The following is a 488,710-nucleotide window of genomic DNA, read 5'->3' on the forward strand; positions in this document are numbered from 1 at the left end:
TACCCTATACACAATGTTTGCTGCCGAGTGAACAGACGATCGCGTGGACCGGTGCACTGCAGTGTTAGGAAAAACATTCTCAAATCTCATTCAGTGAGCCTCTCTGAGAGAATAAACTTGCATGCGAGTTTGGCAAGCAAAATCCATGCTTGAGATTCTCATGCATATTCACGCACTCACACTCACAATGCCGCAAAATCATTCCAGCTTAAAACTCAGAGAAACCGCCTAAAAGTTAATTGATAGCATGCTTATGCGTGTTGTGTTAGTTTTCGATCCCCTGATGTGAAAACAATAGTTACAACAATGAATAGCGTCAAAATATAAAGCAATGAATTTTTGAACTTGAAAACTCATCTGTGATTTTTGCTCTTTTGAATTTTGGAAGGTAAAACTCATAGACGCATAAACTCACAATTGAGTTTTTAAGTTTTTCGAACACTGCGCATGACACACATCGAGAGTGGCCTGCTTCTGTCGAAAGCCGAGTGAACACTAAGTTTTTTTAATTTGTTGTCTTCGTTTGAAGCTATGAAATATCGTTCAATAAGTGTCCACGGAGACGAACCAGCCCAGGGCTGAAAGTCTCCTTAATAAAGATATTAAAAAAAGTGCCAATTTCCTTTGCAAAAGTTTTTGACCGATCTGATTAAAAGTGATGATGACGATTGAGATCAATTATTGTCATTGAATATCGTTCGATGTGGTGATTTCAGTATTAGTTTGTGTCCAAATTCTTTAACGTGTACAAATTTTCGTAAGGAAATAAGACCATTTTCGATAAATATTTCGATCAGTTATGTCCTTTTTAAGGTCATAGTGGAGTTTTCAAGATTATTAGCGGTATTGATGCCAATCAAACAGACAATTTTATGGTACCTGTAACTTGCTTGAGCTTGATTGACCGCCCACGGTTGCTACTCTGTTACTGCCAGATCAGCTGTAATTACACAGAGAACCAATAGACGATGCTTGGGACTAGCAATCATCCTCAATGTGTAAAAACTGGTGATCTTAAATTAGGCAATACCAGCGCCGGCCGCGCCCGAACACAGGTCAAGAAAGGAATGGGAAGGATTGTGTTGACATGACACTCGCTTTGATGGAAGCCGAGAACACCTCTGCACTTCCACGAGGAATCACTGGGATGTTGGATAAGAGGGTTGGGTTTGCAGCAGGGTTCGTTTTGGTAAACGATAAGCTGAATTGATGTCCTAACGATCATATAACGCGAAGGAGCTTGGGACTAAACCCACGGTCTTCTGCTCAGTAAGCAAAAATGTTTGCCACTAGGCAGACGAGCACCTTTTTAATCACCGAGTTGCTGTTATTACCATGTAGTCATATTAACAAATAAAACGATTGACGAATCTTGAATGTGGATGGGCCTGAGATTAGACTCATGATGTTCTGCTCAGTAAGCAAAAACGGTTGCTCTAAGGTCACCGAGCCCCTCATATCACATAATACCGTTGCTCAAATTTGTGTATCCATTCAAACCCGGAACCAACGACAACAACGAGTTTCGCAAAATACACGATACACAAGCGATTTTACCATAAATCTCTTTGATATGTAAGGACCTGGGACCGCGTTTTTCTGCTCAGTAAGCAGGCCACTGTAACCGACGATCTTTCAAATCTGAAAACTAAAAACTACGAAAAAGTACTTAGGCCTTCATTAAGTTCCACTTTCACGCGACGTTCAATGACAGGGTCCTATCCAGGATTACATCTAAAAAATCAAAATCTGGCCAACGCCCACCTAAACCTGTTCTAATCCACCTGAAATGACTAACGAATGGAAGACTTTGACTACCCAGCCATGCAATAGTCTCATTCCGTGCCTTATGGCAACTTGATGATTCTATTGCGCTCATCTTTTGGCACCACCCAGGGGAGACTTGGTCCTGTACCCAATGCTTAACTTATCTCCATTCCACTCAGCTACTCGCAATTTCTTGTGATATAGTGGGCGGAATATTATTATATGAGACAATTCAATGCAGACGTCTTTCCAAATTTGGCAGATCGACAGGTAATCGGTGAGTTACCACGATAGTTGCTATGCAACAACTCGACAACGTCCCATCGTCAACGCCTGCTATGAGAATTTTCCATTGCAGACGTCAACGAAATGACGTCATCGAGCTATCGATCAACTACCCTGGTTATCGCCTGGTACCTTATAGCACGATGCTAGGAGGCGAACCGGAAGAATCGATGAGCTACCTCTCCCCCCAGACAATTTTATGGTACCTGTAAGCCTGTAAGTTAAATATTTAATATTCTTGCTTAGATGTATTCTCATAAATACTCTAAATAAATCCCTGGAATGTTATCACTTGGTTTTTCAATTCAGTAAATTTATATCTTTGAATCTGTTTACATTTGAAAAAAAAAACTAGTCAGTTTTATAAGCATAAGCCTTAGGATATTTGAGGACAAAATGTCTTCTCATAGTATTTAAGAATATACATAATATACTACTATCATTCCATTCAATTTAGCATTTTTGAACCAATGAACAAGGATCGCTTTAAAGGATAGCTGAAAAACCATTCTACAAAAAATCAATCAATCTATGGGTCCGCTTTTGGCAACACGTTTCCAATGTTTTTAATTTGCTTATACTCAGCACTTAAAAGCCTCCACCCGTATGTAAAGGGTGTCCCACATCAAATTGCATCACGGAAAAAACGCTGTATAAAATTACCTAGTTGACCGATCCTTTTCAAACTTTCAGACAATAACATATAATCCATTATTAAGCTTTTGGCATATTTATTTCGTTCAACCCGACGGCAACTTGACAATTCCAGTATATTGCCAGTGTACCCCGACAATTTGGTGCTGGTGGTTCTGTCAAACTCACAAGTTTCAGAAGGGTTATCTGAATAGGGCCAATGCGGAAATGATGTACAATAAATAAAATCCAAGCTTAAAATTCATCTCATTGTCGCGCGCCCACCAAACCGGAACGCGCGTCCGACGTCAACATTAATAATCAGTGGCATAGGAAGTTATCAGTAATGCCAGCGAGAAATGTCGTTTTGTTTTTCAGTCGTATGCACAATTCATAATCAGTTTATGAAACTTTTTTTTGTAGTCTCGTGTGTCTTTGAGCAGTTTGCAGCAGTTTGAGCAGCAAAAGTTTAAACATATGATTTGTAAAACGAAAATATGTGATTGTCATCGAATTAATCGAAACAAATGAGAATTGAGCGAGGATACTATTCGTGATTACGATGCTATTGCTATTATCGTCGATGATGAACAAAACAAGAATGATTTTGCAGCGAGTTAAGAGCGTACTTATTACAGTATCCCCCGCTAATCCGAAAAATTTGATAATCTGACTGTCAGGTCCATACAAATCAATGTTACCAATGTAAAAAAAAAAAACTACATAAGAGACCGTGATGTCAGATTAAGGAGAGCCGGAGTGGGGAGATACTGTATACGCAGCTAGTACTGCAAAATGTAAAATTTTGAGGAACTAGCTTAAAAGAGTGCAGCAGTGAACTTTGTACGTCTTTCGAAGGCATTACATGCATTTAAGCTAAATATGTAATATATCATGCAATTTGATTAATTTTCAATTTCAGCAGTGTACTTTACTTACCCCATAAGAGAAACACAGGAAAATAAACATTTTTTACGGGCCCAGAACAAGCCTCCATTGCACAACTATGCTGAAAGCAATAATCTGAAGGATAATCAAATTCAAGAGAAAAAAAATAACTGAAGAGACCAAAGTATTTTATTGCCATTCCATGATATAAGAAGATGCTTGGTTCAATTTGTACGGATTTATTTCACTTCACCACGAAAATCATAAATTAGCTCTTTTCATATGGCATTCTTGTCTGTTGTTTGGCATCCACACCTATCGACACATGGTGAAACAAAAAGTTGGTTTTCCATAGACAAATACCGTTGTGGCGGTAAAGGACAATCCCTTTGTTTACGTCGTGTGGCGACATCTACTATTTGCAAGTGGGTACGTGAAACTAAGGTTATCTGGCACCTTGCCGGGGACTTGATTTCATTCAACTTCTATCAGAGGCCTGGCTGGCGGCCATGTTTTTGATGCTATCATCTGCTCTTGCCTTCCTGCTTATAACACGATTTTCCGTTCCTTTCCACCATGTATACGTCAGGCGGGCCGTATTTAAATAAGGCCCGTGATGTTGCCTACTGTCAAACGTATAGGATTGATACAGGGTTGCCAGCCCCCTGACTTCTATACCATAACCGTACGCTCGCACCTTACGCTTAACTCCACTCATTATGTTCTGTACAACATCTGGCTGTTGCTTCTTCTGTACGGAAACCCACTTTTTATTCATGTCTTCCTCAGATTTGACCTCCTTGGGATGCTTCCGTCACGGGAAAAAAAAGAGTTCCCATATTCGTGAACCACAGCCGTGAACCATAGTTCACGGTGTATATTTGAGACAATTTTGTTCTGGATAGCTGGCCGTGATTTTTAGTTCACGGTCCGTTCCCGTTTTCGGGAACGGATTTTTTTCCAAGTAGTGCCTGCTTCATAATACCCCAGTATGCGCAGATCGCTTGCTCTAATCATTTATTTATTGACAAACTTTGAAAGTTTCTGATTCCTTACTTCCTCCGGAACATCAAACATGTGCTGGGCGGTGTCCGCCTTGATGTAAGTCTGCGTGAGGTCCGCCTTGAGACGTAAGTCTCATCAATGAGGCTTTGTCAGCATCTGGGTGTTCAGTGTCCGGGCCCGGTGACTTTCCCACCGTATTTTGCCGTTGGTCTCGATTTGGACTCTTCTGCACTTTGTAAATATGCAGTCCCTCCCGGTCCTTGGTTCTCTGAACGAAAGACTTGGACAGATTCAACTTTTTGGCCACATCCCTGACCGAAGAAACGGGATTCCACTTAAACGCTTTCACGACACGCTTGTGATCCTGATCACTAATAGAACATCCATTCTGGCCGCATTTCTCCTTCCGTTGGATGCTCAGAGTTTCGTAGTAACGTTTAATCACACGACTCACCGTTGACTGCACGATTCCGAATTGTTTTCCGATGTCCCGTTGAGTGAAGTGAGGACCTTAAAAAAAAAATAATTCGCGGCGTTGCTTTTCGGGAGACGCAATTTTTATTTCAAGTTTCTAAAAACTGACAGCGATAAAAATACAGTGTCAACAATACACTCTAAACTACTTCTAAACAAATTTTCAAGAAATGGATAATTTTCTACAGCGTTTTTTTCCGTGATCCAATTTGATGTGGGACATCCTTTAATACTTTTTTTAGACTTTCCGGATAGTTGTGAACCGTTGGACGTGATCAGATAATTTGGATTGCAATTATCAAAAATTGTGAAAAGCTTTTAAGTCAAAAATTGTATGTTGCCAAAAATATTGGAATAATGTTTCACTCAATAATACCAGAGAGGTAACACTAAGACTAGAAGGTCCCGAAATAACGCGCTCAACTTTTTGGCTCAGCCCTGGTACTATCTTCGGTCCCAAGCTAATCGATGCACCCCTTGAAACATAGGAAAATCCACGAACCCCTCATTTTATCTGTCCAACTTTCATAGCGAATCAAAACAAACATTGTGTAGTACTGGAATTTATACAAGAATGGGATACGTTAATCGATTTGCTTGGGACCAATAGGCTAGTCAAGTAGTGAGCCAATTCAAATACTAATAATACTTAAGTCATATACATACTGTCAGATCAACCTGGTCTATACAAGGTGTGGAGATCTAACCCTCACGTATGTGTTAGTAGAGGGAAAAGGGTAAACATTGCCGGAGAGGCTGGTCACGACGTCATAACACTCGAAAGCAAATTTGCTAAATATGTACTACAGCAAATCGTAGCTATGTTTGCATTATGATTGCGCTTGACTGTATTCTTTTGTAAATTCTCCAGGAAATATCAGCTGGCATTTTGTATTTTATGAAAATTCCTCTCTTGAAAACGGGTACAAACTCACCGGCAGACTGCTTTTTCATGGTATACAGTTTGATAATACAATAAACAATAAATTATCTCAACATTCCGTGGTAGAACATTCATAAATTTTGGTTTCATACAGAAATGCTCATTGAAACAAACGTTATGACGTCACTACGAGCGTGCTTGAGCGTACGAAAGAAACGAATCGTGCGAAGCCGAATGGAAGCCGAGTGAAAAACGAACTAGAGACCAGGTTGCTGCCAAATACTGTTGTTTGCGCTTAATTCTCGATTCACTTTTCAAATAGACCAATGTAACAAATGTAAACAAATCGAGTTAAGCGATACAAACTATTGCTCTTCTATCATTGTATGTGATACAAAAACATCCATCCAAATTTACTTTCATTTATTTAAGATAACCATAGGTCAAAAATTGTCCAATGTACAGTTTGAAATGATGGGTACATGATTGTTACTTCGGTCATTCGGACTGCCTAACCTGATTGGTGCTCATTTTCTGAAGGTGGGGCCAACCTAAAGTTAGGTACTCTACTCTGAAATATGTGAAAGGGAATCTAGTATCATGTAGACAAAACGTCCAATGTAACACTCATTGATTATGTCAATGAGAAAAATCGTCCAATGTAACATGTTCGAAGTACAACTCGACTTGTCAAAACGTCCTATGTGGTTTTTTTTTCTATATTGTAGCATGAAATTCAAAGTAAAATTGTGATTTTACCGTTTCTAATGAATTTTCAACGTTATTATTCACTGACTACATTAAAAATGGTATTGCAAACTGTATTGTTTCTAAACAGTTAAAATAATAATCTGTTGAACTTCAACTTCGATTTTCTCAAAATGGTGGATATGTTACATTGGTCTATTTGAAAAGTGACGCGAGAATTCTTCGTTGCACACAGCGTAAATATTTACGATTGTTTGACAAAACTCAGGTAATCATGACAGATCCTGACCCAGTAGGTATCTTTTTCTCATGTGCGTTGTTTTCAAAGATCAAAATGTCATGATTACCTGAGATTTGTCAATCATGTAAATATTTGCAAGTCTTGTATTGAAGAATGGGGGTGGCAAACAACGAATCCGCAAAGAACGATACCCACAGCGAGGGGCACGCAATATTCTTTAACTCAAACGCAGGCAAGAGCTGTAATTAAATTAATTCCATTAATTACCGCTTTAACTAGAATAGTTGATTAGATCATTATTCCGGAAGGAAAGTGAAATTCCATTCGGAATGCGCCACCTTCATGTCGTTCACGATCCCAATGTAATCGATCTTTCCTTTACCGATTTCTTTTGAACTGCGAACTGGATCAAGAAATGCTAAGGAAAAGTAATTTCTTTAGCATTCCGTGTCCTATCCCGTAGCACGTAAAAACGTCATTACTTTTCAGCTGCGTGCCAGGCTTTAGACCAAAATGTCTGTGTCATTGGATTCAGGTTTAGTACGCCGCTAGAGGCACTTTATTTTCATATTACTTAACCCATTAACGCCTGAATTATTTCAAATTCATAATAAAAACGTGATTTTTTATGGAGAATTTTGCAATAGTCTAAGAATTATTTTAACGCCATTTAAATTAAAATCTACGGTCATAATTTGGTATAAAACACGCTATGCTCCTAAAAATATTAAATATGCTCCTAAAATGAATTAATCATAATTTTTTAGTGTGCTTCGATACATTTGAAGGTAATAAATTGTAACTGGGGCTGTTCATAAACTACGCAGACACTTTAGGCGAGAGGGGGTGTCTGCGGTCCATTCAAATTTTCAAAACAATGTACGGACGATTGTCTACGCAGGATGAAGGATGGGATCCTCTGAAAACGGTCTACGTAGTTTTTGAACAGTATCTTCCGTATTTGTAGAGCTTCGTGGGAACTCTTCACATCTGGTAGAACATAAGTTGCTTAAGAAAAATATCTTGGGTTCTCCAAAGTGCCTAGAGTTGAGATCTGATGTTCTACAGATTCAACGAGGTTTTGTGCGATGTCCAGACATTTATTACGAACCTGGAGAGCTTCGTGGAGACGCATTATCTCATGAGGAATGCATAGTTGTAATGCTTCAACAAGCTCAGCAAAGTATTGTACACAGAAAAAAATTCTGAATTTTAACTATCGCGTAAAATCTCCCTTCGTTTAATTTTGAGCTATACTTGGCATAAACAGCGAAATCGTTTGCCAGCTTGCATACAATACTGCAAATTTATGAGATATTGCGTTTAAATTTACACGAAATATCGCGTAAATTTATGCCAAATCTAGCGTTACAGAAATTTACATGAATTTTTCGAACGGTGAACGATGTTCAGATTTATTATACATATAGGTAAAATATCTTTGATTCTCCAAACGACCCTGGAGTTCAGATCTTGATGTTCTATAGGCTCAATGAGGTATTCGGATTGTACATCATGCGGTATAGTTTTAACGGCAAAGTATTTCGGGGTATTCTACTTATCCTGGTTTATCGATCTTGATGATGTACAGTAGGGTGGGGCTTATTTTTAAAAACCGTTCGGGGACATGTTTTCCCTTTATTTCGCTCTCTCGTTTTCTACCTCTATAGGCCGGCGCCGCTGGTGTAGTAGTAAGCGTGACTGCTTTCTCACCCCAATGGATCTGGGTTCAATCCCAGCCGAGGTTCTGAGGCATAAAAATCTCTGGTTCACGTCTTCCTTCGGAAGGGAAGTAAAGCCGTTGGTCCCGGCCCATGTTGAATGGGTGCGATATCGTACGCAGGTGTGTAAAGGTGCCTTCCTGCACATTCAATTACCGTCAATGGATGGCAATCGATGTCCATCGGTGATTGGCACTAGATTGCGGAAGAGAGACCGACGTTAAATAAAGGAAAAAAAGTTTTCTACCTCTCTCACTTTCTCTCTCTCTCTCTCTCATAGACTTCCCTGACGTTTGTGAATAGCACAAGTATTAGTGCAAAACTTTGGGTAAGGTTTTCTAGCACTAATACTTATAATTTACCCGAGTTCTGCACTAATACTCATACATTTCACAAACGTCAGAGAAGTCTATTCTCATATTTACTCACGCTGCATCTATCAATGGACAAAATTTTCGCCCATGAGGGTCAAAAAATCACGTGTTTACTTATAGAAGCATATATTTATTTTAAAAAACTCATCGTTCGTCATTTCGAACTTAGACCCCTTGCGCCACCTACAAATATCGACGAAAATCGCTCAATTTTTGATATGTTACTTAATTAGTCCCAATAATCATTTTCCACATGGGAAAACCTGTCCCCGAACGATTTTTAAAAATAAGCCCCTCCCTAATGTACAGGCTAATGTCCTGATTTATTATTCCGATTGTTAGAGCTTTGTGGGACCTCATCACATCGTGATGGACATAAATCGAGCGAAAGCGGAAAATCTCTATACATTTGCAAATTCATAACTACCAAAACCATACATCTCAAGGTGGTTGACCATTTACTGTCTGTCTACTGCCTTATCTACTGGTGGCAGAACCTGGGCGGGGTATCAAACAGTTTGAGAAACGAATTTCAAAGTTAGAAGCTATTTATTTTCGATAACACAATCTCACTCTCAAGTTTTAATCATAATCTATCGATTTCGTAAACATTTTATATCGATAAACAAAATCGCAAAAATCCCCTTCACACTGGGATTAACTTTCAATCATCCTTATCGCATGGCCGGCGCAGACGTCGATAACGACCTTATCTCTAATTTATAAAATTTCACTCCATCACGATGGCATCCACCTGGGCACCTTCGCCGATATGGACGAACCGCACCGAGGCATACGGTTGCCGGTGGGCAAACTCGCAGAAGTGGCACCCGTTCACCGCTATGCTGTAGGTGTCCGGTTTGACCGTGATCTGGATATCGAAGTAGGATCGCTTCTGGATGGGACATCCTCCGTGCCGTTCCTCGATTCCCCAGCTTTTGAACTGGTAGGTGTTACGCACGATGACCTGATCCCTCGGTCGAATGCTCATGTGCAGTGGGGCGTCGTCGCGGGGGTTCACATTGGGACCGGACTGGAGATTGATGTTGAACCTGGAAAGAGGGTAGAATGATGGACGTTAGGACATGGCGAAAAACTAACTGCAGTCGTCTGTGTTGAGCGTTTATTTAGCCTAACTTAGGTGAATATTTAAACAAAATTTCGGGTATAGAACTGTATTTGTCTGATGAAAGTAGTAAATCATGGATAATGTAGGAAGTAGTGGACTTAACTTCGGGGTAAGGTATATATAGGATCCAAAAAGACCTAAACTTACTTTAGAAGCCATCTTGCGTCTTTCGAAAATACTTTGGATTTGTCATCAAACGTCTTTTTGGACCTTATACTTTGACCTTACCAATCCTCGATGCAGCAAGTGAAAAACTATAGAGAAATCTAGGCCATTTTCTGCATAAGTTCTGGAGACTTTTTAAGTAAGTCGAATGTTACAGCTGTTGAAAGACTGAGGTCGTGAGAGCAAATTTTCTCTCTCAAATTTGAATTTGTTGGCTCTCTGGGGAATGGTAGTAACGCAGGTAAAACTGTATGGGGAAAAATCGTTTTCATTTAATTGTAGCTTGTTAAACAATAATTTCCGGGAAAAAAGTGAACGATAAAGTCCCTGACTAATTTCTTTAGATTGTCATTCACTTTTTTTGACCTGAATATACACAGAAAACGAATTATTCCCACTTCTCTCAATTTCTATATGGTGATTTTTATTACTTCATACGAGCGGAACAGCGCCATCTCTGTGGAAAATGCTCGGACGAAATGATTAATACGGTTAATAAAATTTTCTTCTAGCAGACTATGTAGACGAAATAGCCCGAAATATTAATGCAGCCAACGAAAGAGAGAATCGATGAAGAGAGTCGGTCAATGTAGATAGGACATATTGAAAAGTGACACGAGAATTACATTATGGTACGGTGCTCTCTGAAAAATGTTCACGCCCGATTTACGTGAAAACATAGGTGGTGTTCATCCACCCTACTTTTTCACGTAACTTTTAACGTGATTAGTCAGGTGAATAGGACATGATTTCCATGTACTTCTTATGTAAAATTGCTGTAAAAAGGCAACACCTGGTAAATGTTACGCTAGTAGAAAACTTAAGGACTACTTAATAGACATATAATATAGACAAAATAATTTCTTTTCAGATTTTATGTGTAGACATAGATTTCAGCTTTTCTACAACTGTAGCAACAACCAGATTTGAATAAAATGCTCCATTTTCAAAATAAAAGCATTTTAAGATTGCACTCGTATACCTCTCTGTGGAAAATTTTGAAACCATCATCACTGTCATAGTTCTTCTATTCTCCACGAGTGCCAACTTTGATTTGCCAATAGGGGACATGAGGTAGTTTAGCCACCTTAAGCAAATCATAATACAAAATTCAGTGAAAAATTCATGGATATTTCCAAGCCCCATATACATCATGAATACAAATTGACCACCCATACACCACAGCAGACGGAATCGCAAATCGACCACGTTCTGATTGATGGACGGCACTTCTCCGACATTATCGACGTCAGGACCTATCTTGGCGCTAACATCGACTCTGACCACTACCTGGTGATGGTCAAACTGCGCCCAAAACTTTCCGTCATCAACCATGTACGGTACCGACGCCCGCCACGGTACAACCTAGAGCGACTGAAGCAACCGGATATCGCCTTAGCATACGCGCAGAAACTCGAGGCAGCGTTGCCAGAGGAGCTCGATATGCTCCATCTAGAGGACTGCTGGAGCGAGATGTTTTTAAGACAGGTGGGCAGGAACTCACGGTCTCCCAGTGTTGGTGAGTTCTTTGCCGTTAATGTTTACGAAAATCACTATTTTTCCATACAGAAATTCAAAACAAAATTTTTTATCTGCGGATTTGGACAGTCTATGACCTGTTTCATACGACCGGAAGGTGTATGCTGGTTACAAATGCCGTGCCAAACTGATTTCCTACGCAATTAATCAATCTTTGATGTGAATTTCGCTAATAAACACGAGGAGGATTTCTTATAGCAAAACTTGCGGTTCATTTTAGTAAACAAACTAACACTTCTTCCGATTGTGGCACCTCTCTTACTCGCCTAGCTGCTGGATTACAGTAAAAGTAGCCATCACCGACGCAGTCGAGAGCACCATCGGGTACGTGGAAAGAAGTCGACTGAATGAATGGTTCGACGAGGAGTGCAGAGCGATTTTGGAGGAGAAGAACGCAGCGCGGGCGGTGATGCTGCAGCATGGAACCCGACAGAACGTGGAACGGTATAAACAGAAGCGTAAACAGCAGACCGCCATCTTTCGGGAGAAAAAACGCCGCTTGGAAGAAGCGGAGTGCGTTCCCAAGAAACACGGAAGTTCTACCAAAAGCTCAACGCATCCCGCAATGGCTTCGTGCCGCGAGCCGAAATGTGCAAGGATAAGGACGGGAGCCTCTTGACGGACGGACGTGAGGTGATTGAAAGGTGGAAGTAGCACTTCGATGCGCAGCTGAATGGCGAGGAGAACGCAGGCACGGGAGACCAGCGCAATGGAGGAAACGACTACGTCGGTGCAGCAGAGGACGGAACTGACCCAACTCCCACGCTGAGGGAAGTTAGGGATGCCATTCAGCAGCTCAAAAACAACAAAGCAGCTGATAAGGATGGTATCGCAGCCGAACTCATCAAGATGGGCCCAGAAAAGTTGGCCACCTGCCCGCACTGGATAATAGTCAGGATCTGGGAAACAGAACAGCTACCGGAGGAGTGGAAGGAGGGGGTAATCTGCCCCATTCACAAGAAAGGCGACCATTTGGAATGTGAGAACTTCAGAGCGATCACCATTTTGAATGCCGCCTACAAAGTGCTATCCCATCGTCGTCTTCCGTCGTCCATCACCTAAAATGACCGAGTTCGTGGGAAGTTATCAAGCCGGCTTCATCGAAAGCCGATCGACAACGGACCAGATCTTCACAGTACGGCAAATCCTCCAGAAATGCCGTGAATACCAGGTCCCAACGCACCATTTTTCATCGACTTTAAGGCGGCATACGACAGTATCGACGGCACAGAGCTATGGAAAATCATGAACGAGAACGGCTGTGCTGGGAAGCTGATCAGACTGATCAAAGCAACGATGGACGATGTGCAAAACTGCGTAAGGGTTTCGGGTGAACTATCCAGTTCATTCGAATCTTGCCGGGGACTGCGACAAGGTGACGGACTCTCATACCTACTCTTCAACGTCGCTCTAGAAGGAGTAATGCGACGAGCGGGGCTTAACAGCCGCGGTACGATTTTTACGAAATCCGGTCAATTTGTGTGCTTTGCGGACAACATTTGGAACGGTGGCAGAACTATACACCCGCCTGAAACACGAAGCAGTAAAGGTCGGACTGGTGATGAGTGTGTCAAAAACAAAGTACATGCTAGTAGGCGGAACCGAACATGACAGGACTCGTCAAGGAAGTAATGTCACGATAGACGGGCATACTTTCGAGGTAGTGGAGGAATTCGTTTACCTTGGATCCTTATTGACAGCTGAGAACAATGTGAGTCGTGAAATACGAAGGCGCATCATCAGTGGAAGTTGTGCCTACTACGGGCTCCAGAAGAAACTACGGTCAAAAAAGATTCACCCCCGCACCAAATGTACCATGTACAGAACGCTAATAAGACCGGTGGTCCTCTATGGACACGAGACATGGACTATACTCGAGGAGGACCTGCAAGCACTCAGAGTTTTCGAGCGACATGTGCTAAGGACGATCTTCGGCGGTGTGCAGGAGAACGGTGAGTGGCGGCGAAGAATGAACCACGAGCTCGCTGCACTCTACGGCGAACCCAGCATCCAAAAGGTGGCCAAAGTCGGAAGGATGCGGTGGGCAGGGCATGTTGTAAGAATGCCGGTCAACAACCCTGCAAAGTTGGTGTTCGCTACTGATCCGGTTGCCAAAAGAAGGCGTGGAGTGCAGAGAGCACGATAGGCGGACCAGGTAGAGCGTGATCTAGCGAGCATTGGGCATGACCGAGGATGGAGAGCGGCAGCGTACTATTGTTGATTATGTCTTATCTTAAATCTCGATGAACATTTCAAATGGTCCTATCTGCTTTGAACGATTCGCTTCATCGACTTTCTCTTTTGATAACCACTGCTATGCAAACAGGTTTTGCGCTATTTTCACCTCATAGTTTGTTAAAGGAGGTTCTTATCTAGCGTCCAAAACGTTAAATACAACAGGAAAAGGTTGCCGGCACCGGTGGTTTAGTGGTAAGCGTGACTGCTTTCTAACACCCCAATTGGTCTGGGTTCAATCCCAGCCGAGGACGGTGGGATTTTTCTGAGGCATAAAAATCTCTGGTCACGTCTTCCTTCGGAAGGGAAGTAAAGCCGTTGGTCCCGGCCCATGTGTTGTTGAATGGGTGCGATATCCTACGCAGGTGTGGAAGCTGCCTTCCTGCACATTCGATTGCCGTCAATGGATGGCAATCGATGTCCGTCGGTGATTGGCACTAGATTGCGGAACAGAGACCGACGTTAAATAAAGGACAGAAGAAAAAAAACAGTGAAAGGTTATGCAGCTGAGTTATTAACCAAAGAGAAAGTCGACAAAGAGAATCAATGCAGATAGGACCTTTTGAAATGTTTATCTAGAAATGTGATGTTGTACAAATAAATCTCGATAAACATTTCAAATGGTCCTATCTGCTTTGATGGATTCTCTTCATCGACTTTCTCTTTCGTTAATAACTCAGCTGCAAAACCTTTCCCTGTTGTATTTGATGTTTTGGTATCAAACTATGTGGTAGAATTAGCGCGAAATCTGTTTCCATAGCAGTGGTTATGAAAAGATAAAGTCGATGAAGAGAATCGATCAAAGCAGATAGGACCATTTGAAATGTTCATCGAGAAATGTATGTATGTATGTATGTATGTATGTACAAATTGAATATAAAAACTAAACTTTTGACTCTTTTGAAAAAATGATTAAAAATGTTCATTTTGTAACCGGAATACAACCGTTGGGGCTCGCAAAATAACTGGTAAATAACCGGTAATATTATTCTGTTCTCATGAAGATTTCTTACGAATCAAAGCGGTTAGTTGTTAGGAACTACCGATAAATCTTTTTTTCTAATTCAGAAATCTTACAAAATCTTTGACATTTTGAGCTAGTCTAACACTTTTCGAACATTCGCAGTAGAGAACAGTAAATTTTTAGGCTTAAATTAAATTAAAAGTTCCAGTAGGCTGCAAGAGATTTTTGTAAAATATATTCCATTAGTTGGATTAGGGGGATGGCTACATTACTCCTATGGCGAAACTGCCCCACTTTCCCCTAATATAAGTCGAACATTTGAACTTTTTACGATTAAATTTAAAATCAAGCTAATCTGACAATTTTCACACACACCCACACACACACACACACACGCGCGCGTGCGCTCGAGCCCAATCGCAGACCACTAGGGTGAGTCAAGTCCCAAGTAACATTGCAAGTTTTATGGAGGTTATTTAAAATTCTACAAGTCCTACATCATGATCTACAGAACCCTCATAAAACCAATATTGTTACTTGGGGTTTGTATGGTTCATCACAACGCCCTGTTCCCTATTGCTCTTCCGATGTGAATTAAGGTTCCCAACAACGGTGTCTGGATTTACGGGAGCATATTAAATTTTGTATAGGAAAATGCAGGAGATTTTTGTAAAATAAATTCCATTAGTTGGATTAGGGGGATGGCCACATTACTCATATGGCGAAACTGCCCCACTTTCCCCTAATATAAGTCGAACATTTGAACTATATACACACTTAGAAATTATCGCCGACTTCGGTAATTTTTACCGAAATCTGAACAGCTGAACTGTTTGGTAAAATTTATGCAATTCAGTTCAAATGCTTTTCAGCTACTTTGAAACTAAATCTCCACCAAAATGACTAGATTTGATCATTTAAACAAGGTTGAACACGTTTTAAAAATTATTTTCAAATTCAATAGCCTTTAAAATGAAGGTCGAAGTTTTACCGAACATTCAGCTGTTCTGATTTCGGTAAAATTTACCGAACACGGAACCAAAATCTTAGTGTGTACGATTAAATTTAAAATCAAGCAGATCTGATAATTTTCAAACACACCCACCCACACACACCCACACACCCACACACACAATCACACCCACACACACACATGCGGGGGGGGGGGGGGAACTAAATAAACCTATTCATTTGCTTGCCGAAAATTAAAAAAATGTTCAAATTTCATTAAATCTCTCGTCAAATCTCGGACTTTGATTGAGAATACTATGCAAAACAACATTGTCGAAGACTGCAAATCGATTAGACTGCAAGAAAAAATGTTATTATACTCATTTAGAACAATTGCTCAACGCATACCTACAGGCGTATATATGAGATTGTAGGTAGGTACGTGTGGAACACTTGATGTAAAGTGAAAGATTAGTAACTTGTTGCACAAAGATAAATCGATTTGCAGTCTTTGACAAAATTGTTTTGAATAGTATTCTCAATCAAAGTTCGATTTATGGTAAGCAAATGAATCTCTTTCGTTTCCCATACATTTTCCTATACACAATTTAAAAATTCGTTCAAATTGTACACACTTGTTGGGGACCTCAATACCCAAGGAAAGAGCAGTGGCGAACAGCGGGTTGTAACGTTGACCCACCTTACTGACCACATACCTGACCGTTTGAAATGCCTAGGTAAAATTCCACTTACTGGTCATGAGTCATCTTTCCGCGAATGACCACCTTACGATACAGTCCGAGTCCGGCCGGCATATATCCGAGGAAGGGAGATGGCTGTGCAAAACGAGAATCGAACGATCAATGATAATTCAGTTTGTAGAAGGATATCAATGACACTCACTGGATTGTACACTGGTAGCTGAGACATTTTGATATACGTGCACTACTAACAACTAGGACTGCGTCGGACAATAGTGGGAAACCCGGTAATGCACACTTCAACTTGAAGAATGACACTGAACGCGACTCGCGGACCAACGTACGGTGATATAGGGAATATTTTTGTTCGGCGGCGCTGGCAGGTCCGTACAAAGATTTATGCGATCAATTTTGATAACGATTTGAATGATAAGCTATCGACGGTGACGCTACCAGCATACTACTACAAGCTCAGTTTCAGTTTATTCAAAACCCATAAAGCTGGTCCGACCCAAAGACAGGTGCTCTGTATTCATTCTATAAACATTCCTGATAACATTTAGCAATACTGGTATCGGGCGGGTGCGTTGAATGTAAATAGAGAATGATTTCATTCCAGTTGTGCTGACTCAAATTGCTTCAACTTTTTTGCAAAAGTAAGTTAAATGAATTTACAGGATTTTAAGAAAGTACCGTCAATTTCGCAGATGATTCAATTCTACACTCTCGCAATTCATTGTCGTGTTTGGTAATGTTTTACCGAAATCTCAACTGCTGAACGTTCGGCTAAACTTTGACGTTCTGTTGAAAGCCTATTTGCCTCAAAAATAATGTCACAGCACGTGCAATCTTGTTAAAAATGATTAAATCTTGCAATTTCTATTGGAGATTTTGTTTTAAAATAGTTTTAATACAATTTCCAGCTGTTGAGATTTCGGTAATAATTATCGAAGTCGGCGATAATTTCTAATAATAAAATTAAAAAAAAAAAATTGTGTCTGAAGCACGACCGCATTACACTAATGGAAATTAATATAAGGACACTTTAAAAAGCATGGCTTCTCCCAATTTAAAGAATCAGAGGAATTCTTAATCATATACGTTGTGAAGTTACATTTTGATTCTACAATATGAGCCTAAGAAAGAACCAATTGCATCATGTACGTAGGAGAAATAAATGGAGTTTTGGTTTTCTCCTTCGGAAACAAATATAAGGATTTGTATGAGGAATTGGTCATTATCGAAACATTATTTAGCATGTCAACAACATGACACCAAAATAATCAAAGAGTTAGTTCAAATAATCATTGTACACTTTACTTCTGAAAAGTTTTAAGCAGATCCAATCGCTCGAAGTTCTCAAAAATCACAAAAATCAGTGGATGATCAGCGATGATCACATAGGAGATACATACATTTAGGCGTTTTGCGAACTAGTTTCTGTGTATCCATGTCGATTAAATTCGAATGTTCTAGGGGAAATGGATGTAATGTCGGTCTAAATGCTCCTAATTTGGGCCCATACATACATTCAGCAACTGTCTAAATTTTCAATAGCGATCAAAGATATCCATTAGTATCGTCCCAATGACGCGTACATTTAGATAAAAATGATAAATAGAAGATTTTTAGTGGTGGGCCCAATCTTAGATCCATAGGCCAACATTAGAGCCATTTTCCCTGTGTTCTGTCGGGTATCGTCGAATGAGGATCAAGATATGATCACTTTTTACAATGCAACTGTCGTATTAAACTACCTACATTAGACTAGTTCATGTATTTGATTCACAATTCTGATTGTGATATATTTGCACTCTGTGAAACTTGGCTTTCTTCTGAACATGAACTAAACTTCCACGATTTTAAAATTATCCGCCTGGACCGGAATGATTCACATGGTGGCGTACTTTTGGTGATCAAAAAGTGCTACTTCTTCTATAAAATCTCAATCCCAATAATTTCAGGAATTAAAATTGTCGCTTGTCAAATAAATGTGAAGAACAAAGATCTTTGTATAGCTTCTGTATATGTCCCTCCAAGGACTTCCATAAATCGCCGTCAGCTTTGGGGTACAGTTACTATTCTCCCATATCCAGTTCTAATACTGGGCGATATGAACTCCCACGGTACTGGATGGGGCGAATCATACGATGACAATAGAGCGGGTATTTTCTAGATTCTCTGCTTGATCGTCAAGCAGTTCAGTTCGGTGCTAGCTCGCTCTCTCGAGTTGTTCGGAAAGTTCGTTGTGATAGTGTTCGCGCTCTCTCGTTCGCGGTTTTTTGTGTGCGTGCCCCGAAATGGGGACGCATCGCTCGCAAATCCCGGTGAAGGAAACTCGGGTGTACCTACAGCGAACAGGTTTACTGTTCTTCCCATCGATGGGAATACCCAATCAGCTATGACTGAAAAGTGCAGTAAAAAGAGGAAGAAGAATCGAGGCCAGTCCGATGGCACGATTGGTCGCGACGATGTTACCGCGACAAACGTCAGCTGTATCGGCGATTTCGGTATCGCTGATGAATCCGAAAATGCCAGCCCAAATGCGGCAAACGTCAAACTACCACCGTTGGTAGTGAAAAATGCACCTCTAAACACGCTCATCGCCCATGAGCATTAAAGCTTAGTTCAAACTCAGTATAATCTCAGTAATCTGGGTACTGCGGAGTAAATCGATTTCATTTTGCAAGCCAATGGAAAACTGCTTGAAAATTTGTTCAAGTTTAAAATTGTTTTGTTCTTTCTCAGTTGATTCCCGCCAAAAGCTCTGAGCCAGGCGTGCTCGAGCCCCCTTGACTCTGTCAAAGTTTGTTTACATACATGTTTCGCCAAAGTATGTTTTACTGCAATTGAAAACTCAAACTTGATTTTCGCCGCACTCGGGCCGCCAGAATTCTCGGTTTCGACGGCATCGCCGAAATCACCGATGTCGCTGGCGTTCGTCGCGGTAACATCGTCGCGTCCATCGTACCACCGGACTGTCCTTGGTTCTTCTTCCTCTTTTTCGTCCGCTTCACCGGGACTGGGTTGGTATTCCCAACATCGGTGGGAAGAGTAGCGTACCTATTTGAGGTAGGTACCGAGCTACCCTCACCACTTCAACTCAACATTCTCTGCTTGATCGTCAAGCAGTTCAGTTCGGTGTTAGCTCGCTCTCTCGAGTTGTTTGAAAAGTTCGTGGCGATATTGTTCGCGCTCTCTCTTTCGCGGTTTGTCGTGCGTGTGTGTGTGCCCCGTAATGGGGAAGCATCGGTCGCGAAGCCCGGCGAAGGTCCAGAACTCCGGTGAAGGAAGCTCCGGTGTGCCTACCTCGAACAGGTTTGCTGTTCTCCCCATGGATGGGAATATCCAGCCGGCTGTGTTGGAAAAACGCAGCAAGAAAAGGAAGAAGAACCGAGGCCAGTCTGATGACACGATTGGTCGAGACGATGCCTCTGCGTCCTGCGACGAACGGAGATTTCGGTGACGCTGCCGATAAAGAAAATGCTGCTGATATGAGCGCGGCAAGAGTGAAGCTACCTCCGCTGGTGGTGAAAAATGCCCATCTCAACAAGCTCATCGCGAATCTGGCGTCGCTGGGCGCCAAAGCCGAATTCAAATTGGGCAGAGTCGGCACCAAGTTGGTGCTCCGTACCAAAGCGGAGTATGACTTGGTCATCGCCCACCTGAGGACTTCCAAGGTGGAATTCTTCACCCACGACATCCCCGGTGAAAAACCGTTCAAGGTCGTCATCAGGGGCCTACCAAATTTCGACCCGAAGTTTATCGAACATGAAATCAGGGACAGGTACAAGCTGGCCCCAAGTGCCGTGTACCGAATGACAAGAAGAGACGAGAATGTGAAGGCGTACCCGGATAGCCTTTTCCTGGTACACTTCCAGAAGGGAACGGTGACGCTCAATGCACTCAAAGCCATCCGGTCCATCAATTCCATCATCGTTCGCTGGGAGCCATACCGTGGCGGCCATCGCGATGTGACTCAGTGCCAGCGGTGTCTGAACTTCGGACACGGTACCCGCCACGCTGCGGAAATTGCGCTCAAGACCATGCCACCTCCGAATGTGCTGCGGATGAAGCTGTGGCGTCCAAATGCGCCAACTGTGGTGGTGCTCACCAAGGATCCAACAAGCAGTGCCCTAAACGCGAGGATTTCAAGCGCATCCGAAATCAAGCGTCCACCAACAATCAACCAGCACGAAGGAAGGATAAGGCCCCGGCTTTCAGGACGGAGGACTTTCCGCCTCTTCATGGACAAGCGAATCCCAGGGTGCGATCCGCGCCCCCTCAAGAAACGTCTGGATCTTCTGCTGGACAAAGCTCTCCATCCCCCCCTGGATTCTGGAGGCAACCAACAGCTCAAACAAATAATCCCGATCTGTTCTCAGCAGATGAACTTATGGAGATTTTTATCAACATGACCGGTGCTCTACGTAAGTGCCGCAATAAGCCCGAACAGATCCAAGTGCTCGGTAAGTTCATCATCCAATATGGTGTCTAAACCGCTAACCATCGCTACCTGGAACACTCGCTCTGTAAGAGCTAAACAGATTGAGCTTGCCGACTTCCTCCGCAAGCATAGCATCGACGTGGGTCTTCTAACGGAAACCCACCTAAAGTCCGGTGGCAGCTTCTGGTTGCCTGACCACAACATTATCCGGCTTGATCGCACCAGCTCCAGGGGGTGGTGTAGCGGTCATAGTCAGAAAGGGAATCAAGTTTTGCACTCTGCCCCACATCCGCACTTCTATCATAGAAGCCATTAGTGTGGAGGGGGAAACACCAACTGGAAACGTCCGGTTTATAGCAGTTTACTGCCCACGTCAGTGTACCACAAGCAACGGCCTAGACATCCAATTCAAGAACGACCTGACCGCCATCACTCGTACTAGCTCCCGATTCATCGTTGGGGGCGACCTGAACGCCCGCCATGAAGCTTGGCGGAACTACCAGCGGAACCGGAACGGATGTCTATTGTTCGACCACGCACAACATGGACTGTACACTGTGCAATTTCCGGACGAACAAACTTTCTCTCCGACGGGAAATCCCTCCACGCTGGACTTCTTCCTGTCGAACATCGGACTATCCACGCCGGAGGCGCACAACGATCTCAGCTCCGACCACCAACCGGTGGTGACTGAAGTCGGTGTCAACGTGGTTCCTGCTAGAAGCTGCCTGCGTAAAGACTACCACCATGTCAACTGGGTGCAGTACGGTCGAATGGTGGACAGCAACATCGATGAAAATCCACTGCTCGACACCGTAGATGACATCGACCGGGCGTTGGAAGGACTCCAACAGGCCATATCCGAGGCTGACGAGACATGCGTTCGACAAGTTCCTGTGAGGGGTAAGTTTGTTGCTATTGATTCCCACACCCAATTATTGATTCGATTGAGAAATGTGCGTAGACGCCAGTTTCAGAGGACTGGAGACCTGGGCAAAAAACGTGAAATGGCCGATCTGAACAGGCAGATTGCTTCCAGAATGGACTCACTCCGAAATGAAAGTTTCGGGCGTGTTGTCCAGAATCTGGACGACCGCTCCAGACAATTCTGGAAGGTAGCCAAGGTTCTGAAAACTCATTCCAAAAACCCGTTCCACCTCTCAGAGTCGAAAATGATGACGATCGGCTTTTAATCACCCCACAGGAGAAAGCAAATGCGATCGGCAAGCATGTCGCTTCATCGCATTTGCTTGGCTCGACTATGCGTTCAAAACCTAGATGCCTCCCCTTGTGCCGTGCCTCCGGTGGATATGATTACAGTACAACAGATTTGCTCAGCGCTGAAATGCACCAAGAACATGAAAGCTCCCGGGTTTGACGGTATATTCAACTTGATCTTGAAGAGACTCAGCATGAAGGTGCAGTCTCTTCTAACCACTATCTTCAACAGATGCTTGGAACTACACTACTTTCCAAGGATCCAACATTGCCTTCAAGCTACAGACCAATCAGCCTCCTTTCAGCGCTGAGCAAATTGTTCGAGAAACTCATTCTCAATCGTTTGCTCAAGTTTGTGGAGGAAAATAACATTCTCCTTCCGGAACAGTTTGGTTTCAGAAAGGGGCACTCCACCAATCACCACCTAGTACGGGTGATGAATAACATCCGAAGTAACAAAGCTGTATCCAAGTCCACAGCCATGGCCTTGTTAGACGTTGAGAAAGCGTTTGATAATGTCTGGCACAATGGGCTTGTATTCAAGCTTTGTAACTTCAACTTTCCATTACATCTGGTTAAAATCACCCGTAACTACCTCCAGCAAAGGTCGTTTAAGGTATCGTTGAATGGTTGTCTTTCCGACACGTTTTCCATCCCAGCAGGAGTCCCGCAAGGCAGTCTGCTGGGCCCCTTGCTTTACAGCATTTACACTTCCGACATTCCTCCCCTTGGTGACGGTTGCGTGTTTTTCCTGTTCGCAGATGATACCGCAATAGCCGTCAAAGGAAGGATGCCTCGCGAAATAACGAACAAACTTCAATGATGCCTTAACGCCTTTGCTGATTATGCCACCACGTGGAAAATTAAAATCAATGCCTCCAAAACACAAGCGATCATGTTCCTCCACCGGCAATCGCCGAAACTGAAACCGGCTTCATCTTGTACTGTAATCATGGATAGCACAAGGGTTGAGTGGTCTGCCGAAGTAACCTATCTCGGGATGTTGTTCGATGAAAAGCTTCTCTTCCGTTCGCATGTGGAGAAAACAGTAGTCAAGTGTTCTGTCTTGGTTAGGTGTCTGTATCCGCTGATTTGCCGCAGATCCCGCCTCTCAAGGGTGAACAAACTGCCTGTCTACTATCAAATCATAGCACCTGCGATCCTCTACGCAGCTCCGGTGTGGGAATCATGTGCACAGACTCACAGGAACAAGCACCTCAGCACTGACAAACTTGTCGGAAAAAGGCGGCCTATATCCTTAACGGTGGCAGCAACTTTTCCGTTGAATTCCATAAACGATGAGAGGCCGGGTTCCCTGCGTTGCTCGTTCACGTAGTTCCAAAAAGATTTCGGGTGTAGATTTACGACTGACTCGCTGGTACATGTGATTCAGCCTCACATAATGTAGTTTCAGAGGAAGCGTGCGATACTTCGTAAATCTTCTCAATGCTGCTCTCTTGATTGACTTCAACCTACGTAGCTCTCTCGTCTGCCAGGGAAGTGTCTGTCAATGACATATGTCAAGACATGTGAAAAGGTTTGCGCTGCAGCCTCAACGTCATCTGGATCAAGGATGTTCTCCCATACCATGCTAGACAATACATCTATGTTGCTACGGTGGTCAGCTTTACGGAAGTCATAAGAAACCGTAGCAGGATAATCGTCGAAATCACGCACGAGTTTGTCCTCAACAGTGACAATTAGAGGAGGGTGATGTAGAACTAGCTTAGTTAGTGCACAAGGACCCGAGGAAATTAATGGAGCCCTGTCCTGTGTGCTCACGAAGCAGAGGTCCAAACTTTCGATTGGGTGCAGCTCCGGCGAGTTAGGAGGGTTTTGTCCTTGGGTACGACTTGCACGTTGTTGGCGGTATACCATTCTTGAGCTATTTTCCCGTAGTGACAGGAAGCGAGGTCTGGAACTACTGTGTTTCTTCAAAAAAAGGCAACAACCGTGTTTGCAAACATTTCTTTTGATAAATATCTTGGTTGAAATCGCCATCGCCATATGATAGCTAGTCCCAAACATCTTCTGTTGATTCTCTGTGTAATTACAGGTGATCTGGCAGTAACGGAGTAGCAATCACAGACGGTCAATCATTCTCTCATGCTAATGCTCATTATATCATTGGAATATTTTTATTGTAGTACGAGTTGATTCCATGTTCGGTTTCTTCGGCCTTATCAAGGGTTGAAATTGCTGCGCACGCTCCGCATCATTGCATTTCTATAGTACCAAGCTTGAATCATCAACTGATTAGATAACAATTGCTTCCCAAAGCACTCCTTTCAACAAAGACTATTTATAGTCATTGTTTTTTTTGTAATATACTGCAACTGCACAGCATATTTTAAAGCAGAACCAAGTATACAGTTGGGTAGTTAGGTTTAATTGTGATTCCTAGATTAACAGATGGCTACGATACCTGTGTTCAACCCGGTAGCTTTCAAATAGTATCTCCGTCGGAATTACTAGCTAATATATCTCATATCCACACAGGCAACCCCATTTCTGGGAGAGATACCTGGAGGCTTAACCATTGGGAAATGTATCTGCATTCGCGGTCAGGTTATCGGTGACGGAATGTGAGTGACTTATTGTGTTTCGAAATTGAATTCCACATTGCTATGAACACTCACTCTTCACTCGCCTTCTCCAATCGGGTGCGGCCGTGAATCCTCGCGATGACACACCGCTTCATATCAGTATCCGGCCGGGTGATAAAATAATCGTTCGCAATAGCTTCGTAGGCGGAGCCTGGCAGAAGGAGGAACGCGATGGCAAGTGTTCCGTCGGCACTTCGGGGGAAAGCTTCGAGTTGCAAATCAAAGTGAAGGAATCGTACTACACGCTCAAGGTCGATGGGAAAAAGTTTTGCAAATTCAAACATCGACTCCCGATCGATCAGACTCGATTCATTCACGTCTGTGAGGGCGGTGTGATAGAATCCATTACCGAGGAAGGTGGCTGATGATGTTTGAAATAGTTTATTACAGCTATCATTAATTTACCGGTTCTTTTTTTTTGTCAATTAAGTTAGATCGCTAGTATGAGTATAAAGTAATTACAAATATGAAAATAAAACATGCTCAACACATATAGAAATGACTCCCTGGTCGTATAAAATTTTGGAAAAATTGCCATGCAAACTATCGCCGAAAGAAAATTAAAAAAAAAAATCAACAGCACGACTGTTTTCAACAAACACAAAATTTTTGCTAACGGAAATATTTGAAATACAGAGTCCTATCGATTTTCTGTACCTACGATCGGCTAAGTATTAAACAAAATACCGGAGACAAGTTAGAATGCTTCCTCTGCACAATGGTGATGACTGTCTCTGATGATGGCTCAATTGTTATTGTTGGTAGTTGTTTTCCTCCGTTCAATTCTCACGCTGCTGTAGCATGCCTATGTTGCTATTTTATCACACACTCGTCTTCTTCAACCCCCAAACCCGCGAAGCGCCGATTATCTCCGCGCGTACGCCGAAACGTACTCCCGTACCTTGGCCTGGAATTTGTCCTTGTCCTTGGAGTACTGTTCCGCTGCTTCAATGTTGAGCGGATCGTCAAAGTTCAGGAGGTCCTGCAGAACAATTGAAACTTGTTAGATTGCGTATTATCGAGAGTAGGTAAATGGGGGAAACTTACGGTAAATAGCGAATTCAGTCCCCAGATGACGTCTTTTAACCGTCGTGTTGGGGCCCACCCGAGCCCGTCTATCGAGTTCAGTCTGAGCAGGGATAGGCAAATGTCGCCGTCGACGGAAATGTTCGGATGCCACAGCTTGGTAAGGCATTTCACCTTCGGGGGCTGCAAGTTTCAAGAAGAAGAAAATGAAGGTTGAGATTGTGCATGGGAAAATAAATCAATGACCATTGGGCCATCTTATACGATTGTCAGTGCAGTTTCTGATAGTCAGCATTGATTTAAGGCTCCCTGTGAGGTTATTCTTCTGCTTCTAGTTTATAATTTTGATTACAACAGTAAAACTGTACAAGTATTGAAAGTCCAACTGAAATACTATTGATTTTAAGCAGTAGTGACGAAACCATAGATTTTGAGATTTTGACAGACTTTCGTGCGGTATTGACAAAATTGTTTTTCACATAGTCACTGACAGACTTGATCCTCAAAAAACCTTGATCAAAATCTCATTATTTTTTTCGTCAATGACAAACACTCACTTTTTTTTTTTCTGTTGGGTACATTACCACTGCGACCATTTATTTGATCTATTGTAGTATGACACACTCACTTGGATTCAAATAGTGCAATTTCGAGCATTCTTTGTTACATTATTGATATCCAAGCAGTTCAGGACGTAGGCGCTTGTTCACTTTAATGGGTCCATGTAATTGTTTTGCTCAAGTAATTTAATTTCGTTACAAATTTAGTTATTAAAAATATCTACACGTGACAGCATTGTCACTGACAATTGACATGGTTTGCCTTGACGTTGACTGTTAGCTGAAATGAGTGATCAAAGCAGAATTGTGAATATCACCATTAGAGTGATGCAAAATTTGAAATTATCGCTCCACAATATTTAAACGATTCCAAACCGGATCCTGACTAACCTCTCAAAATTTGAACCCATTTGGTGAGAAACTGAGATGGCACAAACCATTTGAAGTTTGTATGGGAATTACTATGGTACATCCAAGATTTTTGTTCATGTCTATCTAATAATTCACCATATCGGTCTGCTTCAAAAACTTTCAACTGTGCTTGTAGGAAATTTTTCCAGCTACAACTTTGCTCAAGACCACTTTTTAATTAAATGCAAGGATCGAAAGTTATCTATGATCAATATCAATGATCATGCTCAATCAACTGCTCAGCAGGCAACATTAGTGTTTCTGGGGCGTTGAATAGGACACAATAATCAAGGCTACTATGTCACACTGCAAAATACAGTGTTGCCTACTGCTTGATCATGTCATAAGTTTACCAATCTCTTAAATAATTAATAACTTTTTCCTGTCTCGTTTTACATAGAAACGATCTTGAGCAGAGTTGTAGCTGAGAAAATTTTCTATAATAATGACTATTGAACTGTTTCGCAGCTCAATATGGAAAAAGACTAGAAGGCAATGAACAAAAAGTTGAGATTTCTCATAGTTATTTACATGTAAACTTCAACTGGCTTGTGCGAAGTCTGTTTCTAACCAAATGAGTTGTAACTTTGGGAGGCTAATCAGGACCCGATTTGAAATCATTTAAGCACTGTGGAGCGAAAAAGTCAAATTTTGCATCAGTCTAATCACCATGTATTGTCGAGATTTTGCAGCACTGCCTAAAACCAACAATCAATACGAAACTAACGATTTTAAATTGGTTCACTACTTGACTAGCCTATTGGTGTCAAGCAAATAGATTAACGTACCCCATTCTAGTATAAATTCCAATACTACACTATGTTTGTTTTGATTCGCTATGAAGTTTTGACAGATAAAATGAGGGGTTCGTGGATTTTTCTATGTTTCGAGGGGTGCATCTATTAGCTTGGGACCGAAGATAGTACCAGAGCTGAGCCAAAAAGTTGAGCTCGTTTCTTCGGGACCTTCTGGTCTTAGAGTTACCTCTTAGAGCAGTTCCAAGCCAAATAGCAAACATAATAATTTTTGACTCGACCTTCTCCGATTTGCATGAAATTTTGTATAATTGTTTGTTATGGACCATTCACATTTTTGAATAATCTACCATCTAGTATTTTTTTTCAAAATGGCGTCTTTGACATTATTCAATAGATTGTAGCACAAAAACGTCACTTCTGATCGAAATGACGTCTAGACAAAATTGTTGATAAAAGTTAAGTCTTTCTGGAACAAATAGACATGAAAAATTTTTAAAGTATTTTTTTTTAATTCCAAAAAAGTGTTAAAATCTCAAATGTTTCAAAAAATATATCAGCAGTTCCATTTCAAATGACGATATTTTTTTTTAATTTTTTGATCAACCTTCTACGATTATGTTGAAACTTTGCACAGTTGTTTGTTATTGTCCAACATGCCATTTTACATGTTTGGTTCCCTAGTTTTGTACACGACTAACACTTGAAAAGGGCTTATGCAAAAATGATACGCATCAATAGAAAAACATATATCTTGCGAACGATTTGTTTGATTGAGATGGTGTCTTCGAAGAAGTTGCGGACAAGTATTGTGCCTTTCAAGAAAAAATATACACTGTAAAAAATTATATTTTTTTTTTACAAAAAAAATCAAAATTATCAATAAATTAAAATTACTCAAATTGCATATTTTTTTAAAATTATTTTTTATATTTATTTTGTAGTTTAGATAAAGTAATACCTACCTGCTGGGCAAATCATAAACAAAAAAGTTATGAATTATTGAAAAAATTAGTATTTTCCAAAATACTACCAATAGTTATCGAATATATTTAAAATAGTGTTAATATTAAAACACATTAAATTTACAACAAAAAGCCCATAATGCTTATTACATTGCCCAAAGTTGTTATTTTCGAGATAATCGTAGGTTAAAATTCACTTATCGCGTATTTTAAGAAATTTTCGCCCTTTTGAGATGATTACTGTAATTTCCTTAAACTTTGCTGTTCGCAGTTTTTCAATCATACGCATGAGTTAAGATATAATTAATTATGAGTAAGATACGGTATGGGAAAAGTGTATTTTTCTGTTTGGCCCCATATACGGCTAGCTAGTTTAGTGGATTCAGTCATACTTGACCGGTAGGACACAAAGAGTTAGATTTGAAGGAGATTTGTCGTCAGTAGTCAATGTAACATCTGGTGTGCCACAAGGTTCCCATCTTGGACCATTACTGTTTATTCTATTTGTTAATGATGTAGAGCACATCTTGAATATTCTGAATGTCTCAATATATGCAGACGACATGAAACTTTTCCTGGAATTGTAGTATTTCAACAAGAAATTGATAACTTTTACACTTGGTGCTCCAAAAGTTTATTAAAGCTTAATGTGAAGAAATGTAATTCCATTTCATTTACAAGAAAGAAAATTATTAGACAAGAACATGTAACAATACGACAAAACAGAGTTAAAAGGTGCAATCAAGTTAGAGATTTGGGTGTTCTACTAGAATCAAAATTAAGCTTTGTTGAACATTATAATAACATTATCTACAATGCAAGCAACATGCTAGGGTTTATTAAAAGGTTTAGCTTTCATTTCAATGATCCATACCCAATCAAAACATTATATGTTGTATATGTTAGGCCCCTCCTTGAGTACTGTAGTATAGTCTGGGCTCCATATCAAGATACTCATATAAACCGAATTGAATCAGTTCAAAACCAGTTTCTATTATTTGCTCTAAGAAAGTTAGGCTGGACAAGTTTTCCCTTACCATCTTATGAGTCTCGATGTATATTGATCAATTTGGATGCACTTGAAAAGCGAAGGTAGTTTGCAATGATAGCTTTTATAAACGATCTTGTAGCACAACGAGTAAATGCCACAGAGATTTTAGAAAATCTAAATGTTTATGCTCCCACTCGTTCGTTAAGAAACAGAAATATGTTTTATATTAACAACCAAAGAACAAACTATGCCAGGAACGCGCCTTTAAATAGAGTGATGTCTTGTTATAATGAACATTATGAAACAATTGATTTGACAATGAACAGAAATGCTCTTAAAAAACGTGTCTTTTCGAGGTTAGTTAAAGATTGAAAATTAAAATAGATGTTAAGTGTTTTTGTAAATTAAACTGGTCTACATATTGACGACGAATAAATAAATAAATTATGGTAAAGCCAAGCATTATCTAATTTCATTGTATTTTTGTCTTTATACGAGATGGTACATGTCAGCTAATCTCGAACATTACCAATCTATCACTGACAACATTTTTAATCGGACGACTCTTCCCAGAGACTTATTCCTCTCATTGGCCGTTCCAGCACATTGTGAATTCTTCAAACAGGTGTCTTCCTAAGTAGCACAATTCTGCCCCAAAAAGTTGCAGCAACTTGTTTATAACTGAAATAAGTCGTATATAAGTTTCCAAGACCAATTAATAACCACGGTAAGAAAAAAGTACGTTATGTGTCCAATGAAATCTATATGATTTCTCATATAGAATTTCTTATGCTATGTGATATTCAGGTAAAAATCATTGTTTTTGTTTTTGGAAAAATACTATGTGCGTTCCTAATAGAACCTAAGTGAAAACTTTTTTCAGTGTACTTTTGACTAGTTTGTCTCTTTTTCTCCTTCTAATGTTGTTAAAAACGGAGGAGCAAAACCACCCAACAGGGGTAGTAAAGTGTGGGAACCCAACGTTGAGTATAATCATATTCACCTACTGTTGGGAACAACTAACTTACTTTTGGTTAAAAAGCCAGTGGAAAATTCCATACGAACTGCACACAAGTAAATGAAAATTACTTTGACCCGCTTTACCTACTTTTGGGTTCCTGCACTATAGTGCCGAGATGAGTGAAAAGAACTTAATTCTGAGTACTTTTTTCTAACCGTGTAGGGTTACACCATAGCGACAGAATGTTGTGTCAGTGGCTGTCCAAGCACACTGTCAATTCTCGCGTCACTTTTCAAATAGACCAATGTAACATTATGTAAACAAATCGAGTTAAGTGATACAAACTATTGCTCTTCTATCATTGTATGTGATACAAAAACATCCATCCAAATTTACTTTCATTTATTTAAGATAATCATTGATCAAAAATTGTCCAATGTACAGTTTGAAATGATGGGTACATGATTGTTACTTCGGTCATTCGGACTGCCTAACATGATTGGTGTTCATTTTCCAAAGGCGGGGCCAATCTAAAGTTAGGTACTATACTCTGAAATCTGTGAAAGGGAATCTAGTATCATGTAGACAAAACGTCCAATGTTACACTCATTGATTATGTCATTGAGAAAAATCGTCCAATGTTACATGTCCGATGTACAACTCGACTTGTCAAAACGTCCTATGTGGTTTTTTTTCTATGTTGTAGCATGAAATTCAAAGTAAAATTGTGATTTTACCGTTTCTTCTGAATTTTCAACGTTATTATATGCTGACTACATTAAAAATAGTAATGTAAAATATATTGTTTTTAAACAGTTAAAATAATAATCTGTCGAACTTCAACTTCGATTTTCTCAAAATGGTGAATATGTTACATTGGTCTATTTGAAAAGTGACGCGAGAATTCTTTCTGCGTGCGTCTCGCAACGCAATGATAGAACATTCGATCAGTGACCGTCCCAGTTCACTGCGAATTCTTTGTACGGGCGTCTCATACCGTAGTATACCAGAATTTGTTTCTGTTGCCGTCCCAGCACACCGCTAAATCTTTCTGCGGGCGTCTCACACCGCAACGGCGAGATTTTCGATTAATGGCTGTCTCAGCACATTGAGTCACTCTTACATGCGTCTCACACCGTAATAACATTGTTTTCATAATGGCCGTCCCAGCACACTGTCCTATTTTCCTGCGAGCACTTCTGTCTGCAGCCATTCGTGCACTGCAAATCCAATTTTTAGCTATTGCCAAACTGAACAATAAAATCTGGCAGGATCACCATTGTGGGATTTGCGAATTTATCCTCCGGGTGAGAATTACGCAGAAACACAGCACACAAGATGTCAGCAGCAGCAGCAACGTGCGTCTTGTTCGGCCAACGGACAACCGCGAAAAGAGGACAGATCAAGCTCAGCCAGCGTTGCCAGAATGTTTTAAAGCTTATCGGTAACCGAGGGGGGCGACACATCTAAATCTCAAGTTTAGATGCTCAACAAATCTCACACTAGCGAATCAATCTTCGAAAAATCTTCTTTCATTTGTCGCATCTACTTGCATCGCGCATCATCTTCTTGCAGGAAATCTTCAGAATCGTCAACAATCTTCTTTCTATCTACTCAGCGTGCGTGCAGCTAGCCACAGCATAACACAATTTTTTCTGCATCGTAGATAGAGTCGTCCCCCTCGTCGGTAACAAAGGTTTTAAAAAATCGGTATTTATCGGTATTTACTATTTTTGGCGTTTTTGAAAGCGAAAATTGTTACTTTTGGACTATGATCGGAAAATTCCGGAAGAAAACTCTGGGGAATGTTTGTATTAGCTTCTGGAGGAAGCTGAAAACAAGAGCCAGAGAAAGAAGCTCTCCTGGAGGAAATTTGAGGTAGGTTCTGAGAGAAGTCGGACAAACATCCGCGGAACTTCCAAGACATAAATTGAGAAACTTCTGGCGAAAATTTAAAGAAACTCAGAAAAAAAAATCGGATTTCACATTCAAAGGAAGGCAGAAAAGTTTCGGAAACCGGAAATAAATTCCAGAAGTAGCCATTTCCAGAGGAAGCCAGAAGAAGCTCGGAAAAACCTTCCGAAAGAACTAAAAAAAAACAACTGGACAAAATTCCAGAACAAGACGAAAGAAATTTCTGGGAGAAGTTTAATTGAACTTCTTGGAGAAGACGGACCAAACTTCTTGAAGACGCTGTTAGAAACTTCCTAAGGTAGATTGGGAAAAAAAATCTGGAGAAAGTCGGAAGCCAGAGCGCTTACGGAAATGTCGAAAGAAACAAGGACATAATTCCGGAAGAAAGAGCTCTTGGGGGATGTTCTACTGATCCAGAAAATTTTCCAAAGGGTCATAAAACATCCCTGAAGACCCCGCAAATTTTTGGAACATTCCTGAAATGTACTTAGGAATATTCCATATTTCCTCGGGCTGTTTTGGAGTATTCTGATCATCTTTGAAATACTTGGAACTTCCCTGATTAAGATGAGACTACCGGAATATCTCTAATCAACTTTGAAGGTTTCTAGACTTTCTTGAAGATTACGAAATTTTTTAAGCACTCTTACAATTTTCTTGAATTTATTGTAACATCAGCATTAAAGTTCCCTGATCTTCCCGATTTTTCTAATTTTTAAAAAATTTCGACACTGCCATCAATAAGCACGGAACTTCCCATAAAATGTTCTCACAATGTGCTAATGTTCGTATAACTTCCCTTACGTTTCTTAAATTTGTATGAGCTCTTTGGAACATTGCTCATAGTTTCTCGGAACTCCTTTAAAATTTCAGCGATTTCCTTGAAATTTATTGATCTGGTCTGATTGTCCTGATGTTCTCGGAGCTTCCTAATGTTTTCTCAATTCTCTTGAAACTAATGGGACTGTCCTGAAAACCATTAAATTTTCCAGAAGTTCTTTGGCCTTGTGAAATATCCAAAATATTTATGATGTCTCGTTAAGTTCACTGGAGTTCGCTGAACGGTGTTTTAGAATTTTAACAGAAGTTACTTTCTTTAATTCAGTGCCAACATTTCAAAGGGGCGTAATTGCTTTTGTAAACAATGGCTTTAGACGTCGATTTCTCGCAAATGAAAACCCACACCTCCAAATTACAAATGCTAGCTGATACAGGAAACATTCCTCTGCGTGCTGGTGTCATTCATTTTCATGAGTGAGCTTTCATCGCGAGAAATCGACGACTAAAGCCATTGTTTACAAATGCAATTACGCCCCTTTGAAATGTTGGCGCTGAATTTATCGAAATTTACTCAAAAGTCTGAACTTTTCTGAAGTTTCAGAACTTTTTTAACAGTTCCTGCAGCTAGTGTGGATCCGCAATCAACATCTAGAAGCATTCCTGAAGTTCCGGGAAGAATCATTCGAGTGAAGGCTGAAGAAGCTGTCAAGAGAAGTCGAAATAAGTTTCCGAGAGGAATCGTAAATAGAAAATTCCAGGGGAAAGATGGAAGAAAATCCAGGAAGTTAAATAATGTTTAAAAAGCATTTCCCGATTCCCCCGGTATTATCAGAAAGAGTCATCGACTGTTTATCGATTCATGGGTGGCCAAGAACGGTGGGGAATTTGAAATATTAATCGAAAGAGTGTCCATAAGACATTTTTGAAGATGATTTTTTTTTTAGAATTTTAAAGACTCAAAAAATTTTAGATATTCAAAAAGATACAAGTCTCACACAAAAATTTTGATTTTGGTTATTTAAAAAATCGGTATATATCGGTATAACGCCTCAAAAATCGGTATTCTGGTTTCTGTATATCGGTATCTAGTTCGGAAATCGGTATAAATACCGATAAATCGGTATATCCGGCAACGCTGACCTCAGCATTAAACAGCAGCGTGCTACACGCTATTTCAAAACTACCCAAATTTGGGTAGAATCCACTCAGATCCGTCAAAACTGAACATACCCAAAAATGGGTAAACTGTGTTGGGAGTGACAAGTTGACAAATGGACAACGTCGATCGGATTGATGTCAATGTTGTTCATTTGTCAACTTGTCACTCCCAACACAGTTTACCCATTTTTGGGTAGGTTCAGTTTTGACGGATCTGGGTGGATTCTACCCAAATTTGGGTAGTTTTGAAATAGCGTGTATGATCAAACCCACTGTCACTCATGAGTGATGTTAATTCATTAGACACCAGAATGAGGGGTACGACGCAGTGAGTTATCATCTAAGCTAGGGTGTACCCCCACACTAGCCCTCCCAGGCATGATCCGATTTATATCAAATTTGACTTCATTCGAGTTGTTTTCAGATAGACGAAGTTTCAATCCTGTGTGCCAAATGTGTTCAGTTGCCATTTGTATCATGAGTAGTGACGCAAGTTCTGACCCTCGGGGGCATCGGAACATTCCTAGGGGCACTGGAACATGCCTGGGAGACCCAATAAGACCGTGGACTCTCAATAAAGCCATTACTTGTTGAACTGGCCATTACACCAAGGGCACCAGAACATTTACAACCGTGGCATCCCAATGAAGCCATTGCCGGTCAAGTTTGGTAAAAACGTGAAGTTTGATATGTCGCACGACGGGTTTGGTTCATGTTGCATATTGGCCACTTCCCCGGGAGCACCGAAACATGACCAGGAGTGCTATAGTGCTATAGTGTGACCGTAGACTGTCAATAAGGCCATTACTGGCCATGTTTTGTAAAATCATGATGTTTGATATATTACTCGACGGGTTTTGATTAAAATAGAGAATTGGTCACTTCCTCTGGGGCTCCGGAACATGACCGGGTGGTCTAGTGTGAACGTGGACTGTCAGTAAGGTCATTACCGGCCAAGTTTTGTAAAATCATGAAGTTTGATATGTCGCACGACGGATTTTGATTCTTGTCGGGAATGGATCAATGAAAAAGCTGAGGTTTTGACAGAACTATGCTGTGACTACCACAGTATTTTACATTTGATCGTCCATATACAGTAGCGCCAAAAGCATGCTGTGGTGGGTTAAAAACTTGACCATCTAAAATGATCAATTGGTCACTTCCCCGGAACATGCCTGGGAGGGCTAGTGGGATCATGGACTGTCAATAAGACCATTACCGTCCTAGTGTTATAAACTCATGAAGTTTGTTATGTCGCACGTTGGGTTTGGTTCTTGTTGAGAATTGGCCACATCCCCGGGGGCACCGGAACTTTTCCGGGATGCCCGATGTGATCGTGGTTCATCGGTATAGCCGTAAATGGTCCAATTACATAATTTTATGCGAAAATATTATGTTCACCTTGTGTATAATTTATACAGAACAGTAAAGCCGAATGCCGACCCAGAGTGACCCCAACGGAAACTGAAATAACCCCGGAACAATTTATCGATCAATTTTTTTTTTCTTCTGACGGCTTCGAAAACTTGAATAGATTCCCAACAAAATGCAACTTGTTGTGCAGACAAATATTGAGAAATAATGATGTTTTAGAGTTAATTGAACTCTGAAGCTATGCAAATCCAGACGTTAGGCACGCAAAGGTTAAAAAGAAATTCGAGAAACTTCGCAAAACTTCTTTGAAGAGCAAGGAACTATGTAGAAGATCAGGGAACTTCATAGAAGCTCGACTAGGTTTTTTTTCTTGAATTTTATTTTCAATCGATCTTGTTTTCCGTACTGAGAACCAATGCTACCGACGTCAGGGAGGCAGCTCCCATAGCTGGACCCTACCTATCGACCCATCATCAACTCATGGACCGGGGACTAACGGCTTTACTACCCTTCCGAAGGAAGGCGTGACCAAAAATGTTATGCATCAGATTGAATCCAGGCCCTTTGGAAGGAGAGGCAATCACGCTTACCACTACACCACCGGCGCCGCTATAGAAGCTCGGCATGTAAATGTGAATATTGTAGCAATTCAACATGATGTTCTGAGATCTTGGTCAAATTCCCGGGAACAGTGAATGAGACATAGGTCATAGTCAAAAGTTCAGCAATCTTGGTAAAAATTAAGTTGTAGTTTGGGAAATCGTATAAGTGCAGAAAAATTCATGGAGGCAACTTTCCACAAATATAGGGAACTTCATAAAGACTCAGGGATAAATTAAATTAATTCGGAAGATATTCAGGGAGCTGTTAACGGAATTGAATTAATGAAACTTCGTTTAAGTTGTATAGAACTTAGTTGATTTCCATGGATTTTCAAAATGATTTCAGTAAAGTTCTCTGGGTGTTTTTCAAAGACTTAAAAAATTGATGGTTTATTCAGAATAATTCTGAAGACCAGAAACACTTCTTCACAGACTTTCAAATATTTTCAAAATAAGACATATCTTCAAAACGAATGAAGAGATTCTCTGGCTCATCCCCTCCCCTATTTACATACAGTTGCACAACTTTTCATGTCATGTTTTCATAAAATTAGGTCATAAGATCCCAAATTGAGTAGTGAGACATTTCATAGGAACGTAACCTGTCATATTCCGACACGAGCAGGTTAACATTTCGCCAAAGATTGGACCTATAATTTAAATACCAGTAAGTCCATCATCCGGATCCGGTAGAAACCGAACGTAAATATGTACGCCCATCACCTTTAAAAACAAACATGCTGCTATACTGTTCAAGGACCTGTTGTATCAAACAGCAAACATGAACTATTATGATAACACATTTTCCCTTGACGTGACGTAAAATGTAAACCATCAGTTTGTCGTTTGCGATTTCAATTTGCTAACCACTTCCCAGCAGCAGCACATTCAACCCTCCCGTTGACTTACCGCCATATTATACTCCTCGGGCACATGAATACTGAACTTGAATCGGCCACCCTGCCAGAAGCCCTCGTTCGGTGCAATGACCAGCGTGAAATCACTCAGCACGTTCGGATCCTGAAAGCTGATCTTACAGGTACTCGGTAGGTTCTGCTCCAGCTCTTGCACTTCCTTCACCAGCAAAAACTCCCGTATCGAGATCCGCTTGGTGGAATCTGCTAACGAATTACTGCTGGCTTCCTTCTTCTTCCGGGTCAGGGTAATCATGCTACTAGCTGCCTGCTGCTTCTGGCGCACCGGGAGGCAATTCACTTAATGCTTATTTTTAGTTCCTGCTTTCAATATGTGCGCTTTGTTGTGCCCTCTCGGCGAGCTGAAGTTCACTTTCACCCCGAGATCTGGAGCAATCCTTTTACCCTGGAGATTTTGTTCAGTAATGCACCATTTTCGGACACTCGATGGTCGGGTTGCACTAGAAATGTTCACTAAATTAAAAGATATTCCTAGTTTTACTACTAATGTTTAGTTTGATTCGTGTTGTTAATGTTTACGTTTTCACAGCTGGCTCTTTCGGGTTCGGGAGAGTAACGGCCAACTGTCAACGGCGGCGCGACTGCTTTGCTTGTGTTGGTGACACCGCAAGCGTTATCAAGCGCTGGAACAGTACAAGTGTTGAATGCGATGCAGTGCTACGGTGTACACGGAAAGAAAAAATCATATTGAATGTATTAACATTGATTTTTGCAGTGGTTATATTCCCTAAGAGCAACCGTACTAATGAGTAAATAAGGCACATTTACCAACCTCTACCATAACGCTACTTGCGTACCGGAGGTTGCTAGGTGGGGGAAATAGCAATCCGCACCTTGGGAAGTAGTGAGTTCATAAATTTAGCAACCCGGTAGCAACGCATCAGACGGTTGCTGTTTTGAATAAACGTCAAAAGTTTGTTTTGCCGGTGTGGAAAACGGTAACTTAAATTATGACTCTGATAGCAACGACCGGTGTGGAGAGGAGTGATCAAGCCAAAATGGAAACGCTGTACGTAAGTAAAATAGTGCCGCAAATGGCAACGACTGGTACGGTTGCTCTAATAAAAAAATGCCATACACGAACGATAACCAAAATGATTGAACTATTCCACAAATGGTTTGGATGATACCCTAAAACGTCGTTAAGCAAAATAACCATACAATTTTTTTTAGGGTTCCCATAAAGCTTAAAAGTAATAGATATGAAGTGTATAAGTCATGTCAAAATAATTGTATGACATATAAAGGGTGATACGGTCAAAATTTGGTCAATATCAACTTGACGTATTTCTTTCAATTTTGCATTTAAAAAACCTGAACACCCCTCATTTTGAAGGTGTGTGTGTGTGTAGAATGTTGCTCGTATTTTGATTTTGGAATTCACTCTTCAGTTGTCAAAATGCCGTCCAAGCAAGAAGAGCAGCGTATCAAAATTTTGCTCGTGCATCGCGAAAATCCGAGCAACTCGCACGCAAAGTTGGCAAAATCGCTAAAAGTTGCCAAATCAACCGTTACAAATGTAATTAAAGTGTTTGGGGAACGTTTGTCGACAGCCAGGAAGTCTGGATCGGGGGGAAATCGAAAACCGGAAGCCGCTGAGACGACAAAGAGAGTTGCCAGTAGTTTCAAGCGAAACCCTAACCTCTCTCTCCGAGATGCCGCAAATAAGCTGGGTGTATCGTCTACAACCGTGCATCGAGCCAAAAAACGAGCCGGACTATCGACTTACAAGAAGGTAGTGACTCCAAATCGCGATGATAAACAAAATACGACGGCCAAAGCGCGATCCCGGAGGCTGTACACGACGATGCTGACGAAGTTTGACTGCGTGGTAATGGACGACGAAACCTACGTCAAAGCCGACTACAAGCAGCTTCCGGGACAGGAGTTTTATACGGCAAAAGCAAGGGGAAAGGTAGCAGATGTTTTCAAGCACATGAAACTGTCAAAGTTCGCAAAGAAATATCTGGTTTGGCAAGCCATCTGTACCTGTGGCTTGAAAAGCAGCATTTTCATAGCTTCCGGGACTGTCAACCAAGAAATTTACGTGAAAGAGTGTTTGAATAAACGTCTGCTGCCTTTCCTGAAGAAACACGTGTTTGTTTTGGTACTGTTTTGGCCGGATTTGGCATCTTGCCATTACGGTAAAAAGGCCATGGAGTGGTACGCCGCCAACAACGTGCAGGTGGTTCCCAAGGACAAGAACCCTCCCAACACGCCAGAGCTCCGCCCAATTGAGAAATACTGGGCTATTGTCAAGTGGAACCTAAAGAAGACCAAAAAAACTGCTAAGGGCGAGCAGCAGTTCAAGGCAAACTGGCTTTCTGCGGCGAAGAAGGTGGACAAGGTGGCTGTACAAAATCTGATGGCAGGGGTCAAGCGTAAGGCCCGGCAATTCGGATTTGGAAAAGCGGAAGCCTAACTGAATATTTTTCCTGAATTTTATACTAATTGAACTTGAAAAAGAAATTTAATTTAATTTTTTAAATAAACGATTTCACCGATTTACACGCGTTTTCCCTTGACCAAATTTTGACCGTATCACCCTTTACATTAGCGTAGCTAGAAAATGTATTTGAAGGGGGCCTAGGGGGGGCTTGTAACATTTTTTTATTTTGTTTAACTACGGTTAAATAACAACTCGCGAAGATGCTTTTCAATCAAATTGCGTCAAAGTAACTTGTTTTTTGGGTCATTTTTTTCAATTTCAATTTGATATTGAGGCTTACTATTACTTTTATGGTGAAACAATAAATTTGACTTTATTTATTTCATAACAACGATTAGAACTTAGATTGGATGAGCCTTAAAAGCTTACTGATTTTGAACAAGCAATGATCGTTTGTTAATGATTTTTTGTATGAAATCGTTCCTCGAAGTTCCACGAAAGAAATTTCTTGAACTTGAACGTAATTTCCACAACTATTTCTAGTACATGCTGCGTCAAAAAAAAAATCCCTGAAATTATATAGAGGTTCCCGATCAATAATGAGCTTCCCTGAAGTAAAATAATGTTCCCTTAACTTCTACAAAGCTCCTCAAACTTATATAAAAATCCCACTTCTACGCAATTTTCAGAACTTTCCGAATTTCCTTGTTTCTACCACTTTATCTAAAGATCTATGACGTTCCCAGTATTTCTAACATTCTACGATGTTTCCTAGAATTCCTTGAAGGTTTACGAAGCTCCCAGAAGTTAAAGAAAAATCTCTGGGCTGATTGCTAATTTGTATTGCCTCAAGACGCCTTATTATGCCATCGATTAAATATCAATATAATATACTTTCTCAAAATTGTTTCTTATAGTCCAGTACATAAGAAAAGTAACCAATATAAAGAACTTTAAAAAAATATTGTTTGTGGTCCAATTTGATTAATCGCTGTTAAATAGTAACATCGAACTTGACAAGCTTCACAAAATACCGGTGAGTCAAAAAAACACCAAAAATTCTGGGGGCCCTAGATAATTCGTCAATGAACATAGACTTATACATTTCATGTACAATCAAACATACTCTTTATTAGACGCCAAATATTTCTCATTAAATCGATTCATTAATATTATATTATAAGAAATATTAATATTATGAGTCTCACAAATAGTATTGATACTGATTATTCATGGTCGTATTGGAATTGGATTTCTTTTACTATCGTATCCATTTCCGTTTTCAATCGAAACACATCAACATATATGAAAATGAATTTCTGTCTGTCTGTCTGTCTGGCCCTTATAGACTCGGAAACTACTGAACCGATTGGCGTGAAAATTTGTATGCAGGGGTTTTGGGGCCGGGAAAGGTTCTTATGATGGTTCGAGACCCCTCCCCCCTCTCCCATCTCCCATATAGGGGGGCTCCCATACAAATGAAACAGAAATTTCTGTATAACTAGATGGAACCAAATATGAATCAGAAACTAAAAGATCTATTATCTCATACAATTCACGCTTAGCTGTTCAGCTACCGTCACATAAGTGCCTAATTTAAACATTTTACCGTAATATGTCATATAGTTCATCAATATCCCAATCCGACGGATCGATAATTCTTCCCAATTCGTCTTTGCTTATAATTGAGAGCCTTTGTGAGTCGATGCCGTTGTCTGTAAACAAATACCACAGTTTACCATTAGTCTCAGTTGAGCTATAAAAATAAGTGAATTGTTTCAATGAATAAAATATTTAGAATTCTTCGAGTGTAGACTGTGATAACTGAACCTTTTAATTAAAATGCTAATTTTCAACAAATGCTTCAATTTATTGTTTAAAATAAAATTTCTTTGGATTTCATTTTCGGGATGGAAATTAGATGAGAGCCGGATAGGCGGCAGCAGCCCTCAGGTAGGGGTATGCTGGAGCAGCAGCAAGGGTCTTCGCGACTGGCCCGGCGACGAATGGAGTAGCATAGGCAGCAGCGACAGGGGCCGCGGCGTAGGCTGCATACCTGGCAACCAGTGGGGCACTGTAGACAGTGGCGGCAGCCACCGGGTAGCCGGCGTAGGCCAACGGAGCCACGGCATATCCGGCCGAGTAGGCTACTGGTGCGACACCGGCTGCCAGGTATCCAGGTTTGGCATTGGCTTCAGCATTGACGGCGGCAATGGCCAGGCAGGCAACGATGATCTGCGAGGGATGGAATTATTCAAGTAAAGAATTTCATTATAGAATATTTTTGTTCAATTACTTACCACTTTAGCGAACATTTTGATTGGTTTGGAGTTTTTTTGGGGAGTTGTTTGAATTGATGGTAAGCCTGTCTGGTGTTATTGTACAGCTTCTGCAACGCTTTTATACAAATCGAAAAAAGGATCCCCGCCAAAACAATACCTCATAGTCGGATTGAATACTGCAACGATGCGATGGTGAGTGACCTTAGAAAATTTGAGCAAGTTGCGCCGAAACGTGATCAGCAAAATTTTAAACCCAATACTGCAGGAGGCACGTGCTTGTCAGTGAAGCTTACGCGATTTGAGCTAATTTTAAATTCGAATACAGTTTACTAGAGCAGCACATATGCCAACTGGATTAGTTCCACTTGTGCTGATTGATTAGGTATTCCAAACGCTTCTATTTTCTGCAAAGATCGAGAAGACTGATCAGCGATTTTCGATAATGATAAATTTATGTAAATTATTACGCGCGCTGCGTAGATTTAAATTTCCATTTGGCTAGTATGGATAATCTGTGGTCATGATCATAATCGGTTCGCATTTTCAATTAACCACAAAGGGTTAGATCAGAGCACTTACAAGGAATATCCAGAAAACTTCATCGTCAATAACATTGAAAGCAGTGGACAAGTCCAGTGGATCACGAAAGTAGATCCAGAAGATCTCGCAGATTGTTTTCTACTTAAGCTTCTCAAGATGACTCAAACGTCAAGTTTAGAGAACCCAATGTAAAACTAAGCAAAAAAGAAATCAAATTCTCAAAAATAACTTCTACAGTACCGAACCAAAGTACAGTGTATCTCAAAATTGAGCGTACAGAAGTCCTTAAATTTTAGAAAAACAGCTGTAAAAGCACAATTTAAAGAGATACGTTTTCGAATTTTGCGGTTGCTGAATCATCATACATTTATTAATTATTGGGCTTATTTTGTTGCGTTTATTGAAAGTAAGAGCTATTTGAGAAAAACGCTTTTTTCTTGAAATAATTTAATACAATGATACAATGAACTGAACTTCTTGAATTTTTGCTCATTTTCAGTTACAATAAAGATCATTAATATTTCACTATTTTTTCTAAAAACGCTCAATTTTCAACTTTTTTCCTATTGGACGGTAAAAAGCTGAAAATCGAGCGTTTTACTAAAATAAATCTAATATTGTTCAGGTTCTTCCAATAAAGCCCAAAATTTTAGCGAAAAATCAATAAATATCTGTTTAATCACCAGTCAAGATAAAACAAATATATCTGTTTATATTCCACATATAACTTCGTATTTTTTTCTTTCTAACAAAGATCAATAAGCTTTAACTTTTTAAGGTGTGCATCAAAGTTTCTGAAAGTTTCACCTTGTTGTCCTCTGCTGTCCGAAGAAGTCGTCTCCACTCTACTCGATCCATGGCCACAGTTCGCCAGCCTCGTAGTCTGCGAAGGGTCCGCAGGTCACCTTCTACTTGGTCGATCCACCTTTCCCGCTGCGCGCCTCTTCTTCTTGTTCCTGTTGGGTCGCTTTCTATAACCATTTTCACTGGGTCGTCGTGCGGCATTATTACGACGTGCCCAGCCCACCGTAGTTGCCCAATTTTTGCAATGTGGACGATGGATGGTTCTCCCAGCAGCTGGTGCAATTCGTGGTTCATTCGCCTCCTCCACGTTCCGTCATCCATCTGCACTCCACCGTAGATGGTACGCAACACCTTCCGTTCGAAAACACCACGAGCATATTGCATACGACTTCGAAGTTGCGTGGTTGAAGTTCGTCATAGATTAACCTATCGCAACCCGGGAAGCCGAGCGATTTGCAGTTCCATGTTCCGAGTTTCCAATCGTAGTTCTTATTTCGTCGCAGGTCTGTGCCGATTGTTCCGATCCGTATGTCTTTCTTCGGTATTTGCAATTTTGTTTTTTTTTTCCAGGGCGGCTTGTTGGGCCTGCCCCAACTCCCTGTCTCGCCGGGGGACCATCGTGCACAGCTCTGTTAAGAGTCCCACGCTGGCACTAGGACGGTGATCAGCCACTCCTAACATGGAGAACAGACGCCGTTTTGAGCCGCACCTCCATGGTGAGCAGACGCTCAGGTTTGGTGAAGCATTTCCTCTATCATCGTACTATGGTTACCGCGCCAGTGTTCGCGTCGCACCTCTTCACTTTGCTATTGCCGGACTGGCAACATTGCCCAGGCTACGCCACCCAGCTGTGTCCATGTTTCAGCTGGTAGTCTTTTGTTATCATATGACTCGAGGAGGCGAGAAGTAGGAACTTGTGAGGACCAGGGCTAGGTATTCCGCCCCTTCCAGGTTGTCAACTCACCATATGCTAGCCCCCATTAGCCATTAGTTGGAGTTTCGGACGAGATGACTATACACATGATCAAGAATCACTCTAGTTGTTTATTCCACTCATATTTTATATCTTACATTCTAGTACTTCGGCTACACTTCAAGAGAATGCTTACGCCTAGCTTATCGTACGATTCTCTTTTTCTCTCTACACATGCTCTGTCATACATTCTTATGTGGGCTTCTGGTGTGGTGGCATGAGGAAATAAGTAAGTTTACTGGTAAGCACATTGTGTGCTTGGAAGTAGGTTTTGGAAACGATGACCAAACATTGTTGTTTAAAGTTAAGCAGAAAGAAATGTAGGAAATGGAAGTTTAAAGGTACACCACACCTGGTTATTTTAATTCCATTTAAACTTTGATCAACCTATTGTTGTGAACTGTTGTTATTTTCTTAGTTTGTGGGTGAATTATAATGCAATTTGGTGTCTCGACTTTATGAACGATATATGGTCCTAAATAAAATGGATCTAATTTTTTTCTGTTTTGATTAGATAAATATACTTTGTCACCTATGTTCAAATGTATTTGATTTATTTGTTCATTATTTCTCGATTGTCTTTTTTCTTTGTTTCGTATTAGATTTTCTTTTGCAATGTGATTCGTGTATTGTAACTTAAATTTCAATTCATTGTTATACTGCTCTATACTATAAATTTGTTCAGTTTTATGTATGTCATTTTGAAGATTTTGTGGAAATTTAGATTTTTGACCAAACACAAGTTCAAACGGTGTGTATCCATGCTCTGTATGGGGAGTCGTGTTAAAAGTGAATTCATAGTATTTAACCCAGTCATCCCAATCTGTTTGGTGAGCGTTAGTGAAACATCTAAGATATTCATTCAAACATCTGTGATTTCTCTCTAAAGCCCCAATAGATTGCGGATGATATGCTGTTGAAAGAGTATGTTTAATCTCTAAAAGTTTACATATTTGATTAATAACCTCGTTGTTGTACTCCGTGCCTTGATATGTACGAAGTTGAAGAAATGATCGGTAAGTTAGAATAAAATTATTTACAATTTCTTAAGCTAATACATTGGCTTCCTTTGTAGGTACAGTAACCATTGCAATGTATTTTGATAGATTACATTGTAATTATAATATATATCTATTTCCGTTGTTGGTTTTTGTAAATGGTCCAACCGTATCGGCAGATAAGATTTCAAAAGGTTTGGAAGGAGTTGTAGTAATTGTAGTAATTACTTCTGCTTCCTTTGTGTGTCTATAAATCTTATTTATTCTACATTGATTACATGATTTGACAAATTTCGTAATGTCATCTTTCATGTTTCTCCATTTAAAATATTCTCTTATTTTGAGATATAGTCTTTTTTTTTTTTTTTTTTATACAGGGGGAAATCTGCTCCCAGACACCTGAGAAGATAACTCAGGGTGTGGGGATGGGAGAAGTAGCTCTCCCGACCCACTAAACCTTACCCTGTGCTCTAGGCCCTTGCCCTCCCCGGAACCGCCCGAAAGCATTACGTCATGGGAGGGGGCCGGTTGCGCTATGGCGCATCACTAGGTGTTGTGTCCGACGTGACACTCGCTACTGCACAGTGAGCAGCTGTGCAGGGCCTTCCTCTTGTTGCTCGCTGTTCGTTGTTCGCCTGAGTTCTAGAGCAGACGTGATAGCCAGCCAACTGTCCAGGGCCCGTACAGGACAGATGTGACCGCTTACCAGCTGCGTGTGCTAAGCACTCTAAGAACCCGGCGTCACTCCTGCCTTTGCACAACGAGGGTTTGTGCAGGGCTTCTCTGCGGTAGTTCGTTTAGCCGCAATATCTCTCCCTTGGGTTCGATAATTAACGTTTCCAGGGCACACCACGAGGAGGCGAACTACTTCATGCCCACCTGTAGGTAGCATATGATATTGCTTTAGGATATCCTGTATTTCTCCTTCTTTTGTTAAAATTTTGGGAGGTTTGAAAAGTATTATGTGGTATTTGGAAATGGCGATATTAGCGATTTCCTTCAATGTATGTAAAGAGATATGATTGAAAATGTTATCCTCCCTTGACATTGCTAGCACGGACAAACAGACATAACACTCGCTAGTTGTTCATCGAACAAGCATTTAACGGTCAATTTAAAAGTATCGTAGTTGGTAGTACCGCCACCTGTGGCGCGCATAGTCAATTCCCTTGCGTTTGACGTGTACACACTACCGCCATCTGTTCAGCGTACTACCTACAACAGTGTACTCAACAGATGGCGGTAATGTTTTAGCGACGATGTTTTACAGTGAGAAATATTCAACGTGTTATGTCTGTTTGTCTGTGTTGCTAGCTTGTCTCTTTTGTAATTACTCATGAGTGTTGATAGTTGTAGGAGTGCAAACTCGAATGCTTGACCTCCATTTTTGTGCGAAACAGGGATACGTATCTGTCCCAAAAAATTTTTGTAATTATTATTAAAAACTTTAAGCCAAAGTGTGTTGTGGTGCACTTCACAACAGACTTTAAGGAGTTTTCTTACTTCTGAAGGACTATCGGTTGTATGTATGCACTTAACGCATAACATGAGTCTCGAGGTTCTGGCAGGAGTAACACCCCTTCAGAACCGTTTCTGGGAGCTCTCTCTCAGAATACTAATCAAATGCGGAGTGACGAACACACTTATAATTGAACATTTTGAAGAAATTCTTGGGTTGAACACACAATCTCGATTACACTCCAGACCGTGCTCTCACTTCACCAATCGCAGTTCCTCAATTGAATATGATCTGACCATGAAACAAGCAACTCATGGGATTCCCGATCAACTTCGACCTATTATTATCCCGCGTGTTTTTACTGAAAAGTACCAACACGTCAATTGCGTGAAAAGATATTTTACAGACGGGTCTCGTCTCAGTGGATCCACTGGTTTCGGTGTATTCAATGAAAACTCTTGCGCCTTCCGCAAACTCCAGGAACCTTGTTCCGTTTTTGTTGCTGAACTGGCAGCAATCAACTTCGCATTGGGGATGATTTCCAACATGCCCGCAGACCATTACTTCATCTTCTCGGATAGTCTCAGTTCGATTGAGGCTATTCGGTCGATGAAACAAGCTAGGCACTCATCTTATTTCCTTTCAAAGGTAAGGGAGCAGATGAGTGTGCTGGTCGAAAGATCATATATGATTACCTTTGTATGGGTCCCCTCACATTGCTCAATCTCTCGCAAAGGTGGGCGCGCAGGAAGGCGAATTTTATGACGGGCAAATTTCACACGATGATTTTAACCGTTTAGTGCGTTAGAGTACCCTTTCGAGTTGGCAAACCGATTGGGACAATGGAAATCTTGGACGGTGGTTACATTCAATTATTCCTAATGTTTCTTCGAGATCGTGGTTTAAAGGTTTGGGCTTAAGTCGTGACTTCATTCGCGTGATGAGTAGACTTATGTCCAACCACTACTCGCTAGATGCGCATCTCAATAGAATAAACCTCGTGGACAGCAACATATGTCGGTGTGGAAACGGTTACGACGACATCGATCACGCAGTTTGGCAATGTACGGATATTGACGCCGCCAGAGAGCGACTTTTGAATACCCTCGAGGCCCAAGGAAGACAACCCTATATCCCTATCAGAGACGTGTTGCGTACCCGCGATCTCTGCTATATGCAGTCGATGTATGTGTTTCTGCAAATGTCTAGTATAAGAATTTAATTCGTTTTTCTTTTGTATCTCTTTATTAGTTTTTGTTTGTCTTGTCCCCCGTCTCGATGAGTCTCATCGTCGTCCACTGGTCACCATAGCCGGTCGAACTCCAGACGAATCTAGAACCACACTACCGTTCATACTGGCGACAACGCTCTGATGAGGCAACGATACCCTACTCCCAAGCTCCTCCCCTTTTCCTATCCTTCGACAATGTACCCCTCTAACCTCGAGTAAGCCGCGAGTATCCGGCCCAACTCCTACTAGACATAGAATTAAGTGAATTTTGTTACAAACAAAGAACAATGAATTATCGGCTCCGTAAAGCTAACGCGATTGAGCCTTACAAATAAACGAACTAGATAAAAAAAAAAAAACAAAATAATGTTTACTTATTTTACCATCAACAACTTATATATCTAAGCATTTTTTTTGCGGCATTAAAAAGTGAATGAGAACTGTCAGAGGTATTTTTTTTTTGCCAAATCATAATTAATTATGATACATGTATTTTTATTTATTTATTGGCTCAAACACTTTTAAAGGAAATATCAAACTGATATCATCACAAATTTTTCTGTGTGTGTGTGAGTGTGTGTGTGTGTGTGTGTGTGTGTGTGTGTGTGTGTGTGTGTGTGTGTGTGTGTGTGTGTGTGTGTGTGTGTGTGTGTGAGTGTGTGTGTGTGTGTGTGTGTATGTGTGTGTGTGTGTGTGTGTGTGTATGTGTGTGTGTGTGTGTGTGTGTGTGTGAGAGAGTGTGTGTGTGTGTGTGTGTGTGTGTGTGGATGTGTGTCTCTCTGTGTGTGTTGTGTGTGTGTGTGTGTGGTGTGTGTGTGTGTGTGTGTGTGTGAGTGTGTGAGTGTGTGAGTGTGTGTGTGTGTGTGTGTGTGTGTGTGTGTGTGTGTGTGTGTGGATGTGGTGTGTGTGTGTGTGTGTGTGTGTGTGTGTGTGTGTGTGTGTGTGTGTGTGTGTATGTGTGTGTGTGTGTGTGTGTGTGTATGTGTGAGTGTGTGTGTGTGTGTGTGTGTGTGTGTGTGTGTGTGTGTGTGTGTGTGTGTGTGTGTGTGTGTGTGTGTGTGTGTGTGTGTGTGTGTATTCCCTCTAACCCCAACTGGCCTCTACAATGTCGCATTCATGGTCATTGTAGACAGCTTTAGTCCGGGAGTTAGAAGGTGATAGCTCTATTGCAGATCCAGCAACCCATTTCAGAATGTCTGGAGAGTCACGCCCATTCCGAGGTTACTTTCACTTACAATAAGCCTCGCATGTATGCATCACCGTTATCAAATGGATATTGGTGATAGATACACACTTCCAGGTTCGAAAATATTCTTTTCAACCCTAGCATGTATTTAGTTTAAACTTGATATTTAATTTTTTTTTTAAATAAACTGCACATAAAAGCATAACTGTCCCATATGAATAGGAAATCAGGCAAAGATGGGACAATTATGCGCGTATCGGCAGTAAATGGAAAGCTCTCACCATATTCTGCTCTTACGCCGTCGTTAATTGCTTCTTTTGGAATCCCTTGGAGTTTTTCTCTAACGCTTCGTATTTCATTCCGTGCTTCACCGGCAATTTGGTTCTAATATGATTCCGTCTTTTTTGGTCGGTTGATGTCCTCCATATGTTATTGAATTGCCATGGTGATCTGGGACGAGGCTCACGTCCAAAGTCGCTGGTCCACCGAGCGCTCAGTGTGCGAAAGGAGAATGAAAGAAATACGAAAGGGATCAGTTTCATCAGATTCCCCAACTAACCATACTCAAGCAAAGTAAGAATATACAAGCTATAGGTATTGCGACTATATGGTTACTTAGGTACTCATATGGCCGTCAGAATGGTTCATCGGTTTACGAAGTGAAGTATTTCTGAAAGTGATGCGTAATATTTCTCAGTGTTTTGATTTTATCCTAACGTTACCTCAATGTTATTTCACAGACAAGCAGACACAACACATTGAATATTTATCATTGTAAACCCTACCGCCATCTGTCGGATACACTATGATGGGCAATACACTCAACAGATGGTTGTAGTGTGTAAACGTCAAACGCTAGGGAATTGATTATGTGCACCACAAGTGGCAGTACTACCAACTAAGAAACATTTAAATTGACCGTTAAAAACGATTTTGGTGAACGTTTTACGAGTGCTATGTCTGCTTGTCTGTGATCATACCTTCACTATCGCAACTTCGGGTAATCAGCGAAAGTACTTGCATTTTTCTCATGCACTTTTTATCTAACTGCAATTACTCTCTCATACTCGAAATGTGCCACGGCCAAATTGGCACAACGTCGCCCTATATACGCTCTCTGACCGAAGCGCAGGGACAGATATCATCACAAATTTTCTGGACAAAAACTAAGATGAAAGGATTTTTTTTTTGGGCAAAAACACAGATTTACTTTTGGCAAGAATCATAAACAATCAGGTAATTTCTTACTAATTTTACCTATATTTTATTTATACTCGAATTAACCACCTTAAGTTATAGCTATCTATAATTCGAAGTCTAGAAGACTCTGCGCGTGTTCCCAGTTGGTTTTGAGCGCAGCGCCAGTATCAACAGGTGACTAGGCTGGCTGCACAACACCACTGGAGCTCAACATCAAAAAATGATTGGGGGTAAGCGCTTCGTCATCTTCCAAATCGAGTGGCACGTGCGTTAGCGGCCTAGAGTTCACGATGGCTTCCACCTCGACCAGAACGGTTCCAAAGGTCTCCTCATCCGGATTCCTGGTGGTAGAGAGCGTGTCTAAGCCTATTTTGACCGAACGGACCAGTCGTTCCCACGAGCCACCCATGTGTGGGGCGTCTGGTGGATTCAAAATCCACTGAGTGTTGCAGTTGCAGGGCTGTTACAATGTTTTCTAAATTTGATCCGCGAATCCGCGATTTCTCAAAAGAAATCTGCGACTTCAAATACTAATCCGCGACAAAAAAAATGTTTTCATTTACCTAAAAATACATTTATATACTACTACATGGCATTTCAAGCTTATTGCATATAGCATATTAGATTTTGCCTGCTCTGAACTTAGTGTTCTTTGAAGTACCTTCACATTGATTTTAGAGCTTTCTATGCCTGTTCCATTCTATGCCCAAGGAAGTAGAGAAATTTGTCAACCCGAAAAATTAATAGACCGAACGGGAATCGAACTCAGTCGCCTCCAGCATGGCCTTTACCGACTGAGCTAAAGAAGTATCGTTTGTATCCTTTTGGAAAAAAATTCAGTTGTTTATGAATGTTTTTTTTTAATTATTATGGTCACTTTAACACTCTTGAGTCATTCGTGACTTGTCCGGGGTGAGATTTGAACTCGTGACTTTGGCGTGAGAGGTATGGATGTTAACCACTACGCCGGGGTCGCCCCCTAGTTATGAATGTTTCTATTGAATAATACAGGCCTAGATTTGATTAAGCATTGTTTAAAAAAATGCATTTTCATTTGAAATGCAAATTTTCTTGAAAGTTAACCTTTGCGTCTCTGACGTATTTTGCTGTCCTAAATGTTGTAGTTAATTTGGCACTAGTTTTCTCAATTTATGACCGATTCAAACCAAACACCCTGCACATAATCGAGAAATTACCAGAGTTTCATAAGTCACACTTGTTGGTCACGTCGCGGTTCTGTATTTACACAGATATTCCTTGGGGTCTGTCCAATGGTGAGACATTGTATTTTCGTTGGCAAATCATAACCGAATCATATATATGTGACTTTGTGGATCATGCACGACTTATTACTATGTGTACTGGAAATTATAGGTTTTACAAATTTGATTTTTTCTACTAGATCAACCAAAACTGCAATAATGGCTGTAGTATCGAAAAATGTCCAATCAGTTTCAAAGTGTCTATGTGGATCATGCATGATCTATTTTCGAGTAATCCACATGTAAATTCTTCAAATCGTCCTGGAGTTCAGATAATTTGATCTACTAGATCAACCGAGATTGGGACAATGTCTTTAATAACGAAATATTTCCAGACAGATGCACAGTGTCTATGTGAATCATGCATAAACTATTGCCATGTATATTAGATGTTTTAAGTTCTCCAAATCGTTCTGGAGTTCAGATGATTTATTCTACTAGATCAACCATGACTGGGATACAGTCTGTAGTATCGAATTATGTCCAAACAGATTCGTAGTGGCTATATGGATAATGTTTAATTATTTCCACGTATACCAGATGATCTATGATCTGTAGTATCGAAATATCGATATGGAAATCCTTAGGAAATATTTGGCATAGATGAATATAGGTTGGCATGATCCACATAGACACTGCAAATTTATTTGGACATATTTCGATACTACAGATATTGAATTAGGCTTGGGTGATTTAGTAGAAACATAATCTGATCTTCAGAATGATTTCAGAACCTATAACATCTTGTAAAGGGTGATACGGTCAAAATTTGGTCAAGGGAAAACGCGTGTAAATCGGTGAAATCGTTTATTTAAAAAATCAAATTAAATTTCTTTTTCAAGTTCAATTAGTATAAAATTCAGGAAAAATATTCAGTTAGGCTTCCGCTTTTCCAAATCCGAATTGCCGGGCCTTACGCTTGACCCCTGTCATCAGATTTTGTACAGCCACCTTGTCCACCTTCTTCGCCGCAGAAAGCCAGTTTGCCTTGAACTGCTGCTCGCCCTTAGCAGTTTTTTTGGTCTTCTTTAGGTTCCGCTTGACAATAGCCCAGTATTTCTCAATTGGGCGGAGCTCTGGCGTGTTGGGAGGGTTCTTGTCCTTGGGAACCACCTGCACGTTGTTGGCGGCGTACCACTCCATGGCCTTTTTACCGTAATGGCAAGATGCCAAATCCGGCCAAAACAGTACGGAACAACCGTGTTTCTTCAGGAAAGGCAGCAGACGTTTATTCAAACACTCTTTCACGTAAATTTCTTGGTTGACAGTCCCGGAAGCTATGAAAATGCTGCTTTTCAAGCCACAGGTACAGATGGCTTGCCAAACCAGATATTTCTTTGCGAACTTTGACAGTTTCATGTGCTTGAAAACATCTGCTACCTTTCCCCTTCCTTTTGCCGCATAAAACTCCTGTCCCGGAAGCTGCTTGTAGTCGGCTTTGACGTAGGTTTCGTCGTCCATTACCACGCAGTCAAACTTCGTCAGCATCGTCGTGTACAGCCTCCGGGATCGCGCTTTGGCCGTCGTATTTTGTTTATCATCGCGATTTGGAGTCACTACCTTCTTGTAAGTCGATATTCCGGCTCGTTTTTTGGCTCGATGCACGGTTGTAGACGATACACCCAGCTTATTTGCGGCATCTCGGAGAGAGAGGTTAAGGTTTCGCTTGAAACTACCGGCAACTCTCTTTGTCGTCTCAGCGGCTTCCGGTTTTCGATTTCCCCCCGATCCAGACTTCCTGGCTGTCGACAAACGTTCCCCAAACACTTTAATTACATTTGTAATGGTTGATTTGGCAACTTTTAGCGATTTAATTTTGCGTGCGAGTAGCTCGGATTTTCGCGATGCGCGAGCAAAATTTTGATACGCTGCTCTTCTTGCTTGGACGGCATTTTGACAACTGAAGAGTGAATTCCAAAATCAAAATAGGAGCAACATTCTACACACACACACCTTCAAAATGAGGGGTGTTCAGGTTTTTTAAATGCAAAATTGAAAGAAATACGTCAAGTTGATATTGACCAAATTTTGACCGTATCACCCTTTAAACGTAGCAATAGGTCGGGCACAATCCACATAGACACTTTGAATCTGTTTGGACATATTTCGATACTACAGACATTATTGCAGTCTTGGTTGATATAGTTGAACAAATCAACTGAACGACGATTTGGAGAACCTATAATATCCGGTATACATGGTAATTACCCGCATATATACGATTCGTTTATGATTTGACATCGAAAAATGCTGTGTTCATATTGGAAATAAATAAAAACATGAAAATGTCTCTCATTGGACAGACCTCACGGAATTTCCGTGTAAATCCGGTGTGACTTATGGAATTGAGATCATTTCTCGATTATTTGTAGGGTTTTTGGTTTGAACCGGTAAAAAATTGAGAGCCAAATGAACAACAAAATTAATGACAGCAAAATAATTCGGGACGGAAAGGTTACAATGAATTCCACAATTTTTGTGACAGCACATCAGTCCCTTCGCGATTTTCGCGACATCATTTAATGTTTCCGCGATTTTCGCGACTGAAAGTTCAAATCCGCGACAAATCCGCGAAAATCGCGAAATCCGCGAAATTCACGAAATCCGCGCCTTGCAGTTGGTAAAGGTGTCAGTCAGTTTCTGGTTGATGTCTGCAATCTCCTGTTTCAACTCCTTCCTAGCGCCATGAAAATTGGTTCCTTGATCACTGAAGATCTGCTGCGGAGCACCTCTTCTTGTGATGAACTGTCGCACAGCGATTTTGCAGGATTCAGTTGACAGACTGCTTGCGACCTCTAAATGGATGGCTCTCACGATTTGGCACACAAAGAGCGCTACCCATCTCTTCACTCTACTACGATCGATCCGGATGTAGAAAGGTCCGCAATAGTCCACTCCGGTAAAGGAGAAAGGACGTACGTACGAAGACATCCTGGACTCTGGAAGGGGCGCCATTCTCGGAGCCCGTGGGGTAGCCTTGTAGACGATACACCAGTTGCACTTTCGGATCTATTTGCGCACTGCCGTGCGCAAGTTAGAAATGTGGAATTTTTGCCGAACCTCATTAACAATAGTCTCCACGTTGCAGTGTGCGTAGGGGAACTAGGGGCAATAAGGTCACCCTAACGATAGCGCGTTTTTATATGTGATTCCGTGAATATTTATAGGAGTTTGTGAATCGAATTGTAAGTTAATAACCTTGTCTCCATGTATCATCATTGAAATTAAAATTAAACCCCATCAAAAAATGTTAATGATTTTTTCAAAATGTCATGTCGAACCTGCTCTAAAAAATGCTACGGGGCAAGAGGGCCACTCTTATGGGGCAAAAAGACCATATGTCTAAAATGAAGTGAAACTGATAAATGTTCATTTCTAAACAACAAATTACTATTCTTTGGTATGACAGCAACTGCTTTTATTGTTTATTCCACTAAAATATTGACTTAATGATATATTTTATTATATCTAAAACATATAAACCATGTGCGTCAAAGATTCAAATGGAAACTATTTTTGATACTATTTTATACAGTTCGTTTTCCAAAATTTCACGAAAACAATGTATATTGGAAACATAAATGCCCAATTGTGTTAATTTCTGAACATTTTTGTACAATTTAATACCAAGGTTGCAAAGACTCATTTCAGCTAAAACAATCACCCCTATTCTGTATTTCGTTTCGAACGAAATTCTCATACAAAAAAATATTTTTTTGTATGAGAATTTCGTTCGAAACGAAATACAGAATAGGGGTGAATGTTTTTATAAATTATGAAATAATTAGATGCCATGATCAAATTTTGAATTGGTAGGATACAAGAAGAGGTTGCAAAGAATGTGTTTGACATATTAAACCTGTTTATTTCACTTCATGAGTGTCACAATCAGCGATTTTTCACAAACTCACTCACTCACTCACTCACTCACTCAGCGATCAGCAAATCGCTGATTGTGACTCATAGAAAGCAAAATTTACAGGTTTTATGTTTCCAACGCATACTTTGTAACCTCTTCTTGTAAGTTACAAGTAAAACATGCCATCATACCATCTTTTGGTTTTATTATTCCGAAAAACATTATTTTAGCTGAAATGAGTCTTTGCAACCTTGTTTAATACATAAATGTAGGGGTGGCACTCTTGCCCCGTATAAAGTTTATTTTTAGGAACATAATTTTTGATTAATTAAACAAAATATTTAGTAATTTATTGTTATTAATGTATCAAACAACCATCAATAGTGATGTCTCAATGCAGTAATTGTGAAAAAAATAAATTGGAAATTCCGAAAACCTTATTTTATGATGCCTTATTCTTATAAAAAACTAGCTTTTCAATGCATCAACACAAAATGATTTTTTGCATTTTTTTTACGACTTCGATTCGGACAGAACTTTTTATTATGCTTCATAGGAATACTGTGCATAGGTTCATCGTGAGATAAAATTGAAATGATTTCATTTTCAAAATATATTGAGGGTGGCATTCTTGCCCCGGGTGACCTTCTTGCCCCTAGTTCCCCTATTTACGGTGATACCAATCCAAAACGAGTCCAGTTACGTAATGGTTCCGTGGAAGCACTATTGGGAACCTAGCGTCGAAGGAAGCGTAGTTGGCAGCACCAATTCGCCCTTCCTGTCTAGTTACTCCCAAATCATTGACCAAGGGTGATAATTTGTGAAGCGGGCTAGTTTTTTCCAACCTTACTGCACTCGATTGATGCTGCTGTCTTCCGAGCACGATTACTTCATCAGGATATGCCTCCATCTGCACGGCTCGCCAAAGAAACTCCTCGGCATTCCGCGGCTCCCGTTGAGACAAAATAGGGTTGATTTCGATAGGATCTCCTCTTCTGAGACCCAACAATAATAAAAAAAAACTTTTTATTTTTGCAGCCATTAGACTCAATAATTGTTAAAATCATAATTCTAAACTACACAATTATTTAATTTTGGTTTGTAGCGAAGACACCATATCACGAAGACAAGCAACAGATACAATAGCGCTGCGCTTGAGTAAAGGTGGAAGCAACGCATAGAAAAATTAACAAATACACAAACCTTCCATCTGAGGATGTAATCTTTGCTATCAAATTCGTTCGAAGCATTTACCTTTGAGCGACAGATGACGCGATTGTATCTGTCTCATACAAGGGGGGGAGGTGGCTGTCAAATACGAACAATCGTCGCCTACCTCGCATGCCTCGCATAACTGGTTCCAAACGTAAACAAGCCATAAGAAACCTACAGCGATTGTTTACGTTTGGAGCCAGTTTCATACAAGAATGATCAGTAGGCTGATTTGACAGCACATCCCCCCCCCAGGTCTCATAGCGTTCGTATGAGATAATGGAAGAGTTGCCTGGTTTCTTGATTTGTTGTCTTCGTTTGCAGTTAAATTCAACACAACTGGCATCTAGTGTGCATCTTCAAAATGTAAAGATACAGACAAGCCCTGGAACCTGGTTGCAGTTAAGCAATCCTCAAGGTTATACCAATGCCCACGGGGAAAAATCAAAACAAAATGTCGAACACAAAAAGGTTAAATAACTTAACAAGCCATCAAGGATGCACACAATTCGCCGCAAAATGCCCGCCTTATATCAATGCCTTCGGATACTGTTTTGGCCAAAACCATACATCAGTCAAATTTACTATTTTCCGCTTAGAAATCTGTAATGTTTAAAACGTTTGCTTTTTTTTATCGCTCTTGCTTTCCATTAGTGTTCACTTTCAACTTATTTGTTTCATGTAACAATTATGTACTTGTCGCTTTTTTTTCTGTAATCGGCTTCCGCTTTCGCTAGTTTCAATTTCTATCTGTCTTAATATTTGCTGTTACACTGTGTTACTGGTTTTGCATCTCCAATGATTATTATGCTACAAAAAAAATTACCATTATTCAAATTTGATTATACATTTTCATACGGCTTCATGTTTTTCCTTCCTTTTTTATTCTCCCCCATTCGGTTACTTTATTAATCCTTACAACGATAAAATGTATCTGTATTTTTTTTTGTATTGGTTTTTTATCCTTTTCCGATCTTGTATAGTATTATAGCTAGGTTATTACTTAACATGAAATGAACATCGTACTTTTCTACACGCGAATCGATTCGCGTTGCTTTCCCCCACAAAGCTCGCTCTCACTTTTCCCGCCTTTCTTCTTCTTCGTCGATCCATCGAAATTACACGAAACAAAAAAAAAATATTAATTAAACTAACAAAACGAAGACAAAAAACTGAAAATGGTGCTCTTATACACTAACATTACTAATTTGATGTAACTACTTCACATTTTGCTCCCACTGACGTTCGGATAGCGTTAGCCACATATAACGAACTTCGGAGTTTAATAAGCACAAGAGTAACACTAACGATCTCCAATGGCAAAATGGACAAGTAGTCGGGGGCCTCCCCGCGGACCTTGGAATCAAAATCATCAAAATGTAATTCGTAAAATGAAGAACATTCACACACGCGCGCGCCCTTAACTCGTAGGTTGTTGTGCGCCAGCGCGGAGCGGGGAAGGCTTTGTCCAAATGTACACAAATAATGATTATTAGGTGCAGCCCGAGCGGATTGTCCCATGTGCCTTTGCAAGGCATGCGACCTTCGGCCTGGAACCATCACAATGCTCACGCGTAAGCGCTATTATTTTGTTTATCTTGCTTTGTTTTGCAATAATATTTTACAATTATGAACAAAAGTTTCGTTTGCTGTGGAACGCAGTTAGGTAAATTGTTCTACATTAAGAAATAAATGTAAAACTTATGGTACACAAAGAAAAAAAAACACAATACTAGTTGAATCAGTTTTGCTGTGCAGCGTTGTTGTGTCGTCCGATGAAATGGAACCGAACCGAAATCCGAGGACAGAAAAAACTTAGGTGATTGGAATTCTTTACCCTAATGTTGATTTTAGCAGTTTTGATTTTTATTTTGATGATTTCGTTTTTACAAAAATAGTTATTTTTTTTTCGAAAAAATTATACCCTTCTCAATCCAGTTCACAAACCCGAACTGTTTCGATTTTCGTATGCCGACACACGGGGACTACTTTTATGTGGGGGAGGGGGGCGGGTCTGTCTATTAGTAAATGGCGAATAGCATTTTTCTTTGTCCTCTTCTACCGGTAGTGTGCATAGTAATAGTGAATAGTTTCTAAAGCTATTTGGGATATATTTTTTGTTTATCTCTTCAATGAAACGACAGCATCTTTCAGTAAGCTTCTTTCACAAGTATATTACAGAGTTCAAATGATTAATAAGCAATTTAATTTTGCTCAGTTCGATTGTTTATGTGTATGATGTTGCAGTGAGTGAATTGTTGTGTGAATGTGTTGCTAGTGTTTTTTTCACGACGTGAGTGTATTTTGTGAGTGCGAATTGTTTATGCGTTTGTGGGCAATCGTCTAGCAGTTATGTCACAAACATCTGCTGCTGCAAATTTGGTATCATGGCAGACTTTTGGGGTCGTTTAGTCCAAATTGATCAAACTATACACAAATTATTTTTAAAAAAATCAACGATCCGCGATAATTCTACAGCAGTACACGTTGTAAGGTAGTAAATCACCAGTATCTACTAGTTTGTATAAGGTTTATAATTAATGCTATGCGTTCTTTCTCTCCGCTCGACCTCGGCTGCGTGACTCTCTCCTACACGAACAAAATTGATGTAATAGGTAGTGCTAGTAGTAGTAGTAGTAGTTATAGTAATTTGCAGTGGTAGCTAGAGCTGCGCTGTGTTCCTAGTGGTTATAACTGGATATAGCTTGAGCGACTCCGTTTACAGTCTTTGACTTCAGTACATCGTTCTCGTAGGACATTATCGTCTCAGTGCCGTTCTCGTAAACCCTGGAAGGGAAGGATAAAAAATGTTATTAGTGTTGGTGTAAAATATGTCAATCGTTTCAAACTTTCACAAGCAACTTGGCAACCTATGCCGAGGCGGTTTCTAGAAACACTGCTAGTAAAAACAAGATAGGCGTTGCTTGATTGATATGCTAGGATTTTGACGGTTCTTTTGACTCTAAACCAATTTAATCCTATCTTATGATAGAATCTTTCAACTAAAGTTAGGGTCAAGGGTAAGAGAGAAGCGGACTCAAAAGAAACTACCTTAGCTATTTCTAGTACGAGAACTAAGGGTAAGCTTGGCCCCTTAAGCATTAAGACTATTTTAAAATAATAGAGAGCTAATTTGGCTATCGTTCCCATGGCGAAAAATTTGAAGTTGTGGGCGAATTTGTTTATCTTGGTACTTTAGTGACGTGCGATAATGATGTTACCCGCGAGGTGAAAAGGCGTATTGCAGCCGCAAACAGGGCTTTCTACGGGTTGCGTAGCCAGCTGAAGTCCCGCAGCTTGCGTACGAAAACGAAATTCGCGCTGTACAAGACGTTGATTCTGCCGGTAGCCCTTTATGGCCACGAATCGTGGGCATTGAAAGAGGCCGATCGGAGAGCTTTCGGTGTCTTCGAGCGTAAAGTGCTACGAACAATACTCGGCAGTAAACTGGAAAATGGCATCTGGCGGCGTCGCATGAATCACGAGTTGTACCAAGTATATAACGGCATGGATATTGTGAAGCTTATAAAACACGGCAGGCTACAGTGGGATGGGCATGTGGCACGAATGCCGGAAGAGTGTCAAGCGAAGTCAATATTCAGCAGGGAACCCGGAAGAGGACGTCGGCTTCGGGGTAGGCCACGCACGCGTTGGCTTTGTGCAGTTGAGGAGGACATTAGGTCCTTGAACGTCCAAGGCGACTGGAAGCGATTGGCTCAGGACCGAGACCAATGGAGACGGTTACTTCGTTCGGCGCAGATTTGAATTCAACGAGTCGTCGCCCATCAGGTAAAAGGTAGGTATCCCATGCAGAGTCCATGCCTAGACATTTTGGAATAGAAAGTGTGGGGTAGCAAGGTTTGAATAGCACGCGAGAGAATACCGCACGAGATTGAATGTGGAGCGATACAGACAAGCGTGGAACAGACAAAACTCGGTTTTCCGAAGGAAGAAGCGTCAGCAGGAAGATCGAGATCGCGAGGCGATGGAAAATCTGTACCGCGTAAACGACACATGGAAGTTCTACGAGAAGATAAATAGTTCGCGCAAAGGCTACGTGCCGCAAGCCGATATGTGCAAGGACTTGAACGGTAATTACCTTCTCACGAACAAGTGTGAGGTGATTGAGAGGTGGAAGCAGTACTATGACGAGCACCTCAACGGTGATGCAGCAGAAAACGAAGGTGGCACGGCAACAGACCTGGGGCCTCCCTTAGCTCAGTCGGTAAAGGCGCAGCTACAAAGCAAGACCATGCTGGAGGTGGCTGGGTTCGATTCCCGATCTGGTCTAGGAATTTTTCGAGTAGGAAAATTTCTCGACTTCTCTGGGCATAGAAGTATGATTGGACTTGCCACACAATTATACCAGTGCAAAAATGGTACAGGCATCGAAAGCTCTCAATTAATAACTGTGGAAGTGCATCTAGAACACTAAGTTGAGAGTACGCAATAAGCTAATATGCGATATGCAATAAGCTTGAAATGCGAAGAAGAATAATAATAAGAAGAAGAAGAAGACGGCAACAGACCTTGGAGCACACGCAGAAGACGACAGGCTACCGGCCCCTGATCTTCAAGAAGTTGAGGAAGAGATCGGTCGGCCGAAGAACAACAAAGCAACTGGTGTAGATCAACTACCAAGTGAGCTATTAAAATACGGTGGTAAAGCACTGGCTAGAGCGCTGCACTGGGTAATTGCCAAGATTTGGGAGGAGGAGATGGAGAAATCACCGGAAGAGTGGATGGAAGGTGTCGTATGTTAAATCTACAAAAAGGGCGACAAGTTGGTTTGCTGCAACTACCGCGCGATCACACTGCTGAGCGCCGCCTACAAGGTACTCTCCCAAATTCTATGCCACCGCCTGTCTTCATTTGCAAGAGAGTTCGTGGGGCAATACCAGGTGGGATTCATGGGTGCCCGCGCTACCACGGACCAAATTTTCGCGATTCGGCAGGTTCTGCAGAAATGCAGCGAATACAACGTGCCCTCACATCATTTGTTCATCGATTTCAAATCCGCATACGACACAATCGATCGAGATCAGCTATGGCAGATTATGCACGAGTACGGATTTTCGGATAAACTGACGCGATTGGTCAAGGCGACGATGGATCGAGTGATGTTCGTTGTTCGAGTATCGGGGACACTCTCGAGTCCCTTTGAATCTCGAAAGGGGTTACGGCAATGTGATGGACTTTCGTGTCTGCTATTCAACATCGCGTTAGAAGGTGTGATCAGAAGAGCTGGGATAGACACGAGCGGCACGATATTCAGGAAGTCCATCCAGCTCCTTGGTTTCGCCGATGACATTGACATTATGGCACGGAACTTTGAGATGATGGCGGAAACGTACATCAGACTGAAGGCTGAAGCTAGACGGATTGGACTTGTCATCAACGCATCAAAGACAAAATACATGAAAGCAAGAGGTTCTAGGGAAGACAATGTTAGCCTCCCACCCCGAGTTCAGATTGACGGTGACGAAATCGAGGTGGTCGATGAGTTCGTGTATTTGGGCTCACTGGTGACCGCCGAAAATGATACCAGCAGAGAAATTCAAAGACGCATTTTGGCAGGGAATCGTGCCTATTTTGTACTCCGGAGGACTGTCTACAAGACGCTGATTAAACCGGTGGTCCTTTACGGCCACGAGACCTGGACTATGCTCGTGAAGGACCAACGCACTCTTGGTGTTTTCGAACGGAAGGTCTTGCGTACCATCTACGGTGGAGTGCAGATGGATGACGGAACGTGGAGAAGGCGAATGAATCACGAATTGCACCAGCTGCTGGGAGAACCAGCCATCGTCCACATTGCAAAAATTGGGCAACTACGGTGGGCTGGGCACGTCGTAAGAATACCGCACGACGATCCAGTGAAAATGGTTCTCGAAAGCGACCCAACAGGAACAAGAAGAGGCGCGCAGCGGGCAAGGTGGATCGACCAAGTAGAAGGCGACCTGCGGATCCTTCGCAGACTACGAGGCTGGCGAAGTTTGGCCATGGATCGAGTAGAGTGGAGACGACTTCTTCAGACAGGCCTTAGTCTGATTGGTAAGGTAAGTAAGGTTTGAATATTTATTTTGTTAATTTCTGTTTATTACTAAAAAGTGAAATAAATCGACGTACTCATAACAGAGTGCGGTGTAAGACCGTCATCCTTATGAAGTAAGACCGGCACTCTTTAGCAGCGTTTTGTATTCTAAAATTTGATTAAATTAAATGTTTGCAAAACTTAGTGAATAATGATGGTAACGGTTAAGGAAGCATTCATTTCTCTTTAAACTGATAGCTATTTAGAATTCAGAATTCATCCGTGCTACTCCGTCTCTGGCTCGCTAACCTTAAATACGCCTGCTGTACTGGACGAAAGAAGGATGAGGCCCCGGCTTTCACGGCGGAGGACTTTCCGCCTCTTCGTGGACAAGCGAATCCACGGATGCGATCCGCTCCCCCTCAAGAAAGGTCTGGATCTTCTGCTGAACAAAGCTCTCCATCCCCCTGGATTCAGGAGACCACCAACAGCTCAAACAAATAATCCCGATTTGTTCTCAGCGGACAACTGATGGAGATTTTCGTCAAAAACGTGACCAGTGCTCTTCGTAGGTGCCGCAGTAAACCGGGGAAGTTCCAAGTTCTCGGTAAGTTCATCACTCAGAATGGCGTCTAAACTGCTAACTGTCGCTACCTAGAGCGCTTGCTCTGTAAGAGCAAATCAGATTGAGCTTTCCGACTTCCTCCGCAAACACATCATCGACCCACCTAAAGTCCGGTGACTCGTAATAGCTCCAGATTCGTCGTTGGGGGCAACCTGAACAATCGCCACGAAACTGCGAGGAACTACCAGCGGAACCAAAACGGACGTCTGCTATTCGACTACTTTCAACACGGACTGTGCACCGTACGGTTTCCGACGAACCAACTTATACCTCTCCGGCGGAAAATCCATCCACGCTGGGCTTTTCCTCATGAACACCGGAGTATCCAACCCGAGGCCATCAATGATCTCAGCTCCGACCACCAACTGGTAGTAGCTGAAGTCGACATCAACGTGGCTCCTGCTCCAAGCCTACGCAAAGACTACCACCATAGAGGTAACTCTAAGATCACTGGGTCCCGAAGAAAATCATTATTATTTTTGGCTCACTCAGTACCAGAACAACGGTCCCAAGCAGTCCCAAGCTATTTCACTCACCCCTGCATGTTCTGCATGAATCCACACACCCCTGATGTTATCTGTCAAACTTTCATAGCGAATCAAAACAAACATAGTGTAGTAATAGAATTTCAACTAGAATAGGGTACGTTAATCGTTTGCTTGGGACCAATAGGCTACTAAAGTGGTGAGCCAATTTAAAATCGTTAGTTTCGTATTGATTGTTGCTACCACCACGTCAACTGGGTGCATTTTGGGCGTGTGGTTGACAGAAGCATCACCGCTTGACACCGTAGAAGACATCGACCGGGCGTTGAAATAACTTGTGGGTACACCATATCCATGCTCCGGTGGAGTAAGTCGTACGATGAGTCTTTCCAGGTTGAGTCTCAATCGGTTCTATCGGCTGCTAGATCAACGCTTATCGACGGTTTCGCTTTACCTGGCTTCACGCAGATCAATGGTGTATTGAATAGGAACGCTCGCTTTCTAGACCTTGTTCTGTCTAACGAAGCTGCAACTCTGGCATGTACCGTTACGGAACCCATCTTTCTTGATGCAGACCACCCTGCTTTAGACCTCTCAGCGCCAATCGTTTTTGAGGATTGTTCCGAAAATAATCGTACAGTGGATTTCCGTCGAGCCGACTATGTGGCGATTAGTGCTGCTATTTCCGGTATCGATTAGCGACCATTAGAATTAGCTGGATTTGTTGACGATGCCGTTGAATATTTCATTTAAATGATTTGAGATATCGTGTACCTATTGCCCGCCCCGCACCAAAGCCACTTACGTCGACTGAAACGGTATAGGGCTAAATCGCTACGAAGATACTGCCAAAATCGTTCGTAAATTACGAAGCAGGAGTTCAACCGCACAAGTAACGACTATTAGGAAATGCAACAGATTCCTGTATCGACGATATGACTTCCGTACGCAATCATTTCTTCGCAGAAATCCAAAGCGTTTCTGGTCGTTTGGTTTGTAAACTCTAAAAATAACGAAGTCGGTTTGCCATTGTCAGTTCATCTCGGTGAGCAAACTGCTGAATATGAACCGGAGAAATGCCGCCTTTTTGCTCAACATTTCATGAGTTCGTTCAATGGATCTTCGGCCTCATCAAATCAAGTCACAATTGCTATAAGCGATTCTCCAACAGATGCATTTGAGCTCCGTCCGTTTCACATCAGTGAACATACCGTCAATCTAGCTCTTCAAAGGTTGAAACTCTCGTTTGCTGCCGGGCCAGACGGCATTCCTGCGTTCGTTCTGAAGCTGTGTTCGGAGTCGTTGCTCACTCCCTTGGTGAAGTTATTTAATCTATCACTACAGGAGAGTAAATTTCCTGAGGCGTGGAAATTTTCGTATGTGTTACCCGGCCACAAGAAAGGAGATAAAAGGAATGTCCAGAATTACAGAGGAATCACATCACTATGTTGCTGCTCCAAAGTATTCGAGATTATCATCAATGAGGCGCTCTTCAGCTCTTGTAAAAATTACATCTCCACGGCTCAGCATGGATTCTACCCGAAACGGTCAGTTACAACCAATTTGACCGAATTCGTGTCGCTCTACGTTCGGACAATGGATTCTGACGGACAAATGGACGCGGTTTACACTGATCTCAAGGCTGCATTTGACCGAGTAGACCTCAACATTCTTTTGAGCAAGCTTGAGAAACTCGGAGTGTCTGGATCCTTCATCTCGTGGTTCAAATCTTCCCTTACGAACAGTTCGCTTTGCGTAAAGATTGGAACTTCTCGTTCTGAAGTATTCACGAACGTTTCCAGCGTTCCCCAAGGAAGTAAGGAAGTAATCTGCTCCCGTTATTTCTTGACGCTCAGCATCAACAAGTGCAATGCGATATCATTTCACCGCAAACAAAACCCGATAATATTTGATTGTTCAATTTCCGGGCAAACATTAGAGAGGATTAGCCAGGCCAAAGATTTGGAAGTAACACTCGACTGTGAATTGACCTTCGAACAGAGGAACGCCTTGAAAGTTTACTCGGCGCTTCGGATCTTGGGGACACGCGGCCAACCCACTTGTTGGCAAAAAATGCAAGAGCTCGCCGCTGGTATCAATGTCAACGACAACCTTTTCAAAATGCTCTTTATTCAGCATATGCCACCGCATATTCGTCCTATTGTAACCATCAGCGATGGTACGCTGGTGAAGCTCGCAGAAATGGCCGATAAAAATGGTAGAAGCACCACAAATCGCAGCAGTATCAGTACCAGCACCACCCGGTGCGCAAAGTTCCAACGGTGAAATCTAACAAATTAAGGAGCAGCTGGAGGACTCAGAACAGGTTCGAATCAACGACGCAGCAGATCGTCATCACGCGCGCGAGTCGAAATGGAATTGAGCTGGTATCATCGGAAATACGACCAAGGAGCTCAGCGGTGCAAGCAACCATGCCAGTTCAACCTTAAAAAAAAACTGAATAACAGCTCACCTGAGTCGGCGCAGGTGGACAGCGCTTTTTCAAGTCGACGTTTGTTGCTACCGGACAAAACAAGTGGACTTTGATTTCTCATCGCCACCGGATCGGACGTATCGTTAGTATCGGTTCATCTATAACGATATACTGACCTTGGACTCCGAAGACGATTCACCTGGCACTTTTTGCTGACCAACGGCAGCCAACCTATAATTGGAGCTGACCTGTTGGCACACTTCGGCCTACTGGTTGACTTAACAAAACAAAACCCTCGTCGACGCAAAAACGAAACTTTATTCCTCTGGTAGTGTGATGACTACTGATGTGCATACGATCGCAACCACATGGACCAACCGTTCCATATATTGTTGACCAATTATCGTCAAATTACCCTTCCGGCTACCTTCCGTGCCGATGTTCAGTATGATGTCACACATTACATCGAAACAAAAGGGCCATCAGTTGCTTCTAAGGTTAAGAGAATGGCCCCCGATAAACTGAAAGCAGCTAAAGAGGAGTTCGCGTTGATGACAGAACCTGGAATCTGTAGACCTTCGCAGCTGGGCCACGCCACTCCATTGTGTCCCGAGGAATATCGGACAGTGGAGGTTTGTTGGCGACTACCGTATGCTAAACAAAATCACCAGTCCGGATAGATATCCTGTGCCGCATGTGCATGATCTGCTGAATTCATTGCAAGGTAAGCGAATCTTCACTACTCTTGATTTCGAACGAGCGTGTCACCAAGTTCGGGTAGAAGAAAAGACATCCCCAAAAACTGCAGTGATTACTCCTTCTGGCGCGTGAACTACGCCCATGCAATTCCGGCCTTTGCGATGCCAGTCAAACGCTCCAGCTTTTCATGAACAAAATCTTTGGCAATCTGGATTACGTCGTCGAGTTCATCGACGATACGTGTATTGCGTCAGCAACGCCGGAGGAACACGAGCAACATGTTGAAGAAGTGTTTCGTAGACTTCAGCACAATGGTTTGGTGATCAATGTATCAAAAGGAAAATTTGCGCAGTCGAGCGTCAAATTTCTAGGTTACGTAGTAGTCCAAGACGGTTACCGTTCCGGGTGGCTGTGGCAAACTGCTAGCTACCTACGACAGTAAAGGAGCTACGGAGGTTCTTAGCTCTTATTAACGTATACAAGCGTTTCATTCCCAAGGCTGTTGACATACAGGCGGAGTTACGAAAGTTGATACCAGACAACAGAAAAAAACGATGCTAGAACCGTGAAATGGAGTGATACTTCTAGACTCGCTTTTGATCGTTGCAAACATTCGTTAGCAGAAGTTACTTTGCTTTACTATCCGGATTCTGACAAACCACTGCTCGCGGGAGCAGTTCTTCAACAGTTATCTGGAACAACTTGGCACCTGCTCGGATTCTTTTCAACTGACCGCAATGAAGATGGCAGTTGAATACTTTCGTCATTTTCTGGAAGGTCTCATTTTCACCGATCACAAGCCACTCACCCATGCTATGGTTACTAACTCATCCAGTAGGCTACCCCACGAAGAATGACATCTGCGATATATTTCTCAGTTCAAGACCAACAATTGAAATGGCCTTAACTCCATTTTGTAAACAAACCTTGTAAGGCCATTTTCTCGCGAACCGAAGTCCGCAAAGGCAAACCAACATAATGAACAGGTAGGGAAAATTCTCCTCTACCCGATTGTGGTTTAGTTTTGCGAATGAACGTTTTAGATCGCGAGAAAATGGCCTTACAAGGTTTGTTTACAAAATGGAGTTAAGGCCATTTCAATTGTTGGTCTTGAGTTCTCAACGGATATTCGTCATATCAGCGGCTTGGAGAACACCGTAGCTGATACGAATCGTAGCTGTAACCTCTATCAGCTTGATCGCGATTGCCAAAGCCCAGGAAGGTGACACAGAACTGGCAAAACTAATGAAGTCATCCAGTCTCAAAATAGAACAGCTACGACTGCCCAACCTTTCATGCCCGATTTATTGTGATGTATCAATCAATAATAAAATGCGTCCTTTCGTTCCAAAAAAGCATCGTCTCGCTTTGCTACATCATTTCCACGGTATGGCACACCTTGGCGCAAGGCGGTTGATCACCGACAGATTTGTGTGGCCGTCTATGAACAAAGACATCAGCGATTTCGTTCGCAGCTGTACTGATTGTCAGCTAAGGTAAATCGTCACACCGTTACTCCTTTGGACACGTTTGATCTCCAGAAATTAAGATTTCGGCATATCCACATCGACCACGTCGCTCGTCGGTCCACTTCCACAGTCTCAAGAACACCGCTATCTTCTCAGCATCGTGGATCACTTCACACGTTGACCAGAAGCCATCCCACTTCCGGATATAACCGCACCAACAGTTGCTAAGCTGCTGACATCTGAGTGGATCGCTCGTTTTGGTACACATCGGATCAGGGACGCCAGCTTGAATCCGAACTATTTAGGGAGTTGACATACACTCTAAAAACACATCATATTCATACAAGAGTCAACCACCCACAGGCGAATGGGATGGTGGAGCACCTTCTTCGAACACTCAAAGCTGCATTAATGTGCAAAGGGAAGCAAAATTGGAGTGATCAGTTACCTATGGTACCCTTAGGATTACGCAACGAGGTTCTAAAATGCTCCGCTGCTGAGTTGGTGTATGGCCAGGTGTTTTTCGACCCTACAACAACTACACGAAGCGTTTGCGGAAATTCGGCCTCCATATGAAGTTATCAAGCGTGATGAAAACATCTTCGAAGTGTTGGTTGCAGGAAAGAATCAGAGCATTAGTATCGATCGACTCAAGCCAGCTTACATCTGCAGTAAGGATTTTAGCAGCCACCCGACTTACGAAGGCCGCACAAAAGTTACATCATCCGGTCACCGTGTTCGGTTCTTGTAACTATGGGGGCAACTGTGGATACACCCTATCCGATGAAAGCGAATTGAGAACCCTCTACGGAGTTTGACAGATTGAACCCAGGGGTTTTGGGGTGAGATACAATCACCCTTATCACTACACCACCGGCAATGCGATCCAGTTCTTGAAACTGCCGAAAACATCAGCAGCGCTGGTGACCCATAACATATTTAAGCTCCAGCCATGTAACATTAAATGCGGCAAGGTGGCAACATATGTAGTGCCTTCAAACCCATTCTTACTTTCCCGCAATGGACAATTGAAAAATGATTTAGTTGTTTTCGAATTGACGCGCACAATTTGCGTGAATCATGCTTTCCTATAACGATATCTAGAAAACTTTATCTATGAGATGATCTATGAGTTCCGCAAAGCGGCGCAACATGTACCAAGCCTAATCATAGAGGAAAAGGAGGAGCTGTCGAATAAGCACCAGAGAAATTCGGCTTCACTTGAGTTGTTCGCAGATGACAGGCGTTGCAGTCCTGTACCGGCGCCGCTAAAGTTTGACAGTTGATAACGCTATACGTCTTAAAGTGAACACGAGTTTGTAGAACTGTAGAGAATATAAGTCTATCATTACTAAAACGCCGTGCCTTTTTTATTCCGTGAAGTCGCGTTCCCACAAACTTCATCAAGCATATACACGTGGCCGACTAGGCGTGCGTTCGACGAGTTCCTGTGAGGGGTAAGTTTATTGCCATTGATTCCCACACCCAATTATTGATTCGCTTGAGAAATGTTCATTGCCGCCAGTTTCAAAGGTCTAGAGATCTGGACAAAAAACGTGAAACGTAGAACAGGCAGATTGCTTCCAGAATGGACTCACTCCGAAATGAAAGTTTCGCGCGTGTTGTCCAGAATCTGGACGACCGCTCCAGACCATTCTGGAAGGTAGTCAAGGTCTTGAAAACTCATCCCAAACCCATTCCACCTCTCAGAGCTTTTAATCACCCCACAGGAGAAAGCAGATGCGATCGGCGAGCATGTCGCTTCATCGCATTTGATTTGTTCGACTATCCCAAGTCCGCTCGATGATCAGGTTGCGCATTGCGTTCAAAACCTAGATGCCTCCCCTTGTACAGTACAAAAGATTTGCTTAGCGCTGAAGTGCACCAAGAATATGAAGTCTCCCGGGTTTGACGGCATATTCAACTTAATCTTGAAGAGACTCAGCATGCAGTCTCTTTTGACCGCTACCTTCAACAGATGCTTGGAGCAGTACAACTTTCCAAGCGTCTGGAAGGTAGCGCAAAAATTATACCAATCCGCAAACCCGATAAGGATCCAACATTGTCTTCGAGCTACAGCCCAATCAGCCTCTTTTCAGCGCTGAGCAAATTGTTCGAGAAACTCATTCTCATTCGTTTGCTCAAGTTTGCTCAAGGAAAACAACATTATCCTTCCGGAACTGTTATTCTTTGCTCGACTGTCGACCTAATCATCGTAATCATCGTTCGCCTCCTGTACTAACGGAAGTCCAGTACCCAGCTCTCCAGCCCCGTCGACATGTTCCGAACCTAGCCCCGCTTCCGCTCAACAACCAACAAGCCAATCCCGCGAGTATCCAAATGGTTCCCAACAGTCGGACAGTTCAGCATCGTCTCGCTGTTGCTGCGGCCCAGCCAATTCCAGGTTCATCCACCGCCCCTGGTTTATCATACGCTGGTGCTGTCTCAGGTGAATCTGTCGACGATTCTCCGTTCACCTCGGAGGAACTTGTGACGCTCGTGGCCGAGGTCATCATCATCATGCGTACCTGCAAGACTCGATCTGAACAGCTTCATACTGCCTTGTCACTCGTCACCAAGTATGGACCGTGAAGCTATAAAAATTGCAAATTGGAACGCTTGCTCACTGACGAACAAGCATAGAGAGCTACTCGATTTCCTCAACACCAAGGAGGTCGACATTGCTATCATCACCGAGACGCATCTGAAGCCAGAACTGAACGTATTCCTTCCCGACTTCCGGCTCGTCAGACTTGATCGCACTTGCTCTGGAGGTGGAGGAGTGGCCATCGCTGCAAGACGGACATCAGTTGCCGGCTGCTACCAAACTTCCAGCTGAAAACAATTGAAGCCATCGGAGTGGAGATAAGTACATCACTTGGCCCAATCTCCATCATCACGGTCCACTGCCCCAAGCAAACCAACATCAGGGACGGGTCGTCAGTGGCCCTCCGCAAAGAAATCATCAAACTCACCCGGAGGAGCGGGAACTTTATCATCGCTGGCGATCTGAACGCAAAACACCAAGCTTGGGGCAACAGTCGGAGCAATAGAAACGGCATCATCCTCAATGAAGACCTGCAAGAGGGCCACTATAACATCTTGGCCCAGGACTCTCCCACCCGGTTGAGTCGGTCTGGGGTCCATGCGACCATCGACATCTTCGTAAGCTACCTGTGGCATTCCAGGAGCTGAGCTCGGACCACTACCCGGTGGTGGCCGAAGTTGGATCCTCGGTAAACCGATTCGAAGCTTCCCGGCGCAACTACCATCGAGTCAACTGGGTGCAATATCAACACTGCGTCGACACAACCATCGACTACGATGTCCAACCGGGGACGTCGGAAGATGTTGACCGGTGTCTACAAACCATCGAGGAGGCGATTTCCCGGGCCAGGGAACAACACGTGCCAGTATCCAGACAGGTGAGTAACACTCTGAACCTTGACAGCCCTACCAAAGATCTCATTAGACTCCGTAACACCATTCGTAGGCAGTACCAGCGTACTGGCCTGCCTAACTTGAAGACCAATTGTAATCGACTAACAAAGATCATTCAGGCCAGGATGGTGGATCTCAGAAATAACGATTTTGCTAGTAAGATCCGCTCTCTCCCAGATTGTGCTAAGCCCTTCTGGAAACTTACAAAAATTCTTAAAAACAAGCCTAGGCCCATTCCACCACTGACCCCACTGGATCGTCCCGGCGACCCAGTGGTTCATCTGATAACTCCTGAAGAGAAGGCTGCCGCGATAGGTCAACACTTCGTCAGCTCCCATAATCTCGGACAAAACATCATCAGTCCTCATGAATCTGAGGTTGCTGAAAATGCAACGAATCTTCTTCAGATTCCTAACATTTTTCCAGAGGAATCCGAGATTACGGCTGACGAACTGTTGGCCTATATCAAATCATCTAAAAACATGAAGGCCCCAGGTTTCGAAAACATCCTGAATCTGGAACTCAAACACTTAAGTTCCTGATTCTACAACCATCCCCTCGTGTTGGAAGTCATCTAAAGTCATACCCATCCGGAAACCTGGGAAGGATCCGTCCTCTCCTTCAAGTTATCGGCCAATCAGTCTTCTCTCAGGGTTATTAAAACTGTTCGAAAGAGCACTGTACCACCGGCTCCTAACATCTGCCGATGAAAACAACTTGTTACTCGAGGAACAGTTTGGTTTTCGGAAAGGTCGTTCGACCGTCCACCAGCTGACTCGAGTAACAAACATTCTCAGACGGAACAAGTCTGTTTCGAAAACATCTGCCATGGCGTTGTTGGACGTTGAAAAAGCATTCGACAATGTCTGGCATGATGGCCTGGTGTTCAAATTGCAGCAGTACGGTGTTCCAATCTTCCTAGTGAAGATCATAAACAACTATCTATCAGACAGGACGTTCCGAGTCTCTCTGAATGGCATCTCATCGGATGCTTTCAACATCGGTGCCGGGGTTCCACAAGGAAGCATTCTTGGCCCCATCCTATTCAACCTGTTCACCTCCGATATGCCGGCTCTCCCTGATGGTGGATCGTTGTCTCTGTTCGCAGATGACACATCTATCGTCTACAAAGGTAGGGTCATCGGAGCTCTGACTGCCAAACTTCAGAGAGGCCTGGACGTCCTGTCTGAATATTTCAACAGTTGGAAGATCCGTATCAACGCGGCAAGACCCAGGTAATTATCTTTCCACACTCTATATCTCCTAGACTTGTTCCGTCGGAGAATAACAAGATCTGCCTGAACGGCACAGTGGTGGAATGGTCCAAAGAGGTCGTGTACCTCGGGCTAACACTAGACAGCAAGCTTCTTTTCAGGGAGCACGTTGACAAAACAAAAACCAAGTGCAACATCTTGATAAGATCGTTGTACCGTTCCGATTCAAATTTCGGACGATTCAAATTTCGGACACTTTCATTTTTAATTAAATATTACAACCAGTTAGAAACAAAGTAATAATGTTAGATGATCATGGAGGGCACTAGTCAAAAAAATTTAAAATTTACAAGACATGTGGATCATATTCGACCGAGATAATCAACTTTTAAAAGTGTCCGAAATTCGAGTTTAAGTGTCCGAAATTTGAATCGGCACGGTATCCACTTATCAACAGGAAGTCAACCCTGTCCCTGAAAAATAAGCTTGTTGTCTACAAACAAATCATCCTTCCTGTAATCGAGTACGGTATGCCAATCTGGGAGAGTTGCGTCGTCTTTCAGACACGTTCTCCATCCCAGCAGGTGTTCCGCAAGGAAGTCTGTTGGGCCCTTTGCTTTACAGCATCTACACTTCCGACATTCCTCCCCTCGGAGGCGGTTGCTGGTTTTTCCTGTTCGCAGATGATACCACAATATCCGTCAAAGAAAGATGCCTTGCGAAATAATAAACAAACTTACACGCTGATTATGCCAACACGTGAAAAATCAAAAGCATATTGAAATTGAACTTACAACCAATTAATTTGCTTTGAACAATTAGAAATTTAAGATGCTCATTATGCCCCTCCTTCCCCTGGGTCGAAAGTATTTCAGTAATTTTATTTAGTTTCGGCGTTCAGTTTTCTCCGTATCTCAAGAAGGAACTCATTGGCAAAATACTGAGAAGCAAGCATCGAATTAAATGTTCCAATCTACTCAGCTTCTGGATGAACCCGAACTGATTACCCTGAAGTGGTGAAGTTTAGAGCTTACCAGTCGATCAGAGGGTACTTACTTTTTGGTCATTAGCTTCTTGCCATTGACGAAGGTGGTCGAGGTGGACGTTCGTTTCACCGGTCCGCTACCGACGCTGAACTCGGATATAGAGGTGAAACCGCCGCCGCCGCCGCCCCGGTGTCCCATCGGGTCCCCGTTGAATAAGTCGTCCATCAGGTTAAAGCTCATGAACGGGGACATGAAGGGCGAGCTGATCACATTCTGCGGGTGGGAGTGTCGCTGACCATTGCCGGCACCATTCGCCCGGCGTCCGTTGTGGTGGTGCGACGTCACTGCAGGCGAAAGGTTTCGATTAGTATTAATTCGTCCGGTTGGACAAGCCTCAACTTACCCCTGAAAATCTCCTCAAACGGCGAGCCACCGAAGAACTCGCGGAACACCTCTTCCGGATCGCGGAATGTGAACGGGAATCCTCCGAAAATGTCGAATTCGTCGTGGATGCCTCCGCCGTTGTGCCGCCGGTGTCGGCTGCTCTGGTGGTAGCGATCGGCCCCATTGTTTATCAAACCTTCCTTGCCGTACTGGTCATAGATGCGACGTTTTTTCTCTGCGAAAGTTGGGAAAACGGTTACGATTAGACTAGACAGGTTTGCACAAGTAAAATGGGTTATTTTTTTTTTGTTTTGGTTTAGTAGCAACACAACACAGTTACAAACAGCTTTAGTAATAAATGCGATCGCTGAATTTCGGTTTTAGTCAATGTGTTGATTTTACAGTCAGGGAGGAAATCTTCGACTCGTAGGAAATCATACAAATGAGTAGTTCCAGGGCAAATAACAAAAAGAAAATGATTTTTTGACTTGACCTTCTCCGATTTGCATGAAAGTTTGCATAATTCTTTGTTATGGGTTATCATTCACATTTGTGCTAAAATTCGGCCATTTTGGATCTTGCTATTTTTTTCATAATGGTGTATTTTATATTTTTCAATCAATCGTAGTATGAAAATGTCCCTTCTAATCGAAATGACCTCTAAGACAATTTTTTTTCTACTATTATAAATATTGGAAAAGAACTTTTTAAGTTACTTAAGTCTTTAAACTTGTTTTTTTATGACCGTGTATATTTTTCCTAGAAACTTTTTACTTTTCTCTATAACTTTGTCTCAAACGTCATATCGGTTAGAATGCTACGATTTATGGAAAAAAATGTCCAATAAGCCATTTTGAAAAAAAAATTGCAACATCCAAAATAACCGAATTTAGCACAAATGTGAATGATAACCCATAACAAACAATTATGCAAAGTATCATTGAAATCGAAGAAGGTCGAATCTGATCGATTCGTCATTTGGCGTGGAACTGCTCAAATGGGTTAAGGGGACACTTCGTTTGAGTCACGCAAAAATTAGCATTGATAACAAAGAATGAAACATTAGATTGCATTTCAGGAAGAGACGGGTGCGACCAATAGTTCGTCAATGAATGTCGCTTGCAAATGGATTAGAGCAATTTAGGGGCGTTGCTGTTGCGTTGGAAGGGGGTATCCTTTGCATGGTTAATGTCGCTAAATCGTTTGATTTATTAACATAAGTAATCCGCTGAAAAAATCGCCAGCTCTGCAAAAAGTACATTAGAGAAAATGAAATTCTCCTTTATGGGTTAAAAACAAAGCAAAATGAAACGGAACAGAAAAAAAAACCACATTCTCTATCGTTAGCATCCAACTATACTGGCTTGTTGGGCTGAACAATGTGCTACTCTACCAAAGAAGCGGAAAAACGGCGTCGTCTCGAAAAATCCTCGAAACGAAAACGTACGGCTGTTCTCGCGACCCCCGGTCCCACTGTTCCCGTGGGACCGTGTCCCACCGCTGCCGTACCGTCCGTAGGACCAATGGTCGAAGTGGCCACCGTACTTGCCACTGCTGTAGTCACGATTGTTGTAAGCAGTGTAATTGCTGCTGTCACGCATGCCACCGCCGCTCGTGGCGTAACGCTCGCCGCCGGTGGCACTCTTCCGTGAGCTTCGGGCGTCGTAAATGTGTCGTTTGTAGGCTGGGAGGAAAGGCAAATGGGAACACAGTTGGTTTATATCTGTTTTTTCCTTTTTTTTTTTTTTTGTTGGGAGGAATTATGGTCGCGGTCGAGTTGAGACTGTTGGTGAATATTAGCGAGGCTAAATGTGATTTATTCCGGTGGATGGAACGTGAACGGTATCATTTGTAGTCTCTAACATGAAACGAGAACCGATGGTTGTGCTCGTTTTTGTAATTAATTATGATACACACGACAATTGGCCAGAAGTATTGTAGGACCTGGCCGAGTTAGAATGTTGTGAAGGGTGTAGGCTTTGGCTTTCGGTGAAATGGGGACGCATGATTCGCTGCTTGGACAAGTGCGACTTTATTGGAATTTAGGTGTTGGGCTATGAAGCCGAATGTGAAAACGAGACAATGTGGTATGTCAGTATTGCCAGTATTCCAGATTTATCTGGATTTTCCAGACTTTCAGTCGTCTAGCCAGATACACAGACAGACCACGATTTTTTAAATATGTTCCAGATTTTCCCAGATTGAAAATGTGTTGCTTTATAAATATCAGTGCAATTAATGGACCCTCTAATCAAAAAATAAAAAGCCAAACTTACTACTTTAATTACTAAAGGCCATCAACGTTGGACATGGAATTGTTACAACGTGTATGTAATGGGTTGCAGAATCTTGAAAATTGAGACATTTTCTAAACATTATTGGCCGTAAAAATTCCTCAAATTTTTAAAAATACCGAGCCAGGATTTGTTTTGTTTAGATTTGGCTATAATTATTTTTTTGGAATCATGGATATGGAGGAATTTTCCAAATTTTGGAATTTAGAGAAATCGAAAACTGTTCAGGATTGAAAACAATAAATTGAGCTTTGGAAAATTAGCAAGGCTTTTGAATCTAGACAACCACCAGGACTTTGAAGTATGTTCGTGATAATTTTGGAAGACAACTAATTAGATTTTAAATAGAATTTTAAAGTACCTGTGAATATTGAGTTACCTTAGCAGTCTGAAATACTTTAGAATTCTGAATCGCCCTAGATTTCAGAATTTTAAGGTAATTCTGAAAATTGTTTACAGAGAAGTGCAGGGTGGCCAGTGACTTTTCATTTTTAAATTCCCGAAAACGTATTTTATTGTACGCATTTTTAAAACGTGGCTAACTAAAAATTTTCAGTGATTATTTGTGGGAAAAATAAAAGAAAAATTACAGAAAGTGTTTTCTAAAGCTATAGGAAAAATTCAACTTCATGTGTCATTTAATGTATTCAAAACAATTTATTGATCTTTCGAGATACTTTGATAAATCGAATTCTACCACATTTTATGCTCGATACATTTTATGATTTCAAAGCCCTAGAATTAATTGAGGGACAGAGATTAAGGTCAGTAGGCCAAATACTATCTGGATGAATAGGTTTTAAGAAAAAAATGTGAAGAATAAGAGATTTAATTTAAAAAATGTTTCAGAAAAGTGAACTTGATACAAATGAGAATTAGAGCAAATTGATAGTGATATCGGATAAAGAAAATGTGTATTCACTCCATTGTCTATACTAACATAAACATTAACCTTTCAATACCCGCGCTGATGTACAAAGTTAGACACGAAAAAAATATATGTGAAACCTACTGACGTTTGAGCTCGGTCAACGTGAAACTAAACATGGTTCATGAAATTTAATACCCACGACCAATAGACCAATACTTGAAAAAAAAAATTACTGAAAGATTATTTACTAAAGAGAATGATTCCCAAGATTCTGGGGCTTTGAAATTTGTGTAGAGTCTGAAAATAGAAATTTTCTTCACAATTTGGGATTTAACAATTTTCGTGATGCAAGATTTGGAGGAAAAATAGTTAAAATGTGAGAGTTTAGAAATTTCCCAAGATCACAGATTTGATAAAAAAAATCATATTTATTAAATAGTCGTGCAGTCATAATTGTCAAGGCTCTGAGACTTGGAAGCATTTTAAGGGTTATAAAAAATTACAGAACAATCGATAGAATCTTGTGGACGAACCCTGTAATTTTCAGTAAAATTTAAAAGTATTCGAAGTGTTGATTTAAAACAACTATTGAGGAGGATTCCCACATAGTTTTCGAAGGAGAAGTTCTGAGAAAAATTTCCAGAATTATTCTGACATGAAGCCCTTAAAAATTGTTAGAAGAATTTGGAAGGATTTCTGGAGAGAAGATTGCAAGTTCTAAATTAAATTATTAGGTAATTTTTGAAGACACAGTGTTCTAAGAGTGTTCTGGTGATAATTTAAACCCTAGTGTGAAAGATTCATCAAATAGCTCCAACAAAATTTATTGCAAAAAAAAAATTGCTAATAATTAGAAAGAAATTCTTTTAAATACTCCAAGGGGTTTCTAAATACTAAAGTAATTCCAAATTTCGAAAGATTTATGCTCTTTTGAATAGAGTTAAAAGAAAAGTTTGAAAAGGATTTCAATGAAATCTAATTCTCCGAATAGGTTTAAGACAATTCTAAAACGGATTTCAAACAATTTTTTAGAAGAGGTTTCAAGGAAATTCAAAAAGAATTCAACGGTAGTTATTACGCAGAGTGTTTTCTGGTTTATTTAAGAAGAATTCTATAATAATATAAAGCAGGATTCCAATTGGAGGCGAACCAGCCTAAGGCTGAAAGCCTCCTAAATAAAGCTAAATAATAATAATAAAGCAGGATTCTAAGTTCGTTCTGAAATTCATATCATGAGAATTTTGAATAAAATTAAAACCCGGGAAAAGAATAGTTCAATTTCAGTTTTTAAAAATATTAGTTTCTGAAGTCCAGCATCTTCAAATATGAAATATTGCTGAGTGATTAAATTCTAAAAACAATAAGGTGGGAATCTGAAGACAATTATGCAGCAAATAAAGAAAGACATTCATATGGTAAAAAATCACTCTGTTTTCATGGTTTATTCTAAAATTCTGGTTTGAAAATTTATTCCTATGGTGTGTTTAATTTATTTTTCCCGGTTCTCTCATAGAATTCCCGGGTTTTTCCCGGTTTTCCCGGTTACTTTTCAATTTCCTGGATATTTCCCGGTATTGCCGGTTTTCCCGGTTCGCTGGCCACCCTGGAAGCGCAAGTATGCAGTCTGTGCAACCTTTGATTGAAGTGAAGACGGTATAAATTGTCTTTTGCAAACTCTGATGACAATTGCATGGAAATTTTGTGAAGAAAGGAAAAAGTTAGATTTCGGAAGAGAAATCATAGAAAATTCTTAAGATGAAACTTAAGGAGAATGCTGATCGTGAGTACTTCGAGTATACTAAAGAGGATAACTCTGAGAAGAATGTGACGGTCTGGAGAGCGCACCAAGGAAATTATTAAGAATATTCTAAGGGAATTTCATAGAGAAAAATTGAGACAAAATTATGCCAATTCTTGGAAATTATTACCAGTTTGAGGGAATTGTGGAATCAGAGAGCGATTTATAAGAGACTACAAGAGATAATGCTAAGCACTCTTAGAATATTACTGAAAAAGTTTGGATATTATCCTAATTAGTTTAGGGGAATCCAGAATAGAAGTATGAAGAAAATTCTAGGATGATTAACATTGAACTCTGTAAATGAAGTACATTCAGACTAATAAAAAATAACAGACTAACAATATAAATTCCAGAATTTAGAATCATTTCAAGATCCTGATTGACGCTTTCAGACTTTCATTTAAGTTATTTAATAATATTATTCTTTGGCATAAAATTATTTGTAAAGGTCCTGTGGAGTAACCCGTAGTTTAGGTAAACTGTGCGTGAGTACCACGATGTTAGGCTGTGATTCTCACTTCAGCCAGGAGAATTTTAGCTTGAAATAGAATTGCCTACTGGTCTACCGAGTGTTGTGAGTTGAATGATGTCAAGAATGAAATTGGTCTCTGACCAATTTCAGTTTTTTTTTTTTTATAATAATTTATTTGTACAGGCTCAATCGAATAAACTTTACAGAGCCGAGTTATCATTTTCATTATACATGATTATGATTAATGTCTAAAATCTAGAGTTAAAGGAATTGAACCGATTACTCGCGGTCGTCTCGAGGTTAGTGGAGATTTACAATTTTTTGGATGGGGAAAGGGAGAAGGAGGTTTGAAATATGATTTATTATACAAATATTTAATTAATCCTAAAACATGAACTTATTTCTATTCATCTTGAAGACAAACATTAAAAAAAAACCTACACGCACAATACACAAACTAAACACAAGGTTAATCAAACTTACAATCTAAGGTTAGTATTCTTAAAGTAAACATATATGAGTTTCATAAACTCCAGATCACGTCTAGCCAAAATATCCCGAACTGGAACATTAGGTTGTCTACCTCGAGCCTCCAATTTCAGTTGATCAATCTCATTTTCATTTCATTTTCATTTTATGATGTACAAGGGGAAATTGGAAATCTGATCAATCTCAGAGTAATATTAGAATTATATAGAACTAATAAAATCTTTCATACATATTCTGGTACTGCATCAAATAGTAAGGACTAAATCGACTATTAGTTTAAAAAAGATCATCCCATCAAAGTTGCTTGACTCTTTGCTGCTTCAGAATCCTAAAAATATTTTCTGCAGTATTTTACCAAAAATTTAAATCAATTTTGAAATGCTGCGTAATGGATATTTAAACTTTTTAAGAACAGTGTGTCAATACTTTTCTTAACTTTTGGATGATTTTAGCAATGCTAACAAGTTGGCTTTATATATTTTTTTAAAACATGGATTTCATAAACATTCTGGTAGACTTTGAATAAATTCCAGATGATCATACTGACCGATTGTTACGGGAGATTGACACATCACAGTTGCTACTTTGTAATTAACCAGAACTAGCAATCTTGCACAGAGAATCAGGTGCTTGTTATTAGCTTACTCAAGGTATTTATAGTCATGTCCTTACGGTCATAAAAGAAACAAAGGATTGTTAGTTTGACAATGAGTTCTGCTAGAGAGACCAAATATAGAGCATTTGCCGGGTCAAATGCGAAAAAAATGATTTTTTGACACAACCTTCTTCGATTTGCATGAGACTTGCATTATTATTGTTTGTAATGGACAATCATTCACATTTGTGTGAAAGTTGCTATTTTTTCATAATGGCGGATGACATTTTCCAATAAATCGTAATTTGAAAACGTCACTTCTAATCGTAATGACGTCTGAGAATTGATGAGAAAAATAAACTCTTTGGGAACATGCATAAATGACGTCGCATTTGAGGGGGATGGGAGATCTCAAATTAGTCAAAAATATGCTACACCATTTATTTATTTAAATTATACACGGTAAAATTTTATTGGTAATTTAAAGTAACAATTTTTTTAAACTTTAAGAACTCAAAATGTCCTAATTCAATGTGTATAGGAGTAGGCGGGGCATAGTGGGCATGTTAAGCATTTCACCATACATTTAATAAAGTAAGCAATATAATTGTACATTTGCAGCGTTAAATCTTGGAAAGGTATCTTATAATCATAAACTGACCGTTGAAATGTGAAAAAAATGAACGAGATGAAAAACCACATGTTCTTGGAACGTGTCAAATTGTGAATCTAAGATACCAGGTGGGGCATAGTGAGCACCCCCGGTGGGGCATAATGAGCAAGCCACGTGTTGTACAAATTGATTGTTTCATGTATACTCTTGAAAGTCCAACAGTCTACGAGGTATTAGTGGATTGAGGGGTAGAATACATTCCGGAAACCCCTGAGCCAGTCTTTGCCAGCCAGTTGACTCTCGACGTTTAACGGGTGCTGTATTTTATTCCGAACCGTCACCTGAAAAGCCAAGCTGCGGATGTCTCAAACAGTTATTCCGTAACAGGAAACTTCTAGCTTTATGATATGCGACACCAGTTCGTTTTCCTCAGCGTTCGAAAAAACAGTAGCAAATGATCCGATATGCTTTTTTTTCTGGAGTCACCGAAATAACGTAACGTCATAGAATTGCACGTGGAACTCACGAGACGTTTGATTCACGGATTCCCCACGGTTTACTGCTTCCACTGTCCTTTCCATGTTGTCCTTTGACCACTTATACAGAACTGAACTCTTCTTGTAATTGCGGATCATATTACCGACACTTGCGATACGCATAAAAACAAAAACAAACCACTGCTAAATTAGTGAGGTTACTTTCTTTTCTTTGCTCACTCTACCCATCCGACGGTTGCTCACTATGCCCCACCCTATGTAAAAAAAATCAAATGGTAGTTTTGATATCAAATTGAATACATATAATGTGTAATGTGATGCAAACAGTCTGCATAGGCTTTGAAAACATGTTAAAGCTAAATAAATACCTACGACGCGGTATTCTGAGTTCTTAAAACCTTATTTAGGATCATCTGATTTTTATATTGCGTAGACAAGATATGCCCAACTTACACATTTTACGACATTTTTCAAAGTTTAAATGCGTTTTATACAATAATTCTCTAGAAATTAATTGCAGTGATGGTATTGAATTAATTTATTTTATTTGAATAAATAGAAACGTATGGCTAAAATACAGGGTGCTCATTATGCCCCACCTGTTCACTATGCCCCGCCTACCCCTAATATTATTTTAAAAAAATGCTTGAAAAAATGTAAACTTTTTAAATATTCAAAACCTTGGACACTTAAAAATTGAAGAAAATCGTAGAACAAGAATTTCTACTCTTCAAGCCAAAACTTTTAACTTTTTTCTTGTGCAATATTTTGGTAAGGATTTAGCAAAAAGTGTGCAATACGCCTTTTTGTTAAAAAATTGCAAACTCCAAAATGGCTGAATTTTAGTTCAGATTTTCAGAGTTGGTTGGAAAGGCTATCTAACACAAAGCTTTAGTGTGATAATTTATTAGCTAGAGAATGGTCTTAGAAGAGGGTAGGTAGATAGTTTCGTTATTGTACGGCAGTATGAAAATTGAATAGAAGTTGAAAATGAGTGAGGGGTCATTAATGCGACAGTGCAAGTCAAACGCACACTCTTTGTCTTAACCGTACCTAAGCCGCAGACAGTATTTGAGCAAAGTCAAGCGCACACTTTTTGCCTGTAGATTTGAAGACATACTACGGGTTAAGCAAAGAGCGTGCGTTTGACTTGCACTGTCGCATTAATGGCCCTTTGCTCATTTTCCAACTTCTATTCAATTTTCATACTGCCGTACTCTAACGGAACTATCTACTTACCCTATTCCAAGATCATTCTCTAGCTAATAAATTATCACACTAAAGCTTCATGTTAGATAGCATTTTCAACCAACTCTGAATGTGAATGATTTCCTATAACAAACAATTATTCAAAGTCTCATGCAAACCTCAGAAGGTCGAGTCTGATCGATTCTTCGTTTGGCGTGGAACTGCTCTATACATACCTCTGTGATTGACACAGGAACGAAATTATGTTAGGGTGCAATATTATGCTGATGCAGATTTTGACATTTTCGCTCCACAGTGCTCAAACAGTTCCAAATCGGGTCCTGATTAGTCTCCCAACATTTGAACTCCTTTGATAAGAAACTGACTTGGCACAAACCATTTGAAGTTGATATGGAAATTACTATGGGAAATCCAAACTTTTTGTACTTTGTATTTTTACCTTTTTCCATATTGCACTGTTCAAAAATTCAAAAGCTATACTTATGGAAAATTTTCTCAGCTACAACTTAGCAGAATATAGTTGGTGAGCCAAACATTAAATAAAACAGTTATTGATTGTTTAAGAGATTGATAAGAATTAAAAATCGGCATTTATCGGTGTTTACTATTTTAATAAATTTTATATGTTGGCCTATGGATCTAAGATTGGGCCCATCGCTAAAAATCTGCTATTTATCAATTTTATCTAGATGAACGCGTCATTGGGACGTTACTAATGAATATTTTTGGTTGCTATTGAAAATTTAGGCGATTGCTGAATTTATGTATGGGCCCAAATTAGGGACACTTAGGCCGACATTACCTGCATTTCCCCTATTTGCCGATTTTGAGCGAGAAAATTCAAAATTTTGGACTAAGAACGGCCAGGAAAGTTGAAAGATATTTCCGAGGAATGATATAATTAGCTTCCAAAGGATGCCGAACAAAATTCCATAAGAAGAAGAACACATCCAAAGGAAGTCAGAAAGGTTTCGGAAATCGGAAGAAAATTCCAGGAGTAGCCATTTCCACGAAAAGTTAGAAGAATTTCGGAAAATCCTTCCAACAGAAGTCGGAAAAAATCCCCGGAGGAAGCTCATGGAGAAACTTCCAGAAGAAGACGCAAGAGACTTCTGGAAGAATTTGATAAATACTTTCGGTAGAAAAAAGGAACTTCCTGAAGACGCTGGAAGAAGCTTCCTGAGCTAGCTTGGAAGAAATTTCTGAAGAGAGTCAGAAGCTTCTTTCGGCGGAATTCAGAGGGTTTTCAGGACAGTCGGAAGAGATTTCCGGGGCAAGTTGGAAAGAACTGGCGAGAGAAGACGGAAGAACCTTTCGAGCGAAGCCAGTAGAAACTTCCGATGGATGTCGAAATAACTTCCCTGGAGGAATCGGAAAATAACTTACGGGATAAGGCGGGAGAAAATTCCAGGGAAAAATTTGACGACTCAGATTAAAGGTTAAACAAACTTCAAAAAGTTAAAAAGAAAATAGAGGGAGGAGGGGCATAGTGAACAGGTGGGGCATAGTGAGCATCCCGTAGTTTGGCCCTGGATCTCCAGCTGCATGAAACAAACCAACTGGCAGTAGGTTCAATATCATTATGATATTGATCCTACCACCAACTAATTTGTTCCGAACGGCCGGAAGTCCAAGCTGGTGCACGGGATGCTCACTATGCCCCACCTGTTCACTATGCCCCTCTTACCCCTACATTCTGATTAATTTGTTTGGTCACATAAAAGATAAAAGTATTTCCCGATTCCCAGGAATTACCGGAATGAGCCATCAGCTGTATCTCGATTCCTGGGTAGCCTGTATCAAGCATAATACATTTTTAAAGTTAAATAAAATGTTTTGAGCAAAGACAATAGTTTTCTCTGACATTTTTTCGCGGGTTGGCTATAATCATTTTCATTTTTAAAAAAATCCGATAGAATCTCATAAATCGGTATTCTATGGAGTCTTATCTGTATATCGGTATCAAGTTTGAAAATCATCGGTGCAAATACTGGCACGGTATATCTGGCAACGTTCGTTGGAGGTGAGTGATACGATCCCTAAAAGCTTTATGAGCAAGGCGAGATTTATTTCAGTTTCCCAAAAATTACCGACAGAGTACTTTCGAGACTAGTTATCCGGAATTTCTAGGGTAATTTCATACGACCTTCTGGTCTAGTCCTATTGACTTCAAGGAGGACCATTCTGAGGAATTTTAAGGGTAAGACCAAGGGTGTTTTGAAGCTCTTTCAAACGCCTTTGGAGAACATTCAATCTGACATTAAACAAAAACAAGACTGTAGAACTTCGAGACAAGTCATGAGACCGTCAAACTGTAACTAGTATAAATATCCTAAGCACTAACGGATGTGTACCATGCTGATGTTCAACAGGAAAGATTTCCATAATGTGCCAAGGTGCACACTTAGATTATTGTACAGGAGTCAGTATTGAGTTTTTGAATTGCTCAAAAAAAGTCGGTTAAAATTCAAATAACCGTTATCCTTAAGGAATCAATGAAATCGACAAATTTTATCTTCTATCATCAAATGGAGTAACAGAACTCAAGTCTGTACAACCTATAATCTTAAATTTTTAGGTTTGTGGCAAATTTTACTAGTCATTGATATGTTGTATGTTACATACATTTTTCAAATGTTAAAGTCTTTGAAAATTTTTAAGTGATAGTGTAGAGATTTTTCATTCTTAGACAATTAAGAACCACAAGTTATCGTTTCCTGATGAAAATCCTCTTTCTTTATCCTCAGAGGTATCGAATTTTCCACCTCCTCAGAAGTGTTGCACTTTTATCTACCTCCTCAGAAGATTTTTTTTATATACCTCCTCGGAGGAATCACTTTTATCTACCTCCTCAGAGGAATCACTTTCATCGACCTCCACGGATGAATCGAATCCCCCTCCCCTTCTTATTTTTCTTCTTATTCGCATTTCAAGCTTATTGCTTAGTGCATATTAGCTTATTGCGTGCTCTCAACTTAGTGTTCTAAATGCACTTCCACAGTTATTAATTGAGAGCTTTCGATGCCTGTACCATTTTTGCATTAGTATAATTGTGTGGCAAGTACAATCATACTCTATATGCCCAGGGAAGTCGAGAAATTTTCCAACCCGAAAGATTCCCTCGACCGAACCGGGAATCGAACCCGCCGCCTCCGGCTTGGTAATACCGTGCCCTTGCTGACTAGGCTATAAGGCCTTCAAATTCCTCAGAATTGTGCGCCAGTACAATTTCTCAAAATTGAACCTTAGTTTATCATACATAGATTTGTTTTTTTTTCGTGAATGACGTGGGTGACATAACCTCTCTTTTTCACACTGTGCTGGCATTTTCTTTAAAGGTTCTTCCTTTAACACTTATGTAGAGATTTTTTCTTCTTAGACAATTAAGAACCACTCGTTATCGTTTCCAGATGAAAATCCACTTTCTTTATTTAGAACACTCTATCATCTCTCAGCGTTGGCATTAGTCTGGAGCGTTGAAGGACTTCAAATGTATTTCCTGGGGAAGCCATTTGATCTAATGACGGATTGCAAGGCATTGACGTACCTTTTTAACCCTCGTTCGAAACCGTGTGCGCGAGTAGAAAGATGGATTCTCCGACTTTAAGGGTTCCAGTATAACGTTAAGCATATATCAGGGGAACAGGACATAGTACACACTTAGTTTTTTCTACCGAGCTCGGCTGTGCAAATCTCGGCAAAATAAGTTTCACTGAGATCTCAGCAAAACTGACATTTGATTGCTGAGTCTCGGATAATGCTTAGCTGAATCTCAGCAAACAAATGAAATGTTTGCTGATATCTCAGTAAAACTTTTTTTGCCGAGATTTGCACAGCCGATCTCGGTAGAAAAATCTAAGTGTGTATATGCGGTTTCCAGGTTATCTACGCTGAGACCCGTGCCTTTCGATGTTGCAGAAGAACTATTCGTGAACGAAGTTGGACGCGCAGCTGCTCTCAACGGCAGCTATCCGTTGGGAAGAAATGGGCCGTGCGGCTGACCAGGACGAAGAAATATCAAAAAGTTTTTGAAGCTCTTAGCAGTGGCCGTTTATTTGAACTACCAATTGAATACCGCATCATAGGTCGAGAACTTGCGTTGGTAATGTGCTGATGAGAGGTTATGTTAAAGGAAGAACCTTTAAAGAAATATGTAGAGGTTTGTCCTTCTTAGACAACTAAGAACTACTCGTTATTGTTTCCAGATGCAAGGAAGACGAGCTGATGAATGGACAGTGGAGACGATCGAGTGCTCTAAATAAAGAAAGAGGATTTTCATCTGGAAACGATAACGAGTGGTTCTTAATTGTCTAAGAAGGAAAAATCTCTTCAGATTGAAATTTAGTGTGATTCATGTAGGATTTAAAAATTTTAGAGTTGTATTTTTTCATCTCATTGGGAAAGAAAATGATAGGAGTATGCGTTATTAAAACCCTACAACAGCGCAGCAAAAAGAAATGTTGGCTTTTTTCCCTATGTTGGGGACATAATACCACCGCGACCACCTGATCTATTGTGGTGTATCCTCTTTTTATGTATGCCATAACGTACTAGTGAGGCGAACCAGTCTCAGGCTGAAAGCCTCCTAAATAAAGATAAATCAATCAATCAATCAACGTACTGGTAAGCCACTATTGTTTGAGTAACTACCACTACTGTTGTAAGCAATTATATCAACCAGGTAATACATTCCTTATGAAATTTATTACCTGATTGAGAGCAGCAGCCCAGATTTCCCAAGATCTCATCAGACCCTTATCAAGATATCTGCATCGTTTGTGAAATAATGCAACACAGTCACACAGCAAATTTTCAGAGCTTTCACTCTTTAAGTTACAAAAGCGACATTTATTGTGATATTTACAAGGACAGTGTTTTATTATCAAACCAGCGTATGTACTCAATTTTTTTTAGAAAGATTAAGTAATTTTTGTGTATCCAAAGCGTTCGGCTTTGTAAAACGTTTAGATTGCCGAGAATTTAAGGTACTGGTCCAGTTGTACTGTACCTTTATTTTTTTCCCAGTTTTTTAGGCTCCATTTTTAAAGCACAAAAAAAAGTCCAAAAAATGGTTCAGGACCAATGAATTTCGAAGATGACCCTATTTTTGCCAATTGATCAGCTTTTTCGTTCCCTTCGATTCCACAATGACCAGGAACCCAATAAAGGTTAACCGTATTTCGACAGGACAGTTGCTGTAACAGTTTAGTACATTCCCATACCAGTTTTGATGTAGTTTTTGATTTCAAAGCATTCAGAGCCGCTTGATTATCATAGTTCCTTTTTATGTAAATCGTTGCACATTCTAAGATGGCATATATTTCAGCTTGAAATACTGTCAGCCATTTTCCCATGGGCACCGAGAAGTTAACCCCAGGGCCGGTAATACCAGCCCTGACCATATTATCTTGTTTCGATCCATCTGTATAGAAAATTACTGATCCAGGACTAATAATATTCAGTCTTTCTGCATCCCAGTCAACGCGAGTCACATCAGGAACTTGGAAATTGTGGTTGAAATAATTTCGCTTTAGCATACAATCTTCGTTCATCAATATTGATGGACTTATCTGAAACTCTTTTAGAATGCTCAAATTTCCAATAAGATCTCCATCGAAGAAATTCATGGACCGTTTGAGCACTTTTCACTGCATCTTCAGTTGAATAAATTAATGAGGAGGAAGAATATTGAGTAAAGCATCTAAGGCTGCAGAAGAAGTACTACGCATTGCTCCAGTTATGGAAATAGTACCAAGCCTTTGTAGCTTGTTTAATTTGACTTGTGCCGTTTGTTGCTTAGTTTTCGGCCACCATATAAGTGAGGCGTAGGTAATCCTGGGTTTAACTATGGACGAGTATACCCAGTGTATCATATTTGGCTTCAGACCCCATTTTTTCCAAACGTTCTTTTGCAGGTCCAAAAAGCATTTGTTGCTTTTCCTATAAGTTGATCAATATGTTTGTTCCTAAAAACCTACTTCTAAAGATAGTGACAGCTTTACGATTTAAGATCAGTGATAGAGGTTTTATGTCTTTTAGTAAAAGGTACAATAGTTGTTTTTTGTAGAATTGACATTCAATCCCTGATCTTTGTACCACGATATCGTGAATTTTAATGCTTTTTGCATTCTGTCGAAAACAACTTTATCGAATTTTCCACGGACTAAATAACAATGTCATCCGCAAACCCAATTATTTCGAATCCTATAGAAACTTTCACAATCTGGATTTGTTCAGTTTATTGTAAACGTATAGTTCTGTAAAACCCTATGAATTAAAATATTTGCATAATTTACTTCAAAAAATTCGGATATTATAAATATCTGAGCAATTTTTGTCTAAATGATACGAAACTAATCGAAATTTTCAATTTCCAGCAATAACAATCAGAAACAGCAAATATTGTATTCAACCGAGAGATCTGGCCCACAAAATCATTTTCCGTATGTTAAACTTTCAAAATTTTGTTGTTTTCTAGCTAAAACCCAAAAGTTTCGTGAACTTCAGTACAATCCCGTCGTAACCTTAGAAAATTAGATGAAAAAACCAATATAAATTTGTGCCATTAGACAATCCTATGAATTTTATGTTTTTTTTTTTCTGGTAACTCTATTAGAATCATTGGCACATAACTTTCATATGATTTTTCAAAGCGATATGTTCATTGGACATCCAATGAAATTTAACGGATTTTGCCAATGAATATTACATGTTATATAAGTTTTCTATGCCATAGATTTTAAGATTATTTCTGTTCTAGTTCTCGTATTGTGCTCGTATTTGTAGGGTAAGGTGGAGCAAGTTGGGTCATCTACTTGATGTATTTATATTTTTGTTTGCCAACGTCAATAGATTCCATGTTGCCCCAATGCTCGTTTAAAAAAGCAAACCATAATTGAGGTTGCATTAAACCCTTTGATATTGACCAACAAATAAATTAATAAATGTACTAGTACCGTACCGTGCCAGCACCATATTTTTTATCGTATCTCGATTTTGGCAAGATATTTTTACAAACATTGTTACACCATCATAGAGTACTGGAACTAATACTTGCGGAAGTAATTTTCATAAGCAATGATTGAAAATAGTCGAACATTATTGAGTGCGTTGGTTTCGGAACTGTTTCGAATATGGCGCCTCCACCATACCCTACATTGAAAATAATCCGGAATGTCTTTTTCAAACCAATACAAAACATTCTTCAAGTTTCATAACGTGCAATTCGGCGTCCAGGAAACTCCCCCAGAAAGGTAAATCAACTAAACGTCAAACACTCACCATCTGATAGAACTTCGTACGACTCTGAGATCTCCTTGAAACGTCTGTTCGATTCCTCTGGATTATCGGGATTTTTGTCCGGGTGCCATCGTAGCGCTAGTTTTTTATATCTAAAATAAATAAAAAATACCGAATCATTTGCATTGTGTTCTTACTCGGGCGCCGAAGAAAGCGTTGGTTAAAACTTACGCTTTTTTGATTTCTGCCTCTGTGGCGTTCCGGGGAACTTCTAACACTTTGTAGTAGTCTACCATTTTGAATGTGTCTTTGTGTGAGTGTTTGTTTGTTTCGGTGTTTGATGTCAGCGAAGAATTAGTTTCCTAGATTTTTATTTTCTGCTGAATACACGACCGCTACTTGGCCTTGCTCTTCCAACTGATCAATCTATATCCTATAAATATCAGTAGAACTGGATTTGTTTTCCTAAACGAGATCAATCATTGTGAATTTGCTTGGATGTTGCTGTATCAGCAGCTGATGTTTCACTGGGGACAATTTGATAAGCTCCGGTTGATTTTTTGCTTCAAAATCTGAAATGAAAGGTAAATGAAAATTCCTGTTAAATTCGGTTCGTCATATGTTTGCTACGATCGAAATGTTTGAGCAGCACGAGAAACAGCATTGATATTTCAATCCTGCCTGCACTGATTTAAAATCAGAATAATTATTTATGACTTGCAGATCAGGTTCTTGACCCCGAAATGTAACGCATTTGTCGCATGAAATCGTTCCACTCATTACCCAGAGAAATCGCTTGCAAAACTCATTCTATTCCACTTCTGCCAGACCGACTGCTGCCTGTATACGTACGTACAAGGCAATCGTGACTCATCAGCTGTGAAGCTAATCGTGGGTGATTTCCACGTAATTCGAAAACTTTACGTTCGAATAAACCACCTCATCGGATCGAGTTTCTTCCCAGCTGCTTTCAAACAAGCAGTGGAACAATGTCGTCTTTCATATTATTCCTACGCACCGTCGAAAATCCGGCAAAGCAAATCCCATCATCTCACCGATCCGAGCCGACACGACAACGCGATCCGCACTCTTTATGACTCTATATCACAAAACAACTTGTTGCTGCTGTTGTAAGAGATTAAAACAAACACTGGTTCTGTTTCGGAATGAGTCTCGTAAATCTCTCACTAGGTCAACCTTGGAGAACACACATGGCTGCAGTCCGGCGACCAGGCAGCCTTACACCAAGATGCACATACAGAATTATGCACGAATTTTGAAGCTCACCTTGAAAGACACTCGAGTTTCGATCACAGCGATCCTGAAAGGCTTTTAGGTGCGATGACAGAATCCGTTGTACTAAGTGACTTAATTCTTTTTGTTTCTTCTCGGACGGTTCAATCGGATTCGGAAAGTGAGCCGCTGAACCGGCACGACAACGGGGAGAGGACCTAAAATACACACGCACAACAAAAACAAAACAAATCTATGGCGCACACGCGGGCGCGATTGTGATTAGAGTAGTATATAGCGATGCGATGGCGCGAACTCTCGTGTGGTCTACATCGAATCAACTGACTGAAGTCGTTTGACAACGAGCGACGAACGACGTCCTCTCCGACCGATCTTCGTCGTCTGCACCACACACTCAACAGAGTGTAGGAATGGATCAACACGGCTACCAACAAGGGTGACGTATAGCGGAGTGTACCTGTGAGCGGGTACCGGTATAATATAAAGCACTCTAGTAAAAGTATGGACGACTGTCACTACAAAACTGAAAAAAGTTGTTCCAATCGAGTAAAGTCAGTCAATATAATGAGTCACGCCAAGAGAAAAACAGTTGAACTCGCATCACGGTTTTCGAAAGATTCCCTTTCTTTTAACTTGGTAACAGAGGACTTCTATATCAACTTCAAATGACTTCTAGCGAGAAAAATAATAGCGGCTGTAGTGAATCATTATATCAGTGATTTTGTCAAATTATCTTAACAAAAAATAGTAGAAATTCTAATTACTGATCATTACCAAACGTATCCCATCCCTAATAAAAATTGTATGGTTAATTTGCTTAACGACGTGTTCTGGGTATCATCCAAACCATTTGTGGAATAGTTCAATGATTTGGGTTATCGTTCGTTTATGGTTATTTTTTATTAGGGATGACAATTGAATGCTCACTGCGTGTTTATTATCATTTCTTCGATTATATTTTATTGCAATACCTTTCGTGGACCTTTCATAGCATCGTAATGTTTGTTTACTTTGCATGATAGGTAGCTGGTTTGACAGTTCGATAGGTAGACTTGGCTTCACTCTTGGCGTGACTCATTATACACCGACTTTTGAAAGACGTCCATACTTTTCCTTAGAGGACTTTAGTATAATATCGTCTCTCATGGTGTTGATACTGTGGGTCGAAGTTTAAACATTTTGGTAAATGTTTTAATTTAATGGAAAAAAATATCCCAGTCATTTCAAGCTGAACATTGCATTAGGTCCTAAGTAGTATTGACAAATTCTCTTCGTCGACTTTCGCTTTGTATCCCGACCAGCGTTGCCAGACATAGAGATTTATCGATATTTGTAACGATTTTCAAACTTGATACCGATATACAGATAAGGCACTTCAGGATACCCATTCTTATTTTATTTTATACCAATTTTTTGCTTTGTCCAAGAAACCACCTTCTAGGACCACGTAGTAATCAGAAAACACCAAAATTTGGCTCTTGACAAACTGAGCAACTTTGTCTAAGACTGAAAATCTGTAGGATGCATACCCGCTAGAGGTTTTGGCTACGCTACCGGATTCACTGCCCCACTGTGGGACGAGGTGACGTCCGAGAGGATTATGTGGTTAAAATTTTAAATTTCTAGTAATCTAATAATCTAATTTAATAACCTTTAAAACAAAAATGATGAAAATAGCGAAGTTTCTTCTAACTTCACGGATATAGGGGAAATGGCTCTAATGTAGACCTATGGATCTAAGATCGGGCCCATCAATTGTATCTAGATGAACGCGTTATTGGGACGGTACTAATGGATATTTTTGGTTGCTATTGAAAATTTAGTCGATTGCTGAATTTATGTATGGGCCCAAATTAGGGACACTTATGCCGACATTACATACATTTCCCCTATCTTCTAAAGGTTTAGCATGAAAAATTAAGGACACATTGAAAACGCTGCCATTAAGGCATTTTTGAGCAATTTTTTTCTCGAAATTTCACTGAATCAAGCTAAGAGTGTATCAAATAACAGTAGGCATTGGTTGTCAGGAAACAACGTTCATTTATTTAAATCATGGCTTCACCGGAGCAAGCACGTCGCGATTCGATCCTGCACGCTCGAAACGAAAATCCCAGTCTAATCGCTTGAGAGCTAGCAAAGTTTTTGAATTTTTCGAAATCCACGGAAAACTTGGGCAGGAATTTTATACCTCGGTTAACCGGAATGTATTTCTAAAAAGTTATGGGTTGTGTCCAAAGCGGCGCGACAGCATTGTTGACGTAGAACTACGAGATTGTTTTTGATGCTCCATTCACTAATATATTAATAACAAAATAAATGGTTTAGAAATTTAATTCCAAAATTAATTCAATTATTTTTTCAAATTTTTGAAATTGGGAAGTTATTGAAAAAATCCTAAAATTAGGATTTCCTTTGGCCGCTTTCTTGTTGGCTTGACACATTCGAACGCGTTCAGCATCGGTCCGCGTATGTTTCGCAGGTTCCCCTGCTGCCTCCTGGTCTTTCACGCGCTTCCGATAATCGCGGAGATATTTAGCAGCCATGTGTTGAGACATTTTGAAGATTTTTACAGAAATTCTCATTAAACACTTGTTTCACTTCGAATATTGACTCTATTCAACGCGGAGTGTAAACACTGAAGCGCTTACTGTACCAATTGGAATTTACAGAAAATGCTGCAATGCATAATCACGATGGTGTTTCAATATGATGTCTGTGTTTGGGAAACAATCGTCAAATGAAATTTTGATTGCCTTCCTTTTTTGCAAACGCCGGCTACACAGACTCCTCCCATCATGAGTATTTTGCTATCAAGTAGCGACACTCTCCTTTTGCGTAGTTTGCCAATGTCAATACCTTGAAAGCAAAGGACAATTAAAGAGTTATTAACGAAAGATGAAGAGAATCGATCAAAATCACTTGCACCCCTGCTTCCAAGTTTGGTTACAAGATTATAACTCTGGAGAGCATTTTGAGTGGTCGTTGGGGGAATGTGGTTCTGAATATGGACAAATATGCAGATAAATTATATTCCTACTCTTTACTGTAATAAGCTTGGTGACCCTGAAAAGGGCCGTTTTGTTGCCAAAGTTGGTGATGATTTAACCTCCGAAACCGTACAGAGTGCGTCTATCGCTTCAAAGCGTAGACGACATCCATGACCGCTTACAATTGGCGTGTTCAGAGTAGGTTACAGCATCACGGATCACATTTTCTAGGAACATCCATTGACACCGCCAAGGCGAACCAGACAACGGATGGCGGTTATTACGAAGAAATTTGCGATAACGCTTGGCGCCTTCTTTACCAAGACCTTTTCCTTCTTTGCCACGACCGGTCATTGTTTCTTGTTAGGTAGAAGAGTGGACTACCTAACCTGCTCACCTTCCTACTGCTGCTATTGCTGCTTCTGCTCACCACGCCGTCCGAAGCGAAAAAGACAGCAGCGCTCTTTTACATATTTTCAGGTTAAAGCAGAATGATGTGCAACCAAGTGGTACTCGATTATGACGAATGGATTTGGGAAGAACGTTTATTTCATGAAAACAGTGATCAAATTATCACTTTTTTATTAGTACATTGGACAATGCTTGACATTACCACTTTTTCAATAGTTTCTTGTTAAAAATCACCAGTCAAAAGCATTGCTATTGATGCGTAGAAATATTGCTGATCGATTGGTGATAAAATTATTGACATTAGTCCAGGGACAGCTGAGTTATTAATGTTCAAAATCTTTCATAATTTTGTTACATGTTCCATTTTCGGTATTCACAAAGTGTACCCCCATATAGAAATCACAGAGGTAGTCCTACGTCGAAATTCCCTAAAAAGTTCCTTGTTCCTTGGTAAGCAATCTGCAGTTGTGGGCTGAAAAGCGAAACTTTCGTTAATTCTAGGACCATAAACAAGCAAATTTACCAGTAAGAGTGCCTACAGAAGACACTACTGCCTTCTCTGGAGCAGCATGAGGTGGATTGCCTATTCTGGCCGGACTTGGCAAGCTGCCACTACTCAAATTCCACCAAGTGTTGGAAGTGTTGACGCCTTTGATTCCTTGTGTCTTTCCCGAAAGCTTCCGCTTCATCAGAGCCCAATATCTCTCGATTGGACGTAACTCTGGACAATTTGGTGGACTTTCGGTTTTTGGTACAATATTCACTTGATTTGCTTCGTACCACTCGATCACAGTTTTAGCATAAAGGCATGATTACATATCGGGCCAGAACAAAGGGTTTTATTTGTGGCTTTTGATGAAGGGTAGCAATCGCTTCTACAGGTGCTCTTATGGTAAATCTCCTTGTTGATGGGGCCTGTAGTGACGAACGATTTACTCTTTCGGCCACACGTGCAAATTGCTTACCCAAATAAGGTATTTTTGGGAAATTTCGATGCCTTCTTCGTCCTAAAATGCTCAGCTGAAGCATTTTTGGCCATATCAGAATAGAAAGTCAGGCCTGGAAGGCCTGCTTGAAAACCTCCAGGGCATAAGTTTCATCGTCCATAACAACGCATGAAAACTTCGTCAAATATTCGCAGTACAAACGTCGAGCCCGTGATTTTGCTTTCAAATTCTGTTTGTCGTTGTGATTTGGAACTGTTTTTACTTTGTACGGAATCCGCACAACAGCCGCAAATCTATTGGTGGAGGCGTTCTCATAGCGGTTGGCTCTGGATTGAAGGCAAAAGTTATCGAAAACGATTCATGGAATTTCTGTGGAACAAGTTTGGATTGCCATGAAGCTCGCTGACCGCACTTTGGTTTTGTGTAGTTTACTTTCCTCCGTTCTCGCATATTTTGGCTTACGTCATTGAGCGACACATCCTTGGCAAACAAGTGAACTCCGTATGTTAAAGTCTTCCAAAAGAGCCGCGCTAAGAAAATACACCAAGTACCACACCCTACAACTCAAGGACCATTAGCGAGGATCAATCATGCGTATCAACGTACCAGTCGCCAATGTTATCGGCGTTATCAACGAGATGTTCAACGGAAGCTTCGATCTCACCCTAAAACTTTTTGGAATTATGTGAACGAGCAACGGAAGGAGTCTGACCTTGAATTTTCCTCGGAAGTTTCTTTAGAATCTCCTGAAGCACTACTCAGCATTTCTTCGCAAATATGCTCAATTTTCCTGTGAATTATGCTCGTAGGAATCCTTCCGGAAATTGCGTGGAATTCTCTCAAAATATATATTATTTCTCTTGGATTTGTTTAGCTGCGTTTACAATTAGACTTCAATGGAATTATATCCTTCTCCATACATCGTTCTCACATACCCCGCCAAAGATGGTCCTCTAAGCACTCGTCGTTCGACAACACCCAGTGCTTGCAGGTCCTCCTCGAGCATCGTCCACGTCTCGTGCCTGTAGAGAACTACCGATCTTGTACATGGTACATTTAGTACGGAGGTGAAGTTTACCCGACCTCAGGGTCTTGTGCAGTCCGTAGTAAGCACGACTTCCGGCAATTATGCGTCTACGAATTTCGCTGCTGCAGTTGTTATCCGACGTAACCAATGATCCGAGGTACACACATTCATCCACCACCTCGAACTCATCTTTGTCGATTGTCACGCTTCTGCCTATGCGAGCCCTATCGCGCTCGGTTCCTCCAGCTAACAGATACTTTCTCTTCGACGTATTCACCCTTAATCCAACCTTTTCTACTTCACATTTCAGCTTGGTGTATTGCTCCGCCAATGTCCACGTCGTTAGCGAAGCAGATGAACTCGTATTGAAGATCGTGCCCCGCATGTTAAAGCCCGCACGTTTCATAACACCTTCTAGCGCAATGTTGAACGGGAGGCAGGAAAGACCATCGCCTTGTCGAAGACCTTTGCGAGTTTCAAACGGGTCTGATAAGGCACCCGATATCTTCACGCAGCACTGTACACCATCCATCGTAGCCCTGATCAGTCTGGTCAGCTTCCTGGGAAAACCGTTCTCGTCCATACTTCTTCTTCTTCCTCGCATTTCAAGCTTATTGCGTATGGCATATTAGCTTATTGCGTGCTCTCAACTTAGTGTTCTAGATGCACTTCCACAGTTATTAATTGAGAGCTTTCGATGCCTGTACCATTTTTGCATTGGTATAATTGTGTGGCAAGTCCAATCATACTTCTATGCCCAAGGAAGTCGAGAAATTATCCAACCCGAAAAATTCCTAGACCGGACCGGGAATTGAACCCAGCCACCTCCAGCATGGTCTTGCTTTGTAGCTGCGCCTTTACCGACTGAGCTAAGGGAGGCCCCATAATCTTCCATAACTCTTCACGGCCAATAGTATCATAAGCGGCCTTAAAATCAATGAATAGGTGTTGCATAGGGACTTGATGTTCACGACACTTGTAGAGGATCTGCCGCAACGTAAAAATGTGGTCCGTTGTCGTTGTCGCCCGTCCGCAAAACCGGCTTGACAACTTCCCACAAATCTGCTTGCTAGGTGATAGACGGCGAAAGATGATCTGGAAAAGCATAGCAGATAGTTCTCACATTCTAGCTTGTTGCCTTTTTATATATTGGACATATGTAACATTGCTGGTTTTATCGAGGTTTTATAGCATTCTACAAGTTCAAATCATAGCCTACAGAACCCTCATAAAACCAAAATTGTTGCTTGGGATTACTCTCTACTTCGACTTCTCCGGCAGCTGTTCTGTATTCCAGATCCTGACTATGAGTCGGTGCAGACAAGTGGCCAACTTATCCGGGCCCATTGTAATAAGTTCCGCTGCGATACCATCTTTACCAGCTGCTTTGTTGTTCTTAAGCTGTCGGAGGGCATCCTTAACTTCACCTATCGTGGGAGGGGGCATGTCCCCTTCATCCGCTGTACTCTGCCTCTGCGCCATTCAGATGTTCAGATTTCAATCACCTCACGTTCGTCCGTCAAGATACCTCCTTCCTTATCCCGACGCATTTCGGCTCGCGGCACAAAGCCTTTGCGGGATGCGTTGAGTTTCTCGTAGAACTTGCGCGTTTCGTGAGAACGATACAGCTGCTGCATTTCTCCGCACTCCAGCTCTTCCAGGCGGTGCTTCTTATGCACATTTCCCAACAAACAATTTTAGCTGCAGCTTAGCTTATACAGGCAAAAATTAGCTGCATAAGGCAAATTTTGGCTGTATAAGCTAATCTGCAGCTAAAATTGTTTGTTGGGTTGGGCGGGTTCCTTGGTGCAGCATCCTCACCCGCACTGCGTTATTCTCGTCCAAAACCGTCTGACACTCCTCGTCGAACCAATCGTTCCGTCGATTCCGCTCCACAAACCCAATGGCACCTTCAGCAGCGCCGTTAATGGCTGCTTTCACGTTGTTCCAGCAGTCCTCAAGAGGGGCTCCGGTGAGCTCTCCTTCACCCGGCAACGCTGCGTCGAGGCATTGCGCGTAATCAGTTGCAACTTCGCGACAATTATGAGGCTAAATAGAAATCTCATAAAAGTGTAACAGTGAGAACTTGAAAACAAAACTCAATACGCCAGACGTAAATTCAATATCCCAGAAATTTTCTAGATTCTGATACAAAAAAAGTATTCAAGGTTCTAAAGTTAGTAGAAAATATTAAAAATGTATCGGATATCGAAACACTTTTGAAATTGCAAAGTAGGTATATGAAAATGACGCGTCAAGGCTTGAACATTGTTCAGGATTCTCACTTAGATCATTAAGGAAACTTATCACGATCTTGGACTTGGTACAATTTCAAAACTCTGGGAGATCGCTATTTTTTTTTAAATTTCAGATTTATTTATTTTTATATTCCATACTAACGAAAAATTAGGAACTAGGAGTATGAAGAAATATTCAAGTTTCTAAGAGAAATATCAAAGATATCGGACCAGATTTGTTATAAAAAAATATTTTAAAGTTTCCATCAAATTCTCAGTTATTTCCCGGTTGTTTTCGATTCCCGGTTTTCCCGGTTTACCCGGTTGAGTCACCACCCTGTGGATCGGTGAATAATCACTCTTCATGATCATAAAACTTTGACTCTCTGAAAGCGAAATTGACATGTATCATTTGTCAAACACATACTTTACAACCTTTTCTTGTAACCTACATGTGCAAAATATCATCATAACAAGGGGTACTCAACTCTGCACATCTCAATCTGTGCCTAGTATTATATCTGTGCCCAGCGTTGTGCCGAATGTGCCGAAGTCTAGCAATCAAACTGTCAGTCCCAGTAACCCATGAGTTTGACAACCCTGCAGTTATGACTTTTGAGATTATTTGTTTACCTTGTCAAGTTCTCACGGATGATTAAACGAGTTATTTGTGGGGTACGAGGGCGCCTGCCCTGTTTATAAGTAAAACGAGCATCAAATAACACGCATGTGAGTATTTTCTTTTTTTTAGAACGTTCATTCCTCTTGGTTCAACGATGCCAAATGAATGAGAAGATTGACAAGCGCTAGATCATCGGCCACTGTTGGCACTGTTAGCCATTATACGATGACCGTTGCCAACCTCGAAGTTCTGCCCCTCCACGAGAAGGAGAAGAGTGACTGATGGCAGAAGTTGTCCACCCATGAGAAGAAAGTTCTTTACCAGGTGTCATTCTGGTAGACGTTCACCAAATCCTGTGTCATAAGTACTCAACCGAAAAGTGGAAGATGTGCCTCTACATTATCATCATGCTACTCGGGCAATCAGGAAGGATTCGACCCAAAATTCTCACCAGCGATAGTAGAAGCAGCAATAGACCTTCAGTAGCTTCCTAATGCCAGCAGTCGCTGTTGAGTACTGAATTCGTCTAACTGAGCTATACAATGTTTGGTGAGATAGTCAAACGACTGTCATTTTCCTTCGTTACCTCCGGCTTCGTTACCTCAGGTGTGGTTACCTTTACAATTGCAAGCATAATCCTTAATGTTGCTAATACGGGATCCACTAACTCCACCAGCCTCCACAGTCAATCTAAACTCCGAGATGGTTCACTCCATAGAATAAGCTGTACGGCTGACTGATTGGTGGACCATCAATTGTACCGAGGTGTTATCCGGGAGAAAGTGATGCGGTTGCAAACACATTTACAGAATCGTAGGACCGTTCTGTACCGGGTACTTGTTGACACCATACATCAATGCTGCAATTGGAACTGGATTCTGCAATTCTCTTTACCTTTACAATTTGCATTCTGTCTGGCCATCTGGGGTAAGCAGGCTTATTCTTCGTGACTCTGACTAATTTATTTGAGTTTCCCCAAAACATAAATCCTTTCGAAACTATGGGCATCCGTCAAATACCCCGTAGACTTTCGTTAGAGGTCCAGCCCCAGAGCACGGAGAGTCTCATCAATTGTGTAATCTTTTATTATGATTTGGGATAACCTTGCTGGAAAATCGACAAAAGTTGTTAAACTGAAAAAGAAAACTTCCCCCTTACTTTGAAGTAAGCAAAGTAGTAAACCTTAGCAACGCTTGGCAAAATGTCAACACAAAGCAGTGATGCTGTTTTATATTATATTCTGTGTCATACTTGTCATCGTGTTCCCTAACGTGCCGATCAGTGTGCTACGATGTGTTTCGGCACAGTGTGCCGAGTTGATTACCCCTTGCATCATAATGATTTCAGAAATCTGAAAAATATGTTTTTATAGGGAATGAATGGCAGCAACCATTGGTTTCTTCCATTCTTCGGATATAATTCTAATGCCGCGGATAGACTTGTATGACCTACTATGAGCATGAGCATTATTTGTATAATAATTATGAGCACTATGCAACAACTCCACACAAACTATACAAGTGTGACCATGGATGTGCTCACAATTTATTATACAAATAATGCTCATGCTCATAGTTTGTCATCCAAGTGTATCCACGGCATATAGATAAATGTAATGGCAGTTCTTACAACCAGGGCCCCACAAAGTCACTTTCAATCGAAAATCTTCAAGTGACGAAGCTCTAAGCCATCACTTTCAATTGAAAGTCATTCTGTCTTCTCTTCGAGCAGATCCCCGTCAACATCAACAGAACCACTTTCGATCGGTTTTCATGCTGTTTGTTTTGGCTTGACTCGTGTTCATTTCTTCTTTCATTGTCAAATAAACTTACTTTTGCATTGAAGCGAAGTTGTTTGATCCAAATTCGCGCAGTTTTTATGACTTTTGTTGATTGTTCACTCGGTTCATTTAAGCGTGTGCGCATAGATCTGTGCACGTTGTTGTAAAATTTATCATTGTTGGGTGGTTTGTTTACCCATCAATATGGGTACTTTTTTAATCGGGATGACGTGTAGAGATCGAAAATTGATATCCGACGCCATTTTGAAATCCAATATGACGGCTTCCTGTTTCAGGAAAAAAATTGGAAATGCTGATGCCGTCCCATCAATATGGGTATTTTTGGAATCGGGGTGACGTCTGGAGATTGGAAATCAATATCCGACGCCATTTTGTAATCCATAAAATCCGGAGTGATTTGAGATTTGGGCGTAATTACTTTTGTAAAAACAACGGCGCCGGTGGTGTAGTGGTAAGCGTGATTACCTCTCACTCCAGCAGGCCTGGGTTCAATCCCAGTCGGCGCCGCCGGGATGTTCTGAGGCATAACATCTCTGATCACGCCTTCCTTCGGATGGGAAGTAAAGCCGTTGGTCCCCGGTTCATGAGTTGATGGGTCGATAGGTAGGGTCCAGGTGTGGGAGCTGCCTTCCTGGGACGTCGGTAGCATTGGTGCTCAGCACGGAAAACAAGATCGACGAAAAAAACAAACCAAAGGAAAAAAAAAAAAAAACTTTTGTAAACAAAGACGTCAATTGGCGATTTCTCTTGAAATAAAACTCAATTTAATAAACAAACTATAACCGAATGATAGAGGAATCATTCCTATACCTATAGCGTTAGTAGTTTTCGAGATTAAGCTTTTATTTGCGAGAAATCGGTGATTGACGTGTTTGTTTACAAATTCAATTACGCCCAAATCTCAAATCACTCCAGAAATATCCATACAAACGTTTTTTTTTTAAGAATCCGGGTAACGTCTAGAAGCCGGGAATCGATATGGGTATTTTCAGGATGGGGATGAGACATAGATGCCGAAAATTGATGTCACGCCGTCTTTTTTGGAATCGGGCTGACATCTAGACGCCAGAAATCGATGTGCGACGCCATCTTGAAATTCAATTTAAGAAGAAGTGTCAAATAGCCTACAAATGGCATTGAATATCGATTTTCAGCATCTACGCGTGGTCGCCGTTCCGAAAATACCCAGATCTTAGGGTATTTGACACTTTTGTGAAACCCGATGGCCGCCATATTGCATTCCAAAATGGCATCGAATATCGATTTTTGGCATGCACACGTTGTCCTCATTCCGAAAATACCCATATTGTAGGGTATTTAACACTTTCTGAACCCTGATGGCCGCCATATTGGATTCCAAAGTGGTATCTGATATCGATTTTCGGCATCTACGCGTTGTCCCTGTTCTGAAACTAACCATATTGTAGGGTATTTGACACCTTTTATGAAACCCTATGGGCGCCATATTGTAGTCCAACATAGCATCGGATATCGATTTTCGGCAGCCACGCGTTGTCTCCGTTCCGAAAATACCTATATCTTAGGGTATTTGACACGTTTTAGGAAACTTGATGGCCGCCATTTTGGATTCCAGAATAACGTCGAATATCGATTTTCCGCACCTTCATGTCGTCCTCGTTTCAAAAATACCCATATTGTGGGGTATTTCCCTGACCTCCATGGCCGCCATCTTGGAGTCCAAAATGGCCTCGTTAATTTAATTTTCGTTCAATATGAAATAATTTATTATTACTACACCTAATCTGGATGCCTTTCCTATCGGCAACCTATATTGTGCGGATACTATATTTTGATGCCTGCGTCGTCAGGTCGTGACAAGTCGAATGAGCAACGAATTGAAGTGACAGTGGAAAAAACGAAGGAAGCAGTATTCGTGTAATTCATTGCGTCAATTGAAATAAGGTTTTGCTTCAAATGAAATGAACTGAAGCACTCGACGAACGAAACAAGTGATAGTACTGTCATGTTTGAAAAGAGGAATGTTCATCGTGAATCGATAACAAGAAACACGATGACTTACACGGAAATTATATTGCTCGAAATGAAGCGATTTTGCGGAGAGTTCATTTTCTTTTCTTTGTTTCGAAAATGCAGAACCCTGCCTACAATAGACCGAATGAACAAGTAATATTTGATAAAATCAATATATTTGGACACAACCTGTACAATGTTTTGAAACCTCTTCCAACGAATACATGACAGTAGTGAGAAAGAATTTTAAATTTCCCGGTTGGATGTATTCCATAATAATCACATTGTGCATGGCAGCTGCGGCAGTCGTAAAAAAATCTCTCATGATAAATGCTTTATCAGGGATTAAAGACAGCCCTGTGAGTCATTCTTCTCCATAACATTACAGCAATTGCAAGTCACTAAATAGATGTACTTTTAATTAGAAATATTCCTAGTACGCGTTCAAGTTCGCAACGGGATGACTCTCTTGGTATCGTTTGAGTAATGCATGACTATAATTACAGCCCATTTGAACGAGCAGGTGTGAGAGCAATCTACACCTTATTTACGTCGAAGAAAAGCACAAGAAATCGTCGGCTACTGCTACATAAACCTAACTACATGGGGGAGAAACATTATGGAACTCGGCTGCTTCGAGAAGCCTAGCATTAGCAACTTATCCCAAGTCCAACCTCTTACCCAACTATACCGACATATTCAATGGGGAGAAGATGTAGCTCCAAGTAATTACCACTCCGCATCTATTTGTGAATTATTGATTAAGGTCAGACTCGTGTTCCGACAACCGAAGCGCACTGATGCGGGATGGATCAGACGTTGGAGCTGGAAGGTACCTACTTAGATAACTCACTTTAGCCGGAGATGTAGCAATAGGTATTACGGAGTGGGAATTGTGAGTGAGTGCGGTGGACAGGAAATTACCTTTACGATCTGGAATTGTATCCTATCTGCCTACGTGATGATGATGATGATGATGATGGCACGCGAACATCACGATCGGCGGCAGCGAACTAAATTACAGTTATCGGCCAATTATGAATGACAGACCATGACGGACGACGACGGATGGTTTCGGGTTTGGGATGAAGGCCACTCATGTGAAAGGGAGAACTCTTAATTTGATCGTTTGCTGCGCCATTTCTGACTGCGGCAATCCATCTTGTTTTCTGTCACATCCCGAAATGGCCTTAATTTGTCGTTGTTTCTTGAAATTTAATTCCTAATTGTGCAAACTTAATTACGTTCATTGGAGGTTTTATGTAGCTCACTTAGGGCTAGCGATTTCTCGTTTCGGTCCTGTTATACTCGCTCGAACAGAACAGCTGATTTCGGAAAGCTGCACACGTCCGCGCCAGAGGTCTTGTGTTCACAGTGTTTTCCAAAACCAGTTTCTGGTTTCCCTTTGTTCAAGTTCTATACCATTGGGCTTGGGCTTAGGCTGCTGGACGGACAGGCAGGGTCACGAAGGAGTATAATAGTACAAAAGATTAATCAATTCGCACATGGTGTGTGGTTTCATGTTCGGGCAGCACTCTGCACACGTGTGCAAGATGTAGTTGCTGTAAGTAATAAATGCATCTAGCATTGCAGTTCGTCGGACGGCGAGGAACAACAAAAGTAGGTTTTCACTTTTTTGTTGCTGTGGCCGTTGTTCAATCTTTATCCGCGTCGTACCATAGTGCATGTACTAATGTCAGTTTTTGCCGGTGGCTACGGTCACGGAATAAGGCTGCAGCTGCATAACTCTTTGAGCTTCGAATACCTTTTCCCCATTGCCATTCGAAAATTATACGATGCAAACAGTGGTGCGAACACATGGTGGAATTGGCTGCTACAATCTTTAAATCCCGTGCTGACCTGCATTGTCCTCAAAATCCCTCTAATTACTGCATCAACAGTCGCACAGAACGACAACCTTCACACAGCAGTGTAATCAGCTTGACAGCAACATAATAATAACAATACAAGCATAAGTACCGTGACCTACCCAACCATGTCTAGGGTATACTACAGATTGAACCTACGTCACTTTTTTTTCTCATCAACCTGTCGTCGGCGGAAGCTTCTGTAGGTCATAGTTGTCCGTTACCGGTCACCGGCTGGTGCAAACCTATAATAATCAACACCGATCGTCCGTCCGGCCAGTCATCGATTGCACATTGCTGGCTGGCACCTAGTACGTGTTCAAATGAATCATCTCCCCCGTTAGTGTGACTGACGGCGATGAGACGAGGTGCATCACCTATTGGGTATTTTTTGTCCCATTCTCAAGACCCATTCAGATGGGGATTTTCTTGCTTTCCAAGACTCAAAAATCGATTCACAAACCGGTGTGCGATGTGATGTCGTTGGCAGATGCTATGCTGTAGACTGTAGGTCAAACCAGGCATACGCGATTTTCGATGACCGGTTTTTGCACGATGGACAACAGAAGCAAACCCACGTTCGAAAAAAAATAAATAAAACAAATTGCCAGGACTGATGGATTGTGAGATTGTATGAGTGCCGAATGATCGTCGAGACTCGACACGCACGTGGTTTATCGCGCTCGACGATACAGGGGACAAGGCACTGTGGGCTGGAGATAGAGAATTCTCACGTAATTTTTCAAAATGTCCTAAGTAACAAATGTAAACAAACCGAGTTACTCTATACAAACTATTGCTCTTCTATCATTGTATGTGATATAAAAACATCCATCAAAATTTATTTGAGATAACCATAGGTCAAAAATTGTCCAATGTACAGTTTGACAATGGTACTGAATCTGCGTTGTATATATTTTGGAGGTTAGATTCAAGTTGAACCGAGCCACTCAAGGCAAACACAGGCAAAACACGATATATCACTAAATGTTAACTTTATGAACACTTGCAACTAAATTTCAGCACACAAATTAACAAATTTAAAGCCAAAAGGTGTTTAATTCGCTTAGCTTGACATTGATCCGAAGTAGAGCATTTCCAAGCAAAATTGCAAAAAGTAATAGAATTTCATACTCGACCGTCTCCGACTTGCATGAAACTTCACCTAATTGTTTGTTATGGTTCACAGCTACAATACGGCCATTTTTTTTCCAAAAAATCCAAACTTTTTCGATACTTTTAAACAAATCAAAACTCGAAAACGGTAGGGTAGAGAACTACTTCGGCCTAATCGCCCATTTTGGGCCTATCGAGCAGGAAACTTCAAATCAATCCATGATTTCAGAGTTAACAAGTCAATTATGCATTTGGTACGATACTTTAGTTAATAAGCTACCGAACGAAGTCAATGAGAACGCGTGATATGAAGGTTTGCACCAATTATTCCCAAAAACAAAAGAAGCCCTCCGACCGATTCAATTTTTATCTTCATCCGATAGGCCGAAGTGAATTCATTTGCGTTTCAATGGTTTTGCAATGGGTTAGGCTGAGTTTAGAATCCGAAGGCCGAGTTTGGCGTCAAGAAGCAGTGTTCGACTTTTGACAATATCTCAACGATTGGTTTCTCTTTATCAAATCTTACGGTACGTACGGAAAGGTAAATAAATTTGGAAGCCATCAGTGATAATAACATTCCGTTTGGTGCTAAACTGCGCTAGATTAAGAATGACTAAGTGCGGGTTGTTGTTAATAGGCCGGAAATGGGGTAGTTAACCCTACTTCCACGCTCGTCCGAGGTTGCTCAAAAATGCGTTTGATATACTTATTTTCTTGAAACGTAAACGCACGAATAGTTGGGATTTATGAATTTGACTAACATTAACTCAACTTTACATAAAGAAAAGCAGATCTCAATTTTGAGTTTTTAGCCCGTTTATCATCTCAAACATGACAACGCGCTTCCCCCTTTTGTTCATTTTCTTGACTTGGTTGATTTTTTTGGTAAGTGCTACTCCACCTATACGTTTTGTAAAACATTGCTGCTGCAACTTTAAATTCCCTCTGTTCCCAGAGCAATTAAATTACAAAAAAAAGCTTACAAAAACTACAAGTGACAGCCCTATGGGGTTGTACGCAATGGTGACGTAGAACTACGTGATCTTATATAATAAATCTTATTTGTCAACTGCAGCAGGAGCTTGTGTTTTGTGTAGGAATAAGAATTTGAGCGCGGTTCTCTCTGCTTATACTCTTTAGTATGACGCGCTTGACATAGATGGCCCACAGCGACTCACGAAGAGCTACTGATTCCGATCTAGAGGTGCAGCCTTTCGTTGTGTACTGGAGAACAACACCACTCATCACGCGGTGATTGAATAAACACCGTTTGGTTCGGTGATAATTTGAATTATCATAGCAACAGTTGTACATTCGTTCAATTTTCAATAGTGACATTTTGAAAAATGATAAAGATTCGTAGAACAAATTCCTATCGTTTGGAATTATTAAGAATTAAAATACATCATCTCTGGATCAAAATCAGACCACTTTCAAGCCGCGACCGACTTTGGTTTTTGAAATTGCACCCCTAATGTTGTCTTCAAGAACATGGTATGTTAGATTTAAACGTATCTAGATAGAGCTGGAATTAGGCGTAACAGCTTTTGTAAACAATGACTTTTCTCAATGATTTTTGGGAATTCAAGGCACGCCCACGCAAACCAACATTACCGTCGGGTAGGGGAAGTTTTACCCTGTCTGATGGTAAAGTTGATTTGCGTGGGTGAGCCTTGACTTTCAAGACATCATCGAAAGAAGTCATTGTTTAAAAAAGCTATTACGCCATAATTCCAGCTCTATCTTGAATGGGAACTGATATCCAAGTGATGACCTTGACAAATTTCCAAAACAATAATCTTTTACAAATTTATGGTGGCCCTGAAAAGGACCGTTTTGTCGTGATGGCTTAGTAATGCTGAGCTATTATGGTGTTAAACAAGGATGAGGCTGGTGTGCTGCATGTTGTTTGGAATGAGGATGATAGATGGCTCACAGCGACTCACGAAAAGCTGCTGATTCAGATCAATAGCGGTGCGGGTTCTTCCTCCTTCTATGGTTGCTCATGTGGCCGCAGCTCGCTGCTTGCAGGCAGCCTTTCGTTGGTTGTGTACTGGAGAACACCACCACTCACTACGTGGTGATTGAACACCGTTTGGTGAGACCGGATACAATTCATCTTTGAAATCTGTGTTAGGGAAATCACTTTGCAGGCAATCGGTGATAGTTTTAATTATCATAGCAACAGTTGCACATTCGTGCAATTTTCAATAGTGACATTTTGAAGAAAAAAAATGATAAAGTCTTAATTTTAACAGATTCATAGGAATATTTCTGATCGATTGGTGATAAAATTATTGAAATTTGCCCAGGGGCAACTGAGTTATTAACGTTCAAATTCTTTCATAATTATGTTAAATGTTCCATTTTAGGTTTTCACAAAATGTACCCCCATATAGTCCTACGTCAAAACCTTGTAAGCCCTTTTCACGTGTTGTTCTTGATTTGTGGAGGTAAGTAGCTATAGAGATGAATCTCCCAGCAGCAAGAACATAGATTTAATTTTTCCCATTTTTTCAGAACTGATTCTCGCGAAGGATATATCGGTCGTTACAATAGAAACGAAAGCGAGAGAAAAATGGTCCGGAACATGAACGGTTCTATCTAGCGGCTGTTCAAAATCTACGTAGGCCGTTTTTGAGAGGGTTTAGACACCCTTTCCCCTTCGTAGACAATCGTCCAAACATTTTTTTGAAAATTTGAATGGGCCGTTGATACTCATAAGCTTCCCCCGCCCTAATGTCTATACATGGTGTTTGAACAGCCCCCTAGGGTGAGAGCAGAGCAGGTAAGGAAATGATGCAAAAGAATGCTTAAGCACAGACAAACAGACATAACTCGTTGAATATTTCTCACTGTACACACTTAATCTAACTCGGTAAAATCTCAAACAGCCGATTACCTCGGCATTTACTTTTGCTGATATCTCTGCAAAATATCTGTTTGTTAGCTGATATCTCAGCAAAATATTATTTGTTAGCTGAGTCTCGGCAATTGTTTTACTGAATCTCAGCAAAATAAATTGCAGAATTACTCGGCTGTTGGAATCTCGGCGAAAATTTTTAAGTGTGTAAAACATCGTCACTAAAACACTACCACCATCTGTTGAGTGCACTGTGACGGGCAGTACGTTTATCAGTTGGCGGTAGTGTGTAAATGTCAAACGCAACGAAAATTACTACGCGCCACAGGTGGCGGTACTACCAACTACGAAACATTTAAATTGACCGTTGCGCGTTCGATTAACAACTTACGGTTGTTATGTCTGTTTGTCTGTGGTTTGAGTTTTAAGTTCATTTATGTTTCCAATTCCAGGTAGACAAATTTGTAGTCAGGACCAGTGCTGTAAATTCTCAAAATCAATTGCACATTTTTGATGAAAATGAGAAAAGCCTATCCGCTATCAAATGGGACCTCCTTCGAATGGGCGATATCAGTTGCTTAATCATTTGACGAAGGCATGGATCATTCTCGTTTGAGAAACGCTCGATATCATTCAATTGAGTGTAACCTAACCATAAACGGAGCTCTGGTCGACATTCCGGCGAAAAAGCTAAGCCAACCCGACAATAACCTGACTTCTACCAAACCCCAACCCGATGTTGACCAGACATTGACTCGACATCGACTCGTCATTGGATCGACATCGTCATCGACCTTAATTTTTTCTTACATTGATCCGACATCGGGTTAACTTGTCTGTTCGGAACCATTTCGCTGGGTTTCTTCCATACTCCACTGTCGTATATCAAATGATAGTGAGTGACTCAATTAACCACTTCATTCGAGCAGTTAAAATGACGTTTACTACCACTCGAACTTTGAAATAAAACATTATGTTGAGATTTTTTCCAACATTTGTGCGTTTTATAAAAAAAAAAATAGAAATTAGTTGGTCCAGTTTTGTGGAATCGCTGGTAGAAAGTCACGCCAAAACTGTTTGACAAAGTGGTCAATTGACTGTGACGATGAGGTTCGAATGAGAAAGGGGCATGTGAAAATTCGTATTCACAGAATTGATTCAATGGTTGTATTGGTTCATCTTCAATCGAATGATATGAAAATTAACAGCACTGGTCAGGACATGGCAGAAGTTCGTTGACAACAGGACATGGCAGAAGTTCGTAAAACACCGGTAGAAGCCTTGATCAAACCATTAAAATTCTGATTCAACCGGACAAGCAAGAAATTTGTTGTGACCAGACAAACCGAACCCAGCAGAACATCGCAGAAGAGGCAGACTCAAGGGACTCATGGCGACGTAGCCTCAACAAACAAATCAAGAAAGTCGACAAAAATCTAACGTGGGTCTAGGTTAAGGCAGGCAGCCACCGAGGATGGAGATCTTTCACGTTGGCCATATGCGCCAGTGGTGGTTGCAACATATAGCCATATTTGTCGAGTGATATTCTAGGAATATACTAACCCTTAGTATTAACACATGCAACCTGATTCCAACCAAAGGAAATTGAGATGCAAGAATTAATCAATTTGTCGGTCAGTTTTGGGACGACCTTCTACAAGCGGTTTTAAGAAAATGTAGCAATAAATTCTTAATTTTTAATGCTTATCTTATTATTTAAAACCTTATTTTATCGAAGTTCTAAAATCAAAAAAACAAAATGTTGTTCCACGGTAAAGTTTGAGTGGTAGGAAACGTAATTTTAAACTGCTCGAACGATATGCAACTTAATATACATTAGGTGATTGATACTAATCTAACCTTCCAATTTTACTACAACAACAATGTTACTACAGCTAACCGACAACTAGGATTTATCTTACAAATTGCTAATGAGTTTTGAGATTTAATCTGCCTTCGATCGCTCTACCGTGCCCTGATCCAATATTGGAAACAACCCTAAACTGGACAGGCTTGGTATCCACAGCTGCCTTTTGCAATGGTTTCAGTCGTACCTCACCGATCGCTATCTTACTGTTGTCATTGGTGATCACCAGTCCCGTACGTTCGCTGCCACATCCGGCATACCCTAGGGTAGTCACCTGGGACCGCTGATTTTCCTGATTTATTTCAACGACGTGAATCTGGTAATTGAGGGACCACGATTATCTTACGCAGATGACCTTAAACTCTACCTCCGAATTCACTCAATTGAAGACTGTTGCTTCCTTCAACGTCAGCTGAATGCTTTTGCTGATTGGTGTATTCTGAATCGTATGGAGGTTAACCCGTCCAAATGCTCGGTTATCTCTTTTTCGCGCAAGAAAGAGACTATTATGTTCAAATATGTTTTGATAGGCAATGAAATTGAGCGCGTCAGCCAAATTAAGGACCAAGGCGTGATTCTGGATACAAAACATTCTTTCAAGCAGCACATCTCGCACGCCGTCGACAAAGCTTCCAGAATTCTAGGGTTTATCTTCAGGATTGCCAAAGACTTCACGGATATCTACTGCCTTAAATCGTTGTACTGCTCCTTGTCTCGCTCCATATTAGAATACTGCTCGGTTGTCTGGACTCCTCACTACAACAACGGTGTCGAAAGAGTTGAGTCTGTTCAGCGACGGTTCCTGAGATATGCGCTACGTTAACTGCCGTGGACGGATCCCTTCCGATTGCCTAGCTACGAAAGTCGTTTGCAACTGGTCCATCCGGAGCGCCTGTCGGTCCGAAGGGATACAGCAAGGGCATAGCTAATTGCGGATATTTTGCAAGGACGCACCGATTGCCCTGTCCTCCTTGAGCAAATTGACATTAATGTTCAACCCCGAGCCCTACGGAATAATTCAATGCTGCGCCTGCCCATACAGCGAACTAATTATAGCATGTTCGGTGCAATCGGTGGTTTACAGAGACTCTTCAATAGGGTCTCCGCACTGTTTGATTTTGACCTGACTCGCCAGCTGCTTCGCCGGAGGTTTAGTTCGTTTTTTCTAGATCAGTTTAGTTTGTTTAGTAATGTTCCTTTTTTTACGAGATGACTATCTATGTACTTATTGATGTTTTGTTTTAGTACTTTTCATGTTTAGTTTAAGTTACATTATTGGGGCAAATAACGCCTGTTGATGTTCAGTCATATAAATAAATAAATAAATAAACCCCGAGCAAAGTCGGTTAATAAAACGAAAGCAAATCGATATCACATTGTGCTTCCATTATGCAGTCAAGACTTTTTAAATGAAAGCAACTTAACTTGAAGTTCTGCTGTTAACGCCTTGTTTAAAATTTAATTTAAGCTCATCTGTCGTTGAACTAACGATTATTATTTATTTGTTTTGTTTAACACATTTTAGAACATTCGCCCGGGTGAGATTTGAGCTCAAGTGTTTCAACGTGAGAAGCATGGATGCTAACGATTTACGCCAGGCCCGCAACCAGTTAAACATTATGAATGCAAAATCAGAAATCAAATTGACAGTGGCGTCCCGTAACCTCACTTTTTGCCTATGCACCAACTTTCAAAACCAGATTTAGTGCCATATTCATACTCGAATCGGTTGAAAAATACACTTAATCTTCTAGTTTACTCTATAGCAATATTTTGATAATTGTTAATGGTTTGAGAGTTGGTGCACAGGTAGATTGAGATTAAGGAAACGCAACTGCAAATTGAACTAATCATGATTAGTTTTCCGTTTGACTCAACAGTGTAAAAGTTTGCTCTCCTTTTTGCTGTGTTAACCGTTAAGTCAACCAAAATAAGATCAACTGGAGTATTCAAAATAAGTTACATCATAACAGTAAATTTTGATTTCAATTTGATCTCCAAACCAACAAGCGCAAGAATCTATATTTCAAGCAATTCAAGAGACAAGCTCTACGTGGCTTTCTTTGGCGAGACCCATTAAATTTGCCATCCCACTAAATCTCAAGTGAGTACACCACTTAAGGTCGCTATCACCGATTCCCTTAAAATTTTGCCATAACTTTGCGCTATAAGATCGAAACAAAGTCATCTCGCGATCTATGCCTTAAGGTTTTGTGAAACCTTTTTTAGTTTATGAGAAACTTTCAAAAATCGACACAACTTATCGAAAACGATCACTTTCACAACGTTACGGCCGCACATAATCGAAACGAGGTCCGTTTGCGTGGGTGGACAGCATGGAAGCTTTCAACCCAGGCACCAGCTGAAAATCGCGCATCATTTCACTCCAGCACAACTTTGTAACACATCGTCCCACTATCTTCTAATGTCATCTCTAAATCTCTGGCCGTCCCCGGAGGCAGTGCACGTCCAATTCATAATACCAGCGGAGATCATTTCGCTCTCTAGCTAGACAACAGGCAACAAGCGCAGTGGCTACCAATGCACAGTAGGGAGAAAACTGCTAACAGCAGCAACAGCATTCCCATTCAACAAAAGTCATTCACACAGAATAACACCGCACAGTAGACGATGGTTTGCGATGCGATGGGTATTCGTGACTGGGGGCGCGTGCCTCCGCCCAGATAGCATCTATCTTACAGGTCTGTTTTTGTAGTTCCCTCGCCTTAAAGCTAAAGGCTTTCGATGCACATTTTCATCATATTTGAAGATCTTGCATTACACTGATCTTTTTTTTTTTTTCTTGTTCGCAAATTGCTACGCAACGAGATGTAAATGAACTTGGAACAGTCATCGCATTATTCACTACCTGAGTAGATGCCACACACATTGCTTCTGGATTTAATCAGTTGGCGACACTGGCCCAAATTGATATTTTCCCACAAATCTGGCAATGCATTTCAACCTACTGCAGCGTGCAGGTGCCTAGTCTTCGATGTGGGGCAAGTCAGCCTAAGCCCTTGCGGAACGGCATTACGCGCATGAGAAACCACTTCAATGGTAATAGGCTGTTCCTAATATACGTATGCATGCGGAGTAAACAGATACCCAAATTGCACTGATTAAAATCTATGTAACCACAACCACAACACAGCTCGATATGCGATGATGCTGTCGTTTGCACAGTGGGAATTCTCCGTGGAAAAACAGATGTTCTGTATTCTAATTATAGACAGTTCCGTCGCAGCAATCGACCACAGTGTCACGTATGCTAATTTACACACATGCTCGCGAGCCGTACTTAGGCTGGTTGGATCTAATTCCTCGATCTAATTCACTGCTCTGGGCGGTATAGAGGTATAGAGCATGCGAGTTTCCGACATCCAACGCATTCAAATTACACGTGTACCGATGTCGAATCTACCGCGGCTGCTGTTCCAATTCCCATGAATCCACGAAGGCCTTGTACTGCGAAGAGGAACCACTCGCCTGGAGGACCTCACGATAGGAAACCAATTACGTCTAATGATAAATAATATTTCTAATTCACGTAATTATGCGCGCACCGCACACTGCTGGATGATGACGGTCGTAGATGCAGGGGACTTTTATCAACGACGCAGGAGAAATTGCAATTTGTTGCTCGCCTACATGTTGCTTTTAGCTTTTATCGTGTGCCGTTCGGTAGGTCTATGATGATAGCTCATATTGAAGTGCATGTATGAGCGAAAAAAAACGTTCATTTGCAAAACTTTCTTCGGCATCGTCTGATAAGCGCAATAACAACGTAATGTCGATTTGTGTCGATTTTATGAGTAATTGCTGACGATTATCCAAAGGGGACTTGATTTGCCACAAGCCTTGCAACCGTTCGTTGTGTGAGGTCTCACAGATAGATGGATGATATAAACGGTGTAGGTAGTTGTGATGCAAAAGTGGCACTAGGTCAGCAAACGTAACGCCATTTCCGGTTCGGTTGCTGTGCCAGCAGCAAGCGGGCGGGAATCCAATTGGCTACCAGTTAACCGGTTAGGAATGCCTTGGCCCATGACTTGTGTTGAATTATTCAATGCTATTTCTCTGGCCTGTGGATCGTGAACTTGATAATTGGTTCATTATCGCGTTACCGAGTTTTAGATACCAGTAGCTGATAACAATCGATGTTTACATACCTGAAAGGAGAGGAGAAAGATTGATAGCGTAAGTTGGATGCAATTAATTAACTGTAAAATAATTACGACAGAAGAGGTTATGAAAAGTTATAAATTGATTCTTGAAATTTAATTTGTCGTATGAAAGGATCTGATTCATGATGGCCATTTTTGGCCATTTGCCCCAATGTTGTCCAAAAAATGCTGGATGTGTATGCAGTTCAATATAATCGCAAATGATTTAATAGTCGAATGAGATTAGATCAACTGCACAGGTGTTGATCACTTCTCTGGCAATATATAGCACTATCGCCCTCCGCTACGGAATTCTCATTTAAATTCACTTTTAATTCCCATGAAATTCTCACAGCAATTGAATTGGAATACTCCATGGAATTCCTTTCAGGCTCTCCTAAGAATTGCCATGGAAATCTCCTCAGAATTCCTTTGGAATACACCTTTAATTTAATTAGGATTTATCCTCAGAACTTCCATCGAATTCTTGAAATTATAGCCAGAACTTCATTGAAATTATCCTCAGAAGTCTTTTAAAATTAACCTTTGAATACACTTGTAACTCTCCTGTAACTCTCCTCACAATTCCTAGTTAATATTCCTACACATTCATTAAGCCTTCTGATCTTCTCTGGTGGAATAATGCTTTGATCTTCTGTTGAATTTCTCATCAGAATTTAATTGGAATACTGTCAGAATACCCACACATTTGCATAGTAATTATGCTTAAGTAATCTTTAGAATTTTCTTCTCACTTTGGAACTCTACTTAGTAATAAATTAAATTTGTTCTTCTCGTTTGAATTCTTCTCACAATTCCCATGGAAATCCAGGAATCTAAAGGTCCACACCTTGCAAGCATTCCATAAATTTCGCTTGAAGTTCTCCTCCATTTTAGGAATTCCAGTCAGAACTCTCTTACAATACTCTTTAGAATTCCCTTTTTACTTCGCCTCAAAATTCTTCAGAAATTCTCAAGGTAATGCCACGAAATTCCAGAATCAAGAATATTTTCTTCAAACCCATGAGACTTGAAAATTTTGAAAGATCCATCCTATATTGATATTTTTTTTAAATCTAGGATCTTGGAAAACATTTCAAGATACGAAATCTGAATCTTCGCTCTAGAATCTTGAAATTTTTGTCAAGCTACCTTTTTGCAGGTCCTGGAACTGAATATTTTCTTCAGTTATGTAACATTTTTTTAGAATCTGAGGAATCTGACTCATGATCAGTGTTGGAAAAGTTCGCGATTTTTCACGAAGTTCTCCAAGGGAAAAGTTCGCGAGTCAAAGTGATTTTTTGCGAACTTTTCCATCACTGCTCATGATTTTGAAATTTGGATTAAATATTAAAATCTTGTTGTCTCGGATCTCAATTCATTAAATTTCAAAACGTATAAAACAATTTCAAACTATATTTCTTCTGTTTGCCAAATATGTGCCTTTGACACGTATTTATCCCAGTAGCGATAATAGACTTCGAATAATGTCTATGAAATTTTAAATATCATAGACTTTGAAAAGCTTTCTAGTAGGTAACTGAAATTATAAAATGTTTCAAGATTCTTGAACTTCCAAAATTAAAAAAAAAACTGTAAATTTATTTAGTAACTGCCCAAACCATCCGTGAACAAGGATGCCCGACTGTATGATTTCAGGGTTGGTCGTCGCGATGCAAGTGACTGAAATTGAGGATACAGTGACCAAATAGTGATTATTAATGATAAATAAGTTTGCCGATTTTTCAGAAATTCCGAGAAGAAGTGGAAGATTATTCGGGGCAGAATTTTAAGACATTTCTGAAATTAATAGCATATGAATTCTAAGAAGAATTCAAGTGAAATTAAAATCTTCAGTAAATCCTTTGGAGAATATTTAAAATTCGAAGGCAATCTTAGGGTGACTTCCAAGAATATTGTGGAATATTCTGAGAATTTCTGGACCGTAATAAAGAAAATTTTCTATCGATTTTAAGAGCGAATTTCAAGCTTATGAGAAGGGGAATGCTGCTATGGAAATTCTTGAGGACTTTTAAAAGAAATCCTGTAAAAAGTTCCGAACGAATGATCAAGGTAGTTAAGAAATAGACCATTTCTAAAGATTTACGACGCAGAAACATATTCAAGGTGTAGGAAAAATGCTGCTGTCGTAGTGCTGCTGTCGTAGTGCTGCTGGTGACTTCTTCGGTTCAATCGTAATCAATTTAATACTTAATGTTTAAGGTGAATCGCTGTGACATCCTTATTCTCGGAACCACTTCGAAACTTTAAGTGCACAAATAACAGCTTCTACGACACGTGAAACATTCAAATTGTTACTCTTCGTTTGCTGCACTGCAGCATACATGAAGTAGCAATATCAGGTGAAATTGGGTACTGATATCCGAGATTTGTGTAATTGAAAATTTGAAGTGGAAGTGCATGTATAACCTTCGTAGCGGCCGTTTGTGGACTCAACAAGGAATCACCTTAATGTCTTTCACGCAACCAGAAAAAAATTAAACAAATTCGGGAAATTGACAAAATACGTCATGTTATAACGTAATTAAAAGGAAATTACTAAACCAACTCCAAAACACGTTTAAGTGGTTTTATATAATTAGAGGAATTTATCTCTCTTAAAATTCGTCTCAGGGCATATTTTGAAAACTTATTAGCAGGCTTGGGTAGGGAAACGAGGACTTCGCGCGATACATTTTGCCATGGTTCACTGAAATTAATATTTTATTCATGAATTCGATATTTATTAAACTGATAAGCGGTCGACCTCGGCGTAGTGGTAACCCCAAATCTCACCCCGGACAAGTCACGAATGACCCAAAAGTGTTAAAGGGACTATTATAATAATGAAAAATAAATGAATAAATAATACTGATAAATGTTTAAGAACTAACTTAGCGAAGTAGTTAGAACTATTTATTAGATATATAGAAAACAGAATATATGATAGATAAATCAAATGTAACATCATAATCAAAGGAAATAAAATGTCTTTCAACCTACCTAAGGAACATTGAAGATTTTATAGAGGTTTTAATGCATTCTTCATGTCACAGAACCCTCATAAAACCAAAGTTGATGCTTGAAATTAAAAATTAACCTGCTACCTGACCAGAAATCCCCGAGCAGAAACCGATAGCTAATCGATAACAAATGAATATCTTAATGTGGTATGATACCAGCTTTGGTTGCTTGTGGTATAAAACCTTGTTTTGATATTATTCAGCTATCGAAATATTTTGTAAAATATCAAATGAATACCAAAATAACAAAATGTGACCTTTTAGTTTTTAGACAATAACACCTAAAGGAGTTATTGAATTGGTATTAGAAGACCTTCAAAATAACAAAGTAAGATATACTGGCATCTAAAAAAGCGTCTGTTATCCGTTTGTTATTGTAATAACTAAATTATTTGTTAGTTCGTTATTCTTGGATTTTTTTTTGATGTATTATTTTTGGTATTTTACCTCTTATGTCAGCCCCACTAATACCATATTAAGGTTGCCAGTTATGCTATTTTCATACCTGAATTTGGTATTAATAAGTTATTTTTTTCCTGCTCGGCTTTTCTCTCAAATATAGGTGCAACGATATTAATTTTTTTTTTCAAGTGAACTGAAAATCTCTCTTTCAAACTGCCGAAGTCAATCGATATAAAGGATTGCAGGCAAAGACTAGGAAAAATAAATGCTTTGCAGTATTACCAATTTTTTAAATCTCGCTTTTTTATGAAAAACAACATATCAGCAATGGGGTAATACAGCTATCATTTAACCAATTCAATCCTACGGGGTCATATAGCACCCCTGCCTTACATGTAATCAACTGTCAAAAATCAGAGATAATCGTATAATTTTTTCAGCAGAATAGCTCTTCAAAACGTCTACTTTGTAGAAAAAATATGAGATGGGATTTTCATTCATACGATGAAGGCCTAGATCTCCGAAATCTACTGGTATTATACATATAAAATCAAAGAGTTTCTTGTAAAAAATGAGCCTAAATGTTGTTTCTGTTGTGTTAGAAACAGCATAATCAATACAAGAGACCTGAGCAGGAGAAACGCAGAAATTTAAATTCTTCAAATCTTCCTGGAATTCAGATCTTGAAGTTCTGCATACAAAATAACTTTTGGTGGGGCACAAAAATGGGTTACCAAAATATTAATGATCCTCCAAATTGTCCTGGAGATATTTCACAGCTTGATCGTGAGTTGAATATCGCGTCTTGATTTATAAATTGTATGTCAAAATTGACGGTCGTATATTTCAGTCTCAGAGCACTTAAATTTACATGAATTTATCTAAGTGTGCAGCCAAAGTTTCGATCATGGTCCATTTGCTTGTTTTGTGCTTTTATGAAAGAAAAACGCGTGGCAGTTGTTGTCCTCGCCGTTGAGGTCGCCGACGGGATTGAACAGTAATAACAGCAATAAGATCAGGGACTCGATACAAGGTGTACTAGTGGCGACCATTTTTGCTTACTGAGCAGAAAATTATAAGATCATTCTCAAGCTCCTACATTTTATAGAATCGTTAGTGTCAGGATGCAAACAAACGATCACATCACATCATCATAGTGAATTCTGATCCGCTACCCTTTCCACGAACATCTGTCAAACTAACAAGCCTTCCCTTCCCCGATGACCATGAGGGTGTGGTCGGCGCTGTCGATTCACTTCGTCGACTTTCTCTTTCGTTAATAACTTGAGCACATAACCGTTTCTTGTTGTGTTTATCGTATTAGATGCTAGATAAAAGCGAAGACACCATATCAAGAAGACTGGCAACTTTGCCAGAATCCAAGCGAAAGATACAATAGCGCTGCGCTTGAGTGAAGGTATGCTTTCGCAACGCATAGAAAAATGAGAAAATACACAAACCTTTCTTCTGAGGATGTAATCTTTGCTATCAAATTCGTTCGAAGCATTTACCTTTGAGCGGTAGATGAGGCGATTGTACCTGTCTCATAGCGTTCGTATGAAACAAATGGAAGAGTTGCCAGTCTTCTTGATTTGTTGTCTTCGATAAAAGCTTATTTTATCGATCTGTGTGCTGAAGACACCTGGGAATATCTTTACATGGCCGTGGGGATACAAAGAGAAGGTCGACGATGAGAATCGGCCAATGTTACTTAGGATCTAATGCAATGCTCAGCTTGAAATACAGTATACAGCTTGAATCGATTAAGAATTAGGAGGACTTCTGCAAGCTGCTCGGGATACATGCAATTTTTTAAATTTCTTGTCTAGTAAAAAATTTTGTGAAACGACGTTCACATATGAGGGTGGGCTAGATATCAATCCAGATATCAAATTAGATTTATAACCAGCATTTTTGGCTAAAAAGTGTAAAAGCTGAAAGGTTTTCAAATTCTATATTAATTAAGGACCATCCACAAGAGACGTAGCATATTTTTGACCAATTTTGTTATACCTAATACATGGCCGCTACAACTTCTGAAACACCACCCCTCCTCCTCCTTAAATGCTACGTCATTTATGCATATTCCCTTACCAGTATAGTTGCCCTATATTGCCACTCAAATTAATTAGTTGGCTTGATGACAGTGATGATGGCTTTGGCAGTGATCTCATGACAGATTTGGTGGAAAATTGAAACAACGATGAAGACTGATAAGTTACTGTAGTAGCTTGAGCACCTGGATTAAAATGAAATGTAATTTAATTTGAATTTGGAACAAATAAAGAGCCAAAAAAAACAGGAACAAATGACAACTTTTCAACAGTCAATGGATTCAGCGGGAGGTTTTAGGATTAGGATTAGGTTTGACTTTATTATAGAGATTTTTAGCAGATCTGCTGAGTCGTCTTTTACAACAAGAGAGACAAACAAAGTTAGCAAAACTTGCAAGATGTTTGATTCCGATTCGATTATTAGGAAATCAATTTATACTGAGAAAAATGACCAACGGTCAAATTCAGATAGAGCTGGAATTAGGGCGTAACAGCTTTTGTAAACAATGACTTTTCTCGATGATTTCTCGGAATTCATGACTCGCCCTGGCAAATCGACATCACCATCGAATAGAGGAAGACTTCTCCTACCCGATGGATATGTTGGTTTGTGTAGGCGTGCCTTGAATTCCGAGAAATCAACAAGGGAAGTCATTGTTTACAAAGGCTGTTACGCCCTAATTCTAGCTCTATCTAGAATTCTATGCGTGATTACCTCTCACCCCAGCAGGCCTGGGTTCAATCCCAGCCGGCGCCGCCGGAATTTTCTGAGGCATAAAATCTCTGATCACGATCACGCATTCTTTAGGAAGGGGAGTAAAGCCGTTGGTGCCCAGTTCATGAGTTGATGGGTCGATTGGTAGGATCCAGGTGTGGCACCTGGCGTCGGTAGCATTGGTGCTCAGCACGGAAAACAAGATCGACGGAAAACGTTGAATTTTAATTAAGTACATGTTTTAGAAATAGTAAATTTTTTATATCATAATTCATACTTCAAATATCCTTCTCCATCTCCACATCCATAAAATTGTCATCCACTAACCTCGAGAAGACCGCGAGTATTCGGTTGAAATCCTTTAACTTTAGATTTAAGACATTAATAACGGAAATGATAACTTGGCTCTGTAAAGTTTATTCGATTGAGCCTGTACAAATAAAGCAATTAACAAAAAAAAACAATTCTGAACTGATTTTGGGCTTTCCCGACGAGGATTACAGCAGTTCACAATAGAGTTTCCAGGCGTTCCCGAAATGATTCCGGTATTTCGAGGATTCCAGCAGTTCCTGATGACATGGATTTCAGACATTCCTGACGCGTACTCCACATGATCCCGCAGTGATTCCTGACAATCACGCAAGGATCCCAACAGCTAGTGATTAAATTTCAGACACTCTTGAACTGTTGAAACTTCTCATAAGTTCCTTAAAATCTTCTTATAAGTCTTCCTTCTTATAAATTCGAAACATTTATGAACAGTTTTTGAACGATTTTTGTAAATTTTGAAGCGTCCATATTTGAAAAGTTTGCGTGAAAAATGCCTGTTAAAAAATATATGTAATTTACACTTTTAGAAAATCATTGCTCTCATCAACCACTCTAAGCCATTCGTACTCTTTCCGCACTAGAAGTCTTTCCGTCTGCTGATACACACCATAAAATACCTATCATATAGATCAATCATAATACTGGAGTACTTAGGTTATAATCTTCATCCATGATATCACAATACCGCTTCGAAAAAAAATTAATTTTATATCAAAATGCAAAAATACACAATATTTTTCTAGTAAGTTTGTATGTAGTAGAGGCTTCAATCCTCCTCATAATAATTGGTCCATCATTTCGCTTTTCAAACCAGTGCGTACTTTTGCCGCTTGCGTGCTCTTGCTCCGCTTTACTCTATGGACAATTTCCTTGAACTTTTTCAGCACACCCCGCTACAATCACGCACGAAGACTAATTTCCAGCCAATTTTAATTCAGTAATTCACAATTCAAATTGATTGATATTATCTTCTGCTCGCTTCCGCAGCTACCCATCCAATCAAGGTTTCTCATTTGCCTAGCCAAATACAATCACACTTGCAGTGCACCTTCTCTGAATAGAAATCGCCGATCTTCAATCAAACGGCGAAATTGAATCGAACCCGCCGCCACACACTACCGAGTGAGTATCCATGCGCCCTTGGCTTTTCTCCTCCAAGTGCAAGTCTTTGGTTCGTGCTGCCCGTGGCCATGATGATCATCATCATGGTCCCTTCCATAAGCCAACCGGCATTCGATCTCGTTTGTTTACAGCCACCAGACAGATGCCGGTCGGACGATGGTGGTTCGCTATTAAGCTATTAAAATAATGCTTCTTCTCTCCCTTCGTGTAGTAGTACATATACAAATATACCAATTGGATGCATGCCGCAACGCACAGTGGTCCAGGATGGGAAGTTTAGCAGGAAAGCAGCCCTAGAACTTTTGTTTTTAGTATTTAGACGGTTTTGGAGTCTGCGGTGAAGTTTTTGTGCTTAAAAATTGATTTTGGTGGCAAATTAATTGTTAGCTCTCACCCTTTGCCAAAACCGGCAGCAGCCAGCAGTACATCTCGATGTGTATCACGTGCAGGGGTTGAAACTGTTGACGTTTTTTACTACACTCGCTTCGTTGTCGTGCGCGACAGTCTGTTTGTCGTCTCTCTTACACAACACCAACGGTAGAACAACATTCGAGCAAAAAGAAAATTATCAAATAACTATCGTATGACATGTGTGGTTTTGTTCTAATTCCTCAATTTGGTGTAAATTAAACCATTTCTGATAAGAAATGTTATTACTAGGAGATCGTTGCTTGCTATTTTCAGAATTCACACAAGCACAACATCAGAAGCTCTTGTTATGAGAAAAACTAAAATACATACATTCGTGACGGTCTTCGGCGACAGTGTCGTATGGCAGAGCCTGTCATATGACATTTTAGTTTGGTACTATAATTTGATAGTTTGTTTTGCATGTGTCGGAAGCAAAGGCATTCGATTATCACAGAAAATGTGTCGACTACGGGACCGCTTACAAGACTGATCACGTGATCCTCTGTATGCTCGATAGCAGCTATTGTTCGGTGTGCTTTGTTCATCATCTGCAGTTTGTTCGGCCGATCCTATTGTTGTTGATCTTGGAAGCAAACATTCCGTGATGAGTGACCACGATTTGCCACCTTGGCAAGATTGCCATATTAGTGAAACCAGTGGAATCCCATTCAGATGGAAGACACTTATTGTATAGCGGAGAATAAGGTGCTTTTCGTATTGGACTTCTTGACTATAGTTTTAGGTGAAGTAATGAAATTGGGTTGTAAGCGGAATGCTTAAATAAAACAGCAAAAAGGAGTATCTTCCATTTAATTCCACTTAATTAATTTTGATATCGATAACAGATACGTATTTCGACTACAATGTGCAGTCTTCATCAGTGTCATTCCCACTAAAGACTTATCAAAAGCTATACACCTTAAGTACTTAAGTTCGGTTAAGCCTGATCGTCTTAGTTTTGAAAATAAAAACATATGATCTTGAGCAAATTTGTAGCTGAGTTAATTTCAAGTAAATTTGTTAAAGTAACATTTCATCCATCTATTAACGCTCTCATTTCCGAGTACTTTTTTTTTTCATAAATGCATTACCTTAAAAAAAACAGCTTGAAGGAAAAGATTTATTGCTTCAAATTTCTCGTGAAAGTCACATTCATGTTACTTTAAGAATTTGTTTAAATGCACATTCGACTGCATAAAGTAAATCGATATCACTTAAAGATCATGCGACATTACTGTTTTTCTTTATAAAATGTGCCCTTTTCAAATGTTAATTACTCAGCAGCGTAACAGCCATGTTCTTCTTCTACGCATTTGAAGCTTATTGCTTATCGCATATTAGCTTATTGCGTGCTCTCAACTTAGTGTTCAAGATGCACCTCCACATTTCACAAGAAATTCAATAAAATAAAATTAAATCGTATTGATTTTCCACCCGAAAAGCTCAAAACTACCACTCAGTCATCTGGTCATATCTCAAAAACCATTTGTCCAAATCATTTGCCCTTAGAAACACATCAAGTCGAAAAGTTTTCCAAAGTTTGGTGAAAAATTTGAGCCCAAAATATTAAGAAATAAAAAAGTCCGCCCATGGTGAAAATAGGCCATTTTTGGACAATTAGGATACCTGCTGGTAATGAGCCTGTTTACTGTAGTTACTATAACAAAAACAAACTGCGAGTATATCTACAAAAATTAACATTAAAAAAACCTTCAAATTGACGTTCTAAGATCACGAATAGCTTATTTAAAGGGTGATACGGTCAAAATTTGGTCAAGGGAAAACGCGTGTAAATCGGTGAAATCGTTTATTTAAAAAATCAAATTAAATTTCTTTTTCAAGTTCAATTAGTATAAAATTCAGGAAAAATATTCAGTTAGGCTTCCGCTTTTCCAAATCCGAATTGCCGGGCCTTACGCTTGACCCCTGCCATCAGATTTTGTACAGCCACCTTGTCCACCTTCTTCGCCGCAGAAAGCCAGTTTGCCTTGAACTGCTGCTCGCCCTTAGCAGTTTTTTTGGTCTTCTTTAGGTTCCGCTTGACAATAGCCCAGTATTTCTCAATTGGGCGGAGCTCTGGCGTGTTGGGAGGGTTCTTGTCCTTGGGAACCACCTGCACGTTGTTGGCGGCGTACCACTCCATGGCCTTTTTACCGTAATGGCAAGATGCCAAATCCGGCCAAAACAGTACGGAACAACCGTGTTTCTTCAGGAAAGGCAGCAGACGTTTATTCAAACACTCTTTCACGTAAATTTCTTGGTTGACAGTCCCGGAAGCTATGAAAATGCTGCTTTTCAAGCCACAGGTACAGATGGCTTGCCAAACCAGATATTTCTTTGCGAACTTTGACAGTTTCATGTGCTTGAAAACATTCCCCTTCCTTTTGCCGTGTAAAACTCCTGTCCCGGAAGCTGCTTGTAGTCGGCTTTGACGTAGGTTTCGTCGTCCATTACCACGCAGTCAAACTTCGTCAGCATCGTCGTGTACAGCCTCCGGGATCGCGCTTTGGCCGTCGTATTTTGTTTATCATCGCGATTTGGAGTCACTACCTTCTTGTAAGTCGATAGTCCGGCTCGTTTTTTGGCTCGATGCACGGTTGTAGACGATACACCCAGCTTATTTGCGGCATCTCGGAGAGAGAGGTTAGGGTTTCGCTTGAAACTACCGGCAACTCTCTTTGTCGTCTCAGCGGCTTCCGGTTTTCGATTTCCCCCCGATCCAGACTTCCTGGCTGTCGACAAACGTTCCCCAAACACTTTAATTACATTTGTAACGGTTGATTTGGCAACTTTTAGCGATTTTGCCAACTTTGCGTGCGAGTAGCTCGGATTTTCGCGATGCGCGAGCAAAATTTTGATACGCTGCTCTTCTTGCTTGGACGGCATTTTGACAACTGAAGAGTGAATTCCAAAATCAAAATAGGAGCAACATTCTACACACACACACCTTCAAAATGAGGGGTGTTCAGGTTTTTTAAATGCAACATTGAAAGAAATACGTCAAGTTGATATTGACCAAATTTTGACCGTATCACCCTTTAGTTGTAGAGTAATCGCTTCTGAAAGTTTTTTTTTTTTAAATCTCGAAAATCCAGAGTTGTTTTCGAGAGGGATCTAGGCATTTCTGAGCAAAATCAAAAAAGGCGTTCGTTCAGAATGTCAAATCAAGCGTTTTGGCCAAGTTTGGCTCAAATCGGTGATATCGACCACAGGTGATGTACCCACTTGAGCTAAAATGACCCATATATCATTGGGTGTAAATCTATCTTCTTCTATCTTCTTCTATATATATAAAAATGAATTTCTGTCTGTCTGTCTGTCTGTCTGTCTGACCCTTGAGCGGTTCCATATCATTAAAGCAACGAGTAATTTTCATCTTTTTTGATTTGCATGAAACCTTGCATACAAGTTTTTGGGGAAGAAAAACGCCGTTTTGCATACTTGGTTCGCCATTTTGAATCTAGCCTTACTTATGAGAAGGGCCTATGAAAAATGCACATGATATCTTCAAAAAATTGTATCTCGGAAACAGTTTATCCGATTGGTTTGGTGTCTTGGGCGAAGTTTTAGACAATTGTTGGTGTTATATGGAGAAAATATGCACGGTAAAAAAAAAAGTTTGGTATTTGTGTTTTGAACTAAAATATAAATTTTCCCTTTAAAGTGACATGTCAATAATTTTTTTATTATCCTTATGTTATAGCTGACTGAAAATGCTATCTAGTGCACAGTAGGTTGTTCTGGAGAAAAATAGGTTACGATGAAAAAAATTGTTTTTTAAAAAAATACAATTTTCAAAAAAGCTATTAAGAAAAGTCAAAAAAGTTTGTCACCCTAATTTTATGAAATTACATCAAATTTGCAAACAAAAAATACTTCGGTAACATTTTTTAAGATGCACCGTTTAGAAGATATTACTGATTTAATATTGTTTTTTTTGATAACTTAATAAGTTTTGGCCCTTTTCGGATGTACTCCGTGTTTTTCCAGTTTCAAAAGTATTTTTTTCGGAAAGATTGGAAAATTTTGAGTTAAAATGACACTGACAGCTTAAAGATTCGAGTGAAATTCTCTGCCTTAAAAGTATTTTGAAAAACAAGTTACAAAATCCCACTATCAGGAACAATGATTTCTTCAAGTGATTTTTGGTGCGTTGTGCTGAAAATGTGCATTCAACTCTTGCATATCGCCTAACAGTTTAATCCATTTAAACTGGATGTGTTTATACTGTGCATATTTTCTCTCTATTGCCGAACATCGCCACAGACATCAAACCGATGAGACAACTCGATTTCGAGATACACCTTTTTGAGAACTGCAAATGTAAGCTCCTCAATTAGCAAGATTCAAAAGAGCGAATTAAGCTTATTTTTCAGGGATGGTGATTGTGCGCAATAAAAAATAACATTATATGTTGGATATCATCAGTTTATTTTTATTCCTGTATTTTTATAAAATTATTGTTTACACAACTTTCTTAACAATATTGAATATTTTGGCATCATTGTCAGGACAGTTTGAATAAAGCTTTGCCTTTATTGTATTTTCTGATAGAGGAAGAAATGAGTGGAATTTTAGAGTTCCTTGAATTGTTTTTGCATTATTATATTGATTATTTAGCTGCAAAGACATACTTTCGTATTCTTCTGTAGTAGAATAACAAAATGACAACTTTGTAAGTTCTTCTTCTTTTCGTTTGTTTGCCCAATTAAACAACTCTCTTGCAGTCTTTATCGGGTGTTCGCGTTCTTTGGCTAAACTTGCTCTGGTAGCCATGCGTTTTATCGTACCTCCAATAGCATCGCATGGACCTTTTCCGTGCGATGTTGCGAAGAAATGCCATTCAGCGTCAATACCATACTTTGACTTAAATTTACAAAGGCTAGAAAAGTTTTTTCGGTTTTTATACTGTGAAGCAGCACCATCTGACATAAAATAATTTTTTTTTATGTTTTTATTTTGATCAATTTGTAAAAAGTTTATCATTTTATCAATAAACAAATTGACAGCGACTGAATAATGTCTTAGTTCTTCAGAAATTATAATGAAGCTAAAATGTTTAATTTGCATATTTTCAGTATAATATATTACGAAAGGATGGATTGTGGCCTGTTGCACGTTCCAATGGTGTGATTGAACTTCATCCTGCAAAACGAAGCTGTAATTTTCAGAAAAGTCACAAACAGCTTAAAATTCACCATCTTGCAAGTTTTGTTTTGTAGTTTTCAAAAAATTGGATTGTTCGGTTTTTACAAAATCATGCGGAATCAACCTTTCTAATTTTGAGCTGAAAAATGAAACAAACTCATCGGTTTGCTTTACAATAGTTTCTAAATCACATCTGTCAGTGGTAACCCATTGTTCGAATGAAAGCTTTTCAACAAAGTTTTCTTCCAGTTGTTTCAATAAACTGTCTTCTAAAACTGAGGTATCTGGGCAGTTTTTACATCTTCGTAGATGGCAATGAGTTGTCTTATTTTCGCAAAGTAATCTATTCGTTAATGTTTTTAGATCATTCAAGACATTGTATTTTTTTAAGCTATGTAGAATTAAATTGTCATTTTCATGCGTAGTGCAAACGCAAACATTATGTGTTCCTGTGATAGTCAATAGTTTACATTGCCTTGGCCGGAGGCTTGCAAATGATGAAAACCCTATATTTACATTGACGTACATTTCATTAAAGCGATTAAAAGCTTCTCTCAATGTCATCATTAACAATCTTTTCTGAACAGCTAATCTCTTATTTCCTGTCTTTACGCTAACAAAATCTCTTTGGCCTGGCATTGCACGGCTTATATCATCGTCCTCAAAAAAATTCAAAACCAGTTCTTTTGTTTCATTACTCAAAGCTTTTCCAGAGCTTGAACCTTGAGATGAATCAAATACATTATCTCTTTCCTTTCTTGCATCTGATGCCATATTTCTACTGGTTTTAAATTCGTCTACAATTTTTTGTACTGACCATGATTTTGGCAACAATGATAAAATTGATAGTTTTTCTTGCCTTGTGGCTGAATTTAAAAATTTAATTTTCATATTTTCTATGACTTCATCAAACTCGTTTGCTGTTTCTGTTTTAGCGTCTAATTTAAAAAGATTTCTTCGTACACCTTCGACGATTTCAGCGCACTTTTTTTCAGGATAGTGAACATTTTTAACCTTACCTAAATCTATAGGCGAAACACGAATAGCTGATATTCCTCGGTTGAATATTTCGACGTCTACAGGCATCGTGAAGTCTTCATTTGATTAAATTGTGCTTAGCATTGACTCTGATGGTATCGTGACCAAACTTTCAACAGTTGGCATCCTTGAGCCGCCGGCTACGCTTTGTTCCTCGTTTTGGGTGAGGTGAGCTCTTGAATCAATATGTAGACGGCAAGACGAACAAACACGAAAATCCTTGGTGTTCAGTGTGGATACCTTGGAAAATCCAATTGATTTTAGTTTTTGGATGATACCATCCGTGAGATATCGCAGCTCTTTCGAACACTGAATTTCTTTGAATGGGCGAATACATCTTATTTTACTCATTTTGTAATCTGTAACATAGAAAATATTTTCCAATTGTTAGTTTTGTACGAAAATATCACAAAACATATAATTAAAATGTGTATTTAAAACTTACCTTTGCACCAAAACGTGTTACACTTTCCTTTACAATTATTATGTTATCAAACAACACTGGATCTCGTTCAAAAACACAGGATTATGAGCTGAAATTACTATAATCACTATGCTACTAGCAACCTTTCTGCATTTACTGTTTGGTTTTCCCTAGTAGATACTGGATGAATTCAGAACCGAGTCAGACATTATTATACAGCTCACGGGTAGAAATCATAGAATGCTGGGTAAAGACTGTTGGAAGATAGGTAGAGTTGAACGCTCAGGTATCGTCGAACCTTCAGGTACGAGTTTGGAGAGTTGGAGCGAGGTAGATTTGCTTAAATAAGCTTAATTCGCTCTTTTGAATCTTGCTAATTGAGGAGCTTACATTTGCAGTTCTCAAAAAGGTGTATCTCGAAATCGAGTTGTCTCATCGGTTTGATGTCTGTGGCGATGTTCGGCAATAGAGAGAAAATATGCACAGTATAAACACATCCAGTTTAAATGGATTAAACTGTTAGGCGATATGCAAGAGTGGAATGCACATTTTCAGCACAACGCACCAAAAATCACTTGAAGAAATCATTGTTCCTGATAGTGGGATTTTGTAACTTATTTTTCAAAATACTTTTAAGGCAGAGAATTTCACTCGAATCTTTAAGCTGTCAGTGTCATTTTAACTCAAAATTTTCCAATCTTTCCGAAAAAAATACTTTTGAAACTGGAAAAACACGGAGTACATCCGAAAAGGGCCAAAACTTATTAAGTTATCAAAAAAAAACAATATTAAATCAGTAATATCTTCTAAACGGTGCATCTTAAAAAAATGTTACCGAAGTACTTTTTGTTTGCAAATTTGATGTAATTTCATAAAATTAGGGTGACAAACTTTTTTGACTTTTCTTAATAGCTTTTTTGAAAATTGTATTTTTTTAAAAAACAATTTTTTTCATCGTAATCTATTTTTCTCCAGAACAACCTACTGTGCACTAGATAGCATTTTCAGTCAGCTATAACATAAGGATAATAAAAAAATTATTGACATGTCACTTTAAAGGGAAAATTTATATTTTAGTTCAAAACACAAATACCAAACTTTTTTTTTACCGTGCATATTTTTTCCATATAACACCAACAATTGTCTAAAACTTCGCCCAAGACACCAAACCAATCGGACAAACCGTTTCCGAGATACAATTTTTTGAAGATATCATGTGCATTTTTCATAGGCCCTTCTCATAAGTAAGGCTAGATTCAAAATGGCGAACCAAGTATGCAAAACGGCGTTTTTCTTCCCCAAAAACTTGTATGCAAGGTTTCATGCAAATCAAAAAATACAAAAAATAAAAACTGGAAAAATTTCCCACTTGTTCGTGGAACCGCTCCCTTATAGACTCGGAAACTACTGAACCGATTGGCGTGCAAATTTGTATACAGGGGTTTTTGGGGCCGTGGAAGGTTCTTATGATGATTCGAATGGGGGGGGGGCTCCCATACAAATGAAACAGAAATTTCTGCATAACTCGAGAACTAATGACAAATGGAACCAAATCTAACATGTGGAGGTCATAGGGGGTAGCCCTTTAGATAAGAGGGGGGGTGGCTACGTACAATATAGCATGCTTTTTTTAATTGCCGCATAAACTCAAGCTATTATTGACTAACGAGCAAGGCCGGGCACACTCAGCTAGTTCTTTATAAAAAGAGATGCAGATCATTTTTTCACAAAAATTATGAACGTCTTTTGAAGCTTCAAAAATCCTTCCTGGCTTGCATGAGAAATTTGAAATAAAAAAGTTACGAGCTTTTTTCTTATTTAGTTCGTTTCGTTCCAGGCTCAATCGCGGTAGCTTTACGGAGCCGATAATTCATTGTTCACTGTTTGTAGCAAAATTCACTTATTTCTATGTCTAGTAGAAGTGGGGTTGAATACTCGCGGCTTACCCGTGGTTAGAAGGGTATATTGTCGAAAGATAGGATCAGGTAACGAGCTTGGGGTGGGGTTACATTGTCGCATCAGAGCGCATCGCAAGTATGAACGGTAGTACAGTTCTAGAATCGTCTGGAGTTCGACCGGCTATGGTGACCAGTGGGCGACGACGATGAGACTCATCGAGACGGGGGTACAAGACAAACAAAAACTAATAAAGAGATACAAAAGACAAAGGAATTAAATTCTTATACTAGACATTTACAGAAACACATAAATCGACTGCATACAGCAGAGATCGCGGGTTTCCAACACATCTCTGATAGGGATATAGAATTGTCTTCCTTGGGCCTCGAGGGTATCCAAAAGACGCTCTCTGGCGGCGTGATCGATGTCAGAAGTTACAGGTTGTTACAGAATGGGCCACTAGACTGATGCAAAATTTAAAATTTTCATCCCACAGTGCTTAAACGGTTCCAAATTGGGCCCTGATTAGCCTCCCAAAATTTGAACTCATTTAGTGAGAAACTGACATGGCACAAACCATTTGAAGTTTATATGGGAATTACTAAGGAGAAACCATAATTTCGGTTCATACTATCTCAAAATTCACCACTTCACTCTACTTTAGAAAATTATAGCTGAGCTTATTGGAAATCAGCTACAACTTCATTAAAGACCAGTTTTCGATCAAATGTAAGGAACAAACATTATTAATGATTCAAGTCACTGATGTCTTATGATTATGCTCAATCAACTGTTCAGCAGGCAACATTGGTGTTTCTGGCGCGTAGAATAGAGGACAAAAATCATGGCTACTATGTCACACTGCAGAATACAGTGTTGCCTACAATACAGTTGCTTAATCTTGCCATAAGATTACCAATCTCTTAAACAATTAATAACTATTTAATTTGACTTTTGTCTGAAAAACGGTTTTCTGCAAAGTTAAAACTGATAAAAATTTACATAAGAATAGCAATAGAATTTGTTAACAGTACAATATGTAAAAAGGCTATAAGAAAATGAACAAAAAGTTTTGTTTTCCCATAGTAATTTCCATATAAACTTCAAATGGTTTGTGCCAAGTCAGTTTCTTAACAAATGAATTTAAACTTTCGGAGGCTAATCAGAACCCGATTTGAAACCGTTTGAACACTGTGGAGCGAAATTTTCAAATTTTGCATCAGTCGAATGGGCCACCCTAGAGACGAATTTAAATAAAATGTGCTAGCACGTTTAGTGTCTTCAGTGAAATTTTAGTTTAGTGTCTTCAGTGAAATTTGTGTGCTTTAAAAGACCCTTCTTTTGGTAGACAATAGGGTAGTCCTCACATTAATTCCTGCTAAATTCCCATCCTGACCCACTGTGCAACGGAGCCCCACATTTCCTCGTTCCAGCAGCATTAGCTTTGATAGGATGTAGGTTTTGCGAATTGAATTCACATTCACTGTCTGTTGTGGGAGAACAATCGCCCTCATCTCTATAGTTGGGGGAAATGTGAGCACGAAGAGAAATGCCTGCCGGTAGCCACGGCGGATGCCCAGAGGTTCAATTGGTTATTATAATCAATTCTTGTTTAGTTTTCACGCGGAGATGGTAATTGAAATCTTGATTGAAATGTAGGTATTGAACGCCACTGCCGCCAGCACTGCACTCTGGGATTGGAATTGTATGTCTACCTTAAAAGGGAATCGAAACAATAACAAAAAACCAATTACCAATACTCACGATCGATTCCGCTGCATTTCTCCCGCTGCAATAATGGAAAATGGGTGGGCTGTGGTGCAGCGAGATTTCGTTATCGTGCCCAGAAGCGTTACTTTCACAACCTTCGAATTATAGCCATTATAAGGCCAGAAGATCGCATTCGGATCGATGAGCGAGCAGCTGACCGCACATTTGAGTGCAAAATGTAATATGTATAATCAAAACTAAAATCAAGGGAAAACAGCAGATTTCAGGTGGCAATTTGCCATTATTTTGCACTCGTGGTGTTCAAAATTACACAAATTAACTCGATTTACCACGACTACATTACAGAATCTGTATATGCGATGATTTATTTCAAATTCGGTATGTATTCTATACAGAACAGTATTGCAGCAAAGCAGACTCCTGCGCTAAAAATAATCCCTCAGATATGTTTTCGCTCATGCAAGTAAATATAAAAATTAGCATAGAACTAAAAATTTTAATTTTAATTTTCTGAGTGAAAACAATTCTCCGAAAACAGATCTTCGTCCAACCAGAAAATAAGATTCACTTACTATTCTGTATAGAATACAGACATAATCTGTACTAAATCACCGCAAGTACAGTTTCTGTAATGTAATCGTAGAAAGCCTTCAACTGTTGTTAGGTAATTTAACGCATTAAGAAGATTTCCACCAATTAAATCATCTTGTGATGGCTTAGAACGAATAAATAGATTCAAGAAAAAAAATCTTGTTTGCTACCATTACATTTCTTGTATGAAATATATACACACAGTTTAAGAAACCTTAAATGACATTTGATCTGCATATTTGTCGTTTGGTTTGCATGTTCCATTTCTCTCTAGTATCTCACACTTCCTAGAACTTCCAAGCACCTGAAATTTATCCCAGTGATACGTTTCAATTTTCAATAAAAAAAAAAACCCAAATCCTTTATTGTTAAGTGAATGCTTCAAGTGCTGATGATAATCGACCCACCCGTGTCTTTCCCAAACCATTCTAATCGCCATGGACGCGTCATCATCGGCGGCAGCACTATTTCCCTCCGCTTCGATTGTTTGCTCACGAATCTAATTGAACTCAATTTAAAAGCAATTAAAGTCAATAAATCCACTCCCGTTTCAATCATCGCCGTCACCAATCCGCAAAACAAGCGGGGTTCTCTCGTCGGTCACTGCTCCTTCATTCCAATTTCTGACTGGCGGCACGGCATAGTTTCTCTTCAGGTCCTGCATAGATCTGATCAAATCCGCGCGGAAGCATCACCGCGCATCGTCACGCGGCTGAATAATCAATTTTACCGGAAACCGATTCACTCCGGGTTCGGAACCCACAACAAAATTAGTAGCAGGAATCGTGCGGTGCGACTGGAGTTGTTAGCAGTTTGACCTAAGCCGCGCCACTACCACCGGGCAATTATTCATTTTCTTCCCGTCTTCCACCGCCGAAACTGAAACACTGTTGGTTTCATCATGCACCGGCCGGAAGGCGGGTGGCGGCGTTGGCGGCACGTTACAAAAAAAAATGTTCGTTTTAGTCTATGCTCGTACCCTGCGAGATGAAAAAACGGCACGAATCTATGAATAAAACGGTGGCCACAGGCGGGGTAGAGATTTAATTGAATTAATGCAGTCGGTGTGCTTTTCATTGCAAAATAAAGGGAGCAGTTCATCGTCGGAACCTGTGAATAAACCACTCTTCTTCTCTGCTAGATTTTATAGTGCAGTTTGGCCATCAATTTATCCCGAATTATCCATAAACTGGATCCGAAAAGCTTTCAGTAGATTTATCAGAAAGAACAATTTACAATGGATCTTTTGAAATGGGTGTAGATTTTCAAACGAAATATAAAAAAAAAACATGGGAATAATTTCAATTTTGAAAGGCTTTCCAGTCCATCCGCAACCAAATGGTTCCTAAAAAGCGCAAAATTCGCAGAACTCAGTCCGTGCCATTTGTTGTATCAGCAACGCAACTATAGTGGAGGTACGTTAGTGCGATGTTCCTATAGTGGTTTTGCACTAAAGTACCTCCACTGTAGGTGCGTTTACCCTATGATCTTCAGAAAAATATTTTGATCTGGAACTTAGCCTTAAATTCACCCACACAACAGCAGAACTTTCGTCACTATTTCCATCAATATATTCAACAATAATTTCGTGGGGCATCAATACCGATTCGCTCCTCACTAAAATTATTGTATCTGATGGAATATTCCCAGTCAAATTGGAACCACCTTGACAAAAGTAGCCAAGGAACAGGCCTTATTTGTAGTCAAGTAGAAGGGGGAAATTAGGGGAAATATTGGAACATGAAATCAAACTTTTTTTATTTTGCTTCAACATGCTCATCAATATTTTCGTCGCCAATGTTTGCATTAGTAACAGTATGATTGTTAATACTTTTGAGTTGGTATTAGCAATATTTTTGCCTGTGCCCATGTCCTTGCTTTAGCCTACAATGATCTCGATTAAAAATCTCTAGCCAAGGTGTTGTCTGATGTCAACTAACGAATCGATTTTATTTGTCCTTCTCCAAATTCCATGAAACTTCGCATAATTGTTGAACCTAGATGCCAACTGAAATTCGGCCATTTTGACACTAAATCAATAAATCATAGCACGAAAACATTTCATCTAATTTAAACGATGTCTGAAACAAAGTTGTAGGAAACTGGATTGCCTTTAAAAAAATGAAATACACCAAAACAATAACAATATACCTTATTACATTGTTTTTCCTTTCAATTCTTCTACTATTTTATCAATTTCACTTTCCCTTTCACTAATTCACTTTTCACTTTCTCTCTCACTAATTCACTATTTACTTTCATTAATTCTTTATAAAAAAAACTATAACAGATACGTATTTCGTTTACTACTTGCAAAATTCTTCAATGTCTAGACAATGAAGAAGTTTGCAAGTAGCAAACGAAATACCTATCTGTTATAGTTTTTTTTTTAAAAGTGATAGTGGAAGTAAATAGTAAATAAGTGAATGTGAAAGACATATAATATTAGTAGAATTAAAATAATAAACAACGTAATAAGGTGTGTCCACATCGTGCTCTCTTGCCGTGCGGATCTATTTGCTTTTTGCTGAAGGAAGTGTAACTGCTACCTAAAGCTACAACAAATTTAAACAGCACTTTTCAGTGCTCATTCTTTAAAATTTCTACCTAGAACCCTCCCCGGTTTGGCCATCGACTTGGAAAATTCACCTTTGATCCTTCGGATTCTTATTACAATCTGCTTGGAAATCGATTTGGAGAAACTTTCTTCTACAGCCTAAGCGCAAAAGAAAAGGGCAATCGATTGATCCCTCTTCTGATGAAATTCATATTACATACATTCCCGACTTAATGCCAAAAAGAAAAAAAGTCCCCCCTATTGTTGTAACCACTTCCGATTTCCATGCTCTTCGCAACGAACTTTTGAACTTCGTTCAATGTAGGGTTTCACTTCAAATCGGCCGTCGGAATGAATACAGTTAAAATGTTGAGACTTTAGAACAGTTGCAACGATTAATTCCCTTTATACTTAGATAATATTTAGCTTTAGTTTTTAGTTTTAAGATTTCAATTGTTATACTGACATGCAGGTTTAGAAAACTTGTTTAAAATACTGAATTTCCGAGGCAGGAGCAATGTAAAAACACTTAGATAACAATTAAGGCTGGTAAGTTACTGTAGTAACTGGAGGGTTCTGTAGAACTACTTCTATAATCGGGTACTGGTGTACGAGACAGAATGGGGCAGAGAAAGATTAGCATCACTTCTGGTGTTCAATAAGGCTCCATCTTTGGTCCAATGCTCTTTCTTCTTCATTCCTTTATTTAACGTCGGTCTCTGTTCCGCAATCTAGTGCCAATCACCGACGGACATCGATTGCTATCCATTGACGACAATCGACAATCGCATGCGCCGGGACCAACGGCTTTACTTCCTTTCCGAAGGCAGACGTGACCAGAGATTTTTATGCCTCAGAAAAGTCCCACCGACCTCGGCTGGGATTGAACTCAGACCCATTGGGATGAGAAAGCAGTACACCACCGGCGCCGGCGTCCAATGCTCTTTAATGGAAATGTTCATCGGTATGCTGACGCTTAAGCTTAAGCTTGACTTTGAAGATGACATTAACGCGAGACGAAATTGAAATGCTAGCAACGGATGCGGGGGCGACCGATAAGTGGATGTAAGGAGTCAGTAACTGCAAAAAGGTTCAGCAGGCAGAAATCTACGTCAGGGAGTATGATATAGCTTCCAAGCGCGTGTTGAAATACGTGGTAGTGATGATCGACGACTGGCTTAACTTCAACAGCCCCGTTGACTATGCCTGCGAGAAGGCGGCGAACGCCATTAAGCTAGAATCATGCCGAACTTCTCAGGACCTAACAGTAGCAAGAGGCGTTTTCTGGCTAGCGTATCTTCGTCGATACTCAGGTACGGATGTTCTGCATGTCCTGCGCTGGATACCAATCGGAATCAAGTGAAACTGAACAGAGGTTAAGTAGTATGCGTCATAGCTGGAATGATCCTTTCGGTATCATCTTGACGGAAGACAGTGAGTGCTACAAGCGGACAGAAACCAAAGTAATACGTAAAGTAGTGAGAGTTGTCTCGTTGAACAGATGGTTAGCAGGAATGGGACACAGTGGAGAATGGTCCATAGACTATTACCAAATTGCTTGGCCTGGGTAAGCAGAACGCATGGAGAGGTCAACTTCCACCTGACGTAATTCCTAGATGGTCACGATTGCTTCAGGAAACACCTGCATCGTTTTGGTCAACCCTCTGGTCGGAGTGTGGAAACGAGGAGAAAACATTGCAGCACGTGTTCTTCGATAATATTGCACAAGAAATGTTTAGAGACAAGGGCACGTGAGATGCCGTGAATAGGATAGACCAATATTGTCAGATTTGCAGCGAATGTAGAGAGAAGATCAGCAAAATAGCAGTGCCTGCTAACTGGGCTAAAGATTGGTGAACACATGAACACATATTCCACAGCCCACAGTTCTAAAAATGACAAAATCATCTTAAAATATCGAAAACGATAAACAGCTGCAAAATGTCCATAAAGCATTACACTGAAATTTTGATTTTAACTAATTAAAGCTCTTAAAACGCTTTGAAAACGCAAAACAATCTACAAATAGCCAATGAACACCAAAATAGCATAATAGTTTCAAAATGAGATTTTTTTTTTGTTATATTTAAACGATGAAATGCTCCTTAACCCTTGGAAGCATGCTTACTACGTAGCTACTCAAATTTACTCTCCTGCCCGTGAAGATTCTAACGAAAAAGTTTTCATGAAATGTCTCAAAAAATTCTAAAAGAAGCAAACAATTCACAACTTTAATTGTAATGTAAACATTCATTTCTCGTAAACTTGTATTTCATTTCAATCACTGGAGCAGCTTGCATGCACTGTTGTTTACAAAGATGGGATTTTGTATACAATATTTGAAACATTTCATGAAATGTCTCAGAACTTTACACGTTTTAGAATGTATACTTATATGATAGGGGAAATGGCTCTAATGTTGGCCTATGGATCTAAGATTGGGCCCATCGCTAAAAATCGGCTATTAATCAATTTTATCTAGATGAACGCGTCATTGGGACGGTACTAATGGATATTTTTGGTCGCTATTGAAAATTTAGTCGATTGCTGAATTTATGTATGGGCCTAAATTAGGAGCATTTAGGCCAACATTACATCCATTTCCCCTATGTGACGCTACATTTATGTGCATCATATTGAAAAGAATTTTACACTACTTTTTCGAATTGTGTAGTCGCTTTCCCATCGTTTCACTCCTGAAATAAATCTAAATAGCTACGCAGTAAAGGAGAATTTTTTCAGAAGATCGTGCACGTCGTAGTTGCTACTCCAATACTGCACAGAATACCACATAGATGGAGTTTGGGATAAGATGACATTCTATTTATAGGTCAGTACTGACGCCAGCCAAGTCTTCACGGTCTTTGAGGTGAGGAACGATGATTATTTAGACAATTTTTGTTACTAGACGTTATATTAAAACTATGAAATGCTCCTTAACCCTCTTTTACTGTGTAGCTACCCAGATTTACCACAAGTGTTTACACTAATATGAGTGGCATACCAGACGGTTGCCTTTAGTAAAACCGGATATAGAGGCAAGCGCACGCACAACATGACTGTCTCTCTCATAGCAACTCTCTTTCTTTCTCACAGCGTCTGTGGGTGAAGAATTACACCGTTTGAAAAATTAATATAAGTTTCTGCAACATTCAATACATACTTAGTTGAGCAAGATTTGGCGTAAAGTTACATGGTATTTCATGTAAATTTGAGAGCATATTGCATAAATTAGCAATGTTGTATATAATATTATAAACAATTTCAAAGTTTAAAAGGGGGAGATTTTAAGTGACGGTTAAGATTAAAAAAAATCGCTCCTGGTCATTCACTCGGATCAACCAAGTGCCAAACCCAAACACTGAAAATTTTATCGAGATCATCGATTTCAAAAACGCATAAAACCTGCGCGAACAAAAACCTAGATCATCACACATCAGAACAATAGATCACGCGCCTGATCAAATCGACTGTTCGGACAGCTTTCAAAAACGTTAAAATCAGAAGACCTTAAAAAAGGTTGGTTTCTTTAGACTCTCCACCTAGAAAATGCAAAAAAAAAAATTCAGGCACCAAAATAACATTATAACGGCAAAATGCACAAATGTGGATTGCAGCTCATCAGGCAATCACTATAAAAACGCTAAAACTCTTCAGAAAATTTTAAGCTAAGGAAAGCTATCTGTAATATATACTCTATAGTAAGGGGTGAGTTGTGATATGAGGGGCTCGGTGGCCTCAGAGCGACCGTTTTTGCTTACTGAGAGCAGAAGATTGTGGATTTAATCACGGCCCCTTCATATTCGAGAGTCGTTTGTCACTTTCTTTAACAACGAACATAAACTTCAATTCAGCGTACCGTTTTCCAAAACTAACCCTACTTTTTTGGAACCTATATTTGGAAAAAATGTTCAAGATCTCGAAATTCGATTTATTTTAAATCACTAAGAACGTTTATTTTGATGCCTTTACCTAATTGTATTATTGTGAAGGCTAAAAATGTAATCTTTGATCGTTTCATGAATTTCAAATTTTCAAAAAATGCTTCCCATCGAAACTTATATATGGGCCCAATAGACCAGGGACCCTAGACATTAACCCTACATTAATACATTAATTAGTCATTTGTTTCTATTGTATTACCCAATATTCAATTTAATTTCTCCATCATTAATCCACTACTAAGTAATCTGATGTTCAGAGAAATACCATGGAGCGCTACTTAGTAGAGACTAGCCGGAGAAGTAAGTGCTCCGCGGAGCATGATGTGAAACCCTGGATCTAATCATACTTTGCGTTGTGACTCACTTCCGTATCAGTTCCAGTTCATAACTCAAATGCAATACGTGTTTAACGGACAAACTCAACCTTGACCATTCGTCATCGCCGGCAATCTCAATTAGTTAGTTTCAGAAAATCTCGCTCACATTCGTCTCAGAAAATCTCGCTTCACAAAGATCGCCCTACTCTGCGTGATTGAGCTATTATTATAACCAATTTCCGCCTTGTCAAACAAATATGAGATGAAACAATACCATGATCATCTCACCGGCAGCCCACATTTAATGGAAAGATGCGCTCGAAACGAAATCGGTTGTTATAACCCGAAAGAAAACCATCCGAAGCAGCAGGAGGAAGACAAAACTCGTTCAATGCCAAAACGATCATCTTTTACTGCGGTGCTACACATGAGATGTGAGCAAAGTGACGACGTAAAAAAACATATAAATTGTGATGTGCGTGAAATGGTGAATTAACACCGAGCAAAGTCAAGGTTTCACTTCCACAACTCGTCGGTCGTCAAATCAGCTGACACTCGGCGGTGGTCAGACTTCAGACCAATGCAAAGCACCCATTTTAGTAAACAAATGCTCTCATAGTTCTTATCAGTTCAAATTCCACACTTAAAATGAGTCATATGGTCGATTTCATAAATTCTCAGTAATTTTACTCAGATTACTGAATTAATCTATTCAAACATTGACATAACAGAAGAGGGACAACTGTCCTCAAAGAAAGCGTTCGCCACAATTTTGAAGATGATGATGGCAAAAGAATTTATACAAACGTTCCCACTTGTTCCCAGTACGTGAATCGTTTGCATAAATCCTCATCCGTACTGGCAATAATACAATATCGAGAAGCAAGTCTTATCGTCGCCGTTTTTCCTTGCAACCGTTTTCCCACAGCACAGCTGAATGATATTTGTCGTGGTTTAAAAAACCAGATCAACAAGTTTCAATGTTGGCGCGCATTGAAACGGCTTTATTTGCCCGCTTTCGATGAATAGGACGTTTCGTTTCTTATTTTTATCGTTTGCGGTTTATATGTAAATAAAATACACAAATATACGTGGCACATCAAACATGCGCCAAAGGCCCCGCAAGGAGAGATGAACGACTTTGGTGTGGGGCCGTAAAATATAATGTTGATAACCGTGTTGGTGTTTGTTGATGGTTGAATAGTGACATTATTATCGTATTGAAACGGTGTTGTTAGTTGCAATCGATTCGGAGACGGCGATAACGGCCGGGTTGTTGTCTTCGGGCATCCTTGGGGGTGATTGATAATGAATTGAATGTTTAATTAGGTTGTTATCGAGAAGGTTGAATCGGATTTGATTTAAATTAATTTGTTAATCCAATTCGTGTCTGGAATGCTCCAGGTGGGACGTAATTGCTGCAGGCTGGAGAAACTAACGGTTACATTGGTTTTAAGAATATATTGGGTTATTGTTTTGGCTTTTCAGTCTTTCGGTGGATCAAAACAACTATATGGTTTCTTGACCCGACGCACACTGGGGATAATAATGTAACAGTGTCTCAACATTCAACAATTTCAGTTATCGCTGGAGAAACTTGATCAAATTATGCCTTCTTACAGTGGAGGCGAACCAGCCTAAGGCTGAAAGCCTCCTAAATAAAGCTAAATTAATTAATTAATGCCTTCTTACAGGAACAAACCTCAGGAATCGGATAAAACTAGTTTAATATTGCGCAGGATAGTATTTATTAATTTATTTATTTTTTTCCTTGATTTGTTTTCCGTGCTGAGCACTAATGCTACCAACGCCAGGAAGGCAGCTCCCACACCTGGACCCTACCTTTCGACTCATCAACTCATGAACCAGGGACCAACGGCTTTACGTGATCAGAGATGTTATGCCTCAGAACATCCCGGCGGTGCCAACTGGGATTGAACCCAGGCCTGCTGGGGTGAGAGATAATCACGCTTATCACTACACCAGCGACGCCACTGTCGTTAAAAATTGTTGGTATATAAGTCTTGCTCGCTTTTTGCTCATTACATTTTGTTCATAGAGTGATTTGGATGTATACTGACATAGTAAGTTTTACCAATTAGTTTAGTTATTAAGGCTCAAATGTTCAAAAGGATTCTACGGAGCCGAGAAACAGTGAATAATTTGACGATAAAAATAATCTTCATAAGAAACATTATTTATGAGTTCTAGTTAGTTTTTCTGGGAGGCGAGTTAACCTTTGCTCCCAGTTTCTGTCGTGCCCACAACTCTCTTTTTTTCTTCTATTAGTTTTTCCTTCTACATCGCCAGCCACTTGCCCTCTTCTTCGTGCTTTATCTGCACCTTCTCGGTATAGTCAACTATCCCGTATTTGAAGAAATAATAGCGTCATTATTATGCTTGAAAACAGGCGGCTACTGTTTCTGGACATTGCTAACTTCCTCTTCTCGGCCTCCGGGGACGTCATGTCCATTTCTACCACCTCTTCTTCAGGCACCGGAAACTCTTCCACAGCTTCATTGCCACTGTTGTACAGCGATGCACTTCCAGTAGACACCACACCAGGGTACGTATTGCTACCGCTCTGTCCTTCATCCTGCTGATGCTTTTCTACGTCCTGATTTTTCCTTCGTTTAGCTTCCGAGCATACCACATAGGGCAGGAATTCATCCGGTGTCCATCCGTAACAAAGCATTTATCATTATTCCCAATATAGAATATATTAACCTTCCGATTAAGGAAATTAGGCGAGGAGGGAATCTCCTTTTTGAGGGGATGTCCATGTATACACCTCGCGCATATCGTGATCAAACTCTACTGGGAATTTCTCTCGGATGACACGCTTCACTTTCCCGTATTTCCCTAGCACCAACGTCATTATAATCATTATCTGGCACCTCCGTACACTCGTTCGCAGAATGTTGCCCCCGCAAGCGGCATCCGTCCCTCCATTGGGGGTACACTTTGGGAAAACCGAAAATGGAACATGTAACAAAATTATGAAAGATTTTAAACGTTAATAACTCAGCTGCCCCTGGACCAATTTCAATAATTTTTTCACCAATCGACCAGGTATATTCCTACGCATCTGTTTTATTTAAAACTTTATCACTTTTCAAAATGTCACTGTTGAAAATGTGCAATTCTAGCTTTGATGGTTAAAATTATCACCGATTGCCTGTGAAAAGTGATTTCCCTAACACAGATTTCAAAGTTGAATTCCATCAGGTCTCACCAAAAAGTGTTTATTCAAACACCGCGTGGTGAGTGGTGGTGTTCTCCAGTACACAATAAAAGGCTCCCCGCAAGCAGCAAGCTTCAGCCCACATAGAAAGAGGCACCGCTATTGATCGGAATTAGTAGCTCTTCGCGAATTTCTGTGGGCCATCTATGTCAAGCGCGTCATATTAAAGAGTATAAACAGAGAGAACCCCGGTCAAATTCCTATTCCTACACAAAACACAAGCTCCTGCTGCAGTTTACAAATAAGATTTATCATATAAGACCTCGTAGTCCTACGTCACCATTGCTTGCAACCCCTTTAGGGCTGTCCCTTGTAGTGTTTTAATATTTACGTGAAATTACTAAAAACATTTTCTTGTATATTTTCTCAGAACTAAATAATCTTTCTCTGCAACTTGGTCTCAGACGTCATTTCGATCAGAAGTGCCTTTTCTGTGCTACCAATTTTTTTGAAAAATTTCAAAAACGCCATTTTGAAAATTTTACAAGATCCACAATGGCCGAATTTTAGCAAAAATGTGAATCATAACCCATAACAAACAATTAGGCAACGTTCCATACAAATCGGAGAAGGTTAAGTCTAACAAACTCACTCTCAGAGAAATATGGAAAAGGGTAGAAGGAATGAACAAACAAGTTTGGACTCAAATGCACAGTTAGTTTCTTACCAAACAAGTTCATATTTTAAGCTGCTAATTAGGACTAGAGATGGGCGATCCGCTCCCGAGCTGTTCTTTAGACCCGATTCTATAAAGTGAGCAGCTCATCAGTGAGTATAACAAGTCTGAACCATTCAATCCAACACTCATTGCGGATCTTTCCAAAAAATGACTAATTACTCTACTTACGCATTGAACAGTCACCGCGTAAACCAAGACTCGCGCGTAATACAACATGTGCCTACTGATCGACAGCACCAACGGTAAAAGCAAACTTCCAAGCGGCTGTTTGGGAGAGAGAAAAATATGTACATGTGCTACACGATCTTAATTTTCTACTTGTATTATCCAATTTATGTATATACCCGGCTCTTATTGATGATGTTATTTCTCCAGCATATGGGCTATCACCTCTCTTCCCATCTTTCTCTGGGGAAGCGGAAGATCCGCACAAAAGCAAATAACCGAAAAGCGAAATGCAGCTCTCCAACTCTCCAGCTTATCAGCTCAGCTCCGGATCCGAATCATCGACTCGAATGATTCACTGGGAGCTGTTTAGGATGACAACTCCCGGACCCGTCCAGCTCTTCGGATCTTTTTTTTCTCTCTCTCGATTCTTCGGATCTGAAGCTGACGATCTGGAGCTGATGCCGAGAATAGTGACAGAAATTCTGCTGGAGAATTAACTTCAGAAATAAAATTTGAATGTAGACTGGATTGCATAGCTTGAGAAAAGGCGTAACATCGTGTGCCTTTTGTCAATCATATCAATCATATCATCGCGTGTGACATAAGTGTAGCTCTCCCACATACACTTTTTGTTTTACTGCTATGTTGTTGGCACATTTTGCGCGCATTTTGGTTTGTGGATGCGATGGTTGATCAGTTGTTGCGTTAGTAGCGTTTTCCATTGAAAAGTAAAGGTGTAAGGTACGGATTTATTGGGTTATACTACTTTTACGATTGTATGCAGTTTTAAGCACTAAAACCACTAATTAATTTGTTAATTTTGAATTTGTGTCACAATTTCTATAATTTCAATGTGAGCTGAAGAGCTGTTCAAAAGAATCGACTCCCTTCAGTGAGCTGGATGGGTTTTATCCACTCAGCCAGATGAGCTGTTTTGTCCACCTCTAAGACCCGATTTGGAACCGTTTAAGCACTAGGGAGCAACAATTTAAAATTTTGCATCAGTTTAATGAGCATGCTATCAATTTGCTACCAGTTTCATCCAAGTTGGTTAAGTTGATTCCTTGAAGAGTCCAAAAATGGCCGCCATGTTAACAGATATGTGGCAGATCGTTGGCAATCTCAGACCCCCAAAATTACCGTTAAAATTTTGAAATTAAATTTTTCGTAGTGTGTAGAAAAGATCTGGCCCAAAATTTTCAAGTTATTTGAATCCAGTATTTACTCCTAAGTTTGACTGTAAGACCAAGCTATTGCCGAACTCCAAAATATGATGTCTGGGACAGAGCGTAAAATTATTGACTGCTTAGGCTGAGTGTGAAAACCAGCGTTGCCAGATATACCGATTTATCGGTATTTATACCGATTTATCGGTATTTATACCGATTTATCGGTATTTATACCGATTTCCGAACTAGATACCGATTTACCGATAAGGTTCATCAGAATACCGATTTTTGAGGTGTTATACCGATTTATACCGATTTTTTTTATAAATAATCAAAATGATTATTGCCTGCCCGCGCTAAGAATTTCGGAGAAAATTATTGTGTGAGACTTGTATCTTTTTGAATACCTCAAATTTTTTGAGTCTTTAAAATTCTAAAAAAATCATCCTCAAAAAATGTCGTATGGATCTTTCAAAAAATGTTTCAATTTCCTCAACGTTTTTGCATTCCGTGAATCGATAAACAGTCGATGGCTCTTTCTGGTAATTCCGGAGGAATCGGGAAATACGTTTTAAACATTATTTAACTTTCTGGATTTTCTTCCAACTTTCCTCTGGAAACTTATTTCGACTTCCCTTGAAAGCTTCTTCAGCCTTCGCTCGAATGATTCTTCCCGAAACTTCAGGGATGCTTCTAGATTTTGATTGCGGATCCACTGCGGAAACTTCAGAAAAGTCCAGACTTTTGAGTAAGTTTCGATAAATTAAAGAATGTTTTAACAACTTCTGTTAAAATTCTAAAACCCGGTCCAGCGAACACAAGTGAACTTAACGAAACATCATAAATATTTTGGAAACTTCACAAGTCCAAAGAACTTCTGGAAAATTTAATGGTTTTCAAGGAAATCGTAAATTTTAAAGGAGTTCTGAGAAACTCAGGCAATTTCCGAAAACTTCCGAGCAGCTCATGCAAATTTAAGAAACGTAAGGGAAGTTACACGGACATTAGCACATTTTGAGAACATTTAATGGGAAGTTTCGTGCTTATTAATGGCAGTGTCGATCACTTTTAAAAATTAGAAAAATCGGTAAGATCAGAGAACTTCAAAGCTGATGTTACAATAAATTCAAGAAAATTGTGAGAGCGCTTAAGAAATTTCGTAATCTTCAAGAAAGTATAGAGACCTTCAAAGTTGATTAGAGATATTCCGGTAGTCTCATTATAATCAGGGAAGTTCCAAGTATTTCAAAGATGATCAGAGTACTCCAAAACATCCCGAGGAAATATGGAATATTCCTAAGTACATTTCAGGAATGTTCCAAAAACTTCAGGGACATTGCGGGATGTTTTATAACCATTTGGAAAATTTTCTGGATCATTAGAACATTCCCCAAGAGCTTTTTCTTCCGGAATGATGTCCTTGTTTCTTTCGACTGTTCCGTAAGCACTCTGGATTCCGCCTTTCTCCAGAATTTTTTTTTCCAATCTACCTTAGGAAGTTTCTTCCGTCTTCTCCAGGAAGTTCTCCCAGAAATTTCATTCGTCTAGTTCTGGAATTTTGTCCAGTTACTTTGTTTACTTTTTTTGGAAGCTTTTTCCAAGTTTCTTCTGGTTTCTCCTGGAAATGGCTACTTCTGGAATTTATTTCCGATTCCCAAAACTTTTCTGTTTTCGTTTGAATGTGAAATCAGATTTTTTTTTCTGAAAGTTTCTTTAAATTTTCGCCAGAAGTTTCTCAATTTATGTCTTGGAAGTTCCGTGGATGTTTTCCCGACTTCTCTCAGAACTTTCCTCAAATTTCCTCCAGGAGAGCTTCTTTCTTCTTTCTCTGGATGTTGTTTTCAGCTTCCTCCAGAAGCTAATTCAAGCATTCCCCGTAGTTTTCTTCCCGAATTTTCCGATCATAGTCCAAAAGTTAAAATTTTCGCTTTCAAAAACGGCAAAAATATAAAATTAATTCAAATAGGAAATGCCGATAAATACCGACTTTTTAAAACCTTTGATACCGATAAACTTTAAAACATTCTGGCAACGCTTGTGAAAACACGGCTCTATTCTGGCATATCTTGCGTAAATTTTCAAAAGGAGCAATGTAACATATCCGACACTTTGAGAAAATCGAAGTTGATTCGACAGATTATTATTTAACTGTTTAGAAATAATACATTTTACAATACTATTTTTACCGTAGTCAGTGTATAATAACTATAAACATTCAGTAGAAACGGTAAAATCACAATTTAACGTTGAATGTCATGCTACAAAATAGAAAAAAAATCACAAAGGACGAGTTGACTAGTCAATTTGTAAATCGGACATGTTACATAGGACGATTTTTCTCAATGACATAATCAATGTGTGTTACATTGGACGTTTTGTTCTACATGATTCCCTTTCACAGATTTCAGAATAGAGTACCTAACATCGGAAAAATGACTGGTACACTTACTTATAACCTTGGGTTGCTTTTCCATGCCCCGCGTTTAGCAAATGAGGCAGACTAAATGTCCGAAGTAACAATCAGGTACCTATCATTCCAAACTGTACATTGGACAATTTTCGACCTATGACTATCTTAAATATCTAAAAGTAAATTTGGATGGATGTTTTTTTATCACATACAATGATACAAGAGCATTAGTTCGTATCGATCAACCCGATTTGTTTACATTTGTTACTTAGGACCTTTTGAAAAGTTACGCGAGATATGTATCAAAAGATAAATGACGATGCAATTAAAGAGCCAACAAAAACATTCAGTCGCTCACGAACAGACGACTCACACCCTAGGCGAATAAACAAAGATGTCACAGACCGAAAAAAATTTAGTTTGATTACTAAAATGAACTATGACGATTGTATATGGCAAGTTTTGCTATAATTAATCCTCCTCGTGTTTAGGCGCGAAATTCACGTCACTTGCGTAGGAAATCAAGTTTTCAAGGCATTTGTGACCACAATAAACGTTCTGGTCACATAAAAAAGGTCCAAATCTATCCAAATCCACCCGTAAACTTTATTCGTTTTGGCACCTTTTATGGCAAAATAGTGAACTTTTCAAGAACTTTCGTTTTTATGGCTTTCTCAGTCTAGGGTAATTCAAACAGTTAGTTTTGCATTGCAAAACTAACTGTTTGAATTACCCCAGACTGAGAAAGCCATAAAAACGAAATCTCCATAAAACCAGTCGAACAACCAAATCTTTTCAAGAACATTAACGGGAAATAACTCACCAACACTAGCAGATTGTGAGTACTTGACCAACTTTACATCTAAATGGCAATTCAAAACAAAAAATCAATCTTTTTACAGTGCTTTCTAACATACTTGAATGATTAATAATCCGTTAATAAAGTGAACAAGGAACGGAAAAAAATAAGTAAAGATTAGCTAAATGCAGTTTTTTGCCACTGTACAAATTTGTTATGACAACGTTTTGTCTTCTTGATTAAATCCCAAGTCAAAGCTCGTATTTGAATCATGAAATATGTTTTACTTGATCACTACTCTCCAGGGTTGCGTCCAGTCACTTGCTATAAAAAAATGCTTTCCTAAATGTTGAAATCATTAGATGTTATAATGATATTTTTACGTGTTAGATACAAGAAGAGGTTGAAAGGCAAGTGTTTGACTAATAAAATCTATCAATTTCGCTACCAGAGTGTTACAATCAGCGATCTTATGATTCATGAGCGTTCACTCAGAGTGAGCGCTCGCGAGTCGTAAAATCGCTGATTGTGACTATCTGAAAGCAAATTTGACAGGTTTCATGTGTCAAACACTTGCCTTTCAACCTCTTCTTGTATCTAACAAGTACAAAATATGATTATAACATCTAATGATTTCAAAATTCAGAAAATCATGTTTTTATTGCAAGTGAGTGAGAGCAAGCTTGCTACTTTTTTTTTTTTCCTTTGGTTTGTTTTCCGTCGATCTTGTTTTCCGTGCTGAGCACCAATGCTACCGACGCCAGGAAGGCAGCTCCCACACCTGGACCCTACCTATCGACCCATCAACTCATGAACCGGGGACCAACGGCTTTACTTCCCATCCGAAGGAAGGCGTGATCAGAGATGTTGTGCCTCAGAACATCCCGGCGGCGCCGACTGGGATTGAACCCAGGCCTGCTGGGGTGAGAGGTAATCACGCTTACCACTACACCACCGGCACCGTTGAGCCTGCTACTCTCTACAGAAACTTTTTGAAAATTCAAAGATATTTTGAATAATAGTTAAAAAGTTACAGCTGCTTATGTGTGGGTTATTTTTATCAAATACACCCTTTACTCTGCCTCACCCTGTAATTGTATTTATTTTATTTTTTCAACCAAATATTTAAATATGTTTAGTAGTTTTTTTTATAATCATTTAAAAATACGTTGTACTATCAAAGTATCATTAGTTTACCAATTACCGTTCATGTTCTAATTAACACTTAAGGAGTACCATAAGTTTATTTTTTGAGTGATACATAAACTCTAATGGTATAATTATTTATTGAGAAAGTCAATTGATGAGACACTCTAAACTCTCCGCTGCTTTAACATACCTAGATATTGAATTCAATAATTTACAAACCTTACAGACGAAAACATCCAACTAGAACTGCCTACTGAAAAAAGCAACCGTTGAGCCACGTGCTTCCACTACCTTTAAAAGCTCACAAATGAAAGCAGCGCCAAGCAAATTCGCGCGCTATTCTATCCCGTTTCTTTTTCATTCCGTTGTGAGCGCACACAGATGCACATCGCTAGCGTTCCTCGTTCGGGAGTTTACGTTAGTCGTAGCGCTTCTCTGTCTCGTTCCTCCTTGTCATGGGGAGCATAATATCCAATGAACGTATAGTGAGGATATTGATGCTGGCACCCATTTGATGCGTTTCGTCTTTGACGGAATCAAAACACCCCCGCTCGGGGTAGCCGCTTTCGAACAGTGCGCTGCCTGGGCGGAATTTTTGGAACGCCCCTTTACTTCACAAGCGGGCGTATCTTATCAGTAGCATGAAATTAGAGTTGACGGCACCGTCGAAAATCGTCTTTTTCTCTAGCCAAGATTTATTGATTTCACTTTAGGAGAAGTAGGGGTCATTCAATAATTATGTAAGCAGTTAGGGCTGGGAGGGGTTTAAAAAATGTTCTTACACGGGAGGCATGAGCAGGTAATATTCGACCATTAAATTATTATGTTACAAAGAGGGAGAGGGGAGGTTTTGCTAAATTATTACTAGGTCATAAAATGGGGCTTACGTAATTAATGTATACCCTCTAAAGCGTTACAGCGCCGCCTTTAACGCCAACATTTTTTTAACGTGACCAAGATTTACGTCCACCATGATGCTTCTTATTAGATTATCATTGGACTGCTTACGTTTGCATTAGAATTGCATTATACACCAAATAGGGAAGAGCGCTACTTCGTCGTAATCGCCCATTTCCGTTCTATCGAGCAGAAACCATCAATAATTTCAATGATTTCACAATGCACAAAACAATAATACGTTTGTTCCGATGCGTTAGTTCATTAGCTACAACATAAATCCTGTTAGAGCGCATTGTATGCATATTTACGCTCATTGTTCTCAAAACAAAAGAAGCGCTCCTAGCGCATCCTCTTTTTCTCCGTTTATCCGTAGGACGAAGGAAATCTAATGGCGTTTCAATGCGTTTGGACGGAATTGAAACGCGTAGGACGAATTTAGAAGCAAGAAGCAGTGTTAGATTTTTGATAATATCTCAACATTGTTTGACTCTTTATCAAATCCAACGGTACGTATGGAAAGGTGGATAAATTTAGAAGTTATCTTTGATGAAAACATTCCATGTTTTGTTCAAACCCTTTCCAAAAAGCGTGGTAAAGTGCGCGATGTCCTTAGTAGGACGGAAATTAGATCAAAAACCCTATGTGAGGTCAGGTTTCGTTATTTTGTTTGCTCGCTTTTGCTCTGCTTTTCGCAGTGGTGCAAAATGGGAACGCAGATAATCTCAGGTTATTCAATTTGCATGCCTCAATGATTATCGTAATTTTTTTCCATTTTCGATTTCGTTTTCTGATAAATGTATCGACTGCGGCCAGTACAAGTTATAACTATAATTGAAGCAATTTTAATAACTGTTACGTTTATTGTGAGCCATTTAAAAATTATCGCATTCATTACATTTATTGTTTATGTACGCTTTACTGTTGTTCTAGTCTGTAAACCAATATGTTTTGTTTTTCGTTGTCCATTTGACAGTTTATGTATCATTTAAATACAACTACTTATATTTACAACACGAAAAGAAAATCATGCTGAAGGTTTGATTATCAATTCCCTTTCGGAACAACGGAGTGTCTAGAGATAATTTTTTAAAGTTGGTTTAGAAGAGAAATTTTCCTTCGTCACAGGTGTGTTTTCCAGCCACGAATAATCAATACTCCATATCTGATTGCAAATCTATCTTTTACGGCCAAGTCCCAGCCCAGTTAATTAGATTTATGTTCACACCATCCGTGCAGCCCTCCCATCTTGAGACGCCTCAGCAGACTTCAACAAACATAAATTTAATTTAAAGTGACAACCCACTGCCTCCGGTTAAGCCGTTAAGGGAAGGAAAGTCGCGTTAAAATTAATCAATTCCATAATTGCAAAATTTTCTAAACGTTCACTTTCATCGACACGATCTCTTTCTCTCTGCCTCTCTCTCACAAAGTGACTTGCGATGATGATGGTCTCGACTGGCAAACAACGTCCACCGGCCGTGGATAAGTTCAATAGCAGTAGCACTTTGTGAAAAGCGCGCATCGATCGCGCAGAAATTATCGGTGCACGATGTGATTTTCTCACGCGTCCTTTTGGTCACAGCCATTCAACGAAAGCTTGCCATTTCACCGTCGTCGTTTCCAATTCCCATTTTAATGAAGATTTATCTATCGACTTCGTGATTTGCTACCTTTTTCTCTTGGTTTTCCTCAAACTAAGGAGACTCAACTCGGCGGAGATGGTTGCAAATTCGCGCGCTTACGCTGAAATCTATACTGTAACATATATATTCAATTATCGTCACACTTTGAGCCATTTGCGGCGAGCGCTGAAAGGCATAAAAGTGACAACAAACGCGCTACGCGGATGCAATAAATTTAAACTGCTTCGGGCGATTTTCGCTAATAGATGGTGCGGTGTGCACGTGTGTGGTAAGATTTTCGCGCAATAATAATGGTTATAGCCTATTAAAGCCGCGAGCCAAGACTTTCTCCAAATCTACTAGCAGAGCTGGGGTGGCATTCCTTGTGCAGAATCAATTCATCTGTTACGAAGCACATAGGGAATTTGTGGAGAGTGTTGTTTTATGATTATCCGTAAGTGTGCCAGTCATGGCTGTGGTTTAAAATTTTCGTTTGGAGGCCTCACAATTGGATGCTGAGTGAAATCATCGAATTTATCGGAAGCTTATGTTAGCACTGCATGTTTTAAAATCAGTGCGAGTTTAATAAACTTAATTAAAATCAAAAATGTCCATAATCTACTCCAAGAATATCGTAAACTGAACTTTGAAGAATTAAACAAAAAATACATTTCAATAATATTGCAAATTGCTGTAGAAACTGTATAGCTTCTGTTTAAGACAATACACTACAAGAATTAAATTCAAATCGACTAGAAATTCTATGATCTGCTGTGCGATATTGCGTGACAAATTTAATTTGAACTTGAAGGCTTTTTTTAGTTTAAAAATTGTTTCAAAAATTTTTAGGAACTACACAGCATAAGAAAATTGTGGTACGGACAAAAATATGTTAAAGTGACTACAAAATACAATATATAATAAATTTAACACTACATACTTTTAACGTGAACTAAGGGGTTTTTCACAAACCACGTGGACAGTTTTAGACAGTGTTTAGTCGTTTTTAGCTCAAGTGTACACTAATTGAATTTTGTTCTAAAAGGTTTCGGGGCATTTGACCGAATCTTTAATTTGGTCGTATGTCAATTGGCCGAATGCCGTTTGGCCGAATACTGATTAATTGCAAAAGAACTTCTCATAAGTAAAAGATCTGTAATTACACACTCAAATTATGTGTACGTCAGATTAATGTGTTTTAACACTTGCCTGTTTGATTGATCAATCACAATGATTGCATGCATTTTCCACATTGATTCAATGTGCTTCAACTTAATTCTCGTGTTTCTAACTATGGAATGATGAAAGATCCCACATAATAAATTCAAGTGCATTGCACGCTACATTCAATTAAAATATTCATGAATCTGCGCTACATTGTTGAAAAACATACAAATTCGAAGTGTTTTGCATTTCAAGAGGATGCTTGCTTAGCAAAAGTAAACAACAATACAAAAGTATAACAACAAAACAATAATACAATCAGCTTCAAGATAAAGATAAGCAAGATAAAAACCCTGGTTTGGATCTGAATCCAAATGTCTACAACTATTGGTAAATGTTAAATTTTGAACCCGTGGCAAGACGTTTGCAGCCAATATATCCAGGAGTGTTGTAAGGTATGGGTTTTTAGTGGAAAAGGTATGTTCATTGATTTATTTTCAGTTTGTTTCCAGTGTTGGTGGATTAGTCGATTGATGTACGGATAAATCGGTTTCCGAGGATATTCTGAGAGCTATGATTTTCGTGACATATTCCAGGAAATGCTTAAAATGAATTGTTGTTTGATTTTGTAAACGCTCATTTCTTTATCCATCAGGATTTATTTGCCGTTTTTGGTATGAGTTTAGATCAATTCTATCGCAATCGACTATATGTCGGCTGGAAAATAAGTAGGTAGAGTATGTTATTTCTAACATACTTCCCCCAAAATCATTAAAATCCGATCTATCTACTATGATTATCTACTTTCATAATAAGAAAATAAACGTTGGAAATTAAACTTTCTTTCAAAATACATTACATTTCATACCTAAATGTAAGGCACTCAAATTAGTTATGATTCACAGTATAATTTCAAGAATAGATCATTTTACGGTAGTGAGTGAGACTGTTAATATCAATAAGTGAGACACATAACATCTAAATATGTCACAAGTAGCTTTGTAGTGCTCAGAAATGCATGTGTTTGCGCAAAATTAAATGTAAGCCACATAATAGTAACGTGTATATTTTTTTAAGTGCATGAAGGATAAAATCTTTAAATTTGGTTTTTATGAGTATTGATACACTACACAATTTTGGTACACTGCAACCATTTTAAAGAAATACGATTCCATTAGCAAAAATCACCATCTTAGCGCCCCTTGGTGGGACTTTGTATGGGAGCGAGCCGTCAACAAATAGATTTAGTGTCAACGATCAAAAATTTAAATCTTGATTTAAAAATCGAGATAAATGTCTACGGGCTCGATAAAAAATATAGTTGCGCTCAGAAAACGAAGCTCTATCAGATGATGTATAAAAATCGGTATATTTTTCAAAGTTAAACAACTCAATTATAACACTATAGTTTCTCATTAAATTATTCAATCGGGATTAAAATTTCACATCGCAAGTTGCGTTAGTGGTAAAACTTCGTTAAACAGTAAAACTCCAAAGAACGACTAAAGTTTAAAAGAAGGAAAAATCTCCTAAAAGAATTAAATTTAAGTATCTAACTATACTTTTCAATCCTAATTCTTGTATTTTCCACTTCCATTCGTAGCGTCTAAACAAACCATTACAATTAAATTCAAAAGAACTGCTCATGTTTATAAGAAGGAAAAATCTCCTAGGGTATTAAATTAATGATTTCCCATTACTATTTTTTTTATTACTGTGCTTCATGATTGTCAGTGTCACCTGTCATTCTGACATCTTGTTACGAAAAAAGCATTCACTTCGTACTCCAGCTGGTGAAACTTTTCTTAAATTGGAAATTTCCTCACTTTTGGTCTGGTAGATACCATAATTTTTTAATTTGTAACTTCAGAGTAGAACAAGGTGTGCTGCAATGTTTATAAACAATACAATACATCATTTTGAACATTTTCCAATCTTCAGAATTTCGTAAAACTTAAGATTTGTGAATAGTCAAAGATCTTGACATAGTACTATTAATTATATTTTGTTCTGAGAAGAACGCCTTTTAATTGATGTCCACGATTTAAACACAGAACAAACATGTAGTCCCGGATTGTAAAATTCTACTAAACTTGAGATCTGGAAAACTTAAATTTCTCAATTTCATGCAGTGTTGGGAAAATATCAAAAAATCAAATCTCACCAAAGAACGAGATTGCGCTTGATTTTCGTAGGCAAAAATAAACAAGCAAACAAATGCGGCTGATAGTGCAAGCTGTGAAGTGATATCGCAGCTCGGAATATCAAGCTAACAAAATTCACCAGCTGCAACTCTCACCAAACTATGGTGCGGTCGAGGGGGACGACTCTATCTATGATGCAGGAAATATTGTGTTTTGCTGTGGCTAACTGCGCGTACGCTGAGTAGATAGAAAGAAGATTTATCACGATTTTGAAGGTTTCCTGCAAAAAGATGATGCGCGATGCAAGTAGATGCGAGAAATGAAAGAAGATTTTTCGAAGATTTATTCGCTAGTGTGAGATTTATTGAACATCTAAATTTGAGATTTAGATGTGTCGCCCCCGGGTGCGGTTGAGTTTCATGATTTTTGCTTTACACCCGGACGCACCCGAAACATCCATAACGGCTGCCAGAAGTCACTTCGTGTCTGCCATCGTTGAAGATACAAACAAAAAAGATAGCATTATTATGCCTTCTCTTTCTCAGAAAACGTGGTGCAACGGAATCATTTTAAAGTCGACTAAACTCTCTGCTTGAACTTTACACGTTGTGAACAGTTTCGCAATATTAATAGGGCTTGTAAAATCAATATCAACCATATTATTTTGCTCCAAAATCACGCGTGTTGAGAGCGTATGAGAGCGGAAAAAATATCAATTTGCTAATGATTATGCCATCACTAATTTCATGCTTCAGATCAGGAATCTAGATTGTTCGAAAATGTATGAGTTCTTCTCAAGTATTCGACCAAACGGCATTTGGCTAAATGACTTATTCGGCCAAATGACCGGACACCATTCCACAGTGGTCGAATGTTCCGAAATCACGAACTTAATTAAATTTTGTATAAACTATCGATTTAATAAAAAAAAATGTGTTCAGAGGAATTGTTCACATTAGTATTGCTGAAAGTCTCTATAATAAAGACTAAAAAATATTAGTACTGTCCAAATTTACAAAAAATATCATGGCCTACTATAAAAAAAATTAAAAACTTTTCTCCTCTGAAGATACAGAAGGATACTTTTTTCGGCAAAGTTGTAATGCTACTCAAAATATGAAACTTTGATGAAGATAGCAGTTTTCTATATCTAATAGTTATAGATATATGGGCCGTTTTCTATCGTTACCCCTTTAAATTTAGTTTTAAATTATACACTTTTTAAATATTAATTTTTCAATGAAATAATGTTCTTGGTTCCTTCTGGACTACAACCCTGAACTTTTAAGATTTTTAGAAGTTAGATCTTTGAATAGAGATTACTCCGCAACCAAACAAATTCTTTGTGTTCTTGACCCACCATTTGGACTAGTTTTTGACCTTCCTAGTGCATTGCCAAAGTAACCAACAAGCCCGCTAAATCGCCTTTTTGTAATATAAGGCCAATATGCGGTTAATATAAAGCTTAACATGCCCTATGTTAGCCGTGTGTCAGCCTTATATTGCAAAAAGGCGAATTATCGGGCTTGTTGGTTAATTGGGTAGGGTCTTTTTTGATCCGGCGTCACATTGAAAAAGCTGTAACTTTGTAACGAAATATGATAGAAACCGGAAATTTCCACACTTTCCCTAATTTTCAGAAGCGAACTTTTTGCTGTCAAAAGAAGCTATCAGCGACCTCTAGGAGTAGCGCTACGAAAAAAAGAGACATATTGTGCATTAGGGGCTGTCCATAAACTACGTAGACAGTTTAGGGGGTTGACAATTATCCACGGCCCATACAAATTTTAAAAATGTTGTATGGACAATTGTCTTAGCAGGGGAGGGGGGGTCAAGAATACCAAAAAAAAACTGTCTACGTAGTTTATGAACAGGCCCTTAGGGTCTAAAAACACCCAGACTGCAATTCGGCTAAAAAAATCCATGTTTGAACCGATTCATGATCTATCGGCCTTAAAAGAAAGATGAAGGTTCATAGAATGGCACCCTGTCCAGGATTTTTCCAATTTGACCATTTGGAATACCTTTTTTCCTTGATTTGATTTCCGTTGATCTTGTTTTCCGTGCTGAACACCAATGCTACTGAGGCCAGCTCCCAAACCTGGACCCTACCTATCGACCCATCAACTCATGAACCGGGGATCAACCGATTTACTTCTCTTCCGAAGGAAGGCGGATCAGAGATGTTATACCTCAGAACATCCCGGCGGCGCCAACTGAGATTGAACCCAGGCCTGCTGGGGTGAGAGATAATCACGCTTACCACTACACCAGCGGCGCCCCTGCCTTTAGGATACCTTGCACCGGTTCCGATAGGGCACAAATGGACACTTCCAAAACCTCATGTACTGGTATCGTCCGACGGCTCCAAACATCCAGAAGTAAACAGACTGCATGCCATGGACCAAAATGTGGATCTGGACACATCTGAATACCTGGAACCGGTTCCAATAGGGCCCCATAAAGGACACTTCCAAGACCTCATGTACTGGAAGCGTTCGATGGCTCAAAATTTGTGATTTTTTATCCAGAAGTAATTAGATATCATGTCACAAACAAACAGGTGGATTTGGCCACATCTGGATACTCAGAACCGATTTCGGCAGGGCCCCAAAAAGGACACAACCTAAACCTCATGTACTGGCACCGTCCAGAGGCTCAAAATGATTTTTCATCCAGAAGTAAATAGACATCATGGCACGTCCCAAAAACAAACACTTCCAAATCCTCCCGTACTGGTACTGTCCGACGACTCAAATGTACTATTTTTCATCAAGAAGTAAATAGACATCATGCCATGGACCAACAGATGGATCTAGCCTCTACTGGATACCCGAATCCGGTTCCGGCAGAGGGCTCAAGAAAGGATACTTCCTAAACCTCATGTACTGGTACCGTCCGACCTCTCAAAATTTATGATTGTTCATACAGAAGTAAATAGACATCATGCCATAGACCGAAAGACCAGAATCGGTTCCCGCAGGGCCCCAAAAAGGACAATTCCAAAACCGCATGTGCTGGTACCGTTCGACGGCTCAAAATTTATGATTTTTATCCAGAAATAAATAGACATCATTCCACGAACAAAGAGGTGGATCTGGCCACATAAGAAACCCAGACCTGATTCCAGCAGGGCTTCAAATAGGGCAAAACCTAAACCTCATGTGCAGAAGTAAAAAGACATCATTCCATGAACCGACGGGTGGATCTGGCCACATCTGGATACCCAAAACCGGTACCGGTAAGGCCCCAAAAAGGACAATTCCAAAACCGCATGTCTTGGTACCATCCAAAAGTAAACAGACATCATACCATAGACCAACAGGTTGATCTGGTCACATCCGGAAACCCGGAACCGGTTCCGGTGGGACTCATAAAGGACATTTCCTAAACCTCATGTTCTGGTATCGTTCGACGATTCAAAATTTATGATTTTTCATCCAGATGTAAATAGACATCATTTCATGGACCAACAGGTAGATCTGGCCACATCTGATCTTCAAAAAGGATACTTCCAAAACCTCATGTACTGGTGAATTTGGGCTTGCTCATATGCTGTTTGTGACTGTGGAATAGCTCTAGCGACGTTTATCGCTACCAAAAGCTTGATTGATGATACCTTGATTAGTATTGTCGCATTAATAGCCCTTGTCTCAATTTCAACTGCAATTCAATTTTCACACTGCCGTACTCTGACGGAACTATCAACATATTCAAAGTGTTTTTATGTTACTTCATACGCGAAGTTTGCGATTTTCAGAGTTGGTTGGAAATGCTATCTAACATGAAGCTTTAGTGTGATAATTTATTAGCTAGAGAATGGGCTTAGAAGAGGGTAGGTAGATAGTTCCGTTAGAGTTCAATTGTCATACTGCCGTACTCTAATAATACTAATAAATTATCACACTAAAGCTTCATGTTAGATAGCATTTCCAACCAATTATATCAACATATCCTTTTCAGAACTTCCTGTATCTAAAAAATCATCGCACTAAAGCGTCATGTTGATATTAGTATAGCATTTCCTCCCAACTCTGAAATCGTAAACTTCACGTATGAAGTAGCAAGCACTTTGATTAAAACTAAAACAAGATGTGTAAGGACTAACGATTTCGTGAACTTCCACTCTAAAAACTACAAGAGTTATACGCAATGGTGACGTAGGACTACGTGATATTATATGATAAATGCTATGTGTTAACTGCAGCAGAAGCTTGTGTTTTGTGTAGGAATAGGAATTTGAGCGGGGTTCTCTCTCTCTGTATACTATTTATTTTGACTATGATTGCCCTGAAAAGAACCTTTTGATATGAATTTTAGTTAGAACATGTTCAGAAATTTAACTCTTTTGGAAAATCTTAGTGGCCCTGAAAAGGGCCGATGGTAGTATTGGTTTAAACCCTTTGGAAGATGATGATGACGTGTAGGTAGCTGGATCAGCAAATCGGTTCAATGATTGAGCACTCGCAAGAGTCTTGGTCCGTCTGCTGCTGGACAGAGGTTGAACTGGTGTCTGCGACAAGTTGGGAAGGCCGCAGAATATCAGTGTCCACCCTGCCCCGTTTGAGTTTTTCTCGTTAAACTTCTTCTCTCAACAAGTTGGTAAATCTTAGCCTTTAGCTGAAAGACGCTTAACATTTTTTTCGGCGAATTTATGATCCTGTTTCACGTCATGGTTCTTCTCTATGCCTGTGTGTGTGTGTGTGTGTGTGTGTGTGTGTGTGTGTGTGTGTGTGTGTGTGTGTGTGTGTGTGTGTGTGTGTGTGTGTGTGTGTGTGTGTGTGTGTGTGTGTGTGTGTGTGTGTGTGTGTGTGTGTCATCCTCTATCCCTCACCCATCCGGGGGCGTTGGACAAGTAGAACTGCGAATAATTTGATCAAATCTCATGCTCCAATGGTGCCCTTTATGTTGTGAAGACGAGTATTTCAAAAAGGGTAGCTTTTGAGGCAAGACAGGGTGTCCTCAACAAGTTAAGGGAACAGGATGCACTAGATGTCCACAACAGGTACAGCAAAACATCACATAGACGCCCTTATTCACACTAACTACTCAGGGGATAGAAGGTCAAGAAGAGCCACCGCCGCCAACTAAAGCTTGAACCGGGTACCTGGGACTCCCACGATATACCCGCGGCAATGGTCAGCAGACGATGCCCTGTGCGTATTTAGTATGTAATATGTTTTATTTGGATACACAAAATGTTTGAAGCCATGCGTCATCTAAACCATAATTTGCATCACCACAAATACACTTGTCAACAATCTTCAACTGGAACGTACTCACCAAATCACTTCACCCGGGAGCGCATTCCCGATGCTTACACGCATATTTTTCTCTCCACTCCAACCACCCAACAGCCAAATGTCACTTTTCTTTTTCAAGACACTCCGTGCACAAAAGCAATGCACATTGCAAAACCCTAACAATAGATCAGCGCCGTGCTCATCACGGCGTAAATAAAAAGAAATTAAAATTTTCACTTGCGATGCCACAAATTTTTGGTCCGGGAGAAACAATCAAACCACGCAGCGCCAAATCTTCTGAAGCTTGCAATTTTGCAAACATGATGAATCATGTTTTCTTTCTTGATTCTAAAACTTCTCGGAAAGCGAGAAAACCACCACTCACACACGTATAACCGTCCGGGAGGCAGAGTGCCAGCGCTAATCCGGCAAATGCAGCCGAAAACTATGAAAGAGAATGCACGCACAAAACAGAGAGCAAATTTAGATACAACCGTATCCAAAGGCGTTCAAAACTCGACTCTTTACGTCATGGTTCTTCTCTATGCCTGTTCAGATATTTATAAATTAGTACTTTTATTTATTTTCTCTACTGCACTAGAGTAGAAATAAGAAGGGATGGCGGTTACGCGGTCGAATAATTGAAAATTCGATAAATATTTAATCGATTAACTGAAAAAAAATCTTTGCGATTAACCGTCCATCGAATAATTGGACTTTTAGGTATCCCTAGAAAATAGTGTAATTTCATGTTTTTTGGTGGAGCTCCGAAAATGTCGAACAGCAGAATTGCAACCAGCGAGAACCAAAAGCGGTTTGAGGCTAGTTTTCATTGCTATGACGACGACTGAATGAAGGGGCTTAGAAGCAGAGGGATGAAAGTCAATTCTCTTCAACGATTTCCTCTTTTGATGACCATGGCTTCACTAACCTATTTTGCACTATTTCTGCTATGCTCTTCTATCATCCAGATCAACAAACGTATTAATTGGTTACAAGATTACAACTCTGGTCGTTAGGGGTGTGTGGGTCTGAATATGGCGATGAGTGTGCAAAATGTTAGGCAATTTCTGGGAATTGAAATGTATCACATTCTATAATTTCCATATTTCTAGGACTATGAAAGCATTTTAATCTGAATCTTTAAAAAAATAATTGAAAATTCTGAAACCTGGAAAAATTTCAAGGACATGGTTACATGGAGCTACGCTTAATTGTTTATATCTCGATCTACGATTAATGTTTAAGATTCTAAGACTTGTAATAACAATTAATACCTCGAAATTGATTTTTTTTTATTCAAGATTCTGGGATTTAAACTGAAAAGAGATCTCTAACACAGAAAATTTGAGAAATTCTACGAACAAAATGTTCTTAAAATATTGAGATTTCAGAGTTTTTATTACAATTTCAATTACAATACAAAGACATACACATATCCGAGATCTCGGACGTAAAACAGATTTGAAAATCATGGAATAGTTTAAACTGATTTTAAGCATAAACTAAAAAAAAAATCATGGAGACACTCTAGGACCTGCTACCCCTATAGCTCTGCAGCAGGCAAAGCGGCTTGTTCGTGTGTACGTCTACAACAAACGACTCCAACACCAATTAAATCAATACCGTTTCCCTCACGATTGCCACCGTCAAAGACACGATTATCTGTGCACCACAAACAGACTCCAAATGTCTAATCAGTGTCGTCAACAGCGTGCGGGGATCAGGAACGGGGCCCGAGATAATCTCCCCGTGTTCGACCAATATTTGCCATCAATCTAGCTCAATCAATGGCCAAATACAAACAAGTTGACTGGAACACACTGAGACAGCCAACGGGAAAGTCAACAGAGGAATCACTCTATCGATATCAAGATTTTATCGAAACAAGCAATCGCCAGACTCATCACCATGGGTCCCAACTGTGTGTAAAGCTGGAGAGGGAAAGCAGTGTGGAGTCCCCTACGGATTTGCTTGCTTTATCGAACGCAAAAAAAAGCTGATCTCAACAATGAGATAAGCCATGCGGGATATGGAGATGGAGGGTTCCCACCGGTACAATCTAAGTAAATATATGGGGTGAATGGAGATCGCCGTCGGCCCTCGTTCGGTCGTGAGCTGGAAGCCCTCGGTAATTAGATTCAACTTAAATGGTATATTCTCTACATCTAATTAGGAAAGCCTTTCCCCGCCTATAACGTTGTTATCTGGAATTGCGCAGATGGGGAGTCCGAACATAGAAAATGAATCAGAAGACCGCTGTGATGTGGTGGTTCCTATTACGATAGACGTGGGCAAATATTAGTGGTTAGAATCATGAATAGACGATATGCGTTCAAAGCTTTCTCTAGCGAGCTTTGTAGCTTAAAACTCTGGAATTACATTCCGCACTCAATTCGCATAATCTCCAAACGCGATCCTGATCGTGATGTCGTATAAATAATACAGACATCAATTGGGTGTCAGCTCGGAATCGCATTCAAGCTATGACAGGTGGTTTGCCAAAAAACAAAATCCAACGCCAAACAGTGTCAACTTTCACCTGTCATACGGTGATTCCGGAAAGTTGATGTTTTGAAAGATTGGATCAATAGAATGTCTATAGCTGCGTTTTATGAGGCCGACATACACACAGAGCCTGTTGATTTGAAGTGTTGACAAAAAAAATGACTTCAATAGAAATTATGCAACCCTAAGAGGAAATTTTCACACTGCCACTATAGCGGAACTTTCAACTTTATACTTTGACGTTAAGCATCTCCAACTTTTAACGATTTAAAAGGTATTTTGGAATTTTGAAAAGTGTTCATCATTTTTATTCTATTGGGCCATTTTTGGCGTTTTTAGAACCATTTAACGTTTCAAGATTATTACGAACGTTGTCATTTTTAAGAATTGTATGAGAGATTGTCAGATTGTTTTAATGTTTAAAAAGGGATGTTTTGTGGTTCAAAATCATTTCCATGGTCTTATATAATAAATCTTATTTGTTAACTGCAGCAGGAGCTTGTGTTTTGTGTAGGAATAGGAATTTGAGCGGGGTTCTCTCTGTTTATACTCTTTAGTATGACACGCTCGACATAGATGGCCCACAGCGACTCACGAAGAGTTACTGATTCCGATCAATAGCTGTGCGGCGTCTTCCTCCTTCTATGGGTGGTAATGTGGGTTGCAGCTCGCTGCTTGCAGGCAGCCTTTTGTTGTGAACTGGAGATCACCACCAGCCACCACGCGAATAAACACCGTTTGGTGAGACCGGAAGGAATTCAACTTGGAAATCTGTGTTAGGGCAATCTCTTTTCGCAGGCAATCGGTGATTATTTCAATTATCATAGCAACAATTGCACATTCCAATTTTCAATACTGACATTTTGAAAAAATGATAGTCTTAATTTTTACAGATTCGTAGAAAAAATACGCCATAAAAATTCAAATCCATCATCTCTGGATCAAAATCAGATCACTTTCATCCCGCGACCGACTTTGGTTTTTGAAATTGCACCTTTAAGTACATGGTATGTTAGATTTAAACATATCTAGATAGAGCTGGAATTAGGCGTAACAGCTTTTGTAAACAATAACTTCTCTCGATGATTTTTAGGAATTCAAGGCACGCCTACGCAAACTAACATTAGCGTCGAGCAGAGGAAGTCTTAGCTTACCTGATGATGGCCCGATTGATGACCTTGACCACTACACACGGTGATTGGAACTAAATCCGATCAACGGTTGAGGCCAGCCTTGATAGCTTTGGGGGAGCCTTCCCTAATAAAATTTGTATTATTTTTTTTTGCTTAACGACGTGATAACCCAAATGATTGAACTATTCACAAATGATTTGGATGATACCCCAATCATTTGTGGAATAGTTCAATCATTTGGGTTATCATTCGGGTATGGTAATTGTTTTTTTTTTGGGTTTCATTGAGCGCTGGAGAACACCATCACTTCCAACACGGTGATTGAATAAACATCGTTTGGTGAGACCGGATGGAATTCAACTTTGGAATCTGTGTTAGGGAAATCGCGAATTACAAATAAAGTAATTGTTTAACCCACCACGATATCAACGCCCAAGTAACATTGCAAGTTTTATAGCGATTTTAAAGCATACTACAAGTCTAAATCAAGGTCTACAGAACCCTCATAAAACCAAAATTGTTACTTGGGCGGTAAGGAACATTGAAAATATTCGCATGTGTATGCATGTTCTTTTTTCATTCTTCTTCTTCATCTTCTTCATATTCAAGAAGATGAACTACCAAATTTCCGGACATCACACACTCCATCTTTCTCACTCGTTTTTTTTTCATTTCACCTGAGCAAATTTAGCTGATCTTCCATTTATTTTTCTTCTTATTTGCTTCGAATGTTTCCGCTGAGCTGACCATGGAAGCCCACCACTACTAAGCGTTCGAGCACTACCACCGACACCATCTTAACACGGCCTAAAACTTGAGCACTAGTGCCCAAACTGGCTCACTTACGTATTGGCGTATTTGGAACATCTCAGATTTAAAAAAAAAAATCATAACTCTAGGACTTGGATAACATTTTAGGATTCTGGCACTACGAAGCATTGACGAGAATGCCAAATTAGTTTTGAGGATAGTTGTAGACGAAATCAAGGGATAATTCTAAAGGAACTCTGGGAGAAAATCCCAATGGAATTTAATAATTTTCATGTACTTTGAGAAGTATCTCATTTGTAAGGACTATTATGGGGATTATGATTATAATTCCAGCGAACTTTAAGGGGGGAGTACACTTTGATTTTTCAAAAAAAATGCATTTTTTTTGGCCTAAAATGTTTCTTAGGATGTATACTTTAATTTAGAAAATACTCCAAGTCCGCCAGAATATTTCTTACCGCTTTACGAAGCGATTTCCTAAGACATGTACCGGCGGGCTGAGAGAGCATTTTTATCTTTAAACGCGTTTATCTCGAAACGGGGTTTTTCAAACTGGCGTGGGAAATAACTCTAACCAGTTATCATCAAATTTGGATATCGCCTAGGTTTTCTTGTTCAGAATTAGAAATACGTATCCACATGCTTAGAAATACGTATCCACATTTTCGACTTTGTCAAAAATGGATTTTTAATACACGATTTTGTAAGCATTTTTAGGGTGGCTAAGGCCACAACTTTTGAAAAAATTAATTAAAAAAAAATCGGAATACGTATTTCTAACCCAAATTTCATTACTAATCAGGATTTTTGTTCGATTTATGTTCCAGGATCACATGGAAAGGAGTATTTTCCCAAGCCGTTTTCCGACTTCCGCGCGAGGACGCCCGCGCGACCTGGTGCACCGGCCACGGGGAGACGCCAATCGAGTTCAAAAAAGTACAAATTGTAGTTCGAAGGATGACTAATAAATGGGTTATAACATATTTGCCCTGAATGTTTTATTGCTTAAAAAAATTAACGAAAATGCCTTACTTTTTGGACGTTCAAAGTGTACTTAAAGCAAATCGAAAGGAATTTCAGGGAGCATTCTAAGGGAATTTAGAACCTCTGTTCGGCTGAAAATCTCTTAGTTTGGCAAGACATTTTAAGCATATAAAAAAAAGCTCCAAGAAAATTGGAAGAATATTCCAAAAGAAACACAAATGAAAGTTTCAAGAGAATTCCAAACGATCGTCTTGTCTTTATGTTGAGAAGAATTCTGAAGTGAAATCCAAGGAAATGTTAGGAGAATATATTTCTTAAGGGCCTGGGTTCAATCCCAGTTGGCGACGCCGGTTTTCTGAGGCATAAAATCTCTGATCACGTCTTCTTTCGAAAGGGAAGTAAAGCCATTGGTCCCCGGTCGATGAGTTGATGGGTTGATAGGTACGGTCCAGGTTTGGGAGCTGCCTCCCTGGCGTCGGTAGCATTGGTACTCAGTACGGAAAACAAGATCGACGGAAAACAAATCAAGAAAAAACGCATAGGGTATACGTCCCTAACCTCGGTCTAATATGCAGCCATCGATTACGTTTTTAATCATAACTCATCAATGAATTTACCTGCAAACGATATTCTACTGCTAAATGGTATGCTTAGATATGCTTATCATGTCGTTTGCTATCAGAAACCACGAAAAGTTGAAAAACTTACTTTTTTTAAGACAATAACTCACGAGGGAAATGTATGTAATATGGGTCTATTGTCCCCAAATTGGGTCTATTTATGGATGCAACTTCGTCCTATCTTGTTTGATCCTCAAAAAAACGCTCTTGGTAACGTTTTCTGATGTATTTTTTTTATCACTATCACTGTTAACTTAATGCTCTTCATTCCTCAAAACATTTCTTAGAGAAAATTTTACGAAAACTACATTAAATCACTCAATTTAAAAATTAAAAATTAAAAATTTCGCTTATCGTCTTTTGACCGCAGAATATCTAAATCAGAACATTGTGATGTTCATTATACAGGTTTGGCAGAAAAAATCTCCCTTCCTGTTCGTTCCTTATCATCCAAATGCAAAACAACATTGTTGACGTTACTCTTATTGCTATATGCTGTCAAATGAATTTCATGGGCCATAGTTAGGAACATAGAAAAGAAATGTGTCCCTAAAGTTGGGTCCATGTTTTACTTGTGAAAACGTTGTTAAACAATTAAAATAAACATAAAATATTCAAACAGCAACTGTAAGTTTTACGTCTAGTGTGTATTATCAGGTAATTCCAATCAATAAATGCCATAATCAGGCCATTTGATGATCGTCAGTCAACCTTCCCATCTTAACCTTATAAGTCATGGCGGCTAAAAACTCCGAACATTGTGATATTCTCAACCAGTTTTATTACTTACGAGAGCTGAAAATGTATTGAAATGTTGTGATATAAATTGATTTGTGTGTGGTACACATTTATCAACCATCAGTGATCAATATTTTCCTTATTTTTTGTGTAATATTCCTTAATTAATTATTTATTTGCGTGATAGGCCGAATGAAAGGACTAGACCCACATTACATACCGTAACCCTATCATGAGATTTTCTGGGAATTTTTAAAACAAAATATTTTTTTTTTCAAAATTCAAAATAATTTAAAAAAAGAATTAAAGAAAATTAAAGAGGTAACCATAAACAAATATAAATTAGGAATGGATTTCAAGAGTTTTCTGGAAGGAACTTCCTCAGGTGTTCTGCACAGAATGCCGAGACTGTTATGGAGAAAATTTCTAGGGAATACCGGACAGAAACATAATCCTAAAAGAGTATACTAATTCGCTAATCCATTTATTCTTGATTTTTTTTATTTGGATGAAAATTTGCAGAAACGTTCCTTTTGTCCAAAAGTGCCATTTTCCATGTTCTATTTTGGATCAACCCTTATTTTTAAAAAAGGGCCTATAGAAAATATTAAGCTCATCTTCAGAGAACTGTTACTCGAAAATGCTTTGTCCGATCTGCCTTCAGCAATGTTGTGGCTGGAACTATTTGAAAAAATTGCATTATATTTGTTCTCAAAAACGGATTTTTGTATTTTTTTAAAAGTTTCAGGGCCAATGCCATTTATTGCACTGTAGGTTATGATGCAAAAATTATCGATAGAAAAGTTATGATTTTTTTTTTAAACTGAAGTCTAGTAGAAAAAATCTCAAAAAAATGGTCCAATTTTTCTTTGGACTTGATATAATGGTATTTTTTTTAATACTGATAACGTTTGGCAATATTGGAATGTATTTCGCGATTCTCCAGATCCAAGAATACTTTTTTTCGAAAGATCAGACATTTTTTGATGAAAATGTCATTGCCGGCTTACTTGGATACAAGAATAAATGGATTAGCGAATTAGTATGAAATCGGTCAAAAGTAAAACTTATTATGAAGACTTGTTGGAATGATCCTAGGCAAATTCTTGACGAATTTGCAAAAATATCCAAAGATGAGTTCCTATAGAAACAATTTAGTAAATTTAAAAATTGATAATTTTTCAAGAAATTCTAGACCTAGGATCAGGGTTGCCTTGCATTTTGGCTAAGAAAAGTTTTTTTTTATGAAATTATGGAATAATAAGATTTTATGATAATATTTTGTTTATGTAAGCAACAAGAAAAGATTGTGACGTTTGTGTTTGACACATCAAACCTGCAAGCTGCAAATTTAGCTTTGACAGAGTCACAATGGGCGATTTTCTGATCGCCTCTTCGCGAAGAGTGAAGAGCGAAGAATGGGTGAGGTAAATGACAAAATCTTTTACACATTGCGACTCTCATGTAGCAAAATTGGCACTAACAAAATATCATCATAATATCTTTTTATTCCATAATTTCATAAAAAAATTGTTTAGCCCAAATGAATGGAAGGCACCCTGATCCTAGCTCTAGAATTTCTGGGCACGGAATCTTGTAAAATTATCAATGTTTGAAGTTACTAAATTGTTTCTTTGGAACTCTTCTTTGGATATTTTTCCAAATTAGGCAAGGATTTGCCTAGGATTAATAAAAATTCACAAGGTTAAGAGACTTCCATTCAGAACTAATTTCAAGATCCTGATCTTAAAAAAACTGTTAAGATCATGGAGCTCGCAATTTCAGAAAAGTATAAAAGTAAGGTAGATGAAATAAATCCTCGGATGGACGTATATCCCAGAAATAGAGAAATTTTCTAAAATGTGTGACATGAATAGTTTTCAAGATTCTAAAATTATCAAAAATATTCAAAACGCCTGAGTTTGCGACATTACCTTGTTTTTATATCTAAGACTTAATGTTTGGTGCAGTGTTGGGAAAATATAAAAAAAAATCAAATTTCATCAACGCCCAAGATCACCCTTGATTTTCGTAGACAAAAATCAACAAGCAAACAACTGCTGTTGATTTTGCAAGCTGTGATATCGCAGCTCGGAATATCAAGCTAACAAAACTCACCAGCTGCAAATCTCAACAAACTGTGGTGAGATTGAGTTCCATGATTTTTGCTTTACACCCGAATGCAGCCGAAACTTCCATAACGACTGGCAGCAGTCACTTCGTGTCTGCCATCGGTGTTTTGTTTTGAATCAACTCTCAGCTTGATTTTTGCACGTTGTGAATAGTCTCGCAATATCAAAGGAGCTTGTAAAATCAATATCAAGCATGATATTTTGTTCCAATATCACGTGTGATATTGCGAGCGCATGAGAGCGGAAAAATATCAATTGATTTCTAATTTTGCCAACACTGGTTTGGTGTATCCTGTACTATGGAACTGTAAAAAATTCCGAGTTTGAAGAAATATTCAAGGTATCCGTCTTAACATGTGTATTAACAGATTTCGAAAAAAATTAATATTGTAAGATTCCAATCTAATTCCTCGTTATTTGTCGATTGTTCTCAGGCAGTTTTTTTTTGCGTTTTAAAGCCAATTTTGTGTTTTTAATGCCATTTTGGCTAACACCTATATTCATTATTGGTGGGTCGCGAGCTTATTAAATTTTCCAAAGAGGATCGCAATCGAAAAAAAAAAAGTTCGAGAACCGGTGTACTAGAGTATCATGGAAAAGGAAAAGTAGGACTGTAGTGCCAACTGTAAATCAGCTTTCCCGAGTTAATTGATTTACGCTTGTTCATTTATGTTGGCTACAAGTTATTTAATATTATACTAGTTAGTTAATGTACATTCAAATGTCTTATTCATCATAGTTCTGGGATTATAATCGTATGCTTCGCCAATTTCAATCCCAATTGGTAAACATTCATCAATGAGTAATAATGACGGGAAGTGACCTTGCAAACTCTCTTTCCGCCCAAAGCGTACGAAAATCGGTTTACTGACCGCTCATTAACTCCCGGGCACCGCACCTTGTTAACTAGTTTATAATTTGCTTCCACCCGAGTTTCCACTCATAGTGCACCAGTGCAGTTCGCCGTGAATGCAAACCGATAGAAGTGCTCAAATTTACTATAATTTTCCATAAACCAATGATTAATGCGAATTGGCCACCCCTAAGCAATGCAGAGAGGAAGGTGTGTTTTTTTGCACGCAGCAGCATTTTGCTCATTTCGCGAATTTTTTGATTGATCAAATAATTGCACTCATTTGCGCAAGTTAAACTTCGGAACCGCCTGCCACACGATGCTGCGCAAACTTGTGGCAGGGAGTGGAGAAGCGGCGAAACCATTAAGTAATGATTTTAATTGGGAAAAAGTGCGATAATTGTTGACTGTGTTCATCGTCCGGAGGAGGTAAAATTCAAGAAAATTATCCAGGTACCTTAATCTCTCTGTACGGCTACAGTTTCTCACCATCATCAGCTGACCGCGGAAGGAAATTGAATGAAGTATGGTTTTTGCCAAAATCAAAAACGATGATTAGAGTGTAGTTTAACGTTTTGAGGTTGAATCATTGGTTTACATTCGTGCAATTTATGGAAATTATTTCTAATTCTTTCTCATTTCTCTCTCGTATTTCAGCTGGGTACCGGCATTTTCTCGAAGGCTACAATCAACACGCGGAGCGTGACGTAAGGTAACAGAACAAAAACAGATCGAATTCGAGTTTAATTTTACAACAATCTTGAGCCACTACTGTTGTAAGCTTTAATACAATGAAACAGTTAGCCGCGCTCCGAATTGAGCCATAGGTTTCTGATTCGCACCCCGCCCCGCCAGTCGACAGTCAGTGGGGAATAATTTCACTGCATTTATCTAAATAATGGAGAAAAATGAATGTAGATAATAGGGTCGACGGTGAGGGAAAATTGAAATAACACGAATGGGCTCGAGCAAGACCCGCATGCTGTCTGTCGGTTTACGCCAACAGCATAATCTGTCATTTTCCCCTTGATGGAGTTATGAAAGGCCTATGGTCTGAACTCAAACAAATGCGCGCACAGTCTCACTTTAGTAGGGCTTTTTATCCCATCAGTAGAGGTCTGTATTCACAGCGGAAGGGGGAAGAGGCGTACGTACGCCCACCAGCTGCGGCTGGGAAGGAGGTTTGTTGGATTTACTGAAATGTTATACAATTAATTGACAGACTGTGTATTATCAGTGCAAACGGTCGGTAGGTACTCTCTCGTAATCGCTCTCTGCTTGACACCTTTTCTTGTAAACGATGATTTTCATTTAACAAATGATGTTAGTCAGTAGTTGCAACAACAGTAGCGGGGGTCGAAGAGAGAAAACAAGCAAAGTAAAATGGAAGCTTAATGGCTTATTGTTGACTACTTGCTAAGGGAAACTGTTACCTGTGTGATGCAAATCGACGCTGTGTCGTAACATGACAGTTTGCTGTGAAAGATTTGAATTAACTGAAGAACAGCTCATTATTATACGAGTTGACTGACTTGGCAGCTGATCAGGAGGATAAATAGAACTTAACGTGTAGAACAGACTTAAATATTTCAAACTAATTTTCAGACTGGTTATACTTTATACTATGCCAATGCCGTACAAAATCGCACCGGGCAACCGGAGGAGGAAATCTGTGGCAAAATCTAACAAATACAAGCCACCGTTGTTGAAGAAGCAGATGTTCGCAAAGTGTTGCGATTCCAGAGAAATTGGGAGGCTCCATGTCCTGACGGATTCTACAATTGTTGGTTCAAGAATCTGATCGTAACACATCCCAACACACGCTTCTGCCCAAGGCATATAATTCGGCAGAAAATCCTGTGAGGGGTGAGCTATTTCGAGTGCAGAATGTGTAAAGAAGGAGGGACTTCGGATGTTAATCGAAATGCATAAAGGGTGTCCACGATGAAATTGCCACACTATGAAATTGCTCTAACTTTTTAACCGTTCGGTAGAATTTAATGAAAATTTGGGTGGATTTAGTTCATAGTGCATTATTTACATCCTGCAAGTTTTAAAGTCTTGTGATCAAAACTCGCGGAAATGGAGTCGAAAGAACAGCTCGTGCGTGATAAAATCTTGCGCATTCATCACGAGAACAAGGATCTCTCGCATCGTTCCATCGCTAAAACGTTGGGAATCGCGAATTCCACGGTGTCGTGAGTGATTAAGCGGTTCGAGGAACGGTTGACCACCGATCGGAAGCGCAGAAGTGAAGGAAAAAGTATTCCGTACAACACCAAAAATCACAACCGCGTAGTTAGGGCCTTCAACCGAAATCCGAACGCCTCCGTTAGGGATGTGGCTAAGAAGCTGCACCTAAGCCGAAGTTTTGTCCAGAAGGCCAAAACTAAGGCTGGGCTTCGAACGTTCAAGGTACAAAAGGCCCCTAATCGCGACGAGACGCAGAACAAGTCCGCCAAAACCCGTGCCAGGAAGTTGTACCTCAACATGCTGACGAAAGTTGAATGCTGCATCATGGACGACGAAACATATGTGAAGGCCGACTTCAAACAGATCCCCGGCAACCTGTTTTTCACGGCCAAGGATAAGTTCAGCGTTCCGGAGCATGTCCGCACTCAGAAGATGTCCAAATTTGCGAAGAAATTCCTGGTTTGGCAAGCCATCTGCACGTGCGGGAAGCGGAGTGCACCTTTCGTGACCCAGGACACGATGAACGGACAGGTGTACATAAAAGAGTGCCTCCAGAAGCGGCTACTTCCTCTCCTGAAGGCCCACAACGTCCCAACAATCTTCTGGCCGGATTTGGCCTCATGCCACTACTCCAAGGACGTGCTGAAGTGGTATGCGGACAATAAGGTCAATTTCGTGCCGAAAATGTTCAACCCTCCCAACACTCCGGAGCTCCGCCCCATCGAGAAGTACTGGGCGATTATGAAGCAGCACCTTCTTAAACGACCTAAGGTAGTGAAGACAGTCGAGGAACTGAAGAAAGTATGGGTTTACATGCAAAAAACGGTTGATTCACAGGTTGTGCAGAATCTTATGGCCGGGGTTAAGGCCAAGGTGCGGGCATTTGCGTATGGACTGTAAATAAAATACGAGTAAAATGGTAAAATGAAGTTTAATAGTTATTTCTCAATCCCTGAAAATTTAATGGCAATCGGATGAAAACTCGAATTTTGCGAATCAATTTTGTGTGTGGCAATTTCATCGTGGACACCCTTTACATAGAAGTACCAGACATGTTTTGCACTGAAATGTCCTCTGTGAACAATTATCGGAAAACAGATTATGTGCAGTTTCCGATAGATGCCACCGCCAACAACAGCAGTGACATCTAATGGAACATGAATGCAGAAGCTTGACAAAATGATAAATTACTAAAAAAATCACGTATCACGTTCACGAGAGGTTTCCTGGGAAATTGCTATTTGTTGGGAAAAGCCATGAAAAATGTAAATTTCCACTGATAATAGATTACATCACCCTGGAAATCATTTATGGGAAATTTGCTTTGTGATTTTGTGGAAATCGAAAGAAACTTCTGTGGGATTTTTTTTTAGAAACTTCTGCGAGAAGTTGAAAGAACAGAACAGAAAGGAACTTCTGTAGCTAATCGGAAGAAACTTATGGAAGAAATCGGTAAAAATTCAGATCAACGAACTTTCGCGGTGAGTTCGAATAAGGTTCTGGACCGAAAGAAATCGTAAAAAATAAAGCATATATTATTTTGAGGATGTTGCAAGAAACTTCCGTGGGGGATTGACGGTAACTTTCGAAAAATGTCGGAACAAACTTCTGGGCGAAGTTTGGAAAAACTTCTGGGAAAAATTGGAAAACACTTTCAGAAACACTTCTGAAGGATTTTTGAAGACAACTTAGGGGAAGGTCGCAAACATCTGTCTAGGAATGTGGAAAGAAACTTCCGGAGGAAGTCAGTTAAAAATTTCAGGGAAGCCGGAAGCGTCACGAGAACCTTTCAGTTTTATAGTTGAAAAAGCTAAGTTTCAAATAACAGACTTAATTTAAAGTGGTCATTTTATACGATAAATTAGAAGATGAAAGCATTGAGTTGACAGTTCCGTTAGAGTAAGGCAGTGTGAAAATTGTGAATAGAGAGTAGAAAGCGAGCAAGGACAACTTACGAAAAGGGGTTGATCGTCTCTCTTTACCAAACTCCTCAGTTGGAGAGGGATGGTGAGAGGTGCTCCCCCTCACCCCGCCACCACTGGCATAAAGAGATGATCGCCAATTTTCTCATGTACCTACGATGCGTGGAAACAGTTCTATCGATTGTCCCGCACTAAAGTCGTTATTTGAAGGGAGACATCTAGTCCTAGGTTTGGAAGTGGCAGCAATTGTTGCCTCTACCACTGTATCAACTCTATACTTTCATCTCCTCACTGGAACTATCAACTCTATACTTTCATAGCTTAATCTATCGTATAAAATGACCACTTTGAGTCTGTTATTTGAAACTTAGCATCTTCAACTATGTAAATCGGTAACTTCACGAAGATCATCTCTGATTACGCCTTTCTTCGGAAGGGTAATAAAGCCGTTGGTCTCCTGTTCATGAGTTTATGGGTCGATAGATAGGGTCCAGGTGTTGGAGCTGCCTCCCTGGCGTCGGTAGCATTGGTGCTCAGCACGGAAAACAAGATCGACGGAAAACAAATCAAGGAAAAAAAAACAAAACTTCACGCAGAAGCAATACAAACAAAATAATTAACGTTTCAGTTTTAGTTTAAATTTTATTTCTAGGATGTTTGGAGAAACTTCCAAACCAATTTGAAAATTCTCTTTATAATTCTTCAAAGTGGCTGTATCATGAAAATCTATTCCAGTCCAAGGGTCTTGACATTATTTCAAGGTCCAGAATCTTACTTTTCCAAAGAGAGGACGAATCGGGATTTTTCATAAAAATTCACGGGCTTTTCCCGAAGATCAGTAAGCATCTTAGAAGAACTTCAGTTTGGGGATCTTCGTAGCAGTTTGTCAATGAGCTTATTTCAAAAAACCACAAGGAAATTTCTGAAAGTTTAATGAGAGAGAGAAGGATTAGTATTTTCCATTTAATTCCACTACTTTATTTGCTTATCCTTGACAGATACGCGTATTTCGTCTACAATGTGCAGACTTCTTCAGTGTCTTGTACTAATACTCGACTATCTACTCGCAGTCGAGTATTAGTACAAGACACTGAAGAAGTCTGCACATTGTAGACGAAATACGCGTATCTGTCAAGGATAAGCAAATAAAGTAGTGGAATTAAATGGAAAATACTAATCCTTCTCTCTCTCATTATACAGGTATTCCACTAAGACGCCCACATTCATCAGGATTCTGAAAGTTTTTGTAACTTAGGAAAAGTTTCAGGGCTTTCCAGTAAATTTGGAGAAGTTCATGTATGCTGGTGATGGATGGATGATATCTTGGTCGAATTAAGAAAGCTTGGAAAAACATTATGCTACTTGGAAGACATTTAGGAAATACCTCTCACCATCCCTCTCCAACGGGGAAGTGTGATAAAGAGAAACCGATTTTTACCTTCCTAAAAAGTTGTCCTTGCTCGCTTTCTACTCTCTATACACAATTTTCACACTGCAGTACTCTAACGGAACTATCAACTCAATACTTTCATCTCCTCATCTATCGTATGAAAATTACCACTTTAGTCTGTTATTTGAAATGAGCATTTTCAACTGTAAAATGTGAGATTTTGAAAAATTTTCAAGATCACAGATTTGAAAAAAAATCATACTTATGAGTCGTGGAGTAATAATTGTCAATTGAAAGCATTTAAGGGGTTATAACAAATTGCAGAACAATCTATGGAATCTTGCGGACAAACCCTGATTTTTTTAGAAAAAATAAAAAGTGTTCATTTCAAACAAATATTGAGGAAAATTTCCGCACAATTTTCGAAGGAGAAGTTCTGAGCGGAATTCCAGAATTATTCTGACATGAAGACAGAAATTGTTGGATGAATTTGGAGGGAATTATGTGAAGATATTAGAAGATTTCAAAAGGAGTTGTGAAAAAAAAACAAATTTTAAGAAAAATTCCTACGTGATTCTGAGGAGATTTGTATGGAGATCGTGAGGAAAATGACAGATGAATTTTATGAAACATCGGAAAATGAAAGAAGAATTCCAAGAGAATTATGAAGACAATTCAACAAGAGACAGAGTTCTAAGAGTGTCCTGGTGATAATTTTAACCCTAGTGGGATTCATGACAGAGCTGCAACAAAATTGATGGCAAAAAGTAGCTGGAATTCTGCAAGGAGTATCCCAATAAAATTCCGAAAAATTTCTGCTGTTTTGAATAGACTTAAAAGAAAATTTTGAAAGAAAATGAATTGCAAATTAACTTGGAATTCTGCTCTGAATTATCATGGAATTCTGCTGAAACTAACCAGGAAACACTACGCGTAATAATTACCATTGAATTCTTTTTGGAACTTCCTTGAAACCCCTTCTTAGAATTTCCTTGAAGAAGGGGTTTCAAGGAAGTTCCAAAAAGAATTCAATGGTAATTATTACGCGTAGTGTTTCCTGGTTAGTTTCAGCAGAATTCCATGATAATTCAGAGCAGAATTCCAAGTTAATTTGCAATTCATATCATGAGAATTTTGAATAAAATTGCATGGTTATTTTGATTTCGAATTGAAAACGAAAAATTAAAAGCCCGGAGAAGAATAGTCCAGTTTCGGATTTTACAAATAGTTGTCCAGCATATTCAATATTTACGTTTATACCCCGTACAGACTATGGTTTATATCATGTAATATAGGCTGTTTTGCAATGAGCACTCATACATCTAGTTTTCACTGGAAATCCTATGTGTGAGTGCTCATTGTACGGGGTATTAAGGCCCATGCACTTTACATCTGAAATTGAAACGTCAAAAATCAATATGAAATATTACTAAAAGATTAGAATTTAAACAATGAAATTGAAGAAAATTATGCAGCAACTAGAGCAAGACATTCATTTGGTAAAGAATCACCCTGTTTTAATGGTTTAATCTGAAATTTTTGTGTTAAAATTGTTCCTATGGTATAGTTAATTTATTTTTCCCGGTTCTCTCCTTGAATTCCCGGGTTTTTCCATGATTTCCCGGTTACTTTTCAAATTCCCGGATATTTCCCGGTTTTCCTGGTTTGCTAGTCACCCTGCTTTGTGGAAGTACAGGAACCTTCGTAGAAGTTCAGGAAACCTCGTCCTTACTGGTCTTTTACGACGGCCCTCAAATGAGTGTTCTTTGCGCATTTCCACAGTTGTCGATTGAGAGCATTCTAGGCCTGTATCATTTTTTGCATTTAGTATAATTGTGTGGCAAGTACAATCATACTCTATGCCTAAGGAAGTTGAGAAGTTTTCAAACAGGAAAATTAATAGACTGGGACCAGGAATCGAATCAAGCCACCTCCATGATGTTCTTGCTATATAGCTGCGCCTTTACCGATTGGGGAGGCCCCATGTTAAAAATTCACTTTACTTTCCAAGAAACATACCCAAAATCAAGATTTCTCATTCAAACTAAAACAATAACGTTTTTAAGCGTTTGAACCACTGTGGACAGGAAGGAATCAAATTTATATTCCAAAAAAAAAAAATAGGTTTTCCGAAGACTGCATATGCTCTTGGAGTGATTACATATTTCCCATATCTTTCATACAAAACTGAAAGAAAATCTTACATTTTACGACTGGGTGTTTTTTTTAGTTAGCAGACAAAATCTATATGGCAGTGATTCACTAATTCGACGTAAAATTTGCCATGACTTTTGTGCTTGCTGTTTTTGCTCCATTCCACTTCCACGTTCATGTCATGAATAGAAAGATAGAAGGAGAAGCGTTTAAAGCAGCGCATCATCATCAACATCATCATCGTTGCCATGATCCATTTGGCCACCACCATCGACGGTCGGTCGTCACAAGAGAGCGCGCGCAGTGGAAGAGCTTCCGAGATTGGAGCCCATAAATCAGCATCAATTAGCTCTCGTACAGCTTCGTGAATCAACTGCTTAACTGGAGCTGAGTACGCGGAGAGACGCCCCGCTTCAATGTGCAATGAGGATGCTCCGGGGGGACGGGACGGATCAAAATGGTGTTAAAACATGAACCAGATTCGTGTATTTTAGCCTGTCTCTTTAACGATATCAACAACACCACCAGTGTCGGAGCAGATGACGGGGAGGGCTCCGGGCGTGCTGGTAAGTGAAACACTTGGCAAGCGGAAAATGCACATAAAAAACCAAGTGTGGTGTTAAGTGAAAATTGATAGTTTGATGTTATGAGACCGCTTTTTGTTAATCCCCTATCAGCTATGGCTATCATGATGTGCACACAGATTTGTTCGCTCATCGATTGGAGCAGAAAGGGGGGTATCCAAAGTTCGATTGCACTCGATGAATGTTTCATGCGGAATTCCGATCGTTCACATAAATTTGCATTTGTAAACAAATCGCTGTTCCGAATTGTCGTTCCGTGATTCACGGGCAGCAGATGCCATCGCCGCCCAGGCGGACAAACATTGACAACTCATCACCGATTTCAGCGGAATAATGTATGCCGCTGTTGCTGCAAACTGTGTATTTTTGATCAACAGTGACACGGAAAGTAATTCAATCATAAATGTAGTAGAATTTTAAATGAACCATTTAAATGAATACCACAATTTTTAGCAGGGTGCTACTATCGACTGGCAATTTACATTGCATGATGTTATGCAACGGAACGAGTACTATTTTGGTTTCCATCAGTGCCACTCACTCATCAGCATGGATTCGAGTCGTCGTGAATCACGCTATCATGGCTTTTGTTAGCTCTTCTCGTACCCGGTAGCAAAAATCGATAATAGGCCATTAAGTTTATGCCTCGTTGATTTTTTGTTTTGTTTGTTTGCTGTCTAAGTATGAAGTAGAGTGCAGTGTGGCATTAACGGCATCACACCACCGTCCAATGTACAATGTCACGCCACTCTGTGTCTGTGTTGGTGCACTTGTGGGAGAAATGGATCACGGCCGGATCCATACAGAGCGTTTGAATGTTTATTTATTATATTGTGAAGATGAAGTGTCAATGATAACGATTGTTGTTAGAGCGGGATTAGTGCGCATTTTTAGAAAGATTGGCGAAGATTGGCAGTGAAGGTCGATCGAAAACAATTATATCATTTAATGTAAATGTAGAGCTCAAATAACACGAAAAATTATCCTGAGCATGTGTTTCGATTCGAGAGATTTTGGAATTTGTGTTTTGATTCGGAAGTCAGATTTATGAACAAACATTGCATGAAGAATAAGAGCTTATTCAGGCGAAAATATGCTTCTTCAGTTAAAAAATGGCTTATTCAGCCATTGTTCAGCTCAAATTGTTCGTTGGGTAGGCAAATCCACGACAAACCGACATGAATGACCATAGAATTTACCATGAAATTTCAGCTCACTGCTAATATTTGTTCCCATGTTCGCAGAAAACGTTACGCTAAGGCACGAACACGTGCGCAAAATCTACACGAATTTCAAGAACAGAGATATTTTATATAAAACAGCAAAAAAGGTTATCTTCCATTTAATTCTACTTAATTAATTTTGGTATCCATGACAGCTACGTATTTCGACTACAATGTGCAGTCTTCATCAGTGTCATTCCCACAAAAGAACTTATCAAAATCTAACCCCTTAAGTACTCATCCTCTAGGTAAAAAAGTCAAGATCACATGTATAAAAATGAAACTACAATTTGTTGAATCGGAACCTACCTAACTAATAAAAACCAAAGATTTAAGTAAACTAAAGGAGAAAAAATCTATACAACTCTCTAATAAGGAAAATTCCAAAGGCTTGGTAGCCATCATAATGAATAAATAAAAATTTATAAGATCTCAGGCCAGATCCTGCCTTGGCTTTGAAGATTTGTTAAGATTCTGGGACGATTATTTTCAAACATTTGAAGTTTGTGGAAATTTGATAGATTTTGGATTTAGTTTTAATACATTTTAGATAAATTATCTTTTTAATTTTAAATTTCATTACATTTCAAAATACTGGATTCTTTACATTTCAAAATACTGGCTAACAACAAAAAAATAGGAGAATTATTTTCTAAAAAAAAACAGCGAGATGCGAGCAATTTAGAATTCCTAGGGGCTAAGACACAATTTAGAAGTTCTAGAGTGAACTTTTTTTTAAATATGATAAGTCTTCTAGAAATTTGTGAGATGAAGATACCACGGGGAACATTGAGCATAACTTCTTCTTCTTCTTCTTCGCATTTCAAGCTTATTGCATATCGCATATTAGCTTATTGCGTGCTCTCAACTTAGTGTTCTAGATGCACTTCCACAGTTATTAATTGAGAGCTTTCGATGCCTGTACCATTTTTGCATTGGTATAATTGTGTGGCAAGTCCAATCATACTTCTATGCCCAGGGAAGTCGAGAAATGTTCCAATCCGAAAAAATCCTAGACCGAACCGGGAATTGAACCCAGCCACCTCCAGCATGGTCTTGCTTTGTAGCTGCGCCTTTACCGACTGAGCTAAGGGAGACATTGAGCATAAGAGAAACTTAAATCAATGCGGTTTTATTTAAGCTGTTATGATAATCGCAAGACGGACCAAAAACCTATACTCATCGCAAGTAGGTCCCATTTGCCTTTTTGTCAAAACTGAGTTTTTCAATTGAATAGGCAGCTAATCATCCCTACACACTAAGATTATTCTACCGAAATCTGTGAAATTTTACCGAAATCTCAACAGCTGAGCGTTCGGTAAACAGTTCGGTGATTTTTCACAGATTTTCTGTGATTTTTCACAGGTATTCGTTGAAAAATTATTGGAAAACTGTGAAAAATCACCGAACTGTTTATCGAACGTTCAGCTGTTGAGATTTCGGTAAAATTTCACAGATTTCGGTAAAATAATCTTAGTGCGTAGTTTCATAACACTGGATAAACTCAGTAATTTTGTTCTGGAAAAGTTTGGAAAAACAGTCAAACGTCGTAGCATAAGACACAATAGTACGAAGTAAACATAAAACGTGTTTTTCTCGGCTTGCTGATTTGTGCTATGGAACTGACTTGTCATGACCGGTAGTATAGATACCTTACCTTGGGAAGTAAAGGGTAGGAAATAAAAAAAAAGATTGAAAAGTATTCCACATTCCAGATGCTTTTTATGTTCTTGATAATTATTAAAGCTTATTCAAGAGGGGCTATTCATTTTTCTTAGTAAAATTCCCTGAGTTTTCCAGAATATTTACGATTGTTTCTACCGTAAAGTACCATAATTTCATCCACCTAATTTCACGCATGTTTGAAAAATTCAAGCACAATTTTTAATGAAAATATTTTAAATTGAGCTGGAAATTTAGATAGGTATTATTGACTAGTGTAAAGGGAAACATATAAATTAAAAAAAAAATACAATCCACTACAAATTGTTGAAAAAATACGCGACGTTATGAAACGATCGTAATTATGATATTTCACGGTAGGTTTTCTGTTTTTAAAAGGCATAAGCAAAAAAACAACTAAATTGCCACAAAAGTTTTAAAACATGACAACCAGTTTTAAAGTTTACAGATTTTCAATCCTTACCATTAGTTGTAATTTAACATTTATTTAATTCAACTAAGTATATGATCTCAAAGAAATTCAATGTTTCGAATTCTAAGTCTAAATTCAAGATTTTGATTGTGTTTTGTTATAATTGCCAGAATTTTAACAAAGGAAGTCTCAAACATTTGATAAATTTAATTTTCACAATCTTAAAAACAGTTGAGTGGGGGCAACCCCGGCGTGTTGGTTAACAACTATAGCTCTCACGGCAACGTCACGAGTTCAAATCTCACCCTGGACAAGTCACGAATGACCTAAGAGTGTTAAAGTGACTATGACAAAAAAAAATTTCGTTGTTCAGCATTTGTAATATTTCTATTAGTTTTGGCTATTGAAAGCCTCTCGTGTTCCAGGAACTTGGAAATTTCTCCGTGTCCTGAATATTGAATTTAAATTAAAGCTTCTTTATTATTCAATCCCGGACCTTGATTTATTTTTTGTGTCCAAGATGTCGGAGAACATCAATGTTTGAATCATCTTGATACCCTTACAGGATTTCTGGAGTATACTCGGAAAAAATGTTTAGAATCATCTAAGAATATCCTCTCCTCATCTTAGATATCGCTCTGGTATTCGCTTATAATTTTCTCTATAATACTCATGAAAATCTTCTTTAGAACAATATTTGAGTTCACTCTGCAGTGCTCAACAAATTATTACTAATTCTTGCTGTTATTCATAGGAATTCCCCGAAGAATTGTCCTGAAAATTCACTTGGAGTTCACTTAAGCATTCACTTAATATTCTACTGAAATTACTCTGGAATTATCTTGGGAATATTTTTTTAGTTGGTGCTGCGAAGAAAGCTTATTCAGTCCACCACCTAGGGTAGGTGTACTAGTTATGGCTATGCGTTCCTAATATGGTGTGTTCCAATTATGGCCTATGGAATTCCTATAGGTTATAATTGGAACACACCATAATAGAAACGTATAGCCATAACTGGTTCACCTACCCTACGTAGCGAATGGACCTCGTCGGCCGACTTCCAGCTGTCCGCTACTAAGAGCGGATTCATTCACATCTGTTCGATAAAACACCAAGTCTGCATCAAATGAGACCCAATTCCGTTTCGGAAAATGATCCAAGTTATCGGGGACTGCTTCGACCGACATCTCACGGTCAAGAACGGATGCAAACAGCGTAGCTCAAAACTCTGGTGGAACGAAATTCAAATGCCAACCGAAGGTCCCGACTGAACGTAGCGAAAGCCATAATCAACTCACGCCTAACCTACGAAATCGAAACTACGTTCCTCGCCAAGCCCCGATTGATCGAAAAGCTAGTGCCGGTCTATCAACGGGGACTGTACGAGTCTGTTAGGTTTTTTTTCCAGGTACCCCCGGAATAGTTGCTTGCATCGAAGGAGGACTGCTCCCCTTTGATCACTTCATCTCCAAAACTATCTACCAACGAGTCAACGAGCCATCGGACTTTACCAGAAGACATCAGAGGCCAACAATTCAATCAAGGAAGCATCCAACCCGATTCTTCCCCCCAGGATCCAAGGTTCACTGGGTCGGAGCGAGGGGTTGGAACAAGCCGAAGATTCTGACCGACCACACGATCAAACATAAATTCAAAGCTGGTGCCAATCCTTCAGCTGTGGCACAGGCGGTACTCGAACTCCAGAACAGGAAATACGGAGGATGCACTATTCGGTACTCGGATGATTGGGTAGCCCAAGGAAAGATAGGAATCGGGATTTTCGGCTCAAACCTCGCGATATGGGTTCCGGGTCATTTGGCCGAATGCAGTTTGACAGAATGGGTCGTTTTGTCGAATGCCGTTTGGCTGAATGGGTCGTTTGACCGAATGCCATTTGGCCGAATGCCGTTTGGCCGAATACCGAACAACAAAACTCCAAAGAACTGCTCATGTTTGAAAGGAGGAAAAATATCCTATTTTTTAACCTTTGGGTGCCTAACGTCGAAAATTGCATAAATTTCAAAATTCTATTAGCTCTAAAAACATAATTTCTCAACCTTTTTCTTCACAACAAGTTGCATATTGTCGGAAATCTATTAGTAAGTTTTTGAATCCATCTGAAAACATTTGGATTAATACATGGTTTCGGAGTTAGTCCGGCTCCCGTTGGGGTCACTTTTGGTCGGCATTCGGCTTTACTGTTCTGTAATAAGTATACACACGATGAACAGCATTGGGCATCCCGTAAATGTTCCGGTGCTCCCGGAGAAGTGGCCAATTCTCAACAAGAACCAAAACCCAACATACGACATATCAAACTTCATGATTTGACAAACTTGTAATGGTAATGGTCTTATTGAGAGTCCACGGGCATACACGCCCTCACGGGCATGTTCTAGCGTCCTCAGAAATTTTACGGTTGCCCCCAGAAAGTGGCCAATTCTTAACAAGAACCAAAACCCGTCGTACGACATATCAAACTTCATGGTTTTCTTAACTCGGCGGGTAATGGATTTATTTACATGACATGTTCACATTGGCCACCCCCGGTACCCCCGGAGAAGTGGTCAATTTTCAACAAGAATTAAAACTGGTCGGGCATGTTCACGGTCATATTCGCCATCCCAGACATGTCCCAGTGCCCCAAGGAAATTATTAATTCTCGACCTGTACAAAAACCCGCCATACATCAAACTTCAAGATTTAATTCTCGATTAGAATCACAACCAGTCGTGTGACATATAACATTTTATTATAGTTATGGTCATATAGAGAGTTCACGATCACACTGGCCTTCCCGGGCATGTTCCGGTGTCCCCGGGTAAGTGACCAAATCTCCACAAGAACCAAAACACGTCATGCGACATATAAAACTTTATGATTTCGCTGAACTCGGCCAGTAATGGTCTTTTTGAGAGCTTACGATCCCATTGGCCCTCCCGGGCATGTACCGGTGTCCCCGGGTATATTTTCAATTCTCGACAAGAACCAAAATCCGTCCTGCGACATATTAAACTTCATGATTTTGCACGGCCAGTAATGGTCTTAGTCAGTCTACAGTCCCTTTAAATTGGCCCTCCCAGGCATGTCCCACTGCCCCCAGAAATGTCCATTGAAGTTTGATATGTCGCACGATAGGTTTTGGTTCTTGTTGAGAATTGGCCATTTTCTCGGGGGCACCGGAACATTTCCGGGATGCCCAATGTGATCGTAGACCGTCGGTATAGCTGCAATTGGTACAATTACATCATTTGAGAGAAAAAAAAACATGATGTTCATCGTGTGTATACTTATTACAGAACAGTAAAGCCGAATGCCGACAAAAAGTGACCCCAACGGGAACCGGAATAACTCTGGAACCATGTATTGATCCAAATGTTTTCAGATGGATTCAAAAACTTGTATAGATTCACGACAAAATGCAACTTGTTGTTAAGAAAAAGATCGAGAAATTATGATTTTAGAGCTAATTGAATTTTGAAATATATGCGAATTTAGACGTTAGGCACGCAAAGGTTAATTCTGATTTGTCTTAATTTTATGACAAGCTGCGTTTACTGTACCAAAAATAATAAGATCACCAAAACTCCAAAGAACTGTTAATGTTAAAAAGGGTGGTCACTAAAAAGTACCAATTACATAACTAAAAGCTTATCTGTAAAAGAATAATTAATTCATCGACAATATAAAATTTCAGTTTTATACAATATCCCAATAACAATAACAAAAAATCCCATATTTATAATGTCAAAAAAACCAGAATCGTGGAAAGTAAAAAAAATCCACAGGGCAGCCATTTAGGAGTCTAGTAGTGTTCAAAATTGGAAATCTCTTTTCAAGTATTCGGCCAAACGGCATTCGGCGAAATGACCGGACACCGCGGTATGCCATAGGCTCCCGGATCAGTACTCCATTTTTTTCTGCGGAAGCCATTGCCGCCTTCATTGCAGCCACCATTCCCGACGACCGACCAATAGCTATCTTCACCGTTACACCATCACCGGCCAAGTATACGCAACTTGTACCTGGTCCGGACCTCAAAAAATGAGTTTCAAAATTCACCAACTAAGGATGGACTCGCGAAAGGGCGGCCAGCAAAACCCCTGCTATTAGATAAATTAAAGGAGACATCACCAGGTGGGCGGAACCACCGTTACATCGAGAGCAGGTCATAGTATCCCGACATCGAACACATGATACAAACATCTCCCACAACTACAAGGGAGACGGACCATTCCATAGGATCTGCAACTTGTGGCATTCCAGGAGCTGAGCTCGGACCACTACCCGGTGGTGGCCGAAGTTGGATCCTCGGTAAACCGATTCGAAGCTTCCCAGTGCAACTACCATCGAGTCAACTGAGCGCAATATCAACACTGCGTCGACACAACTATCGACTACGATGTCCAACCGGGGACGTCCGAAGATGAAGACCGGTGTCTACAAACCATCGAGCAGGCGATTTCCCGGGCCAGGGAACAACACGTGCCAGTATCCAGACAGGTGAGTAACACTCTGAACCTTGACAGCCCTACCAAAGATCTCATTAGACTCCGTAACACCATTCGTAGGCAGTACCAGCGTACTGGCCTGCCTAACTTGAAGACCAATTGTAATCTATTAACAAAGATCATTCAGGCCAGGATGGTGGATCTCAGAAATAACGATTTTGCTAGTAAGATCCGCTCTATCCCAGATTGTTCTAAGCCCTTCTGGAAACTTACAAAAATTCTTAAAAACAAGCCTAGGCCAATTCCCCCACTGACCCAGTGGTTTATCTGATAACTCCTGAAGAGAAGGCTGCCGCGATAGCTCCCATAATCTCGGACAAAACATCGTCAGCCCTCATGAATCTGAGGTTGCTGAAAATGCAACCAATCTTCTTCAGACTCCTAACATTTTTCCAGAGGAATCCGAGATTACGGCTGACGAACTTTTGGCCTATATCAAATCATCTAAAAACATGAAGGCCCCAGGTTTCGACAACATCCTGAATCTGGAACTCAAACACTTGAGTTCCAGATTCAACAACCATCTGGCACTGATTTTTAATCAGTGCCTCAGACTTGGCTACTTCCCCTCGTGTTGTAAGTCAGCTAAAGTCATACCCATCCGGAAACCTGGGAAGGATCCGTCCTCTCCTTCAAGTTATCGACCAATCAGCCTTCTCTCAGGGTTATCAAAACTGTTCGAAGGAGCACTGTACCACCGGCTCCTAACAACTACCGATGAAAACAACTTGTTACTCGAGGAACAGTTTGGTTTTCGGAAAGGTCGTTCGACCGTCCACCAGCTGACTCGAGTAACAAACATTCTCAGACGGAACAAGTCTGTTTCGAAAACATCTGCCATGGCGTTGTTGGACGTTGAAAAAGCGTTCGACAATGTCTGGCATGATGGCCTGGTGTTCAAATTGCAGCAGTACGGTCTTCCAATCTTCCTAGTGAAGATCATAAACAACTATCTATCAGACAGGACGTTCCGAGTCTCTCTGAATGGCATCTCATCGCATGCTTTCAACATCGGTGCCGGGGTTCCACAAGGAAGCATTCTTGGCCCCATCATATTCAACCTGTTCACCTCCGATATGCCGGCTCTCCCTGATGGTGGATCGTTGTCTCTGTTCGCAGATGACACATCCATCGTCTACAAGGGTAGGGTCATCGGAGCTCTGACTGCCAAACTTCAGAAAGGCCTGGACGTCCTGTCTGAATATTTCAACAGCTGGAAGATCCGTATCAACGCGGTAAAGACCCAGGTCATTATCTTTCCACACTCTAAATCTCCTAGACTTGTTCCGTCGGAGAATAACAAGATCTGCCTGAACGGCACAGTGGTGGAATGGTCCAAAGAGGTCGTGTACCTCGGGCTAACACTAGACAGCAAGCTTCTTTTCAGGGAGCACGTTGACAAAACAAAAACCAAGTGCAACATCTTGATAAGATCACTTATCAACTGGAAGTCAACCCTGTCCCTGAAAAATAAGCTTGCTGTCTACAAACAAATCATCCTTCCTGTAATCGGGTACGGTATGCCAATCTGGGAGAGTTGCGCAAAATGCCATCACCTTAAACTCCAAAGGATCTAGAACAAGATCCTTAGGATGGTCCTAAACAGTCCCCCGCGGACTAGAAATTCTGAGTTCCACCTCCTGGCTGGAATTCAGACATAAGAAGAACGGAGAGTATTCATCCTGGAAAGGTTCAGAGACACCTGTCTGAGATCAAATCATCAGATCATACGTGATCTAGCACGATAGGCTAAGTTATACTCGTAGTTAGGTAGGTTATCACTTTTTTCAATTCAAATAAAACAAATCCCCAAAAGGATATTTTGTAAACTAGTTGAAAAACGCAAATATTAAAATAGAATATCAAATTAAACAAAGATGAAGAGCCAGGTAGGCTAAACAATTAAAATGATAAATCAATGTACTACCATAATCAACAGAAATAAACGTAATTTTACTACTACATAGGATCTGCGATCTATGCCAAATTCCACAAACGGTGGATCACATTATCTGCCACTGTCGAAATACGAAGCACTAAGAGCCCGCTACGACATCCCGGGAAGGATTCGCGATGCTCTCGGAAACGAACCTATCAGAATTAGAGTGCGGAACCTGAATCTTACAACTAACAACCACCATCAGCAACTATACAGACCAACGCAACGAAAATTGACTTCTCCGACAAAAGTATTAGGACAGCCATCCTATGTAACTAAGGGGTCCCAACCTCTTGTCGGAGGTTCCCTCCCGGGGCCACCAAATTAAAAAACTCCGTTTCTAAAAACTCTGTTTTTCGAACTATGTTATAAGGGTAATTTTCCTCTGGAATTCCCACCCCCCACAACCAGGGGAATCGCAGAGACGAACCAGCCTACGGCTGAAAGCCTTACTAATAAAAAAAAATGGTTCTGCTAAGAATTCTTTGAAATGCTTCTCCTATGCTGCCCATAAACAGAAGAAATGGCTATTATGGCACCCATTTCAAATCGCCAAAAACAGCATCAATTGGTAGGTATGATCTGTATTCATGACCGTGTGGCAAAAGATTGCTGAAAAACTGAATGTTGAGAGCTGCACGCAAACCTGTTATGTCTACGCTTTCGACTATACCAGCAAGCATTTTATTTATAACATTGCCACGATTCTCTCCAATTCCCATTCAGCAGAAAAAAACATACGAAATCGAGTATGAGAGGAAATGAGCGTTTCTTATTAGGTTTCAGCCTAATCATATTCCGAAGCATGGAGCGAGCAGTGGAGAAAGCACAGGTCTGATAATCGCAATAAGATCTTGTTTGGACGAAAGTACATCGAAACAACACCTCATCATGGGAATCCGATCAAGTAATAGAAAGAATCAACTGAAGAAACGGTACGAGTTTGAACAGTCATTAACAACCGATCAACAGCAGTTTACACGAACTTCAGCCTAATGACCATTCGGCCTAATGACCCAGCATCCCCGAAAAACCATCAGCCACCCTCCTGCCAAACCTCTAATTGATGATCACCTCAACCTTACGACTAGGTGACGGTAAGTATCCGCAAATGTATTGCTTGATCTAACGTGTTCTCCCCAACCGTCGTTTTTAAACGTATTCACTGAATGACGAACGGCAGTAAAACACACCATTTGAGTAGCGCTTAAAAGGCCATATTTTCTCACCGGGAAAAATGGACCACCCCAGCAGCCGCAAAAAAAAAAACAGCGCAAGTCGGAATCACTATAATTGTGGCAAATTAATTCCAGACTGTGCTTTGCTGGATCGGCTTCTACGCCACTTTGCGCGCATAGATCGAGCACCGGGGGTGGGTGGCGGCGGTGGATAATCGTCTCTAATTTCAGTGGTAATTTCTCACCTCTCGAGCAGCATCTCTCTAAGCCATCTCAGCCGGCAGCACTCTACATTGTAGTGTAAATTTTGTGCAAAGATCAATCACACTGACTGGCGGCAGTAAAAGAAGCCTCTTGCGAAATGTCTTACGGCGCTAGCTCAGCGCGGGAGTCGAGATGCGCTAAATGGGATCGTTATGATGATGGTAAAGAGTAGGTACGAAATTCAAGGGGGTGCCTATTGATTGAACGATCACTCGAGTAAACAGCCAGTCGAGTGCTAGTCGTCGGGAGAGAGGCCAAGATTTGCGCAGCACTATTATTAGATCTGCCTCTGGCCGCGAATTTTCTGAATGTCGAAGGGGTTTTCCTTCGGCTCCGTTGATGAATGCGAATTGAATGAATGGGATCGGTGATTTGTACACCAAATCTAGCCAAGATTACGATCATAACAAATTGGATGGTCAACAACGAAAGTTGTAAACATTTCTCGACCGTTTTCTCAAGGTTCCACGGGTTGATCATTTGTTTTGCGCTGACCTTGCGATTTACCCAACACACCGAATACCCAAGTTCACTGACTTCAGACTACAGCGCAGCTGTCCACGGGCAATTAATTCCAACAGCCAGCATTTTTCCTCGCACGGAATCATGGATTTTGCAAATAAATAAAATTCTGCCACCGCACAAGTTCATTGCCAAAAACACATTCCGACAGCTGGTCGACATCACGCTCGCGCGCGCTCCATTGAGGGATGTAAAGTAGTCGAACACCTCCACGGAAGAAACACGATCGAGGCCATTAAAATCTGACGCCGGTGGGAAAATATACAGAACACAATTCCAAGACAGCGCAGTCCACGAGTGATATTCTGACATTTTCACGCTTGAAGCAGGTCGCGTTTTAAAAATAGAGCCCACTGTTCTATTTGTGGAATCCCGGAAAAAGTACCGAGCACGGGAGTGCTTCTTCCTCGGGGGGTTTTAATTAAGCTTTTGGCGATGTGGGTCTCGAGCTCATGAAAATAGAAAAACCTTTTTTGGTGCGTGGTCGCAAGTTCAAGGACTATTTTTAAAACACTTAAGTCATCGCCGGAATAGATGTCTGACTCAGGTGATCTGGTAGCGATGAAGAGTTAATCTATATGTTTTTGAGGAAGGATTACATTTGATTTTACCTTAATCGGTGGATTGTATTCATGATGGGGCAAAAAACCGTCTCGCTTACCTGTAAATAGATGGGAAAGAAAAAGAAAAACATATATGAGAAACATAATATTCGGCTCATTGTTCGTGGTATGTAATCATTAGAACGAGATTTGGTTCAGAGAAGGAAACAACATTCATATAAGCCAGTGGGTATTAGACGATCATATTGTAAGTAAGGTTTTTTTTTAATTTGTACAATATCTCAAGCAGTCGAAATCCACACTCAAAATAATTAGAGAATGAAAGCATGTCTCCTAGAATAAATATAACTCACTCATATTCACTCAAGTATCCTGAGCATCTCCAGTGCACAGTAATTGAGTAATGAGTTATTTAAAACATTTCAACCTAAGAGAAAAAAAAGTAGTCGTTATGATGGCACAACAAATACATTTGTGGTGTTTTAGACTTATTCAATTAGTATCTCATAACTTATGTACGATATAACGTTTAAAGCGAAAAATTCAATAGAATGTTTATGAGCAAACCTTACATACTACCTGGGAAAACTTGGAAAACTGGGAATCCTCAGAGAATTTTATTTTCCCTGAAAATACACGAAAGTCTCAGGGAATCTCATTATTACTCAGGGTATTTAATATATTTTTTACTAACGGTATTTAAAAACATGCATTTCAAACACAAACATTTAATTTTAATCATTATGTTCATTCATATATTGAACTTTATAGATCCAGAGTGGATTAATCTTCAGTAAATTTTTTTTTAAAGTCAGAAGCTTAAAATGGAATATGCACATTTCCACAGATTTAAAATTTGAACAAGTAACCTTACTGTCGACACAACCGGCTGTGTGTTTTTTTTTCGATGCGAGTCACGCAATAGTCTGTTTTTCAATAGTAATGCATGCTTGCTCATTGTTTCAAGTTTGTTCTTTTTGCGATTGTCCTGTTGGAGGCAAACAACAAGCTGCCGATTCAGCTTCACACATACCAGTGCGAAACCATATATGGAAAAAATTGCGAATTTTGTGAAATCGCTGAAAACGGATCCCACTCTGATGATCGCCACATATCGCATAGCGGAGGAAAATCTGTGTTCATCAAGTTCAAATCAGAAGATTCGATCCTTCATTGTTTACTACACAACCGTGAGCAATTAACTGTTCACTATGCCAATGGGAAGTCAGTTGAGGTACGCATGTCGCCTGCTGGGGGCACCGTTCAGTACGTGAGAGTTTACGACCTACCTCCTGAAATCCCAGATAGCAATCTAGCAATGGTGCTAGGGAAATACGGTGATGTAAAGCGTGTAGGAGAAATTCCCAGCTGCCTTGGGCCTCGATATGCACACAGGTGTGCGGAGACTATATTTGGATGTAAAACAGGAGATTTTCAACTCGCTGCCAAAGGGGAGAATACTCTAACAAGGGCACAACAAATTGTGTTTGGAAGGATCGGAAGCAGCCAGTAAAACAACGAACAGACGAAGAAAACCAACAACGAACTGAGGAAGATACCAGTAAGTACACTGGTATAGCGACTGGAGGAGGAGGTGCATCGTCAAACGAGGAAGGTTGAGGTCCTGGAAGATGTGACGGTCTCGGACGCCGAGAATAACAGAGGAAGCAAGCGCTGCTGAGAAGTAGCAGTCGCCTGTTTTCAAGTCTAAAAATGATGCGGAATACTCGAAATACTGGACTATACCAAAAAGGAGCGGATAAAGGACGAAGAGGCCAAGCGGCGGGCGCTGCTGAAGGAAAAACAATTCGAAGAAGCATGGGAATTTAGCACACGGATGAAAACGGAAACTAAACTATTGTTATCAAAACAATATTTAATGGTTCTCGGCTCCGTGGAGTCTTTTTGGACATTTGAGCCTAATAAATAAACTAATTGATCATTTTGTCAAGCTTCTGCATTCATGTTCCATCAGATGTCACAGCTGTTGTTTGCGGTGACATCTATCGGAAACTACTCACAATCTGTTTTCCTATAATTGTTCACAGAGGACACTGCAGTGTAAAACATGTATGGTACCTCTATATATGCATTTAGATTATTATTCGAAGTCCCTCCTTTTTTACCCATTCTACACACAAAATAGCCCACCTCACAGAATTTCCCGCCGAATTTTATGTATGGGGCGGGGCATAAAGTATCTTTTGCGCAGAATATGTAAAAAAGGAGGGACTTCAAATGTTAAAGCAAATGCATAGATAGAGGTACCAGACATGTTTTGTAGTGTCAGGTACTCTATTTTGTAATCTGTGCAAGGGAAATCACAAATCGAGTGTCAACAAAATACATGGCATGTTGAGAGATTCAGGTCGTGAGATAGAATTTTCTCTCTCAAAATTGAATTTTTTGGCTCTCTGGGAACTGGTAGTAAAGCAGGTAAAACTGTATGGGGAAACATCATTTTTATTCAATTGTAGCTTGTTAAACAATAATTTCCGGGAGAAAACTGAACGACAAAGTCCCTGATTCATTTCTTTCGGTTGTCGTTCACTTTGTTTGACCTGAATATGCACCGAAAGCGAATTATTCCCACTTCTATCAATTTCTATATGGGGATTTTTATCACTTCCTACCAGCGGAACAGCGCCATCTCTGTGGAAAATGGTCGAACAAAATGATTAATTGAAAAAAAAAATAAAGCCTGGACTTAAAAGTTACAACACTTCAAAAAAAATGTCAAGCATCTGGAGTCAAATCCCTTGCACATGGAATTTTATTATAATTTATAAGGACCTCGATCAGCGGCGCCGGTGGTGTAGTGGTAAGCGTGATTGCCTCTTACTCCAAAGGGCCTGGATTCAATCCCAGTCGGCGCCGCCCGGATTTTCTGAGGCATCAAAACTTTGAGCATGCCTTCCTTCGAAAGCGAAGTAAAGCCGATGATCCCCGGTTCATGAGTTGATGGGTCGATAGGTAGGGGGTCCAGGTATGAGAGCTCCGCCTTCCTGGCGTCGGTAGCATTGGTACTCAAACATCAGGTTCAATCTGATTTCAAGGTTATTTTCATGTGAAGCCTGAAATAGTTTTGAGTAGAATGTCAAGAAAGCTCATAGGAGAATTTCCGAGGAGCAGAACTCTTGTTATTTTCAGAGGAAAATTCCAAGGATATTCGGAAGATAATTGCATGAAGTTTGTGGGAGAAAACTAATCCGGAGCATAAGTCCTAGATTTTTTTTAATAATGCTAAAAGGAGGGTTACATTTAAATCTGATAATAACTCCAGGAGATCTTCAAAAAAAAAAAATCGGAAAAGAATCCCAGGAGAATTTACCAAACAAATTATGAGGAGAAATCCAAAGAATCTGTGAGGAGAAATCCAAATGAATTCTTAGGGGACTTTCAATGTGTGTAGAATTCCAAGCGAAGGAGTGATATTCAAAAGGAAATCTGAAATGAATTCTATGAAAATTCGAAGAATCTTTCCAAAGAGTTAATAAACTAAATATAAATTAAAATGTTCGAAAATCCCTCTGTAGTTGATCTTCCCATTTTCGAACAGATGTTTGTCAAAATTGATTCCTTGTCTGTCAGAAATAAGTCTGGTAAAAAATCAGGTTTATTTGAAAATTTTCCATATGTCAAATTTAAGTGAAAATTCACCAAATGGAACACAGCCTAAGTATATTCTTGTGATATTTTTTAGAGAATTCAGAGAATGAAACGCGAGAATGAAATTTTCGATAGTTATTCCATTAGAGTTTAGGGAGAACACAAAGTGAATGCTGAGGAGAACTCTACACAGAAAAAATTCTGAATTTTAAATATCGCGTAAAATCTCCCTTCGTTTAATTTAACCTATACTTGGCATATACAGCGATATCATTTACAAGCTTACATACAATATTGCTAATTTATGCTACGTTGCGCTTAAATTTACACGAAATATCGCGTAAATTTATGCCAAATCTAGCGTTAATTTTATGTGCACTATATCTCGCAGAAATTTACATGAATTTTTCGAACGTTGTATGTGAACTTTAACGAGAAAGTATTCTGAGGCCTTCACAACTACTCTCAACATTTTTCTGAAGTTAATAAAACTGCCATGATTTTATTGTAGTTTGAAAAACTAGCCTGATGTTCACAATACTTCACATTAAATTTTAAAACTTCACTGAACTTTGCCGGACTTCCTAAAGTTTCTTCAATTTGCGTAACAATCATTGATGTTCTCTAAAGTTTTAACAATTCGCCGAAGTTGTCTGAGGTTCTCTGTTCCTTCCGGAATTTTTCGAAACTTCTCTAAAGATTTTGCAGTTCTCATGAAACTTGTTGTACTGCTCTGAATTGCCCTTCGTTTGTGTCAAAAACAAAACTTATATTGTTTGTACAATTTAACCCCAAATTCAAATTGTCAAATCTCAACGAAGGTTCAACGGATTTTTGAAATTTGAAATGTTTTGTAAAGTAAATATAATGTTCTTTCAATTTGAATGCTAAATGTTTGTTTTAGGAGACGGATCTCCCATAGGGTGGGGTCAATGTAAAAATATATCCATGAAATGTTATATTTTGATGACAGAGATGTTTATATCACGAGATCCCAACCAAAGATATTCAGGAATTCTCCAAAACTATGGATAGTGTATGACAGAATGTACTTATTACTAGATGACCCTAAAACGAAAATGATCAAGTTACGCCATCGTTAATACACATTATAATCACGCTATCTACAGATCCTGCTCATATGGAAGCAAAGTTGTTCAGATGAACAAGACCTATCTTAAGAAAAATAGTTTATATCACTCACCAGATGGCGATAGTGTGACATTCATTTTTCAATGTTTGCCCTAACTTAACATCTTGACTAGATAGAAGGTTCCCATCTTAGGCAAAGTTTTTCACGGGAACCTTCTATCTAGTCAAAATGTTAAGTTAGGCCAAACAATTCAAATTGAGAAAAAAATTCTGAATTTTAACTAAAAAAAATAAATAAATAAAATCTCCCTTCGTTTAATTTTGAGCTATGCTTGGTATAAACAGCGAAATCGTCTACAAGCTTGCATACAATATTGCTATTTTATGCGATATTGCGCTTAAATTTACACGAAATATCGCGTAAATTTATGCCAAATCTAGCGTTAATTTTATGTGCGCTATATCTCGCAGAAATTTACATGAATTTTTCGAACGGTGTAGGATAGGTCTTGTCCATTTGAACAACTTTACCGAAGACGGAAACCTTCTATCTAGTCAGTTATCTAGTATCTAGCTGGTTTATTTTTATTTTTATATTACTGCTTATAGCGCTCGCGTAGGGTTGTGCAGGGCCAGTAATTTGTTAACAGAAACTAAATAAATACAACATAATATATATGATCCTTTGATTGGGTGGCCACTGAATTTTAGAAATTAAATTCCAGTTTTTTTTTTGTTGTTACCGGGTGCCCAATTTATTTCATATAAACAGCTAACAAGAAAACGAATACCGGCCTGATTTTTTTTTTCTTCATTAGAGTGATTTTTGCCAATGACTGGTTCATCGCTTCCCTGCATGATTGATTTTAGTAATTGATATCACTGAAAAAAAAAAATGCCGGAATTTTATCATTGATGCAGAAAACTGGAGAAACTTTTGAGAAATAAATGAGATCTACGGAATAACTTTTGAATTTTTGGACTAAGAGATTTTTTAAAGATTACATGACAAATATTATAAGATTTTGAGACTAGGCTAGTTTTTCACATCTTTTCAATTTTAGGACATAATTTTCTTAAAATAGACCCAATTGAAAAAAAAATCAAATTTAGGATTGTGACACTGAACAGATGGCGGTAGTGTGTAAACGTCAAACCCGAGGGTTATTGACTATGCGTGCCAAGGCGGCGGTACTACCAATCAAAAACATTTAAATTGACCGGAGATGACCTAACCAAAGGCTACAAATCTCCTTAATAAAGACAATACAAAAAACCGTTAGATGCATGTTTGATGAACAAAGTACCAGTGTTATGTCTGTTTGTCTGTGCTTCAAGCATTGAATTATGATGAGAATGCCAAATAAATATAGGAGAATTGTAGGGGAAATCTAGGGATAACTCAAAATTAATTCTGGGGAAAATGCAAATGGAATTGGACTAAGAATCTCAGGTAATTTTGCATTCTAAGGAAAGGAGCAAGATAATTCCTGGGATCTTCTCGAGGGCATTTTAAGAAGAATTTCGTGGAAATTCTTAGGATAATTCCCATGCAATTTTGAGGTGAAATCAAAAGAAATGTTGGGGGAATAATTTAAGAAATTCTAAATGGTGTACTGAGAGATTTCCGAAGAATATAACAAGCGAATTGTACAGAAAAATAAGAAGAGAAATGAATGCAAGTTCGCGCGAGAATGATTAAGAATGCGAAGATTAATAAATAGTGAATTTTAAGAGTTTTCCGGAGGGAATTCCTAAAATATTCAGCACAGAATTCCTGACTGTTATAAAGAAAGTAAAAGTAATTCTAAAGACATTTTGGAATAATTCTACGGAAATCCTAGAGCAATTTGCAAAGATATCCTGATATAAGTTCCAAAGAAATTTAGTGAATTCGAATATTGGAAAGACAAATTTACGTTTCGTGTAACTTAAGATCCAGGACTAAAATTTTTCCAGATTCCAAGCCTTCGATTGAGAACAAATTTTAAGATCCCGGTCTTGGCAAAGTGGTCAAGATTATGGAGCAAGAAATTTCAGAAAATGTAACAGTGTATGTGAGATCTCAAATTAGGGAAAATCCTCTATGAACTGGGATTCAATGTCTCAGAAAAGGAGACATTTTCTACATTATGTGGTACGAACAGTTTTCAAGGTTCTAAAACTAACAAAAATATTCAAAATGACAGACTCTGAGACACTGCTGATTTTTTTTTAGATCTCAGACTTTACTTTTGATATCACGTAGTATGGAATGGTAAAAAATCTGACATTAATAAAGCAAGCATAACTATTCAAATCGACGTATCTGCTTTTGTAAAAAATAACTTCAATTAACGGTTTGTCCTAACTGCTAACTCACCCACGCAAACAAACATCCTCATTTGGTAGGGGAATCTTTCCTCTACTAGCAGGTGTTGTTAGTTTCTTGGGTGAGCGAGCAGTTGCCACAAATGGTCGATTGAAGTGATTGTCTACAAAATCAGATACGCTTAAAATATTCTAGATTATAAGAAAAGTAATTGGACATCTATAAACTAATCGGACATAGAATAAATATTTAAAAAATCTACAAATTATTTTAAGGTGCCACTCAAATACCCGGTCATTTCCCTGTTTTCCCGTTAAAGTGGCCACCCTGCTTGATGCAAAGATAGCAAGATGCATTTCACTCTCTTAATCGGTCAAATTGTTTATCTTACCAAAAAACAAACTACAATTATCCAATTCCAACTGAAACAATTTCAGTCTCATTTTTCTTCGGCTGCCCTCCACCTCTACCCAACCGCAACCAAACCAGGAAAACACAACACACTCCGAAAAGGTAGCGCTAACCAATTTGCAAACAACCTTGAAACTCTTCTCTTTTTTTTTATTATTCGCTTCATGTTTGCAGTTTCTGTTTGCTTGCTAGCCCTCCATTCTCCATTGAGTGGAGCTATTATTAAATTATTAAATCATATTTTCTATCCTCGGTTTTTTGTCCGAAAGGTCTTTTGGCTCCTGCCTTGGTGTATCCCCCACAAGGTGTGTATGTATGTTTGCATTGTTTCTACCTCTACCTTCCTCTTCGGGAGGCAAACGACCACACGATCGACGCGATGGTATTTAAATTTGCACCATATGATTTGATGGCCGCGATCGGAAATCACGATCAAGCCCCTCGGCAACAACGTGCCTCGAAAAGTGCTGATCAGAAAAATAAGTCAGGAACCGCCAAGAAGAAGTGGCATACGATCGCGAATTTAAAAAAAAAGAAGGAAATTAAACAAACATAAGGCTTGGGATCAGACAGAATCCAAAATAAACGTATGGGGAAGAGGTTGGGAGGGACGCACATTTCAAGCGCGGTTCTAATTTTGGCTACCGGCGACCGTCCGACCGATGTATAAAAAGAACGACTTTTCCGATGCCGGTCGGCTTCCAAATGGCTTCCAAGCCTATTTTTAGATTACGCTTCCCTTTTTCTTACGAAATTTAGACTATGCTGGCGACGGCAGTGGTGGTGGGTGTATTTACGTATGTGTGTGAGTGTAAAATTGAACTTCTCATCACCTATCACCCCCCCCCCCCCTACCCGCTTTCTGCGCATACCCAGTCGGGAATGTTATTCTGTACGAATTTTCCTCATGGAAAGCAAATGTTTTTAGAGGAAACCGCACTGTCTTGACTGATGGCTATGGGAGCCGATTGGCGAGTGTGAATCTTTCACCAAATGTTTAGGTAGGGTATATGACGGCTTCGGCACATCTTTCCCTATTATATTAGCCGTATATCAGCCTCATATTGCAAAAAGGCAAATTAGCGGGTTTGTTGGTTACTTGGGATCATATTCCAGTGCATCGTTTGCAAAAAAAATAACACTCGAAAATTTCATTTACCCCCCTCCCAAGACTATAACACGAAAAGAAGTGCTGAAGCCGTCATTTCCCCTATTTAGAGGAAAATCAACTTTTCTCGGTGACTAATCCGTAAAACTGATGTTGAAATTTACACTCCATTCGTTGAACGGAATTTGTGTAAATTTTTACGGTCATCAAATGGGTCATTGTCGCAGGGGAATGTTGGGAATGCTGTGCTTCGAACAGTCGTAACTTTTGGTATTTCGTTCGACGATGAAGAAGATGTGAAATCGAAAGAAAGCCTATGTCAGGGTGTCTACGTATTTTTCTAAATGAAATTTCCTGAGATTTCCAGGACTTCAACGGAAAATTTCCAACGGAAAACGTTAAAAATATGCCCTTTTGGGTAAAACAATAACTTCTTATGTTCCAGAATCTTGTAAATTTCTAAATGTCCAGAATATATAAAGTCCTGAAAATCGTAATATAAACTCTCCTAATCTTGAAACAAATTTCTAATCCAGAATCAAGAGGACTTTGCATGAGATATTAACTTTAAAAAACTTCAAAGTCTTCTATTTTCTTCTGTGGTCTCGATAAATGTATATACATTTACCATTACCTTTCCTGAAAGCATCATATATTACTTGTTTGAAAAACGCATTTTTATCAAGAATAAATCTATGTTCGACAAAATTGTTAGTAGCTTAAATATATTATGAAAAACTTGTAAACCTGAAATATTGAGGTAGGGCTTATATCTAATTTTGGGTCTACTAAACACAACCCGCCCGGCATTTGCCTCTATTTTTCGAGCGAATTTTTTTTTCACAAAATGGGATGTTTTCACTGCATAATTTATTAACCCTTCACACTTAGAAATTTTTACAGAAATCTGTAAAATTTTACCAAAATCTCAACAGCTGAACGTTCGGAACTGAACGTTCGGAGCTGAACGGAACAGTTTAACAGATTTCCTGTACTTTTTCACAAATATCTGTGATTTTTTTTACAGATCTCTGTAAAAAATTACAGGAAAACTGTAAAACTGTTTACCGAACGTTCAGCTGTTGAGATTTCGGTAAAATTTTACAGAAATCTGTGAAATAATCTTTGAGTGTTCTGTACGTTCCGTACGATTTGAAAAAGTATAACAAATTGTTGAGATATTGTTAAAAATCTAACTCTGCTTCTTGACTCCAAACTAGGCCTATGGATTCTAAACTCGGTGTAAAACATTGATAGGCAATTGAATTCCCTTCGACCTATCGGATGACGATGAAAATTGATTTGGTCGGAGCGCTTCTTTTGTTTTTTTGAGAATAATGGCTGCAAACAATCATGTCACGCGTTCTTATTGACTTCGTTCGGGAGCTTTTGAACTAAAGTATCGTGCCAAACGCATAAATGACTTGTTAACGCTTTATTTGAATGTAAATGGAATTATTTGATGTTTTCTGCTCGATAGACCCAAAATGGACGATTAGGCCGAAGTAGTTTCTACCCTACCTGACTATTTCATGCTATTTGAAATTATGAGAAAATTTGGAATAGCTTCAAGTTAACCAAATTTCAAATAGGTTGAACTATGGAATATTTAAAAAAACATACACCGTTGGGGCCGAAATCCTTACACCTCATACAAAAAGCGTACAGATTTCGAATCATTTCTTATGTGTACGGATTTCGGTCCCGCACGGTAACGCTTTGGTGGATGCTGAGAAATCACTGGAGGGTCGGATGAATGGCATCTCTGTAATGTAAGTAGTAAGCAAAAACGGCCACCTCTAGGCTACCGAACCCCTCAGGCAACTACAAAACACTACGAACGACATTCTCTCAAGCCCAGCGAAGCTATTCAAATGAAATTACTTCCATGGAATAAATCAACCATTATTTGAAATTAGCATCTTCAACTATGTAAATCGTTGACTTCAAGCAGAAGTAATACTAAAACATATAGTCAAAGTACATAACTCTGGATGGGAGCATACCATCAATTACTGTCAATGGTCGAAAGTTACAGTAGCAGCACCTACCCCAGCCGTGTCCCCTCGAGATCGTCAAGTCGACGATGACAGGAGCACATGTCGTGGTAAGGGTAAACAATAATTGCAATTTCCAAACCTACGACTGGATGGCTTCCTTCAAATAACAACTGAAGTGCGGTAAAAAATCGGTAGAACTGTTTCAAACACACCGTTGGTACTTGAGCGGTCGGCTTTCATCTCTTTTTACCAGAGGTGGCGGGGGGGACACCCCTCACCATCCCTCTCCAAAGGGGGAGTTTGGTAAAGAGAGATGAAAAAACCGATTTGTACCTTCCTTAAAAGTTGTCCTAGCTCGCTATTCTAATATCTATATGCAATCTTCACACTGCCGTACTCTAACGGAACTATCAACTCTATGCTTTCATCTACTCCATCTATCGTATAAAAATTACCACTACAGTCTGTTATTTGAAATTAGCATCTTCAACTATGTAAATCAACCATGTTTTCGAATGGGAGTGGATGTAATTAAGAAAATTCTCTGCTTATTCCTGGCATCCCAAAATACCCTGATATTTCCAGGTTTTCCAGGTTTTTCTAGGATTTTCAAGACAGTAAAGCTTGAGTCATTTAATATCTGGACGCAAAATGTATCTCGAAACCATCTTAATGAAACTCAAAATAAAGGTCATTTATTGCACTTTAAATGACAAACAGCGAAACAAATTTATTCCGATTTGGTTTTGATGAAATAAAAAAAATATTTTGGACACTATGTTGACTAATCTGAACGGCCGTTTTTTCCAACCATCTCTTCATCTCTGTCGCATCCCGAGTCACCTATCCACTCTTCTTCAACTTCTGTTTGACAATTGCCCAATAATATTTCTCAATTGGGCGGAATTGAGGGCAGTTGGGTGAATTGATGTCCTTTTCGAAAACATCTACCCCGTTGTCTCGATACCACTGTAGAACTTCTCCGTGGCAGCTTGCCAAATCAGGTCAAAACTTTACAGGTCCATTGTGAGCCTTAATGCACGGAAGAATATGTTTTTCAGGTACTCCTGCTTGTGCATTTTGGAATCCATATTCTTGTTTTTCACGAAAACCTGGGTTTTTTGTACGCAGCTGCAAATACCTTGCCAGATTATAAGCTTTCTTGCAAATTTATCGGCAATTTGAACTTGCTAGGGAGATCACCTCGATCACCCAGTGGCTTTATAGAACTTTTGTCCAGGAAGCTGCCCATAATCCATTTTCACGTTTCGTCGTCCATGAGGATGCATCCTTCGTACTTTGTAAAAACCTTATTGTACAACTTCCGGGCACGTATTTTGGACACTAGATTCTGCTTCAGTGTCCTGTTTGGTTGCTTATCGGCCCGAAAAGATCGAAATCCTTCTCACTGACGAATCTTTCTGACGGTGCTTTGGCTGGCATGGAATTTCTTGGCGACATTCGAGATACATTTTGCGTCCAGATATTAAATGACTCAAGCTTTACTGTCTTGAAAATCCTAGAAAAACCTGGAAAACCTGGAAATATCAGGGTATTTGGGGATGCTAGGAATAAGCAGAGAATTTTCTTAATTACATCCACTCCCATTCGAAAACATGGTTAATTTACATAGTTGAAGATGCTTATTTCAAATAACAGACTGTAGTGGTAATTTTTATACGATAGATGGAGTAGATGAAAGCATAGAGTTGATAGTTCCGTTAGAGTACGGCAGTGTGAAGATTGCGTATAGATATTAGAATAGCGAGCTAGGACAACTTTTAAGGAAGGTACAAATCGGTTTTTTCATCTCTCTTTACCAAACTCCCCCTTTGGAGAGGGATGGTGAGGGGTGTGTCCCCCGCCACCTCTGGTAAAAAGAGATGAAAGCCGAACGCTCAAGTACCAACGGTGTGTTTGAAACAGTTCTACCGATTTTTTACCGCACTTCAGTTGTTATTTGAAGGAAGGCATCCAGTCGTAGGTTTGGAAATTGCAATTATTGTTTACCCTTACCACGATATGTGCTCCTGTCATCATAAACCAACAGCCCTGGGTTTGCCCTAACCATTCTCACCACCTTCAAATGCAGCTTCCAATCCGTAGTTCCACTACGACGCTTGCTATGATCCTGCCGATCGAACACTGCACCCGGTCTATTTAGCAAAGTTCAACGACTTCGCGTTTTTTGAACCTGACCACGTCGGATTTTCCAAGTGAATCGTGACGAAATTTTCAGCACTGATATAGGAAACATTTCAAAACAAACTGCTGTCAAAACATTCCAGATCCGACCGCTAGGAGCACTGCAGTAAAGTAAACGTGCATCCAGATATTAAATGACTCAAGCTTTACACACTCTGGCTAATCCTTTAAATTTGTCGAACCTCTTAACGGAATCCCTTTATGAAGAGCTTTGAGTGGGTTGGTTTATTTCCTTTAAATTCCGTTATAATTGCTTATCTTTTGACAGATACGCGTATTTCGTCTACTACTTGCAGACTTCATCAGTGCCAAGTACTCAACACCACACTCTGGCTATTTAATGTTAAGCGTTTCTCTGGATTTTTTACTAAAATTTTCCAGATTTTTTTTTTCCAAATGAGGATTTTTCTACATTTTTGTTACAGATGTCATTTTGATTGGACGTTTTTGAATTATGATTTGTTAAAAAATATCGAACACGACATTTTCATTTTTTTGCAAGATTCAAAATGGCCGAATTTTAGCTAGGAATGTGAATGATTTCCCATAACAAACAATCATGCAATGTTTCATACAAATCGGAGAAGGTCGAGCCTGACATTATTTTTTTTTTTTGCTATTTGCCCATGAAATACTCAATTGCCAAAGTTCAATTTACGGAATGTTTAGTGTTTTTTTAGTAATATTGATCAATTAGAATGCAAGATGTGAATTATTTAGGCACTGTTTATATTTTTACCGTTTATGGCAAACCGCTAACATGAACGAATGGCCATAATTGAAACAACTTTACCCGATCCATTACAACCACCTTCTTTTATACGCATTCTGGTCTACCATCCACCAAAATTCAGAATCTAGGTTATCGCAACAAATTATTCGACCATTTCCCCTCCCACTCGATTTGACATAATTCCATCACAATTCCATTCATGGAATTGGTCAGTCAGTAGGCTTGTCTTTTCGTCACATTGAACAGAATGAAACGTAGGGTAGAACAATACTTAGACATAAGTTCCAATTTCCGTCATATCGTGCAGAAACATGAAATAGGAGAAATGGATGTAATGTCGGCCTAAATCCCCCCAATTTGGACCCATACATAAATTCTGCAATCGACTAAATTTTCAATAGCGACCAAAAGTATCCATTAGTACCGTCCCAATGACGCGTTCATCTAGATAAAATTTATAAATAGCAGATTTTTAGCGATGGGCCCAATCTTAGATCCATAGGCCAACATTTGAGTCATTTCCCTTACATCAATGATTTCGAAGTGAAAGAATCAATCATCCAAGTTATGCGTTCTAACTTTACATAAATTTAGAATTGTTTAAAAAAAAAGAGGTAAAGCGCGGGTTGTCCTTAGTAGGACGGAAATCAGATCAAAAACCTTATTACCTTATTGCGTGCTCTCTACTTATGGCGGTAAGCTCGAACTCGGATTAACTTTTAAGACCGTCCCTGTTTGGATGACCTGCAAAGTGTTTGCTTAGAGTTGTGTTCATTATCTCTGATGTCGACATCAAAGCATCCTGACATTCTTGATCGGGATTTAATCCGGGGATAATACCGGTTGGCGCTTACCACCATTAGTGTTCTAGAATCACTTCTTCAGTTATTAATTGAGAGCTTTCGATGCCTGTACCATTTTTACATTAGTGTAACTCTATGTCCAGGGAAGTCAAGGAATTTTACAACCTGGAAAATTCCAAGACCGGACCGGGAATCGAACCGAGTCACCTCCAGCTTGATCTTATTTTGTTGCTGCGCGTTTACCGACTGAGCTAAAGGAGACCCGGTACGTATGGAAAGGTAAGTAAATTAAGAAGTCATTTTTGACAGAAACAGGTTTTTTTTTTCCTTTGGTTTGTTTTTTTCCGTCGATCTTGTTTTCCGTGCTGAGCACCAATGCTACCGACGGTGCCAGGAAGGCAGCTCCCACACCTGGACCCTACCTATCGACCCATCAACTCATGAACCGGGGACCAACGGCTTTACTTCCCATCCGAAGGAAGGCGTGATCAGAGATGTTATGCCTCAGAACATCCCGGCGGCGCCGACTGGGATTGAACCCAGGCCTGCTGGGGTGAGAGGCAATCACGCTTACCACTACACCACCGGCGCCGTTGAAGAAACATGTTTTGTTCACACCCGTTCGAAAAAGCGAGGTAAAGTGCGGGTTGTGCTTAGTACATGACGGAAATTAGATCTCAACCCTACAGCTTAAGAAATCTACCACAAATTCTCTACGATCCTTTCAAGCGTGAAGTCACCATGTTGGAACTGAAATAAATTTTCTGCTCATTTTCCCACTTTGCCCGCTTTCACACCATGTCACATATCCGACTCGAAACTTTCTTGGAGCGACCAACCCGGTGCTCTATATAGGTCAGTATTTTTCCTTATAGATTTCCATTCTCGTTCTTCGTGTGGCAAACTGACGACGTCAACGTGACTGTTCGTTATAAAGAAGAAAGAAAACTGTGTACAAACAAGACGAAAAAATGCCAACGGCGACACGGGCGGTAATTCCAAGTCAGTTTCATGCTCTGTTACCATCCGAGAAAGTTCCTTATGCCTCTAGAACGGAAAATGGTGAAAAATCACGAAACCATATCCCCTTCCTTGCCGCCGTTCCGAGCTGGCGGCAGACATCGTGAACCGACTACTCTTCTAGCTGTTGTTACACACAGAGTGCAAGCAAGCCTTCTTTCTGAGGATCCCTTTCCTCCTTTCTCTAGACAGAAAAGCTGGAGTGAACTAAGAACTATCATCGCATCGTGTGCTACTTGAATCGTTCAGATTTGGTTGAAGTATCCACGAAAATAGACATCTGGGTCAGTTGTTATCTAGTAGCAGCGGTACGATAGCAGTATTATATTGAGCGTTGAAATAATTATATGCTTCCAGGGTAGAGTATCCAAAATGGAAAGGGTCACTGCTGCAGCAGCAATGAATGAGCCCGGCAAATAGATTGGATTTGTTAAAAGTTTTGGAAGTTTTAGAAATTAATTATTCAGATGAGTTTGTTAGGGCTAATAAGATGATTTTAGCATAAGGCTCAGTAAGGGTATTCTCAATATCAACTGTTTTTCGAAGTATTCAAAAGTGTAGCACAGAATTGTATGCGTTGGCTTTAAATTGTCTATTTGACTTAAATAAATGGAGATTATCTGCTCTTTAAGGGGGGAATACACTTTGATTTTTCAAAAAATGCATTTTTTTTTGGCTTAAAATGTTCCTTAATTTAGGAAATACTCCAAGTCCGCCAGAATATTCCTTACCGCTTTACGAAGCGATTTCCTAAAACATGTACCGGCGCGCTGAGAGAGCATTGAAATCTTTAAACGCGTTTATCTCGAAACGGGGTTTTTCAAACTGGCGTGGGAAATAACTCTAACCAGTTATCATCAATATACAATATACTAATAATGACTTTATTTTACCTAGGGATGAGTACTTAAGGGGGTTAGATTTTGATAAGTTCTTTAGTGGGAATGACACTGATGAAGACTGCACATTGTAGTCGAAATACGTATCTGTCATGGATACCAAAATTAATTAAGTGGAATTAAATGGAAGATAACCTTTTTTGCTGTTTTATTTAGCATTCCGCTAACAACCCAATTTCATTACTTCATCAAATTCCTGGTTATTTCCCGTTCGTTTTGATTCCCGCTTAATTCGTGGTTCTCCCGGTTTTCCCAGCTCAATGGCAACTCAGAATTTGTATATTGTGTGGCAAGCACAATGATACTCTATGCCCAAAGTAGTCCATAACATTTCCAACCCTAAAGATTTCCTCAACCGGATCGGGAAACGAACTATAGGCGAGGTAATTTTCTGCTCAACTTGCAAAAATGCCACATAAAGCAATTAAAATCATAATTTTGAAGAATCACACGCTCGTAACTATATTTAATATTGGATTAAATCGAAGACAACATATCAACTTTGCCTGAATCCAAGCGACAGACACAGTAGCGCTGCGCTCGAGCGAAGGTGGAAGTAGCGCATAGAAAAAAGAGCAAATACACACACCTTTCATTTGAGGATGGAACCTTTGCTATCCAATTCTTTAGGAGCATTTACCTTTGAGTGGTAGATGGCACGAGTGTACCTGTCTCATACCGGTTGTATGAGAAAATGGAAGAGTTGCCAGTCTTATATGTTGTCTTCGATTAAATATACAATATCCTCAAACTACACCGAGCAATTAAATTGTATGAGACCAGTCACACATTTAATAAATTATCTGAGAGTTATGAAATATTACCCAAAATTTTTAATAAATTCCAGGCTTGACAGTAGATTCCCTGAAATTCCTGAATTTTCCACAGACACCCTGTCCGTGGGTCTGTGCGAAAACCGCATCAAGTTTAGATTTTTCCGCTGAGAAAAATTGAAATAGGTCTTCAAGTGTGTCCACTTTTCCCTAAACATTGAGCGATGAGATAATAATATAATACTAATCCTTTGAAAATAGTATATAATATCTCATTATCATATGATACAAGACTATCTAATCAGCTCATCATGCGGAAAAATATCGGACCGACAGTCTCTGGATGCAACACTAGCAGCAAACCCATTATTCATTTACTTTCGATTTCGCACAAATCACTCCAAGCAAGCCCACTATATGCAAATAATGTGACTTTTCACTTTCCACGCTGCATGCCGTCATCGTCGTTGAAGTCATCCAGTTAATAACTTCATTACTAGGGGGAACGGGATGTTGTGACGGGAAAGCTCAAGCCACCATCGCCTCACACTTCGCGCCTATTCATCTGTCAGTATGCTAGAGAAGAAGAGATCCGGCACGAGATATCAAAAGTAAATATGACTTTGCTGAAAGGTACAATTTTCTGTATCAGAAAAAAAAATGGAACGTTGATTATTCGAATCATGTAGGTTATTTCTTATCAGTGAGTACATCGCAGGGTGAAGTCCACCTAGGCACTCATTAAGATAATTGCATAGACCGGCAGTTGTTCTCTGTCTCTTTCCCTCCGTGTGCACAGGGTGGTTGATGGGGTGGTAGAAAAGTGAAAGTTAATTAAGCTTCTGGGAATTGTTATTGTTATTGTTTCTTCTCGAGTTACTTTTGATGATGGTAATGTCGACAAATACTAACGGTTGTCGATTGGATGCAAAAATCAACATCCTGAAAAAGACTCCTACAAAGCATTTGCAGCGTTAAAAAATAGCTGGAAGTCAAGCGTTACACATATTTAAAATTGTTTAAACTCAAACAAAGTGAAACATCCTTGACCTGCTTCCGCATCAGCGGCACGCCACGTCATTCAAAGCGAAACGATGACGACGCAACGTCAAAATAAAAGCAGAACTAGATTTCAAAATTGCTTCCGTTTTTGTTTTGGCGCACGCCAATTTTGAAGCACGCGGGGCGCTTAGCCTGTCCCGTATACAGCAAATGGCGAGCACGCGGCATTTCGCGACGCACCGTGTGGTCATACCCATGTTACCATAGCGGAGGTAACCAGGCAGACAGACAGACACGCAGATAGCGTGAGTTCTGCGCGCCACTTCCTCGAACCCCTGCGGACTAATTGCGCTGCCCTACGGTAAGGTTGCACGTAACGACATGCACTAACGCCAATTCTGGCAAACCTACATTTTCCTGTGCTTGTGGAAGGCACGGGTTGATAATTAATAGTCAATTCGCACAGACAAGCACGCATGCATGAGAACGCACCTCTGTATGATGTTGTTACTTTGGGGCTAGATGAGACGAAACGATCGTTAGCGGGCTTTCAAAACTCGGCGATTAGGTTAATACTAGTCCGATGCGAATGTGTAACGTGTGTCAGTTTTAAGCGATTCAGGTTTTTGGACATGAAGGAACTATTTCAATAGAGCTCATAAATCATAACTTACAGAACGGTACTCGTTGAACGTCACCTGGCTCGAATTTTCGCATGCATTCAGAAAATTCTGATTGACGCAAAAATCGCTTGTTTTTAAAGTCACCATAAAATGTTTTCCCAGCCCGGCGGCGGTTTGGGAATTAAAGCACCGACAACACGTTTGAGTTGATTTTTTTTTATTCTTACCATGATGTAATTATTGGGGCCAGCCTTAGCTTACACAGTAACGGCACGCTAACAAAGCAAATCAAGGCTGGAGGCGACAGGTTTGACTCCCGGTATATTAAGTCAAAGAATTCTCGGTTGGAACATGTCTCGACATTCTGAGGCATATAGTATGATTGCCTAGGTCACGTCTTACTTCGAAAAGTAAATAGGCCGTTGCTGCCGGTGTTGATGGGTTTAATATCTAGGTATTGAGTTGCCTCCATGGCGTCGGTGATTGGCACTCGCACTTGCTGTTTTTGCGAACTTTCCATAATTTCGGTTTTGCCTTCAAGCACGATGAATACAAGACTTCTAATACTACCATATTTTTCATTGATTTTTTTAAAAAAGTTTATTTTTTTTAAACTTCGATGGAATTTGAAATCACACGATCAAACAGTATTGAGTGTACTTCTTCTTGTGTACAGTGTTTGTACATCTAAAATCATGCACCAGGATGATCATACAAGCACTTTCTGATGCTTATTAATCTCACCCTCAAAATAATCCAAGGCAAATATTAAAGACAATTGACACCATCTTCAACCAGAGATTGCATAGATTGATCACTGAACACTGAACAACGGACAACACCCAGTAGACCAGTAGGGAAATTTCATTTGACAAAAGTTCTACTGGCTGGAGCAGGAATCAAACCCCTGCACACACAATATCAGGGCTGGTAGCGATCACTGCTGTCAACAATAGTGATTTTAGTGACCATGTTGAAGAAATAAGTGACTAAATAGTGACTTATAGTGATAAAAATAGTTACAAAAAGTGACCCTGAATTGAATTGAAAGTAAATTTTAATGAAAACTTAGGAATTTCTGAGGAGCACAACTCCTGAGAACTTCAAAGGAAAATACCAAGGGTATTCTGAGGATAATTTCATAAAGTTTGTGAGAGAAAACAAAGTCGGAGCATTAGTCCTTGGATTCTTTTTTTTTCGAAAATACTAAAGATAGGATTACAATTAAATCTTAGAATAACTTCAGGACATCTTCCAAGGAAATCGAAAAATAAATTCAGGAGAGTTTGCCAAACAAATTATGAGAAGAAATCTAAGAAATTTCTGATGAGAAATGCCAATGAATTCTTAGGAGACTTTCAATGTGAGTAGAATTCCAAGGGAAGGAGTGACATTCAAAAGGAAATCTGAAATTAATTCAATGAATATCTTTCCAAAGGGTGTCTTATTGTGGAGAAATTCAAGGTAATCCGAGGAAAACTAAAAGAAAATTGAATTCGGAGGATAGCTTCATCGAAATTTCCATTGAATATGGAATGGACTATTGTGAGGTCTTCAGAACATCCCAAATTTTTCCTGAAGTTAATGAAACTGCCTTGAAGTTCTTTTGTAGTTTAAGAAACTAGCTTGATGCTCCAAATACTACTCATCAAATTCTTAAACTTCCCTGAACTTAATATGACTTCCTAAAGTTTCCTTAATGTTTCTAACGATCATGAATCTCTTCTAAAGGTTTTACAATTCGCTGCAATTCTCTAAACTTCTTTAAACTTTATGTGCTTCTCTAATGCTGACGGAACTACTCTGAGGTTCTCTGTTCTTTTCTGAAATTCTCAAAACTTCTCTAAAATTTTTGCAGTTCTCATGTTGTTGTACTGCGCTGAATTTAATTGAACCGTCCTAAAAATGTTTAAGCTTCCGTCAACTTCTGAACTTATGCGAAGACCTCAATTAACTTTTAACGTCTCTGAAGTTATCTGAAAATCTGGAAACTGCTGTCCCACTTATTTTTTGGAACTAATGGAACTAGCCTCCCCCTGAAATTCCCCCAATTTTCGGAGCGTACTAAACTAACTTCTTTCAAATGCTCCCGCATTTTGCTAATATTCATGAAAATTTCTGAAGTTTGCGGATCTCACCTTAAGCTCCATAGATTTCTATGAAGTTCTCGAAATGCTTCTGAAGACCACTGTCCTTCTGTGAAGTTTTCGAAGTTTTTCTAAAGTTTTGGAATTTTTGTGCTCCCGCAATTTTCATGAAATTAGAGCGAAATAATAGTTTTATGATTTTTCTGAAGTTTATGAAACTTCCATTAAATTATCAACACTAATTTAAAACTTCTTCCATAGTCTAGACTTTCCTGGTGTTATGAAAACTACCTAAACGATTATTGAATTTCTTTAAAGTTCTCTAGGCAGCCCTGAATTGATCAGTATATTTTAAGAACCCGTAACTTTACTGAATTTAATTGATTTGCCTTGAAGTTTCAACAATTATCCTTAACTATTCTAAACATTATGAACGCTCAGTTATTTTCCCTGGACTTATCTATGCCTACCTGAAGTTCTCTTAATTTGTTTAATAATCCGGAATATTTTCTGATACCCTAATATTCAAAATTCCCTGATGTTTTTGAATCAATCATAGAATTCTTGAAATACCCCATAAATCCACGGAATTCCTTGTAAGTCGCTGCAAATTTGCTTAAGTTAATGGGATTATTCTGAAGCTATCTGATCGTCCTCGAAGTACTCGGAACTTCGCAGAATATCATGAAACTATCTAAATTCTAAGTTCTCTGGAATTTCTTGAAGATATTTATCGCTGCTTGCTAAAAGTTCTAGCATTTAATTTAATTTATGGAACTTCGTTGATATTCTCTTATCAACTTAGCTAAATTTTCGCATTTTTTAAAGTTCTTGAAAACTTGACTTTAAAAAAGGAGACTTTTTAGTGACCGGCTTGAAAAAAGTGACCAAGTCACTAAAAAGTGTCTCACTACCAGCCCTGCAATATGCGCGAACAACACGTGAAGTCGCTAACCGCACGACCACAAAGTCCACAAATCTGGTTTACTCCTTTGAACTCCCAAGGAATCATATCGTCAGGCCATTTTCAGAGAGAGAATCTCTCAACATGTCATGTGTTTTGAAGACACTCTATTTGTGATTTCCCTCTCACAGACTACAAAATAGAGTACCTGACACTGTAAAAAAAAATTGGTGCCTCTATGTATGCATTTAGACTAACATCCGAAGTCCCAGTTTTACATATTTTGCACAAAATATACTTTCTGCCCCGCCCCATCCATAAAAACGGCGGGAAATCACGTTAGTGGTGGGGCTTAGAAAGTATTTTGTGTGCAGAATATATAAAAAAAAGGAGGAACTTCGAATGGAATCTTCAAGGAGAATTGAAATGGAATAGAAGTGTTAATTCAAGAGAAATGGTGAGAAGAATAATAAAAATATTCATCTGAAATTTTAGGCTGACCAAAACGGGAAGCGGACAAAATCGGGAAATTTTCTGTTTTCAATATTTTAACCATCAAAATGATTTTGAAATCAAGTTTAACCATTATTTATACACTAATAATGGAATTACTGATATCTGTTCACTATTCTTACAACAAAGGGCACACCAAACGTCTCGAAAAATTTGCGTACGGTCGTTGAGCCAGTTCGTACTGTTCGGTTTCCTTAAATTCCGCTTGGTTTTCAGTGCTGCAACCAACGTTGAACCTCCATATCTCAGTATCAACTTAAATATTCTAGCCAGTAGCCGTCTCTTGCTACTACTTGGTCCCTAGATGTTCGGTATGATTCTAGCTACCTTCTCGTAAGCGTATTCTACGTGGCTATTGAAGCCAAACGGTCGTCGACCATCACTCCCAGGCATTTCAACACGCACTTCTAGTTTATTGCGTGCTCCCCAATGGTAGTTTCTGACCGCTGCAGAGCTTTTAAGTTACTGATCAATACCACCTCGCCTTTGTTGTGGGCTATCTGCAGCTTCGCTCCATGCATTAGGCTTCCAATCATGTCGATCGCCTCGGTCGCCAACATTTCCATCTATTCTAGCGTCTTGCCTGTTACCGTAAGACGACGTCGTCCGCAAAGCGAACGATCTCAACTCGTTTGGGTAGCTTCAGCGTTCCAGAGCCTTGGACCAAGGATGGAGCCTTGTGGAACTCCCACCGTGATCCTAATCGATCTCTGTCCCATATTTGGCTCGTAGATTCTGGAAGTAGCGTCGGCCTCCCAGCTGTTGAACGCATTCTTAACGTCGATCGTTATCACGGCGTAATATCGATCTCCTCTCCACTTCTGTTTCGACGCCTTCTCGGCTCTCTCGACAACTGTCCGAATTGCATACACTTTTGCTCTTCCTTTTCGAAATCCGAACTGCCTCTCCAACAATGCTTGCTCACTCTCCGTGCATTTCGTCAGCCTGTTTAGGATGATCCTCTCCAAGAGTTTTTTGAGTGTATCCAGCAGGCACTGCTACGAGTTGCTCGTTGGTGACTTCGTCGTTATCTCCCTCTCCGTCTCCGTACGGCCAGGTCGTTGGATCGTGCTTCGAGAAAAGTCCTTCCGCGATGACTTTCAGGTTCTCTAAGCACATTTCAGCGGGCATGACTTGACATCTGATCTTCGTCATCACGACACGGTGTGCGTCGTTGACAGCAGCGTCTCGACCCAGCTCCAGTTGACAGTTTGACTTGCTCTGCTTTATATCTCGTTTATGTGCTCGGAACATTCCTCTGCGTTCCTCTCTGTCTGCTTCTGTTCTTGCTCTCTGAACACGTCTTCTGGTTCTGAGACAACTAGCGCGGAGGGTGCTAATTGCCTCGTTGCAGCAGTAAGCTGGAGGCTGTCTGTTATTTAGCTCCAGTTTCCTCGGCATGGTCGTGTCACATGATCTCCCTAACGATTCTGGCAACTCTTTTTCCACTTCAGGTCGCAAGTTATCGTCCTCTGTACTGCCACAGGATTCCGTTGGCCGATGCCATATCGAATTGCCTGATGGTCATTATGGGTATATCCTTCACACACTCTCCAATTCATGTTTTCCGCCAGCGACGGACTGCAGTCCGCATAAAGTGACGTCGATAATGGATTCCCGGACATCTCTGCGCCAGAGCATCCAGCAGAATGTGCCCTTTTGCGTTGGTACCAGAGGTGGCAACAGTACATTTTTTGAAAAACCATCGTCCAGAGCGAAACAAAACAGCCAGCACACGGGCGGCCGTTTATAACTACATTCAAAGCGAACAGCGGAGATAGAGAATAAATAAAATCTCGCAGCCTGATTTTACCAAACAGTTTATTGTAATGAAATTTTAGCTGCAGGCTTGCGTGTGACAGTAAATTACCAACTCCCTTATTTACGCATAATTTTAACATCAATGCTTATGAGTGGTCAGTCTTCATTCTTATCTTTTAATTCCATGCAATAAACATCAAATAAATGCAGTAATTAGCCAGAAATCAGCAAAATTCTACACGACATAAATTTATGTCGCGCGCGCCGCCGGTCTTGTCTGCTTCTTTGTGCGAAAATGTTCTGTCGCTGGCAGAAAACAGTTTAGAAATGTCATGACATTTTTGCCGCTTGCCAGTTTGTTTTTGTGTGTCGTCAAAATGGTTATCGCAAAAAGTATCAAATGTTAAGGAAAAAATGTTAAACTCCAGGACTCGTGCCACCACTGGTTGGTACATCTGTTTCCCCACTCCACTGCCTAAGCATTGAAGGCTCCTCCGATGACTACCGGTCTTCGTCCGATCAGCTCTTCGGTAAGTCCAACCAGATTTTCGTGGAACTGCTCCATCGTCCATCGGATGCGTAGCAACTGCATATGAATATTCCGTTAATTTTGGCAATCACGAAACCATCTTCTTGAATGCTGTACCTGCCCATACTGGGCAGATATGCAGTGTCGCAATAATTGAGGTTCATTTGAGTTACCTCTTTTATTGTTGCGACAAAACAATTAAGTGTCATTTGGACTGAAGTTGTACAAAACGTTCGATCGGAATGAAATTCAATAGGGTTCTGAGAAAGGTCAGTGAGTATGATTATTCTCAAAATATAACTATTTTGGTCATATCTCCGGAAAACAAACGTCCGATCGGGACGGAATTCAATAGGATTCTATAGGAAATATACAGTATGCAAAAAAAGTTTATCCACCCCTTACCAATTTACAATTTATTTTTGTTTTTCTGGTGAAATTCAGTTTAATTTTATGAGTGTTCCTCCATGATTTATCAATTTATGTTTATTTATCACATTGCCATTGAAAATACGGCGTTTATATCTTTTCTTGAGATTTCATGTGATAAATTATGAAAAATGGTGAAAAATTACGCAAAAAAAGTTTATCCACCCCCAAACGGATACTATGATTTAAGTGTGTTTTACAGAGTTTTAGTGTGTATTCTGCAACTTTATCGAATGTAAACATTGTGCCTATCTGTCATTTAGTGCTCTTGAAGTTTTCGTGCTCAAAATTTCAGTTTTGTGTTCAAAATTGGAAGTTATTTGTTTCAAAATGCCCAAAAAAGACCAAATTTCGATCAGTATCCGAAATTTCATTATTGAACATCACAAAACTGACAAAAGCTAGCGTGATATTGCTGATATTATCCAGCTTCACAAAGATACGGTCGCTAGAATTGTGCAAATGTACAAAAAGCGTGGTTCTATCTCGCCAGCTAAGCGATCGGGGCGTCCTTTAAAGACAACTGACCGAATTGACAGAGCTATCGTGAAGAAGGCGGAGCTGGACCGGGGACTATCAGCTCCGAAAATTGCGAAACAGATTGAAAGTGAGTTTTCCATTCAACTGACATCACAATCCGTACGAAATCGTCTTCATAAGAAAATTCTTAAGGGCAGAGTAGCTCTTAAGAAGCCATGGTTGTCCGCAATATATATCAAAAAAAGATTGAAGTGGGCCCAGGACCACATTTCATGGACCAAAATTTTATGGTATCTGATGGTATGGTCTGATGGTATCAATGGTGACCCAAAGAGCATTACTTTCGTCTCGTCTGACCAGATTACCTTATTTCAGTCATCACTGGTCCATGAAATGTGGTCCTGGGCCCACTTCAATCTTTTTTTAAAATTTTTTTGCGGACAACCATGGCTTCTTAAGAGCTACTTTGCCATTAAGACTGTTCGTATGAAGACGATTTCGTACCGATTGTGATGTCAATTGAATGGAAAACTCGCTTTCAATCTGTTTCGCAATTTTCGGAGCTGATAGTCCCCGGTCCAGCTCCGCCTTCTTCACGATAGCTCTGTCAATTCGGTCAGTTGTCTTTGAAGGACGCCCCGATCGCTTAGCTGGCGAGATAAAACCATGCTTTTTGCACATCTGCACAATTCTAGCGACCGTATCTTTGTGAAGCTTGACAATATCAGCAATATCACGCTAGCTTTTGCCAGTTTTGTGATGTTCAATAATCAAATTTCGGATACTGATCGAAATTTGGTCTTTTTTGGGCATTTTGAAACAAATAACTTCCAATTTTGAACACAAAACTGAAATTTTGAGCACGAAAACTTCAAGAGCACTAAATGACAGATAGGCAAAATGTTTACATTCGATAAAGTTGCAGAATACACACTAAAACTCTGTAAAACACACTTAAATCATAGTATCCGTTTGGGGGTGGATAAACTTTTTTGGCGTAATTTTTCACCATTTTTCATAATTTATCACATGAAATCTAAAGAAAAGATATAAACGCCGTATTTTCAATGGCAATGTGATAAATAAACATAAATTGATAAATCATGGAGGAACACTTATAAAATTAAACTGATTTTCACCAGAAAAACAAAAACAATTGTAAATTGGTAGGGGGTGGATAAACTTTTTTTGCATACTGTATACAAGCCAAATGGATCAGTCATCGTTCATGGCTCATTCATCGCTCACCGTTCATTAAATTCTCTCGCTTACGAGATCAATCTCTCAACATTACATGTAGTTTGATGACACACGATGTATGATTTCCCTTTCACAGACTTCAGAATAGAGTACTTGACACTGAAAAATTGCCGGTACCCTTATTTATGCATTTAGATTCACATCCGAAGTCCCTTCCTTTTAAGCATTCTCCACACAAAAATGCTTCCAAAGCCCCACCCCTAACATGATTTCCCGCCTTTTCTTTGATTGGGGCGGGGCTTAGGACGTATTTCTTTTGCTTTGAATATGCTTAAAAAGAAGGACTATAGACGTAACAAACATGTTTGCAGTATCAGGTACTCCATGTTAAAGTTTGTGAAAGGGATTTCTAGGGTTGTTTACTGCACTGTCCTGTGTTAATAAGTAACGGAAAACAGTTTAGGAGTAATTTCCGATAGATGCCACCATTAACAGCACTCGTGACATCTGATGGACAATAAGCACGGCAACCATCGATTAATTGGTGTTTATTTATTTAATAACTTTGACTCACCTAACTCTACGTACTGCTTCTATTGCTTAAAGTAACACTAAGAGTTGTACTTTGTTCTACGTGTAAATAAGTGAACTGTTTTCCTGGAAAGAAATGAAACAAAAAATCGGTTATTACGGTTCTGGTTTAAGAGCCTCATTAGTTTACATCTAATAAATTACGTCGAAGTTTTGCACAAACAAGTTGATTTTAGATTAAAAATTCAGTCCTTCATATGTTGGGTACCTTTAATTTTGGTTCCATCGCAAAGCCATCTCGTAACAATTTTCACATTGTTTTTCAAATAAAAAAAAAAACAACAAATACGAATACCCATTTACTGCGTTGCTTCAACGAAACATCCCAAAGCGTTACTGGCTAGACGCCTGGTTTACGATGCGCCATTAAAACCCTCCATATGCACAGAATTTACTCACCGAACCAATTCATACTTCACGAACTACTGGCAAGAGTCATAGAACGCAAAGCAAGTTCGTTGATAAGGGCCAACTGTTGTTTGCTTTTAATTCCCGACTGACGGCCGGCGACGATACCGTACTTGGACCGCACCCGAGCGGGGTTAAATGGCTGTATAAATTTTAAAGCTCTCTCTCTTTGCACGGAAAGCTAAGTTAAAAAAAAGTTCACCGAGTTTAAACCCCATTAACCTTGAAATGTAGCCGCCGTCGTATGTTATATAGGAGCGATTCAAGGTTGCCGCCACTGCACTGCACGGGCAAGACTTGGAGAAAGGTACCTACGAAGATTTTTATCTTCCAATTATACGGTATCAACATATCATAACGCATTCAAAGTGAATTGATCCGCTGATTTAACTCGAATCAATCCAGTCGATTGAGATTATTATCTGATATCTAGCTGGACGGTAATCATTGGTGGGAAGCCATCCGTCCATTTTTGCCCGGATCATTACTTTGGCAGCTTTTGCAGGATGGTTTAATCCACAGACAAACCGCAATCTCCATCGGTAGCTAAGATGCAGCATTTGTGTCGTATCTGGGTAATTTTATGTTCTGCGACCTGCGGCCGCACAGCTGGGCTACTGGTCTGCACGCACGCACTGCCGATTGATACTGTTCCGTTGCTTGTGGATTGTGGTTGATTCGTGATACATCAATGAAGATAAGAAACGGTTTATGATTTCTCTTGTATCGTACCTCTTTCCACATACGTACGTCCAGCTATGGAGATTGTCAATGACGGCGGCATCCCGCAAAGGAAAGCCTTCATCAGTTTCAATTAATTTTCCCATCATAAACGAGCGAGCATTAAGCTCGATGTCGTGTTGAGCAGGTTTCTGCGTCCAGCTGGATGTAGATTTATAAATCGTAGTTCAGACCGTTGTGGTTGGATCTTCTGCTTGACCGTTTCCTCAAAATTGATTGCATATTCCAAATAAGCGTAAGGGCAAGATCAATAGGAAGATCCTCAAGCATTCAATTATCCGATTACATTGTTTGCTGATGAAAGTACCTTACTACATTATTTGCTACTTGATTGCTTCTCAATCACTCGAGTGAACGATCACCGTCGAAGGCGTTCGATGGGAACAGCATGTGCAAATCCCTCATCCTCATCATCGTCGTTTCTTCAACGAGCAATCAATCCTCTCGAGGTAGCTCAGTATGGAATCCAATCACCCATCAGCGCGTGACTTGACTTTGGAGAGCCCTGGCAGATAGATACAGTCCGGCGTCGTTGACGTCGTCGTCGTCATGCTTAACTGTTGACTAATTGGTCTTCCACGCTGATAACCCAATGGGTATATTTCATCCTCCCTGTGTGTAGGTCAGCCGGAACGCCGCTAGAGGATTTATGTCGATCAACGACTGGCAACATCTGCTGGAATTTCGTCCATCAAACGAACGTCGCTGATTCCCACCCACGACTATGGGAAAGCTTTTCCAGGTTGATTTGTTCCTACCTGTTCGACAGCTACCGCCAACTAAATTTATCATTCTTTCACTGGTGAGCAGTTCCACGCCAACTGACGAATCGATTTTATTTTTCTCTCACCGAAATTCATGAAACTTTGCTTAATTATTCATTAGGGGCAATGAACCATGTTCATAAAATTGAATTCGTTCAATTTTACTCACACCTAATTTTTCAATTATGAAATCATGGAAATTTTAAAATGCGATTGAGCCGAAGGGATCACTAGGTTAAACGAGTCATTACAGGGTTGGTTGCGATCAATGCTGTCAAAAATAGTGATTTTAGTGACCATGTTGAAGAAATAAGTGACCAAATAGTGACTTATGGTTGTAAAGAAAGTGACCTAAAAGTGACCCAAGGGTAGAAAATTAGTCGTTCTGATGGCATACAAAATATGTAAATGTTTGATGTTTTAGACTTATTCAATTAGATTCCCATAAACACCTAAATATGTACGATAGGAACCTTTAAAGCGAAAGATTCAATAGAAAGTTTATGACTAAACCTCCAAGCTTCTACTACCTGGAAAATCCTGAAAAACCGGGAGTTCTCAGGGAATTTTAATTTTCCTGAAAATACCTTGAAGTCTCAGGGAACCTTATCATTATTCAAGAAATTTAATAATTTTCTTACTAAGCATGCATTTTAAAATAAAAAAAAAACAATTAATATTTGTAGTTATTTTCATTCACACATTGAACTTTATAGATGCAAAATGTATTAATCTTCAGTAACAAATACATTTTTAAAACTCAGAGGCTTCGAATGATTTTTTTTTTTTGGTTCTAGAATATGCATATTTCCTACAAATTTTATAAATTCTGAACCGCAAAGTTATAATACTTCAAGAAATGTTCAAGAATCTGGAGTCAAATTCCTTGCACAGTTTTAAGGCTCATGGAATTTTATTTAATCTGGGAAAAAAATCTTTGAGGAAAAACATCAACTGCAATCTGCTTTCATGGTAGTTTTGAGAAATTTTAGACTTCATGTGAAGCCTAAGCCTAAGATAGTAAACTCCAAGCGAATTTTCATGAGAAATCTCCGTTGAATATGGAATGGACTATTCTGAGTTCTTCAGAACTACTTAAAAGTTCCCAAAATATTCCTGAAGGTAATTAAATTGCCTTGAAGTTCTGTTGTAGTTTGAGAAACTAGCCTGATGCTTGCAATACTTCTCATAATTTTTTTAAACTTCTCTAAACTTTTTCGGACTTCCTAAAGTTTCCAAAATTTTCCTAACGATTATTAATCTTCTCTAAAGTGTTAAAAATTCACTGAATTTCTCGAAACTTTTTTTAAAATTTATGAAATTTCCCTGCTCTGGAATATCTCTACTCTGAAGATATTGGTTCTTTCTCGTTTAGTGCTTTATTAGCAGGATCAATACCTTTCTCGACGTTCTCGGAACTTCTCTTAAGTGTTTGCAGTTCTAATGAAGCCTGTTGTACTACCATGAATTTAATTGAACTGTTCTAAGCTTGCGTGAACTTCTGGACTTATGTGAAAACTTCAATAATTTTCTTAACATCTCTTAAGTTCTCTAAAAATCTGGGAAGTTCTTGAAATTTCCCGCTAATTTAGTGAAACTAATGGAACTGAACTCCCCTGAAATTCCCTTTGTTTTTGGAGCTTAACCAAACTTAATTGAGATGCTCCCGAAATGTCCATAAAAGTTCCTGAAGTTCTCGGATCTTCCCTTAAGTTCCATAGACTTTTATGAAGTTCTCGAAATGTTTCTGAAGATCTCTGTACCAGGGCTGAAAAAATCACTAAAATTCATCAAAGTTCACTATGGACGAAAAATTCATTTCATAGTGAATGCTGGTGATTTTTTCATGATTTTTTCAACTCTGCTCTGTACTTCTGTGAAGTTTTCGAAGTTATTCTGAAATTTCAGGAACTTCTTTAAGCTTCTGCGGCGAAATGATTAATATACTTCTATGATTTCCACTGAAGTTCTCAAGGTTTGTCTGAAGTTCAAATTATCGAAACTAATTCCTGATGTTTTTTATACTGCCCAGAATATTTCTCGATTTCCTTAAAATGCTCTAGACTGCCCTGAAGATCTTAGTATTTTTTAAAAAGAACCCACAATTTTACTGCAATTGTTTTCATTGCCTTTAAGTCCTACAATTTTCCTTAAGTTTTATAAAGTTTATAAACGCTCACGGCACTTTGCCTTAAATCACTAACTATCCCTGGAAAGTCTGGACATCCCAGAAGTGTTCTATGCTAACCTTAAGGGGAGGTTTACTTGGATTTGGCTGAAAAACAGTTGAACTTTGGAATTTTTTTTCAGGAGAATGAAAAGACATACGAACTTCCGGTTTCGATAATTATATTTGTCCACTATTCCTGAATACTTGGAAATTTTTTGAAGGTAAAAAAACAAAATGGCGGCTCAAAATGGCGGCTCGCGTGGAGGAGTGTCAGTCAGGTTTTGCTGCAGAACTTCGAGTGCACACCCTCTGGTGGTGAACTGAAATGAAATTTTTTTATTGTGGTTAAAGTTGATAATATTCCCTATGGCTTATAGGGTAAATGTTGGCTTCGGCACCCATTGACTGTTTTCGGCAACCAAAATTTAAACGATAATTTCACTATGTTTTCCCATCAACACACTTCCCTGAATGTATTCAAACGATTCTTTAGTCTTTCAGCTTCAATCTGATTATATTTGTACGACCGAGCAATAATAGCAGAGCAGATTTTTCTTCAAATGAAGTATACGCACTACAAAATGGGGCTGATTTCGAGTTGGCGATAATAGAACAGCTGGTTAACACGCAGTTCTAATGGGAAGGTTGCCGAAGAAAAAGAGGCTGCCGACAATAGTCACACTCACCTGAAAAGTTTGGAGCGTTGTAAAATCGCTTTCAAACCGGTTTGAAAAATTTTGTCGATTGGAATGGATAGAGAAGCAAGCAGCAGATGAATGTTAACAAACAGACACGTGATATATGTGCGTAACGCTGACAAAATGCTAATAGAAGTGCGGACGCTGCTTAGATTGACGAGAATACGTAAATTCCCCTACCTAACTAGAACGAAATCCGACAAAAATTGACCAAATTATGGACATTTGAAAATTTAGTGCTTTTTTTTACCCCTTTTTTTCTCACTTTGACTTTGCTTAAAAAATAGTAACTAACATTTTTTTTTCATTTTAGGTATAAGCCATACAAAAAATAGTATCCTTCAAAGCGCAATTTTCCGATTGTAAATCGGATCATTTGTTCAAGGTTCACTCAAAGCGCCATAACTCGCTAAATATGTTTCGGATCGTAAAATCCTTTTGGCCACATATTCTACACACTTGTAGCTTTCATTTTATGCAAAAAAAATCAATTTTTTTTTTAAAAATCATTTTTTTTTTAAAAAAATCAATTTTTTTGAAAAAATCCAAGTAAACCTCCCCTTAATTTCTCTTAATTGATCAAATGTTCCGGTAAATTTTCTGATATATATTTATAATTCCCTGAAGCTTCTAAAGTTTTCGGATCAATCATAGAATTCTCGGAATATCCCATAGAACTCCTTGTAAGTCGCTGCAAATTTCCTTAAGGTAATGTGATTTTTCTGATGTTATCTGATCGTCCTCGAAGTACTCGGAACTTCACTGAATATAATGAAACAATCTAAAAATATCTAAATTTCTTAAAAGTTCTCTGGAATTTCTTGAAAATATCGGTGCTTGCTAAAAGTTCTCGTTTTTTTTTAAATTAATGGAACTTCATTGATGTTCTCTAATCAACTAAGCTTAATTTTCCAATTTTTTAGATTTTTCAATTTCCATGATAAAACACCATTGAAATAATCTCACAATTTCCGGATGTTCATATAATTTTTATTGCGTTTCAGAAATTTTCTCTGAGCAAACCGAAGTTTCCGGAAATTCCGGTATCTATAATTTCCTTGAAATTTTTTGAACTGCCCTTTAATTCTAAGATATGTCTTGATGTTATGGGAGCTTCCCTAAAACTCTCAACTCCAATGAAGATCTCGGTTCAGCTTTAAAATAAATGGAATTCTCGTAAACACCTTTAAACTTTCCTGGAATTCTCTGGATTTCGGAGAAGTCCCTGAAATATTTCTGAAGTTTTCATAAATTTTCTGAAGGTCTCTGTACTGAATATTTCGGAACATCATATGGGTTGTCGATTTTATTTCAGCACTACATGGAAATATCCTGAATCTGTCTAAACTCACGCTTATAGATTTTTAAACCAATTCAATAGTCTAGGTTAAAGTTTCGGGGACTTTTCCTTAAGATCTCTGGAATTCTCCAAAGACAGGGCTGGTAGCGATCACTGCTGTCAAAAATAGTGATTTTAGTAACCATGTTGAAGAAATAAGTGACCAAATAGTGACTTATAGTTTTAAAAATAGTGACTAAATGTAACCTAAGAGAAAATAAACGTTTGATGAGACTTATTCAACAAGTATAAACACTTATATACTATATGAACCTTCAAAACGAAAGATTCAATAGAAAGTTTATGGCCAAACCCACGGTATTGTCAGGGTGTCTACTAACTGCAAAAACCTGGAAAACCGGGAATCCTCATGAAATTTTATTTTTCCATAAAATACCTGGAAGGCTCAGAGAATTAAATAACTTTCTTACTAAGGATATTTAAAGAAAAGAATGAATTTTAAAATACAAGCATTTATAGATCCACAGTGGAATAATATTAAGAAACAAATAAATTAAAACAAACCAGAGGGTTGAAATGTTTTTTTTTGGGTTTGGAACATGCATGTTTCCTAGAAATTTTAAATTTGAACAAGTTTTGGACTTAAAAGCTATAATACTTCAATAAATTTTCAAGAATCTGGAGTCAAAATCCATGCACAGTTTTAAAAGCTCGTGGAATTTTATTATAATTTCTAAGGACCTCATTCATTCATAGATCTGGGAAAAAATCTTTCAGAAAAACATCAAATGCAATCTGCTTTTAAGGTAGTTCTGAGGAATTTTAGATTTCTTGTGAAGCCTGAAAGTTTTGAGTAGAATTTCAAGAAACCCTGAACCCTGAGCACAACTCCTTCAGAGCAACATTCTAAGGGCCTTCTGATGATAATTTTATAAAGTTGTGGGAGAAAACGAAACCGGAGCATAAGTCCTTAGAATCTTTTTGAAAATACTAAAAGGAGGATTGCTATTTAATCTGAGAACAACACCAGAACATCTTCAAAGGAAATCGGAAAATAAATTCAGGAGGGTTTGCCAAACAAATTATGAGAAGAAATCTAAGGAATTTGGGAGGAGAAATGCCACTGAATTTTTATGAGGCTTTCAATGTGAGTAGAATTCTAAGGGAAGGAGTGAAATTCAAAAGGAGAATTTTAAGGTAATTTCGAGGAAAAGTAAAAGAAAATTGAATTAGGAGGATAGCTTTATTGAAATGTTGAGGAATAATTCAATGGAAATCAGAATGGACTATTCTGAGGTCTTCAGAACTACTTGAATGTTCCCAAATTTTTCCTGAAGTTAATGAAACTGCCTTGAAATTCTTTTGTAGTTTGAGAAACTAGCCGGATGCCCACAATATTTCTCATCAAATTCTTAAACTTTCCTGAATTTTATAGGACTTCCTAAAGTTTCCTCAATATTTCTAACGTTGCCTTGAAGTTTTGACAATTTTCCTTAAGTATTATAACCATTATAAACGCTCACTAATTTTCCCTGAACTTATCAATGGTTACCTATAGTTCTCTAAATTTGTGGCACATTGGAAAATTTTCTGAAATATATTCATAATTCCCTGACGCTTCTGACGTTTTAGGATCAATCATAGAATTCATGGAATACCCCATAATTCCACGGAACTCCTTGTCAGTCTGCAAATTTTCTTAAGTTAATGGGATTATTCTGAAGCTTTCTGATCGTCCTTGAAGAACTCGGAACTTCGCTGAATATCATGAAACTATCTAAAAGTATCTACATTTATAAGAAGTTCTCTTGAATTTCTTGAAGATATCACTGCTTGCTAAAAGTTCTTGCATTTTTTTGTTAATTAATGGAACTGCGCTGATTTTCCCTAATCAATTTAGCTAAATTTTCGCATTTTTTAAAAGTATTAAGTGAAATATCCATAGTATAACACGCTTAAAATACTCTCACGTTTTCCGGATGTTCATATAATTTTCATCACGTTCCAGAAATTTCCGGAAATTCCCTGAGTATCTCACCCTTTGATTCTCTAATCTGTATTCCCTAAAGCTCTCAATTCTATTGAAGTTCTCGGTTCTGCTCGGAAATAAATGGAATTCCCGTAAACACCTTTAAATTTCCCTGAAATTCTCTGGACTTCAGTGAAGTTTCTGAAATATTTCTGATGTTTTCATAAATTCTCTGAAGAACTCTGTGAAATTCTCGGAACATCTTAAGGGTTTTAGATTTTTTTCAGCACATCATGGAACCATCCTGATTATTTTTTTTAATTTACGATTATACATCTTTAAACTGCCCCAAAAGTCTGGACTAAAGCTACTGAAACTGCTATTAAGGGGAAGCTCACCGGCCCAAAAATAAAAAAAATTCTTTCGGTACGTTTTTATTTTTCTAAAAATATTGGGAAAAATTATCAAAAATCCAAAAAAAAACAGTTTCTTCCTTAGATTTTTGTCAAAAATTACATGCAAAAAAAATTTTTCTATCCCATCATGAAAAAAAATTGGACTCTCAGAAAAAAACCGAAAAGTTGATGTTTTGTGGTTTTTTGAGTCCAACTTTATGCCATAATGACTTATGAAACATGTTTTTGCACGTGAATTTTCTTAAAAAAATTAGAAAAAATGTGAATTTTTTTGGATTTTTGATACTTTTTTTCAATATTTTTAGAAAAATCAAAACGGAATTATTTTTTTCGAAGCGGTGAACTTCCCCTTAAGACCTAAAATTCCCCAAAAATCTATAGATCTAGCTTTTCTGAGGTACTTAGAACTTCTTAAAAATTTGCACAATACCCCTCATGTTTTCTATGTTTCTCAAGCTTGCTTGACACGTGTGAAGTTCTCTGAAATTCTAGGAACTTCATAAAAGATCCCGAAAATTTTCGGATGCTAAAAGTACCGCTTTGAGGTTCTGGAAGCTTCCAGTAAGTTCCCCATATTTTCAGCGTATTAACTTCCCTTATCATCCTGCAGTTTGTTTATGAAGCTTTACTGAAATTCTCAGCATTTCTTTTTATTACTTAGAACTTCTCCAAAGTTCCTTCAATTACGAACTTAAAAAAATCAATTATGTTTTTCCTTGATTCTGGCACTTTGAAAATTTTTAATATCTTGAACATGGAATACGAAACTTCAAGATATTGAAAAAAAATTAAATCTTAGACTTGCTCAAATTAAGTAAATTTTTTAACTGTATTAAGAGGGGAAATACAAGTAAATTTTTTAACGATTTTTTTATATTTTACTTTAATTTTTTTTTAAAAATGCTACGAGCACAAGGAAGGAGTGATCTATGGCCCCGGTATCGCCGATTAACCGTAAGTTCCAGAAATCATGTTTTTACACAACCCAAAACTTTAAACGCGTTTTTCTCGAAACGGTGTTTTCCAAATTGGCGGGAAAGATAAATCAAAAAGTTCTCATCCAAATTACTTGAAACCTTGCGCATCTTAAAGCAAATAGATTTTTACTCTATGTGAACCACTGATATCATAACAAAATTAACAATAAATAATTTGCAGGTCTGCTTAAAGTGAAAAAAAAAACAGTTAAAAGTCAACTTTTTTTTTCAGATATTTTTTTCTAAATTTTTAAATCGTATTTTTTTGGTTTTAGAGGTTCACATAGAACAAAAATCTTTTCTGAATAAGGTCCAATTGATAAAAGTAAGTTTTGTCCATTTTTCAGGTCTCTAGAACACCCGCCAATTACCAATCCCCACCGATGTGACCCCAAGGAGCCACAGAAGTCACACACCAATGAAAAAAGTCTTGAATGTAGAGGAAGATTTAAGCAATTTAATGCGTTGTTTCATTTACTCCCAAAAAAAAAAAATCCGAAAATCGTCGAGTTTTTGACGTGTTACTTGTATTTCCCCCCTTAAGTAAGAAATTAAGTAAGTGTTAAACTTCAACATTCAATGGATTTGATTGTAAAACTGTTTCTTTAAAACTAATTGCCATCTCTTAAAAAAATTGGGTAAATTGCTGTTGTTTTTGATCTACCAAAAAATCATATTTTTAACGCATTTAAAGAATAGGTTTCTGATTATAAACCTGGAATTTATCCGTTAAAGTACCGGAAAAAACCTGGAAAACTCAGGTAATTCTATTAAGAAAAATGAGTAGACACCCTGTAGATAGCGAAAGACGATTAAACGCCACAAAACAAAGAATGATCAATCTTGAAATAAATTCACGCTAAAAAAGTTGAAAATAGTGACAGATTACAAGAAAAAGTGATTTTAGTGACTTGGCCTTAAAAAAGAGACTTTTTAGTGACTGGCTTGAAAAAAGTGACCAAATCACTAAAAAGTGACTCGCTACCAGCCCTGCAAAGATCTTTAGATCTAGCTTTTCTGCGATCAATAGAACTTCACTAAAGTTTCCACATTTTTGTTAGGACGAAACGAAAAGATTTTAAAAATGTTGTGATCTTAGACTTACTAAAATTAAATAAGTGTTCAACTTCAACATTTAATGGATTTGATAGTAAAGCTGCTTCTTTAAAACTGATTGTCATGTCTTAAAAACGTTTGCGTTAAAAACATATTTTTAACGCATTTCATAAATAGCATTAATATTATAAACCTGTAAATTATCCACCAAAGTTATGGAAAAACCTGGAAAACTCAGGGAACTTTATTTAGCCAAATGACACCCTGTAGATAGAGAAGAACGATTAAACGTAAAAAAGGTCGTCAACTTCGAATTGTTCAAAAAATAGAACAAAATGTAGGCCTATTAAAAAGAATGATCAATCTTGAAATAAATTCATGTTTATAAAAGTTTAAAATAGTGACTTACTACAAGAAGAAGTGACTTGGCATTAAAAAAGAGACTTTTTAGTGACTGACTTGAAAAAATTGACCAAGTCACTAAAAAGTGACTCGCTATCAGCCCTGCCGAATGCATTTAACGGGAACTTTATAGCAGTTTTAATAAATCATTTGAAAAGTGGTGGCCAGTGGGATGGGCATGTCCAGATTTTTAGGTGGTATGTCAAAAACTTATTTTTGTCATCGCTTGTATGTTTTTTCTGGTATAAAAAATTATTTGAATTCACATTGTTTTCCTGACACAAGAAGCGATTCTGAATTCAATGATGTCTATAGATACAAGATCTGTTGAGAAACAACCAAAAATCGTATAGAGAACAAAGAGTTGTAATCCGTCATAAAAACTTGACCTACCCTGCTTACCATGTAGAATATTGCTATCCTTGATTAAGTTGAAAATCAAGACCATCCAAATGGTGGACACTTTAATTCGAAAATCTGTACCTGTACAGATCTGTGAACCAATTACCGAACCGTTTTTTTTTATTGCAACCGTCACAGTACACTTGTAATTAACTGCCTTCGTTTACATTTCCATCATAATCCATGACCCGTTGCAATGCGAAAGCGTACACAAGCGTGAAACAACCGGCATCACACCATCTTCTTCATGGACTACCAAGTGGTGGGCTTTGGCACGGGTTAGCAATAATAAACAACCCGTTAAATTACGGAGGATCGAGAGCCGGAGCGTGGAGTATGTCATAAATAACCAGCCAGAAATGCACGCAGTCAACTTACACTAGCCGCTGTCTGTCTGCAGCAGCAGTTCTCATGCTGCATTCTCGCCCTTTCAGCGCCTCTTCGACCGCTTGTCTTGTGTGACCGCACTCTCATCGCTTCTCATAACCAAAAGTGCCGATGTTTATCCAATTAAAAATTATATTCGCACTAAACACCCCATTTGGCCCAGGCTCAGATGCCTCCGCTTTCCGTCGCATCGTATGCTGGCTGTATTGTACCATATGGGTTCAACAGATCATCCGCGGCTTGTGGACATTGCAATCATACCCCGCACATTGCCGCTGAGACTGAGACTGTTATGAAAGGAAGAAACCGCGACCGACCAAGTTGGAGGTCTACTCCAGTTGTAATGAGTTATGACACGACAAAATAGTTGTCTTTCGAGAAAAAGCATTTCAACAAACACCCCCATGCGGGAAGGAACGGCGGCTCGTTCGACGACCTAATGCAGTCATCAGTTACGTGTATGAGCTTCATTGCGCATATGATGGAACCCGATGATGAAGTCTTTGACAGGCTCACCACGGTCGACTGCGAGTTTATATGGGATATTGGTCAACAAACTTCAAGTTCGCCTGAACCAGCCGACACATGCTCCTCCGGTGTCAATGACTTGGCCGGAGTCGGTGCTCTGTGGCATGAGTGCTGTTGCTGCTGCTGCTGCTCATAAAGAGGAGTTGAAATGGATGTTTTCACAGCTTGGCTGCCGTGTCCGTGTCCGTACAGATTCCCATGTTATAGGGGGAATGGCTCTAATGTTGGCCTATGGATCTAAAGATTGGGCCCATCGATAGGAACCTCGTGTTCTTCAATTTTTCATAGAACAATGCGTCATCTGGACAATACAAATGGCCCAATATGGGGGACGCTTAGGCCGACATCAGGGACATTAACCCTATCGGTTCACTTCTAGCAGTGTGGCGATTAGTACATATCGAGTTGCAGTTGAGGCATACGGTTTCATCACGTTCACATTGCCTAAACCGCAAGTGCGCCGGCATTCTTTCATGTACCTTCCAGCTAGGTGCTTCTCGGTTTACATTTCTGAGTAATCGGGATTTATAACTGTTTAGCATTGCAAGCGTATAGCACAATTCTGCGTGATTGGATATCGATTTCGAGTGGTTTTGCAGCCTGAATTCATGAGCTGAGTGCGAATATTAATTTGTTTTCGGGTCTAAAAGTAGGTGAAATGATTGCAAATTTATTGCAATTGCAATGTCATAAAACAAAGGTTTAGAAAATTGTGCTTTTGCAAACATACTTTTGCATATAGAAATTAAATTTTGTTTCCATAAAAATTATAACTGCTCCTTAAAGAAGAAAAAATGTCATTAAGATCCATATTTTATGAAAAATTTAGCAACACAATTGTAAAAATGTACCGCTAGATTTCTAAAAAATGGGTATTGAAACTGTACGAAATACCAAAAAAACATATTGTGAATGACCCGTAGAACGTTCAGCAATGAACTAATAAACTAATTGATCCATAGAATATCAAGTTTGCGCACTAAAAACTATAGGAAAGATCCCAAAAAATGGGATTGAATCCACAATATTACGCTCAGTAAGCAAAATCGGTCGCTGCTAAGCCACCGAGCTCCTTTCATCACAACAAACCATAACGACTAACGATCGCTAAAGCCTGGCAAAATGAAGCTATTCAAATGGAATTGATTTCTCCACCATCATATTTTTCACCCGGTTTTATATAAACAGCAAAATTTAATGAAACATTGTTGAATTCGGCAATAGATGTCGCTGGAAAAAAAAGTAACGTCATTTTTATTAAAGGCAGAAAACCGGAAAAAATCAATTGAAAAAAATATCAGCATGTTCAACCGTTCGAAAAATTCATGTAAATTTCTGCAAGATAATAATAACATAAATAAATTTAATTAACAGACAGATAAAATTAACGCAACATTTGGCATAAATTTACAAGATATTTCGTGTAAATTTAAGCGCAATATCGCATAAATTAGCAATATTGTATGCAAACTTGTAAACGATTTCGCTGTTTATGCCAAGTATAACTCATTTTGCATTTGCAAAATTGCATTAGATTGTCAAATTATATTCCATAATTTAGGTAGATATTTTTTTCGAAGTTCGAAATTTTAAATGTTTTACTATCACAGTATTCCGAACTTTGAACACTACAGGGCGAAAGGGAAATTGGACCGAATTTTTTATAGTGATAGAATAAAATCAGAAATCCTATTCAGTATAGGACGTTTGAGATCCAGGATAAAGATTTTTTTGAAAATCAGTCTTATAAATGTTGGGGTAGGCCAGTTTTTTACATTCAGACTTTAAAAATTCTCAAATAATCAAAAATTTAAGACCTCATGTACACCGTTTGAAAAATTCATGTAAATTTCTGCGATATATAGCGCACATAAAATTAACGCTAGATTTGGCATAAATTCACACGATATTTCGTGTAAATTTAAACGCAATATCGCCTAAATTAGCAATATTGTATGCAAGCTTGTAAATGATTTCGTTGTTTACGCCAACTGTAGCTCAAAATTAAACGAGGGGAGATTTTACGTGATACTTAAAATTCAGATTTTTTTTTCTGTGTAACAAAAAAACATTACTCTAGGACTAAAATGAAACTCAAGGAGTTTAACACTCAACACTTAAGTTTTGAAGAAATGCCTAGAGAATTTGGTTCAGAATGCCAAATGGGTTTTGCAGAGAATTTTAGTCCCTAAAAATTCACTCTCTCCACTAGAGAGCCTCTAGGAATGATTATAAAGGAATTCAGAGGACAATCCCAAAGAAAATTGAAAATAAGTTGCAGGTAATTTTGAGAAGAATTTCAAAACTATGGGTGAATCCCAAGGTAGTTCAGAGAGATTTTTTTTTTAAATTATGAGCAGTAGTCCAGAGAATTCTGAAGCAACTCTGAAGAATTTTCAGGTAGAACCCTAAAGGAATTCGGAGGGAGAATTCAATTAACTCTACTTCAAACTTAATTGTGATATGGAATAAATTCTGACACTACTCCTAATGATCACTTAGGGCCTAGAAAATCTCTTAAATCTAATCAATCATTCAATTAGTAAAAAAGATCGATAATAATTCCAAGAGAATCTAATGCTAAATATAACTAAAAAAAACTTTGACGAATCTTTTTTTTTTTTATTATTATAGTCACTTTAACACTCTTGGGTCATTCGTGACTTGTCCGGGGGTGAGATTTTAACTCGTGACTTTGGCGTGAGAGGTATGGATGTTAACCACTACACCGGGGTCACCCCTTTGACAAATCTAAAACTGAAGACAGTTTTAAAAACCCGAATTTATCCACCTATGGTGTGATCAGACCCTTCTGACTTATTCAAGTTTATTTATTTTATTGTCATTATCAGTGACCAAGCCCCCCACTCCCGTGTCATCCAGTGACGCTACGCCACTGCCTGGGGGTACCCGGAATATATCCGGGTGTAGTCTATTTGGTGAGGCTACCAATCACCTTATCATCGTATTTTAATGTGATTTAACACGACTTGCATTGATCTTATTTTTGAATTCTGTAGTAATTTGATGTGTCGCATGATGGTTTTGATACGTTTTCCGTTAAATCCAGCGTGAAGGCCCATATTCACCGGATCTTATTCCGGCCATATCTCCGGAACCGGTTCGCCGATTCCAAAACCGTTCAATAGTGTTCAATGGGACCCCAAGACCTATCATTTGGCGCCGAGTTTGTCCAAATCGGTTGAGCGGTTGCTGAGAAACGTGAGCGCATTCATTTCGTTACATACACACACACATACACACATACACACATACAAACATACACACATACACACATACACACACGCACACAGACATGTTCCGATCTCGTCGAGCTGAGTCGAATGGTATATGACACTCGGCCCTCCGGGCCTCGGATCGATAGTTGGTTTTTCAAGTGATATCTATACCCTTCTTTGTAAGAAGGGTAAAAAGATTATTCGAGAATTCATAAGGATTTTGAAAGAATTTAAAGAGATTTTCGAAAGGGATTCAAAGAGGAGATTTCACAGCAAATTTAGATTATTATGTCCTAAAAATTCAGAGTAGCATTCCAGAAGATTCTGACATAGAACAATATTTGGAAATTGCAAAAGTTGACAAAGGTTTACGCGTTCAAGGCTTAGAAATTACTTAAGATTCTCACTTTAATCATTTGAAAAAATCATCACCACCTTGGGTTTGAAAACTTATCACAACTCTAGGGAATTACCATTTTAAAGAACTAACTCTTATGTTTTGGTATTGCGAACTAAGGAAAAGTTAAGAATTTCAAGCTTGATGAATTATTCAAGATTCTAAGTGAAATATTCGAGATACCGGACTTAAAATATTGTTAAAGATTTCAAAATTTAAATATAATTTTAAAATACATTGTTTACGTGCATATGTACATGAACATACTTAAATTTCAGATACCTAAGTACATTTACATTTACATTCTAAGGTTCAAATCAAATTCCCGGTTTTTCTCGATTGTTTACGATTCCCGGTTAATTACCTGTTCAGTGGCTACACTGTATTACTTATAATAAAAAAAACTAGTTGCAGCTAAAGCTGTTCCCAAAAAGCTATGAGTTTTATCGGTACGTTACAAGAAATCAGTTCAACAGAAGATCTGAATTGAATTCCTTGGTGATTCAAAAGCGATTTTATGGGAAACATTTCACTGAATGTATTCTACCGATTCTTGTTATGCCAGAATTTTCTTATCATTAAATATACACTCTACAAAAAACGGATGATTTTGAGTTGCCCATAATAGAACAGCTGGTTAACACGCAGTACAAATGGAAAGGTTGCCGAAGAAAACGAGGCTGTCGACAATAGTCACACTCATCTGAGAAGTTTGGAACGTTGTATAAACTTTTTCAAACAGTTTTTGACAATTCTGTCTATTAGAATGGATAGAGAAGCAAACAGCAGATAGATGTATACAAACAAACACGTCATATTTATGCGTGACGCTGAGAAAATGCTAATAGAAGCACGAGAATGCGTAAATTTCCCTATAAGCAGAATGTTAATAGTGTTTTCTGCGGATAATTTCATAGAAATACTGAGGAAGATTAAAAAAATAACTTCAAATTGAATTCCAATATAAATATCAAAACAATCGAATTCTGGATATAATAAAAACAAAATTTAGGAAAAAAATAGAGAAAAAATCAGAAGATAATTTTGAGGATTTGTGCAAATTTTGAACAGAATTTCAAAGGACTCTAATTGTTAAAAAAAAAGTTGTAAAGTAATTTTAAGAAGGGTTCTGGCAAACATACTTTTGCAGATATAAACTTCTATAATAACCATGTTCAGAAGCTTCCTCTGGATGCTTCTTTTAAAATCATTAGAGACTTCTCTTTTAGAAGCTTATTTTAGAAGTTTATTTTAGAAGCTGACTATGTGACTACTACTAGGTTTCAAAAATGAAGCTCTAGGCTTATATGGAAATATTATAAGTTAAGTTTTTGAAGCATTGGAAGAAATTATCTATTTCTGTAAATGAGAAGAGAAAATAACTAAACTTTTCAACAGTCTACTGAAAGACTTCTACCATTAGCCGAAATGCCTGTGTCATCAGCTAGCAAAGATTGGTGGCAACCCTGAGGCAAATCACGGAGATCTCAAGTGAAAATGTTCTACAATATAGGCCCACGAATGCTACCCTGAGGAACTCTTCCTCTACCTGGTAGTCGAACAGAATTGGAATTTTGATGATTTACCTGCAGAGTTCTGTAAGTTGAATAATTTTGAACTAATTTCATAACATAGAGTGGAAAATTAAACTGTTTCAGTTTAGCAAACAAATCTTGATTCCAAACACTGTCGAATGCTTTTTCTATGTCTAGAAGAGCAACTCCAGTTGAGCAGCCTTCAGATTTGTTTGAACGAAATTAATTGGTAACTCTTAAGAGTTGATGAGTAGTTGAATGCCCATGGCGAAAGCCAAACTGCTCATCTGGTACTGCTTATCAGGGTACTCTCTGGTATTTGAGGATGTAGATAATTCCATCATCACCTAGAGCTTTCATATTTTGAAACTATTTAGGTATAGATCTTACTTCGTCCAAATCAGTCCCCCAGGAATCATCAAAAATATTTTCCCGAGAGAAAATATTCAGATAATCCCGAGCAACCTGATTCTAGGACTAGAAAACCCAAACTGAAATTATGGGGATTCTCGAATTGTTTAACGAGTTTCTGAGCACTTTCTTTAAACGCTGGAATATACGTTTTTTTTTCATAAATTTTTGTGAGCTTTCAAAAAGGGTTTGAAACTCGGGTCTAATTTCGAAACATTATTTTCAAAACTTCTTTTCTTTAGGGTAGAAAATCGGTTTTTAATTTGTTTTTTTGCAAATCCCGCCAGATAATTTTCATGTCAGGATCGCGCTTTCTTTGATATTGCCGCCTACAGACATTTTTCAGATGGATCAAGAGCTGAGATCGTCGTATATTATAATTGAATCGAATTTAACCTTGCATGTTGGTACTGAGGCAGCTCTTGCTTCAACTATAGAAGTAGTCAGAGATTCAAGAGCTATAGACTAACTATATACTTACTAATATCATCTTTGGTTTGCAAAGGAATGTTTGGATCAAAGCTATATTCCATAAATGGTCGATATTGCTCCCAATCAGCTCTATGGTAATTTAAAGTAGAGCTGTTGGGATTACAAATTATTTCTTGGGATATTGCAAAAGTTACTGGAAGGTGATCAGAACCGAAGTCAGCAAGGGTTAACTGACCAGTTAAGACCAAATCAATAGTTGAAGGATTTCTTGATGAAGAAAAGCATGTTGGGCTGTTTGGATATTGAATAGTGTAATAACCTGCATAACAATCATCAAAGAATATTACCATTTGAACTGTTTTGAGAATTATCCCAAAGTTATGACGATATTGTTCGCAAGTTTTACTCCAGTTTGAATAGCATCAAACATGGAGTTAGTTTTAAGCATATCAGTAATCATGTCGATTAATGATTTCTTTAAAAATGCCATTTTAAGAGCTACCTGAGTCAAAATAATCAAAATTTCCGTTAGCATTATGTTGGCTAGAATTTTGATTTCGATTTCTACCGTCTGCAATAGGTAGCTCCATTTACTTGTTGAACATTGTTAGCAGCATGTATAGATGAAGAATTTTGAGCAGAGAAATTATAACCTTGTCGGGATGTTTCCTACCTGTGGCTTAGAACGAAACTGTAGGATCGCTTTGCGAGTCTTACATTCCCAAAAATTATATTTGTGGGTTTCACCACAATTTGAACATTTAAATTTCTAAGGATCTTCCTTCACAGGACAGTGACGTGAGAGGAAGCACCACAATCCGTGCATTTAGCTGGCATGTAGAAATTTTTTTTCTCCAGTCTTTCTGAGGTGTTCCCACTTCACTCGAACATGGAGCATAAGACTAACTTGTTCTACTAGATAAAGAAGAAAAAGAGACAAGTTGAACTAGATAAAAATCATTAGAAATCCCGTTGCGCGAGTCGCCAGGATGGGATTTCATTTTCATGTTAATTACATGGACTGGCTCAACTCCAAGCAATTTCATCTTTGATCTAAACCAGGGATTCACCTCTGGGCTTCAGCCAATGCATGGCGTCGGTAGCATTGGTCGATGGAAAACAAATCAAGGAAAAAAAAAAGCCCCAAACCATACTGTGGGGTGACCCCAAACTTTTGTTCGATAACTTGAAGAACTATTTTACTGATTTAAAGTATATTCGAAAATTGTCAACCAAATTTTTACAAGCGAATCTCGATGGGTATAGAATAAGGGTTCTATTTTCATTTTCATTTCAAAATTATACTGACCCAATTCTGAGAAAATCAGTCATCAATATTCAATGTGAATTTCGGAAAATGTTGTAAACTTAAGCCTACGAACTAAATATCAGTCAATACCTTTCAAATGACCTATCAACATCTAAAATCGGTCATAAAATGATAGAGACATAAACAAAACACATTTAAATGTTTTTCAAGGGGTCATGTCTACCTGCACAATAAATTGACGAAGTTATGCGACTTTGAAGCGTACCCTGTCCATGAAACCGAGAATATAACTTAAAATTATATACGGGATTATCTCAAAAACTCATTTTCAAATTCAGTGTCCGGATAACTCAATTTCAATAAATCCGATTTGTTCAGTTGTTTTTATATATTGTTTAGAACTGTTTATTGATCGTTCGGATTTAGCATGTTATTAAAATTCGATTTTTTAGAGCCAATTAAAGACAGTTTTTTACCTGTTTTAAATCCATCGATCGCCGCCTGAATTGACTGATTGTTAATGCAACCCATTTTAGATTTCAGAAAATTTCTGCTCGTGGCCAGCGTGGCGGAACGTCTTTTTAAAAAGGCCATTCCGTCATCCTGGGAAACAAACACCACACATATAATATTTCTCCAAGCATAATTTTCGAAGACGAATGCAAGAACAATAAATGTGTGAAACCGATTTGAAATACCTATATCGTTTATTTTCCGAGGAAAAAAAATCCCCCAAATTTCCGTTTTTTTTTTGCCTTGAGGGTCACCCCAAACTTATGATCGGAAGTGTAGACTCAACATAGAATCAAATGCCTGCAATATTGAATTCGCATCAATGACTAAGGAAACAGACACGATGCTTTCTTACCCACGTTGTACAAGAATTAAAACAAACCCATCCATGGAGCCCATTTGCATGCTAATGTGTTCGGATTCCGGGACTTCGTTTCATCAGAATTCGATTCAACCGACTGTGTCGAAACCGTGGAGGGAGGCTTTTACCAGTCACATCGAAAATGCTAATGTCGAGCTATTATCTACTTTCAATAACAGGCAAATGACAAACATTAAATAGTCATTTCCCGTCCGTTGTTTAGTCTGTGTGTCTAGTTTCTTGGGAAATGCGTTTCTTCTGGCTGAAAGGGAAGTTCACTGACGATTCGTGTGCGGCTAGGAATGATTATAGCACTTGCACCGCAGGGAGAACAAAGATGCGTGTTTTCGAACGTACAGACAAAGGTAGTACAGTTTTACAATGGCATCCACCGCGATTGACGGTTTTCTCCGTTCAATGACAATGCATTCACAAAGTGGACGACAATCGGAACCTGGCTCGGTTCGTGACGACTGTCACAATTATGGTTCACATGTCCGAGCTGAGAGAAAATCGTACGATGTTGGTTTTGTCAATTGTACAAACAGAAAGATGCGGTCGATTTAAGAAAGTGTCGGCCGGACAAGGCATTGGATACAATTGGGCTGAGATAGAAGGAATGAAACTAATTGTCCGATCGCGGCTATAGCATCGGAAATTCCCCACACCGTGAGTCATCTCCAACATGAATTGCACCTCCACAGAGTGGTATCCCGAGGGGGCACAGATTTACAGTTTACGCGTGGGCTAACAAGAGAGTTCAGTCGCATTCCCTTAGATGGAGCACAAAGAAATTCTTTCACTTCATCAAACTAAACATGCCACACGGTGATGTGAAAATCCGTAGCTGTCAATCTTCTCCCAAGCGTCCATAGCGACGATGATGGCAAAGGTGCAAATCTTCCTCTGCAGCCGAGCTATTAGTCATCGTCAGCCATCATTGCCATATGCAACCCGTGCATGGATGGATGGATGGAACTTCTGGAATAGACAAGTTAGCGATTAATCTCGCCATTGAAAAAGTCATCACACCAAGATGTTAAGTCGGACGTGGGTGGTTTGGTTTCATGCTGGTTGGTTGACCCACAAGTGTGCAAGGGCATGCACTCACACTCTCCTGATTGGAAACCGCATTGGAATGCAATGAGGACGATGACCTTTCCGGGTGCGGTTGAATCAACAGCGAAAGGATAAAAACCTGGAACTATGATGGGACGGAGTTCGTCTGATGGTATCTGTGTGCAGGGTGGATTTCAGTTTGTTTGATGGGTGTGACTCTACGACCGGTAGGCGACGTTTGATCGATAGCGGGAAGCATAACCTTTTTTTTTGTACAGGGGGTATACTGCCCTGTGCGGCATAACAGTCCCATTAGTATTGCATTAGCTTATACTTATACTTTGGAGTCACTTTACAGTGTACACGAGAAGTTGCCTAGTTTGTTCAGAAAAAAATACCAAAACTATGTTGTCCCATAATATAATCTAGTCTATAAGAGCCCATGGAGAAAAAAAAACCCTCAACAGCGTTTTTCTCAGCTTGCTGTTTTAACGAATGGGAGAACTTTGCTAAAAAGGGCAGTATAGAAGTGGATATTACTACAGATTTGCAAAGTGCTTTAATTACCTATAAGAATCGATCAATAGTTTCCAATATAATTATGCAATTTTAAACGTCTTGGTGAGTGGCGATGTTGCGTGACGTTACAGCTTTGTCTAGCTGGAATAAGTTTAAAGAGCTAGGACAACAGCAATCTATAAACAAGCATTTTGTCCATAGTGCTTTAAATTGAAAAAGCACGTTAATTTAAAAACGAAGTCCGTAGTAACCAAAAACATATTTTTGTTGATATTTAGGCTTAATTTTTCAGTGCAAAATTTGGCAAAAAGAAGTTGAAACTTGCGAAAACTGGTTTTCAACTGTGAGAAACTTAACAAAGCTAGTTTCAACTGCTTTGGATAAGCTAAATTGATTCCTTCATACCGTAATTTAGATCATCTGCTCAGTAAGTAAAAATGGCTACAACTAGGTCACCGAAACCCTTATATCACAACACTATGACTGAAGACAGGCCCGGCATGAAGCTATATACATTAAATATTGAGGCCTCCGTTAGCTCAGTCGGTAAAGGAGCAGCTACAAAGCAAGACCATGCTGGAGGTAACCGGGTTCGGTTCCCGGTCCGGTCTAGGAATTTTTCGGGTTGGAACATTTCTCGACTTCCCTGGGTATGATTGTACGTGCCACACAATTATACTAATGCAAAAATGGTACAGGCATCGAAAGTTCTCAATTAATAACTGTGGAAGTGCAAAACTAAGTTGAAAGCACGCAATAAGCTAGTAGATTGAAATGTGATGAAAAATAAGATCAAATGAATGTTGGGTTAGTTGTATAGAAAAAACTAGGGATAATTATAAAGGAATTTTGGCGAGAATTCCGATGGAGTTTAAGTTGAAATTTTGAAAATTGTAAGCAGAAGTAAAGGTGAGTTTTTAGGTTAGTCTGAATAGATTATTATGGGAACTCTAAAACTAATCGAAACGAATTTCAGGGATCATTCAAAGGGAATTTGGAGCCTCTTTCCCTCAAAGTGACAAACTTGACTGCATGGATAAAATGCTGAATCTACGCCTAATGATCACCTGTGGCTGAAAATATCTTAAATGTTGATCAATCAATCAAAGAGACTTTTCAAGGAGAGCTGCAAGGAAATATGGATTTGTGGTTTATGGAAATAACTTCATGGAATCTAATTCTTAAAATAGCTCAAAAAATACTTTGTAGAACTACACGCTAGTTTGGAGATAATTTCAAGAGGAGATAATTTATAATAATTTTAAGGGAATTTCAAGGAGATTGCGGCAGGCATATTTTCAAAGAAACGATGTATTTTTTCCCCTCTGTTCGGGACCTAACACCACTGCGACCAGTAATTTGATCTATTGTAGTATATCCCGTGTATTCGATTTTTTTACAGCTGTCATTCTTGCATTTATAGCAAGGATCCGACTCTAATTGAAAGGTTCCGCTATTTATACCCTTCGGAGTGTTGAAACACCCTCCAAAGGCGCGCCCCTTTGTCAGTCAAAATTGGATTCCTTAGCAACAAAATTAAGGTATGACACCGATAATGACCATGCATCAGAACTCTAGTCTTAACCAGTTCAAGCTAGAGATCAACAAATAGAAGATAAGGAATCACATAGATGAAGACTAACTAACTCATTTTTTCCTTGTTTCATGATTATCGTCGGTGGGCAAAGCCGAGTCTTGTCACTATCAACAAGGCATAAAAAGTAGCAGGGACTAAGATGTGTTCCTTGGATTTCTGAAAAAACCTGTTCCCCTAGTTAGAAGTAGTCAATACTAGGAATCGGTGGTAGATCTTACATTCCGTAACGTACCACGAAAAGGTGATCTACCTACGTTACGGGGCAAAAAACGATGTAATAGTGGTGAATCTGTAGAAGTTTCCAAGGGAATACTAAGGAGAGTTTCAAGAGAATTCTAAGATAATTCCAAGAAATCCAATTAATGATCCAAGAGATCCAATGGCATTTTGAGAGGAATTCTGAGGTGAAATACAAGGCAATTGTTACATTTCATAATTCTAAATGACATACCAAGAGATTTCCAAAGAATATTGCAAGCGAATTCTGAAGAAAATTATGGAGATAAATTAAACAAATTTTCACCAGAATGATAATAAATGCGCAAATAATTTGGGTTTCAAAAGTTTTCTGGTAGGCATTCCAAGACTGTTATGTAGAAAATTTCCAGGGAATACCGGAAAGCATTATAAGGTTATTGAGGGACAAACATTCACTTCTAATGACATAGGAGAAAGGGCTCTAATGTTGGCCTATGGATCTAAAATTGGGCCCATCGCTAAAAATTTGCAATTTATCAATTGTATCTAGATGAACGCGTCATTGGGACGGTACTAATGGATATTTTTTAATTGTTATTGAAAATTTAGTCGATTGCTGAATTTATGAATGGACCCAAATTAGGGCATTTAGGCCGACGTAACATCCATTTTCCGTATTTCAGGTTCATCAGTCCTCTGCTATGTCATAACTGGATCGCCATGCGGGCATATCGGCAGAATTACAAAATTTCTTGCATCAGTCTGTTTTCCCACGTTCTGTCGATTCTTTTCAAGCATGGGAGACAATTCGTAGCGAATATCCCGATGTATATCCCATTGCTCGAGACTATTTATCAAGAATAGTAACAAGTGTTCCGTCAGAGATGCTATTCTCTAAAACTGGTGAAACCACACAGAATCGATATGGGTTCAATGCAAAACGCATGGCTCAATTAGCTTTCTTGGGATCCCTCTCGGATGAGATTTGGGATATCTGAATTAAGTACTTTCCGTACTTACTGCTATAACACTCCGACCATATAATCGTTTTGTTTCAAATTTTAATCTTTCGTTTTTTAAATGGTTCATTTATTACCAATAAAACGAATATTATAATCTGCTAATTCACTCACCTAATCAAGTATCCTGAGCATAACTTCTACATTTCAAATGAAATCAAAATAGTCATTTACTCTATTTTCATCATGTGTGTATGTTACACTTACAAATTTTACTGCGTACGTACTACACAATGTATTTCTAAATGATTTCAATCATCACACCAAATGACTATTATAAGTGAAATGTCATAACAAGATACCTTATGTAACGTAATATCAACTTTATCCTGAACTTGCACCAACTTTCCTGTGATCCGTCATATTTGAAACATTGTTGTGCTATTATGAAAAATGAATCGATTCAAAATGATTGATTATATCGGTGAATAGATCAATTTAAAAAAAATAATCGATTCGCTAAGATCGATTCTTGCCCCAAGATCGCCCAATGCTAGTCTTGACATTCGTTGGTTGCAGCGTTGTCAGATTGTTTTAAAGTTTATCGGTATCGAAGGTATTAAAAAATCGGAATTTATCGGTATTTACTATTTAAATATTTTTATATTTTTGCCGTTATTCAAAGCGAAAATTTTAACGATGGTAACGACTGGGACTTGAGGAAAATTGCTTTATATAATGGCTTTCGCAGCCTTAAAACACTCTTTAATTTTTTTAATTATTTTTTTAAATAATATCGTTGTCCTCAAGTGGTGATCAAAATTGTAACCAAGTAGTTTTTTTTTCATTTAAATGTCATAAAAAGCAACCAAAATATGGAAAATCAGCCACAACAACGACTAAACTATTGACAATAACGACAAACAATATTTTCACTTGAAAATGGCCACAACCCATGGCCGAAATGTCGGGCAGATTACATCGTAGTCGTTGCAGTGTTTTAAGACTGAGAAAACCGTTAAGCAAAGCAAAATTTTACCTTTTGAACTACGATCGGGAAATTCCGGAAGAAAACTCCGGGGAATGTTTGAATTAGTTCTGAACAAATCTGAAATAACATCCAGGGAAAGACGGAAGAAGCTCTCATGGATGAAGTTCGAGGAAAGTTCTAAAGAAAAGTTGGAAAAACATCCGGGAAACTTCCAAGACACGAATTGAGAAACTTGACGAAAATTTAAATAAACTGTCGGAAAAAAATTGGATGTCACATCCAAAGGAAGCCAGAAAATTTCGGAAATCGGAAGTAAATTTCCAGAAGGAGCCATTTCTAGGGAAAGCCAGAAGAAGCTCGGAAAAAACTTTCAATAGAATAGTTGAAGATGCTAATTTCAAACAACAGACTGAAGTAGTAATTTTCATACGATAGATGAGGAGGAGATGAAAGTATAGAATTGATAGTTCCGTTTAGAGTACGGCACTGTGAAAATTGCACATAGGACAACTTTTAGGAAGGTACAAATCGGTAATCAATACTATACTTTCAACTCCTCATCTATCGTATAAAAATTACCACTTCAGTCTGTTGTTTGAAATTAGCATCTTCAACTATGTAAATCGTTGAATTCACGCAGAAGTAATACTAAACATATAGTCAAAGTACTTTCAATAGAAGTCAAACAACAAAACCTTTGGCTTATGGTTGAACTTCCAGAAGAAGACGAAAGAAATTTATGAGAGAATTAATTGAACTTCTTGGAGAAGACGAAAGAAACTTTCTGTAGACGATGGCAGAAACTTCCTAAGGTAGATTGGAAGAAACATCTTGAGAAAGTCGGAAGCCAGAGCGCTTATGGAACAGTCGAAAGAAACAAGGACATAATTCCGGAAGAAAGAGATTCCTGGGGGATGTTCTAGTGACCTAGAAAAAAAAATTCTGATATTCATAAAACATCCCTGAAGACTCTGTTATTTCCCTGAAGTTTTCGGAAGATTCCTGAAATGCACTTAGGAATATTTCATAATTCCTTGAAATTCCGTAAAAGTTCTTGTAACTTTCCTGAAACTAGGGGCTGTTTTGGAGTTCTCTGGTCATCCTCGAAGCGCTTGGAACTTCCCTGATTATAATAAGACTACCGGAATATATCGTATCATCTATGAAGGTCTCTGGACTTTCTTGAAGATTACGAAATCTCTTAAGTGCTCTCACAATTTTTTTGAATTTATTGTAACATCAGCATTGTAGATCTCTGATCTTCCGGTTTTTTTTTTAATTTTTAAAAGGTATCCACACTGCCATTAAAAAGCATAGAACTTCCAATTAAATGTTCTTGCAATGTTCTAACTGTTGTGTAACATTCCTTACGTTTCTTAAATTTGCATGAGCCCATCAGGATATTGCTGAAATTTTCGAAAATTGCCTGAGCTTCTCGGAATTTCAGCAATTTCATTGAAATTAATTGATCTGTCCTTACGTTCTCTGATGAGCTTCCCTGAAAACCATTAAATTTCCCTGAAGTTCTTTGGACTTGTGAAGTTTCCAAAATATTTATGATGTTTCCTTAAATTTACTGGAGTTCTCTGGACTTTTCTGAAAATTTCCGGGTTTTCGTATTTTATTATTAAGTTAATGAAACTGTCTTCAATTTATCGACACTTATACTAAAGTCTGGACTTTTCTGAAGTTTCAGAACTTCTTAAATGTTCCTGCAGCTAGTGTGGATCCGCAATAAAAATCTGATAGCATCCTTGTAGTTCCGGGAAAGTTGAAAAAACTGGCGGGAGAAGATGAAAGAATCATTCGAGCGAAGGCTGAAAAAGCTTCCAAGGTAAGCTGGTAGAAAATTACAAGGAAAGTTGGATGAAACTTCAGGAAGTTTAAAAATGAATGAAAACTTCCGGAAGTTAAATAATGTTAAGAAAATATTTCTCGATTCCCTAGGAATTACCGAAAAGAACCATCGACTATTTCTCGATTGATGGGTAGCCAAAAACGGTGATAAAATGCAAACATTAGTCGAAAGGATTATCAAGCATAAGGCATCTTTAGAGATGATTGTTAAGAATTTTGAAGGCTTAAAAAAATATGAGGTATTCAAAAAGATACAAGTCTCTCACAAAAATTTTCTCCGAAATTCGAGCGCAAGCAATAATAAATTTGATTATTTCAAATAAAAAAATCGGTATATGAAATCTCAAAAATCGGTATTCTGAGGAACCTTTCTGTATATCGGTATCTAATTCGAAAACCGGTATAAATACCGATAAATCGGTATATCTGGCAACACTGGTTGGTTGTTCCCTATGAAATCACATTAGTAAAACCTCAAATAATATCCCGGGGAATGTTCTATTCTAGAAGAATTCTTGAAGTACAAACAATACTGATCAAAATGAATGAGGAAATAAGATTTCACGTTACGCAGCGCTATCCGTATTACTGTATATCAGTAGAGGTTGAGTCTATTTCGAGAAAGCTCCTGTTTTCGTCAATTTTGATGCACCAGAAATGGAATTCTCCGAAAATCGTTATGTTCTTGGAGTTCCATTTTTGATTATCTTGAAAAAGATTAGAATTACAAATAATTCGAAGAATTCCATTTCAGATACCAACATCAACATTGGTGAAGCTCGTGGAAAAAGCAATCTATCATTCTACTGTTATCCAGCGATACAGATAGACGCTGTGTGACGTCCACAAGTGAAATCACTTAAACTGCAAATCTTCTACCACCTCTTTCTACTGTGGTATCTAATCTAATTGGAACGACAGAATTAATTAAACCCACTAAACAGTCGGCGCTCACTTGCTTGCTCACTCGCTCGGTGGGAGGTTTGCCTGATAAATATTAATTTATTTACACACCACCACATGCCGTAGGCTCCTACTACTCGTATTACTGCGGCCGGCTTCGAAAAAAAAAATCGAGAAAAAGAACGCGTAAATTAGATTAAATCATAGAGTCGCGTCGAGGCCTGTAACGTGTATGCCTGTGTATACAAACATTTAACACAATTCGTCTAACAGATTTCACCGGAACGTAGATTGACCGTTAACCCTCCCCCACTGCTCCTGATTAGTGTTGAAACTATTGCATCCATCGTTTTGGAATCTAGTCCATCTGGTGGTCAACGACCTCAAACCGCTAAACAGGGTGCGATTTATTGATTTTACCAATTTGAGTTGCGACCATGATTAGCATAGTCATAAATTGGTCGCCTACTGTAGTAGGCTACCGTGGTGCCGGCTTTCGGCACCACTGTATCTTCGTATAGCTTGAAGGAATGTGGTCCAAAGGTGATAAGGAAAGCTTTATGGCTAATGTACATTGCGTGCGGCGTAAGAAACCTAATTAGGTGCGGCTGGGTTACGTAGAGCACGAATTGGGCTAGAAATGAAAGACGGGTGACAACTGTAGTGACATCTTCGATAGTATAGAGCAGTATATACAGCACAAAATAACTGGTTTAAAAGCAATCTAGAACCTAGGTTACATAATCAACAAATTTAGTCGACAACAATAGTTTACAGTTACAATTCCATAGTATCAAAATTCCAAACAATAACAGGCGTGTGTTTTTAAGTAGTGCGAATTCCCAGATCAGAGGCATAAAGTTATAAACCTTCGTAGGCGGAAAATCTATTCAGACATCAAGCATAATCCCTTGCATAATCAACTGGCCAAGATTGATACATTTGCCATTCCATTTTTCACTCACGCTTTTCACTCTTTCTTCTATCCCGCAATTTAAGACCCTGAAGAGCCGAACCAAAATGTGTACGCATAATTTATTCACTCGGGCTGAATAAATCATTAATTAAATTTACAACCAACGAACGAACGAAAACTAGTTCGTACGTACCCGTGGTCCATGTGCGGAGGCTCATTCAAAACCGGCAAGCGAGCTGTCAAACGATTCGTACCAATTAACATAATTATGGCGCATTGTTATTGCCACTCAAATGGGAGCAACCACCGAAAAAGAAAAAAGTAAAACTGCGGCTGAGTTGGCGGACTTTGCCGCGACTCTGACACACTTTGAACGGTTCATTCTCAAGCGTGGATATATTTAGAACTTGTCGTAGTTCGGAGCGTATAGTATCACTCTGCTTGTGTACAGGCCTAATCGCCTCTAATGGCACCCGGGAGGGTATTCATCATGCGAAAGCGCCGCACGCAACTTGGACACTTCTGGTCTAAGGCAAGCAAGCAAGCACTGATCAGACACGAGGTTTACAAGTCGAAACTTCCGCGACACAGCGGTAGTTGTAAAGCAATTTGCATTGGAGCAAAAGCACGGAAATCCTGGCATTAAGTGATAGAATTAGATTGGTTGGTTCGAGGGTGCAACTTGTTTGGGACAATGACAAGACATTTGTGATAATTGTGGATGTAGGACAAAAGGTCGAATGGACAAAAGATCGAATGGACAAAACCCTGAATGAGGGTTTAAAGGGACACGAGGTCAAAAAGGTAGAATCATATTTAGAACACACCATAATAGGAACGTATAACCATAACGGTAACCCTAGCGGCAATAGTCTACATTCTTGCTATCAGCGACTACTCGATGTACAATTGTACAATCCTCTGTCATGCAGAAATCTAAGCGTAATAAACTATAGTGCAATGTGCAGACTTCTTCAGTGTCTTGTACCAGTCGAGTATTAGTACAAGACACTGAAGAAGTCTGCACATTGTAGACGAAATACACGTATCTATCAAGGATAAGTAAATAAGTTAGTGGAATTAAAAGGAAATTACTAATCCTTCTCTCTCTCATTATATGTTAAGATATATTATATGAATCCATGAAGCTACGTAGAAGCTCATTACATTATAACTGTCTCGGAATACTCTGGGGAGCTCTTTAGGAGTTTCCTCCAGAAAAATCTTGAGTTCATTCTACAATTAATCCTCGTATTTTCAATAATTCTCGCAAGAATTTACATATTTTTTTCTTTATTCCCGTAAAATTTCCGGTGAAATGTGTCTCAGGATTCTCTTGGTGTCCTCTTTAGAATTTAGAAACCTAAGAATTTTTTTTCAAAAAAAATCCTCAGAGAAACCTTAGAACTATCTTGCAGTTCTTATCACAATGAAAATGACCTAGGAATTCGGGAATTTTCTGAAAATTCATCAGAATTCAACTATTTCTGAGACATCCATTTATGTTCTTCTAAAATATTTCTTGAGATTTTCCTTAGAATTATTTTTGGGATATACGTGCTCTTCACTTGAAATTATTTTTGGAAATCCCATTGAACTCTCCTCATAATACCCCTGGACTGCTATTCAGAATTGGCTTTGTATTCTTCTGAGAATTTTTTTGGAGCTCTCCCAGAAATTCCACTCACAATTCTCAAGAATTCGATAGAATTCGACTCACGACTCACGATAGAATTCGATTCGCTTGGAATTATCATCGGCATTATCTCGGAACTCAGTTCTCATAATTCGCTTTGATTGATTGATTAACATTTAAGAGATTTACAATTGTAGCCTGGTTTGCTTCTGGAAAACAGTGAAAAGGCGTCTGAGGTGGCCTCCTTGGTTGAGTAATACGTTGTTACATCTTTTTAAATTCTTCTTCGAATTCTCTTGTCTTAGCTCCCTGAAATTTCGTCAAATTTGGCTTAGAATTCACTAGAATGCTCCTTAGAGTACCAATAACATTGTCTTCAAAACTACTCTAGAATCCACCTTTAGTTGTCCTAATAATTTTCTTAAAATTTGCCTTGAAATTTTAGTCGAATTCTCGTGAAATTCATCACCGAATTCCCCCAAATCTCATTTTCGACTATCTTTAAAAAGTGACAGAAATTTCAAAATTTTCAGTTGTTCCAGAATCATGAAACACATTCTACCAGGATGTATCCACGTTTTTGCCGGATTGGCAGTTTTTGTATTGTAACTAACAAAAATAGAAGTAACCCTCAAATATTATTGCAGATTAGATTTGGAAAGTATGGAGTTACAACGTTTTGCACTTCTGAACTACGCTATTGAAGAACTACTCACCAAAATGTTTTGAGCTAATCAAATTAGAAACTCTTGATCAATTCTTACAGGAAATTGAACGTACTTTCCAAATCTGCTATAACATATGGATGTTTATTTTAATTGCTTTCGTTAAAAAAAAAGTCGAAACCCGTTGTAACGTCGTTTTTAATGTCAACATATGTTGGGATCTCCAAGTTATCCTGGGGATTGGGTCTTGATGCCCAACAGACATAATAAAGTATTGCATGATGTTCAGATTCATTACACAAATCCATAAAGCTCCATGGGACCTCATCACATCAAGTGAGATAAGAAGATTGAGATAAGAAGACAAGAAGAAGATAAGAAGTTGTATTAACAAAATATGTTCCATTCTCCAAATTGTCCTGGAGTTCAGATCTTGACATTCTACAAATTCAACGAGGTATACGATGTCTTGACTAAATTTGTAATCCCAAAAAGCTTTGTGGAGCTCCATATTATAATATGGGTAGTTGTAATGAGAAAACATGTTGGGGTCTCCAAGATATCCTGAGGATTGGGTCCTGATGTTCTAAAGGCTCAACAAAGTCTTGTATGATATAAGCACCACGAACACGATGCCTCCGGTAAAATGTGTTACGGAAAATTGGCAATGTTTGAAAAGACATTGTTCAGCAATTTATCGATACATTTTAAATCTTTGAAGTCTGTAGTTTCAAATGGCGAAACAGATTAAAAATTCTTCAATAAATGGCTGAGCTTTGATTTTTCAAAAATTGCAAGTTTGCCGTTACACATTTTACCGGATTCATCGCGTTCGTAGTGTTCAGATATATTATATGAATCCATGAAGCTACGTAGAAGCTCATTACATCAAGTGAGATAAGAAGTTGTATTAACAAAATATGTTCCATTCTACAAATTGTCCTAGAGTTTAGATCTTGATGTCCTACAGATTCAACGAGGTTTGATACGACGTCTTCGTCTAACTTTGTGAACTCAAAAAGCTTCGTGGAGCCCCAAATAATCATGCGGGATGTGTAGCTGTAATGACAAAATTAATTGGAACCTCCAAGGTATTGTACGATGTCTCGATTAAATTGTGAACCCAAAAAGCTTCGTGGAGTCCCTTAATATCATGCGGGATATGTAGTTGTAAAGATCATTTTTTTTTTATCTCGAAATTATCCTGTGGATTGGATCTTGATGTTCTACAGGATCAACGAAGTCTTGTAAGATGTCCAAGTTTATTACACAAATCCATAAAGCTCTCGGACACCTCATCAAATCAATTGAGTTGTATTAACAAAATATGTTTCATTCTCCAAAATATCCTAAACTAAGGACACTAAAATTGTGCTTCCAAAAATCATCGTGGAGCTATAGCTATAATATCATGTGGGCTATATAGTTATAATTACAAAGTATTTTGAGGTAGCCATTCGCCTAGATATACTGAGGATTGGATACAGTTTGTGCAATGTACTTATGTAAATATCATACGAATCCGTAGATCTGTACAGCTTTATCGTGAATTGGATACATGAGAAGATCTACGCGACTCTATGGTGGTGGCATCAGGTAGACTTCCATGCTGGAATATCACGTGTGGATCATATTATCTCGTTCTGTATCATACTGAGGAAGATCAAAACGCTTTCAACCGACTCAATCAGGAGAATCTATGGAGCGCCCAGAGGCACAAGGGAGTTCTCATACTGCGTCATTACAACTACATATCCCGCATGATTATGTGGAGCTCCACGAAGCTTTTTGAGTTCACAAATTTAGACGAAGACGTCGTATCAAACCTCGTTGGATCTGTAGATCTAAGCTCTAGGACAATTTGTAGAATGGAACATATTTTGTTAATACAACTTCTTATCTCACTTCCTGCTTCTACGTAGCTTCATGGATTCATATAATATATCTTAACATATAATGAGAGAGAGAGAAGGATTAGTAATTTCCATTTAATTCCACTAACTTATTTACTTATCCTTGATAGATACGTGTATTTATTATATATATATGTACTTCTTCAGTGTCTTGTACTAATACTCGACTGGTACATACCCCTGTATTATGAGGAGAGTTCAATGGGATTTCCAAAAATAATTTCAAGTGAAGAGCACGTATATCCCAAAAATAATTCTAAGGAAAATCTCAAGAAATTTTTTAGAAGAACATAAATGGATGTCTCAGAAATAGTTGAATTCTGGTGAATTTTCAGAAAATTCCCGAATTCCTAGGTCATTTTCATTGTGATAAGAACTGCAAGATAGTTCTAAGGTTTCTCTGAGGATTTTTTTTGAAAAAAATTCTAAGGTTTCTAAATTCAAAAGAGGACACCAAGAGAATCCTGAGACACATTTCACCGGAAATTTTACGGGAATAAAGAAAAAAAAAATGCAAATTCTTGCGAGAATTATTGAAAATACGAGGATTAATTGAAGAATGAACTCAAGATTTTTCTGGAGGAAACTCCTAAAGAGCTCCCCAGAGTATTCCGAGACAGTTATGGAGAAAATTTCAAAGGAATACCGGAGCGAATCTTAAGAGTATTTCCTGGATTATTGTAAGGAATCCCGAAACTAACTCTTTAAACATTTTGGGATGATTCTAGTGAAAATCGTAAGATAATTTAAAAAATATCCTGTGAAGAGATTCATAAAAATAGCTAGTTGTAGTTAATTCAGACACTGGTACTTCAAAAAGTTTTAGATATGTCATGCGTACAACAAAATTTCAATTTGCCTAATAACTGATAAACGTAAAGTGATAAGCTGAACTTAGAAATTCTAGTGGAAAACAATGCAGTGAGATCTTCGGAATGACATTTAAGATCTCGGTTTAAGAAATATTATGATGATTAGGTATGGTTGGTGTACCTATTATGGTGTGTGTTCCAATTACCGTATGCGTGATAATGTTTGCACTATCGTACAAATAAGGTTCCCGTTTCACCTGTGCATACAATGCCTTGATTTTCTTTGCATGCACGTAACCTATAGCTCATACCGTAGTAGGCTGTGTATAAAAGAAAATGATTTACTTAGTTTGACAGTTGCACCATGGCGAAGTGGCAGCGTATTCGTGATTTGTCCCACGCGCAAATGTCGCAAAAAGACATTTCAATCGCCGTGGGAGTGTCCCGGTGGACCGTCAAAATGATTTAGACCGAGAAAAGAAAGGACAACTATCCGCGAAGGTGGCCACAGGTCGCCCGGGGTCAGCTCGGGTTCCAAGGGTTATCGCTGCTATCAAAAGGAAGATTCGGGTGAATCCAGTGCGGGATCAGTGACTTACGGCACGGAAGATCGTAAAGGAAGATTGCGATGCGAAGTCGAGGGCACGGAAGATCGTAAAAGAAGATTGCGATGCGAAGTCAAGGGGACGGAAAAAAAACTCACATGATTACCAACCGCATCCGGGAGCTACGAGTCGAACGATGCAAGAAAATCTTGAACTTCCTTAAGCGAAAAAATCCGGTAATCCTGTTCACCGACGAGAGCATATTTACCGTCGATCCCGTATCAAACTCCAGAACCTACCGGTATATTAGTTCTCTTCCGGTAAAAGACATGGCCGACGAGCACAACAACGTGTATCTGATCAAGCATCCTGCTAGCGTTATGGTGTTTGGATTGGTGGCTTCCGATGGCAAAAAATGGACCCAGTGTTCATTCCAGAAGGTGACAAGGTCAACACGGAGGTCTACATCGGGATTTTAAGTAAGTATGTTCTTCCGTGGATCAAAGAACATTACGGTCCGGAGCCAAATGTTGTATTTCAACAAGATGGGGCTCCGTGCCACCCCTCGAACCGCACTCAGAAGTGGTTGCAGGAACATCTTCCGTTCTGGGCGAAGGATATGTGGCCGCCATCCAGCCCCGATCTTAATTCGCTGGATTACTCAATATGGTGCGTCATTAAGGCCAAGGCCTGTTCTAAACGCCACCCGAGTACAGAGAGCCTCAGACAAACATTGACCTGTACCTGGAGAGAAATGGATCCAGACTACATTATTAGAACCTGCTGTGGATTCCGGAAGCGTGTGGAGGCCATAATTGCAGCAAGTGGAAACTCGATCGATGATTAACATAGTTTAAGATTCTGAGAAACATCCCCCCTTTGAATGAATAAAAAACTCGAAAACGAAATTCTTGAGATTTTTTTTTTTTAATTTGGACATTGCTCAATGGTACAAACATTATCACGCATAGATATAGCGTATGGAATTCCCTTAGGTCATAATTAGAACACACAATAGGAACGTACAACCATAACTATTACACCTATCCTATATGAGAATGTTTGAAACAGGCTTGATCAGTTGTTCACATGCTTAAGCTTATGTGTGTGTGTGTGTGTGTGTGTCATCCTCTATCCCTCACCCAGCCGGGGGCGTTGGACAAGTAGAACTGCGAATAATTTGATCAAATCTCATGCTCCGTAATGGTGCCCTTTATGTTGTGAAGACTAGTACTTCAAAAAGGGTAACTTTTGAGGCAAGACAGGGTGTCCTCAACAAGTTAAGGGAACAGGATGCACTAAATGTCCACAACAGGTACAGCAAAACATCACATAGACGCCCTTATTCACACTAACTACTCAAGGGGCAGAAGGTCAAGAAGAGCCACCGCCGCCAACTAAAGCTTGAACCGGGTACCTGGGACTCCCACGATATACCCGCGGCAATGGTCAGCAGACGATGCTCTGTGCGTATTTAGTATGTAATATGTTTTATTTGGATACACAAAATGTTTGAAGCCATGCGTCATCTAAACCATAATTTGCATCACCACAAATACACTTGTCAACAATCTTCAACTGGAACGTACTCACCAAATCACTTCACCCGGGAGCGCATTCCCGATGCTTCCACGCATATTTTTCTCTCCACTCCAACCACACAACAACCAAATATCACTTTTCTTTTTCAAGTCAGTCCGTGCACAAAAACAATGCACATCGCAAAACCCTAACAATAGATCAGCGCCGTTCTCATCACCGCGTAAATAAACAGAAATTAAAATTTTCACTCGCGATGCCACAAATTTCTGGTCCGGGAGAAACAATCAAACCACGCATCGCCAAATCTTCTGATGCTTGCAATTTTGCAAACATGATGAGTCATGTTTTCTTTCTCGATTCTAAAACTTCTCGAAAAGCGAGAAAACCACCACTCACACACGTATAACCGTCCGGGAGGCAGAGTGCCAGCGCTAATCCGGCAAATGCAGCCGAAAACTACGAAAGCGAATGCACGCACAAAACAGAGAACGAACTTAACACACAACCGTATCCAAAGGCGTTCGAAACTCGACTCTCATGTTCACATGCTTAAGCTTATCGAGATTTAAGGGGAAAGGGGACGTTATTTATGTTAGAATATTCAAAAGCAGTTTTTTTCGATTAAAACCGAAATTCTGTCAATGAAAATGAACATAATTTTAGTTTTGAACGAGAAAACAGCTTTTAAATTTTAGAAAATTAATTACGTCCTCTTTCACCTTAAGACATAAACAAATATCAAATTTCAAAAATGACGTAATTTTCAAGATCTGATTAAAAAAAAAGAATATGACTCTTGGACTTGGACAACATTCTAGGATTCTAGCATTTTAAGGAGAATTTTGATGAGAATGCCAACTGAATTTTGTGGAGGCATGATTCTAAAGGGATTCCGAGGAGAATTTGATTGGAAGTCCCAGCTATGTAATTTTGAGAAAAATTTCAAGCAAATAGTAAGATCTAAGAGCGAATTGCAAGGTAGTGTTGAAAATATTATGAGAAGTATGAGTTAAATTCCAAGGAATCCTAACGCAAATCTGAAGGAATTTCACGATTCTAAGGGAACTCGGAGGAGAATTTAAAGTGAATAAACCCTACGATAATTATAGTTTCAACATACTTCCAAGCAAAATTCCAAAAGATTCTCTCAAGGGAATTTTGAGAAGAAATTTAAGGTAATTCCGAGGAAAGTTCCCATGGAATTCTTAAGATTTTGTGAGAAGAATACTCACTTAATTTAAGAAATTTCTGAAGAATATTCCAATGAAATTATAACGATAATTATGGAAAGAAATTAAAGCATACTCTTCTAAGGGTTATGAAGAACAATGACTTGCACGTCTCTCAAAACTGGCGTGCTCCATTTAATCTGTCGGACAACCTATGCGCTGTATGCTTGCTTCTAGACGATCCCTGCCCTGAGGGCATGAAGTAGTTCGCCTCCTCGTGGTGTGCCCTGGAAACGTTAATTATCGAACACAAGGGGAGATATTGCGGCTAAACGAACTACCGCAGAGTAAGGACGCTGGAACCCCATCCAGCTCGTCCCAGGAGGTTGATAAGCCCTGCACAAACCCTCGTTGTGCAAAGGCAGGAGTGACACCGGGTTCTTAGAGTGCTTAGCACACGCAGCTGGTAAGCGGTCACATCTGTCCTGTTTGGCCCTGGACAGTTGTCTGGCTATCACGTCTGCTCTAGAACTCAGGCGAACAACTAACAGCGAACAACAAGAGGAAGGCCCTGCACAGCTGCTCACTGTGCAGTAGCGAGTGTCACGTCTGACACAACACTAGTGATGCGCCATAGCGCAACCGGCCCCCTCCCATGACGTAATGCTTTCGGGCGGTTCCGGGGAGGGCAAGGGCCTAGAGTACGGGGTAAGGTTTAGTGGGTCGGGAGTGCTACTTCTCCCATCCCCACACCCTGAGTTATCTTCTCAAGTGTCTGGGAGCAGATTCCCCCTGTATAAAAAAAAAGACGATCCCTGCCTATAAAAGCGGCTTAAGATTCAGGGCTGGTAGTGGGTATGTAATTTAGAGACTAAAATATCGTAAATAGTGATCAAATAGTTTCCTTAAAATAATAATAAAGAGACTACTAACGACATTTATTGATTGAAAAAAAAATGTTCCAATATTTCGTTGACTGCAACCAGTGATGGAAAATTTTGCAAAAAATCGCTATGACTCACGATTTTTTCCCTTGGTGAACTTCGTGAAACATCGCGAACTTTTCCAACACTGACTGCAACCCACTTGAGAAATTTTATGAACTCACAATCACAAACCATCATGAGCATTTGTCATGCTTCTTTAAACTACCTCGACCTCGAAATATTATTATTTGCTTAATTAATAGTAGGTAGCAGCGCCGGTGATGTAGTGGTAAGTGTGACTGCCTCTCATTTTAAAGGGCCTGGGTTCAATCCCAGCCGGCGCCGTCGGGAGTTTCTGAGGCATAACATCTCTGATCACGTAAAGCCGTTGGTCCCCGGTTTATGAGTTGATGGGTCGATAGGTAAGGACCAGGTGTGGGAGCTGCCTCGCTGGCGTCGGTAGCATTGGTACTCAGTACGGAAAACAAATCAAGGAAAAATATTAGTAGGTAATCAAATATTTAAATCTAAAAAAGCCAGGGGCCAGATTTTATTTTCGAGACCTCAAAAATCTTATCATGAAATTGTCTATGACTATTTCGAGATCAAAGGGAAAAAAATAGAAATTTTATAATCTGGCCTGAACAAATTTGATTGAGACTTGAATGTCTAGGTCACGGAGTCGATTATTTTTTAAATATTAGTGATTTCATCAACACTAGTTGGACAGTTCTGGTCTGTTCGTAACTATTATTTGACGTACTTTACACGTTAATTTTACCAAATAAAGCTGAGATTTTATATGATCTATTAAAGGAAATTTTTTTACACTGACTGACTAGAAAATAGTGACCTGTAACCAGCGCTGTAGATAGTGCTCCGCGGAGCTCTTACTGCACCGACAAGCCTTTACTAGTGCTCCATAGACACATCCCCGTCCCCGATCGTTAAAGCAAACTTTCCTAACACAGATATCAACATCAATGCAACAAATCAAGATTTTCCGATAGCTTCAAGGTCAACTATCGGAAAATCTTGATCGAAAATAATTACGTTATCCGCTATATTTGTACATCTGGTCAATGAGTTAAATACATTCGTGCAATACTGGCCCAACTCAAAATCTGTGTATTTTCAAAACCAACGTTGAATTCAAAAAAGCTTCTGCATTTCTGTGTTAAGTCTCAATTTTTATAGCTTTTTATTAGAGGTTGTGACCATATTGCATGAAAAAAACTACATGCTAAAGGACAATAAAATTGCATATTTGTATTGGCAACATAGGCACAACTTAAAATGTGCCTTTTATGCTACTTTATTTTTGGCTTTTTTAAAAAAGTAGCAAAGGCATTTCTACCTATTACGTTCGATTTTTCACGAATTTCAAAACCGGTTTTTTTGTGGGATGAAAATTCACACCATTTGCCGTCATTGGCCATCAAAATCCCAAAAATGAAAAGTTTCGACTTGTGCCAGTATTGCACGAAACCGACGACATGCATTTGTCGATTCCCTTTTCATCGCATGCTATCATCCGATTGTCAACCAGACGTGAAACTAGAAACCAATGAAAGACTTAAGAACTAGTTCGACCATAAGCTTCCATTGCGATGTCATCTTCCTTCCACTCTAGTGCAAGCTAAAGCAGAGCTGCATCATGGCAGCAGTTGGTCTACTAACTTTCTACGACGGACGGGACGGATTACGATATCGTGTGTGTACGTGCGGGCAGATGTACTCTGTTCCTGGGGGTATTTCTGTGGGATTACTGTCATACTTCTGCTGCTGAAGTAGATGCTTACCAGGGCGAAATGTCACACCATCGTGAAATGAGATTTTATGGTTATCTCCTTTGATGCGTCGCCAGAGCCAGAGACGACCACGACCACGTGGGCTTTGTCTATCCCGGATGATGGAAGGTATTTACGAGCGATTTTGAGCGGACTAATCAAGCTTGATTGATTAAAACCTTGTAGTCATGGCTTGGAACAATGGTGGAAGGTGCTAACATAAATCGATTAATCGTTGCCGCTCTGGCCGTGGGGGCTGACTGACTACAATAGATTGGAATAGAATTAATCCAATGTTTTCCTATGTTAGTTGAAATTAATTTTATGCTCGATTTCGTATTGATTTTTCGTTTGCCCTATGACTGCACCATCACCATCAGTATTGAAAATTAGATATGCATTACGGTTCGGTCGATGAAGACTACTCGGGGACGACGTGCATTGATTAATGAAAGCATGGCATTGGAAAAACGGGAGTGGCAGAGAAATGAGAGAAATAATTAGTCATTCAGTTCGAATTCATGTACAGGGAATGAGCAAATATTTCATGGTATGCAAATCGATACGAGGAATTCGAAATGAGATTGATTTTTTTTTCTTCAAAGAATTCCATTTTATTTCTAAAAGATGTTTTTTTGTTTACCCAAATAGGACGATGTGCTCTTTAAGTAAAATTCACTTAAGTGTTTTTATGTTGTGCCATCGAGGAACCATTCCTACGGTTGGTTAGGTCACTTGGTTTAGGACCACCAGTTTAGTATTTAGTGCTTTCAATTAACACATCTAAGCGGGCTAAATAGTAAAATCAACCCAATCGTAGATAACGATTTGATTTAGTAGGTTGTTTCTGTCTCACAGTTCCAGTTCTTCATACCAACAGTATCGATAGTTTGAATCAATCGAGGCAAAGCCGAAGGTTGGTGTACCGATGGTGGTGAGAAATATGTTCACTGTCGGAGCAATAAAATAAAAAGAAAATAAATCCACATGGGAGAGATCACAGCGGGAGGTAACAAATCGAGGAAATATCGATTATGTTTTCCGTTTCCAGCTGTGATTCGGGCTTGTTTGACAGAAGTATGGTAGACGAGTCTTATCTGGAGTAGTTATGCTCCATTGGAGCTAGCTTCAAATTAATGATGATTGATAGCTTGTAGGTATGATTATATTTAGGGTTATGGGGTTCGAGCCTGTCGTTAAACCCAGGATTGAAGTACTTATATCTTATTAACTTTGTGTAAACCACATTGTTAACACAATTGACATCTTCTTCAGTCAGACGTCGATCCAACGACATTCTGAGAACTACTATATGGTTTTGCTATGGAACGGCTGTATACTTATGCAAAGTCAGTGCTAGTGTACGAACTCCCACTGGATGAATCCGTCCGGGATCTAGCATTGAAAAGGCTAAACGTGTCATCCTGAAGAAATGTTCTGCTGAGCTGGTCCTCGACACATACTCAGGTGTGCTAGGTGTATATGTGGAAAAAGAAATTCCAAGTTCCAACTCATTTCCTCAATTGGAAAGGTAACAAATGTTATGAGGGGATCAAATATAAATGTTTTATGTGCTCTGGATGAATTCAAGCGGTACGCCCGGAACCTGCCAGAAATGGAAAATCAATAAAAGAACGAAGAATAGAGCGGTGGTATGGTGGCTGTAGGCACAACGGTGGACAACAACAATGAAAAAGAAGAAAGAAGATGCTCAAAAAAGAGGTGGTTGGAATGGACGTAGCAACTCTGGATAGCGAACTTTGGAGAAAAAGCAACCAGTTGTTTTAACGTATCGGAACGATAAGCATTACCAGTACAAGTTTGGAATCGTGGGCTGTACGGAGATAAACGAAAAGAGGGACGAAACATATGCAGAGCGGCTGTTTCTAGAGAAATTTTAATTTTTTCTTAAAATAAATTAAACAAAAAACATTTTTTGTTTTATGCCTGAAAGACATTTTTCTCTACAACTGCTTCTTGATATACTTCATAAGGCTCAACCGAATTAACTTTACAGAGCCGAGTATTCTTGTTTTCTATACAAAACATCTTGAAACTATAGTCAAAAGGTACAACACAATAAACACTTTATCTTCCACAATCCAATAAGCATTCTCCATCAGTATGGGATCCGCTTCCAGTGGTTTCATTGTATGGCAATATCGCCAACGAGGGACAGAGCGCTTTCATTGCAGGTCATCACTCACACACTCATCACTAAACGGTTGCTTTCCAAAGTCGACAACGCATCGACCGAAAGAACTGCAGATAAAGAACAATGAAGACACAATGGTTGCTGCCGAGTAAACAGACGATCGCGTGACACACATCGAGAGTGGACTGCTACTGTCGACAGCCGAGTGAACACTGTTTCTCTACAACTTTCAGACGTCATTTCGATCAGAAATGCCGTTCCTGTGCTAATTTTGTTTTAATTTCAAGGCCGCCATTTTAAAACTTTTACAAGATCTAACATGTTCGAATTTTAGCAAAAATTTGAATCATTGCCCCATGATGACCAGAAAATCCCAAACAACAATTTCCCAGAATTATGGTAATTTTCGCGATTATGCAATATACATTTAAATCAAGCATAAAACCGAATACGATTGAGATCAATATATGGGTCATTACTCATGACTAAGACCGCTGAATTTTCCCTGGAGTTTGAATTTGTTTCTGCGTTCGAAGTTTTTAAAATTTGCTCAGAACTCTAAACAGAATTTCGTTTGGAACCATGCCCCTTCACAGAGTTCTTTTCAGAATTCATCTAAAATAAATTGAGATTCTCTCTGGCCCCTTGAAAATGCCTTTATAGCTGTCAGAAAATTCTCTGCTGAACACTCCACACTCACTCCAAAAAATTAAATTAATATATCCTAAAATTCTCTTCGAATTGTAAATGATTCATCCACTGCAGATTTTTTAAATAATTATATTTAAAATTCATTACAATTCTCTTAAAATGTCCATGCAGTTCACCTCAGAAATTCTACTCTGAAATCTTAGATTTCTTCTCTAGTATCTTCTGAACATTCACCTGGAATTATGCTTAGAATTCTCTAGAAATTCTTCTCAAAATACCCTTGGAGCTATCCTCAAAAATCACATAAAGCTCTTCTGAGAATTCCTGTGGATTTGTACCCTAAAAATTCGATACACTTGGGATTATCACGCTATTGGAACTTTCATCAGAATTCACTAGAAATTAACTTTCTAATTTCCTTAGAATTCAATAACCTCGGAACTTCCTTTGAGTTCTAATCAGAACTTCCTTAACACTCTTCTCAGAACTTATTTAGAATATTCAGTAGAAATGGACCTGCAATCCTCTTTACAATCGTCATAGAATTTTTCACAGAACGACCGAAAATTCTACTTTGAACTCACACAGTTGATGTGGAGTTCTAGTGAAAACTCTCTGAGAGCTCTTCTAAAAACCCATTTGATTTTTTATCTAACATTATCGTAAAATATAGAAAACATAGTCCAGTCCTCTTGAGGGTCTTGACATTTTCTAGAGGTTCAGAATCTTATTTTTTCCGAAAAGAGGACGACGTAAACTTTGTTCAGGTTTGTCATCGAAATTAACGGACTTTCCCCGTTGTTTCCCGTTAATTTCGAATTCCAGGCATTTTCCCGGTTTTCGCCAATTACCGGTTCACGTCATTTATGAGCTTAGCTTGTATGTCATAAAAAAACTACAATGGACAGCCCTATGGGGTTGTACGCAATGGTGACGTAGGACTACGTGGACTTATATAATAAATCTTATTTGTTAACTTCAACATGAGCTTGTGGTTTGTGTAGGAATAGAAATTTGAGCGGGGTTCTCTCTGTTTATACTCTTTTGTATGACGCTCTTGACATAGATGGTCCACAGCGACTCACGAAGATCTACTGATTCCGATCAATACTCGCACAGCTTGCAGGTAGCCTTCCGTTGTGTACTGGAGAACAATGTTCAACGCCACGCGCCGAAGACACTGCTGCTGCTGATGCCGACGACCGGACACCACCACACACGGTGATTGGAACTGAATTCTATCAGCGGTTGTGGGTAGCCTTGATAGCTAGCTGCTTGCGGGGAGCCTTTCGTTGTGTACTGGAGAACACCACCACTCACCGCGCGGTGATTGAATAAACACCGTTTGGTGAGATCGGATGGAATTCAACTTTGAAATCTGTGTTAGGAAAATCGCTTTTCGCAGGCAATCGGTGATAATTTTTATTAACATAAGCAACAGTTGCACATTTCGTGACATTTTGAAAAATTATAAAGCCTTAATGCGTAGAAATATTTCTGATAAATTGGTGATAAAATTATTGAAATTGGTCGAGGAGCAGCTGAGTTATTAACGTTCAAAATCTTTCATAATTTTGTTCCATGTTCCATTTTTGGGTTTTCACAAAGTGTACCCCCATATAGAAATCACAGACGTAGTGTCTACGTCAAAACAGAACAGACTATACTGAAATATTGTCTGATTAAGTTAGTGCCTTTAGGTTTTCATACTTCAACGTTTCGGTCATTATTGTACCAATTTGGAGGATTGTATATTTTTGGTGCTTTCTTGTCAAGTGTCGATTTCGTTTTTGTTGAAGAGTTCAGTTTCGAGCCCCTTCGGATACGGTTGTGTTTTAATTTTGCTCTCTGTTTTGTTGCGTGTGTTCGCTTTCGTAGTTTTCGGTTGCTTTTGCCTGATTAGCGCTGGCACTCTGCCTTCCGGACGGTTATACGTGTGCGATTGGTGGAGTTCTCGCTTTCTGGGAAGTTTTAGAATCGAGAAAGAAAACGTGATTCATCATGTTTGCAAGCATCAGAAGAGATGTCGTTATCTGAGTTGTTTGTTTTTTCTTCGTTTGTGCTCCCGGAACAGAAATTTCGCGATAGTTTTTAATTTTAGTTTTGAATAGTTTTGTGTCGGCGAGTGCTAATTAAACTCCACGACTATGGACCGTCCTCAGAAGTAGCCCCCCAAAGTGCATCACACATTGCTGGAGTAAATTGGATCATTCGGTTGAGACGTTTCGTTTTTAGTTGTTTAATTTTTTTTTAAACAGGATTGGAATTTAAATTTAAGAGCTCGGTTAGCTTGGCAACTGCCGCTTTTGCTTACTGAGTAGAAGATCGTGGGTTTACTCCCAAGCTCTTCGAGAACAAAACAATTACTATGGTCGCATCGCCTGCTTAAGCGAATCCTGACCCATCTCCTACAAAACTATCCAACTCCGTTGCATCTATGGGGGCGTCGGTGAGTCGCTGGCCTCTCGTTAAGTAGATACTACATCAACAATATCCTTCCTTTCCCTGTAATGAAGAAGATGGGCGTGGCCGGCAATCATAATTGTCATGTTTTTCCTGTTCTGAACTTTAATTGGAGAACTATTCATCCCCAAATAGTTTTCCTAGAGCAATCAGAAAAAGAACGTTAAGGGGTTACGCCTACCTGCAAGACCGAAAAAAAGCGAAAGTTTGGATTTTTTTCTCGAAAACGACGCAACATATTGAAAATTGGTTTTCTGCCGTTTATTAAACACACATTAAATGGTACATTTATCAGTCGATGCTGTAAAAACGAGCACGACTGCTCCCCGTGGACGATGTTCTAAAAAACGCTTTTTGCGGTGCCAACTGCGGTTTGTGATGTAATCATCTGAAATAAAAAAAAAACCATGCCATGTTAAGCATGTGTTAAACTAGTCCTTGATCGTTCGTTTTTTTTTTAATTTTTTTGACAAAATGGCGGCCTTGCAAAGTTGAAGTGCCGATTTTTGATCCTTAAAATGTGTCTTTGATCGGCTGTAAAAAATCGAAATTAAATGATAGACGAAATCTGAACGATCGTGGACTGCACAAAATAGTACTGAACAGAAATCAAAACGAATCGGACGAATCGAATGTATACATTTCGAGAAATTTTTGGCACCAGTTTTGAAAATATGATTCCGAGATAATCGCGTTTAAAGTTTCAAGTTGGGTTTAGTCCACTACAAGTGAACATTTTTGTACGTCGCATAACTTTCACAATTTTCATCGGATCAACTTGATCTTTTGAGGAAATATTCTTGACTTTATATACTTTCGATTAGGACAATAAAAAAAATCGATTTTTTGAAAGTTTGCAGGTACGCCTACAAGCCCCTTAAAGTTGGTACATGACAGTTGCCAGTATACAATCTACGAATTACACACGCAACGCAACGCAAAGCAAAGTGTTGATTCCGTTTTTGTTCGTATTATTTAAAGTATTTTGTACACAGATTGGACGTGACAATTAGCAACACATGTACTTACAAGCTATGCGATAGATATTGAACTCGTTCATCAAATCTGAAGACGCTTACCTGCAAAAAAAAAGAAAGTAATTGTAGTAAATATCGAAGCAACTATAATTAAGGACATCTAGCGTAATAACGGGTGACTAACAGCGACGATCGATTCTTTTTATCGATTATCTCTTCGCATTACCTCAGTTCAGTGAACCAATTTTCCGAAATTATTAAAATACAGTGTAGCGAAAGGTTGTATTAGCTAGCAAAAGCAACATCCAACGCGCCGAGAAATGTTGATCCAGCCGAGTTATTAACCATAAGAGAAAATCTATTAAGAGAATCCATCATCGCAGTTAGGCCCTATGATTCTGAACGCTAGAAATATAATCTTACACTCGCTAAACATCCCAGCAATGCTCGGGAAAGTAACAATCATACATTCACCCATTGATTCTCTCACTTTCACTTTTAGATTCCATTCTCAGACTATCCATAGAAGAAGAGGAAACATTATTTTATTCTATACACAATATTCGCTGATCTGCAAACGGCATCAGAATCGAGCGAAGAATTGTGCGAGTAACCCTGATTTCATTCGTCTTCAATTGATATCGAATTACTTATCGAAGTACTTCTTTGATTGCTCTAAAAAGGACAAACCAGTGATTATTTTTAATCTACTACGTTTCGCTCTAAAATTTGTTCTTTCACATAATGATAAATGAGTAATGCCGGTCTAGTGTGGTGTTATTTATGGCTTCCCGGAAAAGGGGTCCAATATGTATTAACTAATCTAAATTCCTTCCGATCATTCAAATCCTCCTGAGTACCACCATGCCCATAATGCTACTAATCAACGTCCCATTAATTGCTTATTATGTCCGATTATCGAATACCCATTCGGAGAAACACAAACATCTCAACTTCCGCCCGCCGAATCCGATAAACCTTCCAAAATCGATAAGGCTTCCCCACAAAATTGGAGGAAAACCACCGTTGTAATTCCACCAAACTTGCCCGAAACGGCCGCGATCAACCACCGCAATCTGTGATTCCACCGTGGGCCAACTTTCACTTCACACCGCACATACAAGCTGCCTGCCCACCTATACCTGATGAATGACCAACGAAACGTAGAAAAACACAATAAATTTTCAATTTCGACGTTATCGATCTTCGGGTGGAAAATTTAATTAAAATTTTAATGTCTATTTAATTAACATGCGAAAGCTCTGTCGTCGCGCGCCGGTCAATTTCGCTGCAAGCAAGTGGCAATAAACAGTATTTTCCTATATTCCCCTTTCATCTGCGGCCACCGTCCGAGATTCGTTCGACAACTCTCACCCTTCTTCTGCTTCTAGCGGTTTGTGTGTGTGTGCGCGCGCTTTTGAGAGGTAGGATTGGATTGGTTAGAGCTCATTTGCTGCTCCGCGGCGGCCCTTACACGTGATCCACGCGCCAAACGGTTGGGTGGCGGACGGATGGACAAATTTGCGTTTTCCGGTGCGTTTTCATGCGAGAGTTATCGCGTGGTTGGTGTTCTATGTGTCGTCGTCGACCACACTTTCTACCCAAACAAAGTCCAAGTGGGATGGGATGTTTTGGCTGCGGCTGGTTGGAATTTTTATGACGGGTTTAAAATGCTACCACATCGCGGATGGCTGCGGTGGGGTCTTCCACGAGGGATCGCTGTGGGAGATCTGCCGGAGCAAGGTTGTTTTGGGATGGGACCTATTGTATAATGAAGGTATGTGAATATGGATGAGAGGTTGTGTAACTCATAGCAAATGGAAGGTCGAAGTCCGGTATAACATTTACTGCTTAGTTGCGTACCATAAAATCTAATTGGAGAATAAATAGCGACGAATACCTGAATATAATCTTCAGCTGGTTCTCGCTACTGGCGATTCAAGATTTCTCGCATTAAAGCTGGTTGAGACTCCCAAAGCTGTTATTTGATGCTTCTTGGAATATCCAGGGAAAATGATTTATGGTGTTTCATTTATTTCCGGTGTGATTGTGATTATGGTACAACTTAGGATATCACAAGAGCATCCCATACGATTTGAACTAGTAGCTTCAAATCGTATGGGATGCTCTTGTGATATCCTAAGTTGTACCTTGTATTTTCAGCAATTTAATGTAATATTTTTCTGTATGCCATGCGAGTATCGTACGCACTTAGTTTTGATTAAGGAAATTCTCCGCAATTTGAGCACTACCGAGCATCTTGATAATACGTTTTAATGTGGTCGGTTCTGGAATCTCTTGACAGAAATTTCGGCGTTGTTCGTAGTACAGTTCGGAATATACGCATTCGGGAAGGTTTCTTCAAGTATCGGGTTGTTAAGCAACCGAACCGACCGTAAAGCAAAATATAATTAAATATGACCAAATTCAACGGATGCATCCTTATGGACGATGAACCGTGTGTCAAATTGGACTTAAAACAACTTCCGGGACAGAAGTTCAAAGAGATGTTCCCAAGAAATATAAATTTGCTTTTGCGGACAAGTTTGCCGGTAAGCTGATGAGCTGGCAGGGAATCTGCAGCTGTGGTCAGAAGACTCAGATTTTCATTACAACCAACAATATGAACGGACAGTTATACATCAACGAATGCCTACAAGAAAACGTGTTTTGCCGTTCATTAGGTCCCACCGGCAGGCATGGAAAATCATTTACATTCATTTCATGCAATCATTTACATTCATTTGCCTCTAACTTTTTTCATTGACAGCATTCCGCAAAATAATGTATAGAGCTTTTATAGGTTTTGTTATTAGCTACAACTTTTGCCCATAACTCAAATCTGTATCTCTTATGCATCACGAATTAGAGCGGGCAGAACTTGTTACTGTTTTTCAGTGAATGTAAAATATATTCACTAAAAAACAGAATTGGCTTCTGTTCACTCTGGTTCGTCATAAATAAGAGATACGGATTTGAGTTGTTAACAAAAGTTGTAGCTAATAACAAAACCTACAAAAGCTCCATACACCATTTTGCGGATATCTGTTGATGAAAAAAGTTAGGGGCAAATGAATGTAAATGAATGCACGAAATTAATGCAAATGATTTTCCATGCCTGCCCACCGGGGCCCCGTCAAGTTTTGACCAGATTAGGCGAGTTCGAGAATGCGCTACAGTGGTATCGCGATAATGGAGTAGACGTCATTGATAAAGGGATCAACCCCCCAACTGCCCCCCTAAACTGAAGAAGAGTGGTAAAATTGCTAAGGACGCTATGTTAATGACCAGATACTGTAAAAAAGCATCCGGTGAGGTTGACCAGCAGCTTGTGCAGAAGTTGATGGCACGTATCAAGCCAAAAGTTCGAATTTTCATTCGAGAGGAATAACAATCGCAAAACCCATATTGTATCTTTAAACTACAATAGGGTAGTGAACTACTTCGGCCTAATGGCCCATTTTGGGCCTATCGAGCAGAAAACATCATTAAACCCACGATTTCGGCGTAAACAATCAATTGTGCGTTTGGTACGATGCTTTAGTTCAAATGCTACCGAACGAAGTCAATAAGAACGCGTGATATGAATGTTTACACCCATTATTCTCAAAAACAAAAGAAGAGCTACGAGCGAATCAATTTTTATCTTCATCCAACAGGCCAAAGTAAATTTAATAGCGTTTCAATGCATTTGGCCGAGTTTAGAATCCGTAAGCCGAGTTTGGGGCAAGAGGTAGTGTTAGATTTTTAACAATATCTCAACAGTTTGTTGCTCTTTATCAAATCTAGCGGTACGTATGGAAAGGTAAATAAATTTAGAAGGTATTTGCAGTAGAAAAATTCTATTTTGTGAAAAAATCCGCTTGAAAAATAGTGGCAAAGAGCGGGTGTGATTAGTAGGCCCAACATTAGATCTAAGCCCTAAATACATAACATTTTCTTTTAATAACGTTTTATTCTAAACCAAACAGGTCCTGAGATACATCTGATTGAAAGCGTACCGATTCTTAATTGGCAGGGCTTTGGATGAAAAATAAAAATTTAAGGCTCAACCTTTTCCGATTTGCATGAAACTTTACATAATTATGTGTTATGGCGTTATCAGGGTGGCCAGCGAATTTTCATTTTGAAATTCCCGTTTTTTTCTAGGTTTTCCCGGTTTAAATCTTGAAAAACCTAAAAAATCTAATTAAAATATGAGATTTTGAAACAATTTCAAGATGATAGATTTGAAAAAAAAAATACTTATGAGTCGTGGAGTCATAATTGTCACGCTCTGAGACTTGGAAGCATTTTAAGGGTTATAACAAATTACACAACAATCTATAGAATCTTGCAAACAAAGCTTGAAATGTTTAGTAAAATTTAAAAGAATTCAAAGTGTTGATTTCGAACATATATTGAGAAGGATTCTCACACAGTTTTCGAAGGAGAAGTTCTGAGCAGAAGTCCAGAATTAGAGTCCTTAGAAATTGTTAGATGAATTTGGAGGGATTTCTGTGGAGAAGAATGCAAGTTCTAAATTAAATTTTAAGGTAAATTTAGAAGATTTCACAAGGAGATGTGAAAAACAAAACTTCAAAGAAACTTCTTACGTGATTCTTAGGAGATTTGTATGGGGATCGTGAGGAAAATGACAGATGAATTTAAAGAAAAATTCCAAGATAATTATGATCAGAATTCAACAAGAAACTGAGTTCTAAAATTGTTCTGGCAGTAATTTCAACCCTAGTCCGAAAGATTCATCACAGAACTCCAACAAAATTGATTGCAAAACATTTGCTGATAATTAGAAAGAAATTCTTTATAATACTCCAAAGCGTTTCTAAATAAAATTTCGAAACATTTCAGCTGTTTTGAAAAGAGTTAAAAGAAATTTTTGAAAAGATTTTCAAAGGAATCAAAGTCTCCGAATGGGTTCAAGGGAATTCTAAGAAGGATTTCAATTAAATTCTTAGAAGGGGTTTCAAGTTAATTCCAAAAATAATTCAACGGTAATTATTACGCGTAGTGTTTTTTGGTTAATTTCAGAAGAATTCCATGATAATTAAAAGCAGAATTCCAAATTTATTCTGGAATTCAAATCATGAGAATTTTGAACAACGAAAAATTAAAACCCCGGTCAAGCATAATTCAGTTTCGGATTTTAACAAATATTTGTTTCCAACGTCCAGCATCTTCAATATTTTCTTTTAAGGACCATGCACTTTACATCTGAAATTGAAACGACAAAAATCAATTTGCAATATTGCTGAGTGATTACATTTTCAAAACAATAAGACGGGAAACTGAAGAAAATTATGCAGCAAATAGAGCACGACATTTATCACTCTGTTTTAATGGTTTATTCTGAAATTCTGATGTAAAAAATTGTTCCTATGGTATGGTTAATTTATTTTTCCCGATTCTTTCGTCAAATTCTAGGGTTTTTTCCCGGTTACTTTTCAAATTCCCGGATATTTCCCGGTATTCCCGGTTTTCCCGGTTTGCTGGCCACCCTGCCGTTATGGGCAATCATTTACATTTTTGCAAAAAATCTATTATTTTGAATCTTGATTTTGACGTAGGACTACGGCTGTGATTTCTATATGGGAGTACACTTTGTAAAATCCGAAAATGGAACAAGTAACGAAATTATGAAAGATTTTGAACGTTAATAATCGATCAGAAATATTTCGACGCATCTTTTAAATTTGAGACTTCATTTTTCAAAATGTCACCATTGAAAATTGCACGAATGTGCAACTGTTGCTATGATAATTAATGTTATCACGGATTGCCTGCGAAAATCGATTTCCCTAACAAGGATTTCAAAGTTGAATTCCATCCGGTTTCACCTAACGGTGTTTGTTCAATCACCGCGTGGTGAGTGGTGGTGTTCTCCAGTACACAACGAGAGGCTCCTCGCAAGCAGCTAGCTATCGCTGATCGGATTCAGTTCCAATCACCGTGTGTGGTTGGTGTCAGGTCGTCGGCATCATCAGTAGCAGCAGCAGCAGTGCTTTCGGCGCGTGGCGTTGAACATTGTTCTCCAGTACACAACGAAAGGCTACCTGCAAGCAGCAAACTGCAGCCCACATGAGCATCCATAGAAGGAGGAAGAAGCCGCACCGCTATTGATCAAAATCAGTAGCTCTTCGTGAGTTGCTGTTGGCTATCTATGTCTAGAGCGTTATACTAAAGAGAATAAACAGGGAGAACCCCGCTCAAATTCCTGTTCCTACACAAAACACAACCTCCTGCTGCAGTTAACAAATAAGATTTATTATATAAGACCACGTAGTCCTACGTTACCATTGCGTACAACCCCATAGGGCTGTCCCTAGTAGTTTTTTTTTTCAAAATGGCGTCTTTGACATTTTTTTAATAAATTCTGATTGAAATGACGTCTGAGACAAAGTTGTTGAGAAAAGAAAAGTACTTTTGGAGAAAATACACACGGTAATTTTATTTTTAGTAATTTTGAGTAAAAATTAAAAAAAAATATGAATTTAACTATCTCAAAAAGTATATCTTATTCTTTTTTTTTAATAAAGCTGATGAAAAATGCAAACTTTAGGACTATTTTAAAGCCATGGACATCAGAAAGTTTACCAAATTCGTAGAACAACAACCTTTGGTCATATTTTTAAACTTCTTGTTAACTTAATTTTTGCACAAATAACTATTTAATTACTTTCATGTGTAGACAATACATTAAAAAGCGTACGATCCAGAAATTCAAACATTTGACCAAAAGTTCTTGTTGAACGATTTTTGTCAAGTGTCCATGGTTTTATATATATTATAAAAGTTTGAATGTTTTATGAGTTATAAAAATATTTTAAAAAAAATTGAAAATATAGGGGAAATGGATGTAATGTGTCCCTAAATGCCCCTAAGTTGGGCCCTTTCATAAATTTAGCAATCGACTAAATTTTCAATAGCGACCAAAAATATCGATTAGTACCGTTTAAATGACGTGTTCATCTAGATAAAATTGATAAATAGCAGATTTTTAGCGCTGGGCCCAATCTTAGATCCCTAGGCCAACATTATAGCTATTTCCCCTATTTTTTAGAAAGATAATTGAGTTAACACTTTTTTGGAATTAAACTAAATAAAAAACCAGGTTTTTTTCCCAGAAATACTTTATTTTGATCTACAACTTTGTAGCATACGTCATTTCGACCGGAATTGACGTTTTCTTGCTGCAATTTATTGAACAAATTAAAACGACATTTTGAAAAAAAAATCCAACATCCGAAATGGCCAAATTTTTGTAAAAATGCGAATGATTGCCCATATTACACAATTATGCAAACTTTTATGCAAATCGAAGAAGGTTGAATTTTTCTTGCAAACTTTTTTTCTTGAAACAAATCAAGACTAGTATTTGAACAGGGCGGAGCTTTTATTCAACTTTTGCTACAACAAGATTTAACTCAACAATGATAAGACCTACAAAATAAAGAATTATGTGAGAAAACATTAGAAATATAATTCTTGCACTGACAAAAATATATATTAAACATTTAAAAATTATTTATCTCAGACATGTCATTTTTGAAAATTATGATTTTTTAATAAAAGGACTTATGATTTATGATTTTTTAATAAAAACATTTTATTAAGATAGCCACTTTTACAGGAAACAAGTTATTCTAACAAAAACTTTTTCGTGTTTGCACTGAGTGAAATCTTCACCGATAAATTTCATACAGATCTCTTACAAATTAGAATAAAATATTTTTGGTGCGAAGAATTTGGCTAATTAACCAAGTTAAGGGGGTCAAGCCTACCTTCAAATCGTTTCTCCACACATTTATTGTTCTTAGATTCGTCTTCGAAAATCATTATATTATTTTTCCTGGTGGTGTTTGTTCCCCAGGACGCATGATTTTTAAACAGACGTTACGTTAAGCTGGCACGAGCAGAAATTATATGAAATCAATTTTTTAAAGGATTCAATTCAAGCGGATATCGATCGATTAAAAAAAAATTTCTTTAATTGGCTCTAAACAATCTAATTTTAATAATATGCGAAATCTGAACGACCAAAACCTTAACTAAGCAATTCTAAACAAAATATAAAAACAACTGAGGGGCTGTTGATAAACTACGTAGACAGTTTGAGGGGGGGGGGAGGTTACAATTATCCACGACCCATACAAATTTTAATTTTTTTGTATTGACAATTGTCTACGCAGGGGGAGGGGGGATCAAGAATCCCAAAAAAAACCATCTACGTAGTTAATGAACAGCGGATGTATTGAATTTTAGTTATCACGGAACACCGACTTTAAAAAATATTTTTCAAGACAGTCGCGTTTAAAATCTTATGTTATATTATATTCCCGGTATCATGGATTTAGGTTGAAGAGTACCATAACTTCGTCAATTTCAATCTGGTCAAATTGAAATTTTGGGCTTAGCTTCTACATTAACTGAATGACATAAACTTTTAGAAATTTATCTATACGAATCAGTTAAAGTGACTCATTCTCTGAGTTAGTTTCATTTTCAGTGTTTCGACCAGATAGTAACTAGATGCCTTTAGTAAAGTTAATTCGATATCTAGATCTATATGTCTTTAGTAAAGTTATTCAGATGGATAAGACCTATTGTATCCTGAAAAGCTCAGAATAGAATTCTCATATCTGTCGGAACTTATGTACCATTTCACTTCCGATTGTTTGTATTAACTTGACTGCTCTGCTACGTAGAAGGTTGCTGTCTTTTGAAAAGTTGTTGAGATGAATACCAGAAATTTCGAATTTTATTGTTACGTTCCAACTGGCATTATAAGTCGTCGTCCAGTTTTATTTTATTTCACGTTTTGACCTAGGATTACGTTTTTCGACAACACATTGGGGGTGCAATTTCAAAAAACCAAAATCGACCGCGTTGCGAAAAATGGTCAGGTTTTGACCATTTATAGCTATGTCAACAGTGGATGGATTTTAATTCTGAACAAGCCAATAGATTGGAAATTTTTCTAGAAATTTTCGAAAATTATTCATTTTCAATAGGTTACTGTTGAAAATTACCCAAATGTCCAACTGTTGCAATGGTGATCAAAATTATCACCGATTGCCTGCAAAAAGCGCTTTCCCTAACACAGACTTCAAAATCGAATTCCATCCGGTCTCACCGAACGGTGCTTATTCAATCGCCGTGTGTGGTGGTGTCCGGACTTTATTCTCCAGTACACAACGTAAGGCTGCCAGCAAGCAGCGAGCTGCAGCCCACATGAGCGTCCATTCACCGAAGAAGGAGCAAGCGCGTCACCCTCGTTCCAAACAACATACAGCTCGCCAGCCTCATCCGTGTTGAACACCCTAATAGCTCAGCATTACTCAATCATCACGACAAAACGGTTCTTTTCTGGACCACCATAAATTATTGTTATTTATTGTGAGTTAATTTTCATTGAACATTCGCTCGCCTTGCTGCCAGCCACATCACCCCCAAAGCTCTTTGATAATGTACCCAGCAACCAAACGTTTGTATTTAATCACGTAACAGTATTGCAGTGGTATATTAAAATTCTCGCTATGACCGAATACTACATGACTTTGTCAATTAACCAGAAAAACTTCGAATTAAGGTAAGGTTTTTTTCCAAGACGCTAGAAAAAAGCAAAAAAAAAATCTCGAATTTATAAAATTTTAGCAAGAAATTCCACCTATCAATTTTTGTTCTTTTTTATATAATTTATTGAATAAACCAAAAATTCCATGCGTTTTGTGCAAGAAAATCTGTAATTTTGTCATCAGAAAACGAGGCATTTCCGCGATGGGTAAAAAAGGTTTCCCTAACACAGTCGCCGAATATTGATATCGGGCACGTAATCCTACGTAAAATCTACGGTCGTGTCTTGGATTCAACCTCTTACATTTTTTTTTCTCCTGGTAATTGATACGAGTTGTTTACTTGACATAATTTGTGTACCGTGCCCTTCCATTTGAATGAAGGATGACATCACTCGAATGTTGAATCGCAACAAATTGAAAACGTCCCGCAATTTTCTGATTCTAAAATCTAATATGGGAGCCTATTGAAGTGCTGAGCGATTGATAAAGAACTGTAGACTACATCTTCCGCCTGTCGGATACGCAAAGTGACATTCAATGTCATATTCATGACAGACAAATAGTAGGTAACGGAACTAAAACTAGTCCGTCCCGTCTCCAGCTGGGAAGAGACGTTGAAAATGTAGGACACACTCACTCAAATGGTAGCTTTAAGTTCGACAATACCTACGCGATATAGTGTGTCCGATGGATTGAATTTCGGTCGAGACGGTTCGAGTTCGAGAGGACCCAATAATTGAGCTGTCCGTCTCGCGCATGGTTTGTGACACCCGAGTCCGAGCCGAATGAGGTATACAATATCAAAAACACGATTCCGTGCAGCATAGACGGTTTTCTTTCTTCTTTCGTACGATTGCATTGTTGTGACTGTGGCGGCTCGGGTGGTGTTGTGGTATCGTTTAGGGTTAGTATGAAGAAAGCTTGATTAGCTCTTTGCTCTCTATAGTTGCGTTATTGTTGATGCTTTCTTCTTCTGTTCTATTTTCAACATGCACTGGGTGAAGACGACGGTAAGTAGTTATCTGCTTAGTCGTCGACATAAAGTGCATACTTTTGGTTAAGGATTGTTAAATATAGAACGCCTCGCTCAACGTCGTTCATGATTGGTTAAGATAATGCTAGTTTAACATGAACATTATATAAGTCATATCCTAATCCTAAATAAGCATACACAGATCCAACTAGTCAATGATTGTTGTAAAAATTTAGGAATGAAATATCGTTTTCGTTAACAGAAGTTAACAGGTCTGGCTCTATTTAGCCAGACCTGCTAAAAACTTGTTTAAAAGTGGTGACTGATGTTGCTTTATGACTATTAGATTAATGCTCAATAGACTAGTTGAAATAAGATACTAATCAAGGCATGATTCTCGTTTCGGTCATTTTCAAACACTTCGATGAACAGACTTCATCATTATCTGTTCCTAGCAACACAACCTAGCATTTCAGTCAAAAAACCGGCCCATTTTCCCAGCTTAACGAGCCATAACGTTTGAAAAATCGCTCCAAAAACTCGGAAATACATTTAACACTACCTCGTTCACTTCGCAAGTGCCCGCAATTGTTTTGTTTTCATATTTTCACGCATCGCATAATATTTACGCCTACCCTCCCCCTCTGGGGGCGAGAGTGCGTAAGCGGAAAAAATAAAATAAAAAATAAAAACAAAACACCGCAGCGACGCATATCTCAGCTGACCGTAAAAAATTTCCAATCGTATCTAATTACATACCTGCGGTGCATATCTTGGTTGAAACCAGTTCAATAGCAATAACAGAGCATTAACAAATCGGCGAAAGAATTGAGAGAGGCAAAAGCGGTCGGTCGGCGGCGTGCATTAATATGTGTTAATCCACTGGTGCAAAAGCCGCAATGCACTCTCGCCGCGCACTTGTGAAATTGCCGCACTAATTTGGTCGTGTATTGAAACCTGGGCTTTCAGACCACCCTGATGGGTGCTATGGATATCCAGCGCGAGAGAAGCTGTTTTTCATTTATGTTTTGCAAGAAATATTGCAATCGTCTTCGAGGGAAATTATTGATCTCCACTCTACCATGGGTGGATGGAATTTAGCTGAGCAAGTGCTATATATTCCAACCGCACAAAAGCAACCACGGTTGGCGCAATGCCCACATGAACCGTAACCGCTTTCGGTCCGAGTCGTGCCGGTTCAACTGATGCATTAACCCTCGTGCTGATGCCCTCGACCTAGAAACTTGATCCACTGACTGAGGGAGTCTCCTGGCATAGCACCATAATCATAGTGCTCATCTTAAATTCCATTACCCGGAAGCTGGCGATGGTGGCGTAACAGAAGTGCACAAACACTACTCTTCTGACATTGAGTGCTACTCACCAGCATCAACAGCATCATGGATTGGATGGATGGCCATCTGTTGGTTTATGGTTCTCCCCTAATGCCAATGAATCTTCTTCAAAACGAAAGTAAGCTCTCTGTGGGCTGCCGGTACTTGACAAATGTAACTGCAACAGTCCTGATGGTGGACGACCCATCATAACAAACAAAGATATAACCTCGTGATATAAAGGGTGTCCACGATGAAATTGCCACACACAAAATTGATTCGCAAAATTCGAGTTTTCATCCGATTGCCATCAAATTTTCAGGGATTGAGAAATAACTATTAAACTTCATTTTACCATTTTACTCGTATTTTATTTATAGTCCATACGCAAATGCCCGCTCCTTGGCCTTAACCCCGGCCATAAGATTCTGCACAACCTGTGAATCAACCGTTTTTTGCATGTAAACCCATACTTTCTTCAGTTCCTCGACTGTCTTCACTACCTTAGGTCGTTTAAGAAGGTGTTGCTTCATAATCGCCCAGTACTTCTCGATGGGGCGGAGCTCCGGAGTGTTGGGAGGGTTGAACATTTTCGGTCCGCATACCACTTCAGCACGTCCTTGGAGTAGTGGCATGAGGCCAAATCCGGCCAGATGATTGTTGGGACGTTGTGGGCCTTCAGGAGAGGAAGCAGCCGCTTCTGGAGGCACTCTTTTATGTACACCTGTCCGTTCATCGTGTCCTGGGTCACGAAAGGTGCACTCCGCTTCCCGCACGTGCAGATGGCTTGCCAAACCAGGAATTTCTTCGCAAATTTGGACATCTTCTGAGTGCGGACATGCTCCGGAACGCTGAACTTATCCTTGGCCGTGAAAAACAGGTTGCCGGGGATCTGTTTGAAGTCGGCCTTCACATATGTTTCGTCGTCCATGATGCAGCATTCAACTTTCGTCAGCATGTTGAGGTACAACTTCCTGGCACGGGTTTTGGCGGACTTGTTCTGCTTCTCGTCGCGATTAGGGGCCTTTTGTACCTTGAACGTTCGAAGCCCAGCCTTAGTTTTGGCCTTCTGGACAAAACTTCGGCTTAGGTGCAGCTTCTTAGCCACATCCCTAACGGAGGCGTTCGGATTTCGGTTGAAGGCCCCAACTACGCGGTTGTGATTTTTGGTGTTGTACGGAATACTTTTTCCTTCACTTCTGGGCTTCCGATCGGTGGTCAACCGTTCCTCGAACCGCTTAATCACTCGCGACTTCGTGGAATTCGCGATTCCCAACGTTTTAGCGATGGAACGATGCGAGAGATCCTTGTTCTCGTGATGAATGCGCAAGATTTTATCACGCACGAGCTGTTCTTTCAACTCCATTTCCGCGAGTTTTGATCACAGGACTTTAAAACTTGCAGGATGTAAATAATGCACTATGAACTAAATCCACCCAAATTTTCATTAAATTCTACCCAACGGTTAAAAAGTTAGAGCAATTTCATAGTGTGGCAATTTCATCGTGGACACCCTTTATACAGTTGTGTTCGATAAAATAGCAGCGCATGCCGATTTTCATACAAAATAGTCAACTTTGACATGATGTAACTTTGTTAACTTATGATCAGTTGTGCGGAAATGTTTGCCAAAGAACTTCAAATGTGATACGATTATTAAATTTTTTGAAGCACCTGTCGGAAAGTGAGACAACAGGTAAAATTGTTCGAAATTCCGAAGACATTGAAAAAATGGAACTTTGTGTAAATTCAGGGAATTCCGCTGTAAATCAACTATATTCTTAAAAGTTCAGGTAACTTTGTACGAGTGCAGCAAAACTCATAGGAATTCTGAGAAGTCAAGCAAATTATGTATCAATTCAATGAGCTTCGTAAAACTTCATAGAAGTGCTGGGATTTTTTTAAAGATCAAGGGATTTAATAGGAGTTCTGCCAAAAATGGAGAAGCTCAGTGAACTTCATAGGAATCAGGAAATTTCGTACCAGCTTAGGGAACATTGTAGAAATTCAGCGTTCTTCGCATCCAAATAAGCTCAATTTTTGGGAAAATGGTCAGGACCTAATTTGGAATCGATTGAGTTTGGAAGAGCAAAGGCGATATTTTGAACCACCCTAATGCATAAGATTCCCAGTTCTACATAGTTTTGCCGAATTTAAAAAACCACCCCAAAGTTCTTCAAAGAAGCTCCACGAAGTTCCCTGCATTTATATTGAATTTCCTGAATTTCTTTGATGTTCTCCTATTATCTAAAAAAAAACTAATGTATGGGGAAATGGCTCTAATGTTGGCCTATGGATCTAAGATTGGGCCCATCGCTAAAAATTTACTATTTTTTTAATTTTATCTAGATGAACGGGAATTGGGATTGTACTAATGGATATTTTTGATCACTACTGAAAATTTAGTCGATTGCTGAATTTATGTATGGGCCCAAATTAGGGGCATTTAGGCCGACACTACATCCATTTCCCGTAGTTAAAGAAAATCCTCTGAACGTCAACGAAATTTACAGGATTTCTGCGGAATTCGCTTAATTTCTGTAAAGTTCAGAAGAAGAAGTTCTACAAAGTACTCTAAACTTAACAAAACTTGCTGAAATTCAACAATTTTTTCGAAAATCTATAAAATTCACTGAGTTTCTACAAAGTTGGCTAAGTTTGTACAAAGTTAGCTGAATGTCTATACAATGTTTTGCACTTTTAGAAATTTTACTGACTTTCTACACAGCTCAATGAATGTTTATGAAGTTTTCGACAGTTCTAAGATGTTTCTTGAAGATTTTTTTTTTCCTTGATTTGTTTTCCATCGATCTTGATTTCCGTGCTGAGCACCAATGCTCAACTGACCCATCAACTCATGAACCGGGGGCCGCTTTACTTCCCTTCCGAAGAAAGACGTGATCAGAGATGTTATGCCTCAGAGCATCCCGGCGGCGCCGACTGGAATTAATCATTTTGTTCGACCATTTTCCACAGAGTTGGCGCTGTTCCGCTGGTAGGAAGTGATACAAATTCCCATATAAAAATTGAGAGAAGTAAGAATAATTCGCTTTCGGTGCATATTCAGGTCAAACAAAGTGAACAACAACCTAAAGAAATTAATCAGGGACTTTGTCGTTCAGTTTTTTCCCGAAAATTATTGTTAAACAAGCTACAATTAAATAAAAATGATTTTTCCCCATACAGTTTTACCTGCTTTACTACCAGTCCCCAGAGAGCCAAAAAATTCAAATTTGAGAGAGAAAATTTGCTCTCACGACCTCAATCTCTCAACATGCCATGTATTTTGTTGACACTCCATTTGTGATTTCCCTTTCACAGATTATAAAATAGAGTACCTGACACTACAAAACATGTCTGTTACCTCTATATATGCATTTACTTTAACATTTGAAATCCCTCCTTTTTTACATATTCTGCGCAAAAGATAATTTATGCCCCGCCCCATACATAAAAATCAACGGGAAATTCTGTGAGGGGTGAGCTATTTTGTGTGCAGAATGTGTAAAAAAGGAGGGACTTCGAATAATAAACTAAATGCATATATAGAGGTACCAGACATATTTTGCACTGCAGTGTCCTCTGTGAACAATTAACGGAAAACAGATTGTGTGTAGTTTCCGATAGATGTCACCGCAAACAACAGCAGTGACATCTGATGGCACATGAATGCAAAAGCTTGACAAAATGATTAATTGAACCCTGGACTGCTGGGATGAGAGGTAATCATGCTTACCTCTAAACCACCGGCGCCGCTACTCGAAGATCTATGAAGTCCTTTGAAAGGCTAAAACGTTCAGTGAATGCGTAAATGCTCAGAAATAAAATGATGATCTCTTAACTTTTACGAATGGTCCTTAACTTCTAAGACTTCCGTGAACTTCTGGTGAGACGCTGTTTTATAAATCTGAAATAATTAAACTTTGCATAGGGGAAATGACGGCTTCGGCATGACAGACTATTTTCGGCAACCCAAATTGAAACATTATTTTCACTGGATTTTCTTACGAAAATACTTCGTTGAATGCATGCAAACGATTATTTATGCTTTCAGCTTCAATTTGACTATATTTTTACCACTGAGAAAAAGCAATCTAGCAAGGTTTTCTTGAAATGCAACACACGCACTACAAATTGTAGCTGATTTCGAGTTGCCGATAATAGAACAGCAGATTTACATGCAGTTCAAATGGAACGGTTGCCGAAGAAAAACTGGTTGCCGAAGAAAAACTGGTTGCCGACAATACTCGCTCTCACTAGAGAAGATTGGAGCTTTGTAAAAGCGTTTCAAAACAGTTTTTGACAATTCTTTCGACTAAAATTGTTAGAGCAGCTGGCAGCAAAAGATTGTAAACAAACCAATACTGCATATGTGTGCGTTCCTTAGAGAAAAAGGCTATAGAAAGAAGGTCACTGCTTAGGTTGCCGAGAATACGTAAATTCCCCTACTTGTTTGTTATGCTCAATCATTCACATTTTTCCTAAAATGCGGTAAAATTCGCAAAAGCTTTAAAATTACGTATTCGAGATTTTGCAACAAATCATTACTCGAATGACGCCTGCGACAAAGTTTTATTCCAAAAAATCTTTAAGAAAGACATCAAGTGCAGTCTGCTTTCAATGTAGTTCTGAGGAATTTTAGATTTCATGTGAAGCCTAAGAAAGTTTTGAGTAGAATTTCAAGAAAACTCTGAATTGAATTCAAAGTAAATTTCAGGGTGGCAAGTGAATTTCCATTTTGAAATTCCTGGGTTTTTCCTGGTTTTCCTGATCAATGATTTAAAAATTTCCTGGTTTAAAAAACCATGTATTTAAAAAAACAATTTTTAATAAAAAAAAAGTGAATCCTTGTACCATCATTCATCACGCAATGCGGAGTTTCACAAACCAAAATAGGTATTAAGGTTCTTGTGAATGCCCGTGAAATCTTTATCTGATTGTTTATTGTAAAAAAGCTAGTAGGGAGCCGCGCTACTCCGTCGTATCATGGCGCCTATTTCCGTTCTATGTGCTAAAACTATAATAGCAAAGCGTTTTCACTCATGTTTTTGCAAAAACATCTTTGCTTACAAGATTAATTACGATTGACACTGAAACATTTGCGATAACCCTTAAAATGAGCGATTTTAGGGGTGTATGACGAAGAAAAGCTGAGATACGACGGACTAGCGCGGTGCCCTATCTAATGTCTGAAATTTAGAGATCTATAAGCCCCTAAATCTTGAGATTTCTGTTTTTGAAACCGCGATTGTTTTAACTTATAGTTTATCTCAAGGTGAAATTGCGAAGTGTGATATGAATGAGGACTCTTTAAGGGGAAGCTCACCGGCCCAAAAATAAAAAAATATTTTCGGTACGGTTTTATTTTTCTAAAAATATTGGGAAAAAATTTCAAAAATCCAAGAAAATCAGTTTCTTTCTTAGATTTTTGTCAAAAATCACATGCAAAAAAAATTTTTCTATCCCATCATGAAAAAAAATTGGACTCTCAGAAAAACCGAAAAGTTGATGTTTTGTGGTTTTTTGAGTCCAACTTTATGCCATAATGACTTATAAAACATGTTTTTGCACGTAAATTTTCTTTAAAAAATAAGAAAAAATGTGATTTTTTTAGATTTTTGATACTTTTTTTCAATATTTTTAGAAAAATCAAAACGTAATTATTTTTTTTCAGAGCGGTCTGCTTCCCCTTAAACAAACCTTTGCTTCTAACAATTTTACGGAATTCCAGTTTTTTTTTAATTTTCCGCAAATTGTCAACGATTAAGGACTTATTTAGTGGAATTTTGATTACAACATGATTTCAAAATCATATGATTAAAAGATTTCATAAACAACGCTGGTTTAATATGTCTTATTTTTAAAAAGACTGACTGCTGAAGTTCATAGAAACTCCCTAAGGTTCGTAGAACTTCCCTGAAGCGTTAAGGTCTTTTCTGAAGGGTTCATTGAAGTTTGTATTGCCTGAATTTCATGGGACTTCCCCGAAGTTCGAAGGACTTTTTTGTTAAGATCTATGACTTCCCTGAAGTTCGGAGCTTTTTGAAATTCATAGGAATTTCTTAAATATCGTAGAAGTTCGTAGAAATTCTCAGAAGTTCGTAAGACTTCCTTCAAGTTCGAAGAACTTTTTCGAAGATCTGAGGGCTTCCCTGAAGTTTGAAGGACTTAACTGAATATATGAGGACCCTAAATTTAGAAGAGCTTCCCTGAAGTGCATAAGGCTTTAAATATCGAAGGGTTTTCCAGAAGTTTGTGGGTCTTTCCTTAATTTCTTGGAAATTCTCTGAAGTTTGGAGAGCTCCCATAAATTTTGTAGGACTACCTGTAGTTCAATCGACTTCTTGGAAGTTCTAGGAACTTTTTTGAGCTTGGAGAACTATGTTAAGTTCAGAGGACTTCCCAAGTCTTCAATAAGACTTCTCTGAAGCTCGGAAAAAATCCATAAGTGTCATAATGTTCTGAAGTTTGGAGCAATGCCTAAATGTCGTAGAAGTTACATTAAACCTGTAGAAAGTTCTGTTAAATTCGTAGTTATACCCCAAATCCCTGAAGTTCGTAAGACTTCTCTGACATTTATAGAACTTCTCTGAAGGTTTGGAGAGATTTCTTGACCGTCCGTCGTAGGTCAAAACAGTAGTTCACAGGATTTTCCTGAAACTTGTAAGACTTTCCCGAATTTTATAGCACTTGCAAGTTCAAAGGCCTTATCTGAAGTTTTTAGGAATAGAATTTTTTTATTGAACATGTTGAACAAATACTTCAAAGTAGTTACGCGTCACTACTGCTTAAGTCTGCTATCAATTAAGCACAAATCATGCATGCAATTGATTCGAGAAAAAAATTAAGTTAAAAATAAATATAAAAAATATATTTACTAAATTCTCAGGGTAAATTTTGTTCATCAATGTTTAGTTGTGTGAAAGATTTAGCTTGAACAAAATGGTTAATTTTGACCTGATTATAAAAAGAACCTTTGACATACATAAAATATAAAACCTATTTAAATTATACAAACAAGATTATTTTCCTGATGGACTTATGAAATTCCTGGCTTTTTCCCGGTTTTCCTGGTGAAAATAAATTCCCGACTTTTTCCCGGTTTTCCTGGTTTTCCTGGTTCACATACCACCCTGAAATTTTAATGAAAGCTCAAATGAATTTCTGAGGAGCTGAACTCTTGTGAACTTCAGAGGAAAATTCCAAGGGCATTCTGAGGATAATTTCACAAAGTTTGTGGGATAAAACGTATTCGAAACGAAAGTTGTTAAATTTTCCGAAAAGAATTCCTGAAGAATTGGCCAAGCAAATTATCAGGATACATTCAATCTAAATAAATATAAATCAATTTGTGACGAGAAATACAAATGAATTCTTATGAAACTTTCAATGTCAGCAGAATTTCAAAGGAAGGAGTGAGATTCGAAAGGAAATCTGAAATGAATTCAATGAAAATTCTGAGAACCGCTTCAAAGGGTTTCTAACTGAGGAAAATTTCAAAGTAATTCCGATGAAAATTAAATGAAAATTGATTTCGGAGGACAGTTCCAACGGAATTTTGAGGAATATTTCAATGGAATTGCGAGTATCCTAAGTATATTCTGCTGATATCTTTTAGAGAATTCAGCGAAGGGTTCCAAATAAATTTCTAGACTCTTTCCGTGAGATTTTTGATAGAATACGAAGCGAATGCTTGGGAGAACTCCAAGTGAAATTCATGAGAAATCTCCGTTGAATATGAAATGAACTTTTCGGAGGGCTTCAGAACTACTTGAAAGTTCCCCAAATTTTAATCACAATACATTTCATCAAATTTTAAAACTTCCCTGAACTTTTTCGGACTTCCAAGGGTTTTCTCAATTCGCTGAAGTTCTCGAAACTTCTCCAAAATTGATGTAATTTCTCCAATTTTAACGGAACTGCTCTGAGGTTATCTGTTCTTATCTAGAGTTCTCGAACAATCTTCAAAGTTTTTACAGTTCTTATAAAGCTTGTCGTACTGCCCTGAATTTAATTGAACTGTACTAAAAATGTTAAGCTTCCATGAACTTCTGAACTTTGAAGTCCTCAGTAATTTTCTTAACATATCTGAAGGTCTCTGAAAAGCTGGGAACTTCTTAAAATTTCCCGTTATTTTTATTGACCTAATGGAACTGAATTCCCCGTGAAGTTCCCCTATTTTTGAGCTTACTGAACTACTTGGAAAAGTTCCCGAATTTAGCAAATTATCATGAAAGTTCCTGAAGTTCTCGGATCTTCCCTGCAGGGCCTGTTCATAAACTACGTAGACCGTTTTTCAGAGGTTTTAGACGCCTACATCCCCCCCCCCCCCCGAACGTAGACAATCGTTCATACAAATTTTAAGATTTTTTTTTATGAACCGTCAACACTCGCCAACCCCTCTCCTTAAAGTGTCTACGTAGGTTATGAACAGCCCCCTAGGTTCCATAGTCTTCTATGAAGTTCTCGAAATGTTTCTGAAGATTTCTGCACTTCTGTGAAGATTCCGAAGATTTTCTGGAATCAAAACGAAATAATTAGTGTGGTTCTATGATTTTCACTAAAGCTCTCACGATTTTTTGAAGTTCATGGAACTGTTCTTATATTATCGGCACTAATATATAACTTATGCAATACCCTAGACTTTCGTGATGTTATTGAACATGCTTAAAAGGTATCCAAATTTCCTTAAAGTTCTCTAGACTTCCCTGAATTTCTCAGTATTTTTTACAAACAAATGATTGAATAACATTGAAGTTTCCATAATTTAACTTAAGTTCTATAAACTTTATAAGCGGTCACGGGACTTTGCCTTAAATCACTATTTTTTCCTGAAGTTATCTGGACATCCATGATGTTTTTATGGTTACCTGAAGTTCTCTAATTTTTTTTAATGTTCCGGAAAATTTTCTAATATATATTCATGATGCCTTGACGCTTCTGAAATTCCCGAATACATCATAGAATTCTTGGAATATCCCATAATTCCATGAAAATCCTTGTAAGTTGCTGCAAATTTCCTTCAGTTAATGGGACTGTTTTGAAGTTATCTGGTCGTCCTAGAAGTACACGGAGCTACGATGAATATCATGAAATTCTTGAAATTTTTAAAATGCTCTCATATTTTCCGGATGTTAATATAATGTTTATTGCATCCAGAAATTCTTTCGGAGCATTTCTGAATTCTCCAGAAGTTCCCTGAGTTGCTTGGAACTTCGTTAAGGTTTCTACAATTCCCTTGAAATTATTTTGACTGCTCTTAAAATCTCTGATCTGTCTTGATGTTCTCGGAGCTTCACTTCAAAGATTACTCGACAGAGTTGCATCTGTGTTTTACTTTCACATGTCACGTGAGTTACTGCGACGAAAATTTACCGCTCTATATTCTTGGAGAACAAATCGTAACGAGTAGTTTTTAGATTTAAGTATATTTTTTATTATGTTTATGACAGTCAGTAGTGTTAACTAACCATCATTGAGACCACGAGCCTGTTGATGCATAAATTAAATAAAAAAGCTCTCAATTCTATTGAAGATCTCGAAATAAATTGAATTCTCGTTCAGTTCTGTTAAGTTCCTGAAATATTTCTGAAGTTTTTATGAATGCTCAGTATTTCGATAAAATTCTCGGCACATCTTAAGGGTTCTCAATTTCTCCTGCACATCGCGGAACTATTCTGAATTTTTCTAAACTCACGGTTGTAGATCTTCAAACTGCTCCAAAAGTCTGGACTAAAGTTATGGGAACTGCCCTGAAGATCTCTGAAGTTCCCCAAAGATCTCTAGATCTAGTTTTTCTGACGTAATTAGAACTTCTTTGAAGTTTCCACAATTTTCCTCAAGTTATCAATATTTCTGAAGTTCTCTTGGCACCGGTGAAGTTATCTGAAATATTCTTAAAAGTTCCAGCAGCTTTTCGGAAACTAATAGAACCGCTTTGAGGTTCTTAAAGGCACCAAAAATTCCCCATATTTTCAGGATGTTAACTTCCTTTAGGTTCCGGCAGTTTGTTTATGAAGCTTCACTACTTCACTGAATATCTTTAATCTTTCATAAAGTTAATTACAAACTTAATATAAATCATTTCATTTTTTATCCGTAATTCTGGCCCTTTGAAAATTTTCAGTATCTTGAACTTGTAAATGGAATACGAAATTTCAAGACATTGAATATTTTGAGACATTAGACTTGCTAAAATTAATTTTATGTACCTATTTGATTGTAAAGATGTTTATTTAAAACTGATTGTCATGTCTTAAAACAATTTGCGTTTTGAACTTCTAAAGATTTGTTTCGAATAAAAATTCCAATCAAGCAGACTGTCTAAACAAGCAATGCATTTTTTGATTAAATTTCTATAAAGCTTGCATAAAATCTTCGCATAAGATTCTGCTCCATGCTTTCTTCATCGCTTGTTCTTTGTTTAAGATTCCCTTTCACCGTTTACCCACCTGTAACTGATCCAATTCCACTCTTTCCCCACCGGAAGCATGTCGATCGATTTGTTGAGTCGTCATCTTACCGCACACTTTTAATCCATTGCTAGATTTCGCTGCCAACTATTAGCTAACTTCCAGTTCCAGTCAACCAACGGCAGCAGACAGAAGTAGACTTCAAAAATTGCAAATTTATGCCCATTTTTGCATTCGGCGGAGGTTCACCAACCTTCTCTCCGCACGGACTAATAGGTGCCCCAAAGGTTTCCGTTCGGGCGCTCGCTCGTAGGCAATAAAAATTAATTAGGGTCAATTAATTCGATTACGCCGCCTATTTTCGGGGTAATAGCTTAATGGCCAAATGTATCCGTACTCGGTTTCTTCGGAACTGCGCTGGATGGGCGGCGGAAATATTTGTATAACGTGTTTTTTTTTGCTTTTGTGGGAAGGAATCACTCAAAAAAACAAAGTCAAACGCGTTGACCTGCGCAGTGTGGCTTCCCCCGACACAGTCAACTAAATACAATGTGCATTCATTAGGATAGGTATTTTTTTAGCGACTCAATATAAATTTTTATTTTTCATTGACCGAGCTTCGTGTTTGGACGAGGGCAAGAAGAATTTCTAGCGACAAGGTTATTGAACTTGCAAGATTGTGCCGTTTTGGGTGGAACCGGTCTTGCCGATTCGCTTTGCGGTCGTATATCATCATAATCGACAAAAACAAGTTTTCAAACAGGCGATTCGGTAAGTCAGATACAATAAAAAAGAAGCTTTCAAATAGGGGTAATCCTTCCAAATGTGGGAACTTTGATTCTTCGATAGATTGGTTAGCGAATTGAGAATTCTAAAAGTTTGCACCATGGAAGGTCTAGTAAAGCAGCTCAGGATTTGGTACATAGTAAACACGATCGTAAAAAGTTACCCTCAACCATATTCAAACAATTATATCTATTCAGCAGGGATAGCTAACACCACGTGCAATTTCTGCGCCGAATACAAGCCGTATGCGAAAGCAATCGCCTCTAATTGCCACACTGCCAATAAATCGATTAGCGAGCCGTCCGTGCGCGATCATCATTGTTTCGTCTTCCAGATATCGCTAAAAGGGGCTTGTTTCAGTTTCCGTACCCGGGGCCTTATAATTATGGGTCCAGGCGGTCCCGTGAAGGCGTGAACAACGACGATATAAATAATATATGTGCCTCAACTTGCCGCGGTCGGTGGAGAGGTTTAGCGAGGGTGACCGCCGAACATGGGAGATAAATTAGATTACTTTCGACCGCGTGCGATGAACGGTGATGGCTTGGGCTAGTTTAGGAATCGTGTCCGTGCTTAGTCTCATATATGGCACGGCGTTGTTGGGAATGGATACAGAGGTAGTGCCTTTTGCAGATAATTATTAATTGCGAGCTTCTGCGATGATGACGACCAAAAGAAGGAAGTTGGATAACAAAGCCGTCCGGTCGCCGGCGGGGAAAGGTGTGGTCCGATGGAATCGGTCACATTACCACGTTCGTGGCCCGGTTATGGCCGTTGAATGGTCTGCAGCAGGTATCCAATGGTTTCCAATAATGGGTTATTGCTCACCAGTCAGCGCTGCGGCTAATGATAGTGATTCGTAGCTAATCCTTCGACACTTTCTGATCAGCTGCTGATAGGAAATTCGAAAGGAGGTTATTGCAATGAAAGCGAACGTTTCTGAGATTTAGAAGGAATGTGGGGTCGAATATTCCTTTGGGTGCTTCATTTTGAAAATAAAAATGTGTATAATCATGACATATTCTAACCATGTCTGCCATCTGCCAAAGCATGGGATTTAACTAAAAATATAGGATCGAACTGAACAGGCGCTAGTAGGTAAGCGAATTACCTTAATACGCTATATCTAGACTAACATTTGAAAGGGGCGTAAGAGCCAAAATGTAAACAAACCATATTTTGCCACATATAGAGAGAATAGTTCACAAGCTACTCGATAAACACGAAAAAGTAGAAGAAAATATCACTTCAAATCATCAAAAACGTTTCTTCTTACATGGCGTATTTCCAACTTTCAACTCTATGACTCTATCCCGAGGGTGTACTTCCACGGCGTATCACCAGTGTTGGCAGTTCAAAGGGTGGAAGATCCGGGGGGTAACAACATGTATGAAATTATCAGGGCGTATGATGTTTTCTTCTCGATTTCACGACAAAGAAAACTTTTTTTGAGTTTTTAGTGATGGATGATGATAGATTACACTATTAACTATATGTCAAGCTTATAAAATCATCCAGAAAATGGAAAGTCGTGAAATAGGATTAATTTTTAGGTCATCAAAAGTCAGAAGCGATTTTCTCGATATGGTCATTTTGGAATTACGCCCTTTTCAAATGTTAGTCTAGATATATCAGGATCTTTGCCATATATAAGGTTACAGTCTTCGGCAAATTTGGTCAAGTGAACTTTTGATGGTTGGATAGCATTTCAGAATGTTACCGCAACCCGACACTAGTGTGCAAGTGATTTTCCTAAAGATGCTACATACATCTTGGGTTCCAGGCCATATAGAAGGTTTCTGTCTTAGACAAATTTGATCAGTAGGTCAAGCATCTTCTATATGGCAAAGATCCCTATATTTAACTTATTACCCAAGTAAAAATTTTGGTTTTATGAGGGTTCTGTAGACCATGATTTAGACTTGTAGAATGCTATAAAACCGCGATAAAACCTGCAATGTTACTTGGGTAAGGAGCATAGTGAGAAAACAGAAAGTCCTTGACCTACTAAACTAATTGGCCGAAGACTATAAGCTTATATATGGTCAAGATCCCAAGATATAGCATATTCAGGAAATTCACTTGTTTACTAGCGCCACATTCTGGATTTTTGTCCACCAATCGAAAGTCCTTGACCTACTTAACATAGGGGAAATGTCTCTAATGTTGGCCTATGGATCTAAAATTGGGCCCATCGCTAAAAATCAGCTACTTATCAATTTTATCTAGATGAACGCGTTATTGGGACGTTACTATTGTATATTTTTGGTTGCTATTGAAAATTTAGTCGATTGCTGAATTTATGTATGGGCCCAAATTAGGGACACTCAGGCCGACATTACCTGCATTTCCCATATATGCTGAAGACTGTAGCCTATATGGCCTTGATCACAACATATAGCATATTCAGAAAATTCACTTGTAAATTAGCGCCACGTCGTGAGAAAATTCGGAATTTCTGTGTCCCTGCCAAAAGTCCTTAACCCACTGGACAAATTTGCTGAAAACATAAACTATATATGGAGTCCATATGGTCAGGATTAGGCGATATTCTATCTTGGTACCAATTATGTCAAACTCCGCATAATAACGTATGCATTAAAAATGAACTACTTTTAGCAGTTTTTTTTTGCGATTACCATGCCACCTGGTGGTGCATCGCCAATCATAAAAAAACTGTTGTGTACAGATAAAAAAATTACAGCGTTATCAGTTAATTTTCAACAGCCATGGCAAAAACATTCAAGCAACTACAGGAATACCGAGGGAAAGGTGGCCTCATCATTCCATCAACGGTGAAGAAGTACCTGGACAAGATGGAAATTGTTATGCGGAAGCGTCAGTCGAGACCGGCAGCAGGCTATCACCCAGAAGGAGCAGCTGTAGGTGCCAGTGAAAAACACCTTTCCGGCGAACGGCACGACGTTGTGGATTTGTGGAAGACCGCTAACCCTTCCAACGTCCCCCAGTTGCGACCGATAGAAAATTTTTGGGCAAACCTCAAACGGAGGATCTATTCCAATAATTTCGTGGCCAAAACGGAGGAGCAGCTGATCGCAGAGGCCACGGAAGAGCTGAAGAACATGCCAACATCCACCTTTTCATCGGCCATGGCTAAGGTTCCGGCTAACTGCCGAAGCATTTTTGTAGAAGGTTTAATAAACGTAGGATTTAAGCAGTGGCGTTTCCTTAACCTCAATCTACCTGTGCACCTAATCTCAAAACATAAACAATTATCAAAATATTGCTTGCAATGGATAGATATCGAGTAAACTAGCAGATTAAGTATATTTTTCAACCGATTCGAGTATGAATATGGCATTAAATTTGGTTTTGAAAATTGGTGCACAGGTAAAAATTAAGGTTACGGGACGTCACTGGATTTAGGGAAAATTTATTCCATTGAATTACCTTTTGTAGTTTTTTTTTTACGTAGGATTACGTCTTTCGGCAACCTGTTGGAGGTGAAATTAAAAAAGTAGAAGGGTCTGTGCCTAGGGGCACGAACGGAAGCTTGACGTAGGACCGCTAGTGGACGGAATAAATGTGAAGAGCATTAAGTTCTTTTAATTGATCAAATCAGGCATAACATTTGATATCGGCACAAAAGCATTTGTAAACAAACATTCTAAGGCCCTTTACACGCGAACTAAAGTACGCCCACGCAAACCAATACCACTTACAGAAAGGTGATAGTTGCCCCTATGCGATGATGTTGTTGGTTTGCGTGGGCGTACTTTGGTTCGCGTGTAAAGGGCCTAAGAAGGTTTGTTTACAAATGCTTTTGTGTCGTTATCAAATGTTATGCCTGAAATATCTATTATCTCAACTCTTTCCGGTTTTGAATTGTAGGCGATCCAAATTTGTAGTAATCTTTTTCAAAAAGAAAGTTGATTACGAGAATCAATCAGGGTGGCCAGTGAATTTTCATTTTGAAAATCCCGGTTTTCCCGGTTCAAATCTTAAAAATTCCCGGTTGTTAATATGCAACAAAAAAAAAAAAACAAAATTTACTGATAGGATAAAAAAAATGTGATTTAAGAAGATTCCCAAGATTCTGGAGCTTTGAAATTTGTGTAGAGTCTGAAACTAGAACTTTTCTTCAAAATTTGTGATTAATAACATGCTTCGTGATGCAAGATTTGGAAAAACAATAATTAAAATGTGAAATTTTGAATTTTTTTCAAGAACACAGATTTATAAAAAAAAAACATCATACTTATGAGTCGTGGAGTCAGAATTGTCACGCTCTGAGACTTGGAAGCATTTTAAGGGTAATAACAAATTACATAGCAATCTGTAGAATCTGGCGGACAAACCCTGGAATTTTTAGTAAAATTCAAAAGAATTCAAAGTGTTGATTAAAAACAAATATTGAGAAGAGCAGATTTCCAGAATTATTCTTAGAATTATTTATGAAATCCATAGAAATTGTTAGATGAATTTGGAAGGATTTCTTTGGAGAAGAATGCAAGTTCTAAATTAAACTGTTAGGTAATTTTATTAGATTTAAAAAAGAATTGTGAAAATAAAAATAAAACATTGCAGAAAATTCCTACGTGGTTCTGATGAGATTTGTATGGGCATCGTGAGGAACATGACAGATGAATTTTAAGAAGAATTCCAAGAGAATTATGATCGGAATTCAACAAGAAACAGAGTTCTTAAAATGTTCTGGCAATAATTTCAACCCTAGTGCGAATGATTCCAAAAAATTTGCTGATAATTAGAAAGAAATTCTTTAAAATACTCCAAGGGGTTTATAAATTAATTTTCGAAAGATTTCTTTTGTTTTGAATAGAGTTAAAAGAAATGTTTGAAAAGATTTTTAAAGGAATCAAAGTCTCCGGATAGGCGGGAACGGGAATTAGGGGAAATGTATGTAATGTCGGCCTAAGTGTCCCTAATTTAAGCCCATACATAAATTCATCAATCGACTAAATTTTCAAAAGCAACCAAAAATATCCATTAGTACCGTCCCAATGACGCGTTCATCTAGATTAAATTGATCAATAGCAGATTTTTAGCGATGGGCCCAATGTTAGATCCATAGGCCAACATTAGAGCCATTTCCCCTATATGAAGGATTCCAATAAATTCTTAGAAGGGGTTGGAAAAAAATTCCTAAAAGAATTCAACAGTAATTATTACGCGGAGTGTTTTCTGGTTTATTTCAGAACAATTTCAAGATAATTCAGAGCAGAATTCCAAGTTAATTCTGGAATTCATCATGAGAATTTTGAACAACGAAAAATCAAAACCCCGGAAAAGAATAATTCAGTTTCGGTTTTTACAAATATTTGTTTCCAAACTCCAGCATCTTCAATATTTTCTTTAGAGGACCATGCACTTTACACCTGAAATTGAAACGACAAAAATCAATTTGCAATATTGCTGAGTGATTAAATTCTAAAAACAATAAGACGGTATACTGAAGAAAATTATGCAACAAATAGAGCAAGACATTCATTTGCTAAAGAATCACTCTGTTATAATGGTTTATTCTGAAATTCTGATGTAAAAATTTGTTCCTGATATGGTTAATTTATTTTCCCGGTTCTCTTGCAGAATTCACGGGTTTTTCCCGGTTACTTTGCAAATTCCCGGATATTTCCCGGTATTCCCGGATTTTCCGGTTTGCTGGCCACCATGAATCAATCAATCAGAATCACTTGCACCCCTGCTTCCAAGTTTGTGTGGTCGTTGGGGGCTTGTGGTTCTGAATATGGACAAACAAGCATAGATAAATTCTATTCCAACTCTTTACTGATGTAAGCTTGATGGCCCTGAAAAGAGCCGTTTTATTGAAGAGGACATCCATGGCCACTTACGCTTGGCGTGTTTAGTGTAGGTGACAGCATCACGGACCTCATTTTTCACGAACACCTTCAGCACACCTCGTAGATCAGACCGGAGATACGTCAGACACTGCGACGGCGAGCCAGACGACGTATGGTGGTTACCTCGAAGAATTTGCGATGACGATTGGCACCTCCTTTGCCACGACCAGCCACGACCTACTGCTACTGTTGCTCACCACGCCGTCCGAAGCGAAAATGAGCTGATACCACACAGCAGCGCTGCTTTATATCTTTTTAAGTTAAAGCAGAATGATGTGCAACCAAGTGGTATAAAAGCTACAAAGACTCCTCCCATTATGTGTAGTTTGCTATCAAGTAGCGACACTGGCTATTTTCTTTTTGCGTACACGGCGAATGAGAACGACCCAAATTTGAGTTTAGTCGCCAAAAGTGTAGGAGCTCAGCGACGAGAAAATTTGTCCCATGGTTTCCTGTGGAAAACCTAAAAATCTGCCAGAAAATGAGGAAATTGACGAAAATTTTATTCAGTCTCGGAGTAGTACCAATAGACTGAGTGAATCCAATCTTTACTTTTCTCAAATTCGGGAATTTTTTCCTGGAAAATCCTGGAAAAACTTGGGAAAACATGAGGCAAATTTACTCATCGCTGAGTTCCTGCACTTTAATTCTTATTTCTGAGATAAGTAAACTCAAATTTGGGTCGTTCTCATTCGCCGTGATAGATATCGGCACCGGTGGTTAGCGTGATTAACTCTCATCCCAGCAGGCCTGGGTCCAATCTCAGTCGGTAGCATTGGAGCTCAGTACGGAAAACAAATCTCGCGTCACTTTTCAATAGGTCCTATCTACATTGATCGATTCTCTTCATAGACACTCTCTTTTGTAAATAACTTGGCTTCACAAATCTGGATCACCAATAGAACAGGGCCCATCAGCATTTGTAAACAAACCGTTCCAAAGCCCATTCCTCATAAAGCGAAGGCCACCCACACAAACCAACACCATCATCGGATAGGGGAAACTTCTACCTACACGATGATGGTGTTGGTTTGTGTGAGCGGCCTTCGATTTGTTAGGAATGGGCTTTGGAACGGTTTGTTTACAAATGCTGATGGGCCCTTTTCTATTGTTGATCCAGAAATGTTTCCTGCCGTTTTCGTCGAATTAGATGCTAGATTGTTGCTTCTTCCATCGAAAATATCCGGCCATGGCGATTCAAAGATGATCAAGGTTGATCAAAATAATTTGTACCCCTGCTTCCAGTTTGATTACACGAGCATTTTGTGTGATCGTTGGTTCTGAATATGGACAAACAGGCAGAAGAATTCTATTCCTACTCTTTTTTGTAATAAGCTTGGTGGCCCTGAAAAGAGCCGTTTTGTTGCCAAAGATGATTTAACCTCCGAAACCAAACAGAGTGCGTTTCTGTCACTTCAAAAACGTAGATGACATCCATGGCCGCTTACGCTTGGCGTGTGTACGTCAGACACCGCCATGGCAATCCAGACAACGGATGGTGGTTATCTTGAAGAATTTGCGTTTGGTTCTGAATATGGTGATGAGTGTGCAAAATATTACGCAATTCCATCTTCCCTATTCGCACGCGCCCGAGGATCGGAGGCGAATGCCACTTCGACTTGTTTCGTCTACTTACTACTCTCTGACGACTGTGCTGGGGAAACAGCATATGCATGTAGGTAATTGGTCAATTTGATAGTTAATTTGACGCTTTTGGACAATGCTGGACATTTACCAGTTTTTCAATAGTTTCTTGTTGAAAATCAACATTTGGAAGCATTGTTTTCGATGCGTAGCCATATTTCTGATCGATTGGTGATAAAATTATTGAAATTGGACCTGGGGCAGCTGAGTTATTAACGTTCAAAATCTTTCTAAATTTGTTACATGTTCCATTTTCAGTTTTCACAAAGTGTACCCCCATATAGAAATCAAAGACGTAGTCCTACGTCAAAAAAAACAAAATCGACCGCGTTACGAAAAGTGGTCTGGTTTTGACCACTTATAACTCTGTGAATAGCGGATAATTCTAAACAAGCCAATCGATTGGAAATTTTTCTACGAATCTGATAAATGAACACTTTATCAATTTTCAATAGGTCACTATTGAAAATTGCACAAATGTCACCGATTGCCTGTCAAAAGCGCTTGCCCTAACACAGATTTCAAAATCGACTTCCATCCGGTCTCGCCGAACGGTGCTTATTCAATTTCCGTGTGTGGTGGTGTCCGGTCGGTCATCGTCAGCAGCATCAGTGCTTTCGGAGCGTGGCGTTGAACATTGTTCTCCAACACACAACGAAAGGCTGCCCGCAAGCAGCGAGCTGCTGCCCACATGAGCGTCCATTCACCGAAGAAGGAGCAAGAAGCCGCACCACTACTGATCGGACTCAGTAGCTCTTCGTGAGTCGCTGTGGGCCATCTATACCAAGCGCGTTACCCTCATTCCAGCCAACCTAACAGCTCTCCAGCCTCATATGTGTTGAACACTCTAATAGCTCAGCATTACTCAACCATCACGATAAAACGGTCCTTTTCAGGATCACATTACATTTGTTAAAGAGTATTTTCTGGACATTTGTCAAGCTCATCAATCGGATGTCAGTTCTAACATACCATGCACAATGGTCCCAAAGCCACATTTTTTTACTTTGGTTTGTTTTCCGTCGATCTTGTTTTCCGTGCTGAGCACCAATGCTACCGACGCCAGGGAGGCAGCTCCCACACCTGGACCCTACCTATCGACCCATCAACTCATGAACCGGGAACCAACGGCTTTACTTCCATTCCGAAGGAAGGCGTGATCAGAGATGTTATGCCTCAGAACATCCCGGCGGCGCCGACTGGGATTGAAACCAGGCCTGCTGGGGTGAGAGATAATCACGCTAACCTCTGCACCACCGGCGCCGCTAAAGCCTCATTTATTAAGACAAAAATGTTTGCGCTAAACCGTTGGTTTTAGGCATATGGGGTCTTCGGCAAAGTTTCTTCATATTTTGTCGCCAATCTTTCCATTTTAGTGAAATTAGGGTGGTCCATAAAATTGGTAAATTGAAAATGTGAACTTTTTTATTGTTTGAGATAGACCAATGCAATGTTCAGAACAGTTAATTTGCAGCAACTTTGTTCAAGACACCAAATTTCCATCTCTTATGGTACATGAGTTTTGATTTTTTAAACAAGCAGGTTAGGGTTCCCCCTAAAAAATGTTTTCTATGAATATGTATGAAAAGACATTCATTTCTTGTAAAAACGATGTTCTAGACACTTTTAGAACTTTCAATGACAAATATTTTTGCTGAATCAACCAAGTTTCTATCTTTTTTATTGGAAAGTAAACGGCGGTTTTCTTAGAAAAATTGCACCTTTCAATTGTCAATATCTCTAAAAGGAGCAAACCAATTTTCAAACATTTAATTCCAATCGAAAGATCGTTGTTTTGTACATTTGTAGTGAGAAAACTGCGAGAGCGATTTTTGTTTAAAGCATTTAATTTAATTTAAAAAAAAATCACATTTTTATGCAAAAACTGCCACTAGAACATTGCATTGGTCTATCTCAAACAATAAAAAAGTTCGCATTTTCAATTCAACAATTTTATAAACCATCCTAATTTCACTAACATGAAAGGATCGGCCAAAAAATATGAAGAAACTTTCTCCAAGACACTGTATGCCTAAAACCAACGGCTTTAGCGCAAGCAAACATTTTTGTCTTCCTAAATACGGCTTTGGGACCATTGTGCCATGTATTTTTAAGGCAACATTGGGGGTGCAATTTCAAAAACCAAAGTCGGTCGCGATTTTAATTCTTAATATGCCAATCGATAAGAATTTTTTCTACAAATCTGTTAAATTTAAGACTTTGTCAAATTTCTAAAGAGCATTATTGAAAATTGCACGAGTGTGCAACTGTTGCTATGATAATTAAAATCTCCAACTCTCAAAATATAAACAATTATCAAAATATTGCTTACAATGGATAGATATCTAGTAAACTAGAAGATTAAGTGTATTTTGCAACCGTTTCGAGTATGAATATGGCATTAAATCTGGTTTTGAAAATTGGTGCACAGGTAATAAGTGAGATTACGGGACGCCACTGAATATACCAAAAATTCCCTGCGTTTTGTGCACGAAAATTCATAATTTTGTCATCAGAAAACGAGCAGTTTCCGTGATAGGAAAAAGTGGTTGCCCTAACACAGCCGCCGAATATTGATGCCGAGCGCGTAATCCTACGCAGTCTTGTAAGCGGTCACCGTAGTCGACGCATTTTCTGTGATAATCGACTGCCTTTGCTTTCGACACTTGCAAAACAAGCTATCAAATTACAGTACCAAGCTAAAATGTCATATAACAGGCAGTGTTGGGAAAATATCAAAAAAATCAAATCTCACCAACGCCCATGATCACGCTTGATTTTCGTAGACAAAAATCAACAAGCAAACAACTAGTGTTGATTTTGCAAGCTGTGATATCGCAGCTCGGAATATCAAGCTAACAAAACTCGCCAGCTGCATATTTCAACAAACTGTGGTGAGATTGAGTTTCATGATTTTTTTCTTTACACCCGAATGCAACCGAAACTTCCATAACACTTGGCAGCAGTCACTTTGTGTCTGCCATCGGTGAAGAGTAAAAAGAAAACGATGGGCAACGGAATCATTTTTGTGTCGAGTCAACTCTCAGCTTGATTTTTGCACGTTGTCAATAGTCTCGCAATATCAAAGGAGCTTGTAAAAAAAATATCAAGCATGATATTTTGTTCCAATATCACGCGTGATATTGCAAGCGCATGACAGCGGAAAAATATCAATTGATTGCTGATTTTGCCATAACAGGCATGACACTGTCGCCGAAGATCGTCACGAATGTATGTATTTTAGTTTTTCTCATAATAAGAGCTGCTGATGTTGTGCTTGTGTGAATTCTGAAAATAGCAAGCAACGATGTCCTGGTAACAACATTTTTGATCAGAAATGGTTTAATTTCCTCGAAATTGAGGAATTTGAACAAAATCACGCATGTCATAAGATAGTTGTTTGATAATTTCCTTATTGCTCGGATGTTATTCTACCGTTTGTAATGCGTGAGGGACGACGACGGTAGACCATGAGTGTACGAATACAAACAGACTGTCGCGCACGATATCGAAGCGAGTGTAATAAAAAAAACGTTCACTGTTTCAACCCCTGATCCTACGTCAAATCTGAGGTCGTGTCTTGGATACAACCTCTTACTTTTTCTCGGTTTTCCCGGCTCCTAAGATAACACGTGAAGCTACTTCATTACCAAATAATCACCAAAAATGCTTTTACCGACCTTACCATTGAATGCCCATTTTACCCCAAAATGAAGGTAAAGAACTTAAGTTAAACTAAAACTATGTCTAACGAGACCCAGAATATACAAATGTTCACGATAGTCGACAACAATGTGTTTACGGTGCCTATTTGACCACCCTTCATCGATATATAAAATATACATTGCAAAGAGTTTTTTAAATCATCGGGGTAAGACGGCCATACTTAAGATTATTGAAACAATGAACTCTTGAAAAAATAATAGCCCAAAAATTACAAGGTCAGCTGGACAACTAAATAGTAAAGATCTCGACATTTTTTTAAGGAAATTGACTTGCACATTATCGCTGCATTAGTGAAAAAAATCTGCTCTACTGTTCTCTAAACAATTCGCCTTGACCTACTGTGCAATTTTAAAGAAGACTTTTATATGGCCAGGATCATGGGATATTCCATTTGGTCGTCTTACCTCTCCCGCATGATTCTTTTCTTTCGTTATTTAGTCTGATTTTGATTCAGTTTTGGTTAAAACTTACTTCAAGCTTAGGGTGGCCGTCGTACCCCGTCGTCCCCTACTCAGCATTTATTGAGCACACTCAAAAAATTCTACACGTTTGATCGAAGTGTTTAAACACTTGATTTTTTAAATGCACAATCACATTTACTTTAAGTGTATTTCACCTTGGTTCAATGTGTTATACACGTTAATTTATAGTGTTTCAAATTTTGAAATGTTGAAAATCTTTCACTATCTATTCAAGTGTATTGCACATTGAATCACACTACTGTTCAAAACAAATGGACTTAAAGTGTTTTGCATTTCAATGCGAAGTGAATTGCTTGCTCAGAAAGGTAAACATCGAAAACAAGACTTGTGACTTTATCCTATCAACCCACCTCATATATGAGAACAACCGTGGCACAGTGAGATCGAACGAAGACTCCGGCAGCAAGCACACCCCAACAGTCCATGATCGAATCCCAAATCAGACCCATTAAAAAGATATGTGAAAGCTCTGGTCTCTGGCAGTTTTATTTATATATTTGTCGATTTATTTTTAGAGTCGGTAAAATAGAAGTCGATAAAGTAGAATATTGTAGAATATTGAACTATGATGTGCAAAACTATTGATATCACCAAATGAGCACATAGAATCCAAGTGTGTCACAATTCAAATCCATAGTGTTCAGGCATGATTCATAGCATAAGATTCACACATGAAATGGATGAGATTCACAATAAGCGCAAAATTAAGTGTGAGACACATGATGATGACGTGTGGAATTTTTTGAGTGGCATTTGTTTTCGATAGTAGCAATATTTAGTCAGAAGACAATAACAGTCAGAAGAACGCCATGATACATGTTCAGTAACCTCAATGTGAGTTCAAGGAGCTTACGATCTATTTAGGGAATTTCTGACATGGTTGTAAAAGTTCAAAGAAGAATTTCGAGTGTTTTGGAAAAGGCCCCGGCGTAGTGGTTAGTATCCATACCTTTCACGCCAAAGCCACGAGTTCAAATTTCAATCCCGAACAAGTCACGAATGACCCAAGAGTTTTAAAGTGACTATAACAAACTCGAGGGATTTAGATGATATCAAAAAAAAAATATAGAACTTGTGAGAATTTATGAAATGTTAAGTATATTGAGATAATTTATGGATTTCGTTGATATACCCTGCGACTAACGAACGAGAGCATTTCGTTATTGGATACATGGTCAAGCAATCGTCCCGAATAAAGACATTGTAAACAAAATACTAAACATGTTCTAATAATGATTTTCAACTTGTTTTCCAGATCGACTAATCCCAAATATGTGGTTACATTACCTGCTTCATTTGAACATTGGGTCGATGTACAATTACACGATTTTTTTCAACACGGGTTAAGTGCACCGTTTAAGCTGTTATATTACAAAGTATGTTTGACTGTGAGAAGAAATAACTTACGAAACTATTTTAATTTAATGTACTCATCAGTTTTAGTGGAACATACCTGGAAGAAGGAAGAAATTACAATCATTAGTATTTTTTAAATTATTTCGTTTACAAGTTGCTAATCTATATAATTTATATTAGTATTTGCATATAATCAGAGCGTCCTATTTTCAAACACAAGATTTCAAGATAAATACCAACCAATCGTAACGGTTCACACGAGCCAATGTCACAGCAATCCATTGACAAGCACATTCTGCTACTATGAACCCTCAATTTTCCAACAATCGCATCGCAACCGGAGCTTGTATATTGATCAAACGGTCGAACCGTCCAGAATAGCGTAGAACAACAAACAACGAAAAAGACATTGCTGGAAAAAGGTTGTTATTTTCCCTATCAACGAATGGAAACACACCACCACCGTACAAACCGTAATAGTAGAAAATACTTCCAACGAACGACCGTTTCCAAGTTCCCTCGGTGCTGAAAATAGCTTCCGCATTGAAACCGACATTGAAGGTTGCATGAGAGCGGGACATATTTCGAACTTATTGATTACGCTAAACGAGCCATTTCTTCCACATATTATGCTGTCGCTTTGTGTCGAATGACAATACAGAGGGGAAAACATAATAAGCGAAAAATGATTACGTATAAAACGATATATCGCTGTGACATAGGTTGTCAAAGAAATCACTGGATTTGAGTTTCCAGAAAGCGCAATTCACTATTTACGGTAGGTTCTTCCCCATTGCAATCCCAGCAAAAAAGCGACCAGTCGGGCTATCTGGGATAATAAACTTATTATAGTTTTTTACGAGCAATTGCTTAACCCAACGCCACTCTACCCTCATCCGCCGCCGTTGATTCCCTGAGGGCGCTGTAAACTCCCAGTTTCCTTCTTCTCGCTACAAACTCACTCGATGATGCAGCAGCCCGGTTGCAATCGTTAATCTCTGAAGCTGTGAAAAACTTTGCACAGCATAATTTTAAGCACCCGGCACTCTTGTTTGCCTACCTCTCGGTAGAGATAGTCGGAGTCTGCTCGAGAGATTCGCGCGCTTGAGATATTGCATAATGATCGCTGGAACCGCCGCCATCATCGGCATCGATCGCTCCGCTTGGCCCGGATTGAGACCTAGTAGTAGTAGAGTAGAGCGACCGGCCGAGACCGCACCAAACTGAAACTAATAATTTATCTCTGCTCAATCAATCATCTATACAGGGAATCGCTCGCCGCAGTCTGCCGGGTCGGTATTCAGAAGCAGTGCCCTGTAGTTTTTACTACGCGATCTACCGACTGGCTGCGGGCGAAAGTGACTAAACAATAATCGGAGTGATTTGACTTTTTTCCCTATTTATCGGAGGTAATTGCATCACAATTCAAAGTGGTAGGTAATCCTTTGCGGGTCACCCAGCACCAATCGAAGCCGCGTGAGACAGGTCGATCCATCCGAAAGATCATGGAGATTACTTCATCACAATCGACGACGACTACGTCAACGTTGGTTGTGATGGGAACATGACGACGGGCCAACCAGTAGGCTAAGTATATTGACGGTGCGCGGGTGATTATTGTAATTTGATTGGAGGGCTCTCTTTCTCGACGAACTCAACGAAACTGTGTGCTTTGTGGTGTGTTGAAAGACATTCGACACAATACAATGTTGTAAACTGAGGCTAAAATTGGCTGTCGTGTACTTGGCTCAGTCGGATGGGAGAGAAGGTTCTTCGAGGCGAAGTGTGGAAGGTTGTTGTTAGTGTGCTCTAATGATTATTATGTGGCTTATGGGGTGGTTTCATAATGTTCACAGAGCGATGCCGTTGTGCATGCGGTAGATGACAACTGTTAATCTGGTACCGGTGGAATCTACTAGGTAAATTAGGTCATTACAGAGAATGTAAGGGAAATTATGAAATCGATGTTTCTGCTCGACACAGATGTGAAACAATGATATGAGCTCGTTCGCTTGACCTAATCAAGGAACGTTATTGAGAAAGGTTATGGAATGATCTTATTTTGAGTTTATTGCAAAAACCAGCATTGAAGCAAATTGCCATTTTTTCCATCGCAAAGATAATTTATAAATTAATATAGAGCCATTTACGTGGAATTTTACATGAATTTTAATGATTGGTCGAAAATTGAAGCCTAACCCTAAATTATTAGGATGGCCCATTTATAAAAAAACCTGGATTAATCCAGATCTGACACTTCTTACTAAAAGCAGGGTGGCCAGTGAATTTTCATTAGAAATTCCCGGGTTTTTTTTCCGGTCTTCCCGATTAAAATCTCGAAAATTTCTCGGTTGCTAATAGTCAGCAGTGTATGATACAAATTGCAAGCAACGCCGGGGCCACCCCAAAGGGCCTGATTTCAATCCCAGTAGGCGTTGCCGCGATTTTCTGAGGCATAAAATCTTTGATCAAGGGAAATAAAGCCGTTGGTCCCCGGTCTATGAGTTAATGGGTCGATAGGTAGGGTCCAGGTGTGGGAGCTTGCCTCAAATCAGGGAAAAAAATACAAACTGTCGAAGGTATTTGTGGGAAAATTATCTTTAGCAGCAAAATTATAGGAAGCAGCTGGTAAAACTGAAAGTTTAATTCAACTAAATCTTTATGATAATGTTTTGATTAATTATAAACGTTGTACAGTCATTCCACAATTATGGATCAGCTAATAATAAATATGAATCAGTCTGTTTAGTCAAGTGGAACTTTAACATTCAACTCTTTCTTACTTGATACGCAAGGGTAGGGAGGTATATTTAGATATGATTTATGAAATTGTAAATTATATTTAAAATGTAGTTCGTCAAGTAAAGAAATTATTTCAGATCTTTTCACTAAAAAAATTTCTTATTATTTTATTTTAAAATCTTTCTTCTAGGTCACAATAAAACTCTATTTTAAATCTCGGTTATTTCACTGCAACGGCTTAATCTAAAATTATTATAAAAAATTTATCGACTTAGGAAGGTGAAAATACAAGGTAAAATGAATCAAAACACATCGAGTAAAGGAGGTATCGAGTTAGAAAAATATCGAGTTAGGGAGAGATTTTTGCTTGCAAAATTGAAGGGACGTTGAATTTCATCGAGTTAGGAAAAGTATCGAGTATGGGAGAGTTGGCTGTACTTAGAAAATTCAATTTATATGACTTGAATTGTTTTAAAAGTGTGTTACAGAGTGTAGACTCAATGAAGAAAAGTGAATTCCCTGACTTTCCAGTAATTTTCAAAAGAATTCCAGGTGCACTGCCGGTAATCGCAAGTCAGTCCCATCTGCATTTTTATCAATTTTGAGTTAGTATCATTATTCAGTTTATCTTTCTATGTTATTTTAGATGTGCTATTGAAAAAAGGTGGTTTGTTCAAGAAAACTGAATAACAATACCAAGTCAAATTGTCCCACAGCGAAAAGTAACCGCAAGTCAGTCCCATTACAAAAAAATATGTTAGAAATGTTAGACAACACATCGCATCATGAGATTTGTCTCAAGACAGATTTTGTCCACTTCCCCTAGGGTATCTGGAACATGTCGGCCAATATAGTGCGGATGCGGCCAATATAGTTCTTACGATACTCAGTTTGACCACCAATGGATTTGGCTTTAAATTCTCATGTGATTTGATGTATCGCTTGAAGGATTTTGATTTAAATAGGATTTACCACTTCTCCGGGGATACCTGGAACATGTCCGGGTGTGGTCTACATGGTGCTGGTCACTCATCATGACTCTTATTGATCTTATTTTTGATTTCTCATGTGAATTGATTGATCACATGGTGGGTTTGGCACGTTTATGAAAAGCTCTGGTCTGATGAAGACCCATACTCACCGGAATATGTTCCGGCCATTGCTCTGGAACCAGCGGAACAAATCCACAAGCATTCAATAGCGTTATATGGAACCATGGTATCTTTCTACTGTTCAATACTGTGCTAAACTAATGCAGTATCGCCATGGAATTGTGACTGACTTCCCGAGCAAAGTCGGTTAACAAAATGAAAGCAAATCGATATTAAAGATTCCAGTTCCTATCATAATGAATACTCATTTTGATTTCAATTGTCACGACATTAGTCTGATATCATATTGTGCTTTCATTATGCAGTCAAGACATTTTAAATGAAAGCAACTTAACTTGAAGTTCTGCTGTTAACGTCTTGTTTAAGATTTAAGTTAAGCTTATCTGTCGTTGAACTAATGATTATTGTTTAATTGTTTTGTTTAACACATTTTAGGTCATTCGCAACCAACCCGAGGTGAGATTTGAGCTCAAGTCTTTCAGCGTGAGAAGCTTGGATGCTAACCATTTACACCAGGCCCGTATTCAGTCAAACATTATGAATGCAAAATCAGTAATCAAATTGATTTCATTGAAAGCAGGATTAGTTTTCCGTTTGATTCAACAGTGTAAAATTTTGCTCTCATTTTTGATGTGTTAACCGTTAAGTCAACCAAAATGAGATCAAATGGAGTATTCAAATTAAGTTACATCATAACAGCAAATTCTGATTTCAATTTGATCTCTAACTTTGCTCGAGTTGCGGTTATTTTTCTCATTGACGTTAAATGTAATCGCAAGTCAGTCCCACTCAGATTTTGGCCATAAAATATAAATTTCACGATGTTTTTTTTTCAAAATTTACGGGTAAATATAGATGCATTCTATGAAATTGTACGTTTATTTTTAAATTTATCCCTCAAAAATAAGTGTCAAATCAGAAAACTTGTAAAATCTTTGAACGCCGTTTTCTCATTTCACGTTTTTTACATATGGGACTGACTTGCGATTATGGGCAGTGCAGTGCCTATCCGTTTTGGGCAACACAACCCCATCATTAGTGCTTTCTGAACCTTTTTTTTTCATGAAACAAAACATGGACTCTAACCCAGTACAATCTCAAATTGAATAAAGCGTTCGATACATTTTATAGAATGCACAACCGCATTAAAAAAATACACACATTTTAAGCGTGGTAAACGCCAGGTATGCAGTTCAAGCAGTAACCGGGATGTTACTATGATTGAAAGCGACCTGTGAAGGAAACTGCAACCATCTCGATATAAATCTACAAAAAAAGGCTTACTTAATCGCTTAAAGTTTCAGCACGTTCATGATCCGTTTCTTAACTCGATTTACTCTATGATACTAGAAGAGGTCCTTGCCGAAAGTTAAATGGGTCATTTCTTAGACAGCAGCACCTTGAACTTGGTTTTGCGAAACCTTCGAAGTCTTCACAATTTGTGTATGAAAATTTCGCTCCCAACTTTACAGACTATTATTTGATTACTCTCAAGTATTTATGGTATGAGATTAATTTCCTGTCCTAGAATTGTTTTCAGAATTCTTTTAAAATAAATTTGAAAATCTCTTTGGAAGTCCCTTGAACATTTAACAGTCCAGAAATTAGAACACTCAACAAAAAAAAAATCGTCCTTAGATTCTCTTCGAATATTTAACTCTTTCTAAAAATTCACTAGATCTTCTATTTTTTAAACTTGCTTGAAATTCTCCCTAGCATCCACATTAGACTGATGCAAAATTTGACTTTTTCGCTCCACAATGCTTAAATGGTTTCAAATCGGGTCCTGATTAGCCTCCCAAAGTTACAACTCAATTGGTTAGAAATAGGCTTCGCACAAGCCATTTGAAGTTTACATGTAAATTAATATGGGAAATCTCAACTTTCTGTTCATTGCCTTCTAGTCTTTTTCCATATTGAGCTACGAAACAGTTTTAAAGCCATTCTTATAGAAAATTTTCTCAGCTACAACTTTGCTGAAGATTGTTTCTATGTAAAACGAGGCAGGAAAAAGTTATTAATTATTTAAGAGATCGATAAACTTATGATCAAGCAACTGCTCTATAGGCAACACTGTATTTTGCAGTGTGACATAGTAGCCATGATTTTTGTGTCCTATTCAACGCCCCAGAAACACCAATGTTGCCTGCTGAGCAGTTGATTGAGCATGATCATAAGACATCAGCGCATTGAACCATTGATAACTTTCGATCCTTGCATTTAATCAAAAAGTGGTCTTGAGCAAAGTTGTAGCTGGGAAAATTTCCTACAAGAACAGCTGAAAGCTTTTGAAGCAGACCGATATGGTGAATTATAAGATAGACATGAACAAAAATCTTGGATTTACCATAGTAATTCCCATACAAACTTCAAATGGTTTGTGCCATCACAGTTTCTCACCAAATGGGTTCGAATTTTGAGAGGTTAGTCAGGATCCGATTTAGAATCGTTTAAGTATTGTGGAGCGAAATTTTGAAAATTTGCATCACTCTAATCCACATGCAATTCACCTCAGATTCTCGACCAACACTTGAATTGGGAAAAATTCTCTGCCTTCAGTCTTCTATCTCTGACTCAGAATTATCTTGGTTAGTTGGAGATGCTTAACGACAGATATCAGGTTTAAGCCTGGGGTGACGGTGGATACCCCTCACCATCCCCCTCCAACTGGGGAGTTTGGGAAAGGAGATAATCAACCCGATTCACACCTTCCATAAAATTGACCTTTGCACGCTTTCTACTCTCTATATACAATTATCACACTGCCGTAGTCTAACGGAACTATCAACTCCATACTTTCATCTCCTCATATATCGTATAAAATGACCACTTCAAGTCTGATGTTTATCGTTAAGCAGCTCCAATTATGTAAATCGTTAACATCACGCATGAAATAATATAAACATGATTAGTCAAAGTATTATCTTGGAGCTATCCTCTAAATTCTTCTGGAAATCGCAGGGAATTCTCATTAATCTATTAAGAACACATTAAGGAACAGTAACTAGAAGTATTCAGAAAAAAAATCATTATCTTCTCTTAAAGCTAGGTTTAGACAAGGCAAGTCAATTGATCAACTCAGTTGAAACCATGCCATTTAACTGACTTGATCAACTCACTCTAATTAATTATTTTGTCAAGCTTCTGCATTCATGTTCCATCAGATGTCACTGATGTTGTTTGCGGTGATATCTATCGGAAACTATGCATAATCTGTTTTACGTTTATTGCTCACAGAGGACAGTGCAGTGCAAAACATGTCTGGTACCTCTATATATGCATTTAGATTAATATTGGAAGTCTCACCTTTTTTTACACATTCTGCACACAAAATAGCTCACCCCTCGCAGAACTTCCCGCCGATTTTTATGTATGGGCGGGGCAGAAAGTATCTTTTGTGCAGAATGTGTAAAAAAGGAGGGACTTCAAATGTTAAACTAAATTCATATATAGAGGTACCAGACATGATTTGTAGTGACAGATACTCTATTTTGTAATCTGTGAAAGGGAATCACAAATCGAGTGTCATCAAAATACATGGCATGTTGAGAGATTGAGCTCGTGAGGGAGAATTTTTTTCTCTCAAATTTGAATTTTTTGTAAAGCAGGTAAAACTGTATGGGGAAAAATTATTGTAGCTTGTTTAACATTAATTTCCGGGAAAAAAAACTGAACGACAAAGTTCCTGATTAATATCTTTAGGTTGTAACCTGAATATGCACCGAAATCGAATTATTCCCATTTCTCTCAATTTCTATATAAGGATTTCTATCACTTCCTACCAGCGGAACAGCGCCATCTCTGTGGAAAATGACCGGACGAAATGATTAATTGAAAAAAAAAGTTGAAACAGGCTCAACTCTTCAAGCCAATTGAATTCAACTGAGTTGCTCAATGACTTGCCTTATCTAAGCCCAGTTTAACATTTTACCATTCTTGCACTAACTGAAAGGTGCTCCAATGCGCTCAAGAGATTGATTTTTATTACTTGCAACAACTAACATCGTCTACGGAAATGGATTTTTATCTCAGTTCAACTCAGGAATGTGACCCCAGTGGGAGCTGAATTTCTAATAGGCTCAAAATCATCGAAATACCCTTTTATTTGAGTAAATTTTGCTCAAACATAAGAGGTGTCGAGCTACGTTTTCAAAGCCCCAGAATATACTGATGGATGTACAAGGTCAATTGGCTATTGGAATGAGTAATTAGACGGAATTATGAAGAGTGAGAAATTGAATTAAGAAATTATTTTAGAAATCTTGAGTTTGATTTAAATGAGATCTAGGAAAAATAGTAGAAAATCTCGGAGAAAGAACACTTTTTAACACTCTGTAATCTGAAAACTAACAAATGTTTGCAACAATTTGGGGTTTAAGAAACTTTCTATGATTCTGAAGATTTGCCTTTTGGTGACTTATAAACATTTTCGTGATCCTATATTTAAAAAAACAGAATCGTACATAAAACAGCAAAACGGGGTTATCTTCCATTTAATTCCACTTAAATAATTTTGGTATCCATGACAGATACGTATTTCGACCAGTCGAAAAACGCCACACCAGCACAATGGCAGTCCAAACTAAAAAATGATAATAAAAATAAAAATAAAATAAAATAAAAGCACGCAGCGGAGCAAAAACACAAAACCGTTCTCGAATGATTCTCAAAGCGAACTCTCAGTGAATAAGAGATATATTGAAAATTCAAAAAGGTTTTAATTTATACAAATTCATTTTAACTATTCTAAATTCAATTTAGGTTCTCTATCTACTGTGCGTGTCTAACTCTGTTCGGTTCGGACCATTATCAACTAAAAAAACAAAAGCGCTTGCAAATAGCCCGCATTCAAGTCGATGACACTAACTTAACAACGGGCGGTAGCTGGTGGCCGTGAACGGTTCCTAGGGAAAGCACTAGACGCGAACCTCCTCCCAGATGACCATGGCAATGCAAGAAAATTTGTTTTCGTTGAAGGAAGTATTACAACAAAGGTAATTGCTATTAGATATTTTTGCAAACAGTGACAGATAGCAGACATGAAGTTCAAGTGCAGGTGTTTGGCAAAGGTGTTAAATCCTAGACAAATGATAAGTTACAAATTCGCTGTAGTAATCGCCGTAGGCAGTACCGTTAATATATTTAAAATTAACCATCAATCGCAGAAACTATATGAATTATCGCGTATTTCGTAACAATCGTCACGTCGGACATAGCTTGTTATGATTGCCTGAACCATGCGTAAAGAGCTAATCGAAACATTGAACGTCGCTTGAAAGAGGAACTAAGGTCTAAGTACTGTTTTGTAGTTTTTGGTTTTCGGATTTGAAATATCGTCGGTTGCAGTGGCTTGCTTACTGAGCACAAAAACGCGGTCCCAGGTCCTTTCAAATTAAAAATGTATGGTAAGATCGCTTGTTTATCGTGTATTTTATAAAACTATTCGTTGTCGTCGGTGCCGGGTTTGAATAGTTATAACAACTAGTAACGGTTAAGTAACGGTATAATGTGATATGAGGGGCTCGGTGGCCTCAGAGCAACCGTTTTTGCTTACTGAGCAGCTCATCATGATTCTCTTCGTTTTTGTTTATTGAGCAGGTCATCAATTTCAAGCCCATCCACATTTAAGATTCGACAATCGTTTTGGGATTTTTTCCTTATTAGAAATTTGAATAGATTTTTCTCCTTTACTTTACTAAAACCTTTGGTTATTATTAGTTAGGTAGTATTACCATGTTATTCTATAAATAATTCCAAGGCTGTTGTGACGAGAACTTCAAGGAAAACTCCAAGAAAAATATGTTGACAATTTTATGGAGATTTTGGGGAAAACAGAAGGTTTAATTTAATGAGGATCCTAAGAGAATAATTATAAACATAATTTAAGGAAATGAATTTAAGAGAATTCCGAGAAAAATACCAAAGTAATCGCATTCTGAGATTAATTTAAAATAAAATAAAGCAACATTAAGGGGGTATTCCCAATCTTTTGCCTTTTTTCGGCCTGTTTTTCAATTAATTTTTTTCAAGGAAAATGAATAGTAATGCGCCTATTTCTTTGGGATTCTTGTTTATTGAACATTAAAGTTTACAAATAAATTTTTTTCGACATAAAAAAGACATTATCATCGCCGCAAACGCCTGGACGGGCGAAGACTTTTCTCTGGAACGGCTTCATCTGAAACAGATTTCGTGATGAAATTAATAATCTGCATAAGATTCTCTGGAGCTTCTCCGGTTGGCAGCAAAAAATCTTGCAAATTAACAAAATGGCGGCCATATGAAAAAACAGGCGATTTTTAGCCCGCTTTTTTGCAGCTTTAAGGTGCTTCAAACAATGTTAAATGTTAATATTTTTGGCTGAAAGTGGGAGAAGCTCCGAAGAATTTAATAAGGAACTAAATGCGCAAAGATTCAAGTCAATATCTCTTATAATTTCTGAGAAAAATCTTCGCCCGATAAAAAAAAATGTGGTTTCGGGAAAAACGCGTTTAAAGTTTTGACTTTAGTTAAAACCATTTTGGGGGTTCTTACCATTAGTCAGCTATGCCTGGACACCGAATTCGCTGATCGGAAAACGGCTTGGGGGGATGAAAGTCATTGCGATTACTCATTAGCTAAAATAACTAATTGTGACCTTCGGAAAGCAAAAATTTACAGGTCTCATGTCCTTATACACAAACTTTGTCTCCTCTTCTTGCATCACACTGTTCTCAAATCAAAAGAAGCGCCCCTAGCGAATCCCCTTTTTCTACGTTTATCCGTAGGACGAAGAAAATCTAATGGCGTTTCAATGCGTTAGGACGGAATTGAAACTCGTAGGACGAATTAAGAATCAAGAAGCAGTATTAGATTTTAAACAAAATTTCAACAATTTTTGGCTCTTTATCAAATCCAACGGTACGTATGGAAATGTGAATAAATTTAGAAGTCATCTTTGACAGAAATATTCCATTTTTTTTGTTCAAACCCTTTCAAAAAAGAGAGAGTTAAAGCGCGCGTTGTGCTTAGTAGGACGGAAATTAGATAAAAAACCGCACCGTTCGAAAAATTCATCTAAATTTCTGCGAAATATAGCGCACATAAAATTAACGCTAGATTTGGCATAAATTTACGCGATATTTATTGTAAATTTAAGCGCAATATCGCATGATATTTCAGAATATGCTTCCGTATGGTAATATTTGATATGTCTCATAACCATATCACGCGACATATTAAATCACATCTACTCGACTAAATATGACCAATGGCACTCAAAACGACATCCATAGAGCCATATGGCCACCGTAGAACCAGTTCTGGATATTCCGGATCCTGGTTCAACATGGTCAAATTTGATATCTTTTACAACCATATCAAGCGACATATCAAATCACATCTACTCGACGAATTATGAGCAAAGGCATGTAAAACGACATCCATAAAGATATACGGCCCCCGTAGATCCCGGATGTTTCGGATTATGGTTCAACATGGTAAAATTTGATATCTCTCACAACCATATCAAGCGACATATCAAATTTAAGATGTTCCGAATATACATGACATAATATAGTGAAACGGAATCCGACAGATTCGAAGTCGATATCAACCGAATTTCAGAAACATAAGTGAAGGTAAATCGACGATACACTATGAAAGGGAAAGCAACTGTTGCATTAGAACCAGGCAAGATATCGTAGCAGAGGCAGTAGGGGCCATGATAGTGGAGCTGAGAAAAGAGCCTCAACAAAAACATCAAGCTAGTTGATAGAACCGGAGGCGAAGCAGCTTCAGGCGGAAAGCCTCCCTAATAAAGAAAACTTAGCTTAACTTAGTTGATAGAAATTGGGCCAGGGGCCAGGTCAAAGTAAAATCAAGCAGCCGTAATATATTTGTATGAATGATTGTTTATGCAGGGGGCACTCAACAACTGGTCTTGTGGAATGTGGATAGTGTACATCATTACCAGGTAGATGAATGTTTCATCTATTCGCGTAAACTGGCTGATAGACTGACAGATGCTTTGGGTCTGTCCATAAACTACGCAGATCGTTTTATAGAGAATTTAGAATCACCATTCCCCGTGAAGGCATTCATTCATACAAATGTTAAAAGGTTGTCAATCCTTGAATAAATACAAGTTTTCGATAACAACATCGCCTCTCTTTTGTCTCCTTATAAATTTGATACCAAATAATTGGAATTAGCTTATTGCGTGCTCTCAACTTAGTGTTCTAGATGCACTTCCACAGTTATTAATTAAGAGCTTTCGATGGGTACAGACATCATGTATAATTATGTGGCAAGTACAATCATACTTGCCCAAGTAATTCGAGGATATTTCCAATCCGTAAAATTGCTAGACCAGACCGGGAATCGAACCCAGCCACCTCTAGAATGGTCTTGCTTGGTAGCTGCACCTTTACCGACTGAGCTTAGGGAGGCCCAACCTGCACCGAAAAAAAATCTGAATTTTCGGTATCGCGTAAAATCTCCCTTCGTTTAATTTTGAGCTATACTTGGCATAAACAGCGAAATTGTTTACAAGCTTGCATACAATATTGTTAATGTATGCGATATTGCGCTTAAATTTACACGAAATATCGCGTAAATTTATGCGTTAATTTTATGTGCGCAATATTTCGCAGAAATTCACATGAATTTTTCGAACGGTGCGGTTTTTGATCTAATTTCCGTCCTACTAAGCACAACGCGCGCTTTACCTCTCTTTTTTGAAAGGGTTTGAACAAAAAAAATGGAATATTTCTGTCAAAGATGACTTCTAAATTTATTCACATTTCCATACGTACCGTTGGATTTGATAAAGAGCCACAAATTGTTGAGATTTTGTTTAAAATCTAATACTGCTTCTTGATTCTTAATTCGTCCTACGAGTTTCAATTCCGTCCTAACGCATTGATACGCCATTAGAACGTCCTACGGATAAACGTAGAAAAAGGGGATTCGCTAGGAGCGCTTCTTTTGATTTGAGAACAATTAGATGCAAGAAGAGGAGACAAAGTTTGTGTATAAGGACATAAGACCTGTAATTTTTTGCTTTCCGAAGGTCACAATTAGTTATTTTAGCTTAATGAGTAATCGCTATGAGTGAGTACTATGCGGTATAGCATTCGCTAATTGTGACACTCTGGAAACGGTTTTATGTGTCATAGATAAGTAAAGTGTATGAGAATGAGCTGTTTTATTTACGTTATAGTGAATAAATAACTATTTTAACTATCTCTATGTACTTAAACACATGACTTCTTGATTACTGACTGCGCCTATACTGAATTTCAACGAGGATTACGTAGGAAACAGCGCCATTTCTGGGGAACTTCAGTATCGGAACCACTTAATTAATCTTGATTCCTAAAGTTAGTTAACATAATTTTATAAATTTATTTGAAAGGTCTTCCGGAGGCCACATTGCAGAAATGCAGTGATTTATTACTGATTCTTTATATTTGAATCTGTCTGATTCTGTAATACATTCATATATATGTTCTGTTTGAATGTTTATTCTTAACAACATTTAAATTTAATAGTATTATAACTTTTTTTTTTCACCCTAACGCAATCAGCAGTACATATATAGAAGTTATTGACGCGCCACCTGAATTGCGTCAGTTCGAGTGGCGACTTTCGACGTCATACTATCCACTGGTGAGTGGTGACACAGGAATTCAAGTGTATTGCCAGCACTAATTTTCAGTCGCATACACAATACCTACTTTACCGAAACCTTTCGCAAGGAAAGCCCCTGCCACTTGAAAACACTCATCGTAACATTTCAATCATATAGGCAACGCAGAGATAACTTTCTTCCTAATCCTTCACACCCAATCCCATCATCAATCATCATGAACCGCTCGCACTCGTATAAACCCTCCTCTCATTTCACTTCAATCGCTGTGCACACACACACACAATGCCCAAACTAAATAAAGTTTAATGAAACGTGAAATTTAGATAGTGAACCATGTTATTTATTTCATTACCGGACCAAACCCCCTTCCCGTCTGTCTTCTTTGAGTCCCATCCAAGCCTCTGACCGCAAGTCAGCGCTGGGCCTGCCTGTTTCGTAAGTTGCTCTTTTTCAGTTTTTGTTTTTTTTTTTAATATACTTTTGCGACTCCTTATGGCCGAAACCCTTAAAAGCCGGTTATTCTGAAGTGCGTTTAACTGTGCGTTTTTGTTTTGTTTTTGCAAGACACTTTCACCCGTTCACATACAAAAAACCACACTGGGTCGGTTGTTCGAGATTGCCATTTCGAAAGGGCAAAAAGATTGACGGCGCAAAATATAAGGTCAGTCCGTTAGTTGCGGAAGGATTATCGTAAAAAAATGGCGATGTTGAACATTTTGGTACACTTGGGTAGCGACGAAATGAAGTATGAAGTTATGCAGCGTTTGAATACAAAGGTAACAATTTCAGTTTCAAGTGTTTAAGCTTTCACATTATCTGAAACATTAGTATATTAGCATTGTTATTTTCTAGCATTTTGAAACTGTTTCATGCATTTGCCTTGATTCATGAGCAATTTGCACTAAAATACGATCCAATCGATGCTGAATCATCTCAAGTCCAATGAGTCCCCAGACCGACAAGCCAAGTGGTCTCCCATCTGACGACGACGGTTACCCACCCAATAAATTGTCAAAATGAGATCATTCTTAGGAATAAAATCTCAAACGCCCCCCAGTAGTGTGGCGACCGTACCGAAACGGAACAGAAATCCTACTCACAGCCAGTTTAGAGCAACGGCTTATAGCATGCAGTCATCAATTCGCGGGGGCCATCCCTGGCCAAGAGCCATTGCGATGAGAATGCGATGCCAAGGAACCTGCTCACCGTAGAGTACTTTATTGCGGGGGCCGGATGATGGGACGACCTCGCGCCACTTGGGCCCCAAAGACTACCGGCAGCAGCGAACGGAAACAACTTTCAAAGTTCTGTGTACGCTTTTTGTTCTAGGAAAGAGTTCACGGTCTCTGAATTGCGTGTGCAGTGTACTAACACGTATGGAATGGATGAACAAATCGATTGACCATTCGATTGTTTCGATCGAACGGTAGCTACTGACTAGCGATTGCCGCCGAGTGACGACGACTTGTTGTCGTGTTTTGTGAGCACTAGATACAGAGAATGTACGTTGGTATGGTAATTAGAATTAATGACCCATAAAAATCGAACCGGTTGCAGAGTGGTGTCTGGCGGGCAGCTGCTGAGTGGTTCGCGTTGCACAAGCAGTGATGTAGCTGGGATTTTTGAATGTGTTATTTAAGCGTATGAATTTGTTTAACATATTTATATTAAAATTTTTAGTACACCCAACCGGGAAATGTAGGATACTATTGACCAGTTCCACACCAAATAACGAATCGGAAAAACTCGACCTTCTCCGATGTGCATGAAACTTGGCATTGTTCTTTGTTATGGGCAATCATTCACATTTTTGCAAAATTTCGAATACACTTATGCACAACATCGGTACACACGAGTGTATTGCATGAAATGTACCTTAGAACAAGATTGTAAGCATCTTCTAGTTAAACATTCTCTTCGACTTTTGTACAAAAGCTTAACATGGTGAATGGTTTCGTGAAGACTGCTCCTAAGAGAGATTTTGGAATTATCCTCAGAATTTTCATTGAGTTCATTTCAGATTTTCCCTTGGATTCTCCTTTTTTACTTGGTATTCTACTTACAAGTACGTTGGAGTTCTGCTTAGAATTCACTTTCAGCTCTCCTTGCAAATCTCTTATAAAAGTCTCCTCAAAATTGCTACGCAGCTTTATTTAGAACTCTATGTTATTTATTTGTTTATTTATTTATTTGTCGTCAATGTCGTTTTACAATTGTTGTCTTAAGTGATATTTTTACAATTTTGTCTTTGTTTATATTTTTTTATAATATGTCTTGAGAACAAGAATAAATAACTTCTAAGTGACGTAATGCGAGGAATTAAAATATTGCTTTAATTTTGGTTTTTGTCTTGTAAAGTCAATGTTATCGCAGTGCTTATTAAATGTGTCCATCATTTGGTTCAAGGGTCCAAATTTGGCATAATTCGTACGATGACGGTTTGTAGCAAATATATTTCTATTTCGTAAATGCCTAGAAACTGCTTTTGAACGGACTCTATTTTTCTTTCGTGTGTGATTGAAAAGGAGACCAAACTATGCTGCAATATTCTAATATCGACCTTACCAGTGGCGTCGCGTCCACATGTGCAACCTATGCACGACACAGGTGTAAATAATTTAAAAAAATGCGTTTAGATTTTTATAGATTTAATGTTCACATTATAGCTGTACTTCTTTACTCCATACCACAAGTGACCATGAATATACTATTTTATAGGGTGGCTCAATTAAATCTTCGACCTTGGTTTGCTTCAAAAAGGATTCAATTCAGTTCGGATGGTCTGCCTAATCCCTAATGCATTGATTTCTAAACATGTCGATATCACTACCTTATCAAAACTCGTTAAATAGTGCACCTAAAAAGTGAGCTTTTTTGGGTGGCGGGTGACAAGTTTGTGAATGTTCAAATGCCCTATGTATGCCAAACAGACCTTCTATCACCTCTTGAAACATCCACAAATTTTCCACAATACATGGCAGATTGCACCACTAGTTGTAATTGAAACTTTCACCAGTCACGCGTCAAACGGGAGCAACACGGAAACAGCAGTCTGGTACGCTTTGGACGTGTATCATACTTGCAGACCGGTTTGAATGTGTGAGTTTAAATTAGAAGAACATTTGTGATGTATGGGTGCTTAAAGCGTGCATTTCTCGCTGTGCACTTGGATATCTGATTGCAGACAAAGAGAGTAAAGCTGGGTTTAGACAGGGCAAGTCAAATGATCAACTCAGTTCAATTCAACTGACTTGAACGCGAATTGAACGAGTAAACCATGCCATTCAACTGACTTGATCAACTCACTTGAATTGAAAAAAGTTGAACCAGGCTCAACTTTTCAAGCCAATTGAATTCAACTGAGTTGATCATTTCTGGATCAACAATAGAATAGGGCCCATCAGCATTTGTAAACAAACCGTTCCTCACAAAGCGAAGGCCACCCACACAAACCAACACCATCATCGTGTAGGTAGAAGTTTCCTCTATCTGATGATGGTGTTGGTTTGCGTGGGTGGCCTTCGCTTTGTGAGTAAAGGGCTTTGGAACGGTTTGTTTACAAATGCTGATGGGCCCTTTTCTATTGTTGATTTTGACTTGCCTACACACTAAGATTATTTTACCGAAGTCTGTGAAATTTTACCGAAATCTCAACAGCTGAACGTTCGGTAAACAGTTCGGTGATTTTTCACAGATTTCCTGTAATTTTTCACCGAATAACTGTGAAAAACTACAGGAAATCTGTGAAAAATCACCGAACTGTTTACCGAACGTTCAGCTGTTGAGATTTCGGTAAAATTTAACAGATTTCGGTAAAATAATCTAAGTGTGTAGTCTAAACCCAGCTTAATGGAGAAAGAGAGCGTAAAAGCTCGCTCTCACTCTGTTGTCAGTTGTAAATCTCTCAGTTACCGTTGGTTGCGCCGGAGCGCCTGCCAAAACTTATGAGCTTCCCCTGGTTCATTCTGATAGTATTGTTAAGTTTTGCAATTCCTCCTACTTCGGTTAGCGCGAAAAGGGCCATACAAGTTTTGTTTACACAAGATGATCGGCCGTTTAAATGTTACGTTAGGTAGTGATTAATATAGTAATTGAAAATATGTCCCTCGAATTTATGGAGCATTGAAAAATAAAACAAAAACTAATATGTGGTGGAAAACTATAACGAGCAAAGTTTGGTGCACAGGTAAACAAATGAGGCACGCGACGCCTCTGGACCTTACATAAGCAATGTACAATGTTTTTATCGAATACGGATCGTTAAAGTTATGACAGAAACGTTTTATGAAACTAAGCATGTTGTTAGCTCTGTTAATAATTGTGTTACAATGATCGGTGAAAGTATGTTTTGAGTCCAAAATAACACCTAGATCCCTGACTCTATCACACTTTTCTACGATCTGGTTTCCTAAAGTGATTGTTATATCGGGTAGGATTCGTTTTCTACTAATGGTAATTGAGTTACATTTTTTTTATATTTAACTGTAGCAGGCTTTTATGACACCAAGTATGGAATATCTGTATTTCCTCTTTGAATATGATGATGTCTTTGGCATATTTTATTTCCAAAAACAGTTTAATGTCATCAGCATAGATTAAAATGTTCAATTTCTTAATAATGAAAGATATGTCATTGACGAAGAGAATAAATAAAAGCGGTCCTAAACAGGAGCCTTGAGGAACTCCTGAAGTGACATCAACGGGATTTGATGTCTTTCCTTTGTATTTTACTATTTGATGGCGGTCAGTTAAATATGATTCAAGCCACTTGAGGAGTGCGTAATGAATTCCCATTTTTCGAAGTTTAAAAAGAAGCATGGGTATGTCAATTCGATCAAACGCTTTGCTGAAATCTGTGTACAACACTTCTACATGGTTTCCGTTATCCATTGCATTCAAGGAATAATTAATTAATTCGAGCAAATTCGTAGTTGTTGAACGGCCTTTAAAGAAGCCATGTTGGATAGTAGTTATTCTGTTTTTAATTTAAAGAAAGAGTTTTTCATTTATAATCGCCTTGAAAAGTTTCGGATTGCAAGAGATAATAGCTATACCACGATAATTACGTATGTCAGATTGTTTGCCCGATTTAAAGATAGACACTAAAAACGAGTTTTTCCATATTTTAGGGAAGTTTCCGGATTCCAGTGACATATTGAAAATCCAAAATAATGGAGCAGTAAGTTCAGTTGCTAAAGTTTTCATAAAAACTGGTGAAATACCGTCAGGGACCGGGGCCTTTAGAGATGCATCTAAATTGTTTGAACCCTTTAAGATATCATGAACCTTGATTTGACTTACGCTAAAGTCACTTGAAATATCGGGATAAGATTCAAAATATTCACGGTCACAGTCCTCTTCTGAAAACGTAGTATAAATTTCTTGGGAGAAATTTGCAAACAAATTGCATATATCATCCGAGTTCTCACCTACCCTATCGTCCAAATGCATCTTTGATGGAAAATTATCAGATTTTAATTTGGTTTTCACATAATTGAAGAAGTTCCTAGGACAAGATTTTATGTCAAGTACAGTTTTTAAATTATACTCCTCAAATTCTATATTGACGGCCAAATTTAACTGATCGCAAATGTCTAAATAGTATGCCAAAGTTTCTTCACTATTATATTTTTTTATAAAATTTGTGCGCTTTTTGCTTTCGATTTTTTTTAAATTTGTACCAAACCGGATGGTTTGCATGGCTCTGCCGTCTTTTTCTTTTAGTTGGCACTACTTCAAGTATTATTTCAAACAACACATTGTAGAATACGTCAACTGCACATTCAACATTTCCTGCAGTTCTTAATATTACTAGCCAATCGACAATGTTCTATCTATTTCTAATGTTATCATAATTTGCTGAACTGTAATCAAATCAAATTTGAATTCTCGTTGGAATTGCCTTGGAATGGTCCAAAGAGTTCTCTTGTAAATTTACTTTGAATTCTCCATACGCTTCAACTGGAGTCTGGAGATCCTCAGAACTAATTGAATCCTCAGGTTTCGCATTCCTAAAAAATCATCGTTTCACATTTTCCTCCGAATTTTCTGAAGTTATTCCCCATGACTACCATTCTGAAGAAATCCCCATCAAATTTATTCATTGAAGTGCATAAGCTTTGAAACTTTTCCAAGACCCTTTATATATTTTAAAGTTGTTTTAAGATTGAGATCGTGAATTGGTGAAACGAAAAAGTCTAGGATTTAGTCAAATTTTGACAGCTTAAGGACAAACAATTTTAAAGATTTCAGATGCAGAAACTTCTCTAAAACCACAAACATTAACAAATTTTCATTACTATGGGATCCAGGCAACTTTTCTAGATCGCAATATAAGAAAAAAATCTCATTATTCTGGAACGAGGAATACTTTTCGAGATGGTAAGATCAAGGACATAGACAATTTTGTATGCATCTAGGGCTTAAAATCTCGATCTTGCGTTAGCGTTAACGTTGTTATGATATACTTCGTAGATTGGATACTAGCAACACTCACGTCTCTTCTGAAATTCTCAGTTAGACTACTTTCAGGAATAATGCTGGGGAGTAAACATTGGTTCCAATCTAAACAAGAGTAGCAGAAGCATGACTGTCGATATTCCCGGCCACGCCCATCTTTACCATAACTAGGGATAGGGAAGGAAATGTTGATGTAGTACTTACTTAACGAGAGGCCACCGACTTAGCGACACCCTCATAAGTGCTACGGAGTTGGAGGGTTGGGTAGGGTATTCGGTTAGGATTCACCTCAAGTTGGCGATGCAACCAAAATTATGTATTGTTTATTTATTGTTTATTTCATCTCTCGATAGCCGACTATCGAAAGAACATATTCATTTTGTTTAGTGATCATGAATTTTAAGAGTCATGACGGAGATCTAGGGATTAAACCCATGATTTTCTGCTCAGTAAGCAAAAACGATCTCTCCAGGGTCATCGAGCATCTCATAACCGTAACACTTCGCGACAAAACACGACTACGCTTATATGCAAATAGTTTCCGAGGTTCATTTAATCTCTCGATAGCCGACTATCGAAAGAAAATATTCATTTTGTTTAGTGATCATGAATTTTAAGAGTCATGACGGAGAGTAGGCCTTGAAATCTCGATCTTGAAAACAGAAATGGGATGTATTCTAGAGAATGTGGACCATTCTTCATTGAATGCTAGGACTTAAAAATTCAAAATCTCTAAGACAATCAAATTAAGAAAATTGTGCGGCATGGACTAATTTAGGTTCACAGAGCTAGAAAAATTTAAATGCTTCTGATAGATAGAAAACAATTCATGAAAATAATTCAAAATTCTGCAACATGAATTTTTACTTGTTCAGTGCTTAGATAAATACTTAAGCTACCGCAAATTTTTTTTACAAAATTCTGGTCCATGCAAAAATGTTTAAAGGTTTGGACAGATCATTTTTTTTTTTGACGTAGAACTACGTCTTTGTCGACTATACTGGGGTGCAAGTCAAAAAATATGTGTGGTGAAGGAGTGTTAGGTTTTGAACGCTTGTAACTTTGTCATTTATAGATGAAATTAAAATCCAAATACGCCAATCGATAGGATATTACATTACAAACCTGTTGAAATAAATATTTTTCCAATTTTTTTGTAATTAAACTTTTGAAAATGTACAAATGATAATTTTATCACTGATTTCATGAAATAAGCCTTTTTCCCAAACCCAGTCATCATAAACGAATACCACTTGGTTGCACATCATTCTGCTTGAACCTGAAAAGATATAAATCAGCGCTGCTCTCATGCCACTGCTCATTAACGCCTCGGACGGCGTGGCGCTTGGTCCTGCAGCAAGCAGGACCAAATCAGCGGCTTAAGGTGGATCACGGCGTGACCACAATGAGGAAAAGCAATAATGTAAACCCCCTCCGCCCTTCACAACAATCTCTCGGCCCCCCCCTCAACAACCTCTCCTACCCCCCCCACCATCAAACCTCTCCTACCCCCCCCCCCAACCATCAAACCTCTCCTACCCCCCCCCCCACCATCAAACCTCTTCTACCCCCCCCCCCATCAAACCTCTCCTACCCCCCCCCCATCAAACCTCTCCTACCCCCCCCCCCCCCACAAAACCTCTCCTACCCCACTTACCACCATCAAACCCTTCCTACCCCCCCCCTCAACAACCTCTCCTACCCCCCCCCCACCATCAAACCTCTCCTACCCCCCCCCCAACCATCAAACCTCTCCTACCCCCCCCACCATCAAACCTCTCCTACCCCCCCCCCCCCATCAAACCTCTCCTACCCCACTTCCCACCATCAAACCCCTCCTACCCCCCCCCCCCTCAAATACCTCTCATAACCCCCCCCCCCCCACAACAAAAAATAACCCGAAAGCGAGACAGACTTTGACGATCCCTTTTTTCCGGGAAATAAATTTTAAACATACCATCCTAGAAGGGACGAATATCAACATCACCCAACGGTTCTTTCGGAACCACAACATTAAACGGTCCTTTTTAGGGCCACAAATAAAATTAAAAGAGTTGATTTTAAAACTTAATTGCATATAATGGAAATTCAAATAGTTACCAGTGTCTACACCAAAATATGTAACGGCTTGTTTAGGACCATACATTTGAACTTTCATAATTTATTACATTCCAGGAAAAATACTTGAACCAACATTGAACACTAACAAAATTTAAAATATTGTTTTTATGTGTCCCACACATGAGTTGATGCAACGTGATCAACAAATCAATATCTATGTGTCGGCCACATAGGGGAAATGACGGCTTCGGCATGACAGACTATTTTCGGCAACACAAATTGAAACACTATTTTCACTGGATTTTCTTACGAAAACACTTCGCTGAATGCATGCAAACGATTCAAAAAAAGCAATCTAGCAAGGTTTTCTTGAAATGCAACACACGCACTACAAATTGTAGCTGATTTCGAGTTGCCGATAATAGAACAGCAGATTTTCATGCAGTTCAAATGGAACGGTTGCCGAAGAAAAACTGGTTGCCGACAATACTCGCTCTCACTAGAGAAGATTGGAGCTTTGTAAAAGCGTTTCAAACAGTTTTTGACAATTCTTTCGACTGAAATTGTTAGAGCAGCTGGCAGCAAAAGATTGTAAACAAACCAATACTGCATATGTGTGCGTTTCTTAGAGAAAAAGGCTATAGAAAGAAGGTCGCTGCTTAGGTTGCCGAGAATACGTAAATTCCCCTACTTAATATATGTACATATAAAAACGATGCGTGACCACACATACTATTCATTTGCGTGTAAATTTCGTGTGTACTTCTGAGTGGATTCTGTTTATGTGTGGTCAAATGAAAATCATGTGGAATTTCACATGGATATTTGTCAAGAAAAATGTGTAAATTGTTTTGAGTCAACCATAACCGAAACATTGAAATACTTGAAAATTTTAAGATAAAGTATAATAGTCAAAAATGCATGAAAAACATCAATTTTGTGTGGTTCTACGTCATACTGCGGTCGTGTCTAGGACACAACCCTTTACTTTTTTTTTTTTTCGAGAGTTGACCAACTGCAGTCTTAATAGGCTAGAATCTCGGTTGGGCTCTCCATGCGATACACAATACTTTCAGACGACTCGAGCTATGGTGCTCACTAGGTCACTGCAGCTTTTAGGCTCGTATTGTGATCAACTGTGTGTATTAAATTACGACCATAAATCCGGAGAACCCCGAGATCTGGGCGCAATCGCCCCTGCAAACAAACACGTCAATCGTCGGCCTCCCGCGAACAAAAGAACAATCCTGCAAACAAACTATAACAAATCATAGAGGAACTATTCTTCTACATGTTTGTGTTATTAGTTTTTCCAGACTGAGCCCCAATCCGAGAGAAACCGACAAATGACGTGCCCATCTACAAAAGCAACTACGCTCCAACCTCGAAGCTCTCCGGAAATATGTGATAAATCATGTAAATGTAAATGGAATACAGTAATGTCCCGATTTTGTCAACCCCCTTTTTTGAAAATGTTTTCCAATTTTCTACAAAACCCATGCCTTTTTTCAGTAATCTTCTTGAACCTATTGCACCAAAGTATACTTTAAATATCCCTCTTAACGAATGACGAATGAGAAAAATTTAGATTTATGATTATGTGAAATTATTGAAAGAAAAAAATCTGAAGCGCGGAGGGGCTGACAAAATCGGGTCATTACTGTATTTAAAATAAATAAATTCATTCTTACCTTTTTATGGTTGTTTGATTATTAATTGCTATTATTACCTGCTTAGAGTTGGCTCCTTTAAAATACTGTGTAGAATTTACCTCATTATTCCTCAGTTCTATCGATTTGTGATAGAACCACGCTCAACATATTATCCTGTAGTACGACTTGGGCATGCACCATGCAAGTAAGTCATCTCTCGTCAAAATGATGGGATATGGGGTGATGGTGAAGGGATATAGAAAACGAATAAAAGAACAGAAAGAAAGGTATTAGTATTGGTTACATTAACCACCCCCCCCCCCCCTCCACACACACACACAACGAAAAAGAAACATAGATGCACAGACAAACAGAAATAACGCATTTAATATTTTTCTCCACAAAACATAGTCACTAAAACACTACCGCCATCTGTTGAGTATCATGTGATGGATAGTACGCTTAACAGATGGCGCTAGTGTGCAGACGTCAAACGCAAGGGAACCGACCGTGCGCGCCACAGTTGGCGGCACCACCAACCAAAAACACCCGAATTGACCGTCAAATGCGTATTCGATGAACAACCTGTCCAACCGAGTGTTATGTCTGTTTGTCTGTGATAGATGGGTTATTATGAAAGTACAACTACATTATAACTATTAGTGCAATGGATGAACGTTAGTTTCGGGGTCATGTTAGTGTTAGAGTTTTGTTAGTATTGACCCGTATTCAGCCCTGTCGGCCCCTCGAACATGTAACGCTGTGCGGTTTTTTTTTTTTTCTGTAAATATTTTATCGATTAAGTTCAACTAAATTTAAAATAAAATTCATTTCATTATTTAAATTTCAATTTGGATTTCATTCAGTAGTGAAATATTTCGTGCGTTTCATAAAGTTATATATCGAAGTTACGCGTTATTTATGGTTAGGTGTCCTGGATAAAACTTTTGCTATAAAAAGCTCATCTTCATAGATAGTAGCTTTTATTGCACAGGCTTGCGGAAGGCGTCATGGAATACTTCGCCATTCGATTAGTTTGGCGCAATTTTTGAATAAAAGAATCGCTTTTAAAAGACAACCTTAATTTCTAAAGAAGAATGTCATTAGGAACTTTCTTCCCCGCGAAAGGTACTCTGACTCGTCCATTTCGCTTTCGAATCGGCTGGTGAACAGAAGTGCGCGAATAAAGTTCTCGTTAAAAATTGTTTGTGCCTTTAGCCTTGCCTTAAAAGGTAGTTAAACTTAGTGAGTGAGTTTTATTTTCAGAAGTTTTATTAAGACGTTTTCTTTCTTTGTACAGTGTAGCTAAGGTAGTTTTTTTGAATACCGCGTAGTCTGTTCGTTTTGTTTAGTGAATTTTGTACAAAAAAGGTAATAATTGAATTTAGTTTTATATTGTAATTATTTAATTAATGTGAGTTCGCGTTGGATTTCCAGCGCTTTGCGCTTTTTTTGTACGGGCTGGATTTTAATCTTCGGTTCGGCTATCGCAAGGCCGGACAAGGGGTTCTGCTAAGTGGCATCTATTCCGTCGTCCGTGTGAAACGGACCATCAGACTCGTGCGCCAAGCGAAGGCCCGCCTGTTCAAAGGTAGCTAAACGGAGAAGAGTGAAGTTCGCTATTCCTCGGAGTGAAATTTTTCCGACGGTCGCCAATCAACCGTCGACGAGGTCCCTTTTCCGCTACAACCTCTTGTGGACCATTCTTTTCGAGAGCGCGGACCGTTTGAGTGCGTAGCCAAGAGCGTACCACGGTCCGGATTCAATCCAAGGAGAAGGGTGGGTTTCATTTCATCCCGGGCGGTCATAGCGGAAGCTTAGTACGCGAAGCCGTGCGGTGGTAAGTTGGCCCTCTTTTCTCTGAGGGGCGAATCTCCCGGGAAAGCACGACTACGGTCGATGCTCAGCTCTCGACGTATTAAATCGGAAGCCTTCCGTCCAGCCGCCACTCTCTCCGCAACTCTAGTTCGGCCATACTGCGCACGGGTCACCTTCATCGCTGCTCGCCATACTGCAGCTCAGGTGCTGCGCCATCACGCCTCGCCGCCATCGCCACGCTAACTGGAAGATCTTCTTCCGTCGCCATCATCGAGTCGTCGAGTCCCCACCGTCAGCCATCATCGAGCCGTCGTTCTTCGCATCGAAAAACCTGCGCAGGTATGTTAGAGCATGTTTTTATTCATGGCCATGATTTGCTCTTTTTTCCGTACACTCATCCAGAAGTCCAACCCGAATAAATGAACTCAATAATAGTTTTGAATGAAGATCGAAGATTAGTTTTTACGTTTTAAAATGTTTTTCCCTGGAATAAAAGACACTCGCTATCTTAAGTTCAGTTTTTCCTTCGATTACCGCTCAGTTGAGTAAGAATTCCTTCTTTCTCTTTCCGTTTCGTCCATGTTCTGGGTAAGTCAGAGTAATTCTTTCGTTCCGATAATATCTGCGGTTCTACAGGACTTGGCGTTTTACCTTTGATAAAGCTAGTTGTGCCATTAGTAATCGGAAACCGTTCAAGAGGTTCTCTGAGATAAGGTCTGATAAATCGGGCAAATTTCAAACACGACCAGTGGTCTCTCCTAACCGAGAGTGGCGCTTAAGCCACTGAGTTTTACGAAAACCTCAACGAAAATTCGTGAACGGTTACAAACACTAGTCGCAGGCAGTTGTTGTTAGGACATGCGACACTGTCACTGCTACTATGTTAGAGGTATGACCCGTCAAGTTCCGAAGTGCAAAAAAAAACTGTTAGAACCTTCTTATAAATTAACTTTACACTCAAAGCAAACTATTTACCTTAGCATTACAAAAGCGAATTTAAAATTACTATTTTATTTTATGCTAATATTAAAATTATGATAAACCTACAATTTACGGCTCCGTGAAATTAACTCGCATGAACCTTTCAAATCAATAAACTGGAGAAAAACTACAATTTTATCAAATTGCAAAAAAAAAAATCATAGCGACACTTGACAAATCATCATCAAACCCCTCATCCTTGGACAGGGGTTTAGAGGTTTGGACAGATCATGATGTAAAAAAGCCAGGAACAGAATTGTGACCAAATTTTTTTTTTAAACCTCAGAAAATTTGTGATAAGTCTATGACTATTTCAAGATCACAAGTAGTGAATGAATTTAAATTATGTAATCTGGAGAATTTTTGAAGATAACGGACACTTTGAAACTTTTGCATGGCCTTTAATTTATTTGAAATCTAGGTTCTTAGAATTTATTCTACGTTCCAAGCCTTCATTATTTATTTTCGTTTCAGAATCTTGAAAATTGCTCTTGAACGTTTGATTTCATTAGGTCCAAGATATTAAAAAATAATCTAAGATTAAAATCCGTAGAAATTATGCATGTTTCAGAACCCTAAAAAACACAATCCAGCCATAAAAATGTATGATGTTATTGATGATAAATCCACTCCAGAATTAGTATGTTAAAATATTAAAAGTAACTAAAGAGGAAGATAAGGTTGGTTGTATCATATAATATTTCTTGTTTATATTCCTGAGAAGGTTCTCTGGCGTACGTCAATATATAATGTACTTAAAAATTTGCTTGATAAAGGAATTTTAGGTTTTTCCAGTTAAAATAAAATTCCCTGTTGATTCCAGGTTTCGCAGGTGTTTCCAGAGTTTTTTCAGGTAGTACACACCCTGCTACGCCGCTGCTGCACTTGACGAAAGGCGTTCCGTTTTGTAAACACGATCGACTCATCGCTCGCTTTTGTTCGCTGGTTGGTGAATGGCTTTGTGGGTGCAACAAATAGTTTGGAGGAAAATGCAATGATGCGCATCGTTCCAAGTGGCAGGTCCCCTGTCCTATACCCGTTTCACCTTGACAGAAATGGTTCATTGTTCGAATGTGAACGGGCGCGCGCGTGTGTCTTATCACGACAGTTCTCACGCCATCTATTAACGACTCTTCTCTAGGTTGGATTCGACGTCCGGAGGCCCCGCCATAGTAATTGCTTCCCAACCACCAGAGACTAATCGATCGATTTGTATGTGATGTGGTGCGCGGTGGAGGCCAATTTCTCTCCACAAGTGGGACACCATTAAGTCTCGCTCGCTTCCTTCTTCCCGCGGGTGTTTCAGTTTCTGGCGAGAAATTCGTGATTAATTCGGATCGAAGGGGGAGGTTCATCATTATCATAATTTCGTTGGTTTCGTGATGCGAGGCTCCAGCTCAGTCAGCTCGCTCGCCAGAACGTGTGGGAAAATCGAATGACTTACTAACCAGTCGAACACGCACACCACCAACCGATCAACGATGCCGGGGTGACGCGTATATGAAGCTGGCATAAGCTCTAGAGTAAGAGAAGAACGATAATTTTTATTTGGGTTGGAAACCGGTTTTCGCTCTGGGGCTTGTGCTGGCATCTGGTTGACTCTCTGGAATAATCGACCAAATTATTATTATACCCTTAGCGACCGACGCACGGTTGGAGGCGGCGGCGGCCTCGTACGGTTATAGTGACATATACTGTGAAGATCTTTTTCTCTTTACTGATCATAGTTTGAGAATCGTGCACAGCTGGTGGGATTTCAACGAATGGGAAGGGAATCCGTCCGGTTTCATGGGTTTTGAGTCGAGGGGGCATTGATCTGAACAGGATATTTTCTGAGAAGGACCAAGAAATGAAGTTAGCATGAAATATACCTTGAGTGTGGTTTTGAGAATCTTGGGTAACATTTTGCAAATTTCCAACTTCGAATCTTGATTCAAGTCGGCTGACTGTGTTCTGTATTGGCAAATGTCAGATCACTCAAACCGGGCACGTAAATGACAAACGAGAGTTTTATGAACCCTTATGTATTACGGAGTCAAGTCCGGGAAAGGTAGCCTGCAACGGCAAACGACAACTATTTGAGAGCTCTACACGAGGAATAACAAGTGTCTGACGTTCAAAAGGAGCTGGAAATTTCAAATCATTCCACTCACGTCTCCAGAAGTCGTAGCACGAAGGAATTCTACACAACATGCATATCATCAACGGCAGTCTAAACAAAGCGATGAACTTAGGCGACCTTTTCGATATAGTTGAGTCTGCATAGTTTTCCGGCCGGCGACGAGTTGACTTCACATCCCAGTTTTAAAAACCTGCTACATCCATCACCGCACCGCACTGTCACTACTGTGAGATGACGAATAGAATGACATACGGTGCGTGGTAGGTTAAATTACACCGATTTCCCGCACCAGACTTAAGTAACTCTTTGTAGAAAAGTACTGCAATCGTTCAAAAAAAATTCACCAAATGCAATTTTAACTCGCACTAATAGGTGAATCAACACGTATTTTTCCACCATCCAGTCCACTTCGATTAAACTCCCAAGGAGCCCGCTCATTTAGATTGCCTTTCGGCGGCTGTTGGTGCTGAACAAAATGTTGTCAATACCGATTCTAAAAAAAAAACATCTCGAAAACAGGTAGGTGGTGCTCCGTTCAGTCTCGTCGTCGTTTCGTCGAGATTCGGATACGTAAATGGCAAAGACCAGTTCCAAGTTCTGCCATCGGAAGACGTTTCGTAACGCGGACAAATCCGGAAAGCGATGACTCGCATATCGATCCGTTAGGTCATTCTGCGAAGCGTCGTTGTCATCGTCGTCGTCGTCGGCCGCGGGAGGTTAATAATTACACAACAATCGGGAAATCATGTTTCACAACATGCTTATTCACGCCTCCCCCACCTTGGTTAGGTTTCTATTCTTACCTATTTGACCTGCGAGATAACAAAGCATAACCTTAAAGTATCTACCTGGTTATACTTTTTTTTTTTGCGCCACGCTGTAACAAGTGAAGTGTTGTATTGTCTCTATAACAACGTCTCGAATACCCTACCCGAGAGATAGAGAAAGAGAGAGAGAGAGAGAAGCCCACAATTCCCAGAAGGTTCACATAACAATAAAGCATTCACCTAAGCGCTTGATTGCAAATACATATAGGAAATAACGATGATGAAGCTCTATCGATTCTGGGGGAAGGAAAAAAGCTCAACTTTGTACGATTCGACTGACGTAAACCAGAGGCGGCGACGGAACGGTGGTCTACCGATAGTTTGTGCGAAATGAAATAAAAATAAGAATTGACTGAAGGAAGCGTTCTCGGCGGAAACTTTTTGCCAATTGAACTTTGAAAAGTTTTTTTTTCCTGAACTATCACTAGTAGTCCACATGCTTCTCTTCGTTTTGGTTCTACGAAGAACGATGTCATTTATTGAATATCATTTGAATTGTTGATTTAAATATGAATATGCATTCTACCCTTTTCTTGATACCAGTCTAAACCTTAGGCATTGAGGATTGAGCTCCACATTGAGGCAATAATTTATCAACTCTTTCAAGTTTTCATCATTTAACTACTGAAAAACTTACATTTTATCAATTTAAATTACAACCAAGGGAAGATGCATAAGTTACGTACCATTTTAGGATGACTAGCTTTGAAGAAAACAACGATACTAGGAGCCAAATCACTGCGCTTTGATCAGAGAGCGTATTGGGCATCGTTGTGCCTGGTTGGTGGTGGCACATTGAACTTATTGTACTTGCACAATATTTTATGTGAGTAACAAAGAAACCATACAATCACAAAATAACTTTAAATTTAGGTTCAGAGTGAGATAATGTCACTGAGATACGATATGGTTAGTTGGGTATTCAGATGAAACTATTACTTTAAAAAACTAATCCTGGTTGTATCGTTTGCATGTAACACTATTTGATATTACTATCCATATCAAATCTATGATGCACCGAGCGTTCATTCCGGGTGGTGAGCGAACTTGAAGAAGAAGAATATGACTATACAGTATGAGTGGTTCCATGGCAGGGCTGACAGCGATCACTGCTGTCAAAAATAGTGATTTTAGTGACCATGTTGAAGAAATAAGTGACTAAATAGTGACTTATAGTTGTAAAAATAGTGACCAAAAAAGTGACCCTGAATTGAATTAAAAATAAATTTTATTGAAATCTCTTAGGAATTTATGAGGAACACAACTGCTGTGAACTTCAAAGGAAAATTCCAAGAGCAATCTGAGGATAATTTTATAAAGTTTGTAGGAAAAAACAAATTAAGTCCTTGGATTTTTTTTTGAAATACTGAAAGAAGGATTACAAGGGCATCTTTAAAGGAATTCAGAAAATAAATTCAGGAGAGTTTGCCAAACAAATTATGAGAAGAAATCTAAGGAAGTTGTGAGTAGAAATACCAATGATTTCTTAGGAGACTTTCAATGTGAGTAGAATTCCAAGGGAAGGAGTGAGATTCAAAAGGAAATCTGAAAAGAATTCAATGAATATTCTGACAATCTTTCAATGAGAACTTCCCAAATTTTTTCCTGAAGTTAATGAATTTGCCTTGAAGTTCTTTTGTAGTTTGAGAATGCTCACAATACTACTCATCAAATTCTTAAACTTCCCTGAACTTTATAGGACTTCCTAAAGTTTCCTATAACGATCATGAATCTCTTCTAAAGGTTTAACAATTCGCTGAAGTTCTCTAAACTTCTTTAATCTTTATATGACTTCTCTGATGTTAACGGAACTGCTCTGAGGTTCTTTGTTCTTTTCATAAATTCTCAAAACTGCTCATCAAATTCTTAAACTTCCCTGAACTTTATAGGACTTCCTAAAGTTTCCTGTAACGATCATGAATCTCTTCTAAAGGTTTAACAATTCGCTGAAGTTCTCTAAACTTCTTTAATCTTTATATGACTTCTCTAATGTTAACGGAACTGCTCTGAGGTTCTTTGTTCTTTTCATAAATTCTCAAAACTGCTCTAACATTTTTACAGTTCTCATGAAGCTTGTTGTACTGCGCTGAATTTAATTGTACCGTCCTTAAAATGTTTAAGCTTCAGTGAACTTCTGAACTCATGCGAAGACCTCAATTAAATTTTTAACGTCTCTGAAGTTATCTGTAAATCTGGGAACTGCTTTAAATTTCCCACAAATTTTCTGAAACTAATGGAACTGACCTATCCCTGAAATTCCTCCAATTTTCGGAGCTTACTAAACTTTTTTTCAAATGCTCCCGCATTTTGCTAATGTACATAAAAATTCCTGAAGTTCGCGGATCTCCTTAAGCTCCAAAGATTTTTATGAAGTTCTCGAAATTTTTCTGAAGACCACTGTCCTTCTGTGAAGTTTCGAAGTTTTTCTAAATTTCTGGCACTTTTGTGCTCTCACAATTTTCATGAACGAAATAATTAATATAGTTTTTTTTTTTATTTTCACTGAAGTTCTCATGATTTTTCTGAAACTTCCATTAAATCATCGACATTAATTTAAAACTTCTTTAATAGTCTAGACTTTCCTGGTGTTATTAAAACTATCTAAACGATTATTGAATTTCTATAAAGTTCTCTAGACAGTCCTAAATTGTTTAGTATATTTTAAGAACCCGCAACTTTACTGAAACTGATTGATTTGCCTTGAAGTTTCGACAATTTTCCTTAGGTGAATACCATCAAAAACGCTCACTTATTTTCCCTGAACTTACCTATGCTTACCTGAAGTTAATAATCCGGCAAATTTTCTGATATGTATATTCAAAATTCCCTGACGTTTTTGGATCAATCATAGAATTCTTGCAATACCCTATATTTCCACGGAATTCCTTGTAAGTCACTGCAAATTTGCTTAAGTTGATGGGATTATTCTGAAGCAATCCAATCGTCCTGGAAGTACTCGGAACTTCGCTGAATATCATTAAACTATCTCAATTCTCGCATTTTTTTTATTCGTGGAACTTCGTTGATATTCCCTAATCAACTTAGCTAAATTTTCGCATCTGTTAAAGTTCTTGAAATATTCACGTTTTCCGGTTGTTCATATAATTTGTATCACATTCCAGAAGTTCTATCGGAGCTTTGCTGAAGTTTCCGGAACTGCTTTAAGGTTTCTACAATTTTCTTGAAATTATTTGAACTGCCCTTTGATTCTCTGATCTGTCTTGATGTTCTCGAAGCTTCCCTAAAGCTCTCAATTCTATTGAAAATAAATTTCCCTGAATTTCTTTGGACTTCTGTGAAGTACCTTAAATATTTCTGAAGTATTCTTAAATTCTCTGTATTTCCCTGAAATTCTCGGAACATATTAAGGGATCTCAATTTTTCTAAATTTACGATTATAGATATTTAAACTGCTCCAAAAAGTCTGAACTAAAGTCATGGGAACTGCTCTTAAGATCTGAAATTCCCCAAAGATCTCTAGATCTAGCTTTTCTGAGGTGCTTAGAACTTCTTAAAAATTTGCACAATACCCCTCAAGGTTTCTATATTTCTTAAATTCACTTAACACCAGTAAGTTACCCATAATTTCAGTGTGTTAACTTCCCTTATGTTACCGTAGTTTGGAGCATCACTGAAATTCTCATCATTTCCTTTCATTCCTCAGAACTTCTTTAAAGTTCCTACAATTGTTGTGAAGTTAATGGGACTGCAAGAAGATCTCTAATCTTTCATAAAATTAATTAAGAACTTGAAATAAATCATTTAATGTTTTCCTTAATTCAGGCACTTTGAAAATTTTCAATATCTTGAACTTGTACATGGAATACGAAGCTACAAGTTATTGAATATTTTTAGACCTTGGACTCAAATTAATTACGTAAGTAATTAAGTAAGTGCTAAACTTCAACATTCAATGGATTTGATTATAAAGTTGTTTCTTTAAAACTGTTTGCCATGTCTTAAAAACGTTTGGGTTAATTACTGTTGTTTTTGATCTTTCAGAAAAAGCATATTTTGAATGCATTTTAAAAATAGCTTTCTTATTATAAGTCTGGAATTTATCCGTTAAAGTTCTGCAAAAAAAACTGGAAAACGCAGGAAATTTTATTTAGAAAAATGACTAGATAGAGAAAGACGATTAAACGTAACAAAGCAAAGAATGATCAATCTTGAAATAAATTCACGCCAAAAAAAAATTTGAAAATAGTGACTGATTACAAGAAAAAGTGACTTTATTGACTTTACCCTTAAAAAAAGAGACTTTTTAGTGACTGGCTTGAAAAAAGTGACCAAGTCACTAAAAAGTGACTCACTACCAGCCCTGAATAGAGCCCTTTTTCGGAATGAGTGTATTGTCAATGGTTGATGGACTTGGACTACGATTCAAGGTTGGCTTCTGTGATGATTGGTATCAAATAAAAGGTAAAATAGGTAGCACCACCTTCATCGGAATGTAAGTATTATTGACAATAATCAGAACTAGAAATACTCAGAGGGAGAGATGGGCGGAGAAAACAAAATACAATTCGGCAGCAGGGATTTATACCTAAATTATCTTGCAAACCTTGCTAGAAGCTAGCATTTCACATGATTTTTACTTTTGATCCGAATTACGTGCAAAATAATAATTGAGTGCATGGCAATATTTTGCACATTTCTTCTACTAAAATAAATTAATCAATAGAGTAAGAATATTGTTTTTGATTACAAAAACTAGTGTAATTTAAGAAGCACACGAAACATGAAGGTAATTAAATTTCTGTTCGATTGCAATGCTCTCAAATTTAATGTAGTAAAAATAAGAAATCCTCGCATAAATTCTAATGGGAATGTTCGAGTGGCTCAGACTTTGACAGTTCATTTGGCTCAAAAAATTCTCTCCGTCCATCTCTCCCTCTGAGTATTTCTAATCATAACTAGATGAAATGCAAATGTGACAGGTAACTGGATCAACGATATGTAAACAAGCGCACTCAATCTCGATGACTTCTAATTCTACATGTCAACACCTTTGACTCTCCTTTCTCTTATCCTTCACCAATGCATCTACGCTTCTCGGCTTGAGGATACATTCAAAGGATTACTGAGAGAGGTGCAGAAGAGAACTTCAAGCAGGTTCCGAGAAAAATTCCAAATGAATCGTGTTCTGAGGTTGATTCGAAAAAACGCTCTTTCGGATCGGCAGTTCCAGACGGAATCTCAACCAAGTGCGGGCACAAATCTTCCAATACAGTTTGTTTTGCAATTCGCTTCCGCACGCAACTTCGGATTTGCGGTTTCCGTGGATTCAAACGACGCTGTGCAAACAGGTGAGATGGGGAATTGGTGGATTTTTGATGAATCTTGATTGATGTTCTGTTTTAATTTGCAGGTTCTACTGTAAAACGGAAACCAATACGAGAGTATCGAAATCAGATCAGGTATCGAAATCATATATTGATGCTGAGCAGCGCCACCAGCGCTCCACCAGATACTTGCTGTACGACGCCATGCGCAAGGGCTTTGTCTGCGTGCATGCAATAAAATGCCAACGTGAGATCACGCTAGCAAGTCTTGTAGGTTTTTTGCCACATGATCGCCGACCACCTATGGGGGACACTATCAGCTCCGTTTGGTTACGGCCTTAGAGGCGTTCAGGCATAATCCAACGAACGTAGCGTTATACCAAAGTCCGATCGAACTAGTATTGAGCCATTGGTTCGTAGCTGTGCTTAAATTTATTAACGTCTCTTTAAACTGTTCCCCTGGCAGAGGAGAATTTAGTTCATTCGAAGGGATCACCTTTCCGAGCTTAAAATAGCTCCACAATGTCGCTTACCCTCACACACCATGGTCTTAGGACCTTAAAGACTACCCTTTTGTCAAAAATAAGTACAAGTACTAAACAAGTCATTTTCTTTCTAATGCCACTTCAACCTACATAAGCTTATATCAAGTCGTATAAGTCATGGGGGCGGTTGAAATTGAGTACAGTCTGTTCTGTACTTCTGTTGTTTTACAATTCCTTACGAATTTAACCAACGACACCCATTTCTTTCCTCAATTCTGCCCGAGCTGGACACTCCACTAATATATGATTTACATCTAACACCGCTCCGCAACCCTGGCAGTAGGCCACACCGCCGCTAAAACGGGGTCGTTCTGATCTCGAGAATTGGGTACATCTTTCCACACTTGTGTAGTGTTCTTGATTCTACGCAGGAATGCATCACGGTTGTTATGCCAAGATACATTCCATGCGAATCGCGAGGTCTGCTTCACCCAGCGGGTAGCGTCACTATAGGGCACCGAAGTGAACTCCGGCTAAGCAAGACGACGCTGGTTAGCTAGTCTATCAGCAGCCTCGTTCCCTGGTATACCTGCGTGTCCAGGTACCCATACAAAGGTTATGTTAGCGTACCGCTGCACCTCCATCGATCATGGGTGTCCAACCTGCCCATGCTCAAGGGCAGAAAGACAACTCGCTAAGTCAGAGAATACAATGGCCTGAGACCCGTTTGATAGCCTACACGCTTGCAGGAGAGCATAGGCCTCAGCTGAGAAGATACCACTGAGACCGGATAACCAGCCGCAGCGGCTTATGGCCTCCCCAGACACCCCATAACCAACTTCCTCGTCGATCAAAGAACCATCCGTAAATAGCATGGGCCTTCCCTCGCATGAGGCAGCAATCTCCCTGAATGCAGCTTTTGCCACACCAGAGCTGGAGTCGTAGCTGTGCTTCCATTTATTAACGTCCTTTTAAACAAACCACCTTGAAGAGATGGATATAGTTCATTCAGGACGGCCAAATCGTAACCAGCACCAGATAGCGATAACCACGGGCTACTTAGAGTTGGCTATAACCTTTTTGCTCTGTCATCGTCATCACTGACACTAGCGACTTATAAACAATAGTGTATTAGTGACAACGATGATCCCCCGTTCTTGTTCGCATTACTGATGGCAAATATCACCGCCAGAAACCCCACCGGACACCGCGTGGAGGTAAGAATCGGAGTTTAGGTGCACAGAGGTCGCAAATCGCCGGTAAGGGCAGAGTCCAACAACCCTAAATAGGCGTTCTTATGCACCTACTTTACCTGGCAGTTGTAGCTGTGGTTCCTCTCGTACTCCACAGCAATTCTTTTAAGATAGCGCAACAATATCGCACACCAGGAGGGTAAAACTAACCTGTCTCACGACGGTCTAACCTCAACACTCGAGTTAATAATTAAGGTAAAGCAATTACCGTCAACGCCTCAATCCACAATCTGGAGACAGACGCGTCCAGAATATTCTCAAGTACAACGAATCGCTGGGTAACCGAGCAACCGTGACTAGTTTTACCTGTGGATACTTGAACTGTCCAAGTGATTGTATCAGAACTGCTCTGGTAAAATCGAAGATGTTCCAAACGTCCACAGGTTTGTTCAAGCCTAACTTTATGTCGTCATAATATGTATCTACTTAGTGACTATCGTGCTGTTTCTTTCAGATTGATGCTGACCCTGCTGGTCTTCATCGTTCTTGACGTGCCGGTGGTTACTGGTATATGGGCTGCCATATGCTTCTGGATGACATGTTCGATTACTACGAAAAGAGTAGCGAAGAGATCACAAGAAATGGATAACATTGAAGTGGTATTGATCGACTAAGGCAATTGGAAGGAGATCAAATACTGGAATCAGAATTCATCGATCACAGTGCCTTTGCCCGCAAGATGGCTTGCCTGAACGAAGGGGATGAAGATAAGCAGAATTTGGAAATCGTCCAGCTCGCCAGATAGTCCAAGATGAAACTAAAAGTACTGGAAAGGCATATGAATCGCGAAAGACTTGGATCCCGAAGAGATTGTGAACGGGAAGACGGCGGTGATTATCAATACGGAAATTGCCTCATGGGGTGGTCGTGGGCGGCAGAAGAACAGGAACAAAAATACCAAAAATGATAGGCATTTGTGAGTCATGTTGACAATCCAAATCAACTTTTCTTACAAATGAACACCAACGCAGGAAAAATTACAAGGCTCTACCTCGATGTATATGTAACGCTCTGGACTCAGCGGATTTAGAGTTATTAAATTATTTCATTATAAATTGTATGATCAATGTATCAGTATAAAAAAAAAAACTACAAGGGACAGCCCTATGGGTTTGTGTGCAATGGTGACGTAGGACTACGATGCAGAAATATCCGATCGATTGGTGGTAAAATTGTTGAAATTGGTCCAGGGGCAGATGAGTTATTAACGTTCAAAATCTTTCATAATTTCGTTACATGTTCCATTTTTGGTTTTCACAAAGTGTACCCCCATATAGAAATAACAGACGTAGTCCTACGTCCATACTGTAATTTTTTTATTAGAAATTAATAATGAAAAAAAATGAATGGTACAGCACTAATGCATGTGCTAAATACCACACTATGCATTATTTGCATACTTTCAGTTTAAACTATTGGATGTATGATCCATGTTATACTAAGTGTGTATACTCTATCTTTATATCAAGCTATGCGTCGGTCAGAAGAGTTGCGATTTAGCGTAACTTTTAATCTATTTAGATTTGAAAATATTTTGAGTGTAGAGTCAACACACATCATGCGACACAAAAAAAATCCATGAGAACCCTTAAAACATGCTCATTGCTATTCACATTACTCACATTAAGAACCCAGGATCCGGATCTGGGTACCACCTGGGAAGTGGAACCAAATTTGATTTAGTAAGAAGTGCCAGGTCAGTGTGGATAAATTCAGGATTTAATTCGTAATCTTGAGGGTACCCTGAGGGTCATTGTTGGTCCTTATGAATTCGACGTTTGACGAATTACCCCATTTGCAACAACAGACAACGAATGTAGTGAACATCTAAATAGCAAAACGATTCCAATTTTCAAGTTCGCCAAAGATTCAAGTGTCTGTCGGAAACACAAAGCAATTCCATCTTCCCAGCGGGATTGATAAAAGACGCATTTCGCTTCCAAGTTTCGCTCTTGTTTCCAGCAAAAGTGGCGAAGCTTTGGACGGACGGAAAAACATGCTAAATCATCAACCTAAACTACAGGAATTCCCGGAATAGCGCGGTGGATCGCAATTTCTAGGCTGTCTTCTGACGAATTGAGTTGATTTTCTGTATGCAACAAGCTCAGCTCATTTAGAAGGAGGGCAGCTGAGAAATTGCGCTGGGTTGAGGGCACCAGCCACCGCGCTATTCGGGGAATTCCTGTACTGCTAACTAGAAAATGATAGTTTCTTCGCTTGGCCTAGGGGATAAATGGGTTTCCTCCGGGTTCGGCCGGAAAGAGGAACTGCTTCTCGGTTCGACCATTACAGCAGCCAGCGGGTTGTCTAGTCCGGAACGGAACAATAAATAACACGACACAAGCGCGGCAGCGAATGATTAATGACTGCTGCAGCTTCATCATTCGGGAACGGCTGTGTACTGAAGTAATAGGCCCAAAATTGGACTGTTAATTGCGAGACTGATGTTTGAGGCGTTCGAAACATAATTGAGTTTGTAAAATCGAAAAATGCGTAGCACTTAAACGACGCAATTTTACGCATACTTGCATTGTTTGATTATTACCAACTTGAACGCAAAATCATCAAGCAATGAAAAATGAATCAAACGCCCAGTGTCTGACTGATGTTGCAAAGCACATGACTGAAAATCCTTGACGTGGTATATCTACCGAGCACAAACAGGAAAGCAATTCCCAGCCCCACGACACGTAGGCGTCTCCAGTCTACGTCTGATGTCAGCATACACTACACACGTTAACTCATGTCAAACCATCCAAATTGCACCATATGATGTAGTGAGTATTCTCGAAAGAGCACTTCGATGTCCGAAGCGATAACTTCAACCACAACCATCACCGGTTCTCAGTGCAAATTTCAAACCTCGTCACCACTGTGCAATCTTATCGCTTGCCTTTACTTGTTGTTACTACCGTATCATTTGAGGACGTGATTCAAACACTTACTTGCTGATAAACTCGTCGGGGTGTCGACTGCTTGGTTTGGCGACCAGTGGGTACGCTCTGCTCCGCCTGGCTTACACTCTACACTCCTCTGACACAATTCACCAACAATGCAGACACATCAACAAAGGCTCAACGACGACGGCGACGTCTAGTTACTCTAAACACTGCAGAAATATTTTTCAACTCCTTTTTCTTCGCTTCTCGGGATGAAGATCCCACTCAGGTAAGCTTCTTTCACACTGACTGATCTTCTCTCTCGAATGGAAAATTTTTCAGCACTTCCTAAATCACCCGCATCAGTAAACCACAAATTTTTTCCGACTTTCTTCTTCAGCACACAGAATTTTCCATAGAAACTCGAAGTTTCACAATCACAATCACCCTAGACACTTGTTTATAGGCGCAATTCCGGAACCGACGAGAAATCGATTTTCACTTCCCACAACACAGAACCCAACGCGAACGAGCGAACGAACGGGTTCAACAGCAGTGTTCCTCCTCTGGAAGGTTGAACATCCAAAATCGAATTTCGATTTTGCGGCGAAAAATCCTAGCCAGATAGATAGTGGGCGGCAGTCGAACGTCGTCGGTCTGCGGTCGAGGCGATTGACTTTTGACACACACGGAACGCACACGGCACGGAGCTGAGGATGCTTCCTACTTGCTTGCTACCGAACTCTGGAACTGACCTGGAATGGGAAACGAACAAAATCAGTATAGTGGAATAACCTTCTGATCGGGAGTGGAAAGGTTTGGCACTGATGTAAAAGTGTATGTGTTGCTTTTACTGAGCACGAATGAGAAATTCGTATAGATAAATTGTATGTAGGGGAAGTGAGGGTAAAATGAACACTAGACTTTCCTAACATTGAACATTTCATTATAATTCTGTAATGGCTTTAAACGCTGATTGCTCATTTTAGATACAGCAGACTTCCTCTACAAAAAATGCTAGCTGGTGTCGGTTTGCCCGATTGAGTTCTTATCCGCGAAAAATCGACGTTTAAAGTCATTGTTTACATTTGGCACATAGACCCTTTTCACATGTTGCTCATAGTGTTCATTTTACTCTCACTTCCCCTAACAAGAGAACCTAAAATCAGAGCAGCAGAGAGGACATGCGCATAAATTCTTCCTTTTAGCTAAAACTGCACACATAAACATTTAATGTAATGTCAACACAGCAGGTGGTATCCCGTGTTTGAACACGAGATTCTCGTGGCATTCTCTCGCTCGTGGTCATCGTCTGGTCCTACGCTACATCTGTTCGAGCTGCATCCGCTGCTGCTGGCTATGTAGAGGAGCTTTGAGTGACAGATTTTCAACGTGTCACGCCCGATTGCAATTTTCCGATACATGTGTGAGTGAGAATGAATTAGCGGAAGCTGGAACACTATCGCCTGGGTGTCCATGACGTCACTCCCAGAGCGAGGTGTATTCAGCTGATGGGTCAATAGTCACGGAATGCACCTTGCACCTCCAATTCTGATGTCTGGAGTCAGTGTAATCTAAAAACGATTCCAGGAACGAATTGTACTATTTCAATCCTGGGAAAGCATTATGGAAGGAACTCCACGATAGGGATTCCATTGATCCTACTGGTTGCATCCTGGACGGGGATTTTCGAGTTCCAGGATATGCATTTTTTCAGCCCAGGCAGAAATTTTCTAAATTCCGAACATAGCTCAATTTGAATCTCAAACTGGGAATCTCCTTAGAAGCTCTCAAAAGGCAAACCCGCCAGGACTATTATCATCGCCGTTCCGCAGCCAGGACTGACCGAACCACCAGTCGATTCCACTACCACTCCCCTCTACCATCACTGGCCTAGTAAAACACAAGGTAATAAAAATCTAACAATTTTTGGGGGGGCTCGATGGCCTAGTGACGACCGTTTATGTTACATCGCCGAAGATGTGTTCAACCCCAGGCTGCTACCGTTAATATTCGATTTAGATTATTCCAAGTTCACTAGCACTGATGAGCGAGCCATCAGCATGATGTAAATAGTTGTCTGCAACTGATTTTTATGAGCACGTCAGTTTCAGGCGCTCGTGAATTTGTAATCTGGTGGAATGAGCTGACAGTAGAAAAATAGGCACAACTAAAAAAAACACCATTTGCTCAGTTTACACTTGTGCTGGTTCAGTAGATCTGATGCGCCAGCTTCTAGCAATGGTCGGCAGCATGATATTAACAGTTTTCAGTAAATAATTTTTATCAGCTGGCGTTTCAGGTGCTCCAGAATTTGGAAGCTGACCTACATTTTGGTTTTCAGCATGATCTACTTGCTCGCATTGTTCCAAGACTTAAGGGCGTTCCCAAACTACGTCGACCATTTTTTAGAGGTTTTAGGCCCTCCCCCTATCCTTTCCCCGCGGAACAAATTGTCCATAATATTATTTGGAAATTGAGATTCTTGGAAGTTTTAATTCTTTCTATGTTACAACATTATTAAATTAAATTCGACACTTGCCCGAACGCTACTGTGCCAAGAATGTCATTGAACCTAAAATAAAACATAGAAAACAATTAGATCTACGGAAAAACATTTGAGATCTCAGACTTAGACATTTTTTAAAAATAACACGAGAAAAATTTCAAGGTTTTGAAGACCAGTGAGTTTTTCGCATCCTTGATCTCCTAGAAGATTTGAGACTTCGAAAAATGCAAAACCTCAAGTATGTAATTTCAGGTTCTTAGGTATAAAACAAAAATCATTTTTCTTGAACTTGAACAAAATGTTATGATTTTGACACTTTGAAGAATTGTCTAAAGAATTTAATGATAATTTTACGAGAATTGTAGAGGAATTTAAAGGATAATTCGAAAGGAATTGTAAGGAGGATTCCAAATGAATTTGACAAAAATTCCAGGTAATTTTCAGAATCATTTCAAGAAAATTTTAGGCGGAACTAAAAGGTGTTCCTAGGTAGTTCTGAAGACAATATTATAGGGATAAGGATGGAAATCTTAAGAAAATCTGAAGGAATCTCAGGAAGCAGTCTTAGGGAATCCGGAGTAAAAATCAAAATATATTAATCCTACAACAAATTTAATGCAGATATGGCTAACACTATCCCTCATGATCAGCTAAGGGTAAACATCGCTTAAATGTCAATCATAGAGAATTCTCAGGAGAGCTCCAATGGACTATCGATAATAATTCCAAGGGAATTTATTTCTGAATATAGCACAAAACATTTTTTACATAATGTCAAGCTTGTCAAGGGAATTGCTAAAACGAATTTTGAAGGAATATCAATGGATTTCTGGAAGGGTCCACAGAAGACAAATCACAGGGAATTTCGAGCATATTCTCGAAGATATTCTGAGTACTTTTCCAGGAAATTTTGGAGAGTTTGAAGAGATTATCTCAACGGCATTTTGGGACCAATTTCAGGTTAAATCCATGATAACTCGATTTAATATGATTTACTCGAGAATGAATTTTAATAGTTTCCTGCACAGAATTCCTAAACTGTTGTGGAGGAAAATTCCAATGATAACTGGAGAGAATCAAAAGTTCAGTGAGGTAAATGCTGAAAATAAGGGCCTGTTCATAAACTACGTAGACAGTTTTTTTGGGATTCTTGACCCCCCCTTCCCCCTGCGTAGACAATTATCCATACAAATTTTTTTAAATTTGTATGGGCCGTGGATAATTGTCAACCCCTCCCCCCTAAACTGTCTACGTAGTTTATGGACAGCCCCTAATTATAGATTAGCAGTTCTAGGCCAAATATCAGAAAATCTAAATAAATTTCTGATTTTGCCTGTCAGAATTCCATGAAACTTTGCTTAATTGTTTGTTAAGGGCTATGAAGAAAGTTTGTGCAGGAGTTTGGGCATTTTGACACACAACTATTTTTTTCAGAATTTTTCAATAAATCATAGCACGCAACCGACTCTTGCGTCTGAGACAAAATTGTAGGCAACTGAATTGCCTTTAAAAAAATACATCATCAAGCCCATCCACATCAAGATTTGTCAATCGTTTTATTTGTTAATATGACTACATGGTAATAACAGCAACTCGATGATTTTAAAGAGGAGCTCATTTGCCTAGCAGCAAACTTTTTTGCTTACTGAGCAGAAGACCGTGGTTTCAATCCCAAGCTCCTTCGCGTAATACGATCGTTAGGACATCAATTCAGCTTATCGTTTACCAAAACGAACCCTGCTGCAAACCCTCTTACCCAACATCCCTGTGATTCCTCGTGGAAGTGCAGAGGACTCCTCGGCTTCCATCAAAGCGAGTGCCACGTCAACACATTCCTAGCCATTCCTTTCTTGACCTGCGTTTAGGCGCGGCTGGCGCTGGTATTGCCTAATTCGAGATCACCAGTTTTTACACATTGAGGATGATTGCTAGTCCCAAGCATCGTCTATTGGTTCTCTGTGTAATTACAGCTGGTCTGGCAATAACAGAGTAGCAACCGTGGGCGGTCAATCATGCTCATGCTCATGCTCAAAACAACTATTTTTAGGGGTCACCCTAAAGTTACTTATTAAAAGCCAGTATAAAACATAAACCATGAGCGTTAGAAAATTGTATTCTTCGTCAAAAATATCACAAACAAATTGTACTGTAAAACTTTGTTTGACACTTTTACTATCTATTTCAAATAATAATAAAATGCTTAAAACTCACTAACTATAAGGGCCACCCTACTTATTATTGTTGGCTTTATTATTGAGAATTTCAGCCTCAATCACCTTACTTTTTTCATATAAAAATATTGCAGGTAATGAGAGTCGTAATCTTGCAATTATTACCGCGATACACTCTATACTCTATTCTAGTCAATCACTTCAAATGATTCTATCTGCATTAATCAATACGAAGTCTCTGAAAATTTCGCCATAAGAAAAAAGTTACACACAAACGACAAAATAATTACTTAATTCATGCAACCGATTAATGCAGATGCAGGATTTTTAAACGTTCACACTTCACAGATTCGGTCAAGTGAAGCAAAGACCTTAATAAGCCCGCGATTTCCCATTTTTTTATAAACCACAAACATACAGCTTTTATACAGCTTATAAACTTAATAATAGCCGCATAACTACCCGCATAAATGCGAACCATAAATTGACCTTACCTAAAATGGTTAAAAATTGTTTATAATCCCTGCTAAACTTTAACTGAAATGGTTATGGAACTTTACATGAACGTTTAATGATAAAGTTTCAACCTTATGTATTATGGTTTTTTGGAACTGGACCTTACAAATAATGGGTTGTTAAGAACCATTACCGTTCCAAATTCTTGTTTTCTCCATACATTTTCAGAAAGAGAACTATATAAGAACGTTTTTACTTATGATTTGAGAACATTAATGGTAATGGTTATGGTAGTCAGTAAGGTCCATTAATGGTTTTGTATTATCGCTCAACTTTACGTGGAATATATCGTGAATTGGTAATCAGTAAATTACAGGCAACCAATTCGCGATATATTCCACATGAAGTTGATCGATGTTACAAAACCATTCGTGGACCTTACTGACTACCATAACCATTATCATTAAAGTTCTCAAACCATAAGTTAAAAGGTTCTAATATAGTTCTCTTTCCGAAAATGTATGGAGAAAACAAGAATTTTGAACGGTAATGGTTCTTAACAACCCATTATTTGTAAGTTCCAGTTCCAAAAAACCATAATGCATATGGTTGGAACTTTATCATTAAACGTTCATGTAAAGTTCCATAACCATTTCAGTTAAAGTTTAGCAGGGATTATAAACAATTTTTAACCATTTTAGGTAAGGTCAATTTATGGTTCGCGTTTATGCGGGTAGCAATCAAAATCGATCCATCATACACGACACACTCCTTCACACCAAATTCCACTTGACCGCCTTATCTTGGTTCACTTTTCCTACACAGCACAGCAGCTTTCTAGTCGTTTCACACAGCCGGCTATACAAATGCAACCCGAATTCCTCGAGTCCTGCACCTTGCCCTAATTTTTTTTTTTCTCATCATACACCACAGCAACATGGAGCCAAAAATCCATCGAGCGTGGCAAAAGCGACAACACTCGGAGATTATCTTGTGTAACAGCTTGTTCTCGAAACACACGCACAGACATATGTACAACATACACTTTTGAAGTTCTTGATCAAAAACCAATACACGCCTGCCACTTCTACACATGTACACTCGGTTGTACGAACCAGCTGACGACGATAACTCAAACTCACCCACGGTAATCGATCGCAGAAATTATGCACTCTTCGGCAGACGGTATTATTTCTGGAGGTGTGGCCGCGGCTGAGACACACGGGTACAATGAAACGTCGGGTTTGTCAAACCGATTCAACGGTGTATTTGGGGTGGAGGTGGGTGTGTGTGGCTACACACTAAATTGAATCGCGCAAATGCGGATTCAAAACACGGATACGTTCGCACACGACACACGACGGGATGTCTTTACGGGGCAGTGTACTAAAATCAACTGACTACTGAGCTCGGTTCGATCGAAGCTCGCAGCTCGCTCAGACTCAGCTCGACAAGCTCGATATCGGTGTGGTGTGGTGCGTCGGTGTAGGTATCGCGTACCATAATGCTTCGAATACCGGACGATCCGTTACTAATTAATGTTTACGTCTATTTTTGCAACATAATAAACATGTGTGATGATTCTGAACAGTGACATAAAGTCATGTTAAAATTAGGTAGGCATTGGTAATCAACTTTAAAAAGTGTCCGGATTTCAGTGCATTACGGTATCGAAAAAAAAGAACAGCGGGCGCGATAGAGTCAGGACTCAGGAGCCAGTGCTAATATACGGCGTGTGGTGGCGGCGATGAAGGCCTTTGTTCTGCTGCTGTATGTGTTATGTTTGGGTTTGAGTTGGTTGTCGAAAACAAAACACCGCTATGCTCTTTACCTCCTGCTGCACCGCCGGCGAGTTGATGCAAAAAAAAAACACTGTGAGCTTGAGCTGAGGTAATGGGCTGCAAGCACGTGAGCGAGAAGCGAGCTTGCTCGCGGTTGAAGGCGACTAACAAATAGTCAGGTCGCAGATCTCAGAGCACCAGCGTGAGTATAAGAAACTTTGACAAGGGCCCGAAAAGAGAGAATCAAGGTGGAGCAGCAGCAGCAGTGTATGGGAGAGTTTACCTCAAGAAGGTTTCGAATTTCAAATTCGCACGCACAATTCTGATACCGTTGTTGGGTGGGGTTGTGTTGGTTTACAGGTTAGGGTGGTGCAAGTGGTGCTTTTATTGGTGCAAGGAATTCATGTTTTGCTTATTCGTGTATCAGCATCAAGACTAAAATAAACATTTTAGAAATTTTACTATCAGCTTTCACATTATAGAAGAAAAACAAACCAAGGGGCATTCTGAGGAGAGCTCCAAAGGCATCCGAGTTCTGAGCGTAGTAGCAAAATATTTTTTTGGAGAATTCATAACCGAACTGCAAGAGATTCCGCAAAGGGTTCCAAAGGAATACTCATTATCAGGGTAGTTCCAAGAGAATGTTAAGAGAAGTTTGAGGGAAATAGCAAGAACATTCCTAGTAAAATCCTAGGGAAACTTTGGGAGAATCTCTAAGGAAATTTGAGAAGCATTCCCAGGTGAATTCTAAAGAAATTTTGGTAAGTTACTTTGGAAATGCTGAGACGAATTCCAAGAGGTAAGTCCCCAGGAGAATTAGAGGTGGTGAGCGTAAAATTAGTCAGTAAAGGCACGATATTACCAAGCCCAAGCCAGCGGGTTCCATTCCCGGTCCGGTCGAGGGAATTTTTCGGGTTGGAAATTTTCTCGACTTCCCTGGGCAAAGAGTATCATTGTGCTTGCCACACAATATACAAATTCATGCATTGGTATTGGCATCGAAAGCTCTCAATTAATAACTGTGGAAGTGCATTTAGAACACTAAGTTGAGAGCACGCAATAAGCTAATATGCGTGAAATGTGAAAAAGAAGAAATAAGAAGAAGAGCGTAAAATTATCAGTGTGTCGACTCAACGAAGAAAACAAAATTCCCTGATTTTCCAGTAACTTTCAAAAAAAAAAATCCAGGTGCAAAGCCTAACGGGTTTTGGCAATAAAGCGTTCCATACATTTTATAGAATGAAAAAAATGACAGAAATCTCGTGTTGCCAAAAGCGGAAAGGATCCGCATTCTACCCTAGAGGCTTAAATTCATCCAAATCTCCAAATCATCTTCATGGTGACCACCAAATCTCAATTAGTAATTTTTCCATTTTTCTCTCGGAATTTTGGAAATTATCGCTGTTTAAGTATTTTAATTAAGCACAAAACTGAAAACGATGAAGCCAAAAGTTGAATGGATAATTTCTAAGACAGCACCGAAGTCTTCACAATTTGTGTATGAAAATGTCGCTCAAAACGTTAAGGCTTCTATGTAAATTTTCTCAAGCTTTCCCTTTAGATTAATTTCCGTTCAGAATTCTTCTAAAATAAATTTGAAATTCTATCTGGAAATCCCTTGAAATTATTTTTATACTAGTACAGAAATTCTCTGTAGAACACCTCGAAAAATTCTTAAAATTCATCCATGCTCCAAATTTTTTTCACACTACTGGAGCATCATTTTTTTTTTTAATTTGTATGAAATTTTCCGTAGAATTCACCTCAGACCAACAATTGAAGAGGGCCAGTTAGGTTTTGTGAGCAAAAGTTGTAAAACCCCTTCCCTGCCAACACCATCTGGCAGGGGAAATACTCCTGCCGAGAATTGTCTTCAAATTTTGCTCAGAATTATCTCGAAGTTGTGCTCTAAATTCTTCGGAAAATTGCATGGAATTCTAATTGACATTCTTTTAAAATTCCTTTCGAAATTCGCTTGGAATTATACTCGGAATGGATTTTTTTTATCATACTCGGACTATCCTTATGGATCTTCGCATAATTATTTTGGAATTCCTCAAAATTCGCGTTCATTGGTATTTTTCAAAAATCCTGGAATCCTCTTCACTCTTGGGAGATCAAGTAAAAGCTCTCCTAGAGGTTTTTCTAAAGCTACCTATAAAATATTCGCTGAAATACCTTGGTGTTATCTCTAGAATTCATTCTAAAATCTGCTCAAATTTGCTTTGGAATTTTTGTTTAAATTCTCCTAATAGTTCTTCAAAGTGTGACTGTAGTTATCCTGAAAATCTAGACCAGTCCAAGGGTCTTGAAATCTTATTGTTTTCGAAGAGAGGACGAGGTATATTTTTCCAGATTTGTCTTAGTTGACAATTTAGTTATTCATGGGATTTTCCCGGTGACTTCAAATTCCAGCTTTTTCCGGTTTCAACGGGTCACTTAACTCTTAATCATTCATCCATTTACTCAAAAACGCTCCAATGCGCTCAAGGGATTGATTTTTGTTAAACACAGCTGAGCTGGATCGAACAGACACAGTAACTAGTATTTGAGTAATTTTTGCTCCACTTGCAAAAATGCAACATCAAGCATTGAACAACCACAACTTCGCAACTCTATTTAACATTTGAAATTGAAAACCATCCTCAAACTACAACGAGTAATTAAGTTGTTTGAAACTAGCTACGTCAGCCATACTTATTAATATGTTTCTGTTATAAAGAAATATTTCCCTGACTTTGAATAAAATGCCCTGACAATCCCCGATTTTCCAGGTTCAAAAAGAAATTCCCAGATTTTCCAGGTTTTCCCAGGTAGTCGACACCCTGATTATGGATACAAGAAGAGCCTCAGATAGCGTAGTCAGTAAAGGCACGATATTACCAAGCCTTAGGCAGCGGATTAGATTCCCGGTGAAGCCTAGAAAAAAAAATCGTGTTGAAAATTTTCTCGACTTCCCTGACCATGGCTTATTACACAATAGTTCTGAGGAATTTTAGATTTCATGTAAACCCTGAGATAGTTTTGAGTAGAATTTCAAGAAAATCCTGAATTGAACTCAAATTTAAATTCTAATTAATACTCATAGGAATTTCCGAGGAGCAGAACTCCTGTGAAATTCAGAGGAAAATTCCAAGGATAATTGCATGAAGTTTGTGGAAGAAAATGAATCCGAAGCATAATTCCTTGGAAATTTTTGAATGATGCTAAAAGAAGTATTACCATTAAATTTGAGTTCGGGAAAGAATTCCAAGACAGTTTGCCAAACAAATTATGAGGAGAAATATAATAAATTTGTGACGAGAAATACAAATGAACGCTTAGAAGACTTTCGATGTCAGTAGAATTCCAAGGAAAAGAGTGAGATTCAAAAGGAAATCTGAAATGAATTCAATGGACATTCTGAGAATCTTTACAAAGGGTTTCTTACTGAGTAATTCCAAGGAAAATTCAAAGAAATTTGAATTTGGAGGATAGTTACAATGAAATTTTGAGGAATGTTTCAATGTAATTGCAAAAAGTATTCTAAGTATATTCTGGTGATATTTGTTTAGATAATTCAGAGAAGTCTTCCAAGTGAATTTCCAGAATAATTCCGTGAGAGATTTGGGAGAATACAAAGCCAATGCTGAGGAGAACTCCAAGTGAATTTTCATGAAAAATCTTCGTTGAATATGGAATGGACTATTCTGAGATCTTCAGAACTACTTGAAAGTTCCCAACATTTTCCTGAAGTTAATTGAACTGCCTTGAAGTTCTTTTGTTGTTTGATAAACTTTCCTGATGCTAACAATACTTCTCATATAATTTTCAAATTTCTCTGAACTTTTTTAAAATGTATGTGATTGCTCTAATGTTAACGAAAATGCTCTGCGGTTCTCTGTTCATCTCTGAAGCTTACGAAAGTTCACTAAAGTTTTTTTTTTTTCAGTTCTCATAAAACTTGTTTTACTGGCCTGAATTTAATCGTCCTCAAATTGTTTAAGCTTCCGTGAACTTCTGAACTTCTGCGAAGACCTTAATAATTTTCATAACATCTCTGAAGTTCTCTGAAAATATGGGAACATCTTAAAATTTCCCGCTAATATTCTGAAAGTAATGGAACTGAATTCCCCCTATATTTGGTGCTTACTAAACTTCTTTGAAATGCTCCCACCTTTATCTAATGTTCATGAAATTTCCTGAAGTTCCCTTAAGTTTCATAGACTTCTATGAACTTCTCGAAATGTTCCTGAAGATTTCTGCACTTCTGTCAAGTTTTCGAAGTTTTTCTGAAATTTCTCGAACTTTTTTAAGCTCGCGCAATTTTTATGGATTCAAAGCGAAATAATTAATATAGTATTATGATTTTCACTGAAGTTCTCAAGAATTTTCTGAAGTTAATGGAACTGCCCTTAAATTATCGGCACCAATTCATAACTTCTTCAATAATCAGGTCTTAACTGATGTTATTAACACTGCCAACAAGATTTCTGAATTTCTGTTAAGCTCAAGACTACCCTGCATTTCTCAGTATTTTAACGTAGGATTACGTCTTTCGGCAACATATTGGGGGTGCAATTTCAAAAAACCAAGATTGACCGCATTACGAAAAGTGGTCACATATAACTCTGTCAATAACGGATGGATTTTAATTCTAAACAAGCCAATCGATTAGAATTTTTTCTACGAATCTGCTAAATTGAACACTTTATTAATTTTCAATAGGTCACTACTGAAAATTACACAAATCTCCAACTGCTGCAATAGTGATCAAAATGATCACCGATTGACTGCAAACAGCGCTTTCCCTAGCACAGATTTCAACAACTAATGCCATCCGGTCTCCCTGATCGGTGTATATTCAATCACCGTGTGTGGTGGCGTCCGGTCGGTGCGTGGCGTTGAACATTGTACACAACAAAAGGCTGCCCGGAAGCAGCGAGCTGCAGCCAACATGAGCGTCCATTCACCGAAGATGGAGGAAGAAGCCTCACCGCTACTGATCGGGATCCACCTTCGTGAGTCGCTGTGGGCCATCTATGCTAAGCGCGTCACCCTCGTACAACATACAGCTCGCCAGCCTCATCCGTGTTCAACACCCTAATAGCTCAGCATTATTCAACCATCACGGCAAAACGGTCCTTTTCAGGATCACCATTAATTATTGTTGTTTAAGAGTTAATTTTCATTGAACGTTCGCTCGACTTGCTGCCAGGCACATCAACCCCAAAGTTCTTTGATAATGTATTCAGCAACAAAACGTTTGTGGTCAAATGTGTCAAGTATTTAAATGGTACATAAAAATTCTCGCAATGACCGAATACCACATGACCATGTCAATTAACCCAGAAACACTTCGGAAGGTTTTCTCCAGGACGCTAGAAAAAACAAATCTCGAATTTATATGATTGATCGTGAATATCTCACGATTCGAAAAAAATACAAGAAAATTCTCCAATTAATTTTCGCTTTTAAATAGATAATAGAATAAACCAAAAGTTCCGTGCGTTTTGTGCACGAAAATGCGTAATTTTATAATCAGAAAACGAGACATTTTGTGATGGAAAAAGTGGTATCCCTAACACAGTCGCCGAATATTGATATCAAGCACTGAGCATACAAGACGGTACCTATCTATATGGAGCATTTCCAGCCCAAAACGCAAACCGGTTGGTCATGAGTGTTTCCGATTTGAATGAAACATTTTCCACGTGTTCGCTGCTACTAATGGTTGCATTTTTCATTTAAATATAATTTTTTCCTTCAGAGTAACTTTTGAAAAGGGCGTATAAAAAAATGGATTATTTTTTTTTCAAAAAATCATAACTTGAAAACTATTGATCTGATCAAAATGGCATATGAGAAGAAGTTTTAGGTAGTTAAATTATCTTTGCGGAAAAAAATACACTGAAAGAAAAACTTAGTAAATTAGTATTTAAAAAAAGTAAAACGGTGATTATCTCAAAACACCCCCCCTTTGATCTTTATAATTTTTTTTTTCAAGAAAACTGAAAAAATGCCCTAATATTTAGTAAAGAGTGTATGCTGGTAACTTTCTTATATTTTTTTTTATAATTTTTGAAATTTTTGTTGGTTTTTACAAGTTGGTGAAATTGCATATTTTTTAGTAAAATAGTAATTTATTTGGATTCTACGCATAATTTTCAAAAACATTACATATAGAAACTTTTTTCCTAAGTCCAGCCGTTCTCAAGTTAATGCAATTTAAAAAAAAAATTATAATAATTTTCTACATTTTGGGCCATTTTCAAATGTTAGTCGTGATGTCCAGCAACGAGATGTTTTTCCATGAATATATATTAAAAAACAGACAATTCATTCTTAAATATGGTAGCTGTCAGACTTACCCGTTTCTATTTAGACGCAGCGGAAAAGAAACACGTTTATAAGTAAATACTCTCAAATATACCCAAATAATCAACAAACCCAGTCATGTGCCTTTTTTCTGTCCTCTATTAGTTGTATACCTTTATAGAATTGTGTATGTCATAACAGAGGCTCAAAACATAAACAGGTAAACAAATATGTTATTAAACCTGTAATTGAGATAAATTCTCTAGGTACTTCTCTGACGTATACCATATTGTGCCTTAAGAGCTCATCCCGCGATATCATAACTACATAAAAAGGCACCCCGTGGAGGCTTCTTACACTCACACTTAAAAAAGTTTGCTATAATCAATTGTACCTAATGAAGATAGGTATAATGTCAACATTGTAATTATTCTGCTACATATATATATATATTGGGACGATCTTCACCTGTTCCATTCAGTTCATCTCTCTTAGCGTTTCAAGTTAAAAAGCAAGTAGTTTTTTACGATGGATAACAATTTCAAGTGTTGTAAACCTCTACCTAAATCAATTTCAAAGCATGACACAGTAACAGTAGTTCAGTTGTTTATCTCAAAATTATTAGAATTTTTAAAGTTGCAAATAACAGTCCAAAAGTGTATTTGTATTTTCACAATACAAAAACATAAAAAAATTGCTAGCCTCTGTGGATTTAAAGATAAGCATAATGTAGAAATTGAATGGCATTTTTTTGCAACTTCACACGGCAAAGGTCATTGTGATGCGATTGGCGGTACCCTTAAGAGAATGGCAACCAGAGCAAGTTTAGCTAAGCAACACGAGCACCCTATAACGAACCCTGAACAACTGTACGACTGGGCAAATAGTCGTAAAGAAGATCTTCAAACAAAAATGTCATTTTGTTATGTTTCTACGGAAGAATACAAAAAGGCTGACACGGAATTTGATCCAATTTTTAAGAAAGTGAAACCAATTCCTGGAACTCGAAAATATCATTGCTATATTCCAGTTTCAAACAACCAAATTGCAGTAAAAATATTCTCTAATTCAAACGATACACCCAAATTATTCAATGTACACTGGAGTCGCTTTTTACGCGGTTTTTTTGTACACGGTTTTTTTTTACGCGGTTTTTTTTTACGCGGATTTCGGAATTTACGCGGTTTTTTTTACGCGGATTCCGGAATTTACGCGGTTTTTTTTACGCGGATTTTGGTTTTTTTTACGCGGATTTCAGAATTGACGCGGTATATCGCTTTTTACGCGGTTTTTTCTTACACGGTCTTTTTTTACGCGGTTTTTTTTACGCGGATTTCGGAATTTACGCGGTTTTTTTTACGCGGATTCCGGAATTTACGCGGTTTTTTTACGCGGTTTTTTTTACGCGGGACGTATCACCCGCGTAAAAAGCGACTCCAGTGTATTCAAATAATATGAGTTGTAAAATAAAATAATAAATATATACTGTTTTTTATCTCAACAAATCTTTCATTTGACCACATCAACGTGCTTCTCTTCCGCTGCCTCTAGATAGAAACGAGTAAGTCTGACATGAATTGTTTGTTTTTTAATATACAATCATGAAATAAAATCTCGTTGCTGGACATCTCGACGAACATTTGAAAATGGCCTAAAATGTTGAAAATTGTTATAATTATATTTTTTTAATTTGCATTAACTTGAGAACGGCTGGACTTAGGAAAAAAGTTTTTATATGCAAAGTTATCGAAAATTATGCGTAGAATCCAAATAAATTGTTATTTTTCAAAAAAATATGCATTTTCATCAACTTGTAAAAATCAACAAAAATTTAAAAAATTATAGATTTCTTTTGAAGGAAGTTACCAGCATATACTTTTCACAAAACTTAAGGGTATTCCATCAATTTTCTTGAAAAAAAAAATTATAAAGATCGAAGGGGGGGTGTTTTGAGATAATCATCGTTTTATGTTTTTTAAATACTAATTTACGAAGTTTTTTCTTTCAGTGTATTTTTTCCGCAAAGATAATTCAACTACCTAAAACTTCTTCTCATATGCCGTTTTGATCAGAGCAATAGTTTTCAAGTTATGATTTTTTGAAAAAAAAAATAATCAATTTTTTTATACGCCCTTTTCAAAAGTTACTCTGGAGGAAAAAATCATATTTAAATGAAAAATGCAACCATTAGTAGCAGCGAACACGTGAGCAATGTTTCATTCAAATCAGAAGGGGTCGAGACAAAATTGACATTTTTTTTAACGATTTGAGCTAGAAATGCTCTATGCCTTTTGATGCACATTTCAAGCCCCTCCTATTAAGAGAATTATGCAAAAAAAAAATCTTGCCGAATTCTCTACGTATAAAGGGCTTAAAATTTGCATCAAAAAGCATAAACGTAGGTACCGTCCGGTAGGCTCTGATTCTGTGATTGATGTGTTTTCCCGCACCGTTTTCATCTTCAAGAACATCGAGGAAAAATTTTCACAGCATTGCTCTAAACTTGCTTCCATGCAGAGTTGCGACCTATCACAATCACGATCGCCTAACAGCTGATGGTAGTAACGCTTTGTACATTCCTATCAAAGTTGACGAAAGAAGTAAAAAGCAACTGGTGAATGTCGTCTTCTTTTGTGATCCATCATCGATCTGGTCATTCCCGATAATCACGACACTCATATGTGCTCGTTTTGAAGCAGTTGCTGCTTTGCTTGCTTATGTGAGTGCGTTGGTGAGTGAGCCCAACAGCTTCCGTTTCATGTTGCCTGCTTTGTTTGTAACTCACACAGTCGCGCCTGCCGAGACGAACTTGGAATGCGTAGGCATTGTTTTCATTTTCTTCTGTCGTTTCGCTTTTTCTCATGATCGTACTGCAGAAGTCTTCACTGTTTTCGTTTTGCTTCATCATCAACAGCGAGTGTAACGTTTTGCTTGTGAGCAGCGACCATTACTGGTGATTGTTGTTTGCCATGGCTCTAACTCTCACTACGTGACAAAACGATCTGTCAGCGATAGTCGGTTGATGCGAAGACGAGTGTCACGTGAGTGTCATGATATTTTGCATCACTGCTTCCAAGGTTCCAACCAATCGGTTATTTTCAGGACCACAAATGACTGGTAAAAGAGTTGACTAAAGAGTAAGAGAGTTATGTCCAAGACACATCGTCCAGGATTTGCTTGTACTGCATGGACATCGACAGATCACCTCAAAAGCAGAACTCTCAAATTGCTTCCGAATTTCAACCTATCGAACGTTTTCACTGATAACACAGAGAACAGACGTCCAACTTCGGTCAGAAACTTGTGTAAAGAGAAGTGAGAACATCGCCGTTACTTAGTGTCTAGTGTAAGTTGTGCAATTTCAGCGCCCTCAGATTGCCAAAGAGAGTTTCTGAGCGGGGAAGCCGCCATACTGTAGCATCACTGTAACAACTTTTATTTATTTTTGAAAGTATTTTTAAATGTAATTCAAGCAGGAATGCAAAAAAAGTGACTATTGACTTTTTGTCGAAAATGGAGTGACAAAGTCACTAAAAGCTGACCCTGCTATGGTTATTGAGTTCAAAATATTAGTTATTTGAGAGAGAAATCGCAATATTCTATAAAGATGTATTAGAACAGTTTATTTGAAGCAACTTTGCTGAAAATACATATTTTCTATGTCTAATAGTTCTCGCTTTATACTAGTTTTGAAAAGATAACTTAGGGTCTAGCAATGGAACTCACTGCTCTATTGTTTTTGATGTTTAATATGTCCCTTACATGTTGAACCTTCACAAAAATTTGGAAAAGCTCATTTCTAGTGCCTATTTTTAAATCTGGCCGAAAATCTGACGTACGTGGCTATCGTGGAATAGTCATCATCTCTAACATACTTTCCTAAACCTTTCGAGGCAATTGACAACGAAACATTCTTTCTCCAAATCAAAAATATAAATACTGACATGCCGTGTATTCTTCAACGGTCGTTCGACCTCGACAATTTTACTTGAATTTAAAGACTATTCATTGAATGCAATAAATAATGGAAACCAAGTGGAAGCCCTCTATACAGACCTTTAGCAAGGCACTTGACCGCATTGACATACCAATGCTACTCTCTAAATTGCAAAAAATTGGAATTGAGTCCTAAAATGGCTTGAATTATATTTAACTTACCGCCAACAAATAATTAAATTCAACGGAAAGAAATCGAACCCAATTCAAGTCACTTCAGGCCATCATTTGGGACCTCTTCTTGTTAGTTTTTTTCACACCAACTGGAAGCGACACAAGGTGATAACTCCAATTTTCAAAAACTAAATCAAGTGAACCGAAAGGTGACAATCTCATCGAACATCCTAGCTCGTAACCAAATGAAGCCCAATGTTAAAACAATTTAACTGATGTGCCTAATTGAGATTGCAAGATTGGTCGCAGCGCAAAATCGTGAAAGAATACCTTATATCGAGCTCATGTTCACTGTCCCCAGTGTTTTGCACCATAGATGTAATCGTTTACTATCATTATCTCGTCGCACATATTGAGCCTCCCTCGAAATGGAAGTTGGTCAGCAAGCTTTGATTGAAACCATCTATGGAACTGGCGTTGTTGTTGTTGTTCAGTCGATATAATGACACTTTTTGCGTCCGCAATGGGAACGATGGACGGGAAAGTTTTGCTCTGAAATAGTGCAATCACCCTTATAATCGGTTTGTGTGACCATAAAGGAGGATAAATCATGTGCAATTTTATATAGTTAGGCGAAAATTCACTTCCTTTTTGTGGGAGCTTTCACTTTCGGAAGCCCAAAGTAAAACCAATTTTCAATTCCCGAGGAAAATACCACTCACGGGATTAAAATGTGTAAGCCATTTGCGAAAAAATAAAAGCTGCCATTGGAATCAAGGTTGATCAAATTTAGACCCATGGGTTTTGAACAGCGATCGGGCCAACCGAAAAAAAAGCACCGTATCATTACAATTTTAGTTAGATCTGGGTTTTCTAGGTTACCGGACCTCCCCGTTCGAATTATTCACACCTCTACGAAACGGGCGAAGCTGTTTAGAGTCAGTGATCAATTTCCGTTTGAGTGTGATCGTGCGTGAAATGGTGATCGTTTTTCCTATTGGATAACTGCCTAATCGTTCAATTTGTTTGTCGTTTACCCATGGCTCTCCGTCGTGGTAATAATGTGGATTGTCCAATCGGCTTGCATTGGACACCGTTGTTGCTTTGCTCTTGCTGTGCTGTGTGTATGTCGCTGTGCCGATGACGATGATGATGAGGATGATGAACAACGACAATGGAAAGTACAACGAATTCGAACACGAGGGAAAGTTGAATACGGATCGGAAGAAATGCAGTCGGAGAACGATTTGCCGCAGGTATAATTGATGTTTACCGACAAATGGCTCTTTTGCTGACGCAAGTGTAGATACAAGATCGAGTGTATGAATTAATGGAAATCTCTTGACTGTCAACGATCGGGAAAAAAGCATAGTGGTACACGGCAAATTCAGAATAGGTGGCAAATTTGGATAAAATTGCGAAAAGTGGCGTTGTTCAGTGGATGAATAAAGTTTTGCTTGATTTTCCTCAAACAAATCGGCTCGAATTTCAGGAAAATCGATGAATAGTTTAATCAGTCCATGAGCATACTCGTAAATTGAGTAAAATATTCATCGATTTTCCTAAAATTCGAGCCGATTTTTGAGGAAAATTTTACTCATTCACTGAATAACCCTACTTTTTGCAATTTTGTATCGAATTCGACTAATTGGCCGAGCGCCTGCCTGCTCGCAATAATTACGAAAATTTGCCATATATTACTATAGGGGAAGGACGTGCATAGTAGTGAACACAGGTGGGGCATAGTGATCTTCCTGCGCTTTAGCCTTGGATTTATTATGGTATGAAACAACATAATTGAAGCTTTGGGACTAGACTTCACTTATGTGCAAAAACAGTAAAAAATGTTCACTGTTTCTCCCAAAATGTATCAAGCCATGCATTAAGCCATAGTCAATTTATCTGCATGCCTAAAATCAAATATCGTACAAGTATGGAATGATGTTGGGTGTCATTTAGAATGCAGAATTCGATTACGGAAAAAAGTGAAAATTGGCCATAGTGGCGTTTACGTCACATTTTTATTTCACGGCAGCAGTAGTTGATACAATTTTCGTGAGGAAACGACTCGAGGTTTGCGTTACGACTTTTGGTAGTTCCATTTCGTGTTGCAGGAAAAGCTTATAAGTATATTCCAATGGGTGTTTTATTTAAGGGTTGTAGGACATTAGGTCGAAGGGACAAAAGGTCGATTGAACAAAAGGTAGGTTGAGCTTAGAGGGACAACATATTGGATGGACAAATGGTCAAAATGAACAAAAGGTCGGAATTGATAACCTGGTCAAATTGTTGGATAAAATGGGTGCATAACTATTAAATATTATTCCATATTTAAATCATGAGCAGTTCTTTGGGAAATTAAGATAACAAATAGTTACTGTGCGTATCACGGCAACTTAAGAGACAAATAACTGTCTCTCTCTCGAATATATTCCTGCTTTAAACCATGAGCAGTTTTTGGGAGTAAACTATGAGCTAAAAATGTGTAAACTTAATTCTATGTCTAGTAGGAGTTTGGCCGAATACTCTCAGGTAACGAATACTGTAGTGTACCTACATGCTTCCATCAAAATTTAACATAGACGCATTAAGCAACGCTACTTCAGTGTCTGCTTAAGTCACCATTTTGGCATAACCAGCAAGTATGGGAACGATTGCCTCCATCGTGTCTCACCGTAAATTGTTCAACTAAAAATGACTCCTCGTCAGCATGTTTCAAGTCAGGTAGCTGGTTACTATACATAGAAATAAAGACAAGACATTCTAACTCCAATATCGGTTGTGTCCAGTTGTACAAAGATATCACATCCACGTACCGATAAGCTATCGGTGAAGTTTCATCTGGGGCTGACTTGCTGGAAGCGAGTTGGGCCCCCCAAAATATTAAAACCAGAGAAGATGCCACAATAATGGTATATGTCTGGAGCGAAGCCAGAGATTATTATTATTTAGCTTTATTTAGGAGGCTTTCAGCCTTAGGCTGGTTCGCCTCCATCGAAGCCAGAGATACTACGCCCCTAATGAACTTCCAAGTTTTTTCGAGTACCGGTTACATTCGCGCCGCTCCACATTGTTCTGGATCCATGTTCTACGGCTCCTACTGCACTTTTCAGCATTCATATGGTTTTGCATTGTTCTAAGTACATGCTTCCCGGCTCCAAAACAAACTACAAGCTACAAGAAATCACCACATCTACGTCCCACTACTGTCACCATAATTGAACAACGTGTCCAGCGTTCAGGCTCCGACTACATTCTTCGGCATTCGTACGGCTCTACATCGGATTCATGCTCTCTGGCTCCAAAACAAACTACAAGGTCTGGTAGAAATACCAATTATTTTGTCAGGTAACGAATACTGGTGTATGTCTAGCAAAAGCTATAGGTACTACGCACCTAATGAACTTCCACATTTTTCGAGTACTCGTTACATTCGCACCACTCCACATGGTTCTGGATCCAAGTTCTACGGCTACAGCTGCTCTCTTTAGCATTCGCACGGCTCTGCATTGTTCTGAGTCCATGTGCCATTCCTCCCGGGTCCAAAGCAAACTACAAGGTCTGGTAGAAATGTTAGTTATTCTCTCAGGTAACGAATACTGGTATATGTCTGGCCGAAGCCAGATATACTACGCCCCTATTTAACTTCTACGTTTTTTTGAGTTTCCATCTGCACTGTTCAGCAAATCAACATGGTTCACCATGGTTCCATGTTCACCGGCTCCGAAATTAACTGCAATAATTTGCAACACCAACGGTCTCATTGGTGCCACCATGAGGGAACAGCTTGTCCAGCATCCAGGTTTCCGGTTACGCTCTTCATCTTTTCTATGGCTTCGCATGGCCCTCCGGCTCCAGCTACACGGTCTAGTATAAATACTAGTTCTTTATCAGGTAACAAATATTGGTATATGTTTGGCCGAAGCCAGACATGTTGCACCCCTAATAAAGGTAAGCAATAGCACCACCTACACTGTTTTCAACATCATCATAATTTTTGGACTGGTCTCCAAAAAGCAACTCGGTTTATTATAAGTCAATAATCTCTGCTTGTGAATTGATATAAATTATAAATATTGAATTAGGTTATAAGCTATCGTCAAGGCGATCTGCGGACCCTTCACAGGCTACAAGGCCTGGATCGAGTAGAGTGGAGACGACTTTTTCGGACAGCAGAGGACAACAAGGCCTTAGCCTGATTGGTAAGGTAAGTAACCATTGATATATGCAGTCAGTCTAAGCCAAGCTAAGCTAAGCACCAGAAGTGTTGAATCTCGCCAGAGGTGGATCACTTCTAGTATTTAGGAGACCGGCTGGCCGCAAACCAGTTTCATGTTCAGAGACCATCATATTTACGTTTCCGAAATTACGCTTGAGTTGCTCTGTGTCCCTTGCCCAAGTGATCATCTACAACTTCCCTTGCCCTTCTCCGTCGCGATCGTCCCTTCACAATCTGGTTTGGCGCAGCATTTCGTCCAGTCACTATCAATTTCACTTTTCTCTTCCCCGACGAACATCATAACCATGTGCTGATTTATCTCACATTTCGGTTCGTATGTTTATAACCCGCCGCGCCGCCCGGCCGCTTCAGTTCGACGGCGATCTTTGATGAATGATGAATTGTGGAAGTTAAATTGATTTATTGTTTCTAAAGCGGGGTGTGAATTAACGCGTGCTATTGTTCGCGTTGTTCGGCCTTACAGCTTTCCTTTCCTCTTGACGTTGCACAGTCGAACTGTTCGAAATGTTTATTTTGTAAATTAGTGTCCCGCTGCCAGTGACGGGATCGAAGTTTCGTAATCCGATAGCATGAATAATTTATCTGCTACGTTTCTGTTTTGATCGGTTCGGAGATCTCACCGTTGTTGATTGGTGAAGCGTGGTCGTGTTGTATCGAGATAATCAGATTTTCGATTTTGATTGCGTGATTGACAGCTGGATTGGCGTTGAAAAACAATAGACATTAATTGGTAAAAGAATAGGATTACAGAAGCAAGTAATTACTCAATGACCCGATTGTGTACAAGTGCAAATTACTTTCGCTAAATGAACATTCTTCATCAAACACAAGAGAAAGCGGACGATTTCATAAATTTACACGGTAACGTGACGACGATGGTCAGTTGTAACGGACACGGTGAAGGCCAACCACACTTGCACACATGGTTACAGATGGAACTCACGGTTCACTTATTCGCAAAATGCTGCATCGCAAAAACAAAAAGTTGCCACCTTCTCATGTTTGTGTCCAGACACTGAAAAGCCAAAGATCACAGCCGCCGACCGAGCAGTGGTTCTCGAAAGCAAGCGCTGTAAAGAAGGAAGAAAACGGACACCGCCATAACTACGAAAACCCTTACGGCAAGTTGGCAGAAATTAATCGTTCACGGTTAATTTCTCCATGCTCCGGTGACCGCAAGGAGTTTTTGGCAGAAAAAGAGCAACGGTGAAAAAATGGATTATAAATATGAACTAGTTCGGGCCGTACTCCGAAACGCTCACTGAACATGTTTGTTTCCACTTACTGTTAGATCTGTTCTTTATAATTGGTTCTAATAAAAATAAACTCATGATGCAGCATTGGCCCAATTAAAAATAAAGATTTTATTTTCATTTTCTGATAATGGATACTTTAATTATGACAAAATTATTGGTTTGTATATATCATCTGAAAGAACTTCGTTTTCTGAGCACAACCATATTTTTTTTCGAATTTTCATCTCGATTTGTAAATCAACATTTAAATAAAAATACAGGTATGTCTCGATATAACGTAACTGTCACTTTCGTCCTCCATTGTCGATATCTCGAAATTGACAATTCAATCATACCAATCACTATTACCAATAGATATGGGATTGTTTCATCTGTCCGATGTTGTTATTCCTTTGCATGATTGTCAAAAATGACAGTGTTACGAGGTATACCTGTTATAACTTCTCTGTTTGACAACTCGCTCCCATACACCGAGGGGCGCTAAGATTGTGATATTTGCTAATGTAATCGCACTTATTTAAAATAGTTTCAGTGCATCAAAATTGATGAAATCTTGGATTTTAATTTTAATGCAGATTACGAATTTGCAATAACCTCAATACCCCTAAAGAACCCAATGCTACTTAGATTCAAAAGTATTCCTAGAATAGTAATTTCAAGACTGCTTGGGTACCTCCAATTGATTCGTAATGAAAACATCTAAACCTACACGCTCTTCTACTAATGAACTAACATCCATCTAATGCGTTCATTTGTAAGTACACCTTCGTCCGATATGTCATTGTACTTAAAACGAGCGTTGTTTTATTTTAATAGCACTGGCAATAATAATTGAGTGGCTCGTGCTCATGTACCTACCTAGGTTTCAAAGCAACGAGGCCAGGAAAGCGAGCCCAGCAAACGACCACCGCAGACAGTAATTTCTCTAATTGTTTAAATGCGCCGGTAACTACTCTTTCTTTCCGCGTATCCACCCGCGGGTCACAAAAATATGGCAGAGGAAAAGCTCTCCATGCATGGTCGTGGGGTCTGGGGCGGTACACGGTCGTATTTCAGTGCTCCGCGCATTAGGGCACACTTTTACACGCCCCCGTGCTTGCGGTCGCTGATGATCGCTGTAGAGAAGCTTTCTTCCACGGCCACCAAACAACGACCACGGTCAACTACTAACTACGGGACTCGTTAAGGTGAATAAATAAATGAAAGCAAAAAATAAATGAAAACACTCTTCAGCCCTCTAGGCAGCGCGGCCAGGGGGGAATAAACTCTGTGGCGGTGATTAAGGCTAGAGTTTTTTGTTCCCTGCGCCCCTTGAGGGCTTATGGAAATGTTTAGGCAGATGAAATGATTTGGGCAGGGTTATTGTGGTGGACTCGGTGGTGATATTATGACGGTGGCATATTAAGCTGTACTGCATGTATCTTTTCTAATTCGTTTTTTGTCGTTGATTTTTGTTTTGTTGTAATAATATCCAACTGCGCAGATCATGCAGATTCATCATATATGGTTGGAAGTTATGCGATACAATGTGATACAGTGGTCTTCAACTTATTTAACCTTGAAAGCTATACAGGGTGTATACTGATTTTGTGATTGAGTAACTCAAAATTGAGTCAAATTTGACTCAAAATCGCAAAAAGTCGGGTTGCTCAGCGGATGAGTAAAATTGTCCTCGATTTTCCAGGAAAAACTCCATGAATATGAGGAAAATCGAGCCATATTTTACTCAGTCTATAAGTATACTCCTAGACTGTGTAAAATGTTGGTCGATTTCGGTAGCTTAGTGGTTACCGTTTCTGCTTACTGAGCAGAAGGTCGGGAGTTCAATCCCAATCCCAAGTGAGAACTACTAGAGGGAGGATAGTTGCCAAATTATCCAAGTAAAACAGATGATTTTCAGGAAAAAATGCTCCATAAAGAAAAACTTACGATGAAAACGCTTGCTTGAATCTCAATCGCGTAGGTTAACGTTTTTGAAAATTAACTCTTATTATTTAGATATGCATCAGTGATGTTTTCACGGAAAATTATTCATAACAACGATGCACTCACAGGGTAAGGTTACCTCCTGCGCATCAGCATTTTTCGAAAAATGTTGAATATGTGAGATTTTCACTAAGATGCAAGTAACGTGGGTAGATCACCTTTTCGTGGTACGTTACGGGATGTAAGATCTACCACCGATTCCTAGTCTTGGCTACTTCAAACTAGGGTAACAGGATTTTTCAGTAATCAAAGGAATACATCTTAGTCCTTGTTACTTTTTATGCCTTGTTGATAGTGATAAGTCCTCGGGTTTCCTGGACCGAGGATGATCTTGAAACAAGGAAAAATGAGTTAGTCTTCATCTATGTGACTCCTAATTTTCTATTCGTTGTTCCCTAGTTTGAAGTGGTTAAGACTAGGGTTCTGATGCATGGTCAGGTCATTTCCGGTGTCGTAGCTTGTTTTTATTGCTAAGGAATCTAATTTTGACTGACAAAGGGGCGCGCCTTTGGAGGGTATTCCAACTCCGAAGGGTATAAATAGCGAAACCTTTCAATTAGAATCGATTCCTTGCGATGAAGGCAAGAATGACAACTGTATCAAAACCGAATACTTCATAATTTCTCAATAATGATGGAGTAATACGACATGCACTAAACTAAAGACACGGGATATACTACCATAGATAAAAAAAAAGATGCAAGTTGAAAATAAGTGAATTTACTTAGGAAAGCTTTGTTGGTGATAATGGAGAAATTATTGTATAGGGCGCTAATATTCAATAAATGTTCATTTTGAGCTTTTTTAGGCAAACATATTGATCCTCACAATTTTCTATGGAAAACGCAACACATTTACTCAACACGTACTATACTTTAAAATGGTGCTATATGGTTTTCAAAGTGATAACAAGATGACATTGAAATAAATTATCTCATGAAAGTTCATCTGGAAAAGTCCAAGATGCACATCAGTCTGAATGGGAAAACGTTTTCCTCTTTTTTCAGGTTTGATGAAAATTTTATATGCAGTTTATCATCATTATCATCACCATCATGCAGTGGCGACATCTGCGCTGAGCTTTTACTTAAATCTCCCAATCCCCATTGCTATTATAAATCAGCCAGCTACGTTTACGGAACGTATCCTATGGCTAATAACAAACCTCCAAACTCATGTGACACTTATGAGAGGTCGTGGAGTTGTCTGCATGTCTCTCTCTTAACTAAGTGTCCAACTAACAATCTTTCCCATCCCCAGTAGTTGCAAGGCCGAGGCTAGGACAGTTCTCGATTGCTGGAGATAATCAAGGGGTAAGTCAATCAGCACAGTGTCCCGAAAGTAGATTCGGCACAGCTTGAGCACATTCATCGGCACAATCTCGTAGGCATTGTATTGTTCATTAAATAAAATGGAAGCACTGCTAGACAACTGTCATTGAAGCATTACGTGCTGTTTGACTGTATATAGGGTGTCCCAGAAAGTATAAACACACTTCCAACTCGCCGCCATTGCTACCCCGATGAAGTTTATCAGCTGTTCATCGATGTGTGTTGTTGTTTACTTATTGTTCAAAAAATGTGTGAAAATGGTGCACTATTCCTAACCTATCAGTAAGGAAGTTGGCGAAAATAGAGGAAGTAAGTATCGGATCAGTCCGAACCGCCATCCGGAAGTTCGGTGAAGGTGATATGATGTGAATGGAACCCACCATGAGTGCAAGGATTACCAATATCTGCAGATACTTTACCGGTTGTAAAGTTTTGCCTGATGGTTTGTTGCAGTAGAGTGAATCAGCTTCATTGAAGACCTTTGTAATCACGTGACTAGGGACTGGCAAATCCACGAGCCCTCGTCCAGTCAACAAATCCTTTGATTCCCTTAGACTAACCCCCCCTCCCCTCCCCCACCCACTACCCAGTATATAATTTAAGGATTTAAAATATATGATTTACAGTAATGCACCTGTACCAACGAATGATGACGACAACGTGATTTTTTATGATACTATCTCTATCCGCAATCGACACAAAAACACTGCATCGCACCGAACCAAGAACCACTATTCCACTGACAATAAGGACGATGACAGCACTAGTGACCCTTCGATCCACTTCCTCTCACTTCTCGCTCACTCTTCAGGTTCTTGGTTCTATTCAACTTCCCACCAACACCACCAAATTCGATCAACACTTGACTGCCATCCGGAAGTTCGGTGAAGGAGTTACTTTCGAGGATACACCGAAGTTGGGCCGTAAACCGGGACCGGTGAACTGAAAAGTGGATCAGAAGATCACCAAGCTTTCATCAATAAGAAAAGTGCCTCTGTTCGAGATTTGGCCAAAAACTGACAACATCGAAGAGTAACGTCACAAACGAAGTGACAGACGGAGCGGCTCGAAATTTGATTTGACGCACTTACATTTGAAATTTTCGAGTGTACCTCACGACAACACTATCTACTCGTATGTCCTAGTTAATGTAGTTGATGCTATTGGGGTACATTGGGGTATTAGGTATGCACGAGTACGGATTTCCGGATAAACTGACGCGATTGGTCAAGGCGACGATGGATCGAGTGATGTGCGTTGTTCGAGTATCGGGGACACTCTCGAGTCCCTTTGAATCTCTAAGGGGATTACGGCAGGGTGATGGACTTTCGTGTCTGCTGTTCAACATCGCGTTAGAAGGTGTGATCAGAAGAGCTGGGATAGACACGAGTGGCACGATATTCAGGAAGTCCATCCAGCTCCTTGGTTTCGCCGATGACATTGACATTATGGCACGGAACTTTGAGATGATGGCGGAAACGTACATCAGATTGAAGGCTGAAGCTAGGCGGATTGGACTTGCCATCAACGCATCAAAGACAAAATACATGAAAGCAAGAGGTTCTAGGGAAGACAATGTTAGCCTCCCACTCCGAGTTCAGATTGACGGTGACGAAATCGAGGTGGTCGATGAGTTCGTGTATTTGGGCTCACTGGTGACCGCCGAAAATGATACCAGCAGAGAAATTCAAAGACGCATTATGGCAGGGAATCGTGCCTACTTTGGACTCCGGAGGACGCTCCGGTCGAAAAAAATTCGCCGCCGCACGAAGTTGACTGTCTACAAGACGCTGATTAGACCGGTGGTCCTTTACGGCCATGAGACCTGGACTATGCTCGTGGAGGACCAACGCGCCCTTGGTGTTTTCGAACGGAAGGTGTTGCGTACCATCTACGGTGGAGTGCAGATGGATGACGTAACGTGGAGGAGGCGAATGAACCACGAATTGCACCAGCTGCTGGGAGAACCATCCATCGTCCACATTGCAAAAATTGGGCGACTACGGTGGGCTGGGCACGTCGTAAAAATGCCGCACGACGACCCAGTGAAAATGGTTCTAGAAAGCGACCCAACAGGAACAAGAAGAAGAGGCGCGCAGCGGGCAAGGTGGATCGACCAAGTAGAAGATGACCTGCGGACCCTTCGCAGACTACGAGGCTGGCGAACTGTGGCCATGGATCGAGTAGAGTGGAGACGACTTCTTCGGACAGCAGAGGACAACAAGGCCTTAGCCTGATTGGTAAGGTAAGTAAGCTATTGGGGTACCGCCTGTTATCTCTTTTTCTCTAACGTAAATTAAAAGGAAGATCCTACTGTCAAACAGCATGTCATTATGTCGTTTACGTTGTTATCTGCACTTCTTTTGTATAATGAAAGATAATAGGCCAAAATGATTAGGGGCTCGATTAGGGGTGAACACATCGGGTTAACATTTGCTTACAAGTAAACGATGTTGAGTTGTCAATGACTCGCGCTTGTTGGCGGCAATTGTTGCTACAGATTTCATCAGTTCGATTGCCAAAGCCACAGTCATCCGCGACAGAGAAGACATCGTTGTTGGACGCCAAACAGGACCCGGCCATACTCGGTATGCATTATTCTCATTTAAAACCCTTTGGAATGTTTCTTGTGGTATATCCTCCAGATTTACCCTAGAAGTATCCTTAGCATTATCTAGGAGTTCACCTCAGAATTGCCTTGGAATTTCGCTCAGAATTATTTTTGGACTTTCCTAAAAATGTCCTTAGAAATTTCATCTCAAAATTATCTTGCTTTCTGAAAATTCTTGAAATTCTATTCTCATAATCCCCTTGACATTCTTGCCCGAGTTCCCTGGAAATTATCCTCAGAATCTTGTCGGTATTCCTTTTTGGATTATGCTCAGAGGACCTATCCCTTTGAAATCTCCTTAGAATTGCAATTGAATTTTTCTCAGAGTTTCCTAGGATTTCAGGAATCTCCTTGAAACCCTTCAAGGAGGACTTAGGAAACTCCTTGAAATCCTCCTCAGAATTCCTTTGAAAATGTCCTTGTATTCCTTGTCCTTGTTTTCCTTGGAATTGTTATCAGAATTTCCATGGAACTTTCCTCAGAATTTCTATTGAATGCCCTTTGAAATCTCTTTAGATTAAAATTCTCTTCATAATCCACCAGGAGTTCACTTCTCCATTCCCTCGGAATAATAACGACAGAGGGTTACGGACTCAAACACTTAAAACTAGACAGCGGACAACGGACAACACACAATATCCAGTAGATCTGCAAGGGATTTTTTTTAGGTCCAGGATTCCGAGAAAAAAGAATTAAGTCTGTAATATAAAAAAAAAATCCTAGCCCAAAATCTGGAGAAAAATATCCAAGCAACAGAATCTTGAACATCCGAAATCTTCAAAACTAACTATACAATTTTGAAAACATTTCCAAATTCAAGTTCCAGTTTTCAAAATTCAAATCGTTCAAATTTTAAAATATTGAGACTAAGAGGAAGGCTGTTGATTTTTTTTTTGCTTTCGCATGTCTGTCAAAACGGGGCTTTTGTTGAAAACTAGCTACACGGTAAGAACAAAATACCCAAGTACTGAGTGTGAATGTCTAAGATTTGTTGAAAACTGTTTCAATGATGCATGCATGATTATGATGTAAGATAAATCTTCTTGGCAGCAATTTTCATCCCAAAAATAAATATGAAATAAACATCTGAAGGGACGCAGAAAACACGCGCGCAGCGAGACGAACCGACGGAGAATCGCTGGTGCTGTGATCAATGTGATTGGTGAGGCAGAAGGAAACAAGTCTGCTCTTTCATTATCACGACGTTCTTATGCATAATCTAGTGTGACGTAACGTTGGATCATGCGTAAGAACTCCGTGAGACTGACTGTTCCTTACTTTCTCACGCTAATCCAAATTTCCTTCGATGAGGGAGAAAACAGCACCCCGTCAACGCGAGTTGCCAGATCATTGCACACACAATCAACTTTGTTCAAATCAAAACAAAAATACTAGTCCATCTGGTGGCTGATGGCACAAACTTCTAAGAAAATTCTATTACAGCGAACCACATTATTTTAATTGATTTCTTCGCCAGTTACTCATCTGTCACTTCGTTTGTGATAACGTCCAACGTGCCAAGACAAGAAACGGGCTGAAAACGTTCAAGAAAGCAGAAGAAGCCGAAACGGAGTCTGAAGCAAGCCGCATCTGCCAAACCGAGGGCTCGGAAGCTATATGATAGCCTGCTGTGTGGAAAATTGACGATGAAACATACGTCAAGACTACAAGACACTTCCGGTAGATCAATACGATAAGTAAATTTTACCGAAAATTTTGGTAAGAAGGTCATGGTTTGGAAAATTGTCAAAGCCATTTGTGACGAAGGAGACGATGAACACTGAAATTTACGTTCGGGAGTGTTTGAATCGGCGTCTGCGGCGTCAACATGATGACCCAGTACTATGTTGGTCCGATTTGGTGTCAATGCATTACTCTAAAGACACGGTAGCTTGGTACAAAGCAAACAAAGTGCAATAGGGTAGAGCGCTACTTCCTCTTAATCGCCCATTTCCGTTTTATCGATTAGGAAAGATCAATAATATCAATGATTTCACCGTTCACAAATCAATCATAGGTTTGTTCCGATGCGTTAGTTCATTAGCTACAACATAAATCCTATTAGAGCGCATTGTATAAATATATACGCTCATTGTTCTCAAAACAAAAGAAGCGATCTGCTTTGAACGATTCTCTTCATCGACTTTCTCTTTTGATAACCACTGCTATGCAAACAGGTTTTGCGCTATTTTTACATCATAGTTTGTTCAAGGAGGTTCTTATCTAGCGTCCAAAATGTCGAATACAACAGGGAAAGGTTTTGCAGCTGAGTTATTGACAAAAGTGAAAGTCGATGAAGAGAATCGATCTATGCAGATAGGACCTTTTGAAATGTTTATCTAGAAATGGCTAGCGAACGAATATTATGAATTGGTGCATCATCTACAACCGATCAGATTTATGAAGAATCAGGTACGATCTGTTCCCATGCGGTAGTAACCACCGCATTTATGAGAGCATTTTTTCTTCTCATACGTCCGACGGCGGTTGCTCCTTCCTAGTAGGGGAAATGGCTCTAATGTTGGCGTATGGATCTAACATTGGGCCCATCGCTAAAAATCTGCTATTTATCAATTTTATCTAGATGAACGCTTCATTGGGACGGTACTAATGGATATTTTTGGTCGCTATTGAAAATTTAGTCCATTGCTGAATTTATGTATGGGCCCAAATTAGGGGCATTTAGACCGACATTACATCCATTTCGCCTATTTTTCGATGTTTTCTTTTTTCCACGTTGCATTCCACCCTGATTGCCGCCAGGCCGATGTTATCCTTGCGATTTCAAACCAAAACATTCAAGCTGTTGGAAATACCAGGTTGTCAAATATACCATAATGTACGTATTTTAGAAACAATCGCAGCTTGCACTGACAAAAAAGTTAACCCAAGATTGGTGTGCGGAGTGACCTACCCCTTGGAGATAGTGCTACTTCCATCTTAGAGGCCGAGATCAATCTCACATCTCGCCCAATACGGTAACGGATGGAGGTGGCAATACCTTCAAACAATGGTCTAAGACTTCTTGTACCGCCTACGAATTTGTGACACTTGCACAAATTATTATCATTATGGGGCTTCGTGACCGTCGTTCTGGCGTCTTGTGAGTGCCGCGAAGTGAGGGTTCAATTCCCGTTTCAGCCGGTGGAACTTTTCGCAACCCGAGTGTTGTGTGTTGTCCGTTGTCTAGTGTTAAGTGTTCACCTCTGGTTTAAGACGGTGTCAATTGCCTTCTAATAACATGTGTCACCAAGGACGTAGGGGAGTGCAAAATCTGGAATGAACTGATAATATTTCAAACGAAGAGAAATCTAGTTCCAGGAGAAAATAATGTATGTTACTAAGGTGGATTTATCGCTTTGTTACTAAGGGCCGATTTATTCACCAGCCCTTAAGCCTTAAACCAGGTTTAACTATTTGGGTTAACCTGGTTTAAGATTTAAGTGAAGGTGAAGAAATCGGCCCTAGTCTGGCAAGGTGCGTGAAAGAGCTCGGCACAATTGGTGTTGATGTTGGCTCGCTTGCAACTTTCTTTACAAAAAAAGTGTTTGCGAAAGAAATTGATCGAAAGTGTACCAAAAGTGCTTCTGAACGTGTTTCGCAGTTGGGTGTGATGAAATTCGTGAATTCGCGGTTTATGTTCAGTGAAAATTCCGTATCACAAAAGTGCTCACCGAGTTCCCTTTTTTGCCGTTCGACGATGACGGGATTGCGAGAGAAAAATAAGCGTCGGGAATGTGCTCCCGGATGTATTGATTTGGTGAGTACGTTCCAGTTGAAGATTGTTATTATACATTATTTATAGACTGTATTTTCGAGGGGACGTCCAGAGAGCTTTGAGACTTAGGCGTTGTTGCTTTTGCGGGCAGACGCGTTGGTCGCCGGTAAGGGCCAGTAAGTGCTGCCAGCAGATAAATCAAGAGGTATTCGAAACAAAATTGATAAGAAATGTCAATTCAAATAGATTTAATACAGTTGAACAAATTTCAAAACTATATACGTGCCAGATTTGGAAATAATATTTTTTGAATCTGGAAGTGTGCTTATGATACCATTATCCATTTGATAAAGGTAGAGTGAACATACGGGGCTTATTGCAAGTAAAAGTGACCTCGGAGTGGTCATGAATTACCAGGCATTCTGAAATGGGTCACTGGAGCTGCAATAGAGCTAACACCTTCTAACTCCCGGACTAAACCTGCTTTAATTTAAAGATAATAAAAAGCAGTTTTCTTCCATAATAACACTGCCGGACAGTGGGGGTTAGATTGTACACACACACACACACACAGGTGAAGAAATCGGCCCTAGTCTAAGATTATCAAAATTTGCAAAATCTTTAAGTTATATCACAGGATTTCTTTAGAATTTTCATTAAAAATTTCATACAATAATCTCACAATTTCCTCAGAGTTCATCTTAAAACTCTCTCTGGTATTTCGTTGCAATTTGCTCCTTAATACTCGAGAAATTCGGACCTCCCGCTAAATGCCACTCAGAATTCTTTTTGAGTAGTTCCGTAAGTTTCTTAAATGCTCCTCAGAATCCCCTAGGAACTTTTCTTTGAGTTTTCTAAAAATGATTATAGGAATAATCTTGATAATCTCCAAAGTATTCTTCTCAAATTTACCCCAAAACTTTGTTCTAAATTTCCTTCAAACTTCGATTAGAATTCCTTTGGAACTATCCTCAGCATTTTCATTTAATTCTTTTCAGAATTACCTTTGGATTATCCTTCTTCTCTTGGAATTCTAGTCACACAAGTACCTTGGAGTTCTTCTTACAAATCCATTAGAATTATCCAGAAAATTACTTTGCAATTTACAAGTTCTAACACCGAATTTTTGCCAGGGATGGCGCTGTTTCCTTGGTAGACATAATTGAAATTCAGTATTCGAGAAGAGACACAAACAAGTATTTCTAATAATTGTAGGCACTGGTGAACTTAGTACAAAAGTAAAAAATCGTTACTTTATTTCAAATGCCGTTATAAACAACAAACATACCAAAAATTGCACCGAGAAAGGATAAACATTCTTCATCCCCTACAACACCATCGGAGCCGGACCTCATTAAGTCGGTTTGACAGATCGTCCCATGTGCTGCTGTTATTTATGATTAATGTGCTGGTAAAAGTGTGCGCAGGTAATTTTCAATTTTGCGCGGACCTACAAAACCGTTCATTTGCGGGCAAGTAACGATCGAAAGAAAAACCGCGGTGAACGGGAGGTTGAACTTTCTTCGTCGCACCATTACAGCATCGTAACGTGCAAAATGCTATATACCCTTTAATTTAAAAAAAAAACTGCGAGCAGTCGTCGCCTTCGTTGTCAGTGTCGCTCAGAGTGTCGTAGTGATGGCCTCCGGGTGAGAAAACTCCAATTAACGCTTTAGTCGAAAGTTAACAGATTTAAAGCTAAAGGAGCAATATTTAATGTTCTTAAAACTCCGGAGGAGGCCTCCGGTAGCCAAATGCTTTAACTGGCACGGTCATAAAGCACACAATGCCGAAGACGGGGTGATTCGATTTCTAGTCCGGTAGCGTATACTTTCGGATTGGGTACGATGAGAATGAGATATTAGTATTGTGCTTGCGACGTAATAATTTACCATGTCTTAAAATGTTAAATTAAAAATATTTTTAACTTTAAAAATACTAAAAATGCGCCTTTTTGCTGTTGAACACACTTAGTTTTTTTCTACCGAGCTCGGCTGTGCAAATCTCGGCAAAAATAGGTTTCACTGAGATCTAAGCAAAAGTGACATTTGCCTGCTGAGTCTCGGATAATGCTTAGCTGAATCTCAGCAAACAAATGAAATGTTAGCTGAAATCTCAGTAAAACATTTTTTGCCGAGATTTGCACAGCCGAGCTCGGTAGAAAAAACTAAGTGTGAAACAAGTTTCTTTTTTACATTTTGGGTCCAAAATTTGTGAATATTTACCGAGTGTATTTTTTACCTGAAAAGGCAATTCAGTTTCCTACGACTTTGTCTCAGACGTCATTTTCGTGCTAAAGATTTTCCAAAGAATATAATGCATTTTAAAATAAAAACATCTAATACTGAATCTAAATTGAACTTTATAGACCCAGAATGGATTGATCTTCTGTAACAAATATATTTTATTAAATTCTGAACAAAGTCAAATTTCTTGCACAGTTATAAGGCTCATGGATCTTTATTATAATTTATAAGGACTTCATTCCACGGCAGATCTGGGAAAAAAATCTATGTGCAATCTGCTTTCATAGTAGTACTGAGGAATTTATGATTTCATATGAAGCCTGAGATAGTTTTGAAGAGGATTTCAAGAATTGAATTCAAAGTAAATTTTAATGAAAACTCATAGGAATTTCTCCTCCTGTGAGCTTCAGAGGAAAATTCCAAGGGTATTCTGAGGATAATTACATGCAGTTGATGAAAGACAACGAAATCGAAGCAAAAGTTCTCGTATTTTTTGGTGAATACTTAGGGGGTGAAGGGGATGCTAAAAGAAGGATTACAATTAAATCTGAGAATAACTCCAGAAGATCTTCAAAGAAATTCGGAAAATAATTCTCGGAGAGATTGCCAAACAAATTAGGGGGATAAATCTAAGGAATTTGTGAGAAGAAATGAAAGTGAATGCCTAGGAGACTTTCAATGTGAGTAGAATACCAAGCGAAGGAGTGAGATTAAAAAGGAAATCTGAAATGAATTCAATGAAAATTCTGAGAATCTTTCCATTTCTTACTGAGGAGAATTTCAAGGCAAACCCTAGGAAAATTATAAAAAAAGGAAAACTCCAAGCAAACTTTCATGAGAGAAACCTGCGTTTGGAATTGCCCGGGTAATGACGCCTCCAGAGCACGACTATTGGATACCCTAGTGACCCGAGGTAGACAGCCCTTCCGTGAAGTAAGACATGTATTGGGAACCCGTGACCTTCTCTACATGCAGACGAACTACGAATTACTTTGTTTGTCTGATGTTAGAGTTTGATGTGACCATCCCATCCTTTCCACACATTATCAAGCCATTATGTCCCATTCTTATTATCTACCTGTTTCTGTGTTACTTGCCCAGCCAGCATTTGGTCAACCATTCGATAGTAGTATCTGAAGGAGGCTTCAGAAACCTGTTTCCTACATAGCTCCTTCCAATCAAAATTGTTACCCATTAACCTCGAGCCCACCACAAGTAATTGGTACCCAATACTAACCTAGATTAACTGCTGTTTATATAAAATGTTAATTAAAAAATTACGGATTTTTGGCTCCGCAAAGTGTCACAAGGACTGAGCCTAGTAAATAAACGAACTAGTTATAATAATAATGTAATAGTCCATTACATTATTATTATAACTAGTTCATTTATTTACTAGGCTCAGTCCTGTGTGACCCTTTGCGGAGCCAAAAAACCGGTTCCGAGGTCTTCAGAACAACTTGAAAGTTCCCAAAATATTCCTGAAGTTAATGAAACTGCCTTGAAGTTCTTTTGTAGTTTGAGAAACTAGCCTGATGCTCACAATACTTCTCATCAATGCTTTTAACTTCTCTAAATTTTTTCGGACTTCCTACAGTTTCCACAATTTTTCTAACGACCATGAATCTTCTCAAAAGTTTTAACAATTGACTGAATTTTTCGAAAGTTTTTTAAAATTTATGTAATTCCACTGCTCTGGAATATCTCTGCTCTGAGGATATCTGTTCTTTCTTGAAGTTTTTTTTTTTGAGCTTTATTAGCAAGATCAATGTTTATCTTGAAGTTCTCGAAACTTCTCTAAATTGTTTGCAGTTCTCATGAAGCTTGTTGTACTACTCTGAATTTAATTGAACTGTTCTAAAAATATTTAAGCTTCTGTGAACTTCTGGAACTATGTGAAAATCTCAATAATTTTCTTAACATCTCTTCAGTTCTCTGAAAATCTGGGAGCTTCTTGAAATTTTCCGCTAATTTAGTGAAACTAATGGAACTGAACTCCCCTGAAATTCCCCTTGTTTTTGGAGCTTTACTAAATTTATTTGAAATGCTCCCGAAATGTTCATCACAGTTCTTGAAGTTCTTGGATTTTCCCTTAAGTTTTATAGATTTTTATGAAGTTCTCGAAATGTTTCTAAAGATCTCTGTTTTTGCGCATAACTGTCCCATGTTCTATGCAATCTTTGTGCACCGTGGGACTTTTATGCGTACAACGGCAGTGTACTCCTGTGAAGTTTTCGAAGTTATTCTGAAATTTCTCAAGATTTGTCTGAAGTTCAAATTATCGAAACTAATTCATAACTTCTTCAATAGTCCTAGAGTTTACTGATGTTTTAAAACTGCCCAAAATATTTCTCAATTTCCTTAAAATTCTCTATACTGTCCTGAATATTTTAGTAATTTTTAAAAATAACCCACAATTTTACTGGAAGTGATTGAATTGCCTTTAAGTTTTACAATTTTCCATTAGTTTTATAAAGTTTATAAACGCTCACGGAGCTTCACCTTAAATCAATATTTTTCTTGGAAAGTTCAGCCCTGAAGTTTTCTATCCTTACCTTAATTTCTATACATTGATCTAATGTTCCGGTACATTTTCTGATATATATTTATAATTCCCTGAATCTTCTTAAGTTTTCAGATCAATAATAGAATTCTCGGAATATCCCATAATTCCAAGGAACTCCTTGTAAGTTAATAAGATTTTTGTGATATTGTCTGATCGTCCTCGAAGTACTCGCAACTTCACTGAATATAATGAAACAATCTAAAAATATCCAAATTTCTTAGAATTTTTCAGGAATTTCTTGAAAATATCGGTGCTTAGTTGATGTTCTCTAATCAACTTAGCTAAATTTTCGAAAAAAATTAGATCTTGAAATTTCCGGATGTTCATATAATTTTTATTGCGTTCCAGAAATTTTCACTGAGCAAACCAAAGTTTCCGGAAATTCCCGGAAATTTTCTTGAAACTTCTTTAAGATTTCTGCAATTTCCTTTAATTTTGTTTAACTGCCCTTTAATTCTATGATCTGTCTTGATGTTCTCGAGGCTTCCCTAAAGCTCTCAAAGATCTCGGTTGTGCTTTAAAATAAATTGAATTCTTGTTAACACCTTTAAACTTCCCTGGAATTCTCTGGATTTCTGTGAAGTTCCTGAAATATTTCTGAAGTTTTCATAAATTTTCTGAAGGTCTCTGTACTGAATCTCTCGGGGTTCTCGATTTTATTTCAGCACATCATGCAACTATTTTGAATTTGTCTAAACTCATGCTTATAGATTTTTAAACCAATTCAATAGTCTGGGCTGATGTTTCGGGGACTTCCCCTTAAGATCTCTGGAATTCCCCAAAGATCTCTAGATCTAGTTTTTCTGAGATAAATAGAACTTCTTAAAAGTTTCCACAATTTTGCTAGTACGAAACTAAAATGTTGTGATGTTAGACTTACTAAAATGAAGTAAAGCTGTTCCTTTAAAACTGATTGTCATACCTTAAAAATGTTTGCGTTGGTTGTTGTTGTTGTTGTTTTACAAAAAAAAGCATATTTTTAACGCATTTCATAAAAAGCTTTCATATTATAAACTTGAAAATTATCCGCTAAAGTTATGGAATAAAAGCCTGGAAAACTCAGGGTACACTGGAGTCGCTTTTTACGCGGGTGATACGTCCCGCGTAAAAAAAAACCGCGTAAAAAAAAACCGCGTAAATTCCGGAATCCGCGTAAAAAAAACCGCGTAAATTCCGAAATCCGCGTAAAAAAAAACCGAGTAAAAAAAGACCGTGTAAGAAAAAACCGCGTAAAAAGCGATATACCGCGTAAATTCTGAAATCCGCGTAAAAAAAAACCAAAATCCGCGTAAAAAAAAACCGCGTAAATTCCGGAATCCGCGTAAAAAAAAACCGCGTTAATTCCGAAATCCGCGTAAAAAAAAACCGCGTAAAAAAAAACCGTGTAAAATAAAACCGCGTAAAAAGCGACTCCAGTGTACTTTGTTTAGGCAAATAGACTAAAGTGGACTAATGGACCCTGTAGATAGAGAAAGACGATTAAACGTAAAAAAAACTATATACAAGGTCGTCAAATTCGAACTGTTCACAAATTAGAATAAAATGTTAGCCTATCCTATACATTGTCAGAAGAATGATCAATCTTGAAATAAATTTACGTTAAAAAAAGTTTAAAATACACACTTATAATAAATCACTTAGAAAGTTTGAGTCATAACAGACGCGAAATATAGCTTGATAAAACGTACTTTTTAGTCTCGGAGCCAGGGCTGGCAAATGTCATTTTCAATGAAAGATCTCACGCAATATTTAAAGAGATCCTTCTGTCACTATCATTGAATGAGAAAATGATGGAAGAGATTTTCTTCAAAATCTCATCGAATTTTTTGTCATGACAGAACGTGACAGTGTTGTGTTCATTGTGTTCATTCTACCGATCACATACGGTTGCTTGCTTTAATTTATCTAAATCAGTTAGAAATGTTGATGTCAAAACTGCATAAGAATTATTCTCATGAGTGCTTGATCAATGGAAAATGATAAGAAAGCCAATGATAGGTAGTTTCGTCTCGTGATAGTGAGAGGGCCTGTTTTCTCATTGTCACATGACTGCCGTGATATTTACCAGCTCTGCTCGGAGCACTTAATATTACATGACATGTTTGTTTATGTCTCATCTTTTATGTCAAAGATGGATTCCGTCACGTGTAAAATTAGTTATTTCTAAGTGTGTAGTGACTGATTATAAGAAAAAGTGACTCTAATTACTTGGCCTTAAAAAAGGAGACTTTTTAGTGACTGGCTTGAAAAAAGTGACCAAGTCACTAAAAAGTGACTCGCTACCAGCCCTGTGTATGGCCCATACACGGTCGATGAAAGTAACTCAAAGACAGAATAAAATTATATTTAGTTTCATAAAATTCGGAGAGGTAAAGTCTGAAATTCCAGTGATCACAACGAATGGATAGTTAAATATTATATTCATAATATCATAGCACAACATTGATACTGACATAAGCCAACAGAGCGATTCAATTTGCACATCATAATATCTCATCGTGTCATGCAGAGACAGCCAGCTGCCGTAAAAGACTTCACCGAAAAATTATCATTTATTAAATCTTCATTATTTCATTATTTCACCATTTTTCACCACTTTGGTCCGGGAGCAGCATCGCGATCGTAACTTTTCACCGACCATCTAAGGGCGCAGCGAGATACCATCTCGGATCGGAGACCTCCCATCAGAGTGGGATAAAATTAAGGCCGTTTTAAGGCCTCTGCGAGGTGTGCTGGGCCTGCCTCTACAACAATGCATTGCGGGAATCGAACAAAGAGGAAATTTCATTACGCATGAATGAAAACAAACAGCCGCCGGCCATGGCAGCTAGGCACGGAGGTACAGGTGGAACTCACTGAAGATGCCAGGAAAGTGAGCACCATGTGGGCTTTTGTGTGTGCAAGCAAAATCTAATCGAGCCGAATCGAAGGTAGGGTCTGACTGTAAACATGAGGAAATGTGCATTTTCTTCAGCACGGAAGAGCATTTTTTGGATTGTTCCATATGCATATGCGAGGTTCGACGCGAATCTGCCGGTCAGTGATGCGTTGAAAACACGTGCATCGGCTTACTACGGCGGCTCACACCCCGTTTTGTCTGCTCGAAACGGAATGTGGATTCCGAAAAACAGCTATCGAGGTTAGTATTATGAAACGCGATGTCTTTGATCACTTTTTCGATTCCAGGGTGTCTACTCATTTTGCTAAACAAAATTCCCTGAGTATTCCAGGTTTTTCCAGGACTTCAACGGGAAATTTCCAGTTCTTTAAAGAAATATATTTTTTTAGAAACGCTATTCTGTTCAACGTTTTTACTTATTGTGCATGCGACTAAAAGCTGATATGACATTTTCGCTTAACATGTGTTTAACATTTGTTTAAGAAAAAGACATATACTTTAAATTATTGACGAAATCAAGAAATGCTTTCATTGCTGTGAATGTTCATTGCATTCTAGATTCTATACCTAAAACTACATTTCTAAAAAAAAAACATGTAAATATGCAATTTTACAATCAATCGCAAGGCTATATTTCACACAGATGGCGCTGTTCGATTGGTATTAAGTAATAAAAATACCATATAGAAATATGGAAAAAGGAAATAATACTCTTTTGATGCATATTCAGACCAAAAAAAGTTGACAATCTGAAGAAATAATTCATGGACGCTGTCGTTAACTTTTTTCTGGTAATTATTGTTAAACAAGCTACAATTAAATAAATTAGGTTTTGTTCTCATATAATTTTAAACGCTTTACTGCCAGTCCCCCCAGAGAGCCAAAAAATAAAACTTGAGATAGAAAATTCTCTCGCACGAGCTCAATCCCTCAACATGCCATATATTTTCATGACCCTCGATTTGTGATTTCGCTCTCATAGACTACAAAATAGAGTACCGTAAAACGGGGTATCTTTGATAATGCGGGTATCTTTGATAGTATAATATAAAGATTAAATTTACTCGCTGTGCTTTTTTTTTCCAAATTAGAAACATTGGTTCCATATTGTAGCTTAGGGTATTTCCGTTGATATCGTAAAAAGTTTTTAATTTTTAATAGTATGTGTTACATATTTTACAACCATATTAAAAAAGATTTTCGTGTTTTTCGCCTCTATGAAAAATCACTCAAGCCATGACTTATGAAATGTATTTCCGATACTGCCATCACAAATTCAATGTTGTATTCTTTTTGTTTATGGAGTTTTCTGATTATATACTTATTCAAAGTTTCATATTTAAAAAACTAAATTGTTTAAGTTTCATTCAATTTTTTTTTCTACATTGATCGAGCATTATCAAAGTAACCCCAAATTAAAATACTGATGTTCGGTCACAAAACTAAAAAAAAAATAGTGCAAATGCTTTAATTTTCGTTCAACATATTACTAAGAAATTAACTCTTGGATCCACAGTACTTGTTTAAAAATATAAAATTTGAAAAACATTCATTACTGTAAAAAATATTTAGAATATACTTTAAAAAACTATCAATGTTACCCCGTTTTACGGTACCTGGAAATTCTAAACTACCCATAATCGAATGTCAGTCCCATCTTTGCTTGGTTTCCTATCCATATGGGACAGTTATGCTATTATGGGCAGTAAACATGTCTGGTACCACTACATATGTATTTAGATTAAATGTGTTGCATAATCGGCATAACCGCCCCATTCATAAAAAAAGCAGGTAAGCCTGTTAGGGGTGGGGCTTAGAAAGTATTTTTTGTTCCGAGTATACAAAAAAAGAGTATCAGACATGTTTTGCAATACACTGCTTTCCCGATTTTGTCAGCCCCTTCTCAAATTTTAGGCTGACAAAAACGGGAAACTGACAAAATCGGGAAAAAAAGAGTCCCATTATTTTTTTGATCAAAATTATTACAAAATAAAGAAATTCTTATGAGGTGTGGGGTGTAATGGGATAATATGACCAACAGCGCTTATTTACGTGTTTTGCAAAACAAATTAATTGGAGTTTCACCCGTAATCACTAGAAGAGCTGCAGAACAGACATCTGGGAAATTTGTTTGTATCAATTTATCTTTTAATAGTACGAGAAAAAACGCTGTTGGTAAAAAACACCGGTGTGCGTTTTACCCCTCCTTGTCCTACATATGGCTATTATTTGTAAAAACTCTTCTAAACCATCAAATAACTAGAATTATTGAATCAATGTTCCTTTGTGACAATGAAATATGTATCAACTTTCAAAGCAAATAAAATGGGGGGGGGGGATTGTAAAAAAAGTCAGACCTGTATTGAAGTTGGTAAGGGTGGTATCCACTAGTTGCCTAGTGCAGCTCCACTAAAACCCATTTCTTACTCTCTCCATCGCCTGGATCCCTCCGGGACCACGGTAAAGCGACTACTTGGAGGGGGCTGTGCTTATGCACTTTTCATACTCTCAGTGCTAGCTGGTGTTGCTAGATCACTGCTCATCTCTACATTCCAAGTGCCTTCCTCTGGACACATTGCATCGATGAAATTCTCCACGTTAAGGACAGGCATCTCACTTCGCACTGTCTCGCACCTTGGACAGTCAAAGACCACATGCTGCGGCGTTTCATCCACGTTGAGGCACTGTGTACGAACCAATGCAGGTATTTCCTGAGGCAACCATGACCAGAGTGGAACTGCGTCAGGTGGTGGTTGACTTCTCCGTGTTTTATGTTCACCTAGGTCGAAAGAATCGGTAATAACCGATGTATCCATCTACCGATATCCACCGTGTTCCACTCCTATTGCCACTTTGCCAAAGACTCCGCTTTCACCACTTTCCGTACTCTACCGGCTTCTCTCCGACTGTAGCACTCGCTGTTCTCCGCCGGGTGATGCCGATAGGGATCATTCCGGCGATAGCGCATACTGCTTCCGATGAGGTGATTATGTATGCTCTCAAGACTCACATGACCATGAGCCGGAACGTACTGCTCAGTTTCCTTTGGGTCTGCTTTGTTTCCAGTGCTGCAAACCAGGCTCCATTCTAGCTATTGTGTTGATGGCCTTCGAAGCATTCTCACAGACATATTCGACGTGGCTGGTGTAGTTTAGTCGGTCATCGATCATCACTCCCAGGTATTTCAACACGCGCTTCGAGGCAAAGTCGTGCGTTGCATCTAAGGATTGAGCATTTTGGACCTCCCGCTGTGATCCTAATCAATCTCTGTCCCATGCCTGTCTCGTAGACCAGAAACAGATTCTGGAAGTAGCTCCTCAGAAACCTGCTCCGGTAGTCAAGGACCCTCATTCTATGCAGCGCTTTGACAATGACTTTTCAGCTGCGCTGTTGAACGCATTCTTGACGTCGATCGTTATCACGGCGCATTATCGATCTTCGCTTCGCTTTTCGCTTCTGTTTGGACGCCTTCTCAGCTCTCTCGACCATTGTCCGAATTGCATCCACCGTTGATTTCCTTTTCCGGAATCCAAACTGCCTCTCCGACAATCCAAAACAAAAGCTGATAGGGCTGATTAGGTTGAAGCATTGTCCATTTCAATTGAATGTTATTTATCTCCGTTGAATTCGAGAATTTGGGATGACGAAATCTCTTGAAAATTGAAAGTCAATCAAAACTGTTATGTACAATTCAATGAAATATGTAATGCTCTTTTTTTTATTTTCTACACACTTAGAAATACCTAATCTTACACGTGACGGAATCCATCTTTGACGTAAAGGATGAGACGTAAACAAACATGTCATGTAAAATTAAGTGCTCCGAGACTGAAAAGTTCGAAAGTACGTTTGATTGAGCTGAATTTCGCGTCTATACTATGACTCAATTTTATGTCAAAATTGACGCTCGTATATGTCAGTCTCAGAGCACCTAAATTTAAATTGTTGCTGACAATGAAGCAATGTTTTTATTACAATTGAAAAAAAAAAGGAAACAGGTTTTCCTAGTAGAAGAATATTAAATTAATGTAAATGAATTAAAATTTAAAAGGTACATTGGATGAAAGACGTGTACATTAAAATTGATCATTTTGTCAAGCTTCTGCATTCATGTTCCATCAGATGTCACAGCTGTTGTTTGCGGTGACATCTATCGGAAAGTAGACACAATCTGTTTTCCTATAATTGTTCACAGAGGACATTGCAGTGCAAAACATGTCTGGTACCTCCATATATGCATTTAGATTATTATTCGAAGTCCCTCCTTTTTTACACATCCTGCACACAAAATAGCTCACCCCTCACAGGATTTCCTGCCAAATTATATGAAAAAGGCGGGGCAGAAAGTATCGTTTGCGCAGAATATATAAAAAAAAGGAGGAACTTCGAATGTTAATCAAAATGCATATATAGAGGTACCAGACATGTGATGCAGTGTCATATACTCTATTTTGTAGTCGGTGAAAGGGAAAACACAAATCGAGTGTCATAAAAATACATGGCATGTTGAGAGATTGAGCTCGTGAGAGCTAATTTTCTCTCACAAATTTGAATGTTTTTGCTCTCTGGGGACTGGTAGTAAAGCAGGAAAAAATGTATGTGGAAAAATCATTTTTAATTAATTGTAGCTTGTTTAACAATAATTTCCGGGAAAAAACTGAACGACAAAGTCTCTGATTAATTTCTTTAGGTTGTCGTTCACTTTTTTTAACCTGAATATGCACCGAAAGCGAATTATTCCCACTTCTCTCAATTTCTATATGGGGATTTTTATCACATCCTACCAGCGGAACAGCGCCATCTTTGTGGAAAATGGTCGAACAAAATGATTAATTGATTGATATTTGAATGAAAAAACACTTGATTGTTAATTTTAACCCGTATGCACATTTTACCACCGCTTCCCCTAACATTCACATTTCAGCAAAGTGTAAGAAAAAATATTCACAGCGCAAAGTTTGACAATTCATGTTTAATAAATTTAGTGAAATCCGCAGGCTGACAAAATTGGAAAAAAGCCGATAAAATCGAGGGTAGACAAAATCGGGAGCTGACAAAATCGGGAAAGCACTGTATCCGGCACTCTATGTTGTAGTCTGTGAAAGGGATTTCTAGGTTTTTTGACTGCACTGCCCTCTGTGAACAACTAACAGAAAACATATTATGCGCATTCGATGCATGTCACCGCAAGCAACAGCAGTGACATCTGATGGAAAATTAACGCTGAAGCTTGACTAAATGGTTAATTTAGCGGAGTATGCTTTACAGTTTGTAAAGTAAACCATGTTGGGAGAGATGGATTTTTGATCACTGGACATACGTTTTAATAAGGACGTAATGAACCAAGAAGACGAAAAAGATGTATTGTATCTAGGTTTTTCTCAAACATTGCAGGTGCAACAATGAGCGGCAAATTTCCATCGATCTCGACAAGGTGAATCATAAAACTGGATGTGCGAAAAAAGCGTTAAGCACTCCTGCAGTTTCAATTTTATATCCATTCATCAAAATCAACACATCCACGGACTAGCCTACAATCGCCTAATCAATCATGCATTATTTTCTCACATTATAGCCTGTGACAGCCCGAGGGGGCAACAACACCCATTGATGGACCGTGGACACCGAGAAAGAGCCTTCGGACGACTTGCACTAATCAACTATCTACGTATCAAGCAAGACAAGGCATCCCAAGAAGCAAACACACACGGTGTGAATTTGATTGGCTTTTTAGCCAACGGCAGCCTTATGCCGCGTCCAAGATATAGGTAGGCACTTATGGTACTCGATGATAATATTCCCGATGGAGAGTACTTATGGGAAAAAGTCAATACTTTCTCCTACGACGACGATGACGAGCCTCTTTTTCCCAGCCATGCAAGCAAGAGAGGTTCTCTCCTCCAGCCTGAGCGTTAATTTTTCACTTACCATACATGGTAGGCTACGTACACGGACTCAGCTCGTCGTTCGTGAGTCAAAACCTGGCGTGGCGTGGCGTGTCTTCAATTTCGATATTAATCGCAGCCCAGCGCAGAGCATCCGCAATAAAGAAAAGGAAAATAAGAGCTGCGCTATGTAACGACGAGTGTGTTATGTTTATGGGATGTTTTACACCAACGCCCGACCCGCCGCCACTGGCTGCCATAAGGTCTCCGCTGCCAGATCGTCTAATCTATTTTATGGGCCTCCCTCCGACGACGACGCGACGGCGAGCTTATGCTGGTGCAAATGAGTTTCAAGCCGTAGAAACCCGCAGGAGAAAATCACCCATTTAAGTGGGGGAGGAGGAGAGAGGGCTCCCCCCACACATGGTGGAGAACGAGGACTAGAAAAATGTTGACACACGTTGCAACGCGATCAAACATGGTGACAAGATGCGAGAAAGACACACCACGGGGGAAATGCTAATGAATTTACATAAATATCTATGTAGGCGCAATATGCTCTGCACATATGGCTACGGAAAAGTTCGAGATATAGCACTGCTGCTGCACCTCTCTCTTTCTTCTTATACAATACATTGTGTGGATATCATAGGCACAGAATTGGTGGGAGAACACTTTTCCCTGGCTCAATAAATCATCAAAGTGGTAATATGATTCCCTGAAAAATGTCTCTAATGTATAATTTTCCAGAATTTCACAATTTTTCAATTTAATCCGCTTTGCAATCAGTAGTACTAAAAGTGCTGTTATCAATATTCCAGGGCTGGTAGCAATCACTGCTGTTCTTCTTTTCCTTTATTTAACGTCGGTCTCTGTTCCGCAATCTAGTGCCAATCACCGACGGACATCGATTGCCATCCATTGACGGCAATCGAATGTGCAGGAAGGCAGCTTCCACACCTGCGTAGGACATCGCACCCATTCAACACACATGGGCCGGGACCAACGGTTTTACTTCCCTTCCGAAGGAAGACGTGACCAGAGATTTTTATGCCTTAGGAAATTCCCACCGACCTCGGCTGGGATTGAACCCAGACCCATCGGGGTGTTAGAAAGCAGTCACGCTTACCACTACACCACCGGCGCCGGCTCAATCACTGCTGTTAAAAATAGTGATTTTAGTGACCATTTTGATGATATAAGTGACCAAATAGTGACTTATAGTTGTAAAAATAGTGACTAAAAAGTGACCTAAAAGTAAATTTTAATGAAAACTTTTAGGAATTTCTGAGCAGCTTCAGAGGAAAATTCCAAGGGCATTCTGAGCATAATTCCATAAAGTTTGTGGGAGAAAACGACTCCCGATCATAAGACCTTGATTTTTTTTTTTTGAAAATACTAAAGGAGGATTACATTTAAATCTCAGAATAACTCCAGGACATCTTCAAAGGAAGTCGGAAAATGTATTCAGGAGAGTTTGCCAAACAAATTATGAGAAGAAATCTTAGTAATTTGTGAGGAGAAATGCCAATGAATTCTTAGGAAACTTTCAATGTGAGTAGAATTCCAAGGGAAGGAGTGAGATTGAAAAGGAAATCTGAAATGATTCAATGAATATTCGGAGAATCTTTCGAATTCCAAGAAAAACTAAAAGAAAATTGAATTCGGAGGATAGATTCACCCAAATTTTGAGGAATATTTCAATGGAAATCTCCGTAGAATATGGAATGGACTATTCTGAAGTTTTCAGAACTACTTGAAAGTTCCCAATTTTTTCCTGAAATTATTGAAACTGCCTTGAAGTTCTTTTGTAGTTTGAGAAACTAGCCGGAGACTCACAATACTTCTCATCAAATTCTTAAACTTCCCTGAACTTTTCAGGACTTCCTAAAGTTTCCTAATTTTTTTCAATGATCATGGATAACCTCTTTAATAACGTTTAACAATTCGCTCAAGTTCTCTAAACTTCATTAAAATTTATGTGACTTCTCTAATGTTTACAGAACTCCTCAGTGGTTCTTTGTTCTTTTCTGAAATTCTCAAAACTTCTCTAAAGTTTTAACAGCTCTAATGAATCTTGTTGTATTGCACTGAATTTAATTGAACCGCCCTAAAAATGTTTAAGCTTCAGTGAGCTTCTGAACGTATGCAAAGACCTCAATCAACTTTTTAACGTCTCTGAAGTTATCTGAAAATCTGGGAACTGCTTTAAACTTCCCACAAATTTTCTGAAACTAAAGGAACTGGCCTCCCCAATGTTCATAAAAAATCCTGAAGTTCGCGGATCTCTCGAAGTTTTTCTTAATTTCTGGAACTTTTGTGCTACCGTTTCATGGAATTAGAACGAAATAATTAATATAGTAAATAATAATAATTATAAACGGTCCCTAATTTTCCCTGAACTTATCAGTGGTTACGTGAAGTTCTCTTAATTTGTTTAATAATCCGCCAATTTGTTTGATATATATTCCTGATTCCCTGACGCTTCTAAATTCCCTGAATTTCTCGCAACTTCCTTAAGGTTTCTACAATTTCCTTGAAATTGTTTGAACTGCCCTTTGATTCTATAATCTGTCTTGATTTTCTCCAAGCTTCCCTAAAACTTTCAATTCTATTGAAGATCTCGGTTCTGCTGCTCGGAAATAAATGGAATTCCCGTAAAAACATTTAAATTCCACTGAAATTCTCTGGATTTCTGTGAAGTTTCTGAAATATTTCTGAAGTGTTCATAAATTCTCTGAAGGGCTCTGTACTTCCCTGAAATTATCGGAACATCTTAAGGTTTCTCGGTTTTTTTTTCAGCACATCATGGAACTATTCTGAATTTTTCTAAATTTACGATTATAGATATTTAAACTGCTCTAAAAGTCTGGAGTAAAGCTACGGAAACTGCTCTTAAGGTCTGAAATTCCCCAAACAAAATCTCTAGATCTAGCTTTTCTGAGGTACTTATAACTTCTTAAAAAATTGCACAATACCCCTCATGTTTTCTATATTTCTCAAGTTCCCTCGAAACCTGTGAAGTTCTCTGAAATTCTAGGAACTTCATAAAAGTTCCAGAAAAAGTTTTGGGTGCTAAAAAATCCCCAAATTTTCAGCGTATTAACTTCCCTTATGTTCCTGCAGTTTGTTTATGGAGCTTAACTGAAATTCTCATCATTTCTTTTCATTACTCATTACTTCGCCAAAGTTCCTACGAACTTGAAATAAATCATTTCTCGCGTCACTTTTCAAATAGACCAATGTAACATATCCACCATTTTGAGAAAATCGAAGTTGAAGTTCGACAGATTATTATTTTAACTGTTTAAAAATAATACATTTTGCTGTACTATTTTTAATGTAGTCAGTGTATAATAACGTTGAAAATTCAGAAGAAACAGTAAAATCACAATTTTACTTTGAATTTCATGCTACAACATAGAAAAAACCACATAGGACGTTTTGACAAGTCGAGTTATATCAGACATGTTACATTGGACGATTTTTCTCACTGACATAATCAATCAGTGTTACATTGGACGTTTTGTCTACACGATACTAGATTCCCTTTCACAGATTTCAGAGTATAGTACCTAACTTTAGATTGGCCCCGCCTTTGGAAAATGAGCACCAATCATGTTAGGCAGTCCGAATGACCGAAGTAATAATCATATACCCATCATTTCAAACTGTACATTGGACAATTTTTGATCAATGATTATCTTAAATAAATAAAAGTAAATTTGGATGGATGTTTTTGTATCACATACAATGATAGAAGAGCAATAGTTTGTATCGCTTAACTCAATTTGTTTACATTTGTTACATTGGTTTATTTGAAAAGTGACGCGAGATTTATTTTTTCCTTGATTCTGGCACTTTGAAAATTTTCAATATCTTGAACTTGTACATGGAATACGAAACTTTAAGATATTGAATAATTTTAGATCTTGGAATTACTCAAATTGGGTAAGTTTTTTACAACTTTATTAAGTGAGAAATTAAGTAAGCGATAAACTTCAACATTTAATGGATTTGATTGTAAAGCTGTTTCTTTAAAACTGATTGACATGTCTCAAAAACGTTTGGGTAAATTGCTGTTGTTTTTGATCTACAAAAAAAAAGAATATTTTTAACGCATTTAAAAATTTAGCTGTATTATAAACCTGGAATTTATCTGTTAAATACTGGAAAAACCTGGAAAAGTCAGATAATTTTATTTAGATAAATGAATACACACCCTGTAGATAGAGAGGGAGACGATTAAAAGTCTAAAGCAAAGAATGGTCAATCTAGAAATAAATGCACGCTAAAAAAGTTGAAAATAGTGACTGATTACAAGAAATAGTGACTTTAGTGACTTGGCCTTAAAAAAAGTAGAAGGGTTTGTGCCTAGGAGCACGAACGGAAGCTTGACGTAGGACCGCTAGTGGACGGAATAAATGTGAAGAGCATTAAGTTCTTTTAATTGATCAAATATCTATTATCTCAACTCTTTCCGTTTTTGAATTGTAGGGGTACCAATTTGTAGTAATCTTTTTCAAAACGAAAGTTGATTACGAGAATCAATCAAAATCACTTGCACCCCTGCTTCCAAGTTTGTGTGGTCGTTGGGGGCTTGTGGTTATGAATATGGACAAACAAGCACAGATAAATTACATTCCAACTCTTTACTGATGTAAGCTTGATGGCCCTGAAAAGGGCCGTTTTATTGAAGAGGACATCCATGGCCACTTACGCTTGGCGTGTTTAGTGTAGGAGACAGCATCACGGACCTCATTTTCCACGAACAACTTCAGCACACCTCGTAGATCAGACCGGAGATACGTCAGACACTGCCACGGCGAGCCAGATGACGGATGGTGGTTATCTCGAAGAATTTGCGATGACGATTGGCACCTCCTTTGCCACGACCAGTCAATTGTTGCTTGTTGATTATAGAAAAGTGGACTAGCCACCTTCCTACTGCTGCTATTGCTGACCACGCCGTCCGAAGCGAAAATGAGCTGATACCAGTAGTTTTATGTTTCAACATTTGATTTAACATTTCAATTGGTTAGCCTTTGGCTCTTCATCTTTGTTCTAGTTAATTGGTTATTCTAATGTGATGATTGCGTTTAGCGCTAATTTACAGGATACCCTTTGTGGGATTGTTTTGGTTTGAATTTAAAAATTTGATAACCTACCTACTTGAGCACCTAACTAGGTTGCCAAATCAGGAATGATCTGGTGGTTTGATCGCAGACAGGCGACTCTGAACCTTTCCAGCGTGGAAGTCTTTCGCTCCTCGAGTGTTTGAAGACCGGCCAGGTGGTGAATCTCAGAATTACGAGTTCGCGGTGGACTGTTAAGGATCATTCTGAGGATCTTGTTTTGGATCCTCTGAAGCTTTAAGTGGTGGCACTTAGCACAACTCTCCCAGATTGGCATACCATACTCAATAGCCGGCAGAATGATTTGCTTGTGGACAGCAAGCTTGTTTTTGAGGGACAGGGTGGACTTCCTGTTTATCAGAGGGTAGAGCGACCTGATCAAGATGTTACACTTGGTGGATGTCTTGTCCACATGGGATCGGAATAGCAATTTGCTATCGAGGGTGAGACCAAGGTAGACTACTTCACTCGACCATTCAATGGGAGTGCTATCAAGATGGATCTTGACGTTAGCAGGCCGAACAAGCCGAGGTGAATACGAATGTGGAAACAGAATGGTTTGTGTTTTAGCTGCATTGATACAAATCTTCCAGCTCTTAAAATAGTCGGACAAAACATCCAGGCCTGATTGTAGTTTACTCGCCAGAGCACGGATCACTCGACCCTTATAGATGATGGAGGTGTCATCTGCGAACATTGACAGGATACCACCACCCGGCAGGGGAGGAACGTCTGACGTGAAAATGTTGAATAGGATAGGCCCAAGCAGGCTACCTTGAGGGACCCCTGCATCAACGTTGAACGTATCAGAGGAGACATTGTTCAAGTAGACCTGGAATGATCTGCCCGACAAGTAGTTTTTGATGATCTTCACGAGGTAGTTCGGAAAGTTGTATCGATGCAGCTTGTACACTAGACCATCATGCCAGACATTGTCGAACGCCTTCTCGACGTCCAACAATGCCATGGCAGATGTATTGGAAACGGACTTGTTCCGCTTGATGATGTTAGTAACCCGTGCGAGTTGGTGGATGGTAGAGTGGCCTTTCCTAAACCCGAATTGCTCTTTGAGAAAGATGTTATTATCATTTGAAAACACCAGCAGACGGCTGAGTATCAATTTTTCGAATAGCTTCGAGATGGAGGACAAGAGGCTGATGGGGCGATAGCTTTTGGCACTGGTTGGGTCTTTGCCAGGTTTGTGAATTGGAATAACTTTGGCTAACTTCCTGCATGCAGGGAAGTAGCCAAGCATTAAACACTTGTTGAAGACCACTGCAAGGTGCTTGAAGAAGTCAACACTCAAGTTTTTCAGCTCGAGGTTGACCACTCCATCGACACCAGCGGCCTTCATGTTCTTTGTTGATTTAATCGCTGCTATCACCTCATCAGCCGATATTCTACTTTCGTCAGGGACAACTACAGGGGTGGCAGCGACACTAGCCATTGCCTGTGATACTGCAGGCTCGTGGGGACTCACCATGGCGTGGCCAAGGTTATGTGAATTTTCAAAGTATTGTCCAAGAGCATTGGCCTTTTCAAATGAGGTTATTAGTAAAGATGGGTCCGAATTTTGGTTAGGAGAGGAAAGGGGAGGAATGGGCCTTGGCTTATTTTTCAAAATCTTTGCCATTTTCCAGAATGGCTTAGCACAATCTGGGAGAGAGCGAATCTTGTTTGCAAAATCGATATTTCTGAGATCCACCATCCTGGCTTGGATGATTTTGCTCAAACGGTTGCAATTGGTCTTCAGATTAGGCAGCCCAGTACGCTGGTACTGCCTACGGATCGTGTTGCGGAGTCTAATGAGGTCTTTAGTAGGCCTGTCAAGGTTCAGAGTGTTACTCACCTGTCTGGATACTGGCACATGTAGCTCCCTGGCCCGGGAAATTGCTTGTTCGATGGAGCGCAGACACCGGTCAACATCTTCGGACGATTCCGGTTGGACATCGTAGTCTACAGCGGTGTCGACGCAATGTTGGAACTGACCCCAGTCAACACGATGATAGTTGCGCCGGAAAGCTTCAAATCGATTTACGGAGGATCCCACCTCAGTCACCACCGGGTAGTGGTCCGAGCTGAGTTCCAGATAGGTGATAGGTTGAGCGATGTTGTTGCCCATGTTGCTGATGAATATATCGATGGTAGCGTGAACACCGGACCGACTCAACCGGGTGGGAGTTTCCGGACTCAAGATGTTGTACTGCGCTTCCTGCAGGTCGTTGTTCAGGATGGTGCCGTTTTGATTGCGCCGATTGTTGCCCCAAGCTTGATGTTTGGCGTTCAGGTCGCCAGCGATGATAAAGTTTTCCCGTCGTCGTGTTAGCTTGATAATATCTCGTCGCAGATCTGCTGCTGATCCGTCCCTGATGTTGACTTGTTTGGGGCAGTAAGCCGCGACGATGGTGATGGGGCCGATAGGAGTAGAAACTTCCACCCCTACGGCTTCAATGATCTTCAGCTGAAAGCTGGGCAATAGTCGACAGCAGATGTTTCTCCTTATTGCAATAGCCACTCCTCCTCCTCCAGAGTTGGTTCGATCTAGCCTCACGAGCCGGAAATCGGGAAGGTAGACGTTTGTTTCAGGCTTCAGGTGGGTTTCAGTTATGATGGCAATGTCGATGTTTCGTTCATTGAGAAACTCAACAAACTCGATGTTTTTGCTCTTCAAGGAGCAAGCGTTCCAATTTACGATCTTGATGGCTTCACGGTCCATACTTAGTGACAAGGGACAGGGCAGCATGAAGCTGTTCAGATCGAGTCTTGCAGGTGCGCAAGATGATGATGACCTCGGCCACGAGCATCACAAGTTCCTCCGAGGTGAACGGAGAATCGTCGACAGGCTCACCTGAGACAACACCAGCGTATGATAAACCAGGGGCGGTGGAGGGACCTGGTATTGGCTGGGCAGCAGCAGCAGCGAGACGATGCTGGACTGTTCGATTGTTAGGAATACTCACATGCTTGACTTGTTGGTTGTTGAGCGGAAGTGGTTCTAAGTTCGGAACATGTCAACGGGGCTGGAGAGCTGGGTACTGGACTTCCGTGCGTGCAGGAGGCGAACGATGATTACGGAGGCGACCGGGCTGATTATTGATCGTAGCCTTCCGACGGATATTGATGAACTCCACTCGCTTGGGACATCCGCGATTGGAGGCTTGGTGGTTACCACCGCAGTTGACACACGTTGGCTCGATGTCATCATCTTGCTCACAGGACGCAGTCGAGTGAGTTCCAGCACACTTGCCGCAGATAGTCTTCATATGGCAGTTTTTGGTGCCATGGCCGTAGGAGAGGCAGTTCATACACTGCGTAACATCACGATGTTGGGATTTGTAATGCTCCCAACTGATGATGACCTGAAACAGGTCCCGGATTTTGGATCTCAGAGCCGCTAGACTGGTGGATCCCTTCGTGAAGTGCACCAGGAACCAGGGTGCCTTCCATTCATTTTGACTAAAAAAATGTTTTATGAAATTATGGAATAATAGGATATTATGATGATATTTTGTATGTGTAAGTAATAAGAAAAGATTGTAAAGTTTGTGTTTCACACATCAAACCTGCAAATTAAGCTTTGACAGAGTCACAATGAGCGTTTTTCTGATCGCCTCTTCGCGAAGAGTGAAGAGCGAAGAGTGGGTGAGATAAATTACAAAATCGCTTATTGCGACTCTCATGTAGCAAAATTGGCAGGTATTATGTGTCAAACACAAACTTAACAATCTTTTCTTGTTGTTTACATAATCAAAATATTTTCATAATATCTTATTATGCCATAATTTCTTAAAACATTTTTTTAGTCAAAATGAATGGAAGGCACCCTGCCAGGAACAACTGGTCACGGAAGCTGGTGTTGTGGTTGGAACGCCGGTTTATTGGGAACACCGCCTCAGGTTTGAGCCCAAGCCGCTCCAGCTCGGATTTAACCACAGCCGCCTCGAACGACGGTAATCCACGCAATACCAGCTTCAGTGGCTTGCTCGATGGCAGATCGTGCGTGAAGAAGTCAACGTTGTTTTCCTTTAGGAAACATCCTGTTTGATTGTACTCCTCCAGGCTGGAGCACATGATTTTGGTGCCGATGCTGCAAAGCTTGAAGCGAGGCAGCAGCTTGTGTTTTGCCAGTTCGGCACGCAACTTGGCAACATCCTTCTCCGGCGTGAAAAGCGGGGGAATCCGCTCTCTTGCAGCGATGGGAACGACGTCACCATCGCCATTTTCTTCGGGGAGCACCGCAAACTGGTTGGCTTGCAGTACCCGTTTTCCGGCGTCATCCTGCGACGCGCTGTGCTGGATTACCACCTTCTTTGAAGGGCCCGCTGCTGAATCATTGGTACGTTTACGCACCATTTGTTTCGTGTTGGCAAGTTGCAGTAAACTTGCCAGAACGCGCGAAGGTGGCGACGCTTCCACGGCGCAACGCGACAGCACAAACCGAATCGAAGCGAGAACTCGAGCGAAAAAGAAAACGAACTGAACAGCTCAACAGTCGAGCAAAGAGGAGCTGATACCAGACAGCAGCGCTGCTTTATATCTTTTTAGGTTAAAGCAGAATGATGTGCAACCAAGTAGTATAAAAGCTACAAAGACTCCTCCCATTATGAGTAGTTTGCTATCAAGTAGCGACACTGACTATTTTCTTTTTGCGTACACGGCGAATGAGAACGACCCAAATTTGAGTTTAGTTCACTCATAATCGCCAAAAGTGTAGGAACTCAACGATGAGTAAATTTGTCTCATGATTTCCTGTGGAAAACCTAAAAAGTTTGCCAGAAAATGAGGAAATTGACGAAAATTTTATTCAGTGAATGAATCCAACCTTTACTTTTCTCAAATTCGGGAATTTTTCCCCGAAAAATCCTGGGAAAACATGAGGCAAATTTATTCATCGCTGAGTTTCTGCACTTTATTTCTTATTTCTGAGATAACTAAACTCAAATTTGGGTCGTTGTCATTCGCCGTGATAGATATCGGCGCCGGTGGTTAGCATGATTACCTCTCACCCCAGCAGACCTGGGTTCAATCTCAGTCGGCGCCACCGGCATGTTCTAAGGCATAACATCTCTGGGAGCTGCCTCCCTGGCGTCGGTAGCATTGGAGCTCAGTACGGAAAACAAATCTCGCGTCACTTTTCAATAGGTCCTATCTACATTGATCGATTCTCTTCATCGACACTCGTAAATAACTCGGCTTCACAAATCTGGATCAACAATAGAAAAGAGCCCATCAGCATTTGTAAACACACCGTTCCAAAGCCCTTTACTCACAAAGCGAAGGCCACCCACACAAACCAACACCATCATTGGATAGGGGCAACTTCTGCCTACAAGATGTTGGTGTTGGTTTGTGTGAGCGGCTTTGATTTGTGAGACTTTGGAACGGTTTGTTTACAAATGCTGATGGGCCCTATTCTATTGTTGATCCAGAAATGTTTCCTGCCGTCTCCGTCGAATTAGATGCTAGATTGTTGCTCCTTCCATCTAAAATATCCGGCCGTGGCGATTCAAAGTTGATCAAGGTTGATCAAAATAATTTGTATCCCTGCTTCCAGTTTGATTACATGAGCATTTTGTGTGGTCGGTGGTTCTGAATATGGACAAACAGGCAGATGAATTCTATTCCTACTCTTTACTGTAATAAGCTTGGTGGCCCTGAAAAGAACCGTTTTGTTTCCAATGTTGGTGATGATTTAACCTCCGAAACCAAACAGAGTGCGTCTCTGTCACTTCAAAAACGTAGATGGCATCCATGGCCGCTTACGCTTGGCGTGTTTAGTGTAGGTGACAGCATCAAGGATCTCATTTTTCAGGAACACCTTCAGCACACCTCGTAAATCAAACCGGAGATACGTCAGATACCGCCACGGCGAGCCAGACAACGGATGGTGGTTATCTTGAAGAATTTTCGTTTGGTTCTGAATATGGCGATGAGTGTGCAAAATATTACGCAATTCCATCCTCCCTATTCGCATGCGCCCGAGGATCTAAGGCGAATGCCACTTCGACTTGTTTCGTCTACTTACTTCTCTCTGACGACTGTGCTGGGGAAGCAGCATATGCATGTAGGTAATTGGTGGATTTGTTAGTAATTCGACGCTTTTGGTGATAAAATTATTGAAATTGGACCAGGGGCAACTGAGTTATTAACGTTCAAAATCTGTCTTAATTTGTTACATGTTCCATTTTCGGTTTTCACAAAGTGTACCCCCATATAGAAATCAAAGACGTAGTCCTACGTCAAAAGAGACTCTTTAGTTACTGGCTTGAAAAAAGTGACTAAGTCACTAAAAAGTGTCTCGCCACCAGCCCTGATATTCCGAAATACAAAACAAATCATAATGAACTATTATTTCAAGGTTATTTTTCTGTAATACTATTTTTAATGTATTCAGTGAATAATAACGTTGAAAATTCAGTAGAAACGATAAAATCACAATTTTACTTTGAATTTCATGCTACAATATAGAAAAAAACCACAGATTTCAGAGTAGAGTACCTAACTTTAGATTGGCCCCGACTTTGGAAAATGAGCACCAATCATGTTAGGCAGTCCGAATGTACGATGTAACAATCATGTACCCATCATTTCAAACTGTACATTGGACAATTTTTGACCTATGTTTATCTTAAATAATTGAAAGTAAGTTTGTATCGCCTAACTCGATTTGTTTACATTTGTTACTTAGGTCCTTTTGAAAAGTGATGCGAGAATTGATTACACGCTTAAATAATAAGGCCACGAACGTGTTTAGTCACCTTTCACACAGGAAGAGGGTATTACTTATGCGTCTTTATAGATATATGGAAATTCTGGAAGTGAACCATATTGTTAATTTATAATATTTGGTATAAGTTACCCTAACGAATGATGAAAAAACATAAAACGAACACAATGCTGGGCTTTTCCACGATTTGTTTAACTTTAACATTGCCTTAAATAAGTGGAAATTGATACTCTAATTCCCTACAACTCTTTCTTAGTAATTTTTTTTTCTACAATCAAATGTTTTCGAACTATTGTTTTTTAATATTATGTCTCAACAATTACTCTTGAGTCAATATACTGGGTCTATCATACTGAAAATATGTGCCAAGTGTTATCCAAATCGAAGATGGTCGAGCACTAGGTTTTCAGTTTTTGTTTTTGAGCTCATTCTGGATGGAATCCCTCATTTCAAAGTTAACCAACCGATAAACTAGTCATCAATTTCCGTAACACTTACCTATTGAGTTAAAAAAGCTGACGATCCATTGTCTTTGCAAAGCTCGTAAAAGTTTCAACAATTGCATACGCGACTTCATCGAAGCTATTGAAATCGCTTAATAAGACTCTTCGCTTACCGGCCACCAGTCAAACCGAAAGACGGATAGGCTTTCGGCTTCGGATTCTTGTAATGCTTTCACTCTTCACTTGCCTGCGTATTAGCACTATCAAAGCCGACCGCAGCACGGCGCGGCACCATCACGGATAGTTCATCAGCAAAAGGCATTCGGGCAGTTAATTATGACATTTTTTTTTAATTTATTACTTATTATTCACCCGAGACCTACCTCGATGCGGCGGATGCGAAGAAAGCTCGGTTTTCGATCACAAGCATTGACCTAGCAGGTTTGATCTCAAAATTCCATCCAACCAGCACAATTTATCAACATAATTGACTAGATACCTCGCATGTGCACATGTGGTTGGAGAGACTCCCAAGACGAGACATTGTTCCTATTACCTATAGTGTAGAATTCATACGTGCTTAGGTTTACAAGCGAGGTTTTTGATTACCGTTTGAGATCGACATTATACCTACTTAAGATTTCACGACAGAACATACAACTTTCCAATAACGATTCAGCGCTAACGAGCACGCTAATGATACAGATCGCAACTGGTTCGATACGTGATCTGATGAAAAATGAACTTAAGCGAGATATCAAGATGCTCCACAGAATCTGCAACAAGAAAAACATCCGTTACGGCAAAATGACAGCTATCTGTCAGAATTCCAGCAACGAATCAGATCGCAGATCTGGATCCATTGTGCGTGACTTTTTAAATTTACTTTTTTTTTCAACTAATTTAATGAAGGAAGACCAATAGGTTGTCATCGATAAACTCGATTTGTTTGCTTTCAAAATTTCGCAACTTTTCAAAAGGTCTTAAGTAACAACATTCAACATGACGAAGAAATTGCTGAGGTGGGATTATCTTATTAGGACCCATCCATAAATGCCGTAGCTTATTTTTATCAATTTTAAAACCCTGAATAAGATCTTACTAAAAATCAACAGCCAAGATTTGAATTCTTCTGCAATGTATTGCTTCCAACAGTTACGGCCTAAGAGAGGCCAGTTCACTCGATAAAGGAAAATGTAAAGTAATACAGAAGTTGATGGGTGGAAACCCGGTCCGATTGTGGTTTTAAACAATATAGAAAGGATTTGGTTCATGATGGATTTGACCATATGCCCCAAGGTTGCCCGAAAAAATGCCAGATGTTACATGTTCAATAAAATCACAATTTATTTAATCATTTAAAGCTCATGAGATTTGATCTACCGCACAATAGGTGTTGCTTCAAGTCTGTTATTCTAGCCACACATTTGAAAAGGATGCCAGAAAGTAAACATTGAGTTATTTGCAGAAGACGATTCGCACCAATCATTGAAATCTTATTTGGCTTATAATCAAGCTAATCAATGTTTTATGGTTCCTACCTGATACCTGATGGGCGACGACTCGTTGAATTCAAATCTGCGCCGAACGAAGTAACCGTCTCCATTGGTCTCGGTCCTGAGCCAATCGCTTCCAGTCGCCTTGGACGTTCAAGGACCTAATCCCAAGTAACAATTTTGGTTTTATGAGGGTTCTGTAGACCATGATTCAGACTTGTAGAATGCTATAAAACCTCTATAAAACTAGCAATGTTACTTGGGATATCCTCCTCAACTGCACAACGCGTGCGTGGCCTACCCCGAAGCCGACGTCCTCTTCCAGGTTCCCTGCTGAATATTGACTTCGCTTGACGCTCTTCCAGCATTCGTGCCACATGCCCAGCCCACTGTAGCCTGCCGTGTTTTATAAGCTTCACAATATCCATGCCGTTATATACTTGGTACAACTCGTGATTCATGCGACACCGCCAGATGCCATTTTCCAGTTTACCACCGAGTATTGTTAGCAGCACTTTTCGCTCGAAGACACCGAAAGCTCTCCGATCGGCCTCTTTCAATGCCCACGATTCGTAGCCATAAAGGGCTACCGGCAGAATCAACGACTTGTACAGCGCGAATTTCGTTTTCGTACGCAAGCTGCGGGACTTCAGCTGGCTACGCAACCCGTAGAAAGCCCTGTTCGCGGCTGCAATACGCATTTTCACCTCGCGGGTAACATCATTATCGCATTTCGCCATCTAGCACCACTTCACTACCAACACCACTATTGCTCCCACGCTTTCTACCGGCGACCATGTACTTCGTTTTGGTAGAATTTATCGTGAGACCAATCCTCGCTGTCTCCCTCTTAAAAGGCGCGAACGCCTCTTCCACTGCTCTACGGTCGATTCCGATGATGTCGATGTCGTCCGCAAAACCAAGGAGCATGTGCGACTTTGTGATGATGGTACCGTTCCTCTGCACGCCAGCTCTCCTAATCGCTCCTTCGAGGGCGATGTTCAATAGCAAGTTCGAAAGAGCATCTCCCTGCTTCAACCCATCTAAGGTCACGAACGAGATCAAAATCTCGTCTGCAACGCGTACACATGATTTCGAACCATCCAGCGTTGCACGAATCAGCCTAATTAGTTTTTTTTTTTCGGAAAACCGTTTTCTTGCATTATCTGCCATAGCTCGTTTCTCTTTACTGAATCGTACGCTGCCTTGAAATCTATGAACAGATGATGAGTCTGCAAGTTGTATTCCCGGAACTTCTCAAGGGTTTGACGCAGGGTAAACATTTGATCCGTCGTTGATCGACCCTCACGAAAACCAGCCTGGTATTCGCCGACGAATGTTTCCTCAAGCGGCCTCAATCTGTTGAACACGACACGTGATAATATTTTGTACGCCGAATTCAGAAGCGTGATTCCTCTGTAATTGGCACACTCCAGTCTGTGTCCCTTTTGACGTAGGACTACGTCTGTGATTTCTATATGGGGGTACACTTTGTGAAAACCGAAAATGGAACAGGTAACAAAATAATGAAAGATTTTGAACGTTAATAGCTCAGCTGCCCCTGGACCAATTTCAATAATTTAAACACCAATCGATCAGAAATATTCCTACGCATCTGTAAAATTTAAGACCCAAATATTTAAAAAATTTCACTATTGAAAAATGCACGAATGTGCAACTGTTGCTATGATAATTAAAATTATCACCGATTATTTACGAAAAGCGATTTCCCTAACACAGATTTCAAAGTTGAATTGCATCCGGTCTCACCAAATGGTGTTTATTCGATAACCGCGTGGTGAGTGGTGGTGTTCTCCGGTACACAACGAAAGGCTCTCCGAAAGCAGCTAGCGATCATGGTTGACCTCAACCGCTGATCGGATTCAGTTCCAATTATCGTGTGTGGTGATGTCCGGTTGTCGGCATCAGCAGCAGCAGTGCTTTCGGCACGTGGCGTTGAACATTGTTCTCCAGTACACAACGAAAAGCTGCCTGCAAGCAGCGAGCTGCAGCCCTCATGAGCATCCATAGAAGGAGGAAGAAGCCGCACCGCTATTGATCGGAATCAGTAGCTCTTCGTGAGTTTCTGTGGGCCATCTATGTCAAGCGCGTCATATTAAAGAGTATAAACAAAGAGAACTCCGCTCAAATTCCTATTCCAATACAAAACACAAGCTCCTGGTGCAGTTAACAAATAAGATTTATTATATAAGACCACAACCCCAACCCCATTGGGCTGTCCCTTGTAGTTTTTGTAGAGGGGACAAACGAGACCATCCAACCAACTAGCGGGCAATTCTTCCTCCTCTCATATCTTGAGCAGGATACGGTGGATCATCTGGTGTTTGAGAAGTTCGGCCGGGAGCTCGTCCTTCCCCGCAGCCTTACTGTTTTTCAGCTCTCGTATCACCTTTTTCACCTCTTCTAGCGTTGGTGGTTCCACAGCTTGACCATCGTCGTCGATGTGTGTTCTGTTTGTAGATGCTCTCTCGGTCTCTCCGTTCAGCAACGTCTCGAAGTACTCCTTCCACCTGGCAGCCACCATCGTTTTATATGTCAGCAGATTACCTTCACGGTCATAGCACATGGCGGGAGACGGCGCTGTCTTACTCCTCACGCCATTGACAGTTGCGTAAAACCTTCACATATCATTCTGCTCCATACTTTCTTGCGCCTCAGCAATAACGCGTTCCTCGTACTGCCTTTTTTCCTGCGATGGGTTCGTTTCTCGGCTGACCTTGCTACCCTGTACCGCTCTCTGTTCTGACGGGTACCAGACACCAACATCCGGCTTCTGGCGACGTTCTTCTCCTCTGTCACTCGCTGGCACTCCTCGTCAAACCACCCGTTCTGGGGGCGCCTCTGAGCTGTACCTATCACCTCTCGTGCTGTTGTGCTCACCGCTCCGTGGACAGCTTACCACAGATTGTTGAGATTCTCGTTCACGTTGATTTCCGCTATCCGCTCATTCGGCTTCTGGTGGTACTCTGCAGCAACACCATCTACTGTCAAACGCTGGATGTTGAAACGCATCGATTTCCGGTTTCTCGAACTCGTAACGGTCGATAGACGCGCTCGAATTTTCGCGACAACGAGGTAGTGATCCGAGTCGATATTAGGACCCCTGAAGGTCCTGAAATCTACGACATCCGAGAAATGCCGACCATCCACTAACACGTGGTCGATCTAGGAGCAAGTTTCGCCATTAGGGTGTGGTTTTATAGTTCCATGCAACGCAAAAAGTAAACATTACGACAAAAATGTTTAATCAAAAATTGGCTAAATTAAGCTAAATATAATTTATCATGAACTTAGATCCTATTAATAATCTTCATGAACATGGGCCCTATTAACAATCTTGCTGGACATAGGCCTTGAAACATAGGCACTAGAATTGTATATAATGGCCCTTTGACATTTTCTTAATTATTTATTATTAAATTTACTTTTCTTAATTTATATTGAAAAGTAAATTAATATAAATAAGAAGATACACATGTATGTTTGTTGTTGTTGTTCCGATGAACTTCATTAAATCGATAAATGCCTATATGTTTTAGGCCTACAACGAACCATATTCATTAGGACTTACAAAGATCAACTTCTAACGCTTCCGTTGTATGAACTCATCAGCTATTGGAAGATCTTCTTCTTCTTCGCATTTCAAGCTTATTGCATATCGCATATTAGCTTATTGCATGCTCTTAACTTAGTGTTCTAGATGCATTTCCACAGTTATTAATTGAGAGCTTTCGATGCCTGTACCATTTTTGCATTGGTATAATTGTATGGCAAAGTCCAATCATACTTCTATGCCCAGGGAAGTCGAGACATTTTCCAACCCGAAAAATTTCTAGACCGGACCGGGAATTGAACCCAGCCACCTCCAGCATGGTTTTGCTTTGTAGCTGCGCCTTTACCGACTGAGCTAAGGGAGGCCTATTGGAAGATACATGCTAGATTAAATAAGAAACAACTCATTATATAATCTATCTTTGTTGAATGTTAAACAGCGCAACCAGAGAAAATTATCTCTGGTTACACCATTCAGCGTGATTTAATGGTGCAACAACGACATGTTTTTTATGTATGTACTTGATAGCACCTTAAAATTGAAAGAATGACTCCTTAGCTTAGGAAAAAATGCATCATGATCACATAATCTAAGTGTATCAATCAAGTTCAGTAAGCTATAAGCAAAGAAGCCTATCAAACATTAATTCAGTTGAAGACTTAGACCCCTCTATATCACAGGGTCCATCGGAATAGAATTAAGATAGCACTTTTTGTAATTAGTGACAAAATCCTTATAAAATAGGTTTTACGGGTAGTAAACTAAGCAGTTTTTAATTGGAATAACATAAAATCTAGGTTTGTTTACATTTGGCACATACGCCATTTTTAAATGTTTGACTAGTATTGATATGAGTTGACAACCTGGAAGGAGCGGCATATCTACACTCTCGGTCATAAGTTTAAGAACACCCCCAAAAAAACATGACTAAGTTGTTATATTCACATCTCTGTAATGTTACGTCCAATTTTCGTTCTCTTTAGATCATTTGAAAGGTATTGAATGGAACTTTCCTCGTAGGCCAATTGTTCAATATAATTTTCAAATTTTGTGTGCTAAATAGTTTTCAAAATTTACTCTGAAGAATCGTGGCTGATTTTCTTAGAATTGGGTTGGCCAAATTTTGAAATAAAAGTAGTAGTAGAACACTTATGCTATACCATTCAAATAATCTTTGGAGATCGAAAATTGAACGTAAAATGAGAGATCATTAAACAAAACATATTTGCATGGTTTTTTGGTTGGCAGCCGATCAACGCGAGGATTTTTGGTTGGCAGCCGATCAACGCGGGAAGTGCAAGTTGAGGATAAAGGGCCGTTTCTTCAACTACAGCATCATCAACGTGCACTGCCCGACGACGAGAAAGAAGCGTTCTATGCGCAACTGGAGCAGGTGTTAGACGACTGTTCGCAACGGGACGTCAAAATCGTCTTCGCCGACATGAACGCTCAGGTAGGACGGGAGGCAATGTATAGATCGGCAATCGGGCCAAACAGCCTGCATGCCATATCGAAGATGTGAGACAACGGCCAACCGTGCGTGAACTTTGCAGCCTCTCGAGGAATGATAGTTCGAAGTACCTTTTTCCCCCGCAAGGATATCCACAAAGCCACCTGGAGATCACCTGACCAACACACAGAAAACCAAATCGATCACATTCAAATCGACGGGAAATTCTTCTACGACATTATCAACGTCCGCACGTACCGCAGTGCGAACATATATTCGGACCACTACCTAGTTGCAGTATGCCTGCGCTCAAAACTCTCGACGGTGCATAACACCCGTTGAATTCGAACGCCGCGATCCAATATTGAACAACTACGGGACGCCGGAGTTGCCCAGGACTACGCACAGCAGCTGGAAGTTGCACTACCCACCGAAGAGCAGTAGTACTGCTGCAGCGGCACTAGGTACTGCGACCCCGAACCGAAGAAATGACTGGTTTGACGGCTAATGTAAACTGTTAGTAAAGGAGAAGAATGCAGCACGGGCGAGAATGCTACAAACCGCACGAGATTGAATGTGGAGCGATACAGACAAGCGCGGAACAGGCAAAACTCGATTTTCCGAAGGAAGAAGCGTCAGCAGGAAGACCGACCAGCCCCTGATCTTCAAGAAGCTGATGAGGAGATCGGTCGGCTGAAGAACAACAAAGCAACTGGTGTAGATCAACTACCAAGTGAGCTATTGAAATACGGTGGTGAAGCACTGGCTAGAGCGCTGCACTGGGTAATTGCCACGATTTGGGAGGAGGAGTGGATGGAAGGTGTCATGCCCAATCTACAAAAAAGGGCGACAAGTTGGATTGCTGCAACTACCGCGCGATCACACTGCTGAGCGCCGCCTACAAGGTACTCTCCCAAAATCTATGCCGCCACCTGTCACCATTTTGCAAGAGAGTTTGACAGTGAGCATGCATAAGGGCCTATACGCGATGATCGATTCTCTTCGTCGATTTTCTCTTTTGTTAATAACTCGCTAGATTAAACGTTTCTCGGTGCGTTTGCTGTTGCTTTTGATAGCCAATACAACCTGTTACTACTCTGCATTGAACAAATTCTAGAAAATTGTTTCACTTAGCTGTAGCAATGCAAAGAGAAAATCGATGAAGAGAATCGATCATCGCGTATTCGCCCTTATGCATGCTCACTGTCGAGTTCTTCGTGGGGCAATACCAGGCTGGATTCATGGGTGCCCGCGCTACCACGGACCAAATTTTCGCGATTTGGCAGGTTCTGCAGAAATGCCGTGAATACAACGTGCCCACACATCATTTGTTCATCGATTTCAAATCTGCATACGACACAATCGATCGAGATCAGCTATGACAGATTATGCACGAGTATTTCCGGATAAACTGACGTGATTGGTCAAGGCGACGATAGATCGAATTACGTTTTTTTTTTCCTTGTCTTGTTTTCCGTACTGAGCAGCAATTCTACCGACGCCAGGGAGGCTGCTCCCACACCTGGACCCTACCTATCGACCCATCAACTCATGGACCGGGGACCAACGGCTTTACTTCCCTTCCGAAGGAAGGCGTGATCAGAGATGTTATGCCTCAGAACATCCCGGCGGCGCCGACTGGGATTGAACCCAGGCCTGCTGGGGTGAGAGGTAATCACGCTTACCACTGTACCACCGGCGCCGCTATGATGTACGTTGTTCGAGTATCGGGGACACTCCCGAGTCCCTTTGAATCTCGAAGGGGGTTACGACAAGGTGAAGGACTTTCGTGTCTGCTATTCAACATCGCGTTAGAAGGTGTGATCAGAAGAGCAGGGATAGACACGAGTGGCACGATCTTCAAGAAGTACATCCAGCTTCTTGGCTTCGCCGATGACATCGACATCATGGCACTGAACTTTGAGACTATGGCGGAAACGTACATCAGACTGAAGGCTGAAGCTAGGCGGATTGGACTTGCCATCAACGCATCAAAGACAAAATACATGAACGGAAGAGGTTCTAGGGAAGACAATGTTAGCCTCCCACCCCGAGTTCAGATTGACGGTGACGAAATCGAGGTGGTCGATGAGTTCGTGTATTTGGGCTCACTGGTGACCGCCGAAAATGATACGCCACCGCACCGCACGAAGTTGATTGTCTACAAGACGCTGATTAGACCGGTGGTCCTCTACGGCCACGAGACCTGAACTATGCTCGTGGAGGACCAACGCGCCCTTGGTGTTTTCGAACGGAAGGTGTTGCGTACCATCTACGGTGGAGTGCAGATATGGATGACGGAACGTGGAAGAGGCGAATGAACATCAAATTGCAGAAATTGTAAGAATGCCGCACGACGACCCAGTGAAAATGGTTCTAGAAAGCGACCCAACAGGAACAAGAAGAGGCGCGCAGCGGGCAAGGTGGATCGACCAAGTAGAAGGTGACCTGCGGACCCTTCGCAGACTACGAGGCTGGCGAAGTGTGGCCATGGATAGAGGAGAGTGGAGACGACTTCTTCGGACAGCAGAGGACAACAAGGCCTTAGCCTGATTGGTAAGTTAAGGTAAGTATTGATATTTTCTCTGAGAGCATCTGGAACATTTCTGGATGTGACACTATCGCCCTGAGTACTCAATAAAACCGGTTTGATTTGACTCATGATAGATTCTGAAATGAATTAAAAGTAGGAACCATTTCCCCCGCCGAAACCAGGAACATTTTCTGATGTGGCCAATGGGTTTAACATCAAAATCATAGAATTCAGAAGCTCTATCTTTGACATATCGAGTCATAGAATCAAAATAATGCCTTGTTCAGACTACATAGTTTAAATCACTCTGAGTGAATGCTCACGAATTATAAAATCGCTAATTGTGACACTCTGAAACCGAAATGTACAGGTTTTATGAGTCAAACGCATACTTTACAATCTTCTTGTATCTTACAAGTACCGAATATCATTATAACAACTAATAGTTTCATAATTCTGAAAACAAAATTATAGCAAGTGAGTGGAAGCAACCCTGATAGATATAACAAATGATAATAATTGTCGACAAAAAAAAATTTCATAAAGATAGGTTTATAACATGTTATAACTATTAATCTGGCCTGTGTTTTATGGAGAGTACGAAAAAAGAAAAACAAAATGAAGGGACCGCTGAATCCATGGAGTTAAAGAAAATATCAGGTTGTGGACATTTGACTGTAACTTCCGTTATACACGGCCACTGAGAATAACTCAGAGTGAGAGTTACTTCTATTCAGAGGTACGGAGAAATTTCCTAAAACTGCAAGAACTCAGCGCGAGTACCTGCCGTTTTTAGAAATTTCTCATAAGTGGACCCCACACGATTGCTTTTATTGACAATAATCGTATTGTCAATACATTCAATATTGACGTCGATACATCGGTATTGACAATATTTCTGCATTCACATCATCAATATTATTGTCAATAATTCCCCTTCGCGTCAATATATTTAAAAGGTGTGGGGTTTACTATACAACTGAGTTATTATCAGTGGCCGTGTAAATAATGTGTGTACAAAAACAAACAACCAAGCTGCAAGCAACCCTTTGTCGCGAAAACGATGTTGTTTTGTTATTAATACGAAGGTAAACAAAATAAAATGCAAATGTATTGGTGAACGCGGAAAGAATCGGAATACGGCACCACACACCACACCACATGTGTTGCACTACACGCTTCACATCAGAGCACACGCTACGCGCTATATCTAAACTACTCAAATTTGAGTAGGATCCACTCATATCGGTACAGAGTGAAGCTTTTCAAAAATGAATAAATTAAGTTGAGGGTTAAAAGTTCACAAATGAACAAAATCGATCGGATTCAGCTCAATGTTGTCCATGTGTGTGTCACTCCAAACTTAAGTTACCCATTTTTGAATAGGTTCAGTTTTGACCAATCTGGTAGATCCTACTCAAATTTGGGTAGTTTTGAAAAAGCGTGCAGAGCTCCATCCAACGCTACATGGGTGTGTGTGTGTGTGTGTGTGTGGGTGCCTCAAGCTCTCTGTGGTGTGAGAACAAAGTTGTTCTGTTCTTGATTTTTTTTCATTCATTCCTTGACTCGCACTTATGCCACTGTCTAGAATATTGTGAAAATATAATATCAAATTCAATTTCCTCCCACTTTTACTTGAGTCTTTCAAATATACAAAACTTCTGACGTACCTCGATATCCTTTCCAGCGACGAATTCAAGCTTAACCCTCAGGAAAATCACTAAAAATCACTCGCGCACTGAACACACCGTTCCACACCGAGAACAAGAAGATTGCGATTTTTGACAGAAACGGCCGAACAAAAAAATGCATGCATGCTGCAAGCAGTAAACACGAAAACACCAACACACCTTTAAAAGTTCTGTAAGCACAAGGCCTGACCCTTCGAAAAGTTTGGCGAACTGAAGCTAGCAATAAAAGTCTACACAGTCGAATTTCTACACGTCTGGATAGGGTTCATAACCGGAGAACTCGCCGGAGAATGAACATTATAAAAAGGGCGAAACCAACAATCATGAAAAACTCCGGAAAAAAAACTAAGAAATTGTTCTTAATTGGGTTCTTTAAAGGTATTGAGGTAAATTCATATTCGTAATCTGCATTAAAAATGGAACCCAAACCCAAAATTCCATCAATGTTGGTACACTATAGAACTATTTTAAATAAGAATGATTACATTTGCAAAAATCACCTTATAAGCGCCCCTCGGTGTCACTTTGAATGGGACCGAGCTGTCAGTTTGTCAGTTTAGTGTCAAACAGTGAAGTTATTATTTTGCTTTAAATCTTGATTTAAAAATCGAGATGAAAGTTTGTGGGTTCGAAAAAAAAAATATCGCTGTGCTCAGAAAACGAACTTAATTGCTACTGCAATACTGACAACTCAAAATCTGTGAATATTCACTATCAACGTTTGAAAATTTGAGTTCAAAACACCTTCTGCATTTCTGTTTCAATTTTATTAATCTTTTCATTTCCGTTGGACTGAAACGAGTGTGTTTCAAGCATGCTCGAGTTTAGTGGCACCGGTGGTGTAGTGGTAAGCGTGATCAGCTCTCACCCCAGCAGGCCTGGGTCCATTCCCAGTCGGCGCCGCCGGGATGTTCTGAAGCATAACATCAACAAGCCGTTGGTCCCCGGTTCATGAGTTGATGGGTCGATAGGTAGGGTCCAGGTGAAGGAGCTGCCTCCCTGGCGTCGGTAGCATTGGTGCTCAGCACGGAAAATAAGATCGACGGAAAACAAATCAAGGGAAACAAATCATTCTCGAGATCATTCTATCAAATATCTGATCAAAATGGAAATGCTATGCCAATATTAACATGAAGCTTTAGAGTGATAATTTTTAACTAATGATTTTAAATTGGCTCACTACATTACAAGCCTATTGGTCCCATGCAAATCGATTGACGTACCCCATTCTAGTCGAAATTCTAGTACTACACAATGCTTGTTTTGATTCGCTATGCAAGTTTGACAGATAAAATGAGGGCTTCGTGAATTTTCCTATGTTTCGACGGGTGCATCGATTAGCTTGAGTACCAGAGCTAAGCACGTTTCTTCGGGACATTCTGGGCTTAGAGTTAACTCTATGCCGAGACTACTGGATTGTACTAGCATTTTCACCAAATGAACTAGTGTGTTTTTGTTATATCTCTTTCACTCTACTCAAAACTGAAATGCATAAAAAAGAATGACAAAATGATACAGTCTTTGCACACTGTCAAAGATCATTGCACACAAAATCAACTTTGTTCAAATCAAAACAAAAATACTAGCTGGTGGCTGATGGTACAAGCTTCTAAGGCTCTGAACCATTTGGTGGATTATTTTAACTTTTGGTTAAAATTTGACAGATGGAACTTTATCGATTAACCCTGCTATCCGAGAATGGTTACTTCTGACAGACAAGAAGTTAAATTTTTTTTATAGAAAATAACATTCGAAATGTCACTTTTAACCACGAGCTAAATTTAACTCGGCAAATGGTTCCCAGCCTAAGAAAATTCTATTGCAGCGAACCACATTATTTTAATTGATTTCTTCGCCAGTTAGTCGTCTGTCACTTCGTTTGTGCTACCCTAATAAAAAATAACCATAAACGAACGATAACCCAAATCATTGAACTATTCCACAAATGGTTTGAATGATACCCAGAACACGTCGTTAAGCAAATTAACCATACAATTTTTATTAGGGTATAACTTTCTATTTGTCACGAATTTCAAAATGGGTTTTGTGGGATGAAACTTCACAATAGCTGCCGTCATTTGTCATCAAAATCTCAAAAATTAAAAAGTTTGATTTTTGACAGTATTGTATGAAACAGATTATTTTTAACAAAAATTAAGTTCATACTTAATGTCGGCGTGTCGGTGATATATTAAAGACCGCTGCGGCTTTTTTTTCGCTTTTGTTAACCCTATGCCACCAAATCTCTACACAAATCAATGTTGTTTACCAAACCCATCTGACAGCATCTACTGACGACAGCGCCGCACACAGTGACAGGTATATAGTGTCACATTGTGGTCAATATTACACAACCAGTAATCGAAAAGTCTCACCCCGGTTCGTTCCGTGGTTCCGAGTCATCGTATATCCAATTCGGCATTAACCAGCAACACATCCGCGATGGCCGAGGCTAACCAGTCAATCGTGAAGAAACTCGGCCTGAAGCCGTTGACCAAGGAGAACATCCTGTACTACTATTTTCCGCTGCAAAGTATGGTCAGCTATGCGGCTCTCTCGGTAAACGTCATGAACCCATCAATCGCCATCAGGTACACACGGCTATATTTATATTATAACTACATTATACATTGTAAACACTCATTGCGTTCCAATCTTCTAATGCACCTAAACTTCCTATTCACCAGATTGCTACCCAAGCGGGACGTCACAAACTTCCTGCTCGTCCACACCTTGTTCGGGACGACACTGTACTTCTACAGTCGCCCGCACTTGGCTGCCGTTCCGGCGCAGCGTCGTGCCGCCTATAGCTTTTGCGGAGCGGTTCTGTTCAGCTTCGGTTCGGTGCTGGTTTGGGCCGTGTTGCGAAGTGCCATCCCAAGGAACCAGGGTCTGGCCACGGCACTGGGGCTGTCGTCCGGCGTGGTGATGGCGAAGCTGGCGTACGATTACTTGGACAGCAACGATAAGCAGTTAGTGGCCAAGAATTAAGGCTTACGGTTCTTAAAAGGTAACCGAGGAAATAATTTCGGAGGTGCATGTTTGATTGTAATGTTCATTTATTTTTTTTTCAACATCATTTAGAAAGTTTTATTCATTAAAAGATTGTTAGATGGAATAAAGATTGTTTGATTCAATTCTACGCTACATAATTCGCAGCGTCTTTTTCGAAATAGAAACGTCTTTAGGATTCAAGTTTTGCTTCGAAGGATTCTAGATAATTTGGTCATCCGAAAATACCTACAAGTCGAATTTAAATGAATGCTGGAGAGGTAGCCGATCGGAAGAATGGGAAAGCCGGAGCAGCAGCAACAGTCTTGGCAACGAACGGAATTGAATACAGGCAGCGGCAGCGCTCTAGGCGGGGGGCGCTGTATTATTACTTGGGTAGGCTTATGTGCTGCCGATGGATAGCTGTATGCCAATGATGTCTAGTATGCAACTGGAGCAGCAGCTGCTAAGAATCCTGGGTTGGCTTCAACATTGACATCGACAATAGCCAGGCAGCAAATGGCTTGCAGGAGTTAATTCGAATTTATTTAAACATCACTACCACGCAAACCAACAGCATTATTGTGTAGGGGAAAGTTGCCCCTACCTGTTGATACTGTTGGTGGTCTACGAAAGGCTTACAAAGTTTTGTTTAAATACATAATCTGATAGGCCCTTTTCAATTGTTGGTCCAAATATTTAGAATAGAGGCCAACCGCCTTTGCGTAGGCAACAGATCTCACTAGCACCTTCAGGTTTGAATCTATGTTGTACAATGCGGTACTAGCTGTAGCATACGGCCGTTGAAAACACTTAAAAATGTTTGAAATTTATACACCGATTTCTTAAAAAGAAGTTTTTTTAAATGTTATAAAACAGGGGTATTTAGTTAGAATTAGTCGTGTGTGTATAGACTTCTCTGACGCTTGTGAATTTCGCAAGTATTAGTGCAGAACTTTGGGTAAATTCAAAGGTTTTCTTTCACTATTACCCCGAGTTCTGCACTAATACTTGTGCATTTCACATACGTCAAAGAAACTTGAAATTCAAATCAAAATAATTTAGTGATTTTTACCGTTTGTACTGAATTTTCAACGTTATTATACATTGATTACATTAAAAATAGAATGTATTGTTTCTAAACAGTAACTGAGTTTAAATAATAAACTGTCGAACTTCAACTTCGATTTTCTCAAAATGGTGGATATGTAACATTGGTCTATTTGAAAAGTGACGCGAGAATTATTCACCAAATGAAACACAGCCTAGGTCCCAATATTATCAGTGGATCGACCCTTGAGCCAGATGTAATATCGATCCTTCTCTGAAGATCGCCCAATCTTATGTGGTATGAAACCGATGAAAATTTGTAAAAAGTAACTCTTTCCGAAAATTTTGGGCGTCCTGAAAAGGACGGTTTTGTTCTCTGTCGGCTCCTTCCGAACTGTTTCCTACTGCTCTTCTGATTTTTTCGGGGTTTTCTTCGGTAGGAGCACCGTATGAATGTTGGGCAGCACTCCGCCTTGGGCGATCATCACACCGTGCAGCAGCTTACTCAATTCTTCGTCGTTCCCAATGGCCAACTGCAGATGACGGGGAATGATGCGGCTCCGTTTGTTATCACGAGCGGCATTTCCGGAAAGCTCCAAAACTTCTGCTGCCAAGTATTCCAACACCGCAGCCAGATAAACAGGAGCGCCTCCGCCAATCCGTTCGGCATAGTTGCCCTTTCGTAGAAACCGATGAATTCGGCCAACAGGAAATAACAAACCGGCACGCCGCGAGCGCGACGTTGGTTTCGCCCTTCGAGATTTGGCACCTTTTCCGCGACCAGACATTTTCTGCAATTCAAACAGCTTTTAACAATCAGAAACTCAAACAACCGGACTAAATCTTCGAATAAAACCAATTTTTCATTAAATTTTAATAAGTACCAAATGCGATGCACAGAACATGTCATAAAGGCGGAGCAACAAATCAACATTGTGTGAACTATGTAAAAAAGGCGGAGCTTACATTGGTATGTCATACGAATAAAATCAGTCGATTTTTTTTTTTTGCATCAATTATAATACGACTTTCATTCAGTTCAAGTGCATTTCAACGATGGCTCCTAAAAGTCCAAAGGCAAGCAGTACCACCGGTAGCGGCAATAAAGCTACAACGAGGAAAGTTGGCAAAGGTCGGAAGGTTATTTCCAATGACCAGGTTAAGAAACGTGCTGCCAAAACCGGTCGCAGGAAGGAAACTTACAGCGGATACATCTATAAAGTTCTGAAGCAGGTTCATCCCGATACTGGCGTTTCTTCCAAGGCTATGGTCATTATGAACAGTTTCGTGAATGATATTTTCGAACGGATTGCTGGTGAAGCTGCTCGACTGGCTCAAATCAACCGAAGGATGACGATGACGTCTCGTGAGATTCAAACCGCTGTCCGATTGCTGTTGCCAGGAGAGCTAGCCAAACACGCCGTTTCCGAGGGAACCAAAGCCGTCACCAAGTACACCAGTTCCAAGACGAAGTAAAATTTCAGTGACCAAAAATCAAACGGCCCTTTTCAGGGCCACAGAATCTGTGAAAAAAGAGATTTCTTTAAACTTTCCCAAGTTGTAATTAAACCCTTTTCGTGCAATGCTGGCAGAACTCAAAATGTAAATCATATAAGTAAGTTTTCTGCATTCAATGAACGAATTTTATAAATCTTTTCCATTCTCTAAATCACATGGTTTCTTTCAAATTATCAAATCAAGAGCAAATTTTCATTACACGCTCATTCATTTTTACTCGAAAGTGAGTAGAAATCCACTCACTTTGTTAAAGTGGAACTACTCTAAACCCAAGTTACTCATTTTTGAGTAATGGATGCATTTGTCAAATTCAGAGTAACTTCTACTCAGTTCCGGTTTTCGGGAAATTAGCCAAACTGAGTGAATGTAACTCAGTTCTTGTAAAATATATCGGTTAGAGTCGGTGTATAATGAGTCACGCCAAGAGTGAAGCCAAGTCTACCTATTGAACTGTCAAACCGGCTACCTATCGTGCAAAGTAAACAAACATTACGATGCTATGAAAGGTCCACGAAAGGTATTGCAATAAAATATAAAATATGATCGAAGAAATGATCATATACACGCAGTGAACATTGAATCGTCATATGATACGTTTGGTAACGATCAGTAATGAGAATTTCTACTATTTTTTGTTAAGATGATTGGACAAAATCACTGATATAATGATTTACAACAGGCGCTACTTTTTTTTGCTCGCTAGAAGTCATTTGAAGTTGATGTAGCAGTCCTCTGTTGCCAAGTGAAAAGAAAGGGAATCTTTCGAAAACCGTGATGCGAGTTCAACTGTTTTTCTCTTGGCGTGACTCATTATACACCGACTCTAATATCGGTATATAAAATGAGTAATTTTACAGAATGTGAGAAAAGTAAACAACATATTTATTAAAAGATAAAATAATAACGTTAAGGTTACATCTCGTTACATTGCAAAGTTCCCGACCAACCGTTCGTGAAACTTCTTCAAAGTGCTTTATACAGAAATAAAGATTTATGTCGGCAATCCTTTACTTTAAATTTTCTATGATTTCGAAGTACACATTTAAAAATCTTTATTGCTCGATACTTACATTTAAGATTATTTCTTCATCGGTCATATGATAGTAATCTATAAAGGTGCCATACTAAATTTCTTTTAATTTCGATATCTCACATGGACTTTAGTATTCTTTACAAATATTCATCAATAAATATTTAAATACTGATATCATCGTAACTTTGACAAAGAACAACAAAGATTGCCATCGATGCACATTTATACACCCCTATTCTGTATTTCGTTTCGAACGAAATTCTCATACAAAAAAATATTTTTTTGTATGAGAATTTCGTTCGAAACGAAATACAGAATAAGGGTGATAATCTCCTTGTTATCGATTTGCATCGCTGGTTAAAGAGAGTTCGAGACACACCAGGTGACAGATAGCAATGTTTATATTATTTATCGACATATTCGGCATTTCATCGGAAGAAGCAATCTGCTGGTAAATGAACGAGAAGACCGATGGCCGTGACGCAGCAAATGTTTACCATTGTAGTTCTTCACGTTTTATATTTAATAACCCGTGATAGCATGCGTGGTGGGATTCTCGGCATTTGGAACCCAATGAGGAAAATTAATACCTTTTTGAACTCTATTACACCTACATGGCTGACTGGTTGATGGTTATGACAAAACAATATTGAATTCATGTATGAAAAGATTTACAGAAATTTCAATACACCACATACTAGAGTGTGTTTGCCTGTCGTTGATAAGCTCATCAACAGCAGCCGTGGACCCGAGGATTAGCAACCAACAACGAAATCAGTACACCCCAGATGGCCTGGGATCGAAACTAGAAATTATGCAGATAAAAAATCACAAATAAAATCAGCAGTTGTGTATCGATATTTTAATTTTACAACAGAAATCGATATTTTGATCTGGCAACACAATCGATATTTTAACATTGGTAACGATTGATAGCAATATTTTGAGACAGATCTTTATAAACGATTCACGATTAGACTTTTAGCATCTTTACAATTATTCATGAAATGGTGACGATCGCTATCGATTTTTCTTATGAATGGCTTTGAAGATCGATGTATAGAAAATTAAACAAAATTAACAAAATGGTTGGTCGGGTTACCATTAATTTTGAAAACTTCATATATGGAGAACATTGGTTCATCAGTCCTCTTGCCGACAGGAAATTTTTCGTACTCCTGAAATGAAAGTTAATTCGAACTTTCTACATATCATCGATCACATAATCAGTTTAAAGAGATCTACCTTCTTGCTTGTTGATATGAGGTGTAATAGCACAAACGAAGTGACAGACGACTAACTGGCGAAGAAATCCATTTAAATAATGTGGTTCACTGTAATAGAATTTTCTTGGAAGCTTGTGCCATCATCCACCAGATGGGCTAGTTTTTTGACGTTGGATAACGTCTTTCGGCAACATACGGGGGTACAAAATTGAAAACAGTCATTTTGGATGTGTTACGAAAAATTAAAAGATTTTGAACGATAATAACTCAACCGTCTCTCGATAGATTTACAAGATAATGGCATCAATCGATTGGAAATATTTCTAGCAATTTGTTGAATGTTTCAAAACTATTGATTTCATCCTGTAAACTATTGAAAAATGGTTAAAAGTAAACCATTGTCTAAAGGTGGTGAAAATCGATTGATTTTTTTTTTATATTCTTATACTTTCTCCAACCGAGACATCAGATGCGAGTATCTGACACCTCTGATATTTTCTGTTCTACTATATAAGCGTCCAACAAGGTCGCCCGTTCCATCATTCTCTGCTTGATCGTCAAGCAGTTCAGTTCGGTGTTAGCTCGCTCTCTCGAGTTGTTTGAAAAGTTCATTGCGATAGTGTTCGTGTTCTCTCTTTCGCGGTTTGTCGTGCGTGTGTGTGTGCCCCGTAATGGGGAAGCATCGGTCGCGAAGCCCGGCGAAGGTCCAGAACCCCGGAGAAGGAAGCTCTGGTGTGCCTACCTCGAACAGGTTTGCTGTTCTCCCCATGGATGGGAATATCCAGCCAGCTGTGTTGGAAAAACGCAGTAAGAAGAGGAAGAAGAATCGAGGCCAGTCCGATGTCACTGCGACGAACAACAGCGATGTTGGAGATTTCGGTGACGCTGCCGAAACCGTGAATACTGCCGAAATGAGCACGGCAAAAGTGAAGCTACCTCCATTGGTAGTGAAAAATGCCCATCTTAATGTGCTCATTGCGGATCTAGCGACGCTGGGTGTTAAAGCCGAATACAAGTTGGGCAGAGTCGGCACTAAAGTGATGCTCCGTACCAAAACGGAGTTTGACGTGGTCGTCGCCCACCTGAGGAGTTCCAAGGTGGAATTCTTTACCCACGACATTCCCGGTGAGAAGCCGTTCAAGGTCGTCAACAGGGGCCTACCAAACTTCGACCCGAAGTTTATCGAATCAGAAATCAGGGACCGGTACAAGCTGGCCCCAAGTGCCGTGTATCGAATGACAAGAAGAGACGAGAATGTGAAGGCGTATCCGGATAGCCTTTTCCTGGTACACTTCCAGAAGGGAACGGTGACGCTCAACGCACTGAAAGCCATCAATTCCATCATCGTTCGCTGGGAGCCATACCGTGGCGGCCATCGCGATGTGACTCAGTGCCAGCGGTGTCTGAACTTCGGACACGGTACCCGCAACTGCAACATTAAGCCACGCTGCGGAAATTGCGCTCAAGACCATGCCACCTCCGAATGTGCTGCGGATGAAGCTGTGGCGTCCAAATGCGCCAACTGTGGTGGTGCTCACCAAGGATCCAACAAGCAGTGCCCTAAACGCGAGGATTTCAAGCGCATCCGAAATCAAGCGTCCACCAACAATCAACCAGCACGAAGGAAGGATAAGGCCCCGGCTTTCAGGACAGAGGACTTTCCACCTCTTCGTGGACAAGCGAATCCCAGGGTGCGATCCGCGCCCCCTCAAGAAACGTCTGGATCCTCTGCTGGACAAAGCTCTCCATCCCCCCCTGGATTCTGGAGGCAACCAACAGCTCAAACAAACAATCCCGATCTGTTCTCAGCAGACGAACTGATGGAGATTTTTATCAACATGACCGGTGCTCTACGTAAGTGCCGCAATAAGCCCGAACAAATCCAAGTGCTCGGTAAGTTCATCATCCAATATGGTGTCTAAACCGCTAACCATCGCTACCTGGAACGCTTGCTCTGTAAGAGCTAAACAGATTGAGCTTGCCGACTTCCTCCGCAAGCATAGCATCGACGTGGGTCTTCTAACCGAAACCCACCTAAAGTTCGGTGACAGCTTCTGGTTGCCTGACCACAACATTATCCGGCTTGATCGCACCAGCTCCAGGGGGGGTGGTGTAGCGGTCATCGTCAGAAAGGGAATCAAGTTTTGCACTCTGCCCCACATCCGCACTTCTATCATCGAGGCCATTAGTGTGGAGGTGGAATCACCAACTGGAAACGTCCGGTTCATCGCTGTTTACTGCCCACGCCAGTGTACCGCAAGCCTCGCCGCAAGCAACGGATTAGGAATCCAATTCAAGAAAGACCTGACCGCCATCACCCGTACTAGCTCCCGATTCATCGTTGGGGGCGACCTGAACGCCCGCCATGAAGCTTGGCGGAACTACCAGAGGAACCGAAACGGATGTCTATTGTTCGACCACGCACAACGTGGACTGTACACAGCACAAACGAAGTGACAGACGGAGCGGCTCAAAATTTGATTTGACGCACTTACGTTTGAAATTTTCGAGTGTACCTCACGGCAACACTATCTACTCATATGTACTAGCTTAAAGTAGGAAGTACCGTATGTTATCTCTTTTTCTCTAACGAAAATTTAAAGGGAGAGCCTGTTGTCAAACAGCATGTCATTATGACGTTTAGTTGTTATCTGCTTTTCTTTTGTATAACAAAAGATCATATGCCAAAATGATTAGGGGTGAACACATCGGGTTAACATTTGCTTAGAAGTAAACGATGTTGAGCTGCCAATGACTCGCGCTTGTTGCCATTGTTGCTAGATTTCTTCAGTCCGTGCTTCTAACCAAAGTTAGAGTCGACCGCGACTGAGAAGACATCGACAGAACTCCTCCGTAGCGGAACTGTTGACGCTTTTCGGGGAGTCGGAGGATGGTGATAGGAAGGAGGACCTGATTGGAGTTTGTCGCGAGGCGGTGGATGGAATTCGATGCCGATGCCGGAAGGTGGTAAGTTTAGTTCAGCCATAACATTTGATAACGGCACAAAAGCATTTGTAAACAAACTTTCTAAGGCCCTTTACACGTGAACCAAAGTACGCCCACGCAAACCAACATCATCGGATAGGGGCAACTATCACTTTTCCGAAAGTGGTATTGGTATTCGCGTGTAAAGGGCCTTAGAAAGTTTATTTACAAATGCTTTTGTGCCGTTATCAAATGTGCCTGAGTTGATTTTGGATTCTGGATTCTGTATAATAAATTTTACTTTTTCAGGATAAACTACACATATTAGTGCAATGCGCTTGCTTGCTGGAAGATTGCACATACGAAGAAGATTTTGGCTGGATTGGATGTGATCTGCTCCACCACAATTCGATTGTTGCGGCATTGGTCCGAGTCTGACGAGTTGGCGATCCGAGTGAAACCAGTAGGGATCTACAACGATGTGTTCGATAACTCAACGGCGCTGCAGTTCAGTGTGGATCAGAAGCGGGCAGCGAAATTCGCATCAGTGATATATAGAGAAGTTTAGCGAGATGGAAATGGCAGAATTATTCCACAAGAGTTTGCCTTATTTGGAAATAATTAGCTTGGGTGAGGCTTCCAAGCAGTACATATAATTAGTGGATATTCTTAGTAGGGTTAACTACCCCCTTTACGGTCTATTAAGCAAAACACGCACTTAGTCTTTCTTAATCTAGCACAGTTTAGCATCAAACGAAATGTTATTCTTACTGATGGCTTCCAAATTTATTTACCTTTCTGTGTACGTACCGTAAGATTTAATAAAGAGAAATCGTTGAGATATTGTCAAAAGTCTAACACTGCTTCTTGATGCCAAACTCGGCCTACGGATTCTAAACTCGGCTAACGCATTGAAACGCCAATGAATTCACTTCGGCCTATCGGATGAAGATAAACATTGATTCGAACGGAGCACTTCTTTTGTTTTTGTGAATTATGGGTGCAAAGCTTCAAATCACGCATTCTCATTGACTTTGTTCGATAGCTAATTGACTAAAGTATCTTACCAAACCCATAATTGACTTGTTAACTCTGAAATCATGGATTTATTTGATGTTTTCTGCTTGATCGGCCCAAAATAGGTTTGTGGTTATGCGAATACATAAACCGCATACTTCACAATAAATATTTGCATAAAAACTATACATCTAAATATATGTTCTTTCATAACATTTCAACCAATAAATAAGCACCAACACAACCGATTGCAGAAATTCCCTTATAAACTCTTATTTATTTGCATCCTTACGACAGTTTACATTAGTTTAGAAGTTGCTTCCGGATGGGTTAGAGCCCGTGGCGATCTAAACCATGTAACCATGGTACGTTGTACGGCGGGAATATCCCACTTCTTCTCGGTGATCTTCATGGCGAATATCGGGCCGATCGCTGACGTACACTTTCGGCGGCGAAAGCGAAGGCAGCGGTCCAAACTTATTGCTCAGCATATCCGAAGGATTTGTTGTTACGTTGGCATTCTTCTGCGAGATGAGGTTATTTTTGCGGGTGCTCCGCTTCATTCACAGCATGTAGTATTACGTATTTCGATAACCAGTCCTTCATTTCTTCGGTGGTGATGTCATCGGTATCGTCCTCCCTGGGTCGTTGCTGCTGCTGCTGGTGTAGTTTTGGCGTTCCACTTAGCTTGTTTTCCACGAAAACCTCCCCGTTGCGGATGCTGTAGTTGTTGCGTACGATGTGCGTCTTCTTTCCTGGGGGAGCAGCTGTCGGGTTTGGCTGGAAATTATGATGACGATGTGAATGGTGATGGTGCTGGAAGTATCTATTTAGGGTCAGACTACACAGAAAAAAATGTAATATCGAACGTAATTCAAGCTGATGTATGAAATAATGATGTAATAGCAAAAAGCAGATACAATATTACATCAATGGACGTAATTTTGTTCGCAAAATCGATGTACATCGTACAACGTAATATTACATAACCGGCGGAATGATCTCTGTGCAGCTGTTTAGGTGTAATATTCAACAACTTTTTTTTTTCTGTGTACCATTAACCCATGTTACATTACGGAATATTTAAGGTGATTCCTTGTAGAGTCCGCCACGTAGGTTATACAATGCTCTTCCACTTCGAATTTTCATTCACACAACTCTTGGCAATTAATGCCCCATTTCACATGAAATTGCTACTTGATGTATGCTGCAGTACAGCAAACGTGGAGTAACAGTTTCATTGTGGTACGTGTCGTAGAAGCTGATATTTGTGCACTTAAAGTTTCGAAGTGGAAACGAGAATAAGGATCTCACAGCGAAACACCTTAAAAAGCATCTAACAACTAAGGAGAGCAACTCTGCTGCATAATTAAAAATGTAAGTGGGCGAAGGGAATCTAATGTTGATTTATGGATCTGAACCTTGACCTCAACGATAAAAATGTTCTTTATTGATTTTAACTATATGAAAGCTTTATACACGGCGAATGAGGACGACCCAAATTTGAGTTTAGTTCACTCATAATCGTCAAAAGTACAGGAACTCAGCGATGAGTAAATTTGTCTCATGGTTCCCTAAAAAATCTGCCGGAAAATCCTGGAAAAACCTGGGAAAACATGAGACAAATTTTACTCATCGCTGAGTTCCTGCACTTTTGGCGATTATGAGTGAACTAAACTCAAATTGGGGTCGTTCTCATTCGCCGTGTATGGGAGGTACAAAGTGTATATTTTACCCGCACGCTAACTTGAAAGTACCCATTAAATGAGTATCTTGTACTCATTTTTAGAGCTGGTTCTAAAATGTCAAAAAATGAGTATTTTCGTAATATTGAAAAATGGGTACTTTTTCCCCTTTTTTGAAAACATGTTCTGGAATAAAAATGAGTAAAAAATATGCATTACTGATTCAGTGTGAAAGTGACGCCACTTTAAAAAAACGCAGAAGACAGCACACCGCGGAACTGCAAATCGGTAGAATCTGACGATTGGAATTGTAATTTTTAAGTCCGAGATACTCTGCCGGTATGGAATCCCTAAAAGAACAGCTGAATCCGGAGGAATACGAGAAATTGGAAGGTAAGAATAGTTTTCATTTATTTTTTTATTTTTTTCTGCAATTCGTCCGATATTTAACAGGATTATCTTGTCCTGTTTCCGGATGCACTGTGTTTGTTCCAGGTTATCTGGACGAGCTAAAAAACCATGTAAAAAATCATAAATTATACACGAGCAAAAAGAATCATGTTCCATTACGGTGCTCGTGTGGCTCGATACAGCTATCATTTAAAGCTTTGAGGGCCCACATCCTGTTGTGTCACCCCCAGAAAGCTGAACAAGATAAGGACCATTCGCCGGATTTTGAGCCGATGGAAGTAGAGCAAGTGCAGGAGGAGGATATGATGGAAGAGTTTCTCATAACAAATCCCTTCTATTACGGCAGCAAGCCGACAAAAGCAGAGCTTAGGGAACTTGCATCGGCAGCTGTCTCTAAATTGCGTTGCGATTTAGCCTTGACCGAAACCAAGATCAAATATTTCATGGATTTTTGCTATGAAATGTTGTCGAACTATCAACAGTTTTCAGTGGGAGTTGTTGCAGATTTTCTTGTCTCTAACGATATGCAGAGAGATAAGGGTGGTAAAACACTCATTAACGATTTGGAAGTAAACAATATTTTTGAAGATGTTATAAGTCCAGATATCAATCTTTCCTACCTGTCTGGTAAAATTGCACAAAGCGTTCCTAAGCCAATGGAAATCGAATTAGGAGTACAAAAAATTAATAAAAGAATACGATACCGCGCAGGGAAGGATCGACGACAGAAGTTACACTCAGTGACCAAGGTATCAACCGTCAAGGATCTGATGCACTACATACCGGTCAAGGACACCTTGGCTTTGATCTTCAGTAATGCTGAAGCAAGAGAGATGATACTGCAGGAAGAACGATGTGATGGAAGCATACGTGGTTTCAAGGATGGGACTCTTTTCACAACAACGGAATTTTGTAGAATCCATCCCTACGGACTTCGCTTGTCGATTCACATTGACGATGTGGAGTACTGCAATCCCTTGGGCTCACGCAGAGGGAAGCATAAGCTTACCATTATAACGTTTAAAATTCAAAACTTTGACTCAAAAATTAATTCAGGACTTGACAGAGTTTACGTTGCATTGATGGTTCCTTCAAAGTGTGTGAAAAAGTACGGATACGAAAAAATCCTTCAACCATTGTTGCAGGATTTGATGGCACTGCAGTCTGAAACCGGAGTTATCATTAAGAATGTTGGAAATGAAAATGTCACTCTTCGAGCCACTTTGGTGCATGTGCTTGGGGATACGGCCGCATTCCACGAATTGTTTGAATTGATGCCACCTCAGTCTTCAGTATTTTGCAGAGCTTGTTATATAACAAGGAGTTCTATGCATGCTGGACATTTCGGTGTACATTTTCCTTTGCGCACTCAGGAAAGTGTGAATAATGACCTGTTAGCATTAAAAAATGGCACAACAACTCCAGCTAGGTGTGGCATCATTAAAGCTCCTGTCTTGCATTGCTTGAAATACTTTCATTTCACGGAAAAACTAACCTTTGATCCAATGCACGATATACTAGAGGGAGTAGTTAGCATGGTTCTTAAGAAGACTTTGAATTGTTTTGTAAATATTAAGAAACTTATATCCGATAATGATTTGAATAATCGAATTCAAAATTTTGATTATGGGGTTGCAGAAGCGAAAGATAAGCCAAGTGGAAATTTTACTTCTAAAACGCTCAAAACAAAAGGAAATTCATTAAGTCAGTCTGCATCACAATGTTGGTTACTCCTGCGAGCGTTCAATTTCATTTTTTCAGATATTATTGATAACGATTTTGTTGAAATAGTTTCATACTTGCTGAAAATCACTTTTTACGCATTCTCCAATACTCTAACTAATGACATGATAAATGATTTAGAAATAACCATCAAACAGTTTTATCAAAGCTTCAAGTTGTGTTTTCCAGCTGTAAACCCTATAAACAAAATCCACCATTTGAGTCACTACCCTACACTTATCAGACGAAGCGGCCCTATTGTAAACATGTCGTGCTTACAATTTGAAGGAAAGTATAAGGAATTAAAATCTCTAACTAAGACATGCTGTAATTTTCGGAACTTGACCTTCAGTCTTGCTAAAAGGATTAACTTGAAGCAAACTACATCTATTATCAGTCATAACTATTGCGTCGATCAATTATCGGTTAAATCAGCATCAGTAACTCAGAAAGCATCGCTCGAATGTGCACTTCTCCTATTTGATCTGCCCAACAATGTCGAGAGCATCAACTGTATGTCCATAAACGGTGTTACTATTCGAGCTGGGATTGTTGTAAAATACGAAACATGTAATGGGCAAAACTATGGCATACTAAACGCTATTATAAGAAAAAAAGTAGAAGGGTCTGTGCCTAGGGGCACGAACGGAAGCTTGACGTAGGACCGCTAGTGGACGGAATAAATGTGAAGAGCATTTAGTTCTTTTAATTGATCAATTATCTATTATCTCAACTCTTTCCGTGTTTTAATTGTAGGCGTACCAAATTTGTAGTAATCTTTTTCAAAGAGAAAGTTGATTAAGAGAATCAATCAAAATCTCTTGTACCCCTGATTCCAAGTTTGGTTACAAGATTACAACTCTGGAGAGCATTTTGTGTGGTCGTTGGGGGCTTGTGTATGAAAATGTGTTTGGCACAGATAAATTCTATTCCAACTCTTTACTGGTGTAAGCTTGATGGCGTGTTTAGAGTAGGTGACAGCACCACGGACCTCATTTTCCAGGAACACCATCAGCACACCTCGTAGATAAGACCGGAGATACGTTTGACACCGCCACGGCGAGCCAGACGACGCATGGTGGTTATCTTGAAGAACTTTGCGTTTGGTTTTGAATATGGCGATGAGTGTGCAAAATATTACGCAATTCCATCCTTCCTATTCGCACGCGCCCGAGGATCGGAGGCGAATGCCACTTCGACTTGTTTCGTCTACTTACTACTCTCTGACGACTGTGCTGGGGAAGCAGCATATGCATGTAGGTAATTGGTGGATTTGTTAGTTAATTCGACGCTTTTGAACAATGCTGGACATTTACCAGTTTTTCAATAGTTTCTTGTCAAAAATCAACATTTGGAAGCAATGTTATCGATGCGTAGCCATATTTCTGATCGATTGGTGATAAAATTATTGAAATTGGACCAGGGGCAGCTGAGTTTATAACGTTAAAAATCTTTCTTAATTTGTTACATGTTCCATTTTCGGTTTTCACAAAGTGTACCCCCATATAGAAATCAAAGACGTAGTCCTACGTCAAAACAATAATTACATATGTATTATAAAAGTTTTGAAAGTCCTTAAGCTGTGTAACTCTTTGCTTAGTTACAAAATAGAAATAACTAACCAAAGCATTCGAACTTCAGTTAACAACATTTTTACTAAGAAGTCTTACAGTTTGTGGCGTTTGCATAGTTCGAATGAGGATTATCAGTACATAAGCTTGAAGTATAATGATTGAGTAGTTTAAGAATGCATACGAAACAGACCCTGTAAATAATAGCTAGCAATGCAGAAAACCCAGCCCAAAACAGAAGGCATGCAATAGAAGAAAAGAAATTAAATATATGTATGTATATATATAAATATGTAAACGTGATTTATTTCATTCAACATGATGTAATTGCAAGAAGTGTACGTACAACCAAGACCTAAAATGTTCGTGGTTAAATTTAAATAATTGTTAAAAACAATCTCCCACACTCTAAATAAGGGAAGTAAATTAGATACATACTAAGTTTTTGACAATCATTGACATAAGCTATAGGATATTGTCCACCTCCAAAATGCTACGCCATGTAAGATCGTTCCTTATCCGTATCAGTGAACCATGAACAGCATCCGGAGATTTTTTTGTAGGTTCCCAATAGCAACTCCAATTATTTTCGATCGCACAGCTGGCAGTCTCCAATTGTCGCACGGTATTACGTAAATAGGAACTTCACAAAGATTCACTTGTTACGTGGTACTACCTCATAGACCTAAAACCATATGGGAAAGGCTAATTCTGCATCCGGGTAGTTAATATTTTATCTTCACCTACCTGAAGTTCACTTAACATTACTAACTGCTTTTATTCATTTCGGAAATCCAAAAATATCTGGTATTGCCTCTGTCGGATTCAGCTGCACGAAACATGCTCGAAGGAATTGAAGTGAAAATAACACGAGCGTGTACTCGCGTAATACGAATTGCCTGCGGTTTTAACATTGGCTGATCCCAAGATCGGTTCGATTATTGCTAGCAGCAGACATTCATCTAGATGATATTAGAACTATAGTAAATACTATCAAAATAAATTGTGAGCAAGAAATACTTACATAACCGAGATCCGCTGCATTAATTCAGCTGGTGGGTTTTTTTTTTTATTATGCATGCAATTTTTTGCACATACTTCTATAAGAGGTCAATGTACGCTGGCTTTGTTGATTTGATTTTGTATGGGATTTTGACATTGACCTTGTTTACAAAATTTATATGGAGGGAGATCATGATGCTGGCGATGCTGGTTCACTCGTGTGTTATCCCGTGCAGTGACAAAGCTGTCTAGAGTACTTTTCAATGAAGTCGTATGTAACGGGCAGACAAATTCATAAAAATATTTAATTTTCAATCGCAAAAATCTGTTAAAACAGAAACATGTATTTTGAGCCGTCTAGAGTTTTTTTTATAAGCTCGTATGTAACGGTTTGACACATTCGCAAAAAAGAGTTATACACTAGATGTTCTGACGTTCACCGCAATACTTTTAACTGAAAGTCCGCTAACATCAACAATTTTCAGTTACCGGATACTTAAAGGAAATGTCCCATGCATGAATTCAGTAATAGGTCAAATTTTCATCAGCAACCATATCCATTAGACGATGACGCGTTCATCAAGATAAAATTGATAAATATGAGATATTTAGCGAATGGCCCAATCTTAGGTCCACAGTTAGGGTACTGTCAAATTGGTGCATTTCAAAATGCCCTAAGAAACGTTTTTATAGTTTTTTTTTTATAATTTATTAATGAAAGAGAAAATCAACAAAGGGAATTAGCTAACGTACTTTAGACTATTTGAAAAGTTGTACCAGGCTGCAAGTCTGGTGCTTTAATGGAACAAACATACATGACGTAGCTTTTGAGGTGGGAGGTCTTCCACAAGTTGTAACTTTTGAGCCAGCTAAGTAAATGCTATGTGTAGTAAAATGCGCTACAATGGTGGGGGTGGGAGCAGTTATATTGATCAACCTAACCAGGTAAAATTGTTGTGTATGTGCATGTTTTATGTTTGCTATTTTTTTAATAATGAACCCGCAATATAAAGCTCATTAACATTTTCATTTACTTGTAGATCACAAATTTACCAACGATTCTTTGAAATACCTCACTGAAAGCGATCTTAAGGACATTGGAATCGTTGAGAAAGGACCTCTGCTATTGATCCTGAGCATAGTGCACAAACTCAAACAAGCGCAAGCAGACTCGGTTGAAGTTATTGAAACATGTTCACCCCAAGCCGGACCATCTCGTGGAGCACCAGGATTTGAATCAGAACCTACAACCGTAAGTATTTATTATCCGTATGCATTTCGGGTGAAAATTTAATGGAATTTATTTATAAACATCGTTTTAGATACGACAATCCCTGGATCGAAATGCCAAATTTAGAAGCATTCTGTATTCCAAGCTGGATGCCGGAATTGTACCCATCCATAAAGAACTGCTCTTCATGGTACGCATCCTTTGCGACAGCATGGTGTCGAAACTACTAAATGAGAAAATGTTAGTTATTTTTAACGACTTTGAAATCCCATCAACTTAAAGCTTGAATGATTTTTTCATATTTTAGTTATCCTGCAACCGAAGAGAAGAAATCGTTGGCCAAAAAAATTATTGAAACGTTTCCTGTACTGACATCCACGAAGTTGACAGAAAGTTCACCAGAGTATGTAAGTACTTCCGATAGGTTTTCCTAAAACATATATGAGTGCCTGTAACGAAAGTGACGACACCTCACCCATTTGCCAGGTTTTGTACTCGATTATTATGTTATTATTATAATGACAGATAATCTATTCTCCAAATTTGATGTGTCGTATCTCTCTTTATAGGTACTCCATAAAAAATAAGTATGGATAGGTTGTTGAAATTTTTTGAACCCTTTTCCCCTTTCAGTCGTACTTTTTCTGGAGGAATGCTGGCAAAGGACCGAATCACGAGCATTCAGGTTTGATCCATTCACATCTACGCAATGCTGCTTCAAAACATTTGAGATCGACAGACAGGAAATTTACACATAAGAAAAAAGCTGAGAAGGTTACAAGCGTTTCAACCGGAATAATAGAGCTTGCTGAAGAATGTGCAAACAAGGATGGGGTATCCACCAATTTTAAAGCTATCATGAGAGGCATGGAAGAAACACACTCCCTATACGTTATGATGTTGCAAAATAGAAGGTCGTTTTCAAGCATCCTACAAACATTTCCACACTTCAGGTCATTTCACGGAGTATTGGCAAGTTTTATTTTATGATTGTTATTTGACAATTTTATTCTATTTTAGTATTTAACAGATTCAAAAAACTTACGAGCGCATCACACCCAACTACGACAAAAATAGCATCCTGGCTAAGACTTTTTCGAGAGGGTTAATGGTTGAACAAGGCATATTTTCAGGAATTCAGGATGGTAAGCACATATTGTTTTTTGGCAATTATGGATCCACCGACAGACTACGATGTTGTTGACAAAATCTACAATTTTACAGAAATTAGCACACATGCCTTGTAGATGTCTCACCTACGCTGCTCATAAAAGCATAACTGTCCCATATGAATAGGAAATCAAGCAAAGATGGGACAATTATGCGAGCATCGGTAGTGTAGGTCTTATGCAAAATATGATTGCAATGTTTTAAATATCTTTTTATTTGCACCTCTGCATTAGATAATCTTCGAGGATGCCTTCGGATTATGCAAGCTCTGAGCCGACGAGGTTTGAAACAACAAGAAAGAAAGCATGATAAGGATCTAACGATCGAACACAAGATTGCTTCAGATTTGGTCCGTTTTGTACCGGTAATTTCAATGCATTTCTTAAAAAAAAATCAATCTATTTTTTAAACTATTTTTGCACTTCTAGGATACAGAATCTTCCCTGGCTGAGCAACTTGCAAGATACGTTGCTTGTAATGTTGAGCAAGGTGCATCTGTAGCACCACACATCATCTCTCAAGGCGATGAGTATTTCATTTACATTCTGGGAGAACTCATACACTGCGGAGACAGCTCAGCACAAGTGCTTGATGTTTTTTTTAAATGCTTTTCAGTATTCAATGTGTCGGTTTCACCACAATTACAAAAAATTAAAGATTTCGTTGACATTGTTAGCTTCAAAACTATGAAACATAGCACAAGACAATCGGTTAACCGATTGACTGCTATGTTTCTGGAATCTTTTAAAGCTGACAATGCAAACTGAATTTTATTTTGTTGATTTGATTTTTATTATTAACTAAATAAACAATGTTTTATCATCCTAATAAATAAATTGATATGTTTGATGATTTTAAGATAAGCTTTGTTTGATTATTTTAAGTTGAACTTAGGCGTATTTATTATTGATGGTAACGAGCCCTATAAAGATTTTTGTCTCAAAAAATGGGTACTTTTTATCCACTACCGAAAAACATGACGAGTAAAAAATACCCATTTTATGAAGTACTCGTCAAATACTCATTAATGAGTAAAGTTCGTTTTACTCATTTAATGAGTTAAGCCACTTTTCTTCGAAATGGGTACTTTTTTACTCATTAATGGGTACTTGGAGGTTAGCGTGCGAGCAAAGTCGGAGATCAAAATATCATCACGGTAAGAAAAGACACGGTAATAAAAAAGTACCCGAATGGGGTCATTAAAAATGTTGTCTACTTACTTCTATATGTCAATTGTAAATTTCCGCCTCTTCTTGTAGTTGTATATGTTTAAGGGCTTCTTCACGATTAGGAAAATGATAAATTTTAGTAAAGATTCTTATTGCCCATTCATACACGAGAACGTCGTCAATAACGTCGGTGAACTGAAAAATGAAATAAAAAATCGGAGTTTAGTGAGGGTGAATGGAAAACGTTTATTTTTAAATGCATTACCAATCCTGTATCTTCCGGTAAAACCAGTTGGCTGTCTAGATATAATACCATCGCGTAAAGTTGGTCATCCTTAAAAATTCGACAGACTTGTTCAAATGAAGCCAACGTGTGAATTTTGGCCAATTGATAACTGGAAAATGTTTTATACTTGTCGAAAATACATTGGAGTTCAGGCTTGAATTCTGCAAATGTGTCGTTTATTTCAGCTATTGTTAATCGGAAGCAATCTCTAAAAAATAGAGCATTAGCGAAAAAAATACTAAAATTTAAAATTCGCTTAAACTGATTCCTTTTCTCGACTTCAATTTTCCGTTGTTCTGGTAAATGTTTCAGTAATTCTTCTAGCGCTTTAATGCATTCGTTCATTTTTTGGTTTTCCTGATCTTCGCCTGATTGGCTGTTATTTTCGCCGTCAACATCAAGAGGGTTTTCTTCATTAACATATTCCGTATTATGTTCAAATCCATCATCAGGACAGTTTACATATTCTGTTTCAAATGGTTGGCTATGGACATTGCTATCATTTCGTGTAGTGGATGTAGAACAGGTCGATTTCGTTGTACGAGATTTCATATTCTTTCTGGATGTTTGTACATTACTCGGGATACCCAGCCTCCTGGCTTTTGTGTTCTTTTTCATTCTTTTGGTATTTTTATTGTTAAGATTTTTCTGCTGAATTTTTCGAACCTCTGCTTTAATGAATGTATTAAAGAGTCTATTGATAACCTTATTGAAACAGTTATAGCACATCACGGATTCATATTGATCGTATTCGATATATTCTTTCAGTCGTAGTTTAATACCTTTCCTATTGTCATTCAATAATATCTGGAACTTTTGCTTGAATGCGTTCAGAACATCCAGACCTATTTTTAACGCATTTTTACTTGGAACTATGAAGTGTTTCGAATTGAGGTTTTTTTTCAGCAAGCAGAAAGTGTAATCGTGTGCGTCGTCAGCCTGTGACTGGTTTAGCTTTTTAATACATTTTTTGTGAGTAAGCTTAGATATTGAATATCCAGTGACGTATAACAATGCATTTCTTTCCAATACATCAGGAACTGGTACATTTTCTTCAAGAGGATCGAGCGGCCGTAATACAAATTCATCACATCCTTCCAAAGGGTCGTTTTCAAGAAGATCGTTTTGGTCAGATTCATTACACGCTATAGGTACGTGGTTGTCGTCTTCACAATTCGTGTTTGTTATTGAAAGCATGTTTTTTTTTATGCAACTATATTTTAGAGCAGTTCCAAATTGCTGAGCGTTTGGCGTATCGTTGTTACCGCAGGCCCGCCTTACGCACGAAAACTCGTTCTCGAGTGGATCTTGATTTAACTTGTTGGTTCGCAAGAAGTTAAACGAGTGTTCTTCGGATACAACTATCCATAACTTTTTTAGTCCATAGATATTATGTATCAACCCGTTGACACAAGGTGGATTTCTTTGAATCGAGTTCATGTTTTGTGAGCTGTTTCGCGCCTAAAAGTAATTTGTATTTCAACACATCTAATCACACAACTTAAGTGCACGTTGGAGAACGGGAGGGGTGTAGTCCGGCATCTTAACTTTTAAATGTACAAGGGTTAAAAAAATGGAAAACGTTTCAAAATGGATTAATTTCACACTTTCTGATTTTCAAAAGTTACAAACAATGAAAAACTAATTGATCCTGATGAAGTAATGAAATTGGGTTGTTAGCGGAATGCTAAATAAAACAGCAAAAAAGGTTATCTTCCATTTAATTCCACTTAATTAATTTTGGTATCCATGACAGATACGTATTTCGACTACAATGTGCAGTCATTACATAAGTTATTAGTTAGGTAGGTTCCGATTCAATACATTGTAGTTTCATTTTTATACCTATGATCTTGACTTTTTTACCTATGGGATGAGTACTTAAGGGGGTTAGATTTTGATAAGTTCTTTAGTGGGAATGACACTGATGAAGACTGCACATTGTAGTCGAAATACGTATCTGTCATGGATACCAAAATTAATTAAGTGGAATTAAATGGAAGATAACCTTTTTTGCTGTTTTATTTTAATTGATCCTTTCAAATAAACGATCTAGCTAAAAAAAAATTAAATTTTTTTCCGCAGTGTTGTTTTCAAACATTGTACATTTAAGGGTTAAGCATTATGATTATTTTAAAATAATTGAAAGCTTTTATGGTTGATTTTCCCACGCAGAGTATTTACCTAGACTGTTTTGAATAAAATAGTGTGTGGTAGCAGGGTTTAAAAAGGTTTGTTGGGTTGTGCTGATTAACATGCTGGTGAGCGCATACTGCTCACAAGAATCGTTATCAGCATTTTTTTTTTTTTTCCTTTGATTTGTTTTCCGTCGATCTTGTTTTCCGTGCTGAGCACCAATGCTACCGACGCCAGAGAGGCAGCTCCCACACCTGGACCCTACCTATCGACCCATCAACTCATGAACCGGGGACCAACGGCTTTACTTCCCTTCCGAAGGAAGGCGTGATCAGAGATGTTATGCCTCAGAACATCCCGGCGGCGCCGACTGGGATTGAACCCAGGCCTGCTGGGGTGAGAGGTAATCACGCTTACCACTACACCACCGGCGCCGCTGTTATCAGCATAATTTAACAATTTTTCTCTTCTGATTGACCAATACAATTATTCGAAAGGGGAAAATTTCTTCCAGCCGATGATGTTGTTGGTTTACGTGGGCGTTGTTCGGTTCACGTGTAATACCCCGTTCACATTACAGCGTATATCACGTGATATAGGCTGTCTTGCAATGAGCACTCATACATAGGATTTCCAGTGAAAACTAGATGTATGAGTGCTCATTGCAAGACAGCCTATATCACGTGATATACGCTGTAATGTGAACGGGGTATAAGGGGCCTTACAACTTTTGTTTGCAAAAGCTTTTGTGCCATTATCAAATGTCACCCCTGATATTCAACATATCTTTATAAAAAAAACTATACAGATTGTTTTTTCTTATAAAGCATCAAAGGTCTCTCAATAAGCAGAGACAGACGTATTGCAGTATGATGTAACAATGGACAAATTATAGAATATATGATCTCATAAATATTGATTCCAACTGATTTCATGAATTAATGAAATAAGGTGAATGCGAAAAAAAGAAATCATTTACATTTTGAAGAAAATGGACAAAATTATTGTAAAATTTGATTTACCTTATGTGAATTAAAGCAGGATTGTGGAATGAATACCATCTGCTGCAGCTGATTCAGCATTTTATCTAAAACAGACCAATGCTCACTCGTACCAGTAATAGCTGAACGAAAAGGCTAAAATTGAAAGATATATATGTAAGTACTGACATTAGCTTAATATTGTAAGAAGAATTACCTTTCCGGTTTCATTAATAAACCGAGAGTTGAATATATCGAAAAGTTGGTCAATGTCGTTTATAAATTCAGATGTTGCTAAAGAGTCAACCGGCATCGATCCCAACGAAATGTTTGTTTCTATCGCTTTGGCTGTCGTTCGACTAAGAGTGCGCGTTGCTAATTTTACGTTCATCCTTTCGAACGTGTTAGGATATACGGCCTTTTTTGTAAGGTGTGGTGCCAAGCGTGGAATCCTTGACAGGTCAGATTTGTACAGATCTCTTATGTATTTGAATGATACAATTTTGTTGTTTAGTAGTATATTTTTCACCAGTAAATTGTTGCGTATTGATTTAAACAAATGGGGTGTATCGTACAGAAGTACGACTGTACTGTCGTCAACTTTAAAAGTAGGTTCTTTTGCAGTTACCCCCAATTCATGCGCCATCTTTACATTTGTGGGATGCTGGTCCATGATAACTACAACAGGGACTAATCCTACTCCTTTCAATGACACAATTGCTTCCGTTATTATATCTTTTTGTCTTCCACTTCCGAGTGTCCCATGTGCTAGGAAGTAGCCGATGACCTAAAATATTGATCATTTTGAATATGGACTATTCTACGAAAAGGGTTACTACGAAATATTGTACAATCGATTTGATGACTTACTACATTCTACTACTACTACTACTAATACTACTACTACTAATATTACTATTACTAATATTACTATTACTAATACTACTATTACTAATACTACTATTACTAATACTACTATTACTAATACTACTACTACAGTGAGATCTCGTTTTGGCAACACAACTGTGACCTTACGGTATTTTTTACTAAACACCAAATCCAAATATTATAATAAATACTAAAGAGCCTGAATTTATAAAGAGACGACTTGTAAAAATTGGAACAATCGATTATCTGTCAAAGTCATAGGAAAATTTATTCCCATCGAGCAGAAGACCTGTCAAATGGATAAGATGTCGTCTTTTATGAATTCAAGCTCTTTAATAAATACATATTTAGATTACAATACAGTAAAATCTCGTTTTGGCAACGCAAATTCTTCATCTATGTTTCCAAAATGGAGACCTTTTTCAACGTGTCAAAGAAAATGACTTAACAATAAGAATCAATGCGACCTTAGTGAATCCTGTTCAAAAACTGCGAAAATAATGGTATTTAAGAATATATAAACAAAATTCAAATTTTCATGTTGCCAAAAGCCATTTTGGCAACATTGACTTTAACTTGCTTTAAAATTACGTAATATAATTTTCAAATATTCCCCAGCGTATAATTTCATCAAATGTACCATTATTTTAGAAAAATATCATTTTTGCATACTTTCAAGAGACATTTCTAAGTGGAACTGACAGCTAGGAATCTAGAGTGTTTGAGTGCTCTGGTGTTAATGGTGCTGAAGGTAAACATAAACAAAGCAGAAATTCATATGAGAATAAACTGCCAGTTCTACTGTGATCTGTCAAAAGTTCTTGGTAAACAAAAAAGTCAGCTGATCGCAACTGTCTCGTGAACAGCCTTATAGCACAGACAAACAGACATAACACTCGCAAGTTGTTAATCGAACAAGCATTTAACGATCAATTTAAAAGTATCGTAGTTGGTAGTAAAGCCATCTGAGGCGCGCATTGTCAATTCTTTTGAGTTTGACTTTTACACACTATCGCCATCTGTTCAGCGTACTGCCCATCACAGTGTACTCAACAGATGGCGGTAATGTTTTAGTGACGATGTTTAACAGTGAGAAATATTCAATATGTTATGTCTATTTGTCTATGCTTATAGGATTCATTTACATAAGGTGAAGGCTTCCGGTGGACGCAGAACTGTCCCATGTGACTTTTCAAAAAAATTGAAGTTTAATGCTTAACGCCATGATTTGATATGCAGTTTTGGAATATTACATATACACATGCAGTTTATGCTAGAACAAATCGATAAAATGCCTAGTCGATTTGTCCCACTTGAAATATTGGACGCAATGTTGTCCCACTGGAAATTTTTAAAAAAGAAACCCAATGAAGAGAACCGATCATCACAGCTAGGTGCTTTTGATTGTGAAAGCTATGTTTAGAGAACAATTATTAATTTAATTTATTGATTTTGAATTGCTCTAAATTGCGGTCATATTTAAAATGGGAAAATCGACTTAGTTTTTTTTTCTTCGAGATTTATGTTTTGAAACATGGGACAGTTATGCGTCCACCAGCATTATAGTTGCGGTACTTAAGAAATGTACCATTCCTATACTATCGTTAAAAGCATCACTGTCACATATACATAGGAAATCAAGCAAAAAAGTTATGAGTTTCACGACAGTATAGTTACTAATCAGTTTTCATAATCAACTATAATAGGAACCAAACGTTTCTAGCGTACCGCAACTATAACAACGTTTACCCTACTCTGGTGCTGTTAATAATACTGGGCGATTGTTTCAATAACAAAGTTTCAATGTTCTTTTTATTAAAAAAAAATGTATAAATCGTGCAGAAATTAGTATTGCCTTACTTGTTTATACTTAGAATATACACTACGGATCATTACAACAATAGCTTCGTTTGCCAAATGATCAGTGATGTTGTTTTCAAACAAATTTAATTTCCCATCATCAGGAAAACCATGCATCCTATCTGATATCGCGTGATAGTCTAAATGAGCTTTAATAGACATACCGTCAATAAGGATAGCGACTACTTTATCCTTTTCTGCCATGTTTTCCACAGCTTTTTTTATACAGTTCAATATTTCTTTGTTGAATCCTGGAAGATTGCTTATGTTTCGATGCCATCTCATAATAGTTTTTGGGTGAGGCAGACATAGTACATTTTCTGCTCTTAACGTTTTATACGTTGATGCTGATGCTATCATCTGTCGGGTGCTAAACGTTCGAGAAACGCGGTACCGTCTGGCATGTTTTGTATGGAAAGAATTTTCTAAACATTCCAATAGTATGGAATTGTTTTTCACCATTGCGATAATCTTTTTATCGCGCTTTTGGATTTTATCTCTTTCCTTTAATTTTAGGTTTAGTCTGTGTACCTGGTCGCATTTGGTTTTATACGAAACTTTCCTACGCTGGGCAGTTCGGCGACAAATTCTGTGATGTTTTCTTTCGTATTTTAGTTCAGTTTGAAGACGTAAAATTTTCCGGTCGTTCGCCGAACAACATTGGAGTAACTTGGAGTATTCTATAATTAAAAAAAAAATGCAGATACAAGACAATCAACATAAGTGACGTTTAAGACGGGTTTATTTCATGTTTCTTTCAGTTGGATATTTGCCAACAAAATGTGTTGAATTTTTTGCGTTAATGAAAAATTTCGATTTGGATATTACCAATCCACTATTTTTTCTTCGCGACCATACATAAACAAACATAACACAGGAACACACCTAAACTCAAGAAAGTAAAACAAAACCTGTCAAGCCGAAAAAAAATTACTAAACTGAACACACAGCAAAAAAAATGTAATATCGATCAACGTTATTCAAGCTGATGTATGAAATAATGATGTAATAGCAAAAAGCAGATACAATATTACATCAATGGATATAATTTTATTCGCAAAATCTATGTACATCGTACACCGTAATATTACACAACCGACGGAATGATCTCCTCGGTGCAGCTGTTTGGATGTAATATTCAACAATATTTTGGCGTTGACGGCACCGTGCAAAATCGTGTTTTCTAGCAAAAATTTACAGTTTCTTACGGGAATTTTCAGTCTGACGTTTGCTAACAGGATTTTCTTTACGAGTAAACAGCTGCAGAGTATCCAGTATTTTACGATCGCTTATGGCCGATCAAATTTGATCGTTTACACGTAGAGCGACACAACCCAAACTTCAAATCTTATGTTCCCGACCAGAAAATCAGCCAGATTGTGGCGGCCATATAAGCGATCGTAAAATACTGGATATGCATAGTCTGGCGAATAGAATCTCGGGAACCAATTGAGCTGTAATTGCGGAACCAATCGAGCAAATCACGACCATGAATTTATAGATCCCCAAACTCTTTGCTGTCTACCCGCACTACAAAAGTCAACATGGCCATCAATTGGTAAGATTCCAAGAAATAACTCTCAAACAGTCACTAAGTTTATGGTATATTTAATACGCTTTTCCATATCTACTATTATAAACTATCCCATATCGGCTTGATTTCCTATTCATATGAGACAGTTATGCTTTTATGAGCAGTATACAATGTAATCATATTTTTAAAATGTATATAACATCCTATAGTCAATATTGCTACCTTCTTCAGAAGGTTACGTAGTTAACAAACGACTTGTTATATTTTGGAGTATTTTTTGATTTGGTCTTTTGTTACATTTTTGTCAATTAATGAAACGAGGTGTTTTGTTCTGGTGAGCAAACATTTGTTTTTATTTTCAATGATGTATAATTTTTCAAAATTCCCATTACCTAACTTCTCAGGAGTGCTGCTATCAACTTAGCAAGGTATTGGTAGCGTTCCTGTTAAAAACAAATGTTTTGTTAACCAATCAATATTAAACGACCTTTTGCATTCCGTGGTGTTATATTCGACCGTGCGCATTTTAGTGTTTTAAAAATGTATTATAATGAGTAATATCTCACGGTAAGCTCAGTTATCATTTTATAGACCACCCACAAGCGTTTTACGTTGAAGATTTGTAAAATTTGCAAAAATAAAAGGTTGTATGTACAGTTTCTTACACTTCTGTCAATTTTTTTTACATGTGACGATTGACACCCCAATAGAAATTTGGTGTCGTATGCGAGGGGGACGACTCTATCTACGATGCAGAAAAGATTGTGTATTGCTGTGGATAACTGCGCGCACGCTGAATAGATAGAAAGAAGATTGATGACGATTCTGAAGATTTCCTGCAAAAAGATGATGCACGATGCAAGTAGATGCGAGAAATGAAAGAAGATTTTTCGAAGATTGATTCGCTAATGTGAGATTTGTTGAGCATCTACACGGCGAATGAGAACGACTCAAATTTGAGTTTAGCTCACTCATAATCGCCAAAAGTGCAGGAACTCAGTGATGAGTAAAATTTGTCTCATGGTTTCCTGTGGAAAACCTAAAAAATCTGCCGGAAAATGAGGAAATTGACGAAAATTTTATTCAGTCTCGGAGTAGTACCAATAGACTGAGTGAATCCAATCTTTACTTTTCTCAAATTCGGGAATTTTTCCCTGGAAAATCCTGGGAAAACATGAGGCAAATTAACTCATCGCTGAGTTCCTGCACTTTTGGCGATTATGAGTGAACTAAACTCAAATTTGAGTCGTTCTCATTCGCCGTGTAGACTTGAGATTTAGATGTGTCGCCACCCTCGGTCGTATGTAAGATTGAGCTATGTTTTGATAAGTTGGCACATACGACAAATAGTATTTTGATCAGAAAATGAAACAGACATGACCCAACCCAACCCAAATTTTGCCTTTAGGAAGAGTAAGCAGAGTATTTATAATGTCAATTTGTTTACGTTTGTTGCATACCACCTTATTACTGCATGGTGATATGCAATGTAGTTTTTTTTTTAAATATTATTCCATTTTTGACGACACATTTCTTCAGTATTGAAAGATGGCTGGTGAATCATTTAGTTTACGTGAGAAAAGGTTTCTCCACTCGATTGTTTGTTAAACTTGCTACCACTGGATTGCTCACAAAACTATCGTAGATCTAGATCTAACGATTAAAGCCAACATTTTTTTGTTCAGTATATACCTCTGACCGTTCAAAATTATCGCTGTGCGCTTTGTTTTTGGGGCAAGCAAAATAAATCGAAGCTTTGTGATACGGTGAAAATAACCGAAACATTGATTACCTAAACACACAAATTGTAAGAAAATATTGATTAAGAGAAATCAGCATTACACTTCTGTACTTAGTACCAACCTGTTTATGCTGCTTTTATTTTGTGCTAAGGGGTTGTATAGAGTCGGTGTATAATGAGTCACGCCAAGAGAAAAACAGTTGAACTCGCATCACGGTTTTCGAAAGATTCCAATTCTTTTCACTTGGCAACAGAGGACTTCTACAACAACTTCAAATGACTTCTAGCGAGAGAAAAAATACTGCGGCTGTAGTAAATCATTATATCAGTGATTTTGTCAAATTATCTTAACAAAAAATAGTAGAAATTCTCATTACTAATCATTACCGAGCGTATCCCATGACAATTTAACGCTCACTGCGTGTTTATGCTCATTTCTTCGATTATATTTTATATTTTATTGCAATACCTTTCGTGAATCTTTCGTAGCATCGTAATGTTTATTTACTTTGCACGATAGGTAGCCGCTTTGACGGTTCAATAGGTAGACTTGGCTTCACTCTTGGCGTGACTCATTATACACCGACTCTAGGGTTGTATTTAACGTTTGACGCGTTTGACGTTTTTGCCTTTAATAATCCTTTCTATATCAAGCTGAATATTGCATTAGGTCCTAAGTAACATTGATCGATTCTCTTCGTCGACTTTCTCTTTCGTTAATAACTTGAGCACATAATCGTTTCTTGTCGTGTTTGTCATAATAGATACTACACGCTAACATGCACATACCTTTAAGTCGGTAAAGAATACCTAAATATCGGTAGAAATTAATGATAATCGAAGTAAGTGCACATACCTAAATTATCGGTAATCATGGATTACCAATAATTAACGTTTAATATTACCTAATTTACAGTAAAAAATAGCCTATTTAAAGTAAAAAGTAACGATTTTTATCGGTAAAAAATACCGATTTTTTTTACCGATAATTTTAGGTAATCGTAGCTAAGAGTGTAGATAAAACCTTATTTTATCGATATGAGTGCTGAAAATACCTGGGACTGTCTTTTCATGGCCGTGGGAATACAAAGAGAAATTTGACGAAGAGAATCTGTCAATGTTACTTAGGACCTAATGCAATGTTCAGCTTGATATGCGCGTGTATTGCTGGTCCAAAAATGAGGACAACACGACAGTGAGCATGCATAAGGGCGTACACGCGATGATCGATTCTCTTAATCGATTTTTTTCAATGCAGAGTATTGGCTATCAGGTTGTATTGGCTATCAAAAGCAACAGCAAACGCACCGAGAAACGTTAGTTCTAGCGAGCCATTGTCAAAAGAGAAAATCGACGAAGAGAATCGATCATCGCGTTTACGACCTTATGTATGCTCACTGTCGAACAATGAAAAACTCGACAGTGAGCATACATAAGGGCCTATACGCGATGATCGCCCGCATAAACGCGAGCCATAAATTGACCTTACCTAAAATGGTTAAAAATTGTTAATAATCCCTGCTAAACTTTAACTGAAATGGTTTTGGAACTTTACATGAACGTTTAATGATAAAGTTTCAACCTTATGTATTATGGTTTTTTGGAACTGGACCTTACAAATAATGGGTTGTTAAGAACCATTACCATTCAAAATTCTTGTTTTCTCCATACATTTTCAGAAAGAGAACTATATAAGAACGTTTTTACTTATGATTTGAGAACATTAATGGTAATGGTTATGGTAGTCAGTAAGGTCCATTAATGGTTTTGTATTATCGCTCAACTTTACGTGGAATATATCGTGAATTGGTAATCAGTAAATTACAGGCAACCAATCCGCGATATATTCCACATAAAGTTGATCGATGTTACAAAACCATTCGTGGACCTTACTGACTACCATAACCATTACCATTAAAGTTCTCAAACCATAAGTTAAAAGGTTCTAATATAGTTCTCTTTCCGAACATGTATGGAGAAAACAAGAATTTGGAACGGTAATGGTTCTTAACAACCCATTATTTGTAAGGTCCAGTTCCAAAAAACCATAATACATAAGGTTGAAACTTTATCATTAAACGTTCATGTAAAGTTCCATAACCATTTCAGTTAAAGTTTAGCAGGGATTATAAACAATGTTTAACCATTTTAGGTAAGGTCAATTTATGGTTCGCGTTTATGCGGGCGATTCTCTTCGTCGATTTTCTCTTTTGTTAATAACTCGCTAGATTTAACGTTTCTCGGTGCGTTTGCTGTTGCTTTTGATAGCCAATACAACCTGTTACTACTCTGCATAGAACAAATTCTAGAAAATTGTTTCGCTTAGCTGTAGCAATGCAAAGAGAAAATCGATAAAGAGAATCGATCATCGCGTATTGGCCCTTATGCATGCTCACTGTCGAACTTTTGTTTTGCTTGAACGAAAGTGAAGATCAAGGTGAATACATATAGGTGTTCTAATGTGTCAAAATCATGATTCAGCCATGTTAGATTTTTGCATGAGACAGCGACCGAGTTTGTTTAAAATTTGCTCTAAAACCACACTTGATCCAGGTTCGAACTGGGTAATTAAAAAAATAGCTATGAGTTAGTTTTACTCAGTCTCTGAGTAACTTTGATTGGCCGTGTAGAAAATTCGGCAACCTGAAAGTCTAGCGTTCAGAATCATAAGGGTCTAACTGCAATCATCGAATCTCTAAATCGATTTTCTCTTTCACTAATAACTCAAGCTGAACATTGCATTAGGTCCTAAGTAACACTGATCGATTATCTTCGTCGACTTTCTCTTTCGTTAATAACTTGAGCACAGTACACACAGTATGTGTGTTTGTCATATTTATCGATCTGTGTGCTGAAAATACATGGGAATGGGGATGCAAAGAGATAGTCGACGAAGAGAATCTTTCAATGTTACTTAGGACCTAATGCAATGTTCAGCTTGAACTCTGGTGGATTAACATTAAATTTTCTCGGTGCATTTCTAGATAAACATTTCAAAAGGTCCTATCTGCATTGATCGATTCTCTTCATCGACTTTCTCTTTCGTCAATAATTCAGTTGCAAAACCTTTCCCTGTTGTATTTGACGTTTTGGACGCTAGATAAGAACCCCCTTTATCAAACTATATGATAGAATTAGCGCAAAATCTGTTTGCATAGCAGTGGTTATGAAAAGAGAAAGTCGATGAAGAGAATCGATCAAAGCAGATAGGACCATTTGAAATGTTCATCGAGATTTGATGTTGGTTTTGCTAACTATCTGTGTGGCAATACTGTGTTGATAAGATTTCGAAAAATTGATTCAGTTAACTGTAGTAATGCAAAGAGAAAACCGATGAAGATAATCGATCATCGCTGGCCCTTATGATTCTAAACGCTAGAAGTAAAAGTACACTGAAACAAATCGACATGTACCGTTTATTGGATCCATCTTATAACATAGCAATGTCAGGAGATTTATTCATTCTATGTGATGATTGATAGATTCCAATGGATTATCACTTAAAAACTATGACTGCGATATGGAATGATTTCTATCGTAATTTCACATACTTAGTACTTGATAATACTTTGCTTCGAACGTGGTTAGCGATAGGTAAGATGTATATGAATATTGTCTGATATATTTCATGGTGAAAAACTGTTGATATGTCATGGGTGGGAACAGGCATCTAGAAACTAATGGAAAATCATATAAGTTTGCACTATGAGCAAATCGAGTAAAATGTACCTGTTTTCATGATGAATATTGCTCACTAAAAGATATATCATATAAGATAATCATGTATATTTTATTGGAGTTTCTTTTAACGATTTTTGACGTTTGTTGATATGTCGCGTGTAAACAGACATGTAGAAACTATTGGACTGTCATTTAACTTTGCAGTATAGGAAAACATATATATCTCATTGGAATAGCTTCCTTTGATTTTTGAGGTTTGAATATTGTAAAAAGATCTATCCCAATCATTAAATAGTCATATAGATTTGCCTTTTAAGAAATCCAACAGCAAACATTTGTTTTGGTATGTTTTTCTGGGATGAACATCGCTCCCAATAAAATACATCTTACATAATTGTTCTTTATAAATTATTGAAACAATTTTCAACTATGTTATCGTACCTTGTATCGTACACTCATTAGAATGATTAGTCGAACTAAATATTGCTAACAACAATGATACTGTAATAAATAATCATTGTTTGTTATTGTTTCATAAGATAAGGGGTTCCGGAAAAGAATGTTTTGAGATTGAAAAAAATGATTCTACTGCAATATTTATTTGCTAAGATTCATGAACCAGTTCCATGAACTCATATAATGTAGTCGTTGTTTTATAGCACACAGGAGCATTAATAATGATTTGAATACACGACACCACTGAAACGGAGCATATATTGGTCAGTGCTATTTTTCTTCACTCTAGCAAAACGAGCATAACGTTGTTCTATATTCCATGTTGAGAGAGCTGTTATTACTTCATGCTAATTGAACGAGCTCAATATTGAAGTCAGCCGTGGCCCAATGGAATCGAGCGCAGACACGAAAAGCATCACAGCTCAACAGTTCTGGATCGAATCCCAAATCAGCTACAATAAAAAAACACAACTGTGAAAGCTCCCACTGCCTGGTGTTTATTTTTCGATTTATTTTTAGAAATCGATTAAATATATGTGTCAAAAGAATAAGTAAATTTCATGTGATTTTCACATAAACTTTACTTCGATTGATTTATGACACATATATTATATTGTGGTGAAAAGTAAAGCTTATGCTTATGGGTTTCAAATCCATTTCAGTTAATTATTATAATTTGACCGATTTTCATTTATCATATGGCGATCATATAAAAGTTTTCAAATTATCAGCATTGTCAATGTATCAGATATTCAAATAGAATTTACCTGACACATTTTCAATCATATCATTTTCAATGGATTATCTTATAGCGCAAAATTATTAGACTTCCACATAACAGGAATATGTCAAATTGGTTCAGTGTACTCTTTCTTAAAACGGTACAACGGCGACCATTATTTGGACGAGCTGCTGAAGCTGTAAAAGAGGCAGGAAGCGAAGAAGATCGGATTCCTGTTGACGATTAAGGCACCTGTGTAAAGGTTAGTTAATTGAATGAATGATGAATGTATTAAATTAATATTGATTTTAATTGTAGGACATGACAATTGCTGAGACGGAAGCGGATTTCTTTCCGGCGATGCAGTCGGTGAGAACCAAGTCGATGAAGGCTTTCAGGGATAGCTTAATCCTGCTGGAACGGTACCTTTGCTCGCCATGGCACGAAATGGTACAGGCCTGTACGAGTGAGACTTTTTGATACACCTGTACATTTGAGCACTTCCAATGTGGAGACCGGCATCATTTAAGCTTGCTTTGAAATAAAATACTGAACACTCGAGTAAAATGATTGCAAATTCGATTTTGAAAGAAATGAACCCAAATAATGTGCATTCAACTTACCCACCATATTTCATTCTACCGAATGGCTACTAATTGACCCGATGCAACAATGTATTTGCCCAGAGTACACTAAATTTTTATTATTATTTATCTCTAAAACGATATTGATTTTCGAAAAATGTATCCTGACAATGGCAATGGACTGCACAAGTTAGAAACCTTGCGACCTGGGATCATCGATTACATTTCAAGGAGAGCATTGAATCCAACAGCAGCAGGCTTGCTGAAATATTTAACGAGCAGTAATATCAATGAAGGTAAGGTAGTTCATTAACCATAAAATAGTAATCCGTATACATATCATAACATTATATTTATGTGTGTGCTTTCAGATGTTATGCTATGTGCGCTGTTGCTAAGCCTCAATACGGTGTTGACTCCCACCTGCCAGTCCCAGATACAAACCAACCATTTGCGTGGCTCAAGAAGACACCATAGTTTTTGTTGAGTCCCTTGAACATACTGGCACATATGCGCAAAAGATTTACGCAGACTAGGGTTGCCTATCGTTCCCGAGATAGTAGTATTAGGGAAAGGATTGGACGGGACCTTTGATGGAATCTTTGTACACTACAACGATTTTTACTACCAAGTGCAATCTATTGGCAGAGCTATCGATGTACTTGTAAAACTAACTGCTGTGCTTGGATTACCCTACTCCAAAGTGTCCAAGTTGATGTGGCATTTCATCAGCGGAACTGTATACGGGATAAAGCAAGGTGAAACATATGCAAGTATCTACCGAATGCAGGCATTTTTAGATGCAATCTCAAATCAAACGACACATCATGATTAGCTGTATGGTGACGACGTGCTCTTCTTTATTTCCTAATGTTGAAGAATACTTGTTGCACTTGAAGGCACCGGCATATAACAGCAAAGTAAAACGAAAAGCAGTTATTATCAAAGCTACTTCAAGCGAAATGCGTACATTTACACACTATGTTACTTTGATAGTAGGGCAATACGTTCCTCGCGATGAAATGGTTTGATAATGCAGCATTGCACCCAACGTCAGTACCTATACGTAAGCGAACTAAGACGTAGCTCTTAAAAAAGGAGTCACAGGTGTGATAATATCACTTCAGGCTAGAACTTTGGTTCTCGCATGCAAAGGTTCATCAGAGAGGGGAAGCTCAGTAATACTCATCACATGCTATTCTGCCACGGTATAATCCAACGATGCCGGACCTAAACCAACCATCTCCAACGCCCCACTATGAAGCATAAAATTAGGCCCGCCCACCAACGTTCAGGTTAAAGAATAATCAACGTTTTGTTTATAAAAGTTGATAGTACCTTTTCAATTGTTGGTCTACAATATATACCGTTTTACTCACGTTCATGCGATGGAACGGATGGATGCGTGTTTTGATCCGATTCCGCTGCCATAGTGATAGAATTTCCTTATAACTCTGCAATGGCATGTGCGAACCGGGTATCGACCCACTGGCCGGAACACGTAGATGATGGTGGTGTCGGTGGTTAATTCTAAAAGAAAATATAGAGGAATTATTGTAGTGCGATAGTAAGGAACTCAAGGAGGAGGGACGCCACTTCGCTTAACAATGCTAGGTTTTTTTTCTTCAGAAAACACAAATCTCCCTCAGGATTTCTGGAAATTGAAACATTGCTTTCGAAAGTGGCTACTCAGATCAACTTTTCTCTATAATATATCAGTGCTAACATTTGAAAACGGCACAAAAGCCATTTGTAAACAAATGGTTTGTGGGCCCTTTACTCACTTCTTGAAGTACACCCACGCGACACAACAGCAACATCGGGTAGGGGAAATTTTCCCCTTCCTGACGATGCTGTTGGTTTGCGTGGGCGTTCTTCGGGTAGCGAGTAAAGGGCCCACAAACCATTTGTTTACAAATGGCTTTTGCGCCGTTTTCAAATGTTAGCACTAAAAATAAAATTGTGTGGAGCAGAATGCAGAATAATTATTCTGAGAAATTCCAAAATGGCTTCTGAGAATCGAGATTTTTCTTTTTTGATAATATATATTATAGATAATAATATTATCTATAATATATATAATTATTCTGAGAAATTCCAAAATGGCTTCTGAGAATCGAGATTTTTCTTTTTTGATAATATATATTATAGATAATATTATTATCTATAATATATATTATCAAAAAAGAAAAATCTCGATTCTCAGAAGCCATTTTGGAATTTCTCAGAATAATTATTCTGCATTCTGCTCCACACAATTTTATTTTTATCCCCAGGAAATAAATATTGTAATAATAAAAGTATTTATTAAATACTCACCGAATAATATCTTATATGTAATCACTTTTTTTATAAATTTTTTTCCTGAAATTAATATTTTCTCATCGGAAGGAACGCAAAACACATACGCGCAGCGAGACGAGCCGATGGAGAATCGCAAGTGCTGTGACCAATGTGATTGATGAGGCAGCAGGAAACAAGTCAGCTCTTTCATTATCACAACGTTCTTATGCATAATCTAGTGTGACGTAACGTTGAATCATGCGTAAGAACGAAAGAGTCGACTACATTCCTTCTGCCGCACCTATAGTAACGCACACGGCTCCCGCACTGACTATTTCTTACTTTCTCACTCTAATCAAAATTTCCTTCGATGAGTGAGAAAACAGCACCCCGTCAATGCGAGCGTGAACGCGAGTTGCCAGATCATTGCACACAAAACCAACTTGAATTAATTCAAAACAAAAATACTAGCGAACCTGGCGGTGAGGAGCGGAAGGTTGACTAGAATTCTATTACAGAGAACCACATTATTTTAATTAATTTCTTCGGAGAAAGTCGTCTGTAACTTCGTTTGTGGTACACAGTGCAATTTCCGGACGAACCAACTTTCATCTCTCCGGCGGGAAATCCCTCCACGCTAGACTTTTTCCTGTCAAACATCGGACTATCCAAGCCGGAGGCGCACAACGATCTCAGCTCCGACCACCAACCGGTGGTGACTGAAGTCGGTGTCAACGTGGTTCCTGCTAGAGGCTGCCTGCGTAAAGACTACCACCATGTCAACTGGGTGCAGTACGGTCGAATGGTGGACAGCAACATCGATGAAAATCCACTACTCGACACCGTAGATGACATCGACCGGGCGTTGGAAGGACTCCAACAGGCCATATCCGAGGCTGACGAGACATGCGTTCGACAAGTTCCTGTGAGGGGTAAGTTTGTTGCTATTGATTCCCACACCCAATTATTGATTCGATTGAGAAATGTGCGTAGACGCCAGTTTCAGAGGACTGGAGACCTGGGCAAAAAACGTGAAATGGCCGATCTGAACAGGCAGATTGCTTCCAGAATGGACTCACTCCAAAATGAAAGTTTCGGGCGTGTTGTCCAGAATCTGGACGACCGCTCCAGACCATTCTGGAAGGTAGCCAAGGTCCTGAAAAATCATCCCAAACCCGTTCCACCTCTCAAAGTCGAAAATGATGACGATCGGCTTTTAATTACCCCACAGGAGAAAGCAAATGCCATCGGCGAGCATGTCGCTTCATCGCATTTGCTTGGCTCGACTATCCAAAGTCCGCTCGATGATCAGGTTGCGCAATGCGTTCAAAACCTACATGCCTCCCCTTGTGTCGTGCCTCCGGCGGATATGATTACAGTACAACAAATTTGCTCAGCGCTGAAATGCACCAAGAACATGAAGGCTCCCGGGTTTGACGGTATATTCAACTTGATCTTGAAGAGACTCAGCATGAAAGTGCAGTCTCTTCTAACTGCTATCTTCAACAGATGTTTGGAACTGCACTACTTTCCAAGCATCTGGAAAGTAGCAAAAATCATACCGATCCGCAAACCCGGTAAGGATCCAACATTGTCTTCAAGCTACAGACCAATCAGCCTCCTTTCAGCACTGAGCCTCGCACTGAGCAAATTGTTCGAGAAACTCATTCTCAATCGTTTGCTCAAGTTTGTCGAGGAAAGCAACATTCTCCTTCCGGAACAGTTTGGATTCAGAAAGGGGCACTCCACCAATCATCAGCTAGTACGGGTGTTAAATAACATCCGAAGTAACAAAGCTGTATCCAAGTCCACAGCCATGGCCTTGTTAGACGTTGAAAAGGCGTTTGACAATGTTTGGCATGATGGACTTGTGTACAAGCTTTGTAACTTCAACTTTCCTTTACATCTTATTAAAATCACCCGTAACTACCTCCAGCAAAGGTCGTTTAAGGTATCGTTGAATGGTTGTCTCTCAGACACGTTTTCGATCCCAGCAGGAGTCCCGCAAGGTAGTCTGCTGGGCCCCTTGCTTTACAGCATTTACACTTCCGACATTCCTCCCCTCGGTGACGGTTGCGTGCTTTTCCTGTTCGCAGATGATACCGCAATAGCCGTCAAAGGAAGGATGCCTCGCGAAATAACGAACAAACTTCAACGATGCCTTAACGCCTTTGCTGATTATGCCACCACGTGGAAAATCAAAATCAATGCCACCAAAACACAAGCGATCATGTTCCTCCATCGGCAATCGCCCAAACTGAAACCGGCTCCATCTTGTACTGTAATCATGGATGGCACAAGGGTTGAGTGGTCCGCCGAAGTAACCTATCTCGGGATGTTGTTCGATGAAAAGCTCCTCTTCCGTTCACATGTAGAGAAAACAGTAGTCAAGTGTTCTGCCTTGGTTAGGTGTCTGTTTTCGCTGATTTGCCGCAGATCCCGCCTCTCCACTAGTTTCCTTTCTCCTCACCTCTTATACCGCACATCGGATCGTACTCACTTTCATCCGATGCATCGAGTTGTCAAAAATTGAGTAAACGAGAAATGTCAAACTGAGTAAAAGCCACTCAGTCAGCAAAATCCTGGACTTGGAAAAAATGCCAGTCATGTCGGAGGAAACCTCATAGAAAATGTTACTAAAAACCGGCGGAAATGTCTTCAGGTAAATACGAATTGCTTAGGGAAACGGTGTTGAACCGTTTTTTGCTACGGTAGAATGAATCCGGAGCAGGCAATTTCCATTTCCTTGAATAAAAATCAAAACAAAAACCCTCCCCGCAACTGAAGTGGATTTGACTCAGTCTACGTGATAACGTAGTTTACTCAAAAGTGAGTCAACATAAGGCTACTCAATTTTGAGTAGCCATACTTGCCGCTGAGATGAGTACATTAGACTCAATTTTGAGTTGATCAGAATAAGCGTGTAGATAGAGAAAGATAACTAAACGTCAAAAAGGTCTAGTCAATGAATACAGAGAGAGGTTAAGTAGATCGTGAAATATGGTTGTAGTAATCCAAAAAATCAATGTAAACGCAATTAGTTACGTCACGAAATTCTCTCTCACGAGCTCAATCTCTCAACATGCCATGTATTTTGTTGACACTCGATTTGTGATTTCCCTTTCACAGATTATAAAATAGAGTACCTGTCACTACAAAACATGTCTGGTACCTCTATATATACATTTGCTTTAACATTTGAAGTCCCTCCTCTTTTACATATTCTGCGCAAAAGATACTTTATGCCCCGCCCCATACATAAAATTCGGCGGGAAATTCTGTGAGGGGTGAGCTATTTTGTGTGCAGAATGTGTAAAAAAGGAGGGACTTCGAATAATAATCTAAATGCATATATAGAGGTACCAGACAAGTTTTGCACTGCGGCTCATTCTCTGCTTGAACGTCAAGCAGTACAGTTCGGTCTTTGCTCGCTCTGTCGAGTTGTTCTAAAGTTTCTAGTTTGTTCCAAACATTCGCAGTTTAATCGCGTCGTCAGTAGTGTCGGTCGCTTCGTGTGATGGGAAGACAGCGCTCCCGGAGCAGGCTCCGAGAGAAAACGGAGAAGAAGAACAGCGGTGAGGGTAGCTTGAGTGTACCTATTTCGAATAGGTACGCTACTCTTCCCACCGATGTAGGGAATCCCACCTCAGCCACGGTGAAGCGGTCTAAGAAGAGGAAGAAAAATCAAGGCCAGTCCGATGGTGCGAGTGGACGGGACGATGCCACTGCGACGAACGTCAGCGTCATTGGTGATTTCGGCGACGCCGTCGACAACGAAACTGCTGCCAGCCCGAGTGCAGCAAAAATGAAGCTTCCTCCACTGGTAGTGAAGCAAGTCCCACTCAACACGCTGATTGGCGATCTTTCATCGCTGGGCGTTGCAGCTGAGTTTAAGCTCGGCAGGATCGGCACCAAGGTGATGCTCCGAACAAAAGCGGAGTACGAAGTGGCCGTGAAATATCTGAAGGATACCAAGGCGGAATTCTTCACGCACGACATCCCCGGCGAGAAGCCCTTCAAGGTAGTCATCAGGGGTCTACCAAATTTCGACCCCAAGATGGTCGAAGCTGAAATCAACCGGTACAAGCTAGCCCCAATCGCTGTATTCCGAATGACAAGGAGAGACGAAAACGTGAAGACGTACCCGGATTGCCTCTTCCTGGTGCACTTCCAGAAAGGGACGGTGACTCTCAATGCGCTGCAAGCCATCCGATCGATCTACTCCATCATCGTACGATGGGAGCCATACCGTGGCGGCCATCGTGACGTAACGCAGTGTATGAGGTGCCTCAATTTTGGACACGGTACCCGCAACTGCAACATCAAGCCACGCTGCAGCAACTGCGCTCAAGAACACGCCACTTCCAACTGCCCTGCGGATGGAGCCGTGGCGATAAAATGCGCTAACTGTGGTGGTGCACATCAAGGTTCCGACAGACAGTGCTCCAAACGCGAGGACTTCAAACGCATCCGAAAGCAGGCGTTAAGCAACAATCAACCAGGACGCAAGAAGGACAAAACCCCATCATTCAGGACGGAGGATTTTCCGCCTCTTCGTGCTCCCCAGCAAAGGCAAGCGAATTCGCGGGTGCAACCCGCCCCCCCTCAAGAAGCTTCCGGTGATTTTGCTGGCCAAAGCTCTCCATCCCCCCCTGGATTCTGGAGACAACCAACAGCGCAAAACAACAACCCCGATCTGTTCTCAGCGGATGAACTGATGGAAATTTTCGTCAACATGTCCGGTGCTCTTCGTAAGTGCCGCAATAAGCCCGAACAGATCCAGGTGCTCGGTAAGTTCATCATCCAGTATGGCGTCTAAACCGCTAACTATCGTCACCTGGAATGCTTGCTCTGTAAGAGCAAAAGAGATTGAGCTTGCCGACTTCCTCCGCAAGCACAGCATCGACGTGGGCCTTCTAACCGAGACCCATCTAAAGTCCGGCGACAGCTTCTGGTTGCCTGACCACAACATTATCCGGCTTGATCGCACCAGCTCCAGGGGGGGTGGTGTTGCGGTCGTCGTCAAGAAAGGAATAAAATACCACACTCTGTCCCATATCCGCACCTCTATCATCGAGGCCCTTGGTGTGGAGGTGGAGTCGTCGACTGGATACGTCCAGTTCATCGCCGTCTACTGCCCTCGACAGTGTGCCGCCAGCAGTGGACTAGCGGCTAAATTTAAGAAGGACCTGTCCACCATCCCCCGTACCGGTTCCCGCTTCGTTGTTGGAGGAGATCTGAATGCTCGTCATGAGGCATGGCGGAACTACCAGCAGAACCAGAACGGTCGTCTGCTGTTCGACCATTCGCAGCATGGGCTGTACTCCGTTTGGTTCTCGGACGAGCCAACATTCATCTCACCGGCAGGCAACCCATCGACGCTAGACCTGTTTCTTTCAAATACCGGCTTGTCCAAGCCGGTAGCCTTAAACGAACTCAGCTCCGACCATCAACCGGTGGTGGCTGAACTGGGATACAACGTAGCTGCTGCTCCAAGCCTGCGCAAGGACTACCATCGCGTAAACTGGGCCCAGTTTGGACGCGTGGTAGACAGGCACATCATCGACAACCCGCCGCTTGACTCCGTGGAGGACATCGACCGAGCGTTGGAAGTACCCCAAGTAACCAAAAGTTCCGCATTCAACGATTAGAATCACTTTCAAGTTCCGTAAAGTTCAAATAAAGTTCCGACCGAACCTTCAAGTTCCATAAAGTTCAAATAAAGTTCCGACAGAACTTTCAAGTTCCATAAAGTTCAAATAAAGTTCCAACCGAACCATCAAGTTCCATAAAGTTCAAATAAAGTTCCGACCGAACTTTCAAGTTCCATAAAGTTCACATATAGTTCCAACAGAACTTTCAAGTTCCATAAAGTTCAAATAAAGTTCCGACAGAAGTTCCATAAAGTTCAAATAAAGTTCCGACAGAACTTTCAAGTTTCATAAAGTTCAAATAAAGTTCCAACCAAACCTTCCAGTTCCATAAAGTTCAAATAAAGTTCCGACCGAACTTTCAAGTTCCATAAAGTTCACATATAGTTCCAACAGAACTTTCAAGTTCCATAAAGTTCAAATAAAGTTCCGACAGAAGTTCCATAAAGTTCAAATAAAGTTCCGACAGAACTTTCAAGTTCCATAAAGTTCAAATAAAGTTCCGACAGAACTTTCAAGTTCCATAAAGTTCAAATAAAGTTCCGACCGAACCTTCAAGATCCATAAAGTTCAAATAAAGTTCCGACAGAACTTTCAAGTTCCATAAAGTTCAAATAAAGTTCCGACAGAACTTTCAAGCCACATGAAGCAATCCGCACAAGTCTTTATTAGTAACAAAATTTAATATACATAATTATTAAATGATCAGTGGCCCGAATAAATCATAATTCTTATATTTATGCAGTGCATCAACATTCTGTTAAAACATAAAAAAAAATTAAAAAGTAATTTCCTGGATTCGAACCCGTGTATTCGGCATGCGATCTACTAACGCTAACCACTGCGCCACAAATGTGTTGGAATACCATGCGGGCAAATACCAATTTCAAATTCATCAAGGTATTGTGTTTTGTATGCAAGTCAGTCAGCTGGCACTGAAAACTCCAACAGTAGGCGGGACAACAGCTCGCTTTAATATATTTCAGATGACGCAGCGGTTCGTGCTGGGGCTCTCACGCAGAAGGACTGGGTTTAATTCTTCAAACAGCTCCAAAACTACTAATGCTGATAAATCAATAAACATAAATACCTGCCTTTAGAAATAACTTTCATAAAAGTGCGAACTAAACATAGAATTGGTTTAGAGGGCAAAAACCCTTTTTAATTTATTTTCTAAAAGTTCCGTTCAAGTTCCGCCAGAAGCTGCTTAGAATTCTCTTCAATTATGATACCGGAACTTTCAAGTTCTTATAACGACTTAAAAATGAGGCTGCTTAGAATTCTAAAGACCATCACTAACTACGCTGCTTAAGCCACAAATGGCCTTTTATCAGAACTTTTGGTTACTTGGGACTCCACCTAGCCATAACCGTGGCTGACGAGGCGTGCGTCCGACGAGTTCCTGTGAGGGGTAAGTTTATTGCTATTGATTCCCACACCCAACTCTTAATTCGCCTGAGAAATGTTCGTAGACGCCAGTTTCAGAGAACTGGAGATCTAGCGAGGAAACGTGAAATGGCCAATCTGAACAAGGAGATTGCTTCCAGAATGGTCTCACTCCGGAACGAAAGTTTCGGGCGGCTTGTCCAGAATCTGGACGACCGCTCCAGACCATTCTGGAAAGTTGCCAAGGTCTTAAAGACGCACCCTAAACCCATTCCGCCACTAAAAGATGAAAATGATGACGATCGGCTCATAATCACCCCTCAGGAGAAAGCAAATGCGATTGGTGAGCATATTGCCAAATCGCACTTGCTTGGCTCCAACATCCAAAGTCCGCTCGAAGTTCAGGTTGAGCAATGCGTACTCAACCTTGATTCCTCCCCTTGTGCCATCCCTCCGGAGGATAGGATCACAGTGGAACAGATCTGCTCAGCGCTGAAATGCACCAAAAACATGAAGGCCCCCGGGTTTGACGGAATATTCAACCTAGTGTTGAAAAATCTCAGCATGAAGGTTCACTCTCTGCTGGCTGCTGTCTTCAACAGATGCTTGGAACTGCACTACTTTCCAAGTATCTGGAAGACAGCGAAAATCATACCTATCCGCAAACCCGGGAAGGACCCAACGCTAGCTTCAAGCTACAGACCAATCAGCCTCCTTTCAGCGCTGAGCAAATTGTTCGAGAAACTCATTCTCAATTGTTTGCTCAAGTTTGTCGAGGAAAATAACATTCTCCTTCCGGAACAGTTTGGATTCAGAAAGGGGCACTCCACCAATCACCAGCTAGTGCGGGTGATGAATAACATCCGAAGTAACAAAGCTGTATCCAAGTCCACAGCCATGGCATTGTTAGACGTTGAGAAAGCGTTTGATAATGTCTGGCACAATGGGCTTGTATACAAGCTTTGTAACTTCAACTTTCCTTTACATCTTATTAAAATCACCCGTAACTACCTCCAGCAAAGGTCGTTTAAGGTATCGTTGAATGGTTGTCTTTCCGACACGTTTTCCATCCCAGCAGGAGTCCCGCAAGGCAGTCTGCTGGGACCCTTGCTTTACAGCATTTACACTTCCGACATTCCTCCCCTTGGAGACGGTTGCGTGTTTTTCCTGTTCGCAGATGATACTGCAATAGCCGTCAAAGGAAGGATGCCTCGCGAAATAACGAACAAACTTCAACGATGCCTTAACGCCTTTGCTGATTATGCCACCACGTGGAAAATCAAAATCAATGCTTCCAAAACACAAACAATCATGTTCCTCCATCGGCAATCCTCCAAACTAAAACCGGCTCCCTCTTGTACTGTAATCATGGATGGCACAAGGGTTGAGTGGTCCGCCGAAGTAACCTATCTCGGGATGTTGTTTGACGAAAAGCTTCTATTCCGCTCGCATGTGGAGAAAACCGTAGTCAAGTGTTCCGCCTTGGTTAGGAGTCTGTATCCGCTGATTTGCCGCAGATCCCGCCTCTCAAGGGTGAACAAACTGGGCGTCTACAAACAAATCATAGCACCTGCGATCCTCTACGCAGCTCCGGTGTGGGAATCATGTGCACAGACTCACAGGAACAAAATTCAGGTAGCTCAGAATAGAGTGCTGAGGATGGTTCTTGATCGTCCTTTCGACACTAGAATAACAAATTTACATGAAGAGGCAGGCATTGCCAAAATAGATTCCAAAATTAACGAAATTAAGACTAAATTTACACAAAAATGTAATTTATCAGAACATGCTTTGATAAGCAATTTGTATATAGTAGGTTAGGTGTACATAGTAGTTGTAGGTTAGTTGTAGTTGTAAATAGTAGTTATAAGTAGTCTCCTTTTTCCAATTCAAATCAAACCAATCCCACCAAGGTGGTCATACTTTAAAATAGGCCTGATAGGACTAGGAACTGTAAATAATAATTAAAATCTCAAATGTACCAAAGTTGAAAAGACGCATCTGTGTCACTTAACAAATTCATACATGTAAACCACACAATCACAAGAAATAAAGATCATTTAAATGGAAAAAGTTTTGCACTGCGGGTTCCGCAAGGGGCATTCCACCAATCATCAGCTAGTGCGGGTGATGAATAACATCCGAAGTAACAAAGCTGTATCCAAGTCCACAGCCATGGCCTTGTTAGACGTCGAAAAGGCGTTTGACAATGTCTGGCACGACGGACTTATATACAAGCTTTGTAACTCTAACTTTCCACCATACCTTGTGAAAATCACCCGTAACTATCTCCAGCAAAGGTCGTTCAGGGTGTCGTTGAATAGTTCCCTTTCGGGACAATTTCCTATCCCAGCAGGTGTTCCGCAAGGGAGTCTGCTGGGACCACTGCTTTACAGCATCTACACGTCGGACATCCCTCCTCTAGGAGACGGTTGCGTGTTCTTTCTGTTTGCAGATGACACCGCGATAGCTGTCAAGGGTAGGATGCCTCGTGAAATTACGAACAAGCTCCAACGATGCCTTGACACCTTTACTGATTATGCCACCACGTGGAAAATCAAAATCAACGCCTCGAAAACCCAAGCGATCATGTTCCTTCACAGACAATCATTAAAACTTAAACCGTCTCCCTCCTGTACCGTAATAATGGATGGTACAAGGGTCGAGTGGTCCACTGATGTTACTTATCTCGGGATGTTGTTCGATGAGAAGCTCCTGTTCCGCTCGCACATAGAGAAAACCCTAGTTAAGTGCTCCGCCTTGGTTAGGTGTTTGTATCCGCTCATTTGCCGCAGATCCCGCCTCTCTGGCTGTTTACAAACAGATCATAGCCCCCGCGATCTTCTATGCCGCCCCGGTGTGGGAATCGTGCGCTCAGACCCACAGGAACAAAATCCAGGTTGCACAGAATAGAGTGTTGAGGATGATCCTAGATCGTCCATTCGACACAAGAATAGCAGACCTCCATCAAGAGGCAGAAATTCCCAAAGTAGATTCCAAAATTGATGATATGACAACTAAATTTATTCAAAAATGCAATCTTTCTGAACATGCTTTAATAAGCAATTTGTACATAGTAGGTTAAGTGTATATAGTAGAGTAGGTTAGTTTTAAGCTGTAAATAGTAGTATTAAGTAGTTTCTCTTCAAATTCTAAAAACAAAACAAACCAATCCCACCAAGGTGGTCGACCGTGTACTAAGTCTAGGACTAATTCTGTAAAACAAATTTGGAATTTTGCCCATACCTAAAGATGAAGAAATCATTAAATCACTTAGTAAAAAATTTATATGGTAATCGTCCAAGTTAAACTAAAATAAAGATCATTTAAACTAAGTTTTGCACTGCAGTGTCCTCTGTGAACAATTATAGGAAAACAGATTGTGTCTAGTTTCCGATAGATGTCACCGCAAACAACAGCAGTGACATCTGATGGAACATGAATGCAGAAGCTTGACAAAATGATTAATTGTTTGTATCGTACAGGGGTTTTACTCACACAACTTAAACGACTGCTTCACCTCGGTAATCCAGCTCATTGGTCTGTAGTATCTGTTTTGTGGTTTTGTTCTCTACTGGATGTTTGTTTACCAAATCATTAAATATAGTACTGCAACAACTAACTGCTATTGCTATTTTATTAAACTATATCTAATAAGTAATCAAGTGTTTTGTTGATTTTATCCCCGGAAAACTCGAACAAAACCGCTCCAAAATGGGTAAAAAGCAACACCAGAAGGACAAAATGTAAGTTCCACAGAGTTCTCTGATTGCATTATGTCCCTCAATGATCCTTTCCTCAACGCCTACAGGTACCTGACCTACACGGAGTGGTCAGAGTTCTACGGTGGACACAAAGTGGGTTCGGTCGAAAACGAACAGATCAAGTTCAAGCGGCTCCCGTTCGACCACTGCTGCCTGTCAATGGTTCCGTTCGAGCATCCATACTGCGACAAGGACGGGAATGTGTTCGAACTGCAGGCGATTGTGGATTTTATCAAACACTTCAAAGTGAACCCGGTGACTGGAGCGCCGCTCGATGGGAAATCGTTGGTCAAGTTGAACTTTAGCAAGCATCACGATGGACAGTACCACTGTCCGACGTTGTTCAAACCATTCACCAAAAACTCACACATTGTGGTAAACGGTAAGTCGGGCAATGTATTCTCCTACGAAGCGATTGAGCAGCTGAATATCAAGGCTAAGAATTGGAAGGATCTGCTGGATGATACCCCATTCACTAGGAAGGATCTGATCACGATTCAAGATCCGGCAAACTTGGAAAAGTTTAACATTAGTAATTTCCATCATATTAAGAAGAAGATGCGTGTGGAAACGGAAGAGGAGTTGGCGGAGAAGAAGGATCCCCAGGGCAGGTTGAAGACGATTTCGATGGAAACGAGAGAAATTCTGACCCAGTTGGAGAAGGATTACAAAGCTCCGGAGGAAAAAGCTGTCGTACATAAGGTGGCGGATAAATTCAATGCGGCGCACTACTCGACGGGAGCGGTGGCTGCTGCTTTCACATCGACTTCGATGGTTCCAGTGTTGAATCATGAGGCGGCTATTATTGAAGAGGATGTGATCCGGTATGAACGAGTCAAGAAGAAGGGCTACGTAAGATTCTTGACGAACTTTGGGGCATTGAATTTGGAGTTGTACTGCGATCAGGTGCCGAAGACGTGCGAAAATTTCCTCAAGCACTGCCAAACTGGGTACTACAATGGGTGCATGTTTCATCGATCAATCAGAAATTTTATGATCCAGGGTGGTGATCCGACCGGAGTAGGCAACGGTGGATCGTCTATTTGGGGCAAGAAGTTCGCTGACGAAATTCGACCGAATTTGTCTCATTCCGGACGAGGAATTCTGTCGATGGCCAACTCGGGACCGAACACGAATGGGTCGCAGTTGTAAGTTCGTGAGTGCGCATATCCTGGAAAATTCAATTACTATTTGTTGTCTTCAACAGCTTCATAACGTATCGTTCCTGTCGACATCTGGATGGCAAGCATACAATATTCGGAAAGTTGGTCGGTGGCCTGGAAGTGCTGACCGAGATGGAGCGTGTCGAAGTGGACAATAAGGATCGACCAATAGAGAACATCTTCATCCAGCGTGTGCAGGTATTCGTCGACCCGTTTCAGGAAGCTGACGAAGAGCTGGCCAATCAACGGTCCGAAGAACTGGAACGAGTGCATCGGGAAGCGGAGGAGAAGCAGAAAAAGTCCACCCGGGCACAACCGTTGAAAGTATTTCGCTCTGGCGTTGGCAAGTACCTGGACAAGGACGTTACCAAAAGGCTAGCAGAACCGGAACCTTCCACCAGCAGCGGAGGGTATCCAACTCAAACAAAGAAACACAAAAAGGAAGAAGCAATTAATAAGTTTGGAAACTTTAAATCGTGGTAAATCTGTATCTATTTACATCTAAAATCTACGGCGTAAAATATTCAATGTTCCGATCCGAACTCCCGCTCCTTCCAAACTTTTTTCATCTCTTGTCGTTTAAACTTCCTTCGCACTGCTTCCGTGTGTTTCTTCAAGTCAATTTTTTTCTGTTGTGATTCTACGGATTGATCGCCATTCTCGAGCTCGTCTAGTTTCAACACCAACAGGCGACGGGCTTCCTCTCTGTTTTTGAATAGAGATCGGGAGGCATGACACTGGATCACGATGCCGGTCGGCTTGTGAGTGAGTACCGCTTTGTTGTTGGTCTTGGCAACCGATTGACCGCCGGGGCCACTGCCGCGTACGAAAGTTTCCTCCAGGTCTTCCTCCCGCAAGGCCGGCACTTTGGACGTATCAATTGTGGTCTTGTACCGATGGAAGGTTCCGCGAAAAGCTCGGAAGTGGGAAGTCATTCTGTGTAGAGTGAACATGACTGACGTGACGCCCTTAAACTACTCGAGCCTGATCGAGAAGGGCTCTTCCTCTCTGGAATGGATTTTGAAATTATTATACGCTGGAATTTGAAAAAAAAAATGCTGCCGTATACCTTGTAGCAAAACTCAATCTTCTTGGGATCGCTTAGGTCCCGATGCTGATCAAACTCGCGTCGAACACGCTGCAGGAAGTACTCCTGATCGGTAAACTGTAGCTGGGAGCCGTACCGGCGCAGGTCCCGGTATAGCCGTAGGATCAAACGATTGCTGATTGTTGATGGGATGGTCATTGTGCAGCAGCTGCCCTGCAAATACCACGGATGTTAAAGGTGCTATTGGGGGAAAATTAAACATTATTTTATTTTACAACACTTACATCAGAACAGAAACAACACTGTTACAGTGTTGTTACCTTCGCGATATATACACGCTATTTCAAAACTACCCAAATTTGGGTAGAACCCACCCAGATCTGTCAAAACTTAACCTACCCAAAAATGGGTAAACTATGTTGGGAGTGACAAGTTGACAAATTAACAACGTAGTTTGGATTCAACCTGGTCTATTGGCGTTGACGGCGACTCTGTAGCTCTTTACTCCTATGAGAAAATCCATAAGCAAACGTCAGACTGTGCGTGAAACATGGCGGACTTTGTACTATCCTTTCACTCCACCGAAAATTCCCATAAGAAACTATCTAAATTTGCTGGAAGAGCAAATTTTTCGACGGTGCCGTCAAGGTGTGGAATTGATGGCCTGTACGAATTGGTGCAGTTCGTTTTTCACTCGGCTTTCAGTCGGCTTCGCACGATTTACTTCTTTCGTACGCTCAAACACGCTCGTACTTACGTCATAACGTTTGTTTCAATCAGCGTTTGCATTGGAAATTGAATATGAATTATAAAATTTCTGTATGAAGCCAATCATCCAAACCATTTGTGGAATAGTTCAATGATTTGGGTTATCGTTCGTTTATGGTTATTTTTTATTACACGCAGAAAAAAACATAGTGCAATCAAACAAATCAGTGTCAACATTTCAAAGGGGCGTAATTGTATTAGTAAACAATGACTTTAGCCGTCGATTTCTCGTGAGTTAAAACTTACTCATGAAGATTAATGACACCAGCAGGTAGAGGAATGTTTACTTTGCCAGCTAGCATTGTTAATTTGAAGGGATGGACTTTTATTTGCGAGAAATCGATAGCTAAAGCCATTGTTTACAAAAGCAATTACGCCCCTTTGAAATGTGGGCACTGAAATTATGTTTCATGTTAAACAAAATTTTTAATAGAATATGGATCAATAAAATTGATAGATTAATTCAACAATAAAATTGAGTTGGGATAATACTACTAATTTTATTTAATTGAACATCGGCTTTTATTGATTTAAAAAAATGTTTGCTTGAATCAAATTGAAGCATCATTTAAAGTAATTGTCGTTTTTGTTGCATTGAAATGTTATTTTTATTGTTTCAAAACCAAATTTATTTAAATTCCCAGGTCAGATTAGCTGTCATTATAAAAAATAAACCCACATTTTTCAATTATGGTTTCAATTAAGTTACTAACTAAGCCACTGTTTGTTTGTTAATTTATTGTGCCTGAACGGGTGGAAGAACGTTTTTCCCTTGTGCGCCTTTCTGTACACCTTAATAAAGATAAATCAATTCTGTACACCATGGTGTAGATTCTAATGTTATTGTTGGTGATAATTTCGAGGGTAATTTTGACAATTGTTGTGCTGCTGGTAGCGATTCTGCTGTAGATGCCGATGTTGACGCATTTCAGTGGTGCAGAGGAGGAGTTCCTGTAATTATAGAATATTAGAAAATGCCTAGGAAAATGATCATTTTACTTTTTTGCTTTTTTATTAACAATGTTATGATGTCGATACAGACTGACACTGCACTACACATACATAAATATTTTTAAACAATTGTGTTGGTTTGATTTAAATGGGCTTCTTTATTGATTTGAAACTTCATTATGAACTGAAACAAATAGAAATTTCGTATTAAATAATAACAAAATATTTTATTGGTTTACGCCTCAGTGTTTTTTCTGCGTGGGGAAAGCAATCATCATGCAAACATATCTAGAATTTGCTGTACTTCATACTTCACAAATTTGCTTTCGACTGTTATGACGTCGTGGTCATCCTCTCCCGTAATGTTTACCTTTTTCCCTCTACCAACACATACGTGAGGGCTAGATCTCCACACCTTGTATAGACCAGGTTGGCCTACCTCGCATAACTCTCGCGTCACTTTTCAAATAGACCAATGTAACAAATGTAAACAAATCGAGTTAAGCGTTACAAACTATTGCTCTTCTATCATTGTATGTGATACAAAAACATCCATCCAAATTTACTTTAATTTATTTAAAATAATCATTGATCAAAAATTGTCCTATGTACAGTTTGAAATGAGGGGTATGTGATTGTTACTTCGGTCATTCGGACTGCTTAACATGATTGGTGCTCATTTTCCAAAGGCGGGGCCAATCTTAAGTTAGGTACTATAATGTAACACTCATTGATTATGTCATTGAGAAAAATCGTCCAATGTAACATGTCCGATGTACAACTCGACTTGTCAAAACGTGGTTTTTTCTACACAGCAAAAAAAGTTGTTGAATATTACATCGAAACTGCTGCAACCAGGTCAATCCATCGGTTGTGTAATATCACATTGTACGATGTACATCGATTTTGCGAACAAAATTACATCCATTGATGTAATATTGTATCTGCGTTTTGCTATTACATCATTATTTCATACATCAGCTTGAATTACGTTGATCGATATTACATTTTTTTTTGCTGTGTATGTTGTAGCATGAAACTCAAAGTAAAATTGTGATTTTACCGTTTCTTCTGAATTTCCAACGTTATTATACACTGGCTACATTAAAAATAGTATTGCAAAATGTATTGTTTTTAAACAGTTAAATTAATAATCTGTCGAACTTCAACTTCGATTTTCTCAAAATGGTGGATATGTTACATTGGTCTATTTGAAAAGTGACGCGAGAACTATGGTTCCAAACGTAAACAAGCCATAAGAAACCTACATGGTTTGTTTACATTTGGAACCAATTTCATACAAGAATGATCAGTACACGGAAAGACGAAACAACTCAAAATCGAGATAAAAAGTACTTAAAAATAAGTAGTCCGCCAACACTACTGTTTTGAGTGAAATTTTGTTCTCATTTATGAGTACTTTAAACTTAATCTCGTAGTATAACCCGATCACTTACTTTTCGTTAATTGTACTCAAACAGTAGTCATGAGAGAGTTCTTTATTTGCGGACTTTTTATCTCGATATTGAGTTGATTAGTTTTCCACGCTACGAAAGTATCCAAAATCAAGTGTTGCGTTTGCACTTCATTTTAGATGAAAAATCGTAGTGTGCGCCATGTTAATTTCAGCTTCTTCGTTTACCAAAAGCTGCAGCTATTTAAGTGAAGACATGTTAAATTGGTGAATTTAGTGTTCCAAACTGTACGGAATTAAGTAATAGGTACACTAATGAAGGTCATAAACTAAACTATAATTCTATTCTAGATCTCCATACAGACCAAAAATGTCTGGAACCTGTGGGAAGAGTCATTCGTCATCCTTGCATTATTAAGTCAGACAAAACAGTCTTTTACGAGCGTAATGACCTCCACCTGCTGATGATCTGTCTTTAGTGAAGTGCACCATTAACACAGTATCTGAGAGCAGTGGGAAAGTGAGGGCACAGACAAACAGACGTAACTCTTTGAAAAAGTTTTTCTTGAAAACATAGCATCTCAAAACATAGGACCTCAGTAACGACATCTCTCGGGCTTCTCGCGGAAAACAATCTTGCTCGCTAACTCGCAAACAATATTGAATGAAAGTTCAATAGAATGTATAGAAATGTCAAAGTGATCCGATGCCAGCGCTACGGCGAGTAGTTCGCGGAACTGATAATATTCAAATCAACCGTTAAATGCGTGAACGAAGATACACAATGAAGAGTTACGTCTGTTTGTCTGTGGTGAGGGTAAAGCTTTTAGTTTTTTGACTCTGCTTTGCAAGTTGATTGGTTCTTGTCTCTTTTTCTCCTACCTACATAATTTCAGTGTGATACATCTAAGTAAACCACCTGAAGTCTTGGCAGCCGAGAGTGGAACCAAGGAGTTCGCTTTGAACTTACGTCCAGCGATAAGACCCCGGTTAATTCAACGTGCCGGATCTCCTCTGGCAATGACCCGGAAATCGTTGCATAGCTAGAAGTTGACCACAACCAGCTAAAAAATTGTAACCTCTCCTTGTTTATAAAAATGTTTACCTGTGTACCACTTTAGAATAAATAAAACTAAACTACTGTACTGTACTCAATTATCATACATTATATGGAAGAAAATCAATTAAAACATTTTTTACAAATAAATTTTAAAAATAAGGACCTGGTTTTACGTATTTTTTACCCAATATTCACTCTTAACTAAACACTTACATTTGATTCAAAATGAAGTCTTCGCAAAATACTAAAAATTGGATACTTCGCAAAGAACTCAATTTTGCCTGGTTGCAGTTAGGTGTCAATGAGTACAAAAGACTTAATTTTGAGTTGTTTCGTTTCTCCGTGTAGGCTGATTTGACAATACGTCCTACCCCAGGATTCATGCCGATGTTGTTTATTTGTCAAATTGTAACTCCCCACCCAACACAGTTTACCCATTTTTGGTTAGGTTCAGTTTTGACCGATCTGGGTGGATTCTACCCAAATTTGGGTAGTTTTGAAAAATGTAACCAAAATTAAGTTCTTTTCACTCATCTCGGCACAATAGAGATTGCATAAGTATGATTGTGTCAGTGATTCTGTTTTTATCGGAAACATTTTCTGCTATGAAATTGTTTTTCCCAATGAAAACATTTTACGTATACGTATACGTGACGTAGTGTGCGAACGATAAACGTCAGCAATCTCTATAGTGCAGGAACCCAAAAGTAGGTAAAGCGGGTTAAACTAATTTTCATTTACTTATGTGCGGTTCGTATGGAATTTTTCACTGGCTTTTTAACCAAAAGTAAGATAGTTGGACCCAACAGTAGGTAAATATGATTATACTCAACGTTGGGTTCCCACACTTTACTACCCCTATTGGGTGGTTTTGCTCCTCCGTTTCTGACAACATTAGAAGAAGAAAAGGAGACAAACTAGTCAAAAGTAAGTAAAAGTGAACTGGTCGTTGGGTACTTTTTTCTTACCGTGTATATGATGCTGAAACTCTAGCCGATTATGTGAAAAGGGCTTTTATATGACGGCGGGGGGGTTTTGTAACACGGTAAATGGAATAACACCATGAATGAATAAAAACTCCCAAAAAAAAAAAAACGGAAAAATACCGAGGGGAACGACACTTCAAGATTATCCGACACGGTAACCAGCGTAAATACATTAATGTGTTAAATATCACATATTTCGTGAAAAAAAGGGTCTACTCTTAAAATGTGTAAACTGCGTTGTCTTTTGTTTAGATTAGTTGACTTAGTTAATTTTATACGCATTCATATTTTCAAGAGTAATCAAGGGTACACAGCAAAAAAAAATGTAATATCGATCAACGTAATTCAAGCTGATGTATGAAATAATGATGTAAAAGCAAAAAGCAGATACAATATTACATCAATGGCTGTAATTTTGTTCGCAAAATCGATGTACATCGTACAATGTGATATTACACAACCGATGGATTGACCTGGTTGCAGCAGTTTCGATGTAATATTCAACAACTTTTTTTGCTGTGTAAATGCATAATTAACTAAAAATTTTCACAATGTAAACGCTTTTCTCATTTCATTTATACAGCCTCAAGATGTATTCAAATGTTATACGATATGAGGCAACATTTACTCAACCCTAAACTCAACTACAATCAAATCTGGCGAACTTCAGCTACACTCAAAATAATGCTCACGTCAATGCCTCGGTCAATGCTACGTGGAAATATACGTAGATTTTTTCCATCATACTTTTCACGTAAGAGCTACGTGATTATCATGTAGGGGTACTCATTTTATTGGACCCAAACGTCACTGGAATATCACGTAGAAGTTACATGAATTTGTCTATGGCATTCACTGGTGGATTCCAGTATCATATTTGTTTATAGTTCTTTACAAAAAAAATTTTCTAATAAGATAAAATCAAGTAAGTATTCCTATAGAATAAATAGAAATCTAATAATATTCATTTATTTATTGATGCACATATTAAAAAAGTTGGAAGGGTTGTATACTAGATACGACCGCAGGGTTGGCGTTGGATAACGTCTGTTATGTGTTGTACTTAATTGTGCATATTATATTTTAGGAATATTCCTTAATAACTCTTTTGCGAAAGTTTGGTGGCCCTTAAAAGGGCCGTTTTGTAGGGCTGATGTTGTTGACAATGATGGAACGGGCGACCTTGTTGGATGCTTATATAGTAGAACAGAAAATATCAGAGGTGTCAGATACTCGCATCTGATGTCTCGGTTGGAGAAAGTATAAGAATATAAAAAAATCAATTGATTTTCAGCATCTTTAGACAATGGTTTACTTTTAACCATTTTTCAATAGTTTACAGAATGAAATCAATAATTTTGAAACATTCAGCAAATTGCTAGAAATATTTCCAATCGATTGATGCCATTATCTCGTAAATCTATCGGGAGACGGTTGAGTTATTATCGTTCAAAATCTTTTAATTTTTCGTAACGCATCCAAAATGACTGTTTTCAATTTTGTACCCCCGTATGTTGCCGAAAGACGTTATCCAACGTTATCCCGACATGGATCCCAAACAATCCTGGTGATATGAGCAGTGGAATAGGACGAATTTTCTTTTCACTGCCAGATCATTTGCCGCCTCTCTATTGAACACAATAAAACAGGCAATGTATGTTTGAAAATCAGGATAATCATTAGAAATAATCAAAAATTATACTTACATCTTCTAATTATTTTACAAAAATAACGGACATTAGCACATCACGATGTCGCCATACTTTGCACCACTCTGAGTGTAGAACTATTTTTTTCAGATGTGGAAATCACATAAGGTTTACGTGAAACGCACATAGAAACAGTGTATGTGAAAATCACGTAAATTGCATTGATTAAGTATGTGTGCTTAATCGGAATTCCCTTTGATATTCAAGGGGTATCACATACATTCTACGTGAGTTATGTAAAACTGAGGGGAGTGGAAAAAGAGAGAGCTTACGTGATTTTTCACGTAGTAGGGGCGGGGGTGGGGTGGAGTTACTTCTTGAAGCAGCGGTTGCCGCAAATGTCTGATGACTCGAGTTTGCCGGAGGGTTGGCATTTAGTTTTCCTTCATCGCGTCCGACATGGTACCGATTTCCATAAACCACCTTGAGTCAGATCACATTATTTCTAGACTAAGATTTGAAAGGGCGGAATTCCAAAATCAGCATATTGAGAAAATCGCTTCCGAATTAATCATTTTGTCAAGCTTCTGTATTCATGTTCCATCAGATGTCACTGCTGTTGTTTGCTGTTTGTCTGTTTTCTTATAATTGTTCACAGAGGACAGAGGAATTTAGATTATTATTCGAAGTCCCTCCTTTTTTACACATTCTGCACACAAAATAGCTCACCCCTCACAGAATTTCCCACCGATTTTTATGTATGGGGCGTTGCATAAATTATCTTTTGTGCAGAATATGTAAAAAAAAGGAGGGATTTCAAATGTTAAACTAAATGCATACATAGAGGTACCAGACATGTTTAGTAGTGAGTGCCATCATTCATTCCCTGCTTTCCCGTCAAACAGTGCAGTTCGGTTTGAGCTCAATCTCTTGAGTTGTTCGGAAAGTTTTTCGAGTTAGTGTTCTCACTCTTTCTTTCGTGGTTTGTCGTGCGTGCGTGTGTGTGTGTGCCCCGAAATGGAGAAGCATCGCTCGCGAAGCCCGGCGAAGGGCTAGAACCCCGGTGAATGAAGCTCCGGTGTGCCTACATCGAACAGGTTTGTTGTTCTTCCCATGGATGGGCTTACGCAGCCAGCTGTAACAGGAAAGCGCAGCAAAAAGAGGGAGAAGAATCGGGGCCAGTCCGATTGCACGATTTCTCGCGACGATTTCTCGCGACGATGCCACTGCGACGAACGGTAGTGATGTCGGAGATTTCGGTGACGTTGCCAACATAAGCACGGCAAAAGTAAAGCGGAGGTCGTTGGTAGTAAAAAGCGCCCATCTTAACGATCTCATCGCAGATCTGGCGTCGCTTGGCGTTAAAGCCGAATACAAGTTGGGCAGAGTCGGCACCAAGGTGATGCTCCGTACGAAAGCGGAGTATGACTTGGTCGTCGCCCATCTGAGGACTGCCAAGGTGGAATTCTTCACCCACGACATTCCCGGTGAGAAACCATTCAAGGTCGTCATCACCGAACTTTGACCCGAAGTTGATCGAAGCGGAAATCAAGAACCGCTACAAGCTGGCCCCAACTGCCGTCTTCCGGATGACAAGGAGGGACGAGATCGTCAAGAAGTATCCGGATTGCCTTTTCCTGGTGCATTTCCAGAAGGGAACTGTGACGCTCAATGCGTTGAAGGCCATCCGCTCCATCAATTCCATCATTGTCCGATGGGAGCCATACCATGGCGGCCGTCACGACGTCACCCAGTGTCAGCGTTGCCTGAATTTAGGGCACGGCACCCGAAACTGCTTCGTCAAGCCGCGCTGTGGCAAATGCGCCCAAAACCATGCCTCCTCCGAGTGTGTTGTGGACGAGTCGGAAACGGCCAAATGCGCCAACTGTGATGGCGCTCATCAAGGGTCCGACAAACAGTGCCCCGTAACGTGGGTAGATCACCTTTTCGTGGTACGTTACGGGATGTAAGATCTACCACCGAATCTTAGTCTTGACTACTTCAAACTAGGGGTCAGGCTTCCGGAAATCTCACGCGTACACAAATGCGACAGCGAGCTGTGAGACGGACCGTCGCATGACTCTCAAATCCATGGTGTGCTACATTATTGTACAAAAGAGAGACCAGAACGATGCGCGCGACAAGCTACACGCTCTCAACAAATTCGAGCGTTTCAATTTTTGTTTGTCTCATCACATTGCTCTCTCAATGCGACGCATGTATTCAATCACATGCGACTGTTTCATTGAAACATCTCAATGCGCTCTCTCAGGGCGCCATCGCCGTGCGCTGTTTCGCATGCTTTGACTCTCGCGGTCCCATCATAAGTGATGTTGTCGGGTGACGAGATAAGGGACTGCAAGGGTTTGTTCACAGAAGATTTGTGTGCCCTTTTCGTATGTATCTTTTGAAATGGGGTGAAGTTTTTAGATGGTTCCAGAAACATCTTCTAGAATAGATTCAAGCAGACTCAACACATGGTTCCAGAGATATACTGGAATCACCGTAAGATCATCACTCATGATCCTAGGAAGACGCAATGGCTTGTCGAAAGGATGCTAAAGGAAGGTAAAGGAAGGCTACGTGAGCTAGTTGGGATACCGTTAACATGTTAGCACCCAAATAATACCGGAATATCTGTGGAACTATGTGTCCTTCAACAAGTCCTTATGCGGAAATCTTCTAAAATACATTTTTTGGAAGCCTCTGAAGCTTTCAGCCCATTTGGTGGAAAAATAAACAAGTTATTGCGCATTTGCACCAAATTAAACTCAGAATCCCTCAGAATACTTTTACTCAGACCAGTAAAAATATAAATGGACGATTTTGAATGTAAAACAGCACTATACTATACAAGATCATATCAGGCATAACATTTGATAACGGCACAAAAGCATTTGTAAACAAACTTTCTAAGGCCCTTTACACGCGAACCAAAGTACGTCCACGCAAACCAACAACATCGTCGAATAGGGGCAACTATCACCTTTCCGAAAGTGGCATTGGTTTGCGTGGGCGTACTTTGGATCGCGTGTAAAGGACCTTAGAAAGTTTGTTTACAAATGCTTTTGTGCCGTTATCATATGTTATGCCTGATATGGTCGGCCTTAAGTCAGAAGGGACTAAGTAGCAAAATAAAACAAAAAATGAGTCAATGATATCATAAGATCAAGAATTCCCTCAGCTACATTTCAATTTTTCAGCCAGATTTGAAAAAAATAGAGTAGCACGAGAAAACGGTCATATGATTTTTCCCATTACATAAGACACAATATTGAACAGCCAACTTTAAACTCGTTTTTCTCAAAATCAAATAAAAAATTCACATTTCGGTCTGACTTGACCGATCATATCAACACGCTAGTAATGATAGAACTCTGAAGATTAATATTTTTATTTGTCTGGCTTGAGTGAACACTATTTTAAGGGATTATTTTCAACGCAGAAGTGTAATTTGCTGCAAAAACGTTGGTGGTGACTTCTCATTACATACACACAAGTCTGCACTTAAAAATTAACCAAGTTTAACATGTTGTAAATGTGTTCTGTCAGATCAATTGAGTTGAAATTTTTGACACAAAACTTGCTTTTCCATTGACCTTTGTCCGATCAGCTATGCACACATTTTATTTTTATTGTCCACTTCCAGCAGGTGCTTCAAAAAATTTGGTATTTTTTACACGTGAAATTCAACATATTTGTAGTTTTGCGTCAAAATTTCAGCCCAATTGATCATAACAGAACACATTTATAACATGTTAAACTTGGCTAGTTTGTATGAAAACGACCTTTGTCCGATCAACTTTGCACCACAGTGTACGTAGGTACGAAATGCTGGATTAAGGTTAAAGTAATAAATTTAGGAACAATTTGTGTCATATCTGTATTACGGATTGTTGCTAAGCTTCTTGCTTCAGGAATTGTATTGAATACCTGTCAATCAACAAAACTTACTACGGCAGCAACTGAATTCTTCAGATGTGTTAGCGCTCACAGGATAGTTCATATCAGCCACCATGATGCTGAATTGAAACAATCAATTTGCGACGACAGATTTCTAAATAGTCCTAGTGTTAGTACCGTGGACTCTCGGTGAAATTAAAAAAAAAACATATTAACGAGCAAATAAACCACAACTTGATTGTACATTTCGCTTACCAAAGCCACATCTCTAACTTCGTTCGTTATGAATGGGCTATTTTTCAAGTTAATCCTTTAATCAACGAAAATTGCCGCTAGGAAAACTTTGTTGGTCATAACCATCCGACACCTCTTCTCCATGTTCGATAAGAGTGTAGTAGCTAGGTCACTTTCCATCGTTGTCAAAACAAAACAACGCTTTTCCCACATCAAGAACACGAGTTGGTCTTCCAGTTGAGTTTGTTATTTCGATGTCGCATTGAAACGTCGCTTAGCGACGTCTCATTGCGAAAAGCGCATGAGCTTCGGCTCACGCGACGTCGCATGATACTCGTTCTCATGAAACGCATACATCCGGAAATGTGCTGTGCTTACAAAACAGTGCGACACACAGACATTATGAGAATGTGAGATGCGACAAAACTGAAGAGAGAGAAACAGAGTGCTACAAATCTCTTGCGCATGAGACTGCTATGATTATGAGACTATTCGTATTGCGTCTCGCATACGGTAGCGCGCGCACTGGAAGCCTGCTAGGGGTACAGGATTTTTCAGTAATCAAAGGAACACATCTTAGTCCTTGTTACTTTTTATGCCTTGTTGATAGTGATAAGTCCTCGGGTTGCCTGTACCGAGGATGATCTTGAAACAAGGAAAAAATGAGTTAGTTAGTCTTCATCTATGTGATTCCTAATCTTCTATTCATTGTTCTCTAGTTTGAAGTGGTTAAGACTAGGGTTCTGATGCATGGTCATTATCGGTGTCATTGCTTATTTTTATTGCTAAGGAATCCCATTTCGACTGACAAAGGGGCGCGCCTTTGGAGGGTATTCCAACACTCCGAAGGGTATAAATAGCGGGACCTTTCATTTAGAATCGATTCCTTGCGATGAAGACAAGAATGACAACTGTATCAACACCGAATACTTCATCATTTCTCAATAATGATGGAGTAATACGACATGCACTAAACTAAGGACACGGGCTATACTACAATAGATCAAATTACTGGTCGCAGTAGTGTTATGCCCCGAACAAAGGAAAAAAAAAACAGTGCCTCAAACGCGAAGATTTCAAGCGGATCCGAAAGCAGGCGTCTACAAGAAATCAACCAGGACGAAAGAAGGAAAATACGCCGGCATTCAGAGTGGAGGACTTCCCACCTCTTCCTGCTAGGCAACACGGTCAAGCAAATCCGCGGGTACAATCCGACCCTCGTCAAGAAACGTCTGGTGTTTCTACTGGACAAAGCTTCCCATCCCCCCTGAATTCTGGAGACAACCATCATCACAAAACGTCAATCTCGATCTCTTCTCTGCGGATGAGCTGATGAAGATTTTCGTCTTCGTCAGTGCCGCAGCAAGCCCGAACAGATCCAAGTGCTCGGTAAGTTTATTATTCAATATGGTGTCTAAACCGATAACTGTCGTCCCATGAAACGCGTGATCTGTAAGGGCAAACAGACTCGAGCTTGCTGACATCCTCCGCAAGCATAGTATCGACGTGGGCCTCCTAACAGAGACCCATCTTAAATCCGGTGACAGCTTTTGGTTGCCTGATCACCACATTATCCGGCTTGATCGTATCGACTCCAGGGGTGGTGGTGTTGCGATCATCATCAAGAAAGGAATCAAGTTCTGCACGCTGCCGCATATCCGCACTTCTATCATCGAGGCCCTTAGTGTGGAGGTGGAATCACCAACCGGATACGTCCGGTTCATCGCCGTATACTGTCCTCGTCAGTGTGCTGCCAGTAATGGATTAGGCATCCAATTTAAAAATGATCTGACCACCATCACTCGCACGAGCTCACGATTCGTCATTGGGGGTGATTTAAATGACCGTCACGAAGCATGGCGGAACTATCAGCGGAATCAGAATGGACGTCTGCTCTTCGACCACTCGCAGCTTGGGCTGTATACAGTCCAATTTCCGGATGAACCGACATTCATCTCTCCGGCGGGAAACCTTTCCACGTTGGACTTTTTTCTATCGAACTTTGGACTATCCAAACCGATGGCGATCAACGATCTCAGCTCCGACCACCAACCGGTGGTGGCTGAAGTCGGCACCCACGTGACACCTGCTCAAAGCCTGCGCAAAGACTACCATCATGACAACTGGGTGCAGTTTGGGCATGTGGTTGACAAAAACATCGATGAAAATCCGCCGCTTGACACCGTAGAGGACATCGCTGAAATATTCAAAGAATATGAAGGCCCCCGGTTTTGACGGCGTATTTAACTTAATCATAAAAAGGCTTAGCATGACAGTCTATGCAGTTTTAACTGCCATCTTCAACAGATGCTTGGAGCTGCACTACTTTCCAAGCATCTGGAAAATAGCAAAAATAATACCGATCCGCAAACCTGGTAAAGATCCAGCATTGCCGTCAAGCTACAGACCGATCAGCCTCCTCTCAGCGCTGAGCAAATTGTTCGAGAAACTCATTCTCAATAGATTGCTCAAGTTTGTGGAGGAAAACAATATTCTCCTACCGGAACAGTTTGGGTTCAGGAAGGGGCACTCCACTACTCATCAACTAGTACGGGTGATGAACAATATTCGAAGTAACAAGGCTGTATCCAAGTCCACAGCCATGGCCTTGCTAGACGTCGAAAAGGCGTTTGACAATATCTGGCATGACGGACTTATATACAAGTTTTGTAACTTCAATTTACCGTTGCATTTGGTCAAAATTACCCGTAACTACCTTCAGCAAAGGTCGTTCAAGGTATCGTTGAATGGTTGTCTCTCCGACAAATTTTCCATCCCGGCAGGCATTCCGCAAGGCAGTTTGTTGGGCCCCTTGCTCTACAGCTTATTTACTTCTGACATTCCTCCCCTCTGAGACGGTTGCGTGTTCTTCCTGTTCGCAGATGATACCGCGATATCAGTCAAGGGCAGAATGCCTCGCGAAATTACAAACAAACTACAACGATGCCTTGACACCTTTGCTGACTATGCAAAAACTTGGAAAATCAAAATCAATGCCTTCAAAACCCAAACTATCATGTTCCGGCATAGGCAATCACCCAAACTGATACCGGCACCTTCTTGCACAGTAGTCATGGTCCATAGATGGTACAAGGGTTGAGTGGTCTGCTGAAGTTACGTACCTTGGAATGGTATTCGATGAGAAGCTCCTGTCTCGCTCGCATATAGAAAAGACGTTAATTAAGTGTTCAAGCTTAGTTAGGTGTCTGTATCCGCTGATTTCTCGCAGATCCCGCCTCTCTAGGGTTAACAAACTGGCGGTTTACAAACAAATCATAGTACCTGCAATTTTCTACGCTGCACCGGTGTGGGAATCAAGTGCTCAAACTCACAGGAACAAAGTCCAGGTGGCACAAAACAGAGTGCTTAGGATGATCCTCGGTTGTCCTTTCGACACTAGAATAACAAATTTAAACGAAGAGGCAGACATTCCAAAAATAGATTCCAGAATTAACGAAATTAAGACTCAATTTGCACAAAAATGCAATCTATCAGAACATTTTTTGATAAGCAATTTGTATATAGTAGGCTAGGTGTATATAGTAGTTGTAGTTGTTAATAGTAGTTATAAGTAGTTTTCCCTTTTCCAATTTAAAACAAACCAATCCCACCTAGGTGGCCATTCTTAAAAACAGGCCTGATAGGACTAGGAATTTTAAATAATAATTAAAAATTTCAAAATGAACTAAAGTTGAAAGACGCATCTGTGTCACTTGTTAATTCATACATGTAAAACCACACAAATACCAGAAATAAAGATCATTTAAAGTAAGTAAAAAATGTTTAGTAGTGACAGATACTCTATTTTATAATCTGTGAAAGGGAAATCACAAAGCGAGTATCAACAAAATACATGGCATGTTGAGAGATTGAGGTCGTGAGAGAAAATTCTTTCTCTCAAATTTGAATTTTTTGGCTCTCTGAGAACTGGTAGTAAAGCAGGTAAAACACTATTAACAAGGCATAAAAAGTAACAAGGACTAAGATATGTTCCTTTGATTACTGAAAAATCCTGTTCCCCTAGTTTGAAGTAGTCAAGACTAGGAATCGGTGGTAGATCTTACATCCCGTAACGTACCACTAAAAGGTGATCTACCCATGTTACGGGGCAGAGCCTGTTGTAAAGCAGCATGTCATTATGTCGTTTTCGTTGTTATCTGCACTTTTTTTTTTGTATAATGAAAGACCATAGACCAAAATGATTAGGGGTGAACACATCGGATTAACATTTGCTTACAAGTAAACGATGTTGAGCTATCAATGATTCGCGCTTGTTGGCGGCAATTGTTGCTACATATTTCATCAGTCCGTGCTTCTAACCAAAGCCACAGTCATCCGCGCCCGAGAAGACGTCGTTGTTGGATGCCAAACAGCACAGGACCCGGTCATACTCGGTAAATTTTGCAAGCTAACAGCTAGCACGCAGAACTCGTGATGGTACCACATCTTCATTTAGTCGTTGCCGGTAAACTCGAACGTCCAGAACCTACACAAGGCCGAAATTGTCTTACGTACCTGAGTTTCCCACAATGTCAAACAGCCTTCAGTAGCACCCTTAAAGAAAAATATATTAGTAACTCGAGAATAGACAATCAGCAACAGCATACATCGTACTTTGCAAACAAATCTTCTGAGCTCTTCTCATGCTTAGAGTTTCCTTATAGAGCCTGATTACTAAGCCTACTGAAACTAGACCAAGAGGAATTCTCCTGATATTTGTGCAGAATTAATTTTCTTATTTCAGGTCCCATGGTCAATATGTTTAAAACGGGTAGATCAAAGATGATTGTTTAGTAGGTCCAATTGAGGCCAGTAAATGAAATGAAGTAGGATGCTTGATTGTTTTTTTTTTCTCAAAAGTGTGTTTTCTTTTGGATTAGGGACGGATTAGGCGTACAATAAAGGTAACGCGTTAAAACTTCATCCCGGACAAGGCCAAATAATCTTAAAAAGTGGTGAATGTGCAATATTGATAACAATATTGAATATTGAATCATTCATACGAGTGATTTACAGATTGTAAGTATAACATAGCCAAAATATCACTCAATGGGCACGGTTGACAGCAAATCAAGTTAGTCAATTTTTTCCTCGACGAAAAGAGACAGGACCTATTCAAAAAGTAATCGAGAATAATTATTTTGAAAACTTCTGAAATAACAAACATAGACTGTATCGGATATTCTTTGGTGCAAACAATGTAAATATTTACCTTTTTGACAAACCCAGGTAATCATGACGTTTGATTATTGAAAACAATATGAATGAAGGCCGGCGCCGGTGGTGTAGTGGTAAGCGTGACTGCTTTCTAACACCCCGATGGGTCTGGGTTCAATCCCAGCCGAGGTAGGTGGGATTTTTCTGAGGCATAAAAATCTCTGGTCACGTCTCCCTTCGGAAGGGAAGTAAAGCCGTTGGTCCCGGCCCATGTGTGTTGAATGGGTGCGATATCCTACGCAGGTGTGGAAGCTGCCTTCCTGCACATTCGATTGCCGTCAATGGATGGCAATCGATGTCCGTCGGTGATTGGCACTAGATTGCGGAACAGAGACCGACGTTAAATAAAGGAAAGAAGAAAGAATATGAATGAAGAAAATATGTAGACCAACTGCTGTCATGATTACCTGAGATTTGTCAAATAATGTAAATATTTGCATCGATTGCATCGATTGCATCGAAGAATACGATATAAAGCTGTCCACGAGACAGTTGCAATCAGCTGACTTTTTTGTTTACCAAGAACTTTTGACAGATCACAGTAGAACTGACAGTTCACTCTCATATGAAGTGATGTTACGGGACGCCACTGACATAAACTAAAGAGTTCTGATTTATTAACATGAAAAGTAGTGTTTAAAGTTATTGAAAACACAACAATTCTCAAATCACCTCACCTCAGTCCATGCATGCTTAAAACAGTCAATCGCAACCCTGATGCATACGCACTGTATTTCCATTTCTACGCGTTCCATTCCCGGTTTGTTTACCCTTTTCATCCGATGCTATATTTTATTTTTATATATTCGGAGGAAAGTAGAGGAAAACACCTCGCGGTTCAAAACCTTATCTTACCACGCTATCTCTCCATATACCTAGGTGCTATGCTCTAGCGCTGATAAGCTGGAGAATTGATACCTCGCCTCTCCCAGTATCGTTTAGTTATGCGTAAGGCGAATCACTACCATTCCCTTTTAGTGCAGTCATAGGTAGCAGTTCCACTTGTTGGTGCGGTTCTGAGATAGGTGTCAGGTGTAGTTTTGTAATATTTTAAACACATGAAATCTTAACAGTTGATTTTCACTATTAAACGGTTGAACATCGAGAACTAGCAGTGTGTCATATTTCTAGAAATTCAAAACTCGACTGTGCCATATTGTCTATATCCGACATGACTCACCTTGGATACGCCGTTATCTGAACCGTCCCCGCGAGATTGTGCATTGAGTAAGGTGCCGTGTAATGTTATTCGAGACAATTATTTACATTTAAGACTTAGGTTTCGATATCGATTTGAATTCATAGAACTTGGCTGCCTGTTGTGAACAGAATGGCATCTGTTGTGCTTCTACTAGTCATTGCTGTTTTAGCAACATCGCAGGCGTACAACATTCCACAGGAGTTGATCTATTGTTATCGTGGTAATTTCACGCAGCCCTCGGTGGGTTACAATCAGCAGCTTCTATTGGAGCTGATTCAAAAGGTAGAACAGAACAATCCCACTACGCTGGATATGCGGATGCTCAGTGTGGAGCTGATTCATCGGTAAGTACTGCTGTCTCTTTCTTGTGCATTAAGCGATCTATAGATTAGATACTTTGTTGTTTAGTCTTCGAATCGACGGAATCGAGAAAGCTCCAGGTCTGCAGGAAACCGAATTCGTGACTCCCTACAGTACCCGAGGGATTATGGTGCCGAAGTACAAACTGCTGCTGCAGTTGGTGTCCAACATTCCAGGAACCATTGAATTTGACAAATTTCTCAGTCCTTTGGAAGTTTGCCTGCTTCATCGTTTGCTGAGTAGTGCGGTGGAACCCTATCAGCGCGGTGATGAACGAACTAGCTGTCCAACAACAGTAGCCGACTCCGGGCAAAATCCACAGGCACCGTGGGTAACTCAGAACAAGTTGGTTGACTTCCTGTAAACTAGAAAACAAAAACCGAAATTATTAATTGATGGTCTTTCAAAAGGTCTCAACGTAACCAAACGAGTAGCACAACCTTCGAGCGTCCCATATCGCGTTGCCCTCTAGAAGGTGGCACCTGTCGGAGTGTGCGTTACGGCTCCGTAGCACCCGGAGTACTCGTCATGTCGATAGCAGCTGGATTGCAACCGCAGAACGTCCGAATTAGTGAGTTCATCTCTGCTTACAAGCGGAAGAGCACATATGAAAATCTAGAAACTATGGAACGCATGGATACTAGCAACCAGGTGGAGAAATTGCTTGCTTCCATGGAGTCGATCGACAATATATACGCAACTGGACTAGCGGGAGATCTGGCAGAGGTTTGTCTTTATCAAGGTCCGTATGTGGGTACGGACCTAAGAGTAGGGTTACGGGGAACCTGGAACGACACGTACTTCCCTAGGATACGATTCCTCGCGGAAACACACGAAGGCCGCTGGGAGATGACAGACAGTGAAGTCCTGTCGGGGATCGATGGTTACTTCCTGGCTCAACAGGTTCCCTACTTTGTGAACAAGGTTAGAAGACTTCGGCTTTCGCAGGTGCTAGACATGTATTACAGTGCCCGAGGTATTCCGATTGTATCGATTGAAAATCTAGGAAAACGAAAGCTTCCCAACAGCAGATTAACGTCGAGTGCAAAGTTGTCCAAGAAATCCGAACTCCACGAAGATTCGTTGAATACACTGTTCAATGCCGAGCGGAAGACCAAGTTCTGGAAAGTGTTCAACGAAGACGCAGAGGAAGATCCGCAGGGAGATACACAGAATATTCCCGACGATATCAACCGGGTTTGCTACAGGAAGGAAATCCTTCAGTCCATTGACAAGGATCGCCTAAAGCAAGAGACGTTTAACTTTGTGCAGGTTCTGCAGTATACGACCGGAAGTGTCGTTGTCGAGGACTCGCTCATGCGGAGGAACTGCGATGCGGCAGTCGATCGATTTTTCAGATATGCGAACAATCTATTGGACTCGTTTGAAGATTGCAATGCTGTGGCACCTTCGGGCACACTACCCAACGTAGATTTGCTGCTAGTTATTGACGGATCCAGGAGTGTCTACGAAAACCAGCGAATTATCTAGTAGGTGCCACAAGTTCAGAAATTCTTAATCGCAAAATCAACCCCATTTGCATTTCAGTCACATAGCCGAGTTAATCGAAGTATCCGTCTACGGTTCGTCCTTATCCGTCATCAACGGTCAAACCGGAGAATTTATGGTCAACCGAACCAATAGCTTGTCCAACGTTTTTGAGCAGCTGTCAGCCTTCGAAGGATCTTGTAAGTTTTGTACGCAATCTTTTCCAACTCTAAATAAACTCCCTATTTTTGTCTAGATCCTGCTGGGCTGTCACTGTCCAACAGCTTCGATTCCATCGTTCAACGGTTATCGGCGCAGATAGACGAAGAGCGTGCTTACCGAACGGTTGGTGCCAACTCACCTGTCATCATGGTCATATCCCAGGGTCAACGCGTGGTCAATACAGACTTCATCAGTGCCCGTCGAATGCTGACGAGTACATTCGAACAGTTTCCGGATTTGTACTTTCTTTTCCTGACCAACGATGCGACCACCTTTAACCAGTTGATTGATTTTGTATGTTTCATAACCAACAGCACTTTCTGGAACATCTACTGACCTTTCGTTCTATAACATGCAGACGGGAACATCTCACAGCCGACTGCCCATCGAAGAGCACTACAAAATCATTGAATCCTCTTCCATCGATCCTCAACCGTACAGCGAACTACTGCTGGCCACCCTCAGCGGTATCCCGCAGCGTTTGGTGGCACCGTTCTGCCGGACCGACGCCAATCGCAAGTCCTGGCGAGCGGTCAACGTGCGCGAAGAATACGAACAGTATCTCAGTCCGGGAGTGGAACTGCGCTTCCGAATCAGTCGTAGCTTTCTGCTCAGTACCGGCCACCTTGGGATTCAGTTCCAGAATTCCGCCTACGGAGAGTTTACCGTGTGCGGAACGATGGATCATAGCTTCGCGGGGCTTGCCTGCCAGACTACTACTCCGGAGCAGGACATTGTATGGTTCAACTTTACCGGGTTGTGTTCCGGCGTGCCGGGCATCGCATGTACATCGTTGTACTTCCTGGTGCAGATGGAGACGTCCTACATGAAGTGTGCGGAAAATGATTGCCGCTATCCGGATCAGGTTCGGTTCGTTATCAAACACGATGGGTTGCGGTGTCCGATGGATGGTAGCGGAGCGTGGAGATTCGGGACGACCGGCTGGATTGTTCCAGCCGTGGCAGTATTTTTATTGATTAAGGATGTTTTTGCTAAGTTATATTAAGTTTTACTTCAGTGTGGAATTATAAGATATGTCTATTCGACATCGACATCATATCAGAAGATTGTGTTTACTTAGAGGGAAAAACCTTGCTTTTTTGTGCGTGTCATATTCATCATGTCAAAATATGATTAAATTCCAAAATATGCGCGTTTATGGAGCAGATAGCTAGCCAGCCCAACAATTAATTTTGGTTTTATGAGAGTTGTGTAGACAATGATTAAGACTCGCAGAATGCTGTAAAACCTCTATATAGCTAGCAATTTTTCTTCTATAAACTTAATTTTCCGACGTCATTAACCCTAAGGGCATCTGCAATCCTGAGGGAAAACTGGCATAGATCCAAATACAGTCAACTTTCGCTCGTTGAGCCGAGGAGGGCGACATATCTAAATCTCAATGCTAGATGCTCGAAAAATCTCACGCTAACGAATCAATCTTCTAAAAATATTCTTTCATTTCTCGCATCTACTTACATCGCGCATCATCTGTTTGCAGGAAAGCTTCAGAATCGTCGTCAGGCCTCTTTCTATCTACTCAGCGTACGCGGAGCTAGCCACAGAAATTGGCATTGACGAGAGCTCTGTAACTCTTTACTCCTATGGAGAAATCTCATATGTAACTGTCAGTCTATATGTGTGACATGGCGGACTTTTTCTTATTCTCTCACTCCAAGACAAAACCCCATAAGGAACTGTCAAAATGTGTGTGAAGAAACATCACTTTTAACGGCGCCGGTGGTGTAGTGGTAAGCGTGATTACCTCTCACCCCAGCAGGCCTGGGTTCAATCCCAGTCGGCGCCGCCGGGATGTTCTGAGGCATAACATCTCTGATCACGCCTTCCTTCGGATGGGAAGTAAAGCCGTTGGTCAACGGTTCATGAGTTGATGGGTCGATAGATATGGTCTAGGTGTGGGAGCTGCCTTCCTGGCACGTCGGTAGCATTGGTGCTCAGCACGGAAAACAAGATCGACGAAAAAAAACAAACCAAAGGAAAAAAAAAAAAACGTCACTTCGGGACTGGTGTCAAGGCGAATCAACAATCTTTCCTGCATCGTAGAGTCGTCACCCTCGCGTTGAGCTAAACCCATAGCCCACTTAGGCTCTGAACCATTTGGCGATTTTTTTTTTAACTTTTGGTTAAAATTTGACAGATGGCAAGTTATCGATTAACCAACAATCAATACGAAACTAACGATTTTAAATTGGCTCACTACTTGACTAGCCTATTGGTCCCAAGCAAATCGACTAACGTACCCCATTCTTGTAAAAATTCCAGTACTACACTATGTTTGTTTTGATTCGCTATGAAAGTTTGACAGATAAAATGAGGGGTTAGTGGATTTTCCTATGTTTCGAGGGGTGAATCGATTAGCTTGGGACCGAAGATAGTACCAGAGCTGAGCCAAAAAGTTGAGCTCGTTTCTTCGGGACCTTCTGGTCTTAGAGTTACCTCTATGGTACCAGACCTGAGCCAATAAGTTGAGCACGTTATTTCGGGACCTTCTAGTCTTAGAGTTACCTCTATGGATTAACCTAGAGTCGGTGTATAATGAGTCACGCCAAGAGTGAAGCCAAGTCTACCTATTGAACTGTCAAACCAGCTACCTATCGTGCAAAGTAAACAAACATTACGATGCTATGAAAGGTCCACGAAAGGTATTGCAATAAAATATAAAATATAATCGAAGAAATGATCATAAACACACAGTGATCATTAGATTGTCATGGGATACGTTTGGTAGCGATCATTAATGAGAATTTCTACTAGTTTTTGTTGAGATGATTGGACAAAATCACTGATATAATGATTTAAAACAGCCGCTATTTTTTTTGCTCGCTGGAAGTCATTTGAAGTTGATGTAGCAGTCCTCTGTTGCCAAGTGAAAATAAATGGAATCTTTCGAAAACCGTGATGCGAGTTCAACTATTTTCTCTTGGCGTGACTCATTATACACCGACTCTAGATTAACCCTGCTATCTGAGCATGGTTATTTCTGACAGACAAGAAGTTAAATTTTGACGACCGTGGTTTGAAAACCTGTCGATCGACAGCACGGGGATTTTCGAACAAAAGAAATAACTTCCGAAATGTCACTTTTAACCACGAGTTAAATTTAACTCGGCAAATGGTTCACAGCCTTAGTGAAAGGCTTTCGTTAGTCGGGCTGAGTTGTCATGCTGAAAAAAGGTTGAGGGATACACCGATTGTTTGTAGCAACTTTCCAAATTGTTCATCTATGAGCCTCTCGAAATAGAATTAGCACTGTCAGAAATTACATCCGACTTCGATGTAGGCTCTGAACCATTTGGTGGATTATTTTAACTTTTGGTTAAAATTTTACAGATGAAAAGTTATCGATTAACCCTGCTATCCGAGCGTGGTTACTTCTGACAGACAAGAAGTTAAATTTTAACAACCTTGGCTAAGTTCTTCTCGAAAACCGGTCGATCAATAGCACGGGGATTTTCGAACATAGAAAATAACTTTCAAAATGTCACTTTTAACCACGAGTTAAATTTAACATGGCAAATGGTTCACACGAGGTTGACGATTAAGGCTGTGAACCATTTGCCGAGTTAAATTTAACTCGTAGTTAAAAGTGACATTTCGAAAGTTATTTCTTATGTTCGAAAATCCCCGTGCTGTCGATCGACCGGTTTTCGAGCCACGGTCGTCAAAATTTAACTTCTTGTCTGTCAGAAATAACCACGCTCGGATATCAGGGTTAATCGATAACTTTCCATCTGTCAAATTTTAACCAAAAGTTAAAATAATCCACCAAATGGTTCAGAGCCTAAGGCTGTGAACCATTTGCCGGGTTAAATTTAACTCGTAGTTAAAAGTGACATTTCGAAAGTTATTTCTTATGTTCGAAAATCCCCGTGCTATCGATCGACCGGTTTTTGAGCCACGGTCGTCAAAATTTAACTTCTTGTCTGTCAGAAATAACCACGCTCGGATAGCAGGGTTAATCGATAACTTTCCATCTGTCAAATTTTAACCAAAAGTTAAAATAATCCACCAAATGGTTCAGAGCCTAAGGCTGTGAACCATTTGCCGAGTTAAATTTAACTCGTGGTTAAAAGTGACATTTCGAAAGTTATTTTCTATGTTCGAAAATCCCCGTGCTGTCGATCGACCGGTTTTTGAGCCACAGTTGTCAAAATTTAACTTCTTGTCTGTCAGAAATAACCATGCTCGGATAGCAGGGTTAATCGATAACTTTCCATCTGTCAAATTTTAACCAAAAGTTAAAATAATCCACCAAATGGTTCAGAGCCTAAGGCACCTGTGTTAGTTAATTGAATGAATGATGAATGTATTTAATTAATATTGATTTTAATTGTAGGACATGAAAATTGCTGAGACGGAAGCGGATTTCTTTCCGGCGATGCAGTCGGTGAGAACCAAGTCGATGAAGGCTTTCAGGGATAGCTTAATCCTGCTGGAACGGTACCTTTGCTCGCCATGGCACGAAATGGTACAGGCCTGTACGAGTGAGATTTTTTGATACGCTTGTACATTTGAGCACTTCCAATGTGGAGACCGGCATCCCTTAAGCTTGCTTTGAAATAAAATACTGAACACTCTAGTAAAATGATTGCAAATTCGATTTTGAAAGAAATGAACCCAAATAATGTGCATTCAACTTACCCACCATATTTCATTCTACCGGATGGCTACTAATTGACCCGATGCAACAATTAATTAATTAATTTAGCTTTATTTAGGAGGCTTTCAGCCTTAGGCTGGTTCGCCTCCAAGGGACCCGATGCAACAATGTGTTTGTCCAGAGTACACTAAATTTGTATTATTATTTATCTCTAGATCGATATTGATTTTCGAAAACTGTATCCTGACAATGGCAATGGACTGCACAAGTAAGAAACCTTGCGATTGGATCCAACAGCAGCAGGCTTGCTGAAATATTCAACGAGCAGTAATATCAATGAAGGTAAGGTAGTTCATTAACCAAAAAATAGTAATCCGTATACATATCATAACATTATATTTATGTGTGTGCTTTCAGATATTATGCTATGTGCGCTGTTGCTAAGCCTCAATACGGTGTTGACTTCCATCCCTGCCAGTCCCAGATACAAACCAACCATTTGCGTGGCTCAAGAAGACACCATAGTTTTTGTTGAGTCCCTTGAACATACTGGCACATATGTACAAAAGATTTATGCAGACTACGCTGAACGAGGGTTGCCTATCGTTCCCAAGATAGTAGTATTAGGGAAAGGATTGGACGGGACCTTTGATGGAATCTTTGTACACTACAACGATTTTTACTACCAAGTGCAATCTATTGGCAGAGCTATCGACGTACTCGTAAAACAAACTGCTGTGCTTGGATTACCCTACTCCAAAGTGTCCAAGTTGATGTGGCATTTCATCAGCGGAACTGTATACGGGATAAAGCAAGGTGAAACATATGCAAGTATCTACCGAATGCAGGCATTTTTAGATGCAATCTCAAATCAAACGACACATCATGATTATCTGTATGGTGACGACGTGCTCTTCTTTATTTCCTAATGTTGAAGAATACTTGTTGCACTTGAAGGCTGACCACCTAGAACCGGTTGAATATCGGTACAAGTGCAAAGTAGGAGCATGTAATCAGATTTTTTCAAAGCTATATCCTTTCAAAAAGCATATTAGACTTCACCGTTTATCAGAAAAGCAAGCAGATACTAATGTTAGATACGAGCAACCAGGCTCAACAAAACGCCCAGTGGAATTATCGTCTCTATCGAATGAACCCAATCACCCAAAAATCATTAAACCTAATATCGGTCATAACATCGATGTACCTTCAGCCAGAACATTAATTGATCGAAATAATGAAGCAGCAACAAATCTTACTTTATTCATGCATATGAAAAACAATATGACACGAAAAGATGTTTATGTTCTGCAACATGAAATTAAATCAATGCTTCAGAAACTTGCCAATGAAATCGAAAGCCTAGATTTAACTATTGCAGACCCAAAAAAGAATTTTAGTTTTAAGAAATTTTTGGATAAAATGAAAAATATGTTTAAGCCTATTAACTCTGATCATAAACTTTTCAAGTACCTACAAAACATAAATGCATTCGAATTTCCAAACGTGATTACAGTTGAAAATGAAGAACCTGTTGCAAGACAATTCGATATTGAAAATGTAGAAGAAAATGAAACCAGTAAAAATTATCTGATAATAATGTGAGGGGGCGACCCCGGCGTAGTGGTTAACATCCATACCTATCACGCCTAAGTCACGAGTTCAAAACTCACCCCCGGACAAGTCACGAATGACCCAAGAGTGTTAAAGTGACTATAATAGAGAAGAAAAACTACAAGGGACAACCCAATGGGGTTGTACGCAATGATGACGTAGGACAACGTGGTATGATAAAATAAATATTTTTGTTAACTGCAGCAGGAGTTTGTGTTTTGTGTAGGAATAGGAATTTAAGCTGGGTTCTCTCTGTTTATTCTCTAGTACTGTTGCATTAATGACCCTTCGGTCAATTTCAACTTCTAATCATTTTTCACACTGCCTTACTCTAGCGGAACCATCAACCTATCCCCTTCAGAAATTTCTCTAGTTATTAAATGATCCCACTAAAGCTTCATGTTGATATTAGTATAGCATTTCCAACTAACTCTGAAAATC

General features: G+C 39.3%; 11 protein-coding genes, 1 long non-coding RNA gene and 1 other non-coding gene across 18 annotated transcripts; 7 read left to right on the top strand and 6 right to left on the bottom strand.

Moving 5' to 3' along the window:
• Positions 1–9,530: 9,530 nt before the first annotated feature.
• Positions 9,531–16,993, bottom strand: LOC135697578 (galectin-4-like). The gene is made up of 3 exons (XM_065217356.1): positions 16,866–16,993; positions 16,716–16,798; positions 9,531–10,031 (listed from the first exon to the last, which is right to left on the bottom strand). The coding sequence occupies exons 1-3, from the start codon at positions 16,890–16,892 to the stop codon at positions 9,710–9,712; spliced, it is 432 nt and encodes a 143-aa protein (XP_065073428.1). The 5' UTR covers positions 16,893–16,993; the 3' UTR covers positions 9,531–9,709.
• Positions 16,994–24,680: 7,687 nt separating this feature from the next.
• Positions 24,681–25,436, top strand: LOC135697704 (galectin-4-like). The gene is made up of 3 exons (XM_065217488.1): positions 24,681–24,767; positions 24,828–24,914; positions 24,970–25,436. Exons 1-3 carry the CDS (start codon positions 24,741–24,743, stop codon positions 25,297–25,299), a joined length of 444 nt encoding a protein of 147 aa, XP_065073560.1. The 5' UTR covers positions 24,681–24,740; the 3' UTR covers positions 25,300–25,436.
• Positions 25,437–25,544: 108 nt separating this feature from the next.
• Positions 25,545–37,882, bottom strand: LOC135697700 (NEDD8-conjugating enzyme UBE2F-like). The gene is made up of 3 exons (XM_065217486.1): positions 37,341–37,882; positions 25,982–26,143; positions 25,545–25,916 (listed from the first exon to the last, which is right to left on the bottom strand). The coding sequence occupies exons 1-3, from the start codon at positions 37,599–37,601 to the stop codon at positions 25,800–25,802; spliced, it is 540 nt and encodes a 179-aa protein (XP_065073558.1). The 5' UTR covers positions 37,602–37,882; the 3' UTR covers positions 25,545–25,799.
• Positions 37,883–41,633: 3,751 nt separating this feature from the next.
• LOC135697579 (cuticle protein 16.5-like) lies at positions 41,634–42,107 on the bottom strand. The gene is made up of 2 exons (XM_065217357.1): positions 42,056–42,107; positions 41,634–41,990 (listed from the first exon to the last, which is right to left on the bottom strand). The coding sequence occupies exons 1-2, from the start codon at positions 42,068–42,070 to the stop codon at positions 41,673–41,675; spliced, it is 333 nt and encodes a 110-aa protein (XP_065073429.1). The 5' UTR covers positions 42,071–42,107; the 3' UTR covers positions 41,634–41,672.
• A 16,802-nt stretch (positions 42,108–58,909) lies between these two features.
• Positions 58,910–410,773, bottom strand: mrj. Of its 5 annotated transcripts, none has more exons than XM_065217474.1 (9): positions 410,678–410,773; positions 341,654–342,342; positions 219,514–219,596; positions 90,844–91,184; positions 90,655–90,764; positions 75,926–76,216; positions 74,552–74,767; positions 74,219–74,492; positions 58,910–59,548 (listed from the first exon to the last, which is right to left on the bottom strand). In XM_065217474.1, exons 4-9 carry the CDS (start codon positions 90,906–90,908, stop codon positions 59,443–59,445), a joined length of 1,062 nt encoding a protein of 353 aa, XP_065073546.1. In that variant the 5' UTR covers positions 90,909–91,184; positions 219,514–219,596; positions 341,654–342,342; positions 410,678–410,773; the 3' UTR covers positions 58,910–59,442. The 5 variants fall into 5 exon arrangements, with proteins under 5 accessions (XP_065073546.1, XP_065073547.1, XP_065073548.1 ...); XM_065217475.1 differs by lacking the exon at positions 410,678–410,773 and adding an exon at positions 347,866–348,114; XM_065217476.1 differs by lacking the exon at positions 219,514–219,596.
• LOC135697778 (U4atac minor spliceosomal RNA) lies at positions 151,541–151,700 on the top strand. Its single transcript, XR_010517437.1, has one exon. It is a non-coding gene; the product is annotated as a U4atac minor spliceosomal RNA (small nuclear RNA).
• Positions 410,774–413,030: 2,257 nt separating the features above from the next.
• On the top strand, positions 413,031–413,850 carry LOC135697580 (uncharacterized). The gene is made up of 2 exons (XM_065217359.1): positions 413,031–413,289; positions 413,386–413,850. Exons 1-2 carry the CDS (start codon positions 413,141–413,143, stop codon positions 413,687–413,689), a joined length of 453 nt encoding a protein of 150 aa, XP_065073431.1. The 5' UTR covers positions 413,031–413,140; the 3' UTR covers positions 413,690–413,850.
• Positions 413,851–424,484: 10,634 nt separating this feature from the next.
• Positions 424,485–432,024, top strand: LOC135697575 (uncharacterized). The gene is made up of 9 exons (XM_065217354.1): positions 424,485–424,536; positions 425,266–425,409; positions 429,890–430,101; positions 430,172–430,320; positions 430,388–430,487; positions 430,714–431,052; positions 431,111–431,225; positions 431,484–431,614; positions 431,679–432,024. The coding sequence occupies exons 1-9, from the start codon at positions 424,485–424,487 to the stop codon at positions 432,015–432,017; spliced, it is 1,581 nt and encodes a 526-aa protein (XP_065073426.1). The 3' UTR covers positions 432,018–432,024.
• Positions 432,025–446,879: 14,855 nt separating this feature from the next.
• On the top strand, positions 446,880–447,267 carry LOC135697705 (uncharacterized). Its single transcript, XR_010517433.1, has 2 exons — positions 446,880–446,964; positions 447,021–447,267. It is a non-coding gene; the product is annotated as an uncharacterized LOC135697705 (long non-coding RNA).
• Positions 447,268–460,209: 12,942 nt separating this feature from the next.
• Positions 460,210–462,076, top strand: LOC135697581 (RING-type E3 ubiquitin-protein ligase PPIL2). Its single transcript, XM_065217360.1, has 3 exons — positions 460,210–460,352; positions 460,418–461,518; positions 461,578–462,076. The coding sequence occupies exons 1-3, from the start codon at positions 460,321–460,323 to the stop codon at positions 462,014–462,016; spliced, it is 1,572 nt and encodes a 523-aa protein (XP_065073432.1). The 5' UTR covers positions 460,210–460,320; the 3' UTR covers positions 462,017–462,076.
• Positions 462,008–462,486, bottom strand: LOC135697582 (mitochondrial translation release factor in rescue). Its single transcript, XM_065217361.1, has one exon. It carries the CDS (start codon positions 462,484–462,486, stop codon positions 462,058–462,060), a length of 429 nt encoding a protein of 142 aa, XP_065073433.1. The 3' UTR covers positions 462,008–462,057.
• LOC135697583 (mitochondrial ribosome and complex I assembly factor AltMIEF1) lies at positions 462,454–462,884 on the bottom strand. Its single transcript, XM_065217362.1, has 3 exons — positions 462,866–462,884; positions 462,603–462,794; positions 462,454–462,541 (listed from the first exon to the last, which is right to left on the bottom strand). Exons 2-3 carry the CDS (start codon positions 462,777–462,779, stop codon positions 462,503–462,505), a joined length of 216 nt encoding a protein of 71 aa, XP_065073434.1. The 5' UTR covers positions 462,780–462,794; positions 462,866–462,884; the 3' UTR covers positions 462,454–462,502.
• A 16,908-nt stretch (positions 462,885–479,792) lies between these two features.
• On the top strand, positions 479,793–483,043 carry LOC135697584 (uncharacterized). Of its 2 annotated transcripts, none has more exons than XM_065217364.1 (7): positions 479,793–479,995; positions 480,069–480,308; positions 480,373–480,669; positions 480,735–481,814; positions 481,873–482,012; positions 482,069–482,328; positions 482,393–483,043. In XM_065217364.1, the coding sequence occupies exons 2-7, from the start codon at positions 480,094–480,096 to the stop codon at positions 483,038–483,040; spliced, it is 2,640 nt and encodes an 879-aa protein (XP_065073436.1). In that variant the 5' UTR covers positions 479,793–479,995; positions 480,069–480,093; the 3' UTR covers positions 483,041–483,043. The 2 variants fall into 2 exon arrangements, with proteins under 2 accessions (XP_065073436.1, XP_065073437.1); XM_065217365.1 differs by having other exon boundaries at positions 479,793–479,990.
• The last annotated feature ends 5,667 nt before the right edge of the window (positions 483,044–488,710 follow it).

This window comes from Ochlerotatus camptorhynchus, unplaced genomic scaffold (genome assembly GCF_037179485.1).
Source record: "Ochlerotatus camptorhynchus isolate MF236.1 unplaced genomic scaffold, CSIRO-AGI_Acam_v1.1 ptg000077l, whole genome shotgun sequence".
NCBI classification, from domain to species: Eukaryota; Metazoa; Arthropoda; class Insecta; order Diptera; family Culicidae; genus Ochlerotatus; species Ochlerotatus camptorhynchus.

Coding starts and splice junctions, on each gene's coding strand:
- mrj (XM_065217476.1), bottom strand. CDS start 90,908: ATGGTAGACTACTACAAAGTGTTAGAAGTTCCCCGGAACGCCACAGAG. Junction 90,765..90,843: donor GAGGCAGAAATCAAAAAAGC/GTAAGTTTTAAC, acceptor TATTTATTTTAG/ATATAAAAAACTAGCGCTAC. Junction 74,493..74,551: donor GTTTGAGGAGATTTTCAGGG/GTAAGTTGAGGC, acceptor TTTCGCCTGCAG/TGACGTCGCACCACCACAAC.
- LOC135697575 (XM_065217354.1), top strand. CDS start 424,485: ATGGAATCCCTAAAAGAACAGCTGAATCCGGAGGAATACGAGAAATTG. Junction 430,102..430,171: donor TTGAATCAGAACCTACAACC/GTAAGTATTTAT, acceptor ACATCGTTTTAG/ATACGACAATCCCTGGATCG. Junction 431,226..431,483: donor ATTTTCAGGAATTCAGGATG/GTAAGCACATAT, acceptor CCTCTGCATTAG/ATAATCTTCGAGGATGCCTT.
- LOC135697584 (XM_065217364.1), top strand. CDS start 480,094: ATGGCATCTGTTGTGCTTCTACTAGTCATTGCTGTTTTAGCAACATCG. Junction 481,815..481,872: donor GAAAACCAGCGAATTATCTA/GTAGGTGCCACA, acceptor TTTGCATTTCAG/TCACATAGCCGAGTTAATCG. Junction 482,329..482,392: donor TTAACCAGTTGATTGATTTT/GTATGTTTCATA, acceptor TATAACATGCAG/ACGGGAACATCTCACAGCCG.
- LOC135697700 (XM_065217486.1), bottom strand. CDS start 37,601: ATGATTACCCTGACCCGGAAGAAGAAGGAAGCCAGCAGTAATTCGTTA. Junction 26,144..37,340: donor CCGAGGAGTATAATATGGCG/GTAAGTCAACGG, acceptor TGAAACTTGCAG/CCCCCGAAGGTGAAATGCCT. Junction 25,917..25,981: donor GACTGAATTCGCTATTTACC/GTAAGTTTCCCC, acceptor ATTGTTCTGCAG/GACCTCCTGAACTTTGACGA.
- LOC135697581 (XM_065217360.1), top strand. CDS start 460,321: ATGGGTAAAAAGCAACACCAGAAGGACAAAAT. Junction 460,353..460,417: donor CAACACCAGAAGGACAAAAT/GTAAGTTCCACA, acceptor CAACGCCTACAG/GTACCTGACCTACACGGAGT. Junction 461,519..461,577: donor AACACGAATGGGTCGCAGTT/GTAAGTTCGTGA, acceptor TGTCTTCAACAG/CTTCATAACGTATCGTTCCT.
- LOC135697580 (XM_065217359.1), top strand. CDS start 413,141: ATGGCCGAGGCTAACCAGTCAATCGTGAAGAAACTCGGCCTGAAGCCG. Junction 413,290..413,385: donor AACCCATCAATCGCCATCAG/GTACACACGGCT, acceptor CCTATTCACCAG/ATTGCTACCCAAGCGGGACG.
- LOC135697583 (XM_065217362.1), bottom strand. CDS start 462,779: ATGACCATCCCATCAACAATCAGCAATCGTTTGATCCTACGGCTATAC. Junction 462,542..462,602: donor AGATTGAGTTTTGCTACAAG/GTATACGGCAGC, acceptor AATCCATTCCAG/AGAGGAAGAGCCCTTCTCGA.
- LOC135697704 (XM_065217488.1), top strand. CDS start 24,741: ATGGCTACGATACCTGTGTTCAACCCG. Junction 24,768..24,827: donor CGATACCTGTGTTCAACCCG/GTAGCTTTCAAA, acceptor ATATCCACACAG/GCAACCCCATTTCTGGGAGA. Junction 24,915..24,969: donor AGGTTATCGGTGACGGAATG/TGAGTGACTTAT, acceptor GAACACTCACTC/TTCACTCGCCTTCTCCAATC.
- LOC135697582 (XM_065217361.1), bottom strand. CDS start 462,486: ATGTTCACTCTACACAGAATGACTTCCCACTTCCGAGCTTTTCGCGGA.
- LOC135697578 (XM_065217356.1), bottom strand. CDS start 16,892: ATGTCTCAGCTACCAGTGTACAATCCA. Junction 16,799..16,865: donor AGCTACCAGTGTACAATCCA/GTGAGTGTCATT, acceptor CGTTTTGCACAG/CCATCTCCCTTCCTCGGATA. Junction 10,032..16,715: donor GGAAAGATGACTCATGACCA/GTAAGTGGAATT, acceptor CCCTCTTTCCAG/GTTCAACATCAATCTCCAGT.